General features: G+C 44.2%; 7 protein-coding genes and 3 long non-coding RNA genes across 20 annotated transcripts; 5 read left to right on the forward strand and 5 right to left on the reverse strand.

The window, feature by feature from the left end:
• Nucleotides 1-2,752: 2,752 nt before the first annotated feature.
• OPTN (optineurin) lies at nt 2,753-19,168 on the forward strand. Of its 2 annotated transcripts, none has more exons than XM_069034963.1 (14): nt 2,753-2,817; nt 3,471-3,647; nt 5,326-5,528; nt 7,684-7,839; nt 8,844-8,920; nt 10,977-11,111; nt 12,237-12,318; nt 13,602-13,717; nt 14,377-14,526; nt 15,500-15,593; nt 16,255-16,413; nt 17,101-17,231; nt 17,977-18,056; nt 18,217-19,168. In XM_069034963.1, exons 2-14 carry the CDS (start codon nt 3,482-3,484, stop codon nt 18,336-18,338), a joined length of 1,671 nt encoding a protein of 556 aa, XP_068891064.1. In that variant the 5' UTR covers nt 2,753-2,817; nt 3,471-3,481; the 3' UTR covers nt 18,339-19,168. The 2 variants fall into 2 exon arrangements, with proteins under 2 accessions (XP_068891064.1, XP_068891075.1); XM_069034974.1 differs by having other exon boundaries at nt 10,980-11,111.
• Nucleotides 19,169-20,826: 1,658 nt separating this feature from the next.
• Nucleotides 20,827-40,056, forward strand: MCM10 (minichromosome maintenance 10 replication initiation factor). 2 transcript variants are annotated; one of them, XM_069034986.1, is made up of 20 exons: nt 20,827-20,864; nt 21,671-21,729; nt 22,532-22,852; nt 23,635-23,739; nt 24,317-24,451; nt 24,652-24,826; nt 25,532-25,697; nt 26,208-26,375; nt 27,758-27,874; nt 28,914-29,113; nt 30,016-30,116; nt 31,122-31,223; nt 31,314-31,431; nt 31,789-32,017; nt 32,872-33,031; nt 33,693-33,811; nt 34,679-34,792; nt 35,547-35,692; nt 35,904-35,946; nt 36,305-40,056. In XM_069034986.1, exons 2-20 carry the CDS (start codon nt 21,723-21,725, stop codon nt 36,386-36,388), a joined length of 2,610 nt encoding a protein of 869 aa, XP_068891087.1. In that variant the 5' UTR covers nt 20,827-20,864; nt 21,671-21,722; the 3' UTR covers nt 36,389-40,056. The 2 variants fall into 2 exon arrangements, with proteins under 2 accessions (XP_068891087.1, XP_068891096.1); XM_069034995.1 differs by lacking the exon at nt 20,827-20,864 and adding an exon at nt 21,108-21,153.
• Nucleotides 40,057-41,633: 1,577 nt separating this feature from the next.
• On the reverse strand, nt 41,634-50,788 carry PHYH (phytanoyl-CoA 2-hydroxylase). The gene is made up of 9 exons (XM_069035010.1): nt 50,637-50,788; nt 48,339-48,394; nt 48,112-48,222; nt 47,831-47,996; nt 47,132-47,213; nt 45,992-46,173; nt 45,051-45,200; nt 43,919-44,050; nt 41,634-42,690 (listed from the first exon to the last, which is right to left on the reverse strand). Exons 1-9 carry the CDS (start codon nt 50,745-50,747, stop codon nt 42,637-42,639), a joined length of 1,044 nt encoding a protein of 347 aa, XP_068891111.1. The 5' UTR covers nt 50,748-50,788; the 3' UTR covers nt 41,634-42,636.
• A 5,647-nt stretch (nt 50,789-56,435) lies between these two features.
• SEPHS1 (selenophosphate synthetase 1) lies at nt 56,436-80,402 on the reverse strand. Of its 2 annotated transcripts, none has more exons than XM_069035032.1 (9): nt 80,281-80,402; nt 76,902-77,163; nt 73,641-73,744; nt 69,031-69,138; nt 68,033-68,187; nt 67,154-67,244; nt 64,132-64,231; nt 62,381-62,593; nt 56,436-57,730 (listed from the first exon to the last, which is right to left on the reverse strand). In XM_069035032.1, the coding sequence occupies exons 2-9, from the start codon at nt 77,092-77,094 to the stop codon at nt 57,516-57,518; spliced, it is 1,179 nt and encodes a 392-aa protein (XP_068891133.1). In that variant the 5' UTR covers nt 77,095-77,163; nt 80,281-80,402; the 3' UTR covers nt 56,436-57,515. The 2 variants fall into 2 exon arrangements, with proteins under 2 accessions (XP_068891133.1, XP_068891123.1); XM_069035022.1 differs by lacking the exon at nt 80,281-80,402 and adding an exon at nt 79,489-79,797.
• Nucleotides 80,403-102,612: 22,210 nt separating this feature from the next.
• BEND7 (BEN domain containing 7) lies at nt 102,613-155,277 on the reverse strand. 6 transcript variants are annotated; one of them, XM_069035061.1, is made up of 10 exons: nt 148,798-153,606; nt 144,916-144,999; nt 135,609-135,908; nt 130,251-130,373; nt 127,542-127,807; nt 122,380-122,605; nt 117,414-117,533; nt 117,123-117,179; nt 116,872-117,012; nt 116,537-116,559 (listed from the first exon to the last, which is right to left on the reverse strand). In XM_069035061.1, the coding sequence occupies exons 1-10, from the start codon at nt 149,273-149,275 to the stop codon at nt 116,552-116,554; spliced, it is 1,803 nt and encodes a 600-aa protein (XP_068891162.1). In that variant the 5' UTR covers nt 149,276-153,606; the 3' UTR covers nt 116,537-116,551. The 6 variants fall into 6 exon arrangements, with proteins under 6 accessions (XP_068891171.1, XP_068891180.1, XP_068891162.1 ...); XM_069035070.1 differs by lacking the exons at nt 116,537-116,559; nt 116,872-117,012; nt 117,123-117,179 and adding exons at nt 102,613-104,542; nt 109,283-109,333 and having other exon boundaries at nt 148,798-153,607; XM_069035052.1 differs by lacking the exon at nt 116,537-116,559 and having other exon boundaries at nt 116,831-117,012; nt 148,798-153,608.
• A 5,896-nt stretch (nt 155,278-161,173) lies between these two features.
• On the forward strand, nt 161,174-177,401 carry PRPF18 (pre-mRNA processing factor 18). 2 transcript variants are annotated; one of them, XM_069035107.1, is made up of 11 exons: nt 161,174-161,271; nt 162,545-162,622; nt 162,747-162,773; nt 165,533-165,637; nt 166,880-166,993; nt 168,738-168,884; nt 170,597-170,665; nt 171,414-171,554; nt 172,018-172,089; nt 174,284-174,439; nt 176,765-177,401. In XM_069035107.1, exons 1-11 carry the CDS (start codon nt 161,206-161,208, stop codon nt 176,843-176,845), a joined length of 1,056 nt encoding a protein of 351 aa, XP_068891208.1. In that variant the 5' UTR covers nt 161,174-161,205; the 3' UTR covers nt 176,846-177,401. The 2 variants fall into 2 exon arrangements, with proteins under 2 accessions (XP_068891208.1, XP_068891214.1); XM_069035113.1 differs by lacking the exon at nt 162,747-162,773.
• A 6,235-nt stretch (nt 177,402-183,636) lies between these two features.
• Nucleotides 183,637-358,268, reverse strand: FRMD4A (FERM domain containing 4A). Of its 2 annotated transcripts, none has more exons than XM_069035126.1 (23): nt 357,936-358,266; nt 308,358-308,423; nt 278,227-278,321; nt 270,690-270,782; nt 257,938-258,022; nt 253,519-253,575; nt 251,034-251,056; nt 243,372-243,455; nt 236,646-236,711; nt 236,380-236,437; nt 234,518-234,604; nt 220,326-220,402; nt 216,099-216,237; nt 209,729-209,870; nt 202,194-202,327; nt 198,726-198,848; nt 195,392-195,620; nt 194,264-194,320; nt 193,567-193,804; nt 193,006-193,170; nt 190,381-191,240; nt 187,914-188,010; nt 183,637-184,417 (listed from the first exon to the last, which is right to left on the reverse strand). In XM_069035126.1, the coding sequence occupies exons 1-23, from the start codon at nt 358,092-358,094 to the stop codon at nt 184,315-184,317; spliced, it is 3,237 nt and encodes a 1,078-aa protein (XP_068891227.1). In that variant the 5' UTR covers nt 358,095-358,266; the 3' UTR covers nt 183,637-184,314. The 2 variants fall into 2 exon arrangements, with proteins under 2 accessions (XP_068891227.1, XP_068891237.1); XM_069035136.1 differs by lacking the exon at nt 183,637-184,417 and adding an exon at nt 184,430-186,211 and having other exon boundaries at nt 357,936-358,268.
• Nucleotides 358,269-401,268: 43,000 nt separating this feature from the next.
• Nucleotides 401,269-407,235, forward strand: LOC138104534 (uncharacterized). Its single transcript, XR_011148106.1, has 3 exons — nt 401,269-401,345; nt 406,896-406,965; nt 407,121-407,235. It is a non-coding gene; the product is annotated as an uncharacterized lncRNA (long non-coding RNA).
• Nucleotides 407,236-536,128: 128,893 nt separating this feature from the next.
• On the reverse strand, nt 536,129-539,338 carry LOC138121532 (uncharacterized). The gene is made up of 3 exons (XR_011156210.1): nt 539,253-539,338; nt 537,240-537,406; nt 536,129-537,001 (listed from the first exon to the last, which is right to left on the reverse strand). It is a non-coding gene; the product is annotated as an uncharacterized lncRNA (long non-coding RNA).
• Nucleotides 539,339-554,035: 14,697 nt separating this feature from the next.
• Nucleotides 554,036-559,347, forward strand: LOC138104535 (uncharacterized). The gene is made up of 3 exons (XR_011148107.1): nt 554,036-554,252; nt 556,263-556,982; nt 557,164-559,347. It is a non-coding gene; the product is annotated as an uncharacterized lncRNA (long non-coding RNA).
• Nucleotides 559,348-576,716: the final 17,369 nt, after the last annotated feature.

Below are 576,716 nucleotides of genomic sequence, written 5' to 3' on the forward strand. Positions count from 1 at the left end.
CCCACATTTGCTATGGAGTAAGGGTGTACACAAAGACTGTTTCCATGGCTCAGCTGCCACAAGGAAATTTTTTAAGTAACTTGACTGCATCTGAGCCCTCAGACCCAGAGCTGACCAATGTCTATTTTTGCAAACAAATGTTATGGAGTGGTTTGGGGAAAGCTGGACACTTTCAAACCTCATACCTTCAAATATTTATTATCTGTGCCGTACAGCACAGATAGATGGGCTACTTCTAATTCAGCCCAGAAGTTCAGACCATTCACCAGGAGAGCCAGACAGATCTTCTTCCTACACAGAGCCCACACGTTTCATTTCTGTGTGTCACCTGTAACCTGCAGAATGGACAAAAGGGTTCACCACATGAGAAACTGGAGAAAAAAAATCTGAATAAAACAGGTGGGTCCAAACAATTGCTTTATCCCTTGTATTCCCACAAGGCTGATGTGCAACAGGAGTTTTATGCAAACGCTTTAATCTTCCTTAAATAAACGCCATTTTTTCTTTCATGTAAATAAATCAAATTGTCTCATATTTTTATTTTTCACAAGGTCTCTTTGGTTATTTATCTCCTTTCCATATCTACAGGGACTCTAATTTTTCTTCAGCTTTTAAAAAGCAAAGTGTTTCCTTCCAATTAGAATCAGATATATCACTTCTGCTTCCAGGCAACCCACCTCCATTTTACAACTGCAAGCAAGGACTGTTCTTGCATTTGGATCCCTTCAAAGAATTGTGAGATACATAAATCTTACTGACAGTGAAGCACACACTGAAAAGCTAAACTGCTCTCCCAAAACTTGGGTATTTGTGGCTTAAATAAGATCTGTTCCCAAAAATTAATTCTGGGTACTAAAACCAGACCTGGGATTATTGAGAGAACAAACAGCTATCAGGAGTGTAAAAAAATAGCAAATATTTCTTTAAACTCCTCTGCAAGTAAAACTCAATTTTCTTTGCTGTACACACAGTAAGGTCTTACTGTCTGCAAGAACTTAGCTCAGAGCTCAAATAAAAAGCCATGACAAGCTGCCAGAAATTCAGTTCCTCATTCTCATAGAAGGTTTCTTTATTGCTCCTCTAACTCCCATACACTCCTGTCTAACATCCAGTCACAGACGCAGTGATGTGAGATGACAATAATTCCAGGATCACACTCCCTCATGCAGAGAAGATCTCACTGTACCTACAAGGAGACAGACTCTGTTCATTAGCAGTGTAAGCAAAAAGCACATGGATTGTGGGCTCAGCATGCATAAATCTGCTATCAGACCTACTCTTTGCCATGTAGGTGGTCCCAAATGTTTGCTTGCTTTATTTCTTGGGAGATTTGTAAGCTGCACCCTGTTTAAATATTGAACCTGTAGAAGGACTGCTCCCTGCCAGTGTCCACCATCCACCATCCAATGGGCACCTTACTTCTATCCCTCATGCTGGGGAATCCCTGGCTGTGGCACTTGGAGGGCAGCTGGGGAGACCAGCCCGTGGAAAGGCACGATTTCATTAAACAACAGAGAGTTCACATCTCCTAGGAGATGACAAAACAGCATTTTCAAATCAAAAGAGCTTATTTTTGAGCCATGTGGCTATTTAATGAAACATTGGTATTTTTCACATTGGAAACGGACATTTTAGCTACACTGGCTACAGTTTTTCGCATTGTAAATGAAGGAACCAAAACATCATGGTTGGCTTTATTACTTAAGAACAGGCAGTTGAAGTATTCCCAGGCCTGAATCCTGCAAAGCACAGTCACCAAGCACTGGGGCTGTGCAGGGTGAACAACCCCAGCTAACCTCATCCCTGGAATCTGGCATTTAAAGACTTCCAGGGCCAGATACCACATCCAGCCACATCGTTTTACAGCCATTAATGGACTATGTCCCCACAGCATGGCAAACCACTCCCTAATTGATTTGATCCTGTGGCAAAAATCACTAAAATGCCCTGTGCAATATTGTTCCCTTTTGTTCACCTCATACCCACCTCCTGATCCTGTCTTTCAGGCCTCATGCCAGGAGAAGCCATTCCTCCCCCTTGTACTGGGCAGTGGTGAGGCCACACCTCGAGTGCTGTGCTCAGTTCTGGGCCCCTCAGTTCAGGAAGGACACTGAGGTGCTGGAGGGGTCCAGAGAAGGGCAGTGGAGCTGCGGAAGGGGCTGGAGCGTGAGTCCTACAAGGAGCAGCTGAGGGAGCTGGGATTGTTCATCCTGGAGAAAAGGAGGCTCAGGGTGACCTCACTCTCTACAACTCCCTGACAGGAGAGTGTAGCCAGGTGGGGGTCGGGCTCTTCTCCTGGCTAACCAGTGGCAGGATGAGAGGACATGGCCTCCAGCTGCACCAGGGGAGGCTTAGGTTGGACGTTGGAAGGAATTTCTTCACAGAAGGGGTGATTAGACATTGGAATGGGCTGCCCAGGGAGGTGGTGGAGTCACCGTCCCTGGAGGTTTTTAAGGAAAGTCTGGACGTGGCAGTCAGTGGCATGGTCTGGTTGACACGGTGGTGTTCGGTCATAAACTGGACTCGAAGATCTCAGAGATCTTTTCCAACCTCATCGACCCCCAGGATTTTTTCCCCTGAGGGGCAGTGCTCCCCACACGACCCTGCTGCTCCACGGAGCACTTGGCTTCCGCTGCCGCTGGGCCGGCGAACCTCAGGGCGGCAGCCGGGCGAGAACGCTGGGTGCCCGGGAGGTGGGAGGCGCGGAGCTGGGAAGTCCCCGCGGAGGAGGTGGCGGAGGCGGGGACGGCGGGGGAGGGCTGGCAGTCCGTCCGTCAGCTGAGCGGGGCCGCTGCTGCCATGGGCGCGCCGTGAGGGGTGAGCGGGGACGGGGTTCCTGAGGGCAGCCCAGAGCGGGGGGCGGCGGTCGGCATGGCCGGGCTCGCCCGGTGACTCGGCGGATCCGGGGTGGGCCTGCGGGAGGGAAGGGCAAGGCGGGGAAACGCCGTTTTGTGGCTCCCGGGGGCCGCTGTGGCCCAGGGACGGAGCGGCCGTGCCCGGGCAGCAGCGGATGCGGGCGCCGTAGCCTCCCCAGCACCGCAGCGGGGTGTGCCGGAGAACGGGAAAAGGGGACAAGAAAGCGAAAATGAAAGTTAAAAATCAGCGGAAACGGGATCTCGGCGTGAAAGTCGGCGCCGGGGCGCTGACAGGGCCGGGCGGACGGCGGGGCCCGTGTGCTGTCAGGGCTGGGAAGGGAGTGGGTGAGGCGGGAGTCCCGTTTCGTTCCCAGAGGGATGGGCGGCTGAGAAGGGTAGGTTGGCCCGAAAGATGTCTTGGCGATCATGTGGTTTAGGCCCATGGGGGATTAACGTAGGCTCACGGATACTTTGGTGTAGCGGGGTCAGAGGGATTGAAGGTGCCTGTGTGCTGTGACAAGGCATGTGGCTTATGTGTTTAATGAGTGTGTGATTATGCTTTCTTTACAATTGGGCAAGAAATTGAGAGTTTTCTCTTGGCAAACCTTGTAATAGCTGCTTCAGAGATGTCCAGCAAGTTGAAGGACCGTCCTGCTGAAAATGGAGAGCATTCCAAGAGTAAAATGGAAAATGGAGTGGACAGCATGGCTGCCCCATCCCTTAACACCTACACCCCAGAAGAGATGTTGCAGCAGATGAAAGAATTAATCACTGAGAACAATGAGTTAAAAGGTGAATGCATATGTGAGCTGGTCTTGAAATGCAAGAGCCCCAAGTCTCTTCTGAAGCTTCTGTGTTTTGTCCTATGTGTATGAATTTTGTGCTCATTTGCCCTTGCTGCGTAGCACTCGCTGTATAAACGACTCTGCAAGTGACAGTGCCGGTTTGATAAGACACATCAATAGGATATTTGGTAGCACACATCAGATTGAATTGGTGTAGTAGATTAGGGGGAGAACAGCTCAGTGTAAGGGTGATTTACTTGCTCTAGAATTTTATATATAAGCAGTATAGCACTGTGTATTTTAGGAAGGTGATGTGAAAAATCTCTTCCTGTGATGTCTTTTCGCTCATCAACCTCTAAAAGCTTTTTTTGGTTTGTATTGTAGAACTGTTGGCTCCATTACAAACATTTTGCCAAAGCAGCATCAGGAGGGGTGGGTACTGTACCTTCCATTCTTCAAAAAGGAGTGGTGGTTATGGCAGGGTACATCTGGGAGAAACCAGTAGCTTTCCCTGAGAATCCCTAATGATTTGAGTCCTTCAGGTGAGATAGATTTGTTTCTGGATCCCAGGAATTTAGGTATCACTTATTTTTTTCTTTAAATGGTTAGAGCAAAACCCAGGGGATCTGAGAATTTTCTGTGTAAAAGACAGAGGTATCTTACTGTTTATATGACAGCAGAGCATGAAGTCACATATTTGCTGTATTGTGGTTTTACACTAGTGTTTAAATTCTTCCTGAATCATTTTTGGACCTGGTCCAAGTTCTCTGTCTCGTAGGTATCTAGCAGGAAAGTTGTTTGTAGAAGTACCTCTGGTATTTTGCTAAAAAGGTCTATATAATATAAGATACTGTTCTGGGACATATTTACAGCTGCTGTAACTCGTAACTTGTATAATCATTCTCCAGACTTCATTTTTTTTCATAAGCTGAAGGATTTATGGGCAGTTTATAGGATGACATCAGGACATAATGGAAGTTACTGGAAAATACAAGTATGAAGGATTTTTAAGCAACCAGCTTTGAGTTGTTTACTTTAAAAAAAGCATGTATAAAATAATTTCAATGACTCTGCTTAAAAATCTTGTAAGCATTTTGCAATAGTAAGGCTGATACTGTTTCACACTGTTACATACAGGGAACTGACTTGGCTGTAAGTTGCTTGGTATATTTTTTCCGTGCTTGCAATTGAATCTTAACCAAATGTTGGAGGAGGGCATTGTTGGGAATAGTTGAGACATTTGATTTGATAGCATGTGTATCTGTTTCCAGGCAGTAATTTACCAGTCTAGGATGTTTTCCCTGCCAAGTCTGAGTAGTTTCAGAAGCTCAATTCAGCAGTTTCATTTGGGCTGATCATGTAAATACCACACACAGCAAGATACCAAATACCTCTTGTGAACAATCCTTTTGACTTCTTGGTTTAGGAAAAAGTCAAGAAGCCAGTGAGTGTGGGCATGTGATCTCAGCACTGAATTTAAAGCTATTTATTATAGTGCTAAGGGACTATGATAAGTTTAGTTTTGGCTTGGTATTTAAGGTACGCCAGACAGAGGCTCACATTTCATACCCAATTATTGCCAACCCGTTTGATACTGAAGAATGCTGAGCTCAGTGTAGTGGAAATCTGCTGTTTCATGGACAGTATTAATGTGATTCAATGTCTTGTGTCTCACTACCATTTAGAAGCCATGAAGTTGCACAACCAAGCTATGAAGGACCGTTATGAGGAACTTTCCACCTGGAGAGAGAAGCAGAAAGAAGAACGAGAATTTTATGAGTTAAAGTTTAAGGAGGCAAAGCAGTGCTTGCAGGCCAAGTGCATTGAAAATGAACAGCTACAGCAGCAACTTCAGAGCTTAAAGGAAAGAGAAGAAGGAGCTGAAATGGTAAATAAGGAATTGGTTAGATTGACATGCTTTTGAATTGAAAGTCTGGAGCATTCAGTCTGTTCTATGATTCTAGGATTCATCACACTGAAAGGTTTGGAGATTTGTTAACATCTTCATTTTTATCCTTAGCTCTGACAAGTAGTCTTGACCTGACTTACTCTAAAAAGTGAGGCCTTTCAAAGTCTAGTAACAGAAAATTATGAGATAATTTACATTTTCATTAACTTTTAATAAACAATAATAATTAAACTTTTTTACCTAATAAATAAGAATTAGCATTTCTTGCTGATTTTTCATTTATTCTTGGATATCTCTTGACTTTATCCTTCCCTTTGCTTGTTAGATTATCTGTCTCTCACGATCATTTAATTGCTTTGTATTGTGTTTCCAAGAGCATGTTTCCAGGGAGAAGTTGACACATAAACAAGCAAAAAAAAAATTATGTGCCATCTATTTTTATTATATCAGTCTTCTTTTATGAAGTCTGAGGTCAGATTAGATCTGTGCTTCTGCTACTCCATTAGAGTCTGACTGAGCTTTCTCTCTGTGTCCTGCCTTTGGCTCTGTTACACGTAATTTCTAATGTTGCAGGTGGTTGCACAGTAGCCAGGCAACATTTTGCAGGTGGTACTGAAGGCGTCTGTGGGCAAAGCCGATCAAAACAAAACCTGCTTTGTGTTCCACATGGTCATGTGAAAAGTTACTTAACAAGAAGTTCCATGCAGAGCCAAACTGATGCATTCTGGTGTCCGGTACCTCCAGGACACATGTGGATTCTCTGTTGTCTGATGAAGGATGAGTATATTAACATTTTTCTCAACAGAGTCACTAATAAACTATCCTTTCCTCTCCTGACTGTTTTATGGAACTCGGTAAGAAATGTTTCAGCATGTAAATCAAAATTGGCCAATAAACTCAGAAGATGCAAGGGGGAGGAAAGTCACATTTAAATAGTGGGATTGTGTAAGTATTACTTACACAATCTTTACAGACTGAAAGTTATGTTTCAGGATTGTCAGGAAAATTCAGGATTTCATAAATCATTCAGAATTTCATAAATCTGGAATTATTTTTTTTTAAGGAAAAGTAGAGGATTTATAATCCTTCTACCTGTTGTAGAACTTCTTGCACTTCGAATGTCTGAAGTATGCTGTTGCCAGAGTTTTCCAGCCTGCTTGAGAAATCTAAAATCTCTCTCTTTCACTGGAACTGACTCTAAATGCATGCTCTTACAGTATAAGCACAAAATCAGAGGGAGCAGGAGGTCAGAGAGGGAGAGTGCCATTGTGGGATGAGAGACACTGTCAGCATAGAGATAATTTGGAGATTCGGCATAATCATAGCTTAGAATGTAATTCAGACTCCAGGAATTCTCCAGAATTTGCATTGATGGTATGTGGTGTAATAAAGGCATTATCAGGAGGTGGAAGGATCAGATTACAAAATGAGGAAGAAACAAACTCACAGGGAAAGTTTCATAATGGGGAGCGGCATTTAAATGAGAGGGAAAAATGAGTCCTGCTGGTTATGTAGAAGCTTAAGAGAGGGTTTTGAGTATCCTAGAGAAAGGGAACAGGCAGAAGGCAAAGGAGATGGTCATGATTGGAAGGAGAGAAGTGTGGGAGAATCTGTGAGGAACAGAGACTTTGTAGAAGGGATCTAGGACTTTGTGTGAAAGTCAGGGAATTGAGGAGACTTATACATGGAAATGGGGTATAAAGAAGTTACATGGTGGGGAAAGGCTAAGAATGGGGCTGCCCACTGGTCTTTTCTCCCTTGAATCTTAGTTAGATTTGGGAAAATAGGGATATGGGTGAAAAAATGCAATAATTATGGAGGTTGGCTGATACCCTATGTGGTAGCAAAGGGTATAGATTTAGGGAAAAATTTACATCCTAATTATCTGTGCATTGAGAGAACCAGTCCCATGTTTTCCAGCAGCATGATCCCCAGTGTTTGATTAACTTGGTTTCACAGTTTAGACTTCTTGCTGTTGAGTGAACCAAAACACAGTTTAGAGGTCTGTACAGTGGGTTTTCCCAGGCAAGCCTGAACAGAAAAGAAGGGATGTAGGACACTGTTGTGTTCAGGTTCTGTGCTCCTTGGCTGGTGTTGCCTTTTGGTTGGCTAATGTGGGGTGTGTTTATCCCAGGAGGGCTGCATGGCTCCTGAGAAGGAAGTGAGGCAGCTGAAGTCCCAGGTGCAGCGGCTCCAGGCTGAGAAGGCAGATCTGCTTGCCATCATTTCAGAGCTGCAGGTCAAGCTGAACATCTCAGCAGAGGATTCCTTTGTGGAGATTGGGATGAACGTAAGTATAGGGAATAAAAGAAATACAGTAACCTGCAGCCAGGTTTTGTGATTCTTTGGTCTCTTACACTACCTGCTGTGGAGCACTTGTGTATTACAAAATGTAGTGGTAAATGACTTGGAATTAATTTTTGCCCTTCCTCTTTAAAGCTCTAAGTAAATTAATTTCATAGGTAGTCTCTATTGCACTAGTTAAAAATGTTAAGTTTTTTCTTAGTTGGAATTTCTGGGAACATCAGGGCTATGTTTTGTTAAGGGGCAGCACCTGTGCATAGACAAGGGGTATTTTCTTTTGAGAATGGGGCTTACTTCCTACTGACAGATAGGTAGAGATGCAGGCAAACAAAATTAAATGCAAAACTCTATAGAGTATTCCCCAGAGGCAAAAATATGTACTTCTTTTACAGCTCTTGTATCTGGAAAATCTTCACAGGCGAACTGAAATGTGAAAATGCAGGCCTCTGCTATCGTTCTATCCCCCATATCCTCTCTGGAAAGTAAACAAGAAATTAAAATAATTTAATTAAAACTTCTTTGGAGTTGTCAGATAAAACTCAGGGGTGCATTCTTTTTTTTTTTGCTAGAAGGATTCTCCTTTGGGCTACAAAGATCAAGGAGTGGGGTTTGCAGTGGGAAAGAAGAGTGGTTCTTTTAGGAGGTGGGAGACTGATTTCTAGGCTTATATTGAAAGTCACTTGCAGTGCCATTGACTTGCTGTGTGGTGCCCAGTCATCCTCACAGGAGAGAGTGGCTGTGGAAGTTGCTGATGAATGGAGAAGGGGAATTCTCATTGTTGTTCCTCTTCTCTGATCAAGCTGGAAGAGATACAGGAAGTATTTAAATCAAGAATTTCCAAACATGAAGATGATCTGTAGGAGTTTTTTATTTATCTATACTGCCATGATAGCAATTCTCCCTGTTTTTCTTCATTCCTTAACTCAAATAAATAAAACTCTGTCCTGCTTAGTACAAATACCAAGCTAATCGTGGTTTTTTCTCTCCTAGGAAGGGGAAATAAATAGAACTGCAAAGGAACATCAAGAGAATAGTGGTGAAATGCCCAGTAATGATGCTGTCTACATGTACGTAGGTTCTTGTGTGATGTGTGTGATTCAGACTTTTGCCTCGGGTTTTGTTTTCAATGTAAGGAGACTTCTTTCTATGAGGAATGCACTGGAAAATCCTCTTTTTCTTTGGCTTTGTACCCCTCCATTGCAGTAGCTCTACCTTCCTAGCATGTGGTAAGACCCTCAGCTCTCTGACATTTTTCCTTCCAATTTTTACTAGCTGACAAGAGGGAGTGCATATTCTGGTCAGTTGGCCAGGCATTTATGGACATTCTGACTTGCCAACTCTTCAGGCTTTTAAGGGAGTCCAAACAGAAAAGACAAAGATAGATGTTGCAGGGACTTCTTCCTTCCTAATCATTGGAGACCATCTAATAGAGTATCTGTCCTCTACCGAATTATATTGATGTTGGTAAGAGTTAGAGGTCTTGTAGTGTTTCAGATCTGACCCTGTTTGTGTGGGGTTGGTATGAAGTGTATCTATGATGGGGTAGACACACAGTGCAATAATATAGTCCTTGCTTTTCAGGTCACTGGGTTTAAGATACCAGCATTCTGTTCAGGTTACTTCTCAAAATTTGATCTTTACATCAGCTCTAGGACACAAGGGACTTTCTTGCCCCTGGCTGAACCTTTACTCCTCGTGGACATAGACAGCTGATACTGTTAAACTTTCCATTTTGGGTACTGCCCAATTTAGCAGCTAGGTGGTTTTGGCTGAACTCTTATTTACTCTGTGCCTTTGCTTTTGAAAGGGAAGGATATGGAAAATGCTAAGGACATAGCAAGCCAGAAAGCTGTGCTCCATGTACAAGTTGTCACTGCAAGGGAGAACAGTGTTTCAATGTAATATCATAGAAACTTGTCCTTCAGCATGCAGTTAAGAAGTTGAAAGAGGAGAGAAAAAAAAGCATTATAGTTGTGGATGAAACTGAGAGAGTTGCTAACCACAGACTGGGCTGCAAGTATTAAGCTTGTTGTTAGTTGTGGCTTGTGAGAACACTGATTATGAGAAGACATTCCCTGTGCGACTTATTTACCTTTGGAGGAGAATCTGGGCCATATCTACAAGAACAGGGGGCATACGTACCTCTTAAAATATTTCCAGTGTCACCACGTGTCTTTGTCCAGCACTGAAACTTTAGACGGGTGCTGTTAACAGGTTCAAAGAAATGTGATCCACTCAAGATGGATTTATTTCTGTAAGGGTAGAACTACACTAAAAATCCCCTGATAAAAGTTATTTACTTAAAATATCCTGGCTGAACACTGTCTTTTGGGTATTGAATTTTGCTCACCAGAGGCTTCTAGTTTTCAGGAGCACACTGAAAGCTTTGCTTTGTTTTCTGTACTACAAAAGCAAAGTTTTTAACACCTGCTGTTTTACAGCTGAGACTCTGAAATGTATAGTATAACTTGCCTATCTTCCATATAGTTTGGGGATTTTGACTTTCTGTCTAGATGGCCATAAAAATGGAGGTAATGGAATACAGTAGTTTATCACTTACCCTATTTTTAGGAGCTTTGTATTTGTTCTGGTTCACTTTACAGTAGCATAATATGATTTTGAGAAGAGCTGTAGAATGTGAGGAGAGTGAAACATTAAAGAGATTTTTTCTGAAAAAGAAAGTGATTTCTGATGACCATTTTTAGTAGGATATGCTTTCTTTTCCTGTAAAGGAGCGAGGCAGAGATAAGAAATGTTCCATGTTTTATTGCAAAAAAAATGTTTGTAGGAACAGACAGCAGCACTTTGCAGAAAGGGCTGCAAAATAGGTCAGAATTAGTGCATTGGATTTTGTATTGTCATGACTGCTTTTGCTTTCCTTGCTTAAGTGCTAAATTGTTCCCCCAGCTGGAAGGGGATTGCCTGAGCCCTTCATTTGCACACAGAGAGGCTGTGGCTACTGGTCTTGGCTTTTGGGAATTGGGAATAAGCTGTTTGCTCAGAGCATTGGTTTTCAGCAATGTGTGAAATGGTGGCCTCTCAGACTGGATCCCAGCATTAGGGTTAATGGAGTGCTCTGCTAAAGGGGTAGCTGTTTTTATTTACATCTGGTTTGGTTTGAAGCAGGAGCAAATCTGCTGATGAATCTAAGAATTTGGAGTCTGAGGAGCTAACTGTGAGCCAGCTGCTCTGCTGCCTTAGAAATGAAACTCAGAAGAGGGAAAAACTTGAGAAGGAACTGCAGGATCACAAAGAGAGGTATGAAGTAGGTGCACTGTAACATTTGGAGCTGTTTTCTTTCAGGGCTGCTCCAGTTACCAAGTCTCTGAATGATCAGCAACGAGCTGAAATATCAGTGTGATTTGGATGGGGAAATTCCTGAGCACTAAGCTGTAGTAACATTTTGTGGTTGTCCTTATAGGGATAAACCACAGGTTCTCTTCCATGGGCAAAAGAGAGTTTATTTTGATTCCCTGAAGCACCACAGATCAAGGCAAATTGCCCATTTCCCCTTGGGTTTGAACTATCCCCAGGTTATTCAGAAAGATACGATGACTAGTTGAGGGTGTTCTCTCCATTCACTCCTCCACAGTTGTTTGGTTTTGTATGAATCATCTCTGTGTGGGGCCTTAACCAAATCACTGTGTCTAAAACAGGATTAAGTCCTCTTCATTATATTGGCAGGCTACATTTAGCAGTATGTGAGCTTACAAATGCTCCTTAGAAATGTATAAAATAAGTTTCATTCCAAACTTGTCTAAGAGAGATTTTTCACAGTGAGACCTGCATGAGGGTCTGTCTCAGCTCAGTTCTGTGGATATAAATCAGCATGACTGTTCAGGAGGGGTAAATTCCTCAAGCAGTTCCAGATCCCCACTCCACAGAGACAAAATAAGACTTCCTGGACATTATCTACTATGAAAGGTTGGTGTCACAGTAATTGCTTCTATGTGGTCTTCCTAGAAGAGGTAATGAGCCATAACCAAACAATTTTTAGAAACTTCAGCCCCTGAAAATACCACTGAAAACCAGAGGCAATATTAATCACTGGATTCAGTGAACAGACTGACCTATTTCCAAAGAGCTGGCAGTTTTGGACTGTACCAAAGATCAGTCCCTTTGGACTGAATGTCATGACCTTCACCACACCTGCAGACTTACACATTCATTTTAATTAAATGTACACAGTGTCCTGTGTTCGTCAAGAACCCCCATGATTGTGCAGGTCTTTCTGCATGTCTGTGCTTTCCATTCTGCCTTGTGCTTTTTTGTGGCTCTCATGTTACAGAGAGAGTACATCACTTGCATGAAATCCTTGCATAGTCATGATCTCACCTGAAACATAAGCCAAATCCATCATTATTGGCTCCTTCTGTTTTCCAGACTGTCAAAGCTGGAGAAGGAAACCAGAAGCTGCCTGGAGAGTGGGACACAAACTGAACAGGAAGAAGAGAGTTCAGAAGCTGTAAGTACCTGTCCGCAGCCAAGATGTAACAGCACACAGCTGACTTGTTGGGGTCAGCAACCTCAGGGTCTAGATTTCCTCTTGCACTCATGGAGCAAGGGGCAGTTGCCCTGCACAGGAAATGGAAGTGAACGTTGAACTCTCCACTATGTATCTTAGAGATGGTTCCAAATTACACCAGCCACTACAAAGGGGTGGGGTTGGTGGCCAAGTATTAGGGAGACTTGGCATAATTGCAGTTATGCCTCATTGCCCTGCCCATGCCCAGTAAACAGAGAGAAATACAGTAATTTCTACCTCCAGAAATCATCTAGACTGGGTGAATTTCCTCACTGCTGCCTAGGTCAGCTTTTGGATCAGAATCCAGAGGCAGCATACTGTAAAACAGACTTTAAATGTGGAGCTCATATGGCACCTGCTTTAGGTTTGTTCATTTTTTTAGTGGGATTACAATGGCAGGGCATAATTATCTTGGATTGAGACACAGTTCCAGGCAAAAACTTAGTCCTGATGTTTTCAGTTAAGAGTTTGAAAGAATGCTGTGGTTGGGATTCAGTTCCAGTCAGATGCTTAAACTTCTGTGCTTGCAGCTGTAAACTTCTGTGTGAGATGAGCACACAATCCCATAGCCTTGGAGATCCTTGTTGGTTCAGTGCAACTGCATAATACAGGCAACGAAGAGTGCCTGTATGTGAGGTGTATGGGTTTCTGAAGTGCTGCATGGGACGTGGAAATATGCTATGGGACCTGTTGGAGACCTGTGCCCTTCTGAAGGTCAGGGCAAGCGTTTCAGGGCAGAGCTGGATTGGTTAAACAAGACCAGTCTGCAGCTGGGCCAAGAGATGCCCTTCCTGGGGATAGCAGATGAAGACTCAGTTAATTAATGCTTTCCTGTGCTCTTATCTCAACTTTGCCTGAGTTACACCCTGAGCCCAAAACTCCTCACTGAAGTGCTGATACTGAGGTCAGCACTTGTGCTTGTGCTGGCAGCCGTTTCCATCTACACTGTTGGGTTTCTCCCGAGGCTGTTGTCAGCAGAACTCATGTTACCTGCCCCTGTGGTAAAATGCAGGTCTTTAGTGGGACAGTATGGGGGGGCAGTGTGGAATAATTGTAAAGCCTTGTAGATGAGACCTTATTACTGAGTGTAGAGTGGAACTGTGCAGACTGGCTTAGGCTGTTTTCTTTGGATAAAGAGTAACACTTCCTGCTTATCTTTCTTAGCCTGCAGCTTTACTATCTTGAATTGTCCATATGTAATTTTCATTATTTTTCTTTAAAAGGTTGGCAGTGAAGTAGAAACGCTGAACCTGCAAGTTTGTGCTCTGTTTAAAGAGCTCCAGGAAGCCCATGAGAAGTTAAAAGAAGCAGAATTGATTCAGAAGAAACTTCAAGAAAAGTAAGGCTCCGAAGAGCAAAAGTTCTGTTATGACACCCAGTACATCCTTGCATGGCAACTCCCACCTGGGGAGACTCACCAGCTCTACAAGTATCAGCTTAAACAACTGTTTCGTAGAAGTGCTGTAAAAGAATGCTCCTTCTTTGAAGTGGAGAGATGCAGAAATACAGCAATTGTCAGAAAATCTGAGCTGCCAACCTAGTTCTACAAATAGAACCACAGTGCCTTGAATTACAAGATTCGGGTTTTAACCTTTCATGATGTAAAGGCAAATCTTTTCTGTGTTCTCCTTCCTAGAACCAATCTTTATTCTGGCTTTAGGGAAAAAAGCCAAGGGAACGGGTTATGACCTTTTCACTTGAGCTGTCTGGGCTTTTGAAGGAAGTTATGTAGGTTATAAAAGACCCTCACTTTTTTTGCTTAGTTTCCTGTCAAATTCCAGTTCTTTGAGATTCATAATAATAAGAAAGTAAGTGTTGGTTTCGGTAGCTGTGCTTTCTGATGGTTGTGTACAGACTGATTTTTGTCTTTCTGTGTTCTTCATCAAAATAAGCCTTTAAAGTGGACCACACGTACTCTTTTTACTATATGCCTAGTGGGCAGAATCTATCAGGAGAGGGTGAACAAGAGAGATCAACCTTTTTTTCCTATTCTGTCAGGTGCCAGGTACTGGAAAGGAAAAGCTTGGCTGCTGCATCGGAATTGGAGGAGAAGCAGCAGCTAATATACACCATCAAGAAGCTGGAACTTCAAGTGGAGAGCATGCAGGCAGAGGTCAAGCTGGAACAAGCCAAGACACATGAAGAAAAGTGAGTATGACTTGGTTTTGTATTCCAGGGAGGTATTGTCAGTGAGGAAGCGAAGTCCAAGGGAATCTGGTCAAAGGGGAATTGAATCTGAAGTACTACTTTTGTGTCCTGCACCCTTTGAAACTATGTTATGTTTGTAGACTATGAAGTAGAAGTCTGTATTATTTCATCTACTGAACCTCTCACTTAGGAATACTTGAGCTGTCAACTCTGACTTATATCTTCCTTTAATCATAAAGTCAAAGGTGGAATAGAGCTGGGTGTAACATACAAGTGGAGGAAACAGAGAAGTGACAACAGCTGTGCCACTGACTAGCAGGGGTAAATGCGGACACATCCTGGAGGGCAGGGACAAGTCAGGTGGTGACAGTGCTGGGAAAGTGACATTAATGAAGAGGTCTGCAATCCCTACAATATGTTTGCACTAGGAGTGTCAAGTGTGTGGTGAAGCTGAGGTAAAGAGAGGCTGTTTGCTTTGGCTCCCTGCTCCCTTTCATGTGTAGTCCATGTAAGGAGTGTGAAAATGTTGGTCCAAGCTGTTCAGAGAGGTTGAACTTCCTGAAGGACACATCTTCAGCTGCTGCAGAAGCTGCTTGTTATCTTTGGAGTCTGTGTCTTGTTCTTCTGATGAATTCGCCTTTACTTGAAGTCTGAGTCAAGACTTGGATGTCTTCCTAAGAGGGGTGTTACATTTTTAACAGAATTTGTGAGCTTCATATAAAAATACTGAGTAATGGATTCTTCAATATGAAATGCAGACGATCAGTAAGGACATTCATTGTTACTCAATCCATGGATAGAGCAGCACACAACTCATTGCAAGAGAGATGTTGAGAAATGGAGCATGACTTTTTCTCACCAGAAATGCAAATTGATTTGCAAGAAGCTGGTAGTGGCTTTTTTTAAAGTTCTAAGATTATTTAGATTTCAAAGAATTGTTTCAAACCTTCATCTCTTTTCTTGTCATAAACAGGGCAAGATACAATAACCTCCAGGATTCATATAGCAAACTCCTTCCACAACTCACTGAGGCAATGAAAAAAATTGATGAAATGAAACTCAAAGAGGTAAACTCATCACAAGAAGAAATCGTAACTAATTAGGGGTGAGCGGGAAGGGATGGGAGAACATCTCTAGGATCAAATTTGGGCAGGAAACCATTGTCATCCCTTCTACATAATAACATGCAACATAGCAGCACTGCTCTAATAAACATAGATCCTGTGCTGTCAGTTACAGAGAACTTTATTCACACATCAGTCCTTCCATGGTGTCTTCTGGCTAAGGTCTAATCTGCAGTTCAGCATAGAGTCCAGTGCTTAGACAGAAGTGATAGACACATCAGTGTTCCTGCAGCATCATTTATAAAATTGTGGTAAATATATAAACATTTTTGTATTCTTAAATAGAATGCCTGCCACAATGAAGTCTTGTTAATAACTGAACCACCATGGAAGTGCCAGATTGTTCTGTGTAATTTCAGAAACTAGGAAAACATCTTTTACAATGTCCACTAGGGAGTTGTCTTTTAACTTGATACAATGTAGTTTGAAAGCTCAAAACTAATCTTTAAGGTAAAATATCAGTCACCACTGCTGTATTAGTCCAAGCTCCTTTGGTGACCAAAATTGGAACCTTTTCCAAGGACAGGAGGAGTAAGAAGCAAACATTCACTTTGAGGAGGGTCGTATTTGGAGTTCATCTCATAATCACAGTTCTTCTTTGCAGCTGGACAAAGTGGATAAAGATGTGGTGGAACAACTGACAGCAAAGGTGGAGTTGGCAGAACAAGCCCTTGCTGCAAAGCAGCTCCAGATAGATGAAATGAAGCAGCTAATTGCTAAGCAAGAGGAGGACCTTGAAACTATGTCTGTGCTCCGTGCTCAGGTATCAGCTCTTCTTCACAAACTGGCTACTTCCCCGATCCAGTATTCAGAAACCAGGAAGTATTTAATGGCTCACTCTGGAATACTGAATACATTTTCTCAACTTCAAAGCATGATTCCCCTTACTTGGCTTGCCTTGCAGATCCCTGCAGAGCCTTTACCCACTATATTCTTGGGCTCTGTAGGAGGAGCTGTGTATGCTGGAGTCTGGCACAACAAACAGAAATTGGGAGTAGGTGTGTATTTAGAACCACTGGCTTAAGAATCACTGCGTATGTTTTAGGGATGATTTTACTCAAACCAGCATGTGTTAAGTGACTAAATAGGGTTTGCCTCACATTTAAGGCACAGAACTGGCATCTTGGCCTGCTTCCACTATCTGAGCCACAGATTTATCAGTGTAATCAGTCAAGTCACCTCCTCACTGCTTGTCTGTGCCTCGTTTCTATTTCTGTACAGCAGGGGCAATAGCTGTGTCCCAGGTAAGACACTCGGAGTACCTTTTACAGAGTCCAGAAACAATTAGGTCTCCTTCACCTTGTGAGAAGTGCAGGTCTTGGCTTTGCAGTGTGTGGGTGTTTTGAGTAGATGCAGGTTATCATACAGATTTGTAATTTTGACATGTAATATATGAAAATGCTTCAGTCAAAGTTACAAATTTTCAGCCTGATTTCATTTCTCTGATCAGATGGAGGTTTACTGTTCTGATTTCCATGCTGAGAGGGCAGCGAGAGAGAAGATCCATGAGGAGAAGGAGCAGTTGGCTGTCCAGCTGGCATACCTGCTAAAAGAACAGCAAAACCTTGAGGATCTTAGCCGGTGAGAACAGACTTTGCTGAACTGCCTTTGCACTGTCCTGTTACTCTCTCTATTGGAGTTGACCAACACTGCCTTGCGAGCATCTCAGTAGAAAAGCAAATAACTTTTCCTACATTTCTTGCATAATTTGAATTTAAAAGGAGGAAAAAAGTGAATTGGCTGACTTCTCACTTTAATTTTCTGGTAGAATCTCTGTAAAGTGTATTAGTTCTTAGTTGGGCGCCTTAGTAAGCTTTCATTTGGGATGATTCATGCTTGGTAAATTCTCCCTTTTGATCCATGTGAGTTTCTTTGGGTTCTGGCATCAATTTTAGCAGTGAATCTGCAGCTAATCTTGCTGCTTGTGTGCCAGGGATATCTGCTGCTTCTGCAGGAGGCAGTGGTGAGTACACAGTTCTGAGTACTGTGGTCGTTGAATCAAGTTACATTTCACATTAACTGTACACTAAGCCCTTTTTCCGGTATAACTTGCTTTTCTACTTTAAACAAATTTGCAGTTTTCCCTGAACAGCTGAGAGTCCTTGGAGCTTTCCAGACAAGTGTGCCCTAGATCCCTAGGTGTGTGGCTGCCCAAATCCTGCTGCTGGTGTCAGTTGCATGACTCTGATTTCAGCAGGCCTCTGGCATGATCTCACAAAGCAGTGGCATTTCTAGGTCCTCTTTCTGAGCATCAGTTGTGAACTAAATGCATGACCAGTTGACAGGAGTCTGTTTTCAGAGCCCTTGACTTGTTTATTCTCCACAGAACCTCTCTGGCAGAGATGCAGAGTCGCCACGGAGCCAGGATGCCAGATCGGGAGCACTCGCCTCACCTTGTCCAAAGAGGTACTGCAAGCACCTTCTCCAGCTCTCGGGGTCAGGTTCAGGTTAAACCAGCTTTGCTTGGCTGCAGGCAGCTTCCCTCTGGCTATTCTGGCAGCTGGGTGGCTGCAGAGAGCAAAATCAGGTAATACAACAGATAATCATTCATCTTCTCTGCTTGCAGGAACCAATAGTCAAGACTGGCAAGAGCAGCAGAATATTTCAGTTTATTCATGTCCTAAATGTGAAGAAATTCTACCTGATTTGGACACTCTGCAGATTCATGTTATGGACTGCATTAACTGAGTGATGCCCTCCAATTCTTCAGCTTCTGGAATTTCACCTGCCAAACACTTTGGGTTTCTTTCTTTCTCAAACAATGCTCAGCTCTTATGTCCTGTGAAGGAGTTTTTCGGGGGTTTTCTCATTAATCCAGTGGGAAAAGAGTTATTCTTCCCCTGCCCTGTAGTCACTAATTTTGTTGTAATCTGCTTTAGGGAAGGCGTTTTCATAGATTAACAACATGGATATGCTACAGAACTCGCAGTGTGTCTGCTGCTATGAAACCTTTCAGGAACATTCCCCTGAAGTGCTCTGCTCTATGGCTGCCCTGCAATCACTGAAGTCGGAGGAGAGATGAGATATTTGCTGATCAACTCAAAGTACTGTGAGACTGTAAATACTTCATCTCTCATACACTATATACCAGGAAATTAATACATGAAAAAGCTGTTTGAGAAGCTTTCAGCAAAATGGAATAGTGCTGTATTCATCGAACATTTGAAGTGAGCCCTGCTCTTCCTCCAGATGGCCATTTTATTGCTGCCCTTGTGACCATACTAATCTGATGTTAAATTTTTGATGGCTTATGTAACTTCTTGCTTTAGCCAGATGTGGGTAAGGTTTAAAATGGATCAGCTAGGTCTGATATATGTAGCTCCTGGTATTCTCAAGTCACTTGGTTTTATAGAACTGTTAATTTTTATGATGTTGTCTTAATTTTTCTTTATTATAATAAAAGCATTTGAACTTGTACAGTATTGTGGTAGAAAGCACTGAGATGGATGTAACCTAATTTAAAAAGAGTATAGTGGATTTTCACATATCAAAATAAATCTATTACAATTATAAATTTATCTATGCCTGTGAATACTTGGGAGACTGAAACAGGATTGAAAATTCCTATGTCTGAAAAACTTGTGTAGAAAGAACTGTTGTGGATTAGTTCTGTTCTTGCCCTCCCAGGTGTTTTTATCTCGACAAAAGGGAGACAATCCAGTTTTTGCCCCTGTAATTTGTGTAAGTTTTTTACTTTGTCACTGTTCTAATTATCACTTGTAGACGCTGGATTCTTATTTTCAATTACAGCTCGTATATAGCTTCATCCATAATTTCAGGTAACACAAGAGCTGACTATTGTGAAGAGGTATTCATCAGCCTCGTTGCAACCTTCTTCATCAATTACAGGTAGTCCCAGCAGATGCAATCTCTTACTGGCTTTTAATTGGTTCTTTGTGACACTAGGATTTATGGGCTTTTTTTACCCTGAATCCAATTTTATTATGGGAGTTTTGTGACAGTTATGGATTCTGCAATGGTCAAAATCTGATGGAAATGCTACTAGGCCAGAAGCAAACAGAATGATAATAGAGCTGATTTCATCTGAGAAGTATTAACCTTAATGAAAACACAGAAAATCAGTGTGAAAGGCCGAAGAAGGAATAATTTACACATTCATCAAGTCGAAATAAGTAATTTGAGGAGGTTTCAGAGAGAAGAGATCTTAGCACAGGAATACTGACAGGAAAACATGGGCATTAGGTGAAGTAGGTCTTCTTAGAAAGATAAAAGCGTAGGTCTAATAGTACAAATCAGGAGGGGCAAGGAACTCCAAAGAGTAAAGCCACAATACACTGAAACCTGTTCATGCTACAGGGACGATTATTTTTCTGTTGTCATTACTAACTGCAGTCCAGCAATGAGCTTGAACATCCTCAGAAATATTTTTCACAGAAGTATTTATAGTTGTCCCAAAGAAATACTGAACCAAACTACAAAATTCTGTCCACTGCCTGTGACAATAACTGGGATTGAATTTGCTGGTGTAACACAAGTGTTGACGTTATTTAGGTTAGCCAGATGGGGATGGCACCTACTGTGACCCCTCCCGGAGGCCACTCTGCCCAGACACGGGCAACTCTGCAGCTAAATGAGCTTCCCCAGAGCCTGTATCAGGAATAATGTGTCCAGCAGAACCAGGGATGTGATTCTTCCCACTGTGCTGGGCACTGGTGTGGCCACACCTTGAATCCTGTGTCCAGTTCTGGCCCCTCAGTTCAAGAAGGACATTGAGGTACTGGAGCGTGTTCAGAGATGGGCAACAGAGCTGGTGAAGGGGCTGGAGCCCAAGTCTGATGAGGAACAGCTGGGGGGACTCTGCCTGGAGAAAAGGAAGCTCAGGGGAGACCTTATCACTCTCTAAACTCCCTGACAGGAGGGTGCAGCCAGGTGGGGGTTGGACTCTGCTCCCAGACAACCAGCGACAGGACGAAAAGATAGGGGCTCCAGCTGTACCAGAGGAGGTTTAGGTTGGACATTGGGAGGAATTTCTTCACAGAAAGAGTGATTCCAACCTCATCAATCAATACCCCGCCATCGCCCGCCCCCTCAGCGGATACCCGCACCCTCCGCCCCGCCCGCCCACAGCCAAGATGGCGCCGGGCAGCGCCACTGCCGCCAGCACGAACGATGGCGCGTGCGCGCATGCGCGGAGGGGGCGGGGCCGGCCCGAATTCTGGCGGGTAGCTGGGAGCGCGCGCGGCGGTGAGCGGGGTGCGTGAGGGGAGCGGGACACACGGAGCGGGCTCGGGGGATGGAGCCTGGGCCGAGGGGTCGGGGAGCCCCGGGGGAGGGAGCCCCGGAGGTGGTCAGGGTTCCACTGGGTGGCGGAGGCGGAGAGAGGAACCTTGAGGGGAAAAAGCGCGGGGTCCGCGGTGGTCACTGGCCTTGCCTGCTCGTGCGAGTTCTGCAGTTTTGCTTAAAATGAATATTCTGGAGAAAGAGAGAACTATCAAAAGTGGAGTTTATGCGCGAAACAAAAGTCTCTGCAGCAGGAAGACGTGTAAGCACAGTTAGAGTTTGTGATTCATTCGGCCTCAGTGGATATCCCATCTTTCTTATCCAAGCTTCCCTGGGCCATTCATATCCGCCCGTGCGGATTGTTTTTCACGGGGCCATCTCCATGAAATGGAGAAGCTGTGAGAAGCGCAGAATGTACACTTTTGAGAGTAACAACTGTTAGACTTTAGTAACTAGTTAAATTGTAATTGTGGGGCAGGATTGGTGAGGTGGAAATGGTTATTTCCATGAGAACATGGTAGGCATTTCTTAAATTCTGTATCTGTAATGGGCTTTTTTCTAAACGTAGTGTCCTTATGCTGCAGTGAGTTTAGCATGGGTCACACTTTTGATGTAGAAAACATATGTGAAGGTTTTAAATTTAGTGGAGTCCTCATCTGCAGCTGTAAACAAAACCAAGCTGGTGGACTGCAAGTTATCAAATAAGGAACCTGAACCCAATTTGTATTTCTAGATGACTTATATGTACTTTAACAGTATCACTTTTGTTCTCTCCATAGCAGAGGATATTTTGCCTTGAGGGGCTCTTGCAGGAGCCATTCTGGTGAAACCATGGACGGTAAGGGAGAAAATTCGCTTACTTTTAGTAGGAAGCTTGTCTTCTTGTCAGCATGTTAGTTAATAAGCTCAAGTGTTCAGAAAACCTGGTAAGGCTTTTAGCAAAAGAATTTACATTCCACTGAGTTTATTTGCAGAGTCCTTTGAGGTTGCCTCTTGTCTTCCTTCTTGTCACTTTCCTGTGAGGCTGCTCTGTGCCTTCCCTGGTTTGGTGTTTTCCTCAGCAGCAAGGGCTAAATCACTTTCTTGGTTTGTTCAGAATTTCAGTTTTGCTATGTCTGCTCCATTCCTCTCTCTGTACTTGTCTTTTTCTCTATTATTTGTCCCTTTGTCCCTATTTCTTTGTTCTCCGTGTTTTTCCATGAGCAAACTGTATCTGAGAATATGCTTTGTTACCTGCCTTGCATCTCCCTCTTCCCTTTCCATTGGCAAAAGCCACATGGGTGTCTCTGTTGGCTACATCTTTAACAGGCTCCAGGCTTTTCTGTGTAACACCAGCTGCTGTTCAAGGAGCTGCCAGGAGGAAAAAGGAGGGAAAGCCAGTGCTGAGTAGCTGGCAAGTTTTCTGCTGACTTGCCAGCTTGTGTCACAACCTGAGAGCAATCACATTTCCATCTGACCTCCCATCAGAATCTGCTCTAGATGCCTTTAGCTAAAGCTGAAGTGTTTTTTTTTTTAAATGCCACTTGCTGCTCTGATTTCAGTTGTCATTAGCTTGGAATCAGGGTGTCTTGGATGGTTTATTCCTTGGGAGCTTTCCTCTAACTGGACAGAAATAACTCTGAGTTTAATTTTTGCTTTAGCTGATGATGACTTGGATTTGTTGGCTTCCCTCCTGGAAGAAAATGAAGCAACTGAGGAGAGGAATTCCCCTGAGGAGGAAGATGCTCCAGAGGATGAGGGCGGAGAACCAGATGAATATGATGAGCTCTTTGATGCAGAAGATGATGTGTCCTACACTGAGGAGGTTGATGCTGAGGACAGCACGATTGATGAGCAGAAGGAGAACCTGGCTACGCTGTTTGGAGATGTAGATGACCTGCTGGAAGAGGAGGAGGCAGAGAAAGCTGTCCCCACTTCAGCTCCCAGTCAGGCGAAGGAAAAAACCAATGAAGAATTGCAAGGTTTCTGTAACAGCATGTTTGATCTGTTTTATTGGATATAATCTGTCTCTAGAGAGCTAACAGGCAGGAGGTAGGGCCTGCTGATTCTTGATGATGTCTGGAGAGGAAATACTAAAGGCATTGTGAAAGTTTCTAAGTTCAGTTTTCAATGCTCAGTGGCCAAACTCACCAAACTTGTTTTACCAAAAGAAAGACAGAGAACTTAAGCAAGCCAGGGAGATTAGCATAGCTGTGCTGAGCAGGATGGGGAAGGTTGCCTGTGTACCTGTGCATTGTCTGATGAAGAGCGATGTTGGCTCAGTCTTTAGGGCATCAGATAGCATCCTGGCATCTTTCACCAGCACACCAGTCCCTTCCCCCTCTGGGCTTACTGACAGGAGGTTCTGCCATACCATTCAGTGTGGAAGCAGAGCTGGCCACAGCATTCCTGTGTCCAGGCCGTGTATTTGATTATATCAGAAGCACTTATTTATTCTAAGGAGTGCAATCATCAGCCATTTAAATTGTCTTATGGTGAGTAGGAAAGTTTTTTTCAACATGGGAAGGAACATACCACAATTAAGTAAAATATTTTTATGAGAGGAGCCAGCTCCAGGCTGTATGGAAAACTTTGCCTTCACTGTGTAGAATCAAGTAAATCTGCATTGCGACTCAAGTCTTAATTTTCTAAGTTTCCATGATGCAGTAAAACTGCCAGACTTCCAGGGATCTCATAAATCACTGTTTGCAATGGCTTCCTGCTGTCTTCATTATTATCCTTTTTCTTCTCCTTTCATTCCTAGCTGAGCTGAGAAAACTGCAAGAACAGATGAAGACATTACAGGAGCAGTTGCAGAAGACTGCTCTTGGGCAGCAATCCAGTTCAGGCCCTGAGAAGAAAACCCCTGGTAATGAGACTAATTAAATGGATTTATGATTTATTGGCTTACCAACATGAATTTATAGGCAGGACAAAATAATCCTGAAGTGGGCACTAAGTAGCAAAGAGGAATGGTGATCTGTGCATTCCCACGCAGGTTGTTTCTTACAGCTACAGATTAAATCAGTTTGGGTCTCTGTATCATGGATTAATTTTACACTGGGCATCTTTCATGACTAAGTGCTCCAGACTCTTCTGGAGTGTCCCTTCTTACTGGCAGATGTTGGTACACCCAGTATATGCATCTGTGTTTGTTGCTCTAGCATGTTGGATGTAGTAATGAAGCTTTATGGAAAAATTGCAAAGCAGAGGGATGTTTCTACTTTCCACAGCTGTGATGTTGCAGTGACATCTGAAGTTTTAAATTGTCATGGGGAAAGTCTTTGGGGCGTTTTCAGCTGTTGCATTCCAGCTGACAACTTGGCTGAAGGGTTTCCATGTGGGGCACTGACTTAGACTTGTTATTGAGGAAGTACATAGTTTGGAGCAGTACTTAGTCTGAGTCCAGATCCCGAGGTCTCACAGTTTTTTGTTTCCTTGGCCAGGTAAATCTCTCTGTCCACTCTTAAAGGAAAGGAAAGTTCAGAAGCTGCAAGAGTCACCAAGCTTCTCGGCCCAGCTGGGCAATCCTTTACTGCCAACCAAGCAAGGAATACAGAAATCAAAAGCATCCTCAGCAGGTACCATTTTCAGTCTGCCTTTCACTGAAACACACCAAGCTTCTGTCAAAAGCTTGTAGTTCCCAGCAGTGGTGTGGACACATCCAGGACAGTGTTATACTACTCAGTACACCAGGAGTGGTCTGATCACAGTGGCAGAGATCTTATTAATTATTGTATTCTTTGTAATGGGAACTATACCCTTTTTTTTCCTGCTAAAGAGAACAAGATTCCTCCTCCACGGCAAATCCTCAGTCTGGCGTTCCAGCCTCTCCAGTCTGCTGTAGGGAACACACCCAGTAAGATGACCAGAGAGAAGACTTCTCTTGTGCCTGCATGCTCCAGTGTAACCACTCAGCCAGTGTCTGTGGAAGCCTTCTCAGGACTGAGATTAAGGTCAGCAGCCCAACTCTGAACTCTGTCTGGGGACAACCCCTCCAGTAATGGCAGAGAAAACACAGTGTATATATGTGGTTTGACCATGTCAGATTAGTCACTTGTCATCAGGGGATGTAACACAAAGCCACAGTAATGGCTGGTTGATTAATTTGGTAATTAGGTAACATTGACTTTTGGCTTAGCACCATGTTTCTGTTTTCACTTCTGATCTTTTCTAACAAAAGCTCTAATTTTATTAGCACTGCCTTCTCTGGGATATCCTCAGTGGTGGAGCAGGGAAGCAGTAGCTATGTGCAAAGCCCAGCTGAGTTTCCAGCTGAGACAGTTTTTGCTCCACACAGAAGCCTCAGGAGCCACTCACCATCCCTATACTCAGTATGGCCACAAGAGGACTCTGAATCCTCACAGTGTCCTCACCAGAACCTGTACTGTATTCCCAGCTCAGTCAGCCATTCTTGGTTAGTCTGAAATGAGCAGAGTTAATGCAGGCTTGGGGTTGAGTTGCAGTGCAGCTCTTTGGACAAAAACCAGTGTCATCAGTAGCTTTCTCATATGGGGGGTTTTGTTTCAAGTGACCTCAGGGTGAAGTAAGGCACAGAGGTGTTTTGCAGCAAGATGCAGTGTCCCCACAAAAGTGCTGGTTGGTTTTGATTGTCCATTTGTCTATGGATGTTCTTTTTTACCTGCTTTCACTGGATCTAGAAAACCCCGGGTGTCTTCAGCCGAAATGGACCGGAAAATGGCTAACAGGAAGCTCATCCGACTGTCTCAGCTGAAGAACAAACTTGCTACTGAAAATCTGGAGGAAATAGACTGGGTAACATTTGGAGTCATAGTGAAGAAGGTCACTCCTCAGAGCGCAAATAATGTGAGTAACTTCATTGTATCCCTTGCTCAGTTCGAGTGAATTGCTAGTGGTCTTGCCTGAGAAACTTTCCTAGGTCTTCAACTTAATCAGCCAACTCCATGTAGTTAATGGAAAACTTCTTTATTAAAGATCTTGGCTTGTCTGGTTTCATCTAGTATTGTACGTGTCCTATAGAAAGTCATCGATGAAACAGATCTGGATGTGCTGTGGTTTTGTGTGTTCAGTGGGGTGAAAACTTCTATTCAACAAGCAAGTGTGCTGCCCAGCTTTAATGCCAGAAAGTTTGGTGGTAGCAGTACTGTTGTGCTGTTTTGGCCTTTAAGAACCCCAGGACCAGCAGCGTGGATGGCTGGAGATACTGTATCTAACCTCTACTGAGGTTACAAAGTGTGTTTTTCTAAATCAGTATTCCTTGGAGGGGGTGAAATCAGAATAGCTCCTCCAAAGAAACAACCAGAGAGGCTGCATCAGTGTCACTGCAGCAAAGCTGAAAGGGAATGTCTGTTCCAGGGCAGGACCTTCAGCATCTGGCGGCTGAACGACCTGCGGGACCTCAATGAGTGCGTCTCTCTTTTCCTGTTTGGTGAAGTCCACAAGGAGCACTGGAAGACCGACCAAGGCACAGTCATTGGCCTGCTCAATGCCAACCCTATGAAACCTAAAGAAGGCTCAGACGAGGTGAGAGGATTTTGCATTCATCTGTAGATAAAAACCTATAGCTGAACCTTTCCTTGTTTAGCTGAGATTTAGCTTTATAACACATCTTAAGGTTGAAATTGCAGCAGTCTGCCCAACAGTTTGAATTGCATTCAGGTAGATGCATGGTGTGTATTTGCTCCTGGCCTCCTGGAAGACTGAACTTCAAGAAGTCCTATTAAACATTTAAACCCAGAGTTTATTCCAGTGTTTAACCTGCTCCAGGTAGCACTTGGCTCCTCCACAAATACAGGCAGTGTATTTTCATTTCAGTTTATTCAGCTACTTCAGTGCAACCCCTATTTCAGGCTAGAGGTCTCTCAAAGCTGAAAAATGTGGAGAAGCTCATTTCTCCCTTCTAATTCAAGCATGAGATACAATTGCAAAATGTTTCTGGTTCAAAAATCACAACTGAGAAGCAGCAATATTTGATTTATTAAACAAATAATGTATTATGTAAATATATGTTGGTTGATACATAGTGGTTCACTTGTTTAATTATTTATAAATGCAGAACATGATGAATTACTTCTCTGTAATGCATCGAAACATTTAAGACACCTTCATTTTGCTAATAAATTAATATATTTTTAATTGCACTGGAATGGAACCTGTTTCCAGTTACTTCTTTCAAGGGGAGTTTCAGGCTAGTAGCTGATCGTGTAGTGTTCTGCATTTTAAATTCTCCAAATAGAAAAATTAAGGATCTCATTAATTGCCTTTTAAGCTATATAATTGCTTAAATTAGCATGAATAAGCAGTGGATAGTCCCATTGGTGAGCAGAAAGGCAAACCACATCTAATAGGAGGGCTGAATTTAACTGTCAAGAATGGCTCTTCTTAGCTAAAATGTTCACATTTATTACTACATTAAAACTGACTTCTGAAATTGTTCCTTGGCTATAGACATGGTTCCTGGTGTATTTGGTTGTGTGAAGCAGATGCTCTTCTTGCACAGGACTCAGTTTTGACTGCACCAAGACATCTGGAGAGGGACAGAGAGCCCTGTTACAGCTCTTCCTCCCATGCCTTGCTGGATGTGGAGGTCATGATGGCATCAGAGCCAAGCAGCTGTACAGGACCGTTTACAGCAGAATTAGATCTGCCTTAGGCATTTTTTGGTTTCCTGAGGCTCTGAGCATAAAACTCAAATGTCTTTCGTCTCTTTGTGAGAAATAAATTCACTTTTTTCTTTTTAATTGAGCCATTTCTCAATCTGAATAGGACATGTGGCTTTCTTAAGCTGGGCCTGCATTTTAAGACTATGCTGTTAGTACCAGAGGTACTGAATCAGATCAGACAAACCAGTGACATCTAGAAAGAGGCCCATCCAGGCCTTAAGGTGTGTTCTGATTTCTGTCTAGGTGTGTTTGTCTGTTGACCATCCCCAGAAGATCCTTCTCATGGGAGAAGCTCTGGATATGGGCACCTGCAAAGCCAGGAAGAAGAACGGTGATCCTTGTGCACAGATTGTGAATCTGGTTTGTATCTCAGTAGTCAGGGCGTTCCTAAACTGTTGGTGAAAATCTGGCTGCTGATTTTGTACTGATACTCTGACTTTTTTACTTGTTTCTGGGTCTTGACTTGCAACTAACTAAAGTAGGTGGAGAAAGTGAGAAATGAAACCCAGAGGAGCTGTTTCTGTGCTGTCACTGTGCAGCAGCAGGGGATTTCCCTAAATCCAAGGCTGGTGCTGCAGTGAAAGGAGCTGGCCTTGACCCATGATTGCCACACCCTTTCCCTCTCCTTTGCTCCAGTGCAAGCTTCCATGCACTGCACTAGAGAACTCATCCAGAGAAAAAGCAGGAGATTTTTTGGGGGGGAATGGCTGTTGTTTGGAATGGTTTTAACCCAATGAGCTCCCTGGTCTAGTGTGCCTGCAAGCTGTTAGAATATTTGTCCCTGAATGTGGGGCACTGGAGATGAGAGAAAAAGGTGTTGGGATCCTTCTTTTAGGACATTACTAACTTGTACTAGTTTAAAGGACTTGTGGATTACGCTACTTCATGGCTATGGTGATGCTGTCATACCTGAAAGGAACCCTGTCTCAGTCAGAAGGGTTGTAGTTAGTAGGGTATCACTTAGAAGGAGGAGAAAAAATGAAGGAATGAAGAACTGGGGAGGAGCTGAAAGTGTGTGAAGTGGGAGGAAGACAAATACAGAAGGTACTTGTAGCCAATCAAGGCTGTGATTGCAGACCCAGTCCAGGAGGAGGCTCTGCATACAGTACATAAAATTGAATACAGAATGTGGGCAAGAGGTCCTGGGTGGGATATGAAATGACTTCAAGGAATAGCCTTAAAATTCTTGGATGCACAAGGTTGTTTCCAGTATAGGCAATTTTAGCTTTTTTTTGATTGCTCAAGTGTGGGCATATTTTTGCTTAGTTGGCCAAATGCTGGAGTACCACAGTAGAGATGTTACTTCATTTTAGCTGTAGAAGGATGCATGTGGGTGAGAGGAATGAAGTAAATTGTAATTGCTGGTGTTCTGTAACAGGCTTCTCCCATTTCTTTCCAGAATGACTGTGAATATTGTCAGTATCACATACAATCCCAGTACAAGAAGCTCAGCTCGAAGCGGGCAGAGCTGCAGTCCACCTTTTCTGGTGGCCGCATTCCCAAAAAATTCGGTCGGAAAAATCCCACTTTGAAGGAGAGGCTGTGTCAGGACGGGTTTTACTATGGAGGAGTCTCTTCAGCAGCATATGCAGCCTCAGTGTAAGATAAACCATTTATTTCCCTTGCTTCTGAACAGAATTTCCCTTATGTGTGCAAGGGAGCCTGAAGCTGTATCTAAGGGAGTCTATTCAGTTAGAGAACCCTTTGCCTTGACTATATTCACCAAGTAGAAATAAATGCCCCACCTTTGGCATGATCCTACTGTCCACATGGGGTAAAAGAGCTGCTGTTTGATAGGAAAATTTTAAGTTGGCAGTAGGGTGTGGTAAGGGGTGTTTTTACCTCTACCTTATTACTGTGGTGTGAAGCCAGGGAGCTTTGTGTTTCAGTAGATTAATGAACTTTGAGATCATGAGATCCCAAGCATTCAAGTCTCCAAGACTGTAACTGTATTTTGTTATGGCTCACTGCATTTAATCCCAGAAACAGTGTATTCTGTATTTCCTCATGTCTTCCTTGGCTGAAATAATAGTGTCACTATGGGTTAATGAGGAAACAGGAGTAACCAAGATCAGTATGCATCTCATAGGTCCTTTATCCAAATCCCATGAAGACTGCTGTGGAAAGATGAGTCACAGCTGGATTCAGCTGTGCTTGGACACAGCTTTTATTCCTTTCCCACTGCCCTCTGATTGATACCTGATGTGACTCCACAGTAATGAAGCAATTCCAATCCTGGAACTACTTGGGAACAAAGTTATAATCTATGTTTAGTTTTCCTTTAATGCATAGGAAATACATATCTCAACAAAGCGAGAAATGGGAGATCCTAAACATTATGCTGGAATTTGGGCTTAGATTCACATCCTTCCCAAAAGCAGACAGATGGCCCTTTGGGGTGGCTGGAGTTTTGTTGTAGCACTGGGCTGGTATTAAGGCTTCCTCTCCTTGCTCCAAGCATGGGAATACTCTGATGTTTTGGATTTGTTTCCTCTTTCTAGTGCAGCAGCTGCTGTGCCGAAAAGGAAGATTCAAACCACTCTCTCCAACCTGGTCGTGAGAGGAGCAGATGCAATTGTCCGGGAAACCAGGCAGAAAATTGGTACCCAATTACCCAAGTAGTCTCTTCACTCTTTAGATGTTTCCAGCTCGATGTCTAGAGGTGTCCCAGGGCCTTCTACTCACTGAATGAGCCTGGCAGTCACTTTGCTGCAGAACTGGTCATTTGCAGGCAGCTTTCTCAGTTGGTCAAAACTCCTCTTCCCTCTTGAGATCACAGTTTCAAGGCAAATGTAACTAAGCAACTGTGTGGCTCCATGCATCTTTTTTTTCATCAGTGCCCCTAAATTAAGTCTCCTGTTCTGTCTTTGGACAGTGACAGAAGATCTTTGCCAGATTAATGGGAATTGGAGGTTTTAAGAACTTGGAACCAGAATACTTATTTTATTTGATTAAAATAAATTACTTCTGTCAACCTTGAAAGCTGCTAAGGAATACTAAGTATAAATCAGTCAGGTCTGCAATGCAGGGGACCTCCTGAGAACCCACCCTGTTTCTTGTGCTTTTCTTTTGTGTCCAAGCATGTTCCTTTTGTAGTCCTTGGGATGTCACCAGTCTTCTTTGCCTCTGTTTTATTTCTGTAAAGCACTTAATATTACAGCTTTCTGCTCCTTGGAGAGCAGGTGACAGATTATTCAAACTGTGTTCTAAATGCCACTTAAGTGTCTTATTTACATCTTCCAGTTCCATCAATTGCCTCCATTTCAGACAACATAGTGTATATCCATAGCAGCTTTTAGCTGCTCTTAATTCTCCAGGGATAGTGTGGAGGCTTCAGGACTGTCAAGCATCCTAAAAATGGGAATGGTGGGAGTAACACAGACAGCCAAGGCTGATGAGGAACTGAGTGATGAAGTTTCTGAAGGGGTAGAAGTGTCTGTGACAAAGGACAAGACCTTGGGCAACCAAATATAACATAAAGGTTGGTCTTGCTTTGAGAATGCTCAGGTGACCTGCAACGGTTTCTTCCAACTTAGAAAATTCTACATCTCTAAAGCCAGGCCTGCTTCTCTTCCTCACTCCAAACATTTCTGCCTCTTCCACTCAGGTGCAGCAAAGAGACCCATGCAGTGTTCTGAAGAATTCAGGGAACTGCTGGCACAGCCAACTTTTGGAGCACGAAACCTCTACAAACACTGGACCAAAACAGGTATTGTCCTTTTGCCTGAAGGAAGACCCACTCACTCTACCTCCTTCTGAGAAAAGTGGCTTTTTATTTTGGTTTGTTCTTTTTTCCCAGATGCTGAAAAGAAGCAAGGGGCCAATTTCCAGTCTATCTCTGCTTCAGCATTGCTCAAGCAACAGAAACAGAAGTTGCTGGAGGCCAGAAAAAAGAGATCTGAAGAGATTCAGAGGCGGTAAGACACACTGGCTTTCACAGGAAGGGTTCTGTTATTGTAACCCTAAGGATAACTGTGTTTTCACTTCTTACTTCCCAGCTTTGTGTGATGCCTCTCTGATTTTAGCTTTGACAACAATTGGTCAAAGTCACTCCTTCTGGTAACTTCTTCAAGTCACTCTTGATTTCAGCAACCCAGCGACTTCTTACCAGTCTTGTTTTCCTTTCCTGAATGCCCAAATTGCTGTATGTTTCTTGTAGCAATTAAAGGCCAAATAGTGAAAAATCATAGCCTGCATCCCCTCGTATTTGTTTCTTAAACCTTTCTATCTCTGACTTGTGTCCCTAATTGAATGAATTATTCTTGTCTTACAAGGTTTCTCCAGAGCACAGGCAAAGCCAGCACTCCTGCTCTCCCATCCTCCTCCAGACAGACTTCCCTCCATTCCCCAGTGCCTGGGGCAGAGTTTCCCAAAGCTGCGAAAATGTCAACTCCTCAAAGGCCCAAGCTAGGTACAGGCTTCTCAGAAGGAGAAGATATCCTCTTCTTTGACAAGTCTCCACCTCCAAGGCCAAAGCTAGACAGCTTGGCAGAAGCCAAAAAGGTACCAGCTCTTTGGATCTTTCAAGTATTAAAGAGAGGTTAAGGGAAATTTGGTTTGGTAGAAGAGGAGTATTTGGTCAGCTCAGTTCTGGTGTTTGTGAAGTTTCTGATTTGTGGAATCACACTGGCCTATATTCCAGCACACAGGAAACCTGTGGTTCCTTACAGTTGTTAGTGCCAAAGTCCATGCCTTTAGTCAATCTCTTGAGGTAAGGGATTTGTGCTGAAAACCCCTGGAAGGCTAAATTCTGCCTGTGTGTTCTTCGGCATTGTTAGTGCAGTGTATTGCAGGTGTTTTCTGTTTGATGGATAGGTAAGTAACTGGTTTAACTGTCTTGTGTCATGAGTCTGGATAATTTTGTTTTCTAGGCAAAACAGAATGCATCTTTTTTTGGCAAAAATATGTTCATTTGTTTGTCAAAGAAACTTTCCTCTTCCAGCTAGAATGAGGAAGTCTTAGCGTTCTGGGAGTATAAGAAGGAATAGTTGTAAGCAATTTTCTATTAATTGCAAATTATTATCAATTTATGTGGAAATCTCAAGTGATTTGATTTTTTTGAAAAACTTACTGATTTGTAAAACAGATAAAGCACAGCTGCAGAGATACCAGACCTGGTAACACCCATGGAGGAAATGATTTTATGATTTGGGAAGTCACAAGAGTTTGGGTGATGTGGTGAATTAGATGTATGGCAGAGCTGGGAATTTTGTTGGGCTTCTCTCCAGCCAGCTCCATACTCAGACCAGTGGATGTTCTCTCCTCCAGTTGACAGCCTTCCTCTGCTACTTCTGGAAGTAGGAGCATGGGAGCCAGACAGGTTACCAACACTTCCCCTGCTCTTTCCTGTTTTCTAGCTGGCTGCAATACAGCGACTACGAGCAAAAGGCCAGATTCTTCCTAAAACAGACCCAAACAGTGTCAAGAGGAAACGGACTGATGTTGAGGATGTCCTAGAAATTGTTGAAAGAGTTGAGAAAAATGTTGCTCAGCCACAAGGTGCAGAAGCAGACAATGGTATGTACTGTTAGCTTCTAGAATAGAAAAAATATGCTTCTGTCCTACTGAACAGAGCAGTAGTTGCTCGGTTAAGGACTTAATTGCTGTGTTAAAGAGAGGCCAAATCAGGTCTGTTTGGGACTTCAAGGGTTTGTTGGAAAGACTAAAAAAATCTCTAACCCTGTGGAGAAAGTGTGAGATGTAATCTCTGATAGCTCCCTGTGCTCATCTCTGTTCGCTTTCTTCTGGCACTTGAGCATCTGCAGTGCATGGCTGACTTCACCAAGGGAAACCAAGAACTAATCCCACCAGGGAAGGTATCTGAATTTTTTGTGGGAACTTGAGTTTGCCTGCTGGTGATTTACTGTGTGATCTTGGATGAATTGTTTAATTCCCTTTAAAGTTTCTTCATCAGTCAGTGACAGAACACTGCTGGCACTCCTGGGAGTAATGTGAAAATTCCTAGTACAGTGCTTTGAGAGAAGATGCAATGTTATTTTAAAAAAACACTTTTTCTGAAGCCATATTTGAACTTGTTTTCATGTTCCCTAACTATGAAAGGCTGCTGTTTGACCTGAACATCTGCCTGAGAGACCTGAGACTTCCAAAATCTCATGCAGTGATTAAGTTTAGACATCACAGCCTTGTTTTGTAGGACTGAGCCTTTTTGTCTCCCTAGAAATGGATGAACTGGAACCTGCCCAAAAGAAGCGGCGCCAGCAGCTGGCCTATCTGGAGTCAGAAGAGTTCCAGAAAATTCTGAAGGCCAAGTCCAAGCACACAGATGTCCTGAAAGAGGTATGGCCTTCATCCAGCTGTGACTGAGGGCTTCGAACTAGGGAGCTGACTGGACTCCTCATTATTTCAGCAAGAAGCAGGCACCCAAACATGTCATGGGCTCCAGATTGTCCCGAGGAGTACGGCTGGGTGTCTCTGGGCACACAGGGCACAATGCCTGCAAGTCAGCACTGTTGCCATAGCCATCATAAGGTCAAGTTGCCAGTTGCCATCAGGTTTTTCTGTTGTGTTTGGAAGAATCAGTGACGTTTCCTTGATTGGTGGACAATCAAAGAAATCCCCCTGCCTTAAAATCAAATGAGACACATGCCTATTTTGTCCCTCATTACTTGGCCACATAAAGCCAGCTTCCACCTTCATATGTGGCTCATGTCAGCTGTGAAATGCCAGCAGGTGCCCTGAAGAGCTGAGAGGTTGAATTTCTCACACTGAGGTCTCTGCACATTCCCAGGGTTACAGCACCTCCAGTGGCATAGGGCTCGTCTTGGACACTTATTGGCATGAAGTCATAGTTGTTTTAAGATCTTCTGGGGAGTAATATTTTGGCTAAGAACCTACTCCATTAATTACATTACATCTGCCTATCTGACTTCTCTCTGCACTGTCCTTGTGGGTTATGTGCTTATTTCAGAACTTCCTGCTGTTGTTAAACCTTCCCACTCAAACATCTCAGAGGTGGCTCGTTTCAGTGCTGGTAAACTGCAGCACGTGTACAATATGGATGGTTTGAAGCAAGAGAGATATGGTCTTTCTCTGCTCCCAGACTGGAGTCTGCTTCAAACAGGCCTGGTAATTTGCCCTAAGGCCATTTATGGAGTGGCTTCTCCCCTCTTTGTGTCCTCACAACCTCTTTTGTGTGCCCCACAGGCTGAGGCTGAACTGCAGGAGCAATACTTTCAGCCACTGGTGAAAAAGGAAGAACTGGAAGAGAAGATGAGGAACATTAAAGCAGTGAAATGCCGAGTTGTGACATGTAAAACGGTGAGTGAAGGGGAGCCAAGGTAACAGCAGGAGAGTGGAACATGGATTCTACAAAATGGTGCTGGACTATCCTGCAGACTCCCATCTGTCACTCTCTTGGCTGTGGTCCAGTGCAGGGATTGATGGAGACAGTTTTGTCCCTGATGCCTGTTGCTGAGAGCAGCCTGTGCAGAGTGACTGAGACATGGCAAGGCAGGATTTAGTGCTGTGCTGTACATCTCAACTCGATGCTTGTGCCAGTGGTTCCGTGGGTATTGCTCTCCTGAATTTCTCAGTTTTTTCCATGAAGTGCTTTGTACCAGGACTCTTAGTTCATCATATTTTGTGACAAAATAAGCAAAGTCCTTTTATATTAGCACTGGATGGGAATCCTCTATCTGCATTTCCAGGGGACTTTGCCATCAGGAAGATGAGTGGAGCTTTATGACTGTCCCAAATGCACTGAGAGGAAGGGAAGCATTACCTCCTACTTTCAAAGTTTCAGCCCCTGCTGAACTTTCCGTCTTGCTGCCTTCCCTACCTGTTTTGGGATTGCACAGGGGTACACTTGTACCTTGTGAAGTGGTGGGAGCAGGACCACAGGGTGGTGGCAAGGGGAGGATGGCACTAGAAGGAGCAGCAGCAAAGCCTGGGGCTGTGATCCAACCGCTGGGCTCCTCAGGGTGGGAGAGGACAGGGATGCTTTCCTCTGAACATTCAGCTGTTGCCAGCCCTCAGAACAGCTCTCATATGCTCTCTCTCTCCTCCCTGACAGTGTAATTACACCTATTTCAAGCCTCTGGAGACCTGTGTGCAAGATAACCACGACTACCTCTGGCATGATGCCATCAAGAGATTTTTCAAATGTCCTTGCGGAAGTAGAGCCATTTCCCTTGACAGGCTCCCAAAAAAGCCCTGCAGGTAAGAAATGAGCCTCATGAAACAGTGACTGGGACTTTAGTATTGTCCCTTCACAAGTTACTTGTTGTGAGTCCCATAACCATGCCCTAAAAGGGGAATGTTAGCCCTTGTGCCAAGGAGCATGGGCTGGGTGTGGGGCTGCTTTAGGATCCCCTCACACTGTGCAGCAAACACACCACAGTGGTCCTCACCTGCCATCTTCATCTTTCAGTAACTGTGGCCTCTTCAAGTGGGAGCGAGATGGGATGCTAAAGGTAAGTGTGAGCCAGCAGTTTCTGAGCACCTCAGCACCCCGGCTGCTTCCCGTGGTGCTTTTGTCCCCCTCTTTGGTTCTGTGCCCTTACAAGCTCCCAGCAAAGCCAAGCAGCTCTGTATTTTGTCAGGTACACACAGGTGCCTACAGGCTGTGTTATAATGGACTTCCACTTTTTTATTTAACCGTGGGGAAATGGCTTTTGAACCAAGCTGTAAAAATTTAGAATGTCAAGATCCCTAGAGGGTCTGTTCATATTTTATCAAGTAATTTATCCCTACCACAACTTCTGTCAGATAAGTGTTTGGGAGACACCTACCACACGTTTAACTTCTTTTCTCCATGGTTCATGTTTCCAGGAGAAAAAGGGTCCAAAGATTGGTGGAGAAACACTTTTACCAAGAGGAGAGGAACAACCAAAATTTCTCAATAGTCTTAAGTGACCTGGAGTTGATTTTTTTCACAACGTAAGGATGGATTTCTGTGTCTGAATCACACATTTATATTGGACTGCCAAGAAGATTGAAGTTTTAGGGATGAATCAGTAGAGGAATCAGTTTTTGATGAAAAGGACATCTGCCAGGTGTCCACCGGGCCACTGCATGGATATTGAACTTTGATTTTTTTTTTTCAATTTGACTGAAAAAGGCTCCATGTGAAATGCACACTCATGCCTGTTCTTTCCAGCTAACAACACAAGAGTGACCTCACCAGAGTTTTAAGTGACAAAACATCATGAATGGGAATGACTGTAGATTCCATAAGCACTTACGAAATTTACTGTGATGTGTTCATGCCAACCTGTCAGGTTCTTCAGCTCTTGGACAAAAAGGGGTGTGAGAGGGTTGTAGGCACAGAGCATTCTCCATTGGCTTCAAAATTACTCACTCTGAACCCTTAGGAACAGATGTCAAACAGATGTCCCGAGTTTTTCCTTGGTTTACCTGTTACAAAACCCTTCCATGGCTTCGGCACTGCAAGCCAGCAGTGTTTATGCTGCAAACTGAGCTCCTGTCTCCCAGCACCATCCACACTACAGTGCTCTTGTGGCTACAGACCTCCAGCTTCCACTTGGAAAAACATTTTAATGAACCTGGCACCATTTTGTGAGTGGTTCTAAAGAGCTGAGTGATTATATGTAGAAGCTTTTACCCTTTTTTTGGCATTTTAAAAAGGAACAGTAGCTGTCTCAGACCAAGCAGGATGAGATCTTCTTCTAAGAGGTGGCTTCTGAGAAATGCTGTCTCCATACAGGCATTTTTCTGAAAGCACATCTGTGTAGGGATGCCTGGGGCATTTAACTAGCTTTTCCTGGACCTGAGCCTTTTCCTGCCCCTAGCTCATGCCCAGTAGGATCGCAGGATTTTTTTAAAGTGCCTAAAACCCCTCTAACCTCAGTGATTCAATCAAAGTGCCACTAAACATCTCATGTGTCCCAGTGGTCTTGTCGATGCCTCTTGCAGAGGGGCTGGAAGAGAAAGAAAGAAATTACTTCATTTGAAGCAACTGGACAGATTCACCTCAGCATTCTGCAGCCCTCATCTCTTACTGGTGCTTTTATTGGTGCAACTTGGCCCGTAGCATTTGGTACCAATTGCTGAGTGGGGTGTCACTGCTAGGGGACAAAATCAGTAACTGTGACATTGCTTGGCAAGATCTCGTGGCATTCCTCCTTCAGAATAAAGAGAGTACAGAATAAAACACTCCCTGGGTCTGCATGCTATTTCTCTGAGGAAGAGATGAGTTGCTTCCTCAACATCTTTGTTTGCCCACAAAAGGACTGGTTTGTGGTCTGTAATTTCAGCTTTTACAGACTTTGCTCATTCAGACTTAACAGGAGTTTCTCACCTGGTGTCCACAAAACCACCATGAAATTCCACGTTGGTCTCAGTCTTCAGCCAGCATGTTGAAAGCTTCACACCTTTCCCAGTTCCTGTCTCTTGGGCCCAAGGAAAGGAGATTCTGCAGAAATAAAATTGTCAAAGGAGGGTTAATGCTTTATTTTCATCAATGTCCCCAGGCCCTGTATCTCTGTGGGACTGAGAGCAATGCTTGTATGCAAAAATAGGGTAAAGAAACCAAACCAGTCACTTTGCTTAAGCTCTAGCAGATGGATGTATTGGAAGTTATGTGCCTCACTGTTTTTTGAGATTCCTTTCTTGTGCCAGAGATTGCACTACTACCCTGATTCCTGAATACTTGTCTCTAACAAAAGGGAAGCTGGGATCAGGACGGTCACAGCAGGTGGTTTGCCCAGAGCTGTCTCCAAAATGGGTTTGGCCCAAACACCCTGCAGGCCCAGCAGTTACTGGAATTTTTGGGTGACTCTCAGCTGCAGCACCCTGATGTTTTCCTCAGACCCAGCACAGGCCTCTCAGGGTTCACTGTGGTTATTCAGCCACACAAACCACAACAGAATTTTTGAACCACAGAAATAATCCAGTGCAGCCACTGATGTTGGTTTTGTTACAATTTAATCTTTACTTCAAAAATAAAATCCATGTTCTCCATCAGCTGTACCAATGACTTCCCATGTAAGCTCATACTGAAACTGATTCACTGGTTGATTTTGCACAGAAAAAGGATATTAAAAATCTTAAACACATAATCACACATGGAATTTTATATTAATATGATTTTACCTAACTATATTATTAATAACCTTACATTAATAGAGTATCAGCCCAAAAGTGTATCAAGAGAGAGACTAGAAAAAATAAGTAATGCACAAATCATAATCTTTGATTACCTAAATTAGCTATAGCAATCTGATTTTGTAGGTCAGGTTTTCTTTGAAGTCCATCAGCTGTTCAGCCTTGCTGCACCTATTTTGTATTAGCATGAAATGCTTTTGTAATGCAGCATTTGGGGCAAGTTCCTTACACAGGGGGCAAAAAGTACATGAATCTGGCTCAGAAGCTGATGCTCAGGCACAGGTTTTCTATTCTGGTCTTTAGAAGTCACTTTAAAGATTGATTCTTTTTCCTTGCACTACCTTTGCCCATTTCTTCCAAACAGCCTGCATTTAAAAACCCCACAAAACAACAACAAACCCAGAAAACACCATCTTTGAATGCAGTGTTTTCTGCTTATTCCTGGTATGAGCCAATCTGTTTGGCCATAAAAACACCCATTAACTTATTCACTGTCTCTTCAAAGTCTCAAACAGAAAAGTACAGACACTAAATTAAATTAAAAACTACAAGCTCCAATGCACAAAACCCTGCTTGGTATGTGCCAAAAGGCTCATTGGATTGATGTGGTGAGCAGAGAAGGCACTCAGATGGGTGTTTTATAAACCATGTCCTCTTCTTGCAAATCCAGTTAGAGAAGAATTGAATAACAGCCTCTCCTACCTAAATACCTGCTGGCACAAGCTCATCCTACCTGGGTTGATTTGCACTGAAAAGATAGCAAAGAACGTGGATGAAATCAGTTTTGGCAGCCCAGAGGTGGGAATGGTGATGAGTAGAGCTGGAGGAGGAATTTGCAGAGCTCCTGGGCTGATTTCCAGGGATGTGAAGGGGCTATCTGTGGAGCAAGGGCGCTTCTCCAGTACAGGCAGGCAGCAAGAAGCCTTATCAGCAGAAAGGCCAAAATTACTTGTGAGTTACAAGATAAGGCAGTGATTTAAGATTAGCACAAGGTCTGCAGCAGAAGCTGTTTTATATTTTGCATGTCCAAATTCAATTACTTCTTTCTCCAGCTGCTCTTGGATCATGTTCTTACCATCACTGTAGTAGCACTCTAAGCTGGTGAGGTGACAGCTGTGTGAGGACATTGGGCATCACTCACTGCCACTTGGATTACAAATGACTGCTGGAAAAGGATCTCCCGCATCCCAGATCCGCTTATAGAGTCAAATCTACTCTGAAAAAACTGTAATGAAGTTAATTAAACTTCCTTTCCCCCCCCATTTCTCTTGCATGAAGTAAGATTTTGATCTACAGCACTAGAAGCCAAAGCCAGGATTCAAAATCCTTCCTTTGGCACCTCTCCAAGTGTCTTCACATCAAAGCGCTGAGTGTGCAAACGCTGTCAGCAAGGTCAGGAGTCAGACTAAATCTGACATTTCTGAGCTGTTCGTCTGGAAAATAGCACATAAATTCTAACCAAAAGATCTCTGTGTTTTTTGTCTTTTACCAACCTCCAGGAAGCCTTTGTTTTCAACACATGTGAAATGTCAAGGTGAAAAAAAAAGTGTCTGAAACACTGGGGCTTCATGCAACTGCAGATGGCCGAAGCTTGGGATACTGCTATAAAAAAAAAATAGTCCAAGGATGGCTAACATGGTTAACCTGAACTGCAGGAACATTAAGTTAGTTGGAAAGAAAGTTTTAGATGTAACATCAATTTAGGAGCACACATGTACCTCCAACATGTGAACCTGAACATCTACCTGAACCTTACCAAACTGTTAAGAAACCTATCCCACTAATCCAGGGCTAAACTAAAACACATTATTACCAAAATAACTTCAAATATTTTGCTTTTAATTAGATTCAATTCAAGCAACTTTTCTAATAGGATAAGTGCTGCTTCACAAAATTACACAGCAAACCAAGTATATCAACAGCTTCTGCATTTCACTGTCTCTGAAGCTCTGCCTAATGGATCTGGAAGTTTATTTCTCAGTTACTGCTACAGAGGTATCCAGCAGCACCACACACATCCATGCTGGGAGATTCCAGCTTCATCCAACTGTGTTCTGCCCAGCAGAGCAAGCACAGGCTGCCCCAGAGGGCAGCTACCAAACAAGGTGTAGGGAGGAGTGAGGATGTTAAGTCTCTCATCAAGTGGGACAACTGCTGAGTTTAGATTATTTCTGAGGTCTTTGATGGGTTTTTTTCTTCTGAAAGAGGGAATTTTAAGCCTAAATCCATAGGCAGAGGTACATAAATTTTTAAAAACAAAGCTAAACTTCCTTTTCTTTTCTTTCTTAGCTATAGGAAGAGAAAATCAGTCTTGAAACTGGGAATGTGATACCTGTAGCTCTTCTCTTTGGCCACAGCTCCCTCTGCAGTCAACCTAGCTTCACCAGTGATGCCACACAGGGAAGTCCCTCCATGAATCCTGTCCTGTGAACCAGACAGAATACACCAAGTTCTCACAAAAATCCCATGGAAAGCACCAGCTAGGCTGTGAGCCAGAGCTCAGCAAAGTCAGCAGAGGGATCTCTAACTCACTAGAAATCATTCACTTGGGCCCATGCTCTCCACAGGAGCTGCATCAGTGCCAGGGTTACAGAGGGCATGGAAGATTTGCAGGAACCAAAACATCCAAAATCACTGAGTGCTTGCAGGGCTGGGGATCTGTTCTAAGCGACCCCTTATCAGCTTTCCTGGTGTTGTGGTCAAACCAGAGGCTGCTGTGAGGACATGTCTGTCTCCAGGTGGCAACCACAGCCCAGACACCTCACTCCAGCACCAATGGTGTAGGACCAATAAATTGTGCCCAAACCTCACCTTGTTTAAAGAACAAACAAGAAAACCTAGAGATGCTGCAAGAGGAGGGAGAAGGTTCCACAAGAGCCCATCGGTGCAGCCTTTGGTCCTGTTTTGACACCTTTTTTGGGTGGATGGGTGGGAGTGGAAACAAGCTGAGGGTGGATGCTTTGCTCTGGGGTGTTCAATAACACCCCCAGCGCCAGTTTCTGAGCAGCAGAAATGACACAACACAGCCCTCGAGTGCAGTTTTGCTCTGATTTATTCTTTATTTCAAAAAATAGATTCTGAAGGCAAAAGAATCTTTCAGAAAGCAAGGAAAAACATTGTGAAAGGCAGGAGGATCATTTCAGTGTGCATCACTCCACCCTGCCACCCCTGCATCCCGAGAAGCATCCAAACACCTCCTTGACCTGGCTGCAGCAAAAGGCACCTTTCCCCAGACCTGCCAGACTCAAAGGATTCCCTCACTGCACACAGCCTTGGATCAGTTGTGCAAGGCCAGTGGGAGGCTGCTTTGTTGGCCCAGTAGCTCCCAATGCTGTCAAACTCGTATTTCACCTGTGCCAGAGCTGCTTGGTCAGGTACAGTGCCACGCCAAGCCATGCTTGAGGAACTCTACCAGCAATCATAGTCCTGTCCATAAATCCCATTTTTCTCTGTGAGTGGTTTCTGCTTTCTCTTTATCTACTTCTTCACACTGTTGATTCTGCTGGTACCAACACCCACCTCTTCATCAGCTGCACTAGTAAGTCCCCATGTCACTGACGGCTTGTCTGAAACTGATTTTTTTTTTGCTTTTTTTTTTTTTTTTTTGCATAGGAAAGGAAGTTGGAAATGCTGGAAATTCTTGCATAAGACCTTAAATATATATATATATATATATATATAAAGATATAGCATCATTCTAAAGGTGTGTCATGTTAGAAACTTTTAAGAAACAAGAATGAAAACACCAAGAAAATCAAGGTGTTCTTTCAAGACCTTGATTCCTCGATCGTCTAAGATATCCACAGCAAATCTGTTTTTCTAGGTTATGTTTCCTTTTGCACATCAGCTGTCCAACCTCAGTGCAATTATTCTGAATTAGCATAAAACAATTTTGCAATGCAGCATTTGGCTAAGTTACCATTACAGAGGTCAACAAAACACAAGGAATTCTGCCTGCCCAGGCAGGGTCTGTGTTCTTCCCTCAGAGGAGCTCATTCTCAGGCCCATGTTTTCCATTCTGCTCTTCACAGGGTCTTCTATAAGTTAATTCTTTCCCCTTGCACAAGCCGTGCTCGGAAGTTCCAAATATCCTTCAAAACAAAAATGAGACAAAGGAAAAGCGCCTTGAGGGCCAGAAAAAACAGTGACCAGGATTCCAGTTTACAGAGATGGAAATAAGAGGACTACTTAGTTCTTATCATCTTGTGAAGGTGAAATAAGAGCTGGGCACTCCTCTGGGAGAAAACTCCAACTCTGCTAAAAAAAATTCTTAAAGCTACACAAAAGCACAGAGACTTCTCTGGGGTTTGTATGGACAACCTCATTTCCACTCAGGAGAAGGAGGGAGCCTCACTACACATCCCTTTGGATTTCACCAAGTACCTAAATAACCCCAGAACTGAAAGCCAAGCAAGCTGTGACTCTACACACATACAAGATCAGCTTGCAAAACACAGCTGGGCACCCCACCACACCCAGGCACACTGGGGGGAAACAAGCAGAACAACAAAAAACGCCAAGGATGAAAAAGAAATCCTCCCCTCCAGAAAGCCCCAGATATTGTAAAACATGTACATTTTAATAGAAAATTGCTGCCTGTTACATCTAGATGTTACTGCCTTGATACTGGCTGTGCACAAGCTTGGGAACTGCTGCAGATTAAGACATTCAGAACATTTTCACCCCAGTAACAAGGTTCATTTTTCTTTCAGTGGCTGAATCCCTTAAGAATTTACATTTGCTTTCTATTTTACTCAGTGATCTCAGTTATTCAGCAAGACTCTGTTAGTCACTTTTTTTTTTTTTTGAGGCAGATGTGTGTCACTGCTGACAAACCTGCTGTAGCCTCAAGTCTAAACAACTGATGTGGATTTAACCAAAAAAATTCCATTTGTTACTGCAATCAGATGTGGCTACTTGTTTTAAAAGGAAAATCCACCCACCATTAGGAGGGGAAACTGTAAGAACGGTGGACATACAAACTCAACAAGAACTGAATTTCTTCCAACTTCTTACACTTTTGAATTTGGGGCAAATGACCACATCTTTTTATTTACAAGCAGAGCTTCAGGAGGAACTTCTGGGGCTTAAGGAATATGAAGAGGCTGCCAGAAAGCAAGGCATTATGAGGAAAAAGGCCACAAAAAAGCCTGCCAGTCATCCTCTGAACATCAGGTCTTTTACCCTGCCGAGCACCTCTGCTTGGTACAGCCTAATCTGCCAAACTGGGCATAGCAAAGAGCACCAATCTGCCACACTAGAGACTTGGGAAAGGGAACTGACCTGGTTTCTAACAAAGGGCACTCAGCCAGGTCTCACCTTGAGCTCCACAGAAGTTGCATTGTATTTCTTGAGAACCATTTCCTCCAGCTCCTTCTCCAGGTGTTCCTGAGTCGTGTTCTTGACATCAATGTAGTGACACTCTGAGCTGGCAAAGTGGCAGCTGATGCTCTGTGTGAGGAAACTGGGCATCACTCACTGTCACATCGACAACAAACAACTGCTGGGAAAAAACCTCGTGCATTCCAAATTGTGGAAACACCACTCCTTCCTTACAGATCATGTCAGCAAATTCCTTCCTCCTTTCCAAGCGCTCTGGAGAGTGTCCCCTTGGAGAAATACTCTTGCTGCTGACATGCTCTTCTTCCTTCCCTTCTCTCCCTCACTCCCTCAGTATGAGCTGTACTACTTGTTCTCAGAATATCAGCAACTGGAGTGGAAATAGGGAAAGTCAGGGCTGGAGCAGACCTGTGTGTTCATTAAGTTCCTGAATCCAGAGGGTCACAGCAGCCCACTTATTCTGAACCCACCAATAAAATACCACAGTGGCTGAAAGAACAGGCCACACAATAGGCAAACCAAAATAAAACCAGAGCAGCCCATGTTGCAGTGCCTGGATGAAACCCTTCTGAGACAGGACCAGGCCTCCAAAGGCCTCCAAACTGCCTGTTTCAGTTAAATAATCATGACATGCAAACAAATCTTTTATAGAAAAATGGGTTGTGCAATCATATACATAAATATTATTTACTGAATGATTGAGACTCCTGTTATCCAGAGATGGGACACCAAGAAGACAGGGAAGAAAGCTAGAGAAGGTCCTGATATCTGGGACAGCTGAAAGGGAACTATTGGAAAAACAAGTACAGCCAGCCAGGCTTCAAACATGGATTCAACATCTGATTTCTACTCCTGTTCTGTTTTTCTCATGCAGCTGCACAGCATGCTCTTCTTGCAGAAAACAGTTGTTTAAAAATAAAATAATAAAAAAACAAGAGACTGCAGAAGTACATTAGGAAGATAAAAACTCATTAAAACATTCATCCATGTATTAATAAACTTGGAAAGGATTCAAAGGGGGTGGGGGATAAAAACAGAAAGGGGGATAGTTTAATAATATTTTTTAAAAAATCAAGAATATAAAAAACTGTATCAAGAGATGTTTTCCTACCTTTCGGAAACCTGATGTCCTGTTTATCCCAGAGCCATGAATGAGCAGGGGATGGAAGAACACTGTGTCTCCCTTCTCCATGACCAGGTGAACCTTGGGAATCTTCTCATCCTCATCAAGAAGCCCATGGAAAAGTTTGTTGGTTTTACCCTAGGAAAGAAAAAGGCTGAATTGAAATCACTCAGCTAAAATTAGAACAAGTGCTGATTCTCAGTGCACAGCAGGGCAGTAGGGACAGCTATGGATCTGCTTTCCCCTGGAGAGAGGATTCCATATGCCAAGCTAAAAGTCTGACTATTGCCTACTAGTGCTTCTACTTCAAGCCTGAGGTACAGAAAAACGATACTTCCTGTATTTTCTGCAGCTGAATTTGGACAATTAGGAACATTTCTCAGCTGGAGAGAACTGAGAAGAGCACTGGGGAATCCCACAGGGGTGGCCTGATTCAGCTGCTGGAGTCCAGCCTTCTGCTCCCAGTACAACCATTGCCAATGACAGTCCAGGCCATGAAACACCCATCCTGAACAGGAAGATACCACTTGGTATTTTATTCCATCCAGTTGTTTACTGTCAGATTTCTCCTCTTTGGGACAGTACACATGCTACCAGGCAGGAACAAGTTGACAGGAGGAGACAGAGCCCTCAGACTTGGCAAGGGCAGTGGAAAACCATGGCATGTGTTTATGCTGTCATGCCACAACGTGCTGGACATTTTCTAGGTGAAGGTGGGAACAGATGCAAACCAACCCACATCACATGGAGTGAGGTCACCCAAGAAACTCTCTCCCAAATCAATGTCAGTATTTGCATAAACAGAAAAAAAAAAAAGTCACTGAAAACCTCAGCTTTGACCTGCACATCCTCCCCCCACAGTGAGTCCTTCCCAGCCAAAATACATCCCCTTCTTGCATGCCCTTCCCAAGCCCTCCAAGACACTCTACCTCCCACGCCGGATAACCGTGAGGCTTTAGGCTTGTCTTGTGTGTCCCTGGCTGCACGACCAGGCAGCCGTTGTCCTCGTGAGCCCTCTCCATGGCGGTCCAGGCGCACACGATGCGGGACGCAGGCCGGAACGGGAAATAGTGCAGGTCCTGATGCATGGGATGCAGGAAAGTCTGTTTGTCTGCAACACAGGTTCAGAAACCTTCAGCCTCACCAAACGTGACACAGCCTTTTCCTTCCTAGAAACCACTGGATCATCCTAAGGAGCTGCTGCTTCCCACTGGAGACACTCTATGTACTCAGTGCCTGCTCCAGCCCAGCCATGAAGCCAAGCAGGTGAGCTGCCACCCCACCCCAAAATGGACCATGGTGGTGGCTCTTGGGTCACACAGTGAAAGCCAGGAGGCTGCTTAGCTCTGTGACCCCTCAGAAGGCTCCATTTGCTGGCCTTCACCACAAACCCCTCATTTTCACCATTAATTTTGGCTGCTCCCCAGTTTTGAGAACTTTATCCAGCACGGTGTTGCACAAATCCCCTCCAGGTCAAAGACCTTCCAACAGCTGTGCTGTCTGCAGGCATGGATGTACTGCTGTGATGCAAGCAGAATCAACCCTGTCTGTGCTGCACCCAGCTCATATTTATTTAGCCTTCTCTTTAAAAAAAGAAAAAAAAAATCTCAGTTTATGGACTGCAGCCTCCACAGACAGTCTCTACCTTAGAGGCTCTCTTCCACAAAGTCAAAACAAAAATAAATATTCTTGAAGTTCTATTTATTTCTTTTCCCCCCATGGAAATGGAAACATCCTCCACACCAAAACAGCCTTTTATATATGATTTATATACTTATTTTGCCATTGATTTTGCTCCTTAAATAGATACAGTTAGGATATTTCCACTTGCTTTGTTTGCCATACTATTTAGACTTTGTGCAGCCTCAAAAACTCTCCTGAGTTTTCTCATGTTATCTCATTAAGCCAAGGTAAAAAGAAAACAAACTATCAGCAAAATGGCTTTGCAAATTTTCAGTGTTATTTGGGTTTAATTTTTTTTGGTTTTGCAGCTTTTCTAAAATACTAAGTTCAATTCTGGCATACACAAAATAATTTATCTATTTTCCTCTAGTCCAAGTTTTCCTTACCAGAATCTGGAAGTTTATTTATCAGCATGGTGTGCATTGCCATGATGTTTGGTCCTGTGAAGCACTCAACGTATTTGAGTACCTACAGGGAAGAAAACATCAGGAAAAAAGAATTAGAAACATGAAAAACAAGAAGAAACACTGCTGAGGAAGCACTGGGAGCTGGATGTTTGGCGGAGTACAAGAGTACAGGAGGAGGAGGTCGGGGAGGATGGAGGGATGCAGGACGGGAGGCACGACCTGGCATGGCACACAAATGGGCATGATGGGAGAAGGCCAAGAGGGAAGATGGTGCTGCAGGCTGCTGGGATGGGTGGAAGAGATGGGGAGAGTACTCCCACGAAGCTATGGCCATCTGCCACAAGATGAACACAGACTGCAAGGCTGGCCCTGCCCAGGGAGAGACGTCTGCCTGGATACAACACATTCAGAACATGTTGCTGATCTGTCCCTCTAGCCTGGCATCGTTTGGCCAAGTCACATTCCTGACTGGCTCCACACCAGGGGCAGAGCAGCACTGCTTTAAGTCTTCAGCCCTGACTTCCACCTATCCCATGTTCATGCAGAACACTCTTAAAAGACGGCTTGATCTTCCTTCCTCACTTGTGTGCTTATGGGAGTGACCTGCAGGATCAGATACATTCACACAGGCTCTTCCACCACCTCCCCCCTTTCTGATGGGTTTTTACTTTGTTTTACCTCTGGCAGAGTGCAGTATCTGAACAGCTCTTCATCTTCCTGGAAGTCCTGCACTTTATTAACCACTTTTTCAGATTGACCAAACTGGGATTTCAGGGACTCATCTTTCATAATCATAAGTCCTGGTGGCTTCACCTCTCTTTTACAGATCCTCGTGAACTCCTTCCTGCAAAGAGGGAACATCCACGCTGGGAGAATCCAGTGATCTCCAGCTTCCCAGAGCTCCTTTGGGATGCTGCTGCACTCAGGCCCCCCCAGCACCTCAGGCAAGTGCCCCGTACCTGAAGCGCTCAATGTCCTCGTCAGACACGAGCTTCTTGATGAGCAGGTACCCATTGTCCTCATAGAACTGCCTCTGCTCTGTGGTCAGGAGGTTGTTGTCCAGGGTGTAGCTGGGACACAGAGAGACACATTAACGGGGTCTAGTGGTCAACACACATGCTAGGGGGAAGAACTGAGCTCTGAAGGTAGCTTTGCTTTTATCTCTACCACGGAAGATGGAGCTTACCAAAATCTCCCTGAATGAGGAACAGCACTGAGTTGGGCTGAAGTAGGAACACTTATCTGGGATGGGAATTAAGGAATACACAATCAAGCAAACTAGATTAGAACATTATCTACAGGCACGAGTCCTCGATTCTACAGTGCTGGTCATCCTCAAGGCAGGTGCTGTGCTGGACACTCAATCCATGTTCTTGTTCATTTTACTTCTAAAAAAATAAATAATCATGAAAAATATTCTAAAAATGAAAAAAAAACCTCTAAAACAATAAAGCAATAGGAGTAAACCTGAGGTTTCACTCTCACATGGTGGTGCAAACTCTCACATTCTCTCCAGTTACGGCAGAGATCAGGTCCTTCCCAAATGACAGGGATTGCAAGAACAGAGGAGAGCTTTGGGCTTGTCTTCCAATTCATCTCAACGGGTTTAAATAAACGTTTTTCTCTTATGCAGAGACACATTCTCATCAACAGGGCAATTAAACCCCACTTGCTAAAGAAGCCTCACAAGCATTTGGTGCATGGTATTGAAGTGTCATCCATGACAAAAAAAAGCATTTTCATGCTGATTTGGTCTGCGCATGCATGTTTGCTTCAGGGTTTTATGAAAACCACTGACTTTCCTCTACTGCTCATAAAAGCACAAATGCTTCGGGAATGAGAAAGAGGTCTCATCACAGCAGTTGTGTCTGTGGTCCCCACACCAGGAAGCTTAAACATTATCTTGTCAAGAGTCACATATGGTGGGAGAAGAACAACGACACATGCAAAAATGTGTGGCAAAAATGATGAGCCAGAGGGAGGAAAATGTGCTGGGAACAGAATGGAAGACAAAGAGAAGGAGGAGAACATGGGGAGACCGTCTGGAAAGTGCCACAGCAAATCCCAGAGCAAGAAATCCCCCAACTGAGGGCACTAGTGCTCCACACACCACATTTCAGGCCCAATTTCAGTGAAAACGGGACTCCTGACTATTTAGGCTCCTAAACGTTCACGACAGCTGATGGAGACAGAGGCACTGGCTGGACCCCAGCTGTGGGACCCTCCGCAGCACCTCCACCTCCCCCACGGGGGAACAGCAGACAAGACCACCCGGTGCTGGACTCCATTTTGGCACCTTCCTCCCAGGCTCTGTAATGCCTCCTCTCACTGTTTTTTCTCTTGACACTTTGCAACACCCAGAGGACAAGTCTGGGTTGCTTGGACAACTGAAACCAAGAGGCGCAGAGATTAAAACAAAACCAGTTAACTGATGTATCGTTTGATGTATCAAATAAATCTATTCTTATTAGATTCTGTCATTTACTTTATTCACACACCTTTCTTGCTCCAGCCCAGCTTAGTTGTGTTTCTGTCCAAAGCTATTTGCATCATGACCCAGATTTAAAAACAAACAGGTTGGGCAGCACCTATCCCTACTTCCTGTATCTTTACAACCAGGGTGTTTTTCCTATCATTTATTCCTAATTTTGTGTTCCTACTTGTGTTATGGCAGTCTGAGTCAACAGCTATCCATCTGCCGTCATATTTTTAATCGATTTGAGGACTCCTACATCCTGTTTGATCACATCTTCTATTTATTATAATTCAGAGGTAACTTGTCACATCCTGCTCCGTGAAACAGCAACTTTTTTTTTTTTAAAGCAACACATGACAGCAGTTTTAAAAATATTCTCAGCAAGCAGTCTCCACTAAACTTTTGGAACCATGGGACACATCAATGCAAAAACTTATTTCTACCCAGGTTTCCTTTGCCTGATGTTGGCAGCCTCCAACATTTCCACCTCAGTTCCCATTCACAAACCAAACCTTGATGTTTTTCCTGCTGCTGCTCTACCAGTCGAGTCTGTACCTTTCAACGAAGTCTGTGACTTGCCGTGCAGTTTTTAAGTCATGTAATTTGTCGCCCCCAAGCCCTTGAATCTCTAGAAGGACAACTGACTGCAGGAAAGCCCCTGGCTCAGCGCTAGGGTGTCTGTGCTGGGGCGCTGCCGACATGCACATCCCAGCTCTTCACAGGTTGTGGGGCTGAAGCTCAGGGAGAGGTTTTTGGGGTAAGTCGGGTGCTGACCCCAAAATCCCAGTCGGGGCTGCCAGGGAAGTGCTGCCCTCGGCACCAGGACACATGACAGTACTCATCCTGTGTGTCCTTCCCAGGCCGGTGTCCCTGTAGGACAAACCACGGACCCACAAGGGCGCGGGCAGCGAGGGGCAAAGCGCGCCGGGCTGAGGGAGGCAGAGCCCCGACCCACGGGGGCCAACGTGCTGCTGCCGCCCCTTCCCGATCCCACACCAGAAAGGATACAGGAGCCGGGGCTGCTCCCAGCCGCGGGGAGAGGTGCCGCAGGATGGTGTCCAGCCGGGCCGCCGAGCGCTCCCCGAGCCGCTCCCCCAGCCTCTCCCCCAGCCGCTCCATGGCGCCCGGGCGGCCTCAGCGCTGACCCGGCCTGGGCGGAGCCGGGACCGCCGCATGCTCAGAGCCCGAGCGCCCTCAGAGCCCCGGGTCAGCCGGGAGCCGTGGGACGGCGGTGGGAAGGGCCTGAGTGAAGCCAGGGCGGACCCAAGCGCCTTCAGAGCCGGATCCAGCCGGGAGCCGCGGTCCGGCGGGTGGGCAGGGCGTGAGGAGGCCGTGACGGATCCCGGCACCCTGAGAGCGCCGGGGGCCGCGGGCCGGCAGCAGCTCCGGTGGGAAGCGCCTGAGGGAGGCCAGGCCTGGCGTGCGGAGAGCTCGGAATTCTCCGAGCAGAATTCTTTATGTTCGTCCTCCCGCTTCACTTCTTTCCTCGTTCTCTGCCAGCAGTGACTGCGGATTTAATCAGCCTCCTGTGGAGAGCAGCGCTTGGCACAGAGCACGGCTGAGGCCGGCATGGATCGATGCCTTATCTCATGTCTCTAGGGAGACCATCAGGGTTCGCCTCATCCCTCCATGAATCTGTTTGGAGAGATTTTTGCAGCCCCAGTGTGAAAACAAATCTAACACCTGCCAGGTTGTCCATAAAACCCTCGTTCACGAGCAGTCCGGGCCCTGCTCCCAAACAGGCACCATCACAAGTCTCCTGTAGCTCCAGGCAGTCTCATGATGACAGGATGTGCACCAAAACTCTGCTTACATCTACTTTAGGATGAACTCCCATTATGCAACAGGCTTTGCTGGAATCCAGTGTGACATGTTGGTGGATCAAAAACTTAGCTGTCAATACAATAAGCTTCATGTCAGTGCTGCAGATGAACAGAAGCCTAGACGTGTAGGAAGGGCTCCTGTACATAACCTGTATCCTGGAAGCTGGTTCTCTTTAAAACTCAGTGGCAAAACTCCCAGTGATTTAAGTAAACCATGGCAGGTTTACAAACTGCTTTGGTCTGTAGTGCAGTTGTGTTTATGGCTCTTACGGTATGCTTGGTGGAGTCACTCCCTTCAGGGGCATAACAAAACAGGCTGTTCACAGAAGTGGGACAAACAAGGTCAGGAACCCAGGAAAAAACCCTCTCTAAACGATTTTGTGTAGTCACAGAGGCGAGAGTACAGGCACTGTGAAGGTACAGCAGCAGCAGCAGTGACAGCACCCAGCCCTTCAGTGCCAGCAAAATTAGACCTTTGACTCCTGAGTCATAGGTAAACAGAAAGTAAAAGTCCCTCAAATCAAGTTTGAGTGAGGGGGAACAGAGTGGGAAAAAAAAAACAGGCAACTAGAGTAATAGCTTTATTATTGAACTCCTAATTATAACTGCATTGAAAGGCCTAGATATAACTCAGATCTATTGCTTTCACAATCCAAACTGAAACAGGAACCTCAATAAATCTCATCTGTTTCAAACTTTAGGTAAAAGCCCCATCAAAAAGATGAAGCAAAGCAATACTACTCATGCCTATTCTGGCATGGAGCTGTTTGCAATGTAGATATTTCTTCCACAGGTATGTGTTTGACAGCATCTTATGCAAAGGTGTCTTTCATACCTGGAAAAAATGAACAAAAAGTAGTGATTTGGCTGTACTGATTTAAGAGTTTGAGAACTAAGATGCTTTTATACATACATAATACATGCTTACATAAATATATAGTATAGAATCATAGAACACTCTGAGTTGGAAGGGACCCACAAGAACCATCAGTCAGCTCCTGGCCCTGCACAAGACAAGCCCAGGAATCCCACCCTGTGCCTGAGAGCGTTGTCCAAAGGCTCCCTGAACTCTGTCAGCCTTGGTGCTGTGACCACTTCCCTGGGGAGCCTGTTCCAGTGCCCAACCATCCTCTGGATGAAGAACCTTTTCCTGATACATGTGTTTTTACACAAGAAGAGCCTCAAAAAACTCTAATATCTCTGTGCATTAAATACAATTATTCCTTTTTACTGACAGCCTCTCTGGCAATCTTGATACGAGTAACTCCCATGTCACAGGACCACTCCATTGTGTTCCATGACACCCCAAAGAATTCAGGACACCTTGCCCACCTTGGCAGTGGGTGGTTGAAGTCACTGCCCTGTATTTGTACCTTCCTGCTCATGGATGGAACTTTAACAAAAGATCATTCTCTGGCTTTGCTGGCCCGAGACACGGGGGCTGCTTGTGGTGTAGCCGCACCCCCTAGGACTAGAAGTGTGTGGACACATGAAAAAAACCCCATCCTTTGCATCTAAACAGTCCAGAGTAAATAATTTTCAAGTCCATTGATAAGCATCACTGAAATACAGGCTGAATCTCATGAACCCAGGAAAAGAAACAAGGGAGAAATTTTCTTTGTTAAGGAAACTGATGGTGGCATTAATCATTGTATTAAAATGGATGGCATTTAAGAGAGGCTGTGTCTTCGCAAAGTACTTTTACAGCTATGTCTGTCAGTTTCCTGAATTTTATAGAACATTTTTATACAGATGGTTTGCATTTGGCTTTTCGTTTTAATGTTTTCTGTTCATTAAATCACAAAACTAATAAAAACTAAACGATTGAGATTCCTCCAGCAGCATAGGAACGTTCCTAATGCACAGTGTTATAATTTAATAAGCATCTCAATTGACTATTAAAATCCACATTATGATCGGAACTGTAATTCCAAAGATGAGGTCTTCTGAAAGCTTAATTTACTGTGGTGGGAAGTGGCAGCTGCTCCAACTCAGCAAAATTAGCTTTTTTAACTGAGATGCCAGGGAAAACAGATGTTGATGAGACAATAACAAGAACAACAAAATCCACCACCAACGCACAGGTTCATTTCTCATCACCAGAAGAGTCAAGAAGGGCTTCTATGGATACATAGAAAGGAATAGGAGGGAAAGGGAGATACGGATTCAACAGAGAACAAAATCAGGGGCATAGTGACAAAGGTCATGGAAAAGGCCAAGGGTCTCAATGACTTCACCGCTTTGGGCTTTACTTTAGTTCCTGGCCTCTGCTGAATTCCAAGCTTTGGGCAACCCCTATCCTAAGGAGGAGCTACTGCCAGGCTTCTCTCCAGCTGTCCCAAACTTCTGTGCTGGGGGTGCCCACCCACTCCTTATAGACACAGATCCCTTTGGAAGTTCCAGAGACATCTGGATCCACCAGTGCTCTGAGCAGAGAGCATAAAAACTCCCAATCATAGTAGGCTTTGCAGTGCCAGCCAGCCTCAGCAGCCAGCGAGCCAGGAAGAAGTCTCCTTCATGGAGATGTTCCTATTGATGTCCACAGCTCCCTGAAGGGATCCCATTCTCCCTCATGACCACCCAGCTGGGAAAAAAACCTACCGAAAGGCTGAACAAGAGGGGCTGAACAAGAGGGTATTTTGTTACCTTTCCCCTTTTCAAGCACCAGTCACAGGGGTTGAAATCACATCCCGTGGTCAGGATGCAGATGTGAATCCGGGTGACTCTTCCCAACTGTTCACCCGACTTTCATTGAAAAATCACAAGCAGTAAATATCAGCCACTGTGCCCATCCACTCCCCCATGGTCACTCAGGTTTGCTGCCCTCACTGTAGCAGTCACATTGATTTTCATTATTTCCTAGTTAGAAAAGGTTCAGTCCTGAATTTAGAGCAAAACATAAAATCAAAATAATACGTAACAAAAAGGACCGAACTATTCTAGCTTTATATACTGCCACAGATTTTAAGAGTGTTATTTTTCCCTGATGCAGCGGGGGAAAGCAAAATACTGAGGAAAACATCAGCCTAAAGAGCAAGAACTTGTTACAAACTTTCCAAGAATATATGCTACTTATCAAATGTGTTGATTAGGCTCGTGAATATTCCAGTTATTAAATTCTTTCTTTTTAAAGAAATAATTTTTTTTCTCCACTCTTTTCTCAACTTGGAGTTTTACAGGCAGGGACAGGAGCTGGTGCACTCAGAGGTTCCTGTGTATGCAAAGTACATTGTGTTTGTATAAATGACTGGATATGGCTACTAAAAACAACTGTTCACTGTTGCTTTCTCGCAGCTTTTTGACACCAGCATCTCAAAACCCCCTTCATTTAAGAGGAATCTATAAGCGTCTTGCTTAAAAATGAAGGATTTAGGACTTGCCAGTCCCTTACAACATATCCTCCTACAGCTCACTGTGATCTACAATCTCTGATTTAGCAAAACAAATCATAAAACTTCGTAAACAAAGGTGATGCTCACAGAGGACTTCCCAATTCATTACCCACTCAGCGGCGCACCAGGAAGCCCTTTGGGATGTAAATTCCAGCCATCAGGAAGCATCAGGAGAGGCTTTGAAGGCAGTTCACCCGAGGGGTTTTCCTTGTAGCTGCCTCCAGCGGCCGCGACAGGAAATCTTCCTCCGAAAATCCAGAGATAAGCAGCCTCCTTCAGACACCCTCCCTTGGAGATGAACCTTCTGCCATTCAGGGCACGTCTAGGGAAGGACAAGTGTTGGTTTCACACCTGGCTGATGAACCAATTATCATAACAAGGGAAAAAACGCAACAGCATCGACCGACCAGGACCTTCTTCTGCCGGAGGGGCACTGACACACATCTAGGGCCAGTTTCAAATGCAGCAGGTCTTTGTAACAAGCCCTTCCATGCAGAAGTACTCATCTGTTCTGCACCCATTTGATCCACTTAGGGTTTTTTAAAAACTAAAATAACCTATATAAATACAGGCTTGCCTACGACCACAGAGAAAATGAACAGAACAAACATCACAAAACAGCAGGGGGAAAAAAAAGAATTAAATCAGTATTTTTTGCACAACTGGCTTTTGTTACTTTATTTTCAGAACTGCCATGAAAAAACTAACACTTTTTTTTTTTACCTCAAAGCAGTCAAAAACGTGGTTACTGCTTTGAGGTTTTGTGGTGAACCCACAACTCTCAGAACTTCTTTTCCAGGAAAAGGAGCATGAGGGCCTGTGTGGCTTAAGCTACTCACAAGGGGGGAATAAAAAAAAAAAAATCTATCTTTGCAAAAGGTGTCTGCTGAGAACCTTACTGAGTGGAAAAAAGATGAGCCAAGTTTTGCCAGAGATGCCACTAGGAGGAAGACTGGAATTTTAAACCTTGCATGATGCACAAGACTGGAGATGAACCAGTGACTCGTTTTTCATAAACAGAAGCCTTTGTATTTCTTGCCGCAGTAACGATTATCCAAGATTTTCTTCCTGCTGGTCTGAATGTCAAGGAACGAATTCCAGAACCTGGGAGAAGCTTCACGAGTTTGTTCAATGCCGTTCAGGACGGCAGGGAGTGTCTAGGCAGAGCAGGGTCAGCGTTTAGGCTGTGCAAGGGGCAGCTCCCCGTGCTGCTTGGGAAGAGCGGGGCTCCAGCATCCCTTCCACGAGCCCTGGTCGTGCTAACAGCAGGCACGGGAGCACTTGCAGAGGAAACAATTCAAAATGTTGCATACTTGGTGCTGGTAAGTAAAACAAACAAATCAAATGGGTAACACACTTGGAGATAACCTACTTGCCCCCAGCTTTACTCAAGGTTACCACTGGACATCACAGCTTGGAGAACTGATTAAAGGAGTGATCACAATTATCAACATAATCACACATGCAATAAAACTTAAAAAAAATTAGGATTTCTCCTCTTTCCAGTGAATAATTCAGCTAGGAATCAAAAAAGTTGATGCACTTATACAAGAGCAATAAAAAAAATTAAATATTTATTTTGAATAACAAGCTTAAGTTCAAGCTGCATTGTTGGCAATGTTGGTTTTAAACACAGATCACAAAAGCGTGCAGAAAATTGTATTTGAGCAAAGAACAAAATAATACTAAGAATTATACTAAACAGCTGCTGATTTTTAAAGAAACAAAAAAGGCTTGTAATCACTATACAAAATATAAAATGTATTAAACACTACCATCCACAGAACAGAGGTTTATTTTAGTTTGATTATATTTAAAAATTATTTGTGTAGTTATTTATATAGTGAATTGTAAATGAATATTATACAGTAACCTCCTTTTGGTCTGCAAAACCTTTGTTGCACTATAGCACATCCAATCACGTTGCAAAAAAAAAAAATTTATTTGTCCTTACTATCAATAAAGAAAACAATCATTGATAATACAGTAAATATTGTCAGGTCTACAAATAATGAAATTCAAAATGACTCCTTCGACTCTGAAGCGCTTTCCATGCAAAAAGTCAGCACTTGCTGTTTAAACTGAGTGCACTACCAAGCAATGTCCAGGGTTGTAGATGCTCTTGGTAAGACTAAACCTTACAAAAAAACTTTTAAAAATAAAATAAAATTAAAAAAAAAAATCAAAGATTGAATGCAATCATGCAACCTCTTACTACTGGGTAACCCACTGTGTCGCTTGTCAATTTATTGCCTTTCTGGAATATCACTCAAGGCATCAAAATTAGACTCATGATAAATACACACATAATGAAAGGACACAAACTGCTATTCGACACTACTACTGGTAATGTCTGTGCTACGTGAAAGCACCTTTAAAAAGAGCCTATGCGGCAAGAGATAAGTGTCTAAAGATTCAAAATGAATCAACAGTATTGGATAACAATATAATTCTCAACTCAGAAGCTGCCTCAAGATTAGGTGCATCTTCAGTTAATGTAACAGGAAAAAAAGGCAATGGATTTTATTTTATTATTTGTATCCACTCATAAACTGACCTAAGGCCACCAGATGTGCAGACACAACAAGTTTTCTTTTCTTTTTACAGTTCTTTAAATTGTAGGATGATAAAGGAATAGATCTATTCAAAAACAAACAGCTATTTCATCTCTATTAAGAGGTGGCACCGGGCGTGGGGTTCACGTTCTGAGTGGCCACCTGTGGTGCCACTTCAATGATCCGGGGTTTGTCTATAATCCTGGCCGTGCGGTTGCCCTTCTCTACAATGCCAATAATCCACGCCTGGTGGCCTTCGCCGTATTTCGGGGACTTGATCTCGGCACAGAAACGCGCTGCCTGTTCTCGTGGTAAGCAGATGAGGAGGCCTCCTGCAAAGAAAGAGAGCAGAGCATCAAAACATCTGACTGCAAAGCATTTCAGCCTTGGTCTGCCAGATCCCTACTTGGACAAGCACTTGGTGACTTCAGTGGAGTCTGATGAACTCCAAAGACTCCAAGAAAAGACACAGTGGAAGTCTGAGCTCTTGCTCTACAGCAAGATGTCCGTGCCTGAATGCAGTGTCTAGTTTCAGATAAACGAAGCCAAATACACACAAAAGATGTTGGCAAAAGGACGTGGTACTGATGCCAACAAATGACATACTGAAACAACACCAGCATTGTAACCTTCCTCAGAGGACTGCGGAGTGCCTCTACACAGAAACATTTTGGATAAAGGTCATATGCAGATACCTGTAACCACATATTGGTGGCAGCTGATTCTGTGAGTAATCCTGTTGCCTGCAATGAAATCATTCATCAAAGCAGGGACCACTGCCTTGCTGGGAATGCAAGAGGCAGAACATGAAATACAGGCTTGATCCAGTGCTCCCTGTGACAGTCCTTGTGACCCCTTTGTCTGATAATTTTCTAACCTTTTTAGCCTTTCCTGTAAGTTTTTTTTCTCAGACATGATTGAAAATATTTCATTTACTAATGAATGCTTTCAGAAGTGGCAAGGTAATCAGTTAGCAAGTTCACCATTCCACAGTTAAACCTAAAAGCGCTTCCATTCTTAGAATCCCAAAGCACTGAAAAAGGTAGGTTAGCAAGTGAATTGAAAATGTTTGGAGAGCACAGGGAGAGAGTAGATTCACACACCGCGGAATCTGGGCACATGCTGAGCCTCACTTACTCTTACAGAGTAATTTGACCCAAAGCTTTCTCATCCTCCCAAGTCCTGCCACCAGCTGTGAGCCAGCCCTGGGGCAAAGGGCCACCTGCTGAGCAGGCCACCCTGGGCTCGATGCCACCTCCTCCTCCTCCACACACAACTCCTCAGCACCGTGGGCACCTTGATGTTTGCTTTTCCAAGCACACAGTCCCTTCAGTGGTGACTAAAGACACTTTTCATTTAGGGCTATGAGGAAGAAGCAGCTACTGAACATGAGGAGTTAATTAAAAGGGTAAGTGGAAGTGTGAAAGTGATTTTTTTAGATTCTGTATGAAGAAAAGTGTGCCAGCCAGAAAATGCCTACATCTCTGACATTTCAAAGTAACATCCAGGTATTTCCATCAAACACAACAACAAAAAACCCATAAGCTTGAATGACAGCACCTGTAACTACTCCAGATCTAACAGAGAAATCAATTGCAAAGGAATTATGTGACATTCCCATGGAAGGCTCTAAATCCAATTGAAGAAAAACTTATGTCATGGTGCAAGTGAGTCAGGGGAGAGGTTTGCAAGTGGCAGTGCAGAGAAGGTGCTAACTAACCAGAAGAAAGGTGTGCAAGTATGGTGAAAAAGGAAACAAGAAAGAGCAAAAAAGTAATCTTTACTCCATTTTTTCACACACATTCTCTTCCTGCAATTTTGTATCACTTGTATACCTACCCCTTTATCACTCTCTGGCAAGATCAAAAACACGTACAAAATCCCGTTTCCAGTGAAAAAATTACTTCCCACCTGCTGGCTACATCCCAGTCTGATCAATAATGCTATGGGCTACTCTCAACCAGCAGCAGGCTTCCTGTATGCAGGGATTATAGTTATTTCTCTGCTACACTGACCAGTCTCTCTTTAACCCTTTGGGTAAGTCCTTAAGATTCTCCACCACGTTTTTTAGGCTAGTCTGTGTTCTTGGCATTCCCAGCTGCTCTGCTTTTTGGGAATTGAAAGGATACAGATATTTGGTGGCTGTCCTGGCTTATCTTTGTAAGAACAAAAGGGGTTTATTTTTTGCTAAGAGGCTTTGAACATTGCTGGTTTTATCAAGCAGTATTTCAAGCAGGGAAGTGGACAGAGAACACTTCAAAAGCAGGCAACACAAAGCTCTGTAATTAAGAGCAGAGATACAAATAGTTCATGGATCAAAACCAAGTCCTTGTTCCTGCTAATGGCTTTCTCCCGCAATGACTTATAACAGGATGACATCATTAGCCTTGCCTCTTGTCAGGCACTGACACAGCCCTTCTTTTCCACCTATCTGCCTATTTCCACCAAATCTCCACAAACACCAAGTTAAGATACCTCTACTACACTACAAGAGTCATCTGACATCCAAAAGTTATTTTTTGTGTTAAAACACAAAGACGTGTTAAAAGTTAGGACTGAAAAATACACACATGTATTAATGTCCCAAACAGAGTAACTCTGTGACTTATCTCTGCAAGAAGCCAGTCTAACAATTCATTCTTTTGAAACCAAATGCCTGACTGCAACTCAAACCATTACCAAAGAGTTCCCTAAAAGAGAGCACAGAATCATGTAGAAGTGCAATTTTAGGAGACTACACCACTAGCAAGAGTGCCTGAAGGATGGAACAGATGACATAATACATCTTTTCAACACTGACTTTTGTCAACAGGTGCCCAGCAAATGCACATGGGGAAAAACTCCACAATATCCTTAAAATCCATTCAAATAGTTTTCCAGTAAATTTCTTACTTCCTGCCCACTCTGCTGAAAAACATCTGTTCCCAGATGAAGAAGCTACAGACAGTGCATGTCTAGAAGTTTAAGCCAATGGAGAAGGAGTGTCTGTGTTAAGTAAGCAGAGCCCTGAGCAGCCCCAGCAGGCCTCCCCACAGCTGGGTATCAGGCACAGCAAGGCAGGCCCTGGCCTTCACATAAATCAAGCGCAGGACAGGAGGTGTGCAAACAGCCTGGTGTGAATGCTAAGGAGCCGTGCCAGCACAGCCTGCCCAGAGCACACTGCTGACACACCAGGCCCTGCAGTGCAAGCCCAAAGCCTCTGTGTGGTTGTTCAGCTCCCAGAGCCCGGTCGGTGTGTACACATGGCTATGGATCTTTTGGATATCTGGCAGACACTGTCCTTTGACAAATCCCTGTGGCCAGCTCTAATGCTGTGATCAAATCAGCCAGGGTGTTTTGAGGCACCCACAGTTCACCACCTACCAGATCTGTCTCACTGTTTTTCCCATCATCATCCATCTCTGCCCAACACAAGCTGCTCAGCATTTCAGAGACCTCTTGCTCTCAGTCCCAAAAGAGATTCTGAAGTCAAGCACTTCCCACTTCCCAGCAATGCATCCATCTGGACCATTTTACATTCCTTCAGTGAAAAGAGAACTGGGTATACCCCAGGGCACAGGATGGGCAGCTCTGAAGACATAAGCACTCAGTTTGCAGCTAAACCATTCCAAACCTCTGCTACAGCCACTCACCTGGAACAGGACCTTGCACTTCCAGCTCCTTGTCATGCTATTTTTTGGGCTTTTTCCAAATAATAAATGCTACTGGCACTCCAGCTATGTGGGCTCCTGCTTAGTAAGAATCTGACTGGTGCTACCAGCCTTATTGACACAGCTTGCCAAGCTACCACCAGATATTTCTGCTCCCTTCTGACTGACTCTGGACTTGGAAAGGGTTCACATCCCATATCCGGTTACACATCGTCTGAGCCACAGTCTCTGAAGGACAGAGTGTCTGCTCAAGTACAGATGGCCAAGGAACAACTCAGCACATCAGTGTAAGTTATGTATTCACTAGGGGAAAAGTATATGGCTCTCACTGTGATGCTTTTCTCTGGATCTTCAGACTGTTTTGCATCAAGGGGCCCCCTCTGTTGTGAACTGCAGAGAACTTGGATAATACTTCTGGAGAGCCAGAAGATAGCAGGGAAATTAGATAAGAGGAAAAGATAGATTTGTTGCTACATCTCTCCATTTCCCAAAGCGAAAGAAAAGTCAGACTAAATTAGAAAAAACAAAATGGAACAGGATAGAAGATTCAAGGGGAAAGTGAAGTAGAAAGACTTCCAGCAGAAGACAGTGATCATGCTCATCAGAGAAGAGCCTACTCTTAATAAGGCAACTTAAAAACCATCAGAAGTTCTCATCACCTGATGACTCTGTAAATGTTTTTGTTCACAGCCAAGTTTTCAGTACAGTCTGTTGTACTCACTGTCACTGCAAGTGGCAGCTTTATTGAAGTAATAAATGGGTCAGAAAACAACATTTACTTTTTTGCTGCTCATACGGTCCCTTAAAGTCAGATATCATTAAAGGGAGAAAAGCTGTAAGCTGTGTTCTTGGATATCTGTATGCTGGGGACAGAGAAGGCCTCAGCTGCCAACACTGGCCCACCCAACACTGTATTTTGTAGTGACAAACCAAACACCATCCTTTGTCAGGCAAGACTACTGCCAGTGGCTTTGCTTTTGAGAAAACTGTGCCAGATGTGGTGGAATTTCCAGATATTCACTGTTCTGGAGTTAACAGAGAAAAATTAGGCTTCAAAAGAATTCAGAATCATCACTAACTGCAAACCGGAGGGTTGCAGGGTTTCTGTAACAGTGTTCCATTAGGGAGTGGAAGGCATTCAGGACAGGATGGTGGTTTGGAAGTCAGGCTGAAGGAGTCAGCTGTGAACAGCTGTGTGGCTGCTGCTCATTAGCCTGGCCAGGTGCCAAACCAACTGTGACTCTAAACGCACAGCACGCGATTTATAGGTTCAAAACGGAATTCTGAGGTGCAGGTGTAGGGAAAGAAGAGGGTGGCACAGCTGTCACCTACCTGAAGTCTCCGGACAAGTCCCATGCATGAGGCCGAACATGTTGCCACAGGCCTTACTGACAGCAGCCATCTTAGCCAGGACGGGGAGGTTGTGAATAACAAAGGACACCTCGTTTCGCTGCTGCTTGGCAAGGTTTTGTGCATGCCCCAGGATCCCGAATCCTGTGATGTCTGTAGCTGCATGTGCATTGAAAGTGTGCATGAGTCCAGCAGCTACAAGAGAGGGAGGGGGGAAAAACCACCAAATCAGAAAATACCGAATTATCAGGAAAATGCTTCAACAATATTGTGCACAGTCTGAATGAAGTTGCATACCTTTAATGTAAACCAGGTTGGGTTAAATTAATAAAAAGAAATAAAATCATGCTTGAAGAGAACTGGAATTCACCAACAGTGCACGTAACACTTAAAAAATTCAATTTGTATTTAAGATATTAAATCATGCTGAAAATCCGTCATGGAAGTTGAATTTATGAGCATGGTCTATTAGCCATGTGCTACTCATTTATATTGGCAGTCTAAGAAACAGGGATTTGCTTCAGATCCAAACTTCCCAGAGCTGAGGCCAGGGAGGTTCTGAGCTCAGCTTTGCTTCACTAAAGACAGGGACCAGACACAGCTCAGTCTTCTCACACCTCTTCCCCTGCCACTCTGCAATGGTGGCATCAGAACTTGAGATGTGGACACTCAAAGTTTAAGAGCTGAAGAACAAAGCCTGCAGCTGTGGGGGAAGGGCCCCAGCCTTCCCACCTATACATTCATGAAATTCCTGCACATTTGCAGCTCCTGGGTGGGCAAAGGGCACCCCTGCAAGCAGGACAATAGCACCAGCTAAGAGTACTTAAGTGTTGTTAAAGGTGTCTGACAAGAGTAGAGAAAAACAAAACCAAGAACGCTGTGCCTTTCTTTGGTGCTTCCCAATAGAAGAGCAGGACTGAGTGCTTTTCCATAAGACGATGGTCATTTATCTTTCCTGGGAGGCTTTGACAAAGAATGAAAAACCAGGGGTATGACATAAGAAATGAAAACTGAATAAACGGGAAAAGAGATATTTAACTCTCCCCATTCCTTCAACTCAGAAGTAAGTAAGGAAACACTTAATTCAATTCCCCACTCTGCCAAAAGATACTTTGGACAAAGAAGGGAAATCCTGGATTAAAATTTCTAGGGTAAAAGCAGAACCTTTCCTCTACCAAATTAAAAGAAAAAAATCAAAACAAAAAACCCACTACAGGAACAGGAAAAAGACAAACAAACAGAAAAGTAGGCATATTCCACATATCTATTCCACACTGTGGAAAGCACAGTACAAGACCGAATTAGAAGAAAGTAAAAAAATTTAAACATCAAAATTTAAATTGGAGCTTACATAAGTTTAGAGCTTTTCCTTTATTTATTCTATTTCAAATTCTTTTAACTTTATCACTGTCAGGCCTTCTCTATGTAGAGACATAAGAAACAAATCCAATATATTTCCCTTTTAAACGTCCTCTAACTCACTGTGATGTTACTTGCAGCACTCACATGAGTCATAATCATATCCAGCAGCTTTGTGTTTTTGCTGTATAATTACAAGAGGGCGTTTGATTTTAATTTGCTTGTTTCACAAACACTGAACAGCAGAAAGATGGGGCAGAATGAAAGGGACAAAGTGTCTGTGTCACAATTCCCCAAGGCAGTGAAATTAAATTGAGTATGGAATTGAAAAAAACTCACAATCCCTCCCCTCCAACACACACATCTCTTCTTACCTGTCCTGTTCAGCCGTGCCATATTCATCATTGCTTCCTGGTATGCTAGTTCTACATCCTCCTGCGTTACCACGAGTTTGATTTTATTCCACTTTTCAGGCTAATGGATGAAATAAAGATGTTTCTTTTAGATTTTCAGCTGTATATTTTAAAGCACACCCTGACCACTTAAAAAACCCCAAACCCTTAATCCAAATTGTACCTTTTTTTTTAAACTCAGTTAAAAAGGGGCAAAATGTTCCACAGTCAGAGGTGTGTGCCTTAGTCTGCTGTACCCCAGCAAAGTTTATTTAAAGAGCTATTAGGCACTAAGCACCTCAAATCCTGCTTTCAGCAGCTGAGTGGAGTGGAATAAACTACCCCAGGGAAAGCATTCCTTCAAGGCAACTGTCTGGATTGAACCCCCACAGCCAAATTAAAATAACTTTGTTGCTGGATGTTGAGATTTGTAATTTCTGGCTTCTTGGGATTTTAAGAGATTGTTCTTGATTTCATACCTGGACACTTTGACCAGGAAAGATCACTGATATCCACCAGTCCTGGGCAGAGGAATGTATGCTAAGGCAGAATATAATCACTCTAGTTTGGGATTAGGTTTCATAAGCCTCCCTTACAATTTAATACCAGCATCTTCCAACCATTCTCCAGTGTTTGGTATGGACTCATCTCTTCACCACATTCCCATAAATGCTCTTTGTCCCAGAAGGATTTCACAACAATTTAGGAAACAGTACCTTTATAAAGGGCAATTGTTTCATTCGAAGCTGAAGTGATTCCAGATCCAGAAAGAAACAAAGCAACTATTTTATTTTTAAAAGCCACACTACAAACTGATTCAACTTATTTTTTTACAATGAAAATAAAACTACAGAGAACTGAAATAGCCACAATACCTACACTGCCATTCCATAGAGTAAATGTATAGAACAAACTTCTTACTAAACAAAAGGTGCAAGAACTACTAAGAAGTGGTAGGTGATGCTGCACTGGGGAAGGATCTTGTCTTAACAAATGAGTGCTGACTTCAACAGGTGTAAGAGAGAATCCCGAAATGGCAAAAGGGGGAAAGACTAGTCAGCCAAAATAAATAAATTGTTAAAGAGCAAGGAACAATGGCACTGGGACCAGAGTTTCTCAGAGTAGGTTGAACTGGATCTACCAATCAAAGAAAAGCCTTTTTGTTTACACAAATGAGTGACCAAGTCAAAAAATAAGATGTGGCTGTTATAGAGATGACAGAATAGTGATTATTCTTACTCTGGAAATGACTGAAAAAACCCTGAGCATTTATTCTGCCTTAGGTTTCAAAAACACAGATCTGAGGCTGATCACAGGATGGAAACTGGTCAGATGATGGCAATGGAAATCACAAATGATGTGAAAGCAGAGCTAAAGGCTGAGGGTAGAAGAGCCACAAACACAGGTAAGATACTAATTGGAGGCAAATTCCTCTCCACTACAGCAGTCAGGTACTGGGGTTAGTCAACAGGGAATTAAGGCAGAAAAGTTTGCAAAAACTCCCAAACAGGTTATAAAAGCAAGCTTAGATTTCCAAATGGGAAGGGTCTGTAGACAACAGCAAGGGCTAGAAAACCCTCTCTGAAGGGGCACATCACAGCACCCCTTTTCATGTATTTAAGCATACATATCTCTACACTCCAGTTTTCCTTTCTTGCCTATGCATAAACTTGCTATACTATACCTTCTCCCACACACTTTTTAATATGAAGTCCATTTCCCCACCAAAATTTGATTTACAGGTGGATTCATGATAGGTAATTAATTCTAGTTTCACTTTCCCTACTCTTTCACAACACAAAGCTTAAGAAAAGGTAGCACAGCTACTAAGAAATTTTCCTACCACAACCAAAGATATATTCTGTTTACACATAATAGCAGTATTGATTTCCTGGCTGTCCTCATTTTTCAGACCAGAAGGTTTTTGTTTGACAGTCAAGGAAATTAGTAGTATTTGAAATATGTGGAAATTCAGAATAGCCTTAATTTGCAAGTCTGCTTATCAGTACAGCAAGAAGATATGTTAAGAAGTTACATTATGGCTAGAAAACGTACTATGGAATTGGGGTCTTGTTGTTTCACTTCATTTTCATATCAAGATTATCTGAGGCCCTGATCCTTATATCTGTGGAAAACACAGGATTCTGAAGAGGTCAAAATAGCTCAGCCAGACCCTATGAAGAAGGAGAAAAATATTTTTCTCTTGCTGCTCACACTTCAGACTCCAATGAAGGTTTAAACTGGTTCTCTCCCACTTTGCTAACACTAGCTGTGTAATTAGAATTCATCTGACAATGCAGTGGCCAACAGCCAAACCAAAGTAGATTCCAGCTCACTCCTCTGCCAGTCTATTGGCTCAGGAGTCCCAAAAGTAGAAAAGATGCATCTTTTTAGAGTATAAACTGAGCAGTTATAATTCGGAAGACACGTACTGGGAGCCAGACAACATAAGCAGATGCCAATTTTGCAGTCACTTTTCAGTTCAGTAGTTACATTTTTGCCTGAAGTAACAGATGGAAGTATGTCTACATCCATAATGCTGCTAGAAATATTCTTACTGAATGCACAGGGCAATACATGTGAAACGCAGATAAACTTCCATGTACACAAGCAGAAAGCCCAAGAACACAGAGAGAGCATTCTTGGCCTAATTGCCATTAATGAGCGTTGCCAATTACTTTGGCAGGTGGAGTAGGGCATAATGTTGCCCAGGGTGATAGTCTGTTGTTCTGTTAGTAAACAATTTTGGTTATTACAGCACTGCCTGAGAAATAACTAAGAATTAGGTGCAACTAAGATGGACTCACTAAGCACAAAACTGTAAACTGCCTCAATTCCAAAGGAGTTTTGCACACAAGCAGGGAAGGGCAGAACATATCAAGGAGGAAGGAGAGGTGACAGATCACTCCCATTGGAGCTGAACTTTGTCATGTTGAGGGAATGAGGAAGGTCATCTTTAACTAACATGTCTCTTCCCTATTTCTTTTTTTTGCAGTGTACTCACAATATCTAGCCACTGGTGGACAGCCACAGCCACTTGTGTTCCCAAGGGTTTAGTTAATACAAGCACATCTCCTGGCACTGCATTGTCTGGCCTGGAAACAAAGAATTCATACATTAATTATATAGAAAGATTCAAACATGTTATTAGGAATAAGTGCTGATAATTAGATTTTCACAGACCCATGCATCTTATTGCACAGCTAAAAAACTGACTAATTGCAGAATTACCCTTTGGGATTCATTGCCATGCAATATTATTGATGAATATACTGCAAACTTGTTTTAAAAGTGGTAATCCTTCTTTCTTGGAAAAAAAACAATGCTTGCAGTCACACACACATCAAATTACATCTCTTCGTTCAATTTTTTGAGATGATAAGGGGAAAAAATTGACCTTTTTTATCCAGGGCATAAGATATCCCACATTAAGATCATGCTCAAATTCATTTGTACAGAGTAACATGCCACAGTGGGACATTCAATATCAGCTACTGTTAAATGAACAGAATGCTCTAAAGACAGCAGTTCTGTAGTTCTCTACAGCCATTAACAGGGTAATTGGGACGTGGTTTAGAAATGCATGTATAAGTGTGGCAGAAATTTGTGTTCAAAACAGTCTCCACTACCTTTAAAGATTAGAAGCTTAGTTCTCCTGTCAAAAGGAGAATAGGATCAAAAAGTACTGGGGGGTGGGAAGAAGTAAAAGGACATCCTATTTAAAAAAAGCAAATATGTACAAAGTGCTAAGGACAAACGCAAGCAGGAGTAGGTACTGCTTTATTCAGCAGGAGACACACCACAAGATCACAACGCGGTGCTTAACAGATTTCTACTGTATCCCTCAGACCAGTGCCTTTGATTGTTCAGTGATTTAACTTACATTATAAATTCATTAGGCTGACAGACTGTCGTGGCCACTCCTCCTAAAACAATCCAGGGATTTAACACTGTTTGGCCACCAGTAACAGATGTTCCTGCCTCTTCTGCTGCATCTTTGAAACCCTGGATAATTAGAGGCATCACTTTGTCTCTTTCCTAGAGATCAAAACAGAAGTCAGAGTTCCATACACAGCAGTGCTAGTCATTGCAAGAGTGGTCCAGGGCTTTAACCACTCCAACCAAATGCCCTCGTGGCAAATAGTTCATGACAGAAAAGCAACCCTTAGGAAGAGTCTGGCCTCCTGAAAACTGCATGTTAACCCATAAAGTTAAGGTTTTACAGCTCTGTGTAGAAGAGGTGCAAAGACACTCTTACACCGAAGCGACATTCTTCAAAAGGTCATATAAGAGTAATCAGAGTTCTGGAAACTCAGAACAACTATCCTGCTGCCGTAACCAGGTACGGCCACAGCAGTGCAGTGCTAAAAGGCAACATTTAATCAAGATGCATTTGGGTTCCATCAACCATCAAAGTTTCAGCTTACATCCTTCTAAGAATAACATCCCTTTTTTGCTGCTGCAAAACAGCCATACATGCTGGCCACTTCCACAAAAAAAAAAAAAAAGAAAGAAAGAAAAGAAAAGAAAGAATAAAAAAAAATATAAAAATAATAAAAAGAAAGCAAAACCAGCCCATAATTATCTATCCAGATTGATACACGAATTGGCAATCAAATGCTGGCCTTTGACAGAAGGAGGGACCCGTTTTGGTGAGGATGAAGGCAGCAGATTACAATGCCACAGAAAACTGAACTTTTAGCACATGACCTCAGAATGTTCATGAGGCTAAATCCATACTATGAGCTGAGCCATTCAATAAGACCATCTCTTCCTTAAATGGCTTCAGACTTTGAGAAGAAAATACACTAAAGGTAAATACATTCTGAGCACATTTCACTGTTTAAGTCTTCCTTCAAGATAAAGTGCCAAAAATCTTACCCTATCTGTCATTTTATTGCTGATTCCAAGAAGCATCAACATGTTGTCGCATTCTGTGACCCCCATGGCATAAAGGTCACTTAGGACATTGGCACACGCTATCCGTCCCTGAAAAACAAAGAGAGGCAAGAAAAAAAATCTGCAGGACTGTTGGTGAATATTTAAACAAAGCTTCCAGTATGTGTTTGCACTCTGACACAGCTTCTTACTCCACAGCATTAAGAAACCCAGCCGGAGACGTGGCATGATCCATTATGTGCTATGTGCTCACGTAGAAATGCAGGTATCCTTCCTTTTACAGCTATGGAGAGAATTCATCCCAGCTCTCTTGGTCAACACACTCTCCCACTGACTCCATAGGAATCCCAGAGTTAAGACTGAATGCCCAGTCTGAGAGGCTGAAGTTAAGATCAAGAGTCTTTTCTTTGATAACAAGCTGTTTACTTAATGTGGTATGTTGTTATTAACTTTATTCCAGCACGAAACTGTACATCCTGATGGAGATGGCCATGGCATAGAATTCACAACTGCTAGGAAGCTAATCCAAAAAGAACATATTGCTGTAACTCTTCTGCATTGGAATATGCAGGAGACAGGTCCTTGATGAGAAAGATGTTTGTTCCCTGCACTACTCTGGAGGCCATGTATGCACTCCTCAGTTTTGAGGAGAACTCCTCTTCCCAGAGAATATGGCTGTGCTGCCTGAGCACCACACTGGGATGCTTCCTTTGCTGCCTGAGGATGACAGCATGTGCAGGGAATGAAGGAGCTCAGGGCTTCCAGGAACTGGATTTGCCACCACTGAGGGAAGCTGTGTGCCCCCACCGCTCACATAGTGAGAGAGATGTGTCTATCTGTCACTTTTCAGGTGACCAATCAGGCTGAATTTTGCTACAGTACCAACAATTTTACTGACTGTTGTGTGTGTATGTGAGTATCTCCACTAACAAAATCTTATACAAGAGACAAAACTGTTTGTCTGCTGCAGATTCCTCTAAGAAGTCAGGAAGCTGACAGGACTGAGAAGCAATCACTTGCATCACATGAGGTTAGTTACACTAATTTTACTAAATTAATGGATCTTGACTCAGGGTTTCTGAGGTATGGATCCAGCACAAATAAGACATCAAGTTTCCTGATCAAGATGCAGAACTTCCTCATACAGGGTGTGCCCTAAGGGACAGCAAGGTATTTTAAAATATAGGACAAATTCTGTTGTGTTACTCTGGAAGACTCCATGCATTCTATGAAAGTTGTTTTAGGTTTACAGTTGCAGAACAGTAACCAACACCTGGCTTTATGATTTTAAATCTGTGCTTTTCATTATGTTCAAAGGGAACACCACATGGTAAAAATAACAACATGCTTATTTGATACAATTTGCAAAAAAGATAGTATTTTCAGGCAGTTACTTCACTTGCTGATGACATGAAACAACATATCCAAGTCACAAATAAATATAATAACAGTTTTTCATAAATTCAAGAGTTTTCAGTGGCATCAGGGGAATCCCTGATATTTGGAACTGGAATATGTTTTAATCATATAAATCTTAAACTATTAAGAAAAAAGTGAGTTGTATACTGCACTATTTGATGGATATTGGCTGTTAAATTTCTATATGCCTGCCATTTCCCTTCTGTGGAAGGGAACTATCAAGCCATTCTCTGTTATCTTCAGTATTTACCAAGCAAACTGCTGGTTTGTGCCCTGTTAGGAATAACAGATAAGTTTTTAAAACCATACTGACAACACATCTGATAGTCAGAGGTCAGTCTAATAATGCTTTTGCCAGCTGCCAAAGCCACTATGGAAACAAATTCAGGGAAGTGCAATTCCCAAGTCTGAAGGAGCAGAGAGAACAAAGGGCTTGTGAACATCAACAAACACAACAGGGCTCACAAACAGGGGTCAGCCTGGCCAGGTCCTGCAGGCCACCTGCCTGCTTGGGTAGTGCCCCTGAAACACAAAGATCTGTGTGCAATACTAAGAACTATTTGTAAGGGCAAAGGATGAAGAATCAGACACCCATCTCCAATCCTGAGTGAAGGTCCTTAAAACAGCAACAAAAAGGTTCCTGGATGGAAGAGGAAAGATGCACTCTCTCAAACCAGCCAGCTCCTGCTCCTGTACTCAAACAGGTGTCTCCACAGTGCCACAACAGAGGCCAGTACCAGCCCTATTCCCAGTGGATTGATACTTATTAAAAAACCTTTTTGCAATTGCTTGTAACTTTTCTAATAAACCATTTAAGCTGAATAAATCCTATGTTTGGTATGGATTTTACAGGTGTACATCCTAGGGATAATTTTGCACACAGACTAAGTGTTTTCAAGGACAAAGCCAAAGTGAAGGAGAAAGGGGAAAAGAAAGAAGAATGATTTTGCATATAACTGCAGAACTTAGTTTTAAAATAGGCAGTGCTAGCGAGAGAGAAAGTTGTTTTCTGAAGCAGAAATCAGAAGTTCAGCTGAGTCCACAGGCAGTTTTGCCTTCCTCAGCTGTTTCCTAATCCCTTCTGTCACAGCACCCAGCTTGGAGTTCATTTGCACTTTTGGCTTTCCCTCATTGCTTCCTCTCCTCCAATGAGGAAGAGAGATCAGATGAGGAGCTGCAGGTAAACCCTGTGCAGAGAGAAAGGAAAAGGCTCTAAATCGGGAAACAGCCACTCAAAACCAGAGTAGAAGTGCCTGGGTAAGGAAACTGAGAGGAAGGGCAAGAAGGAGAGTGTGCACTGCACATGAGTGATACTGGTAACAGGGTAGTAACAATAGGCATGGGTCAGGGGACACCTGGACTTAAACCAGGGAAAGAAGCAGCTGGAGAAGCAGGGTAGCAGTAGCCTGTCTTGAGCAGAGGAGGCCAGAGCACACCCCTTTATACAGCCTGGACATCAACTCAAAATTCCCAAGTCTCACAATTCCTCTGCTTGTAACAACCATCCATAAACCCCATGGCAAACTGTATTTGACTGTCCTCTAACCAATGTTGGTCCACACAAGTAAAAGGTAATCTATACTGTCCCTTGGGGTACTCTGGCCCTTGAGAGAGAGGTCTGAGCAGAGGGTCCAGGAGCAATAATCCTGCTGGATCTTCACTGGTGGTATCAGCAAGAAGGCTCGTGACAAAATCCCCATTTTCAGCTAGCTCTTAGGAAGAAATACACATATATAAACACATCAGGAAGTGGCCAGCCACCAGATTAAAATAAATGCCCTCAAGAATGAAAAGTGAAGGACTTGAAAGTTAGACAGCACCAAGGTTACAGCTGCTGGTGCATGCATCACAGCACAGACTGTAACTATGATGCAACCACTGAAGCTGGACTAAGGCCAAATTTACATTCCACTCCTACCACACTGACCTAAACGTCATCTGGTCACAGGCCCATCTATCTACTCCTGTGGCATCTCCAAACAAAGCAACCCTCCCCCTTCACCACAGCCTTTAACACTCAAGTTAGTCCCTCAAGTTTTTATTACAAGAAAAAAGTTTCTCAGATGATGAACTTGAACACAGATCTCCAAAACTTTTTTTCCCTCTGGTCCCTGACAAGTTCCCACAAGATATTAAAGCAACCCACTTGAAACAGGAGAGCTCAACAACTCCATACTCGAGGCCAGCCTGAGATTTTTGGCTGCTCAGTTTGCAGAAAGAGAGCTCTCCTGGAAGAGAAATCACAGGAGCTAGGCTTACTTATGTGCACAACACCTGGTCAAGCATGTGAATAAAAAAAAAAGAAAAAAGATGGTCCCAATCTCAAACTGTGTCTAAAACCTACCAGACAGGTCTCACAGGGCAAACAAACTGACAGCAGCAGCACATAAAACATTCAGACACACCAACAGCAGTAAAAGCAATGGAGTCACATCCAAGTCACAGAGAACATGAATTCTAGCACCTTTCATTTAACATTTCCTTATAGCTTTATTAAGTCTTTTTTAAAAGCTCATTTGTTTCCCATGATCTGTTCAAGTCAATACTGATCACTCCCACACAGGCAGGAATCTCTGCTGAAACAGACTAAATGAGACAGGAACACAGCAGGAACCAAGGCCAAAGTGCACACACCTTCCAACCAGTCATTTCAACGTGTCCATGTTCAAGGGGAGGTAGCACCACAGGAAAGCTGGTGTTCACAAGGCACTCTGAAATTGCCAGGCACTATTGCCAGTTACTGACATTTGGGTATTTCCAGTTCTAACATGTTACCTGGTTATTTCAGTACCTCAAAAAAGGCCAATTACAATGTGGTTCTGCTTGTAAGTGGAATTTACTCTCTGCTACTTTACAGGCTGCTCTTTTTTCCCTTTTGGGCTCTTCAAACCAAATCCCACAGAACAAGAAATGAAGGGAAATTTGAATTAAAGGTGGCAGTTCTCCCAACTTTCACCTACATAGAAAGCAGCACTGCGGCATTCCTGGCCAACATGGGAGATTCCAGGATGAAATGATGCCTTTCCCTCTTCATGTCTATTAAGGAAAGACTCTGAATGCAATTAATCACACAATTAGCACTGCAAATCTAGAAGAAATGGTCAGAACAGCCATCAGATTGGCAAGAAGCTCAAATCAGCAACAGAGCCAAGAACTGAGTTTAGCCAACTTACCATCATATAAGGGTCATCCACAATAGGATAAATATAATCTGTCGTCTGGACTAATGACAAACCTCCATGTCTTAATGGAATAACGCAAGTGTCCATCCCAATTCCTGCAAAGACAGAAATCCATGAGTGAGGCGAGTAACTGTGCCCTTAATTATCTGTTGCTCTTAACAAGACAGCTTCTAAAACATGTCTGTGAAATACAACTCATAACATTGCATAAACAGACACGGCAAATTCCTTCATCAGAGAAAGCACATAGCACAAGTAAGAGAAAAAAACAAGCAGAGAAAGAAAACTCCTGGTTGGAACTGAACATAAGTGCAAATGGCTGAAGGCAAGAACTAAACTACAATGTCCTTTATTATTTTGCAGCAGCATAACAGCACATCAAGAACATCTGTGCTTTTATGTAAGTACATTTAAAGTTAAGAGGAACTAAGTATATCAATATTGTCAAAAGCAAATAGGTTTTCCTGTCACTCCGATCTCAACAAAAACACAGTGACAGTTGTGAAAGGACACAGCATCTCGTAAAGGACATTCCCTCACTTCAGAAGGAACAAGAACTCCACAAGTCACAGCCCAGGCCCTTGGTGAAAGATGGTTCACCCACCTGGAGCTTTTGCAACTGCGTTAACCTTGCCTTGCAAAGCTGGAAGACCACCTGACAGATACAGAACTCCTTGGAGAAAACCACAACTCTGAGCACAACCTTTTCCCTGACAGTGGATATTTCAAACAGAACAAGCGATATGAGAACCTCCCAGCATTTGCTATGATGGAAGAGCCCACACCAAAGGGGCAGGTGACAAATCACAACATGCTGGCTCAGCCACACTTCTCTCTATGGACAACCTTGTGCCTTGCAGCAATGGCAGGAAGCTTACCTCCTTCCTGGGCTGGCAGCAAGCTGCCTGGAATTACTCTGCATGCTCCACAGGGTAAGAGTCTTCAAAACAGCCCATTTTTAGGGAGCAGATGTCACATAGGAACCTGTCCCCACGTAGTAATGAAACACACTACTCTAGCAAGAGCTACAAGCCAGTGTTTAGCAGTGTCCTGTAGAGGGATGGAGCAAGCTGCTGTCATCTGAGGGGACAGAGGTCTGCCAGGCAGTTGGTATATAGGTGGAGAGGCTCTTGCTTCTCCTGCCTGGAGAGGCAGGAGATCTTGCCTTGGAAGAGAACAGACACTGACAAGCTCCCAAGCAGTAATTCAGGGCTGTTCAATCTCCACAGAAGCTCCCAAGCCACTATGCCTGATGTCCAGTGCCTCCAGGGAAGGGCACATAAGCAGTCACAGATATGGCCCAGGTCCAGGAGCTGTTTTGCCCTCAGTTCACCTACTCATACCATAATGTTGCAAGACCAACTTCACTTGGGCATTTTTCCACAATTTCAGCAAAAGTGCTGCTTGACAGACAGGCCAAGGGGCTATGATGATGGTCCTTCTGAGGCTGTGTTAATGTTCCACCAAAACAGGTCTGAATAACAAGTGAATCTGTTCGGAGCTGTGACTGATTTCAGGTCCATAACAGCTCTGAGAATAAACATAAGATTTGCAGTTTCTTACTTACAGCCATATTTAAGTTTGCTCTGGGTAACATCCATTGCAGAACTAAAAAGGGAAGAGCTTGAGCCTGCTGCTGGCAACCTCCCTCTGACTGCATTTCAAAAGCACGATGCCTAGGCACAGGTGGCAAAGTTACCTGTCTTTACCTTTTAAGCATGAGATATCAAAGGCAAATCACACCAAACTTATCCAAAGACACATTTGCTGAAGTGATACTCATCACAAAAGCATATTTTAAAAGAGACCTGAACTCTTCACCTTCTATTACGAACAGATTTTCTGTTACATAGTATCACACCTACAAACTGATGGCATAAGTCTACTTTTAGACCTTTTTATATAGCTGTAAAAGAAAAATCTACTAGCAGTACCATTATTGTTTACAGCCTGTAAGTTTGTAAGAGAAAGAAAAATTTAAACCAAACTATTGCTGATTTTAGAAAATTGCCAAATTGAAATGCTGTTGTGAACAGCTTATTTAATTTAGAAAAATACATATAAATAGCAATTTGGGGATGAAAGAAGATGGAAGTGTCCTCCATCAGGGAATATTAAATTATAGTGCCACCCCAGCTTCACACACAATTGCTGCTCAGATATCTCATACAAAGATCCCCATTGTTTAAGCAAGAACATGGGTGCCTTACTAATCTCTCATTATATTCAATCTCTACCAGAATAATGGGTTGCAACCTGTTAGGTTGCTAAAAGACAATTAGTAATGTTTATATAATTTTAAATGAGATTATTGGACACTAAATTGATAATGAAATAACTTCAGGATAAATGCTCCATTGATATTCCTAAATTGAGAGGAAAAAAACCATTCTGCACTGCAAAGAGATTGAATATGCAGGGCTGAGTAAATAGACAAACAGAATTAAAAGTGTCATTAAATACATTATCTACATTAATTTATCTATATCAATATTAGGTACATTAGCTAGTATCAAAATACCTACATTTGCCCTGTTCCCCATGTAGTTGGCTTGTGCAGGTTGTTTTCCCTTATTGCTTGCATCATTGTGCAAATATCAAAGAGAAAGTGAAGCTGGCAAGAACACAGAGGTCTTGGAAAGGCAGCCTTTCCCAGGCAGCTTCTATAGGTGAGCAAAAGAGTTAGAGTGGGGAACAATGAAAGGACTCAAAGGAATAATGACAATTGTGAAACAATTCACTCCCAGTCAGCTGAAGCAAGGAAGTTCTCTTGCTCACTTTCTGTGACCCAGGAACAGAGGGGAGGGGAAGGAGAGGGGAAATTCACCTGGGAGTCTTCTAATAGCATAAAATTCATTCATCCATTGCATCAAATTCCAAATGCAATGCATGAACATAAAAGTCTAGAAATTAACTGAGAAATCAACTGACAGGACTTCCGTTTGCACAGCATCTACTGGGGAAAGGGAGGAGCAAACTGACACCTAAGGATGTGCCCATCACAATGGACACTCCTGAGTGTTTTGCCTTTGTAGTTGAGTGCACTGCAGGATGTTAAATAATTAAAATAATATTCTTGTAGCCCAGATGCCAACAAAAGACAGCATGAGATTCATTCTTCAGCTTTCTGGATGCTGTGCATGCATTATACAACATACAATTTTCAAACTGGTTAAACAAACCACAATGTGATCGTGCCACTAAGCAAACCAAGCAGAAAGACCACCAATGTCCAGAGCAGCAACTACTTACCCAACCTGGGCATAACTGCCCCCAAGAACTGTTCATCTTCCTGAAAATGGTTTTCTTGTAGAGATTCGAGCAGTTTCTGTAAGACATCCTGCGGCACTTTGCAGCCTGTGCCTTTCAGTTCAGTGAATCGGGTCAGACGGAAGCTCTTGTCCAGTTCGTAACTCTCTGGGTTAAACGACTCCCGAACAGACATGGCTCTCTCCCACAGACTGCCGGCCTCTCCTACCCCAGAGCAACGGGATCAGTTTCTCTGCTGATCAGTCTTATTAAAAAATAAAAATAATAATAATAATAAAAAAATTTGGAACATTAGAAATTCCTAGGACCTGCAAGACAACATGTTTTCCACATGGAGCAAGTTGAAAGAGAAAGCACTCAATGCTGTTGTTCACCTGTTAAGACAGGTGTGCACATCTCACACAATTCATTTCCCTACAACTACAAAGGGATGACTCCTCATCCTACCTTCTGACATTTAAAACTATAACTATGCCAGATGAATCACAGAATTAACTTCTTTTCCAAATATGCTGCATCAGGTTTTCATTAAAAAAAGAATCTAACACACTTACCGACCTCATTTAACACAGAGGTAATGAAAGAAGTACTAGTTCCCGGAGCACAGAGGCCAATTTCCAAAAGGCAACCTGGGCCCTGATCCTGCAGCATGCTCAGCAGAGACATCTGTTTGTACTCAGCTCAGTGAGGGGTCATAATTTTAGCCATTAACATATTAATCTCAAAAATAAGATGCTTTTCAAATAATGGCTCTGCTTCAGTCCTGAAGTAAGAAGCTGAAGCGCCATAATACACCTGTTCTCCCTGGGGGAAAACACAGTCCTGGTGTTCTGTTAGTAGAGGTAGCAGAAGAACAAAGAGGCCGTATTTAAGCAGTCTGGTTCACCTACAAGCATGCCACCTTACCTTTTAGCATGTTCGAAGACATAAAAATGCTGAAAAGTTTCTTGCCTCTTCAGCCCTTTTTTAGTCAACTAATGATACAGAGAATCAGAGAATTGCCCATTAAAATGGTAGTGTAAAAAGACACTGATGCAATTCATTTAATAAAATTCTTAACAATGCTTGTCTAATTTTAGAACGTTTTTCCACTCTGACTCACATCCACCACACTCCAAAACTAATAAGAGGCCTAACCGAGACACTGACTTCTAAACAGGAATGGCTGTGATGAAATACAATTCATCTTTCTCAGAGAAGAAGTTTTCAGGAATTACTAAAAGCAACCTGTCTAGTGGTAGTTTCTTAGAAAGCAAGGATACTGTGTAACAGCAACAAGAACAGAGTTCAGTGGGATCACTGACAAAACCTGATACCGATGGCCATGTCCTAAAGAGGTTAAGCAGAAACGAAGACGGCAATGACTGGTATTTGCCAAGTTCAACTTTGCTAAATGAAGGAAAGAAGTAAATCTACAGACTGTGCTGTATCTCCCCTACACAGCACTTATTAACAAGTACATCTGTTCCATAAACCTTTAAGTCAATTTATTGACTGTAATTTGTAGGAACTGAAGTTTTAAGTTCCCTAAGAACTTTTGATGTGGAGCCCAACTCCCCTTCACTGTGCTTTCCCTCCTTCTCTGGGAGGTGTGGCACTTATTTAAAACAAATCTTCCAAAGCCTAGGCTCGGGCAGTAATCCAAACTCCAGTTACAAGAACGTGTCTTGGATGAGCAATGAATTCAGTTCCTAACTGCTGTCTTCCAATGCAAGACACTAAGCACTTGCAATCAAAAAAAAAAAAAAAAAAAAAAAATAGTAGCTGGAAAACAACCTGTCAACAGAAATAGGAGACAAAAGCTTTTCAAGGAGGGGGGGGGGGTTTTTCTTCATTCTTTTTTAACGCTTCATTCTAATTAATTCCAGAGAATTATAAAAAGCAGCTTGCCCCACAAGGGAAACATCTTCCTTCATCTAACCAGTAATTGCAATAAGCTTAGCACCCCCTGCCTACTTACACAGGGATGGATGGAGAGGCCACAGCCTACCAGGAATTTTTTACAGCCTTGAGGACTGTAAAGACACAGTTCCCCCGTTTGAAAACAAATAGTGACACAAACAAGACGATTTCATTTAATGGAAAACATCCGCAGTGCAAGAACACAGTAAGTTTTCTAATGGAGATCTGATTAAAGCTTCATGCAACTGTGTATTTCACAGACTGCCACGGGAGCAACATTCCCCGCAAGACCAAGTTTTGGTGACCTTGGTCGCAGCACCGAGTGTGGCAGAGTTCACGAAGAGTCTGAACAACTCTCAGGCACAAGGTGTGATTCTTGGGGCTGCCCTGTGCAGAGCCAGTAGCTGGACTGATGGACCTTGTGACTCCCTTCCAACTCTGAACATTCTGTGATTCTGGCAGTCCATGCGGCATGCGATGTGAGCGACAAGCATCCCTCCCCAGCAGCAGCAAACACCTCCTAACCCAGACGTTTCTTACTTAAAAAGAGCGGCGTAATAAATATTAAAAGCTAAGGTTTAACCCTTGCCTTCCTAAACATCAGCGAGGGGAGAGCACAGGAGCAAAAAGAGGGGGAGGGAGGGGAAAACTGGAGCCAGGTACATACCCCAAACAAACCCCAGCGCACCCACCGCCAGCCCGACCGCCCGAGACACACAAGGCGAGGCGCTGCAACCACCATCGATCCGGGGAATGCGGCGGGGAGCGCTGCGGGCAGACATGGCTCCGGGACACCTTAAATTTCCAGCCGCTGCCTTTAGAGGCAAACCCGGGGCCTTCGCTGCCGCTCTTTGTGCGGCCGGAGAGGCGGCGGGGGAAGAGGACGAGGAGGAAGAAGCTGCGCGCGGAGCGGCGGTGGCAGCGGCCCCTTCCCGAGGAGCGGCGGGGACGGAGCCCGCGAGTGTCCGACCCCGGTGTCCCCCGTGTCCCCACGTGCAGGTACGGTGTCACCGGGGCGGGGTTCACCCCTCGCTGGCGAGGGCGGCCGGTGGGATGTTGGGAGCAGCTCCCCCCCCTCCCCGCCGACACTCCGTAATGGGGAGGGAGGGAAGCGGGTGGGGGGGGAGGAATGGGGGGGGGAAGGAGGGAAAAGGGAAAAAAAATGTCGGCGGGCGAAAAATTTAACCCGTCCGCTGCCGGCGTCCAAATTTTTTTAAAGCGGCCGCATCGCGGTGAGGCGCTGCCCCCCCATCCCCGCTCCTTCCTCCGCCCTTCCCCCGGGGCCGGGCCGAGGGAGGGCGGCGGGGCCCGGGCCAGGCGGGCACCCCGCGTCCCGGCCGCGCCGCGCCGCCCCCCGCGCCCAGCCCGGCGGGAACGGCGGAGGCGAATTCCCCTTTAAATCTCCCCGCCTTGCACCCCCCCCTCCTCCTCCTCCTCCCTCCTCAGGTCTCCCTCTCACCGGCTCTCGCCGCCTCCTCGCCCTCCGCCTCCTCCCGCGAACGGGACTCCCAGCGCGGTCCCACAATGCACCGGGCGCGACGGGCTCCCTCAGCGCCGCCTGAATAGAAAATGCCGCCGCCGCCGCCGGGCACGGGGGGGTTAAACCCCCCCTTTTCCTCCCTTTCCCTGCTTTTCCCTCCCTTTCCCTCCCGCCTCCCCGCTCCGCGCTTCCCGCCCCCTCCCGCTCCCCCTCACACCGCATCCCGCGCGCGTTCCCGCGCGGGCGCGCGCGCCGTTGCAGCGCGACATGTCGCGACACCGCCCCCCCCGCCCCTCAGCTCAGCACGTGTGGACAGCCAGGGTGTGTGTGGGGGGGTCTGCTTCCTTCACGCAATCACAGAATCATCAAGGTTGGAAGAGACCTTTAAGATCATCCAGTCCAACCCAGCACTGCCACTGTAACCCCTTAAATACTAAACCTGATCAACCAGCGCCAGATCCAGGCACCTCTTGAACTTTTAACTCCAGGGACGGGGACTCCACCACCTGCCCGGGCAACCTGCCCCAATGTCTGACCACCCTAACTGTGAAAAATATGTCATTAATATCTAATCTTGAAAAAAGTGTATTCAAGAGCTAATTTTTTTTTTTTTAGCAATATATTATTGAACATTTATTAGTAGAACAAAGGCATATCACAGCGCTGGGGCTCTTGGCAATATTGCAAGATGCGCCCTCCATTCACTTAACTGTGGACTTAAGTACTCTCTTAAACTGTTACATATTCTTTAAGCCCAGAAAGTAATTTACACTTCACTCAACTTTCCTCCGGTCTCTGCTCCCTTCCGCCAGCACGCCGCCGCCTCGGTGCTCGGGATCGCTTCAGAACTGAAGACAGGCACCCTCTCTCCGGTGCCTCCGCAGTCTCCAGCCTCATTTGTAGCTGAGAGTTTCCTTGGGAGGTGTGAGTTCTGATGAGATAACAATCTTCCTGGGATGCATGCGGTTTATCTTCTTTGTTTCTCTAAGACGTCTTGGTTCCTGACTCTGTAGTTTCTCAACTCAAAAGGCATTTATTACCATGTGCTTATTAATACATTTCTTAACATATGACAACTATTTCGAAGTTACAATTTACTTTAATCTCGTTTCTACTTAACTACATTTTACCTTAACACTATTTCTACATAGTACGCTATAGTACATTAGCGCTTGTAAATGTTAAAATCCCATATGCGAAGGACAACATTTATCATTCACTCTTTTATCACAATCCCCCCTCTTCTTTTTGTCAATTATGTTGGCTTGAGCTACGATCTTTAATTACACTTCACTGTTACGTTTGAAATTTCTACTGATTAACCTGGCTTCTTCAAGGGGCTCTCCAGTGCTGGTTTGTTTCTTCAGTATCATTATCCTTCGTGGTGTTCCAGAAGTAGCTTGTTCTGAGTCCATAGGCATGGTGATTAGCTGCACACCTTGGACGACACTTGTGATTAGCCGGATGAAGCAGGGAATTAAACAAGGAAGGAATATCAGCCCAGTGGTCGCACACAAGAAGAAAAGAAATAGTTTTTTCCACCATGCAGTTCCTAAGAATTTATCCCACCAGCTAGTTTCAAGTATTGTTTCCCATTTTTGAACTGGTACATGAGCAATCTTTCATATGTCAGTGGCAATATCGAGTATAGCTTGACCGTTATCAGTTACTTGCAGGCAGCAATCGGAGGAATTAAATTTCTCACCTACTCCACCTTCCTCTGCTAGCAAATAGTCAAGGGCTAAATGGTTTTGATAAGTCATTGCACTGGTTTGGGATAACTGTTCAGTTATTTATTCTAAAGCGGAGGCAGTTTTGTTGCTAATGATTTCCACCACTGCTTGGAGTCTTATTATCTTATTTAGCATATAAATGGGGGTCCTATATCCCCATCATCCGTCTTGAGCCCAGGTGGCTGGGCCATGATATTCTATTACTCTTTCAGGTGGCCACTCATCATTTTTCTACCTTTGAGTGCCTCCTGTATTGCCACTCCATTCTCGGATACTTTCTGCTGAGCTTCGCTTTTGTCTTTGTAAATCTTCATAAACTGGAATGCCTAAGTTTTTTCCTACTGCCTTTGGCAATAGAAAAAATCTTGGCTGAATGGTTCCAATTGTACAAACTCCTCTCCAATCTGCGGGAAGTTTAGTCTAAGCTTTTCTCCCACAAATCTAAAAGAGCCCATCGGGGGCATCCCACGGCTTGTTAACACTACTACTGCGGCACCAGTAATTATGTAACTCTGCCATGCCTGCAAAGGGTCTAATAAAGTCATCATTGCTACTGTTACACCAGAATAAGCTAATGTTTTTCCGGGTGCTACATTTTTCATTTGGTTGTTTATTCAGTTTCCAATAGCCATTAGGGGTTTTTGGTGACCACCAACGGTGGGTCACATTTGTGAATAGAGTTCTTCTACACGGGGTTGCTCTTTCCCAGGTTTCATACATTGATTTACCTTCCCTCCTGATGCATTCTGCACCCCTTACTCCTGAATTTCACATCCATCTCTCAGGACGGTGTTCTCTAGATATTTTGGTTTTGTTCCAAAAAAGAATTTTGGGGACACTTAGGCTAATTCCCTTCCAGGGCCATAGCTCTGTTGTTAAGGCACCTCCACATATCCAACAGTCACTGACATTTAGTGCTTGTGCTATTCTTTCCATTAAATCTATAAACAGACTTTCACCTACCGGTGGGAGAGATGGTGTTTCTTTTAGCTGCTCTTTAACTTTCTTGTAGAGGGAGTCTGAAAGAGTTGGGGGTGACTGAGTCTGTTTCAAGGAGCTCCTGAGAATCTGCACTTGATGCTTTATCAGTTCCTTTTTAATTTTGTCTTGTGTCTGAAATGCCCCACATTCCTGCATTGACAAAACAAACATACTGTCCCTTCAGACGTGGTGGTCCAGGCTGGTGTCTCCCTGAGGATTTTAACTTGGCTACCCATAGGGAGTGTTCCCCATAATTACAAGTCTCTAGGGATGCTTTGCAATACCATTCGTTATTTACTGTTGTGTGCCAGGTTAGGTAAGAAGCACGACTGCCCCATCGTATAAAGGAGTTACACTTGGTGCAGGGATTTGCTGGATTTGCGTTGCTTGGGGTTACCCATGCAAGGATGCCTGTGATAATTATGATTGCCACGGCTGTAATCAGAGGTCCGGTGTGGCATACACCCCCTGGTCTCATGCCCTCCGAGGCTGCTGCTCGTGGCCGAGCTACACCTAAGGCAGGTGCAGAGGCCAAGCCGGTCTTGCCCTCTTTACACGGCTTGTTCCACTTCCATGCAAACCGTACTGCACATAAGCGTAATTCTTGTTCTCACTTTTCTTTGGGAATTTCCCAAATTTCAGGTACGAGTAACTCCCACCTAATACTGTCCCTGCCCGGCTCTGTGGGGTCCCGCGTGCCCCCACAGAAGCACGGGTGGGTTCAGTGCTACAGTCGGTAGCAAAGAGTCCAGAAGGGCGTTTGTGTTTTCCACCAGGAGCATTTATTGCTGCTGCAGCGTCCAAGGGTGCAGAGGCAGATACCAGCATGATCCCAAAGCTCACAGTTTTATCCGGGGGAGGGGAAAAGGCGGGACCAGGGAACGGGGACCAATGGGGAACTCTGGGGGAGTAACGAGGAGTAGAGGCTGACAGCCAACCGGGGAATCCAAAGTGGGATAGATTAGCATAACAGAACAAGCATCCCGGGAGAAGCCTTTTTCATCACCCTAGCATAAAGTGGTTCTTGTGGTTCTGGGGACTTGGCTTACTGAGAACTTTTTGTCCCTTGTAGTGTATGTTCACCAGCCACCACACCCACACACACAAAATTTGTTCTACCACAGCATTTTCCTGACTTTTTTGTTCTTTATTATTTCGGCATAAGACAGTGACAGTGGGGATGTCTCTTTGTGGAAGAGCAATACCACTTATTTGGGCATTTAAAACATTTGCATAATACCCATGCTTGATGAAAAAGAAAGCCACATAGGTTGGGTCTTTTGGTTGGCAATAATTTCTTTTGGTCCTTTGAGAGTTTGCATTATTCTTATGCTGTATAATTCGAATAATTCTAAGTGTCTTACCGACTGTCAGGCCGATGTTCTTTTATCCAGGCTTGTATAATTTCTCGCTCTTTTTTGCTTATTTCACACTCAGCAGAGAGTGTTAGTTTCTGCTCACAAATCAGGGTTACAACCTTTGCTAGGCGTTGAAGGTCACGGAGTGCAGTCAGGTGTTGTATCTACGGCACTGCAGACATTGAGGTTGCCGCTTACAGGAAATACGATACCAATTTTGCTTACAGCGTTCACACTTACATTCGACCCAGCCACAGTATGTACTGTTAGGATGAATTAAACAAGGTATTTGGAATGGTGCTGGTGGGGGCTGTAATAATGCTTTCAAGTCAGGATATAAAGTGATTTTTTCTTTATACAAATCACAAGCTAATGCAAACACATTAGGACCCTCTGTCTGATACAGTCCTGATCCTCCGGTTTGAAGTGGAATTGTTCCTCCCCAAGGGGGATAACTCAGGGGTCTTAGGTCTTGCCTGGATGGTATCTGTAACCACTGATACAGGTTTGGTTTTATTTCTTCAACATTTACAACCCTTAAATTTGTCTGTGGATCATTTCCATTTTCCCAGTTCATTACCCCCCAGTCTGCACTTAAGAGTTAATTTTGTATCACCCAGCATAGATATTAGGGTCCACCTCTTAGGTTCTTCCACAGGTCCTTTGATTCTGTTGGTGTGGATCCACCCTTGCTCTTTGGTTTGGATTGCTGCCTCGGTTGTCAGCAACAGCTGGAATGGACCTTCCTATTGTGGAGCCAGAGTCTGCTCCTTCCACGTTTTAGCCATTACCCATTCCTCAGGGTGAATATTATGGACTTTAAAGTCTAAGGGTGCGGTTTGAGAAATCATTCCTTTTGCTCACAAATTTTCCAGGGTTTGGGCAATTGTGGTGATACATTTTTTAACACTTGCCTCCCCTTCCTCATAAGGAGTGGTTTTATGTTGAGTGGTCAGAAAGGGCAGCCCAAACATCATTTCAAAGGGGGACACTCCCAGGTCTGATCTGGGTTGTGTCCTGACCCTTAATAGGGCTAAAGGTAAACACCTTATCCAGGACATCTGTGTTTCAATCATTAGTTTGGTTAAGGTGTTTTTTAGAGTTTGATTCATTTGTTCTACCCGACCCGAATTTTGAGGGTGCCACGGAGTATGAAAGTCCCACTCCATTGCCAGGGCCCATGTGGTTTGTTGTAACACCTTTGATGTAAAATGTGTTCCTCTATCTGAGTCTATTTTGTGAACCATTCCATACCTGGGAATAATTTGTTCCAGGAGAGTTTTGCATACTATCTTGGCTGTAGCCTTAACAGCTGGGACAGCTTCTATTCAATGAGTTAAATGATCTATAATTACCAATAAAAATTTCCATTTCTGTACTTGGGGAAGTTCAATAAAGCCTACTTGGATGCTTTGAAATGGTCGCAGGGCTAACTCGTGCCCTCCTGGTGTGTTTTTTCTCATAGTTTTTAAATTTATCTTCTGACACGATTTTTAGTCACTTGTTACACGATTTTTAGTCACTTGTTTGGCTAATCCAAAAATCCCAATGCATCTATAATTCCTCAAAAAATGATCACATAAGGCTTGAGTTCCCCAATGAGTTTTTGGATGCATGTCTTCTAATATTTTTCTGGCTAGGGGTTTATTAAGTAACTGCCTCCCGTCAGGGAGTTTCCATTTCCCAGACTGGTCTTGCTCCTCCCCTAACTTATGAAGTTCTTTTTCCTTGGCTTTGCTAAATTCTGGGATTTCTGGTTCTTCTTTGCTTGGAGCTAGGATTAATATAACTTTTTCACCTCCATTTTCTGCTGCATTCCTAGCCTCTTGATCTACTAAATTATTCCCTCTTATCTCTAGGGTCCTCCCCTTTTGGTGTCCTTTAATATGTACCACAGCTATTTCTTTAGGCAATCTTAACACTTCTAAGATTTCTAAAATAAGTCCTTCATGAATCAGCCCCTTTCCTCTTGCATTTAATAACCCTCCTTCTTCCCAGATTTTCCCAAAAGTGTGTACTATTCCATATGTGTATTTTGAATTTGTAAAGATTGTCCCTACTTTTCCTTCTAACTTCAAGGCTCTATTAAGGGCATACAGTTCACAAGACTGGGCTGGCCAGTGACTAGACATTTTTCCCTTCTCTTTGTCTCATTGTTCTCCCATCTACCACTGCATACCCAGACATTCACTGCCCTTGCTGGCACCGGGAAGACCCATCAATAAATAACTTTTCTCTGTCTGTAAGTTCACATTCACATACGGGTTGGTCTTCCCGTATTTTAGTTTGATAATCTATTAGTTCTAAGCAATCATAACATTCCCCTCTGGTTCCCCATACAAAAACTGGGCAGGATTCACATGGCTGCTGGTGGAGACGGTTAAATTTGGAGTTTCCAGGAGCACAGTTTCATACTTTAGCATCCTCCAATCTGTGAGCCATGTCTCGGCTTCTTGGTTTAATACTGACCGTAGGGCATGTGGGGTATGTACTGCCAGGGTTCCACTAAACGTGAGCTTCCAAGCTTCTTCTACTAACAGTGCTACAGCCCATATAGCATGTACACAGACTGGCCACCCTCTGGCCACGGGATCTAATAGTATAGACAGAAATGCTACTGGCTTCTTGGACCCCATCCCCCCATTCCTGTGTGAGTACCCCATAGGCCACCCCTTCATTTGAATCAGCAAACAACTGAAAGGGTCTGGCTACATCTGGTAAACTATCAGCTTCCCTTTTACTATTTCTAGCTTTTCATTGTCTTCCTGTGTCCAACAGATATTGTCCTCGCTGATCAGCTTTTTATGCAAAAGTTTTACCACCTTGCTATATTCATCAATCCACTGCCTACAGTACCCCAGTAATCCTAATAGCTTCCTAACTTCCTTTTTGGTTTGCGGTGGAAGGAGGGAAAATATAGCCTGCACCCTTCCAGGATCTAACTTTTTACTTTCCTGGCTTAGCCGATGTTTTAAATATTTTACTTCTTGTTCTACAAACTGTAGCTTTTTCTTTGAAACCCGTAGCCCTTTTTTCCCAAGAAAATTTAACAGATTTATAGTGGTGTTCTGAACTGTTTCCTCATTTGACCCTGATAATAATAAATCGTCTAGGTATTGGAAGTTAAGTACCTCTTCACTTCGTTCAAAAGATGTAAGAAGAGCCTCTAAAACTTGCCCAAACAGATTCGGAGATTCTGTAATTCCCTGGGGCAATCGAGTCCACAGTAATTGTTGCTTTCTTCTTGTGTCAGGATCTTCCCATTCAAATGCAAAGAAGTCCCTGCTACTTTCTGCTAATGGGCAAGCCCAAAATGCATCTTTTAAATCTGTCGAACTGTACCATGTGTGACAGGGAGGGATATGGTTCAGGAGGGTCAACATCATTCACTAATTTATCACAAATCTGAATCTCCCCTGTCTCAGTTTAATGCCATTTCCCCTAATCACAGAATCCATTAGAAATCGATTGGAAAAGACCTCTGAGATCATAGAATCCAACCTATAACCAAGCACCACCTTGTCAACCAGACCATGGCACTGAGTGCCACCTCCAGTCTTTCTTTAAACCATGCTCCAGAGATGATGACTCCACCACCTCCCTGGGAACCTGTTCCAATGTCTATCCATCCTTTATATGAAGAAATTCTTCCTCACTGCTGCCCAAATGCTGCTGTTTCCCCTGAGAAATGTGAGTCTGCCTGTGGAATTCCTTCCTCTGACATGTTCTCCTCCAATATGAAAACATTGGGATTGGGAACAATTCGGGTGGGAAATTTAACCAGAGCTGAGGAGACCCGGCACTCTCCAGAGCCAGGTCCTCCACCAGTGCTGAATTTTGCCCAGAAACTGGACAAAAAGTCACATTTGATCCATGTCACGCTAAAATGCTGGGCAAGAAGGAAACTGAGGGGGTCAAATGGACCTGACAATGGGCAAAATTTGGCAAACATTAAATTTTTCTGAGTGCAGAGCCAAGGCTGTAGCCTGGGGAGAGAGAGGTGTCATCTCCAAGGGGTTTGGTCAGTGTGTGGCCGATGGAAAGCTGCAGGTACCACAGCAGGAACACCGCAGTGTGGCTGAGGGCATAAACTGGTGGCTTTTTTTACCCAGAATTTGCTTTTGAGCATGCTTCAGGAAAAATGTAATCCTGTTTTGCAGCAGGTGGTGATGGTTTCAGCACAACTCTGGGAAGCTGTGCTGTTTTTCGGTGCCCAACAGCCAGGATTGTCACAGACTATTTACTCGAATCAACCCTTTTCCATCACTGATTTGCACAGCATCCCATTGTTTTCTTATGCATTTAATATATAAATCACTGGAATCTAGTGTGTCTATAACAAGTTTGGTTTCCAGTATCTTCCCAGTTCATTTTTCTCCCTGAAAGCGTTTTTTGCACTTCTAAAGTCCCTTTTCCCAAATGATTAAAGACAGAATTCAGATGAGTCTCTTGCTTTGCATGCAAGACAAGTTTTCCCCAGAAAGGAGGGAATTTCTGTGTCAGGGATAGCACAGGGCCCGGTTTACATTTCCAAATAGATAAAACAGGCACTTTGCTTCATGTAATTTGCAGCTAAGTACCTAATTAAGTAATTGCCTGTTAATTCAAAGATTGCTTTTCGTGCAACTGGCTTTGAAAAAGTCCTGCCTAAAAACAAGCAGAAAGAGAAAAAATTAAAATGTTGCTTTTCTTGCCTGATTTTAATTACCCTTTTTATCTCCCAGCCAATGTAGTGCCTCAGGACTGTGGGGCAGAGCACCAGAGGTGCATGGGAGCTCTTGGCACTGAGCACATTTAGGAAGTCACTAATATTTGTGTAATTAATTGATTTCCAGGTTCCTCCATGTTTCTCTCCAAAAGCATTTCAAGCTCGACACATAGAAGCCGTTTCTCCATGAGCAGCTGTGGGGCATTTGGCTGATGGTTTTGACAGTAGAGATGAATCGAGGACACAGCATCTGCAGTCCTGACCTGGAATTTGAACCTTTGGTGCCTCTCCCTCCTCCCAGATGGAGAGGAGGTGGAAGATCTCACAATCTTCTGATTGCCATCAATCTGAGCTGATTTGCTGAGCATTGGCCTCGTATCATGTCTAGGTGTTCCTTGAGAGATATGATTTCAATCTGAAAAAAAAACCTGTAAGTATCTTGAGAGCTGGAAATCAGATGCTCTGATCTAGCATTTCTTCAGCATTTAGCCATCACCTCTACAACCAGCACCTCATTAAAAAAAAAAAAAAAAAAAAGAAGCATAAGGAAAAGCATGAGAATGTTGCTGATTTTGAGCCCTGGCTTACATGTTTTTCCTTTCTAATATTTTTGGGAGGAAGAGGGAATTGGATCATATTTTTATCTTCTTTTTTTTTTCCCCAACATCTGTGAGGAGTAGACATTTCTTTAACAGAAGAAAAAAAAAAAAAAAGAGATTTCCAGGAGGTAACATGGCTGAAAGAAAACATGAATACATGGAAATTCATGCTCATTAGTACCAGTACAGATGTGACTCTGTACAGCTGAAGCTAACCAGGACCAGTGTATAGGGATGAGAACTGCACATAATTGAAGTCCTGATTAATTACAAGCAATTTCTTGGCACAGACAATGATGGAGCATCCTTGGGTGGATCTGCAGGTGTTCCAGTGGACATGTGCACCAAGGCCTGCTACCTGTGCTGGGGTGAGGCTTTGTGTGGGCAGGCAAGGGGCAGGAAAGTGGCTTTGCCAAGAAAACCAAGCCAAGAGGAGCAGCGAGCCACCTCTCCACTGCAGCTTCAGGTGTGTTACTGCACCCAGCACACACGTGCCCCATGCTTCTCCAGGGGCTCCATGCTTGGAACAGCTGCTGGAGTATGTGTGGGATCAGGAAGGGAATCCAGTGCACACAGGGGAGTGTCCTTTTTGTGCAGGACAATAAACAAAACCCTGAAAGAGTAGTGGTGGGTCCAGCAGCCCTGGGGAGGGCCCACATTGCTGGAACCACCAGCTTCACGGAATATTTTCCTGGAGTTAAATAATGGTTTTCTAGAGTTAAAAATTGACCACATTTCCTTTCCTCCCCCCATGCCAAAGGCTTTTTTGTCACCTGTGTGCAAAATATCCAGCAGAAACTCCATTATTGGAGCGATTTGGTCCAATGCCATGAGAGGGGACTGCTCCACACACCTTAGGAAGTGCAAAAAGGAGAAAGAAAAGAAGGTAGAGCCCTCGGTGCTGTGCCCGATTGCTCATCAAAGCCAGCTGCCTCCTGGGCTGAGCTGAGGATGTGACAGATGTCTGTAACCTTTACAGGTGCAGGGCCTGCATTTCATCAGTCTTTTTTCCATGGATGACCTGGAGTGTGGATTATTAGCAGCTCAGATTTCTTTGGCTGAGGTGCTTTGTTGCGTACACATCTGGGTTAAATCTAAGCAATATTTCTGATCCATGTAGGCTTCTGACTTGGTTCTGCATCTTTGGTGTTTAAAAAATTATCAGTTTGAGCTCTCCCTGTTCTGTTTCTTAAATGTCAGAAGAAACGGTTTTTTGTTGTTTTTTTTTTAATAAAACAATTCAGCCTTCCCCTGCAATGTTCATAACCAAGAAACTGTGGCATCACAAGAGCATGAGGAAATACCAGCTGATTAAAACCAGGGTAAGAAATGACAGCAAAAGTGTTTGTCTTTTTTTCCCCTCATTTTAGAATTCACAATGAAGTGGCTGGTAAAAGGGGACCAGTTGGTTCAGCCCCACTTGGGCTGAATATGAGGTTTAAAGCACTGAAACTACTTCCACTGGCAAACTTTAGTGTCATAATTTAATTTCTCATGTAAAGCACTTCTCACAGCATTACTTTTTCCCCACATCTCTCTGTTTTGACAAAGCAGAGTGTGTTTGGGCTATTGTTGGCTCTTTTTGCCTTGTTTTTTGTCCTTTTCCTGCCTCTCATTAATATACAAGTGTTATTAAATAATAATGATGCCAGTAGTGACCTCTGCTGCACCTTGGTGTTTGCTCATTTTTGCTTCGAGGAGCAGATGTTCTTGGTCTTTGTTTTCTGATGCCAAATGGGGACTTTGCCCCTTTAACCTTTGATAAGGTGCTTTAATAGTCTCTGACATGAGATTTTATCAAAAGCCAAGTAAATCATACCTGCCTGGCAGCTTCTTTTAAACATTCCCATCGTGTTTTACAGCAGTCCAAGGAAGTGCAGTTTCCTCTGTGTTTTTGCAGGCTGTATTTATCCCCTGCACCTGTTGGAGTGAAAGCTTCTCTGGACTCAGGCCCAGAGGAAAGCCAAAGCACAGGGGTTAAATTAAAACCTTTGGATAAGCTGAGATACACGAAGTCACACCGTAGTGAAATAGAAATATAGATTTTTTAACTTTTAGGAGAAATACATGCTAAGTGCCTTAAACATTAAAAAGCTGTAGCAGAGACTTGAAACACAGTTCTTGCTGCAGCAGTTACCTTTTCACAGAATTTTTTACTTTAGACAAAATATAGATAGAATTATACTGTTCACATTTTTTAGATGGAGTGTTCACATAAACAATAAGAGCTGATAGAAACTGTATACACAAATCTGTGTAATACCTATGTAACGCTTGTGTAAGGCTTACAACTGTTAAAATTAGACCAGGATAGGTTAAGAAAAACTAGAATCATGTGTTAATCTTATTGGTCAGTTAGCAAATATAATCCACACTTCTGTAAGAAAAAAATAATTAGAAGAAACTAGAATTAGAAGAAAAAGCTGGTTTTGCCTGTTGTTGCTGCTTTGCTTTATCAAGTAACCCCCTTGAACTCTGCCTTCGAGAAAGCTGTGAGACTATGAAATAAAGAGCTTAGCAGAACAGCAGCCTCCTCTGCTCTCTTACCCTGGTCTGAGAAGGAAGGGTATCCCATCAAAAGCTCAACATGCACCCAGCTGTGCATCCTCCGTGGAGGGAGCACCCATGGGCAGGGATCCTGGTGCTCTGCTCCTGGGTGATGCTCCAGCACCAGCCCCTTACCAACCCCCACCATGTACCAGTCAAACAGGGTGATGCTGCCTATGAGTGATCAATGGGGTCTGACTAGACTCACCTGGACCCCATTTTCCATCGATTGCTGATGTGAGATGGGGAAGGTGGTGTGCACACAGCTGCTGCTGGGGTTTGGTCCTTGTTCCCTTGCTGTGTGCCCAGCCAGAGGCCACGGGCTGCTTTTGCAGCAGAAGTTAAACACCACTGTGCTATAACCCTTCTTCTGAAGAGGCACCCTCACAACATCAGTCTCTTCCTCGTCCCTTTTGCAGTGTTTCATACTTTGCTCCTGCACTTGGCCACCCCAAAAGCCCCAAGGGAAAGTCCACTTTGCAGTTTCTACTTGTTTATTTGTCCAGGCATCTACATGACTTGTACAAACAGCCACCAGCCCTGGGTTGGGGTGGTGAGGGCTGTCCCCAGGGTGGGGAGGCTGAGCTGTACCTCAGGTGGAAGTGTGCCTGGTGCTGGGAAGCCTTGTGGGCAGTTTGGGCAGGTGGCATTTTGTGGTTGAAATGTGCCTGTGTGCTCTCCCATGGCCTCTTGTAGCATTAGGGGTGGCTTCTGCTGAATCCCCCATGGATTTACCGACGTCTCTCCAAAACTGCACTTGATTTGGTATTCCCACTCTGCCTTTGCTCTCTTGGCCTGTCACATCCTCGCTGTGTCACACCTGGGGAACATTTCATCGACCCCCTTTCTTCTGCAAGCCTGGGGGCGCAGCTGCTCTTTGTTACTAGCCACCACATGGAAAATGAAACAATCACACGGGGCTTGGTGATGCAGCAGCTTCTGCCACACTCCCCTCAGTGCCAGTGCCCAGCCTTTGTGGGAACCACCTTCTTCCCTCTCCAGACCTGGAAGTTCACCTGTGCTGGCAATGTCTGCTTTGGGGACAAGCCTCGTGCCTTGCATTGCCCACTAGAATGCTCCTTGTGTCCTTCTCCCTTTGCTGGGCTTCGTGTCCCTAAGCCACATCTCACCACACTGAGCCTGGACATCCCCAAACATTTGCCACTTCCTTTGGCAGGGACGTGCCCTGGGCAGAGCTGCTCCTGCAATGTGGATGGCAGGGGGCACAACCCCATCATCACCACCATGGACTTTGGCCCCAAGCACAGCCTGTGCTTTTCTGTGCCAAGATTTTTCCCAAGGCTGGAGCCTATAAATAATCCAGGAGTCTCTCCTCCTGCCCAGCTCCACACTCTGCTACCTTTGTTTCAGAACAAGCCGTGTCATCCCGCCAGCCAGACCTGCAGCCACCCGATACAGGCTCCCTTGGGATGAGCCCCAAATACTGACTTCCCAAATTGCTGTCTGGAGTGATGGGTGCAGCCGAGCTGAGCCAGCAATCCTATTCCAGCTGCTGGCACTCGCCAAAACATCTGCCTCGCCTGTGCTGTGCTTGTTGATGGAGCTGTGAGCAGCTCCCGGCGTGTCGTTTGGGAATATAAATTGAGTTCCTCCGAGCTGGAACCAGCTGCTTCGGATAATTTCTCTGGCAAGAAGTCTTCTGTCTTATTCTCCATCCAGGATTTTCCTGCTTTACACTGCTGCCAGCCCTATGCAGTAGCTGGGGGGGTTGGTACTGATGGGTGGGGGTTTAGGTGGATCCATGGGGGAAATGTCCTGCTGCCAAAGCACAGCAGAGGGTGAATGTGCTGTTTAAACCATACAATTGTAGAATCACAGACTGGTTTGAGTTGGAAAGGACCTTTAAAGTTCATCCCCCCGGCAAAGACAGGGACAGCTTTCAATATTTCAGGTTGCTCACAGCCAACCTGGCCTTGAACACTTCCAGGGATGGGATATCCACAGTTTTTTGAGATGTCAGGTACTTGTTGATGCTGAACTGAAGCTGGTTGGATGCACAAGCAGAGAAACAAACAGCTCCCAGGGAAAACAGGCGGCTGTTCCAAGGAGCAAAATGACCTCTGCAAACCTGCCTGTTCTGCCTGCTGGAAACCAGGGCCTTGGGAGTGAGGGATACTGTTGCTCCCAGTTTCCCTATTCCCTCCCTAGGGTGACATGCAGCCAGCCCTCTAGGTCTGTGCCTGCCCCTACTCCTTCTTCTGCCCCAGCAGTATCCATTAGATGAGTATGTAATATTCACTAAATGCACCCGAGCTGTTGTCTGTGAAACAGAGCTGAATCCTACCAGGAATTGTGCCAACCAGGCACTTAAAACTTGAGCAAATGGGGAAAAGTGGTTTATATGGGAAAGAGGTGTAACATCAGCAAAGCACTCTCATGACTGCAGGTGAGGTGCCCTGGAAGAGACCAGGTGTGCCCAACGCCACCTCTCATCTCCTCAGGGATAACCACTGTGCAATGGTGTGTTTTTCCCGTTGGAAAAGCAAAACTAAACCAAACCCAAGCCCCTAAGCAGGGGCTGGGTGGTTTGATCTCCTTGAAGGGCTGGATGTGAGTGTGTTGCCGTAACAGTCTCACAGCACAGGAGGCACTGAAATATCTCTCCTGCACCCAGTCCAGCTAGTAGAGAGAGCAAGGATTGCTGGCACAGGCAGTGGCTCCCTCAAGAAACTCCTGGAAAGCCCCTGATTTACATGCACCAAGAGATGCAAAGGCTGTTTCACTGGAATGATGGATCCTTAAAGCTGCCAGGAGGTGAGACCCCTCTGGTGGGACTGGCTGGGATGTGGGGGTGGATGGAGGAGATGTCAGGGCTCCCCACATCTCCGCACCCCCAAATGCAATCCTGCACTCAGCAGGTGCACCTGGCAGTAGTGGGAAGTGCTGTAATGGTGCTTTAGGTGCTTTCCTAAAGGGCTTTTTTTCCAGCATTTAAAAGAAAAGATCACAAAAACACTCAGGGAGAGCAACAATCACACATTAAGTCTTCCCATTTCTCCATTTCTTTCCCATTCCCTGCATTCCACTGCTCCTCCTTCCCTCCCTGCAGCCAGTTTTGAGTGTGTTTTCCCAGGATTTGTGCCTTTGCAGGACCTCACGCTTGGACAGCGGGATAAGGCTGTGGAAAGGGGCAAATGTTGGGAACGGCCTGGGGATCCCTGGGGAGAGACATCCCTCCAGGTGAAGTACTCCCCTGTGCAGACGGGAAGGCAAAGCGGCTGATGGGCAGCGCCTGGGGGAAGCAAAGACCAGCAAAGAGCCCCCGTGCCGGCTGCTTTGATTTTCAGAAAGGCAATTAACACTCGCCCGATGCAACTCCATTCCAGAGAGCAAAGCAGCAGGAAATAGCTGCTCTTCCCAAATGCAAAGCATTGCCCCAAGCCCTGTCTGATGCCAGTTTGAGTGATGCCTGTGGAGCCCAAGGAGTCACATCTGAGCCAAGTCTGAGCGTTGTTTTTAACTCAGTTTTTGATTCAATCCAAGCTGCAGAGCCACACCTTGCTATGACCAATATTCTTAGCACTATCCATATATCTAGAGTGTAGATATGTGACTGATGAGCCAGGGAATAGATGTGGGCTCCATAAAAAGGATTTTCTCCACTTTAGGGCTGTTTTGATCTGGGTGGCTCTGCAAAAGCTGCTGTGAATGTGGGAGCATGAGGAGTGGAGGCAGGATGGGTGGACTGCAGCAGAGGAATACAGGGAGCTGTGGCAGGTCCACTTGTGCCACTGAAACTGCCACCAAACATCGGCTTCACGTGCACCTTCTGACACTCAGCAGATCACACTGGGGACAGAGCAGTGAACCCTTCCCATTCTTACCAGTTTGGACAAAACCTATAGGCACTGGAATGTTTCTCCTTCATAGAATTGCAGAATGGTTTGGGTTGGAAGGAGCCTTTAGACGTCACCTGGTTCCAATCCCTCTGCCATGAACAGGGACATCTTCAACTAAATCAGGTTATTCAGAGCCCCAACAAACCTGACCTTGAATATTTCCAGGGATGGGGCATGTACCACCTCTCTGGGCAACCTCTTCTAGTGTTTCATCCCTCTCATTGTAAAAAATACCTCCTTTCTGTTGAGTCTACCATCCCCAGGGTGATCTTTGTGGTGCACAGCACAGGTGGTCAGGGTGATCTGGCACTGCTGGTGATGCCATTTTGCATTGCACCCTCAGCATCCCACCCGGGGGGGGCACCATTGGCATGACTGGGATGGGCAGGATTTGCTCCAAGGGAATTCCCACTGCCAGGAGATGCCTGCAATACTCACAAGAGTCCAAACACCTCCTTGAGTGAGTTGAATGCTCCTAGAAGCAAATACTGTGTGCAGTTTTGGGCACCACAATATGAGAAAGACACTAAGCTATTAGAGAGTGTGCAAAGGAGTGCCACAAGAATGGTGAAGGGTCTGGAGGAGGAAGCCTTATGAGGAGTGGCTGAAGTCACTTGGTTTGTTCAGCCTGGAGGAGACTGAGGAGGGACCTCATTGTGGTCTTCAACATCCTCATGAGGGGAAGAGGAGGGGCAGACACTGATCTGTCTAGTGCCCAGTTACAGGACCTGAGGGAATGGCCTGAAGTTCTGTCAGGGGAGGTTTAGGTTGGATATTAGAAAAAGGTTTTTCCCCCACAGGGTGCTTGGGCACTGGAACAGCTCCCCAGGGACGTGGTCACACCACCGAGCCTGACAGAGCTCAAGAAGCGTTTGGGCAATGCCCTCAGGCAGAAGGTGTGACTCTTGGGGTGTCCTGTGCAGGGCCAGGAGCAGGATTTGATCATCCTTGTGGGTCCCTTCCAACTCAGCATGTTCTGTCATAATATTTTAGAGGTGATATTGAACAGGGGACGATATTCCAGTGAGTTATAGACTGAGGAGGCAGAGTTCGGGGTAGAAAATTGCTTTTAAGTTCAGCCATTTAAAATATCAGCATTAGTTTTGCTTCTAAAACTTCCCTAGTGTGAGCAAGAATCACCTCACCCACCCACATTCACTAAATATTTAGTCATTTTTAACAAGTTAAACAAAGCCCTTTGATTGGATTTATGCTAATGGCTCCTCCGTAGGCATTTCTGATTAATTTACATTTCATTTTAAAATTGCCTGTGTACACTGCTGATTCTCACCAACACCATTAGCAGATAAAAGGAACAAGTAACGGGTCACAGGCGCCACAAGATGGCAATAGTTGAAGAGCAATTTGTTTCTGGAGGAAGAGATCTGGGGTTCAGCAGCCAACCCTCTCTGGGAGGGCACCTCTGCTGTGCATTAACCTTGGCACTCACAGAGGGGTCTGTGGCCCACCAAAGCAAAGTGGTTTGCGCGTGGGGTGGGTGGGTTCACCCCCCTCCACCCCCCCTCCTCCTCGGAGGACGGAGAAGATGGGAGAGCTGCTCAAGGTCGGCCCAGCAGCGTTCAGCTTCACGGTTTCAACGACTGAAACCTGCAGCACGAAGCAGAGAGGGTTTGCACGCCCGGACACGGAGCCCCTGAGCCCTGGCTCTGCGTGCCAAGGTTGGATTTTGCTGGGTCAGAGCTTCTTGGGAGTGTTGCTGTGCCAGCATCCTGTGTGCATCTACAGCACCTGATTTGCCAGGTCAGGAGAAGCGGTCTCTGCCCCACAGCACCCCAGATCCAGCATGGAGGGGCTACAGTGGATTTTATCCCTGACTCTGTGACAGGGATAAAATCTGGGTGAGACAGGCTTCCACCTGATTACTCTTCAAATGGTGTTAGATCTTATATGACCTACAAACCACAGCATTCAGGGCTTCCATAAGGCTTTTGATATAGTCATTCCCCATCACTTTGGCCTCTAGATGGAGAGATATGAATTTGATGGAGGGGCTCTTATAGGTGGAAAAGGAATTGGCTGGATGGCCATTTCCAAAGGATTTGGTCAAACATTTCATGTCCACATGGAAACCAGTAAAGGGTGGTGTTCCTTAAGGACTCGTATCAAAATTATTTAATATTGTCACCAGCAACACAGATAGCGGTTTCTAGAGCACCCTCAGCAGGTTTGCAGATGACACCAGGCTGAGTGGTGCAGCTGATGTGCTGGAGGGAAGGGATGCCATCCAGAGGGACTTGCACAGGCTTGAGGAGTGGGTCCTCATGAGGTTCAACAAGGCCAAGTGCAAGGTCTGGCATCTGAGTCACGGCAATCCCCAGGGACACCATCCCACTGGGATGGATGCTGGGGGCCTGCATAAGGCAGAAATCTCCACTGCTTCAAGGCCTCCCCAAAGGGACTTTAAATGAGGGGGGAGGATGGTGCCTCATGCTCAGTGAAAGGCAGCAAAGGAGCCATGTGGGAGCTCATTTGTAGTGCATGTTAAATGTAAAATCCGTGTTAATGCACTGGGGTTTGGCACTCTATGCTGTCCAGGTGATGAAACTGGGACCACAATGCCCTGATGAGCAGAGGATCCAGGAGATGGAGGTCTTTCAGCAGCATCCTTGACTCCATCTCTGTGAGATGCAGCACATCCACTGCCGTTCCTTGGGGGCTGGCAGCAGCACCTGGTTGTTCAGGGTGGTCATGGGCTGCTCAGGAGCCTCTGTCTGTGTTTTAGTCCCCGGGGAAGGAGTGAGGGCAGCAGGACCTCCAAGCAGGATGGGACTACATGGTGTCAGGTCACATGTGGTACCTGGGACCAGAGGGACAGGAAGGACAAATCCACAGCAAGTCATTGGGTGTCACTGATACTATTCTGTTGTGGTGGTTGGGCAAATTTTATGCAGGCAAAGGTGGCTTCTAACCCTGAGGCAAACCCCATTCCCTGCAGGGCGTCCAGCCCAGTCTTGGCCCTCCTCACTGCATCAGTCCAGAGCACATGGAGATGCAGGAAGCTGATATCCCACTGGTGCTGCCAGCGTCAGGCCAAGGAGGTGGAGGTTCAACTTTGAGGTCTGAGCCATCACCAGAAAAAGTCAAGAAAACCAAGGGTGGATGATGTCAGCGTTCTTACCAGCCAAAAAGTGAGGCAGGGCCCACCAGAGCTGTGTCAGGAGGCAGGGATACAGCAGCAGGGAGAGCTGGGCTCTGAGTGCCTGTGCAGGAGCTCAGGGAAAGGGAAATCAGGAGGGAGCAGAGGCCCAGCTAAGACCAGAGCAGTTTACACACATCCCCTGTGCCGTGATGAATGGAGACATGAGATACAGTCGGCGAATCCTGAAATCTCTCGGGATTAAATGATTACATTAATCTTTGCTTTCTCTAAGCTGCGGTAATGGCAATAGCCACATGCTGGTTCCAGTCCAGATCCATCCCCGCTAACTTCCCGGTGACTCGTTGCGGAGCTGGCACAGGCTCACACTGTCCTGACACACAAATGTCCCCCTCATCCCTCCCCAGCCCACACCCATTTCACCTGATGTCTCCAGGGCAGTGCTGGGCATGGGGCAAAAGTGGAGCAGGGATCCTGTGGTGTGGGAGCATTGCTGCCAGTGAGGTTTTTTTAAAGTCTCCTGGACTGATTTCCTTTGCTGGAGTGCACATGCAGTCCATATAATTTGCTGAACCATCCTGGGGCAGGAAAGGTCCTCCAGGCCACCTGAGGGTCAGTGGATGGCAGAACTATGTGGGTTGGCTTTTTCCATCCACCCCAACCTGTCCAGGCATCACCTGAAAAAGACATTTCTTGTGAGTGTGCTGGTGATGGACACGACCAGAAGACATCCCTGGCAATGGTGATGGTTGCCACCCCAAGCTCCCCTGTGGCTGGGCTCCAGCAGGACTCATGGGCCACCATGGCTCTCCCACCTGTGATGGCTCTTGCTGGGCAGAGATGGATGAAGCTCTTCACCCCATGCTGGCTGGTAGCTTCAGGGGCAACTGTGGTGTTGTGAACACTTTAACATGAAGTTATGTTGGATTCCTCTACACCTCTGAGGATCTGGGTGGAGGAAGGAGCCAGTGCTGAAACACAAGGGGTATGCCCCCCCCATTTCCAAATTCCCCCACTATGAGCTATTTTCTGCCCCTGTTATCAGCTGGGCATAATGACATATGCATGGAGGGTGGAGAAAAAGCGGATGAAATTATTTCAGTCTTTTTTAAAACCCAGAATTGATGTTTACACACTGGAGCTAAATTATTTATACACATAATGTTATACGTTTCACATCGGCGGCTTTTATTAGCAGTCGGCGGATGAGAAATCATACCTGACCTACTTGTACAAACCCCTCTCGTGCCTCTCCGTGATGACAGTGTGGTGGGAAGGGGTGAAGGTGCTCACCCCAGCCCAGCTGTGGGGATGCTCAAGCAGTGGGAGAGCCAGTGGAGGGAGAAGAGATATCTCAGCACCTCCTACAAGGCATTTTGCTGCTTTAGATTTGGGGGAAAACATGCACAAGGGGATTGTTTTTGAAAAGTCTTGCAAAACACTGGCTGCATCAGTTTCTCTAGGAGGATGTGGCCCCATGGATGTTTTTCCCTAGGACTGTGCCCCCTCCCTTCCCCAGCAGAGGAGAGATGTGCTTCCCAGCGAGGCCTCAGCAGAGGGTAGGCTTTTTAGGGAGAAGGTTTCTCTAGAGGAGGGGTGGCTGCATCAGGACCACCCATCCCCAAACCACTCTGATGTGACAGAGCGTGTTTCCCCCGAAAGACTCACCCAGCCGTTTCTAAACCAACATGTCACAGGCACTTGAGATGACTTTCTTCTTGTCTCGCAATTAATGCATTTTTTATAAAGCCCAGGCTCTAGTTTCCTTTCATGTTACCAGGAGGATATCCTTTCCCCTCTTCAGCTTCAGAAGGATTTTTTCACCCAAAGTATTAATCTCCAGTGTCCTGTACACAGGACAGAGGGATGCACTGGCAGAATGGGCCAGCAAGGAAGCATGAGCGTGGCTGGAGCTCAGGTCTGGGTGCTGGCTGTGTCACTTGCTCCATCCCAAAGCTGTTTCAACAGGTCACCCTGCAGCCTGGCAGCAGCACGTGCTGGTGGCTCTGCAGCACAGATGAGATTTAGTGCCGTGCAGATCGCAGCACACAGGAACACTTCTTGCTCATAATTGCACCTTAAACACAATTTAAGGTGCTCCACTTAAATGTTACAAGCAACAGTGTATTAACCTGCTCCCTGTTTTAAAAAACCCAAGCCAAACAAAGCCACGCTTTAACATCCTGGCCTGCATCAGCAATACTGTGACCAGCAGGACCAGGGCAGTGATTGTCCCCCTGAACTTGGCACTGGTGAGGCCGCACCTTGAGTCCTGGGGACACTTCTGAGCTCTCCACTACAGCAAAGACATTGAGGTGCTGGAGGGTGTCCAGAGAAGGACAACTGAGCTGGGGAAGGGTCTGGAGCACAAGTCTGAGGAGCAGCTGAGGGAGCTGGCAGGGCTCAGCCCAGAGAAAAGGAGACCTTAGAGCAGCTTTTCAGTACTTAAAGGGGGCTTGTAAGAAAGACAAAGAGGACTTTTTACTAGAGGCTGTAGGGACAGGACAAGGGGCAACAGTTTAAAAGAGGGTAGATTTACATTAGATATTAAGAAAAAAAAAATTACAATGAGGTTGGTGAGGCTCTGTAACAGGTTGCCCAGAGAAGCTGTGGATACTCCATCCCTGGAAGTGTTCAAGACCAGTTTGGACAGGGCTTTGGCCAACCTCATCTTGCGCAAGATGTCCCTGCCCATGGCAGGGGTTGGAATTTTAAACATCCCTTCTAACCTAAACCATTCTGCGACCTGTGACCAAGATGCTCCCTCAGCACTGCCCAGAGGGGAGGGCCTGCACTGGCCCCTGTCATGCCACACGGATGCAGGATGTGCACCAGGCTTCAGCTGGTCCGGGCAGCCACTGAAATGTGAAGGAAGCTCTTGTTGGGACTTTTTACCAGCAGTGTCTCCATAGTGCTCCTTGTATAAAGCCAAGAAGGTGTGGTGAGCCGCTGCTTCACTTCACTTCACTGGCTCCTTGGAATTGATGGAAGATTACCAGGAACATGTTTTTGCAGGAAGTATCTTCTAAGGCTGCACATTTGATGAGGGTGTGATAATGAATTACCAAGCATATTTCTTTGCAGCTACTCCAAACTATGAGTATTGGTTTGTCCTTCCTGTGTGTTGTTTCCATAGAAGCAGAGCTTAACCTTTTAAGTGCAGATTATAAAGGCACCTAATTCAATTAAAATTAGACTTCAAGCATATCAGTACTTAATACTCAAGAGTTATTACGCGATTGGATATAGATGTTGTTGTGATTGGCAAGGCAATGTAGTTTCTGGCTGAGCCAGCTGGAAAAATAGTATTGTGGTGGTAACTTTAGGGCTTTCCTATGTGTAGTCCACTGGTTGCAAGGTAATTCCTCTAAAATATGGGAATCCAGCACAGAACACAGGAACGCACATGCAATTAAAGTTATTTATTGTAGGTTTTCTTTTCTGAACTGACAAAGAGGATTTCCCAGAGATCGGTAACACGACACAATGTTATACACCATTTCACAACTAGTCCCTTGTCGCTTTATTAAGAACATAGTAATTTAAAAATATCTAAATATTTACATATTAATAAAACATATATACAGAAGATTGAGACATTTTTACCTAAATATGGAATGATTTTTTTTTTTCTTCTCTCTAATAAACCCTATAAAAAGATTTCTGAAGAAAGTCTGAACAGTAGTCACAGTAAGTAAACACAAACGCAATCTTCCAAATTTACAAAATGCAGATTTCATTGCTGAAGGGTTACAACACAACGGACCGGTGCCCCCTGCCCAATGCAGGCAACTCCAAGCCATGAAGGAAGGAAAGACTTAAAATTTAAGGTTTGCAGTGCACATTCAATCTATTCCACAGTTTCAGAGAGATCATGGTCATTCCTAAAAGTCCATGGAAGGTGGGTAGGGAAGGGCTGGGAGCCTGGTTTCTCAGGCGCCAAGAGAACAAACTGTTCATGTTGGCTTCATGGGTATTCCGTGACACCTGAGAAACAGGCTTTAGGATTGTTAAAAAAAGAGGTGTTGAGTATTTTGAAAACCATCCCACTCTGTAATAGCACTTCTGTTGAGACACTCAAAGGCCAAATAGTTTCCAAAAAAAAAAAAGTACCTAAGATAAGGTACACACAAGGAAAGGAAACACAATGGCAAAGGCTCTAGCAAGCTCTCCCTTGAATTGCAGGAAACGTGCTCAAACTGCCTGGTGATCGATAGGTGCTGCAGGTAAGACCTTCAAGATTTCTTCGCAACATTTTTAAAGTGAATTTAGTGCTGATGAAAGGTGCAGAAGTGAAGGTTTTCAGGGAGGGCTGCACACAGTTTTACCTTAGCCCTGACCTGAAAGGACTGACCCTTTCAGTGTCTAAGAGGGTAGTGCAATTTCTCGATCGATTCACTAGTCTTAACTGCTGAGATATCAATACAGTGCCCAGTTGAAAGGTGACTTTTTTTTTTTTAAATAGGTGAGTATTGTTGCCAAGGACAGTGGTTGAAAAATCACAGTGAGCAGACCCTCTTCTTGGATATTAGAAAATTAATACATTTTGAGATTGAGGTGGCAGAACAAGCTGGGGGCTACATTGAGAGGAAAATGACCACCTCCAGCAATCTGCACTACAAATATGCTCAAGAGCCATTCCACTAGGGCCACATAAGGTAAATTGTTTGAGGAATAGCTTCTCCTCGCTATAACTAGGAAACTGCTGAGAGAAATTCTGCTTTGTTTCCTCCTAAATCCAGTAAGGACATTTTAATCAGAGCTGTGTGCGACTGGTCATTGGTACCACAGCAGCCAGGAAAGGAAAAGTGGGTTTGCAGAAGCAAAGAGCTTCACCAAATCAGATGCTCATCAAGCCCCCACAGCTCATGGTGGAGAGAGAGGCCACCCTGGTCCCTGGGGACAGGAAGTCACCACTTCTGCGTGGTTTAAGATGAAACACTGCTGGCAAGCATACCATCATGTGGAAAAATACAGTCAAGGAGGAGAAACATAGGCAAGAGAATGACCTCAGAGTGGATACCCCGCTAATTCGGTAACGCATTGGATGCGGAGGGAAATCATCCTTAATTAAGATGAAGAACAGTGAAGTGATCTGGTGGTTTCATTACTTGAGGTTACATGGAAAATGTGTGGAAACAACATAGACTTGTAAGAAAAACCGTATGGATGCCCATGTCTTGTGGTGCACTGAAGTTCTCGTGCCGAGCTTGCAGGAACATTACAAACAGAGGATGTTTCTATCCGCTAATAACACTGATGCAGGATGTGAAATTCAAACTGAAAAATCTGGGTTTGCATCTATCAGATGGTCTGTTGTGGTGTCGAAAAGGTTACCTGAAAGGAGAAAGAGTTTGAAGGAATCAGTTAAAAAAATGTAAGAATTTATGATATCAGTAATTTGCAACAAAAAATTTAGTATTTTAGAATTATGGAAATTATGTATTTGAATTTTAACTTTAATTAGTGATGGGGCTGAACTGCTGGTGTGCACACAGGCAGCGCTGCTGCATTCCATTTAGAGGCAGAGCTCAATTGGCTAAAGAAAAGCAAATTAAATAGATTTTTTTGAATACAAAATTTGCCAGCCAAGTTTTTCACACAACATAAGAGTGCAGCCCACTTCAGTGTAAAGCGCTGCATTAGTCTTCAGCATAAACTGCACTGCGACGCTCACCCCTTTGAAGTTACAGTTCTGAAGAAGTGAAAAAAGCACCCCATGAATTTTAAACCTTGAGTACATACTTTAGGATCTTATTTGGTAAAAACCCCCACCACTCCACAGCAGTCTAAATGTATATAGGAGAAAATATATATATACACCCTCCCCCCCCCCCAAAAGGTGCACGGTATGATTATATCCATTCTTTTTTAAAGCACTTTAAGAATGTGCTTTTTCTAAACAGAACAATGAAAAGATGGACAGAAGAATTATGACAAGAGCGCTAAGAACACAGGGCAAACAGAAGACATACATCAATCAGCCTGAGAGGCAAATACACCCCAATGAAAAGGGAAGACATACAATCACGCATTGAAAGGATAAAGATTTATATTACAATAAAGGATTTATATTTAAGGTTTCGGAAAAGGTTTTTTTTTTTTTTTCCCCAAGTTTCGTTTTCTTGATATTGTATTTCAAGAGAAAAGGAGACAACCTATATAGAATTGGATTGTTGCTGTTTTCTTATCATCTATTTCTTTACCAAGAGATTGCTCTCATCTTTTCACAAAGCTGTATCACCCCTAGACCTGAGGATTGGGATGTTAGTGTTTCAGCTTCCGTTAGGGATATCAAAATTCTTTCTCATCTTGAAATTAACCCCAGCGTGGAGAAACTACACAAACTCTCAGCATGGCTGTGGTCCAAAGCAGGAGTAAGGAGTGCTACCTCATGGTCCTATATCTGCCTACATCTTTCCAATCCAATTTTCAATATGAGGATTCAAAAAAGGGTGTTGCAGCTGGCTTACATTTGTTCCCACATGCAAAACTTATGGGTTATGCCTTCCTTTTGTTTTTTCTTTTAAACCACAAAATCCTGACACCTTGTGTAAATTGTACACTGAAATAAGATGAGCCTTTTCACAATACCAACTTACATAGAAAGACTCTAAAAGCTGCCACATCCTCATCCTGATAAAGATCTATCTCACACCCTCCAGGTATCCTGTATCACCAAGAAACTAATTAGCCTTTCCACTGAGCCCACGATAATTACCCCCTGAGCTGTCTGATCTGTCTCAGCTCAGGTCTGGACACAGCCTGCAGCTTTGGGTAGGTGCAAAAACTGGAGCTCTCCAAGACCTGAGCTTTGATAACATTTGTTAGAGAAAGTTCTTCTAGTATTTTCTTGAGATTTATCTGTCAATGCACCAAAGTTCCCAGCAAGTTTAACTGCCACAGTTCTTCCAATTTACTTTAAACACCCTTCAATCAAGAGCCTTTAAAGCCAAGGCCCTCTTAGTGTAGAGGGTGATTTTGACACAGGAGCATAATTTCTGCTCAGGAGTGCTAAAATATAATTGGGAAAAATGTCTTCCATAGATTTATGAGGATGTACCAGCTTCATTTTTTTAACCAGGCTTTTGAGTTCCAAAAGAGGTTTCTGAAAACAAAACATCCCCTGCTCTCCTCAAAACCCAGGACTTTGTTAGTTGTGGGCACAGTGGGAGCTGGTTCAGACCTGGCTGTGGGTACTGGCAGCAATTAACTGCACTCAGAGCCTGGTTCTGCTGGCACCAAAGGAGAGACACCTCCAAACATGACTGCAGCTGACCTGGCCTTCCCTCTGGAAGCAGCTCTCTTCCCACCAATGATGGAGAGAGCTGAGAGCAACCACACCTCTGACTGAGGTGTCCCAAAGGAAGTGTCAGCCAGAGGCTGTGATCCAGACTGAGACATTTCAGCATCACTAGTCCACATATACCCAGATCTTGTTCATAATGTCATCGGTATCACAGGCAGGACTGACAGAGCTGGAAAGGCAAATTAAAGGCATCTGAGTTTTCCCTTGGTTTTTGGCACCAATGCTTACCACTGATTCAAGTAATTCTCCCTGGGTGCTTTCGCTTCAGAGTTTGTTCAGTTATTGAAGATCAAGAGAGCAACTGTTCATGCATAGCTCCCGTACCCTGTCTTTTCTCCCCATCCAGTTTCCTGCAAGATCCCCTCAAGCAACCCAATTCACTCTGGTTTTATTATACCAAAGCACCAGGTTAACCACTGATCACAGAATTACAGGATCATTCAGGTTGGAAAAGATACTTAAGATCCAGCACCAATAACCATATCCCCAAATACCACACCTACACACCTTTCAAATACCTCCCAGGATGGTGACTCCACCACTTCCCTGGGCAGCCTGTTCTGGTGCTTGACAACACTTTTGGGGAAGAAATTTTTCCTAATACCTGAGGCCATGATTTACCTGATATTAGCTGTCATCTGCAACCAAGGCCCATTGCATGAGGCACTGTACAAACACACAGCCAGAGAGACTTTTCCCCAAAGATTTTTCAAGCTAAACAGAGAAGACAGCTGAATAAATTACACGCAGACTCTCTTTAAAGAATCTGTCAGTAACACCCCTTTGTAAAACCAGCTGTACTAAAACAGGGAAAGACCCCTGTAAGTCATATTCCACCTCTTTTGCTACATTCCTTGATAGAAAGCATCTATATTTTGTCTCTGTCTCATAATTACTGTCATTATACTGTCTGTGTATCACTTTAAATAATCTGCTTCCAACAACAGTATGATATTACACAGATATGTCCTATAAGGAGGCACTGGCACACATATAATAATGGGTGTGAGTCAAACTCTTGGCTCACAGCCTGTGAGCATCACCTCCCCCCAATACAAACTGCAGCGTGGTTTATTTAGGCATCCTTCCACAGATAGTGTGGAGCAGTACACATCACACACAAGCATTTCAGCTCAAAAGCTGCATGCATGGATGCTCAAAGGTGTACAAGCAGGCAGACCACAAATGGTGATCTGCAGTGGAGTGGAAAGGGAGTTGCCTTCTCTACCACAACCATCTCAACACACTCATTTCCATCCCTGATGTACAACCTGAGTAGAGACTACAGAAACTCTGCTCCAAGAAACTTACAGCAAACTGTTAATTCTGCTCCTTAATATGATTACCGGAGCAATGAAAAGATAACACAACATCACATTAACAACCTTTATTAGGGTCCTCTTGCAGTGGAATTGCTTCCCTCCCTGATAAAGGAAACCAACAGGATGTCGCTTGGAAGGGACCTTTCAATGCAGAGCTTCCTGCATCTTTCATCACAGCGGTACCCTGAAATATTATTCAGCGGCTGGCCAGGAAAGCAGGACAGCGGCTCCCAGGCAGCGCGTGCTCCCAGCCCCCCTTGGGTCCATGCCAGAACCAGACTATAGCTGCTTGTCCTCCCCACTGCTCTGCTGGTCCTATTCCTTAGTAACTGCACGTGCTCCGACAGCGCTCCACGGCTGGCAGCTGCTGCTCCAGCACACAGCAGCGGGGTGTGAAAGCTCCTTCTCCAGCCCTTATGCAAGAGAGATTAGGGAGTCCTGGCACAGGAGACAGATACTGTGATGGTCACCAGTAGTCTCCCATCCTCCCCACAGCTGTCAGGTACCGTGTGATGCGCTCAGAAACCCAGCACCAGCCCTGTCCTGCTCTTCACAGCAATGGCACTGCTGATCTCCAGCCACCCTTTGTTGTTAAATGAAATAATAAAAACCGCACTATAATCAATGATGTTACTTGCCTGCCCAAGATCCTCCCTCCTTTTGATTTGGCTTTGGAGATAAGAAGCAGGATCTCAGTGACATTACAGACTCTGAAATGCAGGGAAATGACCATCTCCCCAGACTCTGGCCCCACTGGATTTTCAGAGGATGGTACCTCAGCTCCTACCATCACAGCACCTGCTGATGGACCAACTCTTAATGGGAGGGTGCTTCAAATTTCAGTCTCAGTCTGGTGAGACTGGTGATTTCAACATCAAATTCAACAGTGTGGAAAAATGTTATTTCCCAGTCTACACAGCTGCACAGACTAGCTGCTGTATAGCAACTGTCAGGCTTTTAAGGCAGGGTGGGTGCACTTCAAGAATAAGTAAACTAACACTTAACTAGCATGTAAATATGTCTACAATCCTTCTCTGAGCCCACGATATTATTGCTAATATCTCAGACAACTCAATAGATGTGACACTACAAATTATTGTGTTTGTCCCTACCAATAACTCTGTTAGGAGATAAAAAATACTCCCAGAAATATCAGAGATAAGCACAAGTCCCTATCTGGCATAAGTGTAACTTACGGGCTTTATTAGCTTAGCTGCTGCCATGGACCTTGACTTTTTATGAATACGAAATTGAGGGAAAAATTGTAAGATTGTGATGCATTTGTTTTTTAACACAGACCATTCAAAACTTTAGATAGCAGAGTCAGAGTCCTGTGTGCAATTACCCGGCTGTACATGGCAAGTCAGGATTATTGAAAAGTGCTTCTGTGCCATAAATAAACAAAAACACATATGGGAGACTGATAAAAATTTTAATGCATTTTACCTGTTTGTAGTAGAGAAATGTCCGGCTTCTCATCACAGTCAGTTGCCTCTGCTGATTACAAATATAAACAAGAAATCTCATTACTTCTACTGAATACGGGAATGCGATTAAAAAGCTACAGACTGTAAAGTGATTTTGCATTTTCTAGCTACTTTCCTCAGCTGCAATTTGCAAGTGCTCAGTTAAAAACTCACTGCTTGGAGGAAAAGGTCATACAATAAAATGCAAACTCAGAAGTGGGAGTTGGGTATTAAGAAGCAATTGTGCCAGCAACGGGATGGAGTAACACTTGCTCTTTTTAGGGTTTCAGGATATCTGAATGATAAAAGGAGTTGTGATCATCTGATAAAGTCACAAGAAAAGTCTTGGAGGAAGAGCCTTGCAGGCTGGAACTCCACCCTCCGACAGTCATCTGATGCCTGCAGGGAAAGGAACACTCCCATTTGTGCACCCAAACTTCCCGTGACCACAGGCAAGCTCATTTTGCAGGGGACAGATTTACTAGGGCAAAGTGTCTTCAAAGATGCAGGTTGGTGCCCAGTGTAATTAAAAAGCATGTGACCACGCTGGCAATTACCATGTATATGCACACGTGCTTTCAACCCACAGTTTATGCAAGAGCATTTGACTTAATTTGGCCCACGGTGAAGGGAGGCTAAAAGCCTAATTTGTTCATTTTGTATTTGCCAGAGGCCAAGGGAATGCACAGACATAGCTTGTCTCATTCAGCAGATGTGCAGGGACTTGTTAGGCTGTAGTACCTAGAATGTGCATGTGAACCCTGAGTAAATCAAAGGTGTGTAACAGGAAATCGGTGTCTAACCTACACAAGCCCTACTCAAAATCCTATTACCTTTGTCTTTTGGCACTGCAGCATGATATTTAAGGCCTTTGAAGTGCAATGAGATCTTTGAAGGCACTTCAGCAAATGATGTGTGGTCATACAGGACAAGCCCATTATCACTGAATCATAGAATAGTTTGGGTTGGAAGGGACCTTAAAGGTCACCCAGTCCAACCCTCCTGAAATCAGCAGGGAGAGAGCTTCAACTAGATCAGGTTGCTCAGAGCCCTGACCTTGAATATTTCCAGGCATGGGGCATCCACCATCTCTCTGAGCAGCCTGTGCCAGTGTTTCACCACCCTTGTTGTAAAAAATTCTTCCTTATATCTAATCTAAATCAACGGTCTTTCAGTTTAAAATGATCACCCCTTGTCCTATGAACTACATTTTATACTGTCAGTGTGGTGGATATATATCTACTTACATCCATGCACTCCACAATATCCACAGGCATCAAAACCAAGGCTGCAGATGCACTAAGCAACTCAGTTCACTTCCCACTTGAAACTAAGCTAACTGTCCTGATCACCTCATAACAACCTTCATCATGAGGATGTTGAGTTGTTGCCCTCATGATGATAATGTCCAATCCAGCTCCTAATCTATATTAGTTTTCTCGTGTAATCCATCAACCCTCGTCTATCCATCCCTGGACCAAGAGACTGCTGTGCCTCCCACATGCCTGGATGTCAGGTTAGTTTTTAGCCATATGCTCTCAGTTCTGCAAAATTAACTCAATCAAAGAAAACATAAACAAACAAAAAACCCTAGGACCAGGCTGCTTTCCTCCCACAAAAGGTTTAAATGCAGAGCTCTGACAAGTTCACGGCACAGACTGCAAGTGACTCGGTGCCTGGAATGGATACCTTTTTCTGCTTTCTGTGAGAAGGTGGCACCCTGAGCAGAAACAAATCCAGTGCTTGGTACAGCTTACTGTGAAAACCCTGAATTTTGGAAGGGACAAGTGGCTCACTCAGTGGGAGAGGTCACCTAGGCTGGTTTGAATCTGGACCAGACTCTCAGTGATAGAAGGACGGGATGTGCAAGGGAGGAGACAGCATGGCGCAATGATAAGCTGAGACTCAACCAATGGGATACACATGGCTTAAAAAATTGGGAGTGTCAGTCTGAGGCCAACTTCTAGTAATGCTGTGAAGAACTACCTGCACCAGGTGATTCTGTGGCACAGCAACTCCGTATACAAGAGACAAAGCTGCATCTGGCCCCTTGGGTAGAAGGGACCCAAGCTATGAAAATGAGGGAAGCCAGATCTGAGTGCTGGCAATGGACTGGAGAGCCTTCCCTCTATGAATATCAGGGGTTGTGCCAACAGGCTGCCCACTGTAGTGACATCTTTTATAGAAATCTCTGCAGCAACTCCTGAAGTTGCTCCAGAGATGTGGTCATCTTTCTGCCTAACTGCTCTTCTTACACCTGGCTAACAGTGAACCCAGAGGAAGGCAAAAACATGGAAACAAATGTAAGCAAGGAAGTTTCAGAAGATAAGGACTTGCGTCTCCAACTCTGCAGAACCAGAAGTTACCTGGCGATTTTAATCTGGCAGAAGGACTGATAGATGAGGTTCAGCTCTCCACCAATTGTTCCAGCCTCGTTTCTCATGCCAGCACAAATGTTTATACAGTCACCAAGATCAGATCCAGTTAAAAACTGACAACATGGCCACAGGAATGCCTGTGCCAGTGCCAGAAAGGGAGTGGGAGCACAGCAGATGCCCAGAGAGCTACTCACTCTTCTCAGCAGCTGCCAGGATTTGTTTTATGAAACTGGATGTGTAACTGCAGCTCCAGGTGAAGTACCATACAGGGGAATGACAAAGACCTCGACCTCCTAACATGGATATAAACCACCAGCCTCTCACATGTCATTCCAAGAAGGAAGGAAGGTTTGCCTTCGACAACCGCACCCACAGACTGCCAGCCAAACCTCACTTTGTCTTGAGCCAGCTTGCAAGACAAGGCAAGCAGGAAGAGAGCCTACTGTGGGAACTCAGAGCCTCTTCTCTGTCCTTTGCTTAGATAGAGTACAGCAACTCTTGCAAAACAATCCTGGTAGTCATTTCCTTAGATTCCCCCCAAATTGTGTAGCTTCTCAGGTACAGGTCTGTCTGCTAAGTGTACACTTGCTGCTTTGCTCCTTGGACAGAAGTACACACGTGCTCATGGCTGGGAAGTTGAATACAGCAGTTACTATTTTAATATATCTAAAATACTGGCTGCAAACCCACTGTACCGCATGCTGGACTTCATTCTACATCCTTCCTGACCCTGTGTGTATTGCTAAGCAAAAATCAACCCAGTCTCTTGTAGCATGTAGTCAAAAGCACAAACCAGGGAATAAGGAGGATGAAGAAAACCAGAAAGAAGAAAAAAACCTCACACAAAACAATGGAAGCAGCAGTTTGAGCAAGGATTTGGGAGAAAAGGCATACTTCCAGGAAAAAAAATAAGCAAATTTTTTCCTTCTTCCCCATTATTTTACAATGCAACAAAGTAATGTTATTTTAAGCAACAATTCAAGGATGAAACATCATGGCATGCAAGTTATTTAAATGAATCCTGCCTGAATATTTTCAGCATGTTTTCCAAAATTGCTGTATTTTCCTTTAAGGAGTCAGGCAGTCCAAAGGTTCCAGGTTGTGCACAAAGTAATCACTTGGCATGAACAGCTCCTAGCCTGCGTACTGTGGCAGTGTTAGAAGAGAATCACAGAATATCCTGAGCTGGAAGGGATCCACAAGGATCATCCAAGTCCAGTTCCTGGCCCTGCACAGGACAGCCCCAGGAATCCTACCCTGTGGTAATTTACACATTACTATTATTACATATTACCCCCCAGCATCAGCTTTCCCATGGACAGCCGCTATGGAATAGTGGCTCATGGGCTCTTCAAAACATAAAAAGGGAGGAAGAACTTACTGTGGGAGATGTGTGAACCCTGACCTGCTGCTTATTAATGGATGGAGAGTTTAGTAATCAAAAGGCTCGAATGCAGTGTCTGCACAGAGGTGACAGGAACAGCCAGTCAGCTCCCTCTGATTTTACCCGCTTTAAGATCGCTGTGATAATGGCTGGCTGTCTCCCTCTGTGCTGCCACTGGCAAGGCCACCAGACACCTGCTCATGGTCTCTTTTGCAGGGTGAAGAGACCACGCTGGGGCAAGTCCGGCACCGTAAATTATGAGGCAATTTGCATTGTAATTCACACTGCCTTAAGAGAGGAAACCTATGCACATCCATTTCCTTTGACTTCTTCCCTTTCAGGGCAACTTTGCATCCCATCCCATCCACTAAAACGGTTCAGCTTCTCTTCTGGGAGAAGACAGACCTGGCATTATGAAGCTGTGCTCCACTATGCTCTGCTGTTGGCATGACATGGGACCAGTAGTCAAGGCTGAAGAATATTATCATACTCTTTAATTTTAATTATAACATCTGTTTGTAACATTAACCTCGTAGTCTCTTCTCCCCTTTGTGACAGCTAACTTGTGAAATTTTGAAAAGACTGAACAAGGCCAATAAAAATTTAATGGCAGTGGCAGCTTTATTCTCAGATCTAACAAATAAAAAAAAACCTTATCCAAGTCTCAGATCTCAAGCAATAATCTAAAAGAACTAAGAAAAAGCTGCAGCTAAATAAATAAATAAATAAATAAATAGAATATTCCCAGCTATGAAAAATATTCTCATTGATTCAGAACATAAATGAATTTTTATTTGGCTTAGGATAACAACTTTTCAAAATCTACACGGGGGAACTATTTTCTAGAAAGCAGAATTTTAAAGTGTTTTTTTGATTAGCTTTTGAAATAAGGAGCTTTTTCAGTCCCTAATTCTAGGAGATGAGTCAAACATGATAAATAAGGTTGAAGCTGGGCAGCATCTATGATCCAGTGATGACAATTTTATTTAATTTGGAAATACTCATAGGACTACACTCTATAGAAGGGGCTACAAAAAGCAGATTCACCCCAATTGTTTGATAGAATTCTCTGAAATTATTAATGTAATTGAAAGATAGAGCAGGATTTATGTTTTCAGACTGAAATAATGTTTCACAGGATAAAGTGGAGAGGGCTGCTCATGAATGCAGTGTCTTACTGTCTGGTTTGAAATGAAAAACTCATCAGAGGATGTACTGAATGGCTTGGGGGAAGGCAAGCAGGATGAGAAGCCCGCCCCTCCTCTTAAATACTTCTGCTGTTAAAATTTAGCCCAACACAGTACTGACTAAAAAGTTGTCTTGTGACCTCTGAAATAAATGGATTATCTTAAGCTTTCTCTATATACAGCCTGTGCATTATGACAAACCAGGAAATGATGTAGATAAATAATGTGATCAAGCAGCAGGGAGACACATTGGCTCAGAAAGTTTTGGGTGAGGTTAGACTAATGCTGGCTCAGATTTGTTCTTTGGGCACCTTACTCTATCCCCACAAGCTCAGCTGGCATGCTCCAGTGAGCAAGTGGAGACAAAACTGAAAGAGAATGACCTAGGAGCATGGACGTAGGACACTTCTGCTTCTGTTCCACTGGCCACAGGCAGACTGGAAGAGCTCAAGAGCTCAGCCAGAAGAGTGATGAATCCCACATCTCAGTGGCTGCAAGTCCCATAGTTTTAAGATACTTAAAAGCCAAGTTTTACAACATGAAGTCCTGGAAGAGCTTCTCCCTCCATGTCTGCCCTCCCCTCCTGTTTTGGTCCCTGTAAATTACATACAATTTTGGTATGGTTTCACAATGAATAGATAAATTGTACATAATTCCAACATCACCAGTTCTATATCAGGATAAAGCTGCTGAGGGCTGAGAGACTATGCTACCACACACCACAACATCCTTCCCTTGGTCCTACAGACCTCCCCAAGCATCTGTTAACAGCCACTGCTGGACACAAAATACGGGAATAGATGGATCTGTTGCTCGGTCAGCTCTAGATCATCAGAAGCTCACAGCTGTAGCATAAAAGTACTAACAAATCTTATTTCAGCATCCTGAAGACTATACTGCAACCAGCTCTCTGCTCCTGCCTCTCCGCTCCCATCTACTGTTTCGCTCTCACAAAGGCCTGGGAAACCTCTTTGATTCAGTGCAAGGTCAGGTTGGGCTAGTTACAGCCGCCAGAGAAGATGGCAGTGGATGGAAAGGTGCAAGTGGCCACAGTGGTGTGTTCAGCCACTCCTGACACACTGAAAACAGCATGTCTGCCTGTGGCCACATCAGAGAGAAACTGGGGCACTTCAGGGATTTGCCAGTAAACAGCACAAAAAAAGAGCTTTTTTACCAATCTAGGTATTGTGCAGGGGTTTTTTCAACAAAGAAACTTGAGGGGTTGCTAGGTACACTGCTGCTCACTGCATCCACACACATGTGAACAAGTTACCTTCCCTAGGCAGCACAGTCAGGGGAGCCTATCTGATTCTGGCATGCTACTCAGCTTCACTTATTTTCCTTCATAGTCTTGCTAGCTTAAATACAATATCCTCTGCTTAGATTCTCCCATCCTGAGCAAGGACCAGAGATAGAGGTGGCCCCATTTGAAAAGCAAAAGCTGAATGTCATTGTCATTTTAATTAATATCCTGCAGGGGCATGAAGAAAAGCAAATAAAAAACGATGAAAGAAAATAAAAATCAAAACAAAATTAGGTCAATCCTCTCTCCTGAGGGATCTTCTGCAGTCAACCCAAGGACCCTCTGCTCCCCACATCCTGCACTGCACCCTCCACTTTACTGTAGCCTGACATCCCACTTCCACCCTCCTGTCCTGGGGAAGCTGACAGGCAGCCTTGGAAGGGGCAGAAAGAAATCCTGTTGTACAACACCAGTAATCTGACACTGCCTTTAACAAGATTATCTTGTATCCCTCTGTCCTCCCTCCCCCAACACACACAAGAAACCCTTTTTAAGGCCAGTGCTGGTTTGTTTCTCTACCCTGGGAAGCTTATGCTACCGAATAATCTGCACTTTTTTCCTCCCCCAATGTTATTTCTGTCTCTGGGTGTTTCTCATTTTCCTCATCTGATGTTTTTCCCTCCTGGCATTAATAACGTTGTGGAGAATGATTTCAGATGCCAGCCTAAGCGTGTGTTTCAGAGATGCAGCTTTGGACAGAAAAGGTTGGCTCCGTGAGACAGGGAGATGGAGAGGACATTTCCTGTGGTCTCGCTCACCACCAGGGACCACGGGGTGAGCATCCCCTGTGAAGCCATCAGGTTTCCCATCCCATGGATATTAACAGGCACTTAATTGTGGTGATGGGCAGAAGGGAAGAGGGGAAAAGGCAGGCAGCTAAATACAGTTAACAGCAAAGGACTGTGTTTAAGGAGGTGGCACACATGATGTGGCTCAGACAACAGTGTCGGACGTGTCCAGGGAGAGCCAGGCAAGAAATACAACCCCGAGAGAGCCTTCAGAAAACTGCAGGATGAGAACAAGGAAGTGAAGCCTTGTATGGAGAAAGCCCCTAGTAGTACTGGAGGGATGAAGATGGGAAGGAGACTAGTTATGGTTTACAAGGTAATTACATGTCTCCCAAACAGTAACATTGCTTTCCCAAGAATCCTACTGGGGATTTCCAGGCTGCATGTTCATGGCTGGAGCTGAGAGCTCACGAGCTGCATGCTGTTGGGGTGAAAGCTCAGCACTGAGTTCGCTGCAGGCTGGTCCCAAGCATCTAGGTTATCCCAGCCCAAGCTTTGCAGCTTTACTGCAAAACCCTGCCTAGATTACCTGTCACTGCTGGCAAGCTGCCTCCCACGGTTTGCAGATCCTTGCTGGCACAACCAGGGTGGGTGGTTGGGTTTTCTTTGGTTTCTGTTTTGATTTTTTTTTTTTTGCTGATTCTTTCACAAGGAATGTGAGAAGACTCATCTATTCTTCCAGACACACATAGTTTAGAGGGAAAGGTCAGTTGGGTTATGTCTTAACAGTACAGTGAGTGGCTTGTCAGACCAAATAACACAGAATTAAAAAACTTCTACCTGCAGCCCTGGATGGATCAGCTAATTTAAGGACTTCTGGGGAGAAGAGTTTGGATGCTAAAGGAAAGGAGAAAACATTTGAGAAAGACTCCAACTTAACTTGCCTGTAGAGACAGCTCCTAAACCTGCTACCATTCCAAACCCACAGAAACCTGCTAAAGTGTTGAGTTCTAATTTTCACAGCATGAACAAGTACAGCTCTGCAGTCAATAGGAAAAACTTCTGTGGATACAAAGGCTCTAAGCTTTTAATCTTACACTCACATGTTGTTCCTCATATTTTTATACATACCTGAGCCTCTTTTTAATCGTCTTCTTGCAAGTTTGATTTGATCCTGAAGAATCTGGACCCAGTCCCTAGGACCAGGAAGTTTATCCACATGGTTAGCAGTGCAGTATTTTTCTGTAAAGACTGAAATAAAAAGATACCACCTTTTTGAAACATGCCACCAGAATGGAGAAAAGGAGACTGGAGAGAATTATAATCAAAATATATGAAATTACTGACTGATCAAAGAGAATTTTAATGGCCAAATGTAGGATTGTGAGAATAAAGTGTTTCACAAGTTCATCATTCAGAAGTCATTTGGCTGCATAAATATCACAGTAATGTCATTGTTACTACATATAAAAGCCTGTCCCAAAGAAACATTCTATACATGATGTGTTAATGAATTTCACACAAAATGATCACAGAAAAAAAATCGTGTACTTTGAATTGAGTCTCAGATGTGGCAGGCACTTGGAAATGCTGCCTTCCATATGGCACAGGTAGAGAGCTGAAGATCTGGTCATTTGGTGGCCTCTTGGCCAGGTTCCCAAGGCTGCAGGCAAAGTGATGAAAGAGTAAAATCCTACCACTGTGGAAATCTCCACAGTTCTTATATTGCCAAACCAGATGGAATAGAATTTTTATAAAGCTACTAAAAGAAAAAATAAAAAGCACCATTATCGAGAAAAAAAGAAATATCCTACAGGTCCAATTTTGTATTTTGTAAAAAAAGGTACAGACAGGTTCAACATTATCTTTAAATCCATACTTACAGCAAACCTAACAGTGTTATACCAAAAATACAGAATTATAAATTGAGTGAAACTGATGCAATTGATTTTTGTCATGCAACTGAGAGGTGTGCAAAAAATAAACAAGAGCAGAAATAGAAAAAATATTCTTGCTATTGTAAACTTGGTCAGAGGTCTCAGAGCCCAGCGTCCTATTATGACTGGCAAACAAAGAGAGAAAGCTAGTCCCAACTCAAGGGATTTGTAATCCTTGAGAACAAGTATCACACAAATGGGACAGGGAAACACGCAACAAAAAAATGACAATTTCAGTATTTTTATACACGCACTTTTGAAGCAGCACTACCTGCTAAGTATAAGGGAACCAAAACTAATCCCCCCTCTGAACTCCTTCCATGTTAACAGCTTCACAAAACCATGGCAAGGCAGGCATCAGCAACACTTTCCAGTGCAGTCTGATCTGCAAGGACATCAGACCAACTTAGGGCTGCCCAGAGAAGTCAATACATCCCCACACATTCAGAGTGTCTGATTTGCAGCAAACATTGTCTTTCTGAAGATAGAAATAATCTTTCCCTTTGGAATCCATATGGTACCTGACACAACAGGAACCTGATAATGACTTGTGACTCCTACTTACTTACTCCTACAACTGCTTAATGTGTGATTAGAGAAATAACAACGTGGACAAAAAGGAATGGGAATGAAACAGCAAGTAGGCAGGAGAATTGGGACCTGCCCTTTCTAGTCCACCCAAGATGTATGATATTAACAAACCCTCTATCACAGAAACAGACTGGTTTGAATTTAGAGGGGACTTTAAAGATCATCTAGTCCAACTCCACTGACATGAATAGGGACATCATCTTGCACTTCATCAAACTGCTCAAAGCCCTGTCCAAGCTTATCTTAAACACTTCCAGGCATGGAGAACCCACAGCTTCTCTGAGCAAACTGTTCCAATGTCTGATTACCATCATCATTAAAAAAAAAAAGGTCTTCCTAATGTCCAATCTACATGTACCCTCTTTCAGTTTAAAACCACTGCCTCCTTGTCCTGTCACTAAAGGCTTTGTAAAATATCCATCCTCATCTTTCTTACAAGCCCCTTTTATATATTAAAAGGCCAAAATAAGGTCTCCTTAGAGCCTTCTTGAGGCTGAACCACCTCAAATCTCTCAGCCTGTCTTCATAGCAGAGGTGCTCCAGCCCTCTGACCATCCTGGTGGCCTCCTCTGGAATTGCTCTAACAGATCCATGTCTTTTCTGTGCTGGGGACCCCAGAGCTGGATGCAGCGCTGTATGTGGGGTCTCATCAGAGCAGAGTAGAGGGGCAGAATCAAGCCCACAGTTCTTGTGATGCCACCTGGGACACAGTTGACTTTCTGAGCTGTGACATTGCTGGTTCCTATCTAATTTTTTACCTATCAGTACTGCCAAGTCCTTCTCTGCAGGGCTGCTCTCAATCCCTGCATCCACCACTCTATACTGATACTGGGGATTGCCCTGACCCACATGCAGGACCTTGCAGTTGGTCTAGTTAAACATCAGGAGGTTCACATGGACCCACTCCTTCAGCCTGCCAAGGTCCTGGATGGCATCCCTTCCCTCCTGTCAACCAACCACACCACTCAGCCTGGTGTCATCTGCAAACTTGCTGAGGGTGCCCTAGAAACCAGTGCCTGTGTCATTGATGAAAATATTAAATCATATTGGTCCCACTATGGATCCCTGAGGGACACATCACACTTATATCTGAACACAGCTCATTGATTTCTGCAGGGAAGGATTTCACTGGCTGAATTTCTAGTCAACAACACAAAGGAAAAATAACTGCTTCTGACTAGTTTTATTTTTTCATCTTTTTTTTTTTTTTCCCCAGTTCTGAGTGAAAGACTCACAAGAGAAGCTGATTGCCCAGGAGAAACACTGCAACTGATTCAACAAGTGCCACTGAATACCCCAAGTCAAAAGAGAGAATTGCTCCCTGGCTAATCATTCTGTTGCAGAAGCATTAAATTACTTGTAAGGACAGCAGTGAAAATGTTTTCAGACAGGAAGAGTGATTTTCAAGCAAACAGTTTTTCCTTTAAATTCTCTGCCCGTTTTTGTCATGAATGTAGCCTTTTGTATCTCTGTCATGGAAAAGGACTAGAAGTGCCACTAAAGGATATCTGGGCACGTGGTAGAGGAATGTCCTAGTGATAATAGTGCAAACAACATGATGTTGTTCTTGCGGAGATTTCATACTGGCTCAGTTATTTCTTGGAATAAATGAAACCACAGTGTCTGATAGCCCAGCTCCTTGGAGGGAAGAAGGGTGCTATTGGAGCCAGACTGAATAAAGATCCACAGGACGTCAGACCTTGCCATCTTATTCCATCACAGCTTTTAGGGACAAGCTCCCCTATCAGGGATCAGGCACTAGCGTCTGGGCAATACTGGAAACACCAGTGAAGATCAGTTATGGCAGTGGTACCTAGTGGTACCATCCCAGATGAAATTTTTCTGTTGGAACTACAAGTTCCCCCTTTCTTCTCCTAAACTCAAGAGAAGAGGTTAAGCCAAGCCTCAGAATTTGCTCCACTAATACAATCTTAGCTACTGAGATACATTGCTCTCTGCACTGGGTACCAGCTGCTATTTTAGTAGTGCTGTTGCATCTACTGTAAAACATTTCTTTTATCAGGTGCTGTTCAAATTAGAGTGGGTTTTTTGAAGTCATTCTGAACTCCTCTTTCTTTCATTTAACTTATTTATTAAAGCTTTTTATGGAACAATGAGATACAGATAGAGAGAATTCAGACTCAGATTTTTGCAGATTACTGAGCTCAAGAAAAGAAGGTACAAAAGAGTGCTTGTGATTTAAACCTTAATACAAGCATAACTGTAAGAAAGTCTGTCAGCTGCTCTGTAAGATATATGACTATGATGTAGGCACAACATACACTTTGTTGCAGAACTGCACACTTGAGAGGGTCCTCTGAAGGCCTCCAAGCCCAGCCTGCTGCTCAAAGTAGATCATAATGCTCTGGATTGTGACCAGTCACATTTTGAATATTTCCAGGGATGGAGATCATGCAGCTCCTCTAAGCCCCTATTGTATTGCTCAACCACCCTTATACTGAAAATGCTTCTCCTTATATCAAATTGCAATTTTCCACATGTTCAATGCCTCTTGTGCCTCTGGGAAGATTCTGACTGTATTTCTCCACATCATCCCATTAGGTAGTTGTGAACAGCAGTAAGGTTTCTCCTGAATCATCTTCTCTCCAGTTCTCTCAGCTTCCCCTCATCTGGTACTGAAGCAGGGAAGTGCTGAAGTCATAAGTCTTGCTGGCCCCTCCACTGGACTCAAACCAGTTTGTCAACGCCTTTCTTTTATGGGGACAGGGGTCCAAAAATTGGAACAGAGGTGGTTGCAGAAGATTCTCCTGCCTCCTTTTGCTGCCAATGGACTTAGAGAAGCTCTTCTCATTGCCATGTGTCTCCTAAGTTAGCAATCTGTACCTGAGAACGAGTCATAGCCTCTAAAATAAGCTCCACTTTTAGAGCTTATTTTTGGCCTGTCTTTTGGTAATGTGGGTATTGTCCCTACAATATCAGATTTCAAAATAGAATCCAGTCCAGAATCTCTAGCCTAATACCAGCTCTTTATATGTTGTTGTCACAGAGTTTGAAGGTACATGCGTTCTTCTGGAAGCTAGAAAGCACTGATGCTAGGAAAAATCACCCAGCAAAAGGTGCTCACACCACAAAATTTGCTCCCCCAAGAGAAGGATCACTGTACTTATGGGCATCAAACTCATCTCATGTCAGTAATATCTTCCTCAATCTCTCCCCAATCCAGCCACCAACTACTGAATAATTTACAGGGCAGACACAGTCAGATACAGTACAAGACTCAGAACTTTGATTGAAGGGTATCAGTTACAATGTCATTATGTTTTCAAGATTTCTTTGCATCTCTGATATCTGGGGGAAAAAAATAATTATCTTATACGAACATTGAGTTTCTAACCTTAGAGCCTGACTTCAGAAACCAGGATCACTGGCTTAAAATTAACACAAGCTGTCCCCGTAGAAGCTATTTTTAACAAGTGAATGAAAGGGAATAAAAATAAGACTGCATATTTTAATAGACCTAACACACGTCAGAAATTCTAATCCCCTTGCACTCTTCTTAGCAGAGCATATGTTCTAATTACACATACGAAAGAAAGCAGAAAATATACCTTTTATTGCACCCACAATATTTTGGTCTAGTCCTTTCCGGTTGTCATTGAGTCCTCTTTTCCTTTTGCCATTTGGTAATGAGTTAGCCAAAGTCTTGTCATCAAAAAATGCACAGACCAGCTTCCTAAAGAGCAGACTTCCTGAGCGAGTATAGTTTGATAGTATAGAGTCCAGCTGAGATTTCGGCATGAAGACGTCAAAGCCTTCTGCAAGTTGCACTTCTGGCTACCAAAAGAATACAATACAAATGTTTTAATTAAACGAGCATTCAAAGACATTATTTTACTTCAATCATGCATCTGGTGAGACTGTACAATCACTTCATCAAACCATGAATCTTTTCCCAGCTATTCAGGACCACAGCAGCCTAATTCATTGAAATCAAACCCCGTCAGTGAATAAGCACCTTAAAAGGCAAATCAAACAATCACACTCCTTGTCTAGCGCTAAAGTTAACAATTACTGACAAAGTAACAGTTAACAATTACTGACATAATTTCTGGGCATACAGCTAACAAAAAGACAAGAGATACCTTTCAATGTTGGGTAACAACAACAAAGCAGAGGATCATCCCAGAGCAGTGCTCCTAAGCGATGCTTTTTGGACATTTAGCTAACCATTTAATGGACTTGTTTCACTGCCAAATGCTGTGAACGAGTGTGCTGTGGGGCAGCCAGGCACTTCCAAGAAGCACAAATGCAGGGACACTGGCCCATTCCATGTGGCTTCCCAAGAGGGCTTCCAGTGAAGATATGGCCCATATGAGTATAAGTAGACTATGAGTCCGAGGTTGCCCCTGGAGCCAGCACTTGCTGTGTATCCATTTGTCCCTCATTCCCAAAATGCATGTTTAGAAGAGGATGATGTTAGACACAGCTTATTTCAGCACAAAAATCCTCAACAGTGAATCACAGGGATTTAAGTGACTGCCAGAAAGTGAAATGGAGGGGAAGAAGAGAAAAGAATATCATGCTGTATTTCACAAGAGTTTTCTCTCAATTACACTGAGGGCCAAAGCAGACAAAGGCCTTTGAGGAAGTCCCCTTACCAAGAGTCTTTTTGCTGCCCCTGTCTGTACATATCAGAAATTACATGAACAGTATTTGCAGAAATTTCTTCTGTGAGTATCACACAATGCATATGGTAAGACTTCTTCATGGAACAATTATATATTTAGAATGAAGACATGTTGTGAATAAACTAAAATTTTAAAAATATTGTTTAGAAGTCGGCAAGGAGGTAAAAGAATCAGTGGTCATGAAATAAGGAAATAAGGAAATAAACCAACATTAAAGCCTTGCTTCTAAGAACCTGCCCTTTTTTTCCCCTACATGAAATATATCCACCAATGATGGTGCATTTTCAAAGATGTTTACAAAGCAAGAGCAAATGCCACCTCCCATCATATCACCTGCGAACATCTTGAGTCTAGACAGAAGAAAGGGCTGCCAGTCTCGAAACAATTTGCCTGTATAATTCTTTTCCAATGAATTTCTAAAAATCAGTATCAAGAGTGTTGCTGCAAGTAGAGTATTTCCAAAGCATGTATTGTCATGGTATGTGGATGTGTACTGTGTGATACTTAAGACTAAAATGCTTTGGGAGGCTGGGATGAAGAATCTTAAAATATGCAAATAACAACAACAACAACAACAACAAAAATAATCTAAGAAGCGTGTAGTTTCTCAGCTTGTTCTAGATGAAAAATTGTTTTTTACCTCAAGAACTTTCAAAATGCTGGATCCAACAAAACAGTCAGCTACTGACATTTGTCAGAATTCGGATGTAGGTGGGTTTTTAATATGTTACTTCTAAACTTCTGGTGACAGACAAGATTTTCAAGAGTAAATAAATGCAGGCCAAGTTCACAACTTGGGAAAAATTCTACTTCATGTAAATTAAAAGCCAGAATGCAGCTGACATGGTTATGAAGGATACCTGCCCTATTCTGTTACTTAGGTCTTGTGACAGGCATCTAAGATGACCTCAATGATACAGACACCCAGGCCAGAGAAATTATAGAACCATATGAATGTTTAGGCTGGAAAAAGCCTTCAAGATCATTGAGTCCAGCCATTAACCCATCACTGCCAAGCCCACCACTAAACCATGTCCCCAAGTGTCACGTCTACATATCTTTTAAATACCTCCAGGGATGGTGACTGCCACTGCTTCCCTGGGCAGTCTGTCCCAGTGCTTGACAACCCTTTTGGGGAAAAATTTTTTCCTAATATCCAAAATAAACCTTCCCTGGTGCAACTTGAGGTCATTTCTTCTTGTCATATCACTTATAAGTTGGGAGAAGAGAGAGACCGACCCCCACCTGGCTACACCCTCCTGTCAGGGAGTTGCAGAGTGATAAGGTCCCCCCTGAGCCTCCTTTTCTCCAGGATGAACACCCCAGCTTCATTGTCCTTCTCTGGACATGCTCCAGCACCTCCATGTCTCTGTTGTAGTGAGGAGCCCAAAACTGACCCCAGGATTTGAGGAGAGGCCTCACTAGTGCGGAGTACAGGTGAGGCCTCTCCAGTCACTGCCTGGTTCTGCTGGCCACACTGTTGCTGGTACCCTCACCAAAAGCCAGTTATTCCTGTGGTACCTTTTCTGACACCTCCTACTTAAAAACCAAAATGCCAGAAGGATCATGAGGCCCTGCTTTCATCTTCTGTATTTGTACTGAAAAAATCAAGATCAAGTGAGTATTTTCTCTCCTGCTCTGTGGGTGGTTTCCCTCTTCCCTGGTCTTACCTTAGGACACTTGCATTACACTTTGGCAGGTGCACCAACCACCCTACAATACAGCTGTAGAATACATTACAAACCTTACCATTGCTCTGGTGTGGAAGAGTCAGTATTATTTTTGTTTTGACTATTTTATTCTTAAGATAGGGATCAATTTGTTTATCAGTGAAACAATTTGAAGGCAAAATTATGATTTATTCTTGCTTTCCTTTAGTAGTTAGCTATTCTTTAATCAAAGACAATCAGTAACCATTTGAACTTTATGATCGCTTTGAATGTGATTTCTCAAAGAAAAAGCACTTATTAATAGATAATGATCATGGCAAAAGGAACTGGTGGGTAAACTATTTGTGAACAACAAAATAGGAAAGACCTGAATGCTAAAGGTTTTTGCTGTGCTAAAATTAACAGGCAGTGAATTAGATTTAATCCTAGATATTTTAGTAGGTTGTAGTATGTAGATTAAAAATGATTAGGTTATAAATGAAATATTACAACTGTAAAACAAACACAAGTTCAACTAAGAGTTGTAATCAGATCATTACATTTAAAAAGCAGATTCTCTGATCCATGGACCAGATTCAGGGTTTGTCTCACAAAGACATTTTCCATCTCCTTAAGTAGCAGTATTTCATCTCAGCAGGTCTGAATTAATTGCACTGGTTTTGGCAGACCCAGTTTTATACCCATTAAACTTGGAATTTTCTTAAAGTTCAATAAATGTTGGCAAAACAGCAGTGGCATCAGGGGTGATGTATGACACAGCACACACTACAGACAACCTGTAGAATATTCTCCATGGAACACTCATTTATGGTGCTTTGTAAAATGTCTTTCAGGTTTTTTCAGGCACACAGACATGGTGGTTGTGAGCACACCAGAGATGCTTATAAAAAAGTAGAAAAGATAATACTGCCATTTGTTCTCAAAGAAGTGACTTTCTTAAGCCTTAAGCCTTCTCAAAATGTTTAAGGTCACATTTTATTTTCGCATTAAATAGATCTGTTTTCAGAACTCAAATGTTTTCTTTCCAAAGACAAAACAAAATAAATTTGTTTGTCTCGGGGTTCTGGCTCTGTAAATTTAGTCAAACAACTGTTGTGGCAAGCAGGGGCTCAAGCACGGGAGGACAAATGAAGACCTGATTTATGAGCCACATGTTTTCTCTTCTTTTTTTCCTTAGGTCAAACTGGCAACTACAAAGAATCGTGTCCAGCGATGGAACACATTCACAAAGCCAAATTAAATTCCATTGCAAGCACAAAACTGTTTTCAAAACCGTGTTCCAAGCTGACAAGAGTGCCACAAGCAAAGAAAAATTATAAGCACAAATTGCGTTCTGGAGATAAATTACCAGTCCTCCCCAAACCTTTACCTCAAACATTATTAAGCTCAGCACTACAAAAGGAAACCCTCTGAAAAAAAGCATCATGCTAGTTACTCTGTATCACTACACTGACTCTGTGGCATGAGACTGCACCCTAATTAGTGGTGTGGCTTGCATCTCTGTAACTGAATTATCCTGACTGCTCTTTTTTATTATTAGTTCTCTCTTCCAGAAGGGTAGAATATTATCTGCTGCATTGTTTTCATTTACGCTTATTGATACTGAATTTAATTATGTTTTTCTAGCTCATAGTACTTAGGAAATTGGAAAGAGCCTGCTCAAAATTAAAAATATATTAGAGGAATTAATGGACAGTTTACTTGTCGGTGAGCTGGTTCGGATGACATCAATTTGGCCATTAAATAAAGCCAATCATCCACCAGGTACACGAAATTTCTATCAGTGTGTACATGAGTCGAGAAAACATGCTTACTGCAATTTTCTATGGGAAAAGTGCCATTTTTAGAGTGGCAGATCTTGGCCTCTTTAGTCACACTGACGTCATTGACAGCGCTGAGGCCATACTCCAGCACCCACAGAAATCAAGACCAAGTGACCCAATTCAGCAAAGACTGAATATGAATTTTCTAGAGGTGAGGAGTCCCCCAAAGCCAGTGGGACCAGACAGGCAGGAAAGCACATAAATACTCCTTGGCAGGATAAAGACACGCGTGGGCTACATGGGCTCATCAGCAATGATGGGGCTGTTCATAGCTCCTCACCTCAGCTGTGGCTCTTGCCACTGGGAGACATGAAGAACAAGTTTCCACTAAAAGGTCAAAAACAGGAGCCTTGAACTCAAGGAGAAACTTCATGCTTGTGAAAGTTGGAAAAACACCAAAAAACCCCAAAATCTGTAACAAGCACTCCACACATCTAACCCAAACATCTCCATCCACTCCTACCCAAGATCTGCTTGTTTATTCTAACAAAAAGTGGGAAGATGCATCAATGTGACTTGAGCACTGATTCCCCTGAATGAGTCAGTATTTCAAAATCTTGCAATCTTGCATATTAAAATTTTAACTTACATCGGATGAAGCTGATTCAAGGATAATTCCAAACCCTGATACAGGGGTTTCTGGTTTCAGGGGGGGTTCAATTGCTTGCAGGCTCGATCGTTCTGAGTTTGCTGACAGTCTCTTCTCGTTCTCTGCAGAGCTGGGTTTCTTATTCATGGTAACTGCTTCAACAGCTTTGAGGGGCAGTTTTCTCTTTTTATTTCTCTTTCTTGATATTGTTGACTTCTGTGCACAAATCAGAGGAACAGGAGGCTGCTGTCTGTTTTGAGTCCCAACTGAATGAAAGAAATTAATGCATTAATTTTATAGACAAAAGTCCATGAATAGCCACACAGATGCACCAATAAATTACTGACACACTGAACTTATATTCTAGATAAGTGATGTGATTTTCAGGGCTGCTGCTGCCTGGGAAACAAACAAGTTTTATCACCTTTGCATAATTTTCCTATCGCTACAATGAGGATAATGACAGTGAGCTCTGCTGTGAGGCTTTTCAAGTCACACTGATGAACAGTATTTTAGGAAAATTAGGAATTCATGGTTCTTTTTCCTAGTGACCACTGGATGGTTGGTGACATGAAGCACTTAAGTGATGATTAATTTGTCTGCCCTCTGAATGACTGAGAATCTCACTGTCATTGAGGATCTCTTCCTGATAAAGTAAGATAATACAAGCACTAATGCAATGACAGTTATCTTTATGACTGTGGTGTCCAAGTTAATTAGCTAAGCAAGAACATTTCAAGTACCATTATGTCAAGAATGAGTGAAAACACTATTCAATAGTTTAATTTCTAGGGAAAAAAAGTAACCCAAAGTTGCATCAGTTTGTTTTGCGCATACACAAAAACTGACATGTATTACCTCTGAAATGTGAGAAACCGTATTTTATATTTATCAGTATTTTGCATTTTCTGATATCCACAATCATTGGTATAAATTAAGGCACTAATCCTGAACTTGCATCAATATGAGCAAGACCTCCAGAAGAATGCTATCAAGATACAATTGTATGTGTGGATAAATCCCTAAGATCAAGGTCAAAACAAACAAACAAAAAGCCAGAAGTGCTATACATGCAGACCAAACTCATTCAAGATATGAGTGAGCTACAAAAAGTCCTCACCTACAAAGCCTGAGGAGGAAAATAAACCTCAGAATATTATTTATTAAAAGATTTCTGGAATATTTCATTTCTGGCAAGGATTTACAAGACTGTGATGTGTAGTTTATAATTACAACAGTAGGGTGTTTTAATACTAAAATAAGTTATTACACTTTCACTTACAAGTTTGCATTTTAGTTTTTTTCTTTTAGCAACAAAAATGCCAAACGATTTTTTTCTCTGCAAGACCATAATTTCAGAAAATATGAAGTATTCCAAGTGAATCAAGAGATTCACATATTAACAAGGTACTTACTCTGTAGATACATAATAAATAAGAAATGTTCCTGCTACTGAGGAGTCAGCTCTTTTGGCATACACCCTGGTTTTTTAGCTCTCACTAACAAGCCATTTTTCAATCACCCATGTAACTTCAATGAAATTGGTGTGACTGCATAAAGAATCCCATGTACCAGTAAAGATTGTAAAAAAAAGCTTTTATTCTTCTTTGTAAATTGATGGCTTCTAAAAAAGCATTGTTGTGTGTGTCAACTGATACAAAACCTGTCTGATCCTTCCCATCACTCACTCAAACATTAAACGCCACGGAGAAGAGGAGTTTAGTCAGCCCTTCACTTCACCCATATTTCAGTTAATTACTCAACACTCTCTTTTCTTACAGAAGTCTTATCTAGCCTTTCCAAGAGAAACCTCCATGGCTCCAGTCCCCCTCACTCACACTGGATGGGCAAGTCAACTGACAAAATCTCCAATATCTCTATCTCCTTATTAGCATTAATACTAATTTTTAGGTAGCACAGAGGCTGCAGCTTCACATCAGCCTATGATGACTCAACTCTACCTTCCACATTCTCATTATCTTGCTAGCTCAACTGGTCCTCTGGCTCTGCACTGTTCTCTTTCAGCTCCCAGCTTAGCATAAAACTAGACTGTTCCCCAGTGAACAGATTATTGCTGGTATACACACTGAAAGCTGGTACTTCCCAGCCAGAAGAAGGGTGGAGGCCACAACATGCAGTGGCTAGCTCAGCTGAGACTACCACAGAGCTGAAAGAGGTTTGAATGAAAAGCTATTAGGTAACTTTCAGTCACCTTCAAATTTTATTTTTCTTACCCCCAAGATTAGTGAACTGGTAAGCAGAGCACGGGTAAAGTAGCACTTGGCACCCCTGAATCAATGCACCGTGAAAACAAACTGCACATGGTTATGGCACATTGACCTGCCCACTCAGCTCTCATTATGCATCTGATCACATTAATTCTCTTTCAATATAGCCTTAAGAGGCTGCAAGATAAAATCCCATGTTACAGGTAAGGATCTGAGAAGTAAAAGTTGCATTTCCAAGAAACCTGTGAAAATTTGACTTTGAATGTCAGGAGAGCAGGAAACAATCCAAGTTTTTCTGAGTGCCCACACAGACTTTGATTTCCTAGACCATTTCCTAACAGGAAAATCACAGAATCAAAGAACAGTTTGGGTTTGGAAGGGACCTCCAAAGACCATCTTGTCCAACACCCCTGCAATAAGCTGGGCCATCTTCAACTCAATGCTTGTCATAACCACGCGTGTATGGGACTGGTCACTGTACCTGCTTGAATCTGCATCAATTTTCTCATGGTCTTGAGCTCTTGAAGAATCGCCTGCAGGGTTGACTGGCAATTACATGTACAGCAGTTTGGTCCAATTGATGAATTCGTCATTGGGATTTCCCCTGAAAAAGAGAGGAATGAAATGGGGGCTTGAACCCACACAAAATCACTCAAACAACAATTAGCAGGTGTCTAAAACTATGATCAATATATCAGATTGTAAAATTAGATCAAAAGCATGAAAGCAAATAATTTTCAACATGATTCCTTTTAAGAGGAAGGGACCACTAGTTTTTATTCAATTACTAATATGTGCAATTGTATTGAGTTGGGATGCAATGTTACATGGGCTTGAGAAGACTGCTCAGAGTGTGAATATAATGCTCTCCTCACAGCAGGGCTCTCTATTGTCAGGCTGGTTCATCTTGAATAACAAAAGCACCAAACCTCATTACAAACATACTCATTTTATCACACACACAAAAAAGCCCATCTCCCGGAACAGTCTTACAAAGAATGAAGACAGTCTGTGCAATAAAGGTTTGTACTGTACATAAAATGAGGGTCTAGGAATTTTTAAATTCCGTGAATGTTGCATGTGATTCTTTACCATGTGAAGAATTGAGAATGAAAATAAAATACCCTAGTTGGAGGAAAAAAAGTAGACCAGGCCAGGAAAAGGACCACCAGCAAGGAAAACTTTCAAATCTGCTCTTCTGCTTGCTAGGGTGGGGTTGTTTTCTGTGATGTTTTCCATCACTGTGACCTACAAGATGGGCTTTCCATGGTTTCCCTTTGAAAATTAATATAGTAGTTCAAGAGATTCCTTTCCTCTAGTAATTCTTACTAGTGCTTAACTGAACTTACATAGTTCTAGTTCTAGCCCTCAGCAGTGCTTTTATTACTGCCTTACTTTCCAAAAGTTTTGCATTTTTTGTTCTGAATTAGAATTTAATTGTTCTAGAATTTTGTTCTGAATTAGACTGTAGGAGCTGAGGGATTTCAAACTTTGCCTGGACAACTGTATCCTGCACTTTAGTTTAAGACAGCTGTATCCCTAGTTCTAATGCAGCAAATAAAAATTTCAAAATTCAACCAAATACCTAACAGTATCCGGTTGAAACTGAGGCTAGATGGGGATGCACCTCCCTTCCTTTCCAAATGCACTTACAGTCATTTAAACGGATTTTACTGCTCATCAAAGAATGCAAGAGGAGGGATGATCATTTCATCAAGATAGGTACAAATGCACCCAGCAAAAATCACCTCACTTTGTGCCACATGTGGACTTCAGACAGTGTATTTCCCTTTTTCTTCCATAGCCCGACACTTACCAGGTGGCCTTTAATCATTACCTAGCTAAAGTGAACACAAGCAATTCATTTAATCTCCACTTATAAGTCTTCCCATTTTTCATTATTAATTCTGCATTCCTCTGATGCCAAACCAGGTTATTACTATCTTTTTAGGTTTGGTTGTGTTTTTTCATCAGAGATCCCTGATGTCAGACCCACACAGGTCCCTTGACTTTAATCCTCATTTGAAATAGCTGAAAATCTGGCCACCACTAAATCACTCCCACTCTTTCCTAATTCTTCCAGTGTGTCCCTCCATCCTCAAATCTCCCTTCCCAGGCATTTGTTCTCTACCTCCTTCCATACCATTCCTTCAGACCTGAAGCAAAATCTATGAGACTTGAGCAAACTGATGGTCACACTCCAAAAGTGAGTTACTTGTAAAGCTAAACTAATCAATCATTTAAAGATTGCTGACACCTTCTGGGTGTCACTCTCCTCCTTTCCTCAGATATTTAGATTCTCCATACTACCGTAATTACAAATTTTGGTATTTTAAAGTATCTTCCATGGATAAAATCTGTTTAAACTGTATTAAGATAAACGGAGTAGTTTAAAAATCCCTGCAAATCTAGCAAATGCAATAGCACCACTGGCTTCATCTCTCCAAGGTTTCAGCTGCAAATAAAACAACTTTTTAGAACTAAAATGTTATCTGGAAAACAGGCTGAGAATCTCAAACTGAAACAAAAAGGTTTCTGACTCAGCGGGACTCTGCCTAGTTTGATCTCCCCCTTCCTTTGTATCCAGTCTATTCACTGGAAGTTCCTTGGGGCATGGATGGGATTTTACCTTTTCAATGGTCCATAAAGTGTTTAGCCCATTGTTACAGGTACAGAGGGAAAAAAAGAATGCTATCTTTAGCTTTGCAGCAGATTAATCAGAATCCCTCAACTTGGCTCCACCAATACCCTTTACCTACCTGTTGTAAGTAGACTTTTTAGTAGACGAATTTCCAGAAATTAGAAGAGTTTTAATAACAGATGACAAATACAAAGTAAGACCATCCTTCCTTCAGTGCTTTCTCAGTTGTTTTAGACTAAAAGATCCTTGGGATAAAGCCTGTCCTTTCTCTTGATCAGAATTCAGTATTCTAGTTGGCTTCTGGAAATGATATCTGAAAGACTATGGGGGAAACAGGGTTGGTGGCTTTTGTTCCCTTCTTAACAAAGACTCTACATCATGGTGATTGCATGTGAAAACTTGAACAAACTGTATCAGTAAATACCTGTACATTTTCCTGTTGCAATATAACATGTTCCTAATGAAAACACTCAGGCACACAGGCTCCTGATGGAAAACAAAAGGGTCTATTTTCCCACTGAGGCATAGGGGATTTATATTATAATCCCCATTAGCACTGATAGAAATTATCCATGTAAATCTACCATAGGTACTAGGAATGGAAGAATAGACCACCAATATTTCAAATCAAAGCAGGGTTCTACTGACTCCATATATATTCATGAGGGTTTTTTATTTTCTTTCTATCCTCCGTCCTCTGATCAGTTATTGTATTGTAAGAAACATCTAGTAGAGTGTTCTCAGTCATTGTTCCAAGCACTATCTTCATCATTTTTAGAGGACAAAAGCAACCCTTTTCAACTTGTTATAAATCAATTTTTAATTTTAAAAGGAGATCAGACTTTTTATTTTCATGAAGGAGTCTTTAAAGAGCCATCTCCCTCTCTTTTGCAAGCTAGCCAGCAGGCAAATTTGATACCTGCCTGTATGACTGAGAGAAGGAGATGACGAGTACAAGAGTTGCTTCCCCCATGTGAGCAGTAAATAGCCCAGGACAATGTTTCTTGCAGCTGGGTCTGCTGAGAGGAAATTCACTCGCTGTAATGTTGGTACCAGTATATATTGGAAAAGCATGCAAGAACTACCCAGTGAAAATGATCTTGATAACCCAAAAGCAATTCAGCTGCTGCATCACTGCTGGATTTGGTACAGAACACAAGAAATGAAACTCAAGTGTGAGTTTGTTGTCTGTAATAGGACAGACATGGTACTCCCTGTTAGTCTGGTTAGGAAGAAATCACTTTGCTTTTAAAGTATGTTCCTACTCTTCCCTCTGCTGCAGCAATATCTAGGCTCGCCCTGTTCCTCCTTTACTCACTTTGAATTCTGTCAATAGCTTTCTCATAAATGCTTTCTATACCAGCACCTATTAAACCCTACTTCAGCCTCTCCTTGAACCACCTTTACCCTGTGAGTAGATAAGTACACCAGTGAGATGGACTTGATGTGTCTATTACATTCAAATTTGAGCAATTCTGATGGCCTACAACATCTATCTTCATTTTTTACAAAGTATCTATCCACACTGGACAGAAAGAGTTTCTGGACTCAGATCACCTACTACAGATGCCTGAACCTCTCCCTAGTGATGACCTAAGCCTGACAGCCCCAGGTAATAACCTCACATCTGGCTTGAACAGTTTTGCTCTGGTAACTTAAATACCATGGTAAGTACCAAGGAGTAGTATCTCCCTTGAAGTATTGTTCAGCATTTCTACACCCAGATTTTAAGAACTTTGTCCATCCTCTGAACAACATCTAAAAAATACTGAGTTTGATGCTCAGGCTCCCAATGCAAGGGATGGGGGGAATCAGGCTGTTAAAATGCCCGGAAGAGCTGTGTGCGGGGTGAGGAGGAGTTTTAGGGCTTACTCACCACCCAGAAATGCATCAAAAGTTTTTCTTCCCTAGAGACCAGGTTTTGGAGCCCAAGCAGCACCTGGGATCACAAAACCCCACTAGAGGCAGACACCTCAAGCCAAACTGCTATGCAGATCATCTTTTCAAAAGGTGGCCAGAGGAGAGGGCCCACACCCTCCTTTATGTAATAACCCAAAAGATTGCATTCCTTTCAGCTGCAGGACAGCTGCAAAGGGAGGTGCCTCCTGGGGTGCTCCCCCAAGAGCTGGGAACCTGGGCATTCCTCCTGCCTAGCCCAGGAGGTTGCTCAATCTGACCCTTCCATGTCCCATAGACCACTCCAAACCTGCAAGAGATCATAAGTCAACTGAATACCTCCACCACATACAAAAAATCAAAGCTGACATTTTCTTGCATATAGGGCCAAATCCTGTCAACACATTTTAGCTCACATGCTGAATCAGGCCCCTGAGGGGATAGAGGTGCTGCTCCACCTACCTTCTGGATTTGGGAACAAGACACTTAATCTATGCAGGTTTGGGCACTTCTCTGCATGCACAGAACTGTCCCTGCCAGTGCCCAGGGCCTCTAAGGACAAAGAAGGAGATGTGTGATGAATTTTGGGTCCTTCCATATTTAGGAGATTGTTATGGTGGAGTTTTGACAGCAGAGTTTTTTAATCTGGCAGGCAAAACTTCCATTCTCTGGGACTTAATAAGAGAAAGGCATTTTAAAGGCACACTGCCATCTACTTCAGGGCAGAATTCTCTGCCAGTACTGGATTGGCCACACTCTAGTACATGCTGTTCATAGGTGGACTCCATCATCTCTTTTCTCCAACAGTCTCATTGGAATAAAAGCCTAAAGCTGTGATGGAATTTTGTACCTGCAGTTCAGTGGCCTGTTATAAGGCTGATGCCATCTCCTTATGAAAGGTAGTAGAATCCTGCTCCACAAGTGGTGTCACAACAGTGCTACATTACTCACAGCAAAGAGGAGTGGTAGAGGTTGACATTTAATTAGCCATTAATTTAATACCAATGACAAAAGCTGTTTTAGTAAGTACTGTATAGAAATTAAACTTGTAAAGGCATTGAGTAATTCTATCCTATCACCAGGAAACCATTTTAAAAGCTAAGACAGATGGTAGCAGAACGCACCGTGCCCACTTTCACACCTTTTTGAAGTGATAACTATGTGCTCATTTTGTAGACTCTTAACTATAACTGCTTTCAGTGCAGTGGTACAATATATCATCACAACAAAGGTAGATATTTAGTAGAGAAGAAGGAGAGGGGAAAAAAAGGTACTCTTCTCAGTATCTAACACAGGTCATACCATTGGATGCCACAGTTCGAGCCTGATTTTGGAATGTTTTGGATCGAGTTCCGTATTGCCCTGAAAAATGGCTGGCTTGGGGTGATAACTCATTCCATGCACCGCTCTGTGACGGATGAAGGCTCGCCTGGGACTCCGCAGGGGGATTCAGGCGCTGGGCCCAGGCTAAATCTAAATCTTGGGGCTCCTCCTTCAGTTTTTCTCCTTCTTTGCCAACTCGTTGATAGATTCTTCCAGTGCTGTCATTCAGTAATCTTCTCATCCCTGTAATTTGTTTTTTAATTTCCCGGCTTTCATCTCCTAATGAAAACAGAGCCACAGTTACCACTATAAATTAGCAAAAACAGTAATGGGCAGCGATTAGTGATTTTAGATGCCAATAAGAGTTGGAGAACATAAATAAATAAATAACAACAAGAAAGAAAAGGGATGGTTGAGTGGTTGTTGGGATGTACCAGGCTATGCTTTCACACAGCCATGGCTGACAGCTCTCATGCCTGAAAGACCTGCTGAACTTAGCTTTCTCAATGCTGTTTCTAAGGCTTTGATGAGTAAGATTATTTTTTGCCAGAAGGAAATAATAATAGCTACAGCAGTTTCAAATAAACTGTCCTTTTAACAGACCGATCCTATTCAAGCATTGACATCAGTGGATGTTTTCCCTGAGTAAAGCCCAAAGGATCAGACCCTTTATATATCAGTTTGCTGTATGCTGAAGGATAGATCCTACAAAAAAAATAAAGCACAGAAAGCACCACACCACACACATGCAGAACAGCACTGCATCTATTGATTTTAATGATCAGAATCAGTTCCTTAGTCCACAGAATTTAGTAATACTGGATTATACAGAAATAAATTAAACAGTAGCTAATATGTGTGTAACTGCAGATAGCTGAATTGCTGGATGTCTTAAAAATGTAGATTCTAAAAAGAAAATGAAAACATATACAAGAAAAATGTGACTGTTCCAAATAAATTCAGGGCATTTAAATAATAAAAGTTACATACTTAACACTCCTGGCACCGTTTAAGTATTAATTTTACACATGAAACTGCTGATTGCACAATGAATAGATGTGTTTTGGGCAGATAGTAGCTATTTTGCTTGTTAAAGCATACATTACATTTCATGAGCAATAAGGAAGTGTTCATTGCCCTTTCTAAAGTAAGAAGCTTCTGGTTTTCTTACTGGTAATAGAAAAATCAAACATCTAAGCAAATGGCATAAGTAAGATCTAGAAACTGATGATCAACCTTCCTTACTTAATATAATAATGTCTGGTATCCTCTATTCAATTTATATTTGTGCTTCCCAAAATAAACCTATTTCTGGCAAAGCAATTGTACAAAGGAAACTTCAGAAGAAAAAAAAACTACTCTCCAAAAATCCAAGATGCAAGGTGTGCCGTCTCTGGTTCAACAAGGTACTTGAAAGTGTGCTAAATGCCAGGCATGTGAATAATTTTATCAACTCAACAGCACTATTCAGTTGTCTAAACTTAGGTGCACGTTTAGGTAGCAGCTAAACCAGACAGCTAAAAGAGCAGCAAATCCCTCCCCAACACAGGCCAAGCTCAACATGGCTGGGACATGCTGCATGCCCGGTGTACCAAGGGACACTAAACACCCAAAAGTGGGAGGTTTTATTCCAGGAGGAGAATAAGCAGAAGGGGAGAGGAGCTGAACAATGCCCTCCAGCCTCTGCTGGATCCCAGCATTTCCTGCGTGACCTGGTGCACTGGTTCTCTGGGCTGGTGCCAGCTGGCTCCAGCCCACCCCGATCCAGCGAGGAGAATGGGCGGCTTGCAAGAAAGCTCTGAGTCCAAACTTAGAAAAATATTTGCCAACCCCATACAGCAACACACCAGCACCATTTTCACTCCAGCTAAAGTGGGAAGAAAAACCCTCTGCAAGGAAGTTCTGCACTGTATTTATTTATTTAGTTGGTCTGCCTGCAGATTTATGTGTGCGGGTGTGATTTAATTAACAGTACCAGCACCAATTCCTTTAAAATGACACTTTTTGGCCCCAGCCCAGCCGGGGGTTGACTGTTTGCAGTTCCCAACCTCAAAAGGTTGCAGAGTACCACTGGACTCCAATTACTGAGATACTCACACTCGTACCCTGCACGCTGCCTTTCTCCTGTACATGGCTGTACCTGCCCATATCCCAGCTCCAAATGCTCCCACCACACCACAGCCTGGAGCAATCTCTTCCTGGCGTGCCATTTAACATTACCCTGGGAGTTTTATGTTGGCAATTCGGATTTGTACTCAATGGCAAAATGTACGTGAGTATCAAAACAGCTTCCCACCCACCTCCTCCTGCCGGGTGCAGGGACTGGGCTATGTGTCTGGTCGGGTGACATGTTGTTAGAAAGATTAAATTTCCATTACCCAATTACATAAAATATTAATGTTAATTGAGCTTATTCAGCCTTGATTCTGTTCCCTTGTTCCTTTATATAGAAGTCTTCCTATACAGTGACATGAGCATACTTAACTCCAGATAGAAAAAAACGCTACATTTATGTTACAATAAACCCTGCACTTGCATCCAACATTAGCCTGTCTTTGTGTTCAGGTAGATCCTTACTTAAACAGGGAGATTCACCCTTTGTAAACTTGTTTGTTGGGGTTTGGGATTTTTTTCAGGGATTTTCTGTTTGGTATTTGGTGGGGGGTTTTTTTGTTTGTTTTGTTTGTTTGGAGGTTTTTTTTGTTATGTTTTTAAAATATGTCTTCCCTTTTACAAGGAAGGGCATTAAAAACCTACAGGCTATCAGCCTGACTTAGTCTTCAGTGCAAGTTTACATCGCTCTTCTCTCAATCATACCTTTTTCCAGCTTTTAGTTTGTAAGTGACCAGCAACAGCAGCATCCTCCCCACAGGAGTGGAGTGCAGCTGATGTTACACCATCTGAATCTGCAGATGGGTACTACACCAGTAGCAGATTTAACTTCTTGCTCCCTGGTTATCTCATTTGGCTATTAGCTCTAGAGCCCATGGACAGCATTTTCTTATCAGTTATTCCACTGCTGATTATTTTCACAGATAATAACCATGTAATTTAAAAATGAAAAAAAAAGATGAGGCACAGAGAAAACACAACAACTCAAATTAGTATGTCCTATGGAAGAGACAGCCTTCTTTTAAATGCTAAATAGAATAATGAAGCACTGAAAAAAAAGTAGTTTATTACAAAGAAATCTCCATTACCTATCTGTGCAAAGCTTTCCGAGATAGATGCTGAGGTCTGAGAAGAGTGGTGTATACTTCAGCCTCTCTGTACACATACCAGAGGTCCTCACCATTTCCAAGGAGATGGGGATGCCTCCAAAGGCCTGCCTACAGGATTTGCCATTGGGATACCCCATGTAAACTCCTAGGTTTTATCTGAAATCAATGAAGTTACTTGCAAAACACTAAGACATAAAATGCTACTCAGAACCCTGGCAAGTTACAGCCCTATTTAGGAACTTGTATGTAAAGATGTCAGTTGTCATAACAAAAACATATTAACAATTTTTAATAACTACTGTTATAGTTGTTTCTGCAATGGCCCCTGACAAACAACCTCTTTTTTTTCCCGCATGACCTGTAATCTTATAAATCTTAAAAAATAAAAAAAAGCAAAACAAAGACCTTTAATAAATGCTACACAATCATAAAAAGTAATTTCCTCAAAATTCATTTCAATCTATTTCCTTACTGAAAGTGTACAGGGCATAAAAACTTCCTGCTTTGAAAGCTGCAAGAATGTTTAAAATTACAAAGGCACAAATGTAAACCAGCACTGTTCCAGGGTGCAGTAGCATCCATGTGACAAGTGTGCAGCTGTCTGAAGCAACAGGCCTGTAAATTACTCCAGTTAACAACATACTGATGATAATTCAGTTATTATACTCTTCGCTCCTACATGCTTGTCCATCTTTTCACTACTAGGTTTATTAAACTTAATATATCACATTGCCTACCAACAAGTTGTTATACGTTTCCCAAATAGTTTATCTAATATTATCATAGCAGTGCAAAGAACTATAAAATTATATGCAACCATATTCATATGTTCAAGTATTAATTTTATCCCAGTATTAGAGAAGTGGCAACCATGTCTGTATTAATGTGTGTGTTTTAAAGTGTATAAATGGGTGAACAGAATTAAGGTTGGGCAATTGTCTGTATTTGATATTTTCTTCCTTCAACTCACGTAAACAAATAACCATCATGTTCTCTTGATCCAGTATTTTACAATTACTTTCTTTGTTTCTAACATTTATATTTCTCATATGTTTTGGGAAATATTCACGAGTTGACTTTTAAAATACAGTTTTTCTATTAATTAGAGTTTAATTTTATGTTTTTTTGGGCAGATGAAATGCCTATGGAACTTTTTCCTTTCTTAACCATACAAATAGGGCTTTTTCCTTGATCAGGCTGCTTACTGACGGTACCTTCATCTCAGATTTCCACTTTTGTGTCTACCTAGGCTGAAACTGGTGGATGAGTTCAGGAGCTGTTGGGAGGGTAGGAATGGCAGCGACAGACAGCCAGACAAGCACATGTGAGCTGACAACATGAGCCTGGTTTGTATGGAAACAAGGCTTCAGAGGTGAGAAAAAGTGGAAGTCAATGCATATGGTGTGAAAGCTCAACAAAAAATAATAAACAATTGCAATGGGTTATATAATTAAGCATTTAAAATTGCAATTTATTAGATGCCACTTGAATGCTGCTCTCCCTGGAAGGGGGCCAGCAAAACTCGCCTGCTGTGTTTGAAGACTCCGTAAGGGCTGATTCAGAACAGCTCAAGGAATCGGGAAGCACGTGCACACAGGGCACATGTCTCCACTGCTTAGCCAAACTGAACTCACCCAGACACCTTTTAGAATGCTACAAGGTGTTCAGGTATTTCCTTCAGAGACAGTTATCCTAGAAGGGATATCAGCATCCCTTCTCAGCAAGAACTATATCCATATCAAATAATAATTTTCAAAAACCAAGGTATTTTTTTGTCACCTGGTACCCCAAGTCATCCTGAAAGAGAAAGTTGCAGAGGTTAGCATGGGGAAAATAGAGGATCCATGTGCATGATTGCTTATCAGAGCAAAGGTCTCCTAAATCACGTGGAATCTTACTGTGGCTGCTCTGTGTGTAACTGGAATCAGACACCCATGTAACTAAACTGATGGGGTAAGCACACATTTCCCAAAAAAGCAATCACAGGTCTTTGCCAACATATAAGATCCTACACTGAAGAAAGAACACAGGCAAGAACACCCTTTGCAAACTAAAAACCTAAACCCCAAGTCAGCAGGGAGGACAGTGGTCATGAATGGTGTCAGAGGATCACACAAGCAACACGAGTAATGAGCTGGAAATTTTGACTCTGCTAAACTAACACATAGGGACATTGAAGCTGTCTTAGTTGAGGCATCTTAGCAGTGCTCTAAAACATCACTTAAAAGCACTTTCTTATGCTCATGTCACCACACAAAGCACTAGGATTAGAGATGCAGGAAAACTGGATCACCCTCAAATAGACCTCTTACTCCCAAAGCAAGTACAGAAACACATGGTTTGATAACCCTGCCTACCATGAGACAAATAAAGTTATTAAGCCCCACAAACACTAATGTAAGCAGAGAAATTTGCAGAATCAAACCCAGGATTAGACCCTGACACCATTCAGGATTTGGGGGTTATTTCCCTGGAAACTGGGTCAGACCAGGTGGCCCAGCCACCACTCCCACCACAAAGTAAGTCTTTGGAGCCTGGGGAAACAGTTTCAAAACAGGAGCAGCTACATGAGCACAAGTTACACACTTTCATGCCACACTGTGCCAGCTAAATCACTCGGGAAAGGACAAGTGAGCAACTGTTCAATAAAAGTATATACTAATGGATCATATAATTAAAAAGTAATAATAGATATGCAACAATTTACCCCACTTCTTGGAAATATCCCAGGCCAAGATCATGCTTCAGCCCCAAAGGGAAATGCTTTACAAAGTTAGATCATTAGAGAACACAGATACATAAAATAAACTTTTATGCAGTCTTAATTACAGAAGCCACTACTGCAACAACCAGACTTGGGATATAATCCTATTAACAGTAACACAAGTCTGTGAAGTTACTTGTTAAGTCAACTTTTTCTCTGTGAATAAATTGCAAAGGATATTATTTCTGGGACAGAATAAATTCTTGAAATTAGTGAGTAACTTATGCATTGCTCCCCTGCTCCAAGAACACATTATTTATTTTTACCATGACACAGCGAAGTTATTAATCTGCTGCCTTCCATTTCAACAATGTGAAATGCTGTAAAATGCACAGACACCTGCATTACAGTACATTTCAGTTCCACTTTATATCAGTCATAAACATCTCTGTTTTGGACATCTCTTCAAAACAAATGCTCCAAGCACACTGTGCATAGCATTCAATTTTATGAAACTATAAAAGTTCTTCACTGTTAATTACACAGACAAATGTCTCATCACACATTTGATTACCAGGATAATATAATTAGTTTTCTACATTAACCTTTCAAACATAGAGCCTGAATTTCAAGTTGAAAGCATTGTAAAAGCACTCAGTCTGGAGGTATACTATATTTCCACTTTTTTGTGATGGTAATAAAATATTAAGACTGAAAAAAACCAATATGGTGTATGCAAAAGATTTTTTTTTAATAGACAGTCTAAGTTTATTCATCACTGTCCACAACACATGGGTGTTCATAGTCCACTCATGGGCTTGTAATACCAGCTCTGGGCTAGCAGTCCTGTGACTTAACTGGAAAAACTGAATTCAGATTTGTTTTAAATCTCACCCATATTTGAGGTTTAAGCATTTCACTCTGAGCTGCCTCCTCCACAGGCTGAGCAGTCTCTCCTGGTACCAGATAACTAAGCCCTTTCCTTCAAAACAAAAGACATGCCAGTCCTCATCCACAAAATATAGTGGTCATATTCCACATTCCCCTGCAATTTTGTAAAGACTGTGGTTAGCATGTCCTTCATCTAGAAAGATGTGATTTCTTGTTTATCATCTTACCAGAACAAAGGACTGGGGGAGAGGACAAGCCACCACATCTCCCACTCCCAACACTGCACCATATGAGAAAACTTCCCAGGCTCTGTTCAGAAAGCACCATTGCAACCATCAGAGGTCATGTCCAGCACCATGTTCTTTTAATTGCACTGAATCTTGCTCCAATTTCATTTACATTTACACAAAGCTGTATTTTGCCCATCTGTGCTGGTGCAAAAAAGACCATCTAGGTTCAACAGGTCTTTCTTGACATTTCATTCTTAATTTATCTGTATGTTAAACAAACAGGATTCTTCTGATTTACTCATTTACTCTAGCAGCTCCCCTCTTCTCAACAGCAGTTTTGAGTTAACCATGCTCAGCTGTGGAACCAAGGCATTTGCACATCCCATTCCCAATAAAGCTTCACTCATTTATAGACTGCCACTAACATTTCACCTTCTCTAAAGGTGATTGTTTCAATGCTGTATCATAGCATCCATTCCATACTAAAGGCTGCATCACACTGAGGTTTCAACTGCTGATCCCAGGGATCACTTAAACCAGAGAACAAACTTGACTCTAAACCAAAAAGTTGGAATAAACATCCTTCTGAGATAAATTTTGGCATAAAGCAGTGAAATCAAGTGAAGCAGCAATTATACCCTGACTATACCTGATAAGGAAGATCCTTGATGGGATTCACATTCTTAAAGGTTAAATTCTGACTGACTCTTGAAATAGGTGAACTTGAGGGACTTAAATGCCAGAGCACCTTCAGTCACAATGAAAAGCTGGATGCACTAAAAAAGAAAAACCCAAACAAATCTAGGGACAACACAACCAAGCCAAAATCAAGATCAGATGGTCTGACTCACAGCACAAATGTCAAAGCACAGACTTCTGCACATTCTTAGAGCACCTTGCCTGATGCCTAATTCTTGCTGAAGCTTTATCATGACTTAGGCTTGGAAGAGAAAGCATTTCAAGTAAACCTCTGGTGGAGCTCACTCCATCAGGTTTATCAGACTTCACCAAAAGTGCTTACAGAACACGAAATCCAAACACAAAGCACAGCAGCTGTCTTTGCTTCTCCCTAGAAATGGGTGTAGGGAGGAAATACTTGCTCAATATCCCAATGGTGAGAAGCTGAGAAGGGAATTTAACACAGGTCCCACCCCCGTTTTAACACATCCTCCTGTTCTCTCCCATTTGCTGCTGACCTCTAGGAGAGCATGTGGCACTAAGAATTTAGGAGACAAAGCCATTTTGCCTGCAGATTGACTTCAGGTGCTGATTCCCACATTCCAATGCCTCTTGCCGGCTCCAGGAGGCAACACTAACAGACTACAGAAACCTTCAATCACCCCACAAAAATGTTTAGGCTCCTGATGCTGAAAAGGAGAGGCAGACATCCCCAAATTTCTTGCTGCAAAGGCACCTGCTTTCTCCAAAGCCTGAACAAAGTGTCCACAAGCTTTATACAGCTCAAAAAACTGGCCCCTACGTCTTTGAATTTAGCCTGCCAAGTCTTTGCCAAGACATGCTTTATCCAGGTGAGGTCCTGGATGAACTGGAAGGGACTGGAAACAGGAAAGGAAGAAGCACTCTGCATCTGAGGAGTTATACAGGACAAAAAGCACTCAAGAAAGGTAAAGGTTCACTGATAGCCAGTCACTGATATGCTCTAATACATATCAGGCTGCAGACTCTATATTACTTCTCTATTTTCTTTACACATTTTTAACTGTTGATTTAATTTAATTTTGCCATGGCAGGATTAGCAGGCAAGCTCCAGAGGTGAAAGGACATTACACTAAGACAGCACATTAATCCTCTATCCCACCCAAGGCAGAAGCAAAACCAAACAAATAGCAGCTTCCTGGAAATTGAATTTCTGTTATCCAGATGTCAAAGATGTAATACCCCAATTACACAAACTATTGCCAGTGAAGCATGCCAGGGAATATGCAATGTAAATGGGGTGAGCACAGAGCTGCAAAACTGCAGAGTCAGCATCTGGCTCTCTGAGTGAGTGATAATTAGCACTGTGTGTAGACACTAATAAACATTTATGCTTGAAATTACAACTTTTAGCAGTGTTAATAAAGGATATATTGGCAATTCGTAGAATAAAAGGGTCTTGAAAAGAACGTCATATTAAACAATGGCAGGCGCTTTCTTGTGCTTGTACAGAGGTTTTTTTCCTCCCTAATTGCAAATGGCCACGCAATGTTGCTCAGAAATTAATCAACACAAGCACATACCTAAAAAAACTGGTTGTGTTTCTTTGGTCTCCCCATTAACATCATTGCTGTAGTCAGAGATCTTATATATCTCATGATGATAATCTGGAATGAAAAACGATAAAAAAAATTAGAACTCAAGTGATCTGGAAAAAATGAACACTGAACACATCGCTACAGTTTTACTACACAATTTATCAATATATCTGCAGTTTATTTCATGTACATCAAATTAACCACAGAAAATGTGCTCGGTATCAGCACCTCCTAAAAACCTTTGCTCACACTGGAGAGACTCAGCTCAAATATTTCACAGATTTAGGGAATAGCTACGCCTGCCCTAAATTACTGTGTTCATTTTCACAGCAAATTATCCCACCAGATGCCAATTATCTGGCTTCTTGCTTTACAGATGGAAAACAGATTTATAACGAAAACTTTACCTTCCCAGAGACCAAGCAAAACTTTTAAACTTCACCTCAGTAAGGAAGTACATCAGGGCTGTATTGCTCAGCTATCCTGACTCATACTGATGTCACTGGCCTCCCAAATCCAAAGAAAGGAGGATCAGGGACACCTTAGGATATTCACCTATAGAAACTAACAGTTATCACTAACTGTGATAACCTGAAGAATAACCATTGGCATCTCATATACAGAGATGTTACAGGATATTAAAAAAAAAAAAAAAAATCACCACTGAATTTCTATTTCAAATATAAGAATACTTTGCTGTGAAGGTTTCTGTTGTAACCCCAGGCAGGTGTTCAGTAAAACCAGAGCTTTGTTTACATGTGTACACAGAGGGAATAGTAAGTCCAAGGAAAAAAAAGGTGTCTAAAGGCAGCTCTCCTGGATGCTATTTCTGACTCTGCTACTGGCACACACTCTGTCCTTCGGCAAATTGCTCAAGACTGAACAATATATTCAGTGTCTTGAAAGAGCCACCTCCCCACCTCAGCCTTTCAATGCCCTCCCAGTTCCCAACGCTCTCAGCTACTCCCTCTGTAAACTGGTTTTATGTTTACTGGCCTCACAAAAAACGAGGCACAGATTAACTCATGGAACGGCACTTTGGGGGATTCACTTAAAAGGTGTAACAGAAGTGGACAGTGGCATGAGCAGCTCCTTCTCCCACAAGCAGCACACCTGTACCTCTGACCAAGCAGCTACAGGATTGGAAAGGTCTCCTGGAAGTCACTTTTTTTTGTTATGTGCTGTTTATTTGAACAGCACAACTGTCTTGAGGGCACAAGAGGAGGAACAACCCAATAAGTAAACTAAAATTGAGCCTAACACAGCGATGCAGTAGAATGAGAAGGACCTGGAAAGAAAATGAGGGGAAAACAAACATGCCACAGAACTGGAGAGGTCAGCGATGAGGTGCTACATGAAGGGCTCTTCTGCTGAGCACACCCAGTGAGTGACATGGGTAAAGGTGAAGCTTGAGATATGACATCAAGGAAGTAAAAGCTTCTTTCATGAGACTAAACCAGCAGGATTTATACTGCCTTCCATGATCACTAGCTGTCCTGTTGAGCAAAGGGAGTGATGAAGAGGCTTGGTGGGTACCTGATGGCCAGTCAGGGTCAACCTGCCACAGTCTGCACCTTCATCCTCCCAAGGACATTCCAAGATAGGTGGGAGCAAGTACGTGGAAACTAGGCCTTAAATGACTTACAGACTCGTGGTCCTTAGATATACAGATTACACACGGTTTCTTCTCTAGCACTTCCCTGTACATCCAGCTGGTCACAATATTCTTCTGGTCTGCAGCTGCTGCCTTAAAGTCGCCACATTTCACCCCAGAGGTGGCTGTGTTTTAGCACAGGAATGGATTTCCTCTTGATTTGGTCATTATTGGTCATTATGATAAGGTGCTCTGAAGTTATTTTTGGGACAGAATAAGCATTGTATGGGCACACATCAATAGCAGATGGTGTTACCAACGAATTCATACAGCATAGCCTTTTCTCTCTGGTTTCCTTCTTCTGCCTTGGATGTCACAGTCCAGGCACTGGAAAACCGTATCAATTTCACAACAGTAAACACTAAACTGTGACATTACGGAATGACTCCTGCAAGAGGCAAAGGCCAATTACAAGAGACAACTATTTATATATAATTATCTTTCTAATCAACTGTGATAGAAAAGAGTATGAGAGTGCAGACTAACATACAAAACATGATTTTTATCTCCTCCATTCTCAAAGTACAAAGACAATTTTCTCTATAGGATATGCTTTTAGTGTAGCCTTCTATTTGACTTTCTACATGCAAGAAGAGACCCCTGATAAAATATTATTAATAATGTACCATCATAACTGAATTTACCTAATAAAATAAGGTTAAATAGATCGTCTCATACACTGAGGCATATCTAAACCTGTAAGAAGTGGCAACTGAGATTGGCAGAATAGTCACCTATTTCTGGCATACTCTTTTTACAGGTCCATTAGGACAGAAATAAACAAAGCAAAATTTCAGTTTTGTTCTTCCACGTTTCACTTTCACCACCTCCATGCTCCAGCCCAGGTCTGCACTAACTCAGCCTCCAAGTCAGGAGCATGTTCAGTACCAAAAACCTACAAACCAAACCTGTTCTCTGTAAAAATTACACCCTTGATAGGTTTGCTAATAGATACAGACCTCCAATACATTTCAGACACGTCTGACAGATCACTGCCCCTCTAGTTTTTAACAGGGAGCATGTTTGATGCCCCAGACCTCTCCACCACGATACAGTAGTCATTATTTACTATTCCCACCAAGTGAGTTTATTTCCATCTTTGAATTTCTTCTCATCGAATGTAATTTTGCAGAGCAGTCCTCAGACAGCAAGTCTTGACACTCGTGTGTGTGTCCCCCTTTTCACCAGTTCAACATTACATCCAAGCAGTCACCTGCCTTGAACTTAGCATGCAGGACACACACAGCGTTTCATGGAGATATTCCCGTCCAATACTTGGAAACACAAAAGGAGAAACGATCTCAAGTCAAATCTATCAGGGCAAAAATATGTCATCAGCCGGAGAAGGGGTAAATCCCCAACCAAAATAAATCCCTAGGGATGGGAAGTCCACCTGTTAAAATGCCTACCAGCGGCTGTATCTTTTTTTCCCTTTAATTAAAGAAAACAACAACAAGACTGAAACACAGAGCTGTGCTTCATCCCCGACATGAATCCAAATATTTCTCCCCTCACGATCCCTTTTAAAATATCCTCTTTTCCAAAAGCAAACACACCCCGAGCGAACAAGTTACACGCCAGCGGCTCTCCCCTGCCCATGTACAATTAATTACCTGCGTGGATTTTTAATAAAGCAACCTCGATTCAGCTTTTCTTTGAAATACACGGATGTACACAGCCGAGGGGAGGAAAAAAACCACCCCAAATACAATAAATCCACAAGAGTTGAATACTAAGGGGGTCCGTCGCTGCTCAAGTGTCATTATTTTTTGCTCGCTTCCTAATTTTACCTTTTCTCTCCCCCCCCGCCCTCCCCCCCCCGCCCAAGCAGGATTTACCACGAAACACGATCCAACTTTATTTTGTGCAAGGTCTGGCTGGAAAAAAATAACACGTCCACCTGAGGTGGCGGGGGGGAGGCTTGAGGTGGTGGTTTTGCAACAACACGTAACATACATGCAAAATATAATTAAAAAAAAAAAAAAAGAGGAAACGGGAAGGGGGTGAAAGAAATTTAAAAAAAAAAAAAAAAAAGAAGAAAAGGCGTACAATGGTTTCGGGGAGTTCAGGCAGAGGATTGCGGAGTTCAATAACAGAGCCGGGAGGGAGCGGCGGCCCGGGGGCGCCGGCGTTTCATAACGCCCCGCTCCCCCCGGGGCAAAAGTCGGGGCTGCCCCCGGCCAGCGAACAAAGCCCGGCCGCCCCCGCCTTACCTTCGTTGACCAGTTTAAAGCTTTGGGATTTCCTGCTCCTCTTCCTCTGGGCGAACTCCATGGTGCGGGCAGGAAGGAGCGGGGCGGACACAGGACCGAGCTCCGTCCCTCCGATCAGCAACACACGCGGGGGTTGGGAGAGACGGCGGCTCCGGCGGCGAATAAAGGGATCCGGGACAAGTTGGCTCCGGTCTCCCCCCCGCTCCCGCCCCGAACTTTGAGGGAAAGCGGGGTGCGGCGGGGGGAGCCCCGCGGGGGCGATGCCGCCGCCTTCCCCCCCGCCGGCTGCGCGGCCGCGGCCCGGCGGCGAAGGGCGGCCCGCAATGGCTTCGCCGCCGGCGCCGGGACCCCGGTGCCACCTGCTGGGGGAAGGAAGGCGGCGGTTCCGCCGGCCGGGAGCCGCCGCCACCCCGGGGCCGGCCCGCCGCCACTCGGCCCCGCCGCGGGCTGAGGGCGAGGGGCTGAGGGGCAGCGCCATTTTGTGTCCCCCTCCCGCCGCCCGCCTCACACACGGGCACCGGCGCTGCCCCCTCAGCCTCGCGGTGCTGCCCGTGGCTCCCCTCAGGGGCTGAGCGGGGGGAACTCCTCGTGTTTAGCGGGACCGAACCAGGTCCGGCAAGGGAGGGGGTTGAAGTTGGCGTGTGGAAGTGGGTAAACCTCAGGAACTGATGGCAACACCTGTTTGTTGCCGTGTTTTACAAGGGATTATCGCAGCGATGTGTCCGCTGGTGTCATGGACCGAGGCCTGGAGGAGAGCGCCGAGCCGCCAGCTGGGCTGAGGGATGTTGAGCTCTGCCAAACCTGGATCGCCTTAGCAAGAGAAAGAGAGTCCCTCAGCCAAAAACTGGATCGCCTTAGCAAGAGGAGGAGAGTCTCGGCTCTCCAGAGGAGCGAGATTTAGGGCGTCTGGCAACCCTCCCGACGGTCACCGTGAGGTTACCGCAGCCGTACGGCTGGCCCAAACACAGCTGAAATTAGTGCTTTGATTTATTCACCACTTGACGCCTTCAGCCACACTTTCAGTTCGCTCACTGTGCTAAATTCACTGCGGGTGGAGTGGTTTTTTTTTGCAGCCGAGAGTGCTTTTGCCTGTTGCCTGTAGAGAAAGGACCCAGGCGTTTACAGTTATGACTACTGATAACTGCAAACACAGCTCCGATCATCATCTTGTGTTTTACATGTAGTCAGACTGTGTTGTGACAAGGAGAAGAGAATGTGATACTTGCATACGCCTACTTGAACAGATGCAAATGCAGATCTTGCCTTGGTCTCCTCAGAGTACCCAGGAGAATCCCGTTAGCTCCAGTAATATTGACTGACCCTATCACTCGGAATAATGACATAAAATTAGCAGGAGGGAAGCAAATTGAATACTAACAATAGTGATTTGTATCCTAACTGTGTGCACAGACATAGTCAGACCTGAATTCTTCGGTGTAAGGTTCCATCCAGACACCACACGGAGGGTATACGTGGTTCTGAAAAGCCAAATTGGGAAATAGCCTTAATGGTGAAGCAATATCAGAAAATATGCCTAATGGTAAAATTTATTATATGCTGGAAAATTAAATTCACGAGGGAGGTTATGGAAACCTCACAGATTGGGTAGGGGTGTAATTTTCTATTAAATTGCTAAGTGGAAAATCCCAGAGGCAATCAATATGCTACTTTTGGAATTTTCCTAAACTTCTCCGTAAGACTTTGTGAAAGGAAACTGGGCTAATGTACTATTTAAAATCCTGCATTATATATTTTTGGGAGGATGCTGAAGCAGCAAAGGTAGATGGATGTCATAGGCTGTTTGCTGGGTTGTGTGGGTCCAATTAATCTCTAGTACAGTGCAATGAAGTTGGTTCTGATATGCAAAAGCAGTGTGCCTAAATTTTTCCTACAAAAAGAGTATTTTCTCTTTTTTTTTTTTTTTCTTCCCCTTCCCCAAACAGTCTGCTGATTCCTGTCTGCTAACTAACTTTATTTACAAGACTTAGAGCAGAAACTGTTTTGTTTGACTCTCATCCTTCCTGGGACAATAGGAGAATTTTTATAAAGCATAAGGCCCTCATATACTTACTGTTCAGCTCACATGATGGGCTTTATCCTGCTACAAAAGTAAAAACATCTTTTCTGTTTTCCTCTGTTACTCAATTTTGTGAAACATTTTGGGGTATAATTTATGAAAAAGAGATGTGAGTGTTTTATCAGCTGCTCTCATACTCCTTTTAGTTGTTCCTTCCCTGTGCTGATGTTTTTGCTTAAAGGGACACTCGTGGTTTGAAATGACATTTCAGTCTGGGCGATGCAGTTTCCAGTAATGTTTTACAAGAGTTAGCACATCCCCTTTTTCACCGGTATTTCTCATTTTCCTTTTTTTTGAATTAGAGAGATCCATCCTTTTCATGCAGAACAAGCCTGATCCTGCAAGCTAACCTAATTGTGGTCATTCAGATGAATAAATCTTGCAATTTTCATTTCTGAAAGTATGAGCCAGTGTGGATACCACAGCCCCGATCCTGCCATCTCATCTGCATAAAAGTGAATTAGAAACTAGGACAAGGTGACTTTAGGTCAAAGTCTTGTAGCTATCCACACAACACGTAGGAGGATCCAGTAGCTGGAAACAGCTTTCTGTCCTGCACTGCTGGTGTTTCTCAGCTGGGACTTAGAGAAAACTACACAAACTGAAAGGCTCCCATGTACAGGGAGCTGTGAGGCTGTTGTGGGGCATTTTGGGGTGGGCATCCTAAAACTGGACTGGGATCATCTGCTCGTTTGTCACAGGCCACCATTGCATTATTCCAGCTGGAGAAATGCAGAGATGAAAGTCCTCTTTATCCCATTAGAATGGCTGCCTTGTGTCACCCTAGATAGTCACTGGCTGCATTGCTGTGGCAGCCAAGTGACTTAGGATAAAGTGCACACTGGCTCTGGGGGGCAGACAGCTTTTAATTTCATCTTTTATTTCAGTTTCTATCTTAGTATCATGTTATTATTACATATTAAGAACCCATTGGTCCTTTATTCCTAATGAAAATATGAACAATTCTGAGCATTTTGTATATATTCATGAATGGTTTCAAAGTATTTCCTCAAACCTTAACTGAATAATGTGTTTTTCAAAATGCCATGAAATTAGCCAACTAAATGAGGGCTTTATTTTGCAACATGTCCCAAGTCAGTATGATCATCGCTGATTATTTCTTAGTTAACATTGTATTATGCTTCAAGTTACTTGCAAAATATCCCCTCCCCATTCTAATTGATAGTAATTTTTCCAACAATTTTCTGGTGTGTAAAATACTTTTGTTTTTCATTTCAGATCACGAGCTAACCAATTAAATATAATTAATCTAGTAATATTTCAGTATTAAGAGCAGCAGGGCACTTCACACAGGATGTCCCAGTCTTTTCCTTTGTTTCCAGGTGTGTCCAGTTCATTACAATATTTTATTATTCAGAAGTAGGATGGTGTAGGACAAAGATGACTAAAGAGTCCTAGAACTGAGGAGAATTATATGAGTGTATCAGCTTTTCATTTGGAAAAATTATACTGGAGAAAGTCTCATAAACTCAATGATTTGATCTGAGGCTTAAAGTCCAATGTCAAGGAATCCATGTGAGGCCGTGTGAAGTGGGAAGAGGCTGCTGACTGTCATATTAATAGCACCATGATCACCACTCATCTTGAAGCCTGATGAGGTTCCGTGTGGTATTAGCAAGAAGGAGAAGGGTGAAGAGGTAAATTGGAGATCAGGAGCTGCACAGGTGACAGGTTAATAGGTGAGCTATTTTGGTTAGTTATGAGTAATGAATGGCACTGAGGATTTTATGAACTGTAGTAGTGTTTCCAGTGGTGGTTTTGTAGTCATATGACACATGTGGGCAGTACTCAGCTCCCAAGCTGACAGCAGGCCATGTTGTGCTGTGCTGTCTTACTACAGACCTTCCTTTCAGCAGGCTCTCAGGCTGGCATATCTGAGGATTGGGTCATTAGAGAGGAAGGTGTCTGGATGTCCTGAAGAATTCTGAAGTCAGGAGTACAGTTCAACTTGTTTTCCAACCCTTAAGTTTTTCCTGTACCATTTGAGTCATAGTCCTTGACATTCATGTCTGTGTCCTTATTCTCTTTTTCCTTTGGAACACAGTTTTGAAATGCCTTCTTGTCCATTCTGCTGCTTGCTAATCTTTCTCATATAAATTTTAAAGCAAAAAATTACAGGACAGACCAATGTTTTCATCTGTTTGCCAGCTCAGGGAGACCAAAACATTCCAGAACTGTTTCAACAATAAAGAATATAACTGAGTCTGTGTACACAGTGTTCTTTGTGTGTGCAGTCACAAGCCCTCTGAATATTTCCATATCAGAATGCAAACCCCCTTTTGACTGTAAGGTTGGACTTCTCCCCCCTGCTGTGACTTTATGTGCAGCTTGGACTAAGGCTACAAGGAAGGGCACTATAGTCTTAGAGTCAAAGTTTGATGGTCATCCACTCTGATCCAATACTTGTGGGATAATTGCGTATTAAGGTATTAAGTCTTCCCTAGGACAAACCAGTGTTTGGATTTGAATTCTGGGAGGACTGGAGAGGAGACCAAGGTGTCTAAGCAACAGATGTGGTTGAAGGATGAGGAAGAAAAGGTCTCAACAATGCTCTTTTTTATGAAAGAGAATGTGGAAAGGAAATCTGCCCACATACATGAACATCCTCTGCTTCTCTGCAACATGGAGAAACCATGAACTGCACTATTTTGCCCTTACAACCCAAGTGCTTCGAGGGAGCTGAGGACAATGTGAGTAGGGCCTGTTATTTTGCCTAGAAATTTGAATTTTTGTGCTATATAAAGAGTAATAGTGCTTATAAATTTTAGTCTGAATGTGTCTTTGCATCTCTACCACATCTGCCTAAGAGATGAAGTATAAAGCCAGGCTGGTGTCCTCGGAAAGGGCACATTTGAGCTCTGGGTCATCCCAGAGTCAATGTCAATCATGGCAGCCCAAGCACAGCAGTCAGCAGTCCCAGTTCTGATGAATGCTGCAGGCACAAATTGCAGCAAGCTCAGCTCAGGGTCCAGCAGCCCAGTGAGCCCCCTGCTAGGGAGAGTTCCAAGAGGGTCATGCTGCTGATCACACCTCCATTTTTGTATCAGTTTGCTTCAGTCACAGCAGCTGAAGGCAGATATAAGAGTGCAACGATGCAATCGCTGGAGCTACAGATGGAAAACAAATGCAGCATCAGCTGCAGGAACAAAAGCATTTAACACCACTAGACAGCTCCTTGAAGCTGCGGGATGAAGCCCAGGCAGCAGCCATCCTCCTCTAAGTCCTGACTGAGCCTGATGTGGGGATGTTACGCTGTGCTTCCCAGCCCAGCCTCTCGCCGTTTCCAGCTTGCCACAGGGACCTGCTCTCCGTGTCTCGATTCTGCCTTGATCCTCTTCCGTTTCTCCTGCCACACATTAGTAAATGGACTTGCAGTAAAATCAATGGGAGTTTGAAAACTAAAAGTAATGTGTGCTTTGGTATGCTACTAATCCACTTATTTGGATCCTCTTACTGCTCCTCTGGGCTGCCCTGATCCTCTCTATCAGCCCACCCAGCTGCTCTGATCTGCTCTCTAAACTTCTGCCGTGGCTATATTAGCATCCCTGTCAACTCACAGGGCTGCTGCCTCGACACCATCAATCCCCTCTCCCAATGAGAGTTTCCCTACTAAATTATAATCCCTGTAGCTCAGAATACTGATGCAAGCTAAAATAAATTCATGAAAAGTTGCTGCAGCTCCTACTAAGATGTTCTATTTTCCTAAATGTTTTCCAACAGTACTTATATTTCAGGCTGGAGAAATAGCTTCAGACATGTTCATAACCACCTGCCTGCTTTTCAGTTCTAAAAAATGAAATTTCATTGCAAGATACAATGGAGTTCAAAATCTACTCACACATGCACTTTTTAAAGAGAGATTATGTGAATTTTAAATCTCTGTCAGGCTGGAGACTGACAACATCTGAAAACGGTGCTTTTATTCAACAGTAAGATACATACAGCAGCATTTTCATTAATGTGACCCCCCCTGGATTTACCTTCAGAGATGTGTAGATACTGAAGACTCCATCACCCATTCAATCCCTGACCTCTCTGCTGAGGCAGCCAGTGCACCTGCATGGGCATTTTCTCTGAGATGGACACATCCTGCAGGGATCAGACTGACAACACAGAACTGTGATCATTTAGTAATAACTTTGAGAGATTTCTTGCCTGTGTTGAATAGAAGCTAATGAACTCAGAAGTACAATACTTTATGCTCAACCCTTTATCTTCTACATACATTAAAGTGGAAGAAAAATAGATGTTTTTATGTGCTTTTCTACCATCCAACAAGATCTCTTTGGCGTTTTGGGTGGTGGTGTCTGTTAATACAGCTAAAATGTCTCAAACCCAAGGGATGTTAAGTGTAGACCTTGTTTTGGGGAAGGTTGAAGAAAGAGACAATTGTATGGATGTAAAATTCAGTGCATGCAGTTTGACAACCCAGTCTGCATTTGCAGGGCTTAGTCTTGTAACTGCACCTTTCCTGGAAAGATTTTGTTGTTTGGGTATGTGTAGTGCAGACTGATGCTGGAAGTAAGGATGTTCAATGCTTCACATCATTTGCCCTGCACTGCTGGAGGGCTAGAAAGGACAACTACAAAAATACCAACAACAGCAAAAAAACAAAACAACCAAAAAAGGCAGCATGATCATTTTCCTGCCAGATGTGTTGAGTTCTTTAACAGCCACAAATGGCCACTGCTGTCAAAAAAGTGCAGTCTCCCTAGTGACATCTTGGGACCAATTCATTAGGGACTCTGGGGACAGAGCTACGAATACTGTTCCTGAAACAACAGTGTTTTCTTCAGATATCTCACGTATCAGCCAGTTTGGCAATAATTAGCTGTTCTTAAATGCAAAGCTTTTAGAAGCAACAATGAGTTTTTACACCACCTCAGTTTTACAGATAATAAAGCTGCTGGGATAGGAAAGACTCATGCATCCTATAGACAACCTAAACAGTGCTCATAAATATTCCTTTGTCAAAACTAGAGGATAATTAGCAGTCAAACAATTATTTCAAGCATGTTTCTAAAAGCCACACTATCCTTACTAACCAGTAACATCCATATGCATGTCACTACTTTCCTAACTATTTTAACAGTGCATTACAGAGGTGTGTCCTAGCAGACAGGAGTTGCAGGGGTTGACTTGTCATGAGAACTAATCAAGTGATGCTTCAAAAAGCAAAACAAACCAAATTCAAATGCCACCTTCATGATACACAGATGTCATACTCTTTGGAAGACTTACATTTGTTAGAAATGTGGGAACCTTTTTTCTGCGTTTCTGCCCCTGTGAGCTTTCCTTGTCTTTGCCAGTGGGATTTGGACACCTGTAGTGGAGCACTATCCCCAGTTTCTTCCTCAATCATCTCTCTAGCTGAGTGTTTCTCTGATTGTGACCTCCCGGAGACTGTGTGCTGTTTGGAAAGGTGAACAAGAAAGTGAAAGCCCAGTATGAGTGGCTTAAATTGACTAAATGGAGGGGATGGGCCCATCCCCAATGTCAGAATTGTAGGGAAGTGCAGTTTGCAATCCTTAGCAGAAATACTAACATGTCTGATAGAACACCTGCAGGTGCCCTGTGGATGTGACAAGCTGGAGGTACCTGTAAGCAAAGTAAATGTGGGGGCAAAGCATGGGGAATTGGGTGGGTTAATCCCTCCCAAAAAGTTAAGGACTGCTTTAATAAAAAAAGACTGAGACTGGGTGTGGAGCTCCCTTTGCAAGAAGCAGACATACTTAGTCATGGTGTAAAGGCAATTTTATCCACTGTCCTTTTTGGTATAGTGTTTTGAAGATGAATAAAAGGAACCATGTACTTATCTGAAAAGGGTTTCCAAGAGTCATCTGTGCCCTTGTTACTTGAAATGAGTTCTGCAATCTTGGTCAGCTGCAAGGCATCAGTTCTGCCTCCTGTGTGCAAGTGAAAGCATATGCTGGCTGAACTGGGGGTTTCCCCTCTTTAAATATCAAATAGATAAGTGAAACTGGATGTCTATAAAGATACAACCTGTAAACAAATAAATGTAAACTGAATACATCCACTGAAAGCAGTCAAAATTATTCTGATTCATTTTACCACTTTGGCAAATAGATGACATCTGGGTTATTTGAGTGAAACTGGGTTATTTGAGCTGCCTTCAATAATCTGTCTGTAGCTTGACAGTTGGCTTGCAGCAGATAAAGCTGAGCAATCACTTAACCAGCAAGAAATTGGAATGAAACACCTCATGTATGTTTTAAGCTTGTATTTCTATTGCTTACAAGGCTCTTATTGAATGTTCCAAGATTTTGAATAACTTCTAGATTTCCCTTTCCAGTCTTGATTTCATATTTAATGTTGTGAAGGAAATTACTTCAAAGTAGCTTTGCGGTTACCTCTGTGGGGTTGTTCCAGAGGTCTGCGGAAACCTGGATCTAGGGAAAACATGGGTAACACTATTGCTTCCAGACCCAAGCTCAGTTGCTGGGGGCTCTCAAGACTCTGCAAGTGGTTTTGGGAGAGCTTAAAGGCCTGGCTACCACCCTGACAGCAAATATATTTATTAATCACATGAGAGACAGAAATGCACAGCCACAGTGGTACCAAACCAGCAGGATTGCCCTGAAAAGCAAAACAGGAGCAGTAGAAAACAAATAGTCAAGCTTTGGATTTATAGCAATGATCTAATTGACTCTAATGAGTAGAGTAATGCCATATATGATAAACTGATGATTTGAAATACAGCTTGGAAAAGCACACATTTCACCATGTTAAAAATATCTTACGCAGTGACATCATCTAATGGATCATTGCATGGATGAGGGACTGGCACAGGGAAGGAATTGTCTGCTTTCACAACACAGTTAAACAGTTTCCGCACTCTGAGGGCTGCTCAGAACAATAGTGACTTGGAGAAATCCTTTTGCAGTGTGGAAGAACAGTTTCCATTGTGTGGAACAACTTGAACAAGGACGAGAGCTCACACTGTGTGCTTTCATGTGCACTGTGAGTTTGTGTGGCAAGCAGAGCTCCAGATATCTACCCTAGAGCCAAGGAGCACATGTGAATGGAGGAAGTCAGAGGATGAGAGATCTATAACGAATCAGGCAGGGACCATAATGAATTGTCAGCATAGATATAGCCTTGGGAACATGTTCTGAGGAACAGAAGAACTTTGAACCGTGTCCAGCTGAGACCTGACCCAACCATCTCAACAATCCATGTCCCTTGGAAATGCCCATGCCCTGACCTCGAGGCAAAGAGGAGCCAAACAGATTTGCCATGCTGGAGATCAGACAGGAAGCAAGACTGGATCTCTTCATGAAGTGTCAGTGAAAGAAAAAATATACCACCTCTTCTTACACATTAGAAGGTTTTGTAATATCTTCAAAAAGAGAAAATCTCAAATGGATGGATGACACCAAAGATTTTTTTCTCCCTTTCTTTCTTCGGAAAGATATTGGTGAATGTCCTCAGAAAAACAGAGGTAACATAACCACGTTTACATGCATACAGTAACTCTTTTGGGAGATGTAGTACTCTGTAGATTTCCACTTCTTGTCCATAGGACAAGACAATTGTCTTAATCACAGAGGGGATTTACATTACAGGATGCTTGAGGAGGCAAGAGAGCACAGAATCAGGAATACTGGAAAAAGAGCAATTGTGGAAAGTTGAGTCATCGGTAGTGAACTTTTAGACACCTTTTAGAGGTACAGAGTTACTTTCCAACCTTGCCAAATTTGCTTCACCAACATAAACTAGTCAGCCACTTCCTTGTCCCTTTTACCCCACTCCTGACACCTTTTTTGTTTTGTTTTTTACGGACTGGGAGATCTTTGGTCTAAGAGTCACCTGACAGTAACTGCATCTTTCTCATGAATACTGTGTGTGAGTTGGCTTTCCTCCTTCCTTTTGTACTGTCTCTAACTGAGATATAATGTCTGTCACAGTTTAATCCCAGGTGGTGCACAGGCACTCTCTCACTCTCCCCCAGCCACAGAGGGATGTTGGAGAGAATTGGAAGAGTGGAAGTGAGAAGATTTGTGGATTGAGAGAAAGACTGTTCAATGGGACAACAAAGGAAGAAAATAATAATAATAATAATAGTAATAATAACAACAACGATGACAACGACGACAGCAAAAACATAATACACAAAACAAGTGATGCACAATGTGATTGCTCACTACCTGCTGAGCAATGTCCAGCCAGCTCCCAAGCAGCAGCCCCCAACCAACTTTCCCCCCAGTTTATATACTGAGTGCAATGCCATACAGTACGGAATATCCTTCTGGCCATCTGGGGTCAGCTGTCCTGGCCACCTTGTGTCACCCAGTCTCATTGCTGGCCGGATGTGAGAAGCTGAAAAGTCCTTGACTTAGTATAAACTCTGCTTAGCAACAACTAAAACATCAGTGTGTTATCAGTTATTCTCATACTTGATCCAAACCACAGAATTGCACCAGGTACTAAGAAGAAAATTAACTGTATCCCTGCCAAAACCAGGCCAGTGTCAGACTGAAGCAGGAAATGAAGCAAGGTCTAAGGTAGTGTGTACTCTAGAGTAAATTGAGGGGGCAGCTGGCACTCTGACATGAGCATCTGGATTCATTTATTATAAAGTCCATTCCAGAGTATTCCTACGCCTCCTAACTTACGCCCTTACCCAAATGTGGGCACATTCCCCCAGGATTCATACAGAGACATTCTTGGATTCTATCACCATCAGATGTGATATAATTTCCTTTTAGAGAACTATGAAAAGCGTAGGAGGACTGTTCCTGCTTCCTCATTGCAAAGTGATTGCATTCAAGCCTGAGGTAAAGCAGAGCATGACTTCTAAATCCAGAACCCAGCCTGGGGTTAAAGAACCCCTGTAAACCAATGTGCCATTTTCTGCAAGGAAGAGCCATGGCACCCAGCTCAGCTTATCTAAAGTGGGTGCAAAGCCAGTTGTCATTACAGCTCTCCAAAATAGCTACTGGAGCAATGGAGCTTACAACACGGAAAGGCAAGGAAGAAATCTGTGAGGACCTAAAGGTGAAAAAAAAATCTGGGAGGACCTAGGGAGGGAGAAGTTGCTGTGTGCCATACCAAGTGGCAACAGGAGACAGAGGTGCTGCCACCAGCCAGGCTGCTCCTAAACAAAACAGAGGAGCTAAAGCTACAGTGACTTCCACCCTTCAGTATTCCGTGGCCTTCGCTTCCAACAAGGTATAAATAGCCCTGATCAACTTAAGCCTAGTGAGAACTGGCTGTTCTTACTCATTCTTCAAAGCATTTTCTGGACCCTTTGGACTTTACAAGCCACAGGGTGGAAATAACTGGAGAAAATCAAGTAAATAAGCAAAACAAGAGATTTCTTGATGTTACCACCTGTGTCACAAATGCTGAGTGCCTGATGACGAAAGTGTTTAGCTCTGGGATGTGCACACTAAGGAGCTCAGTCTCTACCAGCTACCTCAGTCCTCTAGGCCTGAAGAGATACCAGACATCACAGGCATCCCACCCTCCTACATGGCATTTGCACCCTGTGTGGCTGGGCAGTAACCAGCCTCATTGAATCATTTAGGTTTGAAAAGGCCTCTAAAATCATCAAATCCAGTCATTAACCCTGCCAAGTCCACCAATAACCACGTCCCCATGTCCCACACCTACACACCTTTTAAATACCTCCCAGGATGGTGACTCCACCACTTTCCTGAGCAGCCTGTCCCAGTGCTTGACAACCCTTTCAAGGAAGAAATTTTTCCTAATACCTGAGGCCATGATTTACCTGATATTAGCTGTCATCTGCAACCAAGGCCCATTGCACGAGGCACTGTACAAACACACAGCCAGAGAGACTTTTCCCCAAAGATTTTTCAAGCTACACAGAGAAGACAGCTGAATAAATTACATGCAGACTCTCTTTAAAGAACCTGTCAGTAACACCCCTTTGTAAAACCAGCTGTACTAAAACAGGGAAAGACCCCTGTAAGTCATATTCCACCTCTTTTTGCTACATTCCTTGATAGAAAGCATCTATATTTTGTCTCTGTCTCATAATTACTGTCATTATACTGTCTGTGTATCACTTCAAATAATCTGCTTCCAACAACAGTATGATATTACATTGATATTGAAGTAACTTTTCCTCAAATCCAATCCAAACGTCTGCTTGCACAACTTGAGGCCATCTCCTCTCTTCCTGTCGATTTGTCGCTTGGGAGAAGGGACTGACAGAGCCTCCCATCCCGCCGCTCCTCCCATCCACAGGGGGGCGCCCCGCGGCGGCGTGGTCTCCCCGGAAGTGACGGTGTTGTTTTCCTGCGGCACTTCCCGAGGCCGCCATGGACATCCTGAAGCGGGAGATCAGCAGGAAGCGCCAGCAGCTGGAGGAGAAGGAGCTCCTAGGGGTGAGGGCGGCCGGCATGGAGACCAGGAGCCGCCTGGGGTGTGGGCCCGTGGGTGGGCGGCGGGGGTGAGGCGGGAGTGGCCCAGGAGGGGCCGGGGAAGGGGGCGCGGAGCGGCCCAGGGCCGGGTTTCCCAAACACGGGATGAGCCAGGATGGGCTCGGTAGAGCCAGGAGGAGTTTGGGGGCGCGGATGCAGCCTGGCTTCAGCCTCGTTGTGTCCCGTGGTCTTGTGGCGCTGGTTTAGTTTGTTTCGGGCACCGAGAGATGAGAAAAGTCAGTGCGATCTTTGGTGAACGGAGTATGGTTTCTGTCCTTCTCACAGCCGCGTTCTGTCCATACCCGGGTAGAGTCTGAGCGGTGCGTATGTGCCTAAACCCCCCATATATGGGTAGGGTCTGAGCGGTGTGTGTGTGCCTACAAACCCCATACCCGGGTAGGGTCTGAGCGGTGTGTATACACCTGAAAACCCCATATCCTTGTAGGGTCTGAGCGGTGTGTGTGTGCCTACAAACCCCATATCCGGGTAGGGTCTGAGTGGTGTGTGTGTGCCTACAAACCCCATACCCGGGTAGGGTCTGAGCGGTGTGTGTACACCTGCAAACCCCATATCCGGGTAGGGTCTGAGTGGTGTGTGTGTGCCTAAAAACCCCCACAGTACAGCAGAGCCCCTTTCAGGGGTGTCTGATTTTGAGTTTTGGTGTCAGAGGCTGAGGTAGGGAGCTGCCATTGGAGGCTGTTTAGTCGGGCAAAGCATGAAGGAAGGAGTTGTAGTTTGTATTAATCAAGGAGAATGCTGTGGGGTGACCACATTTTCCAGCTGTTGTGTGTCTGAAATGTCTTTTCAGGCACATTTCTACAAAGGTGCTCCAAGCAAGCTTATAAAATATACTGTACAAAGGTGATTTCTCCCACCTCCTTGGTTTAATGTCAAATGATGTGTTTTGTATGGTTTATCTAAACAACTTGGGCCTGGTTGTGCACATCTAAGTGAAGCTTTACACCAATGATCACCAAGGCCTTACATGACAAAAACTTGTGTTTTCTGGAGTGCTGGCAAGCACATTGTACTTTTAATTCTGTTTATACATCTGTCCTGCAAAATAACTCTATAGTGCTGATTTCAGAGGTGTTTCTAACTAGTCCCCTTTCTGTGGCAGTGTAGCCATCTCTGGGAAAGGATGTAGCTGAATTCACCAAGCCAAGTAAGAATGTTTGAGCCATTGTTACCCAGCTGTGCAAAACTGTGAACTGGTAACAGCTCTCCTCTCTTTTAGGGAAATAAGAAGTATTTCAAACGCAGTGAGTTAGCTAAAAAGGAAGAGGAGGCCTACTTCCAGAGATGTGGCTACAAGGTATGGAAATGGTTCTTCCAGGACTTGGTGTGTTTATTTTGAAGTCTGCATTTTTTATCAACAGTATCAATGTTGTTAATGATAATTGTTGTTCTTTGTTCAATCTGTTAATGTTATACATTAGCCTGTAAATGAGAAGCCACCTGGAGAGGTATGACTTTCCAAAACCATTTTCAATGCAGGAAAAGATATGCATGACGTACATCTACTTAAGTTTATGTTATGGTTTGGCTTTTTTTTTTTTTTTTTTTTTTTTTTTTTTTTTGGTTTGTTTTTATTTGTGGAAAGCATGAAGTGGCTCGGGATCAAAGCTTGTCTTCCTTTCTTTTGAAATTGTGCTTTTAGGCATGAACACTGGATCTGATATAGCCACCTTCCTCCCCTTATTGAGATAAATGGATACATTTGGATAATTTTATCCAATTGTCATTGTCGGAATGTCAAAAAGAAATCAGTATGGTGTGGGTGTGCATCAAAAACATCTGCCAATCTCATAAATTTGTGTTTGGGTTTTGGCCATTAACCACCCAGAACTGAAGCTGTGCAACAACAGCATTTATGTTCTTGTTGGCAAAATATTAGAAACACTTGATAACCTCGGGTGCATTTTGCAACAAATGGGTGATCTGGAAGGCTTTATCTGCCCTGTAACGGTGTCAGGGCAAGAGTTTACTGAAATGGAAAGAATGTTGTTGTCTTTTACAAGTGTGTGTGCCTGCCTGCTTGACAGGGTGTCTGGGAGGGGGGATGCATTCCCTAGGGAAGACAGTTTCATAATCTTGTTTGCTGTTAGAGGGCACAAACAGGAGCTTTGTTTTCAAGTGACCTTTACCCAATTAGTGACTTATTCTGAAACCTTGATCTGTTTGTGAATATTCGAACATCAATGCCAAAACGATTCTGGGAATACGCAGCATAAAGTCATGGGAAAGTTCTGTGAATCCAGTCACTCTTCCAAGTGGAAATGGCTGCCTGATGCCTTTTGAGCATTAGCTTGAATTTTTCTGAACCCGATGTGTTTAAAGTGGTGTGACCTGTGCTGCTGCAGCACCAGTTTTGGTGTGAAATGTAACCCTGCAAATGGTTTTAAAATAAGTTACTTTGTTAAATTTAGTATCTTTTTAGAGCCTCCCACATTTATGCATTTGTTCTTTACTCTGTTAATGAGCCATGGAACACAGACTGATTTCTTTTTGAATTCAGGTGCCTTTTTACTTTGCTTAGACTTAATAAGTTGGAATAATTTCACTTGCTTGAAGAAAGCACTGAAACAAAAATAACTGTGGTAAAGATACTGCTTATGACTTGGAGTCCAGCTGACAGAGTGGATCAAATCTTTTCTCCCAGTGCTGCTGTCTCTTTATGATTTCAAGAATGTTTGTAAGTTAAAATTGGTATATACTTTCTGCCACGGGAGTATATTTTTTAAAAAAAATTTTTACACAGATCTTCCATATTTTCTGTCCCCTGTCAATTCTTCCTTCCCTGCATTGATGGAAGTTTTATTTTCCCCCTCCCTTGATGTGTTAAACATTGATTTAATTGTCTTTCCCTTGTTCATTCCAAAAACCTGTGGTTGTAGGATTGATTTTTTTTCTGTGTTTGCTAATACAGCATTGAATGTAGATTTGTGGCTGAATCTTGCAGCTGGAGCCCCAGGGGTGGATCCTTCCAGGCACATGGAGTCACACTGACACCTAAGTGCAAGGCTGGCACTGTGGCCTGAAAGAATAAAAAAGCCTCTTTAGAAAAAAAAAAAAATTCTGTCCAGTACCGTCCTCAAACTGGTCAACCCAGAACCAGGGTGCCCATGCACAGGGAATTCTGCAGGGTGCTCTAGCATTAATTGGGTTGTTTCCCTTTTAGCAAGTACAGAAAGGAAATGAATTCTAATAAGGAATCTGAGAAAAAGCAAGATATGAGTGAACACTGGAGATGTTTCCTTATTATAGGAATATTACCACCAGCAATCTGCTCCTGCTGTCAGAAGTGTTGAATTTGAGCTTATACAGGGAACTGCAGTTACATGGCTGCTGTCTCAAAGTTACTTTGATCAAAGAGTTGTTTTGCATTATTAAAATACTGAATAATGAAGAAGGAATGCTCTGTTTGATTCAGGGACCTTCTTTTAGACTAAGAGAAGTTATTAATGATATCCCATCCCTATGAGGAGTTGTGTCTTCTTTGTTTTTTGTTTTTTTTTTACCTGCAAGAAACTGGCAAGGTTGTTAAAGAGGTGCATTACCTAAAAAAAGATTAGAGAGGTGCATTACATCTCAAGACCCAGCAGAAACTGTGGATCGCTGCTAATCGTTCGCAGCTCGCTGAAGCTGAAGGTAATAAACACTGTAACTGACACTGACATTGGAAGAAGCAGCTCCACTCTCATCCTGCCCTGGGGTTTTCCTTCCTGTCCTTGTGTCCATGCATGTGCTGGTCCTGGGAATCTGGATGAGGAGGTGAAGCCGGGTGGGAATAGTACCAGTATTTGTGTTTCTCAGATTATTTTCTCTTTGAATCATTTCCCCCTTCTGGTTCATCACACAGCGATATAAATGGTGTTGCATGGGTAGGGAGGATGGAACAGGGACAGGAATCAACAGGCAGAGGGTGGATTTGCTGTTTTTGGCATCTGCCTGCTAAAGCGACAGCCAAACTTCACCAGTTGTCCTTTCTGTTTGCTGGAGGGACTGCTTCCTGCAGCCTGCAGAAGTGTTAATTAATTACTGATACTGTCAAGAACTTTTATTGTTCTGTGAGGTTCAATTATGGACCATAAAACTATGAAACTAAAGGTTTATATTGTCATATTAAAGTCTGTGTTCCAGAGTTCTGTATCTTCCCATCATTTCTCATCAACATGTGGGTTTGTTTCCTTTGCATGTGAGTAACTCTGTTTGTTGAATGTAGGTACAGCAGGAGGAAGAGGAGGAGAAACCACTGACTACATCAAATCCAGTGCTGGAACTTGAACTGGCAGAGGAAAAGTTACCAATGACTCTTTCCAGGCAGGAGGTAAAATAAATCACCATAAACGGACTCCTTGAGTTTACAGCAAATGTCCCTGAAATTTCTTGTTAGGGCTTTTTTCATCCAGTGAACTGTACTTTCAATGGCAGTTTTATTAAATAATAAGCTTCTATTTTTGCAGTCAGCAATTAATGATCATCTTTGCTTATCAGGAGTCTGCTGTCCAATTGAATGCATGGGAGGTACAGATGGTTAAAGCCTCTCTGTTACAGGGATTTACACAGATGTTGTGTAACATTTTACAGCTCTTTCAGTGTGGTACCCTGAGTATCAGCATTATCCTTGGATAGTACTGAAAAAGGCATGCTTTTTCCAAGATTTTTTTTCCCCTGAGCTTCTTTCCTTTGTAACTCATTGGTCTGAACACAAATTTAGAAACTAAGTTTTGGAAGTTCACCTTAGCCTGTAGAAGAAACAGTCCTAAAGCCAGAGCAGTTTGGATGTTCTTTGCCTTTTCTAAGGATAAAAATGCCTATGTGGGTTTAAGTTCACAAACAGATCCACACCCCAGAGCAGAAGCAGGAAGTTCAGGAGTACAGAATACATTCTAATTTTGGGAATACTGAAATTCACAGCTGAGGTCACCCAAGCATGTCACACTTCCCCTTAATTTGGCAGGATATTCAGTTTTTTAGAGAACTTGTGATGGGGGATGTTGGTTTTGTGTTTGGTTTGAGGTTTGAATCAAGTTGAGGGAGGCTTTTTCACTTCTGTTATATCTACTTTTAAGGTAACTGTCCCATTAGATTATGGGACTCCATATTTCCCAAATGCTTAATGGTGGGGGTTTTCAGCACATCATCTTTAGTTGTGCTGGGACAACCTGCAGCCCAGTTAGTATTTTTATTGCCAAGACAAATAGGTGAGGGAGATAATTGTCAAGTTCCTTTGTGATTTTGAAAATGGTTTTTAAGCTCTGCCAGAGGGATGATTTTTGTGTATTTGTTTAAACAAGTCAGAGCAGGAAGAAGTTCAGCTGTATCAAATAGCCTGGGATTTTATGCAAAATTTGGGTTGGTAATATTTGGAATGACCTTTCACTGAAATACCATGGGAACTTTATATTTAGATTGTAAAGTGTCTGGAACATTTTTCTACTGCTTAAAATATTGCCATTTCCTCTCCAGTCCAGCTCAGCTTGTTATTCCAAGCAGAGTAAATAAATCTGTCATTCTGGATTTTATTTTGCTTCCTTTATGCATCAGGGAGTGCTTTGATTCTTTTCAGGTTATCAGGAGGTTACGAGAGAGGGGTGAGCCCATCAGGCTGTTTGGAGAAACAGATTATGATGCATTTCAACGTCTGAGGAAGATAGAAATTCTTGCACCTGAAGTGAACAAGGTAAGATTGGCTCTTAGTTACTTATTTGTGGTGGGATAATCAATGAGTAACCCTATAAAAGTTACTGAAAATCATTTTCAGTAACTGTTAATTTTCAGGAGGAAGCGGTAATAGACAGCAAAGAGAATATGTGCTCTTGTTTCGTTTATTTGCTGAGAAACTATGTTAAATATCAGAGTTTTGTGCACAATTACGTTAGAGAATTCAGCCTTAGAAACCTTCCAGGCCCTTGTCAGTTGGAAAAGGAACCTTCAGGTGGCACTAATACCTCAGCTTGTGCTGCCCCTGCTTTTTAATGAGCAGAGAACAGTCATTTACTGTTAAAATAACCCTGTGTTTGTGATTTTGTGCGTCCCTGAGAAGGCAGAGGTAAGTAAGAGCAGGACTGCATACTGTCTCTATGGGATATAAATGATTTTACAAATCCCTGGATTCCAGAGCTGTAACTTGTTATAGAAATGTCATTTTCCCCCCTTCCCTTTAAAGTAGCCATCAACTCAAAAACTGACTTGAAGATACAACTAATTTATTCCTTTTATCTTAAGAAATGATCCGTTAAGTGAGGAGATGCAGTTGGGGCTTGTTCTGCATTTACTGTTAACCAAATCTACAACCTTACTAACAGAGTGACAATTTGCATTTTCTTCCCTAGTTTGTGGCAAACTGAATTGTCTTAAATGTCTTTCCTGGGGCTGCCCATAAAATGAAAGCCTTTTCTTCTCCAAGTCTTTAAAATAAAGATAAGCAGATCTAGAAATGAAAGCTCTGCTAATGAAAGCTTTCCCTCCAGCGACATCGATCACAGGAGCAGGATTAGGAAATAGAGAGCCCATAAATAGGGTTGTACTGGATTTTTCTTAAATGCTTCAGTCACTCCTGTTGCTGTCTAGGGATTCTACATGTTGCTTAGTCAACCAGCCTTTTGGTTCAGGCATTTTTAGAGTAACTAAATGATTAATAGAAATGCTTCAGACAGCCAAGTATGATGATAGAAGAGGGGAAGTAACTGTGCATATCCATTCCCTGTGGAGTGGCTGAATTTATCAGAGAGTAAGAAATGTCATACTCCTTTATAGAGCTTTATATTTTATGTATCAAGACAAGAAGGCAAATCCTTCAACCGTGACTATGGCGAGTTTTATGTTCTGTTTGAAAGTACCTTTTAACTTTATATATATGGTTTTAAACTGATTCTGGTTTTTTTAATCATCTCTTCTAAAGCTGAGGGTTTTAAACAGTGAATCTATATAGAACATTCTGCTATGTTTAAATAATTTGTAATAAAGGGAAACAACATAATTGTTTTATGTCTAGCACTGAAGGAGTGTTACCTTATTTGCAGCTTTTTTCAGGGCAGATGTGGAGGTTTGACGATGATGGTTATGGTCTGGTTTTTGTTTGTTTTGGGGTGATTTAGTGCATTGCTTGGAGAAAATTACTTGAAGAAAGTCCTAGAGGCTGATTCTACCCTCCAGGCTTTCTTTGGTGAAAATACTGTAAAAAGTCTTTTTCATAGGTATGAACACTGCAGAAGTTCATGCACCTGCTTTTTGTTAAGTGCTGAAGCAGAAACTGTTCTTGGAGTTCAGTTAAATTCAAACAACAAGGCTAAACCCTTACGCATGCTTTAGAGAATTTGCGCCTTCAACAGAAGTTGGATGCTCACAGTGACAGTACTGTACTGCTTCTATTTACTTGAGGGTTTTTTTGTAAATCAGACTTTTTTTTTTTTCCTGTTTTTTAGGGTCTGAGAAATGACCTGAAGGCTGCTTTGGATAAGATTGATCAGCAGTATCTGAATGAAATTGTAGGCGGCCAAGAAGCAGGAGATGATGACTCCCAGAATGACCTGAAAGTCCATGAGGAGAATACTACTATTGAAGAACTAGAAGTATGGGATAGGTCATAACTAAGGGATGTTAGATCTAGTACGTTGCTGTGAGAAAGCTTCAGAATTGTTTAGACAAAGTTACCTTCTTTTCAACAGCTGACTTAGGCATTCTGAAGTATTCTTCAAGAGAAAATTTAGGTTTCTAAACCTGGAGTTGCACTGTAGGTGCTTACAAAAGACAAGTGAAAACTTAAGTGGTCTTTGTTTACAACACCTCATCCCAAAGGGGACAGGTGTTGCCTGCAAAGACAGAGATACAGTTAAGATTCATTCTCCAGGGGTTTCATAAGTAGAGAAATTAATTGCAATACATTACCTGGTCATAAATTTCAAAGCCTTTCCAATGAATATTTGAGAGGGTAATAAGGCCAGTACCAATTAATTTTCCATATACAAGGAAGAAAGATTCTGAAAAACAGACACAGAGGAAGAATGTTTGATGTGAAAACATCTAGGACAGAAAAAAAAAGAGCATCAGAACTAGGCAGACTGCAGGAAATATAAGAAGTGCAGAGATAATGTGTCCCAGAAACTTGAGTGCAAATGGCTACTCTGTTCTGAAAGAATCCTGTGGTGTTTGTGTGAGTGAATGGAGGGTGACTGCCAGGAAATGCATTCAGCACCTGGTATTTCAGGGTAGTGTTTTGAAAAGCACATTAACTTGAGCTGAAGACTTTTACCCTTAATCTTCAAAACGCTTTGTAGGAGTTAATCTTCATAACGTCCTTCCAAAAGTATGTTTAAGAAATAATACGATTTATAACTGAAAGCTGAAGTGAATACATTATTATTAAGAAATAGTCTGGGGTTTTTTGTAATGGTGCCAGGGGTTCTGGTTTAAAGTAACTGCAGTATCAGAATGGATAGCAGCAGTTGTAATGGAGCTGCATTTTATTGATCTGTTAGCTCTCAAAATAACCCCTTTTTGTGGTAGTAGGGCAGGCTTGGTTTGAGCCATGCAAACAGTCTTTTTCTAAAAAGTTTGAAAACACTGTGTCTTAATTTTATGCTACTTTAACTGCATTGCCTTGAGCGTAAAGGCTTACATTGAATTTGGCTCCAAATCTAGAAAATTTTTTGAAATAAAACTCACTTTGGAAATGTGAGGGCAATGGAAATAGATTATAAATCCAACTATACCTACTGGAAAATGTTTATAAAACTTGCTGTTAGTATTTACAGTTTTGAGGTTTTGGCAGGAAGGTGCAGTATTGGAGCATACAGCTGGGTTTTTTTAGTGGTTTTTTGCTTGGTTTTGGGTTTTTGTTTTAGATTTGTTCCCTCAAATTCACAGTTGCAATTAAATGGTAAAAAGCCCCAGTACATCAGAGAATTGAAATAGCATAACAAAATAACTAGGTTAATTGATGGCTTTGGGATCTCAAAAAATGCAGTGCACCCACAGTTCCCCTTAGTACAGTGCTGTCAGACAGCTGCTAATCATGCCAATAATTTAGTAGTTAATGACTGAAGAACTACTGTTGCATTGACTTTTCAGAAATAATCATATTGGCATTGTGATGTAAATGTTTTTAATAGATTTATGAATTTCAGTAGCATTTGTAGCTGTTTCATTCTGTTTCATGACCAGTGTTTGGGATTTCTGGTGGAATTTATTGCAGTTCATGGTGCAGTGAACCATGCTCTGCTGTAGTGGTGCTGGCAAACTAGACAAAAGTAAAAATAATGGCCCTTTCTTCCCCCTGTTCCAGGCTTTGGGAGAATCCTTAGGACGGGGTGATGATCACTATGATATGGACATCATAACAAAGTTCTTGAAGGTAACAGACTCTAATTATTCTGTAGCTGTGTCATATTATTGCTGCCATGCAGATATATTTCAGGAATAAAAGAGTGGGTTTCAGCTGCTTGAGAGGAAAAACTCACATGTTATGTGTAAGATGTGGGTTTTTTGAAATGCTTGGCACTCTACAGCCTTTGTTAGTCACAACAGTGGCTTGTGCCAGATCTGGGAAGGAGCTCTTGGGAGAGCAGCATTCTGCAAAATCTGGTCCTGCTTTTCCACACAAAATAAATACAGTTTTGATTTTTGTGTGGTATTTGAGGCAGTTGTCTGTAGTTGCCTCTGTGTAGTACTGTGGCATCAAAACCTTCAGAGGAGTTTCCTTGGAACAGTGCAAGCTGAATTGGAATGTCACCTGATACTGTTAGTGAAATTAGAGAGTTTTAAAGGAAGTCCACAGGTTCAAGTGGATGGCAGGAAATTGTTTCCTTGTTTCCTGGCAAGAAACCTGTGTTGCCTCTCAGCCAAGTCAGCCGGTGCCTGTGTAACTGTTGTGGCGATCAAAATCACAGCAAGAGTTGAAGCTTTAATTTGTGTGTGTACATTTAAGATAAGAGGGTTGTTCCTGTCCCTCCTTTCCTATCTTTCTGAAAGAGGTTTTACCTTCTTAACTCAGATTTCGCCAAAAAACTCCTTTTGCCTTGGTGACTTAACCTGTGTTCCGCCTGATGTGCCGGGGAAGTCACTAGATGGCACCATGACACAGATGTGCTTGTTCCCTGCAGTTCCTCCTCGGAGTTTGGGCCAAGGAGTTGAATGCCAGAGAGGACTACGTGAAACGCGGCGTGCAGGGGAAGCTGAACAGCGCCACTCAGAAACAGACAGAGTCCTACCTGAGGCCTCTCTTCAGAAAGCTCCGCAAAAGGGTAAATCACCTTTAAATGCTGCTTCAACTTTTGCTTTCCAAGTACCTAGCATCAGTGCCCTTTTTAGGGCAGTGTGAGCCTCACTGGAGGAGAGGGGATCATGAGTTGGTCACAGTTTCTGTATCTAGAGCTCCTGACTCCCAGTTCTGACTTTATCTCAATCAGTGAAATCTGTCCACCCACTAGTTTTCCAGCTGTTGTTTAAAGCAGCACCTGCTCACTGGGTTGAAAACACGACAGAGAATTGAGGTTGCATTTTGCACTTTGCCATCAGCTGCCAGGTGTAACCACTTAACCTCTCCTGCTTCAGATCCTTCATATGAATAATGAACATGTTTTCCTTTGTGAAAGTCCTCAAGCAAGGGTAGTTGCTAAACTTTGTGTAAACGCTGAGTAAGATGATTTTCCTGAGCTGCTGTCCTGAAGTAAATATGTGGTTCTTTTTTTTTCCTCTCTGATGTAGACACTTCCTGCAGACATCAAAGAATCGATAACAGACATTATTAAATTCATGTTGCAAAGAGAATACGTTAAGGTATGTTTGCACTCTTCCATCATGTTCACGCTGTCTCGTTGTAAAAGATTGAGTTTATTGCTTCAGCATTCCCATTTTTTCCTCATTTTGAAAATGCATAGCTGGAAATACAACATCTATCCCAACAAAATGAAAAATGGTTGTGAAATGTTAGGTTCCAAGTAGTGTTTGACCCACAGCCTGACAGAAGATCTTCTGAGGTTCATGAAACTGCAGAGCTTTGCAAACATGAAGAAAATTTTTCCCAGAGATGGGTATATGAAGTTGCAGAGCATTCCTCTAGGGGAAACCTGATATTCTAAGATAAAATGAAGGTAATGAATAAATAGCAATAGGGTGTTGATGATTAATTAATTAGGAATTAATTGAGGCAAACTGAGTTACTGAATATGAGGCTGAATATGAGTTACTGTCCCTTTCTTTGTCTACACTCACATTAGATGGCCTGGTAATGTTGAGGTAAGTTAATAAGAAGATTTTTTGGACAAAGTCTGTTCACTGGAGGAGGTAGAAGTACTTTGGGACACAAGATCAAAGGCAATGTTAGGTTTTGTTTGTTGCTGCCTTGAGAAGTGAAACTCAAATACCAATAGCATTTGCTGAAGCAGCTTGTGTGTGCAGAGGAAACTGAGCTGTCTTTTGCCTTTAAGTTTCTAGTATTTCTTACTATTCTTGTGAGGATTTGGCGTAATTTGTCAAGTAAGCAAGGAAACCTGCTTTTGATACAGAAAAAAACTTTATATGGCCTAAGGCAAATTTAATCCAAATCATTTGGAAGTAGAACTGAACATGTGGGATGTATGATAGTGAGGTTTTATTTGGAGGCATTTCTTTTCTCTTGGTTGTCATCTTTATGTGGAAATTCCCTTTCCAAGACCTTCTCAAACTAATGAGCATGCAGGAATGTGGTGTATCTCTGGGTTAATCAGCAGTGCTTCTCTCTCCTGGAGGTGCTTGGCTTTAAGTAAACTTCACAGAGATATTTTGGATGACTTGAGTACACCTTTGGATGTTTTGGTGTGTTGGTATATTTTTTTTTAAATTAGGCTAATGAGTCTTGTGCTTTTACAGATACTCACATCATTTTCAATTTTGCTTTCCGAGAGGCTTGTCTCTTTTTGCCTGCTGCTTGCTTTGTGCAGCCTCGTGAATACTGTCAGCCACAAATTCTTGCTGCTTTGTTAGTTGAAAAGCTTGAAAGATTTTAATTTTGAAATCAACGTGTTGACAGCAGGCAAATGCCAGAATGCAAGTTGTCCACTCAGCTCTAATTAACCCTGTTGTGACAGTCCTGCAAGGGTCTTTAATTGCATGTGCACATACTGTTTCATCACAAAAGTATATTTAAGTCAGCAAGTAGGTATTTGACTGAGACTATTCAGAATCTGCCTCATGCAGGTGGTGACTAAGTCCTGTCCCCTGTTCAGTATTGCTTTTAGCTCTGTCTGCAACCCCCTGCCTTGTTCATTATTTACCTCCCAGTTTGTTCAGTGCCAGCTGGAAAGAATCTGCACCCACTGGTCATGATTGCTACTTCTTATTGTCTAGTTTCTGAATAGGAGGTGATAAATGAACTCTTTATCAGTGAGTTTTGTAGCTGCTCTCTAATAGAGAAGGAATGTCCTGTGCCACATCCTTCAGTTTTTTTCTGTAATTGCATCTATCACTTGCTGGTTCTCAGTTGTTATGCTGGTTTTTTTTTAAGCTCTGTACTCCTTTTCCTTTCTCCCTTTCTATTAATTTTCCCTTCGAGTTTTATCCCTGTGTTTCCCCAGGAATGTTGTCTGTTACAGCTTTAAAATGGGCTCTGCGCTCTTGATGGGGAAACTCCTGATTGGTTTCCTGCTGCTACTGCTCTGGCCATATAGACATGGTTACAAATGTAACCTAGTTGCAACCTAATTTAACCAGAGATGGCTGAGTCAAAAATAATCTGAGTAAACCTTAGTTTTAATCAAGGTAACCAGACTGCCTTATCCAGTGCCTTTTTTTTTTTCCATAATGGAAAATCCAGAGTCCTTGCTTCCCTCGGAGTTCAGTGTGGGAAGGTGTGTTGTGCAGTTGGTTGATACCATGTCATGACAGCAGATCAGAGAGACTGGAATGAGTGTTTTACTGCACCTGGCAGTGCAAAAATGCTCTGCTCTGTGCAGTGTTGTTCCTGTGGTGCTCAGTGATGCCCTTCCTTCTTCAGGCAAATGATGCCTACCTGCAGATGGCCATTGGGAACGCTCCCTGGCCCATCGGCGTCACCATGGTCGGCATCCACGCGCGGACGGGGCGTGAGAAGATTTTCTCCAAGCACGTGGCCCATGTGCTCAACGATGAAACTCAAAGGAAATACATACAGGTAATGTCAGCTTTGGAAATTCAACAGGTCTGCTTTTCTTGGGGGATCTTTGAGAAACATCTGTGTCAGGTGATGTGGTAAAAGGTCCTAGAAGTGCACAGGTTTAGTTTGGGTCAAGCATAACATCCAGTTAATAAGTAGCTCATGCTGGACCTGAAGGCTCTTCAGTGCTGGGCCAGGAACAGTCTGATGGGTTTTTCTGAACTGCTGTGGTCCTGCATGAACACCAAAGCAGCTGTGAAGACAGGCTTGATTCTCCGGAGGTCCCTCACTGCTTAACTTGTGTTTTAAGCATCATGCACAGAATTTAATACTGTAAAATGCAGTCCTTCTGACTATTTCTGCAACTAGATAAATGCATTCATAAGTAAGTTCAGCAATCTGGGCTCAAAATTCCAGGTTTAGTTCCTCCTATGTATCTTCACACTCATATGGACTTCTGGTTGTAGAATTAGTAGCAGTGCTGTTTTTCTACTCTGACTTTTAGCACAGCAGGTGGACAGCAGGTCTGAGGAAACAAGCCTTCTCTCTTTGTATTGTTAAATGTATTTGGCTCTTGCCAGTTGCAGTTTCATTCAGATAAAAACCTTCTGGATTAACTCTGAAGCCTCCAGAGCAGCATCATGGAGCTCAGAGCTCCTGGTAGGGGAGGTTTACATAAATGTCTTCCTTCTGCAGCAGCAGGACTCCTGTTGCTTTTCAGCTTCTGCAGATGTCTGGAAGGAAATTGCTTGCAAAATGCAACTTCCTCTTCTGCTTTGAGTCTGTGTTTGGGCTGCAAGTATAGCCTTTAGTTTCTCTGCAACTCTAGTTTTTAATAGCATAAACTGAAAAAATATCATTGTGAAGTCAGAGGGAGTTCCAGACACAGAGACAACAAATTAAATTTGACCAATTATTTCATAAGGTGAAAATTGGCATGTGGATTATGCATCTTCAGAGACAGGCTCCAGTTATGCTTGCAAGTATTTAATGTATGAAGTAGCTTTAAACTAAATAATGTTGTTGTGGTCTGTGTTAATCTGCACGATCATAGTAGTGAATAATTCACATAATCACAGAATGGTTTGGATTGAAAGAGACCTTAAAAGACCATCAAGTTCCAACTGCCCTGGCAGGGGAACCTTCCACTAGACCAGGCTGCTCAATAATTGGCCTCCTCTGTCCATTTGCCACACCTGGAGCAGAAAGATCTCTCCTCTGGAGTGTTGCTTGGTCTTTCTTAATGTAACATGCCTTGTGGAAGATGTGTGTGAACTCCCCAGTTTGTTCCTTCTCTGCTTTTGGGGCTACATCTGTTGGCCTAGGAAATCCTTGAGTTCATCTTCCCACTGTGAATTTCGTATCTCTGCTTCTGAATTACTCAACTCACTGAAGCACCAAGACAAAGTTGGCTTCAAACATGTATGTTCTCTGTGTTGGTTTTAAATATTGGGTCTTGTTTATCGAGTCTGGCTCCAACTGGAGCATGGGATATTTATTACCTGTACCCAGCAACTACATGAAGCTAATTTGTTCCTGATTACAGCACCCTGGAGAGGTAACACCCCAAACAAAGAGTCATTATGGTGCTGGGACAGACTTTCCATGCTTGCCTGCATTGGAAAGGCCAAAGCATTATCCTTTTGAAACATTTTTCCCTGAGTGAGGAGCTGCCTTCAATGAGGAGAGTCTCATGAAAGGGACATGACTCTGCCATCTTGGAGTACAATGTCACTGCTAAAGTACACTTCCACCACAGGCTTTCTTCTGTTAGACTTTTCTGTGTGACTTGGAAGAAAATAATCACAGGGTTCCTGTCATGTTGGTTTTTGGCAATTGATGCCTTGAAAGAACTGACAAGTCCACATTTTGCCTTTCTCCTTGACCACTTCAGTTTGCCTCTGTGGTGTCCTGTGTGGTACCACAGTTGTCTTCCTGAGAAGTGTTTGGTTCTTGCCTTGGCTGTGCAGCTTGTTTTGGTGTCAGAAATTGCTTTTTGCTCTTCAGAATTATTTTTAATAGTCAGCTTTCTTGTAAATATCTTTAATTATGGTATCATTTGTTCCCTTGGTGATAAAGAGGGATTAAAGAATTGCTGTGATCCTTCTCTGTGAATCTTATCAGTTGGGACTGAAGCTGTAGCCTTTTTGATTATGCCACGAACTCCTCTAATATTGAAGGGAACCTGAAACTTTGAACAGAATAACAGCTAAAATAAAAATCCCAACCCCGAAATAGCAGCCTTTTCTTTTTAATTCTTCTTGTTAAGCTTAAGAATACTGTAGGTCATTGTTTGTTTAACAGCTGCAGCCTTATTACAGAGTTGTCCTTGTTAATTCCTAGGGGCTGAAGAGGCTCATGACCATTTGCCAGAAGCACTTCCCAACAGACCCATCCAAGTGTGTGGAGTACAACGCTCTGTGAGGCTCTGCAGAGGCCGGGTGTGACTCACATTTCGGTCTCCAAGACCCCGAGAGGATGGAAGAGGCAGAGCTTGAGCCTGAACACCAACAGGAACTTGGGGTGGGCTTTGCAAAAAAAAACAGAAAGCAGGAGATTTTTTACAGCTTCCTTTTTACAAGCCTCATTTATTTAGATTTATTTTTAAATCTCTGCTTTTTGCTGAACACATCCAATGTACAGCAGAGGGATGGGTTTTGAAGAGGTTAAGACCAAGACAATGACCAAGGGACAATGCACATGACCACTGCTTTTATTTCAGTTTGTTATCCAGGGAATTGTGCTGACTGAACTGTTTCCCATATTTTAGAGCTTTAGGTGAGTCTCAGCCCTGCAAGGAGCATATGTGGAGCTTTTTTTGGCTGCTTTTGCATTGGAGACTGTCGTGGGGAGATGATTAGAGGGAAGCAGTTGAATTTGAATCTTGGTTATTTCTGTAAATATAAAGACTTTATTGGCTAATCTTTCATGTGGTATTTATCAGGAATAAAAAAAAGGGTTTATATATTTCTCAGCCTCAGTGCAGAGAGTTTTTGATCTTGAATGCATCTGATTTGGCTTTTTTTTTTTCTTTTTTGTAACAGCATTTTTAATATAAACCTTCTGGGCTTGGGGGAAGTAATCTTATGGCTCTTGAGGCTTTCAAATTCCATTTTTATACATCTGGAGAAAATTTTCAGTCTGCTGGGCATTGCAGAGAAAATAATTAGGACCTCCCATGACCATGAACAGTATTTCTAGCAGCCACAACTCTTTACCATTGTGCCTCCTGACTGGGAATGGTGAAGAAACTCCTGGGAAGGATGATGTCTAATTCTGCATAAACTGTGAAATATTGAAACTTTGATAGTTTTGAGCAGAACCACTGCCTGAAGAAATGTGTCATTATTCCAGAGAATGGCTTTGTCTGGGTCCTCACCTCAACTGGCAGCGTGGAGCAGGAACTGGTGCCCTCTTCCCAAGGACTGACCTGTCTCCCGTGGGTATTCCCAGTGTCCCATGGCACAGGGAGATGATGCTGGGGGATGTTAGCTGGCACAAAGTTTGGTGGAGTATCTTGAGGAAATTCAGGTTTTTCTGGAGACTCTTAGATTCTGAAGTGCCTCTTTGGACACAGGAGATTTTCAGTCTGGAGTGTTTGACCCCAGAGAAAATGTTGAGAGCTTAGAGTTTAGAAGTAATAAAATTAGGCTGATAAGACCTCACTGGCTCTTGGGGAGGGGCCTTTGGGGAGGAGATGGGGATTTGTGGGGAGAAGCTGGGCAGATACCAAAAGCATGGAAGAATTTCATTAGCAGTGGTTTCTGATGATTTTCTTTGCAGTGCTCTGTACAGATACTCTTTGGAGGCATTATTACAACAGGAAACATTTGTAACACCGCAACTTTATCCCTCTCCCCACCCAGACGGTTTCCTGAACTGTTTCTAAATCTTCATCTTGACCTTAGTTTTGAACTCTGTAAATAATTGAGGGACAATATTGTCCCTTGTTCAGAAGAGCTGTAATTTCCCTGGAAGCTGCAGCAAGTGAGTAGCCAGGGGATGGTTTAAGGAGCGTTGTATCGTCTGCTTTAGTGGGAAGCAGATTCCTTAGGGGATCTGTAATAGTGCTAGATGGATTTTTCCTTCCTGCCTTAGAGCTAATTATTGAGGAGAATTTTAATGGTACCCTGAGTGCCGGTTTGAGTGGGGATGCGCCTCCTGTAGGGATGTGAATTTGAGGTTGGAATGTCTTAGTCTGCTCAGGTTTTAAAGAATGTAATTTAAGCAATGTGCCTCCTTGCTGACAGTCCCTGAAATACAGCTGCCTTGCTTGAATGAATCCCATGACGGAAAAACTTTATCCCCTTGCAATCCATGGAATGGTGCTGGATGGGGAACCAAGGAGCTGGGAACTACTTTCTCACGGCACATCAGTGTAAGAGTTTCCAGCTGTCCAGCACGTGAGAGCCAGCTCTGGTCCTCGGGGGATGGCAGGCCGGGGGGACACTGTTACAGCAGCTGCTTTTCATCAGCAGTTGGAGGCTCTTTGCAGCTGGATGGCCCCAAATTGCAGCTACCAGACTGTGATCAAATAGTTAATAATGCCTGTTAGCCAAAAAAAATCCCAACCCTCAGTCTAGTTTGGGGAGGAGTGGGTGTGGTGCAGCTGTCATATGACAGTTTGGGGTTTTTTTGTGAGGAGGGTATGTTTCAGTTTAGCAATTTAGACTTTTCCCTCTGGGCTTTTCCAGATGTTTATTTCTGATAATTCTTGCATTAGGCGGAAATAACTCTGCTGAATCCTAAGACTTTTAGCCTTAGGATGAAGTCATGAGTTTGCCATAGCGGTGTCTGGAGTGGTTTTGGGACTTCAGTGCCCCATGTCATTTGTTGCAGTCCCTGACCCCTTCCCGAGCCCGGTGGCAGAAGGACCTGTGTGAACTCTCAAACTGTGTGGTACCTGCCTGACATTGGTATTATTGTGCCTGGTGGTAGTTAAATGCCTTTAATTCCCTGTTTGCTATTTGTGCTGCTGGAAAGGCTCTTAGGGTAGGTGTATGTGGGATCAGTTTATTTTAATGGAGGAACTGGGTTCCCCTCCTGCTGGCTGCCATAACATCACCACCATCGATCCAGTCTTGCCCAAAGAACGAACCTGGTTGGGATGTAAGTGGCTTCATTTCTCAGGGGGAAGAGAGTGCTCTGACTCCGGGACCCAGGGATGAGAACACAGCGTGGTGCCTTCCCAGAGGGCTGGTGCAAGGGGGGCAGTGCTGGTATCAGATCTGGAGCAGGCTGCCCTGAAAGCTGCTCCTGAGGCATAGAGCTGGAAGAGGGGCCTGCAGCACTACTGGAGTCACTGGCAAGAAATCTGAGTCCAGGTCCCAGTGTTTGAGGGCTGTCTGAAAACCTTCGCTGTGGCTGTTTGGTCCCATCCCAAACCTTCCTGGGCATTTACTGCAGGCAGTGGTTCCCCACTCGGGGAACTCCCTGTGGAGTGGAACTCCCACTCCCTGTGGGATGTGGGGGGGATTGGGTGGATGATACAGGAGGTGCTGGGGTGGGAAGAGGCTCCCTGTACAGTGGGAATAAATGGAAGGAGCAAGAAGCAATGGCACCGGGAAGTGTGGGAAGGCCCCATGTGAGACTTTGTGGCTGTTGGAAGCTGCCTGTGGTTTTGGGGGGTGCTGGGTGGCCAAAGGGGTCACTGCTGCCCACAGAGGGGACACCAGTGATGTTAAGTGACGTCCCTAACCCTGTGTGGGGATCACTGCTGCCCTACCGAGCTAGAGCAGCCTCTTGGGTTGGGTTCCCTTGGGAATTCACCAAGCAGGCAGTTCCTTGGAGCATGGGGAATGTGCTGGTGCTGAAGCCTGTCCCACAGCGGTTGGCACTGCTGAAACTGCGTTGCAGCAACTTGGCCTCCAATCCATGTAAGTAAGCCTTACTTTTAGTTATTTCAAGTTGTGTGTTGTAACTAAATGTTATTTCTGTGACTTTGCTTCCCACGGTGGTGGGATATCAGTCACACTCTCTGTCCTCCTGGGCCTGGGACCAATGCTTGGGAGAACATGGCATGGAGCAAGCGTGAATCTGCTGGGTGCTGAATCCCAAGGGATCTCTAAAGGATGGGCTTTTTTGGGGGAATGCCCAGTGTTCCCTGCAATCAGGCCCCCTGGCAGCCAAGGAGCAGGTCCCTCATGGGCACCCTGGCCAGCTGTGCACACATCTGGACGGAGCATCTCTAGCAGTGGTGAGGATGGCCCAGGCTCTGCCCTACTGAAGAGACCACGGCAAGGTTTCATTTTGAAAATGCTTTAATAAGGAAGTGTTGACAACACCGTTTTGCAAAATGTAAAGGTAACTATACAAATTCTTAATACAAAAAGAATAAATTAAAAGCAGATCTTTTTTAATTCTGCAACTTTTTCTACAACATACATATTTTTTTTCCTTGATTACAGTTGAACAGAATCCAGTAAAATCATTTTCCATGCTCTAAAGTCAATTTCAGGAGAGACCTAATTTTTTTTCTTTTTTTTTTTTTTTCATTTTTTTAAACTAGAGAGTCCATTTTACACAACTTGTAATAAAACTATTGACATTAATATATATGTAAAACTTTACATCTAGTTAACTAAGCAGTAACTGGTCATCTGATAGCACCTGAATGGGGATCGGCTATGCCTGAAACTAAAACTAATACAGAGTGAAAACAAATTGGACTGTTTCAACATTTTCAACACTCGACTGCATATAATATCATTTAAAAATAAACCCTGCCTCCCAGCACGGCCCCGTGCAGGGACCGTCCCCTGGCTCCTGCCCACACAGAGGGAGTGTCAGACACGGAGATGGAACGCGGTTGTGGCTTTATGGCAGATGGAGCCTTGAAAAATAAAAAAGTAAAGGAGGGGTTAAGTTGGTAGTCAAGTGCTTGTCTATAATAGCTATGTATATACCCCTCCATGTTATACTTAAATATGTTAATCTCATATGATTAACATTTTATGTACATTTGTGTTTAATTGAATTGAGCTAAACAGTAAAACCTGTTTTACTTAATCTGTCTTTACTACCAGACTGGCTGCTCACATGTGCCTTGATTGCAAACCAGAAAAGCAGAACACAAAGCAAAACTCAATCCGTTTCTAGAAAGCTTTTTTGCCACTCCAGCCTGTTTGCAATTCAGGCTAAACATTTTTATTTTTCCCCCCTAATTTCAGGGCTGCCACCTTTTAACCTTTGCTGCAAAACTGCAGAGCTGGTCTTGGAGGAATTAATGTTTCTTCCTGTAGTGCCCAGAGGCCTCATAGTGCCGCTGTTGTTGAATTCTTTTTAATTAAAAGAAGGTACACAGAAAAAAAAAAAAAAAACAAAAAACAAACCCAAACCACTTACCAGGGAAATTAAAAAGAAAACAGACAGTTGCTCAGAGCCCCTAAAAATCCTTGGGCTAAATTATTCTCTGTAGCTTAATTTGGTCTTTATTTAATCCTTTCACTTTAGCTACCAAATCTTATCAGTAAATGTCATTAATCAGTACTATCTCTTATCCAGCTAAAAATCCAATTAGGAACTTGAAATAATTCCCATGTTAAAGACCCCAAAGCACAAAGAGATGGTGAAAACAGCATTTTGCATGTTCAGATAAAGGCTGCAATCTCACCACTGGCTGTTCTTCCAGAATTGAAAGTAAGGCTTCGATTACTGTCACTGCAGTGCACTCCCGGGTGCTGCTTCAGGGAGGCCCAGAAGCACAAGGTTTGTGTGGCCACCTTTGTAAACCCTTTGCCAGTGTTTTTGTTGGTTTTTTTCAGAGAGAAAATTCATTTATGCTTCATGTGTAAACATGAAAGAGTTTCCTTATCATAGAATTAGGGAGGGGTTTGTCTTGGAAGTGACATCATCTGGTTCCAACCCCTGCCATGGGCAGGGACACCTTCCACTGGACCAGGTTGCTCAGAGCCCCTGGCCTCCTGCCCCATCCAGTTCTGGCTCTGCCACAGATTTCCCTGGACAAATGACAGCCTTTCTGTGCATTGCTGCCTCATCTCTGCAAGGCCACCTCCCCACCTCGCCAGTGATGCAAGGCAGCAGTGCAGGGAACCGAAACCAACACTTCTGGTGTGAGCTGCAGGAAGGAATTGGCATGAGCCGCTTGCATTAATGTTTAGAAACCCCATCATTTTTCAAAGCCTAAGTACACAGAACCCATTCTCTTTTAAAGCCTGGAATGCAGTTTTCCAGCAATCTTAATACCAAAAGGTGTGGCAGCCCCCCAAGTTGCAGTGTTTAATTTGAAACGTCTCGCTCTACTTTGTCTGGTAGATGCTGTTGTTATTCTTGGAACACACACACTCACACACACTCACACTTTTTGTTTTTTCCTTTTTCCTTAAACTAAAGCTAACTTCAGTTTCTGCTTTTCACAAAGTAACCCCCTCCAGCCGTTTCTTTTAATGCCTTTCCCATAGGAAATCATCGTTTGCACGCACCAACAGGGGAAGGCTGGGCGCCCACCCCCATTGAGTGGCAATAAAAACAGCATAGCACCGCAGTGAAGACTAAGACGTGCCAGCTTCAACATCCACCTAGATTGTGCACTTGTTCGTTACAAAAGTGTCTTTGAGGCCTTTGAAAGCTCCATGGCTTGACATGTATAAAGCATTGCTCTAAAGTATGTGTAAACTTGCAGCTCCTTCCAGGCCGCGCTCGTGCGACTCCGTTTGGTGTCCACAGGCAGCTCTCGCTTGTGTCCGACGCCTTGCTCGGTCGCTTCTCTTTCTCTCTGGCAAGGGGAAGATTTGCCTGTCTGCTGGTTGTCCAACCCTGCTCCAGGAGCCTTCCCGCTTCCCGACAGACCGGTTCTCCCACACGGCAGCGCACGGGTGACGAGCCCTTTGCTACACTGGTGCTAATGAAGGGAAGAGGAGTGGAACCGATATGTGATCGCAGCTTGGCTGTGTCAGGGCGATTGCGATGTGCTTTCCCTTGGATTTCACGTTAACGCTTTGTGCAGAAATAGATTCAAACTTATTGGCTGTATCTGTTTGTGGAAAGGTTTTTTTGGTAATTTTTATCTGTATCAAAACAACCAATACAATCCCAACCTCTCCGTGTACTGGTGGGCACTCTGTGCCAGCCACAGAGATGCTGTGAGTGCAGTACTTGGCTCTGCTGTAGGTAATGCCTTTGTAAACCTTGTCTGTCCAGTTCAACAGTGGCTTGCAGACAGTGATGCTGTGATACCAGCCCAGACCTCGGGTGTGTCTCCAGCACAGGGGGTTGGTTTGCTTGCGTGTAGGTGGACTCCAAGCGAAGAAGGAAATGCCATTTTGCAGGGGGTGGTCGTGCCTGCCATTGAGTTAAAGAAGGGAGATGTTCTTGTAGCTAGAACTTGCTGAGCAAACTCATGCTGTCAGCAGTGCTGACCTGATTGTGAGACTGACACATCTCTGAAGTGGTGGGATTTTGCTGTTTCCGAACAGATGCACTTTCAGGATGATGATCTCCATTTCTCAGCCTCTGTCCTATTCCCACCCCCTTAAAACTAATGCTGTTGGCTTCATCTTGCAGGTCATGGAACTCTTACTGCTGTTACGTGCTGTGCAACGCTAATCTTTGATATGAGCCTTGAAAGGCTTCATTGTTTCAAAGGAAAACCAACTTTGAAACTGATTCTTCAGATGGCTGCCCCTCTCCACCCTCTGCCCCGGGGCCGTGGGAGGGACGGGCACCCGTCTGGCACTGGGATGTGCTGCGCTCCGTTGCTGTCCTGGTGGGTGTCTCAGGGCCAGTGTTCCATAGATGTTGTCTTGAATTGCATCGTGAAAAAAGTGCTTAGAGTTGAAGCTGGTGCTGCGTGACAGTGCATCTGGGTAAGGCAAATGAGAGGCAGTGAGGTGATCTCAGAATGGCATTGATGTGATTAACTTGAGGTCAGGGGTTCACACTAGAGTCCCAGGCTTGGCTTTTTCCTGCCCATACCACTGGACATCTGCTAATTCTGGATAGAGGGGAGAATCCAGGAAACAGCTATCATTGTAGTTCCTGCAGGAGAAAGGAAACTTTGTTAGGACAGTGAGTGCTCCTGGGAAGTTCAACCTGAGCATAAAACATTGTATTATGGGTGGAGAGGAATGCAGGATATTCACAGACCCCACTGCACTCTGCCTGTGTCTCCTTCCCCCCTGCCCTGGGTACAGCAGCACTGCTGTGCCTCTGCCCTGCCTGAGGGCTCTGCACAGTCTGAGGGCTCTGCCTGCTGTCCTGCTTGGTAGTAAGTTGGGATAGAGATTTTTCCATAGGATGCTCTCCAAGGAGCAAGTCCTTGGAGCAGCTCTCTCAGCCTTAGGCTGTATCACCCAGTGGGAATGTGGAAGGAGGAGGGTGGTGGCACTTTCTTGTAGCACTTCTGCTCTGGGCAGAGCCTTGTGCATCACTGAGCAATCCCAGAGTTACGTGGCTTTTCAGGGATGAACCAGGAAGGGCCTAGTGAGACCATGCCAGGTCTGATGTGGAAAGGACTGTGTTCTGTTGCAGTAGCTTAGTACTCATCTCAGGGTAGCTCTGACAAGCTACTGCTGCTTTTGCTGCCTGGCTTTTTTTTTGCCTGTACTGAGCAGATGAGATAATTCATGAGAATTTTCTTTGCTATTTACGTTAAGAGCTCCAACCAGGGTCAGCTCCTGGCTTAGGTTGCAGAGCTTCTTGCCAGAGGAAAACACTCAGGTCAAAATCTGGATCTTTTGAAAAGTGATTGCTCTATTTGTGCCATCACAGCCAGAATCGATGTCTCTCCTTCACACTTTGATTTGAACCGACTTCCAAACTAGAGATTGTTTTGAGGCCAAAAGCAGGAGATGCACATTTTTTCTGTTTACTGAGGGATTCCTACTTCTTCCTGCACTCCCTCCCCACCTCACAGGACTGATCTCACATGTGATACAGTTCCTGCTTCCTCTGCCCTGTTTTCCACCTGACTTCCCTGGGATTGGTGTCTGAGAGGAACCTGAGCAAGGGCATCGCTATTTGCATGTTAAAGAGCCTTTTGTTTCCCAGCTCTGTGCTGTAGTACTGAGGTTTATGGGGTATTTCTAGAAAGCTGGGCTTGAAATACTTGACAGATGCCAGCTGTGAATGGTTGTAGATTCAAATGAGAGTGTCAGACAGCGACGGCAGTTTAATTAAAACAGAAATACTCTGAGGGTTTTTTGTTCCCTTCACTCTTCCCCCTCTGTCTTCCCACCGGAACAGCACCAGGGTTGCTTTTCATTCCATAAAACCTCTCTGCTGGTGCTGCTGCTGCAAACAGCCTCAGTTCTGCGGCAGGGAGGGAAGAGGAAAGGGTGATGGAGCTGTGGCTGGAGCAAGGCCGGGAGCTCTGGCCAGGTCCTTCAAGCTTACCCGAGCTCATGTCCCCACCACGCTGCTCCCAGACTGTTCCCACAGCACTCTGCCCACACTGCTTTCAGTTGTCCCAAGCCACAGATTTGTTGCCCCCCTCCCCGCTCTCTCTGCCCGTTCAGCCTCTGCAGGGACACAGAGCAGGCTGGCCCCAAGTCCCTTTCACAGGGCAAAGGCACAGACTCGCTGAAAAGGCACAGAAAGGGCTTTGAATGCTCCCAGGCACTGAGGGAAGCCTTGCTGGCAGCCAAGCGGGCTCACAGCTAAAGGGCTGCTCCGGCAGGACAGCAGGAGGCCGGGCACTCGCACTGTGCTCTCGGACTGTGGGGCAGAAGGAGGAAAGAACAAAACGTTCCCTTACTATACCTCTATTCATCAGTACTTTGGTGGGTTGGAGACTGAGACTCATCCATAGTGGGTGAGTTGTCTGTTGCTTCTCTGAACAAAGGAGAGCAAAAAAGGAGGAAAGAGGAGAGAGGAAATGTTAAAGAAAAGAAGTGACACAGACATTGTTATGAGCTTATTAATCCAGTGGGGAAACAAGTTGATGAATCATCTTTAGAAAAAGTTAGTGACACAAAAACATGTTGGGGAGAACTGTCAGTCTGTTGAGTCGTGCTGGGTGGGCACAGCTGCTCCTGCAGTGGGGGAATCTGTGTTGTGCATCCAATGGCAGACTGTATCCATTCCTGTATTTATATACATACACCTTGGGTGCTATGCCCAGGCACAAAAAAGTGCTGATTTGTCTCCAATTCTTTCTGCACTGGTTCTTGGTGTAGGGCCTAAACTATAAGTCCAGCTAACTTCACTTTCACCAGCTGAGAATTTGGCTTGATGTATTTTTGCTGCGAGAGACAAAGTGCAGGGCTTATCTTGTATGGAAAAATAAGAAAAGCTGGGATTATCCAAACATATGTCTCAGCTGGCTGCTCACCAGTTTTGATTCTGATCATCATCGAGATATTTAGAAGAATTAGGATTGGATGGAGACTGAGACTAAAATTTGAGTTTAGACTCAAACTCTTAATAGTGGAAATTTCTGTGTATGGTAAAGGTAGGTACCTTTTGCCTATCTTGCTATCCCTTGACTTCTTCTGAAATGAGACCAAGAACATTCTCCTGTTTTAAAGCTGGAAGCACATGCAAAGACCATGTGAGGCTGGATGTCAAATGTGTGAATTTAAAATCCAGGTAAGCCTAAGGGATTGTGGTTATGGTTCTCCTCATCTCCTATTTAAAGTGCAGTCACAAGCAGAGCTGGAGTAAAACCAGAGGTCAAACGTGGTCATAGGTGACCAGGGTCATTACAGGGCAGGAGATTTTTCCAGTGGCTGCACAGTGAAATGTTTTCAAAGGACTAGGGTATTTTGAGGACTGTAATGTCAGATCTAGCTGATCTCGCCGAAATCTCATCCCCTAATCTGGGATGTGCTGCGTTAGATGGGATCTAGAAGTGACCTTTATTTCACGTGTCAGGACAGAATTGCTGGATAGAGATTACTAGAGAATACCCATGGGAGCTTACAAAAGGTTGTTTATTTACTCCTGGAACTCCCTGCCTTGTAAAGGTGTGCCAAAGAACCCAATTACTGTATTTACATGAGTAATGGTGTAATGCCTCCCTTCACGCTCTGGTGAAGCACCTTCATGTTAGTGGTAGCTGACAAAAGATGCACTTAATAGTTATGCAGACACATTGCTGGGGAAAACTGAGCAGAAAAATGAGGTTGCTGCACACACAGGTATGGCAGGCACTGAACCTTGTCTTTGCACAAGGTCTTGGTGTGGACAGTCAGTGTGATGGCTGCTGAAAAAGAAACATCAGCTATTTCAACATAGGAAGATTGGAGGAAGGAGATCGTCCAAGCAGGAGGAACCTGCAAGGCTTCTTTCCCTGTCAGTCTGACACTGCTTGGAGCATTGCTGCTGGGTGTGGATAGCTCGGCCATGTCTTGGTCAGCCTAAACCAGAGCTCCACCCCCACAAGAGCACAGGTGGGAGACTGGAAATGCTCCGTGCAGATATAGGCGATAGAGCACCAGGGAAACATTCCCATAGCTGTGCTTGTGTGTGGGGTGCTTTTTCTCAGCAGCACTGAGTGAGGTGGATTCTCTAACCTGTCCCCACAGACACTCACCCAGTCTGCCACGTGAGAATGTGGTGGGGACTGCCCGGCGGCGTGGCTGCGAGCTCGCTCGACGGCGTGGAACTCCTCTGGCTGTGAGGTAAGGCAGCTGGAAAACAACCAAGGGTGGAGGAAAACAACTGGTGAGGTGAGAACGCAAAGGTCAGGGTGGTTCAGAAGCATCAGCTGGTCAGACCAGCAGAAACATGTCTGGCTGTGAGTAAACACAGCCTGGGACAGGCCTCGCCCTGTTCCTGGGTGATTGTGCCTGGACACAGGAGCACAGCCTCTGCTGACACTGCTGCAAGTCACGGGCTGGATGTGGCCTCAGCTCTGCAGGAACACTCAGCCTCCAGCTGAACACAGCCACCCAGACTCTCCTGATCCTGCCTGGGACACACCACGCTTCTCCCAGCACAGAAGCTTGGTTGCTGCTGCCTGGACTCCATGGGTCTTGAACTGGAGGAGCTCAGCCTGCCAGACTCAGCCTCCTGCTTCCAGGGGTGGTGGGAGATGCTTTGTGTCCCTAGGAGCCAGGGCTGGCAGTGGTGAGAGCCTGGACAAGTACACTGGTCATGTGCTAAGGAGGAAGACAGCTCTGAAGATTTCAAAAGCTACAACTTCCTTTCACTGTGCATTTGTAAAAAGTGCTTGGCTTTGTTGACAGGCCTATTAGGGACCAAAGAAAGGCTTAGCTTACTTGAACGAAGACAGAAGTAATCTGGACTAAAAATGGGAAGTGGTTCTTGCGGGAATTTCCCTGGTGAGGGTTCAGCAAATAAATCCACCTGACCAACCCTTCATCTTCCTCAAGACCATACAGTGTTGACCCTCTGGATTTAATACATGCCTAGGAGTCTGATCCTCTTTGAAGGACAGTGTGCAGCCCAATAGACCTATCAGATAGGACTGATCAGCTGAAATTATGGAGGCTTCTACCTCTCTGCTGTTAAATTCTTTAGCTGCTGCCAAATGACACTTAAAGGGAAAACCAAATTTTAATTTGCTTCTTGGAGCTGACAGCTCCTGAGGTCAGTATCCTCCCACGGCCGTGACTGGGAACAGACTCTGAACACAAAACCAATCTATGCTGCCAACTGGTCAGGCCATGCTGTGATTACTGAGCACACTTGTGCTGCACAGGTATCACATTTAGGTTTAAAGACCCAGCTGAGTGGGGGAATAGACTGAATGACAGTGATTTTTACGTGCTCTCACCCCAAAGCCACAATTTTCCTGAACTGGTACCATTTCCAAGGCCAACCAAAAGCTTTCCAGTGTTCAAGCATTTTCTCTTGCTGCATGGAATATAATACCCATTAACCAAAGGGAGGAAGACAGATTTTCATAGGGAGACATGGGATGGTTCTAGCAGCTACTCAGTTGTGTCTTGGTCCACACCTGATTCTCCTGTGAGTGTTGGCATCACACATAAATCAGCCTCTTCTTGGGCAGCTGTTGGTGGCCCACGAGGAGCCGGTGTCAAACCGCCTCTGACTCCATGCTGGAGTTGGCAGCGAGTGCAGGGCCCCACTGCTGCCAGCGTGGTGGTCACCATGGACTGGACACCATGCTGGGATGGCAGAAGGCCAGCAGCCAGCATGGTTGGACAATGCACTGGTCTGCCTGGGAGGCAGTGACAAGTGAGGCCAGAGCAATGGTGTCTCCCATGCTGAGGCATGTGGCTCAGGTTTTTAGCAAGTCCTTGATCTGTCCACACTGGCTGGACAAGCAGTGACTGATGGCCAGTAAATATTTAATCTTGGTCTGTTTCAAAGCACATTGTGGCCTTCTCAGTGTAATGAATTTGACTGTTTTCTTACCATTTAATATTAACAGCACAGAGGAGTGCAAAGCCCTGTACATGATACAGAGGCATAATACTGCACAAACTTCAGCACTCTGAATTTCAGGGTATTATCAGCAGAGTTATTTGAGCTGCATGGGAAAACCAAGTTTCAGCAGTGCACAAAGATGTCATTGCTCAAACATTTTCATGGGGGGTGGAAGGGCTGGCATGCCCCACTTCACCTTTCTCATGCTTTTGGTGTTTCAGTGAGGACATACATTCTCCTAGTCTGTGCTGAACCCCTGCTTGCTTCATCGCTCCCCATGCTGTGATTATGAATAGTGATGCTCCCTGTGGTTTTGTCACCTTCAGCCTCTAGTGCCATCACCCAAAACCCAACTGCACTCTGAGGAAAGACCTGACAATAACTGGGCTTTGGACTCTCTCTGTGTTTTGAGCGCATCATTGAGAAGTGATGATTTCCATGGAAAAACATTCCCACTTGATGAATGTCTTGGACAAGGCCTTCCCCCCAGCGTTACACCTCCAGGCTTGGTGAGCAGTGTCTGAAGGCCAGATAACGTGCTGTGGTCTGGCACTGCTCTGCAGCTGGGGTGTAATGCCTGGCACAAATCCAGGCTGAATGAGGCTCCCATCCCTCCTGCCCCTCTGCCTGGGCCTGGCTCTTACCTGATGTTGCTTTACACATCTGAGGCATTCTCGTGACCCGGCTGTGTGCCACAAAGGTGCTTTGAGAAGATGTGCTGTACTGGGAGCTGCTGTCTGAGGAGGTGGAGCTCGTGTGCGAGAGGCGGCTGTGCTCCTTGTGGGAGGCCGTGGAGCGCTGGTACCAGAGCCGCAGCTCGTCCGACACCGCAGTCCTACCCGAGCCTTTCTCATGGCCCTCCCTGCCCAGAGATGGAGTCCTTATGATCTGGGAGCGGGACGGGGTGAGCCTGACTGAGTCCACTTCATCCCCGTGCCAGTTCTCCTTAAACATCCCCCCTGCTGTGTAGGAGTTGGAGGTTTTGAATTGTGCTTTCACGCTGTAGTGTCCCTCCTGGTCGTTCTCCAGGCTCCGCACCACCACGGGCGTGGAGCTGCCCTCGATGTACAGGGGATATTCTTTGATCCTGTACTGGGAGGAGGGTTGGCTCTGGCTGTGCAGGTAGACACGATGGTGTCCCGTCCCGTTCCTCGCAGCCAGGTTGGGCATACTCCCTGAATTGGAGGAGACCAGGTTGCCTGCTGATTTGTGCCTTTGCCTCTGCCGTTCTCTGGCTTTCGACGGGGAATCCTCTGCCAGGGTGGAGTAGTTGGGGTTCATCTGAGCAGGGTAGTAGTGCTCCGAGCTGGAATGGCTGGTGCAGGAAGAGCAGTCGTCCATGGGGTCAGAGCCATTACTGCTACGAGTCCCTGGGGTGTAGAAATCAGGGCTCCCTGTCTCATTTTCTGAGCCAAGGAGCTTTCCTTGTGACTCCAAACTGGAGCTCCGGTGTCTAAAGTGCTGAGCTAAGCTGTGCAGTCTGGTTGGGCTGATATCTACTGACCTGCAAGTACCAGGAAACAAAACAGGCTGTAAGTCAACAGGTTCAATCATTCCCCATCCCTGTCTGTACACACAGCCAGCAAAGGAATCTGAGGGCATTGGAAACCTGAACCCTTCCAGCACTGCTTGGGGCTGCTCCCTGCAATGCAATCTGCTTCCCTGCTGCAGGGCTTGAGGTGATTAGGTCCTGTTCCTGTTCTTCTCCAGTTCCTTGGTGGTGACATTCAGTCTGCAGCACCATGAGGGAAAGAATCCCTGCCCAACCCAGTTCCTCTGTGGTTCTCACCCTGGGAAAAGCCCAGTCTGAAGGGTAAAGTCTGGGAACCTCAAGCCCTGGCTTTGACGGTTTATCTCTCTCATGGCAGAGCTGTTTGGATCAGCATCATCCCTTTGCTACCAGCTTCACGTCATGCCACCCTGCAAATCTGAAAACCTCACAGGCCACAAAGGCGGTGAGATTCCCTTGCAAGTGGCCCATGAAAGTCCTGCATGGGTACAATCCACCTGATGAGAGACAGACAGACTGCCCATACTTAGCCCTGAATGTTGTGATTTCTCCACTGGCCGTTGAAAAAGTCACCCCTTGTCAAGCAGCTTGGTGTTACTGGGGCCCAGCCATGGGTAGCGTGTGCAGGCAACCACCCCAAATCACAGTTTACAAGGCTTGATTCATGGCCAAGTCTGGGAGGTCTCTATTCACCCTGACTGTTTGAAGAGCTCCACTCATCCATTCAAGGAGCAGAAACACATCTCCGTGATGGATGGCTAAGGCCAGGGCATGCAGCTCATGAATAAGCTACAGACTCAGCAATGGTTGTTTCAAACACCCAAATGGCCCCTACCCAGCCAAGGCCCCTTCTCAAGCTCTGTGCCAGGTGCATATCTCATTCAGCTTGGCTCCAGCATTAACAGACATTGCACCTTTGTAAGGTACCCTCAAGCCAAAAGTTTGTAACAAACTTAACCCAGGGCTTTAATGCCTTGTATTGTCTCTGCCCAAGGCTGATGTGTTGGGATGACTCTTGATTTATTCTGAGCTAAATGATGGTAGCACTTCCCCTTAGGGCAGGATACCAACCAGCACACAGCTCTGGCTCAGCAGCTGAGCACTGCTCCCTGCAGTGTCCATGGAGTTAAGGCAAAAGTGCAATGAAGCTGAACAGTTTGTAAAAATCCTGCTGAAAATTGCAGTCAACTTCGGGCCCACACATCAAATCACCTCCCTTTTACACACTTTAGCTCTTTCCTCTGTCAGCCCTGGGCTAAATTCCACTGCCACCTGGGTCTCTGGCTAGATTGCTTTATACAGGCTCTTGATCTCCCTGTAACATCACACACGTACAAACATTTTATCCATGAGGGAAAGTTACCACTATTCAACATTTTGTATCAGACAGAAAGCAACATGTTCTCTCCAGCTGGATCCATGGAGGAATTTACTGCAGAATTTAGCAGTAGCACCACATGCGTTTTAAAAGTGGCTTGTAGAGCCTATAAACAGTAGGAGATGAAAGGTCCCAGCAGAAGAAAAGCTTGATCACTTCAGGGGAGGGATGAGGGGCAGAATTGTGTTTATCTGAAGGGATTTCATGATGTCATTTCAGGAGAGATTCTCTACTGGCATGAGCACATGAGCCTCTTATGTGAACAGGAATGCTTTGTGTCCTTTCCTGAACTGGAAATTAATTCATACCCTGAGGGAAGGATAAAGCAAGGAAAATTTATTTCAGGGTAATCAAGGTGAAACTGGAGCTGGGAAGACTTACCGCGTGGAGTGGACGTAGTGCGGACTGCGTACCCGTAGATCTGGCGTCGACGGCATGCTGGACTGGGAATTCCAGTGGGGAAGGCTCCGGATGGGGCTGTTCTGCAGTGAGCTGCTCCCTCCTGCCTCGGCACAGCTCCCAGTGCTGGGGAACCGCTTGTGACTGCTGAAGAGGAAACACCCTGCTTCAGCTCTCCCACAGGAATTTGGGCAAGTGCCTCCCGTGCATCTTTCCAGATCTCAGGCACATGCCTGGGATCTTGTGGGGATGAGTGGGAGTTGGGTCAGCCGCTGCTCTGAGCTTGTGTCCCAGTGCTTCTACAGTGACAGAGGTCAAAGCCAAGCCCTGTCAAAGCCCTCAGATGATCCACCATCCTTCCCTTCCACATGTTTTGTAGAACAACACTGAGATACCAAACAGCAATCATGTGGCTGTAGCCTATTTTTATGACCTGGATATTGGCCAAAACACTTAAAAGTCTTTTAGTAAGGGACAGCTTTGTAAATTTTGAAAGGGCTCCCTCCCTATCTCTGTGATAGAGCTTCAAGAGAGCTGGCTCACCTGGAATGGCTGTGTGAGGAGCGTTTCTTGACCTTCTCATAGGGCTCATCCAGGGATGACTCGCTCCACATCTTGGGTTTGATGGGGGACTTGTCGTAGTCGTTGCGGTGGAAATGCATCTGGCGGAGCCCTTCCAGCGACTGCGGCGGGGGCGGCCGGTTGTGCAGCGGCGGCCGGGGCGGGAGGCCTTTGTGTGGGGACTGCAGAGGGGAGATTGTGCTGGTGACCTGAGAGTCCTCTGTGAAGAGAAGGGAGAGAGGTGATGGCTGCGTGACACCTCCAGTGGCAGCACAACCCCAAGAGACACCATCACACCTCCAGAGCCTGCTTCCTTATCCCAATTCCCCTGGCTGTGTTCAGGGGCAACCTGAAGAGCTGACTTTCAGAAGGGCACTGGCTTGACATTCCCATTTTGGGCCAGCAAGAGTGTGTGATGCATTAAAACAACTGAAACTTAAGGGAAAATAAGGGGGCATTCTAGCACTGTCCTTTGAGATAATTCAGAGTGATAACCACAGCAATACTCACTGCTCCAGGCCTGAAGCCTGACTACAAGATAGAGTCAGGGGAAACCAAGCATTTTTGCTCCTGGGATCTATCAGTGGACTATTACACAGAACAGTAATTCTATTTGGAGTGTCAATCAGGAGTTCACACATCCCTCCCTGCTCTCTAGAACATACAGCAGCCAACATACCATCCTCGAGAACAAGGGCATCTGAAAGGGAGCTGTCTTCACTGGCAATGTTTCCTTCTGAAGAGAAGAAAATATAAAGATGGTCAGATGGTCCCAAGAATTGCAGTGACTGAGTGCTGAACTGCACCATGATCTTTGACCACTGAGTCTTAGCCTTAAGCAGTCACCCACGCCTTCCTCCTCACAGAGCAAGAGGCAAAAATTCCTATGAACAACTGACTCAGCCCACTCTCAGTCTGGGAGGGCAGAGCTGCAGGTCGAGTCTCTCAGTAGCAGGCTGAGAGAGGAACTGCTAACTCTTTTCAATAATTGGGGATTAAGACTGAATCACAGAGCCGAGATCCCCAGAGGATGCACACTGGGACAGTGCCATTACCAAGATTCACATCTTGGCCCTTAAGGACTCTGGGTTCGATCCACCTTCTTAAAATGAACATCTTGTTGCTAACTAAAGGCTCACTCTAAGTACCAGTTCTGTGGAATTCAAGGAAATATTTTCTGAGCATCCTCTGCAGCAGCAGGAAAAGCTCTCAGGTGATCAGGTACCCAGATCACAAATACAGCAGCTCTAATCTCAGTTCCTGCCACAAAGTCACAGAGAAAAGCTCTGCAAGTCAAAGGGAAATGGAAAAATCCTCAAGGGAGAAAGAACCATGGCAGAAAGTTAATAGATTTCACAAAAAACCAATCAACAATCCAGTAAACCATAAAGTGCCCTAAGAATTACATTGTGAAAAAAAAAAGAGAAAGGAAAGAAATATTTGAACACAGCAATGACACTGCTCCCACTTTGATTTTACAGATGCCTTTGAGCTAGAGAGCTCACCCCAATCTGCTAACATTAATTACATTTGTACAGCACTGCTCTGGAGGAGACGCCAAGAGAGTGATTTCATAGATGAAGAACAAAGGAGTCACAGCCTGCTCTGCTGACATCCTGATCATCCACAGCACAACACAGCTTTGCTGTTGTGACTCAGCACATCCCTAATGCACAGCACCCTCTGACAGCACCCCTGTGGTCCTCCAGGCAGGACAGGGAAGAGGAGGGAGGGGAAATTTGGTAAGAATTTTGCTCCCTGCCCTCACAGACCCTCCATGACGCTGTGGGCACTAAGTCCCCCTTACCATCTATGATCAGGGAGGCTCTCTGGGTTGGCTTCTTCCCAGATTTGATGCGATACTCGTTGATGGCGTTCTCGATCTCCTGCAGTTTCTTCAGGGCGTTCAGGTACGATGTCTTCCTCTGCTTCTTCAGCTTTTTGCTGACATTCGGGTCGCTCGCCAGGCGCCGCGCAGCCTCCGTGATCTGGGACTGAATGGCAAATTCCCTCTCCAGGCGCTCCAGCTCTGCCTCCTGGTGAAGGCAAGTGGATTCTGGTTACCACCAAACTCCCCAAGCCCGGCTACGTGGAAGCTCTCCTGAACCTGACCAGTGGCCTCCAACTAAGCCTCTCCATCAGCAAAGCATCCACAGTCATGCTGCTGCCCTCAGGGCCTCCCTGAGCATACCCATCTCACCTTCACCTGCTCACAGGAGTGCCTGGAAGCACAGCTGGTGGAAGGGATGATCCATACAAGGCTGGAGCACCCATGTGTGCTCCAGCCCTAATGCTGAAGTGCTGTTTGACTTTTCATGACATTCAGTATGGCCAAATTCAATGCTGTTCTACTGCACATTCATCCTTTTACACCCATCTGTGGGTCAGACCTGCCTCCCACCTGCTCCTTCTCCCTGTTTCCTATCTCCATATTTAAGCCCCCTTTGATTTCATAGGTACGAATTGATGCAAAGCTACAGCTTTAACCTTCTTGACCAAGGTTTGCTTAGTGCCCACCAAACACTTTGGGGTAAAACAGGGCAAAGATGGGCTAACTCTCCCCAGTGTATGGCTGTCAAAATCCAGGAGTGAGTATGAGCTGAAGTAATTATGGGCTGCTGCAACTGACGGCACCAGAAGATTGTCTCCTCGAGTTACCAGCCAGGAGGGTGATCTCAGAGCCAGCAGGGTGTAACAGCAAGATCTCTGTATGCCAGAAAGAACCAGTGCCACCAGCGTCTTGTAGGGTCTCAGCTGAGTTTTTAAATGCAACCAGGTGTACCCTGGAAGCTACCTATCCATTTCTGGTTATCCTCCAAAGTCAAGGGATTTAGGAGAATTTATGCCAAAGCATAAGCTGATACAGAGCTTCCCAGTCTGCATCAGGACCCCAAGCTGTGAACTTCAAAGGGCCTTGCTAATCTGCAACGGATCTGGCTACCTCCCCCAGCTGAAAGGAATTAGTCTTCTAGAAAGAGGAACCCAGTACATTGCAAATTTAAAAAAAAATGACAAGTTTTTCTACTTTTAGTGAATGGTGAGACAGCCATATATTCCTGGAGATCCCCGTTACACAAATTCAAATCCTCTCTTTGTTCAGCAGCAGTGTAAGAGCTGATGCTATGGGATTTAATCAGACTGAAGTCATTCTCTGAAGTTTTTATTCTGGGCTTCTGGCTTAAAAAATATACCTTTGCTATCAGTGGTGAGTCAGCATTGCCTTAAAACTATAATTATAATTTTACTCACTTCACTTAAGACTGAACCCACCTTCTGTCTTTTTAACAGACCCCTTTTTGCTTTGAAGACTTTATAAGCTCTGTTAGTGCCAGACTTATTAAAAGTGAACTTAACACCATGGGGTTTTAAGGCCTGGAACCTGATTCATTATCTTCTGGTAAAATCCTTCCCAGAGTCAGGAATTACAGGCCAGGTAAAGGTGATCACCAAGAAAAAACCAGGACCCTTCCCTGCAAGTCTTGCTCTGACAAAGGTCTTGCTAAAGGTCTGGTGAGTTTGACGTGAACTGTAATTTCAGACCTTCGCAGATTCAGCTCTGAATCATTCAGTATATCCTAGGAAAAATATATTAATTTTCCTCCTGTCCATAATTGTCTATTTTCCTTCAGTGAGAGCCCTATAAATAAAGCCTTAGGAAATGAGAGCTATCATCTGCCTTCAGATGGAAGTTCCTTGTTTCAGGTCCTTGTCATAGTTGATAATTTCAGTCCTGGATTTACGTGGCTGAGGGAATATTTCACCTTTTGCTTTGTATCGATTTTCCAGTGTTTGCACTTGCTGAAAAGTGCATGAAAACCATCACTAGCCTCCCTAAATGCTTTCAAACTGGCAGCCAAACACAGCTCAACATCATTCTTCGAGAACAGAAATTTATGGTTTTCAACACAGCCTTAAAATTTGACAGGCGAAGAGAGAGGTAGAGAAAAGCTGAGTCAGCGTGTTTGGATTGCTGGTGCCAAAGGCAGCGTGCCTGCACTGGGGAGGAGCTGCTTTACCTTCCTGCTCTCCCCACCTAACCTTGCCACTGGAGTAAGGAGATTCCTCACCCGCTGGCCCCAAAAGCTGCCCTGTAGCAATAGGAGCTGGGGAAGCTGGAGATCAGGTTATAACTGAGCAGCCAACAGACTGCAGGGGTTTTAGGAGTAGTTCAGCTAAGACATGCTTCCCTTTGAAAAGCTTAATTAAATGTGCTAGTTCATGAATATTTGACTGCAGTGGAATTCCTCTCCCAGGCTCCATTGAGAACAAAACTAAAGAGCTCCAGCTGTTTATTTTTTCAGCAGAAGGAAAATGCCAACAAAACGACAAACAGTTAATTCCCTGGCTGAACCAAGCCTCAAACCACACAGTCACACCAGCTTCAGTCTCTCCTCCTACAAAAATAAAAAGGAAACTCAAGACTGGAATATACACAAGTGTCTTGAGACAAATGTGCCTCCACAGACAATAGTTGTTCTGTGAATCCGGTCCTGCCTTACAGCTGCTGCAGGCCTGTTTTCACAGCCACGGTTCAGGGCACTGACCCAGCACATTGTGGGAGCAAGGAAGGGAACAAACACTCCCTGGAAAACTTAGAAAAATGTAACTCCAGCTCCCCATAGGTAGGGATGAAGGCTCTTTTGTTTAAGGACTGGGGAGCAAAATGCTTTTATCTTGCTGTGGCAGGGCTGAGATGCTTTTCTCCCTGGTTAGAGGGGGCCTGAATTTGTATTGCTACTAGAGTGGAAAACAAGCGGCTGTTGGCAAAAACAAGACAGGCAGAATCAGGGCTCAGATGGCTTGGGGAGCTCCTGATATGCTCCCTGCTCACACAAATCACTGCACTTTATCACCAGAGCACTTGCACTGCCATGGTCCAGTTGATCACCCAGGCTAATTCTATTACCTCTAGTAAAGGCAGGGCTGAACCTCAAGCATTTCAGTTTTACTCCGAGTCTGAAGTAAAGTCCCCAGCTCTCTCACTGCTTCCCCATTCTGATGGAGATAGAAAAACCCCAAATGGGTATTGTGACCAATTACAGTAATTTAAAGCAAAAACGACCGCAGGACTGACGGCTCCTGTGTGATGCTCAGTGGACATCTTAGAGACACGGGTCTGGAAGAGAAGGGCACAGCCTCACCTCTCCCTTAGGCAGGATTTTCTGCTCATCCAGTTTAAAGGCAGTTCCTATTCTTCTCCTTACAATCGGTGGCTCCTCCCCAGGATCCAGGGGGTATTCTCGTGGCAGCTTTCCTGTGAGCTCCTGTAAGCAGAAAATGCTATTAGTGCTCTGGGAAATCCTGCAGCAGAGCAAAGCACAACACCACTCTTGTGTGACCCTAAAATGACAGGAGTTCATTAATATCCAGTTCAGCCAGCTGATAACCACACAGGAGAGCACCCAGCCCTGCAAACTCAGAACCTGAAACTGAGGGTGGGGACCTTTTCTCTAACCTGTGCATGAATACGGATCTTTGTGGCCTGCCCTGGGAAAGTCTGTAAGTAGGACCCATCCCTAGGGCATCAGGGCCTGAGGCTGAGCAGGCTGCAGCACACAAGCTTTCATCTCAGCTGCAGGGTGAGCACAAACCAAGAGCGAGCTCCTATCTGCTGAGCTACTTTTGAGAGGGGTGAGCAGACCCGAGAGCCTTCCTGCAGGCTGCAGGTCTGCTGAGTCAGAAAGCCGCAGTGGTAACAGCCATGCAGGTTATGACCTGCACAGAAAAACATTCCCAACTGATTCATGATGTGTCTGAGAGGAATGCAGTGGAAATGGCCACTAAAAGCAGTGCCTGGTACCTCATTACCTGTCTGATAACACTTCATGTATTAGAGTGCCTTCCAAGCCCCAGTGATGTCATGGGCAGCTTTGGAGCAGTTTTTAGCTGATACTCTGTCAGACTGACGGGGTTGTTTGCAAAGATTTGCTCAAAATCTGAAGCAAACCCCACAGAGTTTTGGAATATGTGTAACACAGGAAGCAGCAAGCACCATTACTGATGTGAATGCTGTGTGGTTTTCCCCTGGGCTACACAATACAGGCACACATATCTGAACTGAAGGCATTGAACTCCCTACAGAAAAAGGCAGGGACCTGACTACCAGCACAGCCCCAACTCCTTGTACTCAAAGGTCTCCCCATGCAGGACAAAAGGCTTTTGTGTTCCTTAGCATCAGCCTTGAGAGGATCCAGCTGGCAGAGTAACCTAAATCATCTGAATCCCAAAGAACAGCAGCTGACCTTAATGCGAGTGCGGGTGCACAGCCCAGTCCCTGCCTGCCCTGGACTCTCCCCCACTCCCTAATGGGGTTTTTTCTTTCTACTCTTTTCAGGTCACTAGGAAACAAGGACCTGGCCTTTTCAAATCTTCCCTTTAAGCAATTCCCAGCAAAATGGGTTTGCAGCAGAGCTCTGTGTCGACATGCACAGCCCCCTGTTGCGAGAGGCATGGCTGCAATGTCTCAGAGTCCCACTCTGCATCGCCCCTCCAGCACTGTGGGGTTATTTCAGTTTTTCTTTCAAAATGTGTTCCTTCTACTGAGATGTGGCTCTAAGCACTGCACCGAGACAGAGATTCCTGTATCCTATCCTGAGGGTAACAGGGATATTTTCTTTATAACTCCTAGATTATTATGAAGCAGGGCAGTGGTGAAAGAGTTAATCTGCTGTAAAATCTGTAAAGATCAGAGCAGGATAAAATTAATGTGGGCTACCATGATGCCTCCACAAGCTAAAAAGTATTCAAAGGCACAATCATGAAACATAATCTAAATTAATAAGTAACTGGAGTAGTGACGGCCCAAAGTAACCTGATGCCAGCATTATGAATGGTTCTGGCCATGCTTTCTTAATTATGCCCCCACTTTTAACTCTCTTTTATCTCCTGGTCTGCCACCTTCTTCCTCTGTTTTGGCCATTCCCATGCCAAAGCAGAAAGGACGAAGGGCAGCCTGAGAGGAAGCTTTCAACTACCAGCTGCTGATGGATGAGCTGTAGGGTTGCAGGACGGGGTCAGATTCCAAGTGTCCATTAATTGCCTCTCTCAAATCACCTATGGAAAGCACGAACACTTTCTTTCAGCTCTTAACGTGCTGACAGATGGGCTCTGGCCAGCCTTGCCACAGCATTAAGGAGTTACTGCTCCTCATCCCCAGCTCCACGCCCCAGTGGGAGTTTTTGCCGGCATCCTGGTTGCTCCTGAAGTGCCCGAGGCTGCACCAAAAACAGGGCTGGAGTTAAAGGGAATGCACTGAGCTGTGAGCTCCTGTAACTGTGGCACAGGCACGTCTTTCCCTGCATCCGGTGCTGCTGCAAGGATTAGTCATCGGCAGTCAGGTAGGGTCAGCTTAGGGTAGTAAATTCCTCCGGACCAAGTAGAGCCTCCAGACCTTGACTGTCAGCCCTTGAAGAGCTGTGATTTTTTCCTGTGGATGATCTCAGCTCAATGGACTTATGAGACTGGATCTGGTCCTGAGACCTTTTTCACAGCACAAGTTGTTTGCTGAAATCAACTAGGACTTCTCAGGTGGGAAGGGATTGCTCCCATGGAGTAAAGAATGGGAACAGGGGCAGCAGAGATTTCTGCTGACATTCTTTGTTGAGAGTATTTCCCCCAACATGCTCTTTTTGGTGTTAAAAACTATACAATAATTGAAACAAAGTGCAGTGAGACCTGAATCAGTGACCTATTTCTCCCATTTTTGTTAAAAGGTAGATACACATCAAATATTAAGTAAGAACTGGAAGATCACTATGCCACTGTCTGCAGCCAGCTTCCTGTTGTGTTACACATCATAATTTGTTGTTAAAATCAGATACTCAGGCCTAGTAAACATGGGATGATTGCTTAATGGCCTGAGTATGCTGCTGCTAATCTCCACACACAGCTGCAGCAGGACTGTGATTTACCCAAACATTAAATTGATCACTAAATGGCCTCCTACGTACTCCAAAATGAACTGGCAGGTGAGTGGGAAAGTTACAAGCTGTCCTGCGTGTCCTGGGATGACCACAGTGTTTCCTGTTTGCAAGGTCTGCCACCACACTGGCATTCGTTCCAGCCAGAGCTGACTGGATAAAGGCAATCTACATGGAGCAGATGGGACCTTGTGTGCTGTGTGGAAGAGCATGCCTGGAGAAGAAAAGCATGTAAAATCGGTCCTGCTCCAAGAAGAAAGTGTGCCAGCCTCTGGGTTTTTTTGCTAATGGAGTCAAAAGTATCTGAGAAGTGATGACCAGCACATACAACAGCCTTCCTATGCCATTTAGGTAGCATAATATTCTCATCAAAGTTAATAAGAAGCCTGCAGAATGCAACTTATTCACAATTTCAAACAGCAGACAGGCATGCTGAGCACCCTCCTAGCCCCCTGGAGGGTCAGCCTCCTAGCTGACTGGGGTCCCTTTCTCTGGGGGAAAAAAGTCCTGGACATTGCAATCTGGAGTTGAAACAGCTGGATCTCCCTGAAGCCGTTGTACAATGGATTTTGGAAGCGGTGACTGTGGAAGGAATCTTATCTCCTGACCCCACCCCACCTCCAAACAACAAGGATGCTGTAACAAAGCCAGAAACAAAGTGTTACAGGTTATGAAATGTCCACTGCCTACCGCTTCCCGCAGGCACAGTTTCTTTAGCTCTTCCAAACGCTGGCGCAGAGTCTCTTCCAAAGCTTCTTGCCTGGACTTCAGTGCAGCCAGCATGTCTTTCTTGGCAGACTGAGAACTGTCTGACTCTTGGGAACCTGTCAATAAACAATGATTTCACTAGGCCAGCTGACAGCAGAATACACATCTGGAGTGCTTGTAATTTTACCAAAGCCTGGACGCAGTCCTTCCAAAAAGAAATCGGACTATGACATGAAGCAGGTGTTACCCAGTAATGTCTGTTTACAGCAAGTCCTTAATGTTTAAGCTAAGAATCAGAGATTGGACAGCAGAGCACGTAAAGACATTTGTAATCATTATCTGGAAAAATAAAAGCAAAATTATTCATCTAAAGATCTTAGAGGAAACCTACACACAATTCCCATGAAAGTTCCCAATGGCAAATAACAGTACAGTTTACAAAGCCCTGGAGATGCATTTTTTGGAAATTAAGCCTAGGAGAAACCATTTGACAATACAGCCTACTTCTTAAGAACTGCAATTATCCTAGTAGCAAACATGTAATTCAACCCACTTACTGGGCCTGTTCTCTGAAAAACTGTAATGGAACAAAATTACCTACCAAGATTCCTGTAAAATACACCAAAAAACCCCAGTCATAGCTCCTTCTGGGGTAGTAGCTGTTTCTTGTGAAGATGTAGGTCGAGATACTTAACTGCATGTCCAAATGGCTTGGCTTTTCAAGTGGCAATTACCAGTAACTCCCACTGAAGTACGTCTGTGCATTAAATCAGACTCTGTTGCTCATATGTCATGACAACATATGTAATTTCAGCTCTTCAGGGGAACTTCTTGATGAAGTAACCTCATCCTTTGTCACTATGTTTCCCCCACATGCAATAAAGGATGGATATTCTCCTTATCCCTCCTTTTGCTGATGGTGTACCAATAGAAACAATTTTTTCAGCAGTGACCTGTTCCCCACCCCTTTTAAGCAATGGCACAGAGAAAGCAGACCTTTATTATCTGCAGCAGTCAGATATGACAGGATGCTACATGGAATTTTCTGTGCACCTGCCATCAGATGGGGGTTAGAGGGGGCTCCTAGATATGTTTAGAGCTTGGCATCCAAGCGTTCAGTGAAAACACTCAGTCCAGGGAGGTTGAAAAAGCTGTTATTTCACAGAGCTTTGGAAGGAACCTGGGAACAATTCTTTATTTTGGCAGCAAAACAGTGAAATTTGTGCTTTCAGCTTCATCTTTCATTGCTACTATTCCAGCAGACCATTAAAGCTAAACTGAAAGAGGATTGAGGCAAAAATTGCCACAAAACAGTTCTGCATTGGCCCAGGGGGAGCAGAGAATCTCACAGATCTTTTCCGCCACTATTTTCTGCAGTTTTCATAGAGGAAGACAGCTGGCTTTTATTTTATTCAAAGAAACACCACTCTGCTTCCTTACACCTTTTACTGGGCTGTCCCGAAGTGGGGGTGGTGGAAGAGATCTCTCTAAAGGTGGTGGAAGAGATCTCTCTAAAGGTCAGCCAGGTTGAGCATTACCAGACAAAGGAGCAGAACCTTACGGTAAGATGTTTGTTTAATTGCTGTAGTCATCCTCATTTCATTTGTGTTTGCCCTCATAAAGCAACAAAACTCAACTCTGCAGACACGTCTGTGCTGGAAGAACTTGATAGGACCTTCTAGAGGAGCCCTGTATTTGCACTGGCAGGGAAACTCCTCTCCAGCACTTAGTAATTCTTAATAGTAACCCTGGTAAGCAGTTACTAGCAAAACTGAACTGCTGAATTTCTTCATGGACTTGTCAACAAGCTGCCAAGTCCTGGTAAAAAGTTGCTCATGATTCCAGCAGATGTTTCGAACCTTTTTCTTTTTTCTTTTATGTCAACTTTAATGGCCTGTGTTTTTCTTTCAATTGCTCTTCCCCTTTCCTTCCTCTGTCTGCTCCATAACTCCATACCAGCTTCAGATTTATTTTTAAAAGCTATTCCTTTTTGCTGTGTGGGTTGCCACAGCAGCTACACAGAAACATTTAAAAGCATATGAACAGCCTGGCCAGACACCTGTGCTGGTTTGGGGTATGCCCACAAGAAGGAAACAAAAGGCTTCTGGCTGAGCTGGTACAGACCCAAATCAAGCACAGACAGTTTACAGCATCTGCTTCAGCTGTGCTTTCCCTGTGTGAGAACCATGCTGGTCTCAACCCTGATGCCATTGGTGCACATTTTCTCCACTGACTGCACATTTTGCCATCTTTTTCACTGCTCCCAAAAAGCAAAGGAACAGGAGGGGACCTGGAAGTGTGCTGTCACATTCTGAGTGAAGCAATGGGATTACTGCTGAAACCAAAGTCATCCACTCACTGGCACTAATGTTTGTTTTAAAATTTTTATTTAAAAGCTGAATTATTTTGGAATGTATTATTAGATATTTATTGGCTGGATTCTCTGATTGTTCTCATGGATGAAAAGCAAATGGAAACTTGATCAGTCAAGAGAACCACACCTGTATGAGATGACTGTAAATGAGCAGAGAACAGTGCTTTGTATTGCTGGGTGCCTATGGCTTCCATTAGAGGCTTTTTATTTATAAATATATATCAATCCTGCCTTGAATAAGGCTGTGATCACAGATCCACTTCTAAACCCAGTGGCAATTGACCCAAAAATGTCAGAACAAATCAAAATACCGTAAAAACAACCAAGAAATAAAGGCCAGCACAAACCAAACCAATCAAGCAGATACTACCTTAAATCAGCCTTATTAGGTATGGTCACTGAGTCATGGCTGCCCAGTGCCTTCCAAAGGGGATCATCAACAGAGAAACATCAGTCCTGAGAGATCAGTCCTAACACAAGAAGCTCCTGCTGCAACAGAAATAGGGGAGGCTTTCTCAGGTGTTTATGGGTTAATTCCTAATGCAGTAAATGGGAGAAATGTTGCTGAAATATATAATTTTCCTATACTGCATTTGAACCTTTTTGTGAAAATTATTTTTCAGCCTCCTTCCCATTTGCAGTGCAAGGATTTACCAAACTCTTCATTTTAACACACACTTCTGCAGAACAATTTGATGTTCCTAAAAGAAAAAGGGTTGTGAAAACACACCAGGTAGCAGGCACAGGACCTTCTCTCTGATGGGCACCAGGAACCTCCTGAACTGGGGGCTGTTTTGATGTGTATGTGCCCTTTCTTCCTTAGCATACAGGATGGGGTACAGGTCTTGGTAACCTAAATGTCTGCTTATTACCCTACTAATTTGTGGAAACAGTACTCATCTTCTGACACTCACATGGCCTCTCTGGGTGATTTCTTCATCCACTGACATTTGGGAGAATGTGAGTTGAGAAGCACAGGGAGAACATGGTCCCCCCTGCCCAACTCACTTCTCCAGCAGAATTCATGGCTGAATTTCACCAATGCTAACAGGCTGCTCACTTCTATACTGGTGAGGTCAGGACAGTCTTGGTGATGTTGATGGGGACATGTAGCACATGGGTCATACCCCTGAAGGATCTGGTCAAGGTCTGCTGGGGTCCAAGATAAGCTTTGCTTTAAAGCCTGCCAAAGGGATGAGAGCAGACACCACTTCAGAGAGAAAAGCCCTGTAAGTGACTCATTGTTTGTCCCTATTTCCTCCATCTATTGTAGTAGAGTAGAGTCAGCTTGGAAAATGAGAAGGATGAAAACAAGCAGGGAGGACAGATAGGATGCTGAAGAGCAGAGGGAGCCAAGTCTTGGTGACACCACCTGAGAGAGAAGATGCAACAAGGTGGCTGAGCAGCAGCAGCAAGGCAAAAGCATCCAGGCATCTCTCCTCTTTCTCATTCCCCAAGTCTCCTGCTCCAGGAAAAACACATCTAAATATGGCAAACCCTTCACGCTACATCCGGCTGCTGGCTCCAGCTCACTGGCATTTGGCTGAGGTCTCTGTGGAAGGCTGTCCCTTCACTGGGGGAGGGAAGTTTCCCCCACGCTCGCTCTGTGCCAGAGCACGGGCTGAGTGACCGCGCCAGGATGTCAGCGCACAACAACCCCAGACAGCCCCTATCTCTGGTCCCTGCCCGACACATAGGATTTCCTCCGCGGCGCGCGGGAGCTCAGCTGGAGCTGCTCCACACAGGATGCGCTCAGATATCCTGTGGGCGACTCATCTTCGCCAGCCCCTGTGCTCACGGGCCACGCGGGTGCTGTTTATCCGCTCCAACGCCCGCCGGGGCGGTCCAGCTGGGACACGGCCCCGCCGGATGCCGCGGCAGCCCTGGGAACCAGCTGGCGGGACTCTGTTGTGGCGTTTTCAAACGTAAACAGGCCCCTGCACAGGAAACCTCCTGTTGCAGAAGGAATGGGGCGCAGGGGCTGGACGCTCCTTGAATGCGCCTGCAGAGCTAGAGCAGAGATGCTCCTCTGGGGTGTCTCCTTGGCCCACAGAGATGAAGAAGGTGGTCTGGGGTTCAGATCAACAATAACCCAGTGATTACAGGGCTCCTCACTAGCTCGGAGACCTGCAGAGCTCTTACGACACAGACTCTAAAGGAAAAATCCACCTTAGACCTAACTTGCTTTTGTTCTGCTGGCTTTGATTTGGTTCCTGCCTGTGTGAAAGCAGAGCTTTCATTCATGGACAACTCTTACCCCAGATGTCCAGGGATGGCCCACACATCCTGAGCAGAAGATCCCTGAGCTAAATCACAGCTGCCCACTGTCCTAGGGAGGCCCCTTTAGATCCAAAATGAGGACAAAAGTTACGAGTCAGCTTGTCAGAAATGGACTTGGGCATCAAAATTACAAATCTGCAGTGGACAGACTGAGATCAAGAGCGTGGGAAAAATGAAGGACCTGAAGCTTTGGTCTTGAATTCCTGTGATCATGAGGAAGCCACTTCCCAGTGTAAGACTCCATCTCCCCTCTGCTGTCTCTTGAGACTGTTAAGTGGTGTGGGGCAGTGACTGCCTCATACTGCACAGCAGGATCTTCTCCAGACAGTGTGACAGCTGGAAGCAACAACAGACTTTTCCTTGCAGACTTGCTGCAAGCCCAGGGGAGACATGCCAGTTTTGGCATGCTCCTCATAGTGCTGACAGCCCCTCCAGTGAGGAGGAGTGAGATGGAGGGAGGAAATGACTACAAATATTTTTCAAGAAAAAAATGACTGAGAATAGTAGGGAAGTGGGGGAAAACAGAGATTCAGTCCTGACCTTGTGATTTCGAGTCACTTGAGATATTTATAGCCTGGAAGTCTACTGTGGCCACTTAATCATTTGCACTTATTCTCTCCAGTGTGCAGGCTGTACTGCGATAGCCCATCATTGTTGTGGTTGTGTGCCGATAATCTTTGGCACAATGGGAGGAAACAGAAAGCCTGGGACAGAGCCAGTGACTGGGACAGGCAATGAATGCCCCCTCCCATCCAGTGGGACAGGGATGGGCCACCTCCACCAGCCAGGCTTGAGGGAAGGGGCTCTTGGAGCAGAGAGGTCTGAGTGACTGTGTGGAAGCAATCCAGGGTTTCCAATTCCCTCATACCTGAACTCTGCCAGACATCTCTCAATACTTTCTTGTAGCTGCTGGAACACACGCAGCAGCAGCAACCCCTTCAGCTTTCCTCAACATTTTTGCAAGAGCCCTGTCCTCAGAGCTGGCAGGATGTAACAGGCAGCTCTGAAGAAAGGAACACAGAGGGAGCTGTGCTTGCCTGACCCACCAGCAGCACCTTGATAGAGAGGTTCACACAGTCCTATGAAGGCACCCAGGTAGGCAGATCCACCTACCCAGGACTGAAGAAATTACTCACCTGGTCAATGAACTCTGGGTGGGTCTAGTCACTAGTGCAATTCTGATGAGTGTACAAATCCTGTGCTCAGCCAGAAAGGTGCAGGGAGCACAAATGTACAGAAATAAAAGCACAGGCAGCTCCCAGTTTGGAATTTCCATCCACTTAACCCTGATAGATGTTGGCCCCACAGCAGCTTTTCTGAGCCTGATTTTCTGCTGGCTTTCACCTGGCTACTGGTCTCTCTAGGTGTAAGAGCAGAAGCAGACCCCACTGTTTTTACTCCAGGAACACAAAAAGTCCATGTATTAACATGGAAACAGGATTATTACCAAGTAGCTCTCACAAACTTGGGAATAGTGCCAGGAGGCTGAGATCTTGGAAAGACCTTAAGAACTTTCTTGGGGTACTTAACGTTATTTACTTTCTGGCAGGAGAGCTGGAAAAAATGCCAAACAAACAAAGAGTTCCAACAACCCGACACCAATCTGGGAGCTGCTGAGCTACTGCAACTCCCTAAGCGATGGGAGGCACAGACAGTGGATTGTATACTTTGTTGGGAAGGCCTCAAGAACAGAAAGGCAACTCTGTTTGCAGGCAAAGCAAGGAATTGCACTGCAAGCAGCTCTGAAAGCACTGCACATTTTAACCCTTTGCTGAACATTTACCAAGCAGGAAAGTGTGCCTTTTAAGAGACATGAAGGATACAGTGATGCAAAGCTAACCTACTACATCAGTGTGGGTTCAGTTTTGAAGCATTTGCATTCCTAGATGGGCTCTTCCCTTGTGCCAGCATAAGAAGGTTATTCTGTGCTGTTACACATCTCAACACATTTGGTTTTGATAACTTGATACAATGCTTAACAGAAGGTATTTAATTGTCTGAAACTGTTAATTACAGTGATACCAGCAACACTGCCCTCCTGAATAGCTCACCTAAGCAGCCTCAAGCTCTTTGCTAAATATCAACCCCTGCTTTATGCCTGCAGTGATATTTATCACTGTTTTGCACACAGCTTGCCTGGTTCAGACTGACAGAAGAGTATCAAAGAGTCACAGACAACCTCCTGAACCCCCTTCTCCAGTCCTTCTCTGCTCATGCTCTAGCTCTCCTCTGCATTAACTTCCCTTGGGTTTGTCTCACAGATTACATCTTCTTCACACAGGAAAGTGCTCTAAGCCACAACAAGAAACCTCCTGGACCCTGGCACTAGTTTGCTAGAGTGCTAGGGAATAGTTCTATTGAGCCTGGGACAGCAGCCAAATTCCAGCAACACAGAGGCAAAGCAGATGTGCACTCTGTGAAGAAGACACCCTATCTCAACAATGCTGAGGAACATCACCAGTTCCCAGCCTCAGTTTTCCTTGTGAGCTGCACTGGCTGACTGCTTCCCCAGTGCTGGCTGGGGACTCCTCCACAAACCCATCTGCCTCAGGATGCTGGATACCAAGGGATGGTTAGGGTAGAAATTGTGAAGAGAGACCAGGTTTCAGCTGGAAATTGAGAGGTTGGAGATGACATCCTGGAGTCAAGGAGGAAATGAGTGGTGGTAAAGAGGGAGGGGGAGGCTGCTGCCTGTGCTGTTTGTGGAACAATGTGCTGAGAGATGGACTGCCACCTGGACAGACAGAAAGTCTAAAGGGAAGTGACTTTCATTTCTGCAGTGCAGTTTCTGGCTGCTCCCCATCATACCATGGCCATGGCCCTTCCCACCATATTCTTTGCAGTTACAGGACAAGGGACCTACCTGATGACAGAAGACTCCCGCTGCTTCCGCTGATAATTTTGCCTTTACTCCCCATGTTGGCCAGCTTTGAGGTCTTGAGGGTTCCAGTTTCAGTCAGGTCAATCGCAATCTCACTCAGGCTTCTTGCAGCATGAATCTTGGACTGGAGGTGGACACAGGAGTTAGTAATGACCTAACTTCTATTTGCTCTTGAAAGCTCACAGAAGAAAAAAGACCTTTCGCTGTGGCAGGAAACAGGCCTCCACAGCAAACTTGGACTATTTTACAAGAATAGAAGCAATCTGGCACAGTATTCACTGCTGTACTTTTTACATTCTTAAGTGGGTACAATTCTGGCATTGCTTCCTGTTGTTTGGGTTTTTCTCTGCTTTGCCATGCACATTTTTCTCTCTTAAACAAAGGATGTATGGAGCCACTGTTTTACCACATACAATAAGAAACCTTCAGAAATGCCATCATAATAACCTGCTGAAAAGCTCAAAGGCTAAAGACCATCTCTAGCATCTAAAGGAAGCCAGAAGCAGCCTTCACAAATCAGCAATAAGCTTTGGAACAAGACACAGTGAGGACATGGCTTAAATGGGCTGTCATGAGAAGTTGGAAGAAAATCCTGACAGGAAAACACATTCAGGTTATTGTCCAGACTAACAAGCTGCATGAAGTGCCCCTACTGTGAGGGACCTCTTCAAAGCATTAACATTACTCCAGTAAGAAACAACAGCCAGCCCAGCTCAGTAACTGGTCACACTAGGGCATGGCCATTGCTCAGCACCAAATATCAACAAGATTGTTGCAATTTGTAATTACAAGAAAGTAAATAATGCATAGTACGTAAACCTAGAAAATAGAATAGAATATTTCAGCTGGAATGGACCTCCAACAGTCATCTCAGCCCATTGCTCAAATCTTACAAGCCCTGTGCTTCTGAGCTTCAATTAACTTGTCCTTGCAGGGCGACTGACCTGCAAACTTGATTTCCCAGAACATGGAAAGTTGTTGTCACATTTGCCAAGACTCTCCAACTGCAAGAAGAGTTTTATCCAAAAAAGGGGTGAAGCCCCAGTTAAAGATCACCTAAGCATTCACCTCTGCACCTTCTCAAGGCCAGAAGAGGCTCAGCCCTGGTCATACAGCTCAGAGGATGGGCACATCATTACTGTGCTAACAAATCAAAGCTGACTGATGTCCACATACCAGGGTGTGATCTGTTCCCACTGGAAATAACATGAAACAGGACAACAAGGAACACTTGTCATGATGGGATTTTCAGTGTTACTTCATATCCTCAGGAAAAAGTAACCATTCCAACAAGAACTAAGGCTGAATTGATGGCTGAGTGTGCACCACTGAGCTTCTTAGCTCTGTTACTGATGTGCTGTGGGGCTTTGGGTAAGACACTTAAGTTCTTAGTGATCCCCACCTCTGTTTGCATATCAGTGAAATAATAAGGGAAGGAAAATGTCTCCCTGTAGCACACTGTATTTTTAAGATTAATTTAAGACTGCAAATGAAGAAAGTACTAGGAAAGCCTTACACTGAAAACACTCTCAGAAGTATTATCATAATTTAATATTCTTGGGTATTTATAGGCTCCATTGTTACCATTCGAGGTACCCAAATGCCTCACAGGCTTATTTCCATAACAATGCCAATAACAGGGCGTGTGGTCTCACTTGTTTGAGTGCAGAGGCTGAACTACCTGACAAGATATCTGAGCAGATCAGTCAACCAGTACTAGCCCTCTTCAACTAATGCTGAAACCAGTTAGACATGTCTCATTTCCAGCAGTTCCTCCCTAAAATCAGCCCCAGGAGAAGGACAGCACTCTTTAGCTTCTTGGATCAGATGTTTCTGGTCAGAAACAAGGCCTGTGAAACATATTCTTCAAGTATCTCTGTATGAAAGGAGGGCTTTGGTGAATCAATGCTGTGTTTTTTCCACAGGGTCCCTCGTGGACCGCTGAGGCAGCGCTCTGCCAGCACCCACCACACGATCTCACCTTCACGGGTGGTCGCTCACAGCCGCTCACACCCACAGTCTGTGCAGACACAGAGGTGAGAGGGGTTCTCTGCATGCACTTCTGAGGTGCTTAAGGGAACCAACACACCCGAAGGGAGCAGGGACAAAGAACCAAGAACAAAACCCACACGTGGTTTTATCCCGAGAGCTCCCAAAGGCGGGCAGAGCATCAGAAGCCAATAGTCTGAGGGCTCGGGGGCAGGAGCAAGGAGGAGAGACATAACAGTGGCCAGTGGGAAAAGGGATGGGAGAGGGGAGAGAGTCAGTGACCAGTGGAATCTCGGTAAAGGGAGAACTTTCTAGCACAGTGGTTTAGGGAGTGACCACTTTCAAAGCAACAGGGGAGGTGTAAAGTGGACTTTGCCACCACAACAGCTCTGGAAGGATAGTTCCTGGTGAGGAGGAAAATCACTTCCTTCTACTGAAGTCTTGATTAGCCTAAGCATGAACTGCTGTCTTGCTGCAATGCCAGACGTTTGGAGGTAACAAGCCTTACAACTGCCTTTGTCCTGCTGATAAATCCCCTGCAGTTGTATGTATGCTGTATATGTACATACATATACGTAGGGTTATGTGTACCTTGTATAACCCCGGAAACAGCTATATTGGTCAAATCCAGTGTCGGCCTGACCCAACACACTGAGTCCTAGCAGTGCATGCCTCAGAAAGGCACAAACCCCAGGTCTGCACAGACAGGTCCTCCTGCTCCATGAAGTTTTCCTGGTTTTGTAGGATAGTTACAGCAAGAAACCCTGCAGTTTATTTCCACTCATGTTCAGAATACAAATTAGGGCACACTGTGGCTCTACCTGTCTGACTGGGCACCAACCAAAGTGCTGAGTGAAGGCAATGTGGCTGCTGGGTGCTGTTGTGGTCCTGGCCAAGCCAGCAGTGGCTGGAAGTGTGCCCTACATAGGGCAAATGAAAAGGTGATACAAGACCAAAGCCTGGCATCCCTGAAGCCAGGAGAGAGGAAGAACAAATCAGCAGACAGGATTAGCAGGACAGAGTGAGCTTCCTCCACAGAGGGTACAATTCAAACCTGCTGAAGACATAGGAGAAGGTTTTAGATCTGATCACAGTTGTGCTAATGGTGCCCTGCCCTGCATAGTGTGGATGAAACATTTCCTGGAAGGAATGGGGTTAATTTTCTTTGCTGCTCAGTCCCTGCTGCCTCTGCTGCCTACAGCAATGCCAGTCATCGTCAGGTGGTCTCGTGCATTGGACAGGCTCTCAGCAGCAGCAGGAATCAGACCAACAGCTTATTTCACACAGGCCACTGAGCAGCAGCCAGCGCGAGGCCGGTGCAGGCTGTGTGCTGCAGCGCAGCACTGCAAAGCTGGGTTACACTCCATTAGTGCTCCCCCGAGCCCCGCAGTCCCTCCAGGCTCAGAAATTTTAAAGCACTTAGTGCAGACCTGCCAAGTCTCATTTAGATGGAGGAAGACAGGCTCATTCATGAGTCATTTCAAAGCATGGGGCCAAACTGATCTCCAGTGCTGTTCTGACAGGGTCAGAGGGTGAAGAAAAATGCATAAGTGAAATGAGGAAGAAGATGGACACTAGAGATGAATTTTTCCCTCTTGTTGCAGTGATGGGGCTTTGCTGGAGGTGATTCCTTGAAACCCTTGGCCTATTTTCTACCAGTTAATTCAGCCAAAAAGCCTTGTACTTGGAGGAACATGCTGTTGAAAATTCCCACAAAATGGGATTTCTCAAGGTTTCTAGGCCAAACGTTTGATTGACTCAGTGCAGTCACCAGAGCAAAGACATGCCTTGAAGTCCTGCTGCATCTGTCTCCCGAAAAAAAGGGGAAGTTGACAGGAGTTGTGCACGCTGACAAGCTCACTTGGGAAGCTGGGGATCTTTTCAGTCTCCACGTTACGCTTCAATTGCAGGGAGAGAGAGACAGATCAGTGGGGAGTGAGATGCTGGGAACCCAGGGAACTGGCAGGAGCTCAGCATGGAGTGAGGCTGCAGAAATGTCGGGGACCTCACTTGCAAAAGGGTCAGAATCCAGGCAAAGCGGATTTTATTTCTTTTAAAAATCAAATGAAGGGTTTTCTTTCCAGTGGAGCTGTTGGTCCAGATCCAACTGGTGCCCAGTTATGTGAGGAGGACAGAGTTCAAGCTTTCTTTATCATTATGTCACATCTCCCGCCATCTAATCCACATCACTGGAGCAAATGTTCAGCTGCAGTGAGCTCCAGCAGGCTTTTTCCTCTAAGTTTGTTTTTTATTTTTCTTTCTTTTGTCAAAATGATATGAAATGCCAAGTTTAGACATGAAAGGAAGGAATATCTAAGTTTTGCTTTGAAGTTGAGGATTCAATTGAAGTGAGGCCTGAGATTTAAGGGGCTGCAAACCCATGCGACCTGAAACTCAATAAATGTTTGTCTAGGCCCCTGAGAGCTGAACTGAAGACATTTCACATCACCCCTGTCTGGGATATGATTTACTAGTTTTCCAAAGCGAAGCTCATATGAGCACAGTGTCCTTGAAGTGACCAGCAGGATGAACTGAACAGATCAATTAAAATTGATGGATCTATCAATATTGACAGTGTCAATACGTCAAAGATGAGGACAACAGACGAAGATACCAGTTCCCTTAAGAGAAAGGGACAAAAATATTTGTACGCCTTAACTTCAAAGCCTCAGCATGACCACTGGGATTATTGTGACAAAGCATGCTGACATGGTCACAGATGTGACAGGTTGACAAACGAGGGCTGGTGGGTGGCGCTGCCTGTAGGAGTGTGAGAGAGGGGAGATCAGATTGAAACACAATCTGCCAACAACAAAAGGAGTCACTGAAGGGAAGTCCTGAGAGTTTCTGAGACCTGGTTTCTTACCAAAGAAATAGGAGGAGGAGGGAATCTCCTTTTGTTTGTTGGTTGCTTGTGACCTAAATACCTTACAGCTAGATCAGCAAATCCATCTGGCTAAAAGTAAAGAAAAATAAACTTCTGTTTGCTTGAAATCTATCTCTGAGTTGACAGAGAGGACTGTGCACTGCCCTGAAGGTCCTGAGCAGAGCAGGGGGACAGGAAGGCATCCCTTGGTATCAGTGAATATGCAATTTTGTCCGTATTTACAGCTGGCACTTAGGCAGGGTTGGGAAGTTGGCTACATCCCTAAATTCAATACAGCTTACAGCAACTAAGGTGAAATTGCATTAGATGAGACATGGCCAAAGTGGGTGCAATCATGCCCAAGGCATCCAAAAGTCCACCCACTCTACAATAAAGTCACAGAGCTCATGATGGAGAAAGAAATATCAGAAGGGCTTAGAACGAGTGGGACTAACAGCCCACTCATGGCCCTCCACATAATCCCAGAAAGCCAACTCGATTCATTTGACTGGCAGAAAAAATAATGCAATAAAGAAAAGCAGGAAAAAGAAATATTTTTCTGCCAGTTTAGTGGGCTGAACTGACTCGGGAAGGGACCTGATAGGGCCAGAGCCTGGGCAAGAAAGGTAGCAGCCCCGGCCTGAAAATGCAGGCAGTGCTTTCAAAAATAGCAAGACATTAAGATTGTTTCAGGCATTTGGAGGATCATCACCTGCACATTCTGCCATTTTACCAGAGATGAGGGCCAATGCAGGTACCCACTCAATACAGGCTCTGTCTTCTCTGTGAAGCTTTACTCCAGTGTGCTCGTATGGAGAGGGAAGTCTGCATGAGAAGTCTTTTCTCTGTATCAAAGTAATCTCTAAGTGATCAAAGAGATCTCCTGCTGCTCTGGGTATGCCTAAAATTACTGATGAAAGGAATTAAGAGGGAGAACACACACTCCTCTGGTTTCAAGGTGGTTTCTTTTGTGTATTGCGTGGCCCTTTGTGCAGTACCAGATTGCGATCATTCCTTGTGTGTCCAGGCTGTCAAACCTCCTGCCCCCCTCCTAAAATAATATCCCTACCCCTCATTTCTAGGGAAATACAACAGTAAAAAACAAGGAACAGCAAGAAGAATCCAAAAACAGTTGTAGATTGTGAAGCTACTTTGAACTCAGTTATTGGGAAGCTGCCCTAACTTTATGACAGAGTTCAAGATGTGGAAACCATCCAGACAGGGATGTGACTCTATCTGCTTGCTAACTTTGGCTCCTTCAATTTGGCCACAGTTCAAGACAACCTTTTCCTCAATCCTTACTCCCATAGGCATGAATTCAATATAAATTTTCTCAATCAGGTCAAGATTAGCCAATATCTTGAGTCGATCTGCCTTTTTTTTGATCTTGAGTAGAAAGGGAGGGCAGGAAAGAAGCCACCATCTGGACTTGGCTTGGCTGGGATAGTGAGGAGTGAGAAGGACTCACCCACTACAACGTGCACTTCCCATGCTCACCTTGCTTTGCTTCCTGTCCAGGTAGAACTGATGTTGACTAATGGCCATAGCCCAGATAGACTTTATTAGTGCTGGACAGGCGTACCATGTATGCACAGCGATGCCACTATGCCCAAAAGTCCTCCTGGTCACAGATGCCCTGGAGAGGAGAAAAAAATGAACTGGGGTTACACAAAGGTTTCACCAGATTGCCTTCTGTGGCAGAACCTGTCACAGATCTCATAGTAAAAGCTGCTGTCTTTACTTTGTAAACCCTTGTGCTAATGGGAAAAAATGCTTAGAAACCAGGAATAAGTATCTAATCAAGCCATGGGAGCATTTCCTTTAAATATCTCCTCAGGATAGCAAGCTCCAGAGGACTAACAGTGAAGATCATCCCGTTTGTCCAGCTCAGACTGTATCTCTGGGGTGTCTGAGCTGATGCTGACTTGCAGCATATCCCAGTGGAGTCACCAAGGTCAAAGCCTGCGTGAATCCTCTGTGTCTCATCACATGCAGAGACATCAGAGGCTAAGTCCTCACACCCTCCACTGCCTCTGGCTTTGGACAGTGGCTCTCAAATATTAGGACCCAGGAAACAACTGAAGATCCACAGGATCAATGGCTACTTTAGGAAATGTGAGAGAAACTCTTCAGGAACCTTGATTTCCCCACTTATAAACAGATGTAGCAGGATTTGCCACATGGTATGGGAGCAGGGAGTTGTGAGGCTCAGAGGGGGCTGCCTAGTGCCCTGGAGAGAAGAATAGACTCAGTGATTAGCTGAGTAGGTTTATAAACAGGAAAAATAAGAGCTAAATAGTTCTTCTCTGGGACTCCCAATTGTTCTCAAACATTAGCAAAAAAACCACAGGCTAGGTTTCCCCATGCTTTCACAGCTGTACAAGCCTGCTTGATTATTCCTCCCCATCCCTCAAAAGCAACCCCACCAGAGCAGCAGAGCCCCTGACACCAGCACAGCACACATCCAGGCTCTCAGCATCCTGGTCTGTGGAACTCTTCCCACTGGAGGTGGTGCTCCACAGGGGTGGATCTCTGGCTGGAATAAACCACACTACTGACCGACAGAGCCCCAAATAAATGAGGGCCTCCTCTCCAGTCTGTTGAGTAGGATTATGAAATGATGTGACATGGGTACAGAGGCTTGCTCAGAAACATGACACTTTTGGGGACATGAATGGTGAAGAGGGACCAGTGCAAGAGACAGCCTGGGGAGCAGGGGTGCTGAAGAGGGCCTGCCACAGTCCACAGTCAGCAGGGACTCTGAGCCATGCAGGTGTGGGGGTGACACTGCAGGACAGCCCAGGAGCTCTGTGGTACTGTGCAAGGGAGAGTCAACTCTTTTACCAGCACTCACAAGTCCTCAAGCCTGCTAAGGTTCCCCACCTGTCCATGCACTGGCAACCTCTCTTCTGGTGCTTGTAGGCTAGTGCCTTGTCCAAAGCTGGAGGTGAACATGGAGGGGTGAACAGCTGAAGAAAGTTGTGACGGAGCCAAGAATGTAAAAAAACCAAAACTCTGCAGCAAAATGAGAACTGCTGGCAACATTCAGTCTGGGAGAGGGCTGACAGCCATTGCATCAGGGCCTTTTCAGTGCTTCAAAATGTGTTAAAGTCAAATTATGGAGCTACAAATCAGAGCGAAATTTCTGAGAAAACAGCTGTGGCCAAAGCAAACAAGCTCTGAGACAACTGGGATCTCATGTTTCAGTGTTACCCTGTGCCGAGTCCTTTCCTTGTGAATGGTGCTAGAAACCTTGTCCCATTAGGAGTATTGCTCTTGTGAGGAAAGTCTCCGTGGATGCAACAGGACAGCAGCTGATGGTGCTGGGCTGCCTCATTCCTATCACTGGACAGGGAATGAAGGCTGTGCTGGGAGGTGTTCTTAAAGTTGAGACTGGAGAGTAGATCCAACTCTGGATGCTTTATATTGGTCTAAGGACACAAACCACTGCAGCACACTGGCACATAAGTCTCTAAGGCATTTAGGCACTCAAACGTGGGCTGAAGCCTTAACTCTAGTGCCATCGTATTCAGTTCAAATGCAGTTACTCCTGAATTCTTAGAAACATACTCTGCAAACCATTCATCTTCTTACTCTAAAAGCAGTGATTTCTAATTTTTTTTTTCTTTTTGGAACCTGTACATGTTTCCCATCAGAACAGCAGACTCCATTAGAATGTCTGCAGACTTTGCTGGTCAGAGCTTTGGATTTGCTTTTCACAGCTGTGTTTGAAGACCTGAGAGAGATGGCCCATGGGTGTTTTTTTCCATTACTTCCCTCCATGCATGCTACATGTGCTATGGAATTAACCCTGTTGATAGCCCCTCAAATGTAACATTTTCCTCCTTTATGGGATAAGTAAGTGCAATGAAAGGAGGTTAAATGGCTTGTTGGGGACAGGAAGCCATGGGCAGAGGCAGGGCTTAAAAACATACATTGTGCTGCCCAGCCCTGGCCACAACCACAGAGCTGCGCTTGCTCTCCTGACTGTGGCTTCGCTGACTCAGGCTCTGGTTTGGCTACGAGGAGAGGAATGTGGAGAGAGCACTGCATTGGCTACTCCTCCGCCTCCGCAAGCTGAACAACTCCTTGCAGGAGTCCATCCCACTTGGCTGGGAGACTACAACCCGAGCTGTCTTCCCACCACGCCACTGCAACGTGCTGTGCTGCGTTACAGCCTGAGTACCAGTTCCACCTGGATGGGGGCACTCTGGATACAAAAACCAATCAAAATGATACAAAACCCAACCAAACTAATTCCCTTGTAGCAAGAAAGTACCAGGCTGACAACCTGGGGCACGGCTTTGTCCTCCTGGTGTTGAGTCAGAGAAACAATGCAATGAAATAAAAAACGGAAGCTCTTCTGTGTCACTAATTCCTATCACCTAAATACAAATGAAAGAAAAGAGGTTGCTCTGTGTGGTCACCTTTCATGCACGACATCGCGTTGCAAATGTCACCATGATTTTAAGGTCCCAGAGCTATTTCCTTTCTTTTTCTTGCAACTGCTCCTTCCAGGAAACAGCCAGAACTTAGGACATTTAGGGGCTCCTGGCTGTTGGTCGCTCAGAGCACGCATTTCTGATGCCTCACCGGCTGCCGGAGCCTCAGTGGGGGAAGGAGTGCACTACCCCCAGATCCTGCTGCTGGAAGATCTCCCAGTGTATTCTCAGCTTTGGGAATTTACTCTGCTAGGTTTCATGCGACTGTTTACGTGCTTAATATTAAGCAGATGCTTTGAGGTTCTGCTGACCCGGAGCTGCACAATGACATGAGTTGTTTTACTTGGTGCTTGTTTTAACAAAATGCACCTATGCAGACAGGCACTGTTGTACTGGTGTGACTGTGCTCATATCAGGGTAAATAAGGATAGAAATTGCATGCAAAATTCCCCTGATAAAAGTACATCTATTAGTACACAGATAGGCATGGGAAACAGGTGAAACAGGATGACAGCTGAGTGATCAGCAAAACACACTACTACTAGCAGATCATCAAATCAGTCTGGGCAGAGAGATGGTTTCCATCAGTGGTATTATACTTACAGTGCAAGTGAAACATTGCTTTTAGTCAGAATAACTTTCAGAGCCATGCACACACTGTGTGCTGTAACCATCCGGTAATGCAAACACTGCACTGATGAACGCACTGATGGGATGCAGCACAGTCCCTTGAACTCTCATATAAGGATTCCAAAGTAAGAAAAAAAGACTCCTGTGCCAAAAAGACTGATGGGCTTTCATCCAGGCTGCCGGTAAAACTCTGGTTCCGTGCCATTCCTTTCGGTTGTACTACTGAATATTTATTTACAAAAAAGCATGTGAGTACAAAATCTGGCGCTCGTCTCCGGACTCTGAATGAAACACGGACACAAGGCAAACCCCCCTTTCGCGCACGGGGGCTGCCGGCACTGCAGCTGGGGCACCGGGACTGCACAGTCCCGGGGGTCACAAGGTGCCAGAACAGAGGGAAGGGGAAAAAAGCATACCGCTAGGAGCCGAGGGGAAACACATCCTCAAAAACGCACACCAGAAGCCGAGACGTCCCGCTGGAAGGAAGCAGCAGCCCCCGGCTTGGTACCCGCTGCCTTTCTCTTATGTGTACCCCAGCTACCAAGCGCGGCGAGCCCCGCACAGCGGCGGGGGCAGGGCGGCTCGGCAGGACCCGCTCAGCCCGGCTCGGCACCGCATAGCCCGGCTCAGCCCGGCCCGTCTCGTGGCTCACCTGCGCGGATCGTGCACCTCCACCGAAAACTTCTTCTCGCGGAAATAGAGGTTCTCCAGCTGCCTCCATTGGAAGATCTGCGGGGAGAAGAAGGGGATGAGGCGCCTCCGCGCTCTGCCTCGCCCAGCCCTGCCCGCCGCTTCCTCCCGGCGCTGCGGCGGGAATGCCCCGCTGCGCTGCGCTCCGCCCCGCCCGCGCGGCCCGCCCGCGCCCCCCGCCCCGGACCCGCGGGGCAGCCCCGGGGCGGGCGGCGTCCTCCGTCCCTCCTTCCCTCTGTCCCTCCGTCCCTCCGTCCCTCCTTCCCTCCCGCCCGCCGGGCCCCCGCTGCCCGCGGAGGTCTCGGTGCCGGGGGCAGGCGGGGAAGGGCGCCGGTTTCACTCTGCGGGGCCAAATGCGTTGAAACACACGCAAACTCCGGGCAAACCGGGATTCGACTACATTTTCCTTGGAGGGCTGGGACCTGGGGTGGGTGCATCGGCCCCTGGCACAGCAGACTTTCCCCGGGGTGAAGGAGGTGAGACCCCCATGAGGGCGTCTCGTCCCGCTCTACCCAAGTGCGATACCCAGGCTCTGCTTTTATCCCGCATTCCACTTAACACTGGCGCAAGCATGAGCCGAGTGGAGTCAGTTTATCTGTCCCAGGTGCTGTCAGGCTCGTGGTGGCGATGCCCAAGGCTCCAGGTGCTCCCGGCAGTACAAAACACGACAATGAGCAGGTCATATCCCAGCCCCTGTTTTAGAGGTTGCCCTGCCGGGGCATCTCAGAGAAGCACTGGAACAAAGCAAACACTACCACCAAGGGGGAAACTGAGGCACGAAGTTTTTCATGGGAGCAAAATGCGGCGTGCCCTCGCCCCTGAGTCAGCATGGGCCAGCCCTGGAGGGCTCTGCGTGCTCCGGGGCAGTGGGATGCTCTCACATGGTCCTGTGCCCACACTTCTGACGTGAAACAACCCCCATCTCCCAGGCAGGAGGGCGGACCGACCTCAGGAGCAGCGAAGGACGCGGTGACAGCCAAACAGTGCCAGCTCCGCAAACCACCACACCGTCACCACCGCGGGCAGCTCCACCACTGCCTTCTCCTTACAAATGAGGAAACCGAAATCCAAACTCTGGCTTCCAGGCTTCTAATCCACAGGGAGGAGGCAGCCTCCACCCCCCTGGGCACCGCGGACTTCGGCTTCCCTGCACTGCCCCTAGCAAGCCACAGAGCTGGGGAACGTAGCCCCGCTGCTGGGGAGCACAGCCAGCAGAGCTTTCCCTGATTTACACTCCTTCTCCCACTCCAAGGAGCTTCTATGGAGTTCCTGTTCTACCCCCGAGGAAGGCGCTAGCTCCTGACACGCCGAGATAAGCCTCGGTTGCCAGTGTCAGCGCTCTGGAGATAAGTAAACAGGAGGCGTAATTTGATTTGCACTGATATAGCTGCTGGCGGAGCTGAAATCTAGAGAATAAAACAAACCTCCCGAGAGGACCCAAAATTTTCTCCTTGCTGGTGTTTTGGGGGCAGCAGAACTGAGAATATTTGTTAGTTAAAGTTTCCAAGTAAGGTTGTTTTTTTTTCTCTATTATTTTTTTTCCCCTTCTGTAACAGGGTGCTTGGAAGGAAGGGTGGGGAGTAAGAAGGGCACTGAGTTGCCCCATATTCTGGGGCTGTCCACGTTGCAGGGGGCAGGGGAAGAAGGGGGCCAGGAGAGATGAGAAGTCTGAAAGGTTGAGTTACATTGTCCTTAGGGGGTTATTTTATTCCTCCACTGGAAATATTAATTGCTGCGTAAAAGTGGTAAATACCAAATGAAGCACAGAAACACCCACTATTTTACCCACTGAGGGAGGACAGACACAGGGTGAAAGGGTTAAGCTGGAAGCTGAAGTCTGCCTCCTCTTTAAGTGCCTGCCTGGCTTCAAAGGCATGAAAAGGAAGTTTGGGGCCTAAACTCCCACAGACAACAACTGGGGTCAAGCTGAAAACATCCCTCCCTGCTTCCAGATGCCCGTCCACAAGGCGGGGAGGACAACGCGGCTGTGCTGCACGGCATGTGCAGAGGACGTGTTTGGGAGGCGCTCAGACATGTGGAACACATAAGAGTCTAAACAGTCAGCAGATCACACCCTTCAGAAAATATCCCTCTGTCCCCAGGTCCCCCGTTGTCATTTATGACTAAACTTCGGCGTGGCGCAGGAAGAATTTGAAACTTTTCTGAGCTGCTGGCAGCTGCTCTGTTTGGATGCTCTCCTGCCCATCCTCCCCCTCTGACTCTGCCGGATGGTCCCCTGTGCTCGGATCCTTTTCTATTTTACCCTCTCTGCTACCAAATCTCACAGTGCTGTTTGCTAACGGAAGCTCTGTTTCTCGTTTCTCTTCGATGATTAACTCCAACTGTCCAAACACACAGGGCTCTGGGGAAGCTGTTCAGATGCCCAAATGTAGGCATGGAGTGCCCTTTTCCATGCCCCAGGGTTCCTTGCCTGGCCCCTGGCTGCTGCCCTGGGTGGGAGGAAGCCTGACATAGGTCCGGTGCAGTATCTGCGAGCCCCACGCAGATGTCTTGGATCACCAGCAGTGCCTAAAACAGCATTAGACACCTACGTTTTGGGCACTGGAGCAGCTCCCCAGATTGCTGAATTTTTATATTTAGTTTTGTTATTTTCCTTGGCCGGGCACAGAAGGAGGCAAATCCAGACTCTTGGGAGGAAGGGGGTGAAAGTGACCCCACAACCGGAGTTTGTGTCTTTTATTCCATAGCTCTGCTCTCCAGAATGTGCACGTGTGTTTTACCATTGCTGTAATTATGCTCCATTTGCTCCCCAAGTATTTTTCTACAGTCTCCCACTCCTTTTTCCCACACTGATCTGAGAGGTCTCTCCCTTCCTATACAAAAGGAATCCAATCTGCAAAAATGTGAATACCCACAAGAAAGTATCCACTTTCCTGTTAGCTGATCCCAATCCCTCCAGAGAAACAAAGCCGAAGGTCCCCCTTCAGCCAGACCTCCTAATGTAAGCAAGCTGTTCCCTTCACCAGTTGCCCGCCTTATGCACAGTCTCAAATTGATGATGTTAATGCAGTGACAGATGCACTAGGTGCCATTAGTGGATCTTCCTAAATGGAAGCATAATTTTTACCCATCAAGATCCTTTTACCACACTGGTGCTTGCAGCCTTCACTAGGGAATAGAGCCACAGCAGGGAGCTGGTCATAATTTCAACAGGGTCTTGTGGAAATGCAGTGACAACAGATGTGTGCTGGTTTTGGGGCTGGTTTGAGTCAAAGCATCCAGGTTCATGGCAGGTTTGCCTCTCCCTACACTGAGGTTGGGTCTGTTTTTGTGTTGTTTGGCTTATGATTGTCTTTGGTTAATTTGCTGGGTCGAATCCAATGCCTGCACTTGTGGGTGGGACAATTTGTATATGTTTTACTGGGATTGTAGCAGAGGTGCAGTGACCCTTTGACAAAAAGTATGTCAGCAAGGACTGGGACAGCATCTCCCCAAACACACTGGAAATGGGGCTTAGGAGAAAGTCAATCATTAACACAAGCTTAGAGGACAGTTCCCCTGCCCTTGAGTAGCTGCCTTCACTCAGTGCCCGCAGACAAGGGGACAATTAGCAGTGCTGCAGAGGGCCAAGTCTCTGTGATGTGGTGGTTTGCCCGCTGGGTTCTCTTCTGAGGTCAGCAGCTCATTTTGGATCATGCAGCTCTGGGCAGCTTTCAGATGGGAACAATTTTTGGTAGTGGCCATCATTACAGGCTGCACATGAGATGATTTAATCTTCAACAGACACTTAAGGAAGTATCTCTGAGACTGGCTTTTGAGCACAGCTGCACACTCACACATGCATGTGAAAAGGGCTACTAAAAGAGGAGAAAAGAATTATTCCCTCCTCCTCCGAGGGCCCTGTCCCGACTGTGGTCTCTGTTTCATCATGCCAAGAAAACTGGAACTGACACTATCACTTGAATTTGAAAAACTGCTTATCAACCCTTGAACATTCAAGGGAATAACTGTTCCCTGTCAGACCACGTGCACTGTTTAAAATGTGTTGGAGTGGGTGGGGAGGCCTTGATGGGGAAACCAGTGCCAGAAATGGTTTCTACAAAGCTGGCAGCTTAGAAGAGGAGCCAGGAGACAGATCCGAGTGCTGCATGGTGCGCTGCAGAGAATTCAGGTGCAAGCTACAGGAATTTTCTCATTGGAAACCCCTTCCAAGAGGCAGACAAGCTTGCCAGGCACCAGATGTTTGTGACTAGTTACAAAGAGCTGCAGTCAAAGCCCTTCAGATGCAAGCTTCTTTTGTGAGCACATTTGTGGTTTGCTGGATGGTCCTTAATTAAGCTGAGCCTGGAGGAGAGAAGGCCCAGGGATCTGCATCCATTTCAGCTATGTGAGTCTGAAGGATTTTTTACCATTTTTATTGACCATGAGGCTGGTGCCATGGAACTTGCACACGCCAGGAGGTAGGGTCAGTGTCAGAGTATTTGCAAAATGCTGGAGGTTCCTGGTAAAGAAGGGAATGTGTTTTGTGAATGAAATATGATTGTTTCTGGCTTGGTCACTCATGGCCTGGGTGACCTGGACTTTGCAGAGGTGTGGGGACCTGAGTTAGTGCCCTGGGCTGTGCTCTGCCCCTTTGTGCTCAGGGAGCCTTGCCTGAGTATTCAGTGGAAGTACCATGCCATATATTTGGGAACCCCTGGCAGTAATGAGGCTGTTGCTTGCTCCTGTGTTGCCCTTCAGCTCAGGCACAGGACGGAGGGGGTTGCTGAAGGCCAGCACTGGAGGTTGGTGCAGAGTGCTGTCTGAGCTATGGTACCTAGAGAAACATGCCCAAATAGTACCTTTTGGAATAATTCCAAATCCTGAGGTTGGGGTACGGGGTCCCTGATACTGTTTTCTGCCTGCTGTGCCCAGAAGAGCCAGACTCAGCACTGAACTGGGGAATGTGCACTATAGCTGGGCATACTGTGGGGACACAGTGTGAACCATTTTGCATTTGATCTCTTAAGAACCAAATATAAGTGCCCAGCAGTCTCATTTTCTTTCTCTTTTCTGTGTGCTGAATCACCTGAGATGGGGCACAGGCTGAATGCACACACTCTCAAGGGTTCCACATTCATGCTTGGTGGCTGTTCAGAGTCAAACCATCCGCAGAAATCTACAGAGGATCTATCTGCTGTTAGCTCTGTTTAATGACCCAAAGGGGATTTACAAAGAAGATGAAGACAGACTTTGCTCAGAGGTGCCCAGCAAAAGTGTAAGAGGCAATAAGACACAGGCTGCAGGGTTGCAGCAAGGGAAATTATTAGAAGATACCTAAGTTAAAACCCCAAACCCCAAAACAATCAGTGTAGGTGGTCAAGCACTTAGGGCCATGAGTAACCTGATCAAACTCTGAAGGTAGCCCAACTTTTGGTAGGAGGTTGGACTAGAGACCTCCAGAGGCGTTTCTGACCCATAGTTTTCTTTGATTCTAAACATCTAATAAATGACCAACTGTAATTGCTGTTGGACTTGCTGATCTATATGGCGTCTCCCAGTCCTTCAAGTCTTGCCACTTCCTAGATGATTAATGCCTTGTTAAATCACACTATGCAGAAGGAAAAATCATCCCTCCAAATGCATGGACTACCACCCAGACTGGATGCTCTGTATGGCTTCTGGGAAAGGCAGAGAAACGTGGCACATTTATAACAGCCCAAATGCAACCCCTTCCCTCGCCTACACTATGGGCAAGAGCCAGCACTGGATGACATCCTGATACTAAAACTGATATTAAACAATGGAACTAAAACAATGACAGTATTTTCACACAGCTTGCATGAGTGCAGCTACAAACTCCCAAGTCTTTCGTCCTGCAGTTTAAAGACAAAACAAACATAACAAAAGGAATTCCTCCTTGGAAATGTAATTCCCTCCACTAAACAAACCAGCAAGCAAAATTCTAGGAGCTGAGTTATGCAGGAGGTCAGGGTGGAGGTTGTGAGCGGTCCCTTTTTGGCCTTAAATGCCATGGAAATCACAGCTCTAGAGAAGTCAATGGCAGTTTTGTCCCAGTGATTTCAGCGGGGCCATGGTTTCCGGGCATGGATTTGTGTTCTGCCTCAAGCCAACCCTGCTCCCATCAATCATACCTCTGTCAAACTAGTTAGAGTGAAGGAGGAAGGATTTGGTCCCGGCAGAACAGCACCATCTTAGCTCAAACAAATGGGCTCTTGTTTCAGAGGCAGATTTACCAAGAGATTTCTGTGGGCTGTCACCTGTGAATAAGTGTGACCCAGTGCTGAGGGTGCCCCTGGGTCATGAGCTGGGGATGCTGCTGCACCGTAACCTAGTCCTCCATCCTGCCACACTTCCATTCATTCCTTATTTTTATTACTTTGGGGTATTTTTTTCTTTCACTTCTCAAAACAAATAAAAAAGAAAAGATTTCCTGTGTGATTTGATGTGGGAAAAGCCCTACCAATGATCTTCCCAGAGGCTTGCCGTCCTCCCTTCCCTCATGGAATGAGAGAATGGCTTGGCTAAGTGGGACTTTCAGTGGTCTGTCAGCAATCCCAGCTCACTATCTAATTATTTCTTCGCCTTAGGCTTCAGGCCTCTTTTCTTGCCAAACAGACAAACAATTTCTGGTCCAATTTGAGATCCCTTTTGCTATGTGCTGTTACTGTGGGACCACACCACCCCAACAAACATTTCCGGCTTGACCAAACACAAATTGAGTCTAGGTCTCTATAATAACCACTTTGCATTCATTTCCATTATGGAAACACAATTCCCTATTAAATTTCAAAGCAGCTTATTGTTCTGAGAGACAGCAGAGCATCAGATCAGAGAGGGAAGAGCTGCTATGTGGACAACGCATTATTTGTCTACATAATGCAACTTGATATTTGTGTCTGTAACTGTACACAGACTGGAAGATCAGACTTTGACTTTATATACAACCAAATCCACTTTCACTGCACATATATATTTGGTAGCTGCTGTTAGATTTTGCATTGCTGTCACCATGCTGTGTGTGTCTAAATCATCAGGTCTACAAAAAACCTTTTTTCGTGATTGGTTTAAGTTAAACTTTCTCACTTTTATTCTCTGCAAGTGCATCAGAGTGACTGGATCTTTCTGCATTGAAGAGCTCTCCTTTCTGGCACAGTACACTATGTATTAGATAAAGGATGCCCAGTCTGTAGCCTATGAATCAGCTGTGGCACCCTAGAAGGATTTATGCTGCCCGTAAACCATTACTTCTACTCTCTCTCCTAAGAATCCTTATGTCTTCTCCAGTGGGTTGGCTAAAGTATCTCTGTTTTGGAACCAAAATACAGGAATCACGATTCCCGTCCCATGCTGCTGTGGCAATGCACATTGTGAATTCAGTTGTGTGACTGAAAACAGTCCTGTGATGCTGGGCGTCTGCACAGGAGGTGCCATGGCAGCAGCAATCCCACTCTCATGGTGATGGCTGCAGTGCTCGACCTTCTGAACCTCCTGACCAAGGACTAAAGGTGCCTCATGCCCACAACCACCGAGTAAATGGGACCCCTGCCTGGCTTCATCTGGTGATAAAAGTGCCCAGGCCTTCAGAGCAGCCCTAAGAGACAGCATCTGAGCAGGGTGGGGTGTGGAGGAGCCTGCTACCACTTCAGAGCCAAGCACAAGTGCTCAAGGAGGTTTCAGTCTTGCTCCAGATCTCCACCCTAACTCCAGGGCTCTGAGGTCCAATTTGTTTCACTTTGTGCTGTTGGAATGATTTGTCTTTGCATCATATTGAAGTTCCTGCTGTGTGCTGTGCTGCAGAACCATTTAAGACTTGGCTGCTGGTTTTACAGAGAATTACTCTTTAAGACCTGAATATGACAAAGCACTTAGAGAAGGGAGTTTTAATTTGATGAGACTACTCCTATATTTAATGGTAGCCCATGGGATTTACTTGGCTAGATCATGGGATGGGATGTCATGCTCTAGCCTTTCTGAATGTAAATTCTCACAGAAAACTCTGGGAACTTTATGTCTAATGGTATCACCACAGTATACTAAACCACCAAAATAGTGCTAGTTTCCTTATTAAACAGCCTTAGACTATGTATTAATGTTTGCAAGCATTGTAGTTGATCAAACTACTTATTTACCTACATAATGGAAATTGAGGGTAACCATTGTATGATTTTAAAAAGTTGGTTTACCTAGACAATATACTCAACTGTCTGAAATCAGCCCTGTTTGGAAGAGACACTGAAGCAAATTTTTACCAGCTTTTACGAGAAGGAAAAAGTGGTGATGATGACTTTATACCTAACTGTTAATTCATCCTGGTTCAACTGTGACAAATTCCACACAGCTGAACTCTTTCCAACATGTTCTGAACTGTGAAGCTCTTGTCTCGCTCCACAAAGTTACTGAGTAGGTTAATGGCTTTTTCTTTCTCTGGCTGCAGTGATTTATGCAGCCTGTATCCATATCCATCTCCTACAGCTTTGCTGTAGGATACTGATTGTGGGTCAGATGGCGAATGGGATTGGGAACTGATCGAGGTTAAGAGTGACCACTTTTTATGACTCGGTTGAGCTGAGCCAGTCTGATCCCTTCTCTGGAGCAGTTTTCTTCCCAACCGCACAGTTATACCAGGATGGCTGAGGAAGGGGCCCAGGGGAGGAAGTGAGCAATGGTGGCAGGATTTCAATGGGGGAGGAGGGTGCTGAAGGCCACTTCAGCTGATACTGCTGCCAAAAACAATGTTCACTGAATCACAGCCCAGTGGCATGTCCAGCCAAATCCTGTGGAAGTTCTCAGTGTCAAGGACAAAATTCTGCTTTCCAGCCCAGTGTGCTTTGATGTCATTTATTCAGCTCCCAGTGTGTTTGGAAGCTCTTTGGCACAGTGATAAGGCATGGAATAGTGGGTGCTGAAAGGGGAAGTGCCTGGTGCTGGATGGTAGAAACCCCAAAGTGAGGGCAAGCAGCAGTAAAAAAAGGTGCTGGTGACAGCATGGTGTCCTGTCGAATGGGGATGGAATAAGACATTTCAGCAGGGGAAGGGTTTAAACTATGTCTGCTCTTCAGCAGTCACGGTCTGGGTCTTACATTTTGATAAGGAAAGAAATTGGGTGAGCAACCTCTCTCTATGAGAAGAAACAGCATGATAAGGAACTTCGCTTTATATATGTCTCCCTCCTCAGTGCTCCATGTTTCCAAATACGAAACCAAGACTGAATTACTGCACTATAAAATGAGTTGAACCCACTGTGACCTGAAGACTGTTTCAGTCTACAGCCAAGTCCATAACCCAAGAAGCACGAAGGATCAGCAACGGGAAGAGAAATAAAAGCCCAGAGCAGAAGGAGTCAGCAGGTAGTCCTTAACAGCCTGCTAATCACAGCGAATAATTTATTACAGCAATGCCACTGGGACTCCACGAGCTTTTAAACCAGTATTTCCTGGAAATGGTTTCTGCTCCTTTTTTATCATTTGTAAATTTGAAACCTTTTATCCCTGTCTGCAATGCAAAATCGTTTGCAAAGGTCCTAGGAAATGATGAGGATCCCAATGAAATGCGAGTCCAATACATTTTCTGACCTCACTTGATTCTGGATGCCCTAGAGAAAGTCCAGGCTGTTCTGAATACACCCTGTGACTCAGCAGCATGCCAGAGAGAGGAGCGAGACACATCCTCCATACCTCTGACAACAGAAACCAACTTGGTGTCAAACCAAACACCCTCCTTGAACATGAGGATTTATAACCCCTCCCAAAATCCTCTTTGAAAATAACCAACTCAATGTTAAAACCCTGGATGGAGGGTCACACTTTTAGTGCTATCTTCAATCCTTCTGAACCCTTGCCCTCTATTGCATCATGTGGCAAGAAGCTGTGCAAGTGAATTGGGCACCCTGTAACTAAACTGAATTTCATGTTTCTTTTGCCTTTTTGACTGTCCCAGTGTTCTATGATCAGTTAGGACAGCTGACAATTTGTCAGCTTTCTCCTTCCCATTATTCACTAGTTTCTGTACATTTCACATCAATCCTTACCTTATGTTTTTTTAAGTTACTGGTCTGTCATTCCTTCAGCACAGGAAGCACAAGTTTAACCACTCCATCAATGCAATTACTGACTTGACAATGCTTCATTATGCCCTAAAGCAGAGAGGATCTACTTGTTCTGCAATAAAGCAGCTCTTAATTAGGCTATTGCTCCTCCTGTGTAAATATCTCATTTTGCCTCTAGAATTGGGAAAGTTCACTCTATCTCTTGTTGTTTGGAAAAGGCCAAGTGGCACCAGACAGCAATCTTTCACTTTCTGGACACAATTAATGTGCTGCTTACTTTGCTCATGCTTTTGACAAGCAGGTGATTTTTCTCTGATCAGGCACTTAAAACTACTGACTTTACTTGTGTTCTGCATTGCTTGTTAAGATGGGTCCAACTCGCTTCTTGCATGTTTTTGCATGTTTAAATGGGAGGTCAACCTGTTATCTTTGCTCTGGATTCACAATGACACTACAAACTACAAATTAAATTTGTCATGAGAAATCACAGACTGTTGAGGAGACTTTATGGCAAGGGACAGAGCATTTTTGCAGCATGCTTCATTTAATCTCAGAGAAAGGGTAACGCTGAGAAGAAATGGCAGAAACTGCTGTCACAAGGAAACTTTTTGTCAAGTTATGTTCATGGCTGAATTTTGTGATGTCTCACATTTTATCTTATTTCTAAAAGCTTTTATTCCCTTTGGGTTCTCTTCAGTGACCAGATAATGTAAGCAGTGATAATGTTTATGAGTCTGAGAAAAAAGGCTAACTTTAGGTTTCATTGCCACTAGCTTTCTATAGAAGAAAATGAGATAACACTATACAGACGTACTTCTTACAAAGAAACTAAACATTACCAGACTCTCCTTTAAGGTAATTTTATTTTTTGTGAGAAGTTAAACATTTTGTCTGTCTTTTTATCTGCCATATGGTAGTTCTTTGGCTGACTTTGTTAATCATTCACTCTTCAGCTTGGAGTTAATTGTTTACTAACTGTTAAGCTGTGTGCACTAGGAAAATGCCTTTGGGCTCTTAAATCAGTGGGAATATCTCACTAGAACAACAGAGATATGCCTAGTGCTACTACTTGGGTGTGCAGATCTCACAGCTCCAGGCTACGCTGTGGGTCTTCGTGCATTGGTCTCTGGGGATGGAGTGGAGTCACATCCCTGTGTGCTGGTTAAAATGGACACACACCACTCACAGACAAATGCTCACATAGGGCGGCTGCAGTGCCTTGGTTGTCTTTCCAGCTGCCCTGCAACTCAAGCAAAAAACCCTCTAATGACCCTTCTCTGAAAATGATGGTTTGGTCTTTTCACAGGAAAGCATTTGTAGAAGTTAAGTTAAATGTAGAGGGAAATGGATTCTGCCCACCCTGGAAGCCATGAGCTGCTTCTACACAAATGACACTGGTTCTGCAAGCCCAACTTCCAGAATGCTTCATGCAAAATCCTACACAGCTGTGTCCCTAGTAATGCTGAAGGACTTGATGCCTGAGTGAGAATAGTGCAAGCAGGATAAGGTTCTGGCCCTGCATCAGCCTCAATTCCCCTCTCCAGTCTTGTCTAACTTGCTGACAAACCTGGTTAGTTTTCCAGAGACACATGCCTGATTTACTCCAGCAATTTAATAAAACCATGGTTTTGAGTGACTGCTAATGGGATCACCTGAGATAGGTTCAGCTGCTTAGTGTGGGCTACAGTTTTACTCGCAAACACAAGAAACATGGAAATCTATCTAGGATGACATATAGGAAAACATTACAATCTCCCTCATAAAACAACCAAGGTTTTTATATGCACTTAATATAAATGTCTTGATTTCAGCTGGTTTTTTGCTACAATTTTCTGCTTGTTTTTTTTCCAGGGAGACTTATTTTTCCATTGTAAGTTTTCAATTTGTTTCTGGCATCAGCAGTGTGCAGGAACAAAATATTAAAGATCAGAAAAGCCATAATCTCCTTCCCCCTCCCCCACCAATTTTACCTTGCAGAAAGTTCAGTAAGGTTTACCCCTCCCATTTGCACAGCAAAGACTTGAACCAGCCCATGCTGGTGCAGTGAAATGAATCAGATACTGTGGCAGGCTGCTCCCAGATACCAGGGTTATCGAGTGCAATTTTACAATCTAATTAGCAGAGGATTAAACACTGCGCCTCACTGAGGCAGTTGATCTGCTCTCACCAGAGGGGTTTTACCACCTGTGTAGGGTAAGAAGTCTTTTTACTTGCTCCACAGAAGGTAAAATCACTCCATGGAGAAATAAAGCCTCAGCCACTTTGTCCAAGTCCCATCCCTGATTTAGGCTGTTCATTTTGGAATGGCTCTGCCAACAGATGGGGTTTTCAAGCATCATGTAGCAGAGAAATGCTCATCTAGGCTGTCTTTTCACTGCTGTGGTCTCTGGGTTGTGGCAATGGACAGCTTCTAGCTCGGAAATTCCTGCTCTCCCTTTGTATCCAACCTTCCCTCACAGATATATGACCACTTCTGCCACAGTTCTCAGTGGTTTATACATAAGGCAGCACCATTGATTTTGTACACGATTTGCTGAGACAAAAAAAAACCCTAATTCCCAAAAAAGAGAAAACCAGCATCCTATATTTTAGGGTTACACTTGCAGAAAAAGGATCAGAGGTGCCTAAACCCCCAGATTTTATTAAGTTCCAAAACCAATGCTGCAGACTAGATTACTCTCAACAGCTGAGAAGAGAAGGCTTGACTCTTCTGGTGGAAATGTGTCTCCTCTCATGCAGTCAGAGCACCTGATCTCTCTTCTCCTTCCTTCCGATGCTTTCCACCAACCCTCTCATCCAAAGAGGGCTGACAATAATTGCTATAGCTTGTGAAAGACTGAGTCCTGTCATGGCAGGGCAATAATTTCTTCCAAAGAAATGTTTGTATTCCTGACTTCTGAAGGTATCTTTTAAGTACATGTCTTCCCTGGGGGGTTGGCACTACTGGAGATATGTGGGTGCAAACACCTAGCCTAGGCATGTTTTAAACTATCATGTGTGAGGATGGCTTGCCCTGCAGGTAATAATTGATCCCGAATAGATGTGTCTTTTAGTCTTTGTGAAGACCTCCTTACTCTCCTTGTCCTTTCCTTCAATGAATAAGAGCCCTATTAATAGCCTTCAGTGAATAAAAGCCTAATTGATGCACCTATTGTCTCTTGCTGCCTCCTTAGCAGTTCAGTTTTCTACCAAAACCTTGATTCTAGTTTATTTTAATAGAAGATGCTCTCAGTGAATATTAGGCAGTGTCCAACTTGAATGTGACCAGAGAAGGTGAAAGAAGAATTGGCACAGAGACAATGCAAAGAGAAATACAGTACATTAATTCACTGTGGAAGCTTTTCCATTCATAGAAGAGCTGTCCAGTTGCTCCAAATCATCCAGTTCTGCAGCCTACAAGCAAGCCTGAAGCCTTGCCTCCTGATGTCTCCACAGGTTTGCAGTCCAACAAGCACTGTTGCTAACAGGCTGTACATTCCCACCTGCAGGGCATGTGCTCAGGGATGAGGGTTTTATATTAGATGGCATCCTAGGTGGGAAGATCAGAACACACGGGTCCCTCTCATAGGCTGAGCTCAAGAATCAAAACTTCCCATGCCTTTTTTTTAGGCATATGTTGAAAGCCATCTTTACCTGCTACCTTGACATTAACTCTTCAGTTAATAAAATCGTTGCTTATCGAATGTAATGCTGGTCCTGAGAAAATCATGCAATTTTCTTTTTATAATAAATGGAAGCAGCTTTCCTGTCTCTTCATCCCTTTCTCTCTCAGATCATTTACGTCTTGACAAAACAGTATCAAGGGTTGGCTGAGCACGCCCAATGCACCATAGCCAGTGGATGGAAGGCCTCCAGCACCTGAGAGGATCAGTCCTTGAGTTCCCATCAATGTCTTATGAACCACACAAAAAAGAAACTTCAATTGCAAGATTAAGTGACACATTTCCTCCAAACCCCACAACTTTTAATGAATTATGAGCTACTTTTCCCATTAATTCTTTGCAGACATTCAGACGATTTTGGGAGAAAACGAACATCCTTCAAAAACCACATGAATCAATGCCAGCATTTGGTGTACATCACACCCTTGACTCCAGCTATGACGTGTGGCAAGCCCAGAGCTTGGTAGAAAAGTGAACACTTACCTTTCTTGGCTTCACTTTGTCATGGTAGTCATATTGAAAAATCCCCTTGTAGCTAAGTCCTAACCACCACGGAATTCCCTGTTTGTCCTGAAAGAGAAAACAGAGGGAGTCATATTGAATAGGATGGGGAAATGCTGGAGATTTCCTGTGTTGTCGTTCAAGGTGAAGATTTGTTCCTAAGTAGTATCTTTGAATGGGTGTTGTTAAATTTCCCCCTGCAAGTTCCCACAAGTCACAAAGCTCCACAGTGTTTAAAAGAGATCTGTTTCACTTTTTGCCATGACATATAAAACAATTTAAAATATGGCACGTGATCAAGTTACTCAAAATGCTGTCAGGGGAGGTGAGGAGGTTTGACATGGGTCCCTTGTGCAGTGGTGCATCCTCTTTCTCTCCCCTGTAAATTATTCAGTCTGAACACTGAAGATTGGAGGAAGGAAAGCAAAGCACCCAGCTGACTTGAATTATGTGGAGGGATTTTAGCATTAGTCTTGAAAATGCAGCAGTAATGGGATCTGAGAGCTACCAAGTGATAAGGTCTGACAGGCTCAGACCCAACTGCTTTGTGTCTGAGTGTGCAATAAAATGGCCTTATGGAGTAATGGCTGATATCTGATCCCAGTCTCTACAATTTACTGAGCTGAAGTCCTCAATGAAACTACATCTGTTCTGTTAATATGATAGAGAATGGCAGGGTAAAGCACAGCAAAACCAAAACCCTCACATCAGGAAGAAGCAAACCCTATTATGTGCAACATTTGCTGCCTCATTGCTGCTCACTGCTGCTTATTGACAATGGGGAGCTCACTGGAATAGCTCTCAAGTGTTTGTAGGATTGAACATCCAGCCCAATCCACTAGATTTTTCTTGATCTAGAGTAGTCCAAGAGATCTGGATGCAAAAGGTGCTGGAGAGATCCTGTCCTCTGAGAAAAGATGAGGCTAATGCTTTTTGCTAAATAATAATAGCCTTGTTATTGCATCCTATTAGCAGGAATAGACTAGAACCACATCCCCTGAGACAGGTACAGTCAGATATTTGTGTTTTTATGGTACCCCATGTGTGCAAGATATTACAGATGTATGAAAAACCATATGATCTGTGCACAGAGATAATGATGAAACACATCAAAACTTCAGGGGTGATAAATGAGGGAATATGCTCCAGGGAATGTGGATCTAGCTTTCTTTATATGTTTATTGATTTCTCTACTTAAAAAAAAATAACAAACCTACACAGCTGGTCAGGCAGGGAAGTAATAATGATAATATGAGGTTGGAAATTTTGGTGATAAATCATTAGACAAAAGAAATGAGGGATTTCATGAAGTCCACATAGAAGTGGAGAGCTGTTTGGGGATGAGAATGTGTTATCTATCTCTAGAGTACAGGACAATGTTCTGGCATTAAAAAGATGTACAATCTCCGTATCCATCTACGTATCTCACGTGAGGGGAGTTGTGGTATGTAGGTCCCGGCTGGCCCTAGATAGGTTTTCATGGATCTGCCATCTGGGAAAGGTCTGACCTCCTGGAGCTACAAAAGAGTGCCTGCCAGAGATGTGTCTGGCTTGTGCCTTTGGTGGTGGTTCACTGGCATTGCCATGCTGCTGACTATGAGCTGAATGCTCCAGCACAATAGGACTGCAAGAGTTTTATCTCCAAGAACAGGATTTTCCTCTTTGGAACTGTATTTACTAAACATGCACACACAGTTGAAATAAGTTTACCCTACCTCAGGAAGTGAAATGAGACTTTAGTAGCAGTGTATTGTATTCTGAGAGCAGGATGGCTGTTTGTACCTCTCTCCCTCCCTCTCCAACAAGAGTTTAATTCAGTGAAGTACCCATCTTGTAGCACGTACCTTTACTGCATAATAATGCACTCCATATGTTGGGAGGGATTCTACAATGCTCATGTAACTGCAAAACAACACAGAAGAGAGTAACATGTCTGAGAAGCTGAGAGGATGATCTGAAAAAAAACTTTGATAAATAAATAATTATGCCAAGAAATACTTAAAAATGAAGCATTGCTTGAGATGGGAAGCATAGTAACGTATTTACAGTCCTGTATAAATATTTCGTATTAAAACAAGGGTCACAAAGAAATCACTCTTATTTCACTTACTTTACAATTGCTTGACCTCTTGTCTGACCATTTAGTTTCTTGTAATGTTCAATGACTCGATCCTCACTGGAAAGGAAAAAAATTGGATGTTTTATATAATGGCATTATCATGACTAAGAATCTTGTCAAAAGCTGAAGAGATCTTTCTGTTACACAGCTACTGCCTGACAGAATCAAAAGATGCCAAGCAAAACCATTAGATGAGGGGATTTGGTGCAGACCAGGGTAAACAAAGGGGGAGTCACAGACTGAGAATAAAACTGGTTTTCTAAGAGTTGGGTTTCTAGTAGAACCCTTTTTCCTCACAAGCATGGTACCTACTTTTCCCTCTCTGCATTCCTTTCCTTATCTACAAATGATGCCCACAATATTACACTGTGGGCAAACAGATTCGCGTTGGAGCTGATGAAGATCTGCTCTGCCCTAACTGAAGTAACTTCTTTTCAAGCCCATCACATCCTCTGAAAGATGGTCAAAACTGTCAGAAATTGGTGGCCAGTCATAGCCCTAAGACTGACAGATTCCTCCTCACTGCAACTGCATAACTGCAGGTGCATTAGTGGAACTACTCTGGAGCAACCTCTCTCAGCAGGAAGCTGAATTCCTAGTGTACACAGAGGAATAATAACAGCAGGTTAAACAGCGACAGGGGATATTTCCAGGCACTCAAACTTGAGTTTCTTTACTCTTAAAGTACTCATATGCTTTTGCTTGCTTTTGGGTTATACTAATGTGCATTCCCCAGGCAACTCCTGGCTATGCACTGGGAGTTGGCATGAGCTGGGGCCCATTCCCAACAGCTCTTTGGAGACTAAGATCATTTCATGTCTTAGAAAGACATGAACCATGTCATCATGTTTTCCAAGGTGAAATGGAGGCTATTCCACACCAGTGGGCCTCTGTGTCAGAGAACAATTCTGAGTGTGTGCCAACAAGCGGTAGAGATGGAGCATCCAAGAGAAATCAGCACGACCCAAATGACAGATTGAGAGACACCTGTAAGTTCATTTTTAAAGCATTTCATTCATTATTCTCCAGTGAGAGGGCAGCAGAAGTATCTGATGCATACAATCAGCTGTCCTAGCAAGTTCACAGCATGGCAAAGTATAAGCCAAGGATCCAGTGTAATGCACACAAGACCTGCTCTGTTACACTGGCATGACAGAACACTTAGGTCCTCAGGTTTAAAACCAATTTATTGCCCTTTATTTTGTAATACTAAGGACAGGCAATCTGATGAGTCCCCTGGAGATACTGTACAGAACTTGCCAGACAAGAGGAAGGAAACTTAAACTACCTTTATGCCACCTTAGTGACCTCCCCACCTGGCCTTGCATAAGCTTCCAGCAGTGCCGCGTGTCCATCCCATGTCATCACACTGCATGTGGTTTAGGGCAATGTGAACTGGCATTCCTCCCTCCCTTCATTTCCTGGATCCAGCACGGACCCCCTAATGGGGCCTTTCAGTTGTCCACCATGTGGTAATCCTTCCTCAGGCAGAACTGAAGCCATTTGTATTGCTAGGCAGTGTGAAGGAGCACAGCAGTGTGGGATGATGTGATAGATGACCTCACCACGACTGCTCAGAGATGCCCACAGGGGCTTTTGTGGAGGACTGCAAAGCCTTTCACTAGCCTGGCTTAACATGACCGCATCTTCTCATTGCTGCCTTCCCCATTTGCACCCCTGTGCCAGAGAGGACAGAACCTCTTTTTAGAAAGAGAGGCAGAATCTCTGGAGCCAAAACATCTTTTAGAAAGAAGAGGCACAGGGAAGCTGAGGATTGTGCAGTCCTAATAATGAAGAGAGAAAGGAGGAGAATCAGAAACACCAGTGTAGGCAGCATAGAGCAATTCAGAGACAGTCTGTCGGATTGTCAGCAGGGCCAGCTCTCCCCTCACAAGCCTGCTGTTTATCTGAGAGTAACTGCTTTCTTTACTCACTCATCAAGTGGCTTCTCCCATTCATCCTACAAAAATAAAAGAGTCCTTTTTGGGGCAAGATGAAGTGATGTCCCACTAGCAGGCCACAGCAGGAACAGGATGCTGACTGAGCCAGTGACACATTACATGGGTAAAGGAATGGTCCAGCTCTCCCTTCAAATCCCTCAGAATCATTTTAATGCTTAGAAAATGATCTGTAAGCTCTAAATTCTACAGCTATTAAACCATATTCAGCACACTGATCCAAGCAAGTACCACAGATGTTAAGGGTGTGCACATGAAGGCAGAGCCTGGGTCTCCTGCCATGATTATCATAAACAGGATTATTTTTGGAGGAATAACTGAATTACATGAGTGTTCAGTATTGGAAGAACTCCAAAAAACATCATTCTTAATAAAAAAGATAGACAGAGAGGGCTTACAGCCCTTTGAAATTACCTCTTAAAACCATGATTACATGTGGATGCAATTCCACCATCTCAGACAGGAACAAACTAGGAGTGACTTCTCAGAACATAATGGAGTTTCTCCAGTTGAAAACACTGCTAGCCTTATTTTCCACTCTGTGCAGTTTATTGCACAGATCAAGCTCTCATATTGCTGCCATTCAAGGAAAGGATAGATGTACCTGGACATGCTGATTATTTAATGTGATTCTGGGTGTGCTCTGCTTTCTTATAAATGATTATTATAAAATTATTGATAAGTTCCTAGACCATACTCCTTGGGCAGGAAGACAATTGATGGCCCATTTCCTTCAAAAGGACAGATCAGATGTCAGCAATCCTTCCTGAACATCAGGACAAATAGTTATGTTTTTAACCCATGCTAGAAACGTGGGAGAGTCCAGGCTTTACCCAGTTCTTCTAAACAAATGCAGGCAATGCTATACCTCCATTGCTCTGTTAGGATACTGGTAATCTTCCTTTGTAAAATGTTTTGTGGTATACAGATGTTAAGTGCCAGGTAAGTATCATCTTTGTTTCTTCTTTCCTTTGGACAAAAATTACAAAGCCTGAATTATCAATCAAGGCATATTTAAGACGGGGATCTGCGGCCTTTCACCTTTCTGCAGCACTGGGCTTATCACCGAGGAAAGAAACGTGTACTCTAGAGCATGACTCTTTCGATCTATTTTGGATGGATTCCTTGGGAAGAGGTTACTGCTGCTTCTCTCCACTGACAGCAAAGGGACCTGAGGGCACCTAGCCCAGATAGTGACATCCACACTGGAAAAATGTTCACAGTCAGAACAATCTGTGTGACAGTCCCTCCTCTAACAATTCTTTGAACTTCCTTTTCCTTCCCACTGCCCTGTGCAACAAGGACCATCCAGCACACAGGTTGCTTTCTGCCTTCAGCTCTGGGTTGGAGGGTTAAGTCCAGCATGTGCCAGGGAAAACAAGCAAAATCAATCACGGGTCAGAAGGAGCATTAGCAGAGTCTATAAACATGCTCCCCTATAATTTCAGCTGTTCATCTCAAGGCAGCTGCCATGCTGCTATTGACAGCTGGGAGAGTGCTAGGACACTGCTGGGACCACCAGCTGACATCTCCTCTCTCCCTGCTTTCCTTTGTTGCTGTGTTGGTGACACAGAAACTCATTCACAGTGCAGGGCTGGCAGAGGATGCTTAACTAATGTAGAGACAGAGACACGGAGGCTGCTGAAGCACTGCTGTCTGTTTGCCAGCTCATAAAACTTTCTCCCCAAAGATGCAGAAGTTAATACATGGATGATATCCTGAGGCAGACAACTCTGATAAAGATCTTTAGAACCAACAAGAAATCCCTCCTGTCCCAGCAGCTTATAGAACTGGACAGCAGACAACTTGCAAGCAAATGCAGGACTTGAGTTTCTCATCATCAGATCCAGATTTTCAAAGTTAGCTGCTCCCTCCCTCTCTCCCCAGCACACCAAGCTGTTTTAATAAATTGCTGTTCTTTAGTGTTGTTCTGCTTCTAACCTGATTTGACCATTTTGATTATATTCGTGAACGAATAATGTCTTTATTTGCATACGCGGTCATACAGTCATACGCTGTCCCTCTGAAGCCACTAGCACCTCTTAGGCCAAGGGACCAAGAGCTGGACTAGGGCCTCAGGACTGTGCTGAACTAGAGAAAATCACTAAATAGCGACTTTCAGATGATATTTTCAGAGGTGGGTTTTCTGGCAACACTAATGCTTTGGGTTGCAACAAACAAGCTCATGTTCAAAGTCTGTGGGAACCTGGGAAGAGTCTCTCTTCCCTCTGGTCTGTTGAAAATTCCATTCTAGCATCTACTTTTGTGTTGTTGCATCTCCTCCTGGCCTTATTATTGACAACCCACTACTGGGCTGGCTTTTTGGGGAGGATCTGAAATGAGATAAAATGCAATCGCAAGTGTCTGGAAAGGAGCACTGTGAGTTAACACATTTCTAAAGGTTCTCTCCAGTCTCTGTGATTAGTTTCATGTCTGTTTCCATGCATGGCCAAGAGAAATCAAAACTCAGGGCCCCAACTCCTGGACTGTGTGGGAGGACCAGAAGCTCAGCTTTCATTAAAAGGAAAAGAAACGCAAACAAACGCAGCAAAAAGCCCCTTCTTTCTTCACCAGTAATCAGAAATGCCAAAAGCCGCTTGAGAACAAGATGTGCAACTGATTATTCTGAACCTGGAGAAAGCTGCAAGAGAATACAGGGAAGGGAAAGGCCTACACCATGGGTATGGAACCAGGAGACTCCATGAAGGTGGAATCAGAGACACAAACTGTACTGATCTAAGAATCCACGAGTCATTCCACAAGTCTTACTACATTTGGTAGGTGCAACAGCTGATGCTTTTTCATGGTGTGTGATGGAAATGTTGTATTATTTCATGCAGATCTATTACAGCATCTTGCTGAAGGTATCACCATATTTACTTGATTATTCATTTTATTATCTCTTAATCCATTTCATCTGATAAAAATGTAGTACAAAGTTCTTTGGTTTGTCTGTTTTAAACTAACTAGAGCCATTACCCATCCCACCTTTAATGTTTTCAAAGTTTCTTTCCAGGGTTGGAGATTCACTTGTGACTGCTTGCGCTAATGATGAACTACGGAATAAAACTGATTGCTCACAGAAAAGGACTGGATGCAATCTGCATCCAGTACACAATCTGTATGAGATGCAAAGTGAACACAGTTTTAAAAATCTGCTCCATTAGATCACTGAAGTTTGATCTATACTTTTGAGGCTTTTTGTCTGATTCAGCAACAGCTGCTTCCTGAGAGCATTAAGTGTTTTAGAGGGTTTTTAGAAAAAAGCCATCATTAAAAAATAATGAACTATTAATGTTAAAGAGGTCTCTGAGACTTGGTTACTGACATGAAATCACAAGGGAGTCACAGGACTGTAGCCACTGATTTTATTACCCCATTGGCAACACCATCTTCCCAACCTGTAACCTGTTCTCAGTCACACGAGAACCCCCACAAAATTAAGTACAGCTGCAAGTGCTGTACCTTGTGTATAAGTGCAAATACTCATATTCTGAGCACGAGGATTTTACATGGCTCTTCTTGCTATGTGGCACTTTATTAAGACCTTAGGCCATGTTGTTGCTGAAAAGGTCAGATTTTCCTTCCCTGTCAATGCCTACTTGTTCCCACCTCTCCTCTTGTGATGGCTTTCAGCTTGAGCTTCCAGTCTGTCAATCAGCCAGACGACCTGGAAATGTACTGCTTTTCAGGGTGTGGAGTAGTTCTTGGGAAAAGAGACGCTCCTAAGATGACGACCAATCTTCTTCAATGAAATGGCAGCCTATATTTATCACATTTCATGAAGATTTGATTTGGTTCTTAGAGAGAAATACCAGGAGATTGTGATGATCCACAGTTTTTCTGTCAGTGATCCTAATTTCTGCTGAGGACTCCGAATTTCTACTTGTATTATCAGAAAGTGATTAGGAGACCTCATGATGAGCTTGCCTATGACTTGACATTAGGTAGTTATTTCACTGTTGTAGCCATGCTACAAGAAGTGGCTGACCTTTTTGGCAAAGAGAAGAACTGAGATCATAACTTACAAACTGATTTGTTTTCCCCTGCCATCCTCAGATTGCCAAAATGCAGAAATTAAGAGTAGCAGATAAAGAAGTTCAATCCAACCCCCAGGCTTACAGCCTAATGCTTTAAAGGCAAACATGAAAGAGCAACAAGAAGAAAATGAAGTGAAGGTGTCTCACCTTTAATGAACAGTCTTTCCTCAAATTCTTTTCTATTTGCACAGATAAAAGGGATATGCAGGGTGGCAAAAAGAATCTATGTGTGTGGCATATAAAATCTAAGTGTGATCCTGCTCCTACCCTGGGTTTACTTTTCTGTGCAATAAAGACAGCAAACAAGCACCCACCTCCAAACATCACTGAGTTCATACAAAAGGAGATGAATTCAGCTGTGCCATACAGAGAGGACTTGCAAGATTGAACTGAATGACTCAACACAGGGCAGTGCAAAAGATTGACATTTCCAACTGGGAAAACTCTTTCACAGATGGAAAATGCTGGTAAGTAAATGGCACATTAGGCGTTTTGATTTCATCAGGACATTTGCACACTTACAGTGGATTTTTGGCCAGGCATTTGGCAGATGGGGAAACTGAGGCCCAGGGTGGTAGCTCTACTTGTGTTAACTCATGCAATGAGTCAGTGGCAGACCTAGAGCCAGAAGACAGGGATCTCTGCATCCCATTTCCACTCTCAGACCACATTGCCAGAGCCAGGTCCTGCACGAGACACTGCAGAGGGTGATACTTTACCAGTAAGCGAGGGAAGGATGCTCCTTCAGCGCTGGTGTTGGAAGGGCTGGCAGCTTCTTTAATTCATTCCTTACAACTTCATTGCTGAAAGAGAGTTCAAAAGGAGGATCAGGCTACAAGAAAACAACCACAATATTTGATATTACTTGACCTAGCTGGCAGGCTGCTATGGCTCTACATCTGTTCCTTCTTAACAAAAGGCACTGGGGTTTCCTTTTTCTCCTCTCTTTATTTGTTTTATGGCAGCCCAGTTAACTTTTCCTTCTATTATCAAAATTGGAGAGAAACTCTCCCAGATGGTTATGTTGAAGCACTTCCTACCAGTGACTGGACACAAAAGCCACCATGTCACATGTCACTGAGCAGGGTGCCACGGACATTTTCATATAGGAAAAAAAAACAAGGGGAAGAGAAAGTGATGCTTTCAGCTGCAATTATACACCTTTATTTAATACTTTACAAACTGCTGCAAAAAGTAATGATTTGCTTTCTTAGCATCAGAGGTTATTCTTAACCTCTTACCCAGTGACCTGTCCTTTGCATAACATCTTCACTGATAAGACTCCAGTTTGAATTTGTGTCCTGCTACACAAAACCCTCCCACGGAACCACCTCACTAACATTCTTCCTGCAGCCTCCAGTGGCCACAATGGCCAGCTGGAGCAGCATCACTGCACAGCAGAGAGCAGGGAGAGCTCATGAAATGGGAGGCAGATTCTCACAGATGAAATGAAACCATGGGATTTTCTCCTACAAACCCCAAATGCCTTCCTTCCCACTTTTAAACACACAAGGAATTGTGTGCACATTAAAAAAAAAAGCCTCAAAGGCTTGGGAAGGAAGGCAGTGCTGCTATTAATTTTTAAAATTGTAGAAATACACAGCCAAGAGGGCCAGACATGACACAGAGGAGTGCCAAAGAATTAATGTTGACCGGCTTACTTCTTGCCAGCAAGTTTTTCTGCCTTCTTAAACCCTTCCCTTTATCCTACCCAAAAGTGTGGCTGTGCTGGAACTGCACAGAGAGATACCTCTTCCAGAGCTCTAGATTTCCCAGCCCACTGGCCTCTCCAGTGGGGCTCGTAGGCAGTGAGATAGGTAGTCTTGACCTCTCTGGCTGTAGACCAGAGATCCTAACATCTGCTATAGACTCGAAGAGCTCTTGGACATCCCAGAGCCTGGGTTTTATTTTTGTCTCTGGGACAGTCTGTATGGTGGCTTGAAGAGAGGTCATACTTCTTCAGTTGTAAAAATCTTCCCACAGCATTTCTCCATTTGCAGGCTCTGCCTGAGACCTAGGTGGGTTTGTCTTAATTGGAGTCTGCAGGTTAATTGCTAGGTTGGGCCATAGGGTAAACCACTGACATAAATCCTGGAGCAGGCACTTTGGACATGTCTACAGACATCTATTATTTATTATTATGGTAGTTTCTTGACAATCAAATAAGTAGTTTTGAAACAGGACCAAACTCCTAGTCAGGAGAAATCTATGAGAGATGCCCAAGTCTCAATTAGGCTCAAATTTTGCATAGTGAAGATGTGCTGAATAGCACACAAGAACTGAGGCAACCACTGCCATGCCAAGCACATGGAAAACTACTCTGTAACACCTCCTATGCCAAGCCAAAAGGCTTTTGACAAACAGTGTTTGAACACCCACTCCTGCTTAAATCCCATGGTCATTCAGCCATCAGAGAGCTCTTTTTTTCTAAGTGCAAATGCTCAGAAATGATTCAGATTTATTCTTCCATGGCAGGTAAATAATCTGCACAAGTCTGAACATGAAGTTGCTCTGCTCCATGTTATCTGCTGATCTGGATGCTCTGTTCTGTGACTGACAGAACACAAGTTGCTGCCTAGAAAACAAGTTGTTACTTTTTAGAGTTTACTGGGTCTGCCCAGAGCTTTCTCCTCCACAGCATGTTCATACTCAGCTCTTACTGAGGTTTTTGACATTTTGAAGAAACTGGGAAAAAAGAACAGAACTTGGGACAATCGGAGCACAAGCAACAGTAACTGCCCTCAAATGAAGATTTTTTGAAGCTGGCTGCTCATAGAAGGAAGTTGAGAGATTTCCAAAAGTTTTCTGGGAAAGCACAGAGTGAATTCCAAACAGGGACTTTCTGAGCCCAGAAATCTATCAAATAGGGCAAGATTAGTGGTGACTAACGATCCTTGAGTGTTTGGGAAAAACTCTGAGTCAGTAATGGCTCCCATAAAAGAAAGGACTAACACCAGTCAGCTCTGTTTTTTCTGTCAGTGAGGAGCAAAGTTTGCCTGTGCTGTGATAAGGTCTTTTAAGAATCAGAAAAAAAGACATTCTTAGTGATGTTGGGCAGAATTAACATTTCTGTTCAGCACCTAGAAAATATCATAAGGGTAGTGCCTCACAGCCTTAAAGCACCAAATATATGTCAGGTAATAATTTCCAGGAACAAAAAGGCATTTCATTCTATGGTCCATATATTCACTAAGCCTTCTGGCAAGACTCATCCCAAGGCAAATTAATTTAGGCTCTCAAAAAGATGTCAAATCAAAAATGGAAAACAATAATGACTCAGGTTGCATTTGAACTAGTGGCCATGAGGTCACTTTCTGCTTGGCTCCTTATAAAACACTGAACCCCTCAATTTTTAAAATGTTTCCAGCAGGATCACAAGTGGTTTTGTACTCACTGCATTTCATGCTCTTTTGAGTGAAATATCTCAGGGTGTTTATTTTACTACTGTATTTAGAAAGTGTTTGTTTAATTCAGTCACTTGTGCTGCATTTATTTTATATTTGGAAGTGTCCAGCCTCCAGGGCTGATATACACAGAAGGGTGCTTAGGATACAGATTTATTAATATGCAGGGAAAAGGCTCCAAACACACTTTCTCTGTGTTCCTTAGACCACTTTATTCCCCTTTTTCCTATGGTGGAAATGATAATATTTAAAGGACTGAATAACAATATGAAAACTGAACTGGAAAAGCCATCTGCATGGGTTCCTGAAAGTTGGTTAGAAAGGCAGAAGAAGTAAGGTTGACTAACAATGGACCTAGATAACAGAACTCCTTTTTCTTGGGTTTGTTCTGGTACTGCCTGTTTAATGAGTCTTGTCCAAATAAGTTAGTCACCACCTCTCAGTATTCTATCTACATATGGGGGCAAAAAGGCCTGCCTAGCCACTTCATAAGCATTTTGTGAAAAACCAGCTTTTGCAAACTAGTTGCAATAATTTTGAGCAAGATTACATCCGCAGTTGTCTCAGGAAATACATTTTCCAGCATGTATAATAACAATGATCAGTAACAAAACAAAACTGCAGGTTAAAGTTACCAACTCTTCTCAGCATGGTAATTCATTCTGTAGAACTGCAAGAGGAAATGCAGAGTCTGAGATTCTCAGATTAGATGGTACTTTTCGAAATACAGTGTTAAGGATCTTCACCATTAGGCTGCAAGAATACAGCTTGGGTTTTGTAACCCTTTAATACATTCTAATTGGTTAAATGTCACTTGGTTACACAGAAAGAAAAGTAAACCTGAAACTATGTTAGATTATCATCTGCCCAAACGCTGAAATTATTGTGAAATTCTGCCTAGCAGGAAACTGGCCGTTCGCTTTCCTCCCTTGTTATTCTTTCATATATTGCTGGGAGATACTTGGAGTTCACTTGAAATGTCTCATATTGTTTAACTGGAAGAAATCTAGCAATGAGGAAATAGCTGCAGCTGTTCAGGATTTTGTTTTACTCAGAGGTTTTTCTTTCCCATCCACAAACTGAGGGACAAATGATCAGTATATGTTATTTCTTGCTGCTTTGGCATACAAGCTGTTTAAGCCTGAAGAACTGGATTATGAACATTTAAAAACAAAGCTGGTGTGAGTTTCCCAGAGATTTTGGGACTGTACTCTAAACATGGCAGGATTAAGTTAGGGGGGAAAAAAAAAATCTGAATTATTTTAACAATATGCTGTATTTCCCCCCTAGCCAGGGCAGCCTTGGTCATTCCTTTATGTAGGCCTAAAGAGAGTCACACCTGTAGGATTTGTGTCCATCTAAGGAATTGAAATTTGTCCTATCCATGCACTGCCAACCAAGCTTGACTCAGCTCCCAACTAGAAACAAGATTAGCTTGAGCTAATAACTTTTAGATCTGTCTGCAGGGTACTAGTTCAGGAGCTTTATACGTGTGATTCTCTGCCTTTGAAGTGCAAATGTTTGCAGCTAATATGGAAAAACACAGATCCAATCTTAAGGGTCTGGTTCAACTTGAAAATCAGCTGAACAGGGATACCCGATTGTCCGAAATTCAATGGTATGTCCCAGACTAAAAGTAAACCTATTTAAGTCTTGTCATCTGAAGCATTTGGGCATTCTCTTCAGTAATGTGAAAATGCTCTTCTTTAGTGCAGAGGACTAGGAACTTCTTAAAAAGAAAAGCTTTTTATTTTAAATCCCATTCTGCCTGAATCTTTATCAACTAAGAGGTTGATGAGGCTACTTACAGCAAACATTAAGAAATACTTAGTTGATCTAAATAGGTTCATGAACTCAGGGTTTCTGATGAGCTTGTTTTTGAAAAGAAACACACATTAGAAAGGGAAAAGGTCTTAAAATAATTGCTTACTATAACTGCTAAACTGATCTGTCAGGGGCATTTTACTTCAAGACAGGTGAGGGTGACTCAGACTATTCCCCAGGCTTAGGAAAACCTGGGAATCACTGTGATGCCCGAGGTGGCAAGAATCAGTGATAACAGACTCACACATGATAACGCCCTACCAAAGGATTGTTTGAAATGACACATGAGCTGCTTTTGGGGAAAGAAAAAAGGAGTACTCTGAGCACAGTGATTATTCTGAGGTATGGGATAATTTCCTCAAAAGCAGCAGTGGGAGCTGCTGTCACTGAGGATGTATCAGTTCACAGAGATACAAAGCTGACTGTTAGTTTGTAAGACTGATTCTGGTTTTTGAGTTCCCAAGAGGCCCACATAGCAGACTTGCAACTGCATTCAGGAGTCCTGCACCAGCTGCAGATCCTCCACCTGGCTGCAGTGGGGTTTGGAGGTAATCACACTCTGGCCACCACGGGCAGGTGCCAACACGCAGCTGGAACTGTGACAGTTTGACTATCCCAGCACCTGAGGTGATCGGCAGTGACTCAGAGGAAGGCTCCCATGGGGAACAGCAATTCTCCCATCACTACAAATGAGCCAGTGCTTATGCACTTTTTTGGATCGGGGCCAGAGAGGAACTTGTACTCTCACAGGCTATAAATCTGATGGTGGGAGTAGACAGGACAGGTGTGGGAAAGCTGCAGTCTGCGTTCCAAGCATGTAACCCTTTAGAATTAAGTTATTTCTTCAAAAACAAAGGAGTTCAAGAGTTCAGCCTTCACACAACATATGCTGCCATGTACAATGTATAATCTTTAAATCTCAGCAGTGAGACAATCACAACTGCAAAGCTTCTCCATTTCAAAGAGTAGCCACTTCTACTTTAAACAGTAGTTCAACAGCAACTAACTTCAGACACTGAAGCTAACTTTATCCCTAAGAGAAGTCAGAACATTTGCCTTCATCTGCAGTTCCTCTGGCTGGCCCGAGGCTTGATTTGCCTGACAGATTTTACACTGCTGATATTATAACCACAAATCTCAGCAGGCAAAAATCTTGACCACAATGACCTCATGTTGACTTCAGTAGCACCTGGATCTCACCCAGCACATAAACCTGTGTCAGTGCACATTAGATGGAACTTCTGGACAGAGATCCCTGGAGATGCCAAGTCTTCTAGACCATAGAGGATCAGGGGGGCATTCTTCTACCTTCTTCCAAGGACAGGCTTCAAACTCCCCTAGGATGGCAGATTGCTCTGTCACCCAAGTCCATTTATAGATTAATATCCCTGGCAGTACCCTTAAGTTGTTATTATGACACCCCTTCTCTGCCTGACTTGGATGTAAGGAATCCCCCTTCCACTTCAAATCACTGTGATCCACTGGTGAAAGAACTCAGAGCTGTTTTAATGGCCTGGTGATGACAGCCACACTGACATGGTGGGAGCAGTTAACACCATGGCTTGAGGCATCTTCTGTGCCCTCAGAGAAGATTCTTCATTCCCCTGTGGCCTAGAGAAACATGCTGTGATAAACTCAACCATCCTTTTTACAAGGGACATCACACAATTTTTAGCAGGTGGATACTTTCCACCAGCTGTTTCCATTTCTGGTCTGGAAATGGATACTCAAAGATGCTTTCAGTCCTATTACTCCTACCTATCTGATTCCTTTCTGTTCTATGTTTCACAGTCTGAACGTACACTTTCTGAGTGTCTTTTCACCATATCCAAGACATTCTGGGACACAAATACTGCTCTTCTTAACAGAACCACTGGTTTATCACAGGTTGGAATGGCAACACTTTGCTTGGACAGCTCTTCTGGACTGAGCACTTGGCAGTGCACTGAAAACCAGACTGAAAAGTCAGAGCCACATGCACTCCACTACCCCCTAAATAAACAGTGCTGATAGCTGAGTTATTCCAAATCAGACAGAACTGAAAAATGAAGCAAGACTGAGTTTATGTTTCTGTGGTCAGATGCATGTCAGGATTCCGCAAGTTTATTAAGTTTTGAGAAATGATAACGCAGACCTTAAACTTCCTTTTAGCAAGAGTTACCTTATGTCATCTCAGATTCCACAATGGGCAGGAAATATCTACAGCGCAGTTCCTTTTCACTGATTTGTCTCAATTTTAGCTAGCTGGAAGTTCCAGTCCACCAGAAAGTGGAACCTGCCTGTTCTTCACAGCCTCCTATCATTACGGTCATCTCTCAGTGTATTCCAATGCTGACAAAATTAAGACAACTCTTTAGGCTCACCTGACAATTCAATCCCACTGCCCACTTCTTTTCTTCTCTGAAACTAACTTTAATGGATATTGTGGTCCTCCAGCTGAACTCACATTCAGGTCAGCAAAAGTAATATATGGAATATATGAAATTTTTAGCCTAGTCAGTTCTCCTGAGCTTCACATTAAGAACTTTCATGTTTCTCACATGAGACATCAAACAACACCCAACCTTTGGTTACTACTAATGCGTAAATCACAGACGCTGTCTACTTAAAGAAAATTTTTCAGCGTTTAATTAACAGTCTTCCGAAACACCAAGTACAGTCACCTCTTTGAATTTCTTACAGTAAGTCGGAAGATTTGGCTCAAGGGATAGCGGAAGTTCAAAAAAACCAATTATTGAATTTGATTTTGAGAAGTGTCCAAATTCAAACTGAAATATCAATTAGTGATGGAATTTTAATGTTGCTTCTAGCAGGATCTGTGATATAACAGTGATTTTAGAGTAATTTCCTTAGCAATTTCCTTCCGAAGACTAGTCTATTTCCTGAACTTCATGACCACATAATGGGATTTGTCAACAACAAAATCACAAACAATGATTGTTTGCAAGGCGTGCTCTGGTCAAAGGTTGTGTTTAGTGAAGAAATGCTGTCAGGAAACACCGTGTCTGTGTTAGCCATGCACACAGAGTTGCCGTGCTCACACAGGCAATCCTCTTACTACACGGCTACAACTGAGTTGCATGTCTCACACAGGAATTTTATCAGATTTATTCTCACAGCACAGAATGGCAAAAACTTTTAAAATTCACCTACCTTGAAAAATCTCCCTTTGCCTCCTGTAAAACAAGGAAGAAAAATTAAAAATATATAATTAAAGATAGCAAAAAAAAAAAAGAGAAGAAAAGGCTGTTCAAGATTTTCCATTTGCAAAATTCATTTAGCAGCAATTTCCTGTTGTAATTGATTCCTCATGTATTTTTTGGAACTGGTATCTAATGTCAAGTGCCATGATACAGTGAGTTGGGCAGATTAACATACAAAGGATCTAACACAGGGCCAGATGATTCTTCATTCTGCTGTGAATACCTAAGATGCTACAGGAAATAATGCCAGTAAATAAGAAATTTTGGGTCAATGTGGATGCTACATTACTAGAAGATCTCTGAAGTCTCAGTGGCTTTGCAGACTCTGAGACTGCAACTCACCTGCCTTTTTTACAAGTATTCTGACCATTTTCTAGTACGCAGACTTTCAAAAAGCTTGCCCACTGTCAGCTTTCAAGGGGATGCAAGACACAGGTTTCTCTAACTCCTTGCTGGGTGTCTGGGGTTGTCCTTACTTGTACACTTAGATACTTCTATTTATTACCATCACAGCCCGATGTTAAAGGGTTGGATAATGTTCCACTACAGTAGTTAGATCAGTCTTATTGCATAGCTGGAGAACCCCCAAAATCTGGTGAGTGCCCTCTGCAACAGATTTAGCATATATTTTGCATTTTTCTTTTTCCATAGACAATATGCCTTTCATATGATTCATGCTAAAGCACCTCATTTGCCACCAGCTACACAGAAAGCACAGTGCAAGAATGTAATTTGTGAATGAGGGAGTTTCCACTGCCAAAAGGACTGGGCTTTGTATTCAGGTCTTTTGTCTTTACATCCATTAATCTACCCGCAAAACCTGCCAGCCCACGTCCAGTGGTGTTTCAGTCCTGAGGCGGGGGTAAAGTTCAGAGCTCTGGTGGTACTTTAATTTGTTCTGGTAATAAAACAATTTGAAATAGGGCTGCAGACTAAATCACTTGAGTTCTGACAGACCTTTACTATCCTTCCATTTCCCTCTGAGTGAACTGAAGGGCAGACAAGCACTTCTCTGGTTCATAGGAAGGAGTCCTTGAGCATGTAATGATTATGGTTCAACACAGAGCAAAGCACAAAGGATATGCCCTAGCCTGCATGGGTGTGAGCATACTGAATTTAAAAAACAATTTCATAGGGTACATGCTTCATAATTCAGTGCTTTGACCTAAATGCTGCAGTGAGACTAACAAAATGCAGTATTATCCCTTTTGTTTTGCTTGGATCCTGTCACAAACACAGGTTGTAGTAGTTTCTGGTTACAGACAGCAAAGGTGTGGCTTGTTTTGACTTAAGTTACACATCAAACTACTACAAGAATAAGCGTAACATCCTGTGTTTGTGGCAAGAAACAATCCCAGCAACAAGAGTTACAGTGGCAGCTCTGGGTCTGGCTGTACAATTACTAAGCACTAAGTTATTCACTAGGATGAGCAGACAATAGATTCATAACCCCACTGCTGCTCCTCACAATGAGCCCGTTGTTTGATGTGTATTCCCCCAACAGCCAATATGTGATTTCTATAATGTGCTGCTAATTGAGTTCTCCATCCTGACTCTCTCGCTCCATTTTTGTTACATAAAATGATTTTAATGAAGGTTGAAATCCCTACACATTAATTGCTTCTTTAACATGGCAAGTGCTCTAGAAGTGCAGTTCATTGTTATTTATTAGTGCAGTCTGATGAGCTGGTTTGTTTGCTCGCATGGCTCCTCATAGCTTCATGGCTGACGGGAAAAAAATTAAAACTAGACAGTAAGAGAGGGGAACAAGGATCATGTGACAATTATGTCTGATCTGCTCCCACAGTCATGCTTCCAAAAAGAGAACTTTCACAAAATCCAGCTCCGCTACCCTGAAAAGGTTCATTTCTGGGAACCTGACATTTACCAAACACTGCTTGGTCATTTGCCCTTTGACCCTTTTCCCTCTTCCCTGAAGAGTGGAACTTTGAAAGACACCATTTCAGAAAGTCTTTAAACCATTCTGCCCAGGTTGGAGAATACAGACAGTTGCATATGTAGAAGCTTATGTAGCTCATCAGATGACCAAGCTCCATTGGGAAAACAAATGCAAGTAAAGTCACTGGTGGAAAAACCCATTGCATATGGATTTCACCTAGGAATTTGCATTCATTACTTAGATTTTCTTTGGCTGTACATCATACCCCAGAGTCTTGGATATCTGTGGTGGTGCAAACATAACACTTTTCTGCATGCAAAATATTGAGAAGTAGTATCTGCTCCCTGAGTGGGGAAGTCTAGTTTGAGAGCCTTCTGTACCCATTTTGGCAGAAACAATGCAAACTGTGCAAAGACATCTTTTTCCTGCAACTGGGGGGAACCCCTACACTTCCACAGAGCCATTGTGGATTTGGAAAATCAAAAGATTTAATGCAGCATGAGGAAGCACCAAGTGAGAGAAGGCGGGTGCTTACCTGCAAGATGTACGCAGCCAGTTCAAACACCACTTCACTGTCAACCTCAATGAGTTCCTTCAAAGGTGCAGAAAGCAAGAAAGAAAAAGAGAGTTGAGCTACTGTAAGAAGGACATACATCTCCTCCTGACTACTGCATGGTGAAGCATGCAGTGCCAGTTTTCTCCTTTGGCTAGGCTTCGAAGTATTCCCTGTGCTCCTGAAGACAAAAGGAGGAGAGAACCTGCCCACTCAGATATGGACAAAGCCAAATATTTGATGTAATGCATTGGTTAATAAAGCATAACTGGATGTGTCATGAAGGGATTCCCGGGGGAGGAGTGAGGAGAAGACAGGTGGAAGGGGAAGGATCAGGGTAAATTTTATTTTCATGTGTGATTTAGTGAAAGGCAGTCTAGGATATAGATATTTTTTGCCCTGAGATGTGACCACGCTTCAAGAGAACACAGCCTTGTCCTTGACTCACAGAAACAAGGAATGAGAATTTGTCTTTGACACACTGAGGTGGTGTCAAAGCCCCCACTAGGCTTCTCTAGCCCTTGCAAAAGGTAAACTCCCAGGAAAATGAACCACATTTGCTCTTGCAGGATTTGAGCTCTGGTTTTGGCCCTTTCATCCCCAAGAGCACTGGGGCTGGTTTGAGAATGAACTTTGACAGCAAGTCTTTTGGTAGATCTTCCCTGCTCCATTTTATAGGATCCTGCCACTGATGAAATCAATCTTCGAGAGTTCTACTTGGACAACATGGTCGCATGAAGGACACTGATGGTGCCAAAAGATCCTCTCAGGATTCTTCTGCTGTGCCTGAGACAGCATTTACAGACCCAAGGGGTCCAGGCACTGCTCTGTCTGAATGTATGCAGTCCAAGCATAATAGATGTTTGAGGTAAGTGGCACGAGCGTTACTCTGGAGGCCAAGTGTGCTATTCCTGACTCTCTGGTCCCTGCTTTTGGGAAGCTAGTGGGCTTTTACTGAGATACTGCTTAGTTCTCTATTCTGCAACTAGAACTCCTACATTGTCTCCTATGGACATGGCCCAGTAAACTGGGTCGTTGTTCAGCTCATTCCTGTGGTGGTTTTTCTGTTGTATTTATTTAAGCTGCTGTTTTTAATATTTTACTTCATCTGGCAAGAAATGAGTGATCTAAATATAGATCACTGCTGTGATCCGTGCTCCAGCCAAGTCATGGCCACACCTCATTTACAAGCCACAATTGCTGCATTGGCTTGTCTCTGGCAAAATCAAAAACAAAGGGAGCAAAACACAGGATAAGATCCAGGTGTCCTTGGCTTTCACTAGTGCCAGCTTTTTAAAATAAGTTCACCTCTTTCATAACAACTCCTTGGGGAGTGAAGAGCAGCTCTGCTACGGGTGATAAACACACCTTTCCCGTCTCAGCTGAACTGCCTGAGTCACGCAGGCACCTGCACTGACGACGAGCCTGTGCCAAGGGAAGCGGCTGGTGCAAGAGGCTGATTCAGCTGCAGGCAGGGCCAGGCTGGGGCTGTCAGGCACATCCCATAGCAAGAGGCAATGCAGAGTAGAACCAGAGCACCTGGTCTTCCTCCCGTCTGGAAGCACCAGGCATGGCACAGACAAACCAGCCCATGCAACCACGTGTCGATGCTACAGCAAGTCTATACTGGCAGGTGAAGCGGGCCAGAGCCCGTTCTCTGGCCCCAAGGGTACATGGGGTGCAGTACAGCTCATAACTAAACACTCACCCTCCCTCCCCCAGTCCCAGATGGGGTTTCCATCACTGTGTTGCCTACTGGGAACAGGTGTGAATCCTTGATCAGTGCCAAAGCAACGCCTGGGACAGAGCTCGTTGGCACAGGCCAAAACCCATGCCAGAACGTGCAGGTAATTAAACAGCCTGTCTGATCAAGGGACAGTGGCTGATGCCAAGCCCTGTCTGCTTTGGTAGTACAAATGTGGCTTGGCCTTTCTGTGCAGCAGTGTCTTCTTGTGGTCCTGTGCAAGGGTTTGGGTGTGTGGGTTCACAGACGTCTCACTACTCAACGGGGTTGGTGAGTGTGGGTGGTGGGCACAGCCAGAGGAGCACAGAACCCAACACAAGGTCAGCTGGCAACCCAGTGACCAGCTGCCCCAAATGAGACCTCAGTTTTATTCTTTCCCACCTTGAGCAGCCCTGTGCAAAGGGATGCTTGAGGGTTTGTGTCTGAACAATCAACACGGGAAAGTCTGAGGGTGCTAGCACAGTGTTAGGAACTACGCTTATTTCATACACATATGGTCTTTCTGGGCTGCAGGGGAGTCAGGGCTGGAGGTACCCATGGGAAGTCCAACAAGGGAACTTTTGCTTCAACAAGGACGCTCTCAAGGTTTGGCAGCATGCGACATCACGTGCTAGCTACAGGAATGACAAGCACTGGCTGTGCTTAGACACCGAGTTCCCCACAGCACTACATTAAGAGGAATCCGCCAGGCTGGGTGCTTGCCCTGAGTCTTAGCAGACACTTTGCACCCAACTTTCAAATTCAGTGCCTTTCTTAATGGCACAGCATGGTTTACAGTGGCTGGAAGTCAAATGGGGAAGGATCTGCATGGGAGACTGGGACTTCAGCAGGACTATTTTTGGATAGAGACACAGCTTGAATGTGCAAAGTAATGGTTTCAGGAAAGGTCAGACTAAAATAGACCAACCTAGGGACTTTGTTTTCTTTTGTTCCTCTCTTCTCATTATTAAGCTTTCTCCAGAAAAAGAACAACAGTGTAAGCTTTTCCTGGCAGTACTTCAAAAAGGAACTTTCCCCAGGAACCAAAACGTGATGCTCACTAAGTTTGCTGCTGGAGAGGGCTGACTAAGCACCTCTAATTGCAGCCTTGCCGGAGAGCAAAGCACTGCACAGTTCAGCTCAGCAGCCCTGCCTTGTTCTTCGGCACTGAAAGAAAAAAGGAATTTTCTGTCTTCTGCCCTGCATTTTAGAAGATACAGTGTTAGTCCCTGCATTTTACGACATACAAATGTCAAGTGACGCTACAGATTTGGTGTAATCTACTTGGTTTAGCAGGTCACAAACGTGCTGAGGGTTGTGGAACAATTGCTCCCTGACTACATCTGTCTTTTCCTACCACTTCCTCTCTGGCAGATGGAGGTGAGTCACAGGAATGGCCTCTGCCAGCACAGAGGGAGGTAGGAGGGATCCTCCCAGGGAATCCCAGCGGCTGACAAGCCTCTCCCAGTCCCAGACGTCCAGCCCACCTGGCCGAGTCTGCGCATTGCCAATCTCCACCGCAGCGTGGGCTGGGGCTGGTTGATTTTCTGTATCTTTCCATGAACAGCTGGCTTGTGCCATGAGAGGGATCAGATTCATGGCTCTGCTGTGGGCACTCCTCCAAGCTGAGGCTGTGCCAGGATGCCCTTATCTCTGGCACAGAGAGTACCTTGCAAGGAGCTGCCCTGAGCTGCAGTGCCAGGGACAGCAGCCTGGTCTTTCAGAAGTGTACCAGGGAGGGCAATTTCTCATACAAAAACATTTCTCAGTGCATGGCTTGTTCCTGTACAAGGTGATCTTTGGTGCATATCCACAGACACCTTTACCCCACTCACGCATAAACCCATAGACTCCTCCCGTCCCACAAACCTGAGGTCACTTGGCTTGCTCAGCCTGGAGAAGAGGCTAAAGGGAGACCTCATGGTGATCTGCAACATCCTCCGGAGGGGAAATGGAGGGGCAAGCACTGAACTCTTCTCTGGTGAACAGTGACATGCCGGGGGAATGACAAGAAACTGACACAGGGGCGGTTTAGGTTGGATATCAGGAGAAGGTTCTTCACCCGCAGGGTGGTTGGACACTGGAACAGGCTCCCCAGGGCAGTGCTCACAGCACTGAGCCCGACAGAGTTCAATATGCGTTTGGACAACACTCTCAGGCACGTGAGGGGATTCTCGAGGTTTATGTGTGCAGAGCCGAGAGCTGGACTCGACGATCCTTGCGGGTCCCTTCCAACTGAGGACATTCCATCTTTCCCACTCTCCCCCCTCACACACCGCTCCCCCGTTCCCGAAGATGGCGCCCGCGCCACACTGCCGCCCTCTGCGGGCGGGAAACCCTCACGGCATCCACTCGGCCCAGAGCGCGTTTTTAGCACAAAACCAGACATGTCCTTCTAAATACAAGCCAGTTTATAATTTTAGCAGTGCAGATTGCCTCCTGCCAGCCACAAGAGTTACTTCCAGGGCTGTTTTACCTCAGAACCATTCTCTGACAGGAAAGCTGCTGCCAAGTGTGGGGGCAGCTGGAGACAGAGGAGTGCAGGAATGTGAGAGGAGGAAGAGGAGAAGGTTGTATCTGGAAGTCCAGGTGTGACCAGTGTCAATTTTGGGGCAGGGAATGCAGATCCAGGTGTCTCAGCCCACTCCGGTGCCACCCAGACCTCTCTAAGTCCTCACCTTGTAGATGCAGGACTTGGCGTTCAAGAAAAACAGCTCGATGGTGGCATTGTCCTTCAGATAGGAGATGCTTTCAATGTAGAACCTGAAAGGGAAAGAAAGAGGGGTTAGACGCAAGAGGGAACTAGGACAAAACATGGAAATGCACTTACTAAATGAAAAATGTGGTCAATGGAGTCATGATGAGTGTACTAAAAATGAACTTTCTTTGCTTATAGCAGACTGAGGTGGTGAAGGACGCTCGTGCACACTCCAGGATCAGTCACCACCACCCCACCCATACCAAAGGAACTGGATCATCAACTGGATTTAGGTTCTAAATAATCCTTTGTTTTGTTTTTAGACTTAAAATAAACTTTTATCCTGTTTTCTTGTAAGCTTCACCTTTGATCGCCATCACATTTTTACTATCAGCCTTTCTTCGTCACTCCTTTACCCATCACAACCATTTCTGTGCTGTTAACCTGCATCTTGTAAAATATTCATCTACAGAAATACATGTCTGGCTCCCTTCCCTGTGCCCTTCAGCTCTGCATAAAGCAAATTTTATAAAGGGTTCTTTACATATTATATCTATGGTCTCACAGAAAGGCAGTAGTTACTAACCTTGCACAGTTTACCAGTACCATGAATAACAATGCGAGGGATGACAGGGAATGATCACGATATAATTTTTTTGAGCTGAAGTGACTTCTCAGAACTCAGGAGAAAGCTCAAACCCTCAGTGTCAGAAAAACCCACTCGTTTGCATTGGCTGATTGCCCCAAATATTTGCAATTATGTTGAAAGCCCATGATATGTATGAATTTATTCAGTACTCCATGTCCTGCCTGCTCTGAAGGTCTGATGTTTTGGCAATGAACTCTGCAAGAGCTTTGTGAGAATTGCCTCCTGCCCTTAATTCTGTCCTGTGATCTTTTTTGTGAAAAAATGCTCAGGATACTGTCAGTGTTAACGACTGATAATTCCATACAGATATGTTGTGTGTTCCTGTAGTAACACAGAAAGCCTAGATGATAAAGGTGAATTTTGCATTTACTTAGTGTTTTAGGTAAGGAAAAATAAATAGATTTCTCTGCTGATGCTGTTTTGTAGTGACCTTTAAGTTGCAGTGCAGTGACAGCAATGTTCCTTACATAAATTCCAGTGCTATCGTACCTTGTCAGAGGCAATTAGAATCGGGAAGGTGCCAGGCAAATGGTGTCTGCATCAGGGACTTTTAAAAACCGAATTCCTTAGACATCTGGGTTGACATGTGGGGTCCAGTTACAGAGAAACCCCACTCCCTGACCCCACTGTCTGGGACACTCCTGAGGTTTCACACAAGTACGGAAGGGATTGTCCACATCCAGCTATTTGCAGAGTCCAGGGCCTTAAATGTAACCTTCTTAGGGGCAAAGGTCAAAGCTTTGTAGTGCTCCTAAGTGTCTTCTGAAGGCTCTTCAAAACACTTTATTTCTTGACAGGCAGAACCAACTCCCTGCTTACTAGAGTGAGAGAAACATTTTGTTCATCTGCTGAAGGGGTCCTATCTCTATTACCCTTCCTTCTACCCCTTCAGAAGAGAAATAAAAATAAAACCTGAATAAAATAAAATTTAAAAAAACCCCAAGAAAATACCAACAACCGATCAAACCCTCAAAACCCCAAAACATTTGAATGTAGTGATGATGAAGCACAAAGATTAAACTTTTTCTTTTTTTCTGGTTTTCACTGTTTCACCTCTTGTCCTTAAAACAGCCTCCTTTTTTTTTTTTTCCTTTTTTTTTAAAATAAAAACATACTTGGCTTTAGGAATGTAAAAAATGATGCATTAAAAAAGGAACCTTCTTACTAGATCTGCTCTCTGAGTGAAGCTAGCTTCCCATCTGCTGAATTCGTGGAGAATAATGGTAATTTTACACATTCTGTGGTTCTTGACCAACCTTCTCTTCTTATCACTACTACTAATGGTCTCCAAGTTATGATGGTAGGTTTTCTTATTCCAAGGTCAGAAGAAAACAGGAACATTTTTTTCCATTTTGGATCCCAGTGGAGGTTAGCCAAAAAGCTTTTTGTTTCACCAGATCAAACGAGACTGTTCTAATCATCACTAGAGGGCAATATTGCATTTCTTAAGGCTGCAGGGAGCTTCCCCAAGGCTTTCCGCATGGACATAGATCGTTTTCTGTACAAAATTAAGTCTCTGGGAGCACAGAGCCTGAACATGGTACTTCATCTCACAAAGAAAACCCAATTCTCAAGTGATCTCCAGAGTGGAGAGTGAGCTGGGGAGCTACTGGGTCTCACACATGCACCCAGACAAATGTGAAACATGTGCAACAGGAAATCGGTGCTACTTAAAAGAAAACAGACTTGCAAAGGGAACTCTTGAGGGATTTTCTGTGTAGCAAGCTCAGAAAACCCGACCTGGAGTAGACTACCCTGAATTCACAGTTGGTGCTGTAACAACATAAAGGGAAGGGAAAGACACTTTTTTTTTGCACTGATGACAAATTTCTGTCAAATCTCCTGTTTCCATCTTTTACAAGCACAGTGAAGGAAACCACACTTCACAACGACCAATGTCAATGACTAAGGAGGCAGGCAGGAGCATCCAGCTGCTAAGGCAATGAACCAAGCACAAAAATCTGGGTTAAGTTCCCAACTCCGACACAGGTTTCCTTTGTGACCTTCATAAAATCATTTAGCTGCTGGGCTGTTGTGCTGTGCTTAGAAAATACCCTTCCCTCCTCTGCCCCCCTCTGTCTGTTTTGCCTGTTAAGCTTAGGAGCCTTTCAAGGCGTGTTCTGAGAACGTCAGTTTTGAGAGGCAGCTCTCAGATTTCTGTTGAGGACTCCTCAGAGAGCAGCATTCCTCATGTGGTGTGGAGCTGGTGTGTCCAGGACATAATGGATAGGCTGGACAGAGAAACAGGCAGTACAATGTGTCCAAGACCTCTGCTCCACTACCTGCATCTTTTGCAATGCACTCAGCAAATAGTTTTGCCTCCAGCAGCTCCTACAAGAGGTTCCTTGATAGCCAGCAACTGCGCCTGTGAGAAATTAGCTGTCCACAGGAAGGGAGAACACCCCCTGAGACTTGGTGAGTGTAAAAACCAAAGGAATAATTTTGGAGAAAATTTAAAAGATCAGCCAATGTTAATCTATTTCTGCATTCCTCCTGCCTCCCCACCCCCAGTAACTTGTAATTCATTAAATACATTTTCTAAGCATTAATTAAATAGACCAGTGAATATTATGCTGGATAATGAACACAAAGTGCCTATCTTGGCTGCTCCCTCTCAGCAGCAGAGAAAAAATAACGAGTACTGCAGAAGGTGTCTTGGAAGACTTCAGAAGCTGCTGCCTCAAACGTTTAATGCTTTTTAGCTGTGAGGACATGTCTCATACTGATCAGATTGCTCTCTATTAAGTGTTGGTTAACTGACAACATTCTCTGAGACAGCTCAGCCCTCTCACGCTGTGATGAATGGCAATTCCCATCGTAACCAGCCAAGCACGGGCTCACAGTGGTGCTTGTGGAAACTCCTGATTGTTGGGTGAGGGGAAACTGGTACTAGCACAATTTTTCCCTTGCATTATATACAGGCCCACTCGCCTCCGACTCATGGCTCAGAGAAATGCCCAACTGGGTCTTGGACTCACCAGTTTGATTAATGGTTTGTCAGGAGATGGAGAATCCCTGACTGCTGCTGCTGGTCTCATCTGTGAACCCAAGTGTGTGTATGCAGATGGGCAAATTGTTGGGAAGGTGTTTGAACACTAGTGTTCTGTCCTTGCAGTGGGAACAGAGGAACTCAGGACTGCCAAGCACCTGAGCTGGTGGAGTGCTTGTATGAACAGTGAGAGAAAAAATGAGCAGCACTCCTGATCTCCATACACCAAAAGAAACTGTCGAATACAAAAGGTTTAGCACTGCCTGTCACACTCAGCCCTAGACATATCCTGTTGGCCTGAACTTGGCCATCTATCACCTAGCAGGGACCAGGCTCTCAGCAGCTGAGTTGCTGACTGGGCAGATAGACTGTCACAGCATTTGAGAGCACAAGTCCATGTGTTTGCTTCCAAGCAGAACCTGCCAAATGGTAAAAATATTTCACTGTGGTCTTCAATACAATGGTAGTTCAAAACATGACCACAGCAAATGGATGTCTTGTCTACTTCAGGTGTCTGTCTTTCCCGGGGCAGTGATATCATCCTCCTTCTTGTGAAGTTTGAGGCAGGTGGGAGCCACCTAGTCCACAAGACTTCTATCCACATCTTCCCCAGCTGCTTAACTCTGATCTGGTTGGGATGCAGGACAGAGCTGTCAGCAGAGTGCAGTGACCCTGCCGATGGACTACCTCTTATTTTGTTATTACAAAGCAATGGGTAAAGGAGAACACCCCTTTTCTGCCTCATCCATCCTGGGGTCTGGCTCATTATCCCTCACTATGTCATTCAGAACCTCAGAGGATAATTTGAAAAATATGAGGCCATTTGCTAACTGGCAAAAGAAAAATCGCATGTGTCGGTATAATGGACTTAAATGCAGATGTCATTATGTCCAGTGTCTCATGCTAAATGAGTATTCTGAGCGGCACAGGCTGCACAGCTCCTTTTATGTTCCAGTCCTGTTTGCTAATAGTCATGGGTGCACACTTTTATTTGCTGACACTTAAAAGCAGACAATGCTCATGCTAAATAGCTGGCCTGTTAAGTAATCAGTGAGGAATGAAAATCAGCTAAAAAGCTCCATTTACCACCCCTTCTGCATTCATTTTGCTTTGGATTGCATGTCTTGTCCCCTGTGTCTGTGCTGTGCCCACCTTCTCCAGCACCTGGGATTGGTATGCAGGGGACAGGAGGCAGCAAGAGAGATGTGTGTCAACTTTTGCCTCATTGCAAGGGAAGCCGTAAAACTGGAGGCAAATTTGATTCCAGAAATACAGGGAATTGCAGCTAACAAAATAGAAAGCTGTGGATATTATTTAACCTGAGCCTGTGCCCTCTCTCTTTCTCACCAGCTGTGCTACACTATGAAGTTGCCTGCATCGTTACCTACTGTCAATCCATTTTTCCCAGTGTTTCTAAGATCTTGGCCTATTGGATCCCTGGAAAACCATGTGCTTTGGGGATATTTGCTCATTCCTATGCCTCATCTTCTCCATGTACAAAACACTTAGGCATCTGCTTCGGAATATATAGAGACCAACTCTCTTCATCTCTTCCAGGCTGTTTATCCTGGGAGTCTTTGCAAACTACAAAGAGCTCCAGTATCAATGTAGAGAAGGGAAGGAATCAATGTGGTAGAGCAGGTACATTCCTCCCTCATATTTGGTTACAGCATCAAGTAAGGGCACTGACCTGAGTACAGTGAGTCCTCTGCCCCCTCCCCACATGGGGAACCTGGCCAGCCCAAGCTATAAAAGGAGCAACCCAGCTCAGCATAGTCTGTAAATTGCTCCACCACTGCAATGTCCCCTGGAGCTTAGCTTGGCTTGCAAGAGAAGTGCATCTTTGTACAAAAAGATATGTCAATTTTTGTACAAAAGCTGTTGCAGCACCTCTTGGCTTGGAGTGATGTCTGATGTGAGAGCAGTGACCATATCACAGCAGCACACTGCCTTCCTCCTCTTTTCCCTCAGTCACCAGGGGAATTTGCCCCTCAATCTCCTGAGCATCAGCACAGCCCTTTCCTGCTCTTTGGTCATTGCCAAGAGTCACATTTTGGCTAGTGGAGGTAACTCGCTGGGTGCACTGTGTTACATAACATAATCTCTCAGAACATCTTTTATATAAGGATTTTGGACCATTTAGGACTAGAAATCCCTCCAGCTGTTCCATGTGTTGTCAGCAGCACATGAAGGTATGATTTGTGTGTCAAAGCTGGCATGAGGATCACTTACTCACTGACTCAGCCTTTGATCAATGCCACGATGATGGGACCCCTCATAGCACACCTTCCTGTTGCTGCATTGATGGCAGCACATCACACCCACTGGTGTAAGGTTCGAACACACAAATTGCAGTGAAAACAATGTCTGCATGACTTTGACCCAGTCAGAGAATCCGTGTGTAGGCACTGACACAGCTATCGCATCTTGATCCAAATTAGGTACAAATCCTACACTGACAGCATCCATCATTTCTTCATGGTACCTATCATGCAGTCTAAGTGCTTCCCAAAATTAGACAAGACAATGCTGCCAACATCAACACATTCAAAATGTGGCCCAAAACAACACATTTTCAGAATGCCACTTTTTCTGCCCCCTCGGGTGGCTGAATGGAAAGGAAAAACAACTTAGCCCCTTCTCTCAACACAGCTCACTTATACAAATATATTCCTAGTTAAGCAGAAAACAGAAATTATGTTATGGGACTCAAGAGCCAGACTGCTATTAAGATGTGTGTGTAATGGATGGCTTAGCTCAGAGCTGTGTGCTAAGTAGCAGAGCCCCATTAGTTCCCTTCCTCAAGCAAAGGTCGGTTTTCACACAAGTAAATCTTCCGACTGGACAGAAGTTTCTCATATCTCTAAAGAGACTCTGAGGAGCACAGCCTCCCCTCAGGCAATTTATTACACCTTCCCCTGGCTGAACAGAGCAGGGGGCCACCCTGGGAAGGCTGCAATAAATTGTCTGCAGGGAGCCTTGTCTTCCAGCACAAACAAGGTCTGAGCGGCTGCATTTATACACTGCGGCTGGCTGGGAGGAGGGGGTTTGCAGGGCTGCTGGCTTTTGGGATCTTCCCGCTTAGCATACACACAGCTGGTGCACACCAACCAGCAAAAAACATGCTGTGCAAAGAGATCTGGCTATGGCACAGACTTTATAGACAGAGCAGCTTACAGGAGCCCCTGAAAGCAGCTTGGTTGGACTGGGTTGATTATGTGGGTTTAATATTCTGGTTTTTTGCTATTATTTCTACAGCATCCCACAGCAGTGCATGGAGACATAGAGCTATAATGTAAGCAGGAGATGGCTCTTTGTCTCCCCTAATATGCAGCACAAATTCCCTGGTACAGGGAGTTTCTGGCTCAGTACTGGTACTGGCAGTGGGTGAGGGAGACAGAGCAGCTGGAAGGAGCTCTGGGAAGAGACAGCTAGCCATGAGAATGTCAATGGAGCGTCCCAAGGTGCTGGAACATCTCAGGGCGGTTCCCTGAGCTCTCCTGGGATGATCAAGCTCCATGGCAAACTGGGGTCTGCTGCTGCCCTGCTTGCAGTGCAGAGGGATCTGCACAGGACCGAGGAAGAGGAGAGGAGCAGTTAGGAGAAGAGTTAGCTTCTCCTGGCTGCTAACAGGTGTAACGAAGCTTGGGTGAGAGCAAATTCTGCCACTTCTCTCCCTCTCCCTGACTGCAAATTTGATGTATTTGATTATCTGTTTGTGCATTTCCCCCAGTCCCTGTAAACCCCAGTCTCACACCATGGGGCAGAAAGAGGGCTGTCTTCTTCTCCCTCCTCAGAGGGGAGAGACAGGAGCTGGTGATTTCCTCATTCCCTGCCTGGACCAAAGCATTGGAACATCACATACCCTTCTCTGGTGGGGAAAGCTGTGAATGGAGAAACACAGCCCATTTTGTGCGAGACAAATAAATTGCTCAGGTTAATTTCATGTGGTTCTATTCAGTTCTTCCTGCCATGGCAGGCTGCTGTCATCACAACCCCTAATCTGATTTCTTGGAGAGAAGCCAAGCAGAGTGGCTGTGAGTGGCATACACAGCCATGGTGTGCTGGGATTGCCACGTGAGTCACTTGGGGAAGTTGGGAGCAGGATGCTCTGAATCTGCACCCCATAAGTGTCTCTGGCCCATGTGTGAGGCAGCAATGCATTTCAGTAACAAGTTCTAAGGTCCATCTAGCCCTATGAAGAATCACTGTCTCCCTTCCAGGGTCAACTCTTTTCAAGTGGCGTCTGGCTTCTTTCACTGTTAGCATTACCTGTATTAATGGAATACAGGTTTAAAGATGGCTATAAAGAAGGGCTAAAGGACTAAAATAGCAGAAGGCCTCATTAACAGTTGAAATCTGGTCCAATTCCATTTTAGTAGCCAGGTGAAACCTTGCAGATAGGAAATGCTTCGTCAGCCCTTGCTGTACCAACCTGCTTGAAATAATAATTTTAAATTGACAGATGGCCCTTGATGGGACAGAGGGATGCATCAGGTGGAAATGTCTGCATCTGAGCAGAGGTCTGAGGTCAGAGAAGAGACACAGGTATTTTAGTGTGCAACTTGTTGAATTCCAAAGCACTCATCTCAAATAAGTCAGATGAATTGTCCCTGAAAGGTGCCTATTTCTTTCCAGTGGCTATACAGGGAGACTGCACTAATTAGCCATGATATAGCACTGTCTGCCAGGTAAAGACCTCAGCTCTGGTGTGGTGAATCTCATCTCAGACTGCCCACCTGGCCCAGATCTGGACGACCACCAGTGCACACAGAGCTATGTTCCTTCAGGTTAAGGGGAGAAAAGGCACCCATGAGCTTTGCACTCTGTGTTTCAGTGCCAGTCTCTTATTTAGGGCCACTTTGTTCTGTAGTAACTGTGGTAACCTGGCAAAATGTCTGGCCTCAATATTGAGAGTCCTTAGCCCCCACAGCTCCCATGCTGACTTCAGCCTAGCCAGTATGTATGAACACATGCCAGATGTTGCTGAACACAGGCATTCCTTTGTGGGAATACTGCCAGCCTATAGATACAAACTCTGCCCCACAGTGTATTTGAATATTGAGGATTTATTTCACATTTTGTTCCATGCCTTTCTGAAAGAAAAGCCTTTCCATATGAGACATAGTCTGATTTAGTGTGACGACTTCTGCAGTGAGTTGTCACTGTTTAGCTGGTAGAGTTACCCTGAGAACAAATATATTCATTCCTGGGAAAAGATCCACCAGTGGAGTGAATTTTATTTGCTAAGCTTGTTCATATAAATTAACAGCATGACAAACATACAGAAGATAAAGAGATCAGACCCATGCTGGTGGTTCCTTTGCTAAGGATTGCTAATCTCACATGGCCATTGTTTGAGGATGAGAACTCACCGCAGAGCCTGGCCAACTTTGCTTTCCATGAATAAACAGTGTGTCTGTGCTCTGGTTCTCTCTCACCTCAAAGCTTTATACAAAAGGAGTAACTTTGTCTTCCTTCTGTTTGTCCAAGCAAAATGCTTCTTTCCCTGCTGAAAGGGTGTACCTGTATCTGAACCCCTGCAATCTTTACCTCCTCTGCTGCCCAGGTCTCCACACTGTACTTAGGTTCCTGCACTTCACCCCAAAGCTTGTGGTGGGAGGTACATTTTCTCTGTTCTCTTCTGGCCTCAAAACACCTCTGTAAAATCAACTAATCAGGCAAGCCCTCCTTTCTTCATCCCTATCTTTTGCTTCTTCTGGACTTCAGTGGTGATTCTCATCTAACTTGTAAACCCTTTAAGGCAGGGAATTAGTTTCACCAACAACCAACCAGCCAGGGCTATAGAAAGCCATCCAGGGAAGCTAATTCTAAGATGAGAATTAATATCACTCCCATTCTGTTGCTAGATGTGCCTCCTCCCCTGCAAGACACACGACACTCCCTCTTACTTTCATGTGTGGCTTTAGAGCTACGTAAACAGATATTAGCAGAGTCTTATAAAATAATATTGCACAATAGCCATAGGGCAGTTCACAGCTGCCCAAGAGTTCTGACTGCTTCCTAGATTCCTATGTTCTCAGTGGAAATCTGTCATTGAAGCACTAGATGACAACCTGAAGACAGGCAGGCTTTAGTAGCTGTGTAAATGTACAATGGAAGAAGCAATTTCTTACAAACCAATGCTAAAAACATCCTTCTAAAATCCTCCTCCTTTGACACAGTGCTGTGAAATTTTTGGTCTTTGATAACGGAAGAGAGTAAAGACACTGGAGATCAGTGTTCAACAATGTCAAACCCCAAGGAAATGTGTGTCAAAAGACAAAGCTTCAACAGTGCTGCAGAGATTTTAAAAAAAGGGAGGAGAATTTCACACTGCTAAGCTTGTGAAACTTCCTATTTTCGGCACGGTTCTTTCAAGAAGCCTTTCTTAAGAAGGCAAGCTTCCCTTTAAATGTACTTTTAGAGCACCCTTTAAATGTACTTTTAGAGCAGGCTAAAATCTGTGGCATCTTTGGTGGGCATGCTGCCCTTCAACATTGCTGCAGGAACATTGATGGTAAAAACCATTTGATGGTCACATTAAAGGTGAAAATGTTTTCACTGTAGGTTCTCCGCTTCACAAACTACCCTTTACTTTTCTTGCCTGAGGCTTCATCTCCTCAGTAGTTATGCAGTGTGACTGAATTGTACATTTACTTCAGCTAGAGGGAAAAACCCCACACAATTACTAAATCCCGATGCAGTAAACAGAGTTCTGTGTCGTGAGCATCTGGCACATCCAGTCACTTGTATTACTTGTATCTCCCCAGTTAGGACTCCCAGCATCAAACTAAGCTTTGTCAGCTGCAATGGGAGAGGAAATGCAAGAAGGTATCTGCAACCGCAGGCAAGCCTTTACCAGTGATACAGTAGGTGTCATGGGCACCCAGTCCCTTAAAAATTAACACATTTGTGATTAGGTATGGTACAGCACTAATTATCTCTGCTTTCTGCCTGATGGCAGCAGGGGAGAGGGAGCATTCTGTTTATAGTATGTTTATGAATGGCTCTGCAAGCTGCTGCACACCCCCAGATTATGAAAATAAACCCCTGTCTATGGGTGGGTCTTTTTATGACCTTTCCTTCAGCCCTTGCTTTAGTTCCCAAGCCAGCACTGAAACCACTGGGTAAAGATATGTGGGACTTTCCAACTTCAGCCATCTGACTGGAGCTGGTGTCTTCAATCGCTTTCTGCTCAGATCAGATTTAAGGATGGACATGGGAACTCCTTATGTGCTGGGAAACTTTTTCAACTTCTGCCAGCATCTGACACCCACAAGGGAAATAAGCACTAGAAAAGGCATGGTAAGTTAATGCCTGTCCCTAACTCTTGAGGCATCTGGCTCCCAGTCCAATCCAAATCCTAACTCAGTGTGACAATCCACTCACTACTGCCACCAATAGGAGTATAAACCCACAGTCAGTCTGGTTTTCACATATGCAGACAGTGAATTCTGAGTTTTTCCCTATGGATTACGATTCCAGAACAGGAGGGGTCACTCATTCACTAACTGTTATATGGATCTGTATCCTAGGATGTCTCCTGGCTAGGATCCTGCTAGAATGACTGGTCTCCACTGTGCTGCCAACTTTCATAAAACAATACAGATGGCAATATTTATGCTTGTTGAGTGGTCTTTGAAATGAATATGAGAGTGGCTCAGTAGCAGTGGCTTTCACACATCTTACAGTTCCACTCCTAAGCCCGGCACTTAGCTCTTGCTCACTCAGAGCTTTTCCTGCTTTCCATGGAATCCCTGTCTTAGCACAGACTCCTCAGTTTGGCACCTGGACAAGATGTTTGGTAACTGACTCACCGTGTTCTTAATGAGCATCAACAGCTCTAAGCACAGGTGGATCTGGACCTCACATGCTGGAGATGATCAGCTCAAGATCTACCCTTACAGTTTGAAGCATCCAAAGTGTTGACTAAATTCTTCTTTTGGGAGATATCAGACTAATTCTGGACTCACAGGGCTTTGTGCAGTCTTGTTTTGTCCTAAGATATATACATCACTAAATATGGAGACATAACAGAACAAAGAATCTCTTCTCCCAAAAAGTCTGCCTTGTAATGGAAGTTAAAAGAATGACAATCACTGTGTGGAGTAAAAAAAGCTTCTCAGGGGAAGAAACTCAAAAGTAGGTCTTCATTTTTTGTGGATACTATGGAATGAATGAGAGTGATGTCAGATGTAATATAACACTGGAGTAGAAAGCCTAACAGAAAAAGACACAGTTACGCTGCACTGGCTTGATCTAGACATGAGCTATCCATTAAAAGTAAGTCAAAACCCTCAACTTAATTTTGTACATATGCCATCCCAGCCCCTGGCCTCTCTCTGGGCATTTCAAAGCTGCAGGAGCAAATTTGTCTTCTCAGAAAATATCTCCCTTGGAGGCAAAGGCACTGTGTGCACAAGAGCACTGGCAGCTTCCAGCAGCTTCCAAACACTAACAGTTCCTTGTAAAAATCCCAGATGAAGTTTGAAGCTCCCGAACTGCTATAATCTTCATTAAAATTTTTATAGTCTGGTCCAGCCATGTAGAAACCAACTGGCTGCCATAAAATGCCATCATTTGCTATTTGTGGGTAATTCACTGTAGCACTGAGTTCAGAAGGTGAATACGACAGAGCTGTACAGGGATTAATTTGGTCCCTGACAGAATGCACACTGTGGGCACAATCCAGAGGAAACTGATGGCTCACCAGTGAGGAAGCGAGTGTTTTCCCTGCAGGTTGCTGACTCAAGTGGGTTATCTTGGCAGAAAGAGGGCTTTGTTCTGCCACCCTACCCAGCTTGGACTTTCCAGCTCAAAGTCCACAAGTAGAAGTGTAAATACATAACATCTGATCTTGCCATCATACAACATTTCCCTGTGGACAACTGTGGGTGTTGGTGTGGCTACTACTTGTTTACACTTGTGTGAGAAGAGTTTGCAAAGCCAAAGACCTCAAAAGAAACCTCTGTGGAAGTGTTTGTTTGCCCACAGGTGTTTCTGAGAAACTGACAGCCTCACTTTCTGGCCTCCAGGAAACAGGCTGTCCATAGCTGTATCCCATGGGAAGGGTTTGCCATCAGGCACTTACCTGACACAAAAGTACAAAACAACTGGTCCTGACTTTTTGGGGAAGTCATGTTCCAGCACCCGGCGGTCCAGCTGAAGCCAGTTCAAGTGTCCCCTGGCAAAAGAAGAGACAGTTTAGAGCCTGGCACCAAAGAGGTTTCTCACTCCTCACAGCAATGAGGTCTGACGTGTTACAAAATGTGAACCAAAATGTGTGCTATTTGCCCTGGACTATTGCATGATATTTGAAAAACACACAATAAATGTTTGAGGAGCAGAGGCGATATCATCCTGGCAGTGTTTCAGTCTGGGAATCGAACTGCTAAAGTTCAATCTGTCAGGGTGAAAGCTGGCAGCACTGAGCAATCAGGACAGCCCAAAATGTTATAAGCTTCACCTTTTTATTACAGGCCCCTGGAGCAGTTGTATCATTAAAAGTCTGTCAAGATTTTCATTAGAAATCCTTATGGTTAAGAGTTTCCATGATGCCTACAGTATATCACTCAAGGCTAAACCTGACTCTACAGCCTCAGACAGTTTATTTACCACCCACATGCCTGCAATAGCCTCTCTATGTTTGCCCAGCCCTCGTTTTTCCTTCTTCAGAGAGCTCTTGAAAAACAGCTGCTCCATGAAGCGTTCCAGCTCCAATTACCACATGCTGCTTTTCTTTTGCCTAGATGGTACCTGTCACTGTTATTTTCTCCTATAATTTATCCATTCATGCCTTGCTGCTGGAAGCTTTCCTGGGCAGAAGTTCTGTTCTTTGTCACATTCCCTGCATTGTACAGCACTGTATGTGCGTGAGAGGTACTTTATAAATACCATTATTTGCATTACAGGGGCATCTTGATGCCTTTTCCTGGTCTTAAAATTGAGTCAAACACGGTTGGAAGGGAAAAAGGGATTTTACCTTGGTACTTATTTTAAGGATCCTTAGGTGCACTACGTCCAGGTCGAATGCACCGAAATGCACACCACAGTGCACATCCCCAAAAGATCTGGTATAACATTATAGGTCTTACTAATTAGCATATCTATCAAAAATTCCCCAATGAGAGGCTTGAATGAGCGCCCCCCCCCCCCCCCCCCCCCCCGAGGAACCTTCCCCTGGATGGTTCTATCTTAGTTTACAGAATGTGTTCTGGAGAGGACCTTGGGGTCTGGGGCACACTAACCTCTACCTACAGAGCTTTTAAAATGTTTAGTCTCCTGGCTGAACAAACAAGTCCAAGAATGAAGGCAAAAAGCACTAAGAATACAGAAGTTGTAAAAAGGTATAATAGGGGTATAAAAGAAAAGGCAAAAATTCATGATGGCATCATCTCGCTCCCCAGCTGAGATAAAAGCCCTGTTAAATTAGGCATTGTGGAAATACCTAGGGTGACATTCAGGCCCCACTGAAGCTGGCCAGAATTTTGCCATTGCCTTCAGTGATGCTAGGGTTGCATGCTGTGAGCTTTTGGCTGTTGATTTCAGTCTGACCAGATTTCACCCAGAGGGAGGGGCAGCCCTTGCCTTCAGTACTCTGCTGTCTAGACAAGCAAGGGGAGAGAGAATTGAAATGATTTGAGGGAGAATCTTGTACCAAATAAAGCAGGAAATGGAACTCAGAGGTCCTGAGCTTTATTCCAGTGCCTATTCACCAGCTCATTCTAATCCTCAAGAATAATTCTTCATTCCACTGAAAATGAAAAAAAGGCAAAAAAAAGAGAGCCTGCTTTAAAAAAAATTAAATAACTTCTAGAATTGCCACAAGCCTTAGCAATGTACCCTGTGTACAGCAAACACACTCAGCTTTCACAAGGGTTTGCATGTGCATGAGCTTTGGACAACTGAGAAGCCCCTTCAGAACGTAAGCAATGAGATCCCTGTAGCAATTTAACTGGATTTACAGCTCCCCCACTCCATGTTTCCTAGAAAAAATAAATAAAAGGGAAAGTAGCACTTTCAGGAGGCTTTGGATTGCCTGGGTTCCATGGGAATTTCTGTACATGGAGGTGCAAAAGAGGATGGGCAGCTCAGGGACCTTCCTGCCCAGGCTGCTCTGGGCTGCCCTGGAGACCTGATGGAACATTGTGGATGCTCACCTGAGCACAGCAAGCTGCTTTGAACCAAGGGATTCAAAATTACTGGTGAGCTCCACTCATCGCTCTATGGGTTCGGGATCAGAACATCTAGAAAGAAACTCTCCTCAAATTTTGCCATATAGAAGTCAGGCATTCAGTTTAAGCAGCCTTTGCATCTGTTTAGCATTACTTGGAAGTACTAAGTCTCAGCTAGGTACAAGTGAAACATGTGGAGTCAGGGACTTTTCAGACTCATCTGGACATCTTTTGGTGTACAAAAGGATCAAAGCCTATTTTAACCCCTGCTCTAGACACCCATGTTTCTCTCCAAGACATTTTAACTTTCAGACAGTTTTTTCTCTAGAAAAAGTTTTTAAATAATTTTTTTCTCTGTTTTTTACACTTGAGGTAAAGAGCAGCCTATACTCTGTAGTAGGGGCACAGACTTGCTGTCAGCGTGGCTACTGGAAAGGGGTGATATAATGCAGATTTTCAAGCCAAACTAGCCACTTTGCATGTCTCCATTACGGTACAGGGGCTGAGGGCAAGTCTGCCCAGCCTTGGACAGTGCTGGGATCAGGGTGAGGATGGCCTTGTTAACTTGTCTGGATGTAGGGACTAACTGGTCTTGCTCTGGGCAGGATGCAGAGCTGGGCATGCAGCACAGTGGAGGGGGGTTTCCTTCCATCATTTCTGCTGCTGGCATGCTAGTATGGGATCCCTGCATGATTTCCTGTTGTTCAGCACAGATGTGTACTTTGACAAGTTTTGGTTTTGAAAAGGCAGATGCTCCAGGCTGTCAGATAATAATCCCCACTGAAAGATTCTCAGCCTGGGCACCAAAAGAATTAGAGGGATCTACATCTCCTGCTGCATCTCCCATCTTGAAATCTAATTTTAAGTATTCTTTTTGTCATGAAGTGCTTTTATGTTTCTTTTAATAGGCCTCAGGAAGGCTGAAATTAGCTGTGAAGGCACAGTTACACATGGGAATGGAACAAGCTGTGCTCACCCATTCCTAGCCAAAGTACAACCTGAGCATTTACCACGTAGGCCATGGTGCAAAATGCTGTCAGAGCAAGGAAAAGCCACACTAAACCTGACATTCTATGCAGAACCTGTCCAGTTTCATTTGTATCACCAATGCAGCAGCCACCAGCAGCTGATGATGTTACACACCAGTTCCCACTGAGGGCGAGTTGTTGACAATGGACTTACTGTCTACCTCTATGTTTATTCAAGAGCAATGTCTGGGTTTGCCTAACATGCACAAGAAAGGGTTGAGAAGCCGTGGTGCACAGCACAAAAAATCACTTCAAGGTATTTCTTACTTTGAAAATACTTGCCCTTTTCATTTTCATTGCATTTTAACAGGAGAAACTGGTTGGTATAATCATATATATACATCTGCATACCAGTTCCACATTTATGTTGCACACATACACAGTTCTGAGTACTGGGTAACACATTTAATTGCCACTGAGTTTTTAGGTTGAAGAGTTTCATTAGTCTCATCTGCATGGAGCTTAAATCCAAAGCTCCTTCAGAGGAGGAAGGTCACTTAAATCCCTGCCAGGAGCTAACTGCTCACTGTACTCAATTACTACTTACAGTCTTTCATCGCTGAGGGTTTCTGCACTGCAGATTGTCACCTATCTCCTTGTTTTCAAGAGTGCATGTGTGGCATGTAGAGAACAGCAGCAGTGAGCGATCACTGGTATCTGCCTGTGAATGTGGACTATCAGGGAGCCAAACTCCGATGCCATTGCACCACAAAACACTTTGCTCTGGAATCTGTCTTCCTGTTGTCAGCAGAACTATTCATGGAGCACAATCCCATGTAAGACAGCAAAAAGTATGGGCATATAACCCTAGGCATGTAGTAATCCTGACAGTTTCATGGACCAATTTAGGCAGCTTGCACTGGGATCCCATTCACACATGCCCGTGTCTAGCTGGATTTCCTTCACGGTTCAATTTAGAGACACAAAGTAGCTTTTGTTTCATTATCACCATCTATTTGTTCATTCAGATATTTCTATCAGTGTATTCACAAATAATGGTGCAAACAGTTTTGGGGGACCTATAGGGAGGCTGACTATTGGAAGCCAGATAATTTTCCTCTGTTGGTTGTACTCATGTTGGCAGTTAAACTGGTGTGTCAATAACAACCACATAATCACTTTTCGGAAAAGAAACTGGGTCCATTTAGGATACAGACTGAATATGGATTTTGGTGCCCAGGGTCCATTTTGTCGATTGTGTGCTGTAGTTCTGTTTTCTTTTATAAGTAAAGAGTGGCATATCAATGAATACTTTGCCTCCAGGTGGTTCCATTTATACAGTTTTACTGCTTAGTGCCCAGTTTTCTGAAAAGTGGATCCACATTGATTTGTGTTATAAAGGTATTTGGACCAATAAATCAACTCACACCCTTTCAGTGTCAGACTCATTTTGAATTGAATGGACATTGAGAAAGACCAGTTTACATAATAGGAACCATATAAACTATTTCTATTTCCATCAATTGCAACAGAAACAAAAAGCCCTTTAAGCTCACAGATTTTCTCAATTACTTTTGAAGGGGCTGAGAAGCTCACGGAGCTGCAAAAGTTTAACTTTACAAATTTTGCAACACAGTGGACTTGGTGATAAAGGAACTGGTCTAGTGCCAGAGCAGGACGTTATTCTGAGGGCTGCACCCTCCGTTGGACCAGCTGTTCAACCCGGATGTGGGACACCTGCTCCCTCACTTGGGCTCTGCCACATGGCTGGACAGTGGAAATAGGCTTCCCCCCATTCCCAGGGATGAGAGGGTATTCCAGGGAAGGGTGGTACCCTGTACTGTGGGGAGCTGTGGGATGCAAAAGTTGGTAGCTCTCAATGGAGCAGGTGACTCTGATCTAAGGACAAGTAAGGGATGTAGAAACCTTGTCCATGGCCCAGATGGGGAGTCTGCAGTAACCCTGGCCAGCTGGTCTCAGTGAATGCTGGAGGAGCTGATACCAAGGGAAAGGGTGGTTAGTGGCGATTCATAACCAGCTGAACTAAAACCCAAGCCCTTTCCCCATCCCTTTTCACTTCTAATCAAGCAGGATATTGCTCTTCTGGCTTTCTGTGAAGCTTGGCCCCTTGTGCTGCACAGGGACACCCTTTTGACCTGTGCTCTCCTGCAGTTAATGGCTCATGCTATAAAATGTTCCTATGATCATTAAAATAGGAGGTGTTATTCTCCCCTCCATAATGGTCTGACAATCTAATTTTAGTCACGCTGAATGCAGTAATGACCCCATATTATTACAAGAAACTATTAAGTTGCCAACGGAAAGGTTGTTCCTATTGATTTTCTTTGAAGGTTGTCATGATAGAGCACAACTAATGAATGGAAATCCCCAGTCCAAATAATTTCTAAATAAATTACTCTCATAGAGCTTGTACTCTTAAATAGAAGAATTGATTTAATACTTTAGCGGCTTTTCTTCTCTCTAAACTTGCAATTTAGGCAACCTCAGACTACATTTATGAACCAGGCATGTTCTGTTTTAGCTGGTTATGAGTCCCCTTCAAGTAAAGCACATAGAAACTCAGTGGAGAGTGAAGAGAAGGAAGTCCCTGAAGGCCTGTCACAGAATTAAAGGGTTTCTTTTTGCATTCCTGGTCTGTATTAGCTAAAGGTCTGTGTTATGTGCCCTCTAAATGCACATTAAGAGACTGTTTTTACTACTTTTTGAAGAAAGGGGATTTTTCAAACTTCCATTTCACATTGCAGGTTAAGATCTGTGGTATAGACAGCCCTGTTTATTTTCTGAAGTTGACTCGGGACATCTATTCCAAGACTCTGTCCCAAGGCCCCAAGTATATTCTTTTGCTGTGTTCAATCAAATAAAACGTTTGCTGTTCGTGCCAACTCTATTCAAAGCATTTTACAGCTGAAGAGGAAATACTTTTTCAAGGTTATTTTCACAGCATTGAAGAAGCCTCAGTGCAAATGATACAATCACTGTGGGACAGCAGAAGGGCTGCAGACAAGCTTCAGACCAGCTAGGATTTCCTGCTTGTTTCTGGGCTGCATTTCCTTCATTTAATGAGGGTGCCCCCAAATCTTTCATCTGGGCTGGCTGAGCATCTCCTGAAAAGCACCCTGCTCCATCTACAGGCCTGAAGGTGACCAAGTGAGTGGATGCCATCACCTAACCCTTTGAGTCCTGCCTGGAGAGTGCACATCCATCTGCACCCACCATGTATCTCTGAGCTCTGCCTTGACAACCTCTGTCAGCTTCTCACACTTCCTCCCTTGCTAACCCAGATCTTTGCTCACACAGTTAAACCTGGAAGTTCCAGGGGAGGCTGGGCTCTCTCTAATTGCTGATATCTCCTCATTAGCTTTCCTTGCACTCCCAGGGGAGCCCTGTGCCTGCCCAGCTGAACTGAGAGTTGGGACTTGCTCATCTGGTCTCTGGTTACAGTTTGAGATGTGCCTTGTTTCTCAGCTGTGCTCTTGGGATTTTTAAAGGAACATTTTCATCTACTAGTGTGCTTTGGATTCCCTTCATGGCTTTCCTGTGCCTCTCAGAGAGCACCCACTGAGTAACTTGCTCTCTCCAAGAATAAACACTGTGGCAGGAGCAATTTTCACCTCCTGCTTTATGGAAGGCCAGTGGCTCCTACTGTTGCTCCTTGGAGGATTAGCCTCGTTAATTTGTGTTGGGTTGGAGATCTCCTACAGGGCTGAGCTACTCAAGTCAGCGAGCTGGGATGGATTCTGAGGTCTTGTCTGATTTGGGTCCTGCTTCTGCATGTGCCTGTTGCTGAGCATTCCTCCATCCTGGGAGCTGTGTCCTGAGATGGCCTCAGGCTGCCCAAGGCAGGTGCTTGCCAAAGGAATTGACTTTAGAGGGGTGATTGCTGCCGAGATGAATGCGGATATGTTTGTGCAATTATCCAGCAGCCTCTGATTACCCGATCCTGAATCATTATTCCAGCAGATAATTTACGTTTCCCTTCCACTTCAGTAGGAGAGAGGAACTGGCTCATGACAGCAATGCCGCTGACTCAGCTGTTCTGGGGACACAGCATTGGCTTGAAATTTGTTTTTTGAGATGATTTGGGTGTGGGAAGCCTCTTCCTGATTAATATACAAAGGAAAAACCTATTGCAAACCAAGGTGGGTGTCCATACAAGACACAGTCCATATGCCAAGGACGGCATACCTCCTGAGAGAAAACAGCTGGAAAAATGTAACAGGGCGCTGCAGTACCACTGAAGGATCACAGTCTGGGACTAATCATAGCCTTTGGCAGACCTTTAATGTTTCTCCAGTGCAAATTTTACTCTTGTTGTTTAATCTGAGGGTAGATATGGCCTGTCTTGAGACAAAACCTCAAATTTTGTGGTAATTTGGTCCCTGCCTCCCTAGCCCTTAGTCTAGGACCTTGCTGCACACAGTGCCACCAAGAGTTGCCTCTTAGGTCTTTGATTTCTCACACTTACGTTTCATCTGTGAATGCAATTCCAAAGTATTCCTTCTCCTTCAGGTTGAAATGAGATGCCACCAAGTCAAGCAACTCCTTGGCCAAAAGCTTTGGCTGAAAAACAAAAATGAAAGAAAGTGATTAATGAGGAGAATTGGATAGAACTGAACTGTGCTTGAGGAGGAAAACACTATCCTTGAAACTACTCCACAGCTGTTGCTTTTATGTTCCCTCTGGTGTTCAAGCTAAATCTGCAAGCAACATTAGCTCCTTGAAATGAGCAGTAGTTTCCCTCCTAGGTAAATACTAAAAACCTGGCAATTCTGACCTATTCAGCAGTTAATGTCTCTGCAGACAGATGATCTGCTGCCTGCCAGCATTCGGATCTACCAAGACCAACTCACTCCTGCCTCTCTGATAATTTTAGATGTTAAAGCTTTTTATCAAGGACCTTTGCAAACACAATTCAGACACCCACTCTCTCACACACAGCATAGATATATGCTCATAACACTAAGAAAATACATAGTGCCAAAAGATAGGATGTGACAGGACCAAATGAGAAGTAAATGACAGAACAAAATAGTTTCCCATTCAGTATTGCTTGTCATATAGAGATAAGGATGCATCCTCAAATTTGGGCACTTGGAAGGTAAGAAAGGAAAGCAGCACACACTCTCAGAATACTCTTTGTAAGACAATAAAAGCCAAGCTCAGAGAAACAGAGCATGGTTCATTACTACCTTTACTGCAAAACCTTATTTGTCTTTTAACTCTAATATGTACTCCTGCCTCGATGAATTTTCATCTGCTCTACTGTGCTCTGGTTTTTCCAACCACATTTCTGAAGACTTGGCAATAGCACACTCACTTGTGGGAAACAGGGGTACAAAGGATCCAGGTAACTGTAGCCTGTAATTGCCCCAGATCCCAGAGCTGCAATTGTTACAGCAGCACTGGCACAGCTGTGGTCAGAGATCCCAACAATGTTCCCTGGCGACTGCCTATAAGGATTTGGTCTACAAATCTCTGTGCTGCAAACCTCAGTGAAAATAAAACTGTCTGCAGGCTTGACTGCCCCAACAAGTCTGCCAAGCAGCTGAGTCAGTTACCCCAGACGTGAACCTGCTGTTAAACGGAGGTGAAATGATGATGCTGTGAGGAAAACGGGTGGCAGGGACGTGAAGACCTTGCTGTTGTAATCGACTGCTCTGTCCTATAAACACAAACACAACTGTAGTAGAAAAAACCCTGATTTGTACCTAACTCCTAAACAGATTCATAAGACTCTCAGACTCTCTGAAAATGTCCCTAAACCCAGCACTATCACTCTATCTGACACAGCTGGGACAAACTCACTTCTCTGTATATTTCCCTGGCATTCATATGAGCATTACAGCATCTACCCACCCTGTGGGAACATCCAGTGCACAGGGGGTTTCTAGGTCATGCCAGCAAAGAAAGAAGCAATAGCTGTGCATAAATGCAGGCCTGGCTTGAAGCAGTGTCTGAATACGAGAGAAGTTGCTGTGTAGGAGAAACGCTCTGGCAGATAACAAAAAGTGGGATGCAACCAGCTTCATTTTAATTCCCAAGTCAGACTTCTCAGGCACAAATACTGGAGGCTCTGCTATGACAGCACTGGTGACTGCATTGACCTTCACTCCTGAACAAGCTCCCAAACGGTGCTCAGAGATGAGTGGACCAGGCATGGGATCATGGTCAGGTCCCCTGTCCCTGTGAGTCCCATCAAAGACCCAAACAAAGAGCACACCAGCTACACCAGTCCCTTTGGAGACTCCTAAGATACTTCTCTCCTGGTATTGTGCTGGGTGGGATGGACATTTGCATCATCCCTGTCTCCTGTAAGATGAACCTCACTTTGTCAGAGCATTTTAAGGACAAGCTACAGTTTGACTTATGATATACACAAATATTGTGATGAAGAGGAGGGCAAGACTGCCAGGTGAATTCAGAGATACACAGGCTCAGTGCAGGTACTTATTGGGGGCACTGGGTGAGTTTTCAGCTTAACAACAGGCAAACAAGTGCAAACTTTTAAAGGAGAGAGAGGAAGAAGGGTTTGTTTCCTCCCATCAATGTGCAGTTTGAAGCCTTGCTTTTCCCCACCCTTGCCCAAAGGTCCCTGCTCTTTTCTCTCCTTGCTGGGCCAAATTCTCTCTGCACCAGAAAGGGATTTCTACCCAGCCCAGGGCTACCACTAGAGGAGGGGTGGGAATGCATGGCAGGACTGACTCCTCCATGGCCAAGGCCATGGTGGGGGCAGTTGGTGGAGGTGAATCCAGGCATCCTCATGCTGGAGAGTATTGCAGGCTGGGAGCCACGTGGCTGTCACTGCCTGGTGCCCAGTGCTCTGTGTGACTCAGTTATTTGATAAATGAGCAATTGTGCTGCTAAGCAAGGGAATGAGCCGTCATTCAGCCTGGCTGGGTGTCCCACCTGAGAGGGCAGGGGTGGGAAGGAGTGGTAAAACTTCATGCCTCAAACACAGCAGAGTTTTCCCAATGTGATGGGTTAAGCACATGGAAGGTACAGCTTGAGCTTTTGCAAGAAAGCAGAACAGAGCAATCAACAGTTGATGTGTAACTGGCTGCCCGTGGACATGGGGAAGTTATGGGTCCCTCTGCTGCAATCAGACAACACTCTCACAAGGAACACTGGACAAGGGAGCAAGTCCCTTCTGCTGTTCAGTCACATCATGAAGAAGTGATGCTCAACTTCTCTTGCTGCACACACTGCTGCATCCATCCCACACCTGCCTTCAGCCACCCTTCCCAGGATGCATAAATGCAACATGGTGCTTCCTTATTTCTGCTGAGTGAGACCAGGCTGAAAAAGCCACGGAGAGGTGGTCAGCATGGTGTGACAGCTTTCCCATCTCTACTGCCCAGACATGGATGCTCCTCTCCCGACACAGCCCCCCGAGGCTCAGCAGGGGCACAATTTCCAGTGCCTTTGCCATGGGGCCTCCTCCAAAGCCTGTGGTAGCAGATAAGGCAGGATAACCCTTTGCCTTGCAAGATAAGGGAAAAGAACAATAGATGCAGACCCAGCATTGGAACAGTGCCAGGTTAGTTACTGGGCCAGAGTCCCTGAAGAGGCTTATGGCAGTGAAGTTAAGCCCTGCTAGTCCCCTCCAAGATTACTTTCCTCTCTCCCCTTAAGCTCTACGAGGTTATTGTCCTTTCCAGTGGGATGACTTGGGTGTCCTCCCAACACAGATGGGCAACCTGAATGTTTGGATGGGAGGGGAGGAAGGTGTTTCTCCAGGTAGTAAAGACTCCTCGAGACAAACCTGCATAGCAGGAATAAGGCAGGAAAAGCCAGCCAGGCAGAAGCTGAGCTGCAGCCTGTCCTGCTGTCTCAGGAGAGACACACAGGGTCGATGTTAGTGGTTAATCTTCTTGCCATTCGCGATGGGAATGGCTGAGCAATGACCTCCTTTCATGTGAGCTGCGCAGACAAAGAGCTCGTTAGCAATGCCTGTGGCAAGTTGTTTTAATTCATTATTAATTTCTGGACTTCATTTTCCAGAGGGAAAATTTTGCATTAATAAAACTTCCATCACAGACACATTGAAGGAGATGGGGACTGGTCTCTGAGAGCGGGGAAATCAGTAGAAAGTGGGCCTGGCACCTTCTGAATTCAATAAAATGGGATGGTCAGCAAGATGTGCCTTGTGCATCCCACAGGAATAAATCAGGGTAACAGGTGGCATTCGGAGTAGAAACTGAACCATGTCCTCAATGATGCAGAGCTACAGAGCTGGACTGTAGTGCCCTGCAAGCTGCCCAGGCAGGTGTGGAGACCCCTCTGCATCAGCTGCTCTTCATCCCCTTCCTACCCACACCTCCCTGGCATCTTCCATGTAACCTGTATCACAAAAGGCAGCCTGTGGGGCATGTCATAGCTGCAGCTGGCTGGCCTGAACTTGGGATGGGGAACACCAGGAGAAATCCTTTGGACCAGTTAGAGCTGAACATGCTTTTCTGGTGACGTAGGTTGTCAGAGCAGCATTATTCAGCCTGGGAATCCCCTGCTGCTCCCTCCTGCTACAGGACCCTCTTTGCAGAAAGGCATGTAAAGAACAGTGCTCTGTAAATCTATTGCTATTGTTACTAGAGAAATCAGCAGGGACCTTATTGTGGTCCCAGCATGCTGGAGCTGTGGCCCTGGGGAAGAAGAGTCTGCTCCTGGTAAGTGCTTACCCCTGTCAGGAGTAAAGGATGAGGGACCCATACTCCTGTGTATCTGAGTGTCTGGCACAGACACTGGCCATTTATTAGCCAAACCCTGTCCCTGAGGCTTCTCTGCATGGCAGTAACCTGAGTGCTTTCCTGCCTCTGGACCTCTACTTGTATTCCCCAATTCCTACTCCAGACTGGAACAAGCTACATTTTGCAGCCTGGACTTCCTGGGCATGCAAACATGACATTTTCCACAAAACTTAATACCTCAGGATCCACCTGCCAGGTATGATGGCATAAAATATTGTCCAGGGGATTCCTGATACACTGCAGAGCAGACAACTCTGCTGTGAAGTCAAGTCTGACTTCAGAGTACTCTGAGGTTTCTTCCTTCCGTCTTGGAGAGGCAGGGGAGCAGAGGTGGACTCATTAGGGGCTGCCTCCTTATTAGTAAAATGACCCAGACATCCTTCCCTGCTCCCTGAGCCATGCAGGAAAGGTTTGTCTGAAGTGATAATGCTGTGCATCCACAGAGCCTCAGCAGTGAGGAGCACAGTGAGCACATGGCTGGGGTTCTCTGCAACCCTGCAGGCTTGAAGCAGTAAACTCATTCCCTCCTTGCCCTCCAAAATAGCTGAAGTTTGTTCAAATAATGACTTAGAGGAAAGGGAGATCTTTATTAATGGTGTCAGGAGGGGGCAGGGAAAGGGCCGAGCCTCAGTAGCAGCTCTATTAATTGAACTTGAAGAAAGATTATGGAAAGGCACCAAAGGCAATACAAGAAGGCCCATATGGGATCACACTTGGCTGACACTCTCAGGGATGTCTCCCTTGCCTTTCCCCATTGCTTAAAGAGCCCACTCCAGACCATGCCCAAACCACAGGCACAGCCTGTGCTAGTGAAACCCTCAGCAAGAAAACTTCAATGCACGCAATGCCCAAGCTCTGTCTGTATCTCCTTGGCTCTGTTTAAAGGAGCACTCAGCACTGGCAAATTAACCACAGGGGATGAGTCTCTCTTCCATGCACTCCAGTTATCTCTGCACAGAGGCACTCTACAGGTGTCTCTTCCCAATTAGACATGATGGCAACTTCCTTGAACAACAACAGAGCACAGAGAACACTGAAGGCAAGTAGGGAGGGGAAGGACAAGCCTGAGAGCTCCTTGTAAAAGGGAAGCTACATGAGGAATGATGATTCGTACTGATGCAGTGTCAAAATCCCAGAGTTTCAACTCTCCTTGATGGATTTATTGGTTGAGTTCATATTAGCATGAGCTCACTAATATGGGCTGCTGTACCCACAGGGGGAACAGGCTGGGCTCTGCTCATGGGAGACCTCCCCAGTGCTGAAAAGAGGAAAAGGAGGAGGTGAGATACAGGTGATGAAGAGCAAGATTTTGCAGCACAAGGTAACATGCTGACCCCATTTTGGTGCCTCCTAACACCAGCCACAGTCATTGTCGCACAGGGTTAGTGATAATACTGACATGTTATGGGCATGTGTTGGCCACAGGATGGAAGGAGGAGGAATAGGGCTTCTGAGCAGAAGGATTTCATAGCCTAGGAGAAGCTTGTTGCCAAGCTGTAAGGAAGGGGTGCCATCCAAAGGGACCTGTACAAGCTCAAGAAGTGGGTCCATGGGAACATCATGAGGTTCAACAAGGTAAAGTGCAAGGTCCTATGCTTGGCTCAGGGAAACCTCTGGTATCAATACAAGTTGGGGAATGAAGAGATTGAAAGCAGCTCTGTGGAGAAGGACTTGGGGATACTGGTGGATGAAAAGCTGGGCACGATCCAGCACTTGCAGCTCAGAAAGCCAAACGTGTCCTGTGCAGCATCACAAGAAGCGTGCCCAGCAGGTCTAGGGAGGTGATTCTGCCCCTCTATTCTGCTCTGGTGAGACCCCACCTGGAATTCTTCATCCAGCTTTGAAGCTCTTAGTACAGGAAAGACATTGACCTGTTGGAGCAGGTCCAGAGGAGGGTCACAAAGATGACCAGAGGGATGGAACACCTCTCTGTCTGACAGAGACAGAATAGGCTGTTTCTGTCAGTCATTGTGGAAAATACCGCAGAAACACAACCATTCCAGTATTAAATATTCAATAGAATTAAAAGACAATGTTACTGGGATTTGAGCAGAGCGAGGAACTCTGGAATCATGTGTTTCCCCAGTGGAAAGACAGACTGCCCACCTTTGGCAGAGGAGCATGTTTCTCTGTGACAGCTTCCCATTAAGCTTAGAAATGAGTGAGTTATAGAAAGAGATTATCTATCCACAGTCCAGCAATGCCATGAATAAAAAACAGATGACATGGTATTAGCAGCTGCTGGTAAGTCCCTAGAAACTCAGGCACACACAAAGTATATTTCATTGTTTTATTAACTGTCAAACAAGCCTATCTATTCCCCCTCCCCCATGTCATAGCTCTTCCCTTTTCTCTGTGGCAGAAGGTTTCTGGGTAATGTATGTTTCAACATATGGACGGACGCATGCCGCCCAAATCCATCCAGCACAGACACATGTTGAGTTGGGGTAACCAGGTACCTAACTCACACCCGAGCAACACACAACTCACACCTAATGCCTCATCTCATTAGGCTAAAAACACTGCTACCATCCACTGTCTCCTTGCTGGGGGGACTTACAGTGTGCTATAGCGCAAGAATACAGAGATGGGACACTGTTAAGCCAAGCATAAAGATTGATAAAGCCAGTGATAAAGACTGTCTGCAGGACTGGTGCTTAGCACTGATTTTGTGCTCTAACCCAGCTGTGGCCAGGCCCAGGCTCCAGGACTCAAACCACTGGCATTTGGCTGTGAATAGGTTTGGTTTCTGCAGGATGGACTGTGAAGTGTGTTTTGTTCAAACCAGCCTCTCAAGTCCTGTTGATTTGGTCAAATTTTGCTCAACAGTCAAAGGCTGAATGTTTGAAAAATATATTTTTGGTGGCTTGAGTTGCAGTGCAGGCTGGGGAATGCGTGCAATGTGGCCAGTCCATCAGCAGGAGAGGTGAGGTGGGAAAGGAATGGTTTGCATGAATGCAGGGCAATTCCTCCCATGGCTGTGCCCGGCGCAGTCCTACAAGGCAGGGAACAACGCTTCTTCTTTGGTCTGCTCGAGCCTTGGGCAGTGTAATCAGGAGGAAATAAAAGTGCCAAACGGTGCTTCATGCACAGTTCTTCCCCTCCACCGAGGGGAGCATTTGCTAATGAAGCAAACTCCAGGTCCTCCCCATGAATTAGATCATCTGCTAAAACCAGCCACAACCCCATCCTCCAACACCACGGAGATAAGGCCACTAAAGAAACCCACACAGGCCCTGTGTGTTACGATTCTGTTCCTCAGGGCATTGATACTCAGTGGTCAGCAGCCTTATCTGCTGAAAGCCAGGAAATGCTCCATGCTCACCTGTGTGCATTAGGCAGTGCATTGCCCCCTGACAGCAATGGACTGTAACTCCTTCCCCTGCTTCCTTGTGTATGGAACACAGAATTCTCTCATCCAGGAGCCACTGAACTGTCCCTCACTTGCAATTCTCATCAAACTGGGTCTGCCAACAGCTCTGTCATCCTCTTGTTTAACCCATTTCACGCATTTCCAAGAAAAGAAAAATCTGAAGTCACTCCATGTAGTGTTGTGTAAATACCCAGTAACGGCCCTTTTGGCCATTGTGTCATCCAAATACAGGGTAATAATATTGTACAAAACTGCTCAGGCTGAAGGCTTGGGGCTTTAGGGGCTGCAATTCCCCTTATGGGATAGATCCCCTATTCCTCAACTCCATGTTATTATGTCAGTATATGGAGTGCACATAATCAAAGCAGGCTGGGATGTAGTTGGGTGAAAAATTATTCATTGAAATGCAAAATGCCTGGAGAGGGAGTGCCTTATTTTTTATCATGGAACAGCTGAACTCCATCAGCGCTGGGGACCGGCGGCGGGAGCATTGCTCGCACTGGCACAGGCAGCACCTTCTTCCCAGAGTCAGCGGTTGGCTCTAAAAATCTCTTTTCTTCATTTACATAAGCAAATGAGAGAACTTGCCTCCAGCAGCTGCCTTGGGAATGTGGAGGGTGGTGACAGAGTGCCACTGACGTTTTTTCTTGGAAAGTCAACACCCGCAAGTTGTGGGAATTAAGATTTATTAAGGTCAGAGAGAAATAGACAAAAAAAATTCCCAAGTTTTCTGAAAAAAATCTGTTTGGTAAAAGGATTAGAAACACTCTACTGACAAGTTGACTCAGAAATATTCACAGATAGCTGCATTTCTGGGTTCCGCTGATACCTGACACTCCATATCTTAAGTCAGAAGGCATTGCTGATACTCTCTAATTCCCCTACATATTAGCAATGGGAATCTGCTTAAATAATTTTGCAGTCACAGAAAGCAAAAGCATGAGCTGGTCGAGTCTGCACGGCAAATTCATGTCAAAAGCAAAATGAGAAGCAGTTGGTGGGATGAAAAAGGCACTTTTGGGTCTCTAGCATCCCTCCTCCCCTTCTTGTCTGACACAGAGGCAGCTGCACTCTTCCCCCATTCAGAAGGGGTCTGTGTTGATGCCCAGTGACCCCATTCCTCCCTTGCCATCTGTATTGCCCTGCGACTCCAACAGAGTTTTCAAGTGACTGCATCCAAAGAGGCCAGCCAGCTGCAACTGGTACCGGGACAGGAAATCTGCTCCATGCTCAGATCTCTCTCTCATCCACAACAAAAGCCTCAGCACTTCCCTCTTCCCTCCCTTAGCCCTCTGCCTGCTCCAGTCCTTTCTCTGTCTCCACTGGGAACAGCTAATGTCCCTACATACAGCTGAAAGAGCCTGACTGATGTGCTGAGGATGGCAGAAGGAAAAGCCCAGGTTTAGGGCTGGCCTGGCTCTGATCACATATTTTTTCTCCAAAGACCTGAAGAACAAGGAGGTTTGGTGGCTTAGTGCACTACATCCCACATGAGAATCTGCCTCTCTGTCTCCTGCAGGGCTGGGGAGAGAGAAAGGATGCTGTGCCTGGCATTCAAACTGTCCTGGTCTGCCCTGACCACATGGGGTGCCAGCGGGAGGAGCACACTGTAAAGTATTTCTTCCTGGGATCCCCCAAGAGTCTGCATCTCTGAGCTGTGCAGTCTGGATGTGCAGGCTCGATGCACATCCCCTTTATGGAGCATCTGTGCCAGGTCCAGCGTCCCCCAGTGCACCTCCCATGCGCTGGAGCGCTGGTCTGTGCATGCACAAACAGTCCTTTCTGCACAGGATTTCCAGAGGAATGTGGTCAAAATCCTCACATATCCCCCTGGGTTATCTTTCTGGGCAGTAAGAAAGATCATGCAGGGTAACCTCATGTGAGGACTCAAGCCACTCTTGAGTCCTTTCCAACTGAACTGTGGCCAGGAGCATGAACTGAATGAAAAGATCTGGCCAACCACAGAAGCAAACCCAGACTGGAAGGGAAAGCAGACATCTTTTTTGGAGGGATTTGATGGAAAGTGTGGAATTCCTTATGCTGACTGGTGTAAAAATGGCTTTTGTAGCACTGCCAAGGTTACTGCCAACTCATCTAATCAGCCGTGAAAATATCACTGAAGCAAGTTAAAAAGTTGCCCCAAGTCAATTTGCGCATGCAACTTTTATTATTCTTTACTTAAACTTTCTAGATTTGTTTTTGGATTATTGGAAGAAACAGATCCTTCCTCTATTATCTGTCTTTGGGTTTCTCCCAAAACCTAACACAACATCGAATCTGGTTTGACCTTTACAAGACAATCCTGAAGACAAGCTTGGCTGGCTGCTTGCTTCGCTATGTGCTTACTCCAGCAAATACTGTGTTTTCAGGAGGCTGCTCCGAACTCCATGAGAAGTTTTACAGTATCATCAAGAAATGCATGCTGTGGGTTAATGCAGTTTTAATGAAAATATATCCCAAATTTGACTATTTTGACTGAGATTTTTTTTAACTTTCAGGGCATTTAGAGCAAACTTATGAGGCACTAACTCAGAAGGACTGGTGCAAAATAAAGGTACTCACTTATGTGGACCCAAACAAGCAACTTTCAAGCAAACTCAGTTCCTTTAGAGCAAAAAAAAACCCATTCCCAACTATGATGATCAGATTCACTAGCCCTTTAAATCATCCTCAACATCTTGAATGTATTAGTGATCTCTTTTGTAGCTTCCCATCTCCTCATGCATGAAGCATCTATGAGATTTGTATGTTATAAATGAGAAAAATATGGATGATAGATCAGCAGAGCAGAAGGAAGATGCCCACACACAAGAGGACTTTCCCCTGGTTTAAGACCATCAGTTTCACATAAGCAGTAGAATGAAGCATCTGCGCTTTAAAGCAAACCACGATTTTGAAGGTCACAGTGGCTTCAGAATCTCCCACTCCACCTGATCTCCAGATCACTGGGACTGGGTGTATTTGGCACTTGGATCTCCATGGTTTAGCAGCACTGGCTATATCAGCACCAGTAACCTGAAGAAGGCCATAGCATATCACGCTACCACAGCCTCAAAGAAGCCTGGGTAACCAGGCAACACTTTATGCTTTCCCGCATCCTTCCAAAGACTCAGAAAAGTCTCATTTTTCAACACAAAGGCATTTAACCTGTGGAAGATGCCCCTGCAACAGAGATGGATTTCATTGCCATTATCTGTAATCAATTTAAGCAAGCAATGACATTACTGAGACTAAACAAATCTCATGGTTTTATCACAGAACTGTGGGTCTCAGAGGATTTTTCACCTTCCTTTGCACATAAGATGCAGCAGTGATAGATGCAGAGGCCAGATTAAAGGGAGCTCTCCAATTGGAGATTGGTGCTAAATTAATACAAACGGAAGCAGCTCAAGATGCAAATTGCATATGCTGGGGAGTTAAGAGGGTTTGTGTACAGGGCTTTGGTTCAAAACTCTTGTCTTAATGCAAAGGAAAAAAGACACGGGTATGGCATTCTCTGCAGCACTCTGGGTTGGAAGTGAGGTGGCCTACTTTAGGAAAGCACTTCCAAATTTTTTCAGATAATCAGTATTGTAAATGCTCAGCTTAAAGTATTTTGGGTCTTCATGTGTACTTGCCTTTCCGTTTCTGGAGATAATTTTGAAGCAGGGTAGTCAACTGCTTCAAGAAAGTCAATTGTGTTTTAAATCATCTGACTGTATCACATGTGGCAAATCAAACTTTGAACATGAAGCAAGCTTCAGAGCCAGCTTTCTGGGCAGGAATCCATTTCACACTCAGCTGACAATGGGGCTTGATAAGCACTCGACCAGTGTGAATAACCAGCTGCCTTCTATATATATTTCGATTTGGTAGCGTCTGTTGAAGTTTTATATCACTGAGAGATTCTTGGTCTTCTTTTAAAGCATTAAACCTACCTTGACAAGGTCAACAACAATTTCTACAGAGGTCAGCATTTTTATTTTGAAATATTTGATCATAATTCTATCAAACATTAAAGAAAGAGTTTGGCTAGGGCACATAATGAAATTGGACAGCTCACACAATCCATTTATCTTTTCGACTGTAAACCTCTGAAGTGCTCTAGTTCATCCAGTTTCAAATCAGCTGTAGAAATGTCCATCTCCCTTCACGCAGCCTACAGAAATTGGTGCTTGGAAATGCTCTGGATCTGTTATTGCTGATGTGGAAAAGGAAAAATAATTTCCCAAGATATACTAGCTTGGTTGCATTCCTATGCTCTGTTTGCTTTTTAAAAATCTCTCCTGAATAGGGACTTTTATTTCCATCCTCACCCATAGTCACTTCTTCATCACTGAAAATATTTAATAAGCTAAGTGAATGCTTATTTTTGTAGCACATTTTCTAAACACATTAAAATAATTTATTAAAAAAACTGTCTGCTAGCGAACCTAACATTAATAAAAGTAAATAAAGAAAATAATAGTGCTAGGATGTATAGGATTAAATTGTCCTGCTCTATTTTACACACCAACTGTGAGTGCAGGGAAATGAATTAAACTTGACAAGAGCCACATCCTCATGTGCTGAGACTAGGGAAGGTAAATGCCTCCAGAAGCATAGTGGTGCATGGGTTTTTGTGCATTCATCTTCTCTATCTGTACTTATACTTAGGGATGCAGTCAAAAGAGCTGACCCCACTAATAGATTCTCCACATATACAGCAATGCTAGATTTCCCTTCCCTAAAGAACTTGGGAGCTGAAGCACATTGGTCTTCCCGGATGTTCTCATCAGTTTAATTATCTCTGTATATTGCACAGTTGCTATATTAAAAACATACCACAATGTTTTGAAGCTTCTTGCTTAACACACTCAAATGTAAAGCATACTATGGAAATACTACCCATCAGACAGACAGTTCTTCCCCTGGGACGGTCAGGAGAGAGAGGCTGAACTTCACTTGCCAGATGTTGGTTACATTGCTCAGTGCCTGATGGCAAAGATCAAGTGTTATGGGGAGTCAAGGGGTCAATGAAAGAGAGAAATGGGATAGCTAAGGAAGCTGCTTTAAACTTGAAGTCAAGTAGTAAAGTAAACTTCAAGTACTTGAAATAAAAGTGTGATGCATTGTGTAGGTCCCGCTCTCAAGGCACAGGAAATCAGTGCTACCCCACTTACTTCCTCACTGGTAGTCTGGCTTCTAATCTGTGACTGAGTGTGGTTCCCAAATTCACCAGAGCAGTGGCTGGGACAGGACCCTGACTCTACTGGGCCATGGGGCAGGGTCTGATACACCTTGTCCTGTAAGACAGAGGGTTCCTCCACTCTGGGTGAGCACCCAAGAGGAGACTTGGCTTCTTCAGTCAGCACAAATTGTGGGATATAACCAAGGATTAGGCTTGTGATAAAAGTGTGCTTATTTCAGAGGGAATAGGAAAAATCAACAACCTTTCATCTGCAGAAACACAGAAACTCTCCCTGCCTTCAGTGACTCTGCAGTTTTTCCTATTGAGTCTATACATTCACAGCCTATATATGAAGTCAATCAACTGTAGGTGTCCCTAAGAAGCAAAGTTTTCCATGTCCAGCATGCCTTGGGACAGCAAGGAAGCTGCCTGGATCCTCTGGTCTGGTCCCCTCTATCAGTCACAGCACTCACCACATCCAGCACTTGTCCATGTCAATATCAGAAGGACAGGGAGAGGACACCTCAAGGAGCAGATCAAGGTTCAATGGGGAAACCATGGGCACAGGCAAGTCCTGCCTCCACTTCCAGATAATCACCCTGGTGCACATCAGGACAGTCAAGAGCCTAAATGTGCCCTACTAGTCCCCCCTCTTCACAGCTCTGTTCTAATGCCTTGTAGGCAAACCTGAAGGGGAATGGGAAGGGGACAAGAATGCTGGGCTTTCCTGACTCCAGGCTCACCAATGTCACAGTGTGACCCCTATAAAAAATGAGGAGGCAATAGAGAGAAATGACAACTGGCCACAATTCAAAAGGAAAGAATGCAAAATACTTGCTCACCATAGGAATTGTTCTTATCCTCCATAGGAGGATAAGAAAGGCTTATTTCCCCTGATACTTGTAAAAAGAAGTGCTGGTAATAAACCAGTTCCATTACAAAGGAGGAGGGTGAAATGAATGACCAGATGAGATAGTGTCTTTTTTTAAAAAGAAAAACATCTTTTTTTTTCTGCAAAGAAAGAATAAAAAAGAAAAAAGACAGAATGGTTAGGAGAGAATTCAGGCAGGGTAGAAACTGTTAGTGATAAACAGCTACTAAGAAAATAAGTGGAAAATCTAAGTGCATACAAATGTGGATGATGACCCATGTATTGGGGCAATAGCAGAATTGGCCAATGAATGTAATGAACCATGAAAAGAGAAGCTTGGAGATTATGCAGAATTGAGGAAATTTTTCTAAGCAGGAAAGGTAGAAAGCAAATAAAGGCAGCCTGGCTTCTGAAAAGGAGGGATCCTTGGCCTGTGTATGGGGAAGGGCCCAAGTGTGCCATGCAGTGCCATGGCACAGGGAGTTGCTGGGCACAGGCTGAGCTTCCTTGCCAGCATCCAGAAAATCTCTTTCTGGGTCTTGCCCAGAACACGTCCTCACTGCAAAAAAAAGACATCAAAGTGCTAAGGCAACTGTATCTGTTCCTGCTTTCCTTGAACCCAATGTGGAAGAGGGGCAGGAGCAGATCCCACAGCAGCAGTGTGGGCAAGGCTGATCCCAGTACATTTCATTGAGTGACAGAGACAAAGCCTCATAAGATGGGCCAGCCTGGAGATCAGTCATGCTGCTGGCAGATGCTGGAAGCACAAAGACCTCCCAAAAATTATGCTGGGGGTCTTGATGGCCCCATGGCAACTGAAGGCATCTCTGCTGGCTGGCCAGCAGTCACACTTCCTGCGTGACAGATCTCTCTCATTTCTCCCTCGTCATATCCTACCAGGTGGCTGTAGATGCACCCCAAAACTTGCTCTATGGCAAGGAATAAATTACTTAATAATTTCTAATTCTGAAGGGCTGCAGTTTTGTAAAGATTTGCACTTCATACATGAAGGTGATGAGAATAATCCCATTTAATGTGATTTCTGAAAAAATGAGGAAGGTGAATTTGGGCAGGGAAAAGGTTTTGTCATTCTCTGTGATAAAACAGGAGAGATGTTTCACTTGTAGTAGGGAATTAGTTTTGACTTTTCAGGGGCTCAAGTGCTCCAGTGTCAAAATTCTCTCTTCCTCCACAGACTCTTCCACAACTGTGTGATGGTTTTTATCCCTTGCATTGGGAGCATGCCATGGACTCAGAGTATGTCTGCCTCTGATCAACATTCAGAGCTTCATTATTTAAACAGTGGGAGTTGAGTTCTGTTGGTTTTCCTTTCCTTATACCTTAAATAGTTGTTGACTAAGTGAAAGCTTTGGAAAATGGGTAGCAGTCATCTGAATCTATCCTCACAATTTATTTGGACATTGGTATTAACCAGGACCATTCAGCCAAATTCTGATTTGGCATTAGGAGAAAAAAAAAAGGATTCACTCAATCCATTTTCCCCTGTGTCTGGGCAGCCCTGCAAAAGCACAGGATGGGCTGAGTGCAGCTCAGGAGATCCTTGCAGCACAGGAAACACCTGTATGGGCTGCTGGTCCCTGTGCCATCAGCTGCTGAGTGGGAGTAATACCCTGTAGCATTAAACCACAACGTAAGATGTCATTTTTCACCTAGGATATAGCCTCCTATTGAATGGACTTCAGGAGGAAAACCTTTATTTCTACATATTCCCCTGCCAAACTATTCCTCTGTAAATGGAGCTTCCAGAGCAGCTCCTTGGTCACTTCAATGTCTGGACTTGAACTATGTTATTGAGAACTATTGGAAAGACCCTGTAGAAAGGCCCTAGGTCCATTCCACTTGCAATAGGGATCGGGAAAACATTTGCCTGCCTGTCTGCTCTCGCAGGAAGCTCTGAATATGGGTTTGCAGTTTGTCCAAGGAAAAGGATGCCAGTATCTCTTTGAAGAGAAAAGAAACTCAATGGCAAATATATTTCACCCTGCAGTGTCTGAATCCACAGAGGAACTCTTGCTGGTAGGAAAAGTTATAAAAAGAGAGGAGAAATCCCAGAAAAGGCAAAATTCTCAATCATAGACTTATTTTCAGACAGAAAGTAGTCATATGAGAGCAAAGGGGTATGTTATATCCTTATAGTGTAAACCACTGCTGCTCAGTGGAGATTCATCCATCAATACCAGAAGAGAAGCTGGCCTATGGCTCTTTGCTGGTTTGCCAGACTTTTATTAAATGCACAAGAATGCCAAGTCTGTGATGTCTAAAAGTGAATTTATTTAACAATGAACTCTTTGAAAAGGGAGTCCCAGATGTGTAATTAATAATGAATCAGTGATGTGAAATCTGATCCAAAGCCTACTGAAGCTGATAGACAGACTCTGACTTCAAGGAGTTCTGGATAAGGCTCTCATTAGGCAAAAGGAAAAAAAAAATTAAAAGCTGAGCCAGCTAGTTGGTTAAAAAAATATTACAGCTTGGATTCTGTGCTAAACAGAGACATACAATAATCTGCACTGAACATAAATCCCTCCTCTGCTGACAGGGGACTCACACATTTCTGAGTCTGAAGCTGAACTTGAAATCTAGGAGATAAAATAAAATAAAAAAAGCTGTGAGAGAGATCCCCAAAAGGAAAACCTCCAGCGGTTTGAACCGCAGCTCATTTCCTCTTGGCATGGACGGGGAGATAACTGTCAGATATGTGTCATCTGGAGGCAGCAGATGCTGCTGCTCCCTGCGTGCCGAGGCTCTGCCCGCCCCTGCCCTGCTCCAGCCTGAGCACCCACCTCTGCTTGGCCTCGCCTGGCTCTGCCTCAGCTCCCCGAAATGCACGGCACGGGGATTATCAGCCTGGAATTCCTGCCAAGCCCAGCGGAGCATGGCGTCCAAAGGGGGATGCAGCTTGTCTCCCATCAGTGCAACTTAATTCAATTTGTCAAGGCTGCAGACGGTTTGGGTGAGCCTGATGCGATCACCACCATCCCAGCACTGGCCAAATTGTGCACTGTGAGACGGGCTTCTGGCAGCCTCTGTTCTTCATTTGCCTTTCAATATGACTGTAATGGGGAGGTGGAGATGTTTGTTGATGAACAATTTCATCATTCCATATCTTTTAAGGGAGACATAAAGTGCATATATTAAGTCATCCCCTTGAGTAAAATATTTTTAAGTATAGTAACACAGCTCATTTTTAAGTAATCAAATAATAATTAAAAATAATTGTCTCCCAATTCTGCTGAAGAACCAATGCATCTACATTGAATTTGCTTCTTTAATAGCAAATTGTAACTCAATCTAAATGTAAATTCCTGGAGAATCTGCTATCTAATTCTCATTATTTCCACTTGCTTAATGCAATTAGAAACATCTGTCACCGATCAACTGTCCACACAGTGAAAACAAATAATAATTCATGCTCTCTGCCTCCATAGTGTTTTTCAGGGAATGGACTGCTTTAAAACCACTCTCTAGAGCCCAAGAGCTAGAGCTGTGCAAAATGCTTGTGACAAGCTCTGAATCATAGCAAATGTGCCTGACCATCAGTGTCTCTGTAGCTCAGTGACATTTGCTGAATAATTTGACAAAATTCCAGATACATATAAAAGTCACTGTCCTGCTTTCTAGAAATATTTGGCTCTGGGGTACCCATCCTCAGGAATATATGATGTCCTGCCAGGGACAGATCTCACCCCCTTATCCCAAAGCCATGGTGGAGCACACAGATGCAGATTTGGTTGCTGAAGGAGCATAAGAAGGCCTGAGAAAAGGACATGGGTACAGAGAGAAAAGACACTAGAATCACTGGGGCTTGAGGGTTATCCCAGCTGCTGTCTGCGCTCCCAGTTTATGTGGCTGTGAGAAGAGTGGAGGGAAACAGCAGAGTGAGAAGCCGTCAGAAATGGGCATCCAGTCCCCATGAGATGAACAAGGTCAGGGGCATGGATGGTGCTTCTTCCTCTTTATAGCACATTAGTACATATAAACTCTCTGTTGCTCAAAAGACAACAAAAATCAAAAGAGAAGATTAAGTTTAGAAGAACTGAACATCATGAAATAGGCTTGTTCATCCCCTGCCCACTAGTGATAGGGATGAAAGACTAAAGACACAGCCCAAGAGGAAAGGTATTCTAATCAGGTGTCTACTGCTGAAATGTCCTCAAAAGACAGAACAAAATTAATCCAAAACCTAGTCTTTCTGGTAATCAAGAAATTCCACAAGCCAATGCCACAGCCAAACACTCTTTTTGCCTTCGAGCTGCTCAGCAGTGGGAGGCTCGTCCCATGCAATGGTCTGGCTGCCACGTGGGACTGATGCATGCATGCTGGCATAAAAGCAACAAACAATAACCAATAAAACAACAAACCAATACACAGCAGAGGGACTGGGGAAACATGAGCAGTGGCCTTGCCCACATCACCATGTGGGTCAGAACAACTCTATGCATTAAATGGTTGTCCTGGCTTCAAAGTGAGGAGGGGAAATGAAGTGAAAATGGCTTGGCTGGTTTGGTTTATTTTATTCTTAAAAAAGGCAGATGCAATCTCTTTAGTTCATTCCTTTTCCAGGAGACCAGTGTAAGTTATATATCTTACAAGATCCACTCTGACAAGCTGAAGTCTCTAACACTGTCTGGGCTGCCAAGCCAGGAGGGCTGGGATGAGCTGGAAGTTGCAGGCCTGTTCACGATCTCGTCAGGTCACATTTAGTCACTGCTGTGCCTCCTGCTCCAACCCCCAATTTCTCCATCCTGCACTGCAACCACAGCGTTATACACCCAGGAGCCAGTGGTACCTCTGCAGCTTGGCAGTTTGACCCCAGTGGCCCAAAATGTATCTGGTGCCTGTGAGAACATGAGGGGATGCCTGTACTACTCGGCCTGTGTTATTCCAGGGGATAAAGAGGATGGAGGCTCCTGAAGGCAGATGTGATGGGGACCAGGCTGCAGTGTTAGTCTGCTGCCTGCTTGCACAGGAGAGATTATTCTTGTTCTGTTAGTGGGGATGCTGGAGACAGGCTGCACAGAGAAGGGGAGACTCCAAAATAGAGATAACTCATTAAACCAAAATCTGTGCTACCATCAATTTTCCCAAAGGTGAAAACCTTACTGGTATGTTTTGCTGGCTCTACCTCCAAACATCTGGTTTGACCTGCTACCAAGATAGCTTCGAAGTCGGAACAGAGACTGAAGCTTCCTCCCAAGGCAGACTTAAAATTGTGCTTCTTCCTCCCCAAATACGGGCAGTTTCCCAGCAAAGGTAATAACAGAAGAGTTTTCGTTCAAACATAACAGTAATGAGCCATGTCTGAGTGCACAGAGATGGGAAAGTAAAAGACATCCTATCTGTATTAACAACCTCTCATCCAAAAGGATTGCTTCTTCAGGAGAGGTCGGGGCAGGAATATAAGGGGAGAAGGGGTACATCTTGTTGCTTATGATGAGCTCATGCAGGATTTTTTAAAGCATGACCCAATTATAAGCCAAGAGCCATCTCCTTTGTCCTGAAAATTAGAAAAGCTGATGGTTTTTCTGATGATATCCAGTATTGTGGCCGACACGGGCAGCCTTTCTGTGCTTGCAGTGACTGCCTCACTCCTTCTCCAGGCACCCAACTCATGGCTGTGCTGCTGTCAGCAAGCTACTGCAGCCCTGGGGGAGAAGGGGAAATCGGGGAAATCATCCACCAAAGAGAGAGACAAATCCATTTCGACTTCACAGAGCCCAAAGTTTCCCCGTGAGCAGGCACCTCCCTGAAATAGAGAGAAAAAGGACCAACAAGCCACACACTGGAAATATGGCAAGGGTTGGGGGTTGGAGATTTGCTCTAACACTTGAGGATGGCATTTTGCATCATTCCAGAGAGAATGGGCCTAAAAAAACACACTCCTGGACAAAAGCAGAGGGAAGGGATCGGGACTGTAGAGGGAGAGGTGGGGTAAGCAGGGCTGGGGAGCACTCAGGTCTCCCTCAGAAAGGGCAGCATGGTGTCCTTGCATGCCTGTGCTGCCCATTCCAAGCCTCCTGTCCCCTCTGTGTGGTCACAGATGCCACTTTCCCTCCTGTGCCACAGGTGGGCTGAACTAGCCCTAGCAGCCTTTGCTAGTAGCACCTTGGTGCCAGACCCAGCTCATCTTTGCTTCAATCGGTGCCATTGTCAGGTGTGATGCTCAAACCTGTGTCTGTTTAAGCACAGGTTTGAGCTGCTCTAAACTACGTGGCCTGAATCTGTGGCTGCAGGCAAACTGCTCCCACCTGACACCACATAGCCATGGTCAGCTGCTGCTTTGGGTTACTTGCAGCAAGGGAAAGGGAAAGGAAATAATTTCCCAGTGAGACAGTTAAGAGCCTTTTTGCTCATTATGTGCAATGTCCCTGAGCCCAGCAGCCTCAGTTGTGGCCAAAGCTCTCACTGTGCTGTGCTGAAGGAATTGCCTTTTGGTTGAAAGTTGAGATCTTTTGTCTAAGTTGCATCCACTGAGGCTGAAAAGGAAAGGGAACAGAAAACTATTTTCTATAAGCTGAGTAACGCAGCTTAGACAATCAAGCTGCTCGCCCGTTCACTATCAGCCTCGTACTTGTGCTGCACATCCTGACGGCAGCAATAAAGGGAAACGTTCCATCCTGAAATGCTAGCTCCAATTGGAAATGCACCTTTTTTACCTTGCTCAAAAGCAAATCTGCTATGCTGCCTCATTTATCATTTCTCCTGAGCTACACTCCTCTGGACTGTTCAATATCTCCTGGAATCATCTCTGGTACATCTGTTATTATTTTTCAAAATTGCTTGCTCAGGCCATGCTATAAAAAAATAATTTTCTATTTCCACTACCTTCCAGGAGGTAGATTCTGTCTTGTGCCACATTTAGTGCTTTCTCATCTCCTTGGGTTTCTTGTCCAGCCAGGAGGACATGAAAGGAGGAGCTGGAGCCAGAACAGGACTAATGTGACCACCCACAACCACCCACAGTGTGAACACCTATGAGAGAGCTGATTGCAGAGTCTTTTTGCAGCTGAGGAGAGAAAGGGGCATGACTCATTTCAGATGATCCTTTTTAGGATGAACTCAGCTGTGCCCTACAAGTGCCCTCTTCCCTCCATCACCTCTAAAAGCATGGCTCAGGCACAGATACCCACACTGTTTATGCCTTAAGTCAGAAGAGATGAATTTCACCACTGCCTGCCATGGAACACATCAGACAAGCTGGGGCTGAAGGCAAGGGATGGGATGTAGCACCAACACAAGGGCTACTCCACCAGGAAGGAGCAGCAGCAGCAGAGAGCAGGAGGAGCTCTGTGCATTTCAGCCTCATTGTCCTGCTGCTAAACTTAATTTATTTCCACTGTTGAGCTTGTTGATGCCTCATGGCTGAGCAGATTTTGCAGTTGTCCCTGGGTGGGGGAAGCAAGGCTGGGGGACACTGGCTTGTCCATGGCTGGAGCAGCATCTCATGGGATACAATGACATATTTCACAGCCACTGTTGGACACTGGCAGGTTGGTCCAGACTGAACAAAAGCTCCACTGAAGCCACAGAGCAGCTGAGCCAGGCAGAAACAATAGTGGATTTCTGAATTTCTCCCAAGTAACTGTGAGTGAGATGTTTTCTTTGTAACAGACCCATTAGATGCTGGATGTGCCATTCCTGTATTGGTGTATGTGGTGGGAGGTCAGCAGGACAATTTAAATTGCTGATGCTCTGCAAAACTTCAGGAGTTACCTCACAGGAAAGGAAATAACTTTCTCCCTTCACCAGATGTTTTAGTAGGATTTTCATCAGCTCCCCCAGTAAGTTTGAAAAGTTCCAGGTGTGCTCAAAATTAAGGATATTTGACAAATTTTAGCAGAAGAATTGCAAAAAATTGCTGAATATCTTCGCCCCCATTTAGCCAGCTGCAAAGAACATCCTGCTTTCAGCATATGCAGTATGAATAAACATGTGTCTTGAGCTTATCTCTCTCCTGACAGCTCATGGATAGCTCCCCAGCCTGTATTAGTTTAAAAGCAATTTATTCTGGAAGACTGATAATAGGGATATTGATTATGCAGGCCTTTGGAAATCACACCCTCATTTCACTCTGCGGAGGGCAATGATTGCCATTCCCAGTTCATTTTCTTATGAGGCTGTAAGTACTTTGCTGTGGGAGTCTTTTTCCTGAGGCTCCTCATGTGGCACCTGGCACACGTGCAGGGTTCAGGTTCAGTCTTGGGGCACATGGGGAAAACCAGCTGTAAGCATTTCTCAGAAGCCATCAGGCAGCTCAGAATGAAGGGAATGTGCAGCACTGCTGTGCCAGAGAAGCATGCTCCCCTCCAATTAACTTCCTCAAGACACAGGAGTACCTCTGCTCTCGGCAAGGTCAGCCTGACCCGACACGTTCTCAGGGGACACTTTGCTCCCAGCGGCTATTGCCCCCTGCCTCCACCTGTCCCAGCTTCTGCTCGTGCTCCTCCCATGCCTGTGCTGAGGAACAAATCTGGATGGGCTGAACTATCCCTGCTGGGTTTCATTAATTTCCAGTCTTGCCTTTCCCAGACACAGCTCTGCTTTCTGTAGAGCTGCTTGTACCAGATTGACCTTCCTGCATGGCAGAGACCCTTGGAGGCGCTCCGGAGGTGCTCCATGTTCCCTGTCTGTTTGGGCTCACTGCTGATCCCTGCCTGCAGCTGTGCACCCTACTTGAACTCTTCAAATCCTGCTCCCTGTGACCCTCACTGATGTGCATTACCTGCCAGCTTGCTCTGCACAGGCTGCCTTGTTGGAATGTTCTCCTGTGGCAGCTCCATCCCTGGAATGCTCTCTGTAGCACAGGGGCCAAGTCCATTCTCACCCACGGTGAGCTCCGGGGAGCCTGGAGCATCCAGCAGACCTGGGAGCTGCTGAGCTTGGACTAGCACCACTCTGTTGCTCTTAATGGAGCCAAGCCAGGGTGCACAGCAGAGGCTCTTCACCCCTAGTTTCTGAACCTGGCTCAGGATTTCCCCCTGAGATGCTAATTCTGCTTCCTCTCCCAAATCTTTTCAGTTCTGCCCTCATAATCAAGGGCAACCTTGAGATTATCTGCTTTGCCACCTTCACCCTGCCTGAGATCCCTCTGGCTCTTAAGCTGAATTGTTCACTCCCCAGCTCTGCACATCAAATTTCTTTATTTTCAGCCCCTGTGCTCTTCCTTTTCCATTTTCAAGCACTTTCCCCTTGAGGCTTGACTTCTGTGGACTTCTTGGTTCACTGGAGCCTAAGCTGAGAACTGAACCCCCAAGACAGCCCTCCAGTCTAACACCATAAGCTCTGTAGGCCATGGATAGCAGTGCTGGGTGCTTTTTGAGAGATTAGAGAGCCTTTGCAGAGCAGCTCAACACAGACACGCCTTGCAGGCTGGAAGGATGGATTTGGGAGCACACCTGGTTCTCCTGGTCCATTTTTCATTTACCCATTTACCTGGTCTAAGACAACATCTAGGTATTGTGCACCAACTGTGTCTGCAGGAGGTGTGCGGACTGGGAACGCTCCCAGCACCACACTCCCAGCACCACATTTACCTTGGAGAAACACTAAATATATTTTTCAGCAGAAAAGCTCTTAACTCACTGTTCACTGGTTGCTCAGTGAGAGCACAGACATGAATTGCCAGTCCGGGCTCCCACCTCCCTTTTAGCAGAGCAATCTCCCCTCCATCTCTCCCCATCCTATGGTGACCAAGCCCTGCCATGTATCTGCAGTTTGCAGCTGTGCTCAAAATGATCAGAAGTTTCAAACAGGAACCTGGGAAGCACAGGAAGGCCAGGATAAGTCTTTCCTGTCAAGAGGGTGGCTTCACACTCTTCATCTGCCGTGAGCCACAGGCTGTGAAGGGGCAATTGTGTGCTTTGTCCCAGTGATATGAACCCCACTTCAGACAGTGCTTGGCAGGATCCTTCTGAGTTGATCCAATGCTTTGGACCTCCATAATTTTTAATGCCAAAGATGTTAAAACATCTCCTTTGCAATTTTGCAAACACTTGCTGAGCTGGACTACAGTCTCACTCTTTCTGTAGTAAATCAGGATTTATTTCCTAAAGAAACCAAAGTCCTAGCACTGCAATTTGGGAAAATAAAGCCTCCTTTCTGAAAGGCAGACTTGAGCCCCCTTCAGCTCAAATTTATTTTAAATTATGTTCCAAATCCAATGTTTGCACATTTTCCCAGTGTGAGGGACTAGATCCTGCCAGATCCCTAGTAGAAAACTCCACTCACGTTCAGCCTGGTCTCCAGTTATTTGTCTGCCTACAGAAAACATGCTTTGTTTCTTTGGAGGAGCAACACACCAACCCACAACCTTGAGAGCCACTCAGAGGACAGAAATCAAGTCAATTCTGAGCCCTTGTATGAAGCTGAAGGAACATTTTTCAGCCGCTTCACTGCAGGCATGGAGAGGCTGGGTGGGATGAGGGGATGCAGGGATCCTTTCTCGGGCACTCACCAAGGGCATCATCACCAGCCCATCCCAGATCTCCATGACCAGTAGGATATGCCCTATAGGCAACTCCAAGAATATATTCACCTGATACTCCTGCAAGGGTGTAGGGGAGGGCAGCGGGGTCAGCAGGGTGGTACTCACCCCTGTGCTCGCTCCTGCCTCCTCGCTCCCAGCCCACTGGCTGCTCCCTCCTTCCACAGGGACAGTTAAAAACGCCTTTGGAGCAGAGCCTGGTGTGCTGCAGGGACCGGGGCCGCCTCTCCCACATGGCAAGGATGGCTACTGGCACCCAAACATCTCCATTTACGGTCAGGGCTGCACGGCTGCATTTCTGCATCAGCCCCAGGGCTGATGTTTCCAAAAGGATCCCCAGTTTTGGCAGTGGAGCAGGGCTGGACCCCATTCTTTTGCAATTATTGTGGCTTCCCCAGGGAGATTGAGACCATCCTGGGGCTTGTTTATCCCTCACTCAGCATGGGATATATTGCTGTCGTCCTCATGCAAAACCTGTATCCAAAGTTAGACAGCTTCTCCCAACATAGGCAGGTGCCAGCCTCAGCACCACCTGAAGGGGAACCCTTGCAGTTTTCCCACCATGCCAGCCCAGGTAACCACCCTGCTCATTGGCGTACAGAAGGGAGATTGCAACAAAACATGGATAAAACCCCATGGATTGCAATTTCTTGATCACAAGCAGTACTGAAAATACTGCAAAAAATATAACAGATTCCTGGGAGGAGAGCAGAACATTTTATTTCTCCCTCCAGCTATAATTAGTGGAGCTATTGCTCTCGAAATATGCCATTGCTTCCCCAGGACAGCGAGCCTCAGGCTGGTGCCAGTGAGGCTGATCCCAGAGTAGTGAGGGACACCGGTGTGCTCCAAACGGATCTTCTCCACTGGGACAGCCACGCTGGTGACATCCACCCGTGTGGCAGTGAGTCAGCAGCCCACAGGGCACTTTGCCAGCCCGGTGCTGACTCACAGCTCCAGCGTCTCCCAGTCTGGCTTGGAAGCGGTTCCTGGGGATGAGATGCTGAACCACGGCAAGTGCACTGGAAACAAATCCTGGGCTCCTGAAAGACTCCTGACTCACTCAAAGCAGAGTTGGTTTTGAGCAAGGCACTGGAGGTCCAGTGCATCCCATTAATTTTGGCTGTGCATGTACACATATCACTGCTAATGTGTTTCTGGGTGCACTTGCACGGCAGCTGGGAGATAGAAATGCTGCAAGAAGAGTTACTCAAGAAGTGTCAACATGCACATATAGGTGGGTTAATCACCAAAATACCTATGGGTTGTGCTGACTTCTCCATTTCTCCCTGGCTCTTACAAATCAGGCTCAGTGCTTCCTGGGAAGAAGGTTAGCAACAAATTGCCCAGATATTTCCTACAATCGAATTGCAGAGCCTCCAGACCCCACAGACAGCTCTGCTATGAGCCTCGCTTGAGCTCAATTTCTGCAATAGCTCCTCCAGAGAGAAAGAATTAGGAGGCTTAACACTTTTGGATGACAGTTGCTGGAGCTGCTGTCAGATAACAGGCACTGCCAGCCAGTGCAGGAGCCAGGATCAAGCCAGGCTGCCTGATTCAGCCATCCCAGAAAAAAAGCCATGTTTATAAAACCCACATGAAAAGGAATGAATAGCCAATTATGCAGAAGTCTTTAAATAAAGCAACACAAACCTTTCATGTGCAGCAGAAAAATGATACACGGTCACTGGGAAACAATATAACAGAGAGGGAGGCTGCGAGTGGGGAATGGAGGCAATCCATTTTCCAGAAATAAGAAAAGGCTCTTGCTTGCTGAAAATGATCAGCTGGATGAAGCCAAACACTTTAAAAAAAAGAACTGTGCTAGAAAATAAACATGCATCAAGCAGAAAGGAAAAATGCCCCCAGATCTTAAGATCCAAGGAGCCACACTCTGCTCCTGCTCAGAAAGAAAAAACTGTCAAAAAAACATACTGTGTAAACTTGCCACACACCCCAGATCTTCAACAGGCATTTATCAAATGAAACACACACCAAATACAACTCTTCTGCCTAATCCCAAGTCAAACAGCCTTTGAGTTTCAGACCCTCAGGAAGAGATTTCCATATGATCCTCCTCTGTCTCCATTTATGATTAGCCCTTCTAAATTTCAGCATTTATCTGACAAAACACATTGGGGAAGCTTTTCTTTTATCTGCAAAGCCTGTGTTTCTGCTTTTCCTTAGCTGCTGCTGCATCACTCTGCAGCCGCTCAACTTGGGAGGAAAAGACTTCAGTCAAGATCCTTTGATTCAGTAAAGCCAGGATCTCTTTCCAGATGATGGTAACCCCAAACCCTTGCATTCTGTGCCAACACTGAAGCAAGCCAACATTCACAGAAGGGGTTATAAATGCTGCCTCGGAGCCAAAATCTCACTTTTGGGGTATGGGAATGCAAATAAAACCTATGTGCCTGGTGGGTCCCACTGGCAATAGCTGTGTGGCCTGTCAGAGGGGTCTTTGCAGTTTTGGGAGGGAACTTGTGGTGTTGAAACATTTCAATCTGGCCTGGCAGAGCTGTCACACTGAGCCACTGGTGACTCCTGTGAGCAGAAGCACCAATTCCACTCCCTGTCCTCCTGCAGCCCGGGGTATGGTCCTCATTACTCAGCAACTGATATGTTTCAAATGACATATTCATAAACCCCTGAGTCTGATCATGGCTAATTCACAGACAGAAAGGGAGTACATTTGCTTAATACACTGCTTTTTGCAAACACCCTGATTGTTCCCAGATGCATCCAGTTTTGCCCAGCAGCACTTGAGGCAGGAGGAGAAATAATTTCAGCTCCCCACAATCACTGGCCAAAGCTGTTTCAAGATGCTCCAGGAGCCCTCCTGCATCCTTTTGAGGGAGCTGTACTCAGCTCTCTCCTTCAGTCAGACCCACCATCTTCTGCTGGTTTTTTTCTACACCAAAAAGGAGTACCTCAAAGATGATCAGAGGGCTGGAACATTTCTCCCATGAAGAAAAGAGGAGAGAGCTGGGGTTGTTCAGCCTGGAAAAGAGAAGACTCCAGGGAGACCCCATTGCAGCCTTCCAGTACTTAAAGGAGTCTTATTAAAAAGAGGGAGAGTTACTTTTTCCATGGGCAGATAGAGATGGGAAAAGGAGGAACTGTTTTAAACTGAAAAAAGGAGGGATTTAGATTAGATGTTAGGAAGAAATTCTTTACGCAGTTCTAGTTAAAGGTGGCCCGCCCATGGCAGGGGGTGTGGAACTAGATGGTTTTTAAGATCTCTTCCAACCCAAACCTTTCTATGATTCTGTGATTCTATGAAAATACAGCAGCATGACCCCTGAACTCTCCACTGGGCAGAGCACCTGATATCACACACACAAGTACTGAAAGGCAGTGTAAAGCCAGATGAAGGTTAGGCTGCTATTTTGAGCTCACCTGCGGCAGAGGAAGCAGTTCTACTGATCCCCAGTGCTCTTTCCTAAACTTCCCGTAGGAGGGGAAAAGCCTCCAAAAAAGGTTGAGGTTGGTGAAAAGAAGGAAGTTTCACATGAGAATTTAAGAGACTGACTCCTGAGCAATTCAAGCCGATGCAGGTCCAGATCTTGAGGCCCAACAAAGTTATGGAGGAACCTGTTTCATGGCAAAACCCAGCAAACCAGCCCTCTGTTCCAGCCCATGGCAAGACACTCATGGAAAAATACAGCTTTGAAATGACAGCCAGAAGCTTGGGCTTGGATGAACATTTTATTTACAGCTTCTATTTCAGTTCAGCTACAAGATAAGGTAACATTAATAAAAACAATGGTGCTCAGAACTTACAAAACAACTTTCATCTGAAGTCTCATTATAAGATACAAACAATATGGGTCAGTTGGTGAGATTTCCCCTAGCAAAGAGCATGTTGCTCCCAGAGGGAGCCCAGCCCACTGAGGACCTGCTGGGACAAAGAACTGCTCATCTTGGCAACCTCAGCCCACTCCTGCCCCTGTGGAGCAGCTCAAGGACCCCCCAATGCTGGTGGCTTTGCCTGTAAAGCAGGCAAACCGAAGTGTTGTGCCCATGTCTGCAAAGAGTATTAATACTGGAGACATACTCAAGTCCAAAACATCCACTTTATCTTCATCTGCTCCGCCTAAAGGTGATTTCACCCTGAGTACAAGCTACCTAGCAGCATTGTCATTAAGCCAGAAAAGCATCTGAGATGCTGCACTGGACATTCCTGTACATATGGGGGCACTGGGGTACTCAGAGATCTGAGTACTGCATGAAACAGAGGTTAGTGCTTTTTCTGGCCATGAGTTTTTCATCATCACCCTCCTGGCTTTCCCCATTCACACATTACTTGAAAACAGCAAAGCAATTTGTTGTACTAATAAAATTCAACCACGGGTCACTTGCAAACTAGTTAGTGTGATTTACAGAGCAATTTGCTTCCTATATTGATTACAAAGAGTTCCATTGAAGGTGTGATCAAACACTTAAAAAAACATAGTATCACGTGACACCATTTCTGCTCCCTCGGAAGGGGACACACCTTCCCAGACCAGGCTTCTTGGCTGTCATCTTCCTGTGGTTTTTTACTGTCATTGATTAAACCCCAAATAAGTAGGTTGGCCAGGGCAGCTCACATAGATTTCCTGTTGTATATTTTAAGCTGTGATTATTAATATACTGAGCAGTGCTTTAGCAGAGATATTCTCCAATAGTCCATTTTAATTTTTAATTGAACTAAGAAAAATTAGAAAAGGCATTTAGATGACATAGGAAGCCAAGTCCTGTGCCCTTGTGATGAAGGTGACTAAACTTCCCCTCAGCCAGCTGCAAAGCATCAGAGAACCTGGTGCAGCCTATGCAGAGACCATTGGTATGGTGTTTTGTTTTAATTAGTCATCCTGATTTAGCTGTTCTCCTTCCACCACTGGCCTGACTTATGGTTATCCAGGTGCTCTCTGAACACACCAAGTGTCATGGGCAGCTGAGGGATTTCACCTCCTAGATTACTATGTGCTTAAAAACCATTACCCATTAACAATTTTGTAATGGTATTTTTAAGCAACTTTCCAGAAAGCGAGGCTGAATGTGCTTCCGGCAATTCAAGTCGCCTTCAGCCATCCCCATTCAGGTTTGTCAGTACTGGGTAGGATCCTGCCCTCCTCCCCCCCAGTCTTATCAGCTGTAGCCAGGGCATTTGGGTGCTATGGGAAGTTTCATTTCCTGCTGCTTTGGCTGCCTGTGGCTGGCCTGAAGCCTTTGTAAAAGGAAAGACATTCTTCTAATTCTTGTTATTAACCCGTTGGGGGATCTCTGAGACAGAAGCCAAAATTGTCAGGAAAGTGTAGGACGCTGCAGTTTTCACCAGCCCATCCTTACAAAGCCACCACCAGACTCTCATTGTTTCCAGTCTTCCTTTTTTTTTTTTTTACAAAAGTAAAAAATAAGGCAGATGGATCATGGATTTATTTTAATACATATTTGTGTTTGACTCATGAGCCTACAAGCAATGCCCGCCTGTGGCACCATCACAACATCTTCTGCTGCCAACCACGTTCCCAATGCAGGTGGGAGCATGAGTACAGTCCCCTTTGGTGTGGAGCCCAGCACTGAACCCCAGCAATTTACGATGGCGAGCAGAGAAGCTGGAAGTATTTTAAGCAGATGCAATCCCTTTCTCAAAGCAGTGCCTCAAAAAATATAGTTAAGGGATATAATAACGGTGTCAAAAATGACCAGAGGTGCTTTTCTATCTCATTGGCAGGGACTGGGACAGTTTTACCAAAGAATAAAGTAAAAATATGTCTTAAGTTAGGCCTTCCCACAGATATGCCTTTGCAGATCATTCCCAGGCAGCACTACTGAAGCTTCCCTGAGCTCTGCAGGCAATCACGGTGTGAAGCTGCTGAGAAAACCAGCTGAAAACCCTTTTCTCTCCCTATGCTTGTGAAAAGCTGTGGCTGTAGCAAACTATCAAATGATGAAACATGCAGTTCCTACCTGAACAAGGAGCTCCAGCTTCCTGTCATCAAGAAGGTGCACTTGGCATCTGCGACCCTCCGTCATCTGCAAGAGAGAAGAGGAACGTGTGTCAGGGTGCTTGGTGTTCCAGCTCAGCACGTGGCTGCTGGTCTCCCCCAGCACAAGTTGGAGGCTTTCATTTGATGCAGTCCTTTTGGTTTGTGTTTACTTATTTCTTTTTAAATTAGTCCCCCATCTTTTGGCACCAGGGTAAAGAAAAGGCTGGAAGGAGAAAAAGAACAGCCACCCTGGTAGCTGTCAGGGAGCGGCGTCTGGTGCCTGCTTGGATGCAGCTGCCAGGAGGGGGTTGTTCCAGTGTGTACAATGGGGGCAGGGGATGGATTGCAGCACAGAAGTCCTGACATTTCATACTGAAGCCTCCAGCTCTGCAGCTGGCTTAGCTGGCAGAGGAGACATCCAGGCAAGTTTCCTCAAGCCCCTCAACAGCAGTGATCCAGCCATGACACAGGTACTGAGGAGCCAGGCTCCTCCCTGGACCGTGCTGATGGTGTTCCCTGGAGTGGCCTCAGGTGTTTGCTTTGCCCTGAATCCTGAAATGGGCTTGTCCTACTTGGAGTATACTATTTAAGATGTACCACAGGAGCCACTTGTGACCATTGTACTGGTCCAAAGGTGCTTCCATACCAGCACAGTTTATTACAACAGTTAGCAAATGATATCAATCAAACTATAACATATACAAGACTTATGTAAGATTTCCAAGGTCCATAGATTGAGGTCCTAAGAAATAAATGAGCTGTGGTATGAGAGAAGTCCTTTACAGTGCATTAAGCCCTTTCTTGCACAGAGCACGGTGAGTGAGGAGCCACTTCGCTTTGCAGAGTTACAGATCTCAGCTTAGTCCCACAAAGCCCTTCAGGCACAGGCACAATCCCACTATCTGTTAATGGGATATGGGCCGCCTTAAGCCTCTTTGGCTCTTGGAAATCCCTTTCTCAGCACGACTTAGGCAGCACACAGGCACCCCCCCCAGTGTGGGCTTGCCCTACAACACTCACGCACACCTCGACCCATGTTGGCACAGACCCAGCATAGTCTCACAGCTCTGCTTAGACCACCAGGGACCCACCCACCCCCACAAAGGCACCTTCCTGTGCTTTGCATGGATCCCCAGCTCAATTTAATAATGTTGCTTGCCATGATGAGTCCTAAAGCATCACCAGAAGGGAGCAGAGGGTCCACAGGATCCTGGCAGGGGGGTCACAGACTGCTGGAGACGAGTGCTGCAGCATCCTGGGCATTACTGCCCTTATCCATCACCTCTCCCCACCAGTGCCAGCTGAGCTGAGCCCCTGATGCAAAGCTGCCTTGCAGAGAGTGGGGAGAAGTGTGCTTGGGGGGTTAACTGAGGACAGTTCAGCTTTCTGCTTCAGCTGTGTGGGTTGAAAATCAGGTGCTCCTGTGGCTGATGGGGCTGGATGTGCTGGCATCTGGGAGGCAGTGGTGGATGCTCCTCCATCAACTTTGCCCATTCAAGATTCCAGACAACATGCGGCCATTGCCACGGGATCTGCAACCTCAGTCGTCTCCAGCAGCATCACCCTCATCCTGCTGTCTCTCAGCACAGGAGCCCATCAGCCTTTTCTGGGTGCTTCTGTCCTCCCTCTCTGTCCCACATCCATCTCTCCCTTAGGGTCGGATCGGAGCGAGTCTTACCCTGCTCCCAGCCCCTTCCACAAAGCAAACATTCAAATGTTCCAACAACTCTATTGAACCTCAGGCTGGCCATGCAAGATGCAGAGTGTATTATGAGAAAACTTTAGTCCAAATGAGCTTTTCCCTTCAACTTATGCACAATTTACAATTGTGGAAGGTACAATCCCATGTGATTCACGCAGATTTTACCCCTTTTTGTTATTCACATCAGCACGCCTCTGAGTATCCTGCATGCCAAATAACAATGCTTTCCCTCTCTTCTTCCATCAACACAACTGGAGCCCTGGCATTGCAGCCAAAGGAAAGCCTTGTAAAACAAGGCTTCTCATAAATGTCAGCCAGTTACTGCCATGGCAGTAAATTGTCTTACGAAAATTTCCTCCAGTAAGAAATGTTATGCAAAATATGGTTTCTCCTAAGGTGTATTACTTGGTGAGTGAGATTTTTCACTGTTAAACAGCTTTCAGCTCAGCTGTAAAGCTACACCAGAGGCTCACAGAAGGGCTTTGCAATGGTTTCTCCTGCTTGGAACAAGAGTCGTGTGGATCATGTTCATGCAGGCACAAGGAACTGCAAGCTTCCTTCACTGGTCTTCCCTGGCAGATAAAACTCTGAGTGCCTGAGCTGTGCTTTGACATCTCCCTTATCCTCTTACTGCCAAATATCCACTGTATCTCCAAGATGGGGAATGTGCACTTATATTCCACCTTTAATATGACTTTATCCAAGTCAAGAGATAAAGCAATGAGTTTGTCGTGGTGATGGCAGGGATGGCAACACAGTCCAGCTTTCGTGTGTTATGCTCCATTTGCTATAACAAAGTTGAAATATGAATAAAAGAAGGTGAAAGGGGGAAGAGGGAACATTTTCTGAGGTTTTTGACTTTGTGCTTTAATGTTTCAGCAAAGCACTTGCTTTCCGTGCAGAGCTTCTTTAGCTTTCCATGCTTTTCCAGCCCAGAGTTTCATAACCCCTTAGTGCTTTCAGTGCTAAAAGAGATCCCAAATGCAAACAGCTGGGAACATGAATAAATATCTGAATAAAGCAATGCTCTGAAATGCAGCACATGATGGTTGACTAATTGAAAGGCATTTCATGAACATCCCTTGAAGCTCAGCAGGTCCACAGGTTGGAAGCGTTTCCTTCCCCCAGCCATGAGGCTTTTCATTCCTCTTAGAAATGCACAGTGCTCTCCAAGAGAAAAGAAAAGAAGGTAGAGACAGGCTTCCTATTCGATATAAGCTAAAATATGATGGTCCTGCCCTCCCTTCTTTCTGCTTTATTATTCCGCCAGGTGTCTGAAGCTCACATTATGTGCTTTTTTGCATCGTCGGATCAATACAAACTCTGCTAGTTTGTCAGAGCAAGAAACAGGAACATTTCAAAGCACAGCGAGAAGGCCCTGATTTAGCACAGTCTGGGTAAAAGATGCTGCCTCTGACACTGCAAATTGGCTGCTCTGCACTATCTGCTGCACTGCTGTGCATGGGGCTGTTGCTGGCTCCTGGGAAACGAGTCAGGGAATGCTTTCTGCTTCCCTGTGCAATCAGAGAAGGGAAATCAACACCAAAGCCCTATGGATGGGAGCAGGAGGTCACCAAGATGAGCTGAGAGTGGCAGTTTGGATGGAGGGAGACCACAGGACTGAATTAAGGTTCTCTTTTCCCAAGGCTCATACCCAGAGAAGGATGGGGACAACTAAGCAAAGAGGAACTTGAACTAAGAGGCACAAAGGCATAGCTTTCCCTTCACCTTGAAAAAGCAAAATCCCAGCAAAGGGACAAGAAACAATGGTTAAGAAGACTTCCTGTCAGAAGAGGAGGACGCTTGATGTGGCAGGGAAACAGGGAAGTTCAGTCCTGATCAAGTCCTGGTTTCCACAGTGAGCTCAGTGAGATTTCCTGTACCAACACAGTCCTCCACTTTCCTTCTGAAAGGCAAGATCCCTCTTCCCTACCTCCAGAAATTAAAAAGCCAAGTTCAGCCTAACAGTTAAGATGCCCTTGATGCTCAAAACAGAGAGAACACTCAAGCATTTCAAGTGAGGTGAGAGTTCCTAGCTGAGTTCCACAGTTATTCCTGCTGCTCACTCAGCTGCAGCGCTGCCAGGATGCTGTATCCACACCAATCCCTCCTATTTCCAAGGCTTCTCAAGACATGTGAAGAGGTGGGACTTTGTTACACACTCCTGAGTGCTAACAGTTCATCCATATGGCAGTGAGCTGCACGCGCTGGGTGTGAATATGGGCCACGAGCATCTCATGGGCCAGACTTAACACAAGCTCAGATGGAAATTATGCACCAAAACGCAGAACACATTTTCTTGCCCCCAAACATCTCAGTAAGTCACATCTTTTTCTGAAAATCTGCCACTTCTTTTAGTGCCTGCACATGCAGCATGACCCCCCAAGTGCTTGAAGAACTGAGCACAAGTGCTTTTAAAAAGCTCTGTCATTTATATACATGAGTGTGTAAAGTCTAGGGATAATATATAGTCAATACCCAAACACAAATACTGCTTGTAAGGCACGTGAAGACCAGGAGCAATGTGTTCATGTGGCTGAGGAGCTGGATTAGTCTGCAGGAGGGCCGATCATACACAGGGCATGCATTCTTTCTCTGCTCCTTGGCTTCTGCACCTCGAGGATGGAAAAACTGATCCTGACCTTTGCAAAATGTTTTGAGGTCCATCAGTGACAGCAAGTCCTGCCATATATGTTTGTTTACTCTAATACAGAGATGCTACAGAGAGGAAATCTGTCTTCTGGTTACTCATGGGATCTTCTGAATCGCAGCTGTTTTTCTCAAGGAAAGGACGTTTTAGTTACCTTTATCACAAGACTTTAAATCTCCTTTGGAGGCTCCTACCCAAATATTTACACAATGGGTTTCCTAGGGAAGGCAGGCTGGCAGTTGTTTTGCTTTGTGCCATGAACTGTTCTGATGACTGCCCTCCTCTCTATTCATCTTCACTGTAACTCAAACATTGTCTCGGAGAATCCTATAAACTGTCTGTGACACAGCCCCAAAACCCTCACACACTAATCTCTGTACAGCCGTCACTTTGTCACTAAATTATCACAACTGCCCACAGAACTGCTCCATCCAACACAAACAGCCAAGGTGATGGGAGAAAATGGCTCCAAAGAGAACCTTTCCCTTTCAAAATGAAAAGTCCCTCCTGGTGAAAGTACCGTCACACTAAATAACTCGAAGGCACCAAATGCAAATGCTATTTACAATGTCAGTTCTATAAATATCCATGGCACGTTTCTTTAGCCGGTGACTGCAGGAATAAAGAAGAATTCAGCGTGTTCTTCCTTGAATCACATCAGAAATTATAATTGGAGGCAGAATCTTTCCTAAATGCTCACTGCCTGTATGGGAGGCAATTACTGTGCTGAATCCACGAAAATCTGTGTCACTCTGTCCACTGTTTGGACAGAGCTGCTGAAAGGCGATAGGGAGAGATGACAGCCCACTGATTGCAGTAAACTCTTAGAATAAACACCCTGCTCCCACTTGACCGCTTCTTACCACCTTCTCATCCTGGCAACTCCTAAGCTTGTCGAGAGAGGGAGGGAGGAAAAGCAGTGTGTTTTTGATGTCTGCACAGCTTTGTGCATGTGGCAGCACTTCACTTTGCTGAACTGGGGCCAGTCTGGCAAGCAGCTGCCTGTCGCACTGACCAGCACTGGCTCTTCATGTGCCTGCATCCATCTGCCATCTCCTGTCCTACACCCACTCTTCAAGACCCTGGAGGAATGGACTATCTTTCTTTTTATGCCATGTGTTTGCAGAGCATCCTCCCTGTTGCTGGTCTGCATCTGGACCTAATAAATGTAACTGATGGTGGCTGGGATGAGGATGGCTGTGAGACAGTTCTTGGAATGTCTGAGCTGAGCCTCGGGGTTGACCCTTGATGGGGACCGGGGAGAGGGGACATGGCCACAGATGACTTTGCCCTCGGTGAGGAGCAGCACTGGCTGAGCTCTGCCCTTGGGACTCGCTTGTTTTTGCAGTCAGAGTATCACAGAATCATTAAGGTTGGAAAGACTTCCAAGAACACCAAGCCCAGCCTTCAACCAAACACCACCATGCCCTCTAAACCATACTGGGAAGTGACACACTTGTTTTTCACACACTTCCAGGGCTTCCCTGGAAAGCCTGTTCCAATGCTTAAATCTGGTCCTTTAGGTGTGACTCAATGGGAAAAATATGTAATGAAGAGGAGGAAGATAATTGTTGGTGCAAATCTGGTTCATCTGTCCCAGCCATGGCACTTGCCCGCTGCCCTGCACTGGTGAGCTGTGGTCACGCCATCCTCTGAGCATGGTCTGGAGCACTGCTCATGCCATCCTCTGGTCCAAGTCCAAAGCCCTCACACACACTCACTTCCCCTGCTCTTCCTTTTCACTAAAATGGGCAATATCTGAGGCACCTGTACCTTAGTGGCTCAAAGCTCTGAGGATGGGAGACAGTCAGGTGAAACTATTGTTTCACTGTCTCAATACAGTCCTCATTTCCACTATTTATTTCCACGAGTCTTTCCTAGATAAATAGTTTATGTTGTTATTATTTTTTTCAAGAGGGAGAAAAAAGATTTTATTTTGACCCAAGACTCCTGTCTGGTAAGCAGAGGTCTATGTAGCCTGTCCTGTCTGTCAAGGTCAACAACACAGTACCAAACATGAGCTGAGCTTTCTGAAATAAGCCAGTATAGAATCACAGAATCCCAGAATGATTTGTGTTGGAAGAGACCTTAAAGTCCATCTAGTTCCAACCCCTGTGCCACAGGCAGGGATGCCACCCACTAGATCAGGTTGCTCGGAGCCCTATCCAACCTGGCCTTGAACACTTTCAGGGATCAGGTATGAAGAAGTAGGAACCCATTAGACAATGGTTTTTCATTCAAATTTGTTCATGCTATTATTTCTTATGAGAAAGGCTATTTGGTGCTCTGGAGCAGGACAGGTTAGTTGTAAGCCAGTTGTTTTTTCCCTTGGAAGGGTATCCCAGCTGTATTCTCAGGCATTTGTCTTTCTAGCAGTACTTTGGTAAGAGAACTATGATGTCATGTATTCAAATAAACAGGAACAACCTTTTAAGTATTCCATTTCAAGGGAACTTGGTGACAGATGTAGGTTTGAAGCTGAGAAGAAAGGCCCAAGAGATATGCTGTAGATACGGACGATGGTGATACGAAGGCAAGTAGCCAATGGCTGATGCCTAACAAGACTTCACCTTCTAAATCAGTGTGGGTTTCCCTGTTACAGAAGTGCTTTGAGGCTCTGTGAAACACATGCACAGCCCAGAGCTGGATTGACTAGCCAGAAAACAGAAGCTGACAATGATGAAGCACCTCCTACAGGTTTGATAGGACCAGAGAAATATATAGTGTGCGAGGCCTTGGCTTTCCCTCTGCACCTCTTTATCCCACTCCTTGAAAAATTAATGTCCTTTCCAATGGATTAGTGAACAGAGGCAAAATTGTCAAAACCATGGTTAAAGATACAGCTCTTAAAACCCTCTCCCATCTAGCAGGAAGAGAGTGGTGCTTGATGTTACCCATCACATGGGGGATCTGCACAGGGACGTGTTTAAGAGGGCTTGTATCAAGTAATGCAACCATTTCTGCAAAAACTCGTTTGTCAGGGGAGAGGAGAACAGCTTCAGTAATTAGAAAGCAAGAGTCCTGCTTGAGAAAGGAGGTGGGACAGTGTCAGCCACAGTGTCACCCTGTCGGAAGCACCACTCGGACAGCGTGACCCAGCCATTGTGTGGATGCTGACAGGGAGCGATGGGACAAAAATTAAGGCCAGCTATAGGCTGAGTGACCTGGTGACTTCCCTGTTTTGTCTTAGGAGCTGACAAAAGAATTCCTGGCCTGCCCAGGGGCTCCTCGCTTCCTCCACACAGAGCTTTCCAGCCTTGCTCAGCTGCAGCAAGGGCTGCAGCATCACCCAGGGACATCTACACAGGTTATTTTTCATTCTTCCCCTAAACAGTGCTCAGCAAAAATGCTCTGATTCAGCAAAGCCCATAGCTGTGTCCATAAATCCCCTTTATTTCACTGTGACATAAGCAAGTGTTTAAGTGGCTTACTGTATCAGGGCTGAAATGAAAAACTGTCTCCTACGGTCCTTAAGTCCATTTACAACATCAAACAATAACTCTCAGGCGAACTTTAAAATCGGGAATGCTGCATCTTAACCTCAAAACACTTGGTGCTTGAGCTGTGTAGTTAGAATGAAATCTAATTCCAACACTGCATTTTAAACCGAGCAGGGCATTACCCGGCAGATGCTTAAATTACCGCTCTGAGCACGGCCGGCCTCCGAGGCCTGATTTCAGTTATATCCTGAGATAAGAAAGTCCTTTCCTGGACAGACCTGCTTCCTCACTAGAATGGAGCCTGTGCTGGTTTAGGTCACGTATTGTTTTCTTCCTTGAAAATAATACAGATCTAAATCTTTTCAAATACAAAGGGAAGAAATTCTTGCACCCTCCCTGCCTTCTGATGTTGAGGCAGGAGGAGAAGGCATTCCCAATGAACACTTTTTACTATGTTTGAGTCCTTTGCTCTTGTAATTCTTTCCCTTCCCTTTCTTGGCAAGGAAATAAACCATTTGCCAGTTTAAAAATATACCAGCTTCCAAGAATTATCCCCATTATTATAAGGCAGGAGTGGAGAGTGTAGGAGCTTTGATATGGTTGGTCAGATCATCCTCTGAGCTCTGGAGCTGAGGCTGACCACAGGGAGGTTACACAGTCTTCAGTATTATTTATTATTTTTAGTCTGAAGGATTCACTGGTCACAGATGTCTTAAACCTCTCAGATTTGAAACCCCTTCTGCACACAGCAGAAGTGTGTTTTGATAAACCTTGACTCAGCTGGTTAGTTGTGCAGGTGGTTCAACATGGACACCTGCTTTGGGCCAGCATTTTTAGGTCAAAAACATGCCAAAGCTGTTAAAACTTTGCCTCAGACCGAGATTCTTTAACTGTCTCCTCCACTTTCACTTGGGAACCCCGTGTTGCTCCTACAGCCCTTCTGCACGTGCAGCAAGCTGGCTGCACCCAGTGATGGGTAAGGGAATAAACAATAAATAAATAATTGTGCAAATGAGGCAGCCCAGATACTCCTCCTCCCACCAGCCTGGGGCTCTTCCCTGCTGGCAGCATTGTCAGGTGGCTGAGTTTTGAATGAGTCAGGGGATGGGGCTGCCATGCTCTCCTGACACACTTTCCTGCACAGCCTCATAGACCCGATAGATCAGCTCCTGCCTGGAGCCAACAGCAAGTCCTGGTCAGAGAGGAAGAGCTGCAGTCCTGCTTGGAATTTCATTGCTTCTTACAGAGCAGATGACGAGCTGTTCACATTATGGGCATCTTTAGGCCTGGTGAAACCACTTGATCCATATGAAAATGTTACTGCCAAAGGATTGCATCCTATGGGAAGTGGAAGGGGAATGGTAAGGGCAGCCCACAGCCTCATCCCACTTTACAGACTTTGGGATTATTCATCCAGACTATGCTCTTCCTCTGAATGTCAAATTAATGCCCAAAGACTGAAAAACTGCCACTATCACAAGAAAAAAATTTGCAGAAAATAGTCTCCCTCATACCTATGTTATTAAGACAACAGGTAGACAATCTTCCTTGCTGCCAACTTCCCAGTTAACACTCAAAATAACTTGCCCCGTACATAAACTCCTCCTGATCTAACTCAGCCAAACTCTGTGAGCATCTTTATTTGGTGAGGTTTTCTTTTTTATTTCCCCCGGGGTGAACTTATTTTCTGGCTAATAATTCCTTTAAGGCAAGTTTTGCAGTTTCATCCCATGTTTGCACATTGCATACAAGAGCTGTGATCCATCATTTGGGTTGCCAGTCCCTAATGCAGCCCAAAGAAATAAATATCAACAGCAGAGCTAAAATTGGAGGCCCAGAGGGAAAGAGGATAAAGGATCTCTGGTGTCTTTGCACAAGGATGAGTAGAGTGGTCCTGGGATAGGTGCTTCATCAACTTTTGAGCATAGCTGTGCTTCAAGAAAACCAAGATATGCCTTGGAAGGGTCTTGCTTCCCCTGGAAGAGCTCTGTATTCATCCTGTTTGCCACACACAAAGGACACAGCACAATCGAAGGGAAAAGGATCTAAATTACTTACGAGGGAAATCCTTTACCAATGACAGACTTAGAAGCCTTTTATGAGTCACATCAACCTCTTTGCAGGGGCTCCTGGTCACCTTCTGGTTCATTCCCTACTACATTCTGCAGCAAGCACGATGAGTCATCATAGGATAATGACTGTGTGGCAATAAAGTACATAGCAATAGATTATTATTATTATTATAATTCTTATTATTTTCCCCGAAGATGTTAGCATGTCTGTTAATCTCTCCTACACCTGACTTTTTAAATTCCTTATAAACTCACATAAAATTTTAACTTTTTGTACAGTTTCACACTTGAAACGTGGAATACTTGCAGCAAAATGTTCCAGATATCACTCGTTTGTGCATGCAGACAGGGTGTAATTATATGAGAGCATCCAAGTCTTCTGGGAACACATTCGCAGGAGGTTTCGTTTAGTTATAGAAGAAAACAGGACAATTTATTTGCTGTTGAAAGCAATGTGATTTGCTGGAGAAAAAAAAATCAATGTGAGTTCATAGGAAGATGACCAAAGTGACCCAAGGCAGGGGAAGTGATAGTATGTGTGAAATATTTTTAAAGGACAAATTAAGATTTATGGCTTGAAGTGTCCTTTCAGTGGTCATTGAGTGTTTTGTACCTACTGTATCATTAAGCATTGGGAGGTGTGAGTGGTGGTGGCCCTGATCAATGGAGCCAAGTCACTGGGCAGTGCATCACTCAGGTACTGTAACAGAGACAGTCAATAGAGAGCACTGAGCAGTGTTATATATAACACATAATAGAAAACACACTTACAAAAGTCATTCCAGATGTCGGGGGGAAAAAAAAAAAAAGCAAAATGTTAATCTGTGCACAGAGCTGTTGGGTTTGTTTGGTTTTTTCCTTCTTGTTTTGAATAACACTCCAAGAACTGATATGCTTCCAGTGGGGAAATATGTCACCGGGTTGTTTCCAGCCACTGCTAATCAGCAGGTTTGACACACATTTGATGTCGAGAGCCAGGGCTGTGGCTGTGCCCAGGCTGGGCGGCCGCCAGCGGTTCTGCCCGAGTGGCAGCAGCTGACAGGGTCAGTGCAGGGTGGGCATCATCCCCCAGCTGGCTTTCACAGGCAGGACGGGGTGAGATGCAGAGCACATTTGGATGACAAGCAGCTGACTCATCCTCAGAGATGCAGAGGTTTTCAGAAACCAGTCCTGCTTGCAGAAGTCTGGTTTGACCCTTGCTGCTCCCACTTTGTTCCCGAGCGCATCCAGCGCTGAGCAGGGCAGAGCTTGGGCTGCAAGACTGGGACATCTCCCATGGGCTCTGCCTGCACACCCTGCATGAGGGGCAGGAATGGGTCCAACCTGCCTTCTCTGGTCCTGACAGCTCCTGATGCTGAACACTTGTGTGTCTGGTGACGACCAGAGCTCAGACTTGCCCCACTCTGGGCTCAAGAAGGGAAAACAACTTTCAGGACACAGCCTATGCTTTTACACCCCCATTCATTGCCTGACTGATGCCAGGATCTTGTATCACCTGTATACCTGTATTGAGAATTCTTTGGCTATTGGTGCAGCAAGACCAGGTCATCTCTGCATCCGGGCATCTCATGACATACTAAATATGCACAGTCTGTAACCTCTGCATAGGAGAGACCTGGAACAAACACCTCAATACAGACCTGTTTTTTACCATATGCCTCTGCTTTTTAAGAGTCAGGGAAGGATGTTCCTTTCTGGAACTAAACTCAGCAGCTCTTTAGTACTATGAAGAATCAATGCAGAAGAGTTAAGGGTGGGAAGAGAAGAGGGAACAGCCTGATGCAATGTCTGCAAACTCAGCGGCTGGATCGGAAACCCCCGAGCCCCAAGCTCCCCGGATTCAATGGATTCAATACCCATTTTGTAGCAGCCTTCTGCCATGTACACAATCAGCTGTGCCTGTGAGAGGGGACTGAGAAAGTGAGGACACAGCCCAGCATCACTGGATTTGCAGATTTCCCTCAGAATTGCTATCAGCACTCCCAGAACATTTCAGAAGGCACATTCCATGGTGTAACACAAAGGCAAAGCAGAATCGGTGCTTCCCTGCAGTTCTCCCTGGTCTTGGTGAGGAACAAGTCTCTTTCCCCAGTTCCCACCACCTCCTGCAGCACAAACCCAGGTGACACCTTCAATGACTGCATAACCACCCCAGCTGGGATGCAAAGCATCCCAGGGAGCCCAGACCACTTCAGACAGAACTTTTTTCCTTTTGTATTTTGCAGTTCAGAATTGCAGAAGATGGTGGAAGTCACCGTCCAAATTTATTTTCCAGCACGCTTCCACTCTGGGGGAAGATGTGTGTGTGTGCACAAAGGAAGCACTGTGTTTGATTACACATCCCCTAAATCATCCCTGTCCCCTTGCATGCCCCATTTCACCAGAAAATGAGTGTGTGAGCACACACATGGCAGCCACGTGTTGGGATGATTGGTGTCTTCACAAAACCCTGGGCGGGGGTAGCCAGGAGAGACACTCCCCATGCACAGCAAGGATAAAACCATGTTTAAATGTGGAAAGAACTCTATCCACACTCCCCTCTCCAGGACAGGTGCCACATTTCAGCTTCAGATTCTGTGCTGCCTTTCCAAGCTGCTCACTTGATGCAGCAGCTTTCCATCCCCTGCTTGTCCTGCATAAACCCAGGGTCAGCCTGTGGCTGCTTCACTATCTGCAAAGCACTTCCCTGTGTGAAATAATTCAGCTGGGAAGGACGGGATGCCAGCAGCGCTTACAGCGTGTGTGGTACAGCTGCAGCCACGTTCAGTCCCACACAGCTGGGAAACCCAAACAAGGGTGGGTTTATTTTGATTGGGAGATCTGGGGACTTCTAAGAAGAAAAATAAATAAATAATCTAAACACTAGAGCCTGAGCCTAGTGGGTTGGCAAGCCCAACAGCCATTGTCAAAATGTTAGGCGTTACGTGTAGAAGTGTACATAAAAAGGATTTCTCTAACCAAAATAGGAATATTAACTTCTTTTTGGTTTGCAGCTTTCTAGGAGATTTTCATCGGACCTTTTTACAGTGAATTTAAGTAAAAAAAAAGTCAATTTACCTACCCTTTTTTCTGTCTCAATGACTTTTCCCAAAGATTACTACACTAAATCCCACCTCATCCCACCAGTGCAGGCAGAGGGTGAAAAGAGCATTTAGCTACCCACTTTTCTTGAGGGTGAGGAAGCAGCAACTGTTCCACACCAGGTGAAAATGTCACAGAGAAGCTCAGGACAACAGCAGAAGTATTGCCTATCTGTTAGGAAAGGAGCAAAGTGGGTTGTAAGCAAGAACATTGTTGGTGGCACTGGAAATCAGATGGTCCCAGCTCCTCTGGCCTCCTCTGCACTTTAAGGCTGGGCAAGGCTGAAGCCCTACCTCACCCCACAGAGATGCACCCAGGGTATCTGGCACCAGGCTTGCAGCCTCAGAGGAGTGTCACACAGCCATGATGCAGAGATGCACTGGGAAGGGAAGGTACATCAGGGTCTTCTACTTTTTTTGGCAGGCAGCCTACTAGAGCGAAACACAGGCAAGGAGTAAACCTTCAGGCTGACATTGACTCGTGAGTAGGTGGAGAGCAAAGGTGACTTGGAGCAGAGGATACAGGATCAAAACTTGTATGCTTCCGATTCATCAACATGAAAGTGCTCCCAGAAGCTCAGAACTGATCAAATATCTGTCTGGGATCCCTTCTCAGTGTCAGATCAGAGAGAAAAGCAATCAAAGTCGTTTTTGGTCCTTAACAAGGTTCATCCCCAGAAAAGAAGATGGGGTTCTAACTCATTGTGCAGCCTCACGAAATTGTGGCTTTCTAGGCACGTGGCACATACTGAGATTTACAGAAGGGCTAGGGATTAAGTTGCTATGAGTCTGGGAGCAGAAAAAATGTCAGTGGATGTTGTTAGTTGCAGTGGTCCCTGAGGCCATGCTGGGCAATGCATTGCTGGCTTAGGGAACCTGAGAGAGTCTGGGACAACCTGGGATTTGGAGCTGGTGGAGGCTTGTAAGCAATTCCATCAGAGCTTAACCTTGTCAGACCTTGCTGCTTGCTGGGCTGCCATGCTCTGCTTGCACTGGGCTGCAGGGCAGTTCTCTCCTCCAGCTGCTGGAAGGAGCAAGCCAGCAAGGATGACTGGAGATTGGCATTGCTGAGTGACCTTGGAAGCCAGATGTGCACGTTATCCTGCGAGGAAGCATGGGGACCCTGAGGAGCCACTGTTACCTGCTCTTACAACTGATCCCATAGCACTGTGTCCTCCCAGCTTTCCAAGAGATGGGACATTTGTGGGATGGCTCCCACCTAGATGGATATTTTGGGTGCAGCTCAGAGAACAAGGAACCCTGATTTCCTCAAACCCAGAGTGTTTTGAGTAAAAGACACCATGTTTCTTGAGAGCTGAGCATAAGCGTGGTGCTGTGCGTGACAGCAGCCTTTGCTTGTTCCAGCGATCCAGCTCACAAGAAGTGGGTTATACAGTGCCTTTGCACATCTTCAGGGGACACCACTAAGCCCTGACCCCAAATTTGGTCAATGCTGGATCAACAGATTCCTTAATACCTTCTCCATGTATCATCCCTCTCGCAGTGCATGACCCTTCCTTCACAGTCCTAACAGATTGCAGCTTGAGACTTCAGTGACTCCCCAGCCCCTTTCCGATTCTCCCTAATACAGTGTTTTCTCCCTCAGCCATACAAGCAATTTCACTTTGCCTTTGCTGTCTGTTAAGCTGTATTCAAAACTGATCAAGCCTTCTGCTACTATTCACACCATAACAGTAGCAACAAAGGGGTAATGTACCACTGTAATTACCTGGGATGTGTGGGACCAGACTCCAGGACTTGGGAAGTCTTCCCCAGTCTTTTGTCCCTCTTAACAACACCCAGTGCACTAGCCGAAGCTCTTGATCTGGCTAAAGAGTTTGACAGGATCTCTCTCCACATCAAGTGATGCTGCATTGCTCTATGGCCCTGAGCAACCCAATGCTGTGACCACAGGTATCATCAAATATCAAGGTGCATTTTTAATGCAATAACCAGTTCAGACATGCAACAACAGGACCACCAGAAATAATCTACCAGGAGACATGAGTAGCTTGCCCAAAAGGGTTGTGAGTGGCTCACTGGTGCATCTATGCTCAAATAACAGCAGAGATATTTTTAGCCAGGATATTTAAAACAAAAATTCACCTAAGAACAAAATGTTTATTTGAGATGTGCATAAATCCATGTGCTATGCCCCACTGGTGCACTTCTCCCTTCTGTGGGAACTGATCACACAGTGTGATTGATGAGCAACACCAACTCCTTCAACCTGTTTGGTCCTCTGAGGGATACAGCTGATGTTTGCAGCAGCACAAGGTGGTACTGAGCTGAAGACCCTCCAAAATACTCCCTCTTTTACCAAGAAGCAAAATTCTTTACCTCCTCATGGCTTCTGCCACAGCCCCCTTGCTCAGCAGCACAGCTGGGCTGCAGAAACCACCTCACAAGCAGCTCGCCCTCCTGCAGAATGTTGCACATACCTGCTTGGCACTGATGCTTAAAACCACCTTCCAAATATTAATGTTTGGAAGAGAACAGACTACCTGTAACCTGTGCCAGGGAGGTCGAGCCAAGCAGCTCTGAGCCACTAAGCCGAGCTGGTGCACCATCGCCTGGGCAGGGTCAGCATCGCGGTCCAAGTGAGTGTGCAGGCAGCAGCCCTCCTGCAGGCCCTCTGCCATCACCCAAAGGAGAAGGGGATAAGCCTGATGGGTTTAGCTCCATCGGGATTTCTCTGGTGCCTGGCAGGCAGCTCTAGGCAGGAAAGATGGCACAGACGCCCACGCCGGTAACAGTCCCCTCCACGCATGGGTGGGGGATGCGCATCAGACCCCGGGGACCAATCTAGAGGGAACCGGGTCCGAGACACCCCGATATCCAGCTGGCGCTGGGCAGAGCCAGGATTCAACCTCTCCCGATACCCGAGGCACGGGGAAAGCCCGGTTCAGCCGAGCCCATGAAGTGCAGCGCGCCGGCACAGGCACCACACCCCCTTCGCCGGAGGAAAGGGCGAGCGGTGCCGGGGTTTTTGTTCAGGACAAGGTTTTAAAATCCCAAACCACACCACTGGGAGTTCAGCTTTCCCTGCGACCTGACTTGCCTGGGAGAGATTCGCTAGATCGCTCCGCATCTGTGTGTGCTGCGTTGCTAAACCGCTGCCAGGGCTATTATTAGAAACAATTGTCTCTCCTGGAAATTATATAGAGAGGTTTGAAACAACTTTTCTCCTGCCCTCCCCAGCAGCCGGCGGGTAACAATGCGGCCAAGAGCCCTCCTTACGCGGAGCCTGTCTGCAAGGCGTGCAGATGCACTCCCATACAGGCACAGTTTGGAAGCAGAGCTATACATTTGTCTTTTCTAGCCCTGAATCTGGAGCAACTTTTCTATTCCCGACTCAGGAAAAGGTGCACAGGGGAAAGGAAAAACAAGCCGGGGGCTTTCCCCTTAGCGAAGCCCCCGGCTCTGCATTAAACTTGCTGCAGCCATTTGGGAAGGGAAGGAGCAGTCCATCTTGGCAGTCAGTGGGGACAGGCAGCCAGATTGCTTGGGAAGGGGGGAAGGAATCACAGCACCGGCTTCTCTCCCCCCACACACACCGTCTCCTTCCCTCAGCCGCCGCGCTCGGCTCCTTTACTCGCCCACCGAATTCAAGGGTTTGGGGTTGGGTTTTTCATTTTTGGAAAGGACAGGGAAAGCAGCTGCTGCCCACATTTCTCTCCGTTTGAGGTAAATGGAGGGAGGGGGCGTGGAGCAGCCCGCACACTGCGGCTGGGCTTTCCCCGGGGGCCGGGGCTGGAAGGGGAGCCCCGGCCCGCCTCGCCGCCCCTCCGCAGACAAAGACCCCGTTACCTTCTCCCGCTGCCTCGGCGGCCCCGGCGGCCCCTCAGCTCCGAGCCCGGGGCGAGCGCATCCCCGCCGCACCGCGTCTCCAGGCCGCGGCTCTACCGCCCCGCATCCATCGCCCGCCTCTCCGCCGCGGGGTGCGCGGGATGCGCGGCCCTTCCCTCCGCTCGCCGCCGCTCCCTGCCGCTCCTAGGGCAGTCCCATCCTCCCTGCCGGGATGCCGGAACCCTCCTTTCCCCCTTCTTCTTCCCTTTCCCCGCCTGCCGGCCCCTGGCGCCCGGCTCCTGTGCGGCCGCTGTCGCGCTACGAGGCTGCGAGGCTGGAGCCGGGGAGGGAGGAGGAGGAGGAGGAGGAGGGGGAGGAAGGAGGAGGAAGGAGGGAGGAGGGCAGCGAGCAGCAGTTGGCGCTGGGTCATGTGAAACAGATGAACCCGGCTCGGGCCTGCCAACATCTGGGCTTCCCCTCGCCTCTGGGAGGAGGATGAAGGGATGAAGGGATGGAAGGACCCAGGGAGGAATGGTGCGGGGTGGCGGTATTCACCCCCGCTGCCCACGCGTGCACACCTTGAGATGATAACGGAGACGGGCGAGAGCAGCGGGGATGCTCCGAGGGGAGCCCCGGCTGGAGGAAGAGACGGGCAGCGCGGGCCCCGGGCACCCTTGGGGCTGGAGACAGAGCAGCTCCTGCTGAAGCCCTGGGGAATAGGGCAGCCTCCCATCTGGTGATTTTTCCCCCTGCTCCTATGTAGTCTCTGGGCATAAAGGGGCCAGTGGGCTGCAGAGTCCTTCTGGATACAATAACCAAATGCTAGAACACGAGCACAGTTCCCTCTCCTGTTTCTAAGAGCCCAGCCGTAAACCCAGAGTTGTGTATGCAGCCCGAGGCAGGCTCACCAGTCCATCTCGCTCCACCCAATGGGATGGCTTTGATTAAGGGGGTAAATATTGAGGCAGTTCTGACCTCTGGCTGCTGAGGGTTAAGACCAAGTAGCTAAGGTGGCCCAGCTCTGCTCTGGAGGCGATCCCAAGGTCAGGACACAGGGGCAAGAAGCAGCAAAAGTATCCATCCCTGCTGCAGGAAATGCAGGTTGACCGTGGCTCCCTTGCAAGGGTAAAGATTGTGGTTTTATGGGTTCATCTAATCCACATGTAGATCCAGCCAGTGAAGTGACCCTGGGGGGCAAACCACCAGAACACAAACTACAAAACTTCCTGGAATTTTAAACCTAAACAAATAGAGAAAGGTACAACTTCAAGTTGCCTCCCAAATTCTGTGCTGCTCTTTCCTTCGTCAGAGGTCATAATGTGTCTCAAGCAGGTCCTATCTGCAGTGCTGAAGAAGAGCATGAAACCCCAGCAGTGGTTCAGTCCTTACCCTGATTAGAACTAGCAAGGAAAATTCACCCTCCCACGTGGATTTTCACTAAAATAGGAGGTGAGGCTGCTTCAAAGGTGCACTCACCATACAGGTGCCTGCTTGTGCTTGTTGCTCTCTTGGAGTATGCCAAAGCCATGGACTCTGCCTTTGGGGTAGGATGATCCTTTAACTAGCTGCCTCAAGGCAGTTTCCCCGCCCATTGCTCTATGGCACCCGTTGCCCCTCCAGGCAACTCTCCTGGCAGGATCTGCCTCCAAACCCAGAGCAGACCCAGAATGTGGTGCAGCTTTATCAATCCAGTGAAAAAAGAGCTCTCCTGGGAGGTTGAATAAGCAGCATCAGAGATTGTTTTGCTTCATGCATAGCAGCAAATACTGGAAAGCAAAGTTCACTCTACCCAGAATTTTAATGTTCAGCTTTCAGGGCAGGTGTGGGGAGTTTCATCACACTTAGCTTGAAATTACCAACTCCCTACAACAGTCCAGTCTCTTCCTTTGGCACAAAACAGGCGTGGGTTTTGGAATAGTTTGGAGACAGCAAGCGAGCATCTTTACTCATGCCACCTGTTACAGTGGCGTGTGCCCAAAGAGCAGTTGGACCCTCACACCTGTGAAACCTAAAGCTGTGTCTTCCTCATATCTTCTGTAAGGAGATGACCTCTCCTACCCATCCAAGGCCCCATGAACAACACTTACCCAAAAGGAAGTGCTTAACATTTCCTGCAATGGTGGGAGACATTCCTGCTACATTTCCTTTATCCTCTAATCCGTGAAGCAACATTTGTAATAAAAATACGTTGCTGGTCTGAGTGAAGTTGACATCCTCTAGGTATCTGATGGAGTTAACAAAGATCTTAGAAATGGGAACTGTTACTTATAATGTGGAAAGACAGTGGAGTATTGTCCTTGCCAAGAGCTGATTATGATTACTCAATCAGAAAGGGTGACTTTTCCCCAGAACTGGACAAGGATTTTGCCCCAGCTCTTCTCATTTATTCATTGCACCCTTCTTTCCTAGAGAAACAGGCCAGATTTGGGTTTCTTCCCTGATAAAAAGTCATTCATCTCATGCACATTCCTCTCTAAATTTCCCAGTTATATCTCAGCAGCAGCAGCAGCAGCAAAAGCAACAGCAGCAGCAACAGCAACAGCAGCAAAATCCCTTTTCTTCAAGGAAATTCCATAATCTCACAAGATCTCTGGAGCTGGCACTACCAAAACAATACACCCTGGTAATAAACATCCAGTCTGGAGGCAGCAAAGCTGCTGTCATTGCAACGATTAGAATCTGGGAATGGCCATGCTTCTTCCAAGCTGGTTCCTGTCATGGCAGGTCCCAAAAACAGAACAGCAACCCATATATGTAACTTTGACATGCACAAAATCCAGCTTCCAGCAACCAGATGCCTCTGTGCCAAAGTAAAAAACATGCTGATTCCTTTGTCTTGGTTCCTGATAACAAAGCTAGGAGGAAACACCATGGCCTTGTGCTGGAGAATTACTGTTGACAATTCATTCCCACTCTCGTTAGCAAAGATTAAAGAACCAAAGTACTTTACAGGGAACGTGGTGATAGGACTGTGGGTGCCATCAGAATGTGTGAGCTGTTACATGAACATTTCTAGTAGTTTCAGAAAAGCTTAATGAATACTGTCTACCCCCAGAACTGCATTAATTAGCACTAACGGGCTGGAGGAGAGTCATGTCATGAAGTAATATTCACACTTACTCCATGATTTGCATCCGTAAGAGGTGCAGTGCTTTACAGAAGTCGATGTTATTTCCCCCATATGGTACATCTGAAACCCATGGAAGGTGAGGAAAATGCTTTCAAAGAACATTCAGGATTTCCTGAAGGTATCTAACTGCCTGCCTCCCTGTGGAAGGTGTTCAGTAGTCTAACTCTCATTGATTGCACAACTCTTAACTCATAATATCTGAGTGGCAGTAAAAGATTAAAAAGCCTCAAAACTTAAAAAGCAACATGGGCCTAAGTAACTTGGGAGCTGAATTCCATTTCCAGAGATGATATAAGCTGTTAGGCACACAAATTTCACTGTAAATCAATGCAGCTGATTTATTGTAGCCACGACAAAGGTCAGCCAGACCTAGAAAATGAAATGTCAGGTTAGCCTATGGGTTAATTCATGTGGTCCCTCTGAAATTCATGGTATAAAAGGGTCTTACTGCTCACGAGCTCTGATGCAGAGCTGGAGAAGAAGCGATGGTGTCACCTTTTTTCATATGAAACAATCTGTATCCTTCACACACTGAATATGCCGCAATATTGGGAGGTAGAAAAGGGGCTGACGTAACCTGGTTGGACACCCAAGCCACCAGGCTGCCCTCACCCCCTTCCATGGACCAGGGCCAGCAAAAGAGAGATGCAGGGTTACGTGTACCACCACAAAGCCTGTTCCCATCACTCCATTTTCCCCCGTAACAGGTTTTGATGAGTTATGACCTTGCGACAATTCACATTGAGGACTTTGGAGACCAGGTGGAAACCACAGGGATCTCATTCAAAAAAGCAAAATGCAATTACTCAGGAGCAGAACCTGACTCATAACTGGGTCTGGACCTGTAAGCCATGGGAGATAGGGCACGTGCAACACCAACTGTCATGGCACAGCGCACTTCTGACCGGGAAGATCTCCAGGTTTACTGGGTGAACCACGAGATGTTTCTAGTTAAGCCTTTCACAGAAACACTTCCCTTCTGAGATGAACTGTGGGTGTTATTCCCATGTCATGCTTTCATTAATTTCCAGGACAATCCCTTAAGTAATTGGGGCACAAAAGGCGGGGGGAAAGGGAGAAGCAGGACTTTAGCTTTGGACAAAATAAGCATCCAGGCCGTCTGATTAATTTTCACACAGACTCTACTTAAAGGATCTCAGAGAGCTGAAGAGGGAAGGAAGCAGACCTTGACGTTCCCAAAGAGCTGGTGCAATAAATCCTCCCTTCATTAGGCAAGGAAAGTGCATGCTGGCAGGATTATTATGCAGGGAAGCAAAGCTCGGTCCTCACAAGGCAGCTGAAACGGATGGTGGGGACAAGCCAACTCCAGCTGGTTGGTGCTATGACCCTGGGCTGGCAAATCCTGCCTGCTGCCTCCAGCTCCAGTCTGGGGCTGGTGTGGAAAGGGACAGGAGTCATGTGTAAGTCGCTTGTGTCCCATTTAGCTCTGGGTAATCACGGCATCCAAGAGGCCAAACAAAGCAAACAGCTCAAGTGTGCATAAGGGACCAAAGAGGAGCCAGGTGTGCCACCAGCCCTCCTGGGGTCACCCACGAGCTGGAGAAAGGAGCTGTTCTTGCAGTTCCTTCCTCTTTGCACCCACCCGGGTCTGGGACTGAGGGGAAGAAAGAAGGAAGTCTTCCCGATGGAACATGCTGTGAGCCATGCCTGTCCTTGCAGGAGGAATAGGAGGGATGAGAGATTCCCCTCTTTGGGGGTGGTCAGGTCCTCACAAATCCCTTCTCCCATGGGCTAGAGGGAACACGTGGGACTATGCTTCCGTTTTCTTCAGAGCTGAGCAAAGCTCTGCCTCAGAAACGTCTTCCTATTTCCAGAATATTGCGTTTTTCACCTGAAATGGCCTGAAAGCAAACTAACACAGGAAGGAGCAGACATGGTAGGGGCCCCCTCCATCCATAGAAAGGGAGTGGTGTTGGTGGGAGATGGAGAGGCCTTTCCCCAGGGGAGGGCCAGAAGCTCCAGAAGATGCTCATGGTGCTGGCAAAGGGCACTGTTTGCCTGGGGGAGACCTGGAGAGATCCTCTCAGACCACCAGCATGGCCACAGTGCAGGCAGAAGTAAAATGAAACTAGTAAGAGAAAGCCTCTTTCATCCAAAGGCAAGTGAACAACCTCATCCATGCAGGGGAACTGCTGAGCAAATGCCAAGTGAGTGAACGGCAAGAACCTGAGAACAAGGCTGGAAAAAGGCAAAATTATTCTCCCCCTACATCTTCCTCAGATGCTGCAGCTGACTGGTGCTGCTGAAAGTCAGCCAGAAGTCTTCTTTGATGCCAAAAGGCAGCACAGGTAATTGTGAAGGACATCAAATGAATCAGCTGAGAGAGCCAAGCCCAAAAACATGCCTCCTGTTAGGCAAAATCTACATGTACTTCTTGCACTGAGCTACATAATGTACTTTGTTTTGCACAGAGGAATAAACCAAACTCATTCTGATTTGTTTGGCTTTTCGTACTGAAATAGCCTTTGTACTTTGCAATATTTCAGATTTGAAGAATATTTTTGTAGTTTTACACTGCCTTCTACTGAGGATTGCAAAACTTACACCAGTTGGAAAAGCTTTCTATTTCACATTTTGCAGAAAATCCTGAGAATATTTCAAAATGGCATTGAAATAATTGTTAGAAGCTTTTTCTAAATGAATGTAGCAAAAATAAAAAGCCACTTAGACAATGTTTCAATACATAATTGCAACCTTGAAAAAAGGGCTTGAGAGATACTAAAGTGACACAGTAAAATGACAATTTTAGCAATTGAAATAAAAAGTACTGTAAGCTTGCTTTCCAATTTCTGTTACTTTTTGGTTATACTTTCTTATTTCTTAAAATGTTTTTCTCTACTCCACTGCTTGCCCAACAAACAAAATCAGGGAAAGCTCCTGTAGGTGTTAAAAGAGGGTAGCCTAATTTCAGAGGCAGGTGTGGTTTTTCAGGTAACACTTTCTTCTTACTGAAAGTTTTTCACTCTCTCTCTCAGGCAAGATCATTACCTAAGTTGAACAGATGGGAAAATGGAGTCATAGAGAGATCAATTTACCTGGGTAAGATCCTGTACCAAATTGGGCACACAGAGAGAGAGAGACATAGGAATAAATCACAGACCTTGTGACACCAAACCCTTTGTGCTGGCTTGAGACCCCTCTTCTTCCCCAGCTAATGAATCAGTGATTAACAAAGGCTGCTCCATTTCTGACAGTTTAATCGGTGATTTTTACTTTGCACTTTGGTTCACTTTGGCTTTTTTAATCTTTATGAGGCAATCCCCACAAAGAGAGGAAGTGAACAGAAAATAAATCTCGGAGCAAGTAAGCCCTTATATCATAAAAGTGCAGAGAACAGATCTTATATGTCAGAAAATATTTATCTGACCAATAATGTTTTCATTTAGACCCAGTCAATAACAAACACCCAAATTACATTTAATATGAAAACATTTAAAATGGGCTCATCTCTTCTAAATAAACATAGCACTAGTCAGAATGGTGCTCTGCTAGAGCAAAGGCTCACTGTTACTTGATTTATTGTTTAACTTGACTCTGATTGATGCCTATCTGATGTCTTTGGGAGCATGGGCTTCTATTGCTTGTCTGAAAACTATTTCCTTTTCATTCCTGAGGCACACCAGGAATAAATCCCAGCTCTCCTGATACCCTGTCCAGGGTGGTCACCACCAGATTATTACACCTCAGCTAAGGAGACTGAAGGGTTTGATGAGTTCACTCCACAAAGGCTGCTCGTTTCCTCTCCATACACAGTGGTGGCCTGGTTTCTGAGCACCCTGGGGTCGGCACGGTTGGCTCCAATCTGTCCCTGTGATATTGTACTCTGTTTACATGGGCCACACAGATCCAGAGCTGCTAAAGACCAGCTCTGAGAAGGGCAGGAGAGCCTGGAAGTGTCCCAGTGATGGGACTCAGCAGTCCTTGCTGGCTGCTGTTTGGGACAGGAGAGTCTTGGGTACTGATGCCTCTTTGAGGACTCTTTATGTCTCTCACCTAATGACTGTAACAGGCCTTGCAGACACATGTGAGGCTGTAGGATAAGTGGCATAGATATTTCTCCCCAAAAATAAGAGATGAGAAGCTGAAATTCATATGTCCTGGGAAGGTATCAAAGCACAGAGCCTCTTCATTAAAAGGGTGAACATCTTACCTAGTAGCTGTGGCTTCAAAGATGTTCCCCTCTCTCAACTTGTCATCCCCTGCTCCATTTTTACAGGTAAGGATAGCTCAGCATGCTGATTCATAAAAAGTCATCATTATACATCTAATCCCCACTTTGAGAACATCTGTAACCTGGCTGACACTACCTCAGAGCTGGATTTTCAGACAAGATGTGGGATTTGCACTGTTAACACCTTTTCCCCATGACCACTCTGACTGCTGGGAGTGGGAAACAGGAGTTATTTTGTCTCTGAAGACTGATGAGCTCCACTGAACTTCTCATCTACCAAAAACCCAGTACTTGATGGCTACTATAATGGAAGTTTCTGCAGTTCTGTAGTGTTGTTGCAGTCTCTGGGCTAAGGAAAACTAGGTGCCTGTTTTTCAGATGGAAAAAGTTGTGACTATGGTTGAATCTCTTCTCTCCCACCTATTTCTCAGTGACATTTTGGCTTGTATTATCCCGCTATCTTCACCTATAACCTGAGTTTGGTCATAACACGCTTATCTCTATCCTAAGTGTCAAGTATAACTCATTAAACCCTGAGAGGTGAATGTAGATTCAGACATAACACATGAATCAACTATTGTTAAAGTGATACCTTTTGCAATGGCTCTTTGGGCTTGTTTCATTTAAAAAATGGCAAGAAACTATATTCAGATTGGCTATAGCAGCATGTTCCACTGGTCATAAAGAATACCTGGCAATTAAGCCATACAACAAACTCACTAATATTTGAGGTTTGGCTTTGCAGGAAAACTCTGATGGTGACTGCACTCTTTATTGATAAGATTTTGAGTACATTGAAAACATTTTCATATTAAGTGTGTTGGAAAGGCTGTTATTAGAGCAATTGAACAGGCTTAAAACCAGTCATGGTTTGTGAAATACATGTTTTCAGGCAAAACAAGAATTTCTGCAGCCATTCTCATGGAAAGTTGTATGGAAGTAGGAGAGGAAACAAAACCCAAGTGCCCCACAGTCCCTGACATTTGCAATCACTGCTTAACTGCAACTAAATACAAATAAACTGCACCTCCAAAACTGGGACAAACACCTGCTGTGGGAGTTGACTGCAATTATACATTATCTTTTGCATATTCAAGATATAACAGGGGAAACCAATGATAAAAGGCTCTCCTCTTCTCTGCAAATTGCTTAGGAGCCACCACAATGGATGGCAACAGGGCTGAGCTGCTCTCTGGGGCCATGGCTTGGATGTCCCCATCTGATGGGCACGTGGCTGGAGTAGGGTCACCTGTCCCCAGCGGGCTTGGACCATCTCAGAGGGGCAGCGATGCTATTTCCCCACTGTAGCTCAGGCTCCTCGTTTAGAGCAATGCTAATTTTCCTGTCCCCTGTCTTGTAGTCAGACACTTCTGCCCCTCCTCCTCGTCCCAGAGACAGCTGCCTTGCTGCAGTGACAGTGACCTTACGATCTGAGAGTGCAAGGTCGCCAAATCTCATGATAGATGACGTCTTTCTGAAAACCTGCTCTTCTGGGCTCAATACAGAAGGTGAAGGAGAATAGAGCCCAACTCTATGCATTTTATTAATTCCATTATTTTAAAGCAGTCTTAGTATTTTTGACCCTCAGTAATTTTGGAAACGGAGTGTGCTTTGCTGGTTAGAGTCAAGGGAGTAGTCTGATATATTAGTATAAACTTTTTACTGTATGGTGATGAATATTTGTGTATGGAGGACTCGGTTCTAGTTCATTTTATAATGACAGAACCAGTTTTCATATAATTTTTCTGGTTATTATTTCATGAGGGGACTACTGTACTTTTGGAGGCTTCCAAAAGCTCAGCTGCCAGCTTCACGTGAAGGGAGGACTGAAAGAAATGGGAAATAAATGAGAGAAAGAGGAACAAAGCCAATAGTTAAAGGGTCACAGTAGCAACTTTTTTTGCAGCAGGAAAAACATTAATTAAATGTTCTTTCTCTATAACTTGCTTGGAAACACAGTCTGAAAAGCTGACCTGGGTGGTCTCATTTCAGAGGAGTTAAAGGAAAGATGTTTTCTTTGTGCCGAGGGGCCTGGAGAAATAGCCATAAGTTTTTCCTGCCCCAAGTGGGAAAAAAGAGTCGAGTGTGGGAACAAGTGCTAGGAAGCACAGAGGTGGGCAGAAAATGGGCAAAATGCTGCCTGTAAAACTGCTCCTGGAAATCAGCAGTGCTGATTGGCACCAATCAAGAGGGCAAGTTGTTAGTGAGGGCTGACAGTGGGATTTGTGCTGCTGATGACACAACACAGTGGCTGTGTCCCAGTGCCTGGGCTGGGACAAGCCTTCTTCTGGGCAGGGCCGTGCAGCATCAACCCAAGTGAATTGAACTGGGAAAGCACAGTCATTAACCAAATGCTACCACCATTATAATTCTGCAAAATAATTGAGAATGGCAAAGTTCCCAACACCTCCCAGTGCTCTCTACATCGGTCTGCCCCTATTTTGGAGTCACTGTTTTTCTCCTTTTCCCTTTTTATGTCTGTTATTACTGGAATTATTGCTGTGCAAACAGGGTGTCTATGTGAAACATTGAAGTTACAGTTTCCCTCGTAGATGGCAGTGTAAATTATTACATAGGCTACCCTATAATCTTTGGTCATGTTCCACAGCAAGGTAATTGATTCCCAAGTCACTAAAGCTAACTAACATGACTGTAAATCTAGTGCTTGAGCAGTGTTTGCTATTAAAAAGTCAACATCTACAATAGTTACTACACTGCAATTACTGGAAAAACGCTGATTTGCTCTAGACTTGGAGCAGGGAATAATTGTAGCCTCTCTTGAGACCTAGAGTGTGATAATTGGTGGTGAATGGTGGATTTTTCCAGTGGTGATCACATAGGTTCTCTCTGTGGTTATTCCCAGAGCCCTTGCAGCATCACTGTTCCTGCAGCTGCCAGTGCTGGTACTTCCACCAGCATGTGGCCAAAATAAATAAACCCTCTAGGGAAGAGCACATGTACTCAGATTTTAAGCTGGAGCAGACCTACAGTCAAGTCTGAGGATTATGACAGAAATCTGCTGCCTTCTGCTGCCACTTCCTAAATGAAGTGAGAAATCTCATGACCTCTGAATTCAGGCTTCTGGGCTACAGCCTACCTAGAAATAAGAAGGTTTTTCAAGTCATGTCACTAAATTTTTAACTTTTAAGGATGATGCACTGGATCTGTGTGCAGTGTGCTCCAGCCTTTGATTCTTCAGAGCAACTGGGACAGTGTGCAGCGGCCACTGCTCTTCTCTTCAACCCCATGAGAAAAGCTCTGGAGATCAGGATGTGGCTGGTCCTAGTGGCTTTCCATGCCACTATGTCCATGGGAGGGAAGACAATATTACAAGGCTCCCTCAAGAAACAAGGATGTCAGTTCTTAAGGCTTCAGATTGTTATTTCAGCTAAAATACAGCCAACACCCAGACCTGGAGAGTGGAGGCCCCATAACAGGCCATTCTACTGCTGTCAGGGAAGGAAAGAACAACCCTTGAGAGGAGATGATTTCAGTAGCAGTTTACTAAATATTGTGTGTCGGGCTGTGCAAAATGCTTGGAGGGAAATCTGGAAGTCTTCCCTTTTCATGGCTTTCACTAGAAATTCTTTCTTTCTGCTGATTTCCCCTTGTGGAGAAACAAGCAAGCCCAAGCAAATAAACAAGGCAATCCATAGGAAATACCCCATTTCCCTCTCATCCTTTTATTCCCTCAAAACAAAATCCTTAAACTGCCGGATGTCTGAGGACAGCTTGCTGCTTCTGACAAACAGAATCGAGAAGCTGCCACCTGCTTTGATGCTTCACCAGTTTTCTTCCAAACGAGTGAAGAAAACTGATTTCTGCCCTACCACGTGACTAGGGACAAAATCATGTTGATGATGGTGCAGAATTTCAAATGTCATTTTTGTACACTCCCTGGCAGAAAGAGCAAATAATAATGGTGGTAATAGTAATAGTAATAGTAATAGTAATAGTAATAGCTTAGAAAAAATGATTCGTTTGACCCTAGAGTTGAATATAAATGAGTGCACAAGTTAAACACCAGCACCCTCCTCACCACCAGCACAGCATGGGCAGAGTTCTGTGCTGCTTTGACTGGGGATGGAGAGGGACATGGACATGGACACAGGCTCTTTGTGGCAGGTCCCTGCAGGCTGCCTGCATGGGGACACCTTCCCTCCTTGCAGCACTTGTGACAGCTTGCACAAACTGGGACAACAGAAGTTAGAAGTGGGAAAGCAGGCTGGGGGAAAGGAAGAAGAGAGGAAAAAAAAACCAAAAGAAAGCCAGATGTAAGAAATATTTTTTAAAATGAGTCAGTTTAGCAGTGGATGTGTTTATATTGCAGCTGAACTTCATTGTACTTGTGTGGCTGTTCATACACCATTGTGCTAGTGAGGTAATGAGTAACTAGTACTCTACAGGATGCTTTATTTCCAACAAACAACCCAAACTCTCTAAAAGTAAGGTTTGAAACTCAAAACCAAACATCTGGGATGCTTTGGGAATGATGGTAAGAGAAGGAAAGCAAGCCTTGGATTCAGCCCTGTCCCCTTGGGAGCTGTCTGGGGTTTCACAAAGCACCTTTTCTTGGCTTTTCTGCACCCATGGACTGACACATGAATGTGTGCTCACTCTGCTCCCACTGGGTGAGCATGAGAGGAGCAGGAAGAGGCCCCTGCTGACCCTCATGCTGGGAAAAAAAAGAAAAAAGTATGTGCATTTACCCCTCGTTATCCTGCAGTTGTCTGGGCCCTCATGGAGCACCACTACCTGCCTTCTGACAGTGCTGCCCTGCCATGTCTACCAGAACTCCTTCCTAAACCATTCACACAGAGCCAACAAGGGTCCAGGTGCTTATGGTGGGACTGAAATGTTAAACAGCATGCTCATTTATTTATGACTTCTTCAGCCTACAGTAACTACAAGCAATAATTGGATTGTGCTCAGCATAGCCAGATTGATTTGCTACTTAATAATAAAACCAGGTCCTCTGTTGATAATGGCATCCCTAGAAACGAGGAGGTCAGGTGAAAAATGCATTCAAGGCACAATGCTAATGCTGAAAACTCACGTGGCTCTGGATGCAGAGCAGGATCTCTGCCAGATGCAAAGGTTGTACTGGTGACTGATAAAACATGCACTTTGTGGACTCTTGTGCCTTTAATGGAATATTTACCACCTTTGGTAGGGCTGTTATTTAGTGTTTTCACAAAGGACAGCGGACACAGCTGTATTTTTCCATAGTTTTCTAACCCCCAGTGCAATCTGCAGTGTCTTCTGGTTGCCTCCAAGGGAAAAGTGGCATTTAGACTGAATTACAGAGCAGCACCAGGGAGCTGGCCTACCCAAATCCCTGTCTTAATTTGAAACAGAGCCTGAAGTAACACAAACATGACAGACCCACTCCCCTGTGAATGGGTATCCATACAGACAGGGCTGTTTCTCCAGTGCTGCTCCTTGTGACCCACTGGCAGCTTGGGAAATGGAATGGGAGCAGGTGGCTTGTGCCTCATTGCTCCTTTCTTCAACCAAGTGCCCTGGTACTACTGGCAGCAGCTGAAGGACCATAATTATGGCCGCAGCATCACAAAGGAGTGTTTGAGGATGCCAGCCCACTCTGGAGGCATAAACATAACCCAGCTTTCTGTGGGTTTTGCCTTTTTTGAGCAACCATGATGCTCTGACTTGTTCCTCAGCTTGTAGCTGTGGGAAGCACTGGGTACCAAAGCCACCCGAGGCTTCCTGGGAAATGATACCCCCGAGGATGGCTGCAAAAAAAATCACTGCAAAAAGTGCTTTTGCTGCTGCTTTGCATCCAGCATCGGCCAGGCAGGAGGAGCTGGCCCTGCGTTTTGGGTGCTGGGTAGGAACAGAAGATGCTGGTGAATGGGCACATTTCTCCCTGTGCTACAGTATCCAGACCTGTTGCAGGACCCTACTGTAATCGCAGGATCACAGAACTCAATGACGTTGAAAAAGGCCTCTGAGATCATCAAGTCCAACCTGTGACCAAACCCCACCTTGTCAACCAGACCACGACACTGGGTGCCACATCCAGGCTTTCCCTAAACACTTCCAAGGACGGTGACTCCACCACCTCCCTGTCTGACCACCCTTTCTGTGGAGAAATTCTTCCTAATGTCCAACCTGAACCTCCCCTAGCACAGCTTAAGAGCGTTTCCTCTGCTCCCGTCACTTGTTGCCTGGGAGAAGAGTCCAACCCCCACTTGGCTGCAGACTCCTTTCAGGTAGTTATAAAGTGTGATAAGATCACCCCTGAGCCTCCTTTTCTCCAGGATAAGAGATCTGTAATGTACTAAAAAAAAAATACAACTCCCATTTAGGCAGTGACCCGTACTGAGCCTGCTGTTGTGCTCAGTATGGCAGATGCAAGGTGCTGTCAGCAGAAAGTCTGTCAAAATCAGTTTGCAACAGTATGAATTTAGAGAATGTTTTCATTTCTCTTTCTGTAGTCTCTAGTAATTTTTTATCTAGTCTTATTATTATTATATAATTATGATTTTTAATTATCGACAGCTTGATGAGCTAGAAGTGATTAAAGCAAGATTCTGCTGAATATGGTAGATTTTGATTGGGAAATCAGGCCTGAATGTCCACTCATCTAAACATGCTGCCACATCTCATGTAAAGCATTTGGTGCCTAATGCTGTCCTGGTGCAGTGCTGACAGACCTTGTCCCAAATGCCGCCTTTAGGCACACAGGTATCTTGGCTCAGCTCAAATGGAGACTCAGGGTTGCATTAACTTGAGGCAACTCATTTGGGGTGATGTGCAAGTAAATGCTGAATCCCAGGTGCTGAGAGACCAACCCCACTTTTCTGAAGTGTTTGAATCGGCTTTTTGGACTTGTATCTCCATTCCTGGCACAACGAGGACCATCCTGATTCAGAACACACCTTTCCCTCTTTGAACATGCACACAGAATAAAACCAAAGGTTGCTGCAAGAAGGTTGGAAGTTTGCTTGTTTTAAGGACTCTTCCCCGTACACATGCACAGGTTTATGTGCAAAATTGATGTACAGTTGTTGCTCTAGTGATGGATGTATTTCAGTGAGAACTAGGGCTAGTGGGTGACTGTGCTGAAGGAACTTTGAAGGCAATCCTGAAGGTGCTGTGCATTATGTACCATCACCGTTTAATAAGACTTCATGCATCCAGCAGGACTAGAGTTACCCAGCTGCACCAGACTGTGTTTGGGGTATTTGAAGCTGTGGGACTGCTGTCCCACATCCCCACGCTGGTTATCCTCAGTACTGAAGGAACAAGGGAGAAACCCCTGAGAGAAAAACTCCAGATTATTCACTGAATGACAGCATGTCACCAAATAAAAAAAGAAAGCATGAAAAGCAGGTCATGCCTGTCATCTCCAGCGCGAATCCCCTCTGATGCTGACAGCCCTCGTTTCACGATTTGTGCAGCCGCTTCCCTTTCCTTGCGGGATAATTAACAGCCAGGCTGGGCGACGTCTGACCAGGATCTCTGCCCCAGGGTCACCCACACTGGGTCACAGATGTCCTGTCTGTGCTGGAGGAGGAGGACCCAGCCCTGGGAAAGGGTCTCCAGATGATGCAGGGGTCTCCTGTCGTGCACCAACTTTCCCCTGCTTTATTGGCCAGGGTGGAAGGAGACAGGGACATCAGGCAAAAACACTATCCCAGTGTTAATAAAACAGGTAAAGCCTTGTATCTTGATGTCCATGGTTATGAGTTATGTGCATTTAAACCAGCCCTACCACTCAATCTCTGATTTTGAGGGATTTAAAGCCAGGCCTAACTCATGACATGACTGTACATCCTAGAGGAGAAAGGTCTTTTGAAGCAACCTTGAGCTCAGTGCAACCTTCTTGAGAAGCTATCTTACCTCATATTTCATCTTCACTCTTGGAAATGTATCACCCTTGCTCTGAAATCAGACTCATGTTCTGCACAAATCAGGTTCTTCCATGGGAAGTGAGGTGAACTGAATAAGTCTAATCTGCTTTTGTCACTGGTACCACTAACGAGCCCATTGCTGTAAGAATGGACACAGCCCTTTCCTGGTCAGCAGACACATTTAATGCTGTCTGCATGACCACCCCCTGAGCAAAGGGACTACTTTGGTAAATTGGAAAGATGTAATGAAAGTAGTATTTTGGAAGAGAAAGTACTCATGACAAAATGCCCTGGAAATTTATGTTTTGCTAAAAGTCATATTTGGTTGTGAAAAAGTGTGAAAATTCAGAACAATTTATTTTGACTTCCCCTACCAAAAAAAAAAAAAAAAAAAAAAAGGCTTTAATTTGCAATTTTTTTTTTTAAAGCTTAAGAAAAACATGTAATATAAATACTGTCGCAGTCAATATATTTCAATTTTTCCAAACATTGGGTTGTGAATTTTAAAGTCTGAAATGTCTTATCAGGCAGGGCCCTGGACTAAAACAAGGCAAGGAACCCTCAGAGAATGAGAAGTTAATTTCTTCCATAACCTCTTTCCATGGCCTAATCTCATGAGGGTCAGATGTGTTTTGGGAAGACAGTGCTGCTGTAGCTGTGTTTTTCTATTCTCAATTACAAACCATCATGGCCTCGGGGTGATGCATATCTTCCCCACACACCTCCACCACCGACTGCCCAGCATGGGGCAGCTGGGTGATAGAAACTCACAAAGGCTGAGCCAAGATCAGTTTTAATCTGCAGATTTGAGTATTTTGAAATATCTCTTATTTTACACATGCACTTGGTCTGGGCACATTATGCATTCTTACCATTTTATAAGAATATGTAAGAATAATACATTCTTATTATTTATATAGGAGACAAACTTAAGCTCTCAGCTCCAGGGCTTGATTTCTCAGCTCAGGTAGCAAATGCTGAGGATGATGGATCCAGCACCAGGCACTGGCTGTGTTGATGGCTGTCACGACAGGGGTGCCAGCTGCATCATTACGGTACCCTCTGGCAGCACATCAGCAGCTGCAGGAGTGTACAGGATTAGTAATAAATCAAACACATCCTGTGGACGTTGTTGCAGGATATGATTAATTTCCACGTATGCCAATAGCACAGTGAGCCAGCTCCTCCGTTACTATAAAGCTGCCTAATTCTGGACTCTGGGATTTGGCTTGGTGTTTGCTCATTTGAGACTCACGGCCAGTTTGCCCATATCAGCACGTATTATATTGGCTTCTCTGTTGAAGGTCAGATCCTGGTAAAATCTGCAATTTACAGCAAAGGAAGTTTGCCTTGAAGCAATGGACAGAGATTAATGAGAGTTGATTTGCATGCAATTGCATTCCAGAAAAACATATACCATTAGTACATCCTGGGGAAAGGGAGCTCACATGAGTCCAAGCAACGAATCCAAGAGCCAGAAGAGACCACAGTGGACAAAGCCACTGTACAAATGCACAGACAGAAGTAAATGACACTGGATTTTCAACACCTGTTGCCACATGCCAGGGAAAATCATTATGCAATAGAGACTCCTCCACTTCTGCTCCTTACCCTGCTGCCTAAAAGCCCATGTAACCCTCTGCCTGTGGAAGCAGCCAACCTGACCCAGCTCTCCGTCAGCCTGGTACAAATCAGCAGTAAAGTTGCTGTCATAATTCACATTTACCCTTGTACAAATATGGACAGAATTCAGCCTGTTAATATTTCTGTATTTATCATCCCTCCATCCTATCTCCACACTGACTGCAGGCCTGTAAGGGGAATGGGGCTGGTGCAGCCTATTGTAGCTGAAACATCCTGGGTAGGGGGGAAGATCCTAATATACATCTGCAGAATGGCTGAATGAAGTCAAGAGGGAAAGAGCCACTCCTGGAGATCTGTGGGGTGGAAAACCTATTGTTTGGGGTACAACTGAATTCAGACTGTGTTTTCCTGGTGCTTGGGTTGTAATGACATGATTATGTCCCTGCTGAATTGTTGACCTTTACAGTGTTTGGATTTCCTGGTGACTCCATTGTGAAGGGCCCCATTCACTCAGGAGTGTTTACCCAGCTGCAGAAGCTTCTCCAGAGCTGCCGTGCTCAGGAGCTGGACATAGCACCATGGACTGTAGGAAAGAAAAAACCAATGAGCTCAATAAGAATAAAGCTAAGAAGAAATCTTGCTGGAAATGCTGTGTCTGTTATGGGATGGCCTCATTCCATGGGTGCTCTTGCTGGGATCAGCGCACTCAGGGGCTCTACACTACCTTTCCAGGAAAAAGTCATCTTGGTGGCCCCAAAAAATGTGCTATTGTTTTGCACTCCAGTGATTTAGTAGATTTTAACAACTGAAAGAAGGCAGCATTGGTGTTTGGGTTCCCATCCCAAACAGTCTTTAGTGAAAGTAATGGAAGGGATGTCAGTTTAAGAAAATCATCTCAGGTTGCCTGGTGTGCAAGCAAGAGACTTCCTGTCAACTAGAACAGCTTCTAGCTGAGGACCAGGAGAGGGCCTGAATACCCTCTCCCTGGAGAGCCTTTCCCTGGGTAAGAGGATGAAAAGGCTACCCTAACCTTAACACTAATCCCAACACTAACCCTGACCCTAACTCTAACCTTACACACACCCCTATCCTGTCTGTTCACACAACGCAGAGAGCACAGGCCCAGCCCCACGGTAATTCACACAAACATTTAAGGCAGAGTGTGTGCATGGCAAGTGCGTGGGGCCTGGCAGGGAGGTGCAGTGCTCTTGTGCTGCCTCCCACGAGCTGCAGGACAGCACCCCAGACACTGAGTCGCCTCTGCTCCCTCACCCACACATGGAGACTGAGTGGAGCCTTTTAGTCCTCGCTCCAGAATGTGTGTGAAGGGACCTTAATGAGGAGAAGGAATCAAATTCTTTTAAGCACATCTGCTTGGATCGTGGGTAAATCTGTGGGCTGGAATATGGGGAAATTCCACAGAACTGGATTTCCTCTAGTTCACTTTGCTGTATGCAATCCCACTGCTGCCAAAAGGTGACAAAATTTCCATCTTGATGCTGGGCTTGTCTCAGATAGCTACAGAGAGAGAAACACCACCACTGTACAGTAACTGCTTTCTGCAAAACGAGAGCAAGGGAGAGGAGCAGCAATAATAATAAAAAAGGGCAAAGATACACTCAGCCTCTAAGGCTTATAAAAAGCAGCTTAGCCTTCAATAACCAATTCTTTGAAAAGAAATTAATGGAAAAGGTTACAAGCCTGCTCTTGAGCAGAGCCTGTCACACTGCTCTTTCACATCGTTTCTACAAATGGAACAAGTTTGTGGCATTTCTTTTCGTTTCAGATGCCCTGAAATGCTGTATTACTCACTGGACCTTGCATTTTTCCCTTCCCCGTTTGCACAATGCACTGAGGAATTCCTCGTGGGTGATTCAGTGGGAGATGCGCGCATAGCCCAACCTGCACACCCCACACAGCCAACAAAACAGCACCCGCTGCTGCCTCTGCTGGGACACAAGGAGCCCGGGCTATCCAACCCCTGCTTTGTGAAAAAGAAACCATGAAAAGGAGGAAAAAAACCCGGCAGCTGCTGGAATGGTGCTGTCCCTCCACCCGGAGAAGGTGGTCGTGGATTTGGCACGGTTGGGAAATCATATTAAGGGTGGGATGGGGAAACGAACCCTGAACATTGCAAATGTGGGGTTGCCCTTCTCCTGCAGCCGGGCTCTGTCACTAGGTGGTACTGTGCATCACAGCTTCGTGCCTTCTCCTAACTCCTCACTCCTCTGTCCACTCCCTGGGTTAGATATCTTACTGGTAAATATCGTGTTTTGAGAGAGGTAACCTGTTGCTCAAGTCCTCTCGTTGCTCCTCATTTGACACACTTTTATGGCTGAATACAACTAAAGACTCAGAAAATGCTTGAGGTTGGTGCCTGACTTGAGTTTCTGCTGTCAAGCAGCAACGTGTTTAAGGCTGCCTCATGAAGCCATTTGGTGGTGGGTTGCAACACCTTTCAGCTACAGATGCTCAGGCTCATGAAAGGGAAGTAAAACCCAAAGAAACCAGGAATCGTTCTATGAAAACAGGGAAAGAAACAAGATCCTTTTCTTTTTCTTTTCTTTTTCTTTTCTTTTCTTTTCTTTTCTTTTCTTTTCTTTTCTTTTCTTTTCTTTTCTTTTCTTTTCTTTTCTTTTCTTTTCTTTTCTTTTCTTTTCTTTTCTTTTCTTTTCTTTTCCTTTTCTCTTTTCTTTTCTTTTCTTTTCTTTTCTTTTCTTTTCTTTTCTTTTCTTTTCTTTTCTTTTCTTTTCTTTTCTTTTCTTTTCTTTTCTTTTCTTTTCTTTTCTTTTCTTTTCTTTTCTTTTCTTTTCTTTTCTTTTCTTTTCTTTTCTTTTCTTTTCTTTTCTTTTCTTTTTTCTTTTCTTTTCTTTTCTTTTTTCTTTTCCTTTCCTTTTCCTTTTCCTTTTCCTTTTCCTTTTCCTTTTCCTTTTCCTTTCCCTCTCCCTTTCCCTTTCCCTTCCCTTCCCCTTCCCATTCCCCTTCCCCTTCCCTTCCCCTTCCCCTCCCCTTCCCCTCCCCTTTCCCTTCCCTTCCCTTTCCCTTCCCTTTCCCTTCCCTTTCCCTTTCCCTTTCCCTTTCCCTTTCCCTTTCCCTTTCCCTTTCCCTTTCCCTTTCCCTTTCCTTTCCTTTCCTTTCCTTGGTAACAAAACCCATTATCAGTCCTATCACTGCCTGGAAAAGGACAACAGAGATTTGTTGGATTTTCACTGTGCTCCTTTGGCTTTCTGGAAAAAATCCAAGTTCAAGAGATTTGAAAGAACTTGGAAAAGGGGATATTTCTTGCTTGTGCAAGAAAGTCTGAGCAGCCCAGGGGCAGCAGGGCCACATAACACACCCACCCTTGCTCCCATACCAGGTCCTGCTGTACATGCTTGTTAATCCAGCTGTGCCTCCTGTTTTATGGTCTCAGCCCTGCACAGTGACTTTGCTCTTCTCAGCCCATGGTGTGGAAGCTGTCCCTTGCATTTTCAGGATGAAGGTCCATGACTGGATTGACTGCATGAATTCGGTGCTGAGTGATGGTGCTGTCTCTCATAGAGAAGGGTTTATTATGCACAGTGCAGCTTTTATAGCTTGCCTGAAGTTTCTTGTCAAGTACCCTTTTATAAACTCAGATTGTGCCAAAGCAAGTCCGAACAATGCAGGAGGAAACACAGACCCACAGGCATCAAAGGTCTTGCAAGATCCCAAGATCCTACAGTGTCCTTGGCAGTGTTGGATGCAGAGGCCAGTGTCCTTGTCTCAGGCCAGGACAATGGATCCAAGGCAAATTTCTGCTTTTAAATTAATATTCCTATTCATGTTTTTCCTTCAAAAATGAAGCAGCTTATTCAGCACTTCCCAGCATTCAATTACCCCCCAAAAGCCTCTGCAGTCCAGAACAGTATCAGAACAACTGCTGGTTTGAGATGCAGCTTTGTCCCAGTCTGACTCCAGATTCCACATGGCTCTTATGGTACTAATTTAAAACTCCCTTTATTTTTATAGCCATGAAAACTGTCAAATGATAGTGATTCTGCAGATTCCCCAAACGGCCCAGCAAAATCCTTTCAGAGTATTTTTTTCTGAGTGTGTTTCATTTTGCAGGAAGAGTTTCTGGATATTTCAACATAAAAAGGGTGAGCATATTGATGGGATCAAAATGAGGTCAGTGATGACTAACAGAGGAGTCTTCTTCAAATAGCTGGTCCCGTGCTCCACAGCTGCTGCACTACAATGCTCAATCACTCAGCTGCTCTCACTCCTGGGGTGCACCATGGACTTGTGAAGCAGCACTTGGCATCCTGAGTGGCATTTGGGTTTTGCCTCAGAGGAGGTTAGAAGCAATGTCACCTGCAAGCACTTTAATTTGCTTATGAACAGGAGGTAGGGTGCAACTCCTGGCAGGAGTAGGCAGAGCAAAAAATACTAGAATGCAAGAGGAGAAACAGCAGATGGAAGGGAAGCAGGTCTGCATGAATCTGTAAGAGGCCATTACATGGCATTTCAGGGGTACTGCAGCTCTCCAAGGCCACAGGCTTGTCATCACTTTTGGTTTGTCACCCTGCCCTGGTCTCATACCTGCTGCTCAACCCAACTGCACCAAAGCAAATAGTAGCTGAGAATGAAAGAGGAACAGCACATCCCACAAAAAGATGCATGTGAGCAGAAGGATTTGTAGAAGACCTTTCCTTTGAAAAACCTTTGGAGAAAATCCCAAGAGGCCATCCAAATATACTCATTCCTAAAACACAACAAACGTGTGAGACACAGGAGCAAATGCCCCACTGAGAAAACTTATGACTACTCTGTATTAATATCAATTAATCTCTGGAGACCTGAAAGGTGTCTGGAGCCCTGTTAGAGGAGATGGGGATTCTTGAATGAATTCCAGGATAATGAGATCCACTGAGAGTTGGGTTAGCAGAATGAAAAGGGATGCGGTAAACCAGTGGTTATCAGCTTTGACAGAAATTAGCTCTGCCAACCCTTGAGCATTCACAAACCATTTCAACACCATGCATGCTGTATTCCCTGCTGCACTTCCCAGGCCAGGTTTCATTTAGTTCCAACCCTTCCAAGTCAGATGCAAGAGGGAGGGGAAGCTCTAATGGCTATCATGTCTTTCCCATCCACAGCTAATGGGTAAGACATTATCCATGTGTATTAATAAATGAGAGACACTGGCCTAGGCTGAAGGTGAAGTGGGTGGAAGATGGTCCTGGGCAATCCTAGACCTCTGCAAGGCAAATTCATCTCTCCTGGTCACCTCCAGGATCGTGACCTATTGACAGCACTGGTCTCCTGGTCACTATTGACAGCACTGGTAGGAAGGACTTTTTACGTATGAACTTTCTGCTTTATGTACAAACTCCAAGATGAGATGAATCACAGGAATGAGTTTATGCTTCTTAAACCATCCATGGGTAAGTTTTGCTTTTATACATTCTCCCACTCGGGATGCCAGTGGATTATTCCTTGGAGCCAGGACTCAACAAAGGGCCAAGGCCTAATCCCTTGTGGTTGGTTTTGTGTTCACAGGGGGATGGATCATCCCCATAGCTTATCCCTGTGACACGACTCCTTTGCAAAACCAATGGCAGCACTTGAACCTGGTGCTTTCACATCAAGGCCACCCCCCCAAACCCTTACAACCCTAGGTGTACGCCAGTGCATGGACAGCATCTCCAGGCTGTGCTGACTCTGAAGCCTTTTGCTGAGGCTGGGTAATGAAGGCCATAGATGGGAATGACTTTGGGCAGGATGTCCCTGCACAAAGGGCTCCTCACCCATGCCAGGACATCCAGGCACCGTGGTGCATGATAATGTGAAGGAAAAGCCTCGGGGTGCAGCCCCCTCCCAGATTGCCCAGACGATGGCTGTTTACACTGGCTCTTTCACAGGAATTCAGGATCTCAGTTCTGTGCTATATTTAGGCTGCAAAACTACTGATATTTTTTTGGTTGTTGGCCTTTGACACACAAGTGTATTTTCTGAGAGGAAAAATTTCAGCTCTTGACTAAGTGGTGGGAAAATACAACCCCCAGAAATGTTAAATTTTCTAAAACTGGAGCCAGGAGTTAAGAGCTGACAAGGGGAGTTTACATTATAAATACAGTCTGTTGGCTGAGCCAAATGTTTAAGGCAGCCTGGTGTCGGAGACCCAGGGTCTGGGCTAGCAGGACTCAGCTGGCTCCTGACACTTAGGACATCCTGATTATTTACATTTCAGCTTTTACCATAAGAGGAAGGAGAGCTGTTAAGAGCTGATTATCATGGGATGAAGAGGAAAGAAGTTGAAACTGGGACACAGTCCGTTACTGAAACATGTTGTCTGCAAAGCAACGACTTGTGTTTAGGAAAAAAGAAGTAAAAATGTCCCACTTCCAGATTCCTGGTCTGAGTCTGTTGCAGGACTGGGATCCAAGGGGAAAAGATTTCCATGAAAACGGCTTGAATGAAAGAATCCCTTTGTAGGAGGTTATGACTGATAAATCACAAGAATGTTTGTGATATGATATAATAGTGGCAATTAAAAGACATTTCAGATGACGAATGCCTGAGAATATGCGATGTAGTGAACTTCCCAGAACCTCTCTTTTCTGAGATGAACACTGGCTCTATTCTCACTTTAATTAGAAATTACCCAACTCCTGTGCTGCTTATTCCCCTTCCTACTTCACTACCTCCTCATCCCAGTGGCTGCTCTGATATAATTTGTCTGGCACAAACTGTTTCTCATTTGCAGCCTGGTTTTGCATAACCCCTGATTGATCACCTGAGGTTTTGCAAAGCCCAGCTCAGCTTTTAGCCCTGACGATACTCAAAGTTGTTGTCTCAGCTGTGGCTGTGCACATGAGGACCTGCATGACTCTAGGCTCCTGTGGCTGTGGGGCTCTAAAGAATATTAAAAAAAAACATTTGAAAGAAGCAGAGGTCAACCCAAGTACAGCAACTTACAGTAACATAAAGATTCCCAGCCCTCAATCAAGCCTCTCTTCATCATCAGCTACCTCTTTACTGGCACGGAAGTGGCTGTACAAATGTGTTAAGCCCCAGAACACAGAGGGGTTGAGATCAGGCCTCATGGAAGTGGGGCAAAGCAGGTTTGCAATGACTGTAAACCCCACTTTCCTGCCCTCCTGGAGCTTTATGAGAGCCCCTCAAGTCCCAGGGTTCAGCAGCTCCAGCAGCATAGTGACCAGTGAAGTTGGTGAGTAACTGCACACGATGGGGCTTGCAAGTTATGCAATGCTACAGACATGGGGTGACTCCTGCCAGGTGCTGGATAGACACTAATCCCCATTGGGGGGCAGATGGAAGTTCAGAGCATGTAGGAATTTGACCTTGGATAACTTTTTGTAGTTGAGACTTAGCACTGGCTGCCATGCAGAGCTCTTCTCTAGGAGCAGGGGATAGGACTGGGCTAAAACTGTGCTTTGTCAGCTGTTTGGGAGTCTCAGTGGACTCACATGGTTAAAAAAAAAGTCTCCTGGACTGAAAGGAGAGGAAGAAAAAAGGCAGGGTTTGAAATCCTGTAACAATTTCCCTCCAGCTTGGGCTCATAAGCTTCCAATTTAGGAAAACAATAACCCTCCTCTGCCGTGAGCTCATGAACACATGCAATCGTTGGAGATTTAAGTGAATAGTCTTATAGATGAATCAAAAGGAGTGGACACTAGAAATTTAAACTTTATATTTAAACTTAAGAAGTAATTCTTGTGCAAATGTTGCTTGTAGCCACTTGTGGGTGTCAGAGGTGCACAGGGTTTTATCCTTCTCAATCCAACCTGGGAGGGACAGAGGGAATGGAGGAGATGCAAGCCATCCCTCAACTTCAGTGCCTTCTGGTACTTGCACTTGGATGGCCTTCAGAGCCTTTGTTCTGTTCTTTTTCACTATTACAAAAGAGTCATCTTTCAAGTGCCTAATTTGGCCTGTTTTGTCCCTGAAACTCCCATTCCAAAGAGCTCCTGTTTTTCCCTAAACAACTGGATGCTGTTGGTTGAGTGTGAAGAGTTTCTGCAAGAGCACAGATGATTCATGGCAGCATCTTGGATGCAGCTGCAAACACAGACAGGGCAGGATTGGCTCAGTGGCACCAGTCAGCTCCACCTTTGCTCCAGGAGAACATCTGAGAGAAATGGCATCCATTGCACAAGGACTTTGGTGGCGCCTCAAAGGCATGTTACAACAGTGAAGGAAAAAGCATTTTTCCGCCATGATCATGTTCTTTTATGCAAAAGAAGAAACACATGGGTGCCTGATGGAACTGGACCTGTTCTGGGGCTACTGTGAGCCATATATTCAAGATGGATTTCTCTTTGAGGGAGAAGGGGTTGAACCAAAAAAAATGCTCCAGGCAAAACTCCCTGCTGTTTTCAATTACTTTAGAGGATTGAAGTGTTCACAAATGTCTCTCTGGGGAAGCAAAGCTCTTTACCAAAAGCAGGTTCCTGGGAGCCTGTCCCAGTACAGAGCATGTTGTGTTAACTCCAGAAGCTGAAGCTTGATGACTCAAACAGGACTGCTGGGCACTGTCCTGACAGTTGCTGACTTTCCTGCAGGTTTCCCGAATCTTCCACCCAGGCCTTGGATGACATATATTTAGTCAGAACAACATAAATGAGCTCTAGATCACAGGACTGTGGGTGTTTAATACTCGAGCATGCAGTTGGGTTTATCAGTCTCAGCTCTTTCTGGTCTCTGCACAAAGGGCTTGGCACCTCCAGAGAATGACTTCCACAAGACACCTACCTTGGAAGGAACCAGCATGGATGTATTGCCTAATTTTTGATAACTAAAGGAACACAAGATGCATCCCATCTCATGATTGTAGACACTGAGCAGAGAATAGCTAAGCCTAGGAAGAAGCAGTTCAGACCTGGCTTCTGCAAACCCGGGGGATCAAAAAGTATTTCCCTTGCCTTGCTGTGAGATGCATTCCTGTTATAAGTAGGGTGAACTGTTGGAGGCTGTCTCAGCTGAGACAGATTGTATTCCCTGTGGAGAGCACAGTTTTTATCCCTTGCAGACTAAAGCAAAGATGGGGCAGGAATGCCCAAGTCATTGGTGGTGGACTTCAAGAGAGCTTGGCTTTGGGACAGACTCAAATCCACCCTGTCTAAGGAACAACTCAGCATTGCTTGTGTCTGCTCAAGCTGGCGGCCTCTATAAGCTGCTCTGGCAATCCTAACTCATTTATTAGTGGGGTGGCTTTAACACTGTGGAAGACTTTGCCTATGTTCACAACTGGGGCACCCAGACTCCTCTCTCATGAACAGCCTAGAACTGCAGGTTGAGTGTTTCTCACAGGGAGGCAGGTTGGAAAAATTCACAGAGGAGCAAGACAGCACCAAGAACACCTCCTCTTTTAAGAGGCTGCTCTATTTATTGAACAAAGAAAAGCTCAGACATGAGATTTGACCACTCAGTCTCCTCCTACCATCCCTAAAAGTTCACGTAAAGACAAATAGGAGGGTCAATGATGGTTTAAGGTCCCCCTCATTTTCTAGCAGCACTGGACAAGCTGCAGCCCATGGGAAATACCAGAGTGTTGTGTTTGCTAATAATTAGTGAGCACAAGCCCCAGCCCGGTGCAGCTCCATGTTAACTTTAACAGGAAGGAAGCACAGCAATTCCTGAGGTGGTTTAATGGCCCAGGTTCAGCCATTGCCCAGCATGCTTCTGGAGCTTCTCCCTGTCCTCCAGGAAAGCCCTGTGCCTCTTGTCCTGTCCCACAGCTGCCTTGGGACACTGGAAGTGAAGATGAGACCCCACAAGCTATCGAGGGGAGTAGGTGTTTGTACAGGAGGCAAAAGGGTTTTTGCCCCTCCACTGACATCAGTGCTCCTGGGGGCTATGATGGGGCTGGTGGTAGTTGCACAGATCCTACCAGATTGTCCCAGCCCTTCCCAGCCCCACAAAGGCAAGGGAAGTCTCTATCAAATGCTGCAGGCAACTTTACAGTGTGCTATAAAAATACCTGGGGGTGGGAACTTAGTGAGCGCTTCTTGTGCTTTCTCCATGGACAACTTGAATGGAAATGGCTTGAGGTTTCCCCACAGGCTCATTTTTTCTTTTTTCTGTTTGTTGGATATGATTTCTGGCAAAAAAGAATTTTTAGCATTTGCATTTTCTCTCCCCTCCTCTCGCTGCCTAACTCTCTTTGCTTCTGTAATGAAGATGGGGTGTGAAACTGCAAGCCAAAGGTTCCCGAGCTGCTTTTGGAAACATGTGAGGCTCATTATCCCTTTCTGCAGCTGTGGGTGGATGATTATTTTTCCCTCTCTTTTTTGGTGTGATTTTTATTAGTTGTTGTTGGTTTGGGTGTTTTTGTTGTTTTGTTTGTTTGTTTGTTTTCCCAAGAGAAGCAGTTTAAATCTCATAAATGCTTGAATATGTAGCAATAAAGTTTGAGAAGTCCCCAGGGCAGCTCCAGAGACTGTAGACTAGATCAGCAAAGAGTGCTGGGGAAAAGAAATCATAGTTGCCTCCCCACAAAAGTGGGAATTAGGCAGACTGCAAGCCTAGGGCCTGAAGCCTCCTGAACCCCAGCTGTAGCAGAGCGTCACAATGTTCTGAGAACAGAGCAGTGGCCAGAAAAGAGCCCTTCTAGCCCAGCTCCATGGGGGCACCTGTGCCCACGTCAACCATTGTCCTTATGAGCAGAAAGTCAACAGCCCCACTGAAAACCCTTTTGCCCAGCACCAGAAGAGAAAGGATCGGGGTTTGCTGTCTTTAAGGGAGTCAGAAACAGCTCCAGCTACAAACTGAGACTTGAATAAGGTCCCGTTCTCTCTACTTTAGTTAGTTAACTAAAGTGAATTTTGTTGGCTCTTTTCCCCTGCCCACCCAACACTCCCACATGCCTAATCCCCCATTTCCTCAGCCTTCATCGTGCTGGAGCTGACTAGATTAATGGGAAATGTTAATATGTCAGGCCTGGAAGGAAAGCAAAGAGCTGGTTGTGTTTGAATTCCACATTAATCTACTTGGTGATGAAGCAATAAATCAAAACCTGGAAATTTTGCCAATCTGAAATGATGTGTTTAACATTTCAGCCCTTTCCTTCCTCCCCCTTGCCCAACATTGCTTTGCACAGCCTTTTACAGCAGCAGGGCAGGCGTGCAAAATGCTGATTTTGCTCCTGAATCTTTAATTGTGCTTGAACATAATAAGATGTCTTCAAGGCAAGCAGGGTGAAGAACGATGCTGAAACAAGAATGGTATTCCCAAACTGTTCCTTTTTGGGGAGGAAGACCATGTTTCCTCATACGGGTGTGGGGATGTGGGGATGTCTCAGAGTCAACTATGAAGTGGAAACAGTCTGTCCCTTTTTTGATGCACTACCCAGCAGGGTGCCAGCAAAACACCAGGTGAATGGGGGAGAAACCCCAAAGCCCTCCAGGTTAACTCCCAGTGCCCATGGCAGCTGGGGGAAAAACAGCTAGCAGCCCATTGCCAGCAGCGGGAATGCCGTGGGAAACACACCTGAGGTGCATTCTTCTCAGTGAAAATTATAGGATCTGGAAAGTAGAATCACAGAATGGTTTGGGCTGGAAGGAAGCTCAAAGATCCTCTAGTTCCAACCCCCCCTGCCATGGGGAGGGACACATCCCAGTAGACCAGGTTGCTCTGAGTCCCATCCAGCCTGGCCTTGAGCACTTCCATGGATGGGGCATCCACAGCTTCTCTGGGCAATCTGTTCCACTGCCTCATTGCCCTAGTGAAGAATTAGTTCCTTATATCTGATAATTCCTTCCTAATAGCCAAAATTACACTTTTTGCTAAAATATAGAATATTCCATGAATTCACGTCTGCCAGCACAGCAAAAGCTCTTTCCACTTCCTCATTTTAGATTAACACCCAGCCCCTAAATTTTACAGCCCATCTCCCTCCTTAATCCCACTGCCTGTAACTGAACATTTGGGGAGCAATGAGGTACTGCAGACAATTCTGCACTTGTGCCTATAACCTGAAATGAGTAATTTCATCTGATTGTGCCTTGGTTTCTATAGCAGTACAGTTACTTAACTGTTTTTCCAAGCACTTGGTGGATAAGAAGCAGTGTGAGAAAAGTACACAGCACTACTGTCTACAGAGAGTGAGGAATTAAATGTCTGTGAGTGGTATCTATCCTTGAGAGATGGCTCTGCATCCAGTGGTCTGCCTCTGACTTGGTAGGAGCAGTTGGTGGGAATTTAAACAGTCAAGACACATAAACACGTTTTTACTGTAAATGTAGGTCCTGCACTGCCTAATGTTCTTTGACATTGCACAGGCATAGCTGGGAAACTAAAACATTTGTTGATGGATTTGGAGATTAAATAAATAGTGAATTATCTTCAGGATGTTAAAATGCAGAACTGACTGCCTATCCCATAATAATAAGCCAGCCCACCCCCAGTACTTCTTGAAATGTGAGTATTTCTGCAAAAGCAGGCAGTGTGTTAGTTCACAGGGCCATTTGTTTAGTAGGTCAGAGCAGTCAGACATCTGGGCATTGGTAAAAATACATCCGACAGCTCGGTGACATCTTGCACAACTGACTGTCTGAGAGCCCCGACTGGAAGTTTATTATTTGTTAATCTCCTTTTTCAAATGAATTCCGATCATGCAGTCAGAAAACCACATGGTGGATCACAAAAAACACAATTAAAACATAACAAGCATTAACTACAACTAAAATATAGCAACTGGTGAATATTATCCCCAATGAAAACAGATCAAGGCAAGAGGTTTGTTTCAGGCTAGGCAGACAAATGTATCCCTGGGAATCACAGCAAACTTGGGGGAGGATTTGTTTGCCGGGAAAGAAATGCAGCCTGAGACAGATGATGGTACCTTCAGGGTACCCAAAGCCTCCAGTTCTCAGTACTGCTCAGATGGCCTGAGTACCAAAGCATTGCTTACAGACAGTGAAAAATGGAGTCACTCAGCATCCCTGAGACAATTCCAGTCTGGACACCAAGAATGAGGGAATACATTTTTGATTGTTTTAACCTATTTTATAACAACTGCTGCTCAGAGTGCAGCTTGAGCAAGTCCAAGCTTCCAGTTGCTGTGTCAGACTGGATTTGAAGACTGAAGTGTTTCAGATCCCACTCTGATCACTGCAGCCAGCATCACCCCACAACTGTTCTTCCATCTATCTCTGCTAATGCATTGGTGCTGATTTTCTGGGAGCAAAGAAAGCAAAGTCTCTCCAATCACACATAACAGAATTACACTGATTATGTTGATGCCTGGAGCTTGTTTTTTTCCAAGAACCCACTGCCTCTTGCATTGGCAGTAAATCTGGACTGTACCCTCTGTACAGTTTTAGCTTAGATTTTATATATTTTGTAGATGGGACAGTAGAAGGCAACTGGGAAGTTTTGGAATGTTTGTGTGGTGGAGACAAAAGACTAGGTCAAGGATACAAAAAAAAAAAAAAATCAGAGTCAGTAGCTGTGTGCTACTCTGCTCTGCTACCCCCAACTCACTGTCAGCAAATGGCACCAGAGGCACATATGCACTGAGATGTGATTAACTCAAAGAAAAGCACAAAACATACTTTTCAGAGTATGAAAAAGCTTGGCTTAATTATACAAAATTGACTAATACTTCTTTTTAATGTTTCTTAGGATTTTTCTGGTTCTGGTACCAGGCCGAAGTCCTACACTGATCTGCTTCGCTCTCAAGGTGCAGTAGCAACAGGGATTAATATATAATAACAACAAAAACTAGCATTGTTAAGAGCTTATTTTCTCATCTAAATAATCAGCAGTGGAAGAAGTTTCTGTCTCTGGGAAGTGATTAAACTGTCAGGCTTTCTGTCCAAGCAATATTCTACTAAAACACCCTGCCAGCATTTAAATTGGAGGATGCTGGCTACTGGAGGAAATGCTTTTAGGATTAATATACGTAAGTGTAGAGTTAGCTATCAGCTCATGCTGGTTGCTAATAACACTGCTGCTGCTGGAACTCTGCAGTGATGAGCTATGAGATGCCTTTCCCAACAAACCTCCACCCAGCAGCAATTCTCCTGGTACCTGACCCAGCATTTCAGATCCTCTCCAAAGAATTGCAAGCTCATGGACACTGACAAATAAAGTGACGTGGTTTTACTGAGATTTTGCAGATGTTCACAGATTCTGTCTGAGAAACAAACAACTATTCAAGTCCCTCCTGCCCTGTGAGGGTTTTCAGGCTGCATTAATGCCTTTTTGGGTGGGGAGGGAGGCACCTTTGCTGGTCCCATCTCACTGGGGACTCTGACAAAGAGGATAAACATGCCAGGATCATGATATAATGCCATGGGGGCTGGTTCAAGGCAGTGCATTTTGCAATGGAAAAAGTGCATTTGTGGATGTGCTTGGTGCTCACAGCAACCTAAATCTGCTGAAAGAACACCAATCTTGGGAGTCTTCACAGGCAGTGGCATTCCCTGATGCATGGTGCATGGGCTGGAGTACATTATCAGTAATCAGAATCTGGACACATCTGTAAACCAACTCCTTAGTTTTTGAGGATGATTTTATGCACGTGGAGGGTAAAAATGAGGTTCAGCATTGAGCCCTCTTGCTTCCTCCTCCCCTTTCCCAGGCCCATGCGAGCTGATTGGCTTCAGGTTCAGGTTCCTAAGACAAGCTGAAGAGAGAGGGTGGGGCAGCCCCACACCATAGGCAGCCTCTGCACAGACTGACCTGTGGGTTCGCCCCAGCCAAGAGCCAGCACAGCCCAGGGAGGGCAGTGTGGTTCACTTGCAGCCATCACAGTGGTACCTCTCAGTGGGGTTTCAAAGTCAGGCCCTAGGCTATGGGTTTGTGTTACTGGCTGTGGGCATCTTCTGGAACAAACAAATACTTAAAATAAAAATGCTGCCCATGCCTGCTGAACTCCAAGGACTATAAAATCTATTCCTTAAGTCTGCTGAAACCAGAGCATGATTTGAAGCTGGTTCAAAGTTTGCCAAAATTACTAAGAGCCCTGCCCTGGTCTCCCTCTAACCAGCACACACAATTTCTACAGGCTTTTAATCTGTTGCCTTCTGTATGACTTGGCTTCACACATGGAGACTTCCACAGCACAGGAAAAGCAAAATACCAAGTAAATGGGAGTAGCAGAAAATGTCTTTTCCAGATGCGAATACCAGTCACTCCAGTGTCCTGCATTAGACAAATCTGTGGAGATGATAAATATTGTCACCGGCTTGTCCCCACAGCAGAATAAATGTCTAGCCTCAATTGTCTAAAGCTGACAAAAAAAGCAGACAAGCTGGTTGGTTTACAGTGTCATTGCAACCTGGACTTACCTATGGACTGGAATGGGTTGCTTTTCAAAGTGACATTCAGTTCTAGTTCCTTCTGTGATGTTCAGTTTATTTAACCCAGTTTAATCAATCTCAAAAACACACACAGTTTATTAGAGCTGTGTCACTATACCTCAAGCTGCAAGCAGTTAATGTAACTCTACAGAGAAGCCAGTCATCCTAGCCCCAAAGCTCTCTATACCACATAAACCATACATCAAGCAAATCAGAAATTTTAGGCAATCAGATGCCTGGGACTTTGCAAGATGAAGCAGTCAAAAGGCATTGCACAAGTCACTTAGGGATTAGTGCTACTACAGTTTAAAACCCTTTGCAAATGCCCATTTTCCACAGATTTGGTGACTTTAGGCATCCTTCCCTCTGGGTAGATTATAAATTATTCCTGTGCAGCTGTAGGGACAGCCTGAGGATGCAGAAAACTAAGGTTGTACTTACGAGTATAAAGCTCAAAGAAAGGGGATATAGCAGATTGAACCTTAATTTGCTTCCACTTATTCCCCCCTGATCTGTGGGAAGGAGAGTTTGGACCTGTGTTCCACCACAGGAGACCCCATCACCATCCTCCAAATTAAAATGTCTCTCCTGGCACCCCTCCCCTCCCCACAGTGTCCCCTCTGTCCCACCGCTTGTGTAGGACCCAAAGTAGTAGGTAGGAACAGAACAGGACCCTGTGAGACTCCCAGAGGGTCTTCCCCCTGCAGCATTGGGGTTTGTGGGTCTGGACTGGTGTTTTGTTACCCTACCTGATAAACATCTCTGGAAATGCACCATGGCTTCAGCATGAGCTGCAGGACCCTCAGGTTTCCAAAGCGGCAAGTCCTCAGAGCCCGGGACGTCAGGCTCCACACCAGGCTGTCCCAGCTGTAGAGCAGATCCTCAAAGCCAAAGAGCACAGCAGCCATGCCAGCACCCTGGGTGAATCACCCCAGATTCCCTGCTCGGAGGCAACCAGCTAATCCCAAGGCGCCTTATGAACTGCAAGGTTAAAGAGTCACTGAAATTTCCATAAAAGAAGGAGAACAAAAAGCAAGGGAAAAAAAATAACCAAACCACCAAACCAAAATGGACAACAAAAAGCAGCAGCCAAAATAAACTGTTTGGGGATGTGTGTTTCTCCCTTTGCATACGCCCTTCTGGATGTTTTCCCCTCTTCTCCCTCTGTGTATCTTCTCAAAGCGACTCCTGCTGCACCCAAGCACGAGCAAGGAAGAGGTAAAAATACCTCCCCTGACTTAGGAAGGCATCTGCACATCCCTTGCAAAGGACTTCTTGGTAACGCTGCATCACTTCCCAGCTCTCCGCTGCAGACCCAAGAAGCAAACTCGGATCCAAAGTCATCACTTTGCATGCTCAGTCCTGGGACTCCATCCAGAGGGAAGAAAAAAGCCGCTCACTCTCCGTCTGCCAGCATTCCCAAGACATTCCACTATTGGACTTAACTCTTTCAAACACTCCCGAAGAACTTCTGAGAAGGCACTTCTGCCACATGTAACATTTCGTCCTTTCGTTCCGTGTGTTAACTCACCATTGCACAGTTACACTCCAGTCTTTTTCCCACCCAGCTGTCTGTTCTGGAGCCTTTTTATGTTTTGGACTCATAACAGAACTTAATCTTTACACGAGAATTATGCAACAGTCGGCAAAGCACCTTATTTACCCACGGGGTGATAGTTTGGAACGTTAAATGGATTAAACAATGGCCTTTTAATATCAGTCTGATTCAGTTGGTGTTGAGATATTTTTAACCCTTGGTGAGCTTGCCTTCATAAGGGTGGGTCTCATATGAGCAAGGCCAGGAGAAAGTTCCAGAAGAGCTGGATGCCAAAATACCCTTTTTGGTCTATGGATACAAAGATTCACTCCTGGTATTCCTTCCTAAAATAAGTATTGAGAAGACATCAGTTCCCTGCCTGCTTCCCTGCAGGAGCAGCTTGTCTGGGTGGAGACTTCAATGCTGTCAATATCTATGATGAGTTCAGCTGAGGGAACTAGTCCATTGAGGGTGAAAATATATCATAAAGATGAGGATTTTGCAGTTCAGTTAAATCACTGCAAAATCATGGAGTTAAGTTGCAAGACATTTTCCAAGTAAATCTAATGAGTGCTACTTCCTATTTAATCACCAGGTAGAGAAACTGAGGTTGGAAGTATTTTTATCAAAGGCACAGTGCAAGCCAGTGCCCTTGGAGACAGCTGCCTGTCAGTGTTTTTTCACTCATTTTACTCTCTCTTCAGAGGAATGTGTGCAAAAAGGCCACAGAATTTGGAGGGAGCAGACAGGAGTCAGCTGGAGGATGCCTACGTGGAGGCACTTCCTAGGAGGCACTTTTTAGAGGGGTAGGGAGGACAGCTTGAGCTGAAATCATGAGGGACCTGCACGCACTGAACTCCTAGAACTGCTGGTTTAGCAGCGGAGAGAAGTCATCATTTCCAAAAAGCCTCAATGTCTTCCCTGATTCAACTCCCTGGATAGGGAAGGAGCAGGAATATTAATATCTGCTTGATTTTCTGAATGGTCTGTCCCACCATGACCCCATCCATAATTTGTTCTTTGAGGACTGAAGGACACGGAGCGAGCTGTGCGTCACGATAACAGCACAAGGATGCTCGTCAGCTCATTGACAGGGCAGGTGGAGGGCCAGGAAAGTACAGCTGCAAAATTCATGTTCTCAGCCTAATTGCTTCTTCAGGACTTCGTTTTCAGAGTGGCTTCATAAAATATGGTAATAAAATCGTAATAATGTTTCCTTTAAACTTGTTGGGAGCTATTCATTCTGCAAAGTGCAGTTTTCCTTCCTCCTCTCCCTGTCCCTGCCTGCTTTCTTGGTGTTGAGCCTTTGCTGTAGTCTCCCTATGCTCATTCTCTCTTGGTTATTTTCCTGCCTGTAAACTCGATAACACACTGCTTCTGTTAGCAGCAATGTAGACAAGGGACCACGAACATCTCCATTATAAAGCCTCATTTGGAAGAAAGGAATTGTACATATATATATATCTATATATATATATCTATATATATCTATATATATCTCTATATATATAGATATATCTTACTTGACTAGACAATATTTGCCCCAGGCTACAGCCTGATACGTAAGATCTCTGCCTGGGAGCACAAGAGAGGAAAAGAAAGAAATGTGTTTGATAAAGGAAAACAGAGGTGGGAAAAGAAACCACAGCAAGTGATTGCTCTGGGATGTGACCTAACTCCTTTGGTATTCTGGAAAGAGGAGAGGAGGGGAAATGGAGGATATACCACAGTTTTAAAATTAGCTGCTCCATATGTGCATCAAGTCTTTCCTAACGGCTGAAAGGAGATTTTCAGCCCCTGTCCCAATTCAGTAATTACTCAACAGATGAGGGCAGCTCTGAAGGAGCCTTTTCACTTGGCTGATGACATAATCAGACTTTCTGAAAACAGTTCTCCAATGTATTTATTTAACTGATAGACTGGAGCAGTCTCCTTAGGAGTCACTTGAGTCTATAGAAGGCCCAGTGAACATTTCAGTGGATAGATTTACCTTCATGATTAGAGAAGATTGTCTGGTTTCCTGCAGAGGTTTTCCTGCTGACCAGACACAAAGTATTTTTTGAGAGGGTAAAAGCTGCCTGAGTACAGATGGCACACCCACCTTGCAGGACACAAGAGAATTGCAACCATGGAGGTTTCTTGGGCGAAGATAGCCCATCCTCTCTAGAGTCAAGGGATACTCTACCAAAAGAGCTCTTTTCAAGCAAGACACCACAGAATGTGCTCTTTCTTATCCAAAATGGTCAGAAGAGGTTATTGCAACAGGGAATGGCAGAAGAGAGAAGAAAAAATTATTGAGAATTGGCAGCTTGGCTCTTCCACTGGTGTACCATTTGAGCAATTTCTGTAAAATCATATTACAATTTTATGAAACATGCTCAACTTCCCCTTCACTAAGATAAATTAGGAGAAAAAAGCCCTTTGCGCTCTACATAGATCTATAGACATTTGCAGGTCTTTTCCTCTCTAATTATGTGCTGATTATTTCCCGCTGTTTCTGAGAAAATGTCAGCCAAAACATTTACTATGAAACCTCCCACATTTTACTGACAGTCCAAAGGCTGTTACTAGGGTATAAAAATAGCTCCTTATTTCCCTTGAAAAAAAGGCAAAAAACCAACCCTCCTTGAGCTGCTGTGTTGTTTCATGGGACTGTCAGTGGGACTTGAAGGCTGGGGGTGGATTTCCCATCCCAAGCCCTGCAGGCATCTCCTCCTCTCTGCAGACCCTGCAAATCCCTGCTGTGCACTGGTGTAGGTGGGTGCTGCCTGCACCAGGAGCTTGACAGACAGGTCCATGTTCACCTTTGTATATTCTGGCCTTGGAAAGAGCAGTTCAGCATCTCTCTCCAACAGGCTCTAGAGTAAACTTCTACCCACCACTTTCTGATGGGTGTGGATGTGTTTGGTTGAAAGAAGGACGTGCCGGGTGGGAGGCAGTTTCCTTTGGTTTGCTGTAGACATACCAGAAACATCCTGTTTCTGCTCCACACATGGCCCCAGTCCCTGCAGCTCCAGCCCAATGTGGTCTTTTAGGTTCTATTTCAAATTCATGGCCCTTTTTAATCTTTATTTCTCTACAATGTAAAGAGGATTAATGTTGTCAGAGCTTTGTGCCCAGAGTTCCCTTTCATGTCACAGCTTCATGCTTTCTTATGATGGAGATGCTTCTTGAGATATTTAACTAGCTGCAATTTTCTCCTTGTGCCTTGATGGCACATCATTGTCATGTGTGATATGATGGAACAGTTAAGGGATGTCCCACTGCCAAGTAATCAAACACATGGATAAGGAGCCACCCTTCTCCCTTCATATGTACCCAGGTAGAGCCAGGGCACTCGGTGGGGACTTGCAGCAGTGACCTCTCTCCTGTAGCTGCACTGAACCACAGAGTTCCAAGATTTCCAAATGGTCCTTGTGCACCAGATCCACTTGAGAACCTGTGCCTCTGAGTGCCCTATTTCCACCCAAGTCAAGGTGCTGTCATTCCTCATGCTGACTCATCTGGGCTTCTCTGTCTTTCCCCTGACGTGTGACCTTGCTGCCATCCAAGGAGGGATCATGGAGGGTTTCTGTCTGTTCAGTAGGAGCTTCCCAGAGTGCAGGGACTGCATACTATTAGCTCTATTTCTTGTATTTTTGTGCTTTGTCTATATAATAAAAGCTTTGAGGGAAGGGTTTAGAAGGAACTGGGAATAGCATTTGAGTTGAAGAAGCAAATCCTGAGACCTTAAAGTCTATTATACAGCATATATGTTCTAGACAAAGGAAACTCTCCCAAATCTAAGAGGAGTGAAAATAAAGTGTAGATGTCCACACTGGATCTGCTGAGAGCTTTGATCAGCTAACAGTTGGCTCTGCATTAATTTTGATTGCTAAAAGATTGTGACCTCAGTCTGGCTGGGCCACAACATCTGGACAGTGATCATGCCTGAACCTTTACAGACTTGAACAGGAGGCACCAACACCCCTAGGTCACCTCTCTTGAACTGTTAGACAAGAAGTTTTTCTTGGAAGCATCAGCCCAGAGATATGCTGCCCCATGCAAACATGATGCCTGTGCCTGCACTGCTTCAGTTCCCTCCTAACTCTCACCTTCCACATGCTTCCAAAACCACAGATATGAACAGCCTCCCTGTGGCCCTCTTGATCTGCCACCACTGACAGACCTAAAAGTTTCCTGCAGAGAAAATTCAAGAAACTGAAGACTTCCCTGCTGGTTGCATTTTAGGACGAAGATTATGAGTCAGAAATCCTGGCCAATTTCCTCAAGATGTTCGCACGAGTCCATATGGCCTAAAATGTTCCATAATGAAATGAACTGCTGCTTCACAGTAATAACAGAATGAAAATTTACTATTCCAGTCATCCACCTTGATCGTAACGTTTCTAAAGCTCTTTGAAAATGTAAAGTGCTCTGGTAGTGCTAAATATTATCATTATGCCAACAGCAGCTCCTTCTGCGTAAGGCTGTTCATATCCTCACTCCAGAGAGATTTTTATTGACTGGCAGAGGAGAGTATGTCATCTCCTCAAATAATACACATTTCATTTCCTAAAGTAACTTGTGTTAGTGATTTAACAAGGTTTAAAAGTAGGTGAATCCTATAAAGCAGGGCTTGTACTTGTCCCTAATATTCCACCAGCTGAAGTGATTTTCACTTCTACTATGCAGAAACGTGAAAGAGATTGTGCAGAGATTTGCTATTCAATCCTCTTTCTCCATGGATGCCATGGTGAATGAGTCTGCAGGAGGGGATGTAGGTCAGGACAATGTATTAAGGAAATAGTGCAGAACAGCCACAGAAAGTGAATGGCGAGATCTTAAATACGATTATTCACTTTGGAAACCCAAGCTTATGATTAACTCTGATCCCGCTGGGCACTGTAACGTCCTGTGACTGGGCTCTCCAATCAAAGCAGCACATGCTTGCACATGCCCATCACCACAAGGTTCCTCTTCACCCTGCTCTCTGCTATTATGTGCAGAAATGCTCGGGAGAATTATTTTTGTCCAGAAGAAAACAGAAAAAAATCACAGCCTGCTTGTGAGGCATGTATGAACAAGAAACAACCTAGAGCTCACCCAGCAGCTGAGCTGTTTTCCTTCCATGTTATTCACCAATGTCTAAAATAGCCTCTGACAAGGTTCAGGGGTGAAACAACATGAGCCTGAGACAAACCTGTGTCTGAATCTCAAACTGCAGATTGAACATGCCTGACTGCTCACAGAAGAAGTCACACACTTGTGCAGTTACACCCTTCTTGTTTCAAGCTTTTGCTTATTCCTTTGGTGACTGGAGCAAGTGTTTGCCTTTGGGGACCAGAATTAGATGATCACTAATGTCCCTTCCAACCCAAACCTTTCTATGATTCTTTATGAGAGGTTCCCCTGTTATGTATGTGTTCATATAATTTTGAATTATATATTTATCTTGTGCTCCCTGCCCTTTATCAGGTGATGGTCAAGCTGTTCCAATGGCCTTGGCTGAGGGCTGTGGTTTGGAGGACACACATTTTCGTGTTGCAGGTGTCCCTTAACTGGCAGTATTTGCCTGGGAGAGGGGACAAATCTGGTGGCTCATGAACAGGCAGTCTGCAGTTCTGCCCTATGGCATGGTGGATAACTTAATGAAGGGCAGCCTTGCTGTCCATGCAAAACAAGCCTACACAGAGCACAAATGGCCCATTGCAGCAGAACATTTTCTTACAACTTATCCTGCAGATATATTTAAGTATCTGCCTGTTCAGACCCAGTGGTAACACTCACTGCTTTCAATGACTGATACAAAGTCCTTTCTGTTCACAAACAAGAGTGAGCATTTCATTAATAAGAAAGAGGGCAAAGGGAACGTATTTTAGAAAATCAGTGGTCCAGATTTCTCATGTTTGATCTTGCTTATGGGTTGGAAAGTCTGTTCCAGCCTAAAATAAAGAATGTATACTTAATTTATTCCAAAGCTCATTTTAAAAAATCATTACTAGTAAATAATGATATTGCAGATTAGGATGTAATTGTCACTGGACAGAGAGAAAGATAAGCAGGTCAAATATAACCTTCAGAGTGAAAATGAGGAGGGATCTGGTCCTACTCCAGAAAAGTCATCCTTTTCTTGAACAGCATTAAAAGAGTCACATAGCTTTATGGGTCTCCATTTCCTCAATAAATTAATTCACTGACATTTGTCAGGTGACCTGAAGTCTCAGGGGAACTGTTTCACATTAAAAAGTAAATAAGTATTCTAGAAAGCCAACTGGTCACGTTCCACTGGAGTTGTGCAACAAAAAGCAGAAATACTTAAGATATCTTGGGTCGATAATGTACCCTCTATGTTGAAAGCTCCTACACTGATTAGCAAAATGAGCATAACTATGGGTAAATAAATGTTCCCTGAGGTGAAGATTGGATATGTACGTGTGTGCTCCCTGTGGGAATAGTTCTGTACACATCCAGGCAATGCTAAATGTGTGTAGGGACGTTGCCATGGAGGAAGGGGATGTCCCAGACTGAGCCACACCGGGCTGCTAAAACCACAAAGCCCTGTGTGTGCACACGCTTGCACGCTCACTCACAGCATCTGCACTGGGGCTGGATCACATGGGGCTCCTGGGTTGTTTCTGTTGCCACAGCACAATTAATCTGCAGATGGGAAATGCAGGAGTCAACAGAGGGTGATTTCTGTATGGCAGCAGATCTTCATGCTGAGAACATCTCCCCAGCTGGGACCAGTTAGACCTTCCCAGTAGAGCATAGGAGTTGACCTCTACCCTGTTTGCTCCTGAAACGCAGACCCCTGTGGCTCCTGCTAATGGAAAACCTCCATTTGTTGTAGGACAGTGCTGGATCCATGCCATCTGCAGTGATAATGCATGCACAGTTGACAGAAGAGGATAACTTGCACTTCTGTTGCTGGTTGGTTTAAAACCCTGAGCAAACATCAGCTTCTATTGCCTCATGATGCACTGAGAGATTTGTACTGTTGAGCTGCTACCAGGGCTCTGATAAACAGGGACAAGGGGGTTGAAGTGCCCGTGTGGGACAGCCAGTCTCAGAGGCTGGCAGTCCTGACTTTCCTTTTCTCTGGTTGCTTTCTACAGCTGCTATCCCACCAGCATTTCCAGATGGGGTACTGAATTTCAGGAGGTATAAATAGTAGCCCAGACTCCTGCAGAGGTGGAGAGAAGTTAATCAAACCCTCTCATGCTCTGTCTTCCAACCTGATGGTTTGCCATGGGGGATCCTAACTCACTATCTGGCTTGTTTGCTCATACTTCCTGAAAAGAGGATAAAATAGATTGAAAGCTGCTGGATCGAAGAAGCAAGTCAGTCATTTCATTGTCTCTATGGACAGAGCAGACTGAAGCTGTTCAGAACCTAAAACAAAGAGGATTTACGCTCTTGATTTAGAAATTTATGCCTCATTCCCATTTTGGCTGTTAGAAGAGGCTGTCATTTCCCCTGCCCCCAAAACATCCATGACATAAAAAATAAAACCCATAAGCTCTTTGCTGTTCTTATCTTGATGCACAAAGAATTCAAATGTTCACTGTTGCTATCTGGAGCTTGACTTCCTGTTATTAAGAAGGACATCCTAGTATTTAAGAACATAGATTTTTATTTTTTTCCCCTTCTTCAAGCCAGGCAGAAAGTCTAATGATTCTGGGGCTTGTTTCCTGCTTGTAATTAAGTAGGTCACAGCTGCAAAGCAAGAGAACAAGAAAATATTCAGATCACACAAAGCCAAAAGCTATTAAATCATTTGCAGCTGAAGGATATAGCAGATTTTCTTTTTAAAAAGAAGTCTCGAGTCTAAGGAAAACAACTCTAGGAACTTTTAGGAGAATGATGAACTTGGAAGTTCTGCTCAAGCACCACAGTAGCTCAGAAAAAAAGGAGTGATCAAAACCCAGCTAATGTTGTTTACAAGTTGAATAGCCTTATGTGGTTGAAATAAAATCACTGCTTCACTGCTCAGAGCCATATATTCTATCCATGCAATCCACTTTGAACCACATACAAGACTGCCCTCATTTCTTCTGGGCAATTTCCACCAGGCCCTCCCTGTCAGCCTGGAATTCCACACCATGTCCTCTCCTGTAGGTCCCACACACCCTCCCCAACTCCAGATGCAGCTCAGACACAGTATGATCTCTACCCAGACATGAAGATCCCATGGGACTGAAGGTCTTTTGATCTGCACTCATGATTTGTGTTGTTGTGTTGCCCTGATTTGGCTCCCACTCCACCTCTGTCTAGGACAGAGAGCTGCCCTTGGTCCCTGCGCCTTCACCCCACAGACAGTACCAGTGGTGCGTGGTCCATTGCCCTTGATAAGCCATGCACATGTGGGTTGAGGAACCACCTCTGAAGGGCTCTGAAAGAGGTGGTTCAGCCTTATCATGGACAGGCATCAATTGACAAAGCCAGGTCACAATCGTGAAAAGCCAGGGAAAACTTCCTTCACAGACCGAGGTGCTAGTGAGAACCAGGCACTTAAAGACAAAGTTGGTCCTAATTTGCCTCATTTGGTTTATTTCAGGATTCAGGAGGAGCATAAATGACTGCACATTTCTGTTGAGGTGCTTTTGCCTAGATCTCAGTATAAACACTCCTCCAAACCATTGCTCTGCCAAGAAGAGGGGACAGAGAACAACAATCACCCTCACCTTTCCCAGGTACAGTACCTGGGACTATTCTGCTCTATTGTGGAAAGGAGATGAAAAAGGGTACTCAGCTATGAGAACAGCCTTATTAAGTGTCTGCCTTGGTCTAAAGAGCCATGGAGATGTGCCCCAAATGCATCATTGCTGTAACAATGGGGCTCTTATTCTGTGCAGTGAGAGAAATGGTCTTTGGGAAGATTTATGTCTGAAGCCCACCAAAATCAACACTGAAGGCAGCAGTCAGACAAGAATCACTGCCTTGGCAGGGAACACCCACTGTGAATCTGTTTGATTTCAAAATAGTGTGTTTGGTTTTGTCAGAGTTCAGATATGGGTAGAATAGCTAGAATGAAAGTTTATTTCTGCTTCTATGAAAATGTGATCAAGAGAGACATAAATCTCTGCCATTATAAATTGGTGATGACCTAATGTTTATTCAAGCTTTGATTGGGAAACTTGTCATGGGAAAGAAAAGCCAATGTAGATGGTATTCTGGGCTCTGTCCCTGTGTGACCAGATGTAGTCAGTTCATTCCAGGATAAGAGAATGTGGACCTTTTTATGTTGGTATTTCTTGGCTTTCCAAGCTAGGAACTGGGAGGGAGAGTTGGTCAGTGCCTCCCCAGTGGGCAATCATTATGAAACAGAAACAGCAGAAGGTTTCTCAAGAAACAGAAGGTTTCTCAAAGGCTGGTGCCCAGGGAATTTGAGGTCAGGCCTGCAGTCTCTCCTTGCAAAGCACTGACCTCAAGGGAGAGGGGCTGAGTGCAAGACTGAGGTCGTAGATACCCTGGCTGCCTGATCCATCTTCACATGAATCAGGGTGTCTAGATTTGTGGGTTTCCATCTGCAGTGTCTCTAAGAGGCAGCGATTTCAGAACTGTGTTGCTCCCTTCCCTCTAAAATGGGATTCTTTCACCCTGAGTCCCTTACACAGAGGACTCCTGGGGAAAAAGGTGCGGATTTCAGAGAAAACACTAGTGCTGGGGGCTATAAGGGATGTTCAGAGACCCCAAGGTATCTCTTGGCCTTTGCAGGAAAACATTTCTGCTGCCCACACCCTTGTCCTAGATCTTTCAGCAATTTGCCTCCCAGTCTAGGGTGGATAACAGCATTCATGGATTAGTATGGAACAAAGCTCACGAATGAAAAGCTTTCAAAATACTTCTGTGACCGAGAGCCTGGCCAGCACCACAAAGTCTGCTGTGACTGATTGTCAGGAAAAGGGGGCTAGGTCATCCACTGGCATCAGCCTAATTGTCTTTCCCCTGACACCATTCTCCAGAAGCTGGAGGTTGGCCCCAAGGCCACTTTAACTGCTCTCCAGTGACTGACTGGATACATTGGAACGCACTAACATAACTGTGCTTTTAAAAATCAACGTCCTCTGGTTTTATGACCCTTCTTGGCCAAGTTCCCACTTGCTGTAACTGAAGCAAACAGAGTTTGCTTCAATTACAGCAAGTTTTTCTCCTGCAGGAAACTGCCACTATTGGTGCATTTGAAAGTTTACGGGAGGATACACAATGGCTGTGTTACAACAAAGTCCAGGATGGAAAAAGGAAGCTTTCCAACATTTCAGAGTGGAAATTATGAAAATTAGAAAGCCTCCTCCCAGTCTCTGGTGTGGTTTGCAGGCATGAGTTGGGTGGAGAGATGCTGGAGAGGGAGGAAGGGGATGTGGATCTGCACTTCCAGCTAATGGGAACCCTGAGGTTTGATCCTGCATCAAACACTCCCAGATTTGCAGGGTGTTGGCAGTTCACCTTGGCTTTTACCCTGAAAGCATCTTGGCTGCCAGTTGGGAGCAATGGCACTGGCTGGGTCTTGCAGAGGTCTGCAGAGGATCGGTGTCTGTGGAGCCTTGTAATATATAAAGTCCAATACATTATAAGGAATAATTTTAAGTTGTAGTGTAGGATTGCCAAATTCCCCTCTTGCAATAGCCTGTTTATCATATTGGCCTTGACAGATTTTCTTGGATGGTGTTTTCAAATATTGGGAACTCCAGGCTCTGCCCTCAGGCAACAGTAACAGCTTTGAAGTCAGCTCCGAGGAAAGGAGAGACTTTGGCAATTTGTGAAACATTGGCAATTCACTTGTCTTGGTTTGTTGTGAAAATCTGGATCTTTAATGAGGGTAAACTACCTGTAGGGTTTTAACCTTGATCATCTTCCTCCTCCTGTCTGCAGGTGCATTAAGAGAAGACTGAAAGACAGAAAGTTACTTGTTGCCAAACCCATTCAGCTTCCTAAGATGCTCCAAAGCATCACGGATAATATTACAACCCATGCAGAACAAGCCTTGTGGTAAGAGATGTACTGTGCCTATGGAATCTATAGCAAATGAGTTAACAAAATCAAGATGTTGGAGAGCTTTTTTGGATTACTGTGGAGGACAAAAAGGACATTGGCATTCTCCACTCTGAATAGTGACAATTTCTCATGGATCACATTGATCGGGGGGGTCACTGACCTGTGCTCTTCCCCTGAGCTTCCGACAGCGCTCTTACCCAGGCAAACCCCAGCATCTTTTTCAGATAGAATAAATAGATGGGCATTTGTGCAGAGAAACTGACATGAGACACACATCTCTTTGAATGTCAAATTAAACCTATCCTGCAGAGAAGGATAGGCATTTGGAGAGGGTGCAAGTACAGGATCCAGTCCCTTTCATACCTCCCCAGATGCCCTGTTCTCAGGTGAGGTATCTGGCCTTTTATCAAGCCACTGGCGCAGACTCAGTTATCTGCTTCTGGTACCCACAGCCTGAAAGCATGTAAATATGGGACACTATTCCAGAACATGGTCATGTATCTGTCCTTCAGAGCAGGTTCAGACATTCCCTCAGGCTCACGGGAGACAGATGTCTCCAAAAGAAACAGTGAGCACCACGAGCCCCAGCACCAAAAACTCAAACACAGAGTATCTTAAAATTGAACAACTGTTTCTTGTAGACACAGCCTCAAGGACACAGAGACTTGGCTGGAGCACAGGGCTCTGCTGCTTGGCACCTGCCTTCCATCTACTGGAGTCATAGATGTAGAGTCACAGAATCATTAAGATTGGAAAAGACCTCTAAGATCATCAAGCTTAACTGTTAATCCAGAACCACCATGTTTGCCACAAAACCATGTCCCCAAGTGCCAAATCCACAAGACTTTTGAACACTCCCAAGGATTGTGATTCTACCACTTCCCTGAGCAGCTTGTTCCAATGCCTGACCAACCTTTTGGGGAAGAACTTTTTCCTAGGATCCAGTCTAAACCTGCCCTGGTTCAACTTGGTGGACAATGCCTCTGAAGACATTGGGACGAGTTGTCACCAGAAGACACATATTACTCTCTTTTCTTTGAGTAATGAAGAGTCCTAAAACAGTAATAAAAATTATTATGATGAACTTGTAAATGTAGGCTGGCTGAAGGTACAATTGGTTGGAAGCCAATATGAGGAACACACACTAGTAAAGACAACAACCCCTAACTTTAATCTCTCTTAGTTGAATTTCTCCAAAACACATCTCATCTCATCACTCCTCTGTTGGGAGCTGGCAGGGTGGAAACTCCCTGTGGCAGGAACTTTTGAGTTAAGGCTGATTTGATTCACTCTTGCAGGGATTTCTACTCTGAACTAAAACAGTAAAACTGTAAAATGGTACTTGTTCTGCACATAGATCCCCAAAGGGTAGATGCTTAGTGCCCCAACATTAATTGCAGGTTATCAGTCCTTAGCTATTTCACACAGAGTTTACCTAATCTGTGTTGATGCAAAACTTGGAGAGAAAGTAGATACCCGTGGTCCCACCCCATCAAGATCGGTGGCTTTTACAGAGGGAGTACTGGAAACTAAAATGATTTTCAACCTTAATTAAGAAGCTTGCTCACTTATTTTAAAGCATGCACAACCCTAATTGCACCTTCTAAATATATTCCAGAAATACAGCTGGTTTGTAGAGTGTGTGCGGGTGACTAAATGGCGTCATTTGCAGTCCATTATCTTTCCTGAAGCTTTTCATGTGCAATCTTTGGGAAGTGGAGACTAATTGTACTCCTTGCCTATGCAATTTGGAGAGCGTGAAACTTTGGTCCCAACAAAAAAACCCAATTAAAATGTAAGAATCATTCACATCCATTTTCTTGTGGGATGAAAAATCACCATTTCTTTGAAGCCATTAGAAATGACTGAGACAATGAGGATAATATATACTTCACCTGGAAATAAGCTAAGCTCAGGCAGAAAGTTTGGCCACGAGTTTGGAAATGTGTTTGAAATCTCAATCCAACTTTCTGAACTTGAGTCAGCAAAATAGGAACTGTGTGACTGACTACCTACACAACAGATTCCCTTTTGGTCAGAGCAGCCTTTTCCATGATTTCCATCAGGCTGGCTGGGGGGCCCCTGGTGCTTGTGAGCTTCACTGAAGTCACTTCTGGTGTTTAACAGGCTTGTGTTGGTGTCTGGTCTGCATCAAAGAAGGCTTTAGAGTGAAAATGGAAAAGATCTATGAAGTGTAAATTTGCTGCTCTCCCACTGTTTAGTTTTGATTTTTTTTCCAAACACTGACATTATCCTGACTTAAATGGATGAAAAGATTGATCAAGAAATTAAGAACTAGGAAAAGGCACGTGCCATACTTTGCACTTCTTGACGTCTGAAAGTGCTGTTAGTTCAGGAAATTGTTGAAGCAACATTCAATCAATCCCCTGTACAGATCAGGAACTGATAAAGTCTGAAGACTTTCTATGTCTGGATTTTAAAACCCACCTGAAGGCACGTCTAAGCCCTTCCAGGGATAAGTCTTGGCTAGAAAATAAGTTAGGACTAAGACTTTAGGTTGGGACAGGTTGGAAGGTATTCCAAACACCCAAACTGCCACTTCGCATTATCTATCACTGGCGGACCTTGCAAGAAACACAATCTCTGAACTGAAAAGCCCTTCCAGGAACCTCCACTTTAGAGTGGTAAGTTCTTGCCTTCTGGGCTATGGAGGGAAACTAAACCTGATACTAAACCATCACAACTACTGAGTTTGGGGCTGCTGCTGGGCATGTGATCATGGTACCAGCTACCTGAAAAAGCCCTTTGAGCAGGCTTATTGGCTAAAAGGATCCATGAACCAGAGGAGCCTTTTCATGCCCCTAAAGTTTTATTACTGGATTCACAAGATTCCCCCCTTCCCTTCACCCGAATCCAAAACATTTGGCTCATTTCTGTCTCCCAGCCTCTGTCCCCGGGCCTGCCCTTGCTTTTCTCCCTGGCCTTTCTGCCCCAGTGTTTGGCCAATGTGCAGACGACAAATACCAATCTGCCATGAAAAAAGCTTTTAATTTTCTCATCAAAATAAGAATCTGAAGTGCTGGAAATTTCAAAGCGGAGCCTCTGCTCGTGAGGTCTCCAGGCTTTGAGAGCGCTCGATAATTCAATTAAGCTCCAACCATTTGAAAGCCAATTTGAGCAGTATCCTGGTTCCAAATTCTTCAGAGTTCACCAGTCACTATCCATTAGCCTCTGCCATGCTCTTACCTCTTGTACTGTTAACCTGCATGCATTTGGGGGGCATGAAGTGTGGCACAGCTCCTGATCCGTTTCACAGAGAAGTCTGTTTTGATTTGTTACACCTTTTAGAAGTGTCACTAAATATTATAACTTCCAGACACCTGAGAGGTGCACTAAGCATTTATCTGTCTAGGTAGAGTTCAAATTAAACCAATTCCTCCAAAATACTTGTGAACAGGTCAGAAGAGATAAAGCTCAGATGAAGCAGATAAAATTGATGTTTCGGCAGTCACAAGTGATTATATCAGAGCATTACACAGGTGACAGCTTTGCTACTTAAGATAAGCCTTTTCATAATTTTTTTTTTATTTGGATACAATTATTTGTCTATAGGGACAGTGAATTTTTCATCACCTTGAGACTTGAGTAACTTCCAGAAAACAGCTAAGACAACAGGAATTCCTTGCTTCAAGGTCTTTCTTCTGTCTTTGGCAACTTCTGCACTCAAATATCTACTGTTTGTTTGTTATCTATGATACCTGAGCAACTCTGCTGTCACCTTGGCAGTCTATCAGATTAGTAGTGATGCTGTCAAGGTAAGAGACCTGTCCAAAAACTGTCAGTGAAGGTGCTAAGCAAAGGGCTGCAGGACCTGCATGCCAGTGTAAGAGATTTCAAGGAAATAGCGTGAACTGGAAAGATCAACTTCCCTTGGAGCACTTGCTCAGTCATGGTGTCAGAGCGAGTGCTCACACTATCACTCACAGAGTTTGCACAAAGGGTTCCACGGGCCAGGATCATTCCTCCATGGATGCTGCAAGGTCTGTCTGTTCCACCCCTTTGGACCCTGCAGCCCTCAGTGTGAGAGGTTTCCCACCACTCTGCTCTTGAATCCATGCTGGAAAAATTGTTAGTAACAAGCTGAATGCTGAATTATGCTTTGTCTACTAGAGAAAGAAAGTCAGTAGCTCAGAATAATGAAAGTGCTGGTAGGTTTGTACAGCAGCAAGACATATTGGAACTCTTTTGCTGGGTTTGCTTGGAGGCAATCTCCTCTCTTGCCAAAAGCAAAGGTCGCCATAAGCTGCAGAGTAGCGTGGGAAAACCTGCTTCAGACTTGGCCTGCAGAGCAGAAAGACTGACTTTTTCTTCAGCCCTGGGTTCTCTCTTCTCAAGAGGAATTTATTTATAGGAGGAATGACGTTTCCTGCTGCATTCTTAACGTGCTTGAAGCTTGGGATAAGAACATGGGAGCTTTGTCTTCTGCCATCTGTTTTCTATGGCAATAAATATCCATTTACGGATTTATCTCTGCCTGGTGTGTTTTAAAGTCATGATACAAGTGAGTGTTCATGGATATCCATTCAGAGAGGAAGTGTCATAGGTAAATAGCAGTCCCAGCTCCGTGCTAGTAGAGATTTACATTTGTGTCATGGACAGTGGAGCTGTGGCATGGGGCTTTGGCTGCATTTTTTAATCTTATCGTCTTTGGAAGCACAAGAAATAAAAAAGCAATCTGGACTAAATTCCTGCTGAGCTGCAAGCATCTACTGACACAACTGGGCACGAGGCCTTTAATTTACCATAGCTGAGAACTGGGACCTAAAGCTGGGCACAAACTGCAAAACCCAATTTAAAATGGCTTTTCCAGCCAGACTTCTCCCAGCTTGATTAGTTTCTTACAGCACTTCATTTCGCCTGGAGATGGCCTTCCTTTTTACACTGTCTCTGTAGTGCCAGGCTTTGAGCCTCAAAGGCAGAAGAGAGGGCAGACTTGTTCCTTTTTAATACAAGAAAGCTGCATGCTTTCTGTGGGCTTTCTAACTCAAAAAAACAATGCCTTGTGTTTGTGGTGAGAAACATTCCTGTGGCTGGAAAATAGCCAGCGAGGTCTTGAGAGAAGGAATAAATTGTGCTCTTCCTTACCAGTGCCTTGAAACAGCAAAAAGAGATCTCTGGATGGTGCTAGGCATTTGTTAGACATTAGCAGGACTCTATTCATCTTCCTCTTGCACACATCCGCAGCACATGGATATAATAAACATAGCTGGGAGGCATAAACCGTCTGACATCAATAATGCAAAGGGAGAAGGGACTGCGTGTTTAACATGCTGCGGGAAGAAGACCCAGAGAAGGAAGATGTGGTGGGGAGGGCTCTGTGTTGAGAAATGCTGTGTTAGGGATGGGATTCACGTCTCATAGGGCTTTTTGGGGGGGGGGGTTCTCTTCTGACCAAGGTGTATCTGCTGGTTAAAGTAGAGCTGGCTGCAGTTTAGGGAGGTATTAAATCAGTCAAATGTGAGTTCAGGGCACCTCCTTTTCATCCCCACACAGTATTTTACTGCCTTTGCAGTGATCCCAAACGCCACCCCAAGGGCTGGTCAGGATGGAAACATCTCATAGACATCGGCATTGAATTAGATGAACCCAACTCATGCCTCAGTTCTGGCACCAGCTCCCAGTGTACCCTGTGGCACAAAGCACAAAGCTTAATTCTGTCTCAGCTGACATGTCTGGTGGTCTCTGTGTCATACCTACTAATATTTAGCACTGCCCTTTTTCTCTTTGTAGCCTTTGTAAAGCCCTATCTTCTTCTGTGTGTGTGCCGTGCATGGCACAGATCTCACATCTCAGTCTTTGCGTGTGAAACCTGCTCACTCAGGACTGTATTTCAGGCTCTTTCACTGCTGCAGTGGGGTTTTGTGGACTGAGCTTAGAAACAGATTTTGTGTGGCTTCAGGACCCTAAGTGCAGGGGATCTGCCCTGCCAGCTCTAGCTGGTGGGGGGTGGGTTCCAGGCAGAGAGAACACCATTCATCCTTCAGCCAGGCTGACCACAGCCTCATGGGTCAAATGCTTGATGGGGCACTTATGTGATGAGGCAGAGAGAAAAACAGAAAAGACAGAGGACAAAAAAGGAGTGATTGCAAAAGCCATCCCATCAAATTCTCTGGCAACCCTCACAGCAAGGCTCCAGCATTCGCCTGAGAAGCCTAAACTACCCCAACCTTAGGTCAAGAAGTGGGAAGGAGAGAAATAAACTGTGGATGTGAGTGAAAATAAAACAACACAACCACCCTGACAGTGTCACTTGGGCTGTGTGTGGAGCTGTTAAATCAGTACACACTGTTAAGGCCCCTGCAGCGCTGGTCATCCTTATGCAGCTGTTCTTGCCTCCTATATAAATACTAACATTCTCTAACACCTTCTTCTGAAGGCATTTCTGTGCTCTGCCCTACTCCTTGCCATGGGGTAATATCCTGGAAACACCCAGTGAGGGTGCTGCTGGTTTTTACACCTCTCCATCACATGGAGTAATGCACAGAGCAAAGCAAAGACTCAGGCAGCTGTTGCTCAGGCAGGTCAGTATGGATAACATGTTTCCAAAGAGGATATGTGCATGCACGAAGGAGAGTGAGCTCACATTTTCTGCACTGTGGTATGTCTCTCAAATAGTGACAGAAAAAGGCAGAATGGTTTTAAATTAAAAGAGATTTAAATTAGATGTTAGGAAAGGATTCTTTACCGTGAGGGTGGTGAGGCACTGGCACAGGTTGCCCAGAGAAGTTGGGGATGCCTCATCCCTGGAAGTGTCCAGGGCCAGGTTGCATGGGGTCCTGAAAAAACTGATGTAGTTTGTGGCATCCTGCCCGTGGTGGAGGGGGTCAGAATGAGGTGATCTCTAAGGGCCCTTCCAACCCAAACATTCTACAGTTTTATGATTTGTCTCTAGACTACTCAGCCTCAGGCAAAGTCTGCATAAAATCATGAGCCTCTCCAGATAGGGAGGGACCCCCTGTGGCCGTCAGCAGCAGAGGACAGTGGCCCTGCAGCAGCTGAGAGCTCAGTCTGGATGAAAAATCATCTGCCACCTTGTGGGAAGCCACCTTGGAAGGGGACACCACACTCTGCCTCCCCACACTCTCAAGAGCAGCTGCAAAACACCAGATTCCAACCCTGGTCCAGCAGCAGCAGTGCCAGGCAGGGAACAGGGACAAAACAAAACCTGACCCAAGGCAGGTTAAGGCATCAGGGCTGTCTGCCCTGGGCCCCTCTCAGAACCAGCATCTTGAACTGCAAAGCCCAAATTTACCGGGAGGGACATTTCTGAATGCTCTCCAAAACAACAAGCCACAATCAAACAATAGCAGACCAAAGCTGTGTGAATAATTGATTATCTTTGGTTTGCTTGACGGACTGGAAAGGCAAAGGAAATATTTTTCAGGTTGACACAAAGTTATTCTGCTTTCTCTTCTGCCAAACGGAGGAGAAAGAAAACAAACAACAAAAAGGCTTTGTGTTTAACCCAAACATTTTTTGAACAGCTTTTAATTTTTGCGATTTTACTCGTATTCCTTAAAAAAATGAAGGAATTTGTCTAAATGAAATTACACTCTTTTTGAAAGAAAAATGCAGAAAAAAATGGTTTGAAATGTACAAAAGAAGATTTTTTTTTTTTTTTTTTGAGTGCAACAGACTTGAAGTAAACTCACAGGTGGCTTCCGCTGCAGCCAGACTGCTTTTCAGCAAAACAGATGCCTCAAGCAAAGGTTTTCCTCTGTCCTGGGTGAAAAGACCAACTCTGAGCCACTCTGGGCTTGTAAAGCTTCTACACTAGCCACCAGTGAGTGCAGCACCCCTTGCCCACCTGTGGGACACTCAACCCAAATCCCCTGAGGGCAGGAATGAGCAGAGGGTGCCCGTTCCCTTGAGCCGACCACTGTTTCAGGAGATATCAATAATGACAAGCTGGGATATGTTTGTTCAAGGTGTCCCTGTACTCTGGAGGGCTGTGCTGCCCCTGCCAGCTCTGTCAGAGGCAGCACACCAGGCAAAGGCAGCCTGAAAGCACCTGGTGTGTGCCAGATGTGTGCTCAGTGCGCACTCTGTGGGTGTCCAGCACGCTGTGAGCTGAGCCCCCCGTCCCAGCCACTGCTTCTTTGCCTGCCCATCAATCTTCCAAGTGCCAGGACCCCCTGGTTCCCTGGGTACTGCTGCTAGGGCGATGTGCTTCCAAGTAATTAACAACACTATTGCAGTTTCCCCAGGACCCCCTGCTATTCCTGCTGCAGCATGAAAGCAGAAGCACTGCCTTGGCTATCCAGGGCTATCCTGTGGTGTCACTTCAGCTGGCACTGATTAGAGAGACTCTGTGCACTGCAGAGCCCTCATTGCCACCAGTGCTCACTGCACATCTCAGCTGGGACAGACACCAGTGGGCATCTCCATCTGTGCTCACTTACACAGAGCCCTTCCACACCACCCTGAGCTTTCCTCTGGTGTTCATTATTTGACATTTATTATTATTATTATTATTACTTTTATTATGTTGGTTCTGCCATATGCCATCATGCTCCCTCAGTGAGTACTGATTATTTGAAACTATTTTTTTCAGAAATGATTACCCCCAACTATTGCCACAGAGTCTTTAACTAGTTACATTTGTTGTATGTTATCTTACAGTTCCTTCTGGCACCAATTTCCACTGTAAGTTACCACACAGCCTCTGACAAATATTAACTCCCATTCATCAGCACACAGGTCCCACCAACAGTAATTCCTGCCATGGCACACACCACTGGTAATTTCTTCACACCATGACATAATCCCTGTTAGTTCTGACTGCTAACAGGGCAGAAAACTATCAAATGATACCCTCCTCATCCTCTGGGCATGCATTCAGGACAAAGAAATCATGGCTTACCCTTTCCACACTGCGTCTCCTCAGTGATCCATATGGTATTTTGAATAAAAGTCTTCGGGTCCTACCCGGAGTCACAGCTGACTGTACTACCATAGTGCAGAGCTAACCCGTGTGTGTGTGTGTGTGAGAGAGAGTTCACAGCACACACAGGCTTCCCTTGAAATAACTTACAGTCTCATCTAGATTTCCCAACTATCAAATAGCTGACTGGGTTTTCACATCAGACCATATGAGTCAAGATGTGGCTTGTTTGAAAGAAGGAGGGGGGAAATGGGGAAAAAATAAATAAAAAAAGGAAACCCCAAGCCTTGTAACCTTAACAACATGCTTCAAGCAGCATATCTTTAGCTTCCTTCTGTTTCTTGGTGTAGTTTGCTCAGCAGGATTGCTGTGCCATAGAGGTGGAAGAATTAAGCTTCTGGGGAGAATGTTCCGAAAACGTCAAGCCCGCTTCTTGTTGCTACAGATGGTAACCAGGTCAGTTGTCTAATCAAAGCTCTATCTGAGTTATTATACGTTTTGCCATGTGACTGCAGACCCCTCTGGTTTGCTGTACAGTAGATCACATGTTCACCTTAAAAAGAATATCTGGTGTATCACCATCTGGTGCAGAGATTAATGTTAATTCCTGGGTTCAGATATTCCTCTCTCCTAGATGTTGGAAAGCACACAGCCAGAGCAGAGGGCTCGGGCATCTCCTCTGGGCTGCTCAGCTGAACTGAGCGCTCAGGGATCCAGGGTCTGCGTGGCACGGAGCAGCACATGCATCAGGACAGAGAACAGACAGTACCACTCACACTCACATCCATACATATCCACATCAGTGAAAGCCTGATGGGTGATGCCTGCAGCCTCTGTGTGTTACCCACTTACAAAAATGGTTATGTTACAGTCTGTAATTGTGAAGTGTTACTTCACAAAGTCACTCTCAACGTCTACTTTTTTTTTCTCTTATAAAACCACTTTAGAGGCTAGGAGAGGATGGTGTTTTCTTTCTCTGGAAGAAAAATTTGAAAATTTATTTACACTCTAAATTGTACACACGTGCTCTGGAAAGGGGAAAAATACTTCCCCTTCCCACAGTCTGTCTATAACACCAGGAGTTGTCCTAAAGCAGCCAGGTATAATCCTGTGCCTTTGAAAGAAAGTGTTTTGGATGTTGTGTTCATTTCCATGCTCTACTAGAGGAATTGGTCCACATGCAGTTTAGAGTTAATGTGTGCAAGGTGGGAGCTTGTCAACCCAGCAATTCCTTAGTGGTACTCTGAATTTGCCCAGTAAAATGGAAAAGATGTTGGCCCATGTTCTTTTCCTTGAAGCAGTCTAGCTGGGAGAGCAAAAATCTGCTGAGTTGGAGAGCCAATCCCTTCCTCCATGTATTGTTCTCATTTTAATGCAAAACTAAAAGTACTTTGTTTTGATCCGAGTCCAAAAGCTGGGATGAAGGTGTTAGGGACATGACATTAAAGCAAACATTTCAAATAAAAAAGAGAAACTCTGTATCTGCTCAGCATATGCACATGCATTAAAACCAGTCAAAGAAAAAAAACCTGCAGCTTGATGTGGGAAACTCTAAATATTAAAACAATTGGCCTTTGTTCATAATTAGTTCCATATGTCTCTTGCCAAAGAGAGTGAAAGAGACAGGAAAAGATGGAAACATCTTAAGTATGACTGACTTATATAGGTTCTTTATGTGGAATATGTGTACAGTTAGGGTCTTTGCTTGTTGCAGGATTTTTTTATGACTGTTCATGCCCCCCCCCCCCCCCCCCCCATCTCATAGCCTGCCTACCTCTTTTTTCAAGCATGAAGTGGTTGGCATTTCCCACGGGGAACCTTTGCCTGCATCAGCAGAGCCCCTGAGGAAAAACTGCTGGAGAAAGAGGGCAAAGGTGGCAGCAATCAGCCCTGCTGGGAGCTTTTCCTGAATAAAAGCTGAGTCATGCCTGAGTCAGGACCTTGGGGGTGAATGTTTCATACAAGAGCAGAGTAGCAAAGATGTCCCTGCTCACCAGATCCGAAGCCCTGGGTGGGGCTCCTGCCCACACCAGCCACCTACCCCGGGAGCTCTCATATTCCTGCAAGCATGTTCTCCTTCCTGCAGGTCCAGCTCATGGAAAAAACAGTTCTGTAGATAGAAATTTATCCACTAGAGGGGACAAAGAGCCATCACACACACGGAGATGTGTCTGTAAGCCATCAGGCCCTGGGAGCAGGCACAGACAGTCTACTGGTACCAGCATGAAACACCACACACTGATTATCTCCATAGGGGAAAGGGGAGCATTCGTTCAGTCATTTGCACAAATCACTTTTTTTTTTGCCTGGATTTTTATGTCTTGCCAATGAAATGCAAATCTGTGTATTGCTCAAGGCAGCTGAATGGTAACAAAAATATTCTTTACAGGAAACCTCTTGCACATGTGAAAAGTAGAAGAAACTCATCAATTTGCATGTTACTGGAACCAGCTCCAGTAACATCCCTGTATACCCCACTGGGCCTGACTCCTTGCTCCCTCACTGTGCTGCACCCCAGGCACAGCTCTATAGGTACCCTCCATGTAAATCTGCAGACCTGGACCCACTATGACACTTTCTTCTGTCTCATTCCTCATTTCCCAGGTGGTATGAACCTGGAGACAGGAGGCCAAACCTTAATCATTAGGACTGTGGAAACCACCCAGGATGATGAGATGCTGGCTTTATAGCTTTTGTTCAGAGCATATTGGTAGGCAACTGTATAGGGCAGTCTACTAGAATTCATTTGATAGGTTGCCTACAGGTAGGTAATGTAAAACATGCTCCCATGAGCATTTTTCTAGTTGTTCCCAGAGGGTGATTTGGGTGTTTGTGGCAGTCAAAAGCACATCCAAGGGTACTTCAGCCCATCAAATTCTGAATTTACCTCTGGAGAGCCCCCTTTCCCATTTAGGTGGCTGCAGATGCAGATTAAGATCACCAGGCTCATCACTGAGGCTTCATTTAACTGCATTGTCTGCAGAGACAATCTCCAACTGAACAGCACATAGGAAATAACCCCCAAATATTCTAAGGGAACATCCTGGCCTTATCCCCACAGACCCTCAGAAGGGACACACTTCTGTATTTACTAACTGCTGAAAGACAAAGCTCTTTAAAGCAGTGGATGCTTTTCAGTACTAATTGCAGGCTGCCAGGAACAGTGGTTTGTGGTAACAATGCATCAGAGGAAAGTATATCCAATGGATTGCTATTTGGACTAGATTTCTCTTTTGGTCTTTAATGAAAAGGAGAGAGGAATCATTTACTGCTGCAAAGCGTGTCTTATATTTGCAACACAGGAGTCAAGTTTCAAGGCAGAGTACTCCCAGCAGAGATCAGTGAATGGAAACCAGTGACAGCAGTGGCACAGACTGACATGCAGTGAGTGGGATCTATCAGATCTATCAATAAGACATTGTACTGCAAAATTGAAAAGTCGCTCGGTACAGAAAAATCCACTTAAGTTTGGTATTCCATGAAGACACAAGTATGGCAACAGATTGAGGGGAAAATAAGGATAATTTGCAGCTCCTGGCAGTATTTTCCACCCTGGATGAGATCTATGGTCGGTCGGTAGCAAAGCCAAATTTTTCCCTGGAGTCCTGATAGGGAAACCACTTCTATTTGAGTTCTTTAGCAGGTCCTATTAATCTTTGTGGGATTTCTTACTTCCCACTGTAACCAATCCTCCCTAGCTATTTTGTAGGAAATATGAGGAGAACAGAGCTTCCCCAGAGCTCTGGGGCTGCAAACCCTACAGTGACTTAGCTTATATTTTATTGCACTCACAATCAGACTACAAAGGAAATTGCCTTGTTGGGAGTGAAAGATGTGCAGAGGTTGTCATTGCAAATCCAGCTTGCTTTTGATTTAAAAAAAGCAAAACAATTTTCCAGTCTTACATGGTGTTTTACAGATAAATGTTATGATCACTCTAGCCTGGGGAGGGATGTGGGAAAACACACCGGGCACAGCTCCATTCCCATATGAGTCCTTTCCATCGGAGCTGGCAATAACCCAGCAGCTTGCAGGGGTGAGAGAGAGAGAGAGAGGCTGTTTGTGGTCCCCAGTCACAGAAGGCCTGGGTGCTTCCCCTGTGTGTGGCAGGGGCCACATGCACCATCCTGTCCCTGTTTCTCCTGGGCAAGCAGTGATGGGAGTGCCTTTGCTGAGTGCAACTACCCAGGCTGAATATGAAGGTCAGTCCCACACTTGAACAGAGATTTGTACTTTGTTTCATTCTGTTTTGGTGCTGTGGTTTATGCAGTGATCAGTGTGGTGTTAGGCTGCACGTGCAGCATGTCCATCATTTGTACCAACAAAGACCATGGGCTGTAGCAATGAGAAATTTGGGCTCCTGTCACAGATTTACATCATGCTGCAGTGTGGTTGGTTAACCATCTACAATTCATAGGTATGTTAGTGGGTCTGACTAGCATAAGCCTAATCAGAAACCCAGAACCAAGCCTTTCTGGACTCACAGAAGCTCCTATCTGATGCACATTGCTGTAGGTTGACATAGAAAGTCATCTCAGGTGTTCCTAAATGTCCTCATTCGTAAATATCCACACGGTTGCTCATGAGGTGCTTTGTGTACCTCAGCCCTGGGTGTTCATGGGGAATGGCTGCCAGAGCAGACCATGCAGCTCAGGATGTCACCTGCTGAGCCTGCACCTCGCCAAGCACTGAGACCCATCAGCTGCTGTGTCCACCAAACCAGCAAGTTCTCGGCACAGCCCTACTGAAAATCATGGCACAGACACCCCAGGAAATATCTTCAGGAAAGAGAACAGAGCAACCTGCACCCTTCCTCTTGCCCTCCTGGCACCAGGCAGGCTTTCCCAGAGCAGCCTCCATCCCACCTCCGGTTCTCCTCTGCATCCTCTGACCTCTCTGTGGTCCTTGCTGGGGAAAGTGGTCCCAGTCTCTGAGCCTCCAGGCAGATGGGCTCCTGGAAAACCCTGTCCAGAAGAACAGCAGCAGATAGCAAGCAGGGCCTCTGCTAGATGGAAGGACATTTCCCTTGGGTTTTAGTGTGGTGGCAGGTCAGCTCTTTTCCCACATAACTCAGAGAGACAGTAATTAATTAGGGAGGGAACTCGCCTGCCCCCTTTGCCCTGGAGACACGCCCCTGTAAACATCACGGAGGGATCGAAGGGGCCACCTCTGACTTCCAGGGCTAGTATAAACAAAGGAGGAGATATTGGCAACAATAGCACATTCCCACATGGTGGCTGTGCAGCAGAGGCGGGGTGTGATGCACACAATAGCAGGCATGTTCTTAGCTGGCGGAGGAGTACACAGTATTTCTGCTGGGGGTCTGGTCTAAAGCCTTTGCAAATCCTGGTGACTGCAAGGAACGTGTGAATATTTGGTGCATTTCAGTATCAAATCTTAAAATGTGAGCAGGCAATTCCCAGGGAATGCTCAGCGCTGCTGATTTGCTTCAATTCCTGAAGAAGTAGGGGTTTGCTCAGCACATCATGGAAAGCACTCAGCCTTGAGCTCGATTTAAGCCTTAAACAGGATATGTGACATATGGACTATGTCAAACACTGCGAAGATAAATGCTTCTTTGTTCTGTGCAATTTTCTCTCTTTTAAAACTTCATCCTTGTTACACTGCTTTGATTAACCTTAATATATTGTGGGAAAGCATATGTGTCTGTGAGGGAAGGAGAGAGAGTTATGTTGCCCCAAGAGAAAGCCACATGAATAGCAGCGAGACCAACATGTCCCTAAAGAAGGAAGGGAAGTAGAAGACCCCTGAGAGATGTTACCAGGGGTTTTTTTAAGCTTTGCCAGGCTTGGTAAAAAGCTTCTCAGGCAAATTATGTTTTGTAGCTGAGGTCTTGCAGGCATGGAATAATGATGGCTTTTCTCCAAGTGAGGAGCAAACTCTGCATAAAGCTGAAAGAGGAACCGCTAACACTGGCAAAACACAAACCCAGCTTGGTTGTGTTTTGTGTGTATTTTCTGAACAGATGAAAAAATGTGAAAAGTTTTACTCTCTGGTTCTTCACTCTTGAACTCCTGGAGTCTCTCCCTGTAATTCCTACTATTCATACAACACCCTACCTCTGTTGTAGGAGACACCTGAAGTGGCACTTACCTCTCCTAACTTTGGTCCTTTTATGTGAGCTTGTCACCTGGACTCCTTTTGTCATAGCTGGAAGGAAATGGGCATTTGCAAGATTTGGGGCACCAGACCTGCTTCAGCTGCCTGCTCTAGTGGGGGTTGAATGGTACCTGAAAGTGTCAATGTCTCCCCACCAATTACAAAACAAACATGACACCTGGCCACTCGTGGTGTGCCTCGCCAGCTCTCAGAGGTTCTCCTGCATCCCTTGGTAGCTGTATTTAATTACCTTGTGTTTGCTAACATCCCTTTTGGCATTCACACTCCCAGCTCTTCCTTCTCACTGTCTCGTGTCTGTGTGTTGTTCAGCATGGTTGACCAAACCTAGGCTGCTCCACAGAGCTCTCCTGTTGCACAAAGGCTCTCCGAGGGTCATGGGAGTAAGATGGGAGCTCCCTGCAGCCGATGGCACTGTGTGGAGGGCTGCAGCACAGCACTATGGCTTTTCTTCTGCTCCAGGATTGTCCATGGCAGCTATGCCTGGCAACTCAGATTCCTGGGCCAGGCTCAAAAAATGACTCAACAAATTCATAAAACAACATCTACTGTAGGCTGCTAAATTTGAAGGTGCTACTTCTAGGTTGTGAAAACCTTGAGTGCAAAGAACTGGTGGTTGGAAGGTAACTGTGGGGATTGTGGTTAGGCATTTACCCTCTTTTAGAGCTGCCTGTAGGGACCTGATGCTATTTGCTGGTCAAGACACGATGCTGAACTACATAATTCACTGGGAAGACCTGGTATGATTATTTCTCATTTCTCTCTTTCAGAAGTGTCTAAACAAAACCTGAGGCAAATGACCTAATTAGATCTCTTTAATGGCACAATCCTGCTAAGCAACCTCAGCTTTTACTGCAGGTCAAGGGGCCTGATTCTGCTTCTATCCTCTGCACTGGCATAACTCATGCTGACTCCAGTGGTAGAGGGTGAAGCTTTAAATCTCTTGCAAACTGGATGCTGAGGAAAAACTGGGGGATGCTGTTGTTACCAGAGAGAAACTCATTAGGAGCTGCTTCAAAGAGCCAATTTCTCAGATAAATAAACACACAGAAATAGCCATTATATTGCAGGGGGTGAGGTTAGCACCCACACTTCTGCATTATGTATGATTTGTGACTGCTCTGGGTACAAACTCGCTTCTTGCTCTTCAATTAGCAAGCCCTGGCAGCCTGGCAAAGCCACACAATTTATTGCTGCTGTAGAGGTTAATGGATCACTTTACATGTTGATAATGTCTTATTATTGCAATGGTTATTGAGAAAAACATAACACAGGCACCAGGAGTCGATAGCAACTGCAAGAATGTTTGATTATGGCAGGGAGGGACTGCTGTGTGCATGGCTCACAGTGCAAATGGTGGTTGAAGAAAGTTCATCAAAACCATCTTCCTGCACCCCTTCTGTCTCCCACTCCCAGCTGTAAGGATGGCTACTGTTTACTAGTGTTGATGGCATGAGAAAATAGGAAGGTTAATGGTGTAATTGCACAAAGAATGGACAAATTTCACAGCTATCTATGTTAGAGCATGCTAGGACTAGATCCAAAGTCACACTTCATCCTTGGCATCAGAGATCTGTGAGACACTGATGGTTGGATTATTCCGCGATTGTGTGGAGCTCTCTGGAGGGAACAAATCACTAAACTGGGCTTCTGGAAGTTGTATTTCTACTCCTTTCTAAGTGGGAAGATGGGGGAGAACGCTGCTTAAATGGCTCCATGTTCCTGTGTCTCAGCTTCTCTATCCGTAACATAAAAAATTATCAGTGCGGATTTTATTGTTGTTTCACTATTACTAATAAAAAGCCAGGCCAGCTAAATGCCCCTCTCTTCCCAGCTTAGTTTTGAGAGCTGGAATATGTGGGTATTGGTAGCTACCACTCCAAATCCTTACTGGGACATGACGGCCTTCTCCACCTCAGTGCCATCCCCACTGCCAAAGCCTACCAGGGAACTCTGACTCCTGTGGTGCCATGGCCAAGGGACCTGAACCTCATTTCAGACTTTTCAGTCTTAGTGTTTGAGTCCCTCTCATTCAAATATTCAGCTTTAGATCTGTCATGATACAGGAGTTTGACTCAGATCTTGATTCCACTTCATCCCAGGTGATTTCCTCTGTGTGAGTTTCATGGCCTTGATATTTTGGTGTTAACTCTGACAGGACCTGACAATGGGGAGGGAGAAGAGCAGCTGTTTCTCTGGGTGGTGGAGGAGGCTGGAGCATGGCAAATCTGGATTGCTACATCCAACTAGGGCAAAGCAATCACAGCTCCTCTCCATGGCAGAAAGCCCTCACAATTTCATCAGATACTCTCATATACATACATGTATATGATATTTATACAGATATAGATATTCAAAAATATATTTGAAACATTTTTATATATACATATAAAGACATATATGCATATACACATAAGTATATATTTTCTGTGGAGCGTGGCGGGAGGAAGCCTGAGGAGCCAGGTGTGGAAATGGATGTTTGCAGGAATGTAGAAGGAGCTAGGGAGTGTACAGTGGATTTGACAGGATGTTTGGATGGGGTCTAAGACCCCAGGAACCACTAGAGATAAATCACCTGTTGTCTTCCAGGTGGTATCTGGAGTGGGCTGGGCGCACAGGGTTCATGGTTTAAAGACTTCATCTGAAGGGGTATTTTTCTGTCTTGGGACATCCACTACAGCTCCATCACACCTATCCTCAGAATTCAGTCTCCTTTTTGAGGCCAGAGGATGTTTGACTATTTCAGGCTCACTTTCTTAACAGAATCAATATCCCTTTCCCTGTTTGCTTGAAAGTTTATTTTTTAGCAGGTCTAAAGCCACATCCATAATGTAAGGAAAAGCATTTCTCAGTGGGGTAGGCTCCACAAGCCTTCTCACTTCCAACCCCTTCCAGACATCCCATGCAAAGTGCCCCATGCATGCTGGGCATGATATATCCCGGAGGTTCGCTCAGCCTGTGCCTAAGGCAAGGCTTGGAAGGCAGCAAGGTTGATCCTGAGGTTTACCTCAAAGGTCTCCTTTCACAGACTGCACAAGAATAATTAGCATGTCCAGAGGCAAGGAGGGTTTAGCTCAGGGATGCCTTTTGCAAGCTGTGAAACAAGGATTCAGAGCCTGCATTTCATACCCAGATTTTCTTTTCCCTGTAGCACACCCGAGGGACCTGCTGAGCTTGTCCCTGCACCACCCCCCTCCTTTGGTCCCTGTCTCCCTGTCCAGCTTGTCCAGACAGCCAAGTCCCAGCTCATCAAGCGGCTCGGAAGTAGCCCGCCAGTGATGACAGCTAATTATGAAATGTCATGTCGGACTCTTCCCTTTTATCTCATCTCATACAGCCCAGCAAAGCTCTCCAGTGCCCTTTGGAAACAGGGGAAAGGAAGTGTCAGTGCAGCACCAGCTGCTTCTCTGATAGTGGGATGACAACGCGGCGAGAACACCACGTCCTGGGAGGAAGTGGCAGCTCGTGCCATGTAGATGCAAATCTCTGGTCTCCGCAAAATGAAAGAATATTTTAAAAAGTGCTCTCATGTAATACTAGCTTTCCAGAGGAAGTGTTTGACATATCTGCTGGCAAGGCTTGCCATCATCTCTGCAAAACTGCTGACTTCAGGTGAGTTCCTGCAGGAGAATTTAGCTAAAAACCTTGTCCAGAGAAAAAATGGCCCAACCCTATAGTTTTTCTTCAGTCTGCATTACTTGGAAGCTAAATTACATTAAGGTGTGTTAGTCTGAGCTATGTCTCAGTTTTTGTTAGAAACTGGTGGCTGCTTCTTATTTGTTGTCTGCTATAACCTTTTACACTGTGACAAAATGAGCTTGATAGCTTAGTACAAGCTATTAAAGGGAGCTTTGTCAGGGTCCACTGATCCTGGAATCGGTTACTGTCCCTAAGGTCCAAGAAGCATTAAAAGTAAGTTTGCAGGAAAAAAAAGATAACTCAAGGCTCCATAGACCACAATTTCCCAATTTTTAAGTAATCACCTGGTTTGGAGCAGTGGAGGGCACCGAAGAATTGTAAGAGGAGCAATATAGTGACAGATGGCTTCGCTCTTTCAGCAATAAACCTGACACAGATGAAGATGCATGGCATGGAGCAGACTTCAGGATCATTCCCAGGAGGGTCCTGTTACCTGGCAGTCTGCCCACAGTGCATCCAGCCCCACCAGTCTGGCCCCATGCTCCCCACCAAAATACCCATTTTGCTGCAGCAAAACACTTGGTAATGGATCAATGACCTTGGACAAATCTGGCTGCTAGAATGCTCTGTAACAGCCAGAGCTTGACGTTTCGCCCTTCCTTCATGTTGAGTTTTTTATTTACTTTTCTGTATCCAGTACATCCAGAGGGTTTTTTTGCATTGCTAAATGAATAGGTGGTTTAAGATCAAACACAGCGGCAAGGCAAGGTGATGTATGAGTAAAGCCTGAAAATTGTGCCTGAGAGTGGTGATTCTGCATTTGGCATTTGGTCTAGGCTACTCAAAATTCTTCCTGCCTTAATTCCTAGGTAGGTTTTAGAAGAGCCCAGCTAGCTGAAAACACGGTTGCTCATAAGGGAGAACCATTTTCCTTTATTTGCATAGAGGCTGGATTAGACTCCCAGCCCTGAAGCAAGGCGTGAAGCCTGGACATGCTGCCCCGGGGTCGTACAGCCCCAGGCTCTGCAGAGCACACAGCTGTGACACTACTGCAGTGTCCCCTGCACAATGCTGCTCACACACCCCAGCCCCTGCAGACCCAGCTGTGCTCAGGACTGGTACAGCATAGCACTGCACAGACATGTCCCTGCATCACAATTTTAGTTGTGACCGCACTGTCCCAGCTGGGGATGTCTCACTGGGTTTCTGGAATTACACATTTGAGAGACCAGTTCAGAACACAACCTGAGAAGAGCTCCACTGGTTTCACAAACTGAGGTCGCCTGCACCTCTGGAGAATTTGGCCCACATTTTATTTGGCCAACTGTTACCCTCATTGCAAAAAACCACCAAATACCAAACCCAAAAACCTCATGAGGAGAGACATTTGGATGGAATCAAGGCATGGATATTAAAATAGACAATGGGACACGAAGAGCCAAGAAGATACGATTCCCTGTTTCCCTGTCTTACTGGGCTGTGTGGTTCCCAGCAAGAGAGGAGGTTTTTCATGCCCTTCAAACATAATCAGACACGTGTAGGATTGTTCAGCCTCAGTCAGCCCTGGCTTTCTAGATGTTGTCAGTCTCTGAGACACTGCTTGGAGCTACCCTGTGACAAAATGTTTTAAGCAGCCGCTGTTCAATGACACCTGTCCCAGGAGGGTCCCAGTACCCCAGGTGTCAAACACCCAAGTCAGTGAAGCGATGCTGAGCTACAAACAGACCAAGAGGAATCGTGGTGCCAAGTTTATCCCACAACATTTGCAAATACTCCAAAAAAAGCACTGGCCCCTTCCCACACAGAATAACTTTCACAGCATGCTGTGGTCATGAGAGGCAGATGTTACATCTTTGCTTGTCATGGGGATTTAAATCCTTGGGGATTTTCTCTGGGATTCATGGTACTGAGAGCTGGGAAAAGGACTTGAACCCAGAGCGGCCAATAATCATTCGGTTGATTCAGATATTACAGCCCAAAGAGTATTTCAGTATTTCATGCCCTGTGTAGAGGCTTTCACAGGGCAATCTCCAATAATGTCCATCTGCCCCTATTGTAGCAGCCTGGGCAAGGGGCAAAGGCACTTTCCAAAGTACTGAGGGGAGATGCCAGCACAAAGAATCTTGAGTCCATTTCACAGCACAGATGGAGACCTCAATAACTGGACCACAGGCTAGAAATCTGGCAAGATCTCCTGTTTTTCACTTCTGTGGTTGATGCCTAAGATTCCTCATCACTAGATCCTGAAATCTGAAATATTCAACTTAAGAGATGCCAAAAATCTTTTCTGAAAATTCGGAAGGTCCCTTGCCATCTTATTTCTTATAGCTTGAATTCAGAGAGTACAGATCACCTTGGCATGACTTTTTTTCACAAAGACAAATGAACTGGCAATCCCTCACTATTGTTTTCAATCCCCTCCCCCCAAAAAACCTTCCAAAACATGACCAACTCCGACCTTTAGGCAAAACCCATCAAGCTGTGTTGGAAAAGGCAAGAATGTGTTTGGAAATGCTTTGATATTTTTAAGAAACTTTAAAATGAGATGATGCAGACAGATTCTTATCTCAGATGTGTAGAAGCAAATCATACATTGCTTCAGTGAGCTTTGGTGGTTCCAAGGAAGCAATCCCAGATTAACACTGGTTTAAGTATTTGATCGATCCAGGAGTAATAAACTGGATTATCTTGAAAACTATTTTGCCTGTTCCTCCATCTCTTGCAAAATAACCCAAGAGTCAAAACTCTAATCTAATAGCAGAAAAAATCCTAAAGTCAAGGACACTTGATGTCAAGCAATACACAATTTAAATCTCTGTCAATGCAATAGTTTTACAGAGATATTCCTCAAACTGACCAAATCTCTCCTCCTTTTCACATAAAAATTGCAGATGATACACAAAACCAGTGCAAAATCTATCCTGTCTTGGATCTCACACTGTTCCAGTTTTGTATGTTATGGCTTGAAGGAGATGCCTAAACCACAAAATATTGGTAGAGCTGGATTTCACACAATTTATCAGGAAATGTAAAGGAATTAAGTCAATGCAACACCATGGATATGCCATAAAGTTTGTATACTGCCTTCTGGACTATTGTCATCTCACTTTAAAAAGGAAATTGTGGCTTACTTACAAACACATCCATTAGTAGGTGCTCCAGTGTCACTTCAATATCCTCTAATTTAGCTGCTAAAGTCATTGTGAAGTCAAACAGAGGAAAGCTGTCAGAAGTTGCAATCCAAAGCGTCTGTGGCCAAATCTAATTCTCAAACTGTCACAAATGAGTTTCTCACAGAAAAGGAAAATCCAAGAAATCAAAACTTAACATCAGAGTCCAGATGATGCCCGGACTCCGTGCCGGCTGTCAGTCCTGCTTGCAGGACTGAGGATTATTCCATGTGTGCAAGATGGGAGCAGAAGCTGCAATGTGTGTGCTGCCTTCCTTTCAGAGCTCCCCAGCCAGAAGCATGGAGTTATATCTGGGAAACCACAACAGAGGGAGGGAGAGACACACACAGAGGGAGAGAGAGGGGAGGAATGGAATAAACTGCCTTTGACTATGACTGATATTTATAGGAGTGCTTGTTTTTGACTCCAGTCCATTTCTCTGTTCATTTCTGACCTTTCACAAATGGCCCAGCACACTGGAGCGTATTGTACAACAGGGGCAGTGGGTCCCACAGAAGTTGGCTGTGACCAGTGCTGGGCCGATTCACACAAGCACTCCATCAATAGCTCTTTGTCACAGCATACCAGGCTCTGCGCTGTAGCAAGTGACAGAGGAGAGCACAGAGATGTAAAAAACAAGGAAACAAAAGTTGTTTGGATACTAATTTTTTCCTAAGAGTATTAATAGATCCCCTTACCCACTCCCCAAGGCACTGGCGTGCAGTGGTGACTGCTGAGGTTATGTATGGAGGGGAATAACCCCAAATAATACTATAGGGTTTGACCCTGCAAACACCGCTTCTGACACATACTCCCACCACTCAACCCCTTCAGCTCTGCAGTATCTCTGTCCCCTAAGCACTGCTCAGGACTAGACCCTTCCTTTTATTGTATTTATGGAAAGTTTAAAACATGATCCCAACTGCTTGCTGTTCCTCTACACATCTGCTCCCACTTAACTCAATGGAGAAAAGGTTTCTGCTTGCTTAGCACTTTGTAGCTCTCACAGCTACATGGAGTGGGAAGGTACTGATGGACATGACCCAACCAAAGCAAAACCCAGTAGAGGTTCCCTTCAAGGATTTTTCATAATGTTAACTGGAACCAACTAGAAAGGAAACTGAGGCACAAAAAGGAGAAATACTGACAGTCTTGATATGGCCAGGACTGGTACCAAAGTCTTCTGCATCCTAGGCAGTGACAGGTTCATCAAACTGCCTTTCATGATGTTCACATTGCTCAGCCAAATTATTTTTTATGTATTAGACATGTACCCACATAGTCTGAAATCTGAGAGTGAAACCTTGCATGTGATGTATTCCAGACACTGGGAAAAAACATCCACAAGGCTGCTCTAAAGGTTTCAGAAACTGAAGACCAGTATTATTTATAAAGGTGTGAGATGGATACAGTTGATGGAGCTTAGAGGGACCTCTAGTCATAAATTCCAACAAAATGTTCTCAGAGTTACAGCTGAAATCACATTTTCAGACATGTACCATCAGCATCGGAACAGGAGCTGCCCCTGATGGCTGAGTTTTAGTAGACAACAACATGATGGACCATTTGGGACATGTTATGATGGATGGTTTCAACAGCAAAGGAGGACATGTCATTCATTTTCCAGCTGGACTAACTCTCATTCACACATGGCCCTACATCAGATAATAGGTTGGCTGCTCCAGAAATAAACCCAGCACGAGAAGCTTGTCTACTGCAAAAAAGCCTGGTAATCATTCATGTGTTGCCCTTTCATTAAAGCTTTGACAAAATGTCTTCACCAGTGTGAGTGGAGGGGTGTTTTAATGAGCATGGATCAAAACAAAGAGGAGTACATTTGGGAAGGCAGTGGAAACCCAGGGAACCAGAATGCAGTAAGGCAATGAGCGAGCTGGGGTGCATGGCCACAGGTCTCACTGCAGACAGGATTTCATGTGCTTTGCTCTCTAGGAAGTGTTTGCAGAAGAAGACGTGGCTGCTGGTAAGGTCTTCATCCTCTCCAGAATGTGTGGAAATTCAGAGATTCCAGGAATCTATGGATTCTACACAACCAGGCTGGGTACCAGGACACATGACTGGCCTTCTGCAGGTCCCTGGCCCACAGAAAGCAGTGTTTGGGTTGTGTCAGATGAGCCAGCACTGGTCCAGATGGACTGAATCATGCATTTATCTACCTCTAACTGACCCAACTACTGTCCAACCAGTCTGACCACAACAAGAACTTTACTGGAATCAAACATGTGATCGCTTCTGTCCTCCCCACCCCATTTATTGCACAAAGGCTAAGTGTTAAAAACTGAAATATGAAATTAAAGATTCTTTTCTGTAGGCTCCCTCTGTGCAATAGCACAGGGCAAGCGTGTCACTTGTGCCCCTTGACTGTCCCTGTAGCTGCATTGTGTTGGTTACAGAGATAAACAACAGGAGACATCTTCCAGGGTCAGAACACAGTGTCCATGTGACAGACGCTGACTCCAACAAAGGCTGATTTTTGTCTTCACAAAGATGAATTTCAAGATTATTTCAAAACTGATGGAGAAAACAGTGTCAGGCACAAAAAAATGGCTTAGGGGAACATATAATGCCTTCCCTGATGCCCACTCAAGAAACACCTGGCACTAAAAACACCACGTGCTCCACTGGTGATGGCAAGGAGGATGAATGGATTCCCAGGTTCTCACCCAGGCTCAGCTTTACGTGGCCTGGTATTCCATTATTAAAACAATATAGATTGGTATAGCAGCTCTTAGGCTCTTGCAGTTGCAATATTCAGCTTAGCAATTCTCCTGCTGGTCGATATTAACTGTCTGTAGAGATGGTAGGAAGTTTGGGTAAAAATGCTCTTGCTGGGAAAAGTTGCTTTGCTGAAAGTCCTGTGGAATTTTCCTGACACCGAGACTGCAGGGCATTTTGTACTCAAAGGTATATCTTGTTCCTTTTTTCCTTCAAATTCCTATAAAATTTCAGATTCAAAGCAAAGCACAATGGGAAAAAATCTAAAATATAGAAAATGTGCAGAAAAGAAAAGAATCACATTGTTCCAGTGATAACCGAAGCAGCTGGTGTGGCTGTGGTAAAATTATATTAATGGTGGAAAAAAAGGGCACCAAAGTGCAGAAATTTGTTTCACTCAACCCCTTGAAAAAGCAAATAGCAGAAATCAGAGTCACAAAATCAGATCTAAGCAGAAGAACTTCAAACACATAAAATCTCTGAATTTATCCCATTGGATCTCTTCTAGTTCTCACTTCAATTTTGCTTACCCCAAGTGACCTTTTTTATGGAGATAGCCTCTCAAATGCAGTAAACAAGAAACAGAATTTCTCTGAGTTCCCCAGGGATTATTCCCCAAACCTCTGTGCATGTGCATTACAGGAGCACACAGAAATGAGATCGCATGTGACAATGAGAAGCTCTAACCTGGCTGATTCTTTAATGCAGTAGGTCCAAACAGTTTCTTTATTAAATCATTATTTCCATCTTTTCTAATTTCTGAGAATGTATTACTTGGCCTTTGCAAGCATGAGACCTCTTCTATTTAAAGCAGAGCATCCATCTGACAACACACCAAAGTATTTGTGCAGAACAGGATGTTCTTCTACACCCACATTTTCTCCTCACTTCCTTCCTAGTTTTCTTCGACCATTTGGGAATAAGATACCAGAAAAGAGCTCAAAAGGGGAGATTATTGTAGCATTTTTGCCAAAATGAGATTTCAGCAAAATGTGCTGTTTTTCAAAAGCTGGAATGTTATCTGGGGACACACTGGGTCCCAGAATTGTTTTCTTAGGGGAGTCCCAGGGGTGAAGGTGGTTGGTGATGGTAGGAAAGAGTTGCCCTGCAAGCACTGGCTTACAAAGACAGGGGTGTAACAACAGAACAAAAAGTTTACCAAGTAAGGCCAAAAGTTGACAAGAAAGGGTTAACGAGCTGATCTGAGTTTAATTAGTACCAGGAAGTTATGTTTGGGCCAGCCCAGGTGGCAAAGATGGGAACTGAGGAGTCCAGGGAGAACAGGAACGCTATTTGTCCATGAGGCAAAAAATATTCCTGGGTCATGGAGCGTGCTAGGAAAGGCCTCCTGGCTCCCCTCCACTGCTCTAGCCAAGGGACCAAGGCTTCAGTCGTGAACATGTGTGACAAATATGGGTGAAAGTCCATTTTGGGCAGTGCCTTTTCCATCCCACAAATGTGGGATGGGCTCCATTTCAGCTGTGGCAAGTCAGGCCGTCTTTCTATGCATCCAGCAGAGAAGTTTTATGAACTTTTTTGCTTGAAATAATCAAAGTGAGGATTTGAAGATGAATCCTTTTGATCTCCTCCACAAGTTTTTCTATGCTTTCTCCTCTTGAGTTCAGCAAAGCATGAAGTTGTTCCCTTTGGGGCAGGTGAAGAGGGACATCCCATCCACTTGGTAAACTTGGATAACGGGGAACCACCAGCTTCCAAAACCTTCTTTCCATCTCCAGTTTTTCTTCCCACACAAAAACCTGGATGCAGGAACTGATCAGCCTGGCACCTCCAGGTTGGATTGTGCTAATTCACTGAATCTGGAGCTGAGTCTGAAGCCTATCAGGTTCCAGCTGGCCCAGGGCACAGCCATCTGCCCTCACCTTGGTTCATAGTGCTGTAAGTCAGCCCCATTCTGCAGTAGCTTTCAATGTCAGCTGGTGGCCTTGGTGGTAATTATCCATTGAATTAATTAAACTAGTGCTGCATCAAAGGCTGGACATCAGCCTATGGCTCCACCTAAAATCTCTGATCCAGGATGAAATGCAACAGCCTCATCTGATGAAGGCATCCAGCTGTGATATATCTCCAGACATGCAAACCTTGAGTTCATGCAGTCAAGGCAACGAGCAGGGAGATGATTTTGAGTTTTCTCCGGGGGTGTGGGTGAGGACACTCACTGCTTTACCTATTAACAAGCAGTCTGTGAAAGAGGGACAGCAGTGAGGGAGCACAGTTTGTAAGTGATACTGTGGTATCCAGACTAGTGAGAACAAGGGCCTACCAAAAGATATGATGAGACTAAGTAAATGAGCAATAAAACAGCTAATTAAATTTAATGTAGCCAAATGTGAAGTAATGTTCATGGCAGGAAAAATGTTCTGAACTTCACATATAAGATTATGGGCTCTGGGCTCACTCAGGAGTAAGATATTTGGATTATAATAATTCTATGAAACATCAGTTCATTGCTTGGTAGTGGTGGAATAAGCAAATAAAATATTAACATTTACCAAGGGGCAAGTAAAAGAGACTATTAATATGCCACTGAATCAAACCAGGGTTCACTTACATCTTGAATAGTCTCTTTTGATCCCTTTATCTCCAGAAAAGACATAAAGATGAGGGGCAGGATCCAAGGAAAGGCAATAAAAATGATTACATGTAAGAATAATGGCTTACATAAAAAAATGACTGAGTAAGAAAAATGGACTCTTTGGTCTAGGGGGAAAAAATATGGAGAATGAGACTTACAGAATGATGGTAACATGGAGAGAGCAAAACATTCCCATCCTAAACTATGTGGGCCAAGCCTGCAGGTACACTGTGCACTGCCAGGCAGAGCTACAACACATCTGGGGCTGCTGCACGGGCCAGCTGAGATCCCACATGTCCGTCATTCCTCTCACCAGTAATGGGATGGAGGAGCCACTGTTTGCATCTGAGGGGTTTGCCAGGCTGGGGCTGGCCCGTGCTGCCAGATGAAGAATGAGCGTGGGAGTCCCATTCCTGACCTCTTGCCCGCAGTGGGATTGACACAGCTCCATAACGGAGACAAAAATGCTGCTTCCACACGACAACAAGATAAACGTTTTTATAAGGAAGTCCCCATATGGGAGACGCCAGCAGCTCTGAGGTATTGCAGGGATAAAAAACAACGACCAGAGTCCTGCTGCCCTGGCAGGTTTAGCACCAAGGCTTGTCCCAACCCTTTTACAGCCTTTAGCAGGGACATTCCTGTTTGCTTTATGAAGTGAGCTTAGAGTCAGCAAAATGGAGCCCGGATCATCCTGCCTCTGAGGAGTCCCAGGTGCTGCAGAGCACTCAGCTTTCAAGTTAAAAAAATGTGGCTATAATTTATATTTTATTGTCACTATATTCAACCAACATCTCGTCTTCTTCATGGGCATAGCTGCTGCTGGCTGACTTTTTTCACTGTCCCCATTGCATTGCTTCTCGTGGGTGGTCTCTCTCTCCTTGATGGCCTCCCACAGCTCTCTGGAGCTAAGACATTGTTGTATTTTCATGATTTAACGGAGTGTCCTAAAAGCCACCCTTTGGCTAAAGGCATCTGTCTCCTGTCCCTCTCACATGCACTTTCATTTAAAGGCCACTCTGGGCAAGGGAAGGGAAACCTCAAGTTTTCCTTCTTACAGACTTCCCCCAGGGCCAAACCAGCCACCCAAGGATGAAGGAGCCGTTTTGGCACAAATAAGCTGAGTGGGTGTTGCTTGATGGGTTTTGTCTCTTTCAAGTGGAGAGAGACGGCTGGGGTCGTGGAGAACATGGAGAACACAGAGGAATCAGAGTCTCCTAGGCTGGCTGTGCATGCCCAAATCTGCTTTGCATGGCAGCAACCTGCATCACAATCCACCTGCCCAAATCACAGCAATAGAAATGCACCTTTTAAACGCTGTTGAAAAACCCTGCCCTTTTCTAATCCCACTTCCCACAATTCAGCGTCCCACTGACTTCTTCCCTTGCTTTCCTAAAGCATCATCCATTTGTCTCTGGGGTCTCCCATGTCTCAAGGTGACCTGCTGGGCAGGGCTGCTGCAGTGACACCATTTCCCTGGGAGATGGCTGAGCCATGCACACTCTCAGAGATGTCCAGATGCCATTGAACCACATGAGCCTATTATTTAGCTCGCTGTGAGGGATCCCACTTCAGGTTCCCCCCTTGATGTAGCAAATCAGATGCATTATTAAAATGATTAAAAATAGACTGAGCTTGCCTGAGACTGCATCTATAATGGATCAATTGCTTTTTATACATTTTTTGGCTCCCTACAGTGCTGCTTTGTCATGTCGCTTTTACTTGCTGGGTGAGATCTTGAAATAATAGGCACATTCAGGAGATATAAATATAGCTGTTTATTGCCTTAAAATGGGTCTGCAAACAAATCACAGTCTCAGCTTCAGGTATTTGGAGATTAAATCTTCCTCTCTGTCCTTTCCCTTTTGGACCTGAGTCAAACACTGGACTTCGCAGCTTAGCAGCTGCTTTATCTTACTTTATCATAAGATATAGGCACTAGTTCTGCTGCACAAAATTCAAATCCTCATTTGCTGTTGATTTAAGAAGCCCTTGATGCTAGTCTGGATTTGATTCCAGTAAGAAATAATGTGGAGTTACCATTGAAAGGCTGCAGCACAGTGAAATAAAAATAAATGCACTGCATTGTGTAGCTTAACGGGGTGCTAATTTCTTGGGAGCGCATAAATAGGAGGCACAGAGCACATCTGTTTGCTGGCGTTGGGTTGGGAAAGTGCAGGGGAAATTTGGAGCTCTGTCACAGGGACAGGCTGAACTTTGTTCCCATGTCTCACAGAACTGCACAAAGTCTCCTCTGTAGAATTGCCAGTTAATTAAAAATGATATTTACGGTACCCTGGAGATGCATGCTCATAATTCTGCTTTTAGCATTTCTACAAAGTCTGGCACAGAAAGAGGGCTGGGGCCCTGGCGATGCAAACAGCAGCTCCCATCATCATGCTACCCCTGTGGCTGGAGTCCACAGAGAGGGGCTTTGGACTGCCAAGGCCATTTCCATCACACTGTGTTTGCTGATGGGTTTTATCACCCACATCTGCTGCAGTGAACATGGGACACCCTTCCACCTCACGCTGAGATTCCCAGGAATGTTGGAAGCAGAAGTGAATTAACGTGCCTGTGGCAGGTATGATGCCCTCAGCTCACAAGTGCCACTCACAGGGAGATACACAGAAGCACAGAGGAACCCAATGCATCTAAAAGTACCAAAATAACAACCTGTGCTCAAACCTCTGGACTCCACATCCCCTTGTCTCCTTCCTCCTCCATCCGGCACTGCTCACAGAAATTATCCTCGGGCACTTCCAGGGCATCTCCCTGGAACTCTTTGTACAGCCAAGCATTCAGAAACACTTGCAGTGTTTCGTGCTATCTGATGCATGTGCTTTTGGACAACAGAGCTCGATGTCTCAAGGATAGACAATGTCCTGAAACTCTAGACATGCACAGGATAAAATAATGCTATAGAGGCGATGGAGGACAGAGGCAGCAGGGAGATCTTCAGTGATTTTATCTACCCTGTAAAGGCAACTGCTCTGCAGAGAGTCAGAGAGAGAAAGAGGTTTCTCTAGAGGCAGATTGGAGCAGAAACCTGTGCCTCTGCTGACCACAGATGGGGATTAGGGACGATGGTTTTTCAACCTGCTCCCAACTGACCACTCTCAGCAGACCCTGGGGCCTCTTTTTGTTTTTCTAGCGTGAATTTGAAGAGACTTAATGTAGTGAAGCAACCTCTCATTTCACCGGGACAGAGGATGTCCCAGAGGACTTCATCCCCCAGCAAAGAAGTACCCACCTCCCCATGTCATGCTATCCCCCTCCCTTCTCCATCTTCAAAAATTTCATCTTCGGGAAACTCCTACAGGAAGTCCATAATTAAACTTTACCCCACCATCCTAGCCCTCCACATCCCCTGGCACCCACCCCCACCCTGGTGCCAGCAGCTCACCTTTGGCAGGGGAGTGCAGACCCTGAGCTCGGCCGGCACCCGCGGTGGGGGTCTGCAGAGCCGCGGGAGTTTGTGCCTCATCCTTGCATATTTTTTCATATCCTTTTCTTGGTAAAGATAAAACTCCTCTTACGGTGTGTATCCAGTTGCTGGCAGCATGCACTGATAGCTGTTAACTTGTCCTAAAGGCTGGACACTGCAAGTGCTCTGCAGTGAGTTGTTACAAGCTTGCTAAGAACAAGTTTCTGTAGTTGAATATTTAGCTGTTATTATATGCATAAAGGTTCTATCCCGATACCACTGGAAACAATAATAAAAATCTCATTAACATTTTATTACCAAGCCCTTCCCTCTATTCCTTTTTACACACTGCCAGTCAGTTCAAAAAGGATGGCATCTGCTGATGGAAAAAAAGATGATGAAAGCTAGAGAAACTCCTTGACACACTCCTTTTGGCTTTATGTGTTTCACTTTGAATTAGGATGCCAAACCAGGAGAATGACACTGCAGACTTCTGAGGAATTAAAAAAACATGAATCAAACCTCAGCATGATTTTATTTGCTAAAAAATAAATCCTCCAACTATGGAATCCAAAAAATAAAATACTGTTTTGGCTGTTTCTCATGGCCTCCTAGATTTTTTATACTTCATTGTACTTTATTGTTCCTCCCCAGGACAATGAAGGCTAAAAAATCTTTTTTATGACTAAGTCTGCTGAGGCCAGATAATCTCTTGGTTGAAGGAGTCAAGGCTTTAGGAAGGGTCCAGGGAGTGTGAGAATCTCAGAGGGATACCATTCTCCATGACTTGACATGCAGCTCCCCCCCAAGTTCATTTCACCCTCCGTGATCTCCCTGCAGTGGGGATATCTTGGTTTTCATGGGCCTCACCTGGCAAAGAGCTAGAGGACATCTTCTTCCCATCATCACAAAACCCACCAACATTCAGCTGCAAGTAAGGCTGGAAATCACGGCAGAAATCACCAGTGAACTGCCAATGTCCCCACACAACCAAAATATTTCCCAGATGGCTCCAGGGATCAGACTGGAAGACACACCAGGTAAAGGTGAAACACCTGACAATATGACTGGGGGAAATGACTGTCCAATCCCAAATCTGGAGCGTGGCTCACCTCTGAAAGTGCAGTCAGCTCACACAAATCAGGCACTGGGGAGACTGCAGCACTTCGATCAGTGCCATTGCTGTCTTATATCCTCTCCCTACCCCAGCATGACCCCAACGAGGGCTGACCTCCAGGGCCAAGGGACCGACCAAAGAGAAATGGAGTTCTCCCTCCCTGTCCCAGAAATGAAAGCCTGGCTTAGCATGCCATAAAAACAGCTTGAAGAGGCCACAGTCTCATCCATCATGGAGCATTGCCTCAGCCATGGAACAGAGATGACAAATCTGTCAGTGATTACACTCCATTACATTCTTGCAAGATTTCCTAGCTTCCTGCAGAGTAGATGCCTTTGCTCTGGTTTTAAAAGATTTTAGGTAAAACAGCCAACAGCTCTGACAGCAGCAGCCTGGTGCTCTGGGGTCTGACCCATTCCGAGTTCTGCCCTTTGGATGTACAAAGGCATAGGAGATGGAGAAATCATTACTTTTCTGTGTCATGAGAGCATTTATCAGGAACATACCTGTTAAAAGTATATGGTACCTTGTGGATGCTTAAAGACAGGAGCAGAGGAATTTTCCAGCTGCTGAAGCATTTTGTGAAGTTTTTCTTTCTCATGCTTTAGCTGAGAAACAGTGAAAGATGGTTTTGTAAACTAATTCTGTATCTTGCACCTGGGTTTGTTTTCCAGCCTTGTTTTCGTACTCTGGAAAAAATATTTTGAATGGATGTTAGAGAACCTCAGCCAATCCCTCTAGGGGGTGGCTGGTAAAGCGACCAATCATATCATGCTCTCTCACGTACAAAGATATATGACCTAGCTTGTAAATGATAAAAGAATTCCTTTCCTTTTCTCCTTGGATTTGGATTGTGTCGTTTCTTGCTGGTTCTCAGTAAAACAGTGACAGTACCTTCTCCCTGCACTCCTTAGCAGGAACATTACTGCCAAAACAAGCTCTAGAGTATACAGTTGTGGGACCCAGACACTGTGGATCAGTGGGTGCCTGGCTGGGGATGTGGTGTTGGGAGAGCAGAGTAGAGCTGAACCCAGAGACACCAAAACAGTCCCAGGAAACCAAGGGGAAACCAATGGCTGCATGCATGGATGAACTTGCAGTAGTAACACAAGTCAACTCCAACATCTGAAGAGCATCTGTGAAGCAGGACTGTCTGAAAATGCCCCACAGGCAGTGCTGGAAAGCAAAACAGTTGCAGAGAATTCATTGCTTATGGTATGGGAGCTCACCATGCTTAATAAACTTGCTTCCTGTGAATGAAAAAGACAAAAAGGCCCTGTCTGCCACTTTTTTCTCCTGGCTCCCTATTTCTAACAGTCTTTTGGAGCTCAGCAGGTTGAATGTCACATGTTTCTCAGCAGCTTTCTGCCTGCCTTTCCCCTGTTTCCCACGTGAAGCAGCACTCAGCCATCCCCGAAGGCTCCTGCCGAGGCTTTCTGCCCCAAATCCCTGTGCCCAGAGCCGGGCTGCTCACTTTGCCTCTTTCTCTCTCAAAGTCAGACACTGCCTGAAAATGCCCATGCTTTCCTCAGTGAGTTCAAGAGGGGACAAACAGAAAAACGCTTCCAGGGATGCTGGAGATAAAGCTAATGGTCGCTGCGAGGAGTGACAGGTTTGCTCTTGTGGGATGCTCTGACAGATCCATCAGGAGGCACTTAGCCATAAAACCTTGAGATCTCTGCAAGGGAACCCCTGTCCTTCCTCTGTGTTTATGCTGCTCTGAATTGCCTGGTTAATGCAAGAGCAAAAGAAAAGGGAAGGTAATGGGCCTCTTTAGAGGGGTTTTAGGCACTTAGTGGGAAGCAGGAAGCCAGGGCCTGTATAATTAAATTGCTAATCTCTCACCAGGTCTGGCAGGCTACATACTCTTATTAAAAACAGGTTTAAGCCCCACAGCAATTTTTGTTTCAACTCTGGGTACAAGCCAGCATCCTTAATTCCTTCAGCCCCAAAATGCTTCTAACCCTGTCCTTCATTAGAGCACTGTGCTCTAGCAAAGCCCAGACACCAGACAGCTTCAAGATGACCCTCTTCCTCCTTGAAAAAAATATTATTAATAAGATGAAGGTGGTTATGTTCTCCACTGAGGCACAGTCCCTCCTGAGGCTCCTCTCTCAGCAATGTTTATTCACATTCTTTTTTTCTTTCCTTTTTCCATATCTAAGACGTCACATCAGGGACCCCATCGACCCCAGCAGTGCATTCCCTGGGTGTGAGGTGTCACACAAACATCCACAGAAGGGTTTTCTGGCTGTCTCTATACCTTTGCACACTTTATATACCATAACATAAGTACAGAGCCCCAGATGTCATTCTGGCCTAGTCCAAAGAAATGGAGAAGGTTTGGGGGGCACTGGGAGAATGTTGGAGCTGAAATATTTTCCTCACTGATACATCCCTTCTCCTCCAGCAATCATATCTAACAAACAGACAGACAGCTCTGGCAGACTACTCTTGTATTGCTGAGGAAAACAGGCAGGTGTAGAGGTATCAGATGGCATGCTTGGTTCATTCATCACCTTAAGGAAAGCCACCAAAACAAAAGGAAATATCCCCATTTTTTCCACCATCCTTCATACACTTCAGTGTTTATAATTCCCTGTGTCATTTTCTCACCTGCCTGGAGGTCGGGAGGGAGAGGGTGTCCTGAGGAGCACTGTCACACTGCTCACAGCCACTCCCCAGCTCAGCTCACTTGAGAGCAGCTTGGCTCCGAGCCTGGGCTTTATTAAAGCAAGGGGCAGTGGCATGAGGGGAAGGGGGAAGAGATCCAGGAGGGAAGAGCAGCCTGGAAATCAGCTGCTTATCACTGTCTGTGGGGGATGTCCCCAACAGCTACATGGGGCCGTGTGTCCACTGACCCTGATGGGTATGGCAGGGGAAAGTGCTCTGATCAAAGGGCTTGGAGAGGGGAAGATTGGTGGCATGGGATGGTGAGAGACCTCTAAAGATTAAAAAGCACACAGCACGGAGATGTCACATGCACAAAAAAAGCAAGAGGAAAACACTTAAAGAAGTGGCCTAATGGCTGGGAGCACATCCCTGGGGATCCCTGCTGCTCTGGGATTGTATGGCAAAAGCCTTCCACACCACTTGAGCAATCAGCTGAAGTATGTGAAAATGCCACTTGACATCTGTGGAGGATGGTTGTGTCACAGCAAAATTGCTTCCCCTTTCTGGAAGGTGCATGAGACCCTCCAAGGGCAGGATTTGGGCTGGATTTCATCAGCACATCTACTGAACTGACCCTGGACCTGGGTGGTGAAAGATCAAGGAGCACTTAAGCCAAGGGAAGAAGATCTGTTTGTTCTTTGAAACAACTTTCTGATGTTTGCAGATATTAAAATGTATGTTCCACTTAATTTCAAAATGATGTCTTGGTGTGCTCCAACTCAAGCACCAAGGACATGCAAATTTTATTTTTGCCACTGCAACAATCACCTGTCACTGGTTAAATCATCATCAAATGTTTCAGCTTTTCCCTCAAGAAAGGAGATGCACTGCAAGAGCAGGAGTTATCATGGCTTAACAGATTACTAGTCATCAGCTTGAAGATGTTTACATGCTTCCAGCAAATTATAATATAAAGCACATTAATTTAAACTAAGAGTAACAAGTAGCTAATCTGTGGTAATTCAGTCACTTGCAAGCATCTCTGCATACCCTTGGTTTATGTGATCACTCTCACTGGGTTGAGGGAATGGGGAGACATTCACACACAAGGAGCATTTCCCTTTGTAGATGACCTAGAAAAATATTTTATGATACTTTTAAACCCATCTATTGAACAAAAAGAAGATTCGTAGCTTTAGGATGACTGGCCAGTTTTGACAAACTTGTGGTGGGATGGTTTCTATGAGCAGCACAGGAATTTTTTTCCCAAAACAGGTGAGAAATCAGTGCTCAGCAAAGGGAGGAGGACAGCAGCAGAAATCTTGAGTATGGTTCTCCCACTTCTCTAGGATAGTCTGCCACTTGCTTCTCACCTACTATAATTGATCACTTTTTCTTGTTCGGACTCCTTTTTCCATGTGTTTTCTCCCTAACTTGTTAAGTTTTTGGTTTTCCTTCAAGTGTGAAAAATGAAAAGGGATGGGGGTGCTGAAGAAAGCCTTTCTCAACCAGTTGTAAAAATCCACCTTCTTAGAAGAACACCTGAGCTCAGTTGAACGAGAAACACACCCAGACTCTTGATGTGGTTGCCAACCCTTAGTTATTTTGACTCTGTCATTTACATTCAGACTGATCATGATAAATGCTGAGAATTTCCTTAGGGCCTCTCTGGGAGCTGGGACTAAGCACATCATGGATTGAGGTCTGAATGCATGGCAGTAGCTTCTGGTCCACACAACTTCTAAGAAAAAAACCCAAGATCTGTGGCTTCTCCTAAAAGTTTTGTAGACTTTTTGGGATCTGTGGATCCCAGAGAAGCAGCATTTGTGTATCTAGAAATGTGTGTCCTAAAGATGGTGTATTTGAACAGGCTTATTATTACTCGTGCCTCAGACATTTTCTCCACAGAGCCAGCTGAGCACGGCTCTGCCCATCCCATTCCCCGTGCAGTGCTGGCACTGGGCACAGTGCAATGCCTGCTGTGTGCCATATCAAAGGCATCTGTACTTCAGAGCGGGGCAAGGGGAATGTATGCTCACTGACTGATGTAGCAACCCACACTAAGCTTTAATCACAGGCTCCCTATACAGGTAGGAAGCAATTTCTTATGCAGTGGGATTCAATGGATAAGGAGTGTTCAGGCTGGGAAAGATGACAGAGGGGAGATATGATCAAAGTGTATGAAATCATGAAGGGGAAAGAGATGGTGAATAGAGAAGGATTATTTATTTTTTTAAAGTTATTTTATACGATTACACCAAGACTAAGAGCTATGCACTGACACGATGACGCTGCAGATTTAGAAGAAGAGAAATCTTTTATTTGAATAGCTTATGGTGAAAGTAGGGAAAGTATCACACAGAAAATTCCATAAAGGGCTGTTAAACCTGGTGAAGTCAGGAAGTGGCTAAACTGATAACTCCTGGGCAGTGGGAGGATGTACTGTGGAAACATCTCTCCAGCCTTGCCTTGCTTTACACTTCTCTCAAGTGTTTGTGGCTGGCTGCTGTTGGTTTTGGGGCAGATGGACCTTGGTTTGACCTAGCAGAGCTGTGATGTTGTGTTACAGGTCATGTTATCTGACAGGGAGAGTCCTCCCAGGTGTGATTCAGCACAAGATTGTGCTGCAGCTTTGCCTTCCCTCCCTCCCACACCCTGCCTGGACTGCAGAGAGGCACAGGGAAATCACACTCTGTTTAAGCACATGTGTTAGAAACCTGAAGTTGCTTGGTTTAAATGTCCCCTTTTCTGGGTATGATTTGCAAAAAAAGCAAAAGCAAGTGAGGTGTCTAAACCCCACTGCTTTTAAGAGGGTTTAGGTGTGCCTAATCTGCTTAAATGTTTTTAATGATCTCTCCAGGTACCACCATGGAATCTCTGTGAAAATCAGGTCTAGATTGATTTCTTCCCTTTTATCTTCTGATGTTCAGGTAATACTTGAAAAATGCCTTGTGACCCATAGATAGAAGTTGTAGTTTCTCCACAATTTGCAATCAATATTGAGGCTTTTCAAGTGTTAGATTGCATGGAAAAGACATATTTTGTCTGTTTGCAAGAATTATTTCAGCAAGCTTCCTTTCCACAGGTTACAGACAGTGAACACATTTGGTGCAGCAAGACCTGCTGGTGCTGCCTCCATCCATCTCTGACCTTTCAGGCTGTTTCTCATGCCTCTTACCTGCCCTACCTTGCACAAGAAAGTTGAGAAAAGAGAAGCTTTCAAGCTCAGCTGGGTAGATTGCACGTAACCATGCCAGGCTCCAAACAGAACCACAGTGCTGGAGACATAAATCAGGTCTGTAACATGAGGCCGCTGGAGGAGAAGTCTTATTTTATGTACTCAACCTGTATGCAGGGTTCATTTCAACATGACCCTGGTGTAACTTGCTTTATCAGCTGTAAGGACAAGCTCACCAGCTGCACATTATGTTCACACTCCAAGGCCATTGGAAAAAGCAAGCAAAGCCCCAGAGCAGGCCTGTGGGAACAGACTAAAAAAAGTCCCCTCTAAATAAATTGCCTTGCCTGCTATAAAACAGAAAGGATTCATCTGGGATGGATAGAAAATCAAACCATTTATTTCAAAGTAAAGAAATAAAATCAAGCTAAAGTCTAAGATGAAGAGTTTTCTTCATGGTTTAAATTTTTCACATTGAAATGCTAAAATGGAGCTTCTTTGGTTTGTCAAAAAAAAAAAAAGGGGTTCCTCATTTTTATAGCAGAAAACATTAGCTGAATTCAGCTTGAGTCTGTGAATAGTTTCAGTCCGCCTGAAGCAGCATTTATTAGCAAATAAACTATTCACCTGAAAAACGTTATCTAGTTCTACCCCAAATGTTCTTCCCATTGCTTAAAAATACCCTATTTATAGACAAAACTATTGTTGAGCACAGATTTAAGCTGTTGTGTTCATTGTCTGGCACAGCATCTCCTTGGGAGAGCAAACCAATTAAGCTATTCCATTTTGCAGCCTCAGTGCCTGTTTGTGCAGTTACTATGCTGTGTAAGGGACCACAGTCTTATAGTATTTGACAGATATGACTGCACTTCTTGTAAGCAAATGCCCTGTTCTCAGTAACTTTGAGGTATAAAATGGTCACAAAACAGCTTAGGAAGACAGGAACAGCCAAGATCAATGGAGCATCCTGCATGCAGGTCTCTGCCAACCTCCTGTACCAAAAGCTCCCTCCCAAAAGCCCTGCCAGGCAGTAAAATAAAAGCATTGTTCCTAACCCCTGTTAGTAAGAGGTAGCTTCTGGGCTGAAGCATGAGGAACTATGTCCTTTTCAAAATTGTCATAATACAGCCAAAAAAAAAGGGAAAAAAAGATAAATTGAGGGAAGAAATAAAAGCATTAATAGGAGCAGCTTGAACAGTGATACTTTTCATTACTTTGAGGATCTTCTAGAAGTCCAATTGCTTGCTTTGGCATTTGAATTATTCCCTCTCTTTATGAAATAGGTACAGCACAGATAAAATGAATCACACCTGCCTTGCCAAGGTGTCTCAGCCTTCTGTTGCAGGAGGCAGGAAACCTGTGCACTGTGTCCTTTGGACTGAGGCTGGTGGAAGCAGGGCTAGAGGTGCACTTTTTGCTGTGACGATGACTGAGCACTGGCACAGGTTGCCCAGAGAAGTTGTGGAGTCTCCATCCTTGGAGGTATTCAAAACCCAGCTGGACATGGCAACCTGCTGTAGGTGACCCTGCTTTGAGCAGGTGGTTGGATGAGATGATCTTCAAAGGTCTCTTCCAACCTCAAAGGATTTTGTGATATGAGCACATGTTCTGACTCATTCTGGTAGCGTGCTCTGTGACCCCGCTACCTCCAGGACAGTTCTGGGCAGTGTGTGCAGGTCCTGTAACAAATTCCTGCTCACAGAGCTGCACTTACCCTCACAGGGCTGACACCTTTCCTTTCACAGACAGCAGGCTCAATCAATCTATTTATTTTATGTTTATTCTGCCAAGCAGACAAAAATTCACTGGCCAGTTTCACTGAGTCACTGCTTTCCCTAGCTAGGCAGATGGGCCAGGTTCACCCAGGTTCACAGCTACCTCAAGCCCCTGGGTGACCAAAACTGGCCTTCTTACCTGCATCTGTTGGCTGCTACTAACTCAGGTAGGACAAAGCCTGGCGACCTGCATCCAGCTTTGGGACTCCCAGCATAAAAAGGATGTGGATGTGTTAGAGTGGGTCCAGAGGAGAGCAACGAAGAGGGTTGGGGCACCTCTCCTCTGAGGAAAGGCTGAGAGAGTTGGGGCTGTTCAGCTTGGAGAAGGCCCCAGGGAGACCTTATTGTGCTTCTCAATACCAAAAAAGGGTCTGTAAGAAAGATGGGGACAAACTTTCTAGCAGGGCCTGTTGAGATAGGACAAGGGGTGATGGCTTTAAATTAAGATAGGGTTGATTTATATTAGACCTAACAAAGAAGTTTTTTACATTGAGGAGGGTTAAAAACTAGCATTGGTTTCCCAGAGTGGTGGTGGATGCCTCATTCCTGGAAACATTCACAGTCTGGTTGGACAGGGCTCTGAACAATCTGATCCAATGGAAAACATAGGGACATTTTCATTGCAGGGGGTTAAACTAGATGAGGTTTAAAAGTCCCTTCCAACTCAAACCATTCTGTGATTCTACGATCTAAACAGCAGAAACATCTTGTTTTTTTACTGGTCTTCTACATGTCATAGCCATTTTCCAGCCATCAGCTCAGGGATTAGGTTAAAATGTCAGATACAAGAGCACAGCTTTGTAAATATTACATTTGCATATAAATTATTGGCTAGTTGTGGTGGGGAAAGGGCTGCCGGACAGTCTGAATCCCTGGCTCTCAAGAGCTGGCCCAGCCCTGCCTGTATGGGGTCTTGGGGGAGATACCACTATTTATAACCTCCAAATTATTTATGGAGCTCACCTTTTGTCATCTGTCTGAGATCCACAACATGCCTCCTGTGGCTCTGAAGCCATGTGATGTTTGTAGGGATGGAGAAACACACGCAGATGTGGTGGGGCTACAGCCAGCCATAAGAGCGTGAGGTGGCACTGGCTGCTACTTGCAAAAGCCATTTCCCTCCAAACTGGCAATTTAACAACACCATGGCCTTGTGTTTGTCAGGTGCAGGAGCAATACACAGAATGGTCTTTGAAGTGCCTCAGCAGCTGCAACAGCCCCCTGCTAAATTAAAGAAAAATGCTTAAAGCTCCTGTGTGCTGCTGAAGTGCACACACAGCACTGAATTTCACAGAGCTCAAACTCCCCCCACTGATTCCATGTGTTCATTGAAAAGCCTTGAGAGGCACAAGCCACACTACAGTGGCAGCACAAAGAAACTCTTCTTTGGGAGCAGAGTTTTCTTTACTGTGCAAAGGAAACAAAGCTGATAAATCACGCATTTGAAGGTCTTTCCCTACTGAGACACGGGATAACTTGGCAGCAGTTTGCTGAATGCTCAGCCCTCAGGTAGAGTGAATTCAAGTGTTCCACACACTTAGAGTAGTACAAGACAGAGACAGCCACCTCCTCCCACGCCCAGGTGGCACTCATTTGTGCCTCGTGTCAGCACATGGTTGTGTTGTATCCTTAGAGAATCCCCACTTTATTTTCCCTCTCTTGATAGGAATAGCAGGAAGGCTAATTAGACTCTGAACTGTTGCTGATACTCATCATTCCTTCCCTATAATGTGAGAGGCATTGTCTCACATTTTGACACAGGAGCTTTGGTCCCCTATAGAAACCTGCCCTCTCCCTTTGCCTGTGTTCTCCAGGCATTTCATGCAGAAAATGCAATTAATTTCCTTGCAACAACACCCAAACAGCGTGATCAGAGTTCTCTGCTAACCCACAGCACAAAAAGATCCCTCAGTCCCTGTGAGAGATGTGCAATCCAGCCTGGCACTGCTGTACAAGAATTTAAGGAAACAGCACGACCTAGTGTTCCCTCTGCTTCTCACTGCCACTTGAAGAGTGATGGTTCCTGGTGATATCTTTGCAAACACTACCCCTACCAAGCTTCCATGAACACAGGATTTCCTTCAGTAACCCCAGCTTCTTTTCTTCTCCCCAGTGAGGTTTCTCCTCCCTCCAGAGGTTTATGTCCCTCCCTTTGGAACATCTTGCATCTTTGTCCGAAGAGGGAGGATCTGACACAATCCTGTGAAGCAAGAAGCTGTTCAAAAGCAGCATGGGCTTGGGAAGGAGGCTGCTTCACAGCCACACTGCAAAGGATTTTGATAGATTTCCCTTTCCCTCTCCAAGCACTTACCATGTTTCCGTGAACACCACCAAATGCAGGAGGTGCAGGGAGTGTTGGCACTCTGTGTCCTCTCTGCATCTTGCTTGTGCAGGCCATGCACCTTAATATTACTAGTTCTGACTTGAAACATACCACTAGGCATGCAGCTGCAATGCATATAAAATGGATCCATTAAATGCCTTCTCAAGGAAGCCAGTTTGCTTGACATCTCTTCTACTAAAGCTCATCAGCTGCTGCACTGCTGGGTGCTTATACGTGCCTGTAATGGCAGGGTTGCCCACACACCAATGTGCTACCAGCATGACCCATAAAGAAAGGCTCCACCACAGGTACCCTAATGTGAACACTCGAGAGAGTCTGGAGCTGCTCTGCTCTGCCATCACCAACACAGCCAGGAAAATTTTGGGTAGCTCAGTTGGCAGCTTCTGATTACTGTGTTTCAGACAGGCCCTATGACAGACATCTGCTTTTGACCAGCCCTGTTATTCATCCACTCTCAAAGATCTGTCCTTCTAAGACATATCTCCACACTGTGAAAACCTACCACTCTATCCATTGGAGGCTTAGGACTGTGTGCTTTGAAAGAAAGGCACTGGAGTTGCAAAGCAGCCCTAGCCTATGCAATGCTGCCCTAAGAACAGGTGTTTTCCTGACCTCAGGGTTGATCATCTTATTTTCTGGAGGCTGAGGATGCCTGAGAGAGTTTTGTTGTAGCCAATGTAATTGTAAATGCTAGTGCTATTCAGGCAAATGCAACACCAGAGGATACTCCTTCCACATGCTCCTCAATAAAGAACTTGATCAGGTGTACCATCAACCAAAGTCAAACCTGCACAAAATCACATACACAGGGAGCTGTAAAAGACCGTCTGTGACTTTCTCTGTGGGCAAATTGCAACTTTGTGTGTGGACACTGGCAGACCTGGAAAGGAAAGGCAGATTGGCTTGCAGACAGTCATGGCTGTGGTCAGATGACCCCTGTGAGTGATATTTGCTGAATGAGCAACTAATGATGAAACTGATTTTTGGGCAGGGCTTCCACATGCACCATGCAGGACCACAGGTTTTGCAAATGTCATCCCTGCTGCATCTGGTGTTACACAGCGTGGTGTGGGAGCCATGTGTGGTGCAGCCAGGTTATCCACCCTCAGGCTTCCAGCTGTGATCCTCCAGAGAGGGGTGTCAACCCATCTTCGCCTTGGCAAGAGTTTCTTCTCTGCTGTATAAACACAAAAGCAAATAACCAAACCTCAAAACAAGACACAGCTTGCCTAGCCTTGAATGCAGGCTGGAAGCAACACTGCCCTGAGAGCTCCAGTGGCGCAGAGCCCTGCATGTCAACAGAGATCTGAGTCAGCCACAAAACTGGATGAACGGATGGCCTGGCAGCAGATAAAAAGGCCGACTCCTTATCTATCACCCACACCATCTGGGAACCTCACTCCTTGCCTTCCCAACCCTAATTATTTTTGCTGCTTGATCTCAAGAGGTATTTCTGGCATGACCCATAGCTGAGTGAGCCTGCTGTTCCTCGCTCTCTCACTAGCAGCTGGCTTTTCAGTCACTTTATTACCATCTTCACCTGTGAATCAGATAATGGCTCATGTGATCCTAGAGCATTAGTCCCGCTTGTGTTGTCGCAAGCTTTTGGACATTCCAATTTTCAGGGGATTATATGCAAAGCAGAAAAACATCAGCCATGCCTTTCATGCTTCCCCCAAGTCTCTCTTTTCCCTGGGGACAACTCTTTTATCTCAGGGAGCCTTACAGAGAAATCAGCAATTCAATTGCGCTATTTTTTTGGCCTATAATTCCAGATACTTATTCCTGTTTGATCACGTCATGCAGCGACTCACAGGAAAAGAATGAAATTGCTCCTGGTTGCAGATGCCAGTTGCTTGCTAAAGCAGACTGCATTCTTTTGTATACTCTGACCTTTTTTTGTGCAGTCTTTTAACCTGTCAGTCTTGAGGTCTGTTTCTGTGAAGCAGAGACTTTGACTTGTTTTAGATGTGAGTTCATCAGCTCCGGGCTGGCTTAGCTTTAAGCTCATTTTGAGACCCTGCTGATGAACTTCAGTGGAAGGAAAGGGTAAGTCTAGGATGTAACTCAAACCTGACTCCAAGCACCTGTCCAGTAGGAGAGGTTCTTGGGAACAGACCTTTCCTGACTCTGCCAGTGCAGGAGTGAGACTGCAGGGTTCTGTCATGTTGCAGGGCAGATTAGCTGATCGTAACGACCCCTCCTGAACAGATAATCTATAGTTAATCAACACAGTGCGTTAGACACTTGCAAGCCAGCTCAAATTTGCCTCCAGCCCAAACTGCTAACAAGCATGGATCTCAGCCATCTATCTTACGACGACATCCTTCTGGGATGGATGCCTGAACATATTGTCACCCTGTGTCCACTGCATCCCAGACACTGCTGAGGTGAGGAAGTGGCTTCCAACTCTCTTGTGTGGGTCTGGTTGTGCAGAGTAAAAGCTGAGGTGTGGGTGAATGAGCTCATAGGGCACTGCCTAGTGTGGAGCCCTCCAAGCCTGCAGAGCAGAGGCAGAGGGGAGCACCCCTCTGGGCTAGGACCTTGTGACCTGCCCTCAGCCACCTGAGGGAAGCCAGGCAAGCACAGACCTCACCAAAACCCTGTGCTGAATCAGGGCCTTGATGGCAAAAAGCAGAACAAGTTTGTTAATTACTGAACTTGTAAATCTTTAACTGAACTGAAAATTGTAAGGCAAGTAATTTATTTTATGCACAGATTGTATCTATTTTAATAAGATCCAAAAATAGAGCTTTAACATGGTGGTTTTAAGCTCTGATGTTGTACAGGGTTTTTTAATGTGAAATTTTCCAGTTTAATGAAGCTGTTTTTTCCTAGAGCTAAAGCATTGTTTTTTGTGTCACAGTGCACTGACGGGACCCACGGGCTCTGAATCCCACCTGATTGGCCAGTGAGGGGCTTGGATTGCTCTCCATGGCTCCTCTGATGCAGGTTCTAATCCTGCCTTGCTAGGGAAAGGGAGTGTCTCAGGGTGCAGAGGTACCTTTAGGGCCTGAGGCAATTCCAGCTCTATCATGAGTTCTTATTCTGAGCAAGACATCCCTCTCTCAATTCCCTCTCCAAACTATGACATGGTAAAACACAGGACTACTAGGTGCCTTGGAGATCTCCTCTGAGACTCTGATGTGCCACCTGGCTGAACCAGTGATGCCCTGTCAGTCTGCAGGAGTTTTCCCAGTACTTACTGGTGTAGGAGACCTAATGTTGCCACCTTGCACCTCATACAATGGGCCACAGTGGTGTATGTAACATAAGGGACAAAACTCACTGCTGCCAAGAGCCACTGGAGAAGATGAAGATGAGCAGTTGGGAGATTGGTTCTGCTTCTCTTGGGGGAGAATCCCAGCAGGTTTGATCTCCAAGGGCTGAAGTGACCCTTCTGTTATGAAAGCCACGGTCACTGGCAAAGGGACTGTCGGGGATGCTGTGAGCACACAGGCTGCTCTGTCTGTGGATTTCCTGGTGGGCATTCCCCACACAGCTTCATTAAGGCCAGGACTTATTTAGTGCTCATCCAGTCACAGCCATTGCAAGGGGACTGATTACAGGCTACTCTCCTGGGGCACTATTTCGGTCTGGGACTTGCTGGAGGAGTAATAAATGGCATGGCAGCTGCACCAAAGAGGTATTCCTATGTGACAGAGAAGCTAAAGCCCATGTCAAGGCTTTGCTAATTGCTCAAATTATTGCTGCTGTTAACAGGGCAGCAAATTATGTCAGGGAGCCTTTTAGTAGTCATACTACTCCACCTACAAATGACACACACTCCTGAATTAAGGCTGACAAACAGTAATAAAAACCAGTTGAACTAATAAAATCTGAACGCTGAGAATAAACATCAAATTTAAAGCAAAAAACAGCTGAAATATTGACTTTGGCAAAATAAAGTGACACTGAGAGAAAGAGGAAAATGTTATGGAGAGAAGATTAAAAGCACAATTATGGCTCAGGGCAAGTTTTACCAAGCACTTTGGAAACACTGCTCAGACACGTCTGTGTGCAGCCAAGTTTTGGTCTGCACTGATGCAGCTGCAAATGCCCTCTCCTGTCAGAGGCCACTGGAACTAGAGAAATGATCCCAAGAGCCAAGACCCCAAAGCTTCAGTGCTGAAAGCATCCCTTCTTCTGATGCTACTGGAATATTAAATATCACCACTCCATCTGCTTCTCCTCATTGGGTGAAATTCCTCCACATTGTGATGTCAGGGGGTATGGCAGACCAGGGATGTGCACCCCCAGAAATACAGACATTCTCCTTTGGAGAAGCAACATGGTCCCCTGCAGCTGATAATGGTTATTATCAGGTAACTGAAACTGAGAGATGGGGACAACTTTGCCTGAGGTAACTGAGATCAAAGGTGTTAACAGGAATTGGATCTGTAAAACTCAAGCTCTTCTTTCTCATGAGAAAGCCCCCTTTCCCTCTGAGTCCAAAGGATTTCTTTAGACCAGTGTACCCACCACACACACAAAGGACCTGGCTAATCTCTCATTTACAGCAGTAGAAGGCAGGACTAAGTTACCCAAACCACTGACTTTCACTGTTTTAGGTCCAACCCAGGTGGAGACCCAGCTCTACATTTGCAGCTGCCTGCCCCTTAAAACTGGAAGGTCTAAGTCTTCATGTCTCATCCCAGGAAGTCTGACCTGAGAGATGAGCCCTCTCCTTCGATTTCCTGTAATTACAGCTGCCATAAGGAATTCCATTCACCAGAGGCTGTTTTTTTTAATAACACTGTGCCCTATTTTCTTGGTTACACTATCAGAGACTGTCAGTATACAAGATACCGATGCCATCCTCTTCCCCCTACACATAGAAAGATGTCACACTACTTTGAGCAAACTAATAAAACACCTTGGATTCCAGGGGCTGGGGAAACTCTGCTGGTTTCATCATAAACCTAATTCTTTGAAGGATTTTTAAGAGAGCTTTTTTTGGTGGATTGTTTTTGTTTGCTTGTTTGTGGTTTGGTTTGTTGGCGGGGGTGGGGAGGGTGGTTTGAGAGGGATTGGTTGTAGGGACTTTTGGTTTGATTTACTCAAAATCTAGACTTGCCCTACCTAAAATCTGGCTTAGTACCATGGTCCTTATGCTCCCCTCCTCCACTGAATGATGTCAGCCCATGAAACAAGTGGCAATTAATACATTCTCCAGAGTATTTATGAGTAAATAGCTGCGGTTGACCACAGTGGGATGAGGAGTTTGGAGTCATACTTGGTGTGTGCAGTAGGTTTTCTTGCAGGGGGATGGACACTGCTGTGACAGTGCTGTGTAAGAGCTCACCTTTAATCACCCCTCCTCTGTTTTCTAAGTCCTCTACTGAATGGGGATTTTTTGTCTCTCTGGAGGGCATTAGTCTGTAATCTCATTAGCAGTAGCAGGCTGTGTTGCCATCTTCCTATGTGACAACCTAAAAGCTTTTAGAAAACAGCTGCTTGTTAGGACAGCACCTATGAATGCAAGGAAAATCATGATGCTATTCACTTCTTGGCTGTATTCTCATCTTTCTGCTTGTTTTCCATGGACTCCTTTTTAACTGGGATGCTAAAATGCACCCCATGTCTCTTTGCTTCCTAAACCAGTGCAATCAAAGGCTGACACAATCCCTGCAGCAGAGATCGGTGGCTTTGCAATAATTAACAGCAGAGTCTTGCCGAGCATGCAACAGTGCAGTGCTTGCAGTAACCTCCCTTTAATGTATTTAATCTTCTTAGTGAGGTGTAGATTACATCACCTCAAACCAACCTTGAAAGCTCCTGATCAGCCACATCAATACCACGAGCGTCGCAGGCGATTTGGTGCCCTGGCCTTGCTAAGCTCTGTAGTAGCAAATTAACACAGCACAGCTGGTGCTTTCAAAAGCTTCACATTCAGAGTAACTGATACAGATTTGGAATCCCTGATGGGTTATGAGCAGAAGATGACTGTTCATGCCCAGAGTAGGAGAGCCTGATATTATCAACATCAGTGTTATTACTGAAAGTTCATTTTTGCCTCTGATTTTAAACAAATCCGAGCACTGGTGTTGCTTGCTTGTAGCAATTTTAAGAGGCTTAATAGCAATGAGATTGAAAGATTGCTGAGATTTCCTGGGACAACAGCTTGTGTGTTCATGACAAGTATGCATAAGGTATAGCTGGGTTTAATATCTTTATTTTGTTATATCAACTTCATTCTAAGTGGGCATGAGGAACAAAAGGGAATAAAGTCCCTTGTCATCCTTGATGTCAGCGAGGCTGCATGGATCTTGCACAGCCAACTGCCAGGGATAGCCAAGATGCATTTGGGAGCTCTTATCACCCATTTAAGTAAGGTTGATTTTATGTGACTGAAAATGGCATTTCATTGTTCATCTGTACAACACTTCAATGTCCTGAAGGAAAGAAAGGGTACACAAAGGTGAGAAAATCTCTGTGTAGTGTTGCCCAACTTGTAAATCTGTCCAAGCAGCAAATATTTCATTTAAAACCATGCTTTAGAAAGGATTTTCAATTCAAAATAATTACTAAGGGCTATAACAAAACCGGGGAGAATTGGGTCCTGAAAGGCTATTTCTGCTTGTAAGAGAGATTGATATGAAACATACAGCCTTGGACTTTGGGGCTCTTCTGTCTCACTCAGGCACTGCATCACTGAAATGTGAGAACATTAGCCATAAGCAGGTCATCCAGATCTCCTAAAATAAGAGTATAAGTTCCCCCAAAAGCCAACAGAAAGAGGGAGAGACCACCGCAGGTCGCACTCTTCATCTAAATTAACCCATCTCCTGATTTAACCACCTGCTACCTGTTAGGGACACAGGCTGTGGAGTTGGGAGACTGGGATTCTAGGGCTTCTTGGGGCAATGTTGCAGCTGATTCCATTCTGTGAGGAATGCTACTCATGGTAGCTCAGCTCTCCTTCTTGTCCTCTGCTCCAGTGAGGTCTGTGTTGACATAGTCCTAGCTCATTGCAAAAGTTTCTCTAGATTTTTCACCTCAATGCTAAAATTTGAAATGGTGTTCAAGCTTTGTGTTTGTACCAGGGGCACCCTGTGGTTCTCCCTGAGTCTGCCAGGGAGCTGGGTTCTCTTACTCTTCGTGCACAGGGAGGTTGGTTCATTTGGTCCATAGTGCAGCCTGGGATGAGAGCTTGAGAGAGAAAAACCCCTCAAATTCCCTTCCAAGCACAGAATCACAGAATGGTTTGGATTGGAAGAGATCTTAAAGATAATTTAGTTCCAACCCCCCTGCCATGGACAGAGACCTTTCACTAGAAGGTTTTCTAGGGTAGAAAGATGTGAATTTAAATTTGGGGGTTGTTGCATTTTTTCAGGAAACAAAACTTGAGAGACTTCTGGACCTTCTCACAGGAGCCTGGAGAAGGAGGTGTCCCTGTGGCAGCACTGGAAGTCCTGCCTGGGACAGGGCCTTGAGGACAGTGTCTTACTCAGTGACTAGTCACACTGACACACTCCTTCTCACTGCTGGCCTGGGAAGTCTCCTGGGCAGACTTTTGTTAGAACAAATGTATTTTGACAAATTTTTGACAATCTCTCTTTTCTGACAGCACTTCCCACAGTGGTGTTTCCCTGGCTAGCCTCAGCCTGCTTTGACAATATCCACAGGGAACCTGCAGGGAAAAGCCTCATGTCAGCAATTAGTACCTTCTAGTCCAGCTCTGTGAGTGGCTGCATTACTCTCAGATATCTCTGCACAGTCTGACACAGCACCGCAGCCCCCAGACTGTGTGGGGCAGGACACCACCACCAGCCATCCTGCCACCAAGAAAGAAGAGAAAAGGGGCAAGACAGGTGCCCAGCATCAAATCAAAGGGTTACATCCAGTACCCACCTAAAGAATTCCCACCTTAAAGAAATGGTAAGTTCTAAGTGCAGCAGGAAAACCAAACTACGCTGCTGGCACTGAGTGTCCTGCTGAGTGTCCTAAGGGTGGGCAGGGAGGTCTTCCAGGGTACTGGGCATGAACTGACCCTTTGAGGTTCTGGAGTTACAGAAAAGCTGGATCCCCAAAGGAAGTGATCTGACAAGCCGACCTGGCAGATGGAGAAGCTGGGAGGCAAGGATCAAATTTCTGTATCCCTACAGAGGAGCCGGTGAAGGGAGGAGTTTTCCAGCTCGGACAGTCTCCTGAGAGTGGCACCCTTCACAGAGGCTGAAGAGACATTAATTGTAAATAAACCATGATGCCTTTTACAGAGGTGCTACTTCTGAAGAGCAGTCTCTTGTTTTGGGGTGCAATGCTGAGTAAGCAGCTGGTAACTGAAGTGTTTACCAAATCCTTCAAAAATGGGGTTTCTCCCTCATTTCCCTCAGCTTACTGCCATCTAGTGAAACTTTCTGGGAAGGCGATTAAGCCTCCCCCTCCCTTCCCTTGCCCCCCAAAACTCATTATATGGAGGAGCATATCTCTTCAGGCAGCAGTTGTTCCAGGCAAGTCGGTGTGCAGCAGGTGAGGGACAGATAGCAAGACTCTTGTACTTGATGATCCAATTTCTGAAAGTTTTACTGACTCCACAAAGAAGATTCTAGATCAAAGAGAGATTTACCCAGCTGCCCTGCATGACTTTTGCTCATGTGACAATCCCTGTAGATCACCCTGGAATGGGCAGAATTATGGACCCTTTCCCTTAGCTGGAGAGGAGAGCCTCATGTGGGGCTGCAGTGGTGAAGGGGAATTGCCAAAGTAGTTTGTTTTCTTAAAACAGGTTAGGAAAAAGAGGCTGGGCTCTCTTTTCCTGTTTTTAATCTCTAGAATACAATTATGGATGCCAGTGTGATCAGAAGATGGGGATCTGGATGAGGGCTGTGGGCAGGTAGAAGCACAAGATGTGTGCTAACAGCCAGACCTGAAAAAGGGAATGGCAGTCTGGGAACAAGAGTCCAGGGAAGGGGGCAGGGAAAAGTCTCCTGGCTTTACTGGGAGAACCTCAGCTTCTCAAATACAGAATGAGAGGTTTTCTATGCAGAACTCCAATTCAGAAAGCTTTTACTATAAAGAAGAGCTTAGTAAGCTCCATTAAAACATAGCCAACAGGTTTCTTTCTGATATATAAAAAGCTATTTATTTCCCATGTCAAATAAGAAATAGCTAATTGCTAAAGAAGCATGGCTTTTCTAACCAGCACTAGCACTGAATTAGATGCATCCTCAAAAATAAGCCACAAGTGGCCAATTCTCCTCTCTCTGTGTGGTTCATGAAGAGCACTGGAGCACCTCAGATCCCATCCTGTGTCTAAGCAAGGAAAAACCAGGAAATCATCTGTTTGAAAAATATGCAGACAGTAACACTGTTCCACAAAGACTGATCAGTTTTGTGTCCTGCATGTTGTGCAACTGTCCTGACTGCAGCTGTTATGTGATACATTGTCCCAATGCAGTGCGACACAGAAACTTCACAAAGATGGAGAAGCCAAGCAGGAACAACTTAGCCCTTAAATATCAAGACAGAGCTGAAGGTACTGAGGACCTTTCAGGGGATATTTACAGGAGATCATGTCAGACCTGATTAGGAGTCAGGTAAAATCTGCCTTGGAGGGGTCAGGGAGGGGATGTGGCCTTCACTCAGCTCTCAGTTTGGAAGAAATGCCCAAGCCTGAAAGTCTTAATATTGAAGGTTGTGAGGACAAAATTTTAACTCAGGTAAAAAGAAGGAGTGATGGTTGAGGTGTGGGGGTTGAAAGACTTACTGTGGAGGTCTTACTAATTAAAGAATATTGGACTGGAGGTCTTTCAAGATTTATTTGCTAATTTTGGGTTTTTTTTTCTTGGGACATGAATACAGAGATAAATGTGATGAGTGTGTGACAATCAAGTACTTTCAATGCCAAGTTTTTATGAGGCAGGAAGGATAATATTTTTCTACATCTAACACCTATCAGAGCCATCATCAGATGGTGGGAGGGTTTTGCAAGTTTACTCTACACTAACACACAAGGACCAGCCACAACCCAATGTCTGCACCAGGACCGAGACCTAACTCAGTCTTTGAGCAACCTGATCTAGTGGAAGGTATCCCTGACCATGGCAGAGAGTTTGGAATTAGAAGAGGTTTAAGTTCACTTCCAACCCAAACCAATCCCATTCTAGGATGCTGTGATGACCCTGTTATACCCTGCTCTCACCACGGTGTATTTGCGTGTTGCAGAATTGCTCAGGATCGAGCATTTACTGCAGTATCAGGTACCACCAGAGACTCTGGGAAAAGCAAATTAATTCTTCAGCCTTGGAGCTTTGTTTTAGCAGCAGCCCAAACATTTACAGTCCCATTTTGTGTGAAGACTAACTCAGTGTGTGCATACCAAACTATTCATGTACATGTAGTGAAGTCTCCAGCACCAGGTCTTTAGCTACACCAGGCTTCATTCCGGTGGTTGAAGATATTCCACCTAAAAGCACCAAAGGGAGCTGCTGGAGCCAGTGCTTCATCAAGATCAATATACAGGGGAAGTATAATATGATTATTGGTGGATTAATTGGAGGCAGTAGGAATATCATGATGTGTTTGAGATGTGGGACATTTCGTCATGAGGAAGAGAGAAGGAAAAATCCCAGTGTGGTAAAATTGCTTTTGAGACAGGAAGAATGTCTGCATTACTGGGATACCTTGAGGATATTTTTCACAGATTACTAAGACTACAACTTGGCAATTTTCATTATTTATCCTGACCTGAAAACACCAGGTCATAGAATTCACCTCATCATTCTTGCTTCCAAAGACTATTTCCATTTTTACATTAATTCAGTGACAGAACCACAGATTTTCCTATTCCTGCAAAACCATTTTGAAGTCTTCTTTTAGGAAATATTTTCTAGAACCTTGCCAAGACATTTTATATTTCAGAAGCACTCAATGTATGGCCTTTTTGTAAAACTCTATCTTGGAAGTAAAATAACAACAGTTACTGATTAAACATCTCTGAAAAATAACCAAACTATTTGAAGTTTTGGATACAGTTGAATAAGTAGATGAAACTCCAAAAAAGGGAAAAAAACCCCACAAACCCCACAATAAAAAGTTTTTCCATTTCATTTTAAATTGTGGTAAATAATTGGAAAATGTTTCAAATTAACCATTTTTGAACTAGAAGCTGATATCTAATATATGCAATTTACCACAACCCATATGCATGCCTGACATGGCCCTTGAAGCCAAATATTATTTCAGGTTTTCTTTACAAGCAATATTTATTTTTTCTCTCACTGCTTCCTCTGCCAGATATTTTAATAACTTCATAATGTTCTGTTACATGAAAGATATTATAATATTTGGAATCACCATCTTTATATAAATTGAAGGCTGCTATGTTTTCCAATCTGCCAAAAGATTCCACATTGTTCCCCACCCTTTCCCCTGCCCCCAGCCCTGGCCACCCCTGGGGTTCTCCCTGTTGGTTCCTGTACCCCAACTCCGCCCAGGTACCGCCCCTGAGCCCCTGAGAAAACCCCCTGCGCCCGCATCACGAGGTCTCTCTGCCTCTGGGGATTCCTGGGACGAGATGTAACCATTAAAAGATCCTCTGAAACCCTCATGGGGAGACCCTTCTCTCCTCCTTCGCTGTCACTGTGTTGTAGAGCTGGCAGCTGCCGGAGCAAGAGTGCGGAGCCGTCCGAAATGGAGCGCGGGAGGACAGAATGGCTGCCCTGCCCTGAGCAGCCCCGCTGAGCTCCCAGGGAAAGCTGCAGCTTGCTGAACTAAACCTAGCACTGCAACAAATATTCCCTTTTAAGTCCAGGCCAGAATGTTTCCTTTGACCTGACCAGGCTTTTATGTGACATACTCTGAGAGTTGATGTCACCAGTGGGCTTAATGGTGCCTAAGAACAAAATATTTTTTTCAGAAATACATTTATTAACAAATAGTGGCTGATTTCACTTCTTTCCCTCTTGCATTTTCACCTCTTGATTTCTTGACAGGTATTTTCGTGTTGGTGTTAAGCTCTAAAAGCAACATACATGAGTTCATAGGTTTTGTATTATTTGGAGCTATTCTGGAAGGTTTTTTAATTTTCTAATTCTCTGAAGAAATTTCTGTGCCTTGTCTCAACCTCTTTTTGGCAAGCCACTGCATTTCAGACAGAAGGAACTGACCCCACTGACCCTTGCAGGTCTGCTGGGGGCTTAGGGTAGAGGAGAAAGACGGTACTTCATAGATCATGATGAGCCAAATGGCTTCATCAGGGCCATAGTCATCTTCCATCATTTGCTTTTGGAAACACTGCTGTGGGGTGCAAAACCTGACATCTTGTATTGTGGCTCATCTCCATCACCGTCTGCTCCTCTTCCTCCCCTGGGAACGGCTCCGTGTCTCCGCTAACCTTGAAAAAGCCGACTCAGCACAACGTGTCCACATTCATTTCACTGAGAATCCAGCAACTCCAAACACAGATAATAGCCCGTTTATGTTGACTCGTGTTTTCCCACCTTGTAAACACCCTCTGAATTTATATTCCCATCATTCCTGCTATAACACTATTCCCTAAGCCATAAAATGAATAATTCGAAGCTTTTTGACAGCTAATATTTCTGTTGAACGATATTAATGCATTGTAAGTCTGACCTCAATACTGATGCATCACAGCCTGATCCTACTCAGTGCTGAGTTCCCTCTATGCCTTTTGAAGTTCCCTGATGTTGGTGGAAGGCAAAGGTGCTCAGCAATCTGTACAACTGTACTCCAAAGCAGGAGTAAAGGCACAAAACAGGTTCTCACTGTCACTCTAATGTAAAGGTGAGACATATGTTTGCAGGAGCTAAAATCTGCTGGGAAGGGTTCCTGTAAGAAATGGCATCCCCTTGGGATAGATATTCAGCAAGAAAATAAAAAGCTTTACGTCTTCGTGCTGCTGTGGGCAAAAACAGCGGTTGTGTGTGAGGTCTGTGTAGTGTGCAATTCTAACTAGACAGCAATGGTTCACATGCACAGCACGTTTGTTTGAGCAAAGTTTAGCTTTGGGTTTCTTTAGCGGTCCAATTAATTTTTATGTTAATCATTGCATCTGCAAGAGCAATGTTTTCAATAACTTTGTGCCATTCACACTACATGAAAGCCATGAAGACACTTGGAATCACAGTCTGCTTAAAGAGCAACAGGCATCTATTAAAAACCCAACAATCATGAGCTATAAGCACACACACACACCTCCACACAGGCTGTATCACATCCATTTCTTCCAGATATGAAAGAGCCATCATGTACCTGAAACTGTAATTTACACAAAAAAACCCCATCCCAGTCTGGATTCACCTCAGTGCTCCTTGGATCAGAAAGGTCAAAATACTTTCAGCAATAAGACCAGAGAGCTCTCTTGGCTGAGCTGATGTACAGAATTAGGCCCTGATTCTTGCTTCATTTGTTTCTGTTTAAAGATGTTTCTAAGCACTTCTTGTGTTGTGTACTGGTCTGTAGTCCATGATCCTGGAAGAACCAAAATGAAAACATCCCAGGATGATTTCTCCTTCCTCCTAAAGGACCTTAACACAATCAGAGCTGTTTGAAGTATCTTTTTTTCTGGTTACTGCAGTGCTGACTGACAAAATCCTTGAGATAATGAGAAGCTCAGCCAAACGATATTTCCAGCTGTGTTGTACTCTGGGAAGGCTGGCTCTGCTCTGCATGCTCCAAAGCTTGCCCACAAGGCTGGGGAGGCAGAGGTCTGCCTTCCCCATCAGATGCTGGGTGCACCCCACATTCTGCAGGGGGGAAGCTGATAAGGAAGATTAAAGCTTTCATTTTCTGCAATCAACTCCTGGGTTGTTTGCCTCACCATCTCACATTTGAAGTAACACCCAAATTCGGTCCCTGGGCAATTATTAGAAGCTGAAAGCTGGAGCCAAAGATTGATATATTTGGGTACTTCGGCGGAATTAATGGATTAACTCCCAGTCAAAACCACTTTAGCATTCTCCCTTCATAGTCTGCAAAGTTAAATTACTCTGGGCAGTGAGATAGAACTACCAGCTTTAAAAAAACCCCAGAAACTCAGTTATAATTTTCTTGAGCCTCCAACATGGAGCGACAACATTTTTGCTCCCATAGCATTTCATGGTGGCATCTGTAAACCATGCACGAGCTGCAAGGAGTTGAGGAACACAATGTGTGTGTCAGGAGCTGCCACCAGCACAACCCACCACTGCCTTCAGGGAGGAAAGGTTCAGAGGAGGGGAGGGCTGGGAGAACAGATCCAACAGCTGGGAATGACAGGCAGGCAGCACTGGACTGGGAAGATGGCACTCATTTCTGACTAGGAGGGATGCTGGCTGTGGGAGTGGATCTTCCAGGGTTGAATCATGGGTTTGCCAGCATTTGAGGCTGAAGTATTTTAGTTTTACTTTTAACAGAAATCACTGTGGCTTCTCCCAGAGAAAAGAGCATGATGTCAGGATGGAGATGCTTGTTCCTGAGCTGCACAGGGACTTAGATGAAAGTCTTCACTGGCTTCAATCTGAGCTGGGTGAGCAAGAAATACATTGGGGAAATACACTCTCCTCTTTCCCCATTAACCCCAAGCACAGGAATGCCTGCTGCCCACTGCTGGCAAACAAAGGACCATGGCTTGATATTCAAAACAGTTCTTTTAGCCTTAAAGATCTGTGACTCCATGGTGGAAAGGAGAAGCAAAGGGAAAGGCTGCCTGAAACATCTGTTCTTGCACCTCTGACAGCTTCATATGGCTTCACATCAACAGTGGCACTCAGGCATGGTGTCCTGGGCATTACCACATGCAGGTGACCAAAAGCATGTCAAAGCAAGGGGAGTGAGCTGTAATCTCTCTCATTATGCCACAGACACCCCCTCATACACAGAAATTAAGGTTCATATTTGCAGCCTATGGATATCTTAGGCTAGAAACTTACCATCAGCATCAGCAACCATTTGACTGGCAAATGCTTGCACACACGTGGTGGAAAAAATGATGCCCACTGTCAGAATGAATTTCTGAGCATCTGACTTGTGCAAAAGACTTTCTTTTAATGTCTCTCATGCACTGTGGAATACTTTTGTGCCAGTGCCTGCCCGTGGTCTGCTGAGTCTGGAGACTTCTGCTTGGACTTTTTTCTTTTCCCTTGAATGCCCTGGATCACAGCAGCTACATTTGTCTGCAGCACTATCTGCTGTCACTGCTTACTCATGGGGATGTTCAGCTGGGATGCAGAGTTCACGTCATTATTATGGTAGGTAAAACTTTAAGTGCTGCAATGTCAACTGCTGTAAATCACTGTAAGTTAAGTGCTTGGTTAAACATGTCCAGGTCTCTGAGTTTTGTTTCTCTACGAATTGTGCAAGACTACCGTCCTGAAATAACACAGAGCGGTTGGGTATCTGCCTCGTGTCTTGAGCTGTATGTGTCCTATGCTAGACCATGTGATCCTCAGACCTCTCCCAGGGCCAGGAAGAGGTGTTCCATTTATTCCTCACATTATAGGAACGAGGATGTAAGTGCTGACAGGTCTTGTACATCCTGGATATGAAAATTAGCTGGGTTTTGTTAACCCTAAGATAACTCCATTACAGCGCCTTATTTGCATGTGTGCTGAAGCACTTTTGCATCTTTTTCCCATCTAGAAACAGTCATATGTGCAATGCTGATACCCAGAACTCAGGTCTTGAAGGTTTTTTTTTGTAAAAGAAGCATATGAGGGTATCCCTGTCCTCAGTATGCCATGGTAAAGCCAGCAGACAAACACAGAGACTTTTGGTTTGGTAGTTATATCTGGAAATGCATCTCATGGAAGGAAAGAGACAGAGTGAGGAAGCTGAGGAGCAGGGAGAGGAGATATGGCTGAAAGTCTTCATTGGACACACTGTGGAGACACTGTGTCGTGCACTTAACTGAAAAGCTCATTTCAAGTTTTCCAGGCACCATGTTAGAAAATTAAGCTGTCAGATCTGCTTACGGGCAACATGCTAACCTATGAAACACATTTTCTTTGTTCACTGGCACAGTGCATTTTAGAAAATCTTCTTTCTGTTATTCCCTCAACATTACTGTCATTCCTAGAATAAAAGCCCTCTTCCCTGCATGAGGTGTGGAGATTTGAGTCTCAAGGAGCCCTCAGTTGATAGGTAGTGATAGTGCTGTAGGTTCGAAAGATGCCAAGGACCTACATCAGAATTTCACGCCAGACCTCAGTCTCAAGTTGAGCAGAAATATGTTAAAAAATGAGCACTTGGGACATTCAGCCTAACTTCTGCTCACCTGCCTAGTGTGCCTGTCTCTCTCTCCATGGAGTATACAAGAAGCCTGGAGCAGACTGCACTTCTCAGGTAGGTGTTTCAGATAACAACAGCTGTGATCAATCCAGAATGCGGCTTTATGATGCTCTTGGTGTGCTGAGCACAGAAATGTATCCCCCTCTCCACACCCTGTGGCATGGCTGTAGACACAGTAGGGCAGAAACCACTGTCATGGACTGTCTCTCCCTTAGCTGTAGAGGAGCCAGCTCTACATCTGTATAAGGCAGGAAAAGGTCAAACTTTTGCCAGTGTACCACACCAAAATACATTTAGCTCAGTCTTTTGTTCTGCAGGTATGATTTTCTTTCATTTCAACAACTTGCACTAGAAATCTGTCTCTATTATAATTCCAAAGAAATTAAAATTACTAGGCCAATGTCCTCCTTCTTACAAGAAAGTTAATGAAATTAGACATCCCAAGCAGTAATGAGCAAAGGGTTGGCAATGAAGAACATAAAAGACATTTTGGCTGAAAGGATTTTGATGCCAAAGGGAGTAACTCAAGGAGCGGATTGGATTGCAGGGAGATATACTGAAAGATTTGTTATCAGATTACTCTTTCTTTGAAATTATTCCAAGATCTAGCAAATGCTTGTGAATGTGTTGAATATCTAAGAGATTTGAAGAAGTTTAGCATGAATAATTCTAGAAGTCACTTGATTTTTGCTACTCTCCTTCAAAAGGGGAAAATAAGATCATTGCGGCAAATCAGGGATGTCAGCATTTTTAGGGTGTGTCTTTCACTGGTGTAAAATAGCTAGGTCTCCTCTGGCTGCAATGGGATCTGTGATGGGACTGAGGCAACTTGAAAACAACTGACCTGCTGAAGTTTGTTAGCATAAACTGTTCTGTGAATAAGTGGGCCAAAGTAGCGAACTACTGCAGGGAAGAGCAGGCCATGGTGCCCTGGCTGTGGCCAGCATCCATCTGGCAGAAGGCTGAATGGAGACCTCTGTGTGAGGTCTGGCACCAGGAGCTTGTAGGAAGTGCTGGACAGCACTCGGATCTGGTCAGTGGCCTCCCTGCCTTCACTCCCCACACTAAGCTCAAGTAGAGACCCAGTTATGAGGTGATGCTTTCTCTGCTAATGGACAAAGCTGTGAAAAAGGGTCTATCTGCTTTGTTCTCTCAATATAAATGCTTATCCTTAGAAAAGATTTCAAAGCAATGGCACTGAGAACCACTGAGAATTTTGGACTCCTCTTATTCCTGATGTGGCTTTTTAACTGGCCAAGTGTTGTCACTAGTGCAAGGAAGCACAAACTCAAAGAGGGAAGGAGGGGGCCTGCTGGACCATTTTGCTAAGATGTGATTCCTGCCAGGAGAATGGTTCAAGACCTTACATTAGGAATGTGCATATTGGCTTAGGAGCAACCAGTGGACTTGGAAAAAATATAATTTTCACACAAAACTTGTCGAGCATTATTACTTTTAAAGACTGTGAGCTTGGTTTCTAGGTTTTCTTAGTAGGAAAATAATCTTGAAAGGAAATAATGCTTTTGTTCAATACATTTCTGCCTTGCCCTTCTTTGGCTCAAATGCCACAGCTGCTGAAATGTAGCTTGCAGAGGAGTGCATAATGAACTTGGGGGACTGCAGGCTAATTTTAATGCCTGCAGGCACATGGCTACTCTTGCACTCTAGGCTTTTATTCTTATCTATCATCCTTTGCAGAGCTCTCTCTCTGCCGAGAAGTATGTACAGTGTGTTGGTGATATGTGAGCAGCTACTAAAAATGAAAAAACTATGCCAAAAATTCATTTTGGGGAGCAAGCATTAGATGTTAGCTACTGCTGACTCAGCCAGAGGATGACTTTGCTTACAGCTTCTACTGTCCATGTAGATCCAAAGCTTTCTGCATTTCTGCATCTCTAAATATTCCCAGTCTGTGAGTGACTTGTTGGCTGGGAGAAGGGTCTGGCCTTGGGATCGCCCCACAAAGACCTTAGTTTCCACAAAGCATGGTGCGCCTGGAATATCCCAGCCAAATCTGAGTGAGAAATTGGTTAAAATTCATGACGTTCTACACCACAAGAACATCCTGTAGGATACCCCGGTTCTGGGCTCAGTTGTTGGTGTAATTATAATCATTACGTGGAACACACAGAGGGGTTATTAAATAGCTGTACTCTCTAAGTATGTACTAATTATATAAAGCACAGTACAAGGACAGCACAGAATGTCTCCTAATAAGAGTAGCCTACATCTCTGGCATCCATCTAAATTAAAAATCTTCTCAAAATAATAACCTTAAGTAACTATGTACTTCAGAGGCAGCTGCAAAAGAGTCAGAACTAACTCAATCAACTAAATTATGTGTAAATGGCTCCATTTTTATTAGCGGTCTCCAACGTATAAATATTTCAGTAGTACAGCAGCCACAACAAATGGATTACTACATTATCTGTTATAATCTCTTTTCTTTCTGTCAAAACATTTCCCTGACCCTAAAGACTAGCTTATAAACTAAAAAATCAAGCAAACAACAAAAGCAGCAAGAGAAAACCAAAGAGAAAAAAAAAAAAAAATCCCTGCTTAAAATTCCATCTCTTGGTTTTGCTGAAGATAAAAGATGCACTCTGCACTGAGATATTTGAAAGTGCTGTGGAGGGGAAAGCAAAAGGCCATTTTTACCAGGCACTCTTTGGTAAAAGCACTCCAGACAATTATGATGCCTGTAAATGCAATCTGCTCCAAACACTGCTTGGATAAAAAAATGCATGGGAAACAGAAATCCCCCAGCAGCTTCTCATCTCTTTCTCCTCAAATGTAGGCTACCATGCCTCCTAACAGGAAAAAAAGGATCAGTACAAAAGAAATTCTCATTGATTCAACAGCAAGGATGGGACTTCAGCTGCTTGGACACAGCTGCCACGTGAGGTCATCTGCAACCAGGAATGGGGAACTGTAAGGCCCAAGGCCCAGGAGGTGACTCTATGCCACAATGGAGGGGTTTGGATGTACTCTGAAGAGACATATGCTGCAATGAGAGGCAGAATATAATTGAAGTGAATGAATGCAGGATGGGTCTAAAATTTTTTTGAGATGAGAGAAGAAGAAAGATGTCTCCCAAACTCAGTAATGAAATTCAGCCTAACTTCAGTAAACAGTTTCCTGAATCAGAGGCTGGTCCTATAGCATCATATTATGGAAGAGACTGCCTTCAGTAGATAAAGGCTTTCAAGACAAGACCATCTGAAGCACTGAGAAGGACCTGTACTCAGCCATAGTAAATGGACAGTATTTATTTTCATATCTTATTCCTGAAAGGCCAGATTTATCTCCAGAAGACCCAAGTGTGTCTCCCACTGTGCAGGTGATGCATAGGCCCAGACATAGTTTTTGACATGTAGTTATTCAGTGGTTCCAAGAGGAACTTTTTCTGGATGTCCCACAGAGGGGTCTGTGATGTAGAAAAGCAGACACAGTTCAGTTCCCTGGGCACACATGTGCTTGTAATGGAAGATGACATAATCATCCCTGAATAAATAAATGTCTTATGGCTCATTCTGCACCTAATGAGGGGATTTCAGGATCTCTGCCTGGAAGAACATCTTTGCATACACTGAAGTACATCCATTGCTGTTCCCTGCATGCCTGCCACTGCCAACTAAGGTCAAGGGCTTGAAGTTGTAAGTGAAAGCAGCCTGGGAAAAGACAATGCAGGAAGTAGGCTCCAGTCCTTGGTAGACCTGATATGCTGCATTTGCAAGGGCTTTGGTCCTGTTTATTTTCATAACTCGTCACTCCCTTGGAGCTGCCCATTAGCCAACACAACAAAACTGTGCCAAGAGTAAAGCTGGGCAGAAGCTGCTGTTTAGTTCAGTAAGACAGAGGGGACAGCAGAAGAAAGAGTCCTGGTCATGTTTCATAGAAAGGGTGTGGAAGGATGAGGAATAAATAAAACCAAAGACACAGAAAATCTCCTATTGGGAGTGGAGCCACTTTTGCTATATTCCAGTTGAGCATCTAGGATTGTATATCTTGCAGTTGTACTTCAGAATCCCCAGAGTAGATGCACTCTGTGCTGAACATCATCAGATAAAATAATGAGGAGGTCCTGGGAGAAGACCTCTCCTGATCTTGAATGCTCCCTTTCTCTCCAGGAAAATGTAGTGGGAAGGCCTCACTAGGGATGATGGAGAGGTATCCAAGGACACCTCTGGACATGCTCCTGGGAAATGAGCAGGGAAACTGAGCCTTTCTCCCTCCTTTCTTAGGAGAGAACAGTGTAAGACAAGAAGGAAGATTCTTTCACCTTTGTAATATTTCTATTTAAATAATCCCTGGTTAATTTTTTGATATGAAGGCTGGAGAAAATTACTTATATATCAAATGTCAGGGTGTAAACTCCGTTTTCTTAATTGTCTCTTGGCTAGCTGCAAGGGATCACACCTTGGACCCCTAGTAGCTCTTATGAGCTAGGATTTTTGATAACCTGGAGCCAAACACCAAAAAATATTAGGAACACTAAGGTGGGATATGTGATGTGCAAATATTGCTCTGAAACTATTGGTTTCATGCCGTTTCCCACTCCATCTGCTCATAATTTCTGTTCTGTTTTTTCCCAATCTCCCCATACAGAGAGCAACAGATTCTCAGTACCCAAAGCAGCAACACCTTCTCCTCAAAACAACCTCTTTCAGACCTGAGTCTTAGTCACAATAGCATTTATTCTGAAGCTTGACCTATAAATAATGTTATATAGAGATGAGAGTATATCCTCCAAAGTTGGGGGTAAATGACTGGGAGTGAATCAGCAAGAGGCTGGAGAGGGGGCCTTTAGTGCTGATCTCCACCTGTAAGATACAGATAATAACTCTTCCTGTATGGTACATCATAGGGTTGTTGTGATGCTTAATTAAAGCATTTAGAAAGTCTTTCAGCAACATCAGTCTATAAATGTTAAACGAGGCTGTTATTCTTCTTCTCCCGTGGTTACCGTAAATTGTTTTATTGATCTTGTCCATTACACACTCAGGAAAAGAATTGTTTATTGCAGTGAGAACTTTGAGGAGAAATACTTCTTTTCTCCTCACTACGCTCAGAACTTGCTTCCACAGATGTTTTTAATCATCAAACATGTTGACTTAAGTCTACAAAAAGAGGCAGGAAAATACTGGATAATGTTCCCCACTAACTAGAAGCCTTTTTTCTGATCTTTCCATAACAACTCGCGTGTTCAGTTCACTGGCATCTACTGGGACTTGTATATGAAAGAACTTCAACACGAAAAATATCTCTGCTCTTCAATTATGGCTGGATGAAAAACTAGTTGATATCAAATGGAGGCTTACCACTGTTTCACAATGTTTTAAATCAGATTATTAATGTACTGCAAGCTGATGGTACATAAAAATCTCAAATGATTTCTCTGAGAGTTTGCATGCAAAGAGACTGCAGAATTTGTCCTCAGCATTTAAATGCTTTTAGAAAAATTGAATTTATGTCAGTGCAGAGGAATGATTAATAGCAAAAGATAATTTATCTGCAAGCACTGTTAAATTTTCTTTCTCATTATATGAACATGTAGTCACGCTAAAAATCCAAAACATATTGTAGCAGCTCCATGCAAAAGCAGCATTTTTAAGATGTCAAAGTATTTTGGCAGTCCAATTATTACTCATAGAATCCTGAAAAATCCTATGTACTTATAATATATTTTTAATTAGTTCACAAGTTAGACAACAGTTGATAACACAATACTTAACATTTCAGAGAAAGCTCAGGAATAAACAGGTGTTTTGTTACTGTGCTCCCTTCTTTTTCAATTACAGGGAGAATAATGTTTTTACAAGGAATCAATTATTACAAAATTAATTTGTAATTAGAATTTTATTATGGGAAGAGGCTCTGTTTCTGAGTTCTATGACTCACAAGTCCATCATGGACACACAAAAAGGAAAGGGAGGTCAAAAAATACTCCACAGAGATGTTCAGATGCTTGTCTGTTGGACAGCAGTTCCCAGCTCAAATTATGTTGTATTAATGAGGAGAGTGAAATGAAAATTTACCTACATGGAGATGAGGAGAAAAAGCAGACTGGAATTTTCCATTCTTTGTAGGAGTGGGAAACTGGGAGATTAGGGGAGTTGCCAAAAGTTGCAGCCGAAATAGCTTGGCTCCTTGGCTCCTAGCTTGGTGTCTCATTATAAGGTAAATTCTGATTTTATGTTCTTTCTTCTCTGGTGTCACATGAATCACTGCAGTCTGGGTAGGGGGTTGAATTCACAGGTGGCATTCAATCTGCAGAAATAGCCCATGGCCCCTTGCTGTGATGTACTGGAGGGAAGGAGGAGTGGATGAGAACCTATGTTCAGGTATCTGCTGGAGGCCAGCTCTTGCCTGCCCACATCTGTAGTAGCCACGTTGTTGACTGAGTGGCATCTGAATTGCTTTGCACTTTTTTTTTGAGTACTGAAGCTATACTCAGGTAGCTCCAGTGAAATAACACAGCAATAATGACTAATGCACAGTCAATCCTGAAAATGAGATGTGTGCAGGGGAAAGAGGGAGATTCTCCTTAGAAAGGAAAAGTCTAAAATAAACTAAGGTGTGGGGAGGAGCACAGGAACTGTTTGCAGTGGGGTTCTGTGGTCTACAGTGCTCTTGGCTGACTTGATCCACCCTTCCCTGATCATCATAGTAGGAGGACACCTTACTCACTGCCAGGACACTGATGAGAGGCAACCTCTAACCTGCTTAGAAAGGAAAATAATCCTTGCTCCTCCTGGCAGACAGGACAGACATCCTTCTGCAGTTGAAGTCATGCCTGGAGATTGCCCTAATGGGTAAGTTTAATGTGCAGGACACTGCTATGGATAATGAGTGTGAGGGTCTTGTCTTTTCTCCAGGAACAGGAATCTGAGTGAAATAGCAGAGCAGGTATATTTGAGACTTTTGAGACTTTAGGCATGGCCCTGTTCTTCCGCTCAGGGCCAGAACAAGGATTGAGACTCTAATTAGCCTCCCATTTCCTTATCCTGAAATAATAACTGAATTGATCTGTGAGACTTCCTTGCTATTCAGCTGCATTTTTTGAACTGAGATTTATTTATAAAGGCAAGGCATACATTTACCTTCAGTGTAGCACAGGCAAATTTGGACACTGATTTTACATTTTTTTTCTAACTAGCTCTTGAAATGGATCAACAAGAATGATTTGCAGATTTTGGCAAAGTCAGTGCCAGGTTTGGCCACACAGTGGCAAGCAAAGCAATTAAGCAGGATGAGGATATACAGTCTCAGCAATGAGAAGGTTTTGCCATGAAAAAGAAGTGTGCAAGTGTTCCAGGTACTTTGGCTCAATTGTTTATGAATATTTCTACGTACTCTAAGTCGTCAATATTCACCATAAATCAGAAAAAAGTAGTACATGAAAAATAAACATTGAAGTTTGTATATGCTAGCTGACTTTTAAGCCTGCAATAATGCTTTGGGTTTTACTCTTAAACTGCTTGTAGCAATCACAAAGCTAAATTCTGCTTTAAAATGAAATTTGGCAGCCAGCTTCCAGTAAAACTTGACTTCAGGAGCTAAGGATCTAAAAGTCATTCCAATAATATCAGATTAATTCTAAAACTATTCTGAATTGTTGGAATTGACACCTGCAGTCTGATAAACTGGCATTTTCCAAGTCCTAAGCAGAAGGTGGGGAAAAAAAATGGAACAAACAGTCTGCACCCAGCTTGGAGCTTACATCCATCTGCATCTTCCTTGCACCCTTGTTCACCTGGACAAGAAAATAGAAGGCTTCAGGGTGACCTAATTGTGGCCTTCCAGTATGTAAAGGGAGCCTACAAGAAAGGTGGGGAGAGGCTTTTTACAAGAACCTGGAGTGACAGGACAGGGGGAATGGATTCAGATTGGAAGAGGGTAAGTTTAGGTTGGATATTAGAAGGAGTTCTTTACTGTGAGGATGGTGAGGCACTGGAACAGGCATCCTAGAGAAGCTGTGGTCAACTCAACCCTGGAAGTGTACAAGACCAATTTGGATGGAGCTCTGAGCAACCTGGTCTAGCGAAAGGTGTCCCTGCTCTTGGCAGAGGGGTTGGAATGAGATGATTTTTAATGTCCCTTCCAGCCCAGGCCATTCCATATTCTATGAAGAGCACCCAAGCAAAGTAAGATGCTTTATTGTCCATGCATGCTTGTCATTCTCCCTCCTGAATCCCAGCAGTGGGTTTTTCCTAGACATTTAAAGAAGGTAGGAAAATGACTTCTGCTTGGATGTGTACTTCAGGAGCTGATCAGTAGGTATGATCAGCCCTGTGGCATGGCAAACTACCTGGTACCTTGTCAGTGACTGTGCATGTTGGAAACCTGCATGCACTTTTGAGGTAATACACCATGGTGGGAGTAGGGTTAAGCTAAGGCACCATCCAGCACTCCCAAAAATGTACACCTTTCCAGAAGATTATCCCAGAAGGGGAACCATGACAGTCTCAGCTGAAGTGGGGCAACTTCTCTTCAGCTGCTCTAAGCCAAAATCATTTCCAGACACTCCCTTGTTACCTAGCTTGTGCTCTCACTTGGTGGGTTTCAAACTTCATGAAAAAATTTGAAGAAGTAGCCCTGGAGGAGCCCAAAGCAAGTTATGGAGTGGCCCAAATGCCAGGGCCTCCTCAGCAGGAGGCAGGATCATCCCTTGCCATGATCAATGGCCCTGGTGCCGGGGCCAGGCAGTGTGTGCTCTGGAGGGGTCATCACCACACAACACCTTAAATCAACCTGTCTTCCCTCACATTTAAAACTTCCCTTGATTAATGATGCTGAAAACCTGATAAATGAGAATCAGCTAAGTTGTGCATACAGATATCTGGGCAGATTAAATAATTAATCATCCTGTAATTAATAAAGACAGATACTGGCTTTTTCTGAACTTTCCCTCCTCCTCTTCTCACACAGACTTTCAAAAGGTTTTTGACCAAAATAACTACAGACACCAGCCACTAATCCCAGTTTCTGGGGGAGGGGGCCCTGCTGCTTTATTAACGTGGCAAAATCTGTGCATACATTTGAGCAGTAATGAGATCTCCAGGGCAAAGTATGACATCTGCTCCAGAACTTCTAAAATACAGGTTAATTTACACCAACCAAACCTCTTTGAAGCCAGGCAGTTTGATTTTCGCTTGTAGACTTAATGTATTAGCGTCTGACAAGCATCCAGCCCTCAAAGGCCTTGCCATTACTTAGCTCCCGGTAAACGAGCCTATCAAAGCGCTTTATAAATAATACAACCAAATAATCTCTTGGCAGAGGAACAGCTGAGTCCTTGGGCACCATCATGCAAGTGGTCACTTGCCCCAGAGGTGGCCAGGCCTGCAGGGATGGACCAAATGCCCACAATGTCACCATTATTTTCACTATGAAAATCAAGAAACTCAAGACCCTGAGGATAAGACAAATGGATCTAATAGAAAAGGTAAAACTGAAGTTCATTTTTTTCAGAGGAGACCAAACTACTTATTTCCCTTACTTTTCTGGTCAAACATTGCATTTCTTGTTTCTTCTGTTGTTTGGGTTTTTTTGTTTAGTTGGTTTCTTTTTTGTTTGTTTGTTTGGGTTTTTGTTTGTTCGTTTTGTTTTGGATTTGGATTTTTAAAGAGAGAAGGAAAATAGCCAAAGTATTACAACAAAATTATCAATGTAGTTAATTTTTTTTTTAATACATCTAGAAGGCAGGGACCATTTGTGGTGGGTGGTGGTGGAACTGGGCTATTTGTTCAAGAGCTGTACAGAAATTCTTCCAAATTATGGTCCTTTCACCCCTTTGCACCTTCTTGTCAGAGCATGCTCATTTGGGACCCTGCATTTCAGGTCCTCATGGAAATAGAAATGGTCCTTAGGAGAAACACAGTGGTCATCAAACAGGAATCTAGAAGATGTCTATAATGAGTTCAGACACCAGTGCCCAACAGAACCTTTCACTTTTGTTAAACCAGTTTATCTAAAGTAGTTTATCCTTGGGAAGGTTAAGCGGGAACTCAATTACAACCTATTAGCATTTGCATGAGGAGATTTTGTACAGAACTCAGTTCTTCAAGATGAAGCAAAGTTCATAATGAGCTCTAAGGGATAACAGTTGAGGACAAGCAAATTCAGACTGCAAGTATCACCTTTTTCCTTGTTTCATTTTGTTGGTTATTTTGGATTTTGTTAAGAAGAACCTACTAGGGGAATATAGTGGCATATTGACCAGCTGCAGATTTCCAAGCATCTCTTGCAAAATATATATGCTGCTTGCTTTTAAAAAGTTATGGACTTGATACAGAAATCACTGGATCATTTTCTGAAGCAGAAGGCTAATGTTTTCTGGCCCTTAAAATCCATGAACTCACAAATTTGAATGAGATAAAGCTATTGAAAAACAAAGGCCACTAGGATAGAGAATGAGTCAGGTGCAGATGTGTCTTAGACAAATCAATTTATTTTCCCTTGTCTGAAAGGCCCTTCTGACAAATTATTTAATGAGATTATCCTAAATCTTTTTCACAGAAGTCAGCCTCAAATCTGATTTCAGAGATTACCTGCTGCAATAATCCAGACATAATTCCTAAAACGCACTTGGGAATGCTGGGTCCAGTATTGGACACATCCAGGCTACAGAAGAGCTGCAAATACCCCCAGAGGCTCTGCTCACTGGGAGACTCTGGGGAAAGGTACTGTCTGTTTTGCACACTTGCCAAACACAACCCAAAATATATTAAAAAAAAAAAAAGAGAGAAGGGAGCAAAATTAATGGAGCTTTATGGACACTATCAGGAATGCAGCAGGAAGTAATCAAGTACGAGATCACGTTGCTTGTGTGACTGTTGCCATGACATTCAAAAAGCACTTAGTGTTATCATAGACTATGAATATTCTGTTGGCTGATTGATAGTCTGTGGCTTTTTTTCCTTGTAAGCAAATGCAATGACAATATTAAGCAATTACTGATAATGTCACCCAGCTGCTTTCCTGCTGCCTGGGTGACAGGAATTCTGAACTGCAGGAAAAACAAATTTATTAAAGGATGGAGCGTCGCCCTGTGCTCGCTGGCGTTGCGTTTGACCAGGCACAACACAGCAGAAGGTTTCATCTACAGCAAATGAAAGAAACACATCCTCAGTAAACTTTACTAGGGGAAGTACCATGGGGCTTATTTAGCTCTGATTAGATCAATGAGTCTCTCTAAGCACAGCAATTAAAAATACAATTGGTAGCAATGTAGCCTGCTTTAAGCGTCTGCACGCCTGAGAAGTTTATACAGGGATAAACTTGTTAAAGTACATTTCCTGATTAGTAAATAATCAATATGCAAGGTACTTGGTAGCTTCACATGGAGCAATGGGGAGGGCCAAATTTTCCCCAGCTAAGTGTTTCACCAGCTTGCTGCCAAGAGCTACATTGGGCCTAATTTGTGGGTTATTTACCAAATTGTGTCCATCTTTTCCCCTAATTATCCAGCAAGGACTATATGTCCCTGCATGCAATGTCTGACCATGAGCCAAGCAGAAATTTGGGCTTGGATCAAAGAATAAATGTTGTCTCCTGCTGTTGCTGGGTGTGATGGAGTCACTGGAAGCATAATGGGAAGGTCTGCAGCGAAGCTGGGTGTGAGATTTGGGATTGTGGCCTTTGGCTACAAACTTGACCTGGATCTGATGGGCAGCACTAAAATATCAGCACCTTATGAAACTACTTACAACACTGAGGACTTGGCAGATACCTTCACTATTTCATGCTTGAAACAGAGGGAGTTTTAGCTGCACTTCTGTGTCTAGGTTTTATTACTTGTCCTGGAAAAGAGAAATCCAGGTCATGCTTCACATACAGAGAGGCCATCTCCTCCCACCACTCGTGCTGCTCCCTCCTTGCATGCATGAGGTTCTCAGGGTAAGAAGATCTGGTCCAAAGTGTGCAGTGTCTCAGTTTTATGGCTTGCAGGGGAGGTTAAAGGCTGGCTCCTTGCTTGCTGTGAATCTTATTGCTACATGTGAAGTCAAAGCAAATATCTTTACACATGATAAAGATTCAACCCTAAATTCATAGGGGTTATAGTCTCTCTAAACCCTATAAAATGTAACAGAGATGAATATCCTGCTCATGAACTTTTAAAGCATTTTATGTCAGGGCTTTTATTTTATTTTACATTAATTTTTATAGGAGGGTTAAAGTAAACCTGTAGCAATAATAGCATTTTCTCTTAAATTTTACAACACTTTGCCAATAAAAATTGGCGTTTTGGTATGTGCAGAGAGAAAAATATCAGAGGTTTACAAATTAGAAAAATTGTGAAAGGTTTCACAACAAATACAGGCCATAGCTTATCCGCTGGGTAAATCTTCATGACATGTAAAAGATAATTTTGAAAATAGTGTTTTGAATCCCAAACTGCACATGAATCAACAGCAAAATGCTAGATGGCAATAATAATAATAATAATAATAATAATAATAATAATAATAATAAATTTAAAGGCAGATCTCATCTGAGAGATGAATTCAGGATGTAGGTGAATGGAGATTCAGAGTGTAGGACATGTGGAGATTGTGTCCACATTTGCACACCACCTTCTAATAAAGTATGGGACAATTTCTGGAAGAGAACAATGGGAATGATTATGGTTTAGAAAACATGACCAGTGAAGAAAGGTTAAGTGATGTAGGTTTCTGTGGTCCAGAAAAGAGAAGCCTGAGGGGTTGTGAAACAGATTGTCATGGAAAGGTGGAAGATAGGGCAGGGATTAATTCCAAGAGAAGGACAATCTGGCTTCCTCTGCAGGGAGAAATGAAGTGGGCTTAGGAAAACCTCTTTAAGGGTAAGACTAGATGAGCACTGGGAGAGGAGCCTGGTCACCTGGGAGTCAAATCTCTTTGAAATGTTGAGAACAGTTTGGACATACTTGTACTGTGAACAGTGCAAATGTGCCTGTTTTGTGTCCAAACTTGAGAGCCTTCCAGGCCTAATTTTTTAATAAATTTTGCTGTATACTGAGAGAGTTTGGCATATACTGTCTCCTGAGCAGTTTACAAACAGACAGAGCTTCAGAATATTCTTTTGAAAGATGTGTGGGTGGGCAGGTATTACAACTTCAGTATAGAAAACTGGGGGAGAGAAAAACAGAGGTTTAAGCAATTTCCCTAAGGCCAAGGAAGCAACAAGCATGTCAGACAAGGTTCAGCTACAAGCATTTCTGCATCCAGCAACCCTCAGAAGCTCACACCCACCCTTTCCATCTCAGAGCATCTACCTTTTGGGGCTCCCTTTTCATCTGGCTCTATTTTCATGCAGTTGCCTGGCAGCTTCCTTGTTTTTTCCTCCTGAGCACCTTGCTAGTCACCACATCAATAATTGGACAGTTTGAGTTTGTAGCTGCCTTATGACAAGTGAATACAGCTCCTAACCAGCCTCAAAACCCTTCCACCAAAGCTCTGCTGAGCTGCATAAAGCATAGGAGTGTCCCAGTGGGCAAAAGGCTGCCTCCAATGACACCACCAAACCTCCAGTAACAAGAGCTGGATCAGACTGGAGGAGAGTTTGCTTTCTTGCCTGGAAGATGGTCAGTGCATGGCAGGAGTGCATGTCTTAGTGCTCATTGCTTGCCCAGCCTGTTCCCCATAACAAATCCCCAGAAAAAAGACCTCCTAGCCAGCTCAGAATGCCAGTTTCAGAGGGGAATAAGGAGTCTTTAGAACTTGATCAGCTTTCATATGGCATTGGGTTAAGGTGAGGGGTGGTGTTCTGTGAGTTCTTGATGAAGGAGGTTGCTGCTCCAAGCACACCACAAACTCATTTAAAGATGAGAGCTCTGCCTGCCAAAGCAACAAACACAACAATGGCATCACTTCAGATTGACAGCCATTGCTTTTTTTCTTTTTGCCCTTCACTGTTTTTCAATTCACTTAGATGGCATCCACGGCCTTGAGGGACTAGGAACAATCACATTTAGAATAGTACAGATGTAAATCAATGCTTCTCACTTTTTCCTCACTGAGACTTGCTCATTCACCGAAATATCCTTCCACTTCTGTCTGCCTTTCTACATAAGGCATAGAATACACTCACACTGTGCTGGATGTTAATTAATCTCTCATAATCAGCTGGCTGGAGGGCCCCATTATTACCACGGGTTCTTTTAGAGTCAAGCCAGAAAATCCTTATGTCCTGTGCTGGAACATTGATACCAAACCACGGCTGACTCCTCTGTGGAGTTACCTCTTGTATTTGCATCAGGAGCAGCACAGGCCTTCCCAGGCAGCCCCAGCCCCGGCAGTCACAGCTAATTTGTACATATGCTGCCATTGGATGGGTGCCATGCAATTAAGAGGACGCCCTCGAGGCATTAACATTCCTTGTCTCGCAGTGAGGGCGGTGGGAGAAGGCAGCAGAAGTTTATGAGGTGTTATCCATGGGAGTGTGTTATTTCAACAGCATTTGTATGAATCTGTGAGGACGATTCAGAGCCAGGCAGGGAGCCAGCACAAAGAGGTTTCTGAGGCCACAGTGGAAAACTCTTGAAGTCCCTGTTTGCTGGAAGAAGATGGTGATGAGGCAGCATGGGGAGCTGATGGTGCTGGACTGGAAAATGCTGATTTCGCTTCTGACCTGTTGTCTCTGGGACCTGGACAACAGGGGTTACCCGCATTTTTTAGGGTGTTTGTAACCCCTAGTCCCAGTAAAAGGCCCATCAGCTAGATCCCTGTGAAGCCCTGACAACAGAAAGGGCATCAAGGTCTTCATCCCTCCTGAGGAGGAACTGAGACACAGAACAGCAAGGACGCCAGTGTCCTTCAGGGACTCGGTATCAAACCAAGGGACCTAAAAGTTCCAAAGGACCAGAGCCAAGATCTTACAATGACAAGTCCTTTCCACCAGAGAACTTCTAGGGTGCAGGGGCCCTGTGGGTGAGTTTCTTTGGGCTATCACAGAGCTCCTGGCCCTTGGGAATCCATCGGCTGAGTGCCCTGGGATACTACTGCAGCATTGACTTAGACTGGGAGAAAGTCTGAGGCTGACATGCTTTGACCAAGACATCTTGGAAGCAAGCAAACTGGAAAAGGTTTGACAGGAAAATTTTAAGCCAAATTTCCACCCTGTGTTGCTCTTAGAGACTCAGTGAGTCCCATTACTCTCTGGCAGAAGGATCTTGGCTTCATGGTCCATCCCAAGCTGTGTCCAGACGGTCCTTCTCTAGGACCACCTGGGAATGGTGAAAGTCTTTGCCTTTGCAAGTCTGGCCTGGGCAGGACTGTGTCTATCCTCTTTATCAGCATATTATAGGGAGGAAAACGCTTGGTGCCACTCCTCCCTGCCTCACTCCTACATTTAAAAAGCCACAAAATATTTGGAATAAATTAATTAAAAATACTGCACTTTCAGCTGCACTGATTTTGGGAGAATTACATTCTCTCCCACCATTAGTGCATTTATCCCCCAGTGCTAAAATGTGTATACTGAGGCTTCAGTGCTGCTGGCTAATTTAGGAGTGTTGCCTTCATCATAAAAGGAAGAAAATCAATTCAAATCAAAACCCCACAAACAAACTATGACCTATTCAAATCAGAAAAAACCCCAATCCCAACCTCTGCCAGCTATGGTAGGATGCCAGAGAAGCCGAGAAGCCACGTGAGACGCACAGCATTGATTACTGTGTAATAATGATTTCCCTTCAGCCCGCAGACCCCACTGTATCCTTCATTCCGCATTCCAGAGCGCGTCTCTGAGCATCATCGCGGCTGGGAAGTAACACACACCAGACCTCGCTGGGGGTTGCAGGTTAAGTATTGCACTTAGATTTTATGGAGCAGAAGAGTATATAAATTCTGTCAAATTAATGAAAATGCTCAGCAATAATTTTTGCTTCTAAGAGTCTTTAACCATTTCTTTAGGTTTTTTGGTAATGTTTCTATATTTCTCATTTTGTGAATCAGCATGAATCTCTCCTCACTTCTGAGATTCAGCTGGGTTTGGTTTTGGTTTTGTTTGTTGAATTTACCAGTTATTTGCTGGAAATTAAAGTTTTAAATCATTCCTAATTCTTGATCCTTATTCTGCGCTTTCTGGAGCATCACACAGACAAAGAGGGGCCAAGATATTCCTGGCTGAATACAAACTGGCACAGTTCCTTCAAGGAATGTTCCTTCAAGGGTGGTGGTATAACACAAGTTTGCATCCCTGACTCTCTGCCCTGCGTTTCATTCCCTTTGGGTTTGGTCTTTTCTCCACTGACATTAATTCTTTTACAGCATACGTAATAGGCAATGTAGCTTTATTTCATCTCCCTGTTTGTACTGTGGGTGATACCTCCCAGGGAAGATTAATGATTTAAGCTGATTTAATGGTCCATGCTTTCCATAGGGAAAAAAAATTAAAAGAAAAAAAGAAAAGAAAAAGAAACCCTTTCTCTTTTTCTACCCAAATTAAAAAATGTTATCTTCTCTTGAGTTTTGGGGTTTTTTTCTCCATTGTTATTTGTTGTTTTTCAGCCTTTGATGGCCTCCTAAACAAATTTACCATCTTTCTGTGCATCTGTGATGTTCCCATATTTATGTGAGTCATTCCAAACAATAAGCCTGAGACTGAGCTGAGAGTATGAGAAACTACAGTTTATCTCTACTGAGTTTCAGGAGTTTTGTCAGGGGAGACTTTGACCCTACATTATGTAGTCTCATTTACCTTATTGTTCTGCCACCTTTCCCTTTTCTTCGTGCTTTATCCAGGAGAAAAGCCAGCTCACTTGGCAAAAGAGGTTTGTTATGTCTGTGGGAGAGATTTGAAACATTTGGCTGATGTTTCCCCCTTGCACTTGCTGAGGCACCAGAACGTTGTTACCACCCATAAAAGGATGTTCAAAAAAACCTCAAACCCAGACATATGTGACAAAACTGTGGTCTAAGCCAAAAAAAAAAAAAGTACTTAGAACTTTTAAAGAGCTGGTTGGACATTAAAGAAATGCCAAAAATATTTTTTTTAAATTTTTTCTTCTCAATCTACCTGACAGTCTACTTTAATAATAATGTAGTGTTTACTAACTAGAAAATTTACACTCAACAAGAATGCAAAGATCATGAGTAAATACACAAGAGTGACTTAAAATAGAGTAACTACTGGCATATGCAGACACATATTTCTAAAAATGAGTTGCAACACATCATAAAAGTCACACCCATTTTATAAAGCTTTCTTTACTGCACTGTCAATGGGGGAAAGTAATCAGATTCAGCTTTCATGTGGACAAAGACATTTATTCCAGGCAGAGATGGCACACAGAGAGATGCAAATGGGAGGACACGAATTCCCTCCCCACCCTCAGCACATGGTTTTCCCCAGTGCCATGTTTTCGTTTGTGCATTCAGAAGCTGCCTGGCATTTCAGTCAGTTCAGCCCTGCTCACACCTCCTCCCACGGCTGTCTGTTTTGTCAGCCTGGGTTACTCCAAAAAGGTGCAGGGAGAAATGATTAACTGCAGTCAATTTATCTGGAATTCTTAGGGGAATGAATAACATTAGCTTAAGTAAAAAATAGCCAGGCGACAACAGTCATATGCTTGTTGATGTTATGCACTGCATTGGGTGGATATCAGGGTGAAAAGTTAAAAAATGCCAGGCATGAGTGGATGTTTCATGATGCAATTTTTAATTGCATGATCAGATGCTCCCTTCACCCTAACCTCTGCACCCATATTTTCCTTCTTCCTTGTGTGGGGTGGAGCTGCCTTAAGGATGAACCAAGGAAGGTATCTGCTTTCTAAAGGGCTCCTTGGCATTTGTGGCAGACAGAAGGTGCACGAGGAACGAAGCTGGGGAGTGCTGTAGAAGGTGAAGAAGCGTTTGGGTGAAGATGTTTGGTGATGAGTGATTAATATATCCCAAGCTTTTACTAATGATCTCTGACATCTAAGCTTTATTTTTGGGTTTCAGAGAGTCACTCCTGGCACATCACTTGAAGAAAGCCTGGGCTCTACCAGAAGAAAATGGAGAGGGACACAATGAACACAGAAAGTGTTGCGTGATGTTGAGGATACAGAAAAGTCAGAAATGTCCCAAAAACTGAAAGAACCTTTTAACGATTCCTTCATGGCTCAATTCTACATCAGTTAAACAGAGACAAAGCAGAGTATGATTACAGGCTTTGATGAACTTTGATACTGTTGTAATTAATATTTCAGAAAAAATACACAAGAAAATTATTAATTCTGTTCTCAGGGAAGTATTCAGTAAATAAGATGTAGGGTTGTTTAGTAGGAAATGAGGAGAATACAAAAAAAGGAATAGCTGCTCATTATCTGAGCGCTGTCCATCTTATGAGAAACCTGTGGAAAAAACCATTTGTGGGACTGCATTGTTAGTTGGGACAGGGCTGCAGGGATGTCCTTTGCTCCAGTATTTCCCAACTTTGCATCTTGATGATGTTCCCTCTTTAAAAAGCAGCTTTACATGTGTGAATTTTACCACCCACATCCAACTGGGGCATGGGATCAGGGCTGTAGGGGGTTTCCATGCCATAGGCACATGTTCTCCATGTCGTCTCTGCCCCTTTACCCCTGACTCCAGAACTTATCTGGGGTTTAGTCCTGGCTGCCTCTTCTCAAACTCCTTTCTCCAGCCCTAATCCTTTGTCCACATCCTCCCTTCCTCCTAGACTGTTTATTCCAGCTCGGATTATGTTTCCCCTTCACTTGGTGCCTTATTTTCCACGCTGCTGCGGGTGTCAGCAGGATCCTGGGGATGTAACACAGGCTTCCTGTCCCACCCATTGGGAGTCACCAGTCTAATCAAGGACAGATCGTGCCTTAAAGCTCAGATGAGCTGGTTCCAGCCTAGATATTTCTCAGACATCCCTACCAGGGTGCCATCAGTACTAGTAGAAGAGCCACCTAAATACCAGCGAGGGTGTGAGCATTGAGGCACTGGTGCCACAGAGAGGTATCTGATGTTATGAAGACACATTTAATCTCTCATCTTACCTGATATCTCTCTAAAGACCACAATGCTTTAGGGGTGGGGTTGTGCCAACCCTAATGAGGCTAAATATTGCCTTATTTGTGCCATATAATTCTTTGGCCTGATCATGGAATATTTGCTGAAAAGATTAGTCTTATAAGTAATTAGTCTTTCTGGAGAAGAATATCAGTGGCAGCAGATAATACTCGAACTCCCTCTATCCAAAACAATTTAATCTCTTCTAAATGAAATCCATTTTTCTAAAGAAAAATGACTTCCACAGTATTATTCGGAACCTGGCCATGGAGAGATTCAACTTAGATGCAGCAGTAATGATTTCACCTAACTTTGTATTTCAATTCCTAAGCTACTAGAATTAATTGAGCGTGTAATTAAGGAAGGGTTTTCTTACCAATATGATCATGCCTATAATTAAAATCTCACACAAATGTGTATGTGGAAGAATAGGGCAGGGCAGAGCAGGGAAGAGACCAAACTGTCTGACAGGTTTACATCAAAGGACCTGAGCTCCTGCAGCTCTGAGCCAGAGGGAGGGGAGGAAGGGAAGACAGGACTGGCTGATAACTGACTAGATATATTGTTTTTGACCTCCTCTCTTCAAAGCCCCGAGTGGTTTGAGTGCTGTCTACCCTGGAGATGGCTTCTACCTTTAATGTCCCTTCAGCACAGCCAAGCTTTGGAAGTGTTTGTGCTACCAAGAGCAGAAGAGTGATGATATCTGCCTGTTTTCAGAGGGACTGGAATGGGTTTGGCTGCTGCTTTGGGCTGTGCCTTGTCAGAGCTGTGTGGCCCAGGTGACGCCATGTCATGTCATGAGAGCCACCACTTTCCTCTGGTGTTTGTTGCATGGGAGAGCCATGGACAAGATTCTGTTAAAAAAAAGGAGTGGTGCGTTTTTACTGCTGATATTTATACTGCATTTACTACTAAATCAGCCTTAAATAGCTGTTCAGCCTGTCATGTGGGACCCAAGTCAGTGGCTCTGCCTCAGGACAGCTGCGTTTGGGAAGATTCTCCTGATTTGAACATGGAGAGATGTTGGGTGCTGGGAAGCTGCAACACAGCACCTCCACAACAGCTGAGCTCCTGCACAAAAGGAACAAGGGCATTTCCTAAAAAAACCCAAACAAATCACCAAAATGGGGATTTGGAGCTTGAGATGAAGAAGAAATTGACTCCCTTAGCTGGTCTGTCATGTGTTGTGATACTTTGTGACTGTATAAGGGAGGGGGGAATCCCTCCCTCAGAGGATAACCAAGCCAAGCATCAAGACACTGAGGGAAAACAGGTGTGGATGAATGTTGCATGAAAGAAGCCACCCTGAGCAGGGAAACTGCTCTCTCATTTGTTTGGTATCTGCTGTGGTCAGGGAAACAGGACTTTGTATGTTTAATGACATTGTAATATGTTTATAAATCCCATCAAAAAGACACCTGCATCTGTCCTCTGGTCTCTGAACTGGAACAACCTGAAGGGCCTGGGATTTTTGTCTTGCTGGCTGAATCCCAAACGGGGTCAGAGTTTTGGTCTCATAGATTTGGTGGGGTTTATGTTGCAATGTAGATAAAAGAGCCACACAGGGAAAGTTAAGGTACATTAGGTGTGTGTTCTCAGGAAGAAAGCCCACAAGCCCAGCTGCACACATCTTTTACATTTATTAAAATCCAGTAAAATACTATAAGAAATAGTTACTGAAGTCTACATTACTGAAGTCTGTGCTGGGGTGCTGAGAGCTATACTGGTTTGCACTGGTTATGGATCGGATATTTTTTACATGAAATATGCATCATGCAAATGCTTTATTGCATTGCATATAGTCCCAAACATTAAACACATGCAGTTCCTACCAACAACTGCCTTCAAAATGACCTAATATATCAGGGAGATGTGTAGGAGAGCTGTTTTTCTCTGTAGATAACTACCAGGCTGGCATTTTGGGGCAACCATCATTTTTTGCTCCATAATCATCTCGCTCATAACTTTCTCATTTTTTCAGCTTTCCCATATTTGCAGCAGTTAAGACTTTGTGACCTTCCCCAGGGAATGCAACCTGTGATTCACAGCTTAAGAGTGGGTGTCTCTGTCTGAGTCCTTCGTTTGAAAAGGGTGGCCAATTGCCTTGCCAACAGCTGCCATTAAGTAAAATACTTAATGAAATGACTGGGAAGATGAGTGCTCACCAGTGTATTTTCTCTGCACTTCCTAAAGAAGCCTGTGACCCACACACTGAGCTAGCAAGCTTTATGCTCTTAGTGCTGTTGTTACCAATTTTATTCCCTCCAGTCCATGCCTTGCCATACTGCATTTTAAACATTATTATCAATTATTATTATGTTGTTATTGCTGTGATTGCTATTATTAATTTCATTTTGGTACCTCTGTGGTCTTTACGTAGCCCCCCAGTCTTAGGTCCCATGGAAGCCAAGAGAAGGTCCTTGGGCACTTTCAGGCAACGTCAGCCACATGAAGGCCTAGGGAATGTAAGACCTTCCTGGGCACCTGTGCTGCAGCCTGGGTTTGCACAGGCTGAGCAAGACATGGAGAATTGAGGCCAGGGTGCAGGATGGCTTGAGCTGAGACATGGTGTCTGGGCACTGGGAGGTGAGCAGGGCACGTGGGAGTAGTTCCTATGTCCATCCCCTGAAAGGACCCAGTGGTATTTGACACACAGTGTGAGAGCTTTGGTCACCAAGGCATGCTGTGATCATTCCAAGCTCTAACACAACAGTGTGCCAAGCCTAACTGCACCTCCCAGTGATGTGGTCCTGATGCTGAGCTGATGATGGCAGAGGGGGGATCAAACTGTCTGTGAAAGGCAAAGCAATCCCAGCATTGTGACTATCCTGGTTCATCTCAGGGGCTGTCTGATAGCCACGGGAGAACTCAGCAAGAGCTGAACCCACTCAGCCTGGTGTGCAGCCAAGGGTAGGTCCTAGGATAGTGTAGCCTGGACTCGGTTGTGCTCCTGAGGATGCTGAGAATGGACAGTACCCCCAGGCTTTGGATCACGGGTGAGATACCAGAACTGGAACCACAATCCTTCCTCTTTGAAAACAGAAGCAAAATGCCCCCATTTCCTCCCAACCTTCAGTAAGGGAGCATTTGGGGACAGGGATTGTGTTCTCATGATCCTGCACTAAGCACACAAGTCCCTGTGCTGGATTCTGATCTCCCAGTGCTCCGCAGTGCGATTCCCGTTAACAGCGCAGATTCCGGCTCCCGCCCAGGGTACATAAAGTTTCCTTTCTCTGTATGGTAAATAACCCACCCTGCTGACGAGTGCCCAGTCAGGCATGGAGCTCACTGCTCTGCTGCAAAGCACAGCCGGGGAGGAAAAATAACCTTTCGGCTTTATGTTCAGTGATATATCGTCTTTAAATCTGAATGGGTTTAGGAAATGTTACAGAACAGAAACGATTCTGCTTTTCCAGAGGCATAATGTTATGGTACAGCTGTTCCAAAGCCAAAGTCTGCTCTGAGTTATGCCCCTACATCCTCTCTCCCAGGTATTTATAAAATTATGATTAACAATAGGAGATGGAGGACTCCATTATTTCTTGAACTGCCTTTCTTTTTAACCATCTACAATCTCAGAGAATTACATATGGCCTCATTAACCTCTGTGTCAAACTGATAATAAGGCAGGGAAGGAGATACCCCTTCAGCTGCTCGACAGCCTGTGCAGGGGCCCTGTGGAAGGGCTGCTGAGGGAACACCAGCACTTCCCATGCTACGAGCTTCGTGTGTCCATATCAGCTCGTGGGTGGTTGCACAGGAACCTGAAATGTTGTGTTTGTGTTTGTGTGCTCACTGCCCATGTGAAGTTACTCCATCTGGGAGATCAGAAACCCCATAAATAAATGGCTTTGGAAATCTCACTCTGTGTCATTAGCCCTGGTGTGTATCTATCTTGATGGGATACTCAAAATGGGAGTGAAAAACACAGTTGTATCAAAACAGGGATCTGAGACTCCATAGGAGGAACGTGAATGCTTTTGGAGGGATGGGGGGCAACTTTTGTCTTTTGGTCTTTTGGTCTTTTGGTATTCTTGAAAACACCAGGACTGGTTTCACAATACAGGCAATTAGTCTGCCTCTTGGCTTCTACAAGAGTGCTGTAAAGTGATTTTAATATGCATAGCTGTCCAGACAGTGCAGGATCCTAACCTGAACTTCTGCAAGAAAACTGATGAGATTAAAGGTTAGAATCTGTTCAAATGTTTTGCTGCATGCAGCTGCACAAAAACCCTGCTTATATAAACTTGTTTTCAGTGCCATCCAAGAAAGGTGAAAGACTACAGCAGTCCATAGGTGTAACCCAAAACTCCAGACTTCACTTTCCCAGAGGTAATTTCCCCTCCTGATTTCCTCCCCTGACAATCTCAAAGGCCAGCTGTCACAGCCTTTGCTACTTGGATTCCCAGCATAGAGGATACTTCCCCAAGTTTCTCTGCTTCGAGCCACTGTGAACTTCTGTAAGTAAGCCACAAGGACAACTTAACCATTCTTTGTGAAAGATCCAGTGGTCAAAAACTAAGTGGCTTTGAAAGCAGAGACAACAGGGTTTAACAAACTAACAATAACACCATGGGAGTTTGCTAATCCCCAAAATCTACAATAAACAGATAAAGTTAATAAGATTCAATAAATGAGAACAGCCCCATTAATGCTTAAAGAGCGCTATCTAAATACTACACACATTATTTACTGAGTTCCCTAGCTGAATTCGCTGTACACAGGAACACTCAAAATTCATTATCTTTGGATGCAAAGCTTAGTAAATTCGACAGTAATTAATCTCCATTTACCCTCCTCGTGTGTTTCTGAACAGACGAAAAGTTCACTGAAAAAGTTCTTTCAGCTGTTCTGAAAGAGAAGCAGTGCTTTGATAAACAAAAAAGCGCCAAACACAGGCTTCTGAAAGGAAAATAGAGCAGTAGCCAGTTCTGCATGGTTCGAGCCAGGTGCTCATTGCAAATTCAGTAGCATGCACTGGCAAGTGTCAGCAGCAGAGAAACTGAAATTACTGAAATTCTTATGCCAGTGTAATTTGCTGAAGGCGATGCACTGAGGGTTAAGGCAAATTGTGCATGTGTTGAGGATTATAAAACAAATTAAAATGGAGGCTAACAAAAGGAGTGCAATATTTATGCATTTCTTCATTCTTTTCATTTTGCCGTACTCAATCAACTTCACAGTCTCTTAAGGTGGCATGGGGACATTGCTATTGTGTACATTCATTTGCTCTGAAAAAGGGGGCTCAGATATCCTAGGCTACAGAATTTAACTGGTTCTGGTAATATTTATAAGTATCTCCATTAACCCACCAAATATTTACAACCCACCATTACTTCTAATCAAGTGAAATTTAACCATCAACAAAAAAATGCAGTAACTTCCCTGTTCAGTGCGTTCTACTGATCTGCTGCAATTTTGATATAGCAGCCCATTTTACCATGTAACCCTTCCCTTTCCCTTGAATTCCTGCATTTGTGCACCCTGGTTATACAAAAGCAGAAATATTTTAATCACCCACGGCTTGCTGCAGTGGAGTCCATTACACAGTGTAATGTGCTTAATGTTTAATACCCAATTTACCAAATATTTTAAAGAGTTCCTGAGTACCCACTGTATGATCACCCAGCACAGCCCAGGAGCCAAATGGGTTATTACCTTGTGGAATAAGAAACAAGTCCTCTATGAAGTATGATCTTGGTTGTATATTCCCGGCCCTCTGCTGGCAAGCCCTGCCATGGAGCTGGTTGGAGAAGTGAGGACATCATGTCCATGACTCTGTCCAATGTCTCAGCTCCAGCCCTCCTGCACAATAAACTGGACTTTTTTAGTCAAGATGTGCCCACCTGTCCCTCTGTCAGCTCTGACGTGGAGTGACCACCTCTGTGAACAACAGGGACCAAAGAGCTGACAGCAATCTTATTTTCAGTTGCCACCATGAGATTCATCCAAGCCCACCTGTAGGGATTTAGACCTCATTTTCATTCCAGGGACCCTTGCATTTGGCTATGAGAGGCAGAGTAGGCTGTTCTCACCCAGTGGTGACAGACTGTGAGAAGCACCTGCAGAGTCAGCTCTTCCTCCTACTTACCCATGGAAACAAAGAAAATAGTTTGATTTTATTTTTCTGTCAAGATTTGAGCAGGCTAAATAGAGCTGCTTGGGACTCTATGGATAAAACGGAGTCTTTATTTGCATTTCACTGTGACAAGGAGATGTTTTCGCACAGGTTCAAGTCTTGGAGCTCCCAGATGCTCCAGGCTCTCTCCAGGCAGCTCTGCCAGAAATGACCAGAAGCCCACTGTCCTTCGTGTCACTGTATAAACCAAAGGACAAAAAACTTCTAACTAGCCTCCAACAGTTGCAGCCTTAGTGTAAAACAAGTGACAACAGATGGGATCAGACAGACGGGGGAATAGAGGGGGAAAAACGAGGCAGTATTAGGGTGTGACAGGCAGGGGTCTCAGCACATCAGCAGCCTCGCTGTTGTCAAGTTTTTTTGTGTAGTCATCACAAATTAAGGTTGTATTTGGGGAGTTAATAGATTTTACACTTGATTTTCTAGCAGGGAGCAGGGAGCCACTGCCAGCCATGAAGCATCTTGGAAATTATATTAGTTTTTAAATCTATTCAAGTGATCTATGCATTGTTATTTCTCTGAAAGGTAAAGATGTAAGGGCCAAATCCTGACCTTTATTTCGCAGATTCTATTTGAATGTCTCCATCAGCTGCCATGGAGCTACTCCAGATTAACGGCAACGTAACACCAACGTCAGGATCTGGATTTTCCAGAGAATCCCATTGATCTTACATCATTGCAATAGATGATCTAAAATCACATTGCTTTGGCTCGAGAAGATTTTCCCACACACAAAGGAGCTCAGAATCTCTCCCCTTCTCTAATATTAAGGCAGATTGTGATCCAAAGGGTCATGTCTATATTCCCAAGTATATTCTTCTATAGGATCAATAAATAACCTGATAGTGGCAATTGAGATTACACTTTATGGATGGCATTATTAGGATTTACATTCCAGCTACAAAGCAGGTCAGATCAACAAACAGAATACCCAGTCCCGGACCACTTCCCTTACTCTACTCTGTCATTTTTATAGCTTCACACATGCTGCAGGTGCTGATACTACACACATCTGACTGTAATCCACACATCAGCCTGAGAGCACACCAGTCCTGGGAGAGACTGCCTCCAGCAGTCATTTCAAGCCTGGTTAGAGGAGCAGAATGGAAACATCAGCTAGAGCGATGAAAGTTACATTTTCTAATAATGGAAATGAGATGGAAATGTTGGGCAGCTGCTAGGGCTTTCCTCTATTATCTGATTTTAAAAAAATAATACTGAGAAATGCCTTACAAAGCCTAACATTAATGTATGTATTCCTCAGTAATGAGAGATATGAATGGCTAGGTCTATAATCCCTTATAAATCTTACATTCTAAAAACTGCCCATAGCATTGTTCTTGGTAATGGAGACCTATATGAAGTTGGCAGGTCCTTTTTAAATTATCAACTTACTGTGCAAGACAAAAAAACCTGAACTAAAGTGGAAAAAAAATTACTCCCCTGGAGAATTGCAGTGCAGACATTTGCTGGCAAATTATTTTTATTTAAATCACTTTTCTTGGTTTTAATATTGAAAAGACTTTCAATCATTGAAGAGCCTTTAATTTAGGATAGTGGATGGCAGGGATGTAATTGAGGAGACCAGACTAGCTCATCTGCTTCAGCACAAGGGCTGGACCAGACAATTTCTCAGAATTTTTTCAAGTCTGGCATTTATAGAAAGCAACTCTGGTTTGACTGCCCCTTCAAAACTGTTTGCATCTAAGACATATGAAGATACCCTGTTGCCAGCAAGAATTGCCATTGAATTCCAATTCTTCCAGTCTTGAGATGGAATACAACAGGGTTGGATTGAATGTGGTGATGGACAGGAATCAGAAGGGTTTACTCAAGGCAGTTACCACATGGGATGGAGGCAGTAACTAAATAAAATACAATCAGGATTCAGTCTATCCCCCAGGACCACAAAGAAATAATGTCGCAGGAAGAAATTTTACAAACTAAACCATCACTGTTTTTTCTCTGGCTTTTCCCCGCTGGAATTCAAGTTTCTTTAATAATGAGGATTAATGTCAAACCTTTAAAGAGAGTTGGGAGTGTGAGAAGGCAGCAGACAAGTGCAGCAATTCCTTAGCTCTGCACGCTCACTCTCTTTTACAGCTTTCTGCTCTGGGTCCACAACAAGAGGTCTCTCACCCTGGCAGGGTATTTGGGCACAAAATCACCCACTTTGCTTGTCCATGTCTCCCTTGCTGCTGAAAACACCACGCTGGGGTAGCCCAGTGTCCCCATCCGTCCCTGTGCCGCAGGTACGCTTCCCCCGACCGGCTCCCTGGGGAGCACGCACAGACACACAGACACAATGAGAGCCTCCAACTGGAAATTCAAACAAAAATATGGCTGTCTACTCCAAAAGGCAAACTCATTTACAAAGGTCATCTCTGTCGAGGAAGAGTGATGCGTTACTCCCCTCTTGGAGGCAACTGCTGTCGCTCCTCTGCCGAGTTACATTCACGACCATAGTTTTGAAAAAGAAGAAGGAAAAAAAAGAGAGGGAAAAGAAAAGAGACAAAAGCCCGGCAAGCCCCCTATTCACAGAGCTAGCCCCGCTACTCCCCTTCCCCTCCTCGGGTAAATTCAGCTTCGAAAGACATTAACATCTTTCCCTACCTTCGTTCTCATCGGAGACAGAAGCCCTTCCATTTTGGTCCGATCCTCATGCCAATCCTCGTCCCCCAACTTAGTATCTCGTGCCTGTCTCAAGCATCCCACACGAACAAGAGCATGTCAGGGACCGCCAGCGACACCCTTCACGGGAGCTCAGCCAGCTGCCAACCTGCCAACTTGCAATCCTCAGCCGCGTGGAGCACCGTTCCTGGAGAGACCTTCCTCCCTCTGCCTCCTCTCTCGCTCTCTGTGCATAATCTGCCCGCAGCTATGTTTGTACCATCGCGGCTGACAAACGATCCCTGCCTTACGTAATGCATTCAGCACAGGACAGGCGATCCCAGCCCCGCCGCGGGGCTCCGGTCGGCGGCAGCGCTGGGGAGGAAGGTGTGGGACCTTGCCCTGCCTTTTGTGCCGCTGGGACTGAGCTGCGAACGCGCCCGTGTGGGGCTGATGCTCCTCCGCTCTCCGTGCTAGCGAGGAAAGCACCGAGAAAACTTCGTCACCGTGCAAGATCGTGGATTCCCCGCGACTGACTTAAAAGGGTGTAATCCTCATTCCAAGCCTCAGCCCAGGAGGTTTTCCCTGCTCGGGGAACGCCAACAGTTGGAGCATTTTCTGCTGGGCGCGTTTGCTGTCAGCGAGTGACCAAACCCACGCTGAAAGGGAGTTCCTGACAATTGTCAGCCGGGAATTCAGGGAGAGAAAGAAGAAAAGCTCACTAAACAAAAGAAGTATACTCCTGCAAAGTTGGTCAGCAAAAGATACTCCCTGAATGAATTTCTATTAGCATTTTAATTCAGATCAGAGCGTGCCTTTGTGGAAAATTCCCTTATTGCTCCAGCTTTATGCATTTTGTTTTCCGTCATGAAGTGATGCTAGGACTGAATCTCTTTCAGAAAAAAAATCCAACTAAAACCGAGTTTCAGACCTACAAACACACCAGTGTTCAGTCCACAGGACCAGACCAGACCAGTCCAAAGTAAAACCCTTTTGAAATGCCATCAGATGAGCACAGCTGCCCATCACTGTGCCGAAGGTCAGCTCTCCCCCGGGGCCACCTCACTTCCTAACACAGACACAAGAAGGAAACCCCTTCCTCAGCCCAGGGGTTAACCTTCCATGTAGCAGTACCCAACTGCTGTCCAAAAGCAAAATAAAAACCCTGTTACACCACCAGAACTAGATTTTTAGCGTTAGAAAAACCACTGTCAGGCTGGTTGGAGCATATTAGAGGTGGAAATTTCTAATGCCCTTTAATGTCAACTCTTAGGCCCCAAAGCTACAAGCTCAGGGACAGTCACTGTCTGATTCAGGCACTGAGCTGGGTCTGGTTAAACTCCTGAAAATACCACATGTTCTCTGGATGATGATGATGGGGATTCACCTCATTTAGCTTTCACCATCTAAAACTCTGCCTCCTGGTCCACGCCAGCCACTGAGGTTCTTGCAAAACCAAAAAGGGAGACCAATTCCTTCTCAAAGTGATTGGCTGCTCAGACCAGGGACCCTCTCTGACCCCATGTATTCTTCATGCTCAGCCCAGGCTCCTGGAGGCTACACTGAGAGGGAGAAGATGCAAAGGAAAATGTTCATGGTGGTATCATGGTTGCTTCATGGCATCCCCGGGTGGAAAGTCTGGGATGAACCCAGAGACAGACAAAACTCCTGCTCTTCAAGCCCCAGCAGAAGTGCTCCCAGACAGCAATACATATGAGGGTGTTCAACCCCATACATCCCTTTTCCTCTCTATCTCTTCCAGTCCTTTTGATCATGTAGATATTGTAGTTTTAGGCCATTTTCCTTATTATTCTTTATGGGGTAAAAACAGGGAGGGGAGGTGCCCCCTACAGTGATTAATATTAATTTCAAAGATAATTAACTGTTCTCAGCCAAATTCAGGTTCTTATCAAATGTGAACAAATCTGATCATATTATACTGAAGGCAGAGATAAGTTTTCCAGAGCTAAAGAGACTATAGAATGCTGGCAGGCTCATCCATTTCTTGCTGGTTGTATATAAATATGTTTTGCTACTGGTATTTACAAGGCTTTAATAAGACTTTGAATAAATGGCAGCAGGAATTCCAGGCTCCACTAAGACAAGGCCACTGTGATTTTTCTGCTGTACAGCATTGTGCCAGACTCTGATGAGAGGTTTAGAAGTCTGTGCATCTTGTCCAAATCATCAGGGGAATTTGACTGTCCAAAGCCTCAAGAGGAATGTAAAGAGAGAGGCGCTTTATGGTATTTTGGAGATGTCAGGCCAGGTAGTCAAGATTTAATGCAATATGATAATGTAGCTGATGCAGCCATGGCAGCGTATGAACACCCAGTTCTCTTAAAGATCAGCTCTGGTTTGAACTAGGCTAAACCACAGTGCCTCATGAGCTTCCCTTATGTTATCTGTTTACAAGCAAAAAAAAAAAAAAAAAAAAAAAAAAAAAGGCATTTCTTCTAAAGTCCAAAAGAGTAATTCAATCTGGGACCAGAAAAGCAAGCTGGGGCCTTTCCGGTTCAGCAGCACTCAAAGCCTCTCTGATCTGAATGGATTGGGAATTGTGCTGATACTGCATGAGTCAGAGCAGAGCCCAGCTCAGCAGGATGAGCAGGAATGGGAAAGAGCATGGTGCTGTTTGAGCAGCACCCGTGGCTGTGAGCCAGCAGCGAGTCTGCCTATCCATGGAGTGCAGGCTGTGACCCCCAGCTGCATCCCAAGGATGCTCTGGGTCCCTGGGTCAGTTATCAGCTCCTGCATGGCATTGCTGTGAGCCACAGCTGAAGTGGTGTGTGTGACAGGAAGGTCTGTTCACACCCACCTTCACCAGTGGGACCAGGGCACCCAAGTGATTCTACCTGTGAGTAGTTTTGTCTTGGCTCTTTGGAAAGCCTGGCAATTTCCAGTAAGAGCTGGAACATCAGTGGATGGATGGGTATTGTGCACCACATCGTCCTCCTCTCAAACTACTGGCACCAGGTCAGATTAGACCTGTGCTAGCATCTAGGCAGATCCTCTCCTTTAGCCTGGGCAGCCACCAACCCGCCCTCCTTGTGCTACAGGAGCAGGATGAGCACTCTTGGTGTGCTCCAGACTGTTTGCAACCCCTCCTTCACATTCAGAGCAGTAATTTTACAGCTGTGGGAGCCAGAGAAGTTTATCTTCACTTTAAAATGAGAGCTTTAGTTGCTGTAGCCAGGGGAGCAATGCCCCATCAGTGTGTGCCATGGTCTGACACCTCGTTCCTCTGCATAGCTCACAGTAATGCTCAAATTACTGAAGACTTGTTCCACAGCCTCTGCTCCTGCGATTTCAGATCAAAGGCACTGAAAAGGCAAAAGGAGCATGTGAACACTTGCATCCTCATTCTTTTTCTGGAGAAGGGAGCAGCATTTGACTCAGATCATGGGCAGCTACACCCAGCGTATCTCAGGTTCTCCATCTGCAGAAGGAGGGACCAACTTGTCTGGTTTGCACAGGTATTGCAGAGGTTCATCCTGTCCTGGATTCAAACCACCATATCCTAAAAGATGGGAATATAACCACTCTTGACTCCTTAGCTAATCATGGGAGTAACAAACCTTGCAACCCCCTCACAGACTGTCATAATTTAAATGTCTTCTGGACTCTAGACAGCAGACCAAAGCAGATGTCTACCTGGAACATGGTATGTCCTACCTGGATTCAGCCTTGGAGCTCAGTCTCTTTCTAGGCTCTGCTGACTACATTGACAGAGCTCCATGGACCAGAAGGAGAGCAGAGATGTCTCTTGATATTTAGCCATGTAGATGTAAATGGCTGAATTTAGCTGCCTGACTCTGGAGCTGAATCTTGCCCTGTGTGCCCAGTAGTAGGAAAAATGGCCCAAAAAATCCTTATGTTCACTGTCAGACTACAGGCTGAGGGTCCTTGAAACATCAGAACTCAGTGGTATGTATTTGAGCCCTCAGTTTTCCTCTTGTTCACCCTTTGCAGGTTCACCCAAGCTGGGATAAAATTCTGTAAGCTGATCACTCCTAACCTTTGGGGTGGGGATGCCAACACAGAGCCAAGTTGTGCTGCCTGTACCAGCCCTGAAAAACGGAGGCAATTTGGATTAGGACCAAATCTCCACTGCTCTGTGATGAAAAAAGCTGCCATCTCCTCCTGCCTTCCGCCCCCAGACCTGCCTGTGACAGGGACAATGGATGCTGTGGCAGCGCAGCCTACCCTGCACGTGTGCCCCTGGCTGACCTCGCCACTGGTCATTTCATTCATCTAACAAAAGGTAGCATCGCGGTGTTGCCATGGCAACGCCCCGCCAGCTGAATGGCTATAGCATCCTGTAAGGGAGGGGAAAACATCCCAGTCACACACCAGGGCTGTGCTGAAACGTATCTTATATTTAGAACAGGCGGTGCGGGGAATACTAATGAATATTTAACACTCGGAGTGCCTTTCATGCTTGGGGTTTTTTTTTATTTTTGTTGCATACTTCCCATAAGCACAACATTTGCTTCCAAATGGTATGAATATTATTGCTACTGTGCTTCTCTCATCACTGCTTCTCAGGTTTCCCTTGCTTTTCATGAAAGGAAACTTTTCATGGGGTACCTAAAAATGGGAAAGATTTGCTTGCACTCTGCAGGAAACAGTCCCTTTTAGAGCATTTTCCTGCTCCCCCTCCCCCCAATAAAAATATCTGCTTTCAACAATTAATTCTCTGTGCTGCAGAAAATAAATGAATTAATCAAGCTAACCTTCTTTCATTCATTCAGGAAAAACACAGACCTAAAAATGTCCTGAAATTCCTTTCTTTCCTTTTTCCCGAAATGGTGAGCAGTGAAAAAAAGGGGTGTAACCACCCAAAAGCCCAAACTATGAATAATTTTATGTGCCTTATTATATGATACATTTAAAAAAAAAGGCAAAGGTGGTGGACATGGTGAGTCCCACCTGCTACTGCCCAGACTGTGCAGGCAGATTTGGCACCTCCTGGTGATAAGCAAGCTGATTTTTTTGAGGATGGCAAAGGGAAGTGAGAACAGCACTGGCTGGGGTGGGATGGGGAAGAGGTGCCCACCCATGTGGGTGCAGCTCATGGCACTGCCAGCCTGGGGACTCCCATCTCCAAGAGGTGCCAGGAGGTTGTGCTGATGGCTAGGTGCATTCTCTCTGGGATAGCACTTCCTCTTCAGTCTCCTCTTTAGTTATAGGTGAAGTTATAAAAAAGGTTAAAAAAACGTGATGTATCAGATCTCACTTTGAAGGAATCTCCTGGCATATATAAAGCTTTGTTCTCAGACAGACCAGATTCTCGGCAGTGATTTTAAGAGTGAGATGTGCTCTTTTTACTAGCCAGTGGCAAGGCTCTGGGCTCTTTTTTGAGCTTAGCAGCCCTGCAAAAGCTGCTGGGATCCCAAAAGCTGATCTGTGTGCTTCCTGCTTGGTACCATGCCAAGGCACCAAGGATAGAGGCGCAATTCAGCTGGCAGCTTTGTCGGTGATGTGAGGGGAGGAACAGTGCTGTACTGGGTGTGTTGCTTTGGCAGCACTGAGAAACTGGATCTGTGTTTATTTGTTGCTGGTTGTAGGGCGTATTTTCAATGGAGAAAGGTTTTCCTCTCCAAGATTGCCAATGCAGTCCTTTGAGATCTTCTCTATGTGTTCAGAGGGAGAGGGACTTGCCTCTGAGGATGCAAGACCCCTGCTCTTTGCAAGCTGTTCCACTGATGCATCATTTGCATGAGTAAGTGGTTTCAAAATCATTTGCCATTTACCCTTGTACAGCACCAATTCTAGTAAGGGATAGAAACACCAGTTATTTTACTGGAGTTCATCTTTAAGGCTCTAATGACCTCCTTTTTTCCAGAACAGGCTTTTTCCACAAAAGCAAAAGCAGTATGATGAATATTAAAGTCTCAGGGTATTAATAAGGCTGATTTAGCTGCCTTCCAGATTTGGAAGGCAGACATGAAAAAGTCTTATCTGAGGACCATAGGTCATTGTACAAGTCTGAGAAAGACTCTGGCTTACAGCAAAGCCAGTTCAGCATCCTGCCCTGCTTGGCAGGACCATCAGGGTCTGTCCATCCTCCTCCAATAACTGAAAGGCATTTATCTCTACAACACATCAATGATCTCAGCCATTGTTATCACGATTCCTGTTAAGCCAGTGTGGCAGTTTAGGAAGGAAAATCTGCCTCCCTACCACACCAATAAACCACCCCAGCAGAGATGGGGACTGCTGTGTTTGAATAAGCAGATTCCCAGGATCAGGCTCTGCCTTGGTGGCTTGGGCAAGGCTCTTTCTAGCTTCTTTTTTCTTGCCTCTATTTTGGCTCACTGGGAAGATCTATAGATGAAAAATGGGAGTTGTAGAGATAGGACTTACAGACTCAAATTGAGAATTGCTGTGCAAAATCTCTGCCCCAGCAGAGAAAATGGCCTCTGGCTGTCCTGGCTTCCAGCAGGTACCATCATGAGGCTGAGCATCCTTCTCAGTCTTCTGACAAAATGTGTGCTAGAAATATGAAGAGACTTCTTTCCCTAAATAGCAACTGAGCTATATTTTCCTTTTGCTGCTAGGTATATTTGCTGTTCTGGACGTTAACAGTCAAAACACACACAAAGCCTTTCACTAGAGCATTAGGTCTATGTATGCAGTTTCAACAGTCAGATGATTTATTCATCCACTTCAGGAACCATTCAAACAGGGCACGCTGTGGAAAGCAACAAACACTGAGTGTTTGTGTTTGGTTTGAGAGAAGAAATCAACAGAACAGGATAACAGAAGCTGGTTTTCCAAAATAAAGAACTCCAATCCCATCCCTGTCAATATCTCTGCAAATTAAACACCATTTCCTAAAGCTACAACTCTGCTAAAGCACAGCTATTATATTCTCAGTTAGAAATCTGATTATAGCCACCTCATGTCTCTAAAAACACAACCTCTGATGCAAGGTGATGTTACAGTAATCCCCGCTGTAACAACTGGTGGAAGAAATATATATGGACAGATTCTTGATAGATGTTTCAAGGTGACTCCCAGATACTCTGCAAATGCTCATAAATGCACTTGATGCTCTCTGGACACATCTCTGTGTGGGCTGGGAGACCAGCTCTCACAGGGCAGACACGGCATTAAGTGAGAAATAGCCATTTCTGTGAAGTGTAATGTCATTACAACTGTGCAAATCCTGGATGGTGGTATTTCCACCTGGAGAAGAGGAGAAAAGGAGGGAGTGAACAGAAGGGCTTGGGATAAAGCAGAAATTGAAGACAGGGTAAGAAAGGGGTTGACAAAGTACAAAATAATAATAATAATAATCTAGGGGTGCCCAAAAGGAGTCCTATAAAATACTATTTCATGCAGAGATTCTTTAAGCTTTAAAGGCTGGGTTAGTTTTGATGCAGATCAGAACCCCAACTGAAAAGAGCCACCAGAGACCATCTCTTCTCCAAAGTGTATGTGCAGTTTTGATCCCTCTGAGGGTACAGGATGGGGGAGAATTTTGCAGGTCTCAGGAAATATATCTGTATGTAAAACACTCTGTAGGCAGGAGGATCCCTCGTATGATGATGTCTGAGGTAGATCCTGCACTCCCCTTATTTCATGGAGTGCTTCACAGGACGTAATCACATGCCAGAGCACAAGACCAAGGGAAACACATGATACCTTTTTTCTTCATGTTGATCCTACATTTTTTCACTTTAGGTATTTTTATATTAGTTTGTTCATCCCTGATGAATCCCAGTCTCTAGAACCAGAGAACTGTTTGTAAACTCAGAGTCACCACTATCACTTAGATTATCACTTCTGGGGTAGGAGACAGACATCCCTTCCCTTTCATCTCAGCTGGGGCTCCTGTCACTCCCCCAGATAAAAACTGGTGTTGATAGCATGTTGCCTTACATTGTAGTGGATATTTCTAGCTATGCCCATGGCTGCTTTGGCAGCTGCCTGAGAGCCCCTCCTTGGGTCATTGTCCTCTTTGTGCTCCAAGCCCCCCTGGTGATGTCCTTTGGCCACCCAGCTATTGGTGACTGTGTGTCCCAGCTGTGATTGTTTCTGACCAAGGTTTCACTGACATTGGAAACAAGACAAGAGCTAAAGCAAATCAGAGGTCCATTCAGCTCATGCAAACTCTTGGTCCTCTCAAACCCTTTCACGAAACTCCCAGATCTGGTTCCTTGGGGCAGGGGCTCTAAGCGCCTGCAGAGGTGTTATCCCCTTTTGAGTGCTCTTTTCACTGCATGAACCACAGTCATGTAGATATTCTTTTAAAAGTATTTCTGATCCTAGGTCTCCCTGCTGTCTCATTTTGCCATCTTTACTGGGCTAATGGGACATTTATGCATCTCCCAGAATGTCAATAAAGATGTAAAATAAAGATGCCGGCACAGCATCCCCAGCAAGGCACAGGAGAGCTCCTACATATAATGAATATATATCATCAGCCTGTTTTCAGCCTAAACAACAATCCCCACTTGCATAAAAGCCTCATTTGAATTAATATCTGATGCTGGATTTTATGGCACTTTTGGATGCTGTTAAAATTCAGGGACCCCAGACTTTCTTTATCTGGAAACAACAAGAAAACTCATCAAGACAGGTCAGAGGTGGGATTCATCTCAGCCAACTTCAAAATCAGCTCCAGCTTAGCTGGTACATTATAATTTCTTTATAGTAAGTGGAATGAACTGGCACTTCTAAGGCTCAGTTCCCTTGACCTGTGCTAGAAGAAGGTGACATGTGCCCTTACTGCCCAACAAAAATGCATTTTTCTTTGTTTCCTGTGCCACAATCCTGACAGAAGTAAGGATGACAGCATATCATTAAGGTTTCTACTCATTATCCTAACACCCTGATTGCCCATCTGAAATACTTTGCATGCAACAAGAAAAGCAATCACTGTGATGATGGAGCTGAACTTCTATAATGGTAGGTGTTCTACAACATGTGGCAAAAGCCTGAAATCTGCCCAAAACCTTTTTTTGGGATGTTTGCAAAGGCCATTATCTTTGCAGAGTTCAATAAATTAAACAATTACCATTCACTAAAGTCTTAGCATCACATGGATGTAATGACTGCTAGGCACTTAACTTTCCTCCAAATTTCCTGTAAAGTGTTTCCGCACCTGCTTTTCATCTGCTACTGCATTTGTGATGATATGAGCACTTCTTAGTTCTCCTTCCTTCTTTACCTTACTTTGTTTATCTGAAACAATTTAAAAGGCAGCATCGTTGTACAAATACACAGTAAAAGGTCTGGGGAAGGAGTCCATTTAGTCAAGGAAAGAAATCCATGGGATGGGGCTTGTCTGCTATTGATCCAACAGTGGCCAATGCTTGTCTTCTATGAATCCTTACAGGAGTTACATAGGTGTAATCCGAAGCATGTAACAGGTGAAAGTCACCCGCAGCTTCCAGAGGGATGAAGTTCAGCCTTAGGAGTGGAGGATGGAGCTTTGATCACCCCAAAGAGCTGTAGCCAGGGCTGTTACGAGCATTGATCTTCAAAGCATCAGCGCGATCGATGCGGCCGGTGCTGCTGTGGTTATTGATGCTGGGATAGCTAAAAATAAATCCAACCACACGGTGGGGGCTGTGGCATTAGCCCATGAGCAGTAGCCTGACTGGTACCTCAGGGCTCACATGTGTGGGACAAGAGCAGCTCCACACTTCATGCTCTGGACAGACCCACAGATCCTTGCTGAAGGTTTTGGGCAATGGTGAGGGGCACTGGGTGCAGTGTGATGGCTGCTGCCATGTGGAGCATGACTTGCTGTGTGTCTCCATGGGAAGAGGGAACCCACCTTGAGGATGCAAAGGAGGGACCCATGTCTACTCTGTTCTCTGCCTTGTAATCCCTTGAGAGTTTAGGGCAAGTTACGTCTCAAACCCCTATGCACTCGGGTTTACCACTATGAAAGTGGAGATAATCTATACCTCAGAGGAGCATTGCATGGATAAGTCAATTAACTGTGAAATCACAGATGGAAGATGCAAAAGAAATGCAAAGGATTAGTTCTGCTGATCAACTGTGCCAGGCACAAATACATTTTTAGATCCTTTTTTCCCCCCCTAACTAAAAATCACCAGCAAGCTGCTCCTTATAGTCCTGCTTAACCTGTTAATGGGGCATCCCCACCAGTACCAGCTACATCTGTGGCTGGCTGTGGAAAGGGGGGAGTGAGGACACCTGTTCTCAACACCCCTACCTGAGCAGCCCAGGTGGAGCCCACTGCTTGGCCCTTGCCTGGCAAATGCTGCATGTCCAAGGGAACAGCAGCCTCTTCTTGTCTGTGTCATAGACATAGATCTAAAACAGACTTCAGAGTCTGTTTGGCTGCCAGAGCTGACTACTACTGAGTTGCTATAGTTTCACCTCAAGGCACCTTTTAATTTCTGCAAGGCCTCACACAGATTTGGAAATCTATTAAAGAATGTTTTTCTAATTTTAATGCACTTTAAAAACATCCTTAACACTTTGTACTTTTAAAAAAATACAGAATATATATTTTTTTTCTCTAAATGAGTGTCCTATAGATAATTAAGTGGTCTTCACTTTAAAAGGTCACTTAAAAAAATCATTGGATTTATTACCCACTGTTGATAACCATCTGGGAGGTAAAACTGTCTCACCCAAGGAAAACTCATCCTGTAGCACGGCGTCTCTAAGCACCAGTGTCAGACATGCAGACTAGGGTTTCAGGGGATGATTTATCTAGCAGTAGCAAGTGAAGGGACTCCTGTCCTTCCTTATTCTGTACAAACCCAAATCCATTGCCCAGTCCCCAAAGTCTGCGCGCCCGTTCATCTGGGAGATGTTGGATTAGAAAAATAACCCCAGGAAAATGAAAAAAACATGCAAGGAAATAAGAAAGTAAAAGTGAATTAGTGAAGTTTATATTATCTGCCCTGTGAAGAGCAGTAAGTTACAGCAGAAAGAGCAAACAGCCACAAGAAGGGGAAAACTTTGATCTGCTGCTGGAGAAAGTCTAATGCAGGTCTCCTGTTTCTGCTTGAAGTGTCATTTTCCAGATCATTGGTGATAAGTAACTTGCTATATTTTGTTCTTTGCTTGGTTGTGTTTTTTTTTAAAATCAGTTTTTCTTATGTAGGCAAAGTCCTTAGGCACACTTGGGCTAGCAAAATAACGCTTTTGCTGGTAATCTATTTTGTTAAAAAACTTCAGTAAACTACATTACACAAAGGTCTCTTTTGCCCTGGGCTGCCCAACCCAGAAGGGTTGGGCTGTAGATCAAACCTTTACCAATAAGCCTTTAAGAATGCAGAATAGGCTATTGTGTAGATCAGCAGCTTTCTTGAGTTTCACATAGAAAAGAAAAATGTTTAACAGTCCTTATGGTAGCCTCAGGTATCTAAAGTTTCGGTATTACTTCATCTAAAATACAGGGGTCAGATATTGCATTGGCTAGATGTTGAAAAAGCCCCCAGTGGTTGTGTGCTGAGCACATATTTCATAAATACAGTTGCAGTAAGAAAATAGGAAAATACTTCAAAGTGAACAGCATACAGACTGGCTTCATACCTACTTGTCTGTCTTAGTTTGCTGGCCACATTTCCAGCTGATGTGAATAGCCACCTCTAATCCAAATGGCATTAACTTAGGCATGATGGCGGCATTCCAGAGCAAATGTACATTCTATCACTATTTCCTTGTCTCACACATTTTGTTAAAAAAATGGGAGTGTGATTGTGATCCAGAGAAGAGAATGTCCTCTTTTTTTCTGGTGCTATGTTCCTCAGAGCTCTGTCTGGGATCTGCTGGATTTAGAGCAGTGGGACAAAGACTTTCTGGCCCACAGGTTAGGACTCCTATAGCCAGGCTGGCCGAGCTGGATGTGTGGTGACTTCTCCCTCGCTCTGGTTTAAGTGCAGCCTGTTCTGTTGAGCCATTGGCAACAGTGAAGCCCAGACAACTCTGCAGAAGGGAACTTTCTTTGCATGCTGTAACTATTGGTAGGAAATGCAAATGTGGACACCTTTGCAAATCTAAACCTCCATCCTCCCTCCTGAACGCATTGCTTCCTGGCAAAGCCCTGTTCCCTTTGCTCTCTTCCCCAGGGCTTCCCAGCAGAAAAATATCTGGGCTGTGTATGGCCACCACTTTATCATATCTGAAGATTTAGCATGCTTGGCCCTTTCTGGACAAGCCTTCACAAGGGGTCGGGTTATGAAACACTTCCTTGCACTGAAAGGTGCAAACTCGAGCAGAAATGACAACACACCACATGCTGAAATCTTTCAGAGGGATCTGTGTCTCCCACTGCAGTTGCTCTGCCTCCAGGATAGCTGCAAGGCTGACACTAATTTTCAGACATTTCCAGCTTGGTTTTCTAAGCACTTGCTTATAGCATTGAACACTGTTTAGTTTCAGAGCAAAGAGTCTTTCACTGGAGCATCCCATCTTCCCAAGGGTTTTGCTCCCCCTCTTTCTCCTGTTGTGTTGTTACTTCAGTCATGCCAGGTGTTCTCTAAAATCATGGCCCCCTCATGTCATGAGGAGGGTTTCTTTACACAAAAAGGGCTTATCAAGGCAGGGAAAAAAGTGGCTGATCAACAGTCCAGTGTCTCAAAAGTTGTTTGCCAGCAGCCAAATGATCAGATACATACATTAATTCTAATTGTGTATCACCTTCACTTGGAAAGCACCTATGGCCCAGCTCTGCATATTTCAGCTCTTTTCTGTTCTCTTGTTTCCTGTGGATATATAAGGACTGGCTGCAATTCTGTGTTAGAGCAAACTGAAAAAGAAAAGCCCATACTTCCAAAGAAATACATCATTAATATGTGATCATGGCAGAACTTTCATTATTTAAAAGCAACACCTTTTTGCCCATAATTTTTGACGATCACATTTAAAAAAAACCAAATTAGAACCTGCATATTTTCCCTACATACAGGTATTGTTGAGACTGTCACACCTAATAAGAGTATGAAAAGACAGATGAAAAGCACTGCACTCATTTCTGAGCAGCTGGGAACGGCACTGAGAAAAGCGCAGCAACTGAGATTAAGAGAGAGCCTTCACAGCACAAGATAACCCAGCTGCTTGGAAAATCAAATCTATTGAACATACAGATTTCATGCAACAAAACAATGCCTTGCTGATAAAGGAAAATAACAATGCTCACACAGAGTTCTACAGTCTTCGATTCAGTTTGGAGATAAATGGGCAGTCCTATATTTTTCCTCTTTAGAAAAAGCCAGAGTTAGCTTTCCAATTGTGACTATTCATTGCCTCTTTTTGCCAACTCTGAAAAATCAACTCAGAGGTTTTCATTTGATAATAACATACCCCACGATTTACTGGAAAGGGCACTTGCATGGGAAACTAGGATGTAAAGGTCTCATTCCTCACACAGGCTTTAAGAACCTACTTCAGCTCTCCTTCTCCTTCTCCTTCTCCTTCTCCTTCTCCTTCTCCTTCTCCTTCTCCTTCTCCTTCTCCTTCTCCTTCTCCTTCTCCTTCTCCTTCTCCTTCTCCTTCTCCTTCTCCTTCTCCTTCTCCTTCTCCTTCTCCTTCTCCTTCTCCTCAGTCTTCCTATGCTGAAGAGACGTCAGTGCCTTTGGGAAGTGTTTTGACATCTCTAGAAGAAGAGTGTTATACTACTACCCTATCATTTCTATGCTCATAGCTGATTCATGCTAAGTCAGGAATAGTAGAGTCTACAAAGCTGATCAGAAAATGTTTTTCCCTCTGATGTAAGCTGTGTACATCATAAGATTCCACAATTTCCTCTGAAAATTACTATCTGGGCCCAAATGCTTTAGCTTTTTGAGAAAACTGGGTATTTTCTCATGGGAAGTGATGCTTGTTTGATGCTGATCTTTAAATCTTTAACTGAAATCTGCTTTGCCATTGCAAAATGGTTTTATGTGATCAATTTTGATCAGCTGTGGAACAGTAAGCTGCTCTGTTGGGATTTTAAATTTTCATTTCTATCCAAATGTAACATTGTATCTACTGTGAGGTTTTTTTGGTCCAGGTAGAAAGTGTTGATTGTTACCACCCATTCTCCATTTTCCTTTCTTGCACTGTGAAAACTGAACACAAAAACATTTTTCCCACACCAAGACCCAGCCTTCCTTCCCAGACTCAAGAAATACATTAAACACTGGACAGGACATTATAAAACCCAGCTCCTTCTTTCCTTCAAGGCACCATATTTTCAGTAACCTTCTCATAACCTCTGAATGTGTATGATATTAATTGAGAAAAGCAATCCTTCTGGAGTTTTCACTGGATATAAAAGAAATATGATAGTCTTAATTCCTCTAAATGAAACCTTTTATTTATGTATGAAAAGATGTTTAATATGTTCTGATAGCCTTTTGTTATGTGTTTGGCATTGTAATAACTGACTAGTCACTCCTGCTCTGGTTTTTTGTTCTGGCCAGTTTTTTAATCAATGGCACAATACTTTACCTTTCACCAAATGCCTCTGGTTTCCTTGTGAGCCTTTGTAACAAAATTCATCAAAGCATGTGCAAAGTCCAGAGAAATCATTGTTGATCAGTTTTCTTTCAAGTCAGCTGCTGTATTGGTGCTGAAGACTTCAGACAAGCTGGGAGAAGGATATCATATTCCCCGAAATAGGTTGTTTAAGTTACAACTTGAGTCCCCTGCAAAAAGCTACCAAAGATGCCACAGCTGGAGTTCCTGCTTGCTCCTGCTTAGACCAGCAATAATACATATTACAACTTGTAGCCTTGAAATTACTCTCTTGGGATGAATTCCTAGCACCACAAGCCCTTCTTGAGAGGATATAATTAACAATGTTTTGATTCTCCCTCCCTTCTTCCAGGCAAATCTGGACTCCAGCCCTTACATCTTTGCCTTGGTGTCCTCCAGCCCTTGTGAAAACTATGTGAGTTTTGTCCTTAATAACAAGCCATGTAAAATCTACATAATTGACCCCTTTTCTGAAAATATTTCAAAGCTTTCTCTTTAATCTTTGAATATGCATGTGCAGAAGGGATGCCCTCATTTCAGAAGACCCCTGTTGCATACAGCAGCCTTCTTGCTGCCATACAGAAAAAACAACCAGGGAGTTGTAAGAAATGGGGGTTTTGCCTCCCAGATGCCCTACTTTTCCTTTCTGTGTGATTTTATGCAAAGGAGCTCTATCTCTCTACTTCTGTGTTAGGCATCTGTGGCATTACTGCTCATAATATGATCCACATATCCATGGGGTCAGTGTTGAGGTCCATGGATCCATGGTGATCTTTGGGGCTTGCATGAATGGTCGGAAGTAATTTTGCAGCAGCACCCAGGACAGAAACCTTTCTATGGCTGCCTGCCTGGACAGAGAGGTATCCCAAGCAAGTCACAGAGGTGAGAGCTGGATCCTTAACCCAAAGGTCTGGAATCTGCTCATCAAAAAACGGGACATGTTAAGGCATTTCTGCCTCAGTTCAAGCAATAATGGCAACATGATAATTTTCCATTTGTCTGGTTTGACTGATTTCAGTGCTACCAGCTCCTGAGTTGTGAGCCCAATTCAAAGTCCACTGAGTCCATGGCATATCTCCATTTATCCTGAGGGGACCTGAGGATGTGGATCTGACACAGTAGGGGAGATGGTGTTTGCTTTTGAGTTTGGGTTTGGTTTTATTTTTAATTACTTACAAGCATTATGGCCTCATTGTGAGTTTTTTTCTGCATCTAAAATTTCTTTTTTCCTTTAATATTTCATTATCATTTAGATGGCCACCTTTTCTGAACTATGATTTGCTCACCACTTGCTTAATCTGCTCTGTTCATTGTCCTCCTTCCTCTACCAATCCATCTAAAACTTTTTATTATTTTTCATTCAATTGCAATGCCTGTAGTTCTTATCTACCAACAGGACTGAGGAAAAAGATGATGGAAACTGACCTTGATTTCATATCTATGACTAAAGCCTGCCTTACCCAGCTCCAGAGAGGGACTTTCAGTTTTCCATCCTTTGGATTCAGTCAGTCCTTCCACTTGTTAAGAGAGAGCTCCTCCAAGTCAATATTACTCACATGTTTATTCAAAATCAATACTGCTTATTACAGCTTCTGCAATTGTGTCTCACTATCGCTGTCACCTACTTAGCTCACAACCTTCCCAGCAGACTCCCAGCTTGCTGTGAAGTTGCAAGATTGAAGAAAAGAGAAACCAGACAGACACAGAGACCCGTTGATATGGGATGCCACATAGGACAGATTGCCAAGAATTCCTTCATCTGCTTCTCATTCCCCACGCTCAGACATATGTGACCAGAGGAGAGACGGTCATGGTCTTTGAAATCTCTGTGTTACTCTCAGTTTCTGCTTTCTCTCCTGAAAAACAGTAGGCCACAAAGATGATCAGAGGGCTGAGGCACCTTTCCTGTGAAGACAGGCTGAGCAAGGGTGTTGTTCAGCCTAGAGAAGAGAAGTCTCCAGGGAGAACTGAAGAGCACCTTCCAGTACCATATGCAGCTACAAGAGAGCTGGAGAAGGACTTTGGACAAGGGCATGTGGTGATAGGACAAGGATTAGTGGCTTTAAACTGAAAGAGGACAGATTTAGATTGGATATTAGGAAAAAAGTCCTTTATGGTGAGACATCGAAACAGGCTGAGCAGAGAAGTTGTGGATGCTCCATCCCTGGAAGTGTTCAAGGCCGGTTTGAGTGGGACTTTGAGCAACCTGGCATAGTGGAAGGTGTCCCTGCCCATGGCAGGGGGGTTGGACCAAGATGATCTTTAAAGTCCCTTCCAACCCAAACTGTCCTTTGATTTTACGATTCTAAGTGATAACTCACACCTAGATTGGGTCGCAGCAAGGATCAGCCAGTGCTCAGGCACAACCATCATTTAAACAATGTGCAGAGTTTTTATACCTTGATGCTGCCCCTGCTGAAGCAGATGGCAAACTCCCATTGACTTTAATGAGGCCATAAAAAGCCCACAGTGTGCATGCAATATGGAACAGCTCCTGTTTCAGCCCACGCACCGCCAGTGTCGCTTTTTCTTTTGTTTGCTCCACGGATTAAGAAAGCCTCCACTGACCCCTGTGGAATCTGCAGCCTCCTCTGCTGAGAGCTGGAGAAGGATGGAGGCCAAATTCAGAGCAACAGCTGTGTCTTTTCTTGCATCACTGCTATCCCTTAAGCTCCTCTTACCCAGCCCGAGAAAAGAGGCACTCGAGTGCCACATTCACAGGTGACACAAATCATTCAGGAGAGCCAATTCCAGAGCCAGAGGGGCTATGGGAAGATCTCAGGGCACTGAATTATATAGCAGTAAAATGGCAGATGGTATTCAGTGTCTATTAGCGCAAAGAGAGTTGGGGGGGAGAAAATAAACCTACCTGTGTGTATGCAATGCTGCTTTTAAAGTGCTGATAGCAGTCATGAGAGACATGCTGGAGACAGTGGATAGTTTTTCTGAAAACACTGGGTCATACTGAGTGGTGATGAGAAAGAATGTTAGGAAGTCTAAGGGAAAGAGTTGAAAATAAAATGCAGACTTCATTACTCCACTGAAGAAATTTCTGTGCACCCTTGTTTTGAAGACTGTGTTGTTCTGATGACTTTGTCATGAAAAAAACAGAGAAAAGAGACAGAGATGATTAAAGGTTTAGCAGGACTTCCACAAAATGGAGAAAATAAAATAGAGACCTTTTGGGCTTGGAAGAGTGATGAAGAAAAGCAAAAGGTTTGTAAAATCACAAACAGTGCAACAAAGAGGAATAGAAGAATAGTAGTGGCTTGTTTCTCATAATATAGGGCCTACTGGGCATGCAGCAATGTCACTGAGTAGTAGTTTAAAATGAACTTAACACACTACTTTTCTTATGCTATTATATTCCGTCATTAAATGGAAACCTACTGCAAAAAGATACCATGCAGCCCACGGTGTAAAAGAAAATTTATTTCAAAAGAAAATAGATAAAATAAATAAATATTTTTAGAGTGGTTAAGTCCTTCCATGGCTGTTAAACACAAGGGTCCACCTGCAACTTTTAGCTTAGGAAGAAAATTTATTCACTGCAGAATGATCTACATCCTTATTCCTCCCTGTAAGAACCCACAGTGGACCCTGGGCTCTATGGCGCAGTTGTGGGGTGCCTCATACACCTGCAGGTGTTACAGACCCTGTCCTATGAGGACAGCACAATTGTCTGTGATGGCAAAATAAAGTCTGGCACAGAAAGGCAGCCCTTGTGTCACAAAGAGAGCTGCTGTTCTCCCCTGTATGAGCTGAGGTCTTGGCTTGTGGGTGGCCCATGAAATTAATGTTTTTTGCGGTTATTTCCAGTGGAGACCCCTGCCCCTTGTGTCTGCAAAAGACAGGAACAAATACATTTATTTGTAACCTTTCAGGCTTTGAGACTCATTTTTCCATTGATTATCTTAAAAAACAGGGGCTATTTATACACATTACGGTCTATAACTGTCAGCCCTGTGACAAATCACCCACCCAGTGCCTTGTCAATGATGTGGAAAATAGTGGCCATATAAACAGATCAAATGAAGTGGAAGCTAGAGAGTACAATGGTGTCAGGGCCATAGCCTTTGACCTTGAAAGGCCAGAGGTCAAATCTGTCTGCACTGAGGAGTTAAAACAACTTGGGGAGTTCACCCTGGTGCCCAGGGAGGGATGAACCAGCATTTTTCCTTGGGATAGGTGCAGAGTTGGTAGAGGTAAAACCTGGGGGGCATGTGAAGTTTTGCACCATGACTGGAAAAGCTCAAATTAGAGAAGACTCCAGTGGTGTCACCAGAGCACCTGACCAGGAGGAAGATCAGTACTATTGGGAAATGTGAATCTCTGGGAGGAGTCATACAGGACAAATCAGAGGTTTGAGGTGAAAAGATGCTCCTGTCTGAGACGTGTTTCAGTCAGGGGATAGTAGGTAGCAGCACTCAGAAGAGCAACCAGGAGAGCCTCCTTTGCTGTTTGTTTTGCAGCAGTTTGGGTTTATGCAGCTCCTGTGGTGCACAGCACAATGAGCAGCCCTAGGCCAAGTCACTTCACTACTACTTCACCTGTGTTTTTCTATGGAATGAAATATCCTTATATATTGGGGGAGAAATAGGTTATTTTCAGACTAACAAAAGCAATGGCTTTTCCATCCCACCCAGGGGGCCATCCCTCTTATTTATTTTTATCGACCCACTCTGCTTTTCCCATTTGAGTTGCAATTTGACAATTGCCATTAACTGCACCTTTAATGGTTTCTCCTGGCTGCTGTCATCACATGAAAGTTAAATAGTGGGACAAGAAATTCATTAAAATCCATTTCATTTTTTAAATCCTGGCAGGCTTTTATTTGTGCAAGCCTACCAGGCCTTGATCATAACATTTTCACCTCTTGCAATTGATAAAAATGTATTTACTTGCAAGCTGTGCAGGGCTTGCTGTACAAGAGGTGAGAAGGTGGGAAAGGCAACACAGCCCTCTTCCACCTGTCCTGCTGCCTGCATGGACCCTGCTGTTGCTTCCGTGGGACAGCACCAAGCCTTGGCTGCATTCTGCACTGGATGAAGCATCAGGGGTACAAAGTATCTCTGTATCCCCCAATTCTGAACCACCCAAGGGAGCTCAGAAAACCCCACACTGTTGGAGCAGCATGGAATAAAAAAATGTCACTTTTTGGATTCCAGCCTCTGAGGGGGTAAAGCCCCCTCAAGCAGAAGGGTCCTTCTGCTTGACAGCAGACCACCTGTTCTGCTACGCACAGTGAATAATCAGCCGCACGCGATGTGCTTTTGCTGTCGGGGATTAATTCTCTGCAGTCAGGTGGGCTCAGGCTCAGCAGTCAGGTACAGCTGCTGCCTCACCTGAGTTGTCATCGCTGCTCAGCAGGTGGGAAGTTCATGGCCTCTGATGGAGGCCCTGGGGCACCCAGCAAACTGTTTCTCCAGTGATGGTGGAGCTGATCTTTGCTGCCAACACAGAGTGGCATTAGGCCATCTGGCTCTACAGATGCAGTGGGGCGGGAAGGAGCCCCTCACAGCACCCAGGGGCTGCACAGTTCATAAGGGGGAGGGACCTACCTTTACATGGGACCCTGACCAACCCTCCAGACCCTCACCTCTGCCCCACAACTGCAGTGGGACAGAGGGGCAAGTCCACAAACTCTCTCTTCCCTTAACTCAATCCAAAAAATAAGGGACTGTCATCACCTGGCTCTGAAAAACCCCAAACCCCAATATGCTCTGAAAAGTCTTCAAACATCCAAGACATAGCTTTGCCAAGTCCAGCCTGAAGGTGTGAGCTAGGCTTACTCTGAGTTAAAATAGTCATTAAGGGAAGGATTTTTCTCATTGGAACTCAGACATGTCAAAATCAGATGTCTAATTTTAAGTTGGTCACCTCACACTATGTTTTCTTCTAGCCACAGGTGTCCAGAGGCCACTTATCTGATTTTAGATGCCAATTTTGGGATGACATGAACCACCTGTTGGAGACACCTACTACTTTTCATCAACTATAGGGAGACAGGAGGGTGAATACCCCAGAATTAGATGTCTAATTTTAAAGTGTTCTGAATTAGGTCAGGAAGATCACCTTCTGCCTTTATTGGCAGGGCTGAACTGCTTGGGCCAATGCTCAAGGCACATGACACAACCAAAGTGGGTGGTATCTTGAGGGAGGGAAGGACAAGAGTGCCGTGATTGAGGTGAAGGAGAATCAAACCTAAATAAATCGTGGTGGTGGATTCAGGCTATATAATCAAATATATGATATAAGATGTATAATCAAATGGGGTGCACCAATCCAGGGCTCTTTCCAATGAATGCAACCACAAGATGACAGAACCCCAAGAGTAGATAATGAAGCAGAAGAGAAGCCACTAGGGATAATCTAAGTGCAGGGTCATGGTCTTTTATGTCTTTCCACCTGTTCTTACCAGCTTTGCACTATGTTGTCATCTTTGGGTTTTATAAACAAATGATTTTGTCTATTTCCAGGTTAAACAGTGTTAAAGGCATTTTGGGGGAAATGGGTAAAAACAAAGGAATTAATTACTTTGAGGTAGCATAACAATATTCAAAGTCAGGATTAAGGCATTATTAGCCTTGTCCTTAGTATATTATGTCTTGTTTATAAAATAGATATATATTTCAACCTCAGCACCTTGGTGACTAGCAGTGGCAGGAGTATGAAGAGCAGTGTTTCCCAGTGATTGCTGTCAGCCTGGCAATCTGTCCAGAGAGTGGGAAGAGAGTAGAGAGCAAGCCTTAGCACCCTCAGTCTCAAAAAGGGCTTGGCCACAGCTGTGGAGCAAGTGGCTGTATCACTAGCCAGAGCGAAGTGGGGCTCACAGGACTACATTAATCTACTCTTTCCCAATCAATTGCTTCAGGGAAATTATCACAGACATGATGGATTGGATCACTTAATCCAGTTAGACGGGAGCTCAGGCGGATGGGTAAATAAGGGGAGCCAGGAGTCGTGTGGCCTCTACTGACCCAGAGCAGCAGCCAGTCAAGCTCTCAACGCCCTTCTTGACCTGCTTCTTGGGACTGACAGTGCTAACAAAACACATGCAAGCCACACAAGAGGTGTGCAATTGCAGGCAAAGTATTTGCCATCAGAAGTGAAGAGAGGGGAAATGGCAGTGGTGGCTATTTCTTCCTTACCTTGTGCACCCTTAAGAACAAACAAAAGGTTTCTCATCCACAAAAACAACAGCAAAGAGGAAGAAAGATAAAGCTTGACAACCCGTTGAGCTATTCCTGTGCAAATCACAGTGTTTCAATAGTGGGGAAAATGGCATATAAGGCTGGAAATGGCACCACTGGATTTTGGAGGGGGATGCAGCCCAGCTGAGCAGTTAAATGAGGGTGCTCTGGCAGCACGAGATCTGCACAGCAGCCAGTCTCTTATGAACAAAATGCAGCCATTCCTGCCTTGTGTTATTTGGTATTAACCAGCACAGTTGCTTAAAATTTAACACCTGAATTAGAAAGATTTTGATCACTAATGTCTGCATGCAATGCCAAACTCAGCATGAGCCATCAGACAAGCATCTTCATTTTGTGCATGCAAATCCTGCAGCTGGAAAAGGCAGCCTTTGGGTTGGTTTTTTAAAAAGCTGAAGTAATTCCACTCCTTACCCTTGATAACACCAACAAAAAGTCTGCTACGTTTCCCTCCCCTTTCCAAGAAAGAAAAAAAAGGATACTCACAGTGAGATAAAAGCATGAGTGTGTTAACATAGTATATGTGATTCTTTATTGGCTGATCAATTATTAGATGTGGCATTCAACTCTAACCTCTTGCAAAGTTTCATTAGAAGGGAGAATTAGTGCCTGGACTGGCAAACAGGGGAGGGTTGAGATCTAGACTCCTGTATGTTTATACTGAGTAAGCAGACATCAAAGGATTCTCATGCAGGTTGTGGGCGAGGATTTTGTTTTGGGAGGGTGAGAACAAATCTTCCTTCAAGAGCTCAAAAATGCAGAGAAAAAATATGCATTTCGCTGACACCAGGCATTGAACTGCTGCAGTCAGAAAATGCAACTAGAGCCAAAAAAGGGGAAGAAATGGCAGCAACGAGTAGCAGAAGTCCATTCTCCTTAAATAATCACCACATACATGGGTATGTAAATACACAAATACACATTGAAATGTATTTAGCTTACAGATGTTTTCAAAACTTTTAAAATAAATAACAGGTTTTTATAGTCTGGCAAAGCCTGTATTTTGAGGTAATTAAGGCTGATTGCTTTCAGAGCAGCCTGTTAATAGGTTTTCCTTATTTATCAAGGGTCATTTAACATTTGCAGTGCACAAAACATTCCCCCAAATCATCAAGCCACTTTCCATGAGCAAGCCTGATTAAATACATAACATGATGGGTGTCACACTCGACCTCTCTGTGGCTTATAGTGCTCTATTTATCCAGCAGTTTCCATCCCAAACACAGAAACAGCACCTCATTACTGGTTCCTCAAGCTGCCTTTCCCTTACAGCTGCCCACATGAGGATTTTTCCCTTCTGAGGTCTTCAAAACTTGCTCAAGGCTGTTGTCTTACCTCTGTGTAGAGATACCATAATTGCAGGATCTTTGGGTAATATGAACAAAATACCATAGTCACTTCCAGTGGCATGAAACAAAACTTGGGATCTCCCTGGGGACCTCTCTCTCTAAATTTGCCTCCCAGCCATCCCAGAGGAGCAATGCCACCCCTCCAGGATCTGGAGAAGCCAGAAACCAACCACTGGGTCCTGGCTGATCATGTGTAAGGTCCATGGACCTCTCAGACTATCTTTGGAAGATTTTCAAGAGCAAATTGCTGACCACTGGCAGAGTAGAGGTTGATCTGAACATGAAGAGCTGCAAAGTGTTGTGGTCTACAGGGAAGTGAGGGGCAGAGCTGTGATCAGATCCATTGGAGTGATGTGATCAGAGGGGGCTGCACTGTGCAGCTCCCCAAGAGCAGCCAGCCTGGAGGAAATAGGAAGCAGCTGTTTTGTGCAATTATTTCTTCACAATGTATGTATTGTAGGAGAGGGCAGGAAGATGTGTGTTTCTGTGAAGAACCTCTCTTGTGAATAGATAATCAGCAGTAATTAAAAACTCCAGACAGCTTCTTGGGGGGGAAATCCAAATCATACAGTGACAGAAATGTGAGCGAGACAATTTGCTTCCTCTCCCACAACCACAGCTTGTCTCTGACAATCTGGCAATACTGGCTGAAAAGTCATGCATGACCTTCAGTGGGTTTTGTCTGAAAACCACACAGAATTGTCTGTTTTCTGGAATCAACTCTCGTCTTTAGTACCTTAATTTACCAGATCTGCTCTGCTCTATATTTTGATTGCATTTGTCAAGTGGAGAGCAAAAGTGTCAGAGAAACACTAAGAAAAAACCCAGATAATACCTGACTCTCAGGGAGGGCAGTAGATGAGTAGGAGATACAGAAGAATGAGACTAAACTAAACTAATTTCATACTATTTGAGAACTGCCAGCTTCCATCGTTGTGCTGCAAATCTTACAGCATTTGATTTTTTTTTCCAAAAGCCCCAGAGAATATAAGGCACTTTTATAGACATAAATGCCTTGCTGTTGCAAAGAAAACAATGAAAATAAGCAAGAATATAAACTCCAAACAAATAGAATGTGGCAAAAAACAGACCTAACCCCCCCCCCCCCAACTTATTTCCTACCTACAACATTCTTCCCTTATGATATATATGTGGAATAGACACCTTAAAATATATGATAGCACAATTAAAATGGTAGCTTGACTCTCTGTGGAAAGATGGCATTTATGACAAACTTAACTTTTTCAGCATTTTTGCATACATGTTTAAGAAAGTTTGAGAATATTTATTTAGTTTGGTTAAAATCCCAAAGTCTGAAAGCCAAACCAACTGATGAAAGATACTCAGCTTTTACAGTATGAAACCAACTGATGAAAGATACTCAGCTCTACAGTATGCAAAAACTAACCCAAAGAAACATAATCATGTTTTATTTAAAAGCACACACATACATACTCTCTGATGAATAATATGAGCTGAGTGAGAATCACTTACTCTTGCTACAACACACTGAACTCAAGGACTTGGTGACGCAGTTGCCAATCCCTCGTTCTCGAAGACCATCTGCTCTTGAATCTCATCTCAAATGCTTGCAGACACATTTTTAGCATTTTTGAACAAGTACATTTACTGGTACTTCCCTTACACACCTCTCAGAAACCCACAGTCTCAGAATGGATGTATTTCTCTCTTAAAGGACAGGTAGAAATATAAGTGTCATTAAGTTTCAGCGTTAAAATCCCCCTGAGTTAAAGGGGTCAAACTGCCACTTCCATGATCCTGCCTCTCTCTTAGAAGTGAGGACATGAGAGATCAAATCTCATCCAGACGTTTTTCTTCATAAGGAGGCAGACATGGCATCTTTTAAAGGAAGATAATTCTTAGAGGACTGATGAGGTCACTAAAGAAATACTGACACAGTGCATTAACGAGGGCCAGTCTGATCTGACCTCTGCCTGTGGCATTGAATATTGTGGGGCTGCTTTCAATATTGACTATTCTTCAGGGAGCAGGAGGTCACGAGCTACGTGTTTCATACGGTGTGTGAGTGGTTTGTGGATGACTGATGCCTGCTGATCTTTGGGGCTGCATGGATCACTTGCAGTGAGAGGCACCACGTGTGATTAAAAATAACTCTGGGCTCACTCAGGACTGCTGTGGGGCAAAAGGTTATTAAACCCAGCTGAGTTCATACTGAGATGATCCAGAGGCATTCACAAGATCTGTTAAGGGAACTGAGGCTGTGGGGTAGGGTCTAACATCATAAAGGGCATCTTAAAATTGCTCAGATGACATCTGTGAGAATGCATCCACCTTTGACTTAGCAAAGCACCCATGCAATAATCAGCCTTCTCCTTTTATTTCAGGAAAATCACTGCATAATTCTGATCTGGAAAATCACTCCCAAACTCTGACTGTTTATTTCATATGACTCTTAGTTTGTCCCAGTGCTGCATCTTGAAGGGTTCATCTTGCAAACCCTGTCCTTAACAATCTTTAATGTCCATAACTTTAAGAGACTCATACTCCTATAAAAAGCCCGACAGAAATACATTCAATTACAGTATGATCAGGGGAAGCAAATATTTGCAAAGTAGATTACAGCAAACCTCTTTCCACCAGCCAGTAAATTTGACTTAGGAAAGCAAAAAGCCTAAGAAATCTCTTGAAATCACACCTCTTGAAGGACCATAATGGTTACAGAAAACTGTATGGTGTTGTTAAGACCTATAAAACATCTGGAGTGGGTGTAGAAAGATGTTCATCCGTACCCACATCAGCTGAAACTTCACAGCAGCCTGAAGGTGTTTCCAACAAACCAAGTCATCCACAGTGACCTTGGTCTTTATCAGTTCATGTCCTACACTCCTTGTCTGACTACATGGCCAATGTCACAGCCAGAGCAGAGGATGGAGCTCACAGGTTTTATCAATTAGGACAACTGACCAATGTGGTTTCTCCTACATTTGTTTTGACTCCCTGTTCATGTATACCCCATACTGAGGCTTTTTCTAAGTCCCTGAGTGACCTTATTCTCAGTGAGATTTGTGGGACAAGCCCTGTTGATTAGTGATGCTCTGCTCTATCAACTCTCATCTGTGAAGCCATGAACCACCCAACTCGTGACAGATCCAGAGGAGGAGACGACGGCCTCCTTAACCAGCCTGAGGACAAGCAGCACAGATATTGCCAAATTAAAGGAGCACAGCCCTTGCAGATCTGCCAGAAAGCACAAGCATGGAGCCAGTCCTCTCTGCCCAGACCAACCACTGCACCTTGCCAACAAGGAGTGTGTGTAAAGTCATGTGTTATTTCACTCTTTTGGAGTGAATCTTCTGGTTTGTCTCAACTGATGTGTGGTTCACCTCACAAAGTGGTCTTGAAGCAAGTGACCTGGATTCCTTCCAGGTAAACCCCAACTGAAATATGATGCAGAAGCATTGCAGGAACACACCTAATGTGCTCCAAACATTGATGGACCAGACAGTTTATGGGAGGTGGTTAAAGCTTGCCTGGAGTAAATGCCTGGAAATTAGTGCATAAGAGAGGTCCTTGGCACCAACTGCTTCACTTTTCAGACCTGCAGCTGTAAGGTCACACTGCTTTCTGAGGAAACATGGCCAAAGGCCTCAAACACTGTGACTGTACCATAAAACTCATTTATTGTATGATGGGGTGACGTTAGGAAACAGCCTGATTTCAAGACAATTTTCCCCTTGTACAGAGGATCCCACCTCTTTCAAGTCAAAACAGATGCAATAAGTAAAGCCTCTGCACTAACTCAGCCTAAGTGGCATATGAGAGATTCTTATGAGCTTAGCAAGACAAGGACCTCTGAGTCATATGCTGACAAATGCCAAACAATTTGTTACTGCATCTTCTCTGCTCTTCTTTACCTCTCTGGAAGTGGTGAACAATTGCCCCCACTTTTTTGCTTTGTACAGCATTTGAAGTTGTCAAGGATTTTCCAAAGGTTTCAGAGGTCACATTAGACAATCAGGTCTGGTTGAAGTGCTCTTGAGTGATGAACATGATAGAAAATGCTGATTTCAGTAACTGAAGAAGGATGGGCTGGTGAATAAGGTTTGGGCTAAAATATGTGAGGGACCAAGTTCATTATGGAGCTGAGAGCTCTCCTGTCCCCAGCACAGCTGCGACAGCTCCATACAGTCTTTTAGGGAGCAGGGTAGGATAAACAGAGCATGGACTATATACAGCTGATATCAGGTATTTTCTTTGGTGAAATAACCAGCAGGATGGAATTGCCTGTATATTAAACATATCATCTGTGCCCTTCAGCTTTGTGCCTCGTCTTTCTTAAAACCAGAAAGCATGGAATTAAAGTTCCCAACCTTTGTTCTTGAGGGATAAGTTTTCAAATGTGAAATTCCAAAATGCAGATGAAAAATATGAAGTTTAAAAAAACCCAATCACAACAAACCACAACTTTTCTGTTATTATGGGTTTTAAGCCAATACCATTAGGGAAGGAAAATTACTCATGATTTTGAGTGTATGGATCTGTCACTCCATTATCACACAGAATTTAAATGAGCCTTTTCTCATACGATGCTTCAGCTGTCTGTGAGTTGAAGTGCAGTTAACATACATGTGGTGTTAGACTGTGGCACTTGGTAAAAGCATAACTTGAACTCAACTGAGACCTGTAGAAGAATGAGAAAGTGGAAATTCAGGAGGAAGAATTCAATTTCTCTTTGTCTGTGGTTCAGATCTGACCTGAGGTGTCAAATAGGCTGTGTAACAGAATCTCCAACAATTCAACAGACTCCCTATAGACAGAACGGGTCCACAGTGGAGAGAGATTGAAAAATTAATTCCATCTGCCTGTAAGAGGAGGCAAATGTCACCAAGTTAGGAAACACAGAGAAGGGGTCACTACTGAGGACTCACGGTACACGGTCTAACCTGTGCACATCAGGACAAGAAACACAGACAGAGATGTATCAAGATCTTTCCTTCTCTCTGAGTAAGAGCATGTTTTATAAACAAATGCACAGCACCTTGCATATACTGTTTAATTTAGATCCTGTCAGTTCTCTTATCACAAACCCCTGCTTTCTTGTGGCTTTTAATGATGTCTTCTGTAAACTGCTTGGACGGCCTCTCCCAGGCTGAGCAGCTGCAGCAGGTTGGCTGACTCCCCGCCCCCAAGAATTGGGAAACAGAAGATGTGCCTTTGTGGGGAGAGCATAATCCAGATGGGATTTTAGAGTGCCTTCTAGCAGCTATTAAGAGAATAATAGAATGGTTTGGGTTAGAAGGCACCTTTAAAAATCATTTGGTTCCAACCTTCCTGCCATGGCCAGAGAACCTTCCCCTAACCCAGGTTGCTCAAAGCCCTGTCCAAGCTGGCATGAGCACTTCCAGGGATGGTGCATCCACAGCTTCTCTGGGCAACCTGTGCCAGGGCCTCACCACTCTCACTGTAATAACTTTCTTGCTAATATCTAATCTAACCTGCCTTCTCTCAGTTTAAAGCCATCCTATCCTCTTTTGGTTTGAAACCATTACGCCTTGTGCAGTCACTTAATGCCCTTGCTGAAATCCCCTCTCAGCTCCCTTGTAGACCCCCTTCAGGTACTGGAAAGTGCTCCAAGGTGACACCTTCTCTTCTCCAAGGATCCTCAGCCCAGCTCTGGACACCTCTAATTCCAGGAGGGTGTACCCATGTCCAAACCAGAGCTCAAGCCAGGGACCCCAAAGAGCAAACTACCCAGAGAAAAATCAAACATCAAATGCAGGGGCAGGAGGCTGAGCCGGCTCCACTGCCAGCCCACCACAGGCATCCAATGGCAGCAGCCTGCACCTCCCTCTGGAGACGTCCAAAGACACCTTCCTCTCTTTGTCAGCCAGTGGCACAGGGATTCTCAGCCCCACCTCCCAGGACTGGGTTGCTAGGCACTTAAATTGTAGATACAAATTGGGACCTTAAATTAGGCAGACTCAATCCCACACCTGGTACTTATATATAATGAAACAGTCTTTCATTATACCATCATGTATTTTCTTTTTATTCTCCCTAAAGGATTGTTGCTTCATTTGGGAAGCAGGATGGCCAATTGCTGACAATCTATCGTGGCTGAGTAACTTAGGAGGGTGATGTCCACAGACTTACTGAGTCTGGGAAGTGTGCAGAAAACATGGCAGAAAGGTAAAGGAAGAAAAAGTAGTGGGCTTAGGCTTAACACAAGTGCAGGTAGTTAAATAGAGAGCTGAACAAGGGCTCCTGTCTTACACAAACTCAAAACTGGGATTTTTTTTTTTTCTCATGCCGTGCCAGGGTGGAAAGACAAGTCTCTGAAAAGTGCTGCTAACTCAAACACTCCTTCATTCTCCTGAATGTAGCAAACACTATTTCAGTATAAGCTTGGACTTTAACTTTGCTGGTAATGCTGAAAAATTTCCAAGCAAAAAAATCAGCTCCCAATGCGAAAGTTAGTAATCTGAAAATGTCACCAGTGGCTATTTCAGCCATTTACATATTCCCTCAGCCCCCTTCCAAATGTGGAGGTTTCTCTACATTGTATTTTTCTCACAAACCCCCCCATTTTCTCTAAGCATCACTTTTCTGATGACGACACACATTCTCACTGATGTTAAGTTTTCCTGGGCAGGTATTGTTGGACACCCTGGGAGAGATTTAGGCTCTGCCCCTTCCTCTGCCACTGCTTGGCACTAGACACCTCACTTAATCTGCAGGTCTCACCTTTCTCCAGGCTAAAATCAAGAGGAAATCCTGGAATTAGGTCTGGCATAATACTGAATACTGAAGTCAGTCTTGGTAGCGCTTCAACTATATACTTTGTTGTGTAATGCTTTGAAAAATCAAGTTCTAGGTGTTTCCAATAATGTAGCTAAATTGAGTGGACATTTTTGACCTTAAAAATCTCTTGTACTGCAGCTCCTCATCTGTAAAATGGTGGTAAAAGCATCTTCTCTTCTTACAGAGGTGTTTATAAAACTGACATTTGTGAAGGTCTCTGATAATATATAGTAGGGAGAACATTAAAAGCACCCGTGAGGCAATTTATAATTCTGCCTTCAAAGCAGTATTTCAATAGTACTCAGTAATAGTGTGCAGCACTTTATACATGGTTTTTTTGGTTGCAATTCATATTTGATTTTTCGGTGTCAGTCAAACAAGAAAGTATAAAAGTTTTTCTTAGTGACACCTTTCTATATTCAAATGAGAACCAAACTAGCAAGGAAATTACATGATTCTAATTATGCTTTGTGCATATAAATCAGCTGTGAAATAATTTGAAACTCTTGTGTGTTTGGGATCTTTATCAATGAGGCAGAATAATTACCAACAAACCTCCATTAAGCCTCACTTTAAAAAGAAATGGTTATTAAATATGAACACAATTCTGCACTTCAAAGTCAAAATGACTCCCCAGTGGACTGTGCAGAAATCAAGGCTTGTATGCAATGTGCATATCTCAAAAAAAAAAATTAAATTACAATTATTTTGTGTTTAAAATAGGAATTCCCCCCTTTACCTTTTATCAGGGCAAGAGATTGCGGCAACCTAGAAACAAAGTTAAGCTTGATCAAATGCAACATGGCACAAATAGCCAGTCTAAATGCAATGTCAATAAACATGAAACAAGCATTGATACAATTCTCAATAATGCAGATTCTCAATAAGCATGGAATATTTTATTCTCCCAAGTAGCAAACCATGTATAGATCAAGCAATAAAAGACATCAGTTTCTCTCTTCGATCTGGTCCAGTGAACACCAATAATAGATCTTGCAAGACAGGCTGAAACAAGTCTGTTGCTGAACATCAGCAATGAAATGTTAAATTAAAAGTTCCCATAAGCAGACTTGGAAGGTAAATAATGTCCTCTTGCACAGCTCTGTTCAACAAAGAATCTCACCACCCTTTTCAAAGAAGGCAAATAACCTATTCCTGATCTTACACTTGATGAAACAAGTACTTGGGGGCGAAGCCACTTGCCCCAGCTTGGTCAGGGAGCTCCCTCACTGCTGTACACCTCTGTTTGCATTGTTGTCCATAATCCACCTTCTGGGCTGACCCACTGTGTCCCCACGTAGTGACACAAGTGCCTGTCAGTGCTGGGAGGCACTGCAAGGCTGCTCCCACGGGCTCTCTATGGACACATGCAGCCAGGCACCAGGCAGAAATTTTAATGGTGTTTTAATCTGATTCCCTCTGAAGGTCTTACAGTTAGTCACCCATTTCACAGGTGAGCAACAGACCCCCAGAAAGCAGTGCAGATGAGGTGATACACAGGGGTAGATCTTGCTCCTGCCTTTGGGAAGGAACAGTCCCCTGGTTTCTCCAGGTAGGTTGTCCTCATACTCTCAGCAGCCGCAGCAAAGCTGGGCTCTGCAGAAGGCTTTGCTGCCCTGGGAAGGCAAAGCTGCGGGTGCAGGACACACGTTGCTTCTGCAGGGACATCAGAGGGAGGACCTGGGTGTGCTCCTGTCTCAGAGAGCTGGGCATCCCTCTGGGAAAGCGCTGCCACAGCTCCCTCTGCGGGCCCTGCCCTCTGATGGTTAAAAGCATCCTCCCTTCTCAGCCTGCATGTCCAGAAACAGAGAGGTTGAGCAGAAGTGGAGAGAATGCTGGATGTGAGGGTTCAGAGGCAGATACATGCATGCAGACCCGTGTGATGTCCCTGGGATAACAAGGAAGTTTGAAGGATTATAACATTTGGTCCTGGGAGGTTCTAGGACTTCTCACTTGATGAGGAACAGGCAGCTCACTTTCAGGATGGAACCAATTAAAGCAAGCAGAGAAAGGTGACTTGGAAAACTGTTTAACCCCTCCACTTAACTTATTACCCAAATAATTATTCAGTGTCTTTCTCCTCCCTGGAGCAGTTTGATCCCTCCTGGCCTGCTGGGAAGGCAGCTGCCACATCTTGGCCCTGGAAGACTTAGGACAAATCCCGTCCTTGTTCCAAACACAAACCATGCTGCACATGCAGAAATCAGTGTTTCACAACACACCTGGGGGCTGCCCAGCAAACCCAAGTCATTGTATCACCTTACTGTGCCCTTCTCTGTGCCACAACCATCTCCTGCTCTCACCTGCAATGAAGAGTTTCAGCTGAGCCCCTCTATTGCAGATGGATGTCTGCTCCAGTTCCCATGAGGGAAAGTCTCCCCAAAACCACCTTGGGGTGTTTTCAGAGGCCAAACAGCATGGACGGCTGCAAACAGAGCTTCTCTCCAGAACCAGCTGGAAGTTAAAAGGAAGATTACACCACCAGAACTTTTTTCCATGAGATTATTGCTCAGCTCTGATAACAAAAACATGCCTGATTGCCCACAGAGTTGCCCACAGAAGTTGTGGAGTTGTTCTCACACATCATGCTCGTGCTTCCTATGGAAAAGAACATAACTACTGTAAAGGTGGAAAATGGAAGCAGTTATAAATGTATATTTGAAATCAAATACAGGTGCATGTTAACACTTCCTTGTAGACAAACCACCTCATATTCCCCGGACCTCCCTGCACGTCCATTTGAAGGGATGGGAGAAAGACAGGACACATTGTCAAGCTAAAGCCACCAGAGCCAGGGTATCACCTTTCTGCTGCAGTGTGTTGTGTGCCTCAGAGGAATCCAGGGTGGTACCGTTCTCTTTAGATCAAACTATCCCCCACTGGTGTGGTGAGAAACTTGCTGTGTGGACACGCTCCACAGCCTCCCATAGCAGTGACAGCTCTGCCACTGCCTGTGGCCCTGCTCCTGTGACACATGCCAGCTCCCCAGCCAGCCCAGCAGACAAAGAGGGATTTGGTGCAGACAGCCTCAAACAGCCTCATGCCCCAGGCACCCTCACCCGGCGCGGGGATGCTGGGTCTCCCGAGGACACGGATGCTGGCTCAGCCTCTCCTGCTGTGACACACACTGGCCTGACACAGGGCTCCCTCCAGAGCTCAGTGCACAGGTGATCGTGAAACCTCTCACAGTTAAGCTTTAAAGACTTTCACTTCAGAGGTATCTTAACACTCCTAATGCAAAGGAGGTATCGCTGCTCTGGCACTTGCCACACTTCCATTTCAAACACTTAATTTCATTACTGAACCTAGCCCAAGGGTCTTCTCGTCTGTATTCTCTGCCTTGCAAGGATTGATCTGAGATCTACCTTCCTATCTTCTAGTAGATGTAATTGAGGTTTGAAACAACCAGGTTTAGCCTATTTAGAAGCATTAATGTTCTGTGAGGATGGAAGCTCCATTACTTTAACATCCTGAGGCTGAAATTCCCTTGCAGCTGTTTATTGACCTATAAAGATGTGACATAAATGCATCCTTGACATGAAGAAAATGGTGAGACAGGTATGACATTTCTCCCCCAGGCAGCTACTGCAGCTTCAATTATCTTATCTACAGGAAAAGTGGCTACAGAAACCTAATCACTGCTTCATTTACTTATAGCTAGCTAAAACCAGATCACTCAGCAACTGTACCTGGCACCCTGTCCCTGAACACTCCCCTGCCAAGGGCTGGAAATGATTATCAGATGTGCTAACAAACTTTGCACCACTAAGAAGGGAATAATCAGGTTGCATCATCATTTTTGACAAGCTGGTATAATTTTCTAACCAAGAAACTCTGCTACAAAATAAAACATTTGGGGGAAATAACCCACACCGCCACTGACACCAAAACCACCGGCCCTAAGAGGTCAATAATGTTTCTTTTGGACCTGAATTAACTTGCAATCTAATACACCATACAAGACCTGACACGAATGCAGAGATTATATTGATCAGCCAAATTGGAAAGGGTAATAGAAACAGAGGAATTAACATTTGGGCAGTAGTTAAAGCAAAGAGCTGTAGGAGAAAGCAGAGACACAGAGACACACTCCCTCCCCCTTACATATCCCTCTTCTAATTACATTTAGCTAATCCATTCAATTAACATTGATGAATTTTATGATGAAAAGCATAATGAATCCATTAAACACAAAACAAGTATTGGCATAAATCCTTTTCACCCCAGGAAGTGAATTATATCAGAAGAGCCACAGTAATTTACTAATAAAGTGATCTAAAGATGAAAAGGCGCCATTCATTTTGTGGCCAGTTAAGATCCAGGCTGGCAGGGGCTGGATCCTCTGGATCAGATGCTGATGCTGAGGGACTTGCTCCACTCTCAAGCTGCAGCAATTGGAAGCAGAATCAGGCCAAGCTCACATGTCACTCACTGCTACCTAATAATAATAATGTTACACCAACACCATCAGGATTTTTAATCTCCCTGCTCCTGCCAGACTCTTCTATAAAGAGCCAATTTGTTAAGCAGTTAGTCACTGCTTTATAATTCATAGACTCTCACGAAAGTTTTAATGAGAAACCACAAAAGCAGTAAGAGGGAAGTAGGGGCTGAGGCGACTATTTATAAGGCAGCAAATATCCTGCTAGACCAGTCTCATCTTGTGACGTGTGCGTTACATTTCTATCATGTGCATGCTAAATTTATATGTCATGCATTCCCTTAACAAGACTATTCATACAACTATGATAAATAGGGCCATAATCTGTGGCGATTTCCATCCTTCTGTATGCCAGTAGAAGTCTCTTAGCAACCGTTGTTAGGGGCAACGCCAGCATCCAGCTTCTTTTCGTGGAATTCAGTGGCAACCAAGCTTCCACCGGCTTACGATGCAGGCTCCAGCTATACCTCAGAGAAAACAGAGCCTCCCTTCCCCCTTCTACAAATCCATGCTACTGAGACACTCACTGCACAGAGAGTGAGGCTCAGCAATTATTAGAAATTATCAATTTAGCACAATCCAAGTGGCCGTTCTGGACATGACATGTATCTCTTCTCCTCTCACACTACAGGGTTGTTATCCTGTTCTCCAAGATCACAATAGCCTTGTCCTCTCCCCAGCCTGCTTAAAATTCACGACAATGTCTTTAAATGAGGCTAGGGAACCTCTGTAATATGCTACAAAGAAATCCCTTTACTAGTCCCCTGTCGAGATGTGCCACAGATGCACTTCCAGAGCCATGTGCCATGTGTCTGCCTGTAAAGTACAGCCATGATCTTAATGCTCCTTTAATATTTTATTCTGACTGTAGCCTACTGCTGTCTAATTGCTGAGCATCCCCTGCAAGAGGAGTTGCTACAATTCATCTATTTTTCCAGGATGCCATTTTTATTTTCAGTGGGAACACAGACAGTCCTTCTGAACCAGGACTCTCCATATCATGCCAGATTGCTGAAGGGTCTTCTGGATTAAGGGAGAAAAAAACCCAAACAGCTGAAGTCCAACCAAGAAAGCAATGAGGGTTTTATGCCAACCAAGCCAAAGTGTGTTTTGAGCACCGCCAGCTTTAATGATGACATCTGTGATATAGGCTGAGAAGGGCATTGGGCTGCCTCTTCCCTGGGGATTATATGAATATTTCATCTCAAATCAATTACTGAGTTGCTATTCCCACTGCTCCCCTTAAGGCTGTCAGCCAACTCACTTTAAACCTCCTATTCTGAGGCAGTTGACATCTCAGCCTTAAAGCAAATCCAAAAACCACACACACAAAGCCCTCTCTGGTCTGAAATTTGGCATCAGAAGGGCTTACCCTGAAATGACATCATAATGTTTTGATGAATGGAAAACTTTTCTTCTTTCAAAAAATTCCCCACACTTTTCACATATACCTTTTCCCTCATTTGCATTTAAATTACTTCATTAGGTGCTGTGCCATTTGCCTTGTGTTTTATTTGTCTTCCAGGAATAATTTCTTCCGTTTCTCTTTCAAACTTGGAAATTTGGCAAGTTTCACCAAAACCCCATGTTGGAGCAATATTTAGATTCAATCCAAAAGAGCCAGGACTATCAAAGTTGTGGACAACACTCTCTTCATTGTAAGCAGTTGCACAGCTGTCAGATCAGTACAAGAGATGAAATATTATTTGCCATAATACTTAAGCACCACTGGTTGATTTATGTGTCTTATGTCAGACTTAGATTTGAATTTCCTTGTTTATCCTACACTTGAATCATTGCCTTGTTGCTCCCTCCCATGAGAACTGGCCAGGAATTTCAAGCTTATATTTGCCAGACAAGGAATTATTCTGCTCTGTTTGGAATTAGAATCACTTGCTCAGCCTCGTTTGATTAAGTATCCTTCTGTATCACTCAGCCTTCAGTCCTGATCAGATCCTTAGGATACACAAGTGAGTCTAAAATCCCCTCTTCACAGCTTTCAGAGACTTTTTGGCAAGAAAATTTCTCAACTAGTTTTAGAGCCTTGTAACACAGATACTATGGACTAACCCTGAGCCAGTTCCTTGACCCTTTCTCATAGTCAGTGAAACCAGTGAGAGCCACTACTCACCCTTGGGATGAGTTGGATTTAAAGGGAGATGATGGGGCCTTCTGACAGTCAGGTGTCAAAATTTAGACAAAGCTCTCCAGCTTTACAGCTAAGAGGAAAAGTAAGACTGCAGTAAAAGATGAAAAAAAAATCTCAGCTGTATTGTGACTTTCTACAAGCAATTTCATGTCAGACACAGCCATCTGGAATATGGGCAAGTCCTTCTTTTCTTACAGAGCTTTACTTTGCTTAAGAATCCCAGCTCTTTCGTGATGTCTCTGTACATCCCATCCCTGGACAGATTTCCCTGGAAAGGATTTCCATATAATGCTCTCACAGCCCCTTGGGCTGAGCTCAGCCCCTGACAATGACGCAGGCCCCTGTGCAAAGGAAGGTGAGGAATTACCCAAGAAAAAACACATTGCTTCAGCAGGATACTAAAAATCAACAAAGTGTGAGGTGATGGGAACAGCAGAGGCAGTGCATTAAACCCTTTTCTCCTGAATATCATGAGCAAGTGAAAGGAGGAGGGAAAGGCATGGTCTTCACTTCAGAGACATCCAACACCTGGTTATTTATAGGGTAATCAGAGATTTGTTCAGCCTTAATTGCAAGCCAATTCAAGTCCTGAGGAAAGAATGCAGTGGAAAGAAGAAAGAAAAATCAAGACAGGAGATAGGAAGGAAAAGTAGATATTAAAAAGTAGGTCTAAGAAAGACTATAGTTCATGAAAAAAAATCCCTTATCAACACAATGACATGATGAAAGAGAGATATAATAAATGGCAGAGGAGCTCAGCACAGGAAGGGGCATTTAACCAGCTTTGCAGTGTGATGCCCCATCTCAGCTGGACGAAGCTGCTTCCTCCCAGCATACAGGTCACAGAACCTTGTCTCTGGATGTCAACAGGATCTTCAGGGCTTTTTAATTTCATTTACTTTTAATTGCTCTTGGCAATGAAGCACACCTACAGATTGAATTAAACTTTAAGGATGGTTTTTCATGTTACATAAGTTTGAGAAGACAGTAATTAATTGAGCAAATATTAGACTTACAAGTGCCCTCAGTGGTAACTGCTACCACCTCTTTGGTATCTTTAATATGGATGTTCATTTTAAAAGTCCATGCACACTTCACAGATGTATTTGAATTCTTGCATTGGACATGAAAAAGCAGCCTTCAGGAAAATCCTGGTTGTAGGTTTGCATTAGCTGTAGAACAGATACAATTTCTTTGGAACTAATGCAATCTGCAAGAAAATCAATGCAGGTTCACAGGGATATAACCAGACAGTTAACAGAGCATAGTGCAGTCTAACAGAGACATGGTCTGCTAACACTGAAACATGCTCAGTAGTCATGCTTTTGATCTTGCTTCCTTCATATTACAGCCAAGCCTTCCAGACTACCAGGAGTGCATCACACAGCTTCCAAACATATCAATCTTGCACTCACTTTCACTGTCTGCTCTGGTATTTGCATTATGAAGACTGATCTGATTATTCAGTGCTGGTTTCAGAAGTGAGTGTTCTCCACGCTTGCTTGGATTATCAATGTGAAAAACAGAGGGGCAGGACTAGAGACTAATTATTTTTAAATGTTTGGGTTTTTTTCTCTTTTACAAAGGTGCTGGCTCTATTTACTCCATGCCTCTGATCAAAGATGCATTAAAGCGTCTTTTCATATTGGCAAATTTTCATTCAGGCATGGTGTTTGTATGTGAGTCCTAGTGCTTCTTTTTATGATCATTCTAATGCAGTATTGGCTTATTTGTTTTTTTGTTTGGGGGTTTTATTTTATTTTATTTTATTTTATTTTATTTTATTTTATTTTATTTTATAAAAGTCTCTACAGCAATCACACTTTATGATGCCAAATCTGTATGGAAGGAAGAAAGAAGTAACAAGTCCTACATAATCAGGGCAATGTTGGAAGAAATTCATGTCCCAGAAGAGGATAAAAAAAAAAGTGAAAATAAATGGTGAAGGAAAGACACCATTTATTGAGATATGTCATTGCAGAGCTAAGCATAGTACTGGAAAGATGCAAAAATGGTGCAATACACAGAGAGAAAGATTGACTGTACTCAGGAAAAAAGAGTCTACCTGACACAAAGGGATGCCCTTTGCATGTGGGTCCGTGTGACTGTTGGTGTGAAAAGCCCAGAAATAGAAAATGCATCACTGTTCTTCCAAAATGCTTGTATTTGTGCTAATCTGTAAAACACAGCATGTGAAAATCTGCTGCTTTATTTTGTGAATGAAGAAGCAACAGCAGACCTTTGATACAAATGGATACTTGCAAGTCAGGAATAAATTTTGCCTTGGACCACCATAGACACATACATTATTACAGGTCCCCCTCTCGACTGGAAAACCCTTTCCAGCTTGCTAATGACTTTCTTGGGATTTATAATTCAGGCTGAAATTTCCGTACTGGATGATTATTCCTTTCTCCTCCTAAATTCAGGCAAAAGCTAGAGTTGTTTATAATAGTAAGATGGTTGGCCAGTGAGGGGGGTGTAGTGAAGGCATTTTTCAACACTTGCAGCAATCTGCAGAACTGTACAAACCTCAGGCCATGTAGCAACTACTTGAAAGTTGTCAAGCATCATCTGAGCACCATAATCACACTGCAGAATTTTGCTCTTCCATGGAGATCTGCCCACTCAATTAAACTGTGAACATTTGCAAAAAATACAACATTTTCACAGCACGGGCTTCCCCTGGGGTCACTGCTGGCTTAGGGCACGACCCTGCTCTGGTGTGGGGTCCTCCAGGGGCTGCAGGTGGATCTGTGCTCTGGCACCTGGAGCAGCTCCTGCCCCTCCTGCTGTTCTGGCCTGGGTGTCTTCAGGGCTGTTCCTTTCACATATTCCCACTCCCCACTCCAGCTGCAGTTACTTTTTCCCCTTCTTAACCATGTTATCCCAGAGGAGCTGTCTCTGTTGCTGATGGGCTCAGCCCTGGCCAGCATTGGGTCCATCTAGGAGCTGGCTGACTTTGGCTCTGTTGGACATAGGGAAAGCTTCCAGCAGCTTCTCACAGAAGCCACCCTTGTAGCCCCCTGCTACCAAAACCTTGCCACACAAATCCAGCACAGAAGCAAATATCCCCAGGGCAGCATGACAGTAGGACACAACCACACAGGCTGGTCGCTGCAGTTGCATAAGGAAGCTCAAAGCATTTCCTAAATTCCAAGTGAGTGACTGTGCTGCTTAATATTATTCATTCCTTTTTTTTTTTTCTAATTGCTTTATTAAAAGTCAAAGAGCAAGGGAGTTTCTTGAGGCAACAGGAAAATCTCTCAGAGAAATCTCCCAGGATTTGCTGCAGGAAGCTGTATTTAATACTGTGATTGCTGATGTGTGATAACAGGGATCAAGAGCAGGGCAAATGTGGGTCCTGGAGAAGAGGATTTGCTGCCATGTACCAGTGCTGCACCTTTGGTGTCTGGGACAGCTGGCAGTGGCAGACTCAAGCAGGCATTTGATGGTGTGGATGCACCACAATTTCCACTAAACCCAAAGCTCCTTGGCTTGGTGAGACAAAGCCACAGTAACAAGGGCTGTTCAAAAGGGATCCTGTGTTAGGCCCTCAACAGTCTCATCCCTGTAGCACCAAATGATGGGTCTGTTTGGATTTCTCAAAAGTACCAGGCATGGGAAGTCTCTTTAACTGTGCAGTGCAAGTGGAGAAGCACTTGTCAAGATTTGAAAAAACAGAAGTGGAGAAAACACAGAAACCCAACTCCCCTTATCTCTTGAGGTCTCACTATCGAGGTACAGACTGGAGGAGCCCTTATCCTGTAAGAGAAGAATGTGACAGGCTGATCAATTCCTTGCAGTAGCTAGAGGAACTGCAGTGAAGATGAAGCTGACATTGAACACTGTAACAGCAAATACTATTAAAAAAAAAAAAAAAAAAAAAACAAACCAAAAAGGTGTTTTTTTCCTCCAGTTGGAACTACAGTTGAATAAGCAGTCTGTAAAGTAAAATAAGAACTGAGGTCCGTCAGACCTCACCAGAGCAGCTTGCTCCATGATATATGCATTATGGACACTGCATAGCAGGTTCACTGTCAGCTCAGCATCCCCTTAGGCTAGATATATATATGAGTAAGTGGTCAGTGTGCAGACACCTTCTGTCATCTTTCTGATTTTTGGGCACCAACCATGATCAATAGTGATGTATTAAGGGCATGTGGATTTTCCTGGGAGTGCAGAAGTGTCAGATTTGAATCCCAGACAGGATAAATTTACTCTTCTCACAGAATTACCTGAGAAAACTTTAAACTAGGGGCAGATGGAAGATGTTATCAGCAAGGCCAGTTGCATAAATATCTATGGGTATAACTGGGGGGGATTTATGTCTCCCATGAGATCCCACAGTTTCATTATTATCAGTACAAAACCAGTCAGCACCAGCCAGTCAAGCTTTGAACTTGACCTGTGTTACACCTTTCACAGCAGAGCAGCCATAACCTTCAACCAGCAACACCTGGGTTTGTAGGAAAGGGAAAAATAACTGATTTTAATTCTTACCCATGGGGTAGGTAAGGTGCACTAAAGCAGATAAAAAAATTCAAGCCCAATATACAAACAGATACAGAAGCAGGCAGATACAGATGTCCTTCAGTGGCCACAATATTTTGAGTAAACCCATTTGCACAGCTAACACTGCAACCTGGAGATGGTGGCAGCTGCTGATTTGTGTTCTGGTCACCAAACTGCAAGCCTTCATCCCCAAGGAAAGAAACAAAACCTGTTCTCTGTGACACACAGCCACAGTCTTCTTGCCAACAGCACAGACAGGGAGCAAGGCTGTGCCGAAGGGTCTCATCCTGTTGGTCACTGCCTCGTTGTTTGGTGAGAGCCTGGATGGGGATGCAGGCAGCTCCTGCCATCAGAGGAGCTCCCAACAAACAGCCACATCTGTCTCCCTGGCTGAGGCTGTAAATTCTGTCATGAAATACAGATGACCTTTAGCAAATGTGTCTTCTCTTTATCCATAAAGTCAGTCACAGCAAACCTCTGTTGGGTTGTGGGATCATGTTGGTCTCCAGCTATTACAGTAATAAACATGATTAATTGCAGCTATAAAAAGCAATTTCATTCTGGCTGCTAACCTCATGAAAGAAAAAAAAAAATTAAATAAACCAATGAATGAACTGCAGTATGACATTTTTACATCCATACTGCTTTATCTTCTGGCTTTGTACTGTGACTCTGATGGCTTGTGATGGGAATGACATTTGCTTTTTCATGGTCAGTATTTGCCATCACTGCTCTGCAGGATGGAGGTGCTACAGGTACTTTCCTTTACAAGGAGGAGGGAACTGCAACATCTCTCCAAGACTGTTTTAGCCATTAGCAAATATTTGTGACTTAACCATTTTGTCAGGTACCAGAGCAAGAGGAGTCCTTTGCCAAATCGTGTAAAAACCAACCTTGCAACCTCCAGTGACGAGCAACCTCTTCTGAATGAGTGGAGTTGCAAGGGCAGGGCTGAAATTAATCCTGAATTTTCTTCATCTAAAACAGAGGCTCTTTAGAGGAGTCTGTTGCTGAGGCTCAGTGTGTGTAATGTCATGAAAACACATCTGATAGGAACTGCTGGGAGAACACAGCCCTATGTAAAGTCCAATTGTCAGAAAACTTCAACTAAACTGAACATCAAACATGCTATTTGCTATTTTCTTTCCTTTGTAGCCTTTAATCATCATCAGAACATGATTTATCTCTTTGATTATCTTGAAGAATTCACTTAACATAAATGATTTTACTCAAGCGTTTTTTGATTTAGCAGAAAACACTGTAACAATATCCAGTGGCTGAAAGCTGAGGTTTGCAATATAAATTGAGATGCACATTTTTAACAAGGATGATTAGCTACTGGAACAATTTGTCCAAGGATGAAGTGGCTTCTGCAATACCTATGGCCTTTAAACAGCATTAGATTTTTCTGAGGGATTTGACACTTCAGTGTCCAGTGTTCAGTGAAGGTATGATCTAGAAGCTAATGTGTATGGGTTATGCTGGAGTAATTTCCCATAACCTATGAGTCTTTTCACTGAAAACAGAAGCTTCCACATGCTTTTCATAGTTTTTTTAGCTTCATTTACCAAATCCTGTATGGCATTTTCTTAACTTTCCAAACAAAGCTGTATTTATCATGCCTTAAATTAAAGGGGAACTTCAATAGATACTTCATACAAATATTCACAGCTGCATAAATCAACTCAAGGAGAAGATTGGGTGTTTATCAGCAAGAAAACATAAGCTGTAGGAGCATGCTTTGTACCTTTATTTCTTTGTGCTTCTCTTGTAAAACATTAAGGATGTCCTAGGATGTGAAGTAATTAGGCAGATAGTTTATTACAGCCAAATAAATGCCACATACTCCTTCCTGTCTGGACAGCTTTTAACTCACCATTTATTTCCCCACTACAATGGGTTTATCTGCAAAAGCTGCATTGCCCTGGTATGGAAGTTGTAAAAATATTTAAATATCAGAATTTATTCTGATTCTGATTCTTTGAGTCAGGGGAGTTGAAGCCAGCATCGTGCCTCCATAGCCTGGAGCTGTGGTCTGTACTCAGCCCTGCACACAGCCCCAGCTCCAATGAGAGGGTTCCCACAGTCTTGCCCCATCCCACACCGATCCCTTTTCTCTCTCATCCTTCTCTTGACAGTCCTGAAGGGTTTTCAAAGCCTTCAAGAATGTCACCTCTCTTCACCTAAGGAGCTCAAAGTCTATGGAAATAGTTAATCATCCTTAGGGAAACTTTTTTTTTTAAGCAATAATTTGGCCCCATAAAAAAGACCTTTAAAAATAAAACACCTGAAACCAAAACAAAACCCCAAAAGAAACAAAGAACTATTTCAAGGGGTCCTTCAAGTTACTGTAGTCCAAAATGTGTTTTTTTGTGTAGACTTTTCTATTTCATCCCCCCAAGTGCTTAGAAATTCAAAACCAATGTGCCAAGGTGGGTTGCTCTTTTCATGCTTCTCATATTCCTGTTTTCAGGCTGTGCTGCCGTTTGACTTTCTTCAGCCTTTACCTTCAGCTTGTCAGCTTGTGAGCATTAAAAATTCAACTCTAAGCACAGAATGACCCGTTCTTCACAGTCTATGACAACTAATGCATTACATCCCTACAGTAAAACAGCTTTATTAGAACAGCTGTATTGTGGTCTTGTCTTTTTATCTCAATCTCCTCAGGGTAATTGAGAAGTGAAGTCAATGAAAACCCAGGGCTAAGATAGATGTTGATTTTGGACCCCTTTTATATCAGAGTGACCTCATACTTCAATTATTTATCTGTGTTATCACAGTATTTAGGAGCAGCTGGCATGGAGCAGCTGCCATGCTGCTGCAACACCAGGAAGACTCCATTTTTGTGCATTTCCTCACTTAAAGGATTTACAGCCTGAGACAGACAGACAGACAGAGTGGAGGAAGCAAGAGACAGATTAGCCATTTTCCAGCAGTGAGCTGCCAAAATTGCCAGCTGTCCTGTGTCAGCCCACAGCACAAGTCCCACTTCACCTGGCTGAGTCCATGCATCCCGCCTCCATCAGGCACAGCCACTTCCTCCAAAACACTTTGATGAACTGCCATGATTTTTTGCCAGTGGATGAGAGCTTTGGAAATGCCAGACCCGGAGGCTGCTGTTTCTCATTAGGAAAAGCAGGGACAAAACTTTCTGAGCCTACAGTGTGCCTGTGTGCCTCAGGTGTCCCTCCTGCAGCCAAGCAATGTGAGGGCTGCTCTCCACCTCCTGCCGTGGGCTCTGCCAGTGCCACCACCTCTCTGCTGCCAGGAGCAAGGGCTGTGGAGAGCCACCTGAGCATCAGGGAGCCCTGGCAGTGCTGGGAAGGACAGCTGGGACAGAGCTCTTGGGATCTCCATTGCTCTTCTGGCAGCAGGGAGGATGAGTAAGGCAGGGAGGATGATGAGGTAAAGCAGGGGGATGAGGTCAGGCTCATCCTTAGCCTCAACCACCCAGGCTGAGCTGGAAGGAGCAGCCAAGCTCTGGTCTTTCCAAACCCAGATATGAACAAGTCTCTGTAGGAAGTGCATTTGTTTCTCTTGTTTGGTGGGGGATGGTGAGCACAGAGCAAGTGTATACAATAGCATATATATGAATATTTCTCCCCCACTCTGCAGGCAGCTGAAGTGGAATACACTAAGAATTGCTGCATTAAAGTCTCTGTAAAGTGTCAGTCACTGCTTGTGAAGGGTCACTGTCACTGAAGCAGTTGGCTGGATCCCCTGCATGATTGGGCTGTTCTGCATGGAGAGAAGTTCCAGCCACAAAGAACGAATTTCACTTTCCAAGGCCTTTCCAATGCAGAATTGTTCATCATTTTCCTTGTCAATACCTACCTTTGCAACTTACTCCACATAGAATCACTGTCAGCCTCATTTTCTTTGCTTTTACATCCATGCAACTGGGAAAACAACTTCCATACAAAAGATAACTGCGTAAAGACAGAACAGAAAAGCTACTAGAGGCAAGAGCAGGCTTTGAACAGGCTCCACCTTAGGAACCTTTTCAGCTGTATTGTTGGAATATTGCTGCATTTATTTTTTTCAAATATTTCTTTTTTCTGTTCAATTTATTCCACCTGAATTCTGATCAGGTAGTGCTTGCTCTAATGCAAACTAATAAGGAAGATTTCAGTTCTCTGTAGCAGAACAATTTGGCAGTAGGGGACAGGGCAGGTTTCTCTGACAGATGCAAATATTTACACCAGATAGCAAACATGTCACAGGGTCGAGCAGCAGAGCAGCTGCCATACCAGCATAAAGCCACATAATGTTCTCTTTGGCTCCAGGTTCACATAATTGATTGAATCAGCAGATAATCAGTTACACTAAACACCCACTAAATCTTCTATTTGTCAGCGAAGATGCAGCTTTATGGAGAGGGGCATTTGAAGGATGAGACAAAGCTATTTCCCAGAGTCATGTGTAAACACAAATGTCATTATTTAAAATGTGCATTGCACACATTTAAATGAGCCCCTGTGGCCTATGGCACCAGCCAGGGTACACACAGCTTGATTTTCTCCACAAATTTCATTGAAGAGAAGACAATTTTGTAGCACAAGGTTGGAAAAGGATGTTCCCAGCTGAGACACCTGACCTAAGCTGGCTGCCCGGGCTCCCTGTCCTCTTAATGGAAACAGGAGTGTTCAGGTCATGAACCATCTCGTCCTATTTTAGCTAAATTGGGATGAGATGAGTCAGGTCCTCAAAACATCTGTTTCTCTCCTCTGGTAATACAAGGTGTTGAGACAAATAGCACACATGCAAGCACATATACTGTAGAGACTACACAGGGTCAGATGTTTTCCCTGCTCAGCATCCAAATGAGCCTCCCTAGGCACTGGTAACAAAAACCTACCAAGCCGCCAGCTTTGTTCAAAACACTGAGCTTTTGTAGAAATTTGTCTTCCTTCTTAACTCATTTTCCAAGTCTTCCAAGTCTCATTCCACCTGGTTGTCCAGGTTTCTGCTCTTATCTAGCCCTCATTTCTGCTAAAAAATATCACCCCCATACTAAACCCCTGAATGTATTTGATCAGCCTTCATCCTGGCTTACATATCCCGAGAACTCTGCCATGTTGTCCATAGCAACACTTGTTGATTTGTTCAGGGAAAAAAAAAAAAATCTTTTTCACTGTTGTTTCTCTTTCTTGACAGCTGCCAAGCAGCAGAGAAATTGTGGTCCTGTGGTATGAGATTCCTAGGGCACAAAACAGTATTTAAGAGACACCTGGAAGGCTTTCAAGAACCCTACAACACAGAGATAACATATGTTACCAACCAGCCCCTGTAATGCTGATGAATCCAGGCCAGTTTATAGAAGGTTGTACAGACACCTGGCTTGAGCAGTTTTGCTCTGACAGTTTTTGGGAGATGCTTCTTCAGAAGAAGGCATAGAATCAAATGGCACCTTTGGGGCACTGCCAGACAAAGGCACTGCCTTTCTTCCAGCTCTGGAGCTCGCTTAAATGCTGGTATTTTTTTTCACCTCCTGAAATAGCTCTGCCCAAATTGGGAAAATGGAGCACAAGAAAACTCCTTTAAAATGAACGGACTCCTGAAAGGGAAGCGAGGGTGAGGGGACTGTGGGATTCATCCAGGTTGGAGAAGTGTGCTGAATTTGAACTTTGAATGCTGAGCAAGGAGATCACATCCATGCACAGGCACACACTTGCACCCAGAAGCTTTTATTTATATTCACACACACACACACACACACACACACACCCCCCCAGTCTTCACTCCTCTTCAGTATTTATTTGTCTCCTTCTGTTGAAAAGAAATATTCCTCTGAAAGCTAATATCTATGTGAGCTCAGATGGAAGGAAAAGAGGATGAAAGACTCATACTTTGCAAGTTCCCAGATAACAGGAGGCCTGTATCTCTGTTTGCCTTACCTGAAAAATCCCCTATAGTAAGAAAAATACACTTTGAGGTCAGCTGAGGGAATTTCAGAGATCAGCTGAGGGTATTTCATTGATCCTGAGGCAAATCTGTTTGGAGTTTTGAGGACAGCTTTGCAGGATGCTGTTCCTATTTAACATAAAACAACTTCCCCAATTTTGATGAAATTTTCCTCCTTGGAGAGCTAAGGGATAAAAAGCAATCCAAACTGTACAGTCCTTTGTGGTGCTTCGGTGGGAGAGAGTGGCAGCTGATGCTGGCCCATGTTTTCCTTTTGCTGCCTAGTCATTTGAGTGTTTCCAGCAGGAACAATAATGTAAAAGGATACCATACTTAAAAAAGGACAAACCCCAGAGTATAAACATAAATAAGTCACAAGCAAAGGAGCTTATTTCAAATTCATAGAGAGGTAAATGAAAGGGAGGGGGGGAAAAATCTGCCTTTATACAATAGCTTCACATTTCTCTCAGGTATAAAACCCCAGTGACTTCAATGGAATTGCACCAGGGATAGATTTGGTCCCATATACTTGCCTTAAAGAGTTTATCTGCCCCAAAGAAATAGATTGTTCTTGGGGAAGTGATAACAGCTCTGATGTGCACAACTTGGGAGGGTTGGTACCTTGCTGTGTGAATTAACCACGTAATGTGATGTATTAAAGGCACAGGAGAGAACTCTGGAGGAGACAGGTTTGCAGAGGGATGCTCCATTTTACAAGAGCAGTGTGCATTCAACACCAGTGAGCTACTCACGTTACCTGCCTCACTGCTCCTCCTGCACCTGGAGATGAAATGAGGACACCTAAAATTGAACAGTCTGCAAAGCTCAATCTGGGGCTCAAATGATTCCAACTTCTGCTCAAGGTCTGCTCCTCGTGGGAGGTTGAGACCCCACTGGGACCACAGAGCTGGTAAGAGCATCAAGTCAGGACAGACTTCCAGTCTTTTTCCAGAGCAATTTGACTACTCATCCACTTTCTCTGTGTTGTTGCCCACCTTTCACATGTTCAGCTTTTTCTGCTGGTAAGTTATTTCACTTATCAAAGTTCCCCTTATTTGGTTTGGTTTTTCCCTTTTGGGCTGTCCAAGACACAGAAGGCGATCTTGGCTTTCAGTTTCAGTACTTGATGTTTAAGGATTTGCTGAGAGCTTTAGTCATAGTTGTCCAAGGCATTTTAGGGGACATGGTAAAGGCAAATGTGTTATGTGTATTTTGTAGCACACAGATGCTACAACTGGGATTTATGTGTACAGAATCCATGCAGAGGAGTGAGCAACTCTTTCTCCAACACACTTGCAAAATAAACTGAAAAAGGTCAATTAATACTAACAAATGCTGAGAGAAAGGAAACAACTGATGCAAATTAGACAAAGACCATACAGTCATCCAGTGGCAGAAACAGGATGCAAGCCCCCTTCCTGCATCCTCTGCACAAGATCATCCCTTTTCCAGCAGGATCCTCAGATAAAGCATCACTGATTTTGTAGCTCTGTCCAAAATTGCAAGTCTAGTGACAAACCACAGAACTGCAAACAACCATACAGCCAAAAGCAATCCTCGGGTGAGTCTAGGTCTGAAGTTCATCAGATCATATCAGATAACAGAAGGAAAAAGCTATTTCTTGCTGGGAGAAAAAAAATATTTTAGACTGAGTGCTTTGGAAAAGTAGAAATCTACTGTATAGCAGAAGGAGGATTTGGGTACTGCGTTTAGTCTCTGAAAGAGTAAAATTGCCTTCCAGGAGAATCAAATCTGGGGTGTCTTTTTCCACTTCACCTTCTAAGACTCCTCTGACTCCATTACACTGCTTGGAAAGAGGGTAAGTCATTACTTAGCTCATAATGAAAACCACTGGTGAGGGAGGCAAAAACCCCCTAGAAATCTACACTTCGTTCCCTACTATATTAAGGAGCAAAAAAGTTCTGTAAAGTGATGCATCTAAATCTGTTTGAAGGGTGGAATCAACAACAACAAAATGAGAGGTGAGAGGAGAGATGCCACCCAGGCAAAACAAGAAATGGTTTGCACAGTGATTACCTGGTGAAAACACTGCAAGTTGAATTAAATTGTTGCTGCACCTCTAGAGAATACCTTTGTCTCTATAAAAACATTGAACTACTTTAATGGTATTGATTTCAGCAGAAGTGTACAAGCCCACCGATGCAGAGACACTTATGTTGCTGTTAAGAGGCTTTATTTTAGAAGCAGGAATCTGAAAAGGAGAGTAAGTAACTTTCCTGTATAGATATATTTGGTCTGGAGATTATATCGGTATCAAGATTTAGGTTAAGCTTCTCTTATCCCAAAAGAAAAGAGAAAGAGAGAGAGGGAAAAAAAAGCAGCCGACTGAAAGTAGCTAAAGCACTACCCAAAAAAGTTAAACTACTACAGAATTAGGACTAAATACAGATTTTAAATTTAAAAAAATCTTGCCTTGTCAATTTTACAAGCATGAAGATGAGGTTTTCAAACTAGGATAATTCAAGAGGGCATCTGTTTTCCATCTAGGTGTCCCAGTGGGAATCTCACAACTCCTGCCCAAAATCTCTGCTGATGCAGCAGCCACACTGACTGCTGGTTGCCTACATTTACACCTGGGAATGGGACCCTTCTGCTTAGAAGAGCCTGTAAAGATTGATTTCAAGAAGGAAGGTGTTCCTTGCTTTGCAGATGAACAGACTGAGCATCCCCCATTGTAGTTCAGTGTTTTCCTTTGGCTTTGTCCTGTATCTCTCACTCACGCAAGGGGTTTGTCCCACCAGCTGATGAAGACTTCTGGCAAAAGCCAAATATATCTGTAAGAGAACAACAGCTGGGCCAGGCTCCAGCACATTTACAGAAGGAGGTTAGTGCTTAACAAGTAAGAGCATATCACTGAGACTTGGGAAAAATAGAATAAATAATACATCTCTGAACCAAAATCTCATTTTCATCCCAAGAACCACTAAACTATTTCATAAGACTCTCTAGGATTATACAAGAATGATTCAGAATACATCCCAGGAACTCTTCCTTGCAAATAAATAAGCCAGATGAACATGCTGTGCCACACTCCAGTTCATAAAGGGAACCAGAGGGCAGACTGTAAACAGAAGGAAATTGCAAGAAGGCCAATAAAATGCAATTGTGATCTCATGCCATCAGCTGGACTAGGCAAGAGGGATAAATAAAGTCACAGACTTCTCCCATATTTATGGTTCCTTATTGTTGTGGAGCTCTCCTCAGAACAAAAACGGCTCTGGGAGGGAGGCGGCCGTGCTCCTTCCGAATGGCAGTGTTTAAGAAAGGAGAACCATATGGTTTTGAGTTGGCTCAATTGTGGCAGCCAGGAAACTAATCCACAGATTTATTGGAGCTGGCGTACGTAACAGAGTGGCAATGTTCCTTTCATTTGCTGCCAAGAAACCCTCTGTGGTGCAGAGCTTTACCTTGAGCAGCAACTGCTTACTGGGCATATGGGCCTTATTTCTGCAAATGGGAGTGGAAGAGAGTCAATTTGCAAATCAAATTGGAATTCTCTTTCCCCTGCTGCTCCAATTTACTATGCAGGCTTTATTCATAGTTAAAGAAGCCTGGATTTCTGCCTCTTTTTTTTTCTCTTAAACTTGTTCTATTGATTCAGGACATTCAAATGGGAGGAATATGATGAGAAGAGACCATTTAAACCATTGTCACTGACCAGATAGAAATTATTGCACTAAGTATTTTACCTAATAACCCACTTGCTGGAAGACACCAAGCTATTATCATTAGAGATCCTGACATCCTGATTTTTCTTGAGAAGGTCATATGGAAATCAGTAATGGCAGATCAGAGTCAGTAATTCGTCTAAAGTATATAAAGCCAACTTGTTAAATAGTTGTTTTTTATTTTGGCGGTGAAGCCCAATAAAAAAATCCCACATATACTTTGGGCATATTCATAGAAGGGTTTTTATAGATCCCATGGGCTTACTTGGAAAAAGGTATCAAAAGCTTGACTTCTGAAGAGAGACAAGGTGGCAGGGGGTGATTGATAGATGAACTGCCAACCCTTACAAGTGCAAATGGATATATGGTCAGGGTTTGGAATCAGCCCCGTTCACCTGGGGAACAGTCAGGGCTGCATCTGAGGTCTGCAGCAAGGCAGGGAAAATTTCAGGGAGAGACAGATGCTACAGCTATGCTAAATGTTTCAAAGATTTCCTATAAGCTAGACCTAGAGGCATAAAGAAATTGATATAATTTCTCTGGGAAGCTGTACCTGAAAACCATGTTATCTCTTTTTTCGGTAGATAGAGTGCTGTTTTCTTTGCTTCAGCAAAAGTAGAGAATAACAAAGGAAACTGGGAATTGTTAAGATCAGCCATCGATCATACCACAAACCCATTGTGTTCAGTGTGCTGGGTACCAGACACATCAAAGAAAGGCAGGAATGCCCATTCATGGGCAATTCTATAATACAGCTCTGCCAACCTTATCTTTGTACCCAATTTCCAAGCAGATATGTCTGGAAACGTCAGTGAATCCAGTAACAGCAATGACCTATGAATAGAACAGCTCCCTCAGCCCCTGATGATAAGCAGCAGAAGTCTGCAACAAATTAGTGGAATAAATCATTATAATTTTAAAGGTTAACTTTTGCCATCTTTTTCTGCAAAATGATTCCTCTGTGAAATTAAACATTGCTCTCAACACAAAAATATTATGGAAGAAGTTAAATTGTCTTCTGAAGATTATGTTAAATCTGAAGATGGCCCTCAAATCAATAAAGTATGAGTTCAAAGCAGTCAACAAAGACAGTCCAACCTACAGGGACTCCCATAGGTCACGCAAGCCTGCTGTGACCTTATTTCAATACATCTCTTATAAAATGGGTCAACAGCACTTCTCTTCAGCAAGTGATTCAGATATCCACAGTTCCCTCCTTTCATTACTTGCTACAGGTAAAAACCCATAAATATATAATCTGATCTGAACTCAGAGGAATAAAAAATGGATCATATTTATATATCATCATATCTATATAGTATATATATCAACAGACATGAAGAGGGGTTTGTGTGTAGAGGAGTTCAGTGTTCAAGCAGGGGTGCTTTGATTTTTGTCTGCCAAAGCTGTATATCACTCAGCATATGTAACAATACAGAACTAACTGCAGAGAAATACTCTGGGTTTCAGTCTCTTCCTTGTGAAGAACCAACTTTGGGCAGACACCTCAGCAGAAGTCAGTTCCCATTTGTGTGACAGGGAGTGAGAAAGCAGAGAGATGAATTTTCATGCCTGAAGAGTCTCATTACTGTGCTGAATTGCCCATAGGTAAAACTGTGTATATTTTTCGTTCTGCCTACTGAAGAGGCAATAAAGCACATATATGCATGTACAGCAATGAAAAATTAATTACATGCGAATAATTCCCTATTTTACTGCCCTAACATATTGCTTTGGTACAGTTGGCAGTAAAAATTCCTCACTTTGAAATAAGCATCTACACATACACAAATATATTAGTCTATATATTTGCACCATTGAACTAAAGTGCCATAAAGGAAGAATTCCATCATCCAGCTCACGAAATTAATATCTCTTTGACCACATAACTGATTTTATTTCAAGAGGTATTTTTTGAAAGCAAGTATCAATAGTAACAGTCATAAGCTATGTGTGCCTGAATTTGTCTGCGATTTCTACTATGAATATTAAAAACATGGAATGATAAAAAAAAAATAATCAGATAGCTGTCAAAGTAACTGCTCATTGTGCAGAAAAAGGGAAGCAGAAAATGGTTGGTTATATTTTTGCCACATCACTGAAAAGCAGCACATGAGTGAACCCTGGCTCACAGTAGCACTAATACCATGTCCTCTTCTGAAAGATGGAGGACAAAACCAGTCTTTTAACCACAATAAAAGGGGCCTCTATTCTCTAGTGAGAGAAGATACAAATGCTGCCATGTGTCCTTTGAAATTGCTTATAGGATGATGTGGACAGACAAGAAACCATCACATTCCCAAGTGTCAGTTCATAAACCTTCCCCCTATGAACTAATCAATTAAATAATTTGGAATTCAAAACCTCTTTCTACCCAAAAGAAGATCATCATCTAATGAAAGGAAGAAATTGCCTTGCACATGCTCCTGGTGGGGGTCTGATTCACCCTGCAGTCTTTAAAAGAGCCTGTCCTACCCCTTCCTAGGCTACACCTGGGGCGAAGGAATGCTCCCCTTCCATTTATATAGCACAATCAAGGGATGGCTTTTTACTGCCTGTGCCTGGTCACTGAATCCAGGGCCAGGATTTGGGCTTGATAATCCTTGCAGGCCCTTTCAAACTCAGGATATTCCATGATTCTATGACTCTAACAGGATTCTTGGTGCCCACACCACTCCTGTGTGTGATTCCACTCTGTCTGGTGAGACGTCCATCCGACGTGGAGAATATTGAGTTACTGGGAATGCCCTGTCCCAGTACCTAAAAATGAGGATCTGGGGTTTATATATGGGCAGTGTCACCACAGGTCTCCATCAGGACTGGACATTAGTGAGATGAAGAGGAGGGTGAAGGCCTGTGTGCTCAGCTCCAGCACTGTCTCCAGCATTGGTAATCACTGATCTGCAAAACCCCAGGGACTTCACATTTAAGCAGGCACGGTATTATTTCAGCATACACAGCTATAAATTGCTTCTGCTAACTATTATTTTACAAACAGCTAAGCAAGAAATATTTAGTGCCAGAGACACAAAATACATTATTTTAATTTCAATCTTTTGTACTCTCAGAAGATGTCAGGTACTGCTCTTTCAAATGTTATAGTAAGCAGTTTGGTTTGCAGCAAGAAGAAACAAATTTGATATTACATGTAAGTTTTTTTTTTTTTACAAAGGGGGTCATGTTTCAATCTTTTAAAATTAAAGATGCTTGCAAAAAAATCAAATCAAAACAAAACAAGAAAAAAACCCCACAAGAAAATCAAACAAAACCTTAAGCTTCCAAAAGCTTTCTCTCCACTGCTTACTCCATGTTTAAAATGAAACAGCTTAGTTCTGTCCACAGGACCTGCATTTCACTCTGTCAGTGTAAAAAACTGATTCCTCACAGTACTCTCCAAAGATGCCTTCCACTGCTGGCTGTAATCCATAATCAAAATGAATGACAGATCACACAGCAGGAATTTTGTTTGCAAATCTCTGAAATCAGTGAATGTATCTTAGCACCTCTCATCTGTATCACTTTGTCCCCAGACCTATTTGCTTGTTACAAACAGGCTTGAACACCCTGATTTAACAGATTGCTGAGCTCTCCTGTTCACTTCCCTGTTCATTAATCTTCATAAAATGATCTGGCAATGAAAATTGCCGGAGTTCTCCCCGTACTACCTGCTGCACTCTGGGCTCCAATGAATAAATGGAGAGTATCTAATACGTGGAGAGAAAGGTTTAACTCTGTATTCTTTCATGCATTGGAATGTCTCCAGCCTCTGTCCCCGTGGAATGTAAAGCTCTGTATAGACTGATTTGCTATGCAGGGCACACTCAGCAGGACCAGCTGAAGGCACGTTGTGGAGGAGTTAAAACAATAAGGTAAGCTACAGGTAGCACAGCGCTGTGTGGCATAAATCAACCCCTGCCACAGGGTGAAATTCTGCTTTTTCTAGGAAATAGTTGTATTAAACACATTTCCAAAGGGATTCTCAAACCCTATTAATTTTAGGCCAATGAAAAGAGTATTTCATGCAGGCTTTTGCTGCAGCAAAGGCATCTGCAGACTGCAAAGCTTGATTTGAGCAAGGTTTCAAGGTTGTTCACCACTATGACACATTTGACATGCATGCAGAGTTTCACCCACAGCTTCCAATGGAAGCCCAGAAGGAATCAGATCACCTGACTTCAGGTCCCACATGTCACAGGGGCAAGAACTGCCAGTGCAAGGCCCAGAAGGATGCTCTTGAAAGGGAACCACAGTACCAGAGTAAGCACTCAGCAGGCTGCCAAAGTTGGCCTTGTCACCTTTGCTCATCATCAGGATGTTTAAGGTTGGACAACCCCAAAAATCACACCAAGAGCCAGAGAGCGTTGTCCAGAAATTTCTTGAACTCTCTCAGGCTTGGTGCTGTGACCACTGCCCTGGGGAGCCTGTTCCAAGTGCCCAGCCACCCTCTGGGCGAAGAATCTAATCCTAAAATCCGGACTAAACCTCCCATGACACCACTTCCTGCTGTTCCCTCGGGTCCTGCTACTGATCATCATGGAGAAGAGATCAGTGCCTGGCCCTCTCCTTCAGTTCATGAGCCTGAAATACTCAGATGAGGCTGGTAAAATGTGGCAACCCTAGAGATGTAGGGAATGTTCCAACAATGGATTATTTCTAAAACTGGCATGCCTTTTGTCCTAGTTTACAGAAAGCAGTCTTCATAGGCAAAGTCAGATACAGATTTTTTTGCACAGGAAATATTGCTCTGGGACATAAATTCTATTGACTCTCCATATTGACAGGAGGTAACAAGAGACTTGAAAAAGCAATGACTAGCAGCTCCTAGCTCAAGAGAAATTACATATCGAACTGTATTGGACATGTCCTAGATGGTAGGGAGACAAAGACAACTTGCATGCTATCCATCAGACCACTCACACGTGGAAATGGCTGTTATTTATCTTCCCTTTTAACTAGAAATACAACTTCAAATTCACTTCGCCCTAAAAAAGCACATAAAATGGCTGACTCCTGCTCCAAAGCTCTGTGTATGTCTGTAAAGGGAAGCCAGAGAGGCTTGTTCAGGGGGAGACAACTAAGAATGGACAGAATAGAAAGGCTGAGACTTCTCCAAGAACTTCTAAACACAACGGCTCTGGTGCAGCATGAGTGACATGAGTGAGAAGAGCAGAAGAGAACAGAGGGAAAAGAACAAATGCAATCAAAACTGCCCCTTTCTTGAACACAGAAGAAAAACAAGGTTTGGTTTTTGCAGCTTTTCTATGAACTGCTTTGATATGAAATTGCTGATCAATAATAACATCACTGGAAACAGGATCTTTCCTACTGGTGCTCATTGTGGAAGATGATATAAAGTCATTCCATTTGCTTTTGTCAACATAGATCTTACATCTGCACCCAGCCTGAAATCCAGACACCCCATGGTTTTAACTTTTCATAAACAAAGCTGGGATTCTCCTGCTTGTTCAGGGCAGATCTTAGGACCATTGATACAGGGACATTTTGCATTTCAAAGCCTTCTGCATTTTTTTTTTTGTTGCCTTTTAAATGGATCACGAGAAACAAATAATTATCATATTCCTGACAATTATTCCCTCCCAACACATCCTACCTCTAAAGCCCACATTTATTCTGCACCTTCTTCGGGGTACACCTCACCTATTTGAACAAATTTAATTAGCAAATGTCAAAAAGTATAGAGGTGATCACTGCAATAATGCATAATCATTGTGATTTCCTTGGAGCATTTTTGTGCTTGGTATGAGAAGACTAAAAAGTTTTGTTCTCTTAAATGTGAAGTTTTGGCGAATTGATCCATTAAAACTGGATAAATTACAGGATACATGAAAATATTCTTTCTAGGAAAACAGTTTTATGAAATTTGTCTACTTCAGTGTTGATATTCTTTTATTGCCAAGATCTTGTGCAATTTTACACTTGAATTAGCAGAGGATTTCATTTCCATGGTGTGCTGAGACCAGACAAACAACAAGCATTTTTGGAGGGACCTGCATATGGGAGAAGTAGTTATTGTGTTTTCTCCCCCCGCCCTATGAAGCATCAGAAATTCATCATGCAGAACAAAACAATGGAGATGACAGAAGAAAAGGACTTACAAAAGAAGAAAGCAAAAGCAGAGACACACAAAGCTCTGAGCAAAAGAGAGATGAAGCAAGATATTTTGCAGCTCAAGTGTAGATTGGAGGGGACTCTCCTTGGGGTTCAAACTATGAGATGCACATGCAAAAAGCCGTTGTGCCACCAAAGAGGATCCATTGGGCCAAAACATGCCCGATGAAAGAAGGAGGGGAAGTCAATGAAAAGCATGAAAGGTTTCTCCCTCTAGATCCACACTCTGCTGTGCCTCTGTCTGCTAAGCAGAAAAGAGGGGTGGCTGTGGAGTCCTGGAAGCAATGGCAAGCACAGTGCATCAGTCTTTGCATGAACACTTGTAGCATATTCTGGAGGAATTTTTTTGCAACCCAGATTAGCAGAGAGCAGCACAACCAGATCTCAACTCCACCTTTTATGAACAGATGCTGACAGAGGGTTTCTACCCCCTCAGAAAAGAATGTTCCCACATGTCAAATAATGCACTACACTGGGGTATTTAAAATTCTTTCTTTTCATCCCCTCAGCACCCATCAGAGCCTTGGAGTAGATGGAGAGGGTTAATAGGCTGCCAGACAGGTCTTTCTCTGGGCATGGCTAAAGTAAACTGACCCCAGATGGGTGAACTGGGCAGTTGTGATGCTCTAGTAACAAAAACACCAGCAAGTGCCTTGTCCCCAAAGCAGGGCTTGGACATTCCATGTCCTGAGTCTGGGGGAGGAAAAAAGCAAAGGCTGAGGATATGAATGAGAGCTGGGTTTCAACAAAAGCTCTTTGATATCAAATATCACAGACATGGGGAAATAAAAAAATTTTAAAAGAGAGAAAAGGAAATAGCAGGGAGGGCACAAGAGAGCAGGGGAAGAGCTGAAGTGAATTTTACAGCTGAAAAGCATCTTTAAGGGATTTCCCTGATCTGCCATTTATTAGACAGCATGAGGCAGGGCAATAGAACCTGCTCCTGCTGTTTTAACCTGCACCCAGTGCCCGGGGAATGCACCTCACGTCAAATGCTGTTGGCAAAGGCCAAATTCCACTTTGAGGGAGGCCACTGGGTTTCAGGAGAATACCAGCAGCATGGAGCCAGTTCAGACCCTCTCAGAGGGGCCCTCATCCTCCTCCCGTGGGATCTTATGCACTGTCTCTTGGACCATGGCCTGCTTATTTCATCCTTGTTGCTTTAGAACAAGTATTGCAGGAGCAGCACGGCCCTTCATCGGGCTGATGAACCTTAGAGACATTTTGTCCATTGCACAGATCAAAAAATACTTTCTGCAGTAAAAAAAAAGTTTGATTTGGCACTAAAACTGCAGCACCTCACCCTTCAAACAGCAGCCTGAAACTGTACCCCATCTATGCCTTCATCCCTGTCCTGGATTTATTGCCGTTAAGATGGTCAAAAGTGCTGCAGGTTGTCCTGTGATTTAAGGAATTTTTCAGATGAAAAAATTTAAAAAGCCCAAATTTCTTCACTTAATGGTACAGACAGGAGATCAGAATATGGTCACTTTACATTCATAAAGAAATAAAAACAAAATCAGGACTCTCTCAAGAAATGTTCCTACTAATACTGTTAATCTCTTGCATAGGTCACACCCAAGTCTGGACTGTATATTTATTTATTTTCCATGTTTATTACTAGCATCCCAGGCAAGCTTGTTCACTTTCAGTATTGAAAAATAAGTAAGTAGAGGAGAAACACTTATTAAATGAAAGCACAACATTTGAGAGGTTGGCAGAAAACTTTGCGATTTTCAAAAAAGGAAGTTGTATTTTCATACATTTTCTGAATCAAAATCACTATTATTCTAGTTGAATATTGATAACTTTGGTATTTTCTGCAATCCTGCAATCAATTTTTTTTCTCCTCCACTAAAATCCAAGATTTTTTGCTGTAGTTGACAGAGGGCTCTCTTTCTTGGTGAGAAATCAGCTCTTTGTTCCATACCTAACAAGGTCAGAAGTCTTGTCAGGTGCATATCAAGAGAGTTGCATAAGATGCAAAGTACTTATTCTGCAGTGTGGTATCTGAGGACACGAATTAAATTCTTAAAAGGGAAAAAATTACACTTTGAAATTGCAGCAATGATATACTCAAGTCGTCTATAAATTAAGACACCTTCTCGCAACTCACAAATAGAACAAATCTTTTAACAAGTGTTAAAAATTAATAAGGAGAGGAGAGAAGGAGATCAAAGCTAAGCTAGATGCTTCAGAAAACTGTCAAAGCGTCAATGGACGAAATCTTTCAGCTTTAGTTCGTAAGAAGAGACAGGAAAAGCATTTCCCCTTTGGTGGAATGAAATGGCTTTAAAGCAAATAGAAGAGGATCTGAAATGAAATGTGCATAAGGAAAGTAGTCTTTTAATTCTCCTTCTGGGGAAAACTTGCTTGACCTGAAATCAAAAGTTGTAAACTGATGATTCACTTCCTCACCCAAACTTATAGAATCATAGAATTGTTTGGGTTGGAAGGGATGTTAAAGACCATCGATTTCCAAGCCCTCTGCCATGGTCAGGGACACCTTCCACTAGACCAGGTTGTTTAAAGTTCCATCCCACCTGGCCTTGAACTTTCAGGGACAGGGGATCTGCAACTGCTCTGGGAAACCTCTTCCAATGTTTTTCCACAGTGAAAAAAATCTTCCTAATACCTAATCTAAACCTGTCTTCCTTCAGCTTAAAGCCTTGTCCTTGTCCTGTCACTGCATACTTTTATAAAAACCCAGCTCTCCTGTACATCCCCTTTAGATGCTGGGAGGTGATCTAAGTTCTCTCCAAAGCCTTTTTTTCTCTAGGCTGAAAAGCCCCAACTGTCTGAGTTTTTCCTCATAATATATTATTTAAACCAAGATGCACCCACTTCCATGCAGAACATGCACTTACAGCTGCAGAATTATCCCACCAGGATCATATGATTTTGGAAAGAATCTGTTCTACCTGCAGGCTCCACCTTCCAGGCTCCTCAAAGCAGATTTTCACTGTGTTTATTGCAAAGTAATCTTTGTGCCACAGACTGGCCATGTGTTTGTTGTTACTCATCTTGATCTATTTGGCTCTTGACATTGTTGGGTGAGGTGTGCCATGAGCCATCCACTAACACCCCCCATCCCTGCTGCTGGAAAAAGTTCCCTTCTTGGCACTTCTAAAGAAAATGGTCCTCAGAGAGTGGGTCAGCTCAGAAATTCTTGGAGACAAGGACTGACCATGGCCACAGAGTACTTTGAATGGTCTTCAGAAGGACAGTGAGGGAGGAATCCTTCATGCCTTCAAAGCTAATCTCCAACAATCTTCAGAAATACAAGGATGTACAAAATACCTAGACATTGTAGCTCCATGTCATGTAACACCAAACACAGAGAGACATCTTGGTGACAACTGTGGAGACTTCAGAGATTGTATCTTGCTCAGACAGGGATTAATGCAGAGCTCAAACACACTCACAGTCCCGCAGAAGTCCAGATGTTCAGTGTCAGTCTAAGGTTTGATAAAAGTGTCTAAGGTGCCAGTCTAAGGCAGCCATCTGGGCTCACATTGTAGCTGGAGAGAATCAGATCTCCCCAGTGGGAAGTTTGTCCCATTTTTAGATGAATGTCTAAAATAGTGAATCAGTCTCCCTCTCTCGCTCTCCCCTCCCATAGGCAGAGACCTCCACCAAACTGAAGTCGCAGTTTTAACTACAGAGAGCCTGACACTGGAAGAGAGGAATCTCACCCCACACAAATTGCTTGCCCAAGGTCACATAAGCAGCTCATTGCAAAGATCCAAAATTCGAGTTTAGCTCAGGCACTGTTCCCTGGCAACAAGATAGGACACAGAGCTTGCATTCAGCCCTGCAGCCTGTGCATGCACGGCTAGCAGAGACCCACGCAGCTTGTGACAAGCCTTGCAGTACACAGACAAGCCAGAGAAAGATAAGGTCAGGTCACAGAACATATCTATAATTGCTTCAAGGGGAAAAAAATGTAAAAAAGGAAAAAACTTGGTTCATCCAAATCTTTCACAGCTGTCAGTACAGCAACTAGATTTTATTTTAGGTCCATCCTGCCAACAAGTATCGTTTTGATTTCTGTGAGCAGAATGAAGATAATTAAGCTTCCAAAAAGCCAGTATTTAGTAAAAATAGCCATGACTTTACTTAGCAGCGCACAGTATTTTAAAAGAAATTCTTCAGCTTCCATCTTCCAGCCAAAGGGCACTTTTTTCATTTTTTTCTACCAGAGTTACCAACTTTTCTCTATTTTAAGATCACTAGAGAAAAGCAAAGGACAGGGAGCTAAGGGTTGTCCGACATTTTTCAAGATGTACTGAGAAAGGAAGAGTTACTGTCTCTCTCCACGCAAGCACCAGAATATACTGCACTGCCCGTGTCTCTCAGACAGTTTGAGACAGCCTAGTCCCACTGAACTACTTCTGATTTACACCAGCAGTACAAAGGGAGGGGGAGAGGGAAGTCAGACATCGTAAATCTTTTCACTGAATGACATTTTGAAGGGCTCGTACATCACTTTGAAACTAAGGTCTAGAATCACAATACAGATGACCTGAAGAATGGCTTATATGCCCCAAAGCCTCTTCTCCTTCCCTCAGATATCATTTGCTTTAGTTGAAGACATTAACTCTTCCTACAAAGCTGGTATCAATGGACTCACAAAGGCATTTAGAAGCCTAAGTGCCATTGACTGCAAGGCTAACACCTCCAGGATATTTACTTAATACAACCAACTAATGTCAAAGGGACAATATTTCCATGAGTTATACAGCGGTTTAACAGCCTGTTTTTCTTTGAGCTACAAGGGAATAAAGTTTCTAAATCATTTGTGAAAGCATCAGCCTTTTTAGTTCATTATTTATACTGCACAAAAGAAGTGAGTTGGCTGTCCATGATCTGGCCCTGCAAAGACACAGCTGTGAGCATGAAGAGTGATGTTCATTGTCACCCACCCAGCAGCTCTGCCAGGGTCCCTGGGCAAGGGACAAGATGAAGCTGTGTTTTACTCAATGCAGTACATCCCCACTTCCTATTGTGTTGGAGGCAGAGTAATAAAACAGGTGTGATTCCAGCCTTGTGTTTTCATACAACATCAGATTCTTTTCATGTAACATCAGATTTTTCATACAATATCAGATTCTCTGCCCATTTACCACACACATTTTCCCTGCAGCTGACAGTTCATACTGAACAGAAAGTGAAGGCAACACCTCAGCAAAGTGGATTCTCCAGATCTCCATTTCCCAGATTGAGACACTTGTGTGAGTCTCACTGGGCTGCAGTAAGGACATTGAGCATCCCACTCAGCATCACACACAGCAACACTGTTACACCTCAGGTTTGAATAGGCTTTGGGGCAGAATTCAAAGTCTTCTTTAGGTTGAGTCTTTGGCATCCAGACAGGTCATATGGATACCATTATGGAAAAACAGAAGTAGAACCCCTTTCAGTAGAACACAATATAAAGCAGAGCAGAAATAATGTCCCATTTTAATGAGTTAATGGTGGAGAAAGAGCTTCCAGTCTGGTAATCTCATCAAGGACAGGATCTATGTCACCTAAGATTACAATCCTCAGCATAGGGCTGAGCATCTAAGCAAATTGTCCGAGACTCCCATCATGGCCTTTGAAGTCTAATCAACAGAGTTTAGGATACAGCTGACCTAGTCAAACTTTGGCTGCACTGATGAGAGTCTGTATTTAAATAGCTCTATTTCTGTAATAAAGGGATCCTAGGGTCACTTAGATTTATATCCTATAAGCCCTGCAATATTTCAGACAATTCCCAACCAAGTGTTCCAAACAGCTAAAGATTGGTTTATTACTTTGTAAAGAAGAGATTTAGACTTATCCAACTTGAATTGCCCAGTATGCTACTGAGGTGAGGAAAATGTTAAGTCCTAAATCAGAGTAGACCTCAACTACACAAGCACAAATGGTTTAAACTCCAGGAAAATCCACCAGCTCACAAACACCACACCATGACCACCACACAGCAGGGCAATATGTTCCCACACAAGCACTGAAGCTTGTGGGGTTGAAACAAGGCTGGAAATACCCATTATCCCGGACAGTCAGGAGGCTGACACACTATACCTGACCAGATGTCATATGCAAACTCAGGAGTTTTATCTAGTGATGGTGATAAAACTACTGATCTGCTGGTGACAACTTCATTGGTTCTTTAAATTGCATTAGCCATTAGCCATTACCCTACTGAAATAAAAAAGCTAATAGTTACAGCTCCAACACAACACACCATTATACGGTAATTTGGAGACTGAAAGCATAACTAATTATAGACTGCATTTTGCAGCAGATACAGTGGCTTGAGACAATATTTCAAGGCAGGTGTGGGCAGTTACAAAATACTTCCAGAAACCTGAACAAAGACTTTTGCAGAGGATTATTAAACTAAGTCTTTGAAGAGCAGAAGTAGCATGTTAGCTGTGTCCTGTCCTCAAACCATATTACTACCTTGTCACTTACTTAGCAATAGATTAAAGTGCTTTGTCCTGGAATCCTATTAGTGGCTCACACCAACACAAATTCTGTGTCTTGGAGGTGCAGTGGTGCAGCTCTGTCCTACTTGTAGCGTGGGCAGAAGTGACACAAAAAAATGGTTTAAAAGCTGCAATGAAGTTATAACAGCTCAGCACAATTCTTAAAGCATGTGACAATTGTTGCCATTTTCCTGCCATGTATTTACTGGTTACTAATAGCCTCTGTTTTCAAAGCTAATAAACACAAACATATGAAAGTGTTAATAATGCCAGGAAAGAGGGCAGTGCGGGTAACTTGTACATGTTCACCAAGCCTGGGTTGTGTCTTTGGATACAAGCTCCATCCATTCTCCCCAGAGATAGGTTCAGCTGCCCTGCTCTAGCTGGAGACTTAGACTTAGAAACATCCCTTTATCTACTGCTTTTTCTCTTAGGTGTAAATTGCATCCCTTTTCCCTCACATTCCATAATTTCCCATCCCACTCACTCTGATGTAGAGTAGAATGAGAAAATAATGGAAAAGCTGTCTTTATTCCCTAAATCTAACCTGTGGCACACCCCGCTGTGTGGTTGCACAGAACCAGGATACAATCTTGTCCGGAGTTATCTCAAGGATTGAGAGAAGTACATCAATACTGATATGTCAGAATGGTTCTGGTACCTTGCCCTGGCCCCAAGAATGCAGACTTAAGCCTCACCCCAGACTGCAAGACAAGGTTGGCCCAGAAATGCACCTACAGAACCACCAGTGCCTGGGTATATGCAAATTAGAGCCAGCTAACCCAGACCTCAGAAGATGTCCTCAAAACCTGTGGGTTTATGGTTAAGAGCAAGTCTGAGGTTTCTCAGCTCCCCTTTTACCAGACAGTAACCCTCTGAACACAGCCCATGTGCCCACACACAGAGGTGTAAGTCCATTTGAGCTGCCCTTTAGAACTTTACAGCTGCTACTCTAGAGATGCAGAGGTGTTCTTCTGATCCTGGGTCACATCCACCTGACAAAAGTGAATGGATGCCTTGGATATCTTGAGGGATCTCAAGTGGATCTGGATGCCTGTGACCAGGTTGCTGCCTCTCACTGACTGCACATTAATCATACCATCAGTGGGGTTCAGTTCTGCCTATAGAAGTTGCCTCCTGCCTGGAGCATCTCTCAGCTCCACTGTCTAAATCCCACTGATGGTGGTAACATAAAGCTGTGCTGCATATACAGGTATCCTAAGGGAGTGTCTGAACCTATGAGCTGCCTCTTAGAAGACATGGGTCCCAGCCTCAGTGACTTAAAGAGATCTCTGACAACTGATCTTTCAGTTTTCTTCAGATTTTAGTATCCTGCAGAAGCCGATTTGAGGTTGGTCTAACATGCAGTCATTTTTCCCCCCAGTTGTTTACACTCTTTTCAAGTAACATTAAATCTAATGCAAACCAGAGGTGTGTCCAGGTGGTCTGAGAAGTTTTTGCTTGCAGAACCGTTCAAATCAATCCATACATTACAGTTGCTGCACAGCAAGTGCATCTGCAGTAGACTGTCAGCTCACCTGACCGTGCACATCAAGAGCCATGGGCACATCCACCTACAAATCCAAACCAGGCCTTTCTTCCAAGGATGCCTCAGGAGGAACAGAAGAGTGAAGTATCTCAGCATGTCAATTCCTTCAAAACTTTCTCCTCTACTAAAGAAAAACAGCACCTTTCCTAAGGCAAAGTGGAGCATTTGCTGACTGTCACTAGAATATGTATCTTACTGAGGGTGCCCATGAATCTCAACTCCTTTGAGAGTTTCTGTATAAAAACCCCGCTTAAAATCACTGAAGTAATGTTATTCTGCATTCCTTGTTTGCACTGCTGGTATTATTTCTCTGATTTATATTTGTCAAGATAGATTTAAAAAAAAAGCCCCCAAGAACCATGTCAATCCTGACTGTGTTTTCTATCTGCAGACACACAGATTATTATTTAATTTAAGCCAGAAAATAGTTTATACAGTACCTTTCTCAATATCACTGTATAAGAGTCAAAGCAGACAATCTTTTGTAACTTGGCTGTCTGCCATGACAACTTTCCTGATCCAGTTTCCATTTATTAATATTTATTGTTGCAGTTTTTTATCCTTTTCACAGCAAAATATAGTGTTACAAAAAGATTGAAAGTGTCATAAGAGACAAAGGCAACATTATGAAGAGCAAAACGTCTCTAAATTTCCAAGCAAAATTCTGTATTGTACATAGCACAAAACTGATGCAGTTGCATTTCTCAAGTAATAGCATCAGTACTCAAAGTCCCAAGTGTCATCATTTTATTTCAGCTGTAGAATATTTTTTGTAGAGGTTCTAAGGAAGAATATCTGAGGATAAACCTTTCCTCAGTTTGTCTGATAATATAAACTTCAAATAGGCTGGACCTAGCTGAATCATCAAGATCTGCTGATCAGCCTTGTTGAGCTTTTTCTCCACTTTTCAAAATTCACATTCTTTATCTCAGTGAAATTTCTTCTCTTCCTAATTATCCATTGAGCCATCATCTCTGTATGCATGTACCCACGCACCTGACCAGCCCGGTTCCTCGTAAAGCAGAGACATGATGAAGTCTGAGGACACATTTTGGACAGATGACATCTTTATGACAAGTAAACACTGGAGTTACCAGTCAGACACTCAATTGCCTAAATTATTCATGAGGACAAGCTGCATTTCTGTACTGATGATGAGCCTCATACTCCAGGAAGAGATGTTACAACTGAGACAGTGCTACAAGCACAGTTTGTGTTTCTGTAGGATCACACCTCTACAAAAACTTGTCAGGAAGAGATCAGGAACTGAATCTAGAAATTGCCAAGGATGGATCAGTCTCCTTTAGCTTTAACTACATTCTCTTTATGGTGAATGAAAGGGAAGTGGATACTTCAAAGCCACAATCTGTCCACTTTCAGTTGCTTTCTCCAAAACAGTTCAGTGCCCTAGACATAGCAATTTTCCTTTTATGGCTTTCACAGGAAAGCAGATGATCAGACCAGATGAATTCAACCCTGTGAACAACTTGCCTACACAGAGTCAAGTGATGTTTCATTGTCTGAAAAAGCAATTCAAGGGGAAAAAAAAAACCTCTTTTTTCCACCCTTGTAACAAGTTCTGAGAACCTTTTTCTATGTCAGGAGCCTGGCATTTTGTCCTTCATAAGGTGTCTGTTTGCAAGGAGGGATAGCAAAGGTAATTCACACCATAAGTTTAGAGGTGGACAACTTGCTCCAGGAATGAGTCTTTTAGGAGGTGGGCGGTGGCCATGCTGACCTTGTAACATGAATAAATAATAAAGATCTGTGACAACTGTGCAGTGAAATTCAGGACAGGAGTTCATGACTAAATGTGCATGTTTATTGTTTGCTCTAAGGTATAATTCTGTTTAAAAATTAAAGTCTATCTCATTAGCTCAATGAAATCACATTTCATTTCCACCTAATTTATGAGTCCTGAGGTGTTTGGACAGGGCTTAACGTGACCAAAAATTGCTGTATGCAACATCCTTTCATTTGCTTTTGGTGTGGTACATGAAATAGTCTCTTTATTTTAGAAAGCTTTTTCTTCATGAATCAACATCATTAGCAATCAAAGAAACAGCTATGAGCATTAAATGCAAATGTTTGAACTTTTATAATTTGCATATCATTAATAAGCAGGCTGGCAGAGTATGGTCATAAAGTTGACTTTGAAAGTTCCCACGGCTGTTATAGACTGAGTCATGGAAGCAACAGTGAGAGCCTCAATTCCAACTAATTAATAGTTTTAGGGAGCCAGGAGTCCCATCTTCCATGGCGAGCAGCAGCCTGGCGCTCGCTCATCGTGGAATAAACCTCTGCTCACACAAGTTGTCCTTGGTAAGGAGGCAGAGTTTGAATCCAGTCCAGCAAGAGTTCCCTTCTTTGGCTTTATGTTCATCTTTGTGCACGGGCCAGTTACCCTAATTTCTCCTCTCTCTCATTATTGAATTAGTGGTTTGCCAAAGGATCTGGCACACTGGAGGTGGCAAAGTGGTCCTGCAAAAAGGACTTTGAGCCCTTTTACAAAACCATGAATATTCTGAGAAGTGAAGGAGACTGCCCAAGGGCATACAGAAAATACATGCCAGTACCTGAAAATAGGTCCTCAAAATTCAAGTCTAGTATCCAGAAGCTTAAAAAACAAGGAGTAAGACTGGGGAGCTGTCATTGAGTTATTGGTAGATTGCTTTGGGGAAGCCAAAGTAAAATACCTCATAGAATGCAGAGACAGAGGAAAAAAATTAAGGCATCAGATCAAATAAAGCTGGTTACCTTGGCTACTCAGGTTTTCTATGTCTAAACTTCATGATCTGGATGGTTATTTTCATCCTCTCAGTGAGCTGCAATGATCAGCAGCGTGATAAGAACCAAACTGACAACTGGGAAAAAGAACTCTGATCTCTTTGATTAAAAATAATCATTAATGGAGCGGTGAAAGGCTTCAGCAGGTAGGAAGGGCTGATGACCCAGGGGGCACAAGGGGAAGGCCAAGGGAGAGAAATGCAGAGCAGCCTGTCCCTCCTCTCCCGCTGGGTGCAGCGGGGACACGGCTGTGGCTCGCAGGCAAGCGCAATAACTCTGCCAAATATTGCAATCTATAGCTCACTGACCCTAAATGATTACTGCACTCCTCTCATGCGTTCAGTAATTTTCTGTCCTGATTCAGCGGGATTCAAGTGGGCAACCTGAAAGAAAATAAACTATTTAGCCCCGCTGGAAAAAATGAACAAAAAGGTGCAATCACAGCCCCCTGCTTCTGGTCCGTATTTTTTAATGTAGTGTTGGAGAATTTGCTTTAATCATATCACTGGTGCATTGTGAAATGGCCTCATCATTAAGAGAGACAGTTTGATATCCAAACAATCCTGCAGACTTGTGCCCCAGCTCAGAAAGGTGCTGAAGGACAGGCTGAATCCCTGAGACCACTCTGGTGTTCCCACAATTTGCAGAAGCACTAAAATCTCTGCAGTGGTCAAGCAATTATTATGACACTAAAACAAAGACTTTTCTTCAAAGATAATGGACCCACAAAACAACCAGGAGTCACAGGAATCTCCACAGACAAATTTTGGTATTTTAAAGCCATTGCCTCTTGTTCTATGACTACATGTCCTTGTAAAACTTTCCTCTCCAGGTCTCTGGTAGGCTCCAAAATTTATTATCTTGTTTTATTTTATTTATTTCAATCAATAAATTGTCCTTAACCTATGGGTTTTCTCACTTTTACCCTTCCAATTCTCTCCCCAGTCCCACTGGGAAGAAGTGAGTGAGTGGCTGTGTGGGGTTAAGTTGTTGGCTGGGGTTAGACCATGACAGTACTCTAAGTCTGCTGGTCTTCCCATCTGTTCCAGCATGATCCCACAGGTACTGTTCAGCTGCCAGGCTACAACCACCACCATCCTCAAGCCAGGCCCTCAGCTTAGCCCACGGCCAGAAAGCGACAGAGAACAGATTTTTAATTGTTCAAATATTCACCGCATGAAGCAAAGTTTTATATAAATATTTTATACAGGCAATTTTCAAGTACATCGCTACTCTCCCCTGAATCTGCTCTATCCAGAAGGTGTCACCTATGCTGGCCACCAGAAATTATGCAAATAACACTGGTCTCTTCCCAGGACAAGGTTGATGGTTTATTTGCATTTTAATATTATCTCCTGTTTTTACTGCAGGCAGCAGCATTTTTTGTTGTTGAGACTGCAAACCAGATGAGTTTTAATTCTGCTCAGCTACACAAACACATGCATGTGTTCCTCCAGTAGCCAGCAACAAAAGCGAAACAGACTCAACTTCTATAAGCATCAAACACAGCCTGCATACCCGAGGTACATAAAAATGTTTGGCACAGTTCAAAAATTTATAGCAACCCTTCTAGTGCAAGATGCATCACAGCAAAATCTTGATTTGGCTAAGTATTTGATACTCTCATGCAGCCATTACTGCTAACAGGATTCATAAGTCACATTCCTTTAGCATATGCAACTTTAAAGGGGACTATTCTCTTCATATTTAAATCTTCCTATAAATTTCCCCAGAGGAAAACCTGCAATGGAGCAGTCATCCTTGCCAGCCAAGGGAGACAAATGTCCAATTTACAGTGATCTAAAAGATTTGGACTTGAGGATGAAAAGGAAATATTAATTTTTTTACCATGTTTGCAAAGTTTCTATTAGAATAAAGTTCCTGCCTCTAACAAGAGCCCAGGTGCTGCAATAGTGCAAACATAGCAGCAGGAGGGTAACACAGAGGTGCATAATTGTAGGTGAGGGAATAAGGTTTAGATGACCCTGGCTGATTATTGGGATGTGGAAGGGAGATAGCAGTGAATTCCTAGCAGGAGGAGCAAATCCACCTACCACTGCCAGTGATGCCTCATCCTGTGCTAAAAACTTAGATATACCTCCAAAACATGATATTTCTGGGTTTTTGAGATTGTTGCACGGATAGTGGAATAGGGAATGATAAGACCACTTTAACTGTTGGATTTGAAGCAGCTGAGGTTACTGTTCTTCAGCTGACACCCAGGAGTTAAATTCTATCTGCTGCAAAGCAAAGGAAAATCAATTCACACAGAATGTCAAAGAAGAGCATTGAGAGCAGAAGGGGAGCATCCACCTGGCCAGAGACTGCATCTCAGCTGGGATGCAGGTAACACCTAACTGGCCTGATCTCTTGGACGACAGAGATCATCTCACAGAATCCCATTCCAATTCCCTGCAAGCTTAATTTTCAGCTACAGTTGACTTCTGTCCTGTGGAGGATTTTCTCCCCCACAACTAGAAGGAATTATTTTTAAGAAAGACAGAGACCTGCTAGGACAAGTGAGCCATCGATTTCTGCTTCTCACTAAAGCCCATCAAACTCCTAAGGGAAAACTCTGATAGGAAACCTTCCCCAAAACTGGAGAACAGAATATTAATGTGTAGAACAAAAATGAAATTTGTTTCAGCCATGGCCTATGTCTTGAGACATGTTGCATTAGGTTTTAGATGAGGATATTGACAAAACCCAACTTAACTCAAAGAGAGATTTAAAGATCTAATAGTATCTCTCTCGTACTCAACAATTTAGAACTCAGTACAGCTTGTACTTGCTGCTTACCAGCAGGACACCTTCAGATAATTTGATTCTGGCAATAACACAACCCTTTTTCTAATCACTGCAGACTCCCCCACCAGATGTTGTGCTCTGGAAGCCCTTGCTGTGGTTTCTCTCACTGTGGTGCCTTTGTACACGCCGCAGCTCATATCTGCCCCACACAGCTCCACATGACTAAAATGAAGACACTTTATGTGAAGCTTTGAATGCTTCTCTGAGGGGAAGCTGCCTTCCTATTTAGACTGACAGGACCAGAATCGAATCAAACAAAGCTGTAGCAGAAGAGGTTTTGAGGAGAGAACACTTGTTTCTTCCCACAAGGAGGCCCTTCCAGCCCACTGCCTGGGGGAACAAGGCTCCGGTCCCCTAGGATTGCTCACATATTTTTGGAAGTCCTATGGAAATCACAGGATGCAATCAGTTAGCACAGAAAATAAACCCAGCAGTGCTGCAGAGGGCCAAAACAATTCTAAAGGCTTCTGATGAATGTGTGTGTTGTCACCTGCATATGATGTCTTCAGAGGAGTGAGGTGTCACCAGAGCTGCTGATGGGCAGCTGCTGTTTGGAAGGCTGGTAGGTGCCATTAACCTGCCAAACATTCCCATATACATTGTTTTGTTTTCCACTGAGATTTTGCCCCCAAAAATGGAAATCACCATCACTGGCTCTCCTAAGCCTGTGGGGGTGTGAGCTCCAGGAGGGCCCCATATCAAGATCTCCCAGAGCACAGCCCCCAGGACCACAGGGTAATGAAGGATCCACAAGGCAAATCTTTCTGCTTTCCTAAGTCTCCTGGTTTGGGAAGCATTCAGTTGGGTGACAGGAGTCCTGTGTTCTACACTCCTGCTCCAAGGATGAGTTCTTCACTTTTTCTAACACCTGTCCTATACAAACACAAACATGCTGCAGAAGCTGCAACCAGCATCTCCCTGAATTCCCACTCCCAAACAGGTACTGCAGCTCACCCTGCCACTGCTATAGTCTCTTAGTCCTTCATGCAACTGAAAAGAAAGCAGTTCCATATATTCGAGCCATTTTTAGGAATGGCAAACCTGGTAAGTAACCAGTGAAGGTTAATTTTGACCTTTTGATTTGAATAAAAGCTTAAATTTGTCTTTGGAGTTTCATTTTGAAACATGTGAATGAAACAGTGATAGAACACTCATTTTTGTGTTAACATGAACTAAGCTTTTCATCCAGCCAGTGACTAATGCAAAACCAATTTCTCTATGGCTGATTTATTTATATGTAGTACAGTGCAACTAAGAGAATAAGCCACACTTCAGACAAGTGGGCAGCAGCAAGACAGTGGTATTGCTGAGTTAGCACAGGGAGGTGCTCAACCTTCTGCTCAGAGGATCTGGGATCCCAGTTTCGTGCTGCCTCCATATCTGAGCAAGTTTCAGCTCTGTTTAATCACAGTCCAGTCCACTCTGCATACCCTCCTCTATAATAAGGTCTCCTAATTTCTTGTCTGCTCAACCCAAGAACTGCACTACATCTGCTGTGAGACTGCAACCACCCCTTCAGGGGTGACCTTCTCAGTAGGTATAAGCCAGACCTGAAGATGAATCTTTATGCAATAAACATATCCAAAAGCTTGCTACATGAATGAGTGAAAGATACAGGAAATAAAAATTTAAAATAAAATCAAATAAAATCTTCAAGAACACATGAACAACGGTGTGAAATATCTTCCCTTCACATCTTGTCATCTCTCCATGTTGAAGAGCCCAGTTAGACCTCAACAAGAAGAAACATGCATAAAATTACCCATACATTGTGCTGTAGCTGGATTTCTGATTGTGTTTATCCCAGAGCACCCATCAAGGCTGTGACTAAATGACTCGTGGAGAAAAGCGGTTCCTTTCCCTCCTGCAAATGTTCAACATCATTAACATAGTCAAATTCTCCTGAATTGTCTCTCTGGTTCTCTTTAACTTGGTGGATTCCTGCAGACAGCAACAGAGATGTGAAAGAAAACTTGAACAGAACCAGACTGATCTGTTGGGCACTGCACCTCATTTGCTTGGATTTGACTCCATCTCCCCTCCCCAAACCATCCTCTGCATCCTCTATGTTGCTGGCAAAGAACGACACAAGTCCAGTTTCAGGATAAGTGGCTAAAATGGCCCATATGTAATTATATAAATCAGTTTATATAGCTTTGTTCGCAAGGGTGACATGACCCCATTGGTCACTTGACCATCCACCTCTCAGGGTGATTAGCGGAGGCTCTGACACCCATTTCAAAATATTTTCTTCAGTGTTTCAAAACACGACCAGCATAACAAGTTTGCACCTGTGAGATAAAGCCTTGGTTTACAAAAACTTCAAACTGTTTCTCAGCTAGCTTGCATGAGAAAGAAAAACTCCACAGGATGCTGCAGCAGCTGGAAAATTCCTCTGGTCCTAGCTTTTTAGTATCCACACCCCTGTGCTTTCTTTCTGCTGTACTCTCAGCCCTTCACTTGGTCCTTTGCTTAGACTGCCTCAGGAGTCCCACTCTGTAACCATCAGCATGATGTCCCTTACCTACAAGTACACTGCTACCTTAGAGACATGGAGACATGAGAGCAAGTGCTCAGCCTTGGGAAAACACAGGGGATTCTTCTCGATTACGCTGAGTACAGCCAACACCTCACAAAAAGGGAACAAGTTGCAACACAATGGGCCTTGGTTTCACTGGGTGCCCAGGGAGCTGACTTTTCCTGGGGGCCAGGCACAGGCTTAAGAAACGATCATTGAGAATGTTACTTGCAGCAAAGCCAGCTTCAGGTTCTATATCACCATTTTTTCCTTCTTTTGAAGCGAATGCAAAGCCCTGGACAATCATTGCCGCTTCATAGTGAGTTTAACTAATGTGTTTAAAAGCCACTGCTGTCAAAAAGAAGGGCAGCAATATGAAGTAGAGCCACTAATCTCCTGCCACTGAGGTGACTGGTCACATTTTGCTGTTATTTCAGCATGAGCAGATTCAGGTCTAGGGTATTCTCAGAAGAACTTTAGAAACCAGTCCTAGGGTAAAATTAACACCTGCTGATTGATCAAGATTTTAGTGATTGAATTTTGAACTGGAAAGACAGGGGATTTAAAAAGAAAAAAAAAAAAAAGTAGCATATCTCTGTTTTCCCATCTGCTCAGAATTCACTGCTGTGGTTTCTATCTCTGTTTTGTATTAAATTGTCTTTGCCCTAGAGAAGATAGTTCTTTTGATGTTACAGTTGACCTTTTGGTTTTACTCTACATAAAATTTTTCCCCTGAAGAAGGTTTCTATCTTTGCAAAAAAGGAGCAGAAAATAAAATAACCCTTTTTTTTTTTTTTTTTAATTCCTAGCTACAACCTGCATTGCAATCAGTGTACAAAGGTAACCAGATTTTGCATCAGCATTTTACGTTTTCCCAACAAGCTCTCCTATATTAAACCATGATCCTATGGGAATAAGCCACTCCTTTTGAAAACTTGTTCTTTTACTTACTCACTAGATTTCTGTAAGATTTTAGCCTAGCTATCTGCAAATTATCTTTTAATGAATCCATCTCCTGAGTATTGAGGATGGTAGTGATACTTCTTTTAGGAACATGAGAGGAGGAAAATTCTCACATGGGTATTCAGGATCATACTGTATAAACAATTACAGCATTCAATGTCTGCAGAAAATCAAGAGGCAAATCAGCAGTGAATATCAATTATACATCTGCTGCATCACAGAGGCAGATGGCACTTTAATTGTACATCCGAAACATTATGGACAATTTTCCCCAACCCAGCCTCATGGAAAGAGTGGCTTTAGCACCTAAAAATATCAGGAGAGGGTATGTACGCAATGACTCATCTAAGAATTCATTTCAGTTTGAAGATAAATATTCCACCAGTATACCAATAACAATCTTCAAGATTCATAGCTCATATGCAGCAAATGTGCTGTCTTGATCTAGGTAAAAACTTTTATTGATGAAAAGCAATGGGGCGACTGAACAGCTCACACCACTCAGCTCAGAGTGTGAAATCGTCAAAGAGTTTGAAGATCAATGAGACAAATTCTTTTGATTGCATCTGTAGAAATTGGAAATGTCATGGAGATAAGTAGAATAATATGGATTTACACTCTATTCCCAGCATGATCCTAAGAGAAGAGAGCACAAATCCTTCTCCCTCAGACAGGAATGGTTTTGTGCAATGAGGGAAGTTTTATGGAACTTAAACAGATTCAACTACAGCTACTGACCATGGAAAATCAATTGACACCAGCCTGCATATGAAAGAATGACACTGACTACCCAGAGACTGTTGTGCTAATGCACAAATACCAAATGTGTCGTGAAAGCTTATTTAATTAAAGATTATTAAAAATTAAAACTGACTCTCATAAGAGATTACTATATTATTCAATTTGTAAAAGCTTTGGCAATTAAGCCACTCCTAGTTTATTATACATGGACAATGATGCTGATTTCAAATAGGATTTTTTCCTTATTCCCATCATGTACAAAACTGCTGGGTTTTTCAATTTGTCCGTGGGGTCATACAGTCTTAAAATATTCAGTAACTCTGCAATCAGTTTACATTTCATCATGCAAGTGGATAGCACTCATTTCCTCCTCTTCCCCCCAGATATATCCATGGTTAGCCACAGCAGACACATTTTATTTGCAATGTGAGCACAGGTGCATTTTCCTGGAAGAACTGTAGAAAGTTAATGTTGTAACCTGTATTTGGAAGGGGTAATCCCTCAATAGAGACAAACCAAACAGGAACATTCAAAACAGGATCCATGTCCAAGAAACCAGGCACCTCTGGACTTTGCAGCTAAGGTTTAATTCCTACTGGTGAATCAAAGCTCTCACAAAAACTTCACATGGATGATTCTTTATTTAGATCTTCAAATTTAAGTGGGACATCCAAAAATCAGAAACTCCCTAAACTGACCTAAGCCCTGCCTGACCAAAGAAGTCTAGTAGTTTTGATGGGAGAATAGCTGAAAACATTCCCACAATACAAAAACATTTGTGTTGGAACCAATATAAGCAGCATGGTTAGTTTATTATTTCTTGCAAGACAGTGAATGATATTAGATCCAGAGGGAGAATTGAAGAGAGGCATTCCATCAGCAGGGGACTCAGAACAAGTAACCCTTTGCTTATATAAGGATGGTGACAAAAGAAGTTTCTGTATTGATCAAGAGGGCAAAATAGGTCTCTTCATAGAGATTATTTAACTCTTGACTCCAAACCAAAATTTTGAAGTGGGGAAGAAAAAATCCAAACACTGCTAGGAACATCAGCATATTACAAAATTTCCCCATTCTTTTTTTTGTGCCATCACTGTGTCTTGTTCAGTCTGTAATTTTGTCTATTTAGAGCTGAAGTGCTTCCTCACAAAGTCATTAGAGCCAGCAGTCTCATAACACTGATTCAAGGACTTTGGTCTCTGCAAAATACTCACCGTATTTTAAACACATGATTAGAGAAAAGAGCATTCAACATAAAACTGTTTTTAAGGTAGTAAATAAGTACTATTATTACTAATATCTTGTTAAAGGAAAGTACTAAAAATGTTTCTCATTATTTTTTTTGTTTCATTAGCACTTTGTCTTGAACAAAAAAAAAAAAAAAATAGGAATTCTCAACTACACCAGGGGAGGAAATAAATTAGTCCTCACAACTGTTGTTTTTTAATTTTAATTTTCAGTAGCAATATCATTCTGCTGCTCTGGAGATTTTGACCTACAGAGCAGTTTGAGGGACAGCACAAATACAAATCTCCCTATGGCTCCTTCTTGATTTGGGAGTTGGAAGCCCCTCCAGAGATGACAGGATAACAAAAAAAAAAGGCTGTTTTACATGAGAAGGCTGATTTTGGTCCATCACCAAAACCTTGGAAACCCAATCCAAAGCAGAGATATCAGGGCACAAAACCACTGGTTCCACATGGTGCAACAACTGCCCCATTTACCCCACAGCCAACCCCCCAGAGTCTGTGCCTTGCTGCTAAAGAAGCCAACACGAGGGATCTGTTGGGTTTTCACCGGGGCGTTGTCCATTCCCCTGGGATTGACAGCACAAATCTCTGTCAATCCTTTGGGAAGGCCAATATTTCAGGCCACATAAAGCTAAATGAACAACCTCTCAGCAACCTCTCACCCCTGAAAGTGAATGTAAATGCAGAATAATTGGGAAGAGCCTTTGCACCCAGTTATCTGAAATGAGACTAGAACAGGGAAAATGGGTTCTTGAAAAGATCATGCCAACTCTTTTCTATTACAGTAGCTTATGTAGCAGCAGTAATAATGACCTTCACTAGACATTTCCTTGAGTACTAATGACCTGGGGTTAATGGCCCGAGGCGTAGTTTTATGCAGTCAACTATTGCAGCCAGCAATTAATTACCAGAAAATACAATGTGCTCTGACCACTACGGCTCAATTAGCCTCATAATATTAAAAAATGAAAAACTTGTCAATCTTATTTACTGTAAAGGTGTCCTGGATTTTATTTTAGCATATTAGACTAAAAAACCCCTTGAACCTATATTAAGCCAAACATATGTTCTACAACACTCCTCCATTAAGTTTGCACAAATTACAGGGAGCTAAAGTCGAGTGTCTTGCAATACGGGGATTATCACAGCCTGCCCACAGACAGAAAAATATTGTGGAGCAAGGCTCTGTGTGAATTCTGCCTCTGCACTAGAAAAGTCTCCCCAAAAATAATTTTCATCTCTCTGGTGGTTGTAAATGGATTGAGAGAAGGGAGAACAGTGAGGGACACATTGCAGAGAACATCCCTTCAGTGGCAAGAGGTGGGCAGTGTGTGCTAGAGTAAGGAAAGGAAGGAGAAGGGCCATCTGGCTTTTGGCAAATTTTGTGGTGCTCCAATATCTCTGCAGCAGATTTACAAAGATATTGGGGTAGATTATTTTTGCATCCAGATTTGTGCTCTCCCAATTTATGTTCATTCACTGCATTTTATTGTTTTGGCAAGGCTTTTGCAACATGCCCTGAAAACCAAGCACTGTGGGCTCAAGTGTCATTGTTCCTGGTCAGTTGTTTGTATTTCAGCACTATCACTAGGTTTTGGGCACCTGAAGAGCTAAGGCCAGGCACTGGAGCTAGCACCAGGAGATGCTGGCTTTGATTTGGGAATTACCAGCTTCAATCCCATGAAGGATGCAAAAAGCTGATCAGATTGTGCCTGTAGATCCATCCCTCTAAATAGGTTTCTGGCATTCACTGTGGCTTTTGTTTCCATGAAATACAGACACTCTGTGGGTGTCTTCGTGCCTGGGAGGCTTCTCAAGGAACAACTGGTACCACAGTGCCTTCCAGCAAGTCCTGGTCTCAGGCGTTGCTGTTGGACAAGTGCATGTTAACAGGGCTCTGAGAAGGACTCCCTAATATGATAAGGCCCTTCCAAAAAGCAAGCAAAAACTTTAATCACGTGCTTTGAGAGCTGTAGTTTCAAGCCAGAATTCATTTAAATAAGAAAATTCATATATCTTGAAATAAATTATGAGTTCAGCTTAGTTTGAGGCTCAGTGCCATTAAAACCTCTTTGTGAAATGGCTGATTTCAGTGCACTTCTGCACATTTCTATGTTTGCTGAAAGTTAAAAGCAGAAAAAATTAAGACATGTGGGGAAAAAATGTATCTGTCTGTCAGGAGGAGCAGAGGGAGGTGTTTACCCAAGGTTTGCCAGTGATGCCAAAGGCGGAAACACCCATTCCCTGGCAGCCTTTGTGGTGGCTTCAGAGAGCTGGGAACAGCATGCTGGCTGGTGAGAGCACAAACCTCCATCCACTCTCCCTGACTGACCCCCCCATCCAGCTTTTGGTGGGGGGTCAGCCACTAGCTGTGGTGGCTTTTGTTTTCAGCAAGACACATGACACAAAGCAGCCATTGCTGGTGCTGGCAGGACCGGCCACTTGAGCGCAGCAGCTTTAGGGGCCACATCACAAAAATCTGCATTTTCATGGGATGTACTGAGGAAGGATCCACATGGGACTTTTGTACATCTCCGAGCCCTGATGTGCTAACCACGTCAGCTTGTCAGCAGGCTGGATCACTGGCATGCTGAGAAATTATGAGTACAGTAATTACAGAAGTATGACATTCGTAACCAGAAGGCAAAGAACAGGAAAAATTGCAATTGTCCAACGTTACAAGTCCTTCCCATATACTAGTAGCTATTCATAACCTCACATCTTTATTAGGGCAATTATAGCTTTTTTAACGTTTTATTTTAGTTTAGGGATATCAGTCAAATTTTCCAATGCATTCTCTTTATAAAAAGCCAAAGCGATATGATTCTTTTGTATACTGTCAAAAGAAGTTGACATTTTTAGAGATCTTTTCAATTTGTTAGTATGTTACTTTTCATTTAATTGTAGAAATGCTCCTATTAATCATAATGATCATTTACTCAAGTGCCCACTAATTCTCTTCTACAAATAGCAATGCTCTATAGAATTGGAAAAAAATAAAATCAATGGCCACATCTCTGATGAGATAATTTTATCAGTTATTCAGAATGAGCAGCTAGAATACAAAGCAAAAGCCATATACATAATAAAAAAAGAGATAATCCAGTAATCCCTCTTTCTCCTTTTATAAGGCATAGTAACAAATGTGAGAATTCAGATGTGCAAACATTATGGTCTACTTCTTCAACAGCATGCTCAAGCAGAGGGACAAGGAAAAGAAAATTGATGGCTTGCACTAGAGCAGAATTGAAGGATAACAATTTTATAGTTGTGCAGCTCAGATGGGTAAAAGGTGACATCCACCACAGGGAAGCCAAGAGTAATGCCGGGGAGTGTTTAATCTCATTTAGCTGAATTAAATCACTGTGTTTGAAGTCTTACTGCAAGTTTACAAAGGCAAATAGTAAAGTTCAGAAATAATTCGGTACTACAGGGGAAATTATCAACAAGAAATGGCTAAATTCCCAGTCCACGGTAGCATGCAGCCACACAGCACCAAGCAGGAATTTGCTGCTTTCATCCTGTCCTCTAAAAGAGCAACCAGCACAGCTCAGCTATTGCTGCTCGTGAAGCCCATTAGCAAATTACTGCCTGGCTGGAGCAAGGACAGAGCCAGGGAGGAAGGGAGATTCCTGCCAGCACAGACCCTCCCCAGCGACCTCCGGGTGCCGTGGTACATTATCATCTCCCACCCAGACCTTCTGGGAAGGCTGCGGGTGGAGCCCATACACCTGCACGGTGGAAATATCTGTGAAAATAGCATGGAGAGGGCTGCATAATCACCTCCCCTTGCTGTGCAAGTGTCCCCACAGACCTCATTTTGGGCATGAAGCTGAAGAGGGCCAGATGTCAGCGGCACAGCAGGATCCCGGGGGAAGGCGTTATTCATTCCCAAGCAATGCTGCTCACACCCAGAGTGGTGTGTATTGGTCACGCACTGCTGACACGTTATCCCGCCTCAGCATCAGCTGAGAGCTGCATTAACCTCCTCACCACGCCACAGAAAGCAATGAGTGGGTTTTGTTTTCATGGAAAGAGCGTGTCAAGCATTGACCTTCCAGGGCAGCATGGCCTGTAGATAAGGTTGTGGCAAGGAGGTTTGAATGTCTAGGGCTTTTGCACACTGTCAATGCAGAAATAATTTAAGCCTGAGATGAGAGAGGCAGAAAATGACCTCATCCTTCCACTGTAACCTTGCTGCTCCCAAAGGTTTTAATATGATCCTCCAAGCTGAGCCGTGCTGCTGCAATCTGTCTAGAGGTTTGAGGGGGACAGAACACAGCTTTCTGGGGGGAGGGGGCAGTCCTAGGTCTAAACGGGGCTTGGAAGCTCTATTATCATTTTAGTTACCAAATTTGTCTTCACAAGGGCGGACTTCAGACATAAAACATAGCAGTTAAACATACGAAATAATTTATGGAATATCTGGAATGCTGTCAAGCCAAACAGCTCAGAAGCCAACCAAGCAGGTCATGGCCCTCATAGGGTTTAGTAAGGATACAGTTAAATCTTGGAGTGTGTTTTAAGAGCAATTCTGTAGAGTTCAGTGCTACACTTCAGAAAAATTATCAGATCAAGGAGATTCATGCTGTTTTGAGGACTCGGTGTAGTTTTGCTTGAGGGATGGAAGGATGATTCAGGAGAATCCTCTCAAAAAGGAGGAATCACATCAGAAATCTGGGATTTTCAGTGGACAGTGACACATGCCAATTAATTCTGATGCAATTTAGAAACTGAGCATTTTCACATCTTTCTGTTGCAGGTGTCTGCCTCCCAGTAGAACAAGGAAACACCAAGGTCAGAAGCCTCAATACTGCTCTGGCCACCCAATTTCTCACTCTTCAGCCTGGGCATTGTGAACACCACAGATTTGAGTTAATGCTCCAAATTCCCTGCTGGCCTTTTTCTCCTTGAACTATAGAAATAACCAAGCCCCATGTAATGAAGGAATCTCACATACACCTCTATTCCAGCCTCAGCTTGGATGCAACTCATCCAAGACCCAAAATAATGAATTTCACCATGTGAAAGCATCACATGAAGACCCCTGAAATTAATGATGCTCCTCCAAACACAAGCAGTTACCATTAATTTACAAGTGTATTTATTTTCTAATGTTATACTGTTATTTATTCAAGGAAAGTATTTGTGTATACAGATCAGAAAGAGTAAAGCTGGATTATAACCAGGGAAAAACTTCATTTTGATGAAAAGAGTGAGAGCAGCTAGCTGGAGCTAGAAGCTGAAGCTTTACTGCAAAGAGAGAACTGTGCTTCTCTTCCCTAGCATTTTAAGATCATTTTAGATTAATTCATAAACACTGAACTGTATACCTTGCTCACTGGAACCTCTGTTGTCACTTAACACAGATTAATTAGTGTTAGTATTATGACCTAGAGTAGTTTGAAGGTCAAGTCCTTAAGATGTATTTTCATGAGATGCAGTAATGCTGTCTCAGGAGATACCAGGTATCGTAACTTATTGTGCTGTTAAACTATGTGCAATCAATATGCCTGCAGCTTTAAAATTTCACAATATACTAATAAGAGAGACATAAAAACCTATTGGTATCACTCCCATCAGTATTAATGATCTTAACACAGCAGGTGTTATCAGTCCTAACAAAGTATTTGCTATTTCATGCTTAGAGGCTCCCCTCTCTTGATTCATGGAAGCTGAGGAAGCTCTGTTTTAATGCTTTGATAATGCTACAGGCAGAGTCACTTTGGGCACAATTTCCTTCATACTGAACCAGGCAACATCCCTCATCTTCTGTGATTTCTGGAGCAAGGTGGAGGCAGGAGTCCTGCAGACCAGGCACAATCCAGAGTCATTTGTAGTACAAGATATTTACCAGAATGGACAAGTTGCAGTTATATTTGCAGATTGCAGTCTTTGTATGAAAACAATATGTTTATTCTAGGAAAATATATGTTTAAGACTGAAAATCTCCTTCATTGAGCCTTCTTCCCTGGTCTGGGACGAAAATAAAAAAAAGAAGAAGAAGAAATAATCACTATAAACAGAGGGAAAGGCACACTTGAGTATTAAACTGGCTAGAAACCATCAAAAAAAAAAAACCAATTAAATTTAGATTAATTAATTATATACTCAATATTTCTTTCACTAAAAAGAAGTGGGATCTAAGTGGGAACTAAGACTGCAGGTGTAATGAGATAATGGCTGCACAAGAAACGTGCAACTCCCCACTGACCTGCTGCCTGGGAGCTGCTCTGGGCCACACCAACACCATGTCCTGGGTAGCATTTACTGGACACAGGTAAGTCATCATGAGCTGTCATCACGGCTGGCACCCTGAAGTGCCACCTGGTCCCATGAGCGCCTCTCTGCTGGGGCACACATGTCCTACGGATGGTCCTTCTATAGGAAAGAAAGCCCACACTCCAGAGATGTCCATCTTCCTTCATCAACCAGAAGGGCTTTTGGGATGAGCAAACTCCTGGTTTGGATCACTTACTCAGTGCATCAAATTCCAGGAAAGGCAATGAATGGCTCTGTACCTCGGTGTCTTTATTTGCAGCACAAAGCACTCTGAGGTACCCCATTGAGAAGGAGATATTTTCAGACTATGATGCAGCACTGCCAAATGCTGCTGCTGATTAAGTCTCATGAAAAGTGGATGGTTGGATGCACATTCTGCATCCTATTGCAGAGGAAATGCAGTACTGAAATTCTCCTCACTGCTAAAAGAAAACTCTCTCACTGGAGAATGCTCACTGAAGTATTAAAACCTACTTCTGTGGACTTCCCTAAGACATCTAATCTTTAAATCTCTGGAGGGCGGCAGTTTTAGAAGAGATGCCATCATAGCTGCTAATTGTGGGATGAATTATGCAAGAATATATTATTGATTCAAGGGGAGCCTGCTAGAGCGTGCAATCAAAGCCAAGGCAGAGCAGAGGGGAAAGGATGAGGTTTCTATAAACTAAGCTGATTCACAACCCAAGAAAAACCCAAGGCAAAAAAGAAGCAGTTTGCAAAGTGGAGCATTTTCCACAGCAAATCACCTTTTCCACACCCATAACCAACCTCTAGTGCCAGACCATGCCAGAGCAGTACATGAATCCACTCTCAGCCCAGAAATACATCTCACCCTTACCACCCCCCAGCCATCCACAGGATCAAAGGCAGGAACCACTTTGGTTGGGGACATCCAACTCAACCTATGCACATGGGTCTGTGCCCAAGGTGAGGACACCCAAGGAGTTCTGGTTACAGGCCAGAGCTGCAGAAACACCCGACACACCTAAAAATAACAACCGAGGCAAGGCCCTGTAGCCACAGAAAGCCGCATTTTAGAAGAGAATTATTTGCTGACAGCTTGGCACTGCCCTGAAGTTTGACAAGGTCTATTCAAGGAGTACAGAAATTGGGGAAAGAGAGGTTTAACTAGAGAATTCAGAGGGTACTGAAACTAAAAGCATATAGAGCCCAAACAATGACACAGGGGTTACAGACACTCATCAATTTATTTTTGAAAGAGAAATTAGAAAGAGGTTGTTTAGGAAGCCAGGAAGGCTGGAGGTAAGCAAGAGGAAATAAAATGAGCTTGCACAGCAAGTCAGTCACTGACAAATATAAAACAAACCATGTGGAGGCATAATAGCATGTTTAGCATTTTGAGTAACGGACATAAAATTTGCTTTTCTCAACTTGACCTTTGTTAACAACCTCAGGCACTGCAGGGCTCTTATCCTGCAGCATTCCCTTTACTAAACTCATCATGTCTCTGAGTGCTAGGGACCATTTCCTAATGCAATCAGAAGGGAGATCAGTAATAATGACAATAATTATATAAATATGTATATAATGCCTACATATCTATGCATTCTCACGCACATGTGCACACACACACACATGCTCCTGTAACAACTCTCCAGCGGAAATGTTACAGTGACATTTAGATGGAAAAACATCCAGCAGAGATCTAAAACACTAAAACATCTCCGATGCTGCTGCACAGAGAATGGCAACAGAAGTACCAGAGGGGAAAAAAAAAATAAAATCAGTAAAGCTAAGCAACTCTCTAATACCCCACCAAAAGGGTTTATTTTAATTGCAGCAGGACACTGACATGTTTCTAGAGTCAGCCACGTGTTCTGCTAAATAATCTTCTTTAAAATATTATAAATATGCAGAACTTTCAGAAGTAGGTCAGTGGCTCAACATGTTGTAGCAAATAGCTCAGATAAATACCAGTCATTACCCTGTGGTCTGCAGTCAGTAGGAGATCTGACACACTCTGCAGCAAGCTGAATGGGCATTCACTGCATTAGAGGACCATTCCCCAAGTGATACCACAGCTGAGTCTGGTCACAGCTAAAAACATGCCTCTCAACCAGCAGAGAAATCAAGCTCTCCCTCTCATCTTTTAACTTGTCTCACAATCAGCAAGGGCAAAAGCAGGAGAAAGCAGGAGGACATGAGAATTCAGGACACAGATTTAATGAGCTAAATGAAATCTGCTGCTCAGGATAAACCCCGAATGCAAGTGCCAGCTCTGCTGGAAAGGTGACTTCAAAATCCTGCCTTGAGCATTGGTCCAGATGTGCTAAAACCCATCGTGGGAGGAATGTCTCTGCAAGCCCCAGATGAGCCCTTTGCAAAGTTCCCTGGGACCTGTAAAAGCCAAGCACTGGCTCACACAAAATCCTCCTGTGGATTTGGAGCCCTGAATCCATGCGGTGCAGCTCCCCTCGCCCACCCCCCCCCTTCCCAAATGGATTTCAGCAAGCACTTACCATCAGCAGGCTCAGAGCAGATTCGGGAGCACGCTGCACAGCCATCTCCTCTCTTCCTACATACAAATCCTCCCCACGACTTGGTCAGCCCTCGGCCCTCCGTCACAGCAAAGCATCCACAGAGACCACAGCTAACTGCAGGGAGAGAAACCCCAAATCAGGGTCGGAGAGCATTTGCAAGAGGAGGAGAGGGTGGATGAGGGGGTGGGGAGGAGAGGAGGGAAGGAAATAACCTTCACAGCCAGGGAAAGAAGCTTAAGCTAGGCCAAATTTTACACTAGAGAGAAGAGGAAAATGAAACAGAGAGCCGGCTGGAGAAACAAGATATCGGGAACTGCAGGATATTTAAAGCTCAGGCGCACGCCACCACAGAAAGCAGCAGCAGCATAGGACATGTATCAAACACCTACATGACAGGTTAGGTCCAAGCCATCCTCCCCCTGCCCCAGCTCGCAGACTGTAATTAATTGCTCTTAATTGCCATGGTCCTTCCTCCACCTAAATAAATCCTAGGTAGCACAGAAGTGCCGTGCCCCTGACTCTGCATTTTCCTCCCTGCCCTGGTGATGCTAGCGCAGAAACAACGTCAAATATCGCCACGTACCGCTTCCAACAGGGTCAAACCTCTTCTCTCTTCTCGCAAAGCCCTGCTTCGCCTGCTCAGGAGAGCAGACGCCTGCATAACACAGGCATGAGCAATGAGAGCAGACAGAGCCAGGAAGCACCCGATGCTCACTTGAGAGCAACAATTACCTTTATCGTATTCGAGCGAGAGCTGGGTTACTCACTGACCCTTTTCACCTTACGCCCCCCAAAGAAAGTCTCTTCCTCCTCCTCCTCCTCCTCCTCCCCTCCAAATGGACTCAGCTCCCCATGGAGCTAACACACTTCCCAGAAACATGTAATTACACAGGCTGTTGTGTTAGCGCTCTGATCACGCTGCCTGTACCGCATGGAGACGGCAGCCAGGCAGCCCCCCCTTCCCTCCCTTCCCGAGGAGAGACGTGCTGCCATCCCCCGCCGAGCTCCCGCAGCTCGGGGGGCCGCAGACGGCCAACTGTGAAAATGTGGCCGCTTAAGACGCAGAGACAAATTAGCCCTGAAAATAAGCACCTTGCTTAATGTTAGGTGTAAATGGAGGATGGCTCTTGAAAAGGCTTTAAGAATAAACAGCATCCTGGTAGGAAGGCCGGTCCTCTAATGCAGCTGTGCCCTGACAGACCTGTCAGACCCCTATTTTGTGGGGCTTAGAAGCCTCCTGGATTTCAGTGTGTCAACACTCATATCACCCCTCTGAAGAAGCAGAATTTTGGCTTCCTTTCCTAAAATGTTAGGCTCCATCTAATGACAATGTCTGCTCATCTTCCAACTCCCACGTGCACATTCCCCTCCCTCCCCCCATGATTTTGGAACCCAATTAAAAGTTTCAGACAAATTCAACCAGAGTTGAATTCTCTGACACATGTCATTCCTGCAACTTTTATAGAAATTGGCACCAGGATAGAAAAGAGAATTAAATTACTGTCTCCATGAAGGCAGCAGAAATCCTTCCTTGTGTTCTGGAAGTTACATCTGGCAGGTCAGCTCTGACATGTACAGCTCTGGAGTACTTGTTTGCCCAAACTCTCTTGATCACTTTTCACTATGTTTTACCAAAGGGAACACAGTGACATGTGGGATTGCAGACATTGCCCTGGGAAGGTCATCCAGGACATCTGTGGCATAGCCATACCTCCCTCTTCCTATGGGGCATGTGACAGATAGGGAAACCTGGTTTGTTTCATTTAAATCCATAGGTCAGTGAAATCCACTCCCGTCCCCACTGCATCACCAAGCCTGGGTGGTGATGGCAAGGGCTTTCCTCTCCCCACGTTTTCCACCAAGAGGTGTGGGAGGGGGAAGCCACTCCTACACAGAGGGCTCACCTCTCAAGGGGTAGTGCAAACTCACTCATGGACACACAGGAAGGCATTTTCTGGGGTCCTCCCTCCTTGGTTTTGGGTCACAGACATCAACACTCAGGGAAAGTCTGTTGACCTACACCTGAAGGTGGCATTTGCTGATTTCTTTCTGAGACCTGAGCTCTTTCCCTGCAGTGAACGTAGCTGCTGTTATCACACTTGCCAGCAGCCATGGGCATCTCCACTCCTTGTGTGTGAGTCATCTCCACTGAGAGACAACAGGGGCCCAGCGTCCTCAAACCCACAGAGGTACCCAAGCATCAGGGAGCTCTGGCCTTCAGCCAGTTGCTTCAACCCACCAAAGAACTGAGGCAGTTTCAAGGTGTTTTCTAACCACAATGCCCATTGTGGCTGTCTGCAGTGGGTCACCCTTTCCTCACAACTATCAGAAACTATGAGCTGTCACACAATGTGATCTGCTGCAGTCCCTTCCAAGAGATTTGTCTTTATCCCTGAAGACAAACAGGTTGTTGGCTGTTGCAAGGAGAGGAAACACAGGCTACTCAAACGTCTCTTGAAAGGGGAAAATATGCATAATAAAAGATTAAGGTCTCAAGGCATCAGATGATAAAATATGTAACGAAATCTATTTCAATGGCACCATGACAAATATCCCAAAGCTATTACATTTTCCCCTACACTAACCCAGTCTGAAGCTCTGTAAGGAGGGGACTGCAGAAATTACGTGTTCAGTAGCTCTCAAGTTTGACAAGCAAGGTTTCTCCTTTGCCAAGAGATTTTAAGGAAACAGCCTATTCCTGCATTTTTGGACTCAACTAAAATGAAGAATCTGGAAGTGTGGATGGTTCTTCCATCTCTAGCTCCTGAATTCACTCCACAGTTGGTCAAGGTAAAAATTCATCAAACACCAGGAGCTAGTTATGATTTGTGGTGTCCTTGAGAAATTTCTAGGTTTTTCCTGAGCTCTGCAAGTCTCAGAGTAATGATCATCTGTAGGGAACCATCTGTGTACAAGTATATGATCTATGGCTTCAAGGTATATTTGCAAACTTACCTATGGCTTAGCCATTTTCTACTATTTAAGTGAATAAATTTTGTAGCACAAGAGGAAAAACATAGATCATTATTCACTGCAGGTTGTCAAGAGACAAGAAGAAAAGTTTTTTGAAGGAACTTGTTGGATAGACAGTTAAAACTACAGACTTGTGGTTTTTTTTCAAGGCCTAAAACTGTTACATTGAGGCCACACCTCGAGTGCTGTGCTCAGTTCTGGGCCCCTCAGTTCAGGAAGGACACTGAGGTGCTGGAGGGGTCCAGAGAAGGGCAGTGGAGCTGCGGAAGGGGCTGGAGCACAAGTCCTGTGAGGAGCAGCTGAGGAAGCTGGGATTGTTCATCCTGGAGAAAAGGAGGCTCAGGGTGACCTTCTCACTCTCTACAACTCCCTGACAGGAGAGTGCAGCCAGGTGGGGGTCGGGCTCTGCTCCCAGAGAACCAGCGACAGGATGAGAGGACGTGGCCTCCAGCTGCACCAGGGGAGGTTTATATTGAACACTAGGAAGAATTTCTTCACAGAAGGGGTGATTAGACATTGGAATGGGCTGCCCAGGCAGGTGGTGGGGTCACCGTCCTTGTGGGTGTTTAAGAAAACCTGGACGTGGCAGTCAGTGCCATGGTCTGGTTGACACGGTGGTGTTTGGTCATAGGTTGGATGCAATGATCTCAGAGGCCTTTTCCAACCTCATTGATTCTGTGTTTCTCTGCCCTGTGATTCTGAGACCTTAGCAAAAGAATTGATTAGATGTGTTCTTTTTCCCCCCCTGCATTTTAAGATAAATAGCTGCTACGATTGGTCAACAAAGTAAATGCTTACAATCACTCGAAGAAAAAATATTACCGCAAACTCTGGATTAATTAAAATTGATACCAGTAAGAAGACACAAAGCACTTGCAGACTGGTTTATATATAGACAGATCTCCAATTCCAGTGTTATCACTGGTAGAACTTTGACAGGGATAAATAAGCATAGATACAAAATATCATGGTGGGTCGCCTTTGTTAGAGCTGGGGACGTAAGTTGAGGTTCTGGTAATGCAATGTGGCAGGAAAACCCTCCGCTAGAAGCACATTATGCTGCCTGTTCATGGACATCCAGAAACTGATGGGCACCTGCTGTCTTCAGCAGGAGGCTGAGAAGAAGGTGTTACTAAAGGTATGAATAAAGGCAAGACAGAATTCAGAGTTAATTGCACGACTTGAGTACATCTGGTACAGAGCTTATATTTGTTATTATTTCCCAGGTTTTTTTCTTCAATGAGCAAATGGGAGCTCTAGTTTTCAGCAAAAGTAAATTTCTCATGTATTGCTACCATGCATGTTTAACCACACAAAGTCAAAGTTGTCCCTCCAGTCAGCTATGACATTTGTGAGAGAACAAAATCCTGTTATGAATTTTGATTTGCCTTCTTGCACCACAGATGTGTGTTTGAGTGAAATGTTGTCTAGTTATGTGACAAGTGCCAGGAGGCCCCTTGTTTCAGCAAAGGCATGTACAGAAAAAATTATTTTATCAAGAGGAGTTAAAGTTGTCACCTCAATTTATAAGGAGTTAATAAAGCAAGTCCTGATACTCTTTTGCCATGAAAATAGTACACGAAGGTTGATGATGTTACCATAAACAGTGACATGACCAGAATCACACCCATTTACAAGACAATTACAAATCCAAGAAATCAATGGAGAGCTCAACAAGCACTGGAACTTGAGATATATCAAAATTCATGCTATGCTTGTAAATATTTAACCTTAAATTTAAAGAACTATGAGCTTTCAGTGGTGTGAAAAGGATATATGGTGTGAGAGTATGAAAAGCTGTCTGAGTTTATTCCATTTCCTTTGCCCATTCATGTGTTCCTTATGCATCTTAACTGTTTACTGGAACTTCAATGATTATTTTCAAGTATGTGTTAGTCACAGAAATCAAATTTGCATGATGAATGGCCATGGCAGAAGTGCTTCTGCTTTAATCCACAAAGGAGGAACCACTTCATACAATGAACTGCAAGAAAGTAACAAAGCTGGGAAGTCTAAGATGCATAACCAAGCTATAGAGAATTACACAAAAAAATACTCATATAATTCAAACAGACAGATGTGAGGACCCACATTTTTCTTGTAGCATATCCCCAAAGAAGATAAAAGCCTGATGCCAACAACTAAATTATTCATTGGGAATTATCCACTCAGCTTTAAAAAAGATCTGGAAGGAACTTACTGAATTTGCTTTTCTCCTTACCTTCCTGTGCTCCCTTCCATCAACCCAGTTGCTCTAAAAGTCACTTGTCATGTCCCACAAACAGATCCCAGCAGGGCTGGGACCATTCCTTCTGAAAACTCTCTTAGAAGTCTTTGATAATTAAAAATGCAGTGATAAGGATAACACTCCAGGCTGCCAAAGAAATACCATATAGGAAGAGAAATGTCCTTCCTGGAGCCAGCAGACTGCCAAATGAAGCCACTATGTGTAGACATCTGAGGGGGAAGGTCTCTGGTCAGCCTCTTCCTTCACTGCCATGCTCTCCTTAGGGTGAACTTACTGAAGGGTTCCCTATTAAATATTTGAGAAAATATTTTCTTTTTTCCCTCAATGAGGAGGTTTACAGAAAACATTGCTAGAAATCTGTCCAGGTTAGATGGACCCCTAGAATATGACACAGGCTAGGAGAAGGATTGATTTCAAACTCATCTCTAATATGTTGATTGGCACATTTCCCTTGCCTTGCATTTTTTGGCAACTGTTCACTAAGAAAAGAGTGCTGCTCATGAGTGATATAAACCAGAGGCTCTGGCTCCATCCAAGTGCTGAAAGCTTCCCTGATTGAACCTCTGAATCATTTGTCTGTAGAGCTGTGCAAGCAACCCACAGGCTGCTCATTGCTAAGCAGTCTCACTCTCCAGATGACTTATGTCTGAACACTAATTAGCTTTGACAGACACTACTATGGAATAAGAGGTGTCCTAGAAATATCATCAATTGTATGGACAAGAGTGAGACAAAACTTTCCTGATATACCATCATTGCTAGAGGCAGAGATATTTCTTGGACACTTCTTTGTGATGGTAACAATCACTGGAGTACAAAAATCCTTGCAAAAAATTGCACACCTCTCCCACAAGTGTGAGGGTGAGACATGGCAAAGCAAGAATACCAGACCAGAGTCCCCTTGCAGAAGCTGCCTGGGCTGGGGAGAGAATTGAGGCTTCTTGTGTCCTCCATGCCAACCATGATGCAATGCCCAGCCTTTCAAGAAAATGCCCACTCTCAAGAAACCTCAGAAAGCCAGAAAAAGCTCTTGTAGGTACATATGAGAAATGGAATGTGCAGAGAGGCAAGTGAGTAGCAAGGATTCCGGTTTACAGCTGCAGACCATACCCACATACAAGAAATGTGAGTGGGAAGCAGGGTGGCTTCCCATCAGCAGCAGTGAATGGACTCTGAGCAGACCTACTGCCCTTGCACGGGGCCATCTGTCACGCTGCTATTGCCTCTCTCAATTCTTAGATGAGGTTGGCCTGCTTTCTTCTGCCTCTCAACATGAGAAAGCCTCCTGTCTTCCACGTTCCCCTTCAGCTTGTGCAAGATTTCAGGAATCCTGGTAGCTGGCACCTGATATTTGGGAGGCAAAGCATCTCCTGCTGAGCTCTGGCCAGTGGGAGCTGACACCCAGTAGCACCTCCTGCATTTCCCATCCATCAGCATCACTCTTCTCTTCTGAGCTCAGCAGGGACTGGGCAGCCTTGGACATGAGCTATTTCTGCCCTAAACAGGGCAGGTTCAACCAGATGTGGCATTGCCCATCACCCATGAGCAGCTGGACCAGCCCACAGCAGAGGGAATTTTGTCTTCCCCAGTACATAGCCACCCAGTTATCATACTCCACACCAACCAAGCCAGGAGAGGAGTCCAGTTCCAAGCAAAACTCCAAAGTCCCTCTACTTCATGAAGTAGCCTGTAGCATTTAAACCTCTGGCAAGAAAAGATATAAAGAAAAACCTAACATTAAATATTCCAAAAGCCGACCTCCGATGTTCTTCCAGCATATATTCTATTTAATTTATCATGTGAGATCTTAACACTAATGGTGCACTGGGACGTTCCTAATTTAAAAAACCCTGAAGGTTAATAACTAGAAAAATAAACATGTCGTAACTCAAAGTATGACTTAATAGCAGCATAGTAATTAACATTCAATAACCATCTTACTCAATTTGAAAGGTCTGGGTTTCATATTATGATTGTTTAATATTAATTTGACATTTACAAGATTATGGCCTCAGCAGACTCAGATCATGAGTCCAGCTGAACACAGAGTCCCAATAGAGGGTGTGGAGTCTGCTAATGTGCATCACTGCTGCAGGTATATTTGTTTTCTGGAAATGCATTATTCCTCAGTGCTGTTGCATGATCTGTTGGGCTCTGCTTGTGCTACTTGAGCTAAATCTGCACCCGGGCATGTGAATTTAGAGAAATTAAGCAGCACTTTTCAACCAATTCAGGTTTTTTTCTTTTTATTATAGTATTCATTTAAAAGAGCCTGGGGGAAGTGATCTCTCATTGACAAGGCTAGTTCTTCTTCTACAGTCAAGCTCTGTGTAGCTGTGCTAAAAAACTTTTCAGATTTTGTTTTGCTTGGCATTTTTAACTTCCCACCTGCATTTATTGATAACTAGTACTGAATCTTTGTGCTGACAATATATTTCAATGAAGTAGCTCTAGATCCTAATGATTTATCTCTAGATTTGAGATCTCTCATTTGAGATAACCAAATTTCTTCTGAGCTTTTGTTTTTCCCTCTATGAATTCTCCAGCAGCCTGCTGAGGAAAAGACAGTCTCTTTCCATTAGAAACTCTTTGCTACCCACATCAGTTAGGATTTATCTTCCCTGAACAGCATTGACCAACACCATCTACATTATTTCAGATGAGACCTGAAACCTTTGGTACATGATGCCTTGTATTTCTACAGATCATGCAATTTTCTTTTCCTCTGGGAAAGACTAGAGCATTGAAATCCTTTTCTTCTCAGTGCATCTCATTACGCACTCACTCCGCTCTTAAATATGTTTTCAGGCCAATATATTGCACCCATCTTTATGGCCACCCAAGTCCCATTACAAAAATCATGATACAAACAGGGATAAGTGCTTCTGTACAGGATTATACGTAAGTGGCTAGGGATTATGGAGGGTCTGGGAACTCCAGTCTTTGCCCCATGCACTGCCCTTGGGTCTGAAAGGTGTGGTTGACCTTTTGAAACTCTAGTGAAAACCTCAGCACATCAAGTGGACCAGTTTTAGTGCCTCGAAAGTGAGGGTTTGAGGGCTCTACACTTTAAAGTCAGGCCCTGTGGGTCCTTTTAGGGCAGCACTGTAAGTGTTGCCTCTATCCTCAGAGACAGTCTGTGATGCAACAGGGAGCTGCATGTCCATTTCTTTAGGCCCACATATATCCCATATATACCCTGTGAAACCCCTTTCTCCTCACTGAGCCTCTGCCTTTCAGCCTCAGAACAGCCTCTGCACAGTGTGGACTTCATTCAGGTTTTGTTTGGCTGGATGTTGAGTGCCTTCTGCTACACAATGCTTTAGGGCAGACAGTCAGACAAGTTAAACCAAATAATATGTACCTGAATGTGAGTGTCACTGAGAGCTGTCTATTCTCAGCTTCTGTCCTCAGACCAGGAGCCACCCAACCTGGTAAAAACAATTTATAGGTGAAGACATCCAGCCAAAGACAACTCATTAGAGCTTCCTCACCAGTCAGGGGACTAACACATGCAGCTCCAGAGGGTAGGTTACACACCCCATTAATCTTCAAACGGGATGAGTACTCTCTGGAGAGTTTGGGCTCTCTCCATTGGCTACTGCAGAATCCTAAATGTCTATTTTAACATTGTCAGCAAATCTCAGCTTGAGCATTAGCATTGGGAGCTGCCCTCAATTGCCAGAGTTGCTGGTTGTACATGCTGTGAGATCGGGAAGCACCACAGCAGTGCTGTGTGTGCCTTTGGGGGTGCATGCAAACCACAGGCCCAGGTCCTGGGGGCTGCTGACTGCTCAGGATGCTTCCATTTGTTTACTGTTTTCTTCAGCCACCACTTGAGACAAACCCAGAAGGAGACAAAAGTGATTATATAGAAGGTTCCCATACAAAACCAAGGAAACCATACCGAGAGTGGCAAGGATGGGATATGCAAAGAGGTTTGTCATCCCCCTTGGACTGAGAAATAAAAATAGTACAGGCTGAAAATATAACATCTACTCTTGATCTGTCAAAACTATTTGTTTGTACCACAGTTACATCTTGCATTTCCATCAGAGCTGTAGCTGACCCTGTGGTGTTAGACATTGTGCATATATACCTTACTAGAACTGGGATCATCCTTCACTTCAGAGCAAAGTGTGGGCTCAAGGAAGAGGAAAGTAAGGAATATTTTCACAACTTGTTCACCTGGCTTCCAGCACAGCACTGTAACCTCCCAAGCTACCACAGCTATTTCAGCACTGACTGCTGTGGCGTGACCTAAGTAAGATGCATTGCTCACACTGAGGAGCTGACAATCCACAACAAGGTGGAAGAAACAGTGGTTTAAGATGGGAAAAAAATGACGCTGGCAGCAGTAAGATGCAAAGGCTTTTTGCATGTAGAATATTTACAGCAGTCAGTATGTTGGTGCTTGCCAGAGCGAGCTATCGGAGCGTAAAGAGTTCATCATTCAGTTGCTGTTCCACAATGCAGTCAGGGTAACAGTGTCATATTTAACAGAAGTAAATTTTGGAATAAAAAGGAAAATTAGTTTTATTCATTTCTGAAATACTGTTACGAGTAACTAATTTATAGGACCAGTAATAAAAACAGAACTGTGCTCATAAGGTAACATCTACAGTTCCAGAGGAGTACAGCCATTAATAAACAGAAGTGAGTGCAGAATTTTAAGTACCCTTCCTTAGTCCAGAAATATGTTCTGTGAAAACCTCACATAAGGGAGTGAGCAATTCAGCTCAGCCCATTAATTGCCTTAAATATCATGGCTGGTAATCTGCAAATTAGATTATAAAACTTCATTGCATATAAACAAATGCCAAGATGGATTGCCTCTGCTTTCTTGGCAATTAGTTTGCAGAATAGTTACTGTATTTTATGCTTAACAGTATTAAAGAGCCAACAGTGATTTCACAGTAAAGCAACTTCATAATGAATATTGGTTTTATGAAGCCTAAGTCCAGTCTTTTATGGTTGCCCATCTAACTCAATTTTGAAGGACACTTTTATTCTCCACTTGATCTAATCAGGTTCTCCCTATAACAGCTCTGGGTACCCAGGAACTGGGTCTCCAGGCCCATTTAGGGACATTATATATCCAGTTTTCCACAGATGTGTTTTTTTCTATTTTCCTTTTTTTTTCCCCTTGCCAGGAACCCAAATTGGTGGGATTTTGAGAAGGTGCCACATCAACCAGAGATTTTTGGATGTCTGGTGTCTCTGACAAATGATGTAGACAGATCAGGCTCTATCTGGGATACTCTACACCTAGAAATCGGGTGGCCATAGAGCACATTATGCACAGTAGCTTTCATATTATGGGGAAAGAAAGAGCTAAATGTATTTAAATGCTGTTCTAGACCATAGCAATTAACAGGTAGGTCCACAGAGTGGCCACCCCTTCAGATCTGTGGGTATGAACAGTGACACAGGTCTGTGTACAGACCCATTTCTCACCACTTTTTTTTTGTTGGTTTCAAGTGTGGTACCAGACCTGAAGGAAGAAACTAATTTCTTTTTTAAGAGACCAAGTTTAACCCATTGGAGAAACTGTTACTTGTGTCACTCTGCAGCTGGGAAGGTGGCTTCCCAGCCCTCCTCAGCTTATTGCAAGAGAAACACTGATTTTTCCCCGTCCCCATGTTGGGCTTTGCCATTAAGGCAGCTTATCAAGTTCCTCGTCCTCACTATCTCTCAGCCATGGGCCAGAGAGGTGACAGCTCTTAGGTGTGAGCATAGCACTGTGGTGACCCCAGAGAGCTCAACATCTCGAATCACATTAGCACAAGGGACAACAAGATGTATTTAAGCTCTCCCAAGACCCTGAGACTGCCTAATGAAGGGCCAGCACTCTCCACAGTGCTGAGCAGTGAGGAGATGGAAAGCTCCATCTCCTTGACCTCGGAGATTTTGGCATCCAACCAACCTGAAGTGATAAGATGAATCTGCAATCCAAAAGACCCTGCTGGGCTCATGCCAGGCTCTTCCAGAAATCCAAAAAGTGGAGGAAGGTGCAGATGAGAAATACACAAAAGACAATTGCCTCAGTCAAGCATCAAGAGGCCAGAACACTCCCAAACAGTGTGGGACGCCATGGACTGATGCCCACAGTGGACCAAGGGAGTGAGTTCAAACTCTTGTGACCCTGTGTTAACCCAGCTGACCTGTCTGCTAAGCCACTCACAGACACCTCACTCTGCCCTGCAGAGCATGTGGGCATCACCTCGCAGGTGGAATTCCAGGGGGCTCTCCTGGATTTCGAGATGCACAGAATACCAAGTTTATCTCCAGTCTCCATCACTCCAGAGAAGTAGCTCAAACCAAATATTTTGTCTCTGAGGTACCACGGAGGCTTTTCTTTAGAAGACATCTTCTTGCACATCATTAGAGTGTGTTCTGGGGGGTATCTCCCACTGAGTTTCAATGAAACATTTAACAGCAACAACAGGGTGGAGAAGGGAGAGCGGCCCTGCACCCTCCTAAAGCAAAAACTTGAGAGATGCTGATGGCACACTTGGCTCCACATGCACATATAAACCTTAAGCTTTATAGTGCCATTCTGCTGCATTTTTGTTTCCTTAATTTTCCAGATTCAAATGTGGTGTTAATGCACTTTCTCCCCCACCATCTGACACAGCTGTTTAAGTCCTGGCTGCCTTGCACCAGCAGTTTAAACATGCAATTTCACTTACACAGGCAGCTGAAAAAACACACTTCACTCCTTCCAAAGCAAATACATGTGAAATAATATTTTACTCTGCATTTTCAGCTACACTGGGTGTCTAAATTAGAGTCTGCTGAGCTCAATACATTTTTCTACTGAAATTAAGGAGGATTTAGATCAGGTTCTCACTGAGAAAACAAATTCCAGCTCTTCTAGGTACACACAGAGAGCTGGTAGCTCAGAGATGTGCATTTTACTTGGAGTGCCTTCCCTTGGATAAAGCAAATGCCTGTTAATTTCCACAAGATGTTGCCACTCAGTGAAGTACATGCTTGAGCTGAGGGTAATGTTACCTGCGTGATATTGCACAGTCCCAGGCCTACAACGTCTAAGTGCTCAGGTATGCAAAGGCTGTGCTGAGATGGAATATTCAGACCATGAATTTTGCACCATTATCACAACTTGACAGCTCTCATGTCCCCAGTGTCCTCAGCAGAATGTGGAGTGGCACAGGTAGGAGTGTGGAAGAGCAGAGCAGAGCCTTTAGAGTGGTGTTAACAAAACACAGAGTCAAAGCTTGAAAAAAAATAGCTTTAGTTTGGGTCTGTGTCACCAGGGAATGACACTCCCTTTGCATGACTAATACACGGGATTTTTAGAAGAGAACAGGAATATTTATCATTTCATTTCCTTGAGATCCCAACAAACAGTACTTCAATACAGTCTCTCCAAGGATCTCTGCCATGGCTCAGGGCCCCCAGCTGGACTCCATGATCAGAAATACTCGTGCTCACCTTCTCAGTGGGGATCAACACCACTGCTCTTGTGTTCAGCATGTCCCTGAGGGCCCCACTCCTCTCCTGGTCCACATGATGCATGAGACCATCAGGCTAAATCCAGAGTCATGGTGAACATCCTGATCCACCAAACCCCCTGAGCAGAGCATGTCTCCAGCCCCTCCAGGCAGATGCATCCTGATTACCCTGCTTGGGTTTAGTGACAGAGTCACTCTCTTGGCCTGTATTGCTTGTTAATCTGGGCAAACAGTGCACAAGTCATGGACAACTGCATTTGCTCTTCTGCTATTTGAATTCCTTATGGCTCCATGCAGGAGCCACCATTGAGACAAGATGTTATGGTAGCCCCATTTAGGTGCAACAGACCTAAAATTTTTTCACAACCTGTTTGAATCCCAAAAAAATAAACAACCAAAACCCACACACCAGTTTCAGTTGGCTCAACTACACTTTCCTTGGCCAGTGGGTTTTACCTGCCTGTGACAAACTGGCTGTCCTTAGGAAGGAAGAGCCGAGCCCACCATCTGGAAATCAGGAATCAAGCAGCTGCCAGCCATCCATGAAGCCTATATCTCCTCTCTCCTTGCCAGGGAAATGCTAATATTCTATAACCCATTCAGATTCTTCCTTCAGGGTAATAGATTTTCCATACAATGTAAAAATTAGGAACTTATACCTAAACAAAACTGTTTTCCAAGGCCAACAAGATGATAGACCCTTCAGTGATATCTCTTGATAACAACTCTTCCTTCTTTCCCAGAAACCACCCCAATTACCTCTCTCCACCCTCCCTTATTCCTTCATTTGAAATCTTCAAAGGATCTTCTTGTGGGTCAGTCTCACCTGGGACACACCTTAACAAGCACAGGTGCAGCTCTGGCCAAACACCACCGAGGCACCAGACTTTAACAAGAGACAGATAAAGTCAGTGAAGAGAGTCAGGAATTTCTCTGCTTTGCATCAGCAAACAAATGGTACTGAAAAGAGATATTGTTTCAAGCTAAGTGCAAGTGAATTCCCACTCTGCTCTGATAGGGTAAATAAAGATGTATGTGTTTTGTTTGGGGGAAAAAAGAAATATTGTTGAATTTTATTTGAAAAAAAAAATAATTAATATGAAAAGATTCCTTTTGTCTTATGTTGACCTAAAATTCTCTTTCTACTTCTAAATTTAATCAAACAGAAAATCAAAAAAGTCAGTTATGTGCTAAGCCTCATGAGTGACACACACAGAAACAGGTGTTTGAACTTCAGCATCACAGTTTGCCTTTCCTTCCTCCCTTTCTTCAGAGACAAAGAACACTGACTGTCTTCATTAAAATACAGTTAAATATACCAATTCTGCTAATGCAAATCTTTCCAAGTGTATTGTGTAATTTGAGGAGGTCTGCTTAGAAGTATGTGACCTTTTACAGTGCTAGATCTAAGCAAAACGAAAACAGTTTTTTTACAGTCATTCAGAACAGCTCCTGGTGAATTAGATAATAACAATTTCCTTTAAAATGTCAGATTAACTTACAATCAATTTAGGGCTCCCAGCTTCCTTTGTGACTCAAGTGTTCTTAGGAAAGTTCTTATCCAGACATCATATTTAATGCTATGTTTACTGCAAAGGACATAAATTAAAGCCTGTATAGCTCAAATTAGGAAGTGATGTTTGTTAAACAGTAATGTGATGTACTTGCTTTATGTTCTGGGAATACATCTAGGAAGCAATTTGTAGCCTCGATATTACCAATGGCTGAGTGATTGCTGCATCAGGGTAAGTGCTGTGTGCCTTTTCACAAATAATGAGCCTGAATATCTTTATTGCTTTGCTAATTAATACAAAGTTTAGTTTAGGCCTTTAACGTAGCATAAGGTGTCATGTCTTTTTTTAGCAAAGAGTGCCTGATTTTCCCTTATTGAGTTGTAAAGATAGGAATATAATTTCTACAGCATTTCAAGGATACTCTGTGGAAATCAATATATTGGGTTAAATTTTCTGTTTTGTTTTATCAGAGACGGTAAAATGCTAAAAGTGAAACAGGGGGGTCATGTCACTGCTATTGCTACTAGAGCCATTTAATAAGACCAACAAAAAAAAAACCACAGGAACAAAATAAAGCCAAAAAATCAGAAAGAAGAAGACAAAATTCAGATAGAAATAGATAAATAAAATTTGACAACATTTTTTCAAAAGAGTGAAAAAAGTAATTGAAAGAACAAAGGGTGAAAAGAGATCTTAGCCAAAAAAACAAAAATAGATTTTGACCATTGTTTTATTGAGAAGCTCCCTTTGAAATCAGCTGCACCAGTAAGTCACTCTGAGCTCAGCTGACTCCAAGCAGCATGGTTTGAAGGAGTTATAACAACCTATGTGTTTGTGTGTGCCAGAGAAGTAATAAGAGCAACACAAATAAAAATAAAATGAACTCTGGGAGATCAATAAAATGTAACCCTTTGACCCTGCAGATGATCACTATCCATTTTTTAGTTGGGTGGTAAAATCAGTACAATATAAGGTTTTAATCTGTCATTACTGCTATCTTATATCTGTGAACTTGAGCATTAATTTGCCCACAGATCTATTTTTAAAGGTAGATATAGTGCCTCTAGAGAAGAAACCAAATTCCCAATTGGTATTAAAACTGGCTTTGGTAAGATTAACATTTGTACTCAAACTGTTCCAGTTCTCAAATCTTATCTCAGGAAGAGAGGGCTCTGTCTTTTCTGCCATAGGAAAAAAAAAAGAAAAGGCAAGATAACAAGCAATGGAGCAGATGGAGTAAATTTTCAGAGCTGTGTGTGGGAGTCAAGCATTCAGATCCCATTAACTAATATTGGAGTTGGAGGATCAGACTCCTACTCACCAGGCTTCAAAAACAACAGGTTCACATTTCTCCATTTCTCCAGTTTCACTTGTTTCTTACGTGCCCCTGATGCCATCCTGGCTCCTCTCTACCAGGCTGACATTTACACAACAGCACAGGGCCAAATGTGCCTTTACACTTGAGGCAGGGCTCAAGAAAAGAGAAACGGAAATATGTGAAGAACAGATCTGAGTTTACATATAGACCACATGTGCTTATGGCTGTGGTATCAAAAAGGATCAATAATGTGCAGTGGCTTCATCCCACAACCAAAACAGCCATGGAGCACCAGTATTTTGGTAAAGATGCTCCTAAAATTTGTACTTTACTGCTTTAGGACTCATGAAGGGTGAAAAGCAGGTAGATACACTTGGTACAGGTGTTCAGTGCAGTTCCAAGGTCTCTTTCATATTGTCTGGCTGTATACACCAACCTTGCAACCCCTCAGCCATGAGAAATGGACTGTTCAGGTTGGTGCAAAGGCCTCTGTGAGTAAATACATCTCATACCACCCTCCTGCACGAGGGGAGCTAATGGGCACGGCTTGTTCCATTTTCATCCATCTCCTACATGCTGGAGATGTGCAACAGCCCCACACATTCAGCTGGGATGGGCACATGCTGTCCAAGATTTGTCTCCTCCCCTGGGTCATCTCCACAGCGTTCTATTTTGTGACTAAACATTCTCTTCTGCAAAATCAGGTTCTCTGTCCCTGATAGCTGTGGGAAACAGCCATCTTCAGCTCCACTGTGTTTTATCACCATAGCTTTATTTTTAACTGACTTTAATCACCCAATTATTAAGAGTGACACAGCACTTACACCCTATAATTGCAATCTAATTAATTTCTGATCCCATAAATCATTCTTGTACATCAAGGATGTGGTATCTGTGGACTGAATCTCTTATTTGCTCCACAGGGACACTCAGCAGCATCAGTTATGCACAAAATGCAGTAGAGAAGGAGAACAAAGCAGTTCCTGAAGAGGACATAGAGGGACGGTCTTCCTTCCCTCCTGCAAAGCTCAAAACACCTGCAGATGGGCAGCAAAGGCTCAACTGCCTGATTGCTGCTGAGGGCACCCCAAAGCACTGCACCTCCCATAGAGATCTGGGGAAAGCAGGAAGATACCTGGGATTGCTGTTTATTGCTATTTATTTCCCCATTTCTCTGCATGTAGAGGATTCAGCAAAGCTGACCAGACTCAGATTTTGGTGACCTGCAGCACTGTGACACATCTCACAGTCAGGTGTGTGCCTGGTGCTGACCCTCTTCACTCTGCACTGGGAAGGGACCTGGGGTCACACCTTTAGCAAGGCACACTTCCAACAGTTCCTCAGAAATAATGTCTTCGAGTAACATCTTAGAAATCTTTGAGAAGCATCTTAGAAGTCCCACAAAGTCCTGCTACCAGCAGGACTGTAAAAATACAAACCTGCACATGGTTCTGGGAATTCTGTTGTAGGAGACATTGTGAGGACACTCTGGGTGCAGTCTCCTTCCCCACCTCAAAGGCTCTTCTGGACAACTCTGATTATCAGAAGACACTTCTTCCTCTTCCTGACCACGGAAGGGCTGTGTACAAGAGATGTCTTGTCACTTCACATGCAAGCAGAAATCTCCTTTAACATTTATTCAGGTAAAGTGAAAAGAAATATATTTATTTACACACCTAAAAAAATAAAAACAAAGCAACAAACCCAATTATAATTATCAATTGTCATGAAAGACATAGCTAGAAGAAATGAAAGAACATATTTGAATAGTCTGGTCATAGGGAGGTTAATTCCACCTGGTCTCTCTGTCTCTCTCTCCCAGAGCATCCCAACTGCACAAACCATCCCAACACATCCTTTGTTAGGGGTGCAGTCTGAGCCTCATCCTTCAGAGAACGTGTTCCTGGTAGATGACACTAGATTTTATAGATCATTTCCTTTTTAGAGCCCTCAGGAGTATCTGGCCAGATTTACTCCTTCCTGTTGAAAGATAGTTATTTTTAATGTCTTCAGAAGGAAAAGACTGATGTGTCTTTAATAACAACAAGAATTGCTCCACTTGTTTGGAGATGCCAGCACAGCCTTGCTAGTGCAGATGTCACATCCTTGACAGTCCTGGACTCAGGGAAGGAAAATTCCTCCTCCCTCCTCTCTGTATGAAGTGTATCCATGTTCTGAACCTTATTTTTTTGTTCACCTGCGCAATAACAAACAAAGTATCAACATTTAAATGCAGTGACAAAGGTGACTGACTACAAATACCCTTTTAGGACTGTAGGAGTGGTCAACAATCCCTCCATCAAAACACGGGAAGTGGAAATGAGGAGGGTGCTTTGACTCGGCCCGGCAAGGCAAGCAGATGTTGTGGAGTTCAACAGAAGCTGTATTTTCAACATGAGACATAACTCCAGAAGGACATGGGCTGTGATCTGATCCCTGGAGAAAGGTGATCACCTGAATTTGCAAACAGAGCACAAACAGCAGGCAGGAAACCCTCCTGAGGAGCAAGGCTGAAATACTGCTCTGTGCAACTGCATCCCCACAGCCTCAGCCTGAAATTTTACTGATGTGGGTGCAAGAGCATCCATCAGTCACTGCACCACTGTAACACAGCTCAGGGCCTCCTGTGTCAGCCCATGGTGGCTGTGCTGCTGCAAACTTGCTCACTCCAGTCACATCCAATGAAATATGATGGTCTCAGTGAAATTTATTTTGCTTCCCTTGACTGGCTGATCAGTGCTCCTAGCAAATCTGACAGCTTCAACCATCATCAGTTACAGCTTTCACTATGCAGTGACTCCTGCTGTGCCACACTTTTTATTACAGAGACCTTTGAGATCTACTGTATTTAAAATTGGTAGAACTGAACCAGGAAAGTTCAAAGTTATTCCCCTTTTCAAATCAGTCTCCTACTAAAAATATTGCACTTCAGTAATAGGAACCCAACAAGAGTCTCACCTGATGTGGGAATTCTTCTTCACAAAGCCAGCAGGCTGCCTGTTGCAGAGCTATTCTGGGGAATGCAAGGCCATTATCCACATCATTTTGTTCTTTATAGCTCTGGGTTCAAAGCTGAGCAGAGCTAGGCCACCGGAGCAAGTTCATTGTTTCCAAAACACCCAAGCCTGGTGATGTTCATGGAGAATTATTTCCCTGTTCCCTGGGTCCCTCCACAGCAGGTCCTGATGCTGCTCATCACAAGGGCTGAGGCTTTGTGAAGTGACTCAGTATGAACAGGCTGCCAGGCAGGATATCAATGAGAACAGAGTGCTACAGCTCCATCCTGCATTCTAGAGGGAAAGGCTCTGGTAGTGTTCCATCTCCCCACCACGCAGACAATACCTACCAGGTAGGGTCACTTTCCCAGGAAGGAGACCAAAACCTTTGCCATGAGCATTGCATTGAGGTAAGAGATAATTGAAGGGCTGATTTCACCCAGGACATGCCTGAGGGACTTGGCCATTTCCCAGTTCTCCATACCTCCATTCCTGGAACAACCACTGCAGATAACTGTGATGGCAAGGCCAGTAAATGTGCCAAGGATGAGGCAAACCAGAAGATAGAAAAATCACCCTGAGAGGATTCTATGCTCTCAGGCAGCAGCATGGTAGGATTATCTGCCTTCACAATTGCTATATGGGAAACAAAAGAGCTTCACTCTTGGGAAATAAACATTTCCTTGCTTCAAACAAACAAAAAAAAATCAATGAAAACATTAAATTGGAATATATATGGAGATCAGCATTCTCAGCTGTCAGGCTGAGCTCTATTAGGCTTCAGAAGACCTGAGCTCCATTTCTGGCAGAGCCACTGGTCTCTGAGCGAGAGAGGAACAGGCTGTTTTCCTGCTCTGCGCCTCAATTTCTCATCCTGTGAAATGGGGCCAGTGATACAGATTTCTTATAAGATCTACTGGTGAAAAATCTGACGTAAGAACTGGTACTCATTATTTTTACCCACCCAAACACAAGCTGTGATGCTTTTTCCAAATATCCTTAGCAATAAAGAAAATACCATCTTGTTCCATGAGTGTTGGTATGCATAAAACCATTTCATGACAGGTTTTCTTCAGAGTGATTCAAAGTATTGGGGTCTTTTTGAGGGATGTGGTTTTCCTTCCTATTAATTTCCTGTTAAGGATTCTTCACAGCAGCATTAAGTGTTATGTTTCCCCATATGCAATAATGAGCTATTTCAGTCAGAGGGACCTTTCATTTCTTAGTAGGAGGAGCAAAATAAAAGTCAGCAAGGAGTCTCCATCGGGCAGGACAATGTGAGTCACAGCTCTCAGCAGCTGAGCAAAACTGGCAGCTGCCTCCAACTCGCTGGCTGCCTCCCAGCAAAAGAAAGGCAGCCCGCAACACCCCTCATGCAGGGCAAAAAAAGGAGGAGAGGGACACAAAAAGTTATTTCACAGGGTCTCATACAGCTCATGAAAGATGCAGGTGAGGAAACTCCTCATGGAAGTGTCTTTTACTGGCATTATCCACAGCTCACACCTAGATCCTGCACCTCCAGGGATACTGACTACTATCATTAAGGATGGTGTTAAGTTTTGCACATGGGAACATCTTCCAGACATTGCAAGCTCAGTAATTAGGCAAACTCAAATTTTGGGATGCTCAGGGACCCAAACCTGTCTTAAGTTCAAGTTACCACTTTCTGCCATAGGACCTTACAAGTAAAACACACAGATGCCTCTTCTGCCTGCTGCATGCAGAGCAGAAATCCCTGCATGCCTCCCGGGGTTTCAGCTTGTCCATGAGTCTTCATATAAACTAATCACAGTGCAATATTATTCCACTTGTCAACAGATCGCGAGGAATTGACAGAACCTGGTTTAACTATTTAACTCTGCCAGGGGTAATAAGTTCTCTCATGCATTAAATTAAAAATGACACTTGAAAATAAGTACATTATGGACCAAATACGGCACACAAATGGGGGGCAAAGATTTAAACTGCTGCCTGGTGGAGAATTGACAGTGAAGCAATGAGCATCTCATTAACCAGACTTACTCCGAGCACATCCACCAAGAGGGCCTTTTGCATATAGATACATTTGCTGTGGGCAAATGCCTGCTATCAGCCTGGACAAACACAACTGTTTATTTTCCATTGTAACAGTGTTTGAGCTAAAAAACCTGCCAGGGGCCCTGATGGTGGGCAAACTCTGGACAAGGCTGTCCCTGCTCAACTTGAGCCCCATCATTCTTGCCTTGCAGCCCATTGTCTGCTGGCAAAACTCTCCTTCCCTTCTGCTACCATCTGACAGCCAGGGGGAAACACTGACCTGATAAGACACACTTACTTAGTAGGATAGGATAGGAGAAGCAATAACATTATTAAGGACCATTTTTCCTTGTAAGTGGAGTGATTCCTTCCAGAGAGAAGGAAATTTCTTCACAAGCTTTGGGTTAGATAGTCTTGAGCTATGCCACCTTCTTCCACTGTCTGGGGTGTCTCTTCCTCTTCCAGCAGAGTCCCACATGCAATTTCACACACAGATACACACCTGTATTCTCTCCTGGTGCTGGAGCATGTTCCCAGTCCATTGTTAGGCCTTTGAGGTGGGTTTTGTGCCTCTCAATTAAAAAAATGTGAGGTGGTCCCCTTGATAGTCAATGGGGAGTTACAGGAATTTGAAAGGAAGAATTCACTCAGTCTTTCTGAATGAATTAATTAGCCAGCCAATAAGTATGTCTCACAAGCTGACTCACTCCAGAGTTTTCCAGGTTGCCAAACAGTGGTAGGAAGGAAGACTGCAACAGAAAAAAGTGCTGACAGCCAAGCCAGCTGGCTCAGGGTTAGTCATCACTTTTGCAGACATCTCAAGTTAGGCCACAGGAATCCCCCCCATAAGTTATGATTTTAAGTGAGAAGACACCTCAAAAGGGAAATGTTGGGTGAAGAACTCGTGAAGTGCTCAGGGCCATTAGCACAGCTGAAAAGTGGCAAGTAAAAGGAGATGGGATGTGGTGAAGACTCAAGTTTGCCAAACGCTGAGAGCCATGGGCTGGAGTTCCCAAATCCAAGGACCAGCTTGCATAGGGAGGTTGGCAGCTGTGACAGCTGACAGAGGTATTTATATACTTTCCATGGCAGGAAATAGATGTGCTGAATTGCCTGGGCACTGCGGGCAGAGCACACCCCTGCAGGCAGGTGTGTGAGACTGGATCCAAACAGCCCCGGCTAAATGTTGGCTCTGTGCTGTGCCCATCTGTTCCAGGAAGAAAAGAAAATAAACAGCAACAAGTCATTCTTGCAATTGCTGCTGGTTTAGAACCTTCCCATAACAGTTTCAAATCGTGCATGTCCTTTGAGAAACAGTCACAATTGCTAAAAGGTTGCAAACTGATTACACAAATTCTACTGAAAATCTACCCTCTGGGAGAGGATATTGAAAATTTTTACTGAAAATGTGTTCTCTGTTAAGTGGTGGAGATTTGTAGAATAAAATTGTTATTGATTGGACGGTCTTTCAGTTCAATGAGGAATATAAAAAAATTACCTTAATGAAAGTGATCCTGATTAAAGCACCTGTTACACTGAGGCTGCAGGGAGATTTTGGGACATTTCCTTTCACCAAATGCCACTGAAAGTAGGAGAGAGACATATATGAGTGTTTTTGGGGTCAGACCCTGCAGATTTTGTCAGGTGTGTGAAGATACCCATTTCTAGAAGAAATAAAGGCATTTATTCACAGCTACTGAAGGATAAGATTTTTTAAAAAAAAGGGGGTGTTTAATCAGGGTCCACAGTCTGGGTTTGGAAGTGTTCCTCCTGAGGCTTCCTGTAAAAAACAGAACATGATAGAACATGGGAAAGACAAAAAGCAAAGTTCTGATCCATGCTTAATGTCAAACCAAGCAAGCCCTGCTTGGGGCTTGTTTTCATCTCATTCCCCAAGTCCTACTACCAGGGCAGTGAATGTTTAAGAGAAAGTGTTGAGTGGTTCCACTCATTTTGCCAAAGCACTCTGAAAAACTGAGTCCTCTCACTCTAGAAGCCAAGGGGGACACTCCACTGCCCCTCTCACAGCTGTATCATCACTTATTTTTGCTAAACTGGTTCCCACTCTTCTGGCAGAGCATCCCTGGTGTCTCGTTCCTACAGGCTGCCACTACATCATCCCCTGGGTTGAGCCAGAGGGACCCACTGGCAGCTTGAGGATCTGGTGGGACATGGCTGTGCAAGAACTCCCTGAGAGGGACCCTCACCTTCTATGGCTAAAGGGAGAAATCAAAATAATCAAAACCAATCTCTTCTCAGCAGCCCCTGTGTGTTGTATCTCAGCTCACTGATGCCACGCCAGGCTCCCTACAACAATGCCTCAGGTGCAAACAAAATTCTCAGAAATCCTTTCCCGGATTACTCAGAGACATTCATATTCATTAGGAGTTATCAGCACGCTAGCAAGGCTCACATTAATTAAATATCTTTGGCATTGGGGAATTGAGGAGTTTGGTCTTGTTTTGTTTAAGTTTGCTTATTTATTAAAAGTATTAACTTATTCTGACCTAACTTTCTCTGAGATTTTCCTGGTTACAGGAGCACAGGCTTATAAGCGCCATAGTTGAAAACACATCCACAAAGACGCAGAAAGAGTAAAAAAGATGTAAACAAGAAGTCCAACCTCCATTTTTTAAAGCTTCTCTTAAGGCATCAGATGAGAAAAACATGGGGGAAATTCTTCCCCGTTGACTCTTTCCCAATAAATCTTTGTACCAAGAATGCTAATTAACTTTGCATCTAAATGAATCACTTCCACCACCAAAATAATTTATGTAAATATAAATGGATATCCCCATTTCTTTAGAAATCTGTTCACAGTGTTAACACTGTGATGGATGCACTGGACCCCCTTAACCAAAGCAGCAGAAGTTTGACAGTCTCCAGAGGAGGTAAAGGCCTCAGCATTTGCAGTCATATGTTGTGATTTTTGGGGTGTAGGGCACAGGGCCAGGAGTTGGACATGACAATCCTAATGGATCCTTTCCAACTCAGCAAGTTCTTTGATTCTATGAGTCACATTTAGGTCAAAAGCTCCTCCAGGAAACCCACAAAGGGGCAAAGTGACACAGCGAGCATCAATGCACATGAGCTTGGAACACTGATCATGCATTTGACACATGAATAGCAGTGATTTTTCCAAGACTCATTTGTCAGGGAACAAAGAAAGTTTTGGGTACAAGGAGTCTCATATCCTTCCCAGATTATGCAATTTGACTATGAGTCAACCATTTTATCCTGTAAATATGAGAGCCTGAGAGAGCCTTCTTTGAGATTTCCCTGCCTGGCAGTGTGGCTGTGTGGTGGTGATCTCCTCTTGAGCTGGGACACCCTTCAAAGTTGTTCCTTGAGGCAAAGACATGTCTTTGGATAAGTCCAGTTCAAGCTCTTTCTCAGTTATAACTCAACTGCATACTGGTGACTTTTGAGCTGGGATGTCTCTCAAGGTTTGAGATTCTTTACCTGAGACTGAGAGATCCTTCCTTTGCCAAGGTGAAGAGACCCCTTATTTCCAACAGACCCTCAGAAAGCTGCTGATAGCATGCCAAATCAGTGATAATAAAATCTGTCTAATTGATTCTTTTAGACATAAACCATTGTCCAAGTCTGAGACTGAGATTGGACCTAAGATCCATCAGGAGTTTAGGAAACGATGGGGGCCCACTGTGAACCTCATGGCTCGACATGCAGGTCTAACTTGCCCTTTTGTACCTCTGCTCTCTATATAAATCATTCTAAATTGATTCTAACTCCATTTTCCTTTGCATGTTTTATCCATGTAGTAAGTAATAGTGTGAACCTTGCCATCGAACTTTGTTAAGTCACACTTTGATAAATTTATATCAAAAACATTTTGCCAATACCTTTGGTGGTGATTCTTTGAGCAACCCTGAATCACTCATTTGTGACAAAGACACCTGGCAGTTAACAGCATTGCAGTCAGGGAAGAGAATCTCCTTACAGATCTGCTGTTAAAAAAGTGAATTCCCCCTCTTTAAAACCAAGTCACAAAGTTTCATTGCCTGTTGTTGTTTTTTTTTTTTTTTTTTTAAAGCCTTGTTCTTCTTTGTTGCTTTACACAGTACCATTACGTAGATGGCCTGCAGGGTCCCATTTCAGTAATAATCCTGCAGTGGCTGCACCTTGGCATTGATTTATGCTTGCATTTTTATAAGAAAGAAAACCTTTCTATCTCAACAGTTTCCTTGCTTACTGAAGGGCAGAAAAACCAGCTAAATTATTTCAAAAGCATGAAGCAATTTGTAACAGGTGGTATTTTACTGATATGAAACAACTGCTCTAATGGGGAATAAATTGCTAAAATATTAACCATTGTGCAACTTTCCATCACAAAGGAACCACTGCAGAAATCTTTTCTGCAGAAAAAGGCTCAAGCCTTCCTCATCAGTGAGGTCACACCTCTGTCATTATAATCCCTCACCCGATGCAGCCTGAGCTCCTGGAAGGGCTGAGGATTTGAGACAAGGGCTGAGACTTAAAGGTGACAAAATGATATAGAAAAAGCCTCCGAATGCTGAGGAGGACACGTCCATAGCAGACGAAGGGAGATGAGTGGGAAAGAATAAACATGGCTCAGTCCCAAAAGAAATGGCAGAAGATTTTGACCACGGAAAATCACTCCTTTTTCCCTACTCTTTTTTCACTCATACCTATTTCTGCTGCTCCTATACTAGCATCACATGACACTTTCCTCTAAGCCACAAGAGTTACAGATGTTTTATACATATATTCATAATGAGGTGGAATTTTTATTAAACTTGTCTGTGGAAGCTATTGTGAAGCCTGAATTTTATTTACTACAATATAATAAATTCCCGAAGCAGTGGTGACACCATGGTAACAATATTGCTAATGTAATTATTCCTGCCTCTAAAATAGAGTCAAGTCTTTGTCACATGTAGAACTGCTATACAATAATTGAATACAGTTAGGTTTCCTTTCTTCCAAGCAGGAGGTGAGGAACTGAAAATACACTTCTCCATGGTAATTTGAATCAGTAATTATTTGCAGAAATCAATGGGAGGAATTACCCATTCACACACATATTCTTCTGTTTGGTTGTTTTCCCTGAAATAACTAACACAGAATGGAGAGGTTTTGAATGAGACATCCTAGCAGTTCAGGAGTGGCATGGCTTGTTCAGGTGTGTGCACACACTTAGGGAACTGTAGCTTCTGTGAATACAAATTTTCACAGCACAAATCAAATAAAACCTTTTTTAAAGTGTACATTTTAACACTGTGTGGCAAATTTCTGGACCATAACAAGGCAGAAGGACAATCTTATTCATATACTACAATGAAGTATAACTCCTTAACGACACTGCCAAGATTAACCTTCACACGGAAATAATAAAATTTTATATAAAATTCTTATCAGTACTGGGAGAAATGTGTGGATGAGGAAGATCTATGAAATATCACCAAAAAAATTTTATCTCTAAAATAACAAATACCAACACAATATTTAGAAGTAAGTGGTGATTTTTTTCCTGGCCTCATCAGTATAACACATATCTCTGCCCCTGTGATATAAAGGAGGTATGAAAAAATGGACACACGAGCCCCTCAAGATATATAATCTTTATAGGCATGCATTTACATATGCAGCTACTAAATAAAGGCTGAGGCTACTGTGCTGGGATATACATTGATGTGGCTCAGTTGAAACTGATTAAACTCCACTACAATCTGCACCAGAAGATACACCTCTCTCATGCATTTTGCTAATGAGAAGAGAGAAGTCTTTCTGAAATTACCCATGCTAAAATTCAGTTTCCTCATTTAGTTTCTCCTATACAGAGAGAAGTTATTTGATGGAGTGGAATGGAAAATCTCATGGAAAAGGGGCTGCCTGTGGATTTCATAATACTCTGTGCATTTTCACTGAACTTAGACTTGGCCTTAGAAATAGTAGGAAAACAAGAATATTTTAAGGACTGTGATTAGAGGAAAAGAATGCACTGTACTGCATGTAGCAGTATCTTAGTCCCTTGAGTGTGGCAAAGGAATTGGGTGCATTTTTTGGGCAGGTGTATTCAGTGATCACCTTTGTCCACCTCCTTTGCGAAAACTACGGAGTATTTGGCAAACCCATGGAAAAACAGACTGGAAACACCTGAAGGGAGGCAATAAAGAGACCTCTATAAAAGGAGACTATTTTTTCCAAATGCCCACTGCAGTCAACAGCATTACTTGCAAGCTTAATATTAAACATGCGCTGAAGTGCTTGGCTGGACAGAGGCCAGATGGCTCAATGCTTTACAAAACTGAGATCTAACCAAAGCTTCACCGGGGTCTGGCTGTCCTTCAGCATGGTGCTCTTGGCCTTATCTCACAGTGGGTCTCTGGGAACCAATACAGACCTGCTTCTCATTTATGTTGGTTCAGAAACGACCCAAACTCTTTGCTGTTGTCATCATGGATCCTCTAGAAATTCATACAACAAATGGATGTAAGTAATGCGTTTATTAAGAGAGTATTAATGTGGAGCTACTTCAGCTTCTAATTCAGTTGTCAGACCTTGCAGAGGCTGCACTGCAGCTGCAGTTGTGGGGCACTGCAGCTTCCTCTGCAATGTGTTTGGTGGGTTGGGATCCTATTTCAAAAGGAGGAGACAATTGGAGTAAAAAGCTCCCTATAGGTAGACAGTGCAAATGGTGAGCACAGAAGTTCTTCCAGGCCTGCCAGCAGAAATCTCCATCTTTGAATCCAGATTAGCACTGTTTCTTGAGCCTAGGAGGTCTCTATTTCTCCCAAGAACTGACCACATCCCCATTTTTGCTTTTTGAAACACATCATGTAATGTCCATCATCCTTTCACTTCATGGCCAGCCTGGGCTGTAGGAGGCTTCCAGTAAATGTGTGTGCCAGAGAAAACCCATGTCTTTCATGAAATGGCCCCAAAGATGGGCTCAAAGCAATGTCTGCTCCATCCTCCTACAGAGTCAGCAAAGGATGCCAGTCTCTGGGGCAGAGAGCAGCACTCAAGGCCAACAAGGAGCAAGAAACACTCAGCAGCAGGACATTGGCCTGGGGCTGACAAGTCAGGGGTACTCCTGAGTTTTGTTTCATGTGAAACATGTAAAAGGTCCTGAGCACTGACAATCATCCCAGAACTTTCCTTTTTCAGACAGATATGCTAATTGCCAAGATGAGTTTTTGTTAACACTCTTCAAGCCTTTGTTTTTCAGTGTGCATGCAAATAGACACACTGGATTACTTTCATTCAGATCACAGCTGATGAACTGCAGCAAGGCTGCAGTCGAGGTGATATTGAGCATGATTTCCTGTACCCAGCCCAAAGATAAAATTTCAGGAGTTCAAGTGCAGGTGAAGGGAAATGAGTCCCTTACACAACACTTCGTACCGAGAGAAAAGAAGGGTTAAATAAAGGCTTGTTTTCAGCTGAAATTTAAAAAGAATGTTATTGTTTCTTACCTTAAAACCCTGTCCTTTTATTTCCAACCCTATTGGTGGGGTGATTCAGACAAGGACTGTCTGATGACAAAGATAAGCACAGATGTGATGACTGGTCTATAGGGTGATATATACTTTATTGTCAGGCTGGGTGCTGTGTGAAGTCAATAAACCTCATAGCTATTGATCATGCTGGAAAAGGAAATTAATGCAGACACATCCTGCTTTTGCAATGTGATAGGTATGTCTGCACATCATCACCTGACAGCCTCGAGCTGTTTGTTCTTGTCTGAGTTGGATGGAAGGCAGCTATCCAAAATCTCAATAAATAATAAAAATCAGTGATGACCTTTGCAAAATTTCAGAGTCATAATCAAAATGTTCAGAGAGGCAGCTGGGAAGTGACTTACAGGATCTTTTTTGTTCAACAAGGCATATTAATTGGAATTGAAATAAGGACAGTTAGAAGGGCTCCAGCCCTAGCTGTCCATCTGAGCTCTGCTTCAAAATACCAACAGAGCACCCTAAGTTCATCAATTCATATTCATTCTGGTCATAATTATAAATCATAGCAGTATCCCACTCCTAAAAGTCTCACACAGATCAGTGGTTTTATTCACAAGCAGATTTATAGATATCAAAGTCAGCTGGGGGCATAAAGTTTGTGAGTCTCTTCCTTTACTTTCCGCAGGGTCCTTTTATTAAAAATATTACAGATATTATAATAAAGTTCCCTGCTGTTTTCACACTTTGGTACACTCCTCCAGTAATCCATCACTAGCTATGTCAGAGAAAAACCCATAAAATTTAATCAGGTGGAACTAGTTTGTTTTTCAAAGGAAGAAATTTTCCCTGAACTACAGTGCAATATGAATTTTCTAGCCCTAGCAGGCCGACTGAATGCTATTTGAGTCACAGTGAGAAATGGAGTTGTATGGTTGGATGAAAAGAGTAAAAACAATCAAGTGCCTTGCTGAGCATGTGGTGCTGCTACTCTGCTGGCTCCAACTCTCCAGGAATTACTGTCAGTTTTGCTGCTTCAAATGAAGGAAGACACTCTGGAAAACTACTGAGCAGAAAAGTCTCCACTCTGCATAGAATTCTGAACTTCTTTGGTAGGTAATTTAGGCCAAAAAAATTTCTTCTTCCAGTCTTTTGGTATATTATCTTGCAGTTTCTGGCTGGTATCACACAATCTGCATGGAATCAGCATATACACACCCAGACCAAACCAAAAACATCACATGGTTGTACCACTGCTTGGTGTTTCTCTTGATGATGCTTACAGCAGTGGAGATGGGATTTGTAAAGCCAGCAGTGAGAAAGGACACAGTTACTGCTCTTTGCAATCTCCCTGCTGCCACAAGGCAGGAATCATGATCCCTTTTATCTGCTTTCACAGCCCTGACAAGTCTCAGGCCTGCAGTGGTTCTCTGCAGATGTGTACTTGTCCCACAGCCTGTCCTGCCCTTGGGTGATTGGGCACTTGTCAGAGACAGGAAATACAAGCCATCAGGATCTGCCTTTCTTGGAGCAGGGAACCTGCTTCCCAGTGCTGCCTGTGGCTTCATGAAGTGCTGCAGACAGGGGAGTTGGGCTGGAGTCATCATGTGCAGATAATTCTCATTTATAGCCTTTGTAGCAAGCTTTAATCTTTTCTAAACAGCTCTCTATGGCTCCAAAGGGACACATCTGAATAGCCTGACTAGGTTGTCATCATTTCACTAATGGGGGTTTATTGCCTGACTTATGGACAGATCTAATTCCACTTCTCATCACTGCCCTCCAGAAAGTGGAGGGATGCTTCATCTTTCCCCCTGCCCATGTCCCTCTGCCAAGAGGCATCATTATGCTGACCTAAAGAAGGACTTCAGATGAGGAACTCATTCTTTCCACAGTTTAACTAAGCAGAGGACTTTGACCTTCAAAACTTTTAGTAGAGATGGGTGGGAGGAGAATTAAAATCTGTCCACGACCAGATCCACGCAGTATTTCTATTATTTGCTTCAGTACCACTCCAGAAACATATGAAAGCCATCTGCAATGTGATGTCCAGCCCCTCATTAGGAGCAGACATGCAATGCCAGGAGGCACAATGAGAGGATAAAGCTCTTTTTAAAAGCACTCGGGTGGCTGCTGTACAGAGACTAAACACACAGAGAGTGGACTGGGCTCTTGAGCAAGTCTCCCTTGAAAATGGGCTCCCTATTCCCTGTAGGTCACCAACAGCTGGAAATCTTTCACTGGCATCACATCTAGCTACTGTTGTGTCTGTGGCTGTTTTCTGTATTTTTTAAGAGCCTTCCATAGGAAGAGACACCAACACTTTCTGGCATTAGGGAACAGAAATATTTTCAAGCTCCAGCTGCCAAAACCTCCCCTCAGGGCTCCAGGAGAGCACATCTGCTGCTGGATGACTTAGGGCTGTGGCTATTACTGGACCAATGAAGACACCCCTTTGCCTGAGACCTCTTTGTTGCTACCTCTCCAACTACTGCAAAAGAGGGTTTATCCCATTTCTCCGTAGATGCTTTGAGGAAGGTGTTGGAAGGTTGAGGATCAGGGTTCTGGTTTCTATTGGCACAGATATAGATGAGACAGGATGCTCTGCCTGGAAGGGTTAAAAAAACAAAAAATGCCCTATTTTTAAGGCTGTCAGTGCTGAACTGAGGGGGAATCATGCTGCTTTGGTGTTGAATTATGCTAAAACCAGTGTGACTCATCAATCCCAAAGCTGAACATCCTGATAGGCAAAGATGTGGCAGATATGGCAAAGTTTCCTTATCTGAAAATGCTGAGCTGACACAGCTGTCCTGGAGACATGACTGATAGTCAAACACTTTAGGTTATAAAAGTCCAGTCCTACCTTCAAACAGCAGATTCTCCTTCTTGGAGTGTGTGTGGAGATTCTCCATTGGGTGGGGACACCTCTCAAGGTTACTGCTTCAGGCTGAGTAAAAGAGATTTGCCCACAGTCATTGGTTTGGGTGAGAAGCATCAATCTCTACTTAATAATTGGGGCTTTTTGCTAGCTTTAGTACACTTGCTTTGATACATACACTATACTATACCAGTAGTTTTAGCTTCTATACTGAGTAGCAAATAATCCTGATTAAGATATTTTTAACTGATCATTTATCATAATAAATAATTCATTTTTCTATAAAAATCTCTCTGGTTTGCCATCCTTAATCATGAGGGACAAAGTTGTACTAAACTTTGATCACACCTCTTTAATCTGTTAGATTTAAACCATTGACAAAGTCTGGGACTAAGACTGGATCCAGGCACACCCAGAGAGAGTTCCAGGAGGCATCTAGAAAGCAAGGGGGGACCTTTCCACACCTCATGACTCAACAGGAGGGCTTCCCTCATAAACTTTGAAGCTCCCACTCCACCCACAACTGGATAGGCGCAGCAAAACCCAGCTTAGTCCCCAAAATGTATTTTTGATTGCTCTTTACTTTAGAGGATGTGATTTATCCCTCAAGCAAAAGCTGGAACTATATTGCCTTTCTAGTCCAGAAAAGAGAAAAGGTGGGGACACTGCAAACATTTGTAAATGGAAAGGCTGTGGGTGTTTGTCACTGTTTCAATGGCAGCACACTTCTCAGCAGGCACTAACTGACCCAGTTTTTCAGCATCATGTGACAGACGAAATTACCCTGAAAAGAGTGCCCTGGCCTCACACTTTCTGGTGGAAGAGAAGTCCTACATCAAGCCCACATCCTGGCCTGAGTTCACCAGGGGCTCTTACAAAAGCACAAACACATTAATGTTAAACAATGCTAATGCACATATGTTAACCCAGCAGCAGGGAACAGCTCTTGGAAAGTGAATCCAGAGCACAAGCTGTAATTACCAAGTCTTGCCTACTCCTCTGATTATCCCAGCTCAAACCATTCTCTAGGCTTCCACCTGTAATTTTCCCCCAGGTTTCCCAGCTCTGTCTTTTGCAGCAAAAATGTGATAGGCTTCTACCCTGTGGTAGAGGCAGGGGAGTTGGCTTGGGGAAGCTGCAGTTACCCTGCATCCACCCTTACGAGCTGAAATTGGTTTTGCTCCCAGTTCCACAACCCTGTAGTTTTAGTTCACTGATGTCATGTTTTTCTACTCTGTGTGTTGTTGAGTGTTGTGTTCAATTGATGGAAAAGTGCATCTATTTTGTTTAATACCCCATCCACATAACACACATATCAGTAAAGAATGCCATTTCACCATAAAATCTATGTCTTTCATTACGTGCTCTGTATGATCTATGTACTCTCTCATGAAATGTTGCCCTCTGTTTGCTACTTTATGTTACATTTCTCAGGAGGTTATCTTGACTTTCATGTGGCTTCTATACTAGATTTTTTTTTTTATGTCCACATAACCTTTTAAGATATACATGGGTTTTGTTACAGGTACAAAAAGAGTTAGGTTCACATATTGCAGCTTTTATTAGTGCTCACAGAGAGGTCTCATTACCCTGAAAAAAAAAAACAATAATACCTGCTTTAAGGCAAGACTTTATCTTTTCAATGGCAATAGAGGTTCTTATTGTCTGCAGAGTAATTTTTTTTCCTTTTGGTACTAAAAGAGGAAATGTGCAGTGAAAAAATGGCCTGTTCTTTATTGACTTCACACATCCTTTTTCAAATCATTTCAAGGGAGGTAAACCATTGCAAAGGCAGACTTCACATCGATAGTGGGAGCAGCATGTCAGACAGACAGCAGTCCTGAGACTTCGCTTCTGAAAAATCAATTCTGGTCCATTGGAGTCAAGAGCCTACAAAGGGATAAATGAGGGAAGCAACTGACCTATTTTCTTAGCACAACTTTTCTAACATGACTAATTAATTGGCTCGTGGACACCCTTTGAAATCACAGTCCTTTGTTTTCCTGCACCTTGTCCCAGTTTCAGACTGTTACACCGCCACCACCAAAGTCATGGCAGCTAAAATGGGGGCAAGGAAGTGCTGAACAGTTGATGCCAACTCCACCACACAGGCTTGGATCTGATGGCCAAGGAGAGACACAATTTCCTTGGCACTGTATAAAGGTGTGACCAAACCTGATTTCCTCAGCAGGCTGCTCTGTGCATCGAGTAGCTCCATGCACTGGGTACTGAAAGGTGATTCCCACAGATAAGTTGTGTGATTGTGGACAGACCCTTTCTACAAAGAGCTCATGAGACACCTTTCTGTCTCTCATGACTTCATGAGATTTCATGGAGCAAAAGTATTCTGGCCAGAGTGGGATTGCAATGTGGGAAGCTGGCAAGGTGTTTGAAACCATGATGTGTACACATTGTGTGTGTCATTTCCATCCTGGTAGTTAGAGTTTTTCTTCTTATCTGAGATGAGAGCCCCACTATGATCTTAAATCAGACACTTTGCTCACTTTGTAGGTACCAGAAAGAGGAATGCATCCAGGGGGCAATCCAGGCCTAATGGAAGGTTAATTTCCTCCTGGAACTGTCTCAGCGGGGAGCAGACCTCAATGGCATTCAGTAAATGTCATTATTCAAGTGAAATTATTCCGATCCACTTTACTCAAAGTCGCACATGGAACACAGGGTAGAAATAATGACCCAGAACAGAAGTTTTCGGTCTATATCTTGCCAGCAGAGGGTGGAATCTGTGTTATCTAACACAGGCATCTACATTGTACCTGTATTTTAGGTACCAGTTAGGCTGTTCTTCTAATTTAAGTGTCCATATGCAGTTGATGAAGGGAAACCAAGACCTCTGGAATCATAAAAAAAAAAGTTTGGCTCTTTGATCTCTGTCTCTCCACTTTCCTAGGATTCCTAGCCCATGCAGGTTTTCTCTTAGGGCAATATGATCAGGCTCAGAGTGATCTGAGCTCTGTTGTGCAATGCCTAATGACTGAAGCCAGATTCAAGAGGTAGGCAAAACATGTTTGATTCTCACCTGTCCAAAACATTTAACCTGTGACTTTAAGCAAGCCTTTTTTATCCCTTCTGCATCCCAATCCCCTGCTATAGTAGAAATTATATTTCTCAAACTCAGAGGATTGTTTTTGGGTAGAAGAAGCAATATTTGAGACATGTTCAAGCATCATCCTGAGAAGATCCACAAAGGTTATATGGGAAGTTCCCTATTTCCAGTGCAAGGGAATTGTGGATTTAATTTTTAGCTGAGGCATAAATATGCTGAATTTCATACTCTGAATGAAGAAGATGTGAAGAATTTAAAACTGCTATCCTGCACATGGAGAGCATATTTTTTAAAAAGATAGTGAGAGTGCATATGTGAAAAGGGGCAGAGTTTGGATTAACCAAGTTATCCTCATTTTGCCATTTATTAACTCCTAGGCTTGGGGTTAAGCTTGCCTGCCCTGGCAAGTGGAAGAGCTTTGCCAGGAATGTTAATAAGAAACACCATTTATTTTTCTCTTTATTTGCATGCAACTTCTACCAATATTAATTGGACTCAACGAAACCAATATAGGGAGGGAATGAGGAAGAGAAAGATGAAGGGGAAAGGGCAAGGACAAGAAAGGGCAAGAGAAGAAGAAAGAAAGGGGAAGGAATTCTGGTATTCAAATATTAACTTTTACTCATGGAATTTAAAAACTGAACTGAATTTCCAGTGCCTTTGGCACAAACAGAGCCTGGCACCCCTGATCTTCCCTTGCCTTTCACCTGGTACTCTCCCTGCACAACCATGGAAGCATTCTTATTCTCCCAAGATGTTTCATGTTCATTTCATAGGAATCACCTACTAGAGAAGATGGAGAAATAGAACAAAGCCCTTAGGATTAAGAACAGGATTCACATCTCCAGGATAATGCTTCCCCCCAGAAAGAGTTCAGCCCTTAAAAACATTCATAACCAAAATACTGCCAGCAGTTGAAAGTTCATATTGCTGAAAATGCCTTTTGTACGAAATTCCTTATCATGTATTTACAAAACCTCTGCCCCTGCTAGATAATAACAGATTACAAATTACAAATGAATGCAGCTGTATTTCATTATTAATTGTTACATGTTCCCAAGCTGTTCTGTCTCATGGTCTGCTGATCATGCCTGACCCACAAATGGAACTCTGCAGCACAATAAAATTTCACACACTCTCGGTGTCCTTTCTAATTAGTGGATGAGTCATGCCCTATATCTGCAGAGCGGAACTGCACTTCCTTTTCTAAGAGCATCTATAGATCGTTGTGCAGATGTCAATTCAGGCTGCATTGCACAACACAATTTCAGGGAGGATCAGCAGATTGGGAGCTAAGTTTTATGCCAAAGCTGCCGACACCTCCACAAGTTTGGGGTTGTAGTTGAATCCTTCAAAATCTGCTTTGGGGTTTGATTTTATTTTGTTGTATTTGGTATTCTTGGGAGGCTTGGGTGAGCCTGAGCACCAGCTGACTCTGTGCTTGTCCTTTTGCTTGTGTGTGACAGTGAAGCATCCTTGAGCTGGAAGGTGGTGCAGGGAGCTGTTTCTGGGGGTGCTGTGCAGACATCACCACAAAATGGGATGTGATGTACAAATGCTACCCCAGCCAAAGGGCTCTCTGCTGACAGCCAGGCTCACTCTGTGACTCAAAGGCTCACTGCCAAACAGTTCCACTGTTCAGGAAAAAGAATAGGCTAGTTTAAATGAGGTCATTAAGTCACTTGGCCAAATTCCTACCCCAGGCATTTATCCTATATGTCTCCTCCAATTCCACAGCACAATTGTTAATTGAAAGCTGGATTTGCCTGAGAGTAATGCAAATCTCACTATGCCAAGCCCTCTGAACCACCAGGGAACTTGTAAATCTCAAATGCCGATGGAAGCCAAAGTGACCCTTTTCCCATACCCTGGGGAATTGACCCAGTGCTCATGGCACAGACTTATCTCCCTGGACAACAGAATGCATAGGAAGTCAGGGATCTCCCATTAAATTACTCCAGCAAAAACCAAACCGTCTGCTGTAGCAAAACCTTGCAGCTGGATTTCACCTGATAACTGGTGAGAAGGGCTGATGTGTGTCTGACCAGCTGGCTGTCCTTCCTTTCTCTGCAGCTGCTGAATCACCCTCTCAGCCAACCCATGGCTTGGAGGACAGAGGCAAGGGCACAGCAGAAAGGGAAAATAGCCCCAGGTGATGGATTTTCTCCAGCTTTATCTGAATTACTGGATAACAGAAGCTAAATTTTCCAAGTTTTCACAGGAAAGGGACAGTTCTTGAGAGTAACATCGGCTGAACACACACACCACCACTCCACTGTGTAACTGAATTTTGCTGCTGGCCACTCCCCAGACCCCAAGCTCTGGGAGAGCTCATGGAACACCTTCTTCTGGGCAGATGTCTAGGACCACCTAGCAGCTTCATTGTTTCAGCCAAATGGATCACCTGCCCATTGCAAAACCTTCATGCAGCTTGGAAGAGCTCAGCTGTTTTTATGTGAAGTTACTTGACTCTGTTATCCCCAGGTCACCCCACTGACATAATTATCACAGAAATACACACATTGGCATACTGAGGGTATGCAAAGAGAGATGGAAATTAGGCTGTCTAGGATTTTAATGGCACTAGCATAAATTAAAATGTTATTTTTCTATCAGTCCTTTTCTTCTGCATTATTTTTTCTATTAGATCTCTTCTAAAATTACATCTCAATTTAGTTGTGTTTCCCTCAGTTCAGTAAATTTCCCTGGTGGAATTACTATTCTCATTATTATCAGCAAGTGGAGGCTGAAAGAATGAGAATGAAAGGAAAATACAGACAATGCATGCATGAGACTGAGGTGAGCACTCACACAAGGTTACCAAGTACTGTCCTCACAATGATGGGCCACAAATAGAATCACAGAATGGTTTGGGTTGGAAGAGACCTTAAAAATCATGTAGTTCCAATCCCCCTGCCATGGGCAGGGACACCTTCCACTAGACCAGGTTGCTCAAGGCCCCATCCAGCCTGGCCTTGAAC

Source organism: Aphelocoma coerulescens, chromosome 1A, assembly GCF_041296385.1.
Source record: "Aphelocoma coerulescens isolate FSJ_1873_10779 chromosome 1A, UR_Acoe_1.0, whole genome shotgun sequence".
Lineage (NCBI taxonomy): Eukaryota > Metazoa > Chordata > Aves > Passeriformes > Corvidae > Aphelocoma > Aphelocoma coerulescens.

Excerpts from the sequence above, each read along its gene's own strand:
- OPTN (XM_069034963.1), top strand. The coding sequence starts at position 3,482 with ATGTCCAGCAAGTTGAAGGACCGTCCTGCTGAAAATGGAGAGCATTCC. Across the intron at positions 16,414-17,100 it reads TGTCTGTGCTCCGTGCTCAG|ATGGAGGTTTACTGTTCTGA; the intron begins GTATCAGCTCTT and ends TTCTCTGATCAG. Across the intron at positions 17,232-17,976 it reads AACCTTGAGGATCTTAGCCG|AACCTCTCTGGCAGAGATGC; the intron begins GTGAGAACAGAC and ends TATTCTCCACAG.
- MCM10 (XM_069034986.1), top strand. Across the intron at positions 33,032-33,692 it reads AGGTGCAGAAGCAGACAATG|AAATGGATGAACTGGAACCT; the intron begins GTATGTACTGTT and ends TTGTCTCCCTAG. Across the intron at positions 33,812-34,678 it reads ACACAGATGTCCTGAAAGAG|GCTGAGGCTGAACTGCAGGA; the intron begins GTATGGCCTTCA and ends TGTGCCCCACAG.
- PHYH (XM_069035010.1), bottom strand. The coding sequence starts at position 50,747 with ATGGAGCGGCTGGGGGAGAGGCTGGGGGAGCGGCTCGGGGAGCGCTCG. Across the intron at positions 46,174-47,131 it reads AAATAAACTTCCAGATTCTG|ACAAACAGACTTTCCTGCAT; the intron begins GTAAGGAAAACT and ends CCTGTGTTGCAG. Across the intron at positions 44,051-45,050 it reads GGACATCAGGTTTCCGAAAG|AGCATCAGCTGCCACTTTGC; the intron begins GTAGGAAAACAT and ends TTCCTCACACAG.
- SEPHS1 (XM_069035032.1), bottom strand. The coding sequence starts at position 77,094 with ATGTCTGTTCGGGAGTCGTTTAACCCAGAGAGTTACGAACTGGACAAG. Across the intron at positions 73,745-76,901 it reads GGCAGTTATGCCCAGGTTGG|GAATTGGGATGGACACTTGC; the intron begins GTAAGTAGTTGC and ends CTGTCTTTGCAG. Across the intron at positions 67,245-68,032 it reads CAGCCTAATGAATTTATAAT|GCCAGACAATGCAGTGCCAG; the intron begins GTAAGTTAAATC and ends CTTTGTTTCCAG.
- BEND7 (XM_069035052.1), bottom strand. The coding sequence starts at position 149,275 with ATGGCGCTGCCCCTCAGCCCCTCGCCCTCAGCCCGCGGCGGGGCCGAG. Across the intron at positions 145,000-148,797 it reads CTTTAAACTGGTCAACGAAG|ATTATCATCATGAGATATAT; the intron begins GTAAGGCGGGGG and ends TTTTCATTCCAG. Across the intron at positions 130,374-135,608 it reads TCGAACTGTGGCATCCAATG|GGGAAATCCCAATGACGAAT; the intron begins GTATGACCTGTG and ends TCTCTTTTTCAG.
- PRPF18 (XM_069035107.1), top strand. The coding sequence starts at position 161,206 with ATGGACATCCTGAAGCGGGAGATCAGCAGGAAGCGCCAGCAGCTGGAG. Across the intron at positions 166,994-168,737 it reads TTGCACCTGAAGTGAACAAG|GGTCTGAGAAATGACCTGAA; the intron begins GTAAGATTGGCT and ends CCTGTTTTTTAG. Across the intron at positions 172,090-174,283 it reads TGCAAAGAGAATACGTTAAG|GCAAATGATGCCTACCTGCA; the intron begins GTATGTTTGCAC and ends TTCCTTCTTCAG.
- FRMD4A (XM_069035126.1), bottom strand. The coding sequence starts at position 358,094 with ATGGCTGCTGTGCTCTTTGGCTTTGAGGATCTGCTCTACAGCTGGGAC. Across the intron at positions 198,849-202,193 it reads AACTGTGCCTGCGGGAAGCG|GAGCTCACAGGAAAGCTGCC; the intron begins GTAGGCAGTGGA and ends TTCTGCTTACAG. Across the intron at positions 184,418-187,913 it reads ATTCTCACGTGGCAGACTGG|GAACTACAATGATAGCTGTT; the intron begins GTGAGTGTCTGT and ends TTTCTCCTGCAG.